General features: G+C 53.0%; 151 protein-coding genes and 7 non-coding genes across 158 annotated transcripts; 83 read left to right on the forward strand and 75 right to left on the reverse strand.

The window, feature by feature from the left end:
- Positions 1-72,729: 72,729 nt before the first annotated feature.
- On the reverse strand, positions 72,730-73,775 carry B0H64DRAFT_405495 (uncharacterized protein). Its single transcript, XM_062804449.1, has one exon. It carries the CDS (start codon positions 73,655-73,657, stop codon positions 72,899-72,901), a length of 759 nt encoding a protein of 252 aa, XP_062655568.1. The 5' UTR covers positions 73,658-73,775; the 3' UTR covers positions 72,730-72,898.
- A 346-nt stretch (positions 73,776-74,121) lies between these two features.
- B0H64DRAFT_405496 (major facilitator superfamily domain-containing protein) lies at positions 74,122-75,352 on the reverse strand. The gene has a single exon (XM_062804450.1). The coding sequence runs from the start codon at positions 75,231-75,233 to the stop codon at positions 74,205-74,207; it is 1,029 nt and encodes a 342-aa protein (XP_062655569.1). The 5' UTR covers positions 75,234-75,352; the 3' UTR covers positions 74,122-74,204.
- Positions 75,353-77,728: 2,376 nt separating this feature from the next.
- Positions 77,729-78,428, forward strand: B0H64DRAFT_445025 (uncharacterized protein; the record flags this gene model as incomplete). Its single annotated transcript, XM_062806822.1, has 2 exons — positions 77,729-77,755; positions 77,859-78,428. 2 exons carry the CDS (start codon positions 77,729-77,731, stop codon positions 78,426-78,428), a joined length of 597 nt encoding a protein of 198 aa, XP_062655570.1.
- A 279-nt stretch (positions 78,429-78,707) lies between these two features.
- On the reverse strand, positions 78,708-80,205 carry B0H64DRAFT_364636 (uncharacterized protein; the record flags this gene model as incomplete). The annotated part of the gene is made up of 4 exons (XM_062801844.1): positions 78,708-78,979; positions 79,028-79,578; positions 79,665-79,897; positions 79,991-80,205. The coding sequence occupies 4 exons, from the start codon at positions 80,203-80,205 to the stop codon at positions 78,818-78,820; spliced, it is 1,161 nt and encodes a 386-aa protein (XP_062655571.1). The 3' UTR covers positions 78,708-78,817.
- Positions 80,206-81,191: 986 nt separating this feature from the next.
- On the reverse strand, positions 81,192-85,150 carry B0H64DRAFT_220023 (uncharacterized protein). The gene is made up of 2 exons (XM_062799564.1): positions 84,383-85,150; positions 81,192-84,333 (listed from the first exon to the last, which is right to left on the reverse strand). The coding sequence occupies exons 1-2, from the start codon at positions 84,742-84,744 to the stop codon at positions 81,363-81,365; spliced, it is 3,333 nt and encodes a 1,110-aa protein (XP_062655572.1). The 5' UTR covers positions 84,745-85,150; the 3' UTR covers positions 81,192-81,362.
- Positions 85,151-86,368: 1,218 nt separating this feature from the next.
- B0H64DRAFT_419434 (mitochondrial carrier domain-containing protein) lies at positions 86,369-87,468 on the forward strand (the record flags this gene model as incomplete). Its single annotated transcript, XM_062805380.1, has 3 exons — positions 86,369-86,401; positions 86,465-86,654; positions 86,717-87,468. 3 exons carry the CDS (start codon positions 86,369-86,371, stop codon positions 87,466-87,468), a joined length of 975 nt encoding a protein of 324 aa, XP_062655573.1.
- A 1,001-nt stretch (positions 87,469-88,469) lies between these two features.
- Positions 88,470-91,263, forward strand: B0H64DRAFT_419435 (eukaryotic translation initiation factor 3 subunit-like protein; the record flags this gene model as incomplete). Its single annotated transcript, XM_062805381.1, has 6 exons — positions 88,470-88,556; positions 88,602-88,939; positions 88,996-89,161; positions 90,022-90,087; positions 90,166-90,632; positions 90,702-91,263. 6 exons carry the CDS (start codon positions 88,470-88,472, stop codon positions 91,261-91,263), a joined length of 1,686 nt encoding a protein of 561 aa, XP_062655574.1.
- Positions 91,264-92,175: 912 nt separating this feature from the next.
- Positions 92,176-93,798, forward strand: B0H64DRAFT_220184 (adenosylhomocysteinase). Its single transcript, XM_062799565.1, has 2 exons — positions 92,176-93,241; positions 93,305-93,798. The coding sequence occupies exons 1-2, from the start codon at positions 92,341-92,343 to the stop codon at positions 93,778-93,780; spliced, it is 1,377 nt and encodes a 458-aa protein (XP_062655575.1). The 5' UTR covers positions 92,176-92,340; the 3' UTR covers positions 93,781-93,798.
- Positions 93,799-94,291: 493 nt separating this feature from the next.
- Positions 94,292-96,408, forward strand: B0H64DRAFT_405521 (uncharacterized protein). The gene is made up of 4 exons (XM_062804451.1): positions 94,292-94,765; positions 95,020-95,644; positions 95,719-95,981; positions 96,037-96,408. Exons 1-4 carry the CDS (start codon positions 94,710-94,712, stop codon positions 96,110-96,112), a joined length of 1,020 nt encoding a protein of 339 aa, XP_062655576.1. The 5' UTR covers positions 94,292-94,709; the 3' UTR covers positions 96,113-96,408.
- A 51-nt stretch (positions 96,409-96,459) lies between these two features.
- B0H64DRAFT_220220 (uncharacterized protein) lies at positions 96,460-99,885 on the reverse strand. The gene is made up of 4 exons (XM_062799566.1): positions 98,605-99,885; positions 98,460-98,516; positions 97,621-98,032; positions 96,460-97,536 (listed from the first exon to the last, which is right to left on the reverse strand). The coding sequence occupies exons 1-4, from the start codon at positions 99,511-99,513 to the stop codon at positions 96,626-96,628; spliced, it is 2,289 nt and encodes a 762-aa protein (XP_062655577.1). The 5' UTR covers positions 99,514-99,885; the 3' UTR covers positions 96,460-96,625.
- A 3,745-nt stretch (positions 99,886-103,630) lies between these two features.
- On the forward strand, positions 103,631-104,921 carry B0H64DRAFT_405549 (caffeine-induced death protein 2). Its single transcript, XM_062804452.1, has 2 exons — positions 103,631-104,144; positions 104,231-104,921. Exons 1-2 carry the CDS (start codon positions 104,078-104,080, stop codon positions 104,755-104,757), a joined length of 594 nt encoding a protein of 197 aa, XP_062655578.1. The 5' UTR covers positions 103,631-104,077; the 3' UTR covers positions 104,758-104,921.
- Positions 104,922-105,124: 203 nt separating this feature from the next.
- B0H64DRAFT_405551 (NMDA receptor-regulated protein 1-domain-containing protein) lies at positions 105,125-107,962 on the forward strand. The gene is made up of 3 exons (XM_062804453.1): positions 105,125-106,409; positions 106,462-107,613; positions 107,678-107,962. Exons 1-3 carry the CDS (start codon positions 105,506-105,508, stop codon positions 107,854-107,856), a joined length of 2,235 nt encoding a protein of 744 aa, XP_062655579.1. The 5' UTR covers positions 105,125-105,505; the 3' UTR covers positions 107,857-107,962.
- Positions 107,963-108,418: 456 nt separating this feature from the next.
- Positions 108,419-109,984, reverse strand: B0H64DRAFT_419441 (pyridoxal phosphate-dependent transferase; the record flags this gene model as incomplete). The annotated part of the gene is made up of 3 exons (XM_062805382.1): positions 108,419-109,498; positions 109,731-109,790; positions 109,865-109,984. The coding sequence occupies 3 exons, from the start codon at positions 109,982-109,984 to the stop codon at positions 108,419-108,421; spliced, it is 1,260 nt and encodes a 419-aa protein (XP_062655580.1).
- A 1,081-nt stretch (positions 109,985-111,065) lies between these two features.
- Positions 111,066-112,449, forward strand: B0H64DRAFT_405559 (nucleolar protein,Nop52-domain-containing protein). Its single transcript, XM_062804454.1, has 2 exons — positions 111,066-111,410; positions 111,493-112,449. Exons 1-2 carry the CDS (start codon positions 111,359-111,361, stop codon positions 112,296-112,298), a joined length of 858 nt encoding a protein of 285 aa, XP_062655581.1. The 5' UTR covers positions 111,066-111,358; the 3' UTR covers positions 112,299-112,449.
- Positions 112,411-114,864, reverse strand: B0H64DRAFT_434900 (ATP-NAD kinase-like domain-containing protein). The gene is made up of 4 exons (XM_062806108.1): positions 114,396-114,864; positions 114,268-114,321; positions 113,124-114,202; positions 112,411-113,034 (listed from the first exon to the last, which is right to left on the reverse strand). Exons 1-4 carry the CDS (start codon positions 114,547-114,549, stop codon positions 112,666-112,668), a joined length of 1,656 nt encoding a protein of 551 aa, XP_062655582.1. The 5' UTR covers positions 114,550-114,864; the 3' UTR covers positions 112,411-112,665.
- Positions 114,865-115,227: 363 nt separating this feature from the next.
- Positions 115,228-116,648, reverse strand: B0H64DRAFT_405563 (uncharacterized protein). The gene is made up of 3 exons (XM_062804455.1): positions 116,476-116,648; positions 115,700-116,406; positions 115,228-115,641 (listed from the first exon to the last, which is right to left on the reverse strand). Exons 1-3 carry the CDS (start codon positions 116,587-116,589, stop codon positions 115,401-115,403), a joined length of 1,062 nt encoding a protein of 353 aa, XP_062655583.1. The 5' UTR covers positions 116,590-116,648; the 3' UTR covers positions 115,228-115,400.
- An 831-nt stretch (positions 116,649-117,479) lies between these two features.
- Positions 117,480-119,334, forward strand: B0H64DRAFT_419445 (major facilitator superfamily domain-containing protein; the record flags this gene model as incomplete). Its single annotated transcript, XM_062805383.1, has 3 exons — positions 117,480-118,906; positions 119,175-119,205; positions 119,290-119,334. 3 exons carry the CDS (start codon positions 117,480-117,482, stop codon positions 119,332-119,334), a joined length of 1,503 nt encoding a protein of 500 aa, XP_062655584.1.
- A 47-nt stretch (positions 119,335-119,381) lies between these two features.
- On the reverse strand, positions 119,382-119,453 carry B0H64DRAFT_t145. The gene has a single exon. It is a non-coding gene; the product is annotated as a tRNA-Gly (tRNA).
- A 315-nt stretch (positions 119,454-119,768) lies between these two features.
- On the reverse strand, positions 119,769-127,421 carry B0H64DRAFT_220559 (uncharacterized protein). Its single transcript, XM_062799569.1, has 4 exons — positions 126,836-127,421; positions 123,852-126,618; positions 121,473-123,784; positions 119,769-121,403 (listed from the first exon to the last, which is right to left on the reverse strand). Exons 1-4 carry the CDS (start codon positions 127,028-127,030, stop codon positions 120,198-120,200), a joined length of 6,480 nt encoding a protein of 2,159 aa, XP_062655585.1. The 5' UTR covers positions 127,031-127,421; the 3' UTR covers positions 119,769-120,197.
- Positions 127,422-129,157: 1,736 nt separating this feature from the next.
- Positions 129,158-129,956, forward strand: B0H64DRAFT_220489 (uncharacterized protein). The gene has a single exon (XM_062799568.1). It carries the CDS (start codon positions 129,267-129,269, stop codon positions 129,714-129,716), a length of 450 nt encoding a protein of 149 aa, XP_062655586.1. The 5' UTR covers positions 129,158-129,266; the 3' UTR covers positions 129,717-129,956.
- Positions 129,957-130,193: 237 nt separating this feature from the next.
- B0H64DRAFT_419447 (uncharacterized protein) lies at positions 130,194-130,787 on the forward strand (the record flags this gene model as incomplete). Its single annotated transcript, XM_062805384.1, has 1 exon — positions 130,194-130,787. The coding sequence occupies one exon, from the start codon at positions 130,194-130,196 to the stop codon at positions 130,785-130,787; it is 594 nt and encodes a 197-aa protein (XP_062655587.1).
- A 220-nt stretch (positions 130,788-131,007) lies between these two features.
- On the reverse strand, positions 131,008-132,162 carry B0H64DRAFT_445040 (chaperonin 10-like protein; the record flags this gene model as incomplete). The annotated part of the gene is made up of 3 exons (XM_062806823.1): positions 131,008-131,490; positions 131,540-131,686; positions 131,755-132,162. The coding sequence occupies 3 exons, from the start codon at positions 132,160-132,162 to the stop codon at positions 131,008-131,010; spliced, it is 1,038 nt and encodes a 345-aa protein (XP_062655588.1).
- A 782-nt stretch (positions 132,163-132,944) lies between these two features.
- B0H64DRAFT_364678 (uncharacterized protein) lies at positions 132,945-136,019 on the reverse strand. Its single transcript, XM_062801845.1, has 2 exons — positions 134,439-136,019; positions 132,945-134,377 (listed from the first exon to the last, which is right to left on the reverse strand). The coding sequence occupies exons 1-2, from the start codon at positions 135,682-135,684 to the stop codon at positions 133,350-133,352; spliced, it is 2,274 nt and encodes a 757-aa protein (XP_062655589.1). The 5' UTR covers positions 135,685-136,019; the 3' UTR covers positions 132,945-133,349.
- A 1,205-nt stretch (positions 136,020-137,224) lies between these two features.
- B0H64DRAFT_220484 (alternative oxidase-domain-containing protein) lies at positions 137,225-139,258 on the reverse strand. Its single transcript, XM_062799567.1, has 3 exons — positions 138,537-139,258; positions 138,377-138,482; positions 137,225-138,219 (listed from the first exon to the last, which is right to left on the reverse strand). The coding sequence occupies exons 1-3, from the start codon at positions 138,920-138,922 to the stop codon at positions 137,599-137,601; spliced, it is 1,113 nt and encodes a 370-aa protein (XP_062655590.1). The 5' UTR covers positions 138,923-139,258; the 3' UTR covers positions 137,225-137,598.
- A 1,576-nt stretch (positions 139,259-140,834) lies between these two features.
- On the forward strand, positions 140,835-142,391 carry B0H64DRAFT_220748 (uncharacterized protein). The gene is made up of 2 exons (XM_062799570.1): positions 140,835-141,041; positions 141,275-142,391. The coding sequence occupies exons 1-2, from the start codon at positions 140,930-140,932 to the stop codon at positions 142,192-142,194; spliced, it is 1,032 nt and encodes a 343-aa protein (XP_062655591.1). The 5' UTR covers positions 140,835-140,929; the 3' UTR covers positions 142,195-142,391.
- A 71-nt stretch (positions 142,392-142,462) lies between these two features.
- B0H64DRAFT_405587 (histone-fold-containing protein) lies at positions 142,463-143,879 on the reverse strand. The gene is made up of 5 exons (XM_062804456.1): positions 143,570-143,879; positions 143,443-143,490; positions 143,055-143,142; positions 142,928-142,990; positions 142,463-142,873 (listed from the first exon to the last, which is right to left on the reverse strand). Exons 1-5 carry the CDS (start codon positions 143,665-143,667, stop codon positions 142,763-142,765), a joined length of 408 nt encoding a protein of 135 aa, XP_062655592.1. The 5' UTR covers positions 143,668-143,879; the 3' UTR covers positions 142,463-142,762.
- Positions 143,880-144,005: 126 nt separating this feature from the next.
- On the reverse strand, positions 144,006-145,756 carry B0H64DRAFT_346599 (oxidative stress survival, Svf1-like protein). Its single transcript, XM_062801339.1, has 4 exons — positions 145,571-145,756; positions 145,293-145,508; positions 144,440-145,241; positions 144,006-144,387 (listed from the first exon to the last, which is right to left on the reverse strand). The coding sequence occupies exons 1-4, from the start codon at positions 145,591-145,593 to the stop codon at positions 144,283-144,285; spliced, it is 1,146 nt and encodes a 381-aa protein (XP_062655593.1). The 5' UTR covers positions 145,594-145,756; the 3' UTR covers positions 144,006-144,282.
- A 306-nt stretch (positions 145,757-146,062) lies between these two features.
- Positions 146,063-146,588, forward strand: B0H64DRAFT_328129 (mitochondrial 54S ribosomal protein YmL19; the record flags this gene model as incomplete). The annotated part of the gene is made up of 2 exons (XM_062800821.1): positions 146,063-146,194; positions 146,253-146,588. The coding sequence occupies 2 exons, from the start codon at positions 146,063-146,065 to the stop codon at positions 146,586-146,588; spliced, it is 468 nt and encodes a 155-aa protein (XP_062655594.1).
- Positions 146,589-147,565: 977 nt separating this feature from the next.
- On the forward strand, positions 147,566-150,398 carry B0H64DRAFT_220793 (kinase-like domain-containing protein). The gene is made up of 4 exons (XM_062799571.1): positions 147,566-147,772; positions 147,901-148,157; positions 148,373-149,699; positions 149,752-150,398. Exons 1-4 carry the CDS (start codon positions 147,730-147,732, stop codon positions 150,378-150,380), a joined length of 2,256 nt encoding a protein of 751 aa, XP_062655595.1. The 5' UTR covers positions 147,566-147,729; the 3' UTR covers positions 150,381-150,398.
- An 869-nt stretch (positions 150,399-151,267) lies between these two features.
- Positions 151,268-152,076, forward strand: B0H64DRAFT_405594 (chaperonin 10 kDa subunit). The gene is made up of 2 exons (XM_062804457.1): positions 151,268-151,862; positions 151,931-152,076. Exons 1-2 carry the CDS (start codon positions 151,509-151,511, stop codon positions 151,991-151,993), a joined length of 417 nt encoding a protein of 138 aa, XP_062655596.1. The 5' UTR covers positions 151,268-151,508; the 3' UTR covers positions 151,994-152,076.
- Positions 152,077-153,261: 1,185 nt separating this feature from the next.
- On the forward strand, positions 153,262-155,206 carry B0H64DRAFT_434912 (glycoside hydrolase family 61 protein; the record flags this gene model as incomplete). The annotated part of the gene is made up of 4 exons (XM_062806109.1): positions 153,262-153,457; positions 153,506-153,946; positions 154,004-154,956; positions 155,177-155,206. Exons 2-4 carry the CDS (start codon positions 153,748-153,750, stop codon positions 155,204-155,206), a joined length of 1,182 nt encoding a protein of 393 aa, XP_062655597.1. The 5' UTR covers positions 153,262-153,457; positions 153,506-153,747.
- Positions 155,207-155,273: 67 nt separating this feature from the next.
- B0H64DRAFT_426302 (RAD5-like protein) lies at positions 155,274-158,573 on the reverse strand. Its single transcript, XM_062805726.1, has 7 exons — positions 158,134-158,573; positions 157,992-158,077; positions 157,838-157,930; positions 156,808-157,781; positions 156,484-156,756; positions 156,326-156,430; positions 155,274-156,278 (listed from the first exon to the last, which is right to left on the reverse strand). The coding sequence occupies exons 1-7, from the start codon at positions 158,396-158,398 to the stop codon at positions 155,408-155,410; spliced, it is 2,667 nt and encodes an 888-aa protein (XP_062655598.1). The 5' UTR covers positions 158,399-158,573; the 3' UTR covers positions 155,274-155,407.
- A 644-nt stretch (positions 158,574-159,217) lies between these two features.
- B0H64DRAFT_419457 (transferase) lies at positions 159,218-160,690 on the forward strand (the record flags this gene model as incomplete). Its single annotated transcript, XM_062805385.1, has 1 exon — positions 159,218-160,690. The coding sequence occupies one exon, from the start codon at positions 159,218-159,220 to the stop codon at positions 160,688-160,690; it is 1,473 nt and encodes a 490-aa protein (XP_062655599.1).
- A 68-nt stretch (positions 160,691-160,758) lies between these two features.
- Positions 160,759-163,909, reverse strand: B0H64DRAFT_220855 (uncharacterized protein). The gene is made up of 3 exons (XM_062799572.1): positions 161,500-163,909; positions 161,043-161,441; positions 160,759-160,986 (listed from the first exon to the last, which is right to left on the reverse strand). The coding sequence occupies exons 1-3, from the start codon at positions 163,606-163,608 to the stop codon at positions 160,828-160,830; spliced, it is 2,667 nt and encodes an 888-aa protein (XP_062655600.1). The 5' UTR covers positions 163,609-163,909; the 3' UTR covers positions 160,759-160,827.
- A 753-nt stretch (positions 163,910-164,662) lies between these two features.
- Positions 164,663-166,692, reverse strand: B0H64DRAFT_405604 (uncharacterized protein). Its single transcript, XM_062804459.1, has one exon. The coding sequence runs from the start codon at positions 166,212-166,214 to the stop codon at positions 164,970-164,972; it is 1,245 nt and encodes a 414-aa protein (XP_062655601.1). The 5' UTR covers positions 166,215-166,692; the 3' UTR covers positions 164,663-164,969.
- A 584-nt stretch (positions 166,693-167,276) lies between these two features.
- B0H64DRAFT_405610 (uncharacterized protein) lies at positions 167,277-168,171 on the reverse strand. Its single transcript, XM_062804460.1, has 2 exons — positions 167,544-168,171; positions 167,277-167,420 (listed from the first exon to the last, which is right to left on the reverse strand). The coding sequence occupies exons 1-2, from the start codon at positions 167,906-167,908 to the stop codon at positions 167,414-167,416; spliced, it is 372 nt and encodes a 123-aa protein (XP_062655602.1). The 5' UTR covers positions 167,909-168,171; the 3' UTR covers positions 167,277-167,413.
- Positions 168,172-168,496: 325 nt separating this feature from the next.
- Positions 168,497-169,294, reverse strand: B0H64DRAFT_419460 (uncharacterized protein; the record flags this gene model as incomplete). Its single annotated transcript, XM_062805386.1, has 2 exons — positions 168,497-168,976; positions 169,112-169,294. 2 exons carry the CDS (start codon positions 169,292-169,294, stop codon positions 168,497-168,499), a joined length of 663 nt encoding a protein of 220 aa, XP_062655603.1.
- A 524-nt stretch (positions 169,295-169,818) lies between these two features.
- B0H64DRAFT_221136 (uncharacterized protein) lies at positions 169,819-171,118 on the forward strand. Its single transcript, XM_062799576.1, has 3 exons — positions 169,819-169,985; positions 170,049-170,716; positions 170,909-171,118. The coding sequence occupies exons 1-3, from the start codon at positions 169,977-169,979 to the stop codon at positions 170,913-170,915; spliced, it is 684 nt and encodes a 227-aa protein (XP_062655604.1). The 5' UTR covers positions 169,819-169,976; the 3' UTR covers positions 170,916-171,118.
- Positions 171,119-172,057: 939 nt separating this feature from the next.
- Positions 172,058-174,964, forward strand: B0H64DRAFT_221055 (thiamine diphosphate-binding protein). The gene is made up of 5 exons (XM_062799575.1): positions 172,058-172,659; positions 172,752-172,853; positions 172,919-172,986; positions 173,043-174,734; positions 174,798-174,964. The coding sequence occupies exons 1-5, from the start codon at positions 172,490-172,492 to the stop codon at positions 174,854-174,856; spliced, it is 2,091 nt and encodes a 696-aa protein (XP_062655605.1). The 5' UTR covers positions 172,058-172,489; the 3' UTR covers positions 174,857-174,964.
- Positions 174,965-175,591: 627 nt separating this feature from the next.
- B0H64DRAFT_221270 (ribosomal protein S5 domain 2-type protein) lies at positions 175,592-177,580 on the reverse strand. The gene is made up of 2 exons (XM_062799577.1): positions 176,667-177,580; positions 175,592-176,571 (listed from the first exon to the last, which is right to left on the reverse strand). Exons 1-2 carry the CDS (start codon positions 177,296-177,298, stop codon positions 175,635-175,637), a joined length of 1,569 nt encoding a protein of 522 aa, XP_062655606.1. The 5' UTR covers positions 177,299-177,580; the 3' UTR covers positions 175,592-175,634.
- Positions 177,581-178,419: 839 nt separating this feature from the next.
- On the reverse strand, positions 178,420-180,418 carry B0H64DRAFT_426309 (uncharacterized protein; the record flags this gene model as incomplete). Its single annotated transcript, XM_062805727.1, has 3 exons — positions 178,420-178,520; positions 178,846-179,927; positions 180,105-180,418. 3 exons carry the CDS (start codon positions 180,416-180,418, stop codon positions 178,495-178,497), a joined length of 1,422 nt encoding a protein of 473 aa, XP_062655607.1. The 3' UTR covers positions 178,420-178,494.
- Positions 180,419-182,302: 1,884 nt separating this feature from the next.
- On the reverse strand, positions 182,303-184,607 carry B0H64DRAFT_346637 (uncharacterized protein). Its single transcript, XM_062801340.1, has 2 exons — positions 183,670-184,607; positions 182,303-183,604 (listed from the first exon to the last, which is right to left on the reverse strand). Exons 1-2 carry the CDS (start codon positions 184,237-184,239, stop codon positions 182,678-182,680), a joined length of 1,497 nt encoding a protein of 498 aa, XP_062655608.1. The 5' UTR covers positions 184,240-184,607; the 3' UTR covers positions 182,303-182,677.
- Positions 184,608-184,898: 291 nt separating this feature from the next.
- Positions 184,899-186,512, forward strand: B0H64DRAFT_346640 (uncharacterized protein). The gene is made up of 3 exons (XM_062801341.1): positions 184,899-185,048; positions 185,126-186,162; positions 186,216-186,512. The coding sequence occupies exons 1-3, from the start codon at positions 185,046-185,048 to the stop codon at positions 186,283-186,285; spliced, it is 1,110 nt and encodes a 369-aa protein (XP_062655609.1). The 5' UTR covers positions 184,899-185,045; the 3' UTR covers positions 186,286-186,512.
- On the reverse strand, positions 186,513-190,940 carry B0H64DRAFT_346643 (CobB/CobQ-like glutamine amidotransferase domain-containing protein). Its single transcript, XM_062801342.1, has 2 exons — positions 189,073-190,940; positions 186,513-189,022 (listed from the first exon to the last, which is right to left on the reverse strand). The coding sequence occupies exons 1-2, from the start codon at positions 190,805-190,807 to the stop codon at positions 186,681-186,683; spliced, it is 4,077 nt and encodes a 1,358-aa protein (XP_062655610.1). The 5' UTR covers positions 190,808-190,940; the 3' UTR covers positions 186,513-186,680.
- Positions 190,941-191,524: 584 nt separating this feature from the next.
- On the forward strand, positions 191,525-192,408 carry B0H64DRAFT_364732 (uncharacterized protein; the record flags this gene model as incomplete). Its single annotated transcript, XM_062801847.1, has 1 exon — positions 191,525-192,408. Exon 1 carries the CDS (start codon positions 191,785-191,787, stop codon positions 192,406-192,408), a length of 624 nt encoding a protein of 207 aa, XP_062655611.1. The 5' UTR covers positions 191,525-191,784.
- Positions 192,409-192,879: 471 nt separating this feature from the next.
- Positions 192,880-194,294, reverse strand: B0H64DRAFT_466610 (P-loop containing nucleoside triphosphate hydrolase protein; the record flags this gene model as incomplete). Its single annotated transcript, XM_062807695.1, has 4 exons — positions 192,880-193,468; positions 193,661-193,852; positions 194,063-194,141; positions 194,257-194,294. 4 exons carry the CDS (start codon positions 194,292-194,294, stop codon positions 193,178-193,180), a joined length of 600 nt encoding a protein of 199 aa, XP_062655612.1. The 3' UTR covers positions 192,880-193,177.
- Positions 194,295-197,130: 2,836 nt separating this feature from the next.
- Positions 197,131-200,982, forward strand: B0H64DRAFT_328648 (salt tolerance down-regulator-domain-containing protein; the record flags this gene model as incomplete). Its single annotated transcript, XM_062800842.1, has 2 exons — positions 197,131-198,678; positions 198,745-200,982. 2 exons carry the CDS (start codon positions 197,131-197,133, stop codon positions 200,980-200,982), a joined length of 3,786 nt encoding a protein of 1,261 aa, XP_062655613.1.
- Positions 200,983-201,568: 586 nt separating this feature from the next.
- On the reverse strand, positions 201,569-202,917 carry B0H64DRAFT_221550 (uncharacterized protein). The gene has a single exon (XM_062799578.1). The coding sequence runs from the start codon at positions 202,742-202,744 to the stop codon at positions 201,707-201,709; it is 1,038 nt and encodes a 345-aa protein (XP_062655614.1). The 5' UTR covers positions 202,745-202,917; the 3' UTR covers positions 201,569-201,706.
- A 3,605-nt stretch (positions 202,918-206,522) lies between these two features.
- Positions 206,523-206,596, forward strand: B0H64DRAFT_t134. The gene has a single exon. It is a non-coding gene; the product is annotated as a tRNA-Val (tRNA).
- A 389-nt stretch (positions 206,597-206,985) lies between these two features.
- Positions 206,986-208,576, forward strand: B0H64DRAFT_328410 (putative PUA RNA binding domain protein; the record flags this gene model as incomplete). The annotated part of the gene is made up of 4 exons (XM_062800829.1): positions 206,986-207,099; positions 207,171-207,303; positions 207,765-208,243; positions 208,313-208,576. 4 exons carry the CDS (start codon positions 206,986-206,988, stop codon positions 208,574-208,576), a joined length of 990 nt encoding a protein of 329 aa, XP_062655615.1.
- A 346-nt stretch (positions 208,577-208,922) lies between these two features.
- Positions 208,923-209,003, reverse strand: B0H64DRAFT_t144. Its single transcript has one exon. It is a non-coding gene; the product is annotated as a tRNA-Ser (tRNA).
- Positions 209,004-209,209: 206 nt separating this feature from the next.
- Positions 209,210-210,490, forward strand: B0H64DRAFT_434931 (uncharacterized protein). Its single transcript, XM_062806111.1, has 2 exons — positions 209,210-209,402; positions 209,530-210,490. Exons 1-2 carry the CDS (start codon positions 209,340-209,342, stop codon positions 210,160-210,162), a joined length of 696 nt encoding a protein of 231 aa, XP_062655616.1. The 5' UTR covers positions 209,210-209,339; the 3' UTR covers positions 210,163-210,490.
- A 763-nt stretch (positions 210,491-211,253) lies between these two features.
- On the reverse strand, positions 211,254-212,614 carry B0H64DRAFT_376689 (uncharacterized protein; the record flags this gene model as incomplete). Its single annotated transcript, XM_062802491.1, has 3 exons — positions 211,254-211,915; positions 212,422-212,485; positions 212,558-212,614. The coding sequence occupies 3 exons, from the start codon at positions 212,612-212,614 to the stop codon at positions 211,254-211,256; spliced, it is 783 nt and encodes a 260-aa protein (XP_062655617.1).
- A 203-nt stretch (positions 212,615-212,817) lies between these two features.
- On the forward strand, positions 212,818-212,912 carry B0H64DRAFT_t135. The gene has a single exon. It is a non-coding gene; the product is annotated as a tRNA-Leu (tRNA).
- An 818-nt stretch (positions 212,913-213,730) lies between these two features.
- Positions 213,731-215,907, forward strand: B0H64DRAFT_221741 (Alpha/Beta hydrolase protein). Its single transcript, XM_062799579.1, has 2 exons — positions 213,731-214,898; positions 214,994-215,907. Exons 1-2 carry the CDS (start codon positions 213,827-213,829, stop codon positions 215,593-215,595), a joined length of 1,674 nt encoding a protein of 557 aa, XP_062655618.1. The 5' UTR covers positions 213,731-213,826; the 3' UTR covers positions 215,596-215,907.
- A 41-nt stretch (positions 215,908-215,948) lies between these two features.
- B0H64DRAFT_405685 (uncharacterized protein) lies at positions 215,949-217,701 on the forward strand. Its single transcript, XM_062804461.1, has one exon. It carries the CDS (start codon positions 216,219-216,221, stop codon positions 217,458-217,460), a length of 1,242 nt encoding a protein of 413 aa, XP_062655619.1. The 5' UTR covers positions 215,949-216,218; the 3' UTR covers positions 217,461-217,701.
- Positions 217,702-218,078: 377 nt separating this feature from the next.
- Positions 218,079-218,178, forward strand: B0H64DRAFT_t136. The gene has a single exon. It is a non-coding gene; the product is annotated as a tRNA-Arg (tRNA).
- A 779-nt stretch (positions 218,179-218,957) lies between these two features.
- On the reverse strand, positions 218,958-220,434 carry B0H64DRAFT_376692 (uncharacterized protein; the record flags this gene model as incomplete). The annotated part of the gene is made up of 2 exons (XM_062802492.1): positions 218,958-219,726; positions 219,977-220,434. The coding sequence occupies 2 exons, from the start codon at positions 220,432-220,434 to the stop codon at positions 218,958-218,960; spliced, it is 1,227 nt and encodes a 408-aa protein (XP_062655620.1).
- A 675-nt stretch (positions 220,435-221,109) lies between these two features.
- B0H64DRAFT_364754 (uncharacterized protein) lies at positions 221,110-224,191 on the forward strand (the record flags this gene model as incomplete). Its single annotated transcript, XM_062801848.1, has 4 exons — positions 221,110-221,671; positions 221,727-222,322; positions 222,370-223,628; positions 223,700-224,191. Exons 1-4 carry the CDS (start codon positions 221,511-221,513, stop codon positions 224,189-224,191), a joined length of 2,508 nt encoding a protein of 835 aa, XP_062655621.1. The 5' UTR covers positions 221,110-221,510.
- B0H64DRAFT_405696 (WD40-repeat-containing domain protein) lies at positions 224,130-226,208 on the reverse strand. The gene is made up of 3 exons (XM_062804462.1): positions 225,805-226,208; positions 225,483-225,723; positions 224,130-225,429 (listed from the first exon to the last, which is right to left on the reverse strand). Exons 1-3 carry the CDS (start codon positions 226,029-226,031, stop codon positions 224,452-224,454), a joined length of 1,446 nt encoding a protein of 481 aa, XP_062655622.1. The 5' UTR covers positions 226,032-226,208; the 3' UTR covers positions 224,130-224,451.
- A 23-nt stretch (positions 226,209-226,231) lies between these two features.
- On the forward strand, positions 226,232-226,775 carry B0H64DRAFT_221881 (uncharacterized protein). The gene has a single exon (XM_062799580.1). It carries the CDS (start codon positions 226,408-226,410, stop codon positions 226,690-226,692), a length of 285 nt encoding a protein of 94 aa, XP_062655623.1. The 5' UTR covers positions 226,232-226,407; the 3' UTR covers positions 226,693-226,775.
- A 113-nt stretch (positions 226,776-226,888) lies between these two features.
- Positions 226,889-231,138, forward strand: B0H64DRAFT_419477 (uncharacterized protein; the record flags this gene model as incomplete). Its single annotated transcript, XM_062805387.1, has 9 exons — positions 226,889-227,314; positions 227,382-227,469; positions 227,537-227,891; positions 227,954-228,122; positions 228,345-228,346; positions 228,624-228,733; positions 228,802-228,969; positions 229,195-229,626; positions 229,706-231,138. The coding sequence occupies 9 exons, from the start codon at positions 226,889-226,891 to the stop codon at positions 231,136-231,138; spliced, it is 3,183 nt and encodes a 1,060-aa protein (XP_062655624.1).
- Positions 231,139-231,769: 631 nt separating this feature from the next.
- B0H64DRAFT_405706 (uncharacterized protein) lies at positions 231,770-232,266 on the forward strand. The gene has a single exon (XM_062804463.1). It carries the CDS (start codon positions 231,823-231,825, stop codon positions 232,006-232,008), a length of 186 nt encoding a protein of 61 aa, XP_062655626.1. The 5' UTR covers positions 231,770-231,822; the 3' UTR covers positions 232,009-232,266.
- On the reverse strand, positions 231,770-233,249 carry B0H64DRAFT_466633 (HAD-like domain-containing protein). The gene is made up of 2 exons (XM_062807696.1): positions 233,150-233,249; positions 231,770-233,091 (listed from the first exon to the last, which is right to left on the reverse strand). The coding sequence occupies exons 1-2, from the start codon at positions 233,164-233,166 to the stop codon at positions 232,140-232,142; spliced, it is 969 nt and encodes a 322-aa protein (XP_062655625.1). The 5' UTR covers positions 233,167-233,249; the 3' UTR covers positions 231,770-232,139.
- Positions 233,250-234,033: 784 nt separating this feature from the next.
- B0H64DRAFT_426324 (NMD3 family-domain-containing protein) lies at positions 234,034-237,311 on the forward strand (the record flags this gene model as incomplete). The annotated part of the gene is made up of 6 exons (XM_062805728.1): positions 234,034-234,217; positions 234,256-234,996; positions 235,277-235,331; positions 235,649-235,750; positions 235,805-237,088; positions 237,161-237,311. The coding sequence occupies 6 exons, from the start codon at positions 234,034-234,036 to the stop codon at positions 237,309-237,311; spliced, it is 2,517 nt and encodes an 838-aa protein (XP_062655627.1).
- A 319-nt stretch (positions 237,312-237,630) lies between these two features.
- B0H64DRAFT_434941 (uncharacterized protein) lies at positions 237,631-238,377 on the reverse strand (the record flags this gene model as incomplete). The annotated part of the gene is made up of 1 exon (XM_062806112.1): positions 237,631-238,377. The coding sequence occupies one exon, from the start codon at positions 238,375-238,377 to the stop codon at positions 237,631-237,633; it is 747 nt and encodes a 248-aa protein (XP_062655628.1).
- A 72-nt stretch (positions 238,378-238,449) lies between these two features.
- On the reverse strand, positions 238,450-239,859 carry B0H64DRAFT_434942 (Pre-rRNA-processing protein ESF2). The gene is made up of 2 exons (XM_062806113.1): positions 239,033-239,859; positions 238,450-238,978 (listed from the first exon to the last, which is right to left on the reverse strand). Exons 1-2 carry the CDS (start codon positions 239,695-239,697, stop codon positions 238,645-238,647), a joined length of 999 nt encoding a protein of 332 aa, XP_062655629.1. The 5' UTR covers positions 239,698-239,859; the 3' UTR covers positions 238,450-238,644.
- A 244-nt stretch (positions 239,860-240,103) lies between these two features.
- Positions 240,104-241,906, forward strand: B0H64DRAFT_346686 (Aldehyde/histidinol dehydrogenase). The gene is made up of 3 exons (XM_062801343.1): positions 240,104-240,660; positions 240,732-241,616; positions 241,670-241,906. The coding sequence occupies exons 1-3, from the start codon at positions 240,256-240,258 to the stop codon at positions 241,781-241,783; spliced, it is 1,404 nt and encodes a 467-aa protein (XP_062655630.1). The 5' UTR covers positions 240,104-240,255; the 3' UTR covers positions 241,784-241,906.
- A 652-nt stretch (positions 241,907-242,558) lies between these two features.
- On the forward strand, positions 242,559-243,727 carry B0H64DRAFT_466641 (uncharacterized protein; the record flags this gene model as incomplete). The annotated part of the gene is made up of 3 exons (XM_062807697.1): positions 242,559-242,658; positions 242,712-242,769; positions 242,846-243,727. The coding sequence occupies 3 exons, from the start codon at positions 242,559-242,561 to the stop codon at positions 243,441-243,443; spliced, it is 756 nt and encodes a 251-aa protein (XP_062655631.1). The 3' UTR covers positions 243,444-243,727.
- On the reverse strand, positions 243,724-245,793 carry B0H64DRAFT_364776 (ribosomal protein S5 domain 2-type protein). Its single transcript, XM_062801849.1, has 2 exons — positions 245,137-245,793; positions 243,724-245,082 (listed from the first exon to the last, which is right to left on the reverse strand). The coding sequence occupies exons 1-2, from the start codon at positions 245,418-245,420 to the stop codon at positions 243,867-243,869; spliced, it is 1,500 nt and encodes a 499-aa protein (XP_062655632.1). The 5' UTR covers positions 245,421-245,793; the 3' UTR covers positions 243,724-243,866.
- Positions 245,794-247,730: 1,937 nt separating this feature from the next.
- On the forward strand, positions 247,731-251,588 carry B0H64DRAFT_426328 (uncharacterized protein; the record flags this gene model as incomplete). The annotated part of the gene is made up of 2 exons (XM_062805729.1): positions 247,731-247,856; positions 248,091-251,588. The coding sequence occupies exons 1-2, from the start codon at positions 247,821-247,823 to the stop codon at positions 251,586-251,588; spliced, it is 3,534 nt and encodes a 1,177-aa protein (XP_062655633.1). The 5' UTR covers positions 247,731-247,820.
- A 1,115-nt stretch (positions 251,589-252,703) lies between these two features.
- B0H64DRAFT_346694 (uncharacterized protein) lies at positions 252,704-255,217 on the reverse strand. Its single transcript, XM_062801344.1, has 5 exons — positions 254,512-255,217; positions 253,956-254,436; positions 253,796-253,891; positions 253,439-253,737; positions 252,704-253,371 (listed from the first exon to the last, which is right to left on the reverse strand). Exons 1-5 carry the CDS (start codon positions 254,941-254,943, stop codon positions 252,730-252,732), a joined length of 1,950 nt encoding a protein of 649 aa, XP_062655634.1. The 5' UTR covers positions 254,944-255,217; the 3' UTR covers positions 252,704-252,729.
- Positions 255,218-255,662: 445 nt separating this feature from the next.
- On the forward strand, positions 255,663-258,075 carry B0H64DRAFT_346698 (amidase signature domain-containing protein). The gene is made up of 4 exons (XM_062801345.1): positions 255,663-256,068; positions 256,160-256,493; positions 256,582-257,417; positions 257,490-258,075. The coding sequence occupies exons 1-4, from the start codon at positions 255,863-255,865 to the stop codon at positions 257,662-257,664; spliced, it is 1,551 nt and encodes a 516-aa protein (XP_062655635.1). The 5' UTR covers positions 255,663-255,862; the 3' UTR covers positions 257,665-258,075.
- B0H64DRAFT_477318 (uncharacterized protein) lies at positions 257,952-259,887 on the reverse strand (the record flags this gene model as incomplete). Its single annotated transcript, XM_062808194.1, has 3 exons — positions 259,015-259,887; positions 258,840-258,947; positions 257,952-258,766 (listed from the first exon to the last, which is right to left on the reverse strand). The coding sequence occupies exons 1-3, from the start codon at positions 259,670-259,672 to the stop codon at positions 257,952-257,954; spliced, it is 1,581 nt and encodes a 526-aa protein (XP_062655636.1). The 5' UTR covers positions 259,673-259,887.
- A 771-nt stretch (positions 259,888-260,658) lies between these two features.
- Positions 260,659-262,568, forward strand: B0H64DRAFT_477319 (saccharopine dehydrogenase). The gene is made up of 4 exons (XM_062808195.1): positions 260,659-261,030; positions 261,111-261,526; positions 261,583-262,188; positions 262,245-262,568. The coding sequence occupies exons 1-4, from the start codon at positions 260,934-260,936 to the stop codon at positions 262,479-262,481; spliced, it is 1,356 nt and encodes a 451-aa protein (XP_062655637.1). The 5' UTR covers positions 260,659-260,933; the 3' UTR covers positions 262,482-262,568.
- Positions 262,569-262,602: 34 nt separating this feature from the next.
- On the reverse strand, positions 262,603-264,420 carry B0H64DRAFT_466649 (major facilitator superfamily domain-containing protein; the record flags this gene model as incomplete). The annotated part of the gene is made up of 5 exons (XM_062807698.1): positions 262,603-262,805; positions 262,858-263,422; positions 263,463-263,726; positions 263,836-264,048; positions 264,112-264,420. The coding sequence occupies 5 exons, from the start codon at positions 264,418-264,420 to the stop codon at positions 262,603-262,605; spliced, it is 1,554 nt and encodes a 517-aa protein (XP_062655638.1).
- A 578-nt stretch (positions 264,421-264,998) lies between these two features.
- On the reverse strand, positions 264,999-267,207 carry B0H64DRAFT_346703 (uncharacterized protein). The gene is made up of 7 exons (XM_062801346.1): positions 266,718-267,207; positions 266,445-266,666; positions 266,356-266,383; positions 266,085-266,302; positions 265,662-265,984; positions 265,349-265,560; positions 264,999-265,290 (listed from the first exon to the last, which is right to left on the reverse strand). Exons 1-7 carry the CDS (start codon positions 266,773-266,775, stop codon positions 265,110-265,112), a joined length of 1,242 nt encoding a protein of 413 aa, XP_062655639.1. The 5' UTR covers positions 266,776-267,207; the 3' UTR covers positions 264,999-265,109.
- A 245-nt stretch (positions 267,208-267,452) lies between these two features.
- On the reverse strand, positions 267,453-269,594 carry B0H64DRAFT_405735 (Alpha/Beta hydrolase protein). The gene is made up of 3 exons (XM_062804464.1): positions 269,144-269,594; positions 268,144-269,063; positions 267,453-268,065 (listed from the first exon to the last, which is right to left on the reverse strand). The coding sequence occupies exons 1-3, from the start codon at positions 269,552-269,554 to the stop codon at positions 267,615-267,617; spliced, it is 1,782 nt and encodes a 593-aa protein (XP_062655640.1). The 5' UTR covers positions 269,555-269,594; the 3' UTR covers positions 267,453-267,614.
- A 2,097-nt stretch (positions 269,595-271,691) lies between these two features.
- B0H64DRAFT_328810 (uncharacterized protein) lies at positions 271,692-274,328 on the forward strand (the record flags this gene model as incomplete). Its single annotated transcript, XM_062800851.1, has 2 exons — positions 271,692-271,900; positions 272,063-274,328. 2 exons carry the CDS (start codon positions 271,692-271,694, stop codon positions 274,326-274,328), a joined length of 2,475 nt encoding a protein of 824 aa, XP_062655641.1.
- Positions 274,329-274,824: 496 nt separating this feature from the next.
- On the reverse strand, positions 274,825-278,576 carry B0H64DRAFT_426336 (fungal-specific transcription factor domain-containing protein; the record flags this gene model as incomplete). The annotated part of the gene is made up of 4 exons (XM_062805730.1): positions 278,066-278,576; positions 277,461-277,992; positions 276,657-277,392; positions 274,825-276,580 (listed from the first exon to the last, which is right to left on the reverse strand). Exons 1-4 carry the CDS (start codon positions 278,240-278,242, stop codon positions 274,825-274,827), a joined length of 3,201 nt encoding a protein of 1,066 aa, XP_062655642.1. The 5' UTR covers positions 278,243-278,576.
- A 418-nt stretch (positions 278,577-278,994) lies between these two features.
- B0H64DRAFT_364800 (fungal-specific transcription factor domain-containing protein) lies at positions 278,995-281,427 on the forward strand. The gene is made up of 6 exons (XM_062801850.1): positions 278,995-279,251; positions 279,310-279,329; positions 279,385-279,485; positions 279,551-279,775; positions 279,832-280,437; positions 280,491-281,427. The coding sequence occupies exons 1-6, from the start codon at positions 279,182-279,184 to the stop codon at positions 281,320-281,322; spliced, it is 1,854 nt and encodes a 617-aa protein (XP_062655643.1). The 5' UTR covers positions 278,995-279,181; the 3' UTR covers positions 281,323-281,427.
- On the reverse strand, positions 281,415-282,428 carry B0H64DRAFT_222168 (uncharacterized protein). Its single transcript, XM_062799581.1, has one exon. The coding sequence runs from the start codon at positions 282,298-282,300 to the stop codon at positions 281,749-281,751; it is 552 nt and encodes a 183-aa protein (XP_062655644.1). The 5' UTR covers positions 282,301-282,428; the 3' UTR covers positions 281,415-281,748.
- On the forward strand, positions 282,429-284,820 carry B0H64DRAFT_222169 (S-adenosyl-L-methionine-dependent methyltransferase). Its single transcript, XM_062799582.1, has 3 exons — positions 282,429-283,421; positions 283,489-284,094; positions 284,162-284,820. Exons 1-3 carry the CDS (start codon positions 282,557-282,559, stop codon positions 284,500-284,502), a joined length of 1,812 nt encoding a protein of 603 aa, XP_062655645.1. The 5' UTR covers positions 282,429-282,556; the 3' UTR covers positions 284,503-284,820.
- On the reverse strand, positions 284,766-285,666 carry B0H64DRAFT_222193 (uncharacterized protein). Its single transcript, XM_062799583.1, has 2 exons — positions 285,340-285,666; positions 284,766-285,108 (listed from the first exon to the last, which is right to left on the reverse strand). Exons 1-2 carry the CDS (start codon positions 285,433-285,435, stop codon positions 284,875-284,877), a joined length of 330 nt encoding a protein of 109 aa, XP_062655646.1. The 5' UTR covers positions 285,436-285,666; the 3' UTR covers positions 284,766-284,874.
- Positions 285,667-286,593: 927 nt separating this feature from the next.
- B0H64DRAFT_364802 (concanavalin A-like lectin/glucanase domain-containing protein) lies at positions 286,594-287,465 on the forward strand (the record flags this gene model as incomplete). Its single annotated transcript, XM_062801851.1, has 3 exons — positions 286,594-287,039; positions 287,089-287,309; positions 287,383-287,465. The coding sequence occupies 3 exons, from the start codon at positions 286,594-286,596 to the stop codon at positions 287,463-287,465; spliced, it is 750 nt and encodes a 249-aa protein (XP_062655647.1).
- A 1,046-nt stretch (positions 287,466-288,511) lies between these two features.
- Positions 288,512-289,426, forward strand: B0H64DRAFT_405748 (uncharacterized protein). The gene has a single exon (XM_062804465.1). The coding sequence runs from the start codon at positions 288,682-288,684 to the stop codon at positions 289,234-289,236; it is 555 nt and encodes a 184-aa protein (XP_062655648.1). The 5' UTR covers positions 288,512-288,681; the 3' UTR covers positions 289,237-289,426.
- Positions 289,427-289,609: 183 nt separating this feature from the next.
- Positions 289,610-293,998, forward strand: B0H64DRAFT_405749 (armadillo-type protein). Its single transcript, XM_062804466.1, has 3 exons — positions 289,610-290,179; positions 290,484-293,472; positions 293,531-293,998. Exons 1-3 carry the CDS (start codon positions 290,022-290,024, stop codon positions 293,552-293,554), a joined length of 3,171 nt encoding a protein of 1,056 aa, XP_062655649.1. The 5' UTR covers positions 289,610-290,021; the 3' UTR covers positions 293,555-293,998.
- A 207-nt stretch (positions 293,999-294,205) lies between these two features.
- B0H64DRAFT_376718 (uncharacterized protein) lies at positions 294,206-295,116 on the reverse strand (the record flags this gene model as incomplete). The annotated part of the gene is made up of 2 exons (XM_062802493.1): positions 294,206-294,389; positions 294,458-295,116. The coding sequence occupies 2 exons, from the start codon at positions 295,114-295,116 to the stop codon at positions 294,206-294,208; spliced, it is 843 nt and encodes a 280-aa protein (XP_062655650.1).
- An 863-nt stretch (positions 295,117-295,979) lies between these two features.
- Positions 295,980-298,190, forward strand: B0H64DRAFT_445097 (tRNA synthetases class I, catalytic domain-containing protein; the record flags this gene model as incomplete). Its single annotated transcript, XM_062806824.1, has 6 exons — positions 295,980-296,410; positions 296,470-296,660; positions 296,712-296,872; positions 296,919-297,030; positions 297,078-298,060; positions 298,110-298,190. The coding sequence occupies 6 exons, from the start codon at positions 295,980-295,982 to the stop codon at positions 298,188-298,190; spliced, it is 1,959 nt and encodes a 652-aa protein (XP_062655651.1).
- Positions 298,191-300,124: 1,934 nt separating this feature from the next.
- B0H64DRAFT_419499 (uncharacterized protein) lies at positions 300,125-301,129 on the forward strand (the record flags this gene model as incomplete). Its single annotated transcript, XM_062805388.1, has 2 exons — positions 300,125-300,314; positions 300,375-301,129. 2 exons carry the CDS (start codon positions 300,125-300,127, stop codon positions 301,127-301,129), a joined length of 945 nt encoding a protein of 314 aa, XP_062655652.1.
- A 257-nt stretch (positions 301,130-301,386) lies between these two features.
- B0H64DRAFT_445099 (uncharacterized protein) lies at positions 301,387-302,207 on the reverse strand (the record flags this gene model as incomplete). Its single annotated transcript, XM_062806825.1, has 3 exons — positions 301,387-301,604; positions 301,662-301,910; positions 302,168-302,207. The coding sequence occupies 3 exons, from the start codon at positions 302,205-302,207 to the stop codon at positions 301,387-301,389; spliced, it is 507 nt and encodes a 168-aa protein (XP_062655653.1).
- Positions 302,208-303,748: 1,541 nt separating this feature from the next.
- B0H64DRAFT_405779 (uncharacterized protein) lies at positions 303,749-304,675 on the forward strand. The gene has a single exon (XM_062804467.1). The coding sequence runs from the start codon at positions 303,891-303,893 to the stop codon at positions 304,578-304,580; it is 690 nt and encodes a 229-aa protein (XP_062655654.1). The 5' UTR covers positions 303,749-303,890; the 3' UTR covers positions 304,581-304,675.
- Positions 304,676-305,449: 774 nt separating this feature from the next.
- Positions 305,450-307,449, reverse strand: B0H64DRAFT_405780 (uncharacterized protein). The gene is made up of 3 exons (XM_062804468.1): positions 306,355-307,449; positions 306,132-306,324; positions 305,450-305,986 (listed from the first exon to the last, which is right to left on the reverse strand). Exons 1-3 carry the CDS (start codon positions 307,217-307,219, stop codon positions 305,641-305,643), a joined length of 1,404 nt encoding a protein of 467 aa, XP_062655655.1. The 5' UTR covers positions 307,220-307,449; the 3' UTR covers positions 305,450-305,640.
- Positions 307,450-307,977: 528 nt separating this feature from the next.
- On the forward strand, positions 307,978-310,690 carry B0H64DRAFT_222513 (uncharacterized protein). Its single transcript, XM_062799585.1, has 2 exons — positions 307,978-308,251; positions 308,320-310,690. The coding sequence occupies exons 1-2, from the start codon at positions 308,138-308,140 to the stop codon at positions 310,675-310,677; spliced, it is 2,472 nt and encodes an 823-aa protein (XP_062655656.1). The 5' UTR covers positions 307,978-308,137; the 3' UTR covers positions 310,678-310,690.
- Positions 310,691-310,969: 279 nt separating this feature from the next.
- On the reverse strand, positions 310,970-313,058 carry B0H64DRAFT_346734 (uncharacterized protein). The gene has a single exon (XM_062801347.1). The coding sequence runs from the start codon at positions 312,846-312,848 to the stop codon at positions 311,136-311,138; it is 1,713 nt and encodes a 570-aa protein (XP_062655657.1). The 5' UTR covers positions 312,849-313,058; the 3' UTR covers positions 310,970-311,135.
- A 1,114-nt stretch (positions 313,059-314,172) lies between these two features.
- B0H64DRAFT_434965 (uncharacterized protein) lies at positions 314,173-316,874 on the forward strand. Its single transcript, XM_062806114.1, has 2 exons — positions 314,173-316,258; positions 316,355-316,874. Exons 1-2 carry the CDS (start codon positions 314,498-314,500, stop codon positions 316,448-316,450), a joined length of 1,857 nt encoding a protein of 618 aa, XP_062655658.1. The 5' UTR covers positions 314,173-314,497; the 3' UTR covers positions 316,451-316,874.
- B0H64DRAFT_477334 (uncharacterized protein) lies at positions 316,875-318,476 on the reverse strand. Its single transcript, XM_062808196.1, has 2 exons — positions 317,229-318,476; positions 316,875-317,173 (listed from the first exon to the last, which is right to left on the reverse strand). The coding sequence occupies exons 1-2, from the start codon at positions 318,224-318,226 to the stop codon at positions 317,062-317,064; spliced, it is 1,110 nt and encodes a 369-aa protein (XP_062655659.1). The 5' UTR covers positions 318,227-318,476; the 3' UTR covers positions 316,875-317,061.
- A 116-nt stretch (positions 318,477-318,592) lies between these two features.
- Positions 318,593-321,493, forward strand: B0H64DRAFT_364827 (uncharacterized protein). Its single transcript, XM_062801852.1, has 5 exons — positions 318,593-318,770; positions 318,835-319,460; positions 319,534-319,565; positions 319,626-321,230; positions 321,288-321,493. Exons 1-5 carry the CDS (start codon positions 318,697-318,699, stop codon positions 321,390-321,392), a joined length of 2,442 nt encoding a protein of 813 aa, XP_062655660.1. The 5' UTR covers positions 318,593-318,696; the 3' UTR covers positions 321,393-321,493.
- Positions 321,494-321,535: 42 nt separating this feature from the next.
- B0H64DRAFT_222606 (glycoside hydrolase family 7 protein) lies at positions 321,536-323,724 on the reverse strand. Its single transcript, XM_062799586.1, has 2 exons — positions 322,904-323,724; positions 321,536-322,847 (listed from the first exon to the last, which is right to left on the reverse strand). Exons 1-2 carry the CDS (start codon positions 323,310-323,312, stop codon positions 321,679-321,681), a joined length of 1,578 nt encoding a protein of 525 aa, XP_062655661.1. The 5' UTR covers positions 323,313-323,724; the 3' UTR covers positions 321,536-321,678.
- Positions 323,725-327,643: 3,919 nt separating this feature from the next.
- Positions 327,644-328,950, reverse strand: B0H64DRAFT_466705 (uncharacterized protein). The gene is made up of 2 exons (XM_062807699.1): positions 328,002-328,950; positions 327,644-327,904 (listed from the first exon to the last, which is right to left on the reverse strand). The coding sequence occupies exons 1-2, from the start codon at positions 328,538-328,540 to the stop codon at positions 327,724-327,726; spliced, it is 720 nt and encodes a 239-aa protein (XP_062655662.1). The 5' UTR covers positions 328,541-328,950; the 3' UTR covers positions 327,644-327,723.
- Positions 328,951-329,242: 292 nt separating this feature from the next.
- B0H64DRAFT_329130 (uncharacterized protein) lies at positions 329,243-332,277 on the reverse strand (the record flags this gene model as incomplete). The annotated part of the gene is made up of 6 exons (XM_062800861.1): positions 329,243-329,457; positions 329,527-331,280; positions 331,387-331,724; positions 331,789-331,941; positions 332,000-332,027; positions 332,135-332,277. 6 exons carry the CDS (start codon positions 332,275-332,277, stop codon positions 329,243-329,245), a joined length of 2,631 nt encoding a protein of 876 aa, XP_062655663.1.
- A 674-nt stretch (positions 332,278-332,951) lies between these two features.
- B0H64DRAFT_222721 (glycolipid transfer protein domain-containing protein) lies at positions 332,952-334,586 on the forward strand. Its single transcript, XM_062799587.1, has 4 exons — positions 332,952-333,518; positions 333,580-333,638; positions 333,706-333,824; positions 333,898-334,586. Exons 1-4 carry the CDS (start codon positions 333,368-333,370, stop codon positions 334,190-334,192), a joined length of 624 nt encoding a protein of 207 aa, XP_062655664.1. The 5' UTR covers positions 332,952-333,367; the 3' UTR covers positions 334,193-334,586.
- Positions 334,587-335,735: 1,149 nt separating this feature from the next.
- On the forward strand, positions 335,736-338,372 carry B0H64DRAFT_426351 (ankyrin repeat-containing domain protein; the record flags this gene model as incomplete). Its single annotated transcript, XM_062805731.1, has 3 exons — positions 335,736-336,550; positions 336,593-338,258; positions 338,292-338,372. The coding sequence occupies 3 exons, from the start codon at positions 335,736-335,738 to the stop codon at positions 338,370-338,372; spliced, it is 2,562 nt and encodes an 853-aa protein (XP_062655665.1).
- Positions 338,373-338,867: 495 nt separating this feature from the next.
- Positions 338,868-338,965, reverse strand: B0H64DRAFT_t143. The gene has a single exon. It is a non-coding gene; the product is annotated as a tRNA-Lys (tRNA).
- Positions 338,966-341,046: 2,081 nt separating this feature from the next.
- On the forward strand, positions 341,047-343,593 carry B0H64DRAFT_364844 (uncharacterized protein). The gene is made up of 6 exons (XM_062801853.1): positions 341,047-341,504; positions 341,564-342,275; positions 342,329-342,452; positions 342,522-342,712; positions 342,791-342,876; positions 342,984-343,593. Exons 1-6 carry the CDS (start codon positions 341,291-341,293, stop codon positions 343,532-343,534), a joined length of 1,878 nt encoding a protein of 625 aa, XP_062655666.1. The 5' UTR covers positions 341,047-341,290; the 3' UTR covers positions 343,535-343,593.
- An 842-nt stretch (positions 343,594-344,435) lies between these two features.
- On the reverse strand, positions 344,436-346,462 carry B0H64DRAFT_405812 (P-loop containing nucleoside triphosphate hydrolase protein; the record flags this gene model as incomplete). The annotated part of the gene is made up of 1 exon (XM_062804469.1): positions 344,436-346,462. A coding segment is annotated over one exon (2,027 nt), but the record flags the coding sequence as incomplete, so codon positions are not given.
- Positions 346,463-346,568: 106 nt separating this feature from the next.
- Positions 346,569-347,636, forward strand: B0H64DRAFT_222791 (uncharacterized protein). The gene has a single exon (XM_062799588.1). It carries the CDS (start codon positions 346,778-346,780, stop codon positions 347,570-347,572), a length of 795 nt encoding a protein of 264 aa, XP_062655668.1. The 5' UTR covers positions 346,569-346,777; the 3' UTR covers positions 347,573-347,636.
- B0H64DRAFT_222792 (Quino protein amine dehydrogenase) lies at positions 347,637-349,244 on the reverse strand. Its single transcript, XM_062799589.1, has one exon. The coding sequence runs from the start codon at positions 348,783-348,785 to the stop codon at positions 347,700-347,702; it is 1,086 nt and encodes a 361-aa protein (XP_062655669.1). The 5' UTR covers positions 348,786-349,244; the 3' UTR covers positions 347,637-347,699.
- Positions 349,245-349,702: 458 nt separating this feature from the next.
- On the forward strand, positions 349,703-350,700 carry B0H64DRAFT_445117 (uncharacterized protein; the record flags this gene model as incomplete). The annotated part of the gene is made up of 2 exons (XM_062806826.1): positions 349,703-350,057; positions 350,153-350,700. The coding sequence occupies 2 exons, from the start codon at positions 349,703-349,705 to the stop codon at positions 350,698-350,700; spliced, it is 903 nt and encodes a 300-aa protein (XP_062655670.1).
- Positions 350,701-351,178: 478 nt separating this feature from the next.
- B0H64DRAFT_364857 (uncharacterized protein) lies at positions 351,179-353,184 on the reverse strand (the record flags this gene model as incomplete). The annotated part of the gene is made up of 3 exons (XM_062801854.1): positions 351,179-352,535; positions 352,602-352,714; positions 352,769-353,184. The coding sequence occupies 3 exons, from the start codon at positions 353,182-353,184 to the stop codon at positions 351,403-351,405; spliced, it is 1,662 nt and encodes a 553-aa protein (XP_062655671.1). The 3' UTR covers positions 351,179-351,402.
- A 281-nt stretch (positions 353,185-353,465) lies between these two features.
- On the forward strand, positions 353,466-354,668 carry B0H64DRAFT_477347 (CYTH-like domain-containing protein; the record flags this gene model as incomplete). The annotated part of the gene is made up of 1 exon (XM_062808197.1): positions 353,466-354,668. The coding sequence occupies exon 1, from the start codon at positions 353,784-353,786 to the stop codon at positions 354,666-354,668; it is 885 nt and encodes a 294-aa protein (XP_062655672.1). The 5' UTR covers positions 353,466-353,783.
- Positions 354,669-356,655: 1,987 nt separating this feature from the next.
- On the forward strand, positions 356,656-357,325 carry B0H64DRAFT_477348 (uncharacterized protein; the record flags this gene model as incomplete). The annotated part of the gene is made up of 3 exons (XM_062808198.1): positions 356,656-356,741; positions 356,809-356,933; positions 357,103-357,325. Exons 1-3 carry the CDS (start codon positions 356,670-356,672, stop codon positions 357,323-357,325), a joined length of 420 nt encoding a protein of 139 aa, XP_062655673.1. The 5' UTR covers positions 356,656-356,669.
- A 1,128-nt stretch (positions 357,326-358,453) lies between these two features.
- On the forward strand, positions 358,454-358,525 carry B0H64DRAFT_t137. Its single transcript has one exon. It is a non-coding gene; the product is annotated as a tRNA-Cys (tRNA).
- A 1,050-nt stretch (positions 358,526-359,575) lies between these two features.
- On the forward strand, positions 359,576-362,320 carry B0H64DRAFT_329234 (uncharacterized protein; the record flags this gene model as incomplete). The annotated part of the gene is made up of 2 exons (XM_062800867.1): positions 359,576-360,432; positions 360,532-362,320. The coding sequence occupies 2 exons, from the start codon at positions 359,576-359,578 to the stop codon at positions 362,318-362,320; spliced, it is 2,646 nt and encodes an 881-aa protein (XP_062655674.1).
- Positions 362,321-362,580: 260 nt separating this feature from the next.
- On the reverse strand, positions 362,581-363,110 carry B0H64DRAFT_405823 (uncharacterized protein). Its single transcript, XM_062804470.1, has 3 exons — positions 362,945-363,110; positions 362,785-362,871; positions 362,581-362,723 (listed from the first exon to the last, which is right to left on the reverse strand). The coding sequence occupies exons 1-3, from the start codon at positions 363,024-363,026 to the stop codon at positions 362,638-362,640; spliced, it is 255 nt and encodes an 84-aa protein (XP_062655675.1). The 5' UTR covers positions 363,027-363,110; the 3' UTR covers positions 362,581-362,637.
- Positions 363,111-363,428: 318 nt separating this feature from the next.
- B0H64DRAFT_364861 (uncharacterized protein) lies at positions 363,429-365,374 on the forward strand. Its single transcript, XM_062801855.1, has 3 exons — positions 363,429-363,897; positions 363,951-363,996; positions 364,050-365,374. Exons 1-3 carry the CDS (start codon positions 363,699-363,701, stop codon positions 364,981-364,983), a joined length of 1,179 nt encoding a protein of 392 aa, XP_062655676.1. The 5' UTR covers positions 363,429-363,698; the 3' UTR covers positions 364,984-365,374.
- On the reverse strand, positions 365,016-366,586 carry B0H64DRAFT_222864 (uncharacterized protein). Its single transcript, XM_062799591.1, has 4 exons — positions 366,261-366,586; positions 365,891-366,204; positions 365,392-365,813; positions 365,016-365,296 (listed from the first exon to the last, which is right to left on the reverse strand). The coding sequence occupies exons 1-4, from the start codon at positions 366,408-366,410 to the stop codon at positions 365,049-365,051; spliced, it is 1,134 nt and encodes a 377-aa protein (XP_062655677.1). The 5' UTR covers positions 366,411-366,586; the 3' UTR covers positions 365,016-365,048.
- A 1,734-nt stretch (positions 366,587-368,320) lies between these two features.
- On the forward strand, positions 368,321-370,570 carry B0H64DRAFT_222858 (uncharacterized protein). The gene is made up of 3 exons (XM_062799590.1): positions 368,321-369,325; positions 369,396-369,576; positions 369,639-370,570. The coding sequence occupies exons 1-3, from the start codon at positions 368,483-368,485 to the stop codon at positions 370,553-370,555; spliced, it is 1,941 nt and encodes a 646-aa protein (XP_062655678.1). The 5' UTR covers positions 368,321-368,482; the 3' UTR covers positions 370,556-370,570.
- Positions 370,571-370,954: 384 nt separating this feature from the next.
- Positions 370,955-372,724, forward strand: B0H64DRAFT_222871 (uncharacterized protein). The gene is made up of 3 exons (XM_062799593.1): positions 370,955-371,330; positions 371,396-371,438; positions 371,529-372,724. The coding sequence occupies exons 1-3, from the start codon at positions 371,087-371,089 to the stop codon at positions 372,496-372,498; spliced, it is 1,257 nt and encodes a 418-aa protein (XP_062655679.1). The 5' UTR covers positions 370,955-371,086; the 3' UTR covers positions 372,499-372,724.
- A 261-nt stretch (positions 372,725-372,985) lies between these two features.
- Positions 372,986-376,857, forward strand: B0H64DRAFT_364874 (uncharacterized protein; the record flags this gene model as incomplete). The annotated part of the gene is made up of 7 exons (XM_062801856.1): positions 372,986-373,239; positions 373,298-373,535; positions 373,585-373,641; positions 373,691-374,005; positions 374,059-374,302; positions 374,350-374,494; positions 374,544-376,857. Exons 1-7 carry the CDS (start codon positions 373,076-373,078, stop codon positions 376,855-376,857), a joined length of 3,477 nt encoding a protein of 1,158 aa, XP_062655680.1. The 5' UTR covers positions 372,986-373,075.
- A 1,021-nt stretch (positions 376,858-377,878) lies between these two features.
- On the forward strand, positions 377,879-380,627 carry B0H64DRAFT_222918 (uncharacterized protein). Its single transcript, XM_062799595.1, has 2 exons — positions 377,879-379,337; positions 379,384-380,627. Exons 1-2 carry the CDS (start codon positions 378,137-378,139, stop codon positions 380,361-380,363), a joined length of 2,181 nt encoding a protein of 726 aa, XP_062655681.1. The 5' UTR covers positions 377,879-378,136; the 3' UTR covers positions 380,364-380,627.
- On the reverse strand, positions 380,431-381,871 carry B0H64DRAFT_222914 (hemolysin-III related-domain-containing protein). The gene is made up of 3 exons (XM_062799594.1): positions 381,044-381,871; positions 380,737-380,967; positions 380,431-380,675 (listed from the first exon to the last, which is right to left on the reverse strand). The coding sequence occupies exons 1-3, from the start codon at positions 381,680-381,682 to the stop codon at positions 380,517-380,519; spliced, it is 1,029 nt and encodes a 342-aa protein (XP_062655682.1). The 5' UTR covers positions 381,683-381,871; the 3' UTR covers positions 380,431-380,516.
- A 1,910-nt stretch (positions 381,872-383,781) lies between these two features.
- B0H64DRAFT_328523 (uncharacterized protein) lies at positions 383,782-384,753 on the forward strand (the record flags this gene model as incomplete). The annotated part of the gene is made up of 1 exon (XM_062800836.1): positions 383,782-384,753. The coding sequence occupies one exon, from the start codon at positions 383,782-383,784 to the stop codon at positions 384,751-384,753; it is 972 nt and encodes a 323-aa protein (XP_062655683.1).
- Positions 384,754-386,414: 1,661 nt separating this feature from the next.
- On the reverse strand, positions 386,415-393,711 carry B0H64DRAFT_466731 (uncharacterized protein; the record flags this gene model as incomplete). The annotated part of the gene is made up of 6 exons (XM_062807700.1): positions 386,415-388,131; positions 388,185-388,259; positions 388,315-388,869; positions 388,924-392,816; positions 392,888-393,011; positions 393,073-393,711. 6 exons carry the CDS (start codon positions 393,709-393,711, stop codon positions 386,422-386,424), a joined length of 6,996 nt encoding a protein of 2,331 aa, XP_062655684.1. The 3' UTR covers positions 386,415-386,421.
- A 1,102-nt stretch (positions 393,712-394,813) lies between these two features.
- B0H64DRAFT_329346 (Alpha/Beta hydrolase protein) lies at positions 394,814-395,899 on the forward strand (the record flags this gene model as incomplete). Its single annotated transcript, XM_062800875.1, has 3 exons — positions 394,814-394,930; positions 395,006-395,162; positions 395,247-395,899. 3 exons carry the CDS (start codon positions 394,814-394,816, stop codon positions 395,897-395,899), a joined length of 927 nt encoding a protein of 308 aa, XP_062655685.1.
- Positions 395,900-396,978: 1,079 nt separating this feature from the next.
- B0H64DRAFT_434987 (cytochrome P450 CYP682H1) lies at positions 396,979-399,933 on the forward strand (the record flags this gene model as incomplete). Its single annotated transcript, XM_062806115.1, has 11 exons — positions 396,979-397,267; positions 397,325-397,369; positions 397,427-397,636; positions 397,719-398,155; positions 398,240-398,408; positions 398,513-398,760; positions 398,809-398,984; positions 399,096-399,276; positions 399,424-399,529; positions 399,787-399,860; positions 399,895-399,933. Exons 1-11 carry the CDS (start codon positions 397,090-397,092, stop codon positions 399,931-399,933), a joined length of 1,863 nt encoding a protein of 620 aa, XP_062655686.1. The 5' UTR covers positions 396,979-397,089.
- A 1,443-nt stretch (positions 399,934-401,376) lies between these two features.
- Positions 401,377-402,855, forward strand: B0H64DRAFT_222996 (ankyrin repeat-containing domain protein). Its single transcript, XM_062799596.1, has one exon. The coding sequence runs from the start codon at positions 401,543-401,545 to the stop codon at positions 402,692-402,694; it is 1,152 nt and encodes a 383-aa protein (XP_062655687.1). The 5' UTR covers positions 401,377-401,542; the 3' UTR covers positions 402,695-402,855.
- Positions 402,856-404,293: 1,438 nt separating this feature from the next.
- On the forward strand, positions 404,294-406,315 carry B0H64DRAFT_364894 (uncharacterized protein; the record flags this gene model as incomplete). Its single annotated transcript, XM_062801857.1, has 2 exons — positions 404,294-404,580; positions 404,682-406,315. 2 exons carry the CDS (start codon positions 404,294-404,296, stop codon positions 406,186-406,188), a joined length of 1,794 nt encoding a protein of 597 aa, XP_062655688.1. The 3' UTR covers positions 406,189-406,315.
- A 670-nt stretch (positions 406,316-406,985) lies between these two features.
- Positions 406,986-408,504, reverse strand: B0H64DRAFT_405861 (uncharacterized protein). The gene is made up of 2 exons (XM_062804471.1): positions 407,442-408,504; positions 406,986-407,342 (listed from the first exon to the last, which is right to left on the reverse strand). Exons 1-2 carry the CDS (start codon positions 408,008-408,010, stop codon positions 407,150-407,152), a joined length of 762 nt encoding a protein of 253 aa, XP_062655689.1. The 5' UTR covers positions 408,011-408,504; the 3' UTR covers positions 406,986-407,149.
- A 568-nt stretch (positions 408,505-409,072) lies between these two features.
- B0H64DRAFT_364899 (major facilitator superfamily transporter) lies at positions 409,073-411,319 on the forward strand (the record flags this gene model as incomplete). Its single annotated transcript, XM_062801858.1, has 6 exons — positions 409,073-409,336; positions 409,421-409,864; positions 409,936-410,323; positions 410,438-410,749; positions 410,834-411,243; positions 411,313-411,319. 5 exons carry the CDS (start codon positions 409,073-409,075, stop codon positions 411,145-411,147), a joined length of 1,722 nt encoding a protein of 573 aa, XP_062655690.1. The 3' UTR covers positions 411,148-411,243; positions 411,313-411,319.
- Positions 411,320-411,710: 391 nt separating this feature from the next.
- On the reverse strand, positions 411,711-412,411 carry B0H64DRAFT_419530 (uncharacterized protein; the record flags this gene model as incomplete). The annotated part of the gene is made up of 3 exons (XM_062805389.1): positions 411,711-412,069; positions 412,132-412,323; positions 412,381-412,411. 3 exons carry the CDS (start codon positions 412,409-412,411, stop codon positions 411,711-411,713), a joined length of 582 nt encoding a protein of 193 aa, XP_062655691.1.
- A 545-nt stretch (positions 412,412-412,956) lies between these two features.
- Positions 412,957-414,411, reverse strand: B0H64DRAFT_419531 (Alpha/Beta hydrolase protein; the record flags this gene model as incomplete). Its single annotated transcript, XM_062805390.1, has 5 exons — positions 412,957-413,378; positions 413,463-413,697; positions 413,728-414,007; positions 414,080-414,304; positions 414,362-414,411. 5 exons carry the CDS (start codon positions 414,409-414,411, stop codon positions 412,957-412,959), a joined length of 1,212 nt encoding a protein of 403 aa, XP_062655692.1.
- Positions 414,412-415,268: 857 nt separating this feature from the next.
- Positions 415,269-418,202, forward strand: B0H64DRAFT_445138 (uncharacterized protein; the record flags this gene model as incomplete). The annotated part of the gene is made up of 6 exons (XM_062806827.1): positions 415,269-415,482; positions 415,573-415,647; positions 415,699-415,764; positions 415,979-416,156; positions 416,230-416,324; positions 416,494-418,202. 6 exons carry the CDS (start codon positions 415,269-415,271, stop codon positions 418,200-418,202), a joined length of 2,337 nt encoding a protein of 778 aa, XP_062655693.1.
- A 5,319-nt stretch (positions 418,203-423,521) lies between these two features.
- On the reverse strand, positions 423,522-425,193 carry B0H64DRAFT_328801 (kinase-like domain-containing protein; the record flags this gene model as incomplete). The annotated part of the gene is made up of 2 exons (XM_062800850.1): positions 423,522-424,375; positions 424,509-425,193. The coding sequence occupies 2 exons, from the start codon at positions 425,191-425,193 to the stop codon at positions 423,522-423,524; spliced, it is 1,539 nt and encodes a 512-aa protein (XP_062655694.1).
- Positions 425,194-425,326: 133 nt separating this feature from the next.
- On the reverse strand, positions 425,327-426,222 carry B0H64DRAFT_223067 (uncharacterized protein). Its single transcript, XM_062799598.1, has one exon. It carries the CDS (start codon positions 426,106-426,108, stop codon positions 425,461-425,463), a length of 648 nt encoding a protein of 215 aa, XP_062655695.1. The 5' UTR covers positions 426,109-426,222; the 3' UTR covers positions 425,327-425,460.
- Positions 426,223-429,739: 3,517 nt separating this feature from the next.
- B0H64DRAFT_223061 (uncharacterized protein) lies at positions 429,740-430,500 on the reverse strand. Its single transcript, XM_062799597.1, has one exon. The coding sequence runs from the start codon at positions 430,397-430,399 to the stop codon at positions 429,914-429,916; it is 486 nt and encodes a 161-aa protein (XP_062655696.1). The 5' UTR covers positions 430,400-430,500; the 3' UTR covers positions 429,740-429,913.
- A 102-nt stretch (positions 430,501-430,602) lies between these two features.
- On the reverse strand, positions 430,603-433,729 carry B0H64DRAFT_329223 (kinase-like domain-containing protein; the record flags this gene model as incomplete). Its single annotated transcript, XM_062800865.1, has 5 exons — positions 430,603-430,824; positions 431,359-431,727; positions 431,785-432,677; positions 432,727-432,968; positions 433,020-433,729. 5 exons carry the CDS (start codon positions 433,727-433,729, stop codon positions 430,603-430,605), a joined length of 2,436 nt encoding a protein of 811 aa, XP_062655697.1.
- A 412-nt stretch (positions 433,730-434,141) lies between these two features.
- Positions 434,142-435,168, forward strand: B0H64DRAFT_223256 (translation machinery associated TMA7). The gene is made up of 6 exons (XM_062799600.1): positions 434,142-434,372; positions 434,449-434,471; positions 434,546-434,612; positions 434,692-434,744; positions 434,806-434,820; positions 434,889-435,168. The coding sequence occupies exons 1-6, from the start codon at positions 434,351-434,353 to the stop codon at positions 434,913-434,915; spliced, it is 207 nt and encodes a 68-aa protein (XP_062655698.1). The 5' UTR covers positions 434,142-434,350; the 3' UTR covers positions 434,916-435,168.
- Positions 435,169-435,674: 506 nt separating this feature from the next.
- On the reverse strand, positions 435,675-439,887 carry B0H64DRAFT_223480 (uncharacterized protein). Its single transcript, XM_062799604.1, has 3 exons — positions 439,371-439,887; positions 438,761-439,300; positions 435,675-438,704 (listed from the first exon to the last, which is right to left on the reverse strand). Exons 1-3 carry the CDS (start codon positions 439,470-439,472, stop codon positions 436,125-436,127), a joined length of 3,222 nt encoding a protein of 1,073 aa, XP_062655699.1. The 5' UTR covers positions 439,473-439,887; the 3' UTR covers positions 435,675-436,124.
- Positions 439,888-441,331: 1,444 nt separating this feature from the next.
- On the reverse strand, positions 441,332-442,634 carry B0H64DRAFT_223372 (uncharacterized protein). The gene is made up of 2 exons (XM_062799602.1): positions 442,506-442,634; positions 441,332-442,349 (listed from the first exon to the last, which is right to left on the reverse strand). The coding sequence occupies exons 1-2, from the start codon at positions 442,525-442,527 to the stop codon at positions 441,460-441,462; spliced, it is 912 nt and encodes a 303-aa protein (XP_062655700.1). The 5' UTR covers positions 442,528-442,634; the 3' UTR covers positions 441,332-441,459.
- Positions 442,635-443,012: 378 nt separating this feature from the next.
- On the forward strand, positions 443,013-444,929 carry B0H64DRAFT_376762 (uncharacterized protein; the record flags this gene model as incomplete). The annotated part of the gene is made up of 4 exons (XM_062802495.1): positions 443,013-443,112; positions 443,562-443,638; positions 443,829-443,948; positions 444,270-444,929. The coding sequence occupies 4 exons, from the start codon at positions 443,013-443,015 to the stop codon at positions 444,927-444,929; spliced, it is 957 nt and encodes a 318-aa protein (XP_062655701.1).
- Positions 444,930-445,074: 145 nt separating this feature from the next.
- B0H64DRAFT_223459 (uncharacterized protein) lies at positions 445,075-448,967 on the forward strand. The gene is made up of 4 exons (XM_062799603.1): positions 445,075-445,423; positions 445,495-445,694; positions 445,780-446,457; positions 446,520-448,967. Exons 1-4 carry the CDS (start codon positions 445,220-445,222, stop codon positions 448,825-448,827), a joined length of 3,390 nt encoding a protein of 1,129 aa, XP_062655702.1. The 5' UTR covers positions 445,075-445,219; the 3' UTR covers positions 448,828-448,967.
- A 246-nt stretch (positions 448,968-449,213) lies between these two features.
- On the forward strand, positions 449,214-450,508 carry B0H64DRAFT_346834 (glycosyltransferase family 2 protein). The gene is made up of 2 exons (XM_062801349.1): positions 449,214-449,547; positions 449,684-450,508. The coding sequence occupies exons 1-2, from the start codon at positions 449,429-449,431 to the stop codon at positions 450,300-450,302; spliced, it is 738 nt and encodes a 245-aa protein (XP_062655703.1). The 5' UTR covers positions 449,214-449,428; the 3' UTR covers positions 450,303-450,508.
- Positions 450,509-450,545: 37 nt separating this feature from the next.
- Positions 450,546-451,544, reverse strand: B0H64DRAFT_419536 (uncharacterized protein; the record flags this gene model as incomplete). Its single annotated transcript, XM_062805391.1, has 2 exons — positions 450,546-451,067; positions 451,194-451,544. 2 exons carry the CDS (start codon positions 451,542-451,544, stop codon positions 450,546-450,548), a joined length of 873 nt encoding a protein of 290 aa, XP_062655704.1.
- Positions 451,545-452,389: 845 nt separating this feature from the next.
- B0H64DRAFT_435002 (uncharacterized protein) lies at positions 452,390-455,131 on the forward strand (the record flags this gene model as incomplete). Its single annotated transcript, XM_062806116.1, has 5 exons — positions 452,390-453,059; positions 453,425-453,496; positions 453,571-453,579; positions 453,805-453,895; positions 453,995-455,131. 5 exons carry the CDS (start codon positions 452,390-452,392, stop codon positions 454,983-454,985), a joined length of 1,833 nt encoding a protein of 610 aa, XP_062655705.1. The 3' UTR covers positions 454,986-455,131.
- A 345-nt stretch (positions 455,132-455,476) lies between these two features.
- B0H64DRAFT_445148 (uncharacterized protein) lies at positions 455,477-456,135 on the reverse strand (the record flags this gene model as incomplete). The annotated part of the gene is made up of 3 exons (XM_062806828.1): positions 455,477-455,731; positions 455,816-455,977; positions 456,052-456,135. 3 exons carry the CDS (start codon positions 456,133-456,135, stop codon positions 455,477-455,479), a joined length of 501 nt encoding a protein of 166 aa, XP_062655706.1.
- A 2,118-nt stretch (positions 456,136-458,253) lies between these two features.
- Positions 458,254-460,454, forward strand: B0H64DRAFT_223647 (major facilitator superfamily domain-containing protein). The gene is made up of 5 exons (XM_062799605.1): positions 458,254-458,388; positions 458,467-458,999; positions 459,070-459,991; positions 460,048-460,221; positions 460,280-460,454. The coding sequence occupies exons 1-5, from the start codon at positions 458,343-458,345 to the stop codon at positions 460,348-460,350; spliced, it is 1,746 nt and encodes a 581-aa protein (XP_062655707.1). The 5' UTR covers positions 458,254-458,342; the 3' UTR covers positions 460,351-460,454.
- Positions 460,455-461,120: 666 nt separating this feature from the next.
- B0H64DRAFT_223671 (uncharacterized protein) lies at positions 461,121-462,437 on the reverse strand. Its single transcript, XM_062799606.1, has 4 exons — positions 462,242-462,437; positions 461,971-462,164; positions 461,827-461,891; positions 461,121-461,766 (listed from the first exon to the last, which is right to left on the reverse strand). The coding sequence occupies exons 1-4, from the start codon at positions 462,294-462,296 to the stop codon at positions 461,127-461,129; spliced, it is 954 nt and encodes a 317-aa protein (XP_062655708.1). The 5' UTR covers positions 462,297-462,437; the 3' UTR covers positions 461,121-461,126.
- A 595-nt stretch (positions 462,438-463,032) lies between these two features.
- B0H64DRAFT_364927 (uncharacterized protein) lies at positions 463,033-464,642 on the forward strand (the record flags this gene model as incomplete). Its single annotated transcript, XM_062801859.1, has 1 exon — positions 463,033-464,642. One exon carries the CDS (start codon positions 463,033-463,035, stop codon positions 464,470-464,472), a length of 1,440 nt encoding a protein of 479 aa, XP_062655709.1. The 3' UTR covers positions 464,473-464,642.
- B0H64DRAFT_405916 (uncharacterized protein) lies at positions 464,643-466,046 on the reverse strand. Its single transcript, XM_062804472.1, has 7 exons — positions 465,700-466,046; positions 465,560-465,638; positions 465,501-465,504; positions 465,162-465,444; positions 465,032-465,056; positions 464,888-464,969; positions 464,643-464,833 (listed from the first exon to the last, which is right to left on the reverse strand). Exons 1-7 carry the CDS (start codon positions 465,907-465,909, stop codon positions 464,746-464,748), a joined length of 771 nt encoding a protein of 256 aa, XP_062655710.1. The 5' UTR covers positions 465,910-466,046; the 3' UTR covers positions 464,643-464,745.
- A 315-nt stretch (positions 466,047-466,361) lies between these two features.
- Positions 466,362-468,762, forward strand: B0H64DRAFT_329235 (uncharacterized protein; the record flags this gene model as incomplete). Its single annotated transcript, XM_062800868.1, has 2 exons — positions 466,362-467,211; positions 467,267-468,762. The coding sequence occupies 2 exons, from the start codon at positions 466,362-466,364 to the stop codon at positions 468,760-468,762; spliced, it is 2,346 nt and encodes a 781-aa protein (XP_062655711.1).
- A 582-nt stretch (positions 468,763-469,344) lies between these two features.
- Positions 469,345-471,337, reverse strand: B0H64DRAFT_405920 (eukaryotic translation initiation factor 3 subunit J). The gene is made up of 3 exons (XM_062804473.1): positions 470,838-471,337; positions 470,554-470,648; positions 469,345-470,474 (listed from the first exon to the last, which is right to left on the reverse strand). Exons 1-3 carry the CDS (start codon positions 470,860-470,862, stop codon positions 469,767-469,769), a joined length of 828 nt encoding a protein of 275 aa, XP_062655712.1. The 5' UTR covers positions 470,863-471,337; the 3' UTR covers positions 469,345-469,766.
- A 609-nt stretch (positions 471,338-471,946) lies between these two features.
- B0H64DRAFT_405925 (uncharacterized protein) lies at positions 471,947-475,838 on the forward strand. Its single transcript, XM_062804474.1, has 4 exons — positions 471,947-472,419; positions 472,480-474,302; positions 474,350-474,618; positions 474,670-475,838. Exons 1-4 carry the CDS (start codon positions 472,235-472,237, stop codon positions 475,369-475,371), a joined length of 2,979 nt encoding a protein of 992 aa, XP_062655713.1. The 5' UTR covers positions 471,947-472,234; the 3' UTR covers positions 475,372-475,838.
- A 375-nt stretch (positions 475,839-476,213) lies between these two features.
- On the forward strand, positions 476,214-477,543 carry B0H64DRAFT_328424 (Ribokinase-like protein; the record flags this gene model as incomplete). Its single annotated transcript, XM_062800831.1, has 4 exons — positions 476,214-476,241; positions 476,352-476,433; positions 476,503-476,577; positions 476,691-477,543. 4 exons carry the CDS (start codon positions 476,214-476,216, stop codon positions 477,541-477,543), a joined length of 1,038 nt encoding a protein of 345 aa, XP_062655714.1.
- Positions 477,544-477,615: 72 nt separating this feature from the next.
- On the reverse strand, positions 477,616-478,906 carry B0H64DRAFT_223877 (Mss4-like protein). The gene is made up of 5 exons (XM_062799607.1): positions 478,578-478,906; positions 478,455-478,523; positions 478,336-478,382; positions 478,070-478,277; positions 477,616-478,009 (listed from the first exon to the last, which is right to left on the reverse strand). Exons 1-5 carry the CDS (start codon positions 478,803-478,805, stop codon positions 477,689-477,691), a joined length of 873 nt encoding a protein of 290 aa, XP_062655715.1. The 5' UTR covers positions 478,806-478,906; the 3' UTR covers positions 477,616-477,688.
- Positions 478,907-479,831: 925 nt separating this feature from the next.
- Positions 479,832-483,830, reverse strand: B0H64DRAFT_329274 (C-type lectin protein; the record flags this gene model as incomplete). The annotated part of the gene is made up of 13 exons (XM_062800872.1): positions 479,832-479,901; positions 480,209-480,425; positions 480,559-480,698; positions 480,752-481,170; positions 481,226-481,301; positions 481,359-482,052; positions 482,356-482,642; positions 482,719-482,740; positions 482,800-482,813; positions 482,881-482,995; positions 483,049-483,287; positions 483,368-483,486; positions 483,576-483,830. 13 exons carry the CDS (start codon positions 483,828-483,830, stop codon positions 479,832-479,834), a joined length of 2,667 nt encoding a protein of 888 aa, XP_062655716.1.
- A 2,318-nt stretch (positions 483,831-486,148) lies between these two features.
- Positions 486,149-487,331, reverse strand: B0H64DRAFT_328741 (uncharacterized protein; the record flags this gene model as incomplete). Its single annotated transcript, XM_062800847.1, has 2 exons — positions 486,149-487,148; positions 487,210-487,331. 2 exons carry the CDS (start codon positions 487,329-487,331, stop codon positions 486,149-486,151), a joined length of 1,122 nt encoding a protein of 373 aa, XP_062655717.1.
- Positions 487,332-487,524: 193 nt separating this feature from the next.
- Positions 487,525-489,169, forward strand: B0H64DRAFT_224034 (uncharacterized protein). Its single transcript, XM_062799608.1, has 2 exons — positions 487,525-488,022; positions 488,136-489,169. The coding sequence occupies exons 1-2, from the start codon at positions 487,950-487,952 to the stop codon at positions 488,972-488,974; spliced, it is 912 nt and encodes a 303-aa protein (XP_062655718.1). The 5' UTR covers positions 487,525-487,949; the 3' UTR covers positions 488,975-489,169.
- The last annotated feature ends 20,898 nt before the right edge of the window (positions 489,170-510,067 follow it).

Raw genomic sequence — 510,067 nt, forward strand, 5'->3', positions numbered from 1 at the left:
AAATACTATATAAATATACATTATAAACTATTTATTGAATATCTAAAGGGTCCTTTAGTTTAGAGGATATCTCTAGTTTGCTATTTAAAAGCCCTTTCTAATAAGAATATTCTAACAAGCATATAATTATATAATATCTAGATATCCTAGAAGGAATATACTATTTAAGCTACTCTAGCAATACTTTTATTGGAACCTAATATCCTCTAATATAAAGAGATTTATATATAATTATTAATATTAGAAAGCTAAGAAGTTAAGATAGCTTTTCTATAGGCTGTGCTAACCCCTTCTAATAGCTAACTAGTTCTAGTAATAGACCTCTATCGATTCTTATAGTTAAGCTCTCTATATAAGATAAGTTCCTATCTTATTACCTAATAGTAATAATAGACTACCTATCTAAATTTAACTAGCTAGAAGTAATATCCTTTATAGGATCTAAGGTATTTATATAGTAATTTTAAAATATATAATAAAGGCTTTAGAGTTTCCCTTACTATACTATTGCTAACTAACAATTAGATTAGTTAAGTATATTCTATAGCCTTATATAAGGAGGTTAATATTAAATAGCTACTATTAATATTATTCTATTATCTATAAATAGATATAGGGATAGAATAGGTAAATCTAGGAGTATAAGCTATCCTGTATATAATTATCTCTTTTATATATTATAACTAGTTTAAATACCTTCTAGTCTACTATCTAAGATATAATAATCGAGGGTTAATAGACTAGGATAAATATAAACCATCTCCTTTATAGCTATTATATATATCTAATCTAGGTATATAATAAGCCTATTATATCTATATACTTCTTTAAGAAGTAAGCTTAGACTTCTATACTATATTAAATAAAGGATAGAGAAGATATAATCTACTCTTCTATATATCTAGTAGTATATATATCTAGTAGTACTAATGAGAAGGTACACACACCTCCCCTTTACTTTATAATATCTCATTTACTTAAACTTAATGTGACGAACCTGTCTCTGGACCCGTCCTGTTAGGGTTCAGTATCGGTCGAAGGTATTCTCTCAAGGGTGCTTAGGTTCGGTGCAGCCAAAGGGTGCACAACAAAGACTTGTCTCAACAGTAGGCTCTCGAGCTTGTAGCGAACTGTAGTTGTGATTGCTAACTGGAGAACTCCCAGAGCTCTCCAGAACGAGTGACTATATACTGCTATCTAACGTGTTGATCCCTCTGCTCCCTATGCTCCCGAGGAGCGATGGGAGCGTCGTGAGCAGTGAGTGCGGCGAGTGCTCCCCGTGCTCCCTTCCTCGAGAGGGAGCGTCGGGAGCGCTTTCACTTGTCGCAACGATTGGCCGTTGGACCCTTAAATGATTGGCCGGGACGTCCCGCATCCCGCAGGCCAAGACCGCGTTGGGCCTAATCCGTGACACGATGCCCCTCCTCCGCGGTCGACGTCCCGACGACCTTATTCCCTTCCGTGGTTCTTGTCATAAGGAGCCGGCTAGTCCTCCTCCCTTCGTCCTGGGGTGGGTGTCTCCCTTCTTTCTGCGCCTCTACCCATCATGCCTCCTAACCGTGTGCGAAAGAAACGATCGCAGAAATCCAGTACTGATCGCCGCCGCGATCGCGCATCCGCCCGAGACGAGTTTGCCGTTGAAATGGCCCGTTGTTCTCGTTGCAAAGAAAAGAACATTCCTGATTGCCGCGTGCCTCCTGAGGACGACGTCTGCACCGCATGCGCCAAGGTGCACAATAACAATTGTGACTCCTTCGGTTACGATAGTTCCGCCTTCCAACGCTTGGTCCTGCAGAAACGTCAACTGGACAAGGAGCGTCAAGAGGCCGATCAGGCCCTAGGCGCCGCCCTCGCGCGGGTTGACCGCTTGCGCCGTCAACACCAGTCCTTGGAGGATCAGGCACGCCGGATGTTTGACCAGGAGGGGAGGGTGCTGGAGGAGCAAGAGCGCCGCGAGGCTGCCGTCGCGCAGCCGTCTTCGAGTGCCGTTGTCGCTTCTCCCCTGGGTCCTTCCTGGGGTCAAAGGTGTGCCCCCTCTCTCTCCTGCTTCTTCTCGTCCTCGTGCTGACTATGCTAGTTTCTTTTCGGACGACCCCTTCCTCGCTGGGGTCGACTTGTCTGCGGGGTTTCCCTTGGTCGATCCGGGTTCCTCTGGTGGAACTCCTGAAGTTTCTCGGGGCAGTTGAGATTTGTAGCTGGTTGCCATGAATTGTCTTCTGGGCCAAAGTCCAGCCATTTGACCAAATACTCCAACTGTCCTTTCGTGATGCGTGAATCTAGGACTTCCTCAACGTCCCATTCCTCCTCTTCGTCTTCTGCCTCGGCGTCCTTGTCGAGTCGTGCGCCCTTGGGCGCTGGTTCCAGAAGTGAGATGTGGAAAACGTTGGTCCGTAGTCGCATTGTCGAGGGTAACGCGAGAGCGTAATTGTTCTCCGAAATCTTTTTGTCGATCTTGAACGGTCCGACTTTGCGAAAGTCGAGCTTCCTGCTTGGTCGCTTCGTGCGAAGATTTCGAGAAATGAGGTAGACTTTGCCCCCCTCCTCTAGGCGAGGTCCCTCGAGCCTGTTTCTGTCGTAGAACTTCTTCATCCGTGTTCGTACGAATTCGAGTTCTTCCTTGAGCATCGCGTGCAGCGAGCTCATTTTGTCGGCTTTGACTGCCGCTCTGGGCACCGAAACTTCGGGCCCTTGTCGCAAATCTGCTTCGTAGCCGAAATTCGCGAAGAATGGTGTGACCCTGGTGGTCTCCGTGACGGTGGTGTTGTAGGCGAGTTGCGCTGTCGGCAGCAGCTCGACCCAGTCATCCTGCTGGAAATTGACGTACAACCGTAGGTATTGTTCGACGACCTGGTTGAGTCGTTCCGTCTGTCCGTCCGTCTGTGGGTGGTAAGCGGTTGAGAGCTTACTTTTCGTACCCAGTCTCGTCATCAGAGCCTGCCAAAACTTTGATGCGAACTTGGTGTCTCTGTCCGTGATCCATTCCTCCGGCCAGCCGTGGACCGAGGTGATGTTGCGGTAGATCACATCTGCGAGTTGTTCTGCTGACCATGTCTCCTTGTAAGGGAGGAAGTAACTCCACTTGGTGAGTCTGTCCACCATCGTGAGGATGCTGTCGTATTCTACTCCCGTTACTGAGTCCTTGGAGGCTGGTAGTTTGGTGATGAAGTCCATCGTCACCGAACTCCATGGTCGTTCTGCAACTGGCAATGGCTGTAGTAGCCCGTACGGCTTGTGTCGTCCTGGCTTGCTCCGCTTGCAGAGGTCGCATTCCGCCCGGACCTCTTCTGCCGTCTGCTTGATTCCTGGGAAGTCGTAGTTCTGCTTGACTTTCGCAATTGTCTTGCTGATTCCCATGTGTCCTCCGAGTCTCGACTCGTGGATCTTTCGAATGAGCTCCTTTTGGTCACCCAGCCTGACATAGGCCTTGTCGTGGTACCAGAGTCTCGTTCCTTCAAGTCGCAATCCCGCGATCTTGGATTCTGGCTCTTCTTGCCATGCATCGCGTTCGTCGTCCGCGATGATTCCTTGGAAGTCTTGTTCCAATCTTTGTTCTCTGAAGGCCGCACAGCATTCTACAAACGGTTGCAGAGGCCTGGCTTCGGGATCTTCCGACTGCTGCTGAAGTGCTGCGATCTCGCAGTCTTCAGTCGGTTGGGAAGCGTGCCGTAGCGATCCGTCTGTCTGTTGATGTAGCAATGGTGGTGAGGCTTCAGACGTGTTGTCGTGGTGATCCGCTCTCCTACTCAAGGCATCCGCTCGTGCGTTTTCTGAGCCTTTCTTGTAGTGGATCGTGAAGTTGAATTCGGACAGAAATTCTGCCCACCGAGTTTGTCGTCCGTTCAGCACCTTGGTGGTGGTGAAGTACCGTAAGTTCTTGTGGTCCGTGTACACCTGGACTTCGTGTGTCGTGCCGCTGAGGTATGGTCTCCATTCCTGAAATGCTTCGATGATTGCGAGAAGCTCCTTGTCGTGGATCGGGTAGTTAAGCCTTGGTCCTTCGAGTTTCTTGGAGAAGAACGCAACTGGGTGAAGCTTGCCGTCCTTGTCCCTCTGACCAAGTTGTCCTCCGATCGCGAAGTCCGAAGCATCAGCCTCGACTTCGAAAGGTGTGCTTGGATCAGGCAGCATGAGCACCGGGTCGGCGATGATCGCATCGCGGATCCGCTGGAAAGCCTGCTCGTGCTCCTGCTTCCACTGGAATGTGGCATCCTTTTTGGTAAGTTCGTGCAGAGGTCTCGCGAAGTCGCCAAAATTCTTGATGAACATTCTGACGAAGTTGGCGAATCCGATAAATCCTCTGACCTCCGTGGCGTTCGTCGGTGTCGGCCACGTCTTGACAGCTTCCAGTTTCTCGGGTTCGATCTTGACCCATCCCGGGGAGATTTCGTAACCCAGAAACACTGTTTTCTTGACATGAAACTCGCTCTTGTCCTTGTTGACTGACAATTTGTGCTCGTGCAGTGCGTCCAGCACCTGCCGCACGTGTCTCTTGTGTTCTTCGAGTGTCTTGGAGTAGATGAGAATGTCATCCAAGTAACAGACTGCAAATTTATCGAGGCAATGTCGAATTGCGTGGTCGATAGCGGCTTGAAATGTCGCTGGTGCGTTGGTCAACCCGAACGGCATGACGAGGTACTCGTAGTGCCCGTAGGGTGTCCGAAAAGCCGTCTTCCATTCGTCTCCTTCCTTGATGCGGATGTGGGCGTACGCTGTTGGAAGGTCGAGTCGTGTGAAGTGTTGTGCTCCTGACAGCTGATCTCGAAGCCTCGAAATCAGTGGCAGCGGGTATCGGTTCTTCACCGTCTCGTTGTTCAACTGTCGGTAGTCCACACACATCCTGAGCTTCCCATCTTTCTTTGGAACGAAGAGGACTGGGTAGCCTGCTGGAGATGTCGATGGTCTGATGTGTCCTATCTCGAGATTCTTTTCGAGATAACTCCTCAACTCTGCATCTTGCTTCTCGTTGGTGTGGTACACCTTGAAAAACTTCAACTGGGCGCCTTCCTTGAGTTTGATCTCGTGATCCCAAGGTCCGTGGTCTGGTAGCCCTGCAAGATGTTTTGCCGTGAACGCCGGGTGCCCCTTGTAGTCGTCTGGGATCTGTCCCGTTTTCGCGTTCTTCGCCGTACCTTCGTAGTACGCGAACTTGCTGTTCCCGGGCTCGATGCTTGCTGCTTCGAGTCCCCGGACTTCTTCAGTTGCCAGCTCGATGCTTGCCGCTTCGAGCTGATTGACCCATTGTTCGTGTTTGAGCATTCCGTGCTCGTCGACTGAGACGACGGCGATGGTTCGTTCCTCCCGTGTCTGCTTCTTCCGTCGTGTGCCGCTTCTTCCGGATTTCAGAGTGCGTTCTTCTGCACTGGCTGCTTCCTGCGGTGGGCCCGTAGAGGGGGTTCGTTCTGACCCGCTGCTCTCCCGTGGCTCCTGTTCTGCGCGTTCTCCCATCAAGTTGGTCGGATGCTCCCGTTGTTCCCGCGGTCGCAGATGGCCATCTCCCTTCCAACTGATGTCTGGGTCGTATTCCTCATGCCATGGGCGTCCGAGAATCATGTCTTTCTTCGGCCCCATGTTTACGATGTCGAACACCACTTGGGTGGTTTTCCCTTCCACCTCAATGTCGAGTGGTTCTGTCTCTCGTCGTACCCATTGTGTGTCGAATGGTCCCTTGACGACGTGTGGTTGTTTCTTGATCCTCCATGGGATTCTGAGTTGATTCACAAATGTGGGCGAGATGAGATCCATCTGCGCTCCTCCATCCACTAACGCGAGGGCTTCGAATTTTCCCCATCGCGCTGTGATCCAGAGCCTGTTGTCTGGTTTGGTGCTTCGTACAGCAGCTACTTCGTGTTCGTCTGCTGGGAGGTCGTTGTAAGGCTTCTGCTTGCGCCAGCTCTTCCTGTACTGCGCAGCCTGTCTCCGTTGTTGTGGAGTTAGAGGTTTCCGGGCCCCCCGAAGGGCCCTGAGCCGTTTCCCAAGCTCTCGTGGTGTTTCAAGGCGTCCCTGTCCGCACCTTGGCTTGCGGCGTCAATCGTTTGGTGTTCTTGGAGCCATTGGGCCACCCATGCCTCAGCTGGGCGCCTCTCGTTCTTTCGGGATGCTCTCGTCCTCTGGTGTGGCTTCCTCTGGGATTGCTGTTCCATGTATCCCCAGATCTTCTCGTCGGCGTGTGATAGGCAGTCTGCGCTTCGGCATTCGTCGACTCCTACGCCTGTTAGACAGCGTCGAGGCCAGGCTGCCTTGGGTTTAACCCTCAGCCTGCCCTCGTGAGTGCGTTGGGTGTCCCACAACATGCCTGCGGGAGCGTCGCCGCTGTCGTATACCCATCTGATGGGTAGGGGTTGCATTCCTTTTTCTTCCCTCGTGGGCCAGAAACTGTTGCGAAATTTGTCCTGGAAGTGGTACCGACATTCGTGCGCGATGCACTGGAACCAGGGCAGGTAGATGTGACTTTCTTTTCGTGGGTTCACCCGCTCGTGGTCTTCTGGCAACAACTGGAATCCCTCCGTGTTGTTCTCGCCCCGGAAACCCCACCATTCAAGGTCGGAGGTTTGTCGCCCGGTGCGCACGATGTGCTGATGTCGAGTCCAGTATTCTTCCCAGTTCTGTTGTTTCCTTCCTTTCGCCGCATTCTGCTCCTGTGCGTAGTCGAAAAGTTGCTCGGGATATCGCACTCCGTTTTCGTATTCCTCCGCCTCTTCGGTGGGTCCATCCCACGGTGTGTGATGCGGAAGTACCTGGCGGATGTCGTCCTGCAAGGCCTGTGCTTCCTTCAGTGTCTTTTCGACGTGATCCCCGGCCCTGTTGTTGGCTTGGGTGATCTCCTGGACTCGTTCCTTTGCGAATTCGAGCTCCGCGCAAAGTTGTCCGTACTGGTCGTTTCTTTTTTGGAGAAGCTGCTCGAGCTCTTCTTTTTCTCTCGACAACTCCTCGATCTTTTGCCGCTGGCTTAGGATCCTTTGCTGCAGGAAAATGAGGTTCGGGCTGACTCCTCCTTCACCCTCGTGGGTTCGCCATTGCCCGTCCTCTTGCTGAACCAGGGTGATGCCCCAGTCCTCAGCGACTTGTCGGATGTACCGCGGGGGAGCCAGTTCTCCCTCGTCATCCGTTTCGATGAAAGCATGGTGGGCGGTGTCATTTCCCTCCTGGTGGTTGCTGCTCATCAAGTCTTCTTGATCCGAGTCGGTGAGTTCGTCGTCCTGCTCGATGACTCGGTCAATGTCGATTTCGAGGTCGTCCTGCGTGTAGCTGGCGGCTGCGACCTCCAGAAATCGGGTTCTTCTTCCGACCGTGTCTTGGTCGATGGTGGCAGCTTCCTTCCCTGGAACCGGTCTCCACTCTTTCTTGCTGCGGCAGTCACGTTTGAAGTGACCCTTCTTGCCGCAATTGTAGCAAGTGATGCCTGATTTGTCCTTGGCACCATCTCTCTTTCCTGCCCATTGTGCCTGGGCAGCGCTGACGTCCATGGGTCCCGAGTGCGTGCCGTACGCCGTGCTCTGGTGCTGGCGTTTCTTTTTGTCGTTTGCCTTCGGGTAGGACCCTTCTTTCTTGCCAGTCCGTTCCTGACGTCTCTCGTACTGCCGGTTGTCAATGGCGATGGCTCGGGCCATATACGCGTCGAGTGTCAGGGTGTCTCGTTCTTCCTTAATGAGTTCGTCCTTGACGTCGTCTTTGAGTCCGTCATAGAATCGCCGCTTCAGCGCGTCGCTTCCCCACTGGACTCTGAAGGCTTGCTGGCGGAACTCTGATGCGTAGACGGCGGCGGACTTGAGCTGGCGTAGTTTGTTGAGCTTGCTCTCCGCCTGGGAGCGCTTGTCGTACACCCCAAAGACCTTCGTGATGGCGTCTTCGAAGTTGGCGAAAGACTCGAAGACTTCAATGGTCTCCTTCTGGCGTTCGTCCTCGGCGTTCTCCAAGTAGTCTCGTTGGGTGGGTTCGAACCACTCGAGGGCCCTTCCCTCCAGGTACGTTGCCGCGAAAAGGACCTTGTCAGCTGCATCGTCGAATTGGTTGAATTGGAAGTAGGATCGCAGCTGTGTCAGGAAACCCTGCAACTCCTCCCGCTTGGTGCCGTCGAACTTGGGTGGTTTGGCGACGCGGAGGTGCCGCTTCTCTGACGGCGACGTGCCGTCTTTGAGCTTTAAGGCGTCGACCTTGTTGGACAGGGCGATATAGGCAGCTTCGACCTTGTCGGAATGGGCGAAACCCTCGGTCTGCTCCTTGAGCTTCTGAAGTAGAGCCTTCACTCCCTCGAGCTCCTGCTTGAGTTCGTTGTTGTCGATCTCGTCGTCGTCAGAGTCAGGGGCGGCACCCGATCTTCCGGCCGGGTTGGACATGGCGTCGTGATACCTTCAATCCTGAACTGTAACAGATCAAAGGGAGTTAGCAACGTGTGACGAACCTGTCTCTGGACCCGTCCTGTTAGGGTTCAGTATCGGTCGAAGGTATTCTCTCAAGGGTGCTTAGGTTCGGTGCAGCCAAAGGGTGCACAACAAAGACTTGTCTCAACAGTAGGCTCTCGAGCTTGTAGCGAACTGTAGTTGTGATTGCTAACTGGAGAACTCCCAGAGCTCTCCAGAACGAGTGACTATATACTGCTATCTAACGTGTTGATCCCTCTGCTCCCTATGCTCCCGAGGAGCGATGGGAGCGTCGTGAGCAGTGAGTGCGGCGAGTGCTCCCCGTGCTCCCTTCCTCGAGAGGGAGCGTCGGGAGCGCTTTCACTTGTCGCAACGATTGGCCGTTGGACCCTTAAATGATTGGCCGGGACGTCCCGCATCCCGCAGGCCAAGACCGCGTTGGGCCTAATCCGTGACACTTAATCTATAATATTAAAGATTTACAACCAGTTAAGTTACTTAAAAGTATAGTTAAATTAAAGACTATTAAATTCCATTTTATTTAGTTATATAACTTTAGCCCTTATACCTTTCTATACTCTAGTTATCTTATACCTACCTTATATTAGGCAAAAGAACTAGGGTTAGAGTTCCTCTAAAAGATAAGTAATAAAGTATATTGCTATAACTATATAATAAACCTATCTCTAAACCTATTATCCTATTAGAGTTTAATATCGGTTAAAGATATTCTCTTAAGGGTACTTTAGGTTTAGTATAGCTAAAGGGTATATAATATAGAGTTATCTTAATAGTAGGCTCTCAAGCCTATAGTAAACTATAGTTATAATTACTAACTAGAGAACTCCTAAAGCTCTTTAGAACAAGTAACTATATACTATCTAAATCTCTTTCGGTTACTCCTAGACAACTATACCTATACACATCCTAGATACTTACAGTTACTATTATCCCTAGGTGTCTAGCAATAGTTGCTAGTAGCTCTAGGTAGCTGCTCTAATATATTGCTTCTTATTAGAGTATAGTTATTTATTATAGGCTCTATATATGCTCGGTATATAGTTGGTTTGTAATAAACTACCTAGTAATAAGTTCAATAATAAATATATTAAATATATAGAATAGGCTAAATAAGTTTAATTTAGCTAGATTATTAAACTAATTAGGTAGATTTATATATATATATATATATATATATATAGGTATATCTCGATAGTATTAATAGAGGAGAGAGATATATACTGTAGTTAGAGCTTTATATAGAGGGAATTATATTATATAGTCCTAAAATGCTATCTTATTTTTCAAAAGGATAAGGTATAGCTCTTACTATAAAATATTAAAATAAACTATTTAAGTTATAAACTTAACTAGGCTTAAGTAAAATACTATATTATTACTATTCTAACCTCTTTAACTATTAAATATTCTATAAGGTATTAAGTTTAACTTCTATCTAGATCTAGTAGAAGAGGTAGTATCTAAACCTCTCCTATTCTACTATATTACTAATTGCTACCTAGGTCTAACTCGGAAATTACAGTAGATAGTATTCTATAATAAAAATACTATAGAAGTAATCTTAGGTATATAAAATACTATAGAGAGAGGAAACCAATAGGATATGCTAGTTAAGGAGATAGAATATAACTCCCTTCTATAAGTACTACTAGGGAATATAGAGAACTCTATAGTACTAGATGTTTCTAAGGTAGAATAGGTAGATATATATATATAAATAATAAGTTAGTAATAGCTTAGAAGAAGAAATAGAGAAAATAAGATTTCTATATATCTACTACTATATTAGAACTAGAGTAGATAGCTATTATTTGTATTCTATAGATATACCTTCTTATAAGTTTTTAATAATACTAAAAGTCTATTTTATTAAGCTCTAGAGTTCAGATTACTAGTGCTATAGCTGTCTAGGGGGCTCTATAGTACTATATTTGAATTTGTATAGCCTATAGCTCTATACTAGTATTTTGTTTGTAGTGGTATAATTACTGGGTAGCTAGTTATCTTAGTTTTAAGAAGGTTGGTCTTTCTTTTCACTAAGTACTAGTTTCTCCCGAATCAGCCTACCCTATACCTAGATCTCTAAATCGGCTACCCTATAGCTAGTTGTTCCTAACCGGCCTAGCCTACACTGTTTAGCATCCTAAATAACCTACTCTATACTAATAGCTAGCTCCTAAGTAGCCTACTCTATACTATTTAGCTCTAACTAGCTTACTCTATACCGGTTTTTAAAGGAGTAGTATAAGTAGGCCTACCTAGTTCTAGGCACAGCTACAAGCCTATAAGCCTACTTTTAGGCTTTTATACTAAAATAAGTTTTATAGGATTTAGCCTTTTACCTCTAAGACTGCTAGGCTGACTTTAACACTATACTCTAATTAGTAGATATATAAGAAGGAAGTAGTAAATCCATCTCTAGTAGTTAAGATAGCAAATATAGAGATATTCTTAAAACAATAGTAGTCTACCTACTAGATTATCTACTATTATAGGGTCTAGGCTCTATAATTACTGCTAGAAGCTAAGTAATAATACTATATATTACTTCCTTAAAGTATATTATAAGCCCTATTAGTGTATATACTATAGAACTTTACCTATATAAATCTCAATATATTTATATTCTTCTAACCCTAGAATCTATATACTATTTAAAGTTAATAATATCTTATATAATATATGTAATATATTAATATTAAATCTAATGTTATTCTTTATTTTATTATTTCCTTCCTTTTATTATATTCTATTCTTATATATAGAGAGGATAGTATAGTTAGCTAACATTATACCTAGTTACCTCTGGTTATTAGTTTGAATCCAGCTTCCCTTAACTGTTGTTTACGAAGGCCTTATACCTTTGTACAGACAGTTGTCAGCCTACCTTATATATATAGTATAAAACCTTATACCGGCTTAGCTTAGCTATAAGGAGGGAGATACTCGCTACACCTCTCGCTATATCCGATAGCTATAGGACTCCTCTATATATCTTATATATATAATGTAAAAAACCTTATACTGTCTAGTACTTTGTTATTATACCTGTTAGAGGCTGTAATATAACCTCTATACTGATAATGTAATATAATACTATATTGAAGCGAGAGAGAGAAGAAGGGAGAGGGGTATAAAGTTCGGTGAGCAGATAGAAGGTATAAAGTAGAGTAGGTAGATATAGGGGTTTTCAGCTAACCTAGTACTAAGATCGGCTTTAAGGCTGTTTGTAGCTAAGGAACAGTTTTTCCTACTAGTATATTTATTAAAGGACTATATATACTTAGTACTAAGTATAATAAGAGTAATAATAATAAGTATAAACTATAATCTACCTATAAACCTTACTAATATATATTTCTAGACTATCGGTAGTTCTATAGCTAGCTAGCTACTATAACCAATACTACCGGTACTATAGCTATTTATACTATCTATATAGAACTACCGGGGCTAGGGTCCTATACTAACTTCTCCTTTCCTTAAGATCTCCTAAAATATCTATTCAACCTCTTTAAAACCATTCTTCATTATATATACTACCTTAATACTAAGGGCTCTCAATAGCTAAACTATAACTACTATTATAAGGACTTTATATATCTACTTAGCTAAGTCTTTAATAACTTCTATAAATTTATTTATTTTTCATTACTTTAATTATAAATTATCTAACCTTCTCTTTATAGATATCTTCCTCTACCTATATCCAAATTATAGTAGTATCATTATTGTTATACTATACAGTCGGCGGCTTGTTGCTAAGGTTAGCAAGGGCATAGTAGCAGCTCGATATAAGTCTACCTATACCTCTGTTAACTACTATCGGTTCCGCTGTAACACTGCTGTATACACCATTATATAGCATTGTTCCTAGAGGTAATTAGCCTTTGTAAAAACGATTCTATTGTTGGTTTACGTTTTTACAGTGTGTGCGGCTCTGTGTAGGTGTTTTGGTTATATAGAGGTGCTAATAGAGGTATAGATAGACTTATATTAAGCTACTACTTCTTTACTAACCTTAGTAATAAACTGCTAGGTATACTATATAATAATAATAATAATACTATAACTTGAATATTAGTAAGAAAAGATATTTATAAAGAGAAGGTTAGATAATCTATAATTAAAGTAATGGAAAATAAATAACTTTATAGAAGTTATTAAAGACTAAACTAAGTAGGTATATAAAGTCTTTATAATAGTAGTTATAGTTTAGCTATTGAGAGCCCTTAGTATTAAGGTAGTATATATAATGAAGAATGGTTTTAAAGAGGTTAAATAAATTCTCTAAGCGATTTTAGGGGGTAGAAAGGTCTAGATAGAATTCTAAACTCAATAATCTTATATAGATATTAGCTATAATATTAATAATATAGCTTATAGCTATTAGCAAGTTGAAGTACTATTAATAGTTTAGAAGTATATATTAGTAACATTTAAGGTAGATTATAATCTATATTTAGTATATATCTATTAATCTTAATAAATAAATAACTAAAAAGATAGTCTAAACAATTAGTATAGTTATAGCTAGTTATAGTATAAAAGTAATATAGAAACTTCTTAATAGTAATGTTATAGTTATATATAAAGAGAAAGAGTAGGACTAGTATATAAAGAATTAGAAGTAGGTTATAAATATATTTAGACTAAATGTAATAATTATCTTAAGTATTATCTAGACTATTAGCTAAAAAGGCCTATCGATAAATATCGATAGCATTGGTATAGAGATACTAGAAAAGTAGCTATATACTATAAATATAAGAGTAAAGATTATAAAGGCTAAACTCTATAAAGGAAGGTAAATAGAAAGTACTTTATCTAGAAGCCTCCTATTAAAGGTCCTCTTATTAGTAATATTACACTATATATAAGTGAACTAGGATAAGCTTTAAAGGTTATACCTAATAACGAAAATATAACTAAAAGTAAAGAACTAAACTAAGTATAGTTCTCAGGGAGAAACAGCGATCATTTATAGATATAGAGATGCTTAGTTCCTATTAGTTGCTATTACTATTGCTTTTATATATATATAGGGTCGGACCTACTCTAGCCAATTAATAAGGAGCCTATTCTAGTATTTAGTAAATAGGAGTAGATACTCTAGAAGTAGATATACTAAAGGTAGGTTACTAAAGCTAAAGTAAATCCCCTAGTTCTATAGTAGAGTTGGTATATAAACTAGTATATAGTTTATTATATAACTAACCTTATTATAACTATATTAGGCTGTTATAAATAGACCCTTTTTCTAGAAAGGAAGGATATATTACTATAAGGGTTATAAATATATAGGAAACCTACTAGAATATTTTCCCTATTATTAGCTTAGCTACTTTATATAGAAATAGAAGAATCTATAGAATATATATAGAAATAGATATAAAGGGCTAAGGTTTAGAAAGAATATATATCTTATAAATATTAATCTAAACTTTATCTACTATAAGCTTCATAGGAGCTAGAGAAAGGGCTACTTTACCTTTTTTAAGAACTATCTAAAAGTATAAGGATAGTAAGAGAGGGCTTTAAAAACCTTCTATAAGAGGCTCTAGTTCTTTAGGAGAGTTATATAACTAGTAGGAGATATATTTTAAAGACTTAATAGAGAGATAGCTATAGAGCTATAAAATATAGTTATTAGGGATATAAACCTCTACTACTGAATATAAGATATAGAAGCTGGAATTAGTAGAGGGATAAGCCTACTCTATAGCCTAATTAGCTCCTAAAGGCTTAAGCTTTTAATACTATAAGGTAAGGTTACCTATTATAATAATATTATAAAGGAGGAATAGAATATTATCATTAACTATATATAGGTTATTTAGACTACTATACTAGATTATTAGAGACTAGTTAACTTATACTTTAGAGGTTAGACTATATATTATAATAGGTTCTAATTTATAATAGGAGGTAGAAAGAAGTATATATATAATAAGGCTATTAAAAGCTAGAGCTAGAGACTAATAAACGAAAAATATATTAGAGAGCTTAGAGTAATAAAGATTACTACTATATAAGAGATCTATTATAGAGAAGAGATAGGTTCTCTCTTTAGTAAGGTAATTGTTAAATTAAGAGAAATAGTAAATAAAGTAGTACTATAGAGAAGGTATAGCTATATTAAGTAGACTATTTAATAGAATAATAAAGTTAATATTACTTACTATGAGGAGAACTAGGAAGGCCTACTAAGATTAGAGGATAGTAAGGATAATATAATATTATAAGAAACTTAAAGAGGTTAGAAGAGTATAGAAGTCTACTATTATAAGATATTGAATTAAATATTAGAGATAGGGTATATATAAAGTTATCTGATCTCTAAAAGCTATAAAGTATTAAGAGATAAATAAAGTTTCGAAGCTATTTTATAGTATTACTATTAAAGATTCTCTCTCTAACTAGAGAGGATAGAAGTATAGTAGAGTATATAAAGAAAGGCCTAAGGCCCTTACTAGTAGGCTCTTCTCTACTATTATATTAGAAGATAATCTAGAAGTATAGAAATATAGCTATAGACCTGGAAAAGACTATAGGTTCTTATAGTAGGGAGTTATTAGTAAGGATACTAGAAGAACATTAGTAAAAACGGTAAATAATAAGATATTAGAGGATAGATAACTATTAAATATATTTTTTATATATATATAGTAAGCATTTCTATAAAGTGTTAATTGTCTTGATAAGAGTAAGCCTTCTTTATAGACTTTGTTTATAGTAATTCTAAAGTAGAAGAACAATAGTATTTAGAAAATCTAGAAATACCGAGGAATTATAGTAGATAGTAGAGGCTTAGATACTAATCTCTCTCTTAAATAGTATTAGAAAGGTTAGAGATATAGTAGTTATAAAATACTTCTATAAAAAGGAATAAAGCTAGCTCTCTAATAGTAAATAGAGAGCTATAGTAGATATTTAAGAGACTTGAATAAGAGTAGTTATAAATATTATATAGAATACTTAGGGATATAAGATAAATACCTCCTTTCTCTAGCTAGACTTTAAAGGGGGTTTTAATTATATATATTATAGTTAGCTTTTAAATAGCTTAAGAGAGCTAGAACTTCCCTTATAGACCTTTAAATACATTAGTCTATTAATAGCTAGGAGGTTAATAAGCTTCTAGTTTAATAGTACCTTTTCTAAAATATATAAGATAACTATAGAGGTTCCCTCTCTTACTAATCCTCTTCCTCCTATTTATCTCTATACTTTATAAAAGGTTTAACAAAGTAAATAGTATAATGGTTATTAGATCTACCGATAATACTAATATACTAGTAGTAACGGATAATAGAGGGGATTTATAGTATTCTAGTATATATATAGAGGTATTATATAGGCTAGGTAGTAGAGATAGAGATAGAATTTAAATTAGTAAATAGTAAACTTATCTACTTTACCTAAATAAGAGTATTAGCAATGAAAGCCCTAATAATAGAAGGGAGGGAGCTTAATCTATTTAAGGATATTAGATTCCTAGAAGTCTAATTTAATAGAAAGCTAAGGTATTATATACTTTATAATAGTTAAGAAGAAGATAAAGATCTAGATCTATACTCTAATAAAACTTACTATAAAGATATAACTCTATATCTTTATATAAGTAAGAAATATATATTTAAATATAATATGCTTTATAATTATATACCTTACTTGGAGTGTACTACTTACTGTAGGTAGTTCTCTATAGAGGAGCTAAGGACTATAGGAAAGGTAATGTCTAAGCTATAGGACTAGAGGTATATATATAGTACCTATAGTAAGGGGATCCTTATTATATAAGGTATGCTGGTGCTAGATAGTGTAGGCCTATAAGAATGTAGAGTAGTAGGTGTGAAAGTGCTCTATAGAGGGGCTATAGAGGTTCTTCTTTAATAAGGTACTATATACCTCCTTCTGAGCCTCTATACTATTGATAAGAGTTAAGAAGGTAAAAGATTTATATACATATAGGCTGAATGTAGCGAGGGTATTAGGGAGATATACTTTAGTTTTCTAGCTCTTATAGTAGGAGCTATAGAAGTAGATAGTAGAAATCTAGTTATCTATAGTAGGTTAGTAGCAATACTATAATAGACCTATAGAGAGAAATTTAAATATATATTTAACTATATATATCTTTAGCATAACTACTTTAATACTATAGTGAATATCCTCTATACTATTAGGGAGAGGGTATTATTTAAATAAACTAATATTATATTAAAGGTAGATAATATTATAGAAGATATTAGAAATAGTTAATAATAGTATTATAACTACCTTTTAGAGAATTTATTTACTAATATAGTTATTAATATTATAGGACTATATATATAGAATAGCTACCTTAATGGTATATCTAACATCCTCTGTATTGCTAGAGGGAGGGTATTGTTTGGATAAGCTATAGAAGATACTAGAAATAGTTAGCAGCAGTACTATAGCTACTCCCTAGAGGACTTACTCGCCAATATACTCCTTAACGTTATATAACTAGATTACTTTCTTAATCTTATCAGCCTAAACTAGCTTATTATAGCATAGAAACAGAGTAGGGCTAATATATAGAGTAGCTATATTGGTGTTACTAGAAGTTTATTATAGACTGCTATAGAATTGCTATAGTTAATAGGGGGGGGGGGGGGGGGGGATTATTAAATTAGTTATTAGTTATAATAGGGAAAAAAGAAAGAAGGTAAAGGAAGGTAGAAGGTAGAATATATACTATCTTCCCCTACCTCTATAAAACCTCTATAGCCTGGTTATATAATAGGAACCTACCCTTTCTCCCTCTCCTTACCATTTCCTTCTACTTTTATTTAACTATTACTTTAACTTTAAAGGGTAGGTAAGCCCTTTCGAGGAAATGGTACTATGATAGAGCAGCGGAGCTATAGCGGAGATATAGGGGTTATTATCTAGCTTCGTTATAGTTTCTCATACCAATGTATTGGTTAAAGGACTATATATATTTAGTGCCGAATATAATAAGAGTAATAATAATAATAATATTATTATAGAACTAGATTACTTCCTTAAACTTATTATTCTAAACTAATTTATTATAGTTTAACTGTAAAGTAGAGCTAATATATAGAGTAGGTATAGTAATATTACTAAAGGTTTATTATAAACTGTTATAGAGTTACTATAGTTAATAGGGGAAGAGGTATAGTAGAATAGAGGGTATTTATTAAATTAGTTATTAGTTATAATAGAGAAAGAAGAAAGAAAGGAAAGGATAGTAGAAGATAGAATATATATTACCCCCCCCCCCCCCCCCCCCCCCCTCTATAAGGACCTTAAGGACCTATTATATAATAGAAGCCTACCTTCTTCTCTCTCTCTCTCCCTAGTATTTCCTTTATATTTCATTAATCCATTACTTTAACCTCAGAGGGTAGGTAAGTCCTTTCAAGCAGATGGTACTATAGAGTAGTAGCAGAGCTATAGTGGAAATATAGGGGCTTTCATCTAGATGCCGGTACACTTATTAAAGGACTATATATATTTAGTACCGAGAGTAATAAGAGCAATAATAATATAAGTAGGCTCTTCTAACTAGTTAGTGGGTAATTACTATATAAAAAGCAACTAGCTTATTATAGGAGGGTAGGATAATAGAATCTGTAATAATAGTTAGCTTCTCTTTAACCTTTTGGAAATAAGCTTAACCTTAGACTAGCCAGCTCTTCTTTACATAGTATAGTTTATCTTAAATGGATTAATTAGTAATAACATTAATTATACTATTAGACTTAGCTAAATATACTTATTAGAATATCTATAGCTTTCTTTGGAATATATATTAGGAAGGATAGTATTAGTTTTAGAATATAAATAAATATTAAGATAATATAGTTAAAGGATAAAGATCTAAAAGAAGGTAGAGAGGTATAGGTATAATATAATATATAAAACAGGACCAAAGTCCTTATTAGAGTTTAATACCTTATATTTCGATCGAAGTTAGATAGATAGATATTTACTACCTTTATATAATATAAATACCTCTTCTAACTAGCCCTCTCTCTAAATAGGTAATAACCTTTGTAAATAATAGAGTAATTTTAATACTAGCCTCTATCTAAATAGCTATATTAGTCAAGCTAGATATCCTAGCTCCTAAACCCTCAGTAACTAATATCTTTTATTAATGGATAAGATAGGAAACTAACCTACTAAGATACTCTAGAATCTATTCCCTAGCTAGTTAGATAATAGTCTATCTAGGTCCTTTAAAGGATATAAACCTATACTCTACCTAGAACATTTTAGAATAGTCTTCTATAAATATTCTAGAGTGGAAAAGAATAATAAGATTCTATATTTCTTATAGTATAGTTAAAATAACCTTTAAGAGATTATTAACAATTAGAATAAAGATAAAATAGATATTTAAACTTATTTTAAAGTAACTATTAAAGAAAGATAACAATAGAATAACTCCTATAAGAACATTTCAACTAAGAGGTTTAACAGAGCTATTAAAGGTAGTTATAGCTTTAATATTTATAATATCTATAACTATTTAAAAAAAGGTTAAAAGTTCTTATAACTAGAATATTAAAAAATAAGAAGGTCTATATAAAGATTAATACCGGTAATAAGATCTAAGATATACTACTAGATATATTCTATACTAGGTATAGGCTATACTAGAACTTCAAATATAATATATATCCCTTTAAACACTCTAGGCTCTATAACCTTCTTTAGAAATATTTATATAATAGTTTAAATATAGGTATTATATTATATAAGCTTAAACCTAAATTAACTGAAGTAGGATAAGGTAATATCGTTAACTTATTAACTATAGTTATTAAAGGTTTACCTATTATAGTATTTATACCTACTCCTAGTATCTAGATAGGCCTAGATTCTAAATAGAATATTAATAAATTAATAGTTAGTTTAGAGTAGTTAAGGATTAATAAACCTTACCTTAAAGGGAGTTATATTAAAGTAATTGAAAATCTTAGAACTATTAGAACTAGGATCTATAATATTAAAGTAGAAGAACTCTAGACTTATAAGATACTTATAGAGGCTAAGATATAGTAAGTAGTAGCTACTTTAGCAGTTTAGAATAGAGTATAGAATCATTTAGACCTAATTCCAAATCCTATAATATCTTAAGCTATTACTATTATAGACTTACTACTTACTATATTATTAGATATTTAACTGTTATATAAGGTATATATAAAGGATTAGTAGAAGGGGAAGGCTTTAACTAGTTCCTTAATAATAGAAGTTAGACTAGGGTATAGTAATACTAAACTAAAGTAGATTAAGATTATATAGAAAATGTAGCTAACTATAGAGACTAAATATATATTATTTAACTTTATACTTCTAGATACTCTAATCTATCTAGCTAAGGACTATACTAAGACTAGTGTAGAATATAGATTGAAGTAAGGATAGAACTATAGTATTAATAGTAGTCTAATTACTGATATTAAGTTATTTTAAACTGTAAATAAAGTAGTCTAGTATTAGGAATCTGTTTAGATATCTATTAACTATATTACTAAAAGTAGTAACACTATAGTATACTCCCTCTTTACCTACTATAGCTAGATTATTAACCTTCTTTACAGATTGTAAATAAAGAGGCTAAACTATAGTATAGTAATATATCTAGAAGACCTTAGTAGATCTATATAATAAAGCTTAATAGTAAGCCTAGATATGAAAAGCTTAAATAGCTAAAGAAGTAGAAGTAAAGGAAATAATATAATAGTATAAGAAGTATATACCCTTAGTAAAATACCTCTTTTAAGAAGTACATTTTGTAAAGGACCTCTATATAATATCTAAAAAGAAGGTAAGGTCTAGAAAGCCTAGAAAATGAATATAGATATAGTTTAGAGCCTCTTCTAGCTAACTAGAGGGTCTAACTATATCTAGCTATAGAAAAAGCAAGCTAATTTAAAAAGAAAGTAATATTTAATAAGGTTTGAGAGCTGGATATAGTAGGGTATTCTAAGGAATTAGTTTACAAATATTTGTAAGTTAAATCTTTATTAATAATAGATAACCTTTTGAAGATCTCCCTAGCATATATAGAGAAGCCTTACTTACCTATATTTATACTACTAATTCAGTCTATAAGGTTCTTAACTATAAAGGTTCGAGTATCCTAGGGTAAGATTATATATATAATATCTAAGGAAGGTAAAGGGCTTCTATAGTCTATAAGGATAAATACTACTTATTAACTTAGTAAAGTATTAGAATATTAACTAGAAGGGGGAAACTATCCTGATTATCTTTATAGTATTATAATAGATAGCCTGTATTTAATAGCTTAAGAGAGGTTCTAGGAAAGGCTCCTTTAGAGCAGGTATGCTAAGCCTTTAACTATATAGATAAAGGAATTGTTAAAGATACCCTATAACTAGCTTACATTTAGTTAGAAAATAGAGCTTAGAGTGATTACCTCGATATATACCTTACTAAACCTCTATTACCAGTTTAAGGATATCTATAGTAATATAGAACTTATATTTCTTAACTTAGTATCTAAATATAGTATAAGTATTCTAGATGTTATTAAGAAGCATAGCCTTTCTATCTAGACTATAGAAGTTATTTTAAAAGGATTATACTAGTCTAAACTATTTATAGAAGTATTTACTAACATTATCCTAGCTAGCAATAAGATAGTTATACTAGAGGCTATAATATTCTATTAGGAATACTATTCCTTTATAATCCGTCCTTAACCTTTAACTATAATAATAGCTATATAGTTACTATAAACTATATTATTAATAATAAAGCTATTAAAGCCTATATAGGTTTAAATAAGAACTTAGGTCTATATTATTTAAAATAATATATAAATAAACCTTTATAGAGCTTAGTTTAAACTATTAAAAGAACCTCTAATTAGATAGAGCTTTAAAAAGGTAAAGTGCCTCTAGAGTTTATAGAAAATATAGAAGGTAAAATAGTTTTCAATTTAATATTAAAAAGTTATTATTTACTACTTCTTTATACTAGTATATATATATATCCCTTCTTTATATTCTCTTTCCAGATAGGAGGCTCTGAAGAGACCTATACTATTAGAGACTATCTAGAAGGTTAAGACCTTTCTTAACTATATATATTTACTAACGTAATCTAGAAAGAACTTAGTAGCCCCTAGACATCCACTATATATAAGATAGTGTCTATAATAATTAAACTAATAGACTATATAGTCTTAGATAAATTAATAGTAGATAGAAATCTAAACTAGAGGGGGAAACGTTTAATAGTAGTATAGAAAACGATATAGTTTAGATTAGAGTAGTATAGTCTAATTATATCGCGATTCTCAGACCTTAAACTAGGAATAAAGCTTACTATATTAAAGCTAGTAGATATAGCTAAAGTAGAAGAAGGAAGTCTTACTAACTAGAAGGTCTAAGTATTTACCTAGATTCTAAAAGGCTAGGATGCTATACTAGTATAGAACTTCGGTAAATGTAGCTATATCTTCTATAATATTATATTACCCTAGATTATTAAGACTATTTCCTATATATAGTATCTAATAGACTTATAATATCCTAATTCTAAAACCTTTAATATAGAATATAGTTAACCTACTATAATAAAGGATTCAGTATAGTGTTATAGAAAAAGGCTATATAAGCTATTATAATAACTAGTATCTAGTATTTATATAATATAAAGGGCTTTACCTAATTAATAATATATAGAAGGTAAGTAAAGTTATAAGATAGAATACCTTTATACTACCGGCTATTAAGGGGTTTACTAAGGACTTTAGAGGTTACTAACTTATCCTCCTAGATCCTTTCTCTTAATATAATTAAGCTATACTTAATAAGGAAAGTAGAGACTTTATAAGCTTTTAGACTTTAATTAGCCTATTCTGGATATATATATTACTGATAGGTAGAACTAACTTAATAGCTTAGTTTAAGAAGATAATAAATAGCCTAGATATTCTAGAACTATTTAGTATAAGATATATATATTATATTTACCTAGATAATATCTATAGTAAGGAATTATAATCTAACCTTAGTAACTAGGAGGTTAGAAAAGCCTTAAGGTAATATATTATTAAATATCTTTAGAATATTAATATAGTATTTCTTAATATAGAGCTAGTAGGTATAACTATTATAGCAGTTAAATCCCAATAATATTAGTTAAAGGTAATATTCCTTAATTATCTATATACTTTAAAGGGATAGTGTCTAGCTAATATAAAGATTATTATAGTTATAGAGTAGTAGATATATTCTAATTTAAGCGATATAAAGGCTTCTATTAGCCTTATATATTATTACTATATCTAGATAAAAGAACTTGCTATAATTACCTATACTCTTTATAATCTAATAAAGGTAGATACCCTCTAGATATAGAGACTAGATAAACTAGCTATAATAGAGAAGCCCTAAAGAATAACAGTTATAGTATCGGTCTTTATAGCCTTTATTTTCGATAACCTCTATTATAAAGTTATCTTTCTATTGAGATTTAAGTAGGTAAGGCTCTATAGTACATATACTAATAGGGCTTACAATGTACTTTAGAGAAGTAATATATAGTACTATTGCTTAGCTTCTAGCAGTAATTATAGGGCCTAGGCTCTATAATAGTAGATAATCTAGTAGATAGACTACTATTGTTTTGGGAATATCTCTATACTTTCTATTTTAACTACTAGAGATGGATTTACTACTTCCTTCTTATATACTTACTAACTGAGTTATTATGCTGAATTTAGCCTATCGGTTTTAGAGGTAAAAAACTAAATCCTATAAAACTCATTTTAGTATAAAAGACTAAAAATAGACTTAGTTACTCGCAGCTATATCTAGAAGTATCTAGGCCTACTTATACTACTACTTTAAAAACCGGTATAGGGTAGGCTAGTTAGAGCTAAGTAATATAGAGTAGGCTGCTTAGAAGCTAACTATCGGTATAGGGTAGGTTACTTAGAATACTAAGCGGTATAGGGTAGGCTGGTTGGGGCTAACTAGGTATAGGGTAGGTATAGAGTAGCTCGATTTAGGAGAAACTAGTATTTAGTAAAAAGAAAAAGACTAACCTTCTTTAAACTAAGATAACTAGCTACCTAGTAATTATACTACTATGACTAAAATACCAATATATAGCTATATACTATATAAATTCAATTATAGTACTATAGAGCCCTCTAGATAGCTATAGTACTAGTAATCCAAACTCTAGGGTTTAATACTCTCTCTTTATAGTTCTATATACTTAGTAGAATACTAAAGGTTTACACCTAACTATCTTTATAAAGAGAATAAAAAAGACTAACTAAACTAAACTAAAACTATAGTAGTTAGATACTATTTGTAGGCCTTTCTAGCTATTAAAGCTAGGTATAAAAGGATTAAATTATAGGATTAATTTCAAAACTATTTATAAAAGGAAGAAATAATAGGGAATAGATAGGCTATGATAGTAGGTAGTCTAATCTAATGACTACTATAGATACCTTAGCTTCTTTAGACCTAGTAGGTTTATAAATCCCCTAAGAGGTTAGTTTACCAAAGCCTTTATAAACCTATTAGCCGGTATATATATATTTAATATTAAGAAAGCTAATAGAAACTAAGCCTTCTCTAACTTTCTTATATACATAGTGGAATTTCAGCAAAGTATACTTAGTTATATTATATAGAGCTTGGTTATAGGCTGTAGTTATAGAGCTAGTATTATCCTTAAATATAGGTACTAGGCCTATAATTAAGTACTCTAATTTCTTAAAGAGATCTATTAGCTACTAAGCCTCCTATATAGCCTCTATAAGTATATCGGTTTTAGCCTTAACTGTTAAAAGGGCTATAGTAGAAGCCTATTTTAATTTCTAGGTTATAGGTCTACTGGCCAATTTAAATAAATAGCTATAAGTAGATTTAGACGTTATTTTATTACCTATATAGTTGCTATCTGAAAAGCCCACTAATCATAGGCTCTTTACCCTCTCTAAAAGAGTATCTACTATATTCCTTTTAGTAAGACTATACTAAATAGCTAAATCTTTACTACTATTTAAATACTAGAGTAAGTCTTTAACAGTATTAAGATACTCTATAATAGAGCCTGATATAGCTTATAAGAGCTACTATACTATAAAGGCCATATCTAGCCTTATTAGGATAGGAGTATTAGATATATTATAGTACCTACTATCTTCTAGAATAGTCTATAGTTAGACCTATTTATAGGGCTACCTTTACTAGTTATATTAGATTTATAACTAGTAATTCCTAGCTATAAAGGTATAGAGATTAATCAACTAGAATCTAACTAGAATATCTTTAAAGCTTCTTCTATATACTATTTTTAACAGATATATAGTATTCTCTTTTCTCTAACCCTCTCTATTTAAATACCTAGGAAAAAGGCTACCTTCTATAGTATAGACCTTGTTTAGACAATGTTTAAAGGCCTATATCTTCTTAATATCAGGCCTTATAAAAAGGCAACTATTAATATAGGTAACTATAGAAATCCTAGTAGTAGGATTATAGAAGATAGTAGAGCCTGAAACTAGTAGTTTGAAGCCTTCCTTTCTTAGTAAAATATAAAGATTAGTTTACTATAGTCTAGAACTCTATTTTAGGCTATATAGGGCCTTAAAAAGAAGTATAGCTTAGTCCTTAGAGTTAAATCCTTACTTCTCTAGTAAGGTTTTAGTAGATTTTAAAGCCCTATAAATATAGTCTATAAAACTACCTAGAATTTATATATAGTTTTCTTCTAATTACCTATTTAAAAATACCTCTATAAAATCGATTTATTTAATTTCCTAGTCCTCTATAGCTGCTATAGCCAGTAGAATATACTATAAATATAGTATAGTAGTAGAGGTAAAGGTTTCATTATAATCTAAACGTTCTATTTATTGAAATTATCTAACTACTAATCTAGCCTTATATTTAATAATTTAGTTATCTTTATTTTTCTTTACTTTAAGAACTAACTAGCTAGTTAACAGCTTACAGGCTTTTAGGAGGTCTTTATAGAGTAGGGACTTAAAGGTTCCCTAGGCAACTAGTTAATCGAATTCACTATATATAGCCTCTAACTAGCGGTCTTTATCTTGAGATTTATAGACCTATTTTAGTATTTAAGGCTCTGAAATAGTACCTTTCGAGGCCTTATAATAATTAGAAAGATAATATATAGTTAAACTAATAAACTATTTAGCTATATTCTATCCTTAGAATTAATATTAAGATTAATATTAATATCTATATTAGATAGTAGGTTTATACTGTTAGAGACCTATTAGGCTCTATATAGGCCTATAGTCTTAGGAACTTAAATCTCTTTTTATATAGTATAAATAGTTCTATTCTAAAACCTATAGCCTTATACTATTCTAGGTTAGATATATAGGTAATGCCAGGCTCTAATTTATCGAAGAAGGCCTAGTATAGTATAAGATCTTTATTAGTTATTACTATAGAATTAATAAGATCTACTATACTAGATAGTATATAGTACTAAAGATATTATAGTAACTATAATATAACTACTATAGATCTAAGCCTATCTAATACTATCTAAATAGATTGTTAAATTAGACTATTCTATTTATAGGTATAGAGGCTAGAGGTAGAAAAGTCGATACCTTTATAGGTTAACTAGGCCTGTAAATAGGTATTAATTTCAGTGCTACTATCGAAATGGAATTTTCTTAGGTATTTTCCCTACTTGTTTTTTAGACTACGAAATAGGCCTTTAATTACATTGAAAACAGTAGGACATTCTTTATTTAGTATTGAAATTATATACTGAAACCGCGATTTTTAATCTATTAGAAATAGAGCTATCGGAAGCTAATTATATAGAATTAGCTTGACTTTTACTATATCCCGCTCTATTATATCGAAAACAGCTAGGGGATCTAGAATTAACTTCTAGTCTACCCTCCTAGTTACTTTTAGCCTTAGAATATACTATATATCGAAAATCAGCCTCCCTTATAGAGTCTAAATTAGGGATACTACTAGTATTTTTAGTAGTTTTCTTTAATAGGTATATATAGGCCAAGGTACCCTAGCCAAATATACTATTATTTAGCTACTATAAGTAGATCTTTATAGGTCTAAGAGCTAGGTACTATAGTAGTAGTTCTACTACCTCTATTCTAAAGCCCTAGTACCGAATATAATAAGAGTAATAATAATAATAATAATATATTATAATATTAATATTATATAAAGGAGGAATTAGCTTAGAGAATAATCTTTAATACTATAAATTCTATAAATATAGAATTAATATACCTATCTATATATATAGCCTTAGGAATAAGATATTATCTTAAAGTACCTCTATATAATCCAAACACCTACACAGAGCCGCATACACCGTAAAAACGCAAACCGACAATAGAATCGTTTTCGTAAGGGCTAATTACCCCTAGGAACGATGCTATATAATGGTATATATAGCGGCGTTACAGCAGAACCGATAGTAGTTAACAGAGGTATAGGTAGGCTCGTATCGAGCTGCTACTATACCCTCGCTAACCTCAGCAACGAGCTGCTGACTATACTATATAATAACGATAATACCGCTATAACTTAGATAGAGGTAGGAGAAGATATCTATAAAGAGAAGGTTAGATAGTTTATAGTTAAAGTAATAAAATTAAATAACTTTATAAAGATTACCGAAGACTAAAATAAATAGATCTATAAGACTTTTATAATAGTAGTTGCTGTTAGACTATTAAGGACCTCTAATATTAAGTTAGTATATATAATAAAGAATAATCTTAAAGAGGTTAAATAGATATTTTAGGAGATTTCTAGGAAAGGAGAAGTTAATATAAGGCCCTAGCTCTAACAGTTTTATATAGATATTATAGGTAGCTATAGTATTAGTAATATAGGTTATAGCTGCTAGCTAGCTATAGGATTACTAATAGTTTAGAAATATATATTAGTAAGGTTTATAAGGTAGATTATAGTCTATATCTAGAATATCCCTACTAATCTTAATAAATAAATAGTTAAAGAGATAGTTTAAATAATTAATATAGCTATAGCTAGTAGTAGTATAAGGGCTATATAGAGGCTCTTTAGTAGCGATATTATAGTTATATTTAAAGAAAAAGAGTAGGATTAGTATATAGAAAATTAAAAATAGGTTATAAAAGTATTTAGGGTAGAGGTAATAATTACCTTTAATATAGTTTTAATTATTATATAGAAGACCCTATAGATAAGTATTGATAGAACTAATATAGAGATATTAGAGAAGTAGCTATCTACTATAAATATAAGTATAAGGATTATAAGAGTTAAACTCTATAGGAAAAGGTAAGTAGAGAATATCCGGTTTAGGAAACTATTATTTAAAATCCTTTTACTAAACTATATCAACTATTTTATAAATAAACCTCTCTTCTAGAAGAGAGGAATATATTACTATAAATTCTATAAACCTATAGTAAATATATTATAGTATTTTATATACTATTAGTTTAGCTATTTTATAGGAATCTATTAGAATAGAAAGATTTATAGTAGATATAATAGTAATAGATATAAAGAACTAAAGTTTAGAGAGGATATATATCTAGTAAATATAAACCTAAACCTTATCTATTATAGGCTCTATAGAGACTAAGAGAGGAGCTACTTTACCTTTTTAAAGGACTATCTATAAGTATTTAGATAGTAGGAGAGAGATTTAAAAGCCTACTATAAAAGGCCTTAATCCTTTATAACTATATAGAGGGAGGAGGTTAAATGAGGTTAAAGCCCCTCCTCTACTAGTAGTAGCTATAACGATACTACTATAGAATAAAGGATCTAGATAGAAATTAGACTATAAAGGGTTTATAGAGGTCTAGCTAAAGAGAAGTAGCTAGAATAGAAGAGGTATTATATTTAATATATAGAGAAGACCCTTTAGATACCTTCTAAAGTAGAGACCCTAATATAAAAGCTTCTTAATAATAGTAATATTTAGAGACAGCATTTTGGGACCGTAGGTCCAGGTCCCGCGGGACCGTATCACATGACCCCCACCATACAGAACCCCCCCTGGTACACGCCCCTCTCCTCCATCAATACGATATAGATGTGCCGACATACGCGCATTTGAACTTGCCCAACTAGTTCAAAGATCTAGTTAGATTTACCTTATTCGATCAATTTAACTTGTTCAGCCTATTCAATTTATTCAATATAGCCATCGTCAAAATCGCTACTAGTTATTGCGATACAATTTATCGCTCGTCTCCGAGACGAACCCCAACCCTGGTCCTTATACCCTACGTTGATATTGGGAAGGGCACGAGGGCTAGAGTTACAAAGCTGGAAAAAACAAAACTTAGTAGATCTCAATTCAACCAGGCCCTTAAGCAATCTAGCCGCTTATAGATTGGTATATTTAACGTTGTCGATTGAGTTCAATTGAATGAGAGACGTCGCTCAGCAAAGCGGACGCGCGCACCAGGGTTGGGGTTCTGTATAGTGGGGGTCATGTAATACGGTCCCGCGGGACCCGGACCTACGGTCCCAAAATGCTGTCTCTTAATATTTAATAGAATCTGTAAAGTCTATATATCTATAATAGATAGTAAAGGCTTAAATACTAATAGTTTAATAGCTATAGATACTATCTCCTTCTAATAAAAGAATAGAGGATTCTCTATTAAAATATTATAAAGTTATATAAGAGGATAAGAGATATAGTAAAGTAGAAGGAATACTATAATATCTTAGTAATCTAGAAGCTAGGGATAGAGTTAAATAAAGGTTTATACTATCTAATAGGTAGTAGATACTAGGTAGTAATGAGTATAGATAGAGAGAAAGTATTAATATATATTAATAAAGAATATATAAAAGGAAGCTAGGAATTTAAAAGAAAGGATAACTAGATAGTAGTAACCTTCTATAATAGAATTAAAGGGATATTAACAATATAGTTAATATATTTCCCGGGCTAGAGGCTTAGAGAGTTATATAACTAATAGGAAATACCCTTTAAAGAGCTTATAGAGAGGTAACTATAAGGTTATAATATAGTTATAGAGGATATAAACCTTTACTACCTAGTATAGGATATAGAGGGTAGGAGGAGCCGAAAAGCGGGTTTACTCTATAACTTAGTAGATTCCTAGAGGTTTAAACTCTTAATATTATAGGGTAAGGTTACTTACTATAATAATATAACGAAGGAGAAGTAAGATAGTACCATTAACTATATATAGGTTATATAGACTGTTATAGTAGAATACCGGAGAGTAGGTAACCTATATTTTAGAGGGTTAGACTATATTCTATAACGGATTTCAATCTATAATAAGAGATAGAGAGGAAAGTATAGTAAGATTACTAACAGCTAGAGCTAGAGACTAATAAATAGAGAATAGGTTAGAGAGTTTATAGTAATAAGGATAGTAGTTCTAGATAAGGTTTATAGAAATAGTAAATAATATAGTTCTATAGAGGAAATATAGTTATAGGAAATAGGCTATCTAGTAGAATAATAAGGTTAAAGTAGCTATATAGAGGTTAAGAAGAACCTATTAAAATTAGAGAATAGTATAGATATAATAATACTATAAGGAATTTAAAGAGGTTAGAAAAGTTTAAAGATCTACTATTAAATAATTATAAATAAAGTATTAGAAGTAGAGTATTTATAAAATATCGGCTAACCTATAGAGGCTATAGACTATTAAGAGATAGGTAAGGCTCTATAGCTATATTACTATAGTATTACCGAAGATTCTTTCTCTAATATAAGAGAATAGAAGTATTATAAGGATATATAAGGAGAAGTCTAAAGCTCTAGCTAGTAGATTCTTCTCTAATATTATATTAGAGGAGAACCTAAAGCTGTAAATATATAATAATAGATCTAATAAAAAGTATAAATTCCTATATTAAGGAGTTACTAGTAAGGAAATCGAGAGGATACTAGCTAGGATAATAAGTAATAAGGTATCTAGAAATAACTAGATCTTAAATAGGTTCTTAAAGGTATATAGTAAACCCCTCTATAAAGTATTAGCGGTCTTTATAAAGGTAAGCCTTATATATAGTACCTTCCTATAGTAGTTTTAAAGGGAAAGAGTAATAGTATTTAGAAAGCTAGATAGAATAGAGGAATAATAGTAGATAGTAGGGGCCTAAAGGCTAATCTCCCTTTTAAATGATATTGGAAAGGTTATTAAAATAATAGTTATTAAATAGCTCTTCTAAAAGGTAGAGAAATAAGGCTAGCTCCTTAAAGGATAGATAGGGAACTATAGTAGATACTTTATAAACTTTATAATAAAGGTAGTTATAGATATTATATATAAAGTCTAAAGATATAAGGTAAATACCTCTCTCCTCTAGCTAGACTTTAAAGGTATCTTTAACTATATCTACTATAGCTAGCTTATAAAGACCTTTATAGAGGTAGAACTCTTATAGTAGACCTTCCGATAGATTAACTTATTTATAATAGAGAGGTTAATAATACTTTAGTTTGATAATATCTCTTTAGAAAGATATAAAGTAACTACTAGAACTCTATAGAGGTTTCCCTTCTTACTAATCCTTTTCCTTCTATTTATCTCTATACTTTATAAAAGGTTTAAAAATATAAAGAGAGCTATAGTTATTAGATTTATAAATAATATTAATATATTAATAGTAACAGAGATAATAGAAGGAACTTATATTATTTTAATAGAGATATAGTAATACTATATAGAATAGATAGTAGAGAGAGGGATAGAATTGAAACTAGTAAAGAATAAACTAATCTACTTTATTTAGGTAAGGCTATTAACAATAAGGATCCTAGTAATAGAGGGAGTAGAGCTTAGCCCAGTTAAGGATATAAGGTTTCTAAAAGTCTAGCTTAATAGGAAGCTATAATACTATATATACCTTACTATAGTTAAGAAGAAGATAAAGACCTAGACCTATACTTTGTTAAAACTTATAGTAAAGATATAGAGATATATCTTTATAAAAGTAAAGGAGATCTATTTAAAGATAATATATAGTATTATTATATATAGAGCCTTAACCTTCTATTTCCTAGCTAGGGTAGAAGAACCCCTATAGATAGTTATAAAGAGGCTTATAAAGGTTTAGTTAGAGTATCTCTAGATAGTAGTAGGGGCCTATAAAGTAATATCTATATAGAATCTTAAAACTAAAACCTATTACCTATTAATTAACCTGTATCTTAATAAAAGGTTTCTAACCTTTAAAGACTATATATAGATATCAGAGGAACTAAAGCTAATCTATTAGATTCTAGCTACTATTATAGTAATATTAAAGAGGAAATATAGAGGTAGGAGGGAGAGGCCTTAGTAGAGAATAGATAAGATAGTAGAGGCCCTAGTAAAGAAGGAATCTAGTAAATGGAAAAGGAGATAGGTATTAGAATAGGCCCTCCTCGAGTTAAGGCTAGAGGAGAGGGTATTAGAACTAGAGGAGGGTAAGATAATACTAAACTATAGGAGGTAACTTAAAGGCTAGATAGAGGAGATAATAAGAAGGGAGTAGATAGAATATTAGAAAGGAAAAGTAGCTAGAACTGTTATTAGAAACCTATTAAAAACCTTTAAACTAGCCGATATAACTATATAGTTTAATATATCGGTAATAAACTGCTATAGGTTAAAGGATTTAAAATAGAGCCTTTTAAAGGTAAGGAATAGTTTCTTTATATAAATAAAGATTAGGAAGATTAGATTAAAGGTATTTCTCTTTTTATAAAGGGTTCTAGATATAGTACTACTACTATACTACTATAGAGAGGTTAGAGAGATATTTAAATACCTAGTTCTAAACTATACCAAAGCTATAGAAAGGCTTTAACCATAGTCTAATAATTATAAAGAGCTATTAGAATAGTTAGATATTACTAATAAGGTAGATTAAATATTTAGATAGATATTAGACCTTAGTTAACTTAACAAGTTCTAACTAGTATTAGAGCTAGAGAGAGAAATAGTAGAAGAGAGAATAGGTAAGGTTAAGGCACAGTAGTAGAGGAGTATTAGAGATAAAATTATATTTATAGATAATGATATAGTATAGGGAATTATCTTATTTAACTAGGATTCCCTATAGTAGGGCTATAGAGGGCCTATAATAGGAAGCTCTAATACTAACCTATATATATATATTACCCTCCTATCTCTTACTCCACCTCTACTTATTATTCTCCTCCTCTATACCTACCTTAATACCCTCCTCTATAGCCTCTACTATATTATCCTTATAGGCCTACTTCTAAAGAGGAAGGTTATCTATCTCCTCTTCTAGAAATAGGCTATTTAGATAGATATTAAAAGTATTCCGAATATACCTTTTTATAAAGTTATTAAGGTTAGAACCCTAGGTTAGGTATATCTAGAAATCGTTTAGTAGAAATACTATAGAGAATCTAAAGAGAGTTAATAAAGAGTTTACCTAGGCTATAATCCTGGAGATAAGATAGATAAGCTTCTTATTAGTAGCTATAAGCTTTTTATTAATAGCTTTAATTATATTAAACTTATTAAGTTAGTTAAGGATAGGCTATAGATTAACTATAGTAATACTATTAAAGGGAGTAAATAAAGGAGTAGTAGAAGTAATAGGACCGGTAATAGTATCTACCTTATCTAGAGGGTATTACTATAGATAGTTCTCTATAGAGGTATTAAAGACTATAGAGGAGGTAATATTAAAACCATAGAATTAGAGATATATAGTACCTATAGTAAGTAGATCCTTATTATATATAGTATATTAGTACTAGATAGTATAGGTCTATAAGAATATAGAGTAGTAGGTATAGAGATACTCTATAAAGAGGTTATAGAGGTTCTTCTTTAATAGAGTATTATATACCTCCTTCTAGGCCTTAATACTATTAACGAGAGTTAAGAAGGTAAAGGACTTATATATTTATAGAGAGAATATAGCGAGGGTACTAGGGAGGTATACTTCTATCTTCCGGCCCATATAGTATAAGCTATAGGAGTAAATAGAAGAGATCTAGTTATCTATAGTAAGTTAGCAGCAGTACTGTAACAGGCCTATAGAGGGAGATCTAGGCTTATACTTAACTATATATATATATAGAATAACCGCTTTAATAATATATTTAATATCCTCTATATTACTATAGATAGGGTACTATTTAGATAAACTAATATTATAGTATAGGTAGGTAATATTATAAAAGATACTAGAAATAGTTAGTAATAGTATTATAACTACTTTCTAAAGGACTTACTCTCTGATATAGTCCTTAATATTAAAAGTCCAGATTACCTTTTTAAATTTATTAGTTCAAGCTAGCTTATTATAGCCTAGAGATAGGGTAGAGCCGATATATAGAGCAGCTATTATAATATTACTAAATATTTATTATAGACTATTATAAAGTTACTATAGTTAATTAGAGGGGGGGTAGGGGGAGGGGGGGTATTTACTAAATTAGTTATTAGTTATAATAGGGAAAGAAGGAAGAAAGGAAAGGAGGGTAGAGGGTAGAATATATACTACTCTTCCCCCCCCCCCTACCCCCCCTATAAGAACCTTAAGGGCTGGTTATATAATAGGAGCCTACCCTCTCTCTCTCTCTTAACTATTTCCTACTATTTCCTTCTATTTTTATTTTGTTACTTTGACCTTAAAGGGTAGGTAAGCCCTGTTGAGGAGATAGCGCTATAATATAGCGGCGGAGCTGTAGCGGAGATATAGGGGTTTTCATCCAGCTTCAGCATAGCTTTTCCCACCGATATACTTGTTAAAGGACCGCATATACTTAGTACCGAGTGTAATAAGAGCAATAATATAATATATATATAGCCTTCTAGTTAAACGGCTATAGTTACAACTACTATAAAAAGGGGTTATTTTAATAAGTATAGAAAAAGAAATAGGATTATATACTGTGTAAACTCTGAGAGGGCTTGAGCCTCTGACTAAATATAAGGATACTCTAGGTAGATAAATATAGAAAAGAAATGGAAAAACGAAATTCCAGACTCTATATCTATCTAGTTAGAGGGAGCTTATTGCCCTAGTTTAATAATATAATTGTTATCTTTATTAAAGCTAATCTCATTGTTAGTATTGTTATTATAATAAGGTACCTTCTTTTTCTTCTTCTTCTTATTCTTATTATTATTACTAAGTTATAGCAACTATTCCTATAGCCTACTTATTCTATTTACATTTAATATAGAGAATAATATTCTTATTAATATAGAAGATATAGAGCTATAGCTTTATATTTGGATAGATATATACTTTTATATACCTTATTATAATATTAAAGTTAATAATAGTAACTAGTAGAAGAGTAGCTATAATCTCCTAATATAATATATTAACTTAATCTATTAGCTAGTTAGAACCCTCTTACTATTTGTTGTTAATAAATCTAAATATATAGCTAAAGATCTTATTTAAGCTTCTAATACTAATAACTTAAAGTAGAGTAAGGCCTTTATTATTTATCTTATAAATATTATTATATATCTAAATCTATAGATTTAAAGCCTACTATTCCTTAGAGAAGTTATCTATCTATACTAAGCCTTCTAGCTTATCAGTATCTATTATTAACCAGAATACTTTATATAAAATATATTGTTTATTAAGGAGCTTTATTATATTTTAGAATAGGGTATATCTATTAGCTATAGCCTATTACTAGTAATATCGGAGGTTCTTAAATTATTGTTTAGTAAATAGAATACTGGGAAGCTTATTATAAATATTATTATTATTACTCTTACTACATTTAGTACTAAGTATATATAGTCCTTTAACAAGTATATTAGTAGGAAAGACTATACTAAAGCTGGATAAAAACCCCTATATCTCAGCTATAGCTGCTATATTATAGTATTATCTCTTTAAAAGAATTTACCTACCCTTTAAGGTTAAAGTAATAATTAAATAAAAATAGAAGGAAATAGTAAAGAGAGAGAGGAAAGATAGATTCCTATTATATAACCAGCATTTAGAGGTTTTATAGAGGGGGGGGGTAGTATATATTCTACCTTCTAATATTATTTATAGGGTTATTAGTTATATATCTATTTTAGCTACTTTCAGATACTCTTAATCTCTACCAATTTCAACCTTATAAATAACCTCCTAAACTTCGATACTTTTAATTATAACTATCTCTAAACTTATTCATTTTCCTTCATTTTAACTTTTTTAAATACCTCTAACAGTAGCAATTACAGTAATCCGCCAAACAGCTGAGAAAGTCAAAAACAAATAATATATTCAGCTCGCTATTAAAGTAATCCATACTGGTAAGGTTCCCAGCATCCAGCAAGCCGCTATCTATTTCAATATGTCTCGAACTACCCTATAGAATCGCTATTCAAACCAACATTTATATCCTACAATCGCCTACTAAGATCAACAGCACCTTTCACCTACTAAAGAAGACTCTATTATTAAAGCTGTCTATTAACTTAATATATAGGGATAGCCGATAACTATTAATATTATCTATAACCTTACTACCTAGCTATTGCTTATAAAGAGCGATAAAAGGCTATTAGGCTAGTATTGGTTATAGAACTTTCTTAACCGATATAAAGATCTATATATTTATTAGTACTATATAATAGATTAAGTAAGAAAGGATTCCTTCGATTATAATATTATAAAGTATTAGTTTTAACTATTGTAAATAATCTAGTTAAAGTATATTATTTCCAATAACAATATATTTTCAATATAGATAAGAAAGGATATATAACAGGTATTGGATATAGCTAGAAGGCTATTGTTCTATAGTATAAAGTAGAGACCTTTATAGCCTAGCTAGGTAATTATAAATAGGTTTCAATCATTAAATATATCTCAGCTAGCGGTTATATCTTACCGCTATATATTATCTTTTAGAGCTAATATATTATTTATTTATGGATATCTAATAATATTAATAAGGATATCGTTATCTAAGCTAATATAAATAGCTGAACCGATAATAAGATTATATTAATATAGATTCGGTACTTTAATAGCTATATAATACTATAGACGCTAGGTAAATACTACCTTCTAATCCTTAATAGCTATAGAAACTATATTTCCCTAATGTTTATAGAATACTATACTAACAATAATATTATACCTCTATACCTCCTACTATATATAATCTATAAGCTTTAGCTGTTAGATATAGGTATCCTCGGCCTACTAGTAAATAAATATTATAGTTAGATTAATAAAGGTACCCTATTTAGCTCTATTCAGATTAGTAATAACTAATTTCTAATCTATTATTAACTTATATATAAAACAATATAGGATAATATTCTAGGGGTATAGTAAGGTACTAGTTTGATTCCATTTAATCCTAATAGAATTCTTACTAGTTTATACCTCTATTTAAATCGAGATTTAATAACTAAAGGTATTAATAATAATAATAACGATAACAATATATAGGTAGAGGTATAGATATAGGTATATATAGATATATAGGTATAGGTATAGCTATATATATATATACCAACAGCGATATTATATAGGTAGCTGCTATTAAGATTAACTATATTTTAAACAATCTACTTAAGGTATATACTACCCCTTTAAAACCGAAGGTTATATAAGTTCGGGAGGTATATCTCGGCCTAGAGGCTAATAAGAAAGACCGTTATCGATATACTAAATTAGAAGCTAATTGGAAGGAGGCTCGAAGGTAGGAAGAAGAGTATAAAGAAGTATTGTAGTAATATAAGAGTCCTGTTAGTTAAGGCTATTAACGATCTATATATGAAAAAAGAAATAAAATAGGCCGAAGTAGAAAGGATTAAGGCTAAAAATACAATACTATATAGGAATGTTAGGTTTATAAAGATTATATAGAAGGAGATGCCTGTTACAGTTAACTACTTTTCTTAATTATTTAACTATAACTACCTATTTTTTCTATATCTCCTACTAATATTAGCTTATAAATTGTTTTATTTTTATACTGTTAATATCTATTTAAATGTAGTGATTTTGATCGTCTAGTGTTATAGTATGTGCCCCTGAATTAGCGAAATTAACTAACTAAGATAGGTATATAACCAACAACCCTATAGATAATGTTACCCTCATTTCCCCTCTTTCTTTTTTCTCTATTATAACTAATAACTAATTTAATAAATATCCCCCTCCTCCTACCCCCCCCCCCCCCCCCTCTATTAAGTATAATAAGTCTATAATAATCTATAAATCTTTTACTAATACTATTATAGCTATTCTATCTATTAGCACTACTTTACCTCTAGTCTATAATAAACTAGTTTAAACTAATAAGTTTAAAAAGGTAATCTAGTTCTATAATATTAAGAACTATATAAGTAAGTAAATTCTCTAGGAAATAGTTATAATATTACTATTAACTATTTCTAATACCTTCTATAATATTATATATCAATACTATAATATTAGTTTATCTATATAATATCCTCCTTCTAATAATATAGAGAATATTAAATATACTATTAAAGTAGCTATTATATATATATATATAGTTAAATATAAACCCTAGTCTCCTTCTATAAACCTATTATAGATAATTAGATCTCTACTATTTACTTCTATAGGTTATATTGTAAGGGCTAGAAAACTAAAGTATACCTCTTTAATACCTTTACTATATTTAGCCTATAAATATATAAGTCTTTTACCTTCTTAACTTTTATCGATAATAAAGTAGGTGTTAATAAGTATTGTCACATTCCAATCTTAGCACCCACCCGCACAACTACCACCCTCATTCCAACAGCTACAACTCGGTCAAAACAACTGCAATCTGCTAGCTAAATACAGGAAAATGAAGCTCTTAAACAGGGCTTCAATATTTGGTATACCACCCACGTGCCCGCACTAGGGCCTCCAACCGCCTAGGCATTGAATCGATAAGGCCGTCGATAAACCCCTACGGCACCCTCTCCTACGCAACCTTTAGGGCATCCTCCACAACTACAGTATTTACGTCGTTGTTTTTCAGGAGGTATAGGTCCGGGAAGTCCCTATACAAAATGCCTTTCATAGCCTTCCAAACGTACTCAATGGGGTTGAGGTCTGGGCTGTAAGGAGGGTGGTCTTAAACCTAGATACCCCGGCTCTCTAGCTATTCCTTTATCTTTATAGCCGTATATACCCTGGTATTGTCTTATAAAAAAAAGGTACCAGGCCGGTAAAACGGCTTAAGGCCTTCCTCCAGAGCCTAAATATAACTGTTAGCTAAGTAGCCCTAGTGTTTAGCTTAGAGGTCCCTGGTTATAATAACTAGTAGGGACCTCCCCCCCTTTTAGATATACCCCTATACTATAATTATAATCTCGGCTTTAATATAGGTCTGGATATTAACTAGGGCTTTATTATATTTATCTTTAGACCTTCGAAAACCCTAGCTATTTAGAGTATATAGTACTGTTTAGACCGAAGATTTATCTAAATAGGCTCTTTAAAAAAAAGCTATTAATAGGGCCTACCAATACTATTTATACTAGATAGGATACTTTAAGAACTACTATATCTTTTTTTTATAGGGCTTTTCTATAGGGAAGTTAGGTAGCCGCTTTTTTAGGATCGAGGGTAATCCGTTTAATTAACTACTACTTATAACGAAATTCTAGACCGAGGGTACGATAGAGGGTATTATAGGAGACCCTAGAGGCCCCCCCCTTACAGAGGGCTGTCCAACAGATAGTCGGCCTTCGTTTGATCAGCCCAGTGATGTATCTGACTTCTGTGGCCGTAAGCTTTACTGGCCGGCCACTGCGAGGGAGGGATTCGACTGTTTGGTAGGTGTCGAAGCGTTTGACTGTGCGGGTGATGGTCGCTTCGCTGCATCGGAAATTCTGTACCAGAACCTTTCGTGTGACCCCGGTTAATCGGCCTGTAATAATAGAGGCCCTCTCTTCTTTTGTAAGCTCCCGTCGGTTGCCCGGTATAGACCGGATATTGGGCGACAATTCTATCCCGAAAGCTCGCATTTTGGATTGAAATTAACGAAGTTGTGGTAGTTGGAAGAAGATGGGTGGAAAATGGAGGACGCGATGCGCGACGCGTTTTGTGGGGGAGGTAGGGAAATGTGACAAGACTTTCTGACACCCACTTTATTAAGGTTTAGAAGGAGGTATATAATACTCTATTAAATAAGAACCTCTATATCCCCTATATAAAGTATCTTTATATATATTATTCTATATTCTTATAGATTTATACTATCTAATATTAATATATTATCTATAATAAAGATCCCTTTACTATAGATACTATATATCTCTCGTTCTTTAACCTAGATATTAGTTTTCTTATAGTTCTTAATACCTTTATAGAGAACTATCTATAATAATACCCTCTAAATAAGGTAGATACTCTTACTAGTCCTATCGGTTCTACTATTCCCTTACCTACTCTCTCTAATAATACCGCTATAGTCGATTTATAGCCTATCCTTAATCGATTTAACAAGTTTAGTATAACCTTTAGCTCTATAGTACTAGAGTTTACTATAGCTAAGTCTGCTAATAAGAGGCTTATAACTACTAACGAGAAGCTTATCTATCTTATCCCTAGGATTATAGCCTAGGTAGGTTCTCTGCTACCTCTCTTCTAATCCTCTATAGTACCTCTACTAACTAACTTCTAGATATACCTAACCTAGGATTCTAACCTTAATAACTCTATAAAAACCTATATTAAGAATACCTTTAGTATCTATCTAAATAGTATACCTCTAGAGGAGAGGGAAAATATCCTTCTCTTCTAAACTTATTATAAATAGCTTTAGCAAGCTATCGGTTTATAATAGTAGGGCAGTTAATATAGGTAGCTATAAAGGTAATATACTGTAGTTTAAACCTATATAAAGAAGGGAAATTCTTATAATCTTCGGTTATAGTATAGTTATATGTATTTTCTCTAATTATCAAGGTCTATTTCTAGCTATTAGAAGTAAATACCTTAGATATAGCCTTCTATAAGTAGCTAGTATTAATTATTAACAATATATATCTAGTAATAGATTTACTATACTAGATCTTATCCCTTATATAATAGAAGTCTACCATTATATAGCTGAAGCCTTTAATAGTATTATAGGTATCTAATCTCCTAAAAGTAAGCCTATATACCCTATTTATAGAGGTTGCTAATAAATATATTAAGAGAGTTATATTAGTAGTTAAGAGGTAGGTAGTCTAGAGGAGGGTTTAAAAGCAGCGGTACTTTATATTTATTATTATTATTATTATTATTGTAACCGGGTACTTATAAGGAAGCTATCTATAAGACTATAAATATATAAAGGTAGATATAAAGTTATCTAACTTACTATAGGTATATATATACCTGTAATTTGATAGTGCTTTTGAAGGAATTGTATAATATAAATGTAATATATTTTAATAGTATAGATTAAATTTAATTAAATTGATAGATCTAGATAAGGAAAGAAAGAAGTATAACGGCCAGGGTTAGGGTTATACATAGTAGGGGGTTATATAATATAGTTCTATAGAACCGGTATAGTAGTCTAAGGAGCCTGCCTTAATTAATGAAAGCTATATATATTAATATTCGTTATTATCCTTATATTATAGTTTTATTAGTTAACTTTATATATAAGGATATTAATATATATTAGCTATAAATAAATAGTAAGAGAGTAGATTTCCTATAATATATATAATAATATAGTCTATACCTAGTATAGTAGTGAAATATAAATAGTAAAAAAGAGAGATAGAGACTAGGGTATTATTTTTAAGATACAAGGCAGTAGATAGTAGTATAGGAGAGGTAGTAGACTATTATATAAAAGTAGGTAAAAAGGTAGTATAACTAGATAAGTAATTCTTTTAAATAATCTCAAGAAGATAGTAGAAGCTCTATACTAGGATTGTAAATATACCTATTAGAATAGAGTACTTAGTAAATTCGTTAGGTTTAAGAATAGTAGTATTATTTATATAATAATCTTTAATCTTTTTAAACCTAGTATATAAATAGAGATTGTTTGCCTATAGCTATATATCCTAAATATAGGCTATATAGATAGAATAACACTGTTTATAAAACCTATAGGTACTTTGGTTATATATAGTAGAGTTCCTGAATAGGAGTCTATTAATATATAGTATATAGTATTAATACTCTTTAGATAGTAGGTTAAATAAATACCTCTATAGCAAAGCTATTGACTAATATCTTTATATATTTATCTTTCTATATTCCTTATATTTAATATTTATACTATAGATAGAAAGGGCTTACTTATATTATAGTCTTTATTAGAATTGTTCTTAGAATAATAATAACTATTACTATTATATATAGAACTAGGTATAGTTAATATTATACGAGGCTATATACTATATATATATAGAGGAAGATTAGCGAGCGGACTATATATGAAAGAGGAGGTTATAATGTTCTAAAGGGAAAGAGTTAATATAAAAAGGTTAACTATATAGTATAAGGAAAAGAAGAGGAGAGGAAATAGAATAGAGGAGAGAGGAAAGAGAATATATAAACTTATATATAGAGTAGAGTTACCTAAGGCATATAGGAGGGTAGTACCTATATAGGCTTATAGAAGGAAGGTATATAGTAAGGTATATAATATAGTAATTTAGCAGCTAAAGTAGGAGGGTATATATATATAGTATATAGTAGTAAGGTTACCTATATTCGGTATATATATATTTTAGAGCTAGTATATATATTAATCTCCTAAATATAATAGAGGAGTAAGGTATATTAAGGGCAAGGCTATATATAGTAAAAGGGAAGTTAGGAGCTTTATCCTAACTATCCTATATCTGGTATATCTCTAGAGCAGAACTATACTAGGTCTATCCTAGTTATATATAAGAGGTTATATTAGAAGGAAATCCTATACTAGGGCTATATAAAGTATCTTTTCCCTCTTTAAGCTTTTAGAATAGAATATTATATACCTATATCTAGTTACTATAGAGCTAATACCTTATCCTATATAAGTAATCCTTTTAGCTTTACCTTAGTAAACTTAGTTTAAATATTAATAATCTTCTAATTATATATTATATATATATATATATATAAATTAGTATCCTATTATAATATAAACTATAGTCTCTAATAGGTATTTAGCTTCTAAGTATAGAGTTTACTTAATAGTAATAGTTATATATTAGCATTCTATATTATTAAACCTTAGAGTTCAGATTACTAGTACTGTAGCCATCTAGGGGGCTCTACACTACTGTAATTGAATTTGTATGGCCTGTAGCTATATACTGGTATTTTGGTTGTAGCGGTACGATTACTGGGTGGCTAGCTATCTTAGTTTGAAGAAGGTTGGTTCTTCTTTTCACTAAGTGTTAGTTTCTCCCGAATGGAGCTACCCTGTATCTACCCTGTACCTGGGTTTCCCAAGCGAGCTACCCTACACCCAGTTATTCCCAACTGGCCTACCCTATACCGCTTGGCATCCCAAGTAACCTACTCTATACCGTAGTTAGCTCCCAAACAGCCTACCCTATACTGTTTAGCCCTAACCGGCCTACCCTATATCGGTTTTTAAAGTAGTAGTATAAGTAGGCCTAGGCACTTCTAGGTACAGCTGCAAGTAGGTGAGCCCATTTTTAGTTAAACCTATATAAATGAGTTTTGCGGGACTTAGTTTTTTACCACTAAGACCGCTGGGCTGAATTCGGCACTGTGCCCCGGTCGGTGGGTATATGAGAAAGAAGTAGTAAATCCAACTCCAGTAGTTAAGATAGCAAATATAGAGGTATTCCCAAAACAATAGTAGTCTACCTACTAAATTAACTACTGTTATAGGGCCTAGGCCCTGTAATTACTGCTAGTAGCTAAGTAATAGTACTATATATTACTTCCCTAAAGTATATTATAAGCCCTATTAGTATATATACTATAGGGCCTTATCTACCTAAATCTTAATAGATTATAAGCCTAGAAAAGTACTATTTCTAGCTGTAGGCTTATAAATTGCCCTGTAATTTAGAGCCTTTAAACGCTATAAGCTTAGTTTATTTCTACTACTTATAGTTTAGAATCTTTAAATTCTTTATTTCTCTAAGCTAGAAACTACTATAGGAACTTTAACCTATAGATAGACCTCCTAGTATAAGGTTATTAACTATACTAGATAGCTAATAGTTAATATAGAGCTTCTAGGGGCCTATATTTTAACCTTTCTAACAAAGCTTAAAATATTAGTTTTCTTAAAGAGATAGAAAAATCTAGCTTAACTTTAAAAGCTAGAGGTTATTATATCCACTAAAGGTACTATATCTATAGGCCTTCCCAACAGCCTAATTAACTGTTTTAGTTCTACCGATTTTAGTAGGTAGGTAAAAAGTAGTACCTTAAGGTACTAACTACTACTATAGCTAGTAGTTATAGTTAAACTATGTAAAATAAGGACCTCTAAGAGCTGTACCGAGTAGAACTTAAGGCTCTAATAACCTACTATAAGGTTATTAGTCTAGGTAACTAGACTACTACTATAAAAGCAAATAGTAGTTATACTATATTAAGGCTAGTAGTATATAAAAACTTACTATAGTTATAGTATAGAATATAACCTAGTATTTTTATACTATTAAAGTTCTAAACCTATATAGTAATATAGGCCCTATAACTATAGCGAAGGTAGTAATAGGATAGTACTTACTAGCCTATAGTAACTAGTATAGCCACTATAGCCTATAGGCCTATATAGAGGCACTATAGTATAGCCTAGGGGTACTAGGAGCCCCTAAGCTTAAATAGAGGAGTTATAAACCCGATTAGAGGCCTAGGCTACCCAAATAGCACAACTATATACTACTATAGCTACGTTAACGGATAGTTTATAATAGTTTACTACCTAATAATAATAATGGCCCTAGATACCTACCGAATAGCAGCTTATAGAAGCTATTATTTCTAAAGTAGAAAATGGAGTAAAGGCTACTTTATAGGTCTAATAGGCCTATAATACTAGCCGGGGTCCTTCGGAGCTACTAATAGTACTACCCTATATAGTACCACTATTAAATATAGTATCTCTAAGCCCTACCTTGTAACCTACTATAATATAAGATAATTTAAATAGTAGGTTAGTAAAAGAACTATTAAGAAAAGTATACGATTTCCCTGAAAGTCTATATCTTATAGGGCCGGATAACTTCGATATCTAGTAATAGGGCCTAACTATTATATTTAGGGCTATCAGCATACCTACCTTTGCTACTAATCTAGAAAGATTTATAGGGGGTAGTAACTAAACTTTAACTTTACTTCTAATACTATTACGAAACAGTATAGGCCCTAGGCTATAGGCTGGTATAGCTTAGTAAACAGACCCTATAGCGGCCTATAGGCTTCTAATACTATAGTATTTATACTCTACTAGAATTTAGCGGGACTAACTATATAGGAAGTTCTACGAGCTGGATTTCAGTAAATTTAGTAGTTCTTTAGTGGATTTCAACGCTAAATTTTCCAACTTAGCCAGTAGGCTAACCCTAAACAGGGTTAAAATACAGCCTATAGACCAAGTAAACTACTATTTAAAGGCTATAGAAAAAGCCTTCCTACAGTGGGCTGAATGGCAACGCAGTTAAATATAGGCCCTGAGAACAGTTGGCTAAGGTACTAAAAACCTAAATTTAAGCTTCTTAATAGCCGACCTCCTAGAAGAGCATAGAATTCCAGCCTCTACTGCTAATAAGAGTATAGCTAATAGGGCCTACAGCGAAAATAAGGGTGCTAAAGGCCCCTATAAAAGCCCTAAAAAACAGGGGAAAAAGGGTTCCCAAAGCTAATAAAATACCAACGGTAGTAGTGGGAATAGTGGTTAAAACGGCTAAAAGAAGAAGAAGAAGAAGGGTTAGGGTTCAAATTGCAGTTCGAACCACAGTACCTAGCTCGATTCCTTTACTTATATTATAGGAGCATACAATATCACTATAGGGCACTATAATAATAGTAGCGAAGATAGTAGTTCTAAATCCGATTTAGATACTAAAGAACTACTTTCTTTCTTTAATATTACCTACTAGGCCTTAAAATCTACTACTAAACCAACTAGTAGGAAATCTTCAAAGCTAGCCTATAAAGATTACTATAGCTACTAGGTTACCTCTAATACTCTACTCTATAATACTAGTTCTATAGACTATATTATAAATAATAGAAAATAGTTTACTAGTTTTACTAAAAATACTGGTTAAATACTACCTATTTATATAGGTAGTAGCCCTATAAAACCTAAGGGTATTAGAATTATAAAGTTTAAAGTACTAGTCTAGAAGAGTTTCCTAAAATACTTAGAGTTAGTCCTTAATAAGGCCCTCTATATACCCTCTATAGATATTAATCTATTTAGTAGGATCTAATACTATAAAGCCGGAGGCTATTTAGACTGGGAAATGTTAAAAGGCTCTATAGGGTCTACCATTACAGCTCTAGACTTCTAGAGATCGGGCTTCTTCCTTCAAATAAAGAGTTACCTTCAGCCAAGGCTCTATCTTACTAGCTATATTAATATAGTTAGTATAGGGTATAGCCTAGCCTAAATTACTAAAGATTTAGTAGTTAAACTACCTTCTAAAACCTAATCTTAGAAGGATAGTTATACTAGGTATAATAATAACGAACCTAATAGTATAGAGCTAGATAGTAGGAATACTATTAGCTCTTTAGGGCTATCGAGGCCTAAATCTCAGGGTATACCCTAGAGGAATAGGCCCTATAATTCTAACAAAAGATCTATAGGCCTAGGTGCCCCTAGGAATATAGGGTTATAGGATTAAACCTAGGGCTCTATAGTAGAGGAATAGCCCTATATATAAATAGAGCCCTAGGATAACGAATCTTAGGGCTCTCTAGAGGAGGACTTGCCCTATATGTAGAGGGGGCCCTAGGATAGAAGTAGTGGAACTACTACTATAGTACCTAGTTCTCAGGCCTATAAAGATCTACTTATAGTAGCTAAATAGTAGTATATTCGGCTAGGGCACCTTGGCCTATACCTACTAAAGAAAACCACTAAAAATACTAGTGGTATCCCTGATTTAGACCCTATAAGGGAGGTTAATTTTCGATGTATAGCCTGTTCTAAGGCTAAAGTAACTAGGAGGGTAGACTAGAAGTTAATTCCAGATCCCCTAGCCGTTTTAGATATAATAGAGGGGGATATAGTAAAAATTAAGCTAATTCTATATAATCAGCTTCCTATAGCCCTATTTCTAATAGATCGAAAATCGCGATTCTAGTAGGTAATTTTAATGCTAAATAAAGAGGGTCCTACTATTTTCAACGTAATTAAAGGCCTATTTTGTAGTCTAAAAAACAAGTAGGGAAAATATTTAAGAAAATTCTATTTCGATGGTAGTACTGAAATTAATACCTATTTACAGGCCTAGTTAACCTGTAAGGGTATCGATTTTTCTACCTCTAGCCTCTATACCTACAAATAGAATAGTCTAATTAAACAATCTATTTAGGTAGTTTTAGATAGGCTTAGATCTATAGTAGTTCTATTATAGTTACTGCAGTACCTCTAGTACTATATACTATCTAGTATAGTAGATCTCATTAATTCTATAGTAGTAACTAATAAAGACCTTACACCCTACCAGGCCTTCTTCGATAAATTAGAGTCTAGTATTACCTATATACCCGACTTAGGGTAGTATAAGGCTATAGGTTCTAGAATAGAACTACTTATACCGAATAAAAAGAGGTCTAAGTCCCTAAAACTACAGGCCTATATAGAGCCTGGTAGGCTTCTAGCAGTACTAGGAAATAAGACCTACCTAGTTTAGATATCTACTAGAAGAGCTATAGTAAAATCGCCGTTTATTAAAATAGTTAACGAAAATAATACTATTCTATAAATTACTATAGTACCTTCGGAGACCTCCTCTATAGGTGGTTATAAAGAGGATAGTATAGTTTGAGAGGGGGATAATATAGTAAATATAGAGGAAAATCCTACCTCTAAATCTACTAGTAGGCCTTGTAAACCTACTGATCTTATAGAGAATCTATTATCTACTACTATAGTATCGAAGAATTTCGAACCCTCTATACCTACTATTAATATAGATTAATCTAAATCTATAGGTAATAGGGCTAGGCTAAATAGCAAGCCTAATGGACCTACTATAGTATCTAATCTATAAGATCCTATAATAGCCGAATCTATACTAGCCCTTCTAGTAAACCCGCTATCCAATATAGATATCGATATTAATAATAATATCGATCCTGAGGATAGAATATAGCTAAATAGCTTTATTAGTTTAACTATATATTATCTTTCCAGTTGTTTTAAAGCCTCGAAAGGCACTATCTCAGAGCCCTAAACACTAAAATAGGTCTATAAATCTCAAGATAAAGACCGCTAGTTAGAGGCTATATATAGTGAATTCGATTAACTAGTTGGCTAGGGAACCTTTAAGTTCCTACCCTATAAAGACCTCTCAAAAGCCTATAAGCTGTTAACTAGCCGGTTAGTCCTTAAAGCAAAGAAAAATAAGGATAACCAAATTATCAAATATAAGGCTAGATTAGTAGTCAGAGGATTTCAACAAATCGAAGGTCTAGATTTTAACGAAACCTTTACCTCTACTACTATACTACCTTCGTAGTGTATCCTACTGGCTATAGCAGCTATAGAGAACTAGGAAATCGAATAAATCGATTTTATAGAGGTATTTCTAAATAGGGAATTAGAAGAAGAAAACTATATATAAATTCCAGACAGTTTTATAGACTATGCTTATAGAGCTTTAAAATCTATTAAGGCTTTACTAAAGAAGTAAGGATATAACTCTAAGGAGAACTAAGTTATACTTCTTTCCAAGGCCCTATATAACCTAAAACAGAGTCCTAGACTGTAGTAAACTAATCTTAGTATTTTATTAAGAAAGGAGGGCTTCGAACTACTAGTTTCAGACTCTACTATCTTCTATAATCCTACTGCTAGGATTTTTATAGTTACCTATGTTAACGATTGCCTTCTTATAGGGCCTGATATTAAGGAAATATAGGCCTTTAAACGTCGTTTTAACAAGGTCTATACTATAGAAGATAGAGGTCTGGCAGCCTTCTTCCTAGGAGTTTAAATAGAGAGGGTTAGAGAAAAGAGAATATTATATATCTATTAAAAACAGTATATCGAAGAAGCTTTAAAGATATTTAGATTGGATTCTAGTCGATTAATCTCTATACCCCTATAACCAGGAATTACTAGTTATAAATCTAATATATCTAGTAAAGGTAGTTCTATAAATAGGTCTAACTATAAACTATTCTAGAAGATAGTAGATACTATAACATATCTAATACTTCTAATAAGGCTAGATATAGCCTTTATAGTATAGTAGCTCTTATAAGCTATATAGGGCCCTACTATAGAGTATCTTAATACCGCTAAAAACCTACTCCGGTATCTAAATAGTAGTAAAGATTTAGCTATTTATTATAGTCCTACTAAAAAGGATATAGTAAATACTCTTTTAGAGGGGGCAAAGAGCCTATAATTAGTAGGCTTTTCAGATAGCGACTATATAGGCGATAAAGAAACGTCTAAATCTACTTATAGCTATTTATTTAAATTGGCCGGTAGACCTATAACCTAGAAATCTTAACAGTTAAGGCCGAAGCCGATATACTTACAGAGGCTATATAGGAGTCTCAGTAGCTAATGGATTTCTTTAAGGAATTAGAGCGCCTAATTATAGGCCTAGTACCTATATTTAAGGATAATATAGGCTCTATAACTACAGCCTATAACCTAGCTCTATATAGTAGAACTAAGTATACTTTGCTGAAATTCCACTATGTGTGTAAGAAGGTTAGAGGGGGCTTAGTTTCTATTAGTTTTCTTAATACTAAATGTATGCTGGCTGATGGGCTTATAAAGGCTTTAGCGAGCTAACTTTTCAGGGTGTTTATAGACCTACTAGGTCTAAAGAAGCCGAGGCATTTATAGTAGTTATTAGATTAGACCATCTACTATAATAACCTATTTATTCCCTACTATTTCTTCCTTTTATAAATAGTCTTAAAATTAATTCTATAATTTAATCCTTTTATATATAGCTTTAACAGCTAGAAAAGCCTATAAATAGTATCTAACTACTATAGTTTTTTAGTTTAGTTTAGTTAGTCTTTTTTATTCTCTTTGCTAGTATAGTTAAGGTTTAAACCTTCTATACTCTACTAAGCATATAGGCCTATAAAGAGGGGGTGTTAAACCCTAGAGTTCAGATTACTAGTACTGTGGCCATCTGGGAGGCTCTATAGTACTGTAATTGAATTCGTATAGCCTATAGCTATATACTGGTATTTTAGTTATAGCGGTACAATTACTGGGTGGCTAGCTATCTTAGTTTAAAGAAGGTTGGTTCTTCTTTTTACTAAGTGTTAGTTTCTCCCGAATAGAGCTACCCTACACCTACCCTACACCTAGATTTCACAAGCGAGCTACCCTACACCCAGTTGTTCCCAACTAGCCTACCCTATACCACTTAGCATCCTAAGTAACCTACCCTATACCGTAGTTAGCTCCTAAGCGGCCTACCCTATATTGCTTAGCCCTAACCGGCCTACCCTATACCGGTTTTTAAGGTAGTAGTATAAATAGGCCCAGATACTTCTAGGTATAGCTGCGAGTAGGTGAGCCCATTTTTAGTTAAACCTATATAAATGAGTTTTGCAGGATTTAGTTTTTTACCACTAAGACCGCTAGGCCGAATTCGGCACTGTGCCCCGGTCGGTAGGTATATAAGAAGGAAGTAGTAAATCCAACTCCAGTAGTTAAGATAGCAAATATAGAGGTATTCCCAAAATAATAGTAGTCTACCTACTAAATTAACCACTGTTATAGGGCCTAGGCCCTGTAATTACTGCTGGTAGCTAAGCAATAGTACTATACATTGCTTCCCTAAAGTACATTGTAAGCCCTGTCAGTGTGTGCACTATAGGGCCTCACCCACCTAAATCTCAATATATCTATAGAGCTTTTATATAGTTTTTAATCTAACTAATTCTTATATATAGTTATATAAATATTACTTTACTTATCTTTATAGGCTTTAATAGAATATAGCTACAATAAAGGACATATAGTATTCATCGGATATTTAGGTTTAGAAAGCTCTTTACTATCTACTTTCATTTCTAGATAGTTATATTACTTCTATAGTAATAAACTTTAATATAGTCTCTAGGATAGCTATAACTATAAGAGTACCCTATATCTCTAAGTTTCTATACTTTTCTATATTACCTTAGACTTTAGGATAGTCCTTAAACTATACTTCTAGTATTACTAGCCTAAGTAAAGTATACTTAACAATACTACTTTAAAGGATATAGTAAATATACTATATAGTAATTAAACTTTCAAATAGATATTAAACTACATTATAAAGATCCTATTAAATAAACTTAAAATACAGTTAGATAATAATTATATATATATATTAGATATTATACTTTAATAGGTATTTACTACTTATCCTCTAAACTATATAGATATTAAAGTTCAAGTAAAGAAATAGGAAAGATACTATATAAATGAGAATACCTTTTAAGTAAAGTAAGGTAATAATATACTAGAGAGCTAATATATTCTAATATATAAAATGGATTAATAAGCTTAAGGGTAAACTTATAAGATATCTCCTACAAAGCTTTTATTTCTAGTACTTTATATTATAGTATTACTTTTAGCTTATTACTATTTCTAACTAATATAGTAGATACCCTCTTTGAATAGGTATAGTATTTATATACTATAAATCTCCTATCTTATAAGGGTAAAATACACCTATACCACTATTACTAACATTACTAAGATTACTATAAAATACTAGCTATATAGTTAGATTAAATAGATATTAGTATTATAATAAATAGAGTAAAATATAGGCTATTCCCAGTGTACCAAACCTACTAAAATCCTCCTATAGCTATTCAAAGATAGTATTATTAAACCCTCTATACAATCTTTATAAAGGTAATAACCCCCTACCTGGAAGCCTTATAGGCCTTCTCCTAGGCTAGTTTAACTTCCTTTTCCTCCCTCTTAACTAACAATTATTAAATAGCTTCAATAGTTAAGATATATATATTGCTACAATACTTCCTAGTAGCCTTCTTCTAGCCTTTAAACCTATATCGAATAAGCTCCTAGCTTAATATATTAAAGGCTATTATATTAGCCTTTAGCTATAAAGCCTTCTTCTTAACAAAGCTAGTAATAACTATAGGTTTAAATGGAACTAAGCTAGCCCTTTACTATATACTAGGAAAGCTTTTCAATATTATTTAGTATATATATAGATATATTAATAGGAAGTTATAGTAATTAATCTATATTATACTATATATAAATAAGATACTTTCGCTTATAAACTAGTAATACTATTTAGCTAGTAGGCTAAAGATACCTATATATAGAGGCTAGAGGATATAGATAGAATATAGTAGAAGGTAAAGGAGTATAATATTACTATCACTATAATACTATATAAAACTAACATAGTGAATACCCTCCTTAGCTAGGTATAGTCCTTAGACACTATAAGCTTCCTACTTAATTACTAAATTTAATAATTATAATAATCTCTCCTAGAGTAAGAGAACTTATCAACTCTCTCCCAAACAATAGTTTTTCAACTCTCCTTAATACTATAACTACAAATACCAACAAGACAAACAACCCTAAGCCGAAACTGCTATACTATAACCGATTTCCGATTCCAACCTACAACAAACCCACTACATTTTAGAGGGGATCGGCACTATAATATAGAGGTTTAGATAGAGGTAGTCTATAGTAGGGCAATATAGGTATTGGGTAGAGTTATAGATATCTATATTAGACTATCTGTAATATAGCTATTCGAATACTATTTATCTTAGACTCTTTAAGTTTAAAATAATAGTATTTTAATGTTACTATTTACAGTATATTTACATATAAATTGTTGCTTGCAAATACCCTACCTATCTAAGGAGGGTATCTACTACATTAGATAATATATAACTGGAATAGCTATCGAAAATTAGGAGGTAGTATCTTCTATATATCTAGCTAGTTATATAGTAATTGAAATATCGAATGTCATTAAAGGTACTATTATAGTTAGTTTAGCTTTAACTATTAACTTAAATAATAATATCCTTATTAATACCTTTAGAGATCTATAAAAGAAGGATATACTAACCTTTAAAAATAATAAATACTAGTACGATAAACCTATATACTAAGATATATTTAATTGTTAAAACCTAGTTATAGTTACTAGGCTATAATATAGAAGGCTTTATAGCTATATAATTAGTATATAGAATAATAACCTTATAGTAATCTCTAAACCCTTTAGTATATCCTTTCTCATCTATATTATAGATATTATTATTAGTAATATTATAGTTTAATAGGGTTATTAAAAATAGATTAAACTATTTAGAGAGTATAATATAACTTATAATATCCTTCCTAGCTTAGTCTAATACCCTAGATTAATATACCTTTAAATTAGGATAGTATTTAAAGAAGTTATTATACTAGTATTATCTAAGAGGCTAATTATTACCCTTTATAATAAGGGTCTAGGTTATTAGAATATAAAGTAAAGGAATATATATTAAGTATCCTTATATATTTAATTAATATATAGCTTTACTAATAGTATCTTCTTTAGCTAGTGATCGTTATTATATAAACTATTTCAATATATAGTTAAATCTATAGTATTTAGCAATCCAGTTAGCAAGGGTTGTAAGCGGAATACCAGAGGTTATTATAGCTTGTTAGATTATAGGCACTTCCTTTCTATGGAATGCGGTGATTGTAGCTTGAATGTATTGCTCGGCCATTGCCAGAGGTGCTTAGAGGCTTAGAAAACAACAAGATTAATAAAGACTTAAAAGAAAGCTAGAAAGAAAGCAGTTAGTAATGCTATCAGTCTCCTAACTTGCAGGTAAATTACTGTAGGGATAGTTAGGTATCAGTAGTATTCGAAGACTATACCTATTTAAGGAGGGTATCTACTATATGAATATTGTTTGAGTTATCTTTAAAGCTTATCGAATTAGTTAATTCTTTCTTATATATTTAGGTAATATTCCCTATTCTGAGATCTTCTACCTTTAGTATATTGGGAAACTATTAGGTTATACCCTATTAGTATTTAAAATAGGATAAGATAGACTATTATAGATAAACTCTACTTCTAGAAGCATAGTAGCCTAAATAGTAAAGTTTTCAGATATATAATAATAGAGATATTATATAAGGATCTAGGTTATATATTCTACTTGTTTATTAGCTTGGCGATAAAATACTATTTCTAGGAAGCTTTTAATAAATCTTATTCAACTATTATAGATTACTCTAGAATTAGAAAGTAAATATAGAACCTCTATTACTAATATATCTATCTAGTATATACTATACTTAAGCCTAACTCCCTTATAAATAAGTTTATTAAGTTCCTAACTTTTAATTATTATATTAATAGCATAGGAAACCGTAATATCTTAGTATAGTAGTTAATGATATCTAGGGCTATATTTTGGTCGAGTGTGTCTAGTCTAATTATAGTTGGAGAAGTAACTATAAACTCTCTTACAATCTCTCTTTAAAGATATTAGAGAATTGAAAGCGATTCGAAATTACTATATGTTAAATATATTTAAGGTTTACTAGTCTAATATATAATAATACTCTTGATTACCCTATACTATTTAAGATAAATAATAGTTTCCCTAAAGAAGTTTAAATACTTTTATAGTATTAAATTATAGATAACCCTACTAAAAGTACTAGCCTACTGCCCGTTAAAATGTTAGTATCTATAGGCCTTTTTCTACTAAGTAGAACTACTAGAATCTGGAAGGCAGTAAGCTAATTCTTTTAGTAGGGTCCTCTATAACACTAGTAGATTGTTATAATAATATTTTAGGAGCTCTTACTTTTTTACTATTAGTTCTTTGGGAATAAAGTATTTATTCTAGTCTAAAAGCTTTTATATAGAGGCTCTAGTTTAACTTAAATAATTAAAGACCCTTTATTATTTATATATAAGATAACTTTACACTTTCTATATAACTAAATTAAAGTTTTCAAGGTATTTAATTACTTCTCTAAAGGGTTATAAGGGATTAAGGGTATAGATTCCCTTGAGCTTTGCCTTATCTTTAGCAGATATCTATAGTATTATTAGAGGTATTAGGCTATATTTGATAAGCTTTTAATCCTTTAGATCTTTTAAAACTATTAGAATTATTTCTACTATAGCTATTCTCTAAGTAGTATTCTAGCTAGTAGTATTCTAGCTAGTAGTATTCTACTCTTAAATTTACTTTATTACTTCTAGCTTATTCTAAATAGTAGGTAATTAAACTATTCTTATATTAAATATCTTGTTTTTTATAGTTAGATCTTATTAATAATTAATCAATAAGTCTTTTCCCTAACTTAATACTTGATAGTAAAGTTTAGTCCTGCTAAATATATATAATATTATACTTATCTACTATTTTAGTAATATTACTTTATAAGCCTTTAAGGGTTATTATAGTCTAAAAACACTATAGTTCTATAGTAACTCCCTTCTAAAAAGAGTATTACTAATACTTAAAAGGTTTAATAATTACTATTACTTTATAGTTAGAGATACTATAGTTTTTAATTAGCCTAGAAGGCTTAGCAAACCAGAATGTAATAAGGTACCTTCGATAATTATCTACCTCTTAACAGAGCATTACTCCTATTATAAAGTATAATATATCGGTTTCTATAATAATAGATCTTTTAAGATCGAAATATAGTAAAAGGGATATATATTGAAAAAGACCCTGAAGTTAGTAGAGAGCTACTTATACTTTATCATTAAACTAATATAGTAGATACCCTCCTTAGACAGGTAGAGTCCTCGGACGCTACAAATTTCCTACTTAATTACCAAATTTAATAATTATAATAATCTCTCCTTAAGTAAGAGAACTTGTTAACTCTCTCCCAAACAACAACTTTTCGACTCTCCTCGACACTATAAATACAAATACCGATAAGATAAATAACCCCGAGCCGAAACCGCTACGTTACAACCGATTTTCGATTCCAACCCACAAACCCACTATACTTTAGGGGAGATAGGCACTATAATATAGGGGCTCAGGTAGAGGTAGTCTCTAGTAGGGCGATATAGGTATTAGGCAAGGTTATAGAAGTCTGTATTGGACTATCTGTAATGCCGCTATTCGAATGCTATTTATTTTAGACTTTTTGGGCTTAAATTAATGGTATTTTAATGTTGCTATTTACAGTGCATTTACGTGCAAATTATTGCTTGCAAACACCCTACCTATCCGAGGAGGGTATCCACTATATTAGAGGTCTCTAAACTTTCTTTTCGTTTTCCATTCCCTCTATTAGGCCTATTAAAGGGAGTATAATTTCCAAATAATTATAAATATACTTTTAGTAAAACCTATAAAATCCTAGAAATACTTATATATCTTAGGATATTTAAAGTTTAGGCTATTATTAAATATTATGAATATATTCTAGACCTATAGCAATTTTATAATATACTTTAAATATTTTACTTAGTCTTTATATAGAGAATATTAACTAGTGTTATAAGAGAGTTGTTTAGTATACTACTATAAAGCTTACCCTCTATAGATTTCCGCTTTTATTAGGCTAGTAATATAACGCTGGGCTTTTCTTAATATTCGGCCCTAACTTCTAATACTTAGGCTTTTCCGCTCTGGGTTCTGCAGTTTTCCTAATTTATTGTTTCAGTTAGAGGGGATCTAATCCTCTAACGTCCGAGATAACAGCTATTCTTTAGGAATCCTTCTGGTTAGTATAATTGTTCTCTAAATTAGCTAAATTCGAAGAATAGGTAAGAGAGGCTGGATTTAAATAGATAGCCTTATAGCTTCTATATATAATATATTCTAATTATATTACCTTTCTAGATATAGATATATCTAGATAAATTAATACTATAAAAGTATATATCTTATAGTATATTTAAACTTTTTAATATTAGTTAACCTAACTATATTAGTTTATTATATAAACTACTAACTTTATTGTTAGAGGTCTCTAACTAAAGAATTAGAAACTAAACTCTTTAGAGAATTATTAGGGGATACTAGTATAGATATAAACTATATAACTAAGGTGATATATAGGTAAATAAAGATTTCATTCCTAGCTAGATACTTTTCTTTAGACCTTATATTAGGTTTAGGGAATAACTGGAACTGATCTTTAGGGAGCTTCCCTAGGATTGGGCTCGGCTATACTTAAGAGGCTCCTTACTGAGCTTTATGACATTACCATTTTCCACTCTAGGGCTCTGGGGCCCTATTCTATAACATTTATATTTAAAGAAATAAAACAATCCTTAGCCTATTAAATATAGATAGTTATAGAATTCGTAGCGAATCTTATTCTATTATATTCCTAAGCTATAGGATAGAATACTAAACTACTATAGTTTATATCTCCTAATAAAATAAACATATATAATATTTAACTTAGTATAAATATCTAACTTAATAAGAGAAGAGGTATTAATATAGATATATAATATCTTTAAAGTATAAAGTTATAGATAAGTTTAATATCCTAAAAGAGAAGTCTTTATAATATTAGAGTTTATTATATATATCTACTATTTCCTTAGCAACTAGTATAGGAACTATAGTATCCTTATTATTAGTACCCTTAAATTGAGTTTAGAGACTTCCCCTTTTATAGGTAGGTATTTACTAAATACTTATTACTATTATAAATATAATATTATAGAATACTTCTTATCGTAGAATCCAAGGAATTAGTAATATTCTACTACTAATTGCTATCCAATTTAGATATAAAGGTATAATAAAAGTCTTTATTATAGGGACTAGGATATCTTTATATTTATAGCAGGAAACAATATCTTTAAATATTATATTAAGATTGAAAAGATAATAAAGGGGTAGTATAAGAGGAATAACCTACTAGTATTAAGGGTAAATAAAACACCTATTAGATCTAGGTTATTAATAAATATTGAAGTTTAGGTAGGAGAGGCTCTATAGTATATATACTAACAGGGCTTATAGTATACTTTAGGGAAGTAATATATAGTACTTTAGCTTCTAGTAGTAAATATAGGGCCTAGGCCCTATAACAGTGGATAGTACAGTATATAGACTACTATTATTTTAGTAATGCCTTTATATTTGCTATCTTAACTACTGTAGATAGATTTACTACTTCCTTCTTATATACCTACTAACTAAGGTATAGTATTACATTTAGCCTAGTAGTTTTAGAGGTAAAAAGCTAAATCCTATGAAACCGATTTTAGTATAAAAAACTAAAAATGGGCTTATAAGCTTAGAGCTATACCTAGAAGTACCTAAACCTACTTATACTACTACTTTAAAAGCCGGTATAAAGTAGGCTATTAGGAGCTAACTAGGTATAGAGTAGGTTGCTTAGGATGCTAAACGGTATAGGATAGGCTAGTTAGGGATCTAGGTATAGGGTAGGCCGATTCAGGAATAACTAGCACCTTAACTCGAAAAGAACTAACCTTCTTTAACTTAAGATAACTAGCTACCTAGTAATTGATCGTACCTATAAGGTACTAACTAGCCCTATAGTAACTGTAGATAGGTATATAATGTTCTATTCTAAAAGCTTAAAGAGGGAAAAGGTATATTATATAGTCCTATATAGGAATTCCTTCTTATATAACCTACTGCTATATAACCTAGGCAGATCTAGTATAGTTAGAACAAAGCTCCTAACCTCCTATTAGCTAGGTATATAGCCTAGCCCTTAGTATACCCCCCTCCTCTACTATCTTCTAGGGTTTATTATATATATTAGGTCTAGGCTATATACATTCCAGATATAGGTAGGTTCCTTACTATATACCCTATATATATATCCTTTCCCATTTCTCGCCGTAAATTGCTATATTATACCCTCCCCACTATATATCTTCCTCCTACAAGCCTGCGCTGTACTGCCTTCTAGTATTCCCTAGGCAACCCTACCCTATATATAAGTTTATAAATTTCCTTTCCTACCTTCCTCTATTCTACTCCCTCTTCTCTTCTTTTCCTTAAGTTAACCTTTCTACATTAGCTCTTTTTCCTTTTAGGATATCTTAACCTGCTCTTTTATATATATCCTACTTACCGATCTCTCTCTTCCTATATATAATATAAAACCTTATAAGAATATTAACTATAGTTAGCTCTATCGATAGCAGTAGTAGTAGATACTATTCTAATAGTAATTCTAATAAGAATTATAATATAAGTAAATCTATCCTATACCTATTATAGAAACTAATATAAATAGTATAGAGAGATAAATATATAAATACCTTATTTAGTAGCTTTACTATAGAGGGTAACTGCTCTAATAAGGAAGTTAACCTACTCTTTAAAAAGTATTAATACTATTTATTATATATTAATAGACTTCTAAATAGAAAGTCTACTATAAACACTATTAGTATCTATAGAATCTATAAAGAGTATTGTTCTATTTGTTTAACCTATATCTAGAATATATAGTTATAGGTAAATAATCCCTATCTATATATTAGTTTTAAGATTAAAAAGTTATATTTAAATAATACTATCCTATTTAAGCCTAGCTATACCTATACTTCTAATAAGCCTTTTAAATACTCTATTCTAATAGATATATTTACTACCCTAGTATAGAACTTCTACTATCTTCCTAAGTTTATTTAGAAGAATTACTTATCCAGTTATACTACCTTCTTACCTACCTCTATATAGTAATCTATTACCTCTCCTATACTACCTTCTACCTCTATATACTAAGTATAATACTTTAGTTTCCATCTCTCTCTCCTATTATATAGGTTTTACTTCTGTACCTAATTCCAATAATAGTATTATTAATACTATAGAAAGTATATTTTCTCGTTATTTAACTATAGCTAATAATTATATTAATATCTTTATATATAAAGTTAGCTAGTAGAATAATAATAGAGCCTTCGTTAATTACTTTCTTAGCTACCTCTAAACTCCCTCCTCTACTATATACTATATCTATAGTATATCTACCTCGGGTATATTAGCCCCGATTCCACCCTATATACCCCCTGTTAAAAGCGTTACTCTATATCTCCTACCGAGTATACCTCTATATATACTTATAACCGTTATAAATAGTCTTCTCGTATAATAGAGGTTTTCTCTTCTATCCTACTATATACTATACCTACTCTAGAGCCTCTTAGTTCCTCCCTAGTATATACTATACCTACCCTACTATCTATTACCCCCTCCTTACTATATTATAAGTCTATCTAGGCCGATATTACTAAGGAGGAGAAGGAGTATAAGGATAAGGAAGACTATAAGTCTACTACCAATAAATAGGTTTACCGGCTCTTAGCCGCCTCTACTATAGGTCTGGACCACCTCTGCTATAGCTCTCTATATACTGTTTTTATTATATATTATAGTCTAGTTAAATAAAGCTTATTTCCTTTATCTCTTCTAATTTATAACTAGTCTATTATTTATATATATATCTCCCTATTCCACTTTAAAGATAGCTAATACTATATTTTCTAATAGCTCCTATATAAAAGAGTTATATCCTATCTATTTAACTAATATATTATATCTATTTCCCTTTCCTCTAATATCCTATATAGTTAGAATTACCTCTATATAGTATTTTTATTATAAAATACCCTCCTTTATTAGTATCTAAGTTAGGCCTAGCTGAGAATTGGTTATATATTAGGAAGAGAGGGTTAGATACTATCCATTTTATAAAGTCTATATAGAAGTTAGGGTAGATACTCTAAAGGATATCTAGAGTAATAGTTAAAGGGGTTAGGATAGTAATAATATAGTATTTAGCCTAGGTTTAGTTAAGCTTTTAACTTAGGCAGTTTATCTTAATATTATAAAGTAATAACTATATTTTATCCCCTATTAGAAAGTATTCTATAGGATATTATAAACGGTTTACCTTCTTCTATTATTACTATTAGATATATATAATAGTAGTGTATATCTATTCTACTCCCTCTTTAAGGTAATATAGGAATATATAAACCTATTTCTAAAGGGATAATATAGATATAATAGGTCTACTCTAAAGTTAGACCAGATATATATTATATTATAGAAGAGATAGTTTATATTTATACCAGTTACTATTAAGTTTTAGTTATTAAATATTAACTAATAGGCTAGAAGATATTTAAGCTAGTTATACTATCTAAAGGAAATAACTATATAGAGAATAGGTTATACTTTTTAATTTATCTATTCTATTCCTATATCAGTCTATAGATAATAGGATATTAAAAGTAACTACTTAATACTAACATCTTTATTAAGGTTATCTAGAACCTATTTAACTAATCTAACCTTGAATTAATAATAATATAAGAGGGGAATCTATAAAACCTTTACTATATATCCTAGAATAACTTTATATATATTTCAAACCTTATTAAATATATTACCTTTAACTAGATAAACTTAGATAAACGGTTTATAATAACTATTAGATAGTAGGGTAAGGACTTAACTTATATAGAGAGGTTAATTATAAAGTTAATAGAGATCTATTACCAGAACTGGTTAGCTATTAGGAGAGGTTAGAGGAGCCCCTAGTAGAGCTATCTTAACTTCTTTACTCTATAGTATATATAATAGTTATATATAAACCTCTTTATATTAGGTAATATCAGACCCTAATAAAAGTTTTATTAGAGTAGTTTAAACAGTATATTTCTCCTAGAATATATAGATATAAAGGAGTTATAGGCCTATTAAAGGACTCTCATTATAAAGAGTTCCTATATTAGAAGCTAGAGATAGCCTCTAAACTATAGAGCTCTTTAAATAGTTAACAAATAGTCTATAATCTATATTTATATAGTATTTACTTCCTTTCGGAACTTCTAGATACTGTTATATATAGCCTAGAAGCGGTATATATAATATAATAATTATCCTTCTTAATACTTTTATCTTAGAAAACTATATATTAATTGTCTAAAAAGAGTATCTTTCTAGTATATAGAGCTAGTAATTCTCTATCTTCTATCTCTAATATAAGGATCTAGATTATAGAGAGGAGCTAGACTATCTATAGCTTACCTACTATTTAATTCTATTCTCGGTATAATAGAGTATCTAGCCTTAATATCTAGAATCTAGGTTAGTAATATACCTTGAATTATATAGGGTAAGGTCCTCTACCTATCTTCCTAACTATTTGTTGATAGAATAAGGTTAATAGAAATATTTAAGGTTTTTATAGTTTATAAAAATAAGAAAAGTAATACTATAGAGTTCGGCTATCTAGCCTCTAAGATAGGAGATAATAGTAAGTAGCTCCTTATTATAGATTATATAGTTATAGTCTACTAGGGAGAGCTTTATAGAGTGGTAGGTAATAGGGTAGAGAATACTATCCTCTCCTCTCTAAGATAAATATCTACCTAGAGTAATATCTAAATAGTTAGCCTTAAGGATTATCTGCTAATCGGGGTTCTACTATATAAATACTAGCTCTGAAATAAATATATAATAGAGGATATTAAAAACAGCTTATTCTTCTTTTTCCTATTAGAATAGGATATTCTTATCTATTAACCTTATTAGAGGTATTACCTTCTTAAAGAATCTAGGGATAAAGTTTTAATAGAAGTTAGTAAACCTTAAAAAGCTCTAGACCCTTTAAACCTTTTTAGATAGTTTCTACTTATAGATAGTAGCTAACTTCTTAGGATTAGAGTAGATTTATACCCCTATTTTAATAATATATTTAAAGTATTTAACCTCCTTTATAACAAATATATACTTCTTTAGATTAAAGTTTAGACCGGCTATTTAGAGCCTTTTAAATATCTTTTATATTTATTCTATATACTATTTTAAAAGCCTTCTAAATAGATCAGTATATTATTAAAGTAAGCTCTTATAAAGTCTCCTAATATTACATTAAAGGTATTATTAATATAATATTAGAATATAGTAAAGGTATCTATTAGTTTAAAAAGATATTATTATTGTTGCTCTTATTACGCTCGGTACTAAGTACATGCGGTCCTTCAACTAGTGTATCGGTGGGAAAAACCATGCCGAAGCTGGATGAAAACCCCCGCATCTCCGCTGCGGCTTCGCCGCTACATCGTAGCGCCATCTCCTCGAAAGGGCTCACCCACCCTTCAAGGTCAAAGTAACAAAATAAAAATAAAAGGAAATGGTAAAGGAAAGAGAGGGAAAGTAGGCTCCTATTATATAACCAGCCCTCAAGGTTCTTATAGAGGGGGGGGGGGGGGGGGAGGGAGGGAGGGTAGTATATATTCTACCTTCTACCCTTCTTTCCTTTCTTCCTTTTCTCCCTATTATAACCAACAATTAATTTAGTAAATACCTCCCCCTCCTCTACCCCCCCCCCCCCATTAACTATAGTAGCTTTATAGCGGTCTGTAATAAATATTTAACGATATTATAATAGCTACTCTATATATTAGCCCCGCTCTACCTCTGGGCTATAATAAGCCGGCCTAAGCTAATAAGTTCGAGAAGGTAGTCCGGACTTATAATACTGAGGACTATATTGGAGAGTAAGTTCTTTAGGGAGTAGCTATAGTACTGTTACTAACTGTTTCTAGTATTTTTTATACTATTACCTACCTATACTATAATATTAATCTATTTAAATAATACCCTACCTCTAGTAATATAGAGGATGTTAAATATACTATTAAAGCGGCCGTCCTATATATATATACGGTTAAGTATAAGTTTTAATCTCTCTCTATAGGCCTGTCGTAGTACTGTTACTAACCTACTGTAGATAACTAGATCTCCTCCGTTTACTCCTATAGCTTGTGCTGTAAGGGCCGGAAGACGGAAGTATACCTCCCTAGCGCCTTTACTATATTCTCTCTATAAATGTGCGAGTCCTTTACCTTCCTAACTTTCGTTGATGGTATCGAGGCTCAGAAGGAGGTATATAGTATACTGTTAAAGAAGGTTCTCTATACTTCCGCTATAGAGTACTTTCGTACCTATTACTCCGTATTCTTATAGGCCTATACTGTTTAGTACTAGTATATTATATATAATAAAGACCCACTTACTATAAACGCTATATACCTCTAATCCTTCGGCTTTAATATTGCCTTTCCTATAGTTTTCGGTACTTCTGTAGAGGATTACCTATAATAGTATCCTCTAGCTAAAGTAGATGTTATTATTGGCCCTATTACTTCTACTACTCCTTTACCTACTCCTCTTAGTAATACCGCTATAGTTAATCTATAGTCTATCTTTAACTAACTTAATAAGTTCGGTATAACCTTCGGCTCTATAATACTAGGGTTTAATACTATTAAGGTTACTAATAAGAAGCTTATAGCTACTAATAAGAAGCTTGTCTACTTTATCTCTAGGATTATAGCCTAGGTAGGTTCTCTGCTAACTCCCTTTAGGTCCTCTATAGTATCTCTGCTAACCGATTTTTTTTTAGATATACTTAACCTAGAGCTCTAACCTTAATGACTTTATAAAGAAGTATACCCAGAATACCCTTAGTACCTATCTAAATAGCTAGTTCTTAGAGGAGGAGGTGGATAAACTTCCCCCCTAGAAGTAGGCCTGTAAGGACGATATAGCGGAGGTTGTAGAGGAGGGTACTGAGGTAGGTATAGAGGAGGAGGTTAATAAATAGGGGTAGAGGGAGAGATAGGGGGGTAGTATATATATAGGTTAGTGCCAGGGCTCCCCGTTGCAGGCCCTCTACAGCCTTACTATAGGGAATCCTAGTTAAATAAGATATTTCCCTCTAATATATTATTATCTATAAGTATAACTTTATCTCCGGTACTTCTCTACTACTCTGCTTTAATCTTACCTATCCTCCCTTCTACTATTTCTCTCTCTAGCTTTAATACTAGTCGGAACTCGTTAAGTCGACTAAGGTCTAGCACTTATCTAAATACTCAATCTACCTTATTAGTAATATCTAGCTATTCTAGTAGCTCTTTATAGTTATTAGGCTATAGTTAGGGCCTCTCTACAGTCTTACTATAGTCTAGAACTAGGTATTTAACCGTCTCTCTAGCCTCTCCGCAGCGGTATAGCGGCGTTACTACATCTAGAACTCTTTATAAAAAGAGAAATACCTTTAATTCGATCTTCCTAATCCTTATCTATATAAGGAGACTACTCCTTACCTTCGAGAGGCCCTATTCTATATTCTTTAACCTATAGCGGTCTATTACCGATATATCAAACTATATAGTTATATCGGCTAGTTTAAGGGCTTTTAATAGATTCCTAGTAACGATTCTAGCCACTTCTTCTTCCTAATATCCTATCTACTCTCTCCTTATTATCTCCTCTATCTAACCTTCTAGTTACTTCCTATAGTTCGGTACTACCTTACCCTCTCCTAGTTCCGATACCCTCTCCTCCAGCCTCAACTTGAAAGGGGCCTATTCCAATACCTACCTTCTCTTCTACTTACTAAACCCCTTCTCTACCAGGGCCTCTATTACTTCACCTATCCTTTGCCGGAGCCTCCCTCTCCTACCTCTATACCTCCTCTTTAATATCGCTATAATAGTAGCTAGAACCTAGCGGATTAGCTTCGCTTCCTCTACTATCTATATATAGTCCTCGAAGGCTAGGAGCCTTTTATTAAAATAGAGGTTGATCGATAGGTAGTAGGTCTCGGTTTTAAAACTCTAGATCGGTATTATCTTATAGGCCCCTACTACTATCTAGAGATACTCTAACTAGACCTTTACAAGCCTCCTTGCAACCTCCTATAGGGGTCCTCCTACCCTAGCTAGAGTATAGAAGGTTAAGGCTCTATATATAATAGCGTTATATATTACCTTCGAGTAGATCTCCTTTACTTTTATAAAGGTATACCCCTATATCTTTACTGTAAACCTTATTAGAGTATAGGTCTAGGTCTTTATCTTCTTCTTAACTGTTATAAGGTAGGTATAGTACTATAGCTTCCTATCGAGCTAAACCCCTAGGAATCTCATATCCTTAACCAGGCTAAGTTCTACCCCCTCTATTACTAGGGTCTTTATTATTGGTAGCCTTACCTAGGTAAAGTAGATTAGCTTACTTTTTACTAGTTCGAATTCTATTCCTCTCTCTACTACCTACTTTATATAGTATTACTATACCTCTGCTAAAATACTATAGGTCCTTTCTATTATCTCTGCTACTACTAGTATATTAGTATCGTCTATAAACCTAATAACTATAGCCCCTCTTATACTCTTGAGCCTTTTATAGAGTATAGAGATAAATAGGAGGAAGAGGATTAGCGAAAGGGGAAACTCCTATAGGACCCCAGCAGTTACCTTATATCTTTCCGAAGAAGTACTATCGAACTAAAGCATTACTAACCTCTCTATTATAAACGAGTTAACCTATCAGAGGGCCTACTATAGAAGTCCTACCTCTATAAGGGTCTTTATAAGCTAGCTATAGTAGATATAGTTAAAGGCCCCTTTAAAGTCCAGTTAAAGGAGCGAGGTATTTACCTTATACCTCCAGACTTTATATATATCTATAACCACTCTTATTATAAAGTCTATAGAGCATCCGCTACAGTTCCCTATCTATCCTTTAGAGAGCTAGCCTTATTTCTCTACCTTCTAGGAGAGCTACTTAGCAACTACCATTTTAACAACCTTTCCAATACTATTTAAGAGGGAGATCGGCCTCTAGGCCCCTACTATCTGCTACTACTCCTCTATCTTACCTGGCTTTCTGAATACCACTACTCTCCCTCTTCGGAACTACTATAGGAAGGTACTATATATAAGGCTCGCCTTTATAAGGACCGTTAATACTTTGTAGAGGGGCTTGCTATATGCCTTTAGGAACCTATTCGAGATCTAGTTATTCCTAGGTACCTTATTATTCGCTATTCTAGCTAGTATCCTCTCGATCTCCTCGCTAATAACTCTTTAATATAGGAACTTATACTCTTTATCAGGTCCGCTACTATATATCTGCGGCCCTAGGTCCTCCTCTAGTATAATATTAGGGAAGAATCTACTAGCTAGGGCTTTAGACTTCTCTTTATATATCCTTACGATATTTCTGTCCTTTTATACTAGGGGGGGGATCTTCGATAGTATTATAGTAATATAGCTGTAGAGCCTTACCTATCTCTCGATAATCTATAGCTTCTATAGGTTAGCTGATACCTTATAGATACCCTACCTCTAGTACTTTATCTATAATTATCTGATAGCGGACCTCTAAGCTTTTTTAACCTCTTTAAGTTCCTTATAGTACTACTATATCTGTACTATCCTCTAATCTTAGTAGGCCCTCCTAAATATCTATATAGCTACTTTAACCTTATTATTCTACTAGATAGTCTATTTCCTATAGCTATATTTCCTCTATAGGACTGCTTTGTTTACTATTTCTATTAATTCTATAATTAGTTTATCGAATAGAGGCTCTATCTCCTCCTTACTATAGACCTTATCTAGGACTATTATCCTCGTTACTATAAGCTCCCTAACCTATTCTCTATTTATTAGTCCCTAGCTCTAACCTTTAGTAATCTTACTATACCTTCCTCTCTATTTCTTATTATAGACCGAAATCCGCTATAGAATATAGTCCAATCCCCTAAAGTATAGATTACCTACTCCCCGGTACTCCGCTATAACGGTCCGAATAACCTATATATAGTCGATTATACTATCCCGCTCTTCCCTTATTATATTGCTATAGTAAGTAACCTTACTCTATAGTGTTAAGAGCTCGAGCCCCTAGGTATCTACTAGGTTATAGAGTAAATCTACTCTCTAGCTCCTTCTAACCTCTATATCCTATACTAGATAATAAAGGTTTATATCCTCTATAACTATATTATAGCTTTGTAGTTACCTCTCTATAAGCTTTTTAAAGGGTATTTCCTACTAGTTATATAATTCCCTAGGCCTTTAGTCCGGTAAGTATACCGACTATATCGTTAGTACCCCTTTAGTCCTACTATAGAAGGTTACCGCTACCTAGTTATCCCCTCTTTCGAACTCCTAGCTTCCCTCTATATACTCCTTACTAATATATATTAGTATTCTTCCTCTACCTATACTTATTACTACCTAGTATCTACTACCTATTAGATAGTATAGGCCTCTATTTAACCCTATCCTTAGTTCCTAGATTACTAAGATATTATAGTATTCCTCCTATTCTACTATATCTCTTATCCTCTTATATAACTTTATAACGTTCTAATAGAGAATCCTCTACTCTTTTATTAGGAAGAGGTAGTATTTATAGCTATCGAGCCGTTAGTATCTGAGCCTTTATTATCTATTATAGATCTGTAGACTTTATAAGTCCTATTAAGTATTACAATTACTAAGAGGCCTCTATATTAGAGCCTCTACTTCAGAGGGTACCCGAAGGGTCTTCCCTATATACTGAGTGTAGTATCTCTTCTATTCCGGCTACTCCTCCTCGGCTAGACCTCTATAAACCCTCTATAGCCTAATTCCTATCTAGGTCCTTCGTTCTATAGTAGTAATGTTATAGCTACTAGCGGGGGGGGGGCTTTAACTTTAGTATCCTACTTTATCGGCTCTCTAACCTCCTCCCTCTATATAGCTATAAAGGACCGAGGCCTTTCGTAGTAGGCTTTTAAGGCCCTTTCCTACTATCTGTATATATACGGGCAGTCCCTTAAGAAGGTAAAGTAGCCCCTCCCTTAGTCCCTATAGGGCCCGTAGTAGACAAGGTTCGGGTTTATATTCGCCGGGCACATATCTTCTCCGAATCTTAGCCCTTTATATCTATTGCCGCTATACCTTCTGTAAATCTTTCTATTCTTATAGGTTCCTATAAAGTAGCCGAACTAATAGTATATAAAGTACTATAGTATATTTGCTATAAGCTTATAGAGCTTATAGTAGTATATTCCCCCCTTCTAGAAGAGGGGCTTACCTATAAGGTAGCTTATATAGTTTAGTGAAAGAACTTTAAACAGTAGCCTCTCAAACTGGGTATTCTCTACTTATCTCCTCCTATAGGGTCTAGCCCTTATAATCTTTATACCTATATTCGTAGCGGATAGCTACTTTCCCAATATCTCTATATTAGTTCTATCGATACTTACCTATAGGATCCTTTATATAATAATTAGGATTATATTAAAGGTAATTATTACCTCCGGTTTAAATACTTTTATAACCTATCCTTAGTTTTCTATATACTAGTCCCTTTCTTTTTCCTTAAATATAATTATAACGTTACTACTAGGGAGCCTCTATACCGCTTTTATACTACTCCTAGCTATAGCTATATTAATTATCTAGATTATTTCTTTAGCTATTTATTTATCGAGGTTAGTAGGGGTATTCTAGGTATAGACTATAATCTACCTTATAAATCTTGCCGGTATATACTTCTAGGCTATCGGCGGTTTCACAGCTAGCTAGCCGCTATAACCTATATTACCGGTGCTATAGCTGTCTATAATATCTATATAGGATCGCTAGGGCTAGAGCCTAGTACCGACTCTCTCTTTCCTAGAGATCTCCTAGAGTATCTACTTAACCTCTTTAAAATTATTCTTTATTATATATATTAGTTTAATACTAGGGGCCTTCAGCAGTTTAATAGCAACTACTATTATAAAAATTTTATAGACCTACTTATTTTAGTCCTTAGTAACCTCTACAAAGTCGTTTATTTTTATTACTTTAACTATAAATTGTCTAACCTTCTCTTCGTAGATATCTTCTCCCGCCCGTATCTAAGTTACAGCAGTATTATCGTTATCGCGCGGCGCAGTTGGCGGCTTATCGCTGAGGTTGGCGAGGGCGTGGTAGCGGCTCGATACGAGCCCACCTGTGCCTCCGTCAACCACCATCGGTTCCGCCGCGGCGCCGTTGCGTACGCCATTGTGCGGTATTGTTCCTAGGGGCAATTGGCCCTTGCGAAAACGATTCTATTGTCGGCTTTGCGTTTTTACGGTGTGTGCGGCTCTGTGCAGGCGTTTTGGTCATATAGAGGCGCTTTTACGGTTGTTTAAAAAGATAGATAAGTTATTTAAAGAGGTTAAAATAGATATAGAATATAATAAGGTATTTATTTCCCTCTATTATCCCAATCTAGTAGAAGGTTAATTAGATATCGAACTTTATAAATTACTTTACTTTAGTAAATAAATAGAAGGTCTCTTTAATTAAGGGGAGAGGGTAATAGTACTACTATATAATCTTATTAAAGGCCTGGTAATTAATATAGAATCTCTATCCTCTATCTATCTTCTTTCTAAAGAGGATTAAGACTATAGCTAATAATAAACTTACCTATATCTAGCCCTTATCTATTAGGTTAATAATCTACTTCTATACTTTAAAGAGGTAGTTATAGAGTATATTATATAGGGGCCCCTATAAAAGCTCTGGACTATTCCTATCTATATCCTTTTTTAATTTAATATAGTAGTTAATCTTACTTCGGTATAGAGGTCGCCTACCAGCTTTCTCCTTATCGAAGAGGTTAGTAAAGTCCTATAGTTCTATAGGAAATATCTATACTATATCTACTTTGGATATAAGATATAGGTAGGTCTTCTCTAGTATAGCTGTTATTTCCCTAATACCCATTGAGAGGAATATTTCGGAGCTGGTTTTAAATATTTGTTATCTCTATATATACTATACTATAGTGGTAAATACTATATCTATAATTTAAAAGATCTCTATCTTCTTAAAATATATAGTATAACTTTATATCGAGAGTTCTGACTATATATTAACCTTTAATAGGCCGGTATCTATATCTAGTATAAATTTCCGGTATCTTATCTATAAAAGACCTAGAATAATATTTTAAACGAGATTAGAAACAATATAAAATATTATCTAGCTTATCTATCTATTAATATCTATTATTATATAGGATATCTATATACTCTTTCCCTCTTTCTATAATCTAACTATAGTTTCTAATATCCTAAAAATTAATAAACTAATCTATTTAATTCCTAGCTTTTAATATAATCTTTTATTTATTATATTATAATTAGAGTAACTACTATCTATCTATATATTTATAAAGCTAGATAAGTTTAAAAGGATAGGAATAAGAAAAGGGGGTTTATCTATTCTCTCTCTAATCTCTTCTAACTTATTCTTAAAGTAGAAAGGTAGTAGAGACCCCTTTATAAAACTCTATATAGGGGCTACTTCTTTCCCTAATTATCCTCTTTATTATCGGAAGTCTTATCCTCTCTATTCTAATTATCTATATCTAGAAGGTTAATATTAACTCTCTATCCTTCTTTCTAGTTTAGATTTATAATAGGAGTAAATCGATGCTCTACTATAAAGTAGCCTTTATTACTATAATAGATATATACGCTAATAGTCTATCTAATATTCTAAACTTTCTAAGAGATCTATTTTATATATAGAGTATTAGTATTCTATAGGCCTACCTTATTATAGTTCTTCCCTTCCTTATACTAGCTATTACTAAAATAGTTCTAATATATCTATATAATATTAATACTAGTTATTAGAGAGTTACTATTAGTATTATATAATAGAGCTATTATATTATCCTTTTAATAACCTTATTTCTAAGGTTATTTAATATTTAGATATAGAACTGTAAGGTTAGTTATAATTCTATAATAGCTAGCTATAGTTTAGTTAAAGTTAATCTATAAGATACCTTATTCTATAGTAGTTTATCTAATTGTCTAGAAGAGTATATAGTTAAGCTTAAAAAGTTATATTATATTAGACTACTCTAGTCTACCTACCTTTACTAAAAGGCTATAACCTTCTTCCAAATTATATTAAAAAGGTTTCCCTAAAGGAAGATCTACTAATTGTAGTTATAACTGATAAAGTCCCTATCGTTAGTAAGGATATATTATATTATATTCTTCTAAGATAGGAACAGCTCTTTTTTACCTTTAAATAGGATAGGTTTAAACGGTTTATATTTTAAGTAGCTAGCTATCGCTTAGAGATAGATAATCTCCTTACCCTATTAGATAAGGCTCTATTATAGCCTATAAATATATTAATAAACCTATTCGTTAGTAATGGGGATACTACCCTACAGTTAGGTTATATCGTTTTCTATTATATAGTTTGTCTAGTAGTTTATTAGATCTTATTAGAAGCTTTCAGAAATATAAGGTACTGGCCCTATAGCAACTATAGATAGGGATATAATATTCTATTCTAAAAGCTTAAGGAGGGAAAGTGTATTTTATATAGCCCTATATAGGAATTCCTTCTTATATAACCTACCGGTATATAACCTGGGTAGACTCGGTACGGTTCCGCCCCGGAACCGCACCGGATATGGGACAGTTAGGATAAAGCTCCTAACCTCCTATTAGCCGGGTATAGCCCGGCCCTTAACAGTACTGCTATAAATAAAATACCAGTAGATAGCTATAAGCTATATAAATTCGGTTATAGTACTGTAGCTAACCCCAACCCTGAGCCTCCTAGATGGCTATAGTACTAGTAGTCTGAACTCTATAGTTTAATAATGTTAATATTAAATATTTCTTTACTATTCTTCTTTTTATATATACTATTATCTAATATACTACTAGACTTACATTGCTTCTTACCTCTTCTTATAATTAGCTTTATTTATAATATAATAATACTAGAGGTTTATATATTACTATACCCTTTATAGGAATCCTAGATATATTTTAAATTAGTAAGAAGGTTATATCTAGTTAATATAGCTATAACTAGATCTATATTAATATAAATGATATTTAAGTTTCAATGTTATTATCTCTATATATAATGTTTTAAATACGAGAGTATAGCTTATTATACTATAATACTACCAATAACTTCCTCTTAATTACTATAACTTATTATATATAATATACTTCTAAGTTTATATCTAAGCTTATTTTTAAAAAAATACAAATAGGGTTTATACTTTATGTATATATATATATTCCGTACTTTTAATATACAATATTAATACATTGTTTATTAGAAGAACCTATATTTATAATTAGCTAAGTTTCAAATACTGTAAAACTCTCGGGTTTATACGTCTTGTCGAGGGCACAGCCACCTCGCGAGTTATATTTCGCTGTTATAGTATACACTCCTACCCTTATTCTTGTTTTCTGTGGGCAAGCTGTGAGAACTACTGAAATATCTGTTATATATTCAATATCTATCGCTGTGCAATTAACTCCTACGATCCTAGCTCTATATTCACAACCAGGTTCCAAGAGACACACTTTCCAAGATAGTTCTCATCTCCAATGAAATTTGGGTTGCTTCCTCACAATCACCTGCTCACGCTACTAATACACATATGCTGTCGTCGTGGACAATGAGCTTGCACATTCTACAATACAATGACCGCAACCCCCACCGCCAACCCCAGCCCCATGATACGCCCAGTCTGTGATCGGGTCCCCGCATAGCCCATTGCCGACGAAGGGCTTGTCGTCTCAGATGCCGCAGAAGTTGTCTCTGTCCCAGTCGCATCAACAACTGACGATGTAGTCGTGACGGTTGTTGAGCTGTCCGCAGCGGTAGTGACACTTGATGTCGCCGTAGTCTTTGGCGTCGCAGTGTCCGTCGCCGACGAACTCCCCTGGGACTCGGCAAGATCCAAGACATACGTCCCGTTCCCCTTCTCCCCCTCGGCAAACACCTCGTAGCTCGCCCAGCTCAGCTGTCCGTCGCCCTTGAGCGACGTGCAGGCCTCGAAATAGTAGTTGCTCGCGCAGATGCTCTCGCCGTCGCTTTGGATACCGCCCCCCGCCTCGGTGCAGGAGACAAACAGCTGGCTGATGGTACGGGAGAGGTTGTCGAAGAAGTCGTCGTTGTCCAGCGAGCCTGGCGACAGGCACGCCCGGCAGTTGTTCATCCAGCCGTACCACCCGTCCGGGTTGGGGATGCACGCGCAGTCTCGGACGCCGCTGTTCGGCCCCTTGAGCTTCTGGCAAGTGAGCATCGTTTGGTAGATGAGCCCACACCCGCACTCATCGAGCTTGTTTGGCCCATCGGGAGCCGACTTGACCGACGACCAGCCATTGGGTGAGGCGGTTGATAGCACAACTAAGGCCGACAGGGCTGCGAGGGAGGCCGGATAATACATTGCGGAATGATAAGTGAGATGTTGCCGAGCTGCGAGGTCATGATGCGGCGACGAACGTGTTTTTGAAGGCAGAGGCAAAAAAAGGAGTTTCTAATTTAAAGCCAACGGTCATTTCCGCAGACAGGGGTGTGGCTGGGAACACCGTGCCGTTTGCCGGACACAAGATCTTTGCATGTTTTGGCCCCGAGCTGAAAGAACCTCAAACCGGGGTCTATTCGACACTATTGCCTGGGCGCGGCCCCTGAAGTTCACAAGCGATACTCTTTCGGTCCTGAAATATATGATTGCCCTGGTAACTATACGAAGTAAATCTCACGCTGTTTTGTTGAGTGCGGATGAAGGCGGCCCAATCACGCAACCGGGTTGCGTCCTGCTTCTCTCGGAAAGCAAAAGCTTTTTGGTGATTGTGAACCACTGGCCGGCCCAATGCTGCGAGAGTCAAGGGAAACGGTTTTTTCCCGAGGTGCGACGGCTTCTGCCCATTGCTTTAACTGAATTCTTTGAGTTTTATCCTTGCTTATTCTATTATAGTGCTACGCGCAAAGCATCAATTCCCACCCATCTGTCCCCCTGGCAACGGTGGTATCCAGCTCAACACCAAGGTGACGCCGACATGTATTACCCCAATGACCCAGAACCCCTTTGCGTAGTTTGTCCCGTCATCCATGAAGCGAAAAATGATGGAAAAGATCACACCGCCTAGGTTCCCGCCCGCACCAGTAAGGCCGGACAGGATGCCGTTGGCAGAGGGATGTACATGCGGGACGAGCGAGAAATTGGCACCGTTGCCGGCCTGGAGAAAGACGGCCACGAGGGCAATCAGCCCAAACACTGTTGGCTCGTTGTTGGGGCTGAGCTGCCCGAGGATAATGAGGAGAGTGCCCGCGATAACACCACACGTCACGATCCAGCCCTTCTTCAGCCACAAGTTGTGACCGGAATGCTTGTAGAGCAGATCACTGACGGCGCCGCCAAGCGGGCGGGTGACGAAGTCGAGGAAGCCAAATATGGCCGCCCGGTTGGCTGCGTCGGTCTGCGAGAAGTACGGAAAGGTTTTGAAGTAGTAGGACGCGAGGATGGAGTTGATTGCCAGCTCGGCGCCGAACGAATTCATATAGGAAAAGACGTGAAAGGCCGTCTGTGGGGAGAAAGCGACACGCACGGCCTCGGAGAGTGTCGGTTTCATGATAATCTCGCCGTGGGCTCCCCCCTGAATACCCCGGTCAGGTATCTGCGCTTCGTGGTCGAATGCGACAAGGGCGGAGACGTATGTTTCCTTCTTCTTTTTATCGTCACCGTCCTTGGCGGGGAAGTCCTCAGTCATGCCAGAGGGGAATCTGTCGGTAATGGAGCCGGGGATGTCCGTAACAGTGGCAGCTTCGCAGCTGATGCTACTGTGATCCTCCTGAATGGCGTGTTGGCGCTCACCCCAGTGGCCTGTCGGGGTGTCGGGACAGAGGCACAAAAGGGCGACGCCAACACCAATGACCATAATTAGGGGGACGATGAAGGTCAGGCGCCAGGCTTGGCCTGTACTAAACCCACGTGCTACGAAAGAATCGTATACCGCTGGCATGATGAAGTAGGTGATGCCGCCGCCGGCGGTTCCGAACCCGCCGGTGAGGGCAGTGGCTGTGCCTACTATGTTATTGTCAAAGAAGCCTGTTGTCCAGACTTGGCATGGGACAAATGCGCCACCGAGAATGCCAATGAAGAACCGGCTGGCGTAGAGGCCCTCGGCGCTGTTAACGAGGGGCGCGAGGCCGAGGGGGATAGAGCCGACGAGCAGAAGGCCGCCGAAGACTTTGCGAGGGCCGAATTTGTCACAGAGCGGGCCAGCGACAACACGGACCAGGAGCCTTGTGGAAGGGGGAATAGTAAGTGCCCGGCGTGTGTCTGAACGGAGTACGAGTGGCACTCACGTAACGCAAAGTGATACGATATTGGAATTGGCCACCTGGGTGGGCGTAAGGGAAAGATCATGCTTGATAGTGGCCGTCAACTGTAGAGCAAGGACGGGTGTTAGCACCGGGACGGCACAAACGAAGCCTGAGGAGGCAGTTGGGTGGTTGGTGGTCTGTCTTACTAAAGGCGGGAATGTATACCAAGCCCAAAACGCTATCATGAAGCCAAACCAAGAAAAGAAGAAGACACGGCCGTAAACATCAAAAGGGTTAAAAAAAGGAATGGCTCGGGCTTTGCGGTTGACAGGGTTCACGTCCGGTCCGATATACAGGTCGGAGAACTTGAACGCCATGGTGGCTAACTCGATGCGGGTGTAGGAGTGTCCTCTACAACAGTCTACAGAATAGGGTTGCGAGGCCGGCTCCCTGGCTGCTTGTTGCTGGCGAACCCGGTTGGAGTGGGCTTGGGAACAGCTCTACTGCCCTTATATGACAACACAGGCCGTCAATGGCCTCCTTATGTTGGTGGAGTGGGGAGTCACAAGTCTGAGATATCAGTGTCCAGAATCGAATGTCATCCTTTTGGATGGTAATCCGCGATATTGCGGTCAACTTGTGGGTGAACGCTTTCTCCCCGGCAAAGATAGGAAATGCATGATACGAGCCCCGGCGGGTGGAAACTGGACAGACAAGTTAGTACGTCTTCTGGATGGGGCATGGCGCTGATTTGCTGGTAAGGGGCCGGGGGTGCGAGAACACGGAGATGCAAGTCAGGGAGGGTGAGGCGGTCTAATCCGGCTCGGAAATGCATCACTGACGCTTTCGCGGATATAACTCTTTGGAGACCAATTCCGACTGAGAAGAAACGTCACGGAGATGCATGCGATGGTAGTGATTTGGCGGTTTCCATTTTTGTATCCTATTATGGCTGCCAGACATTTGAGAGCGCACACCGATCTTCACCATATTCTCTGAGACGTGGCGAGGAAGCCGAAATTAAAAAGGACATGTAAAAACTTGCTCCGGCGCTTATCACCGACTGACCGAGCCTTATCTCTCCCAGAAAACTTCTGTCGTGCAAAAACAACGGGTGGTTCCGGGAGTGGGTCGGTTTGACGACCTTGATCTCCGCGGAAGGCTCACAGGCGATGTCAGCAAGACTGAGAGAGATAGTCGACGTGAAAGTCACGATAGTGGAAGCCCTGTGCCCCCACGCCCCCAATATTACCTACCCATCAAGCAGCCCAGGTCCGCCGCTGCATGTCTCGATGAAAAATATTCAAACTGGTTCAACAATTTTCTTTCCTCGCCGAAAACATGATGCAATTTTTCTCTCACGGGAATGACCAGTTACTTGTCACCATAAAATATTATTTCCGGCCGCTTTTCATCAGCAGGTATAGTGATCTTCTTCCAGCTCCTGCCCTTGTTTGGCTCCCATACGAGGCACGGAAGGTCAGGCTCAAGAAACCAATGAGGCACCTCATGTATGTCCATGCCAGGCAAAGCAATTAATCGGCCGCTGAGTAACTTCGCGGACACGCCGATGACGTGGTTGGATGCACATCGACTCGCCTTCTCGCTTCGGACGTTGTGTTCAGTCTTGCCGTCTGACCTCAGGAATGCACAGGTTCCGCGAAAGGTGGCCCCCGTTCTACGTGTCTTCAGTCTTCACAACTCGCCAATGCTTCACAGCCGCCCAATTTGGACACTTCAAATTGCGGAGCTCCTCCTACCTACATAACTATAAAGTACCTATTTGTAGGCAATCAGTCTTTCGACTTAAGAGCAGAAGCAGATGTCAAACCCCTCGAGTATCAATTGGTCACCCGGATTCATCACTCACACGGTTCAGTAACCATTGCGCAAAATACCATCTTCAAGTATCACACTTCATTCCAGTTAACTAATTCCGTGCGTATCATTCCGTCCCGGCAACACTTGGCTTACTTTCGACGGCATTGCTGGGAGCCCTCAATGAGAGAGGGCTGTGGATCCATAAGGCGAGTGGATCTCATCATGGATCTGTGAAGCAACCCCCCTTCCCCCGCCTGCATCCTCCACTCTCTGGTTCGAGTCTCCAACCTCGAACGCCGCTCAATAAATCCCCTCTCATTTCCCTTACGGCCCCCCATCGAGAATAAATAGAAACCCCGGTCCCATCACAATGGCCCTCGCCGCTCCTAGCACGGACGTAAGCCTTGCTCACCCACGGCTTCGAACTTCCTCCCGAAGCCGTGCTGAACACACCCATTGAAAGGCACAAACTAACCCGACCCGGACCCAACCCGACACAGCCGGCAGTCCTGATCGCCCAAGAAACTAGTGATGAGTACACCTTCCGCAGTTTCACCACCGACACGGCCTGGCAGCTCGGCACCGCCCTGCGCACGCGGCTCCTCGCCCTGCCGGCGGGCCGGCGCAAGCCCGCGCTCATCTCCATCGCGCTGGCGACCGCCACGGGCGGCGGCAGCGGCAGCGGCAGCCCGCCGCACGTCATCTTCCAGAGCGCGACCGAGTCCGGGACGGTCCCGGACAACGAGAACTGGGTGCGCCGCAAGCGCAACACGGTGCTGCGGTGGGGCCTGTCGAGCTGGGCCATGCGCATGAAGACGGCCGCCGGTCTGAGCGCGCTGCCCGCGGCGGACGAGATCGAGGCCGCGTTTGTGAAGAAGTATTCGCTTGCGAGCGCCAACGGCGGGGCCGTGGCGGATGAGTATGCGATTCACGGGGGTGGGTATCCCGTGCGTGTGCGTGGTGTCGAGGGGGTTGTTGCGGTGGTGGTGGTTAGTGGGCTGAAGCAGGAGGACGATCACGAGGTTGTGGCGGAGACGGTGAGGGATATTGTTGCGTCGCAGGAGAAGTGATCTGGAGAGGGCGAGGGGCGTTAACAAAAATAGGATGGTTATAGCAGGCTCTTGCAGACTGTACTTGAACGAGTTCTTAGCATTGAGGGTCATCTCAACTGAAGACAGAGATGGCACTGTTCACATTTTGCACCCGCCGCACCTGAACCACAAGACAACAACGACCATTGACACATGGTAATCGGCAGGCAGTAACGATAAGTTGACTGAGGCAAGCGGCTCTCAAACTAACAGACACTGCACGTTTGAAACACCCTACCAAGGTAACAAATACCCACGGCTCCAAGCCCCCCCAAACCCCCTTCCAGTCCTCCCTAAGAGGCAAATCACGAACATTAACGGCCAGCTTCGTGCCAATGCAATCGATCCCAACACAACATTTCAGGGCTTTACCATGGTTCGTAAACATAGCACAGCGGGGTGCCCCCCACCGTATCCATGGTCTGCCCTATTGTCACATTCCTGTTAATCGGCTCAAAACCCATGTTGTCTTCGAGAACAGCCTCGGGTGTAGGCGGCCGGTCAAACATGGTGTTTGTACCAGAGATGGTCTGCCACGTGGTTAGAGTTGAGCCCTGGGCGAGCTGAATTTAACGTACCTGTCTGTTCTCCCAGTCCAAGTTTTGCCAGATGAAGTGCATGCGGTCGATGTTGCCGTGGTGGAGGTAGAAGCCCGGCTCTAGGGACGAGAAGTAGAAATCGCTCCCTGGGTCACCGCTGATGCTGAAGTGTCCACCACCATGCACGGCAATCCCGAGGCGGGCAGCCTCCGGCCAGCGACCATCACCTTGCACGAGAGCTTGGAAGAGGGCGACGTCGGTGCCGTTGAGGATCGGCTCGGTGGTGTTGCGAAGTGTCGCCCAGCGGTTGCAGACATCGTTATTGAGATCACGCTTGAAGCAGCGGGGGTTGTAAGCGAGCGGGTCCCGCGAACCGACCGGGCCCATGTTGACGGTGTAGTTAGAAAACGGCCCCGAGGTCACGCATCCGCCCCCGGAGCCAGGGCGGGCACCACCGATGGCCGGGCGGTGGCCCTCGATAAACTCGCCGTTCCCTCCAAGAGAGTACTCGCTGCCGTCGAACACAGGTGACGTGTCCATCGAGCCAATGCTACCGCAATCCAATCCCCACTCCCAGTAAGGGAAGACACCTAGGTATCGTTAGGGCAATGCTCACAAAGATTGCTCCCAGCCCTGTTCAGGCCTGTCTGGCGAAGTTTCCCCGGGAGGAACTCACCGTTGTATCCGCAGAGATCCCGCAAATCTTGCTCGAGAACCCAGTTGTAGTGCCGGTGCCAGAGGAGGAAGGTGGCAGAGTTATGCACGTAGGGAGTCTGGTAGTAGTGCAGGGCACCATAGTCATCCCAGGCCGATCGGACGCCGTCCAAACCCTCGTGTCGCGGCGGCTTCTCCATCAGACATTGCACGGCCTGCTGATAACCCTGGCGGTCGTCGAGGGTCATGTTGCGCCTATTGATGGGTTAATTCTCGTTCTCATTCCTCCCCTTGTACTGTATTGTCCGCCCTGGACCCCCTTTTTTGTGACCTCGAGCGTGAACTTACCATTCCTTCCGGATTCGCACCTTGTCCTTAGTACAGCCGGTCGTTGCCTTTTCCGCACGTGCCATGGCATTATCGTAGGCGATCCGCCCTAGCTCCCGGATGGCTTTGCCGCTGTCCATATCGGCCTGGGTGAACGAGGGGATTTCGGCTGTCGGCGCGCTGACGGCAGAGCCGACCAGCAGCGCGCTTGCGAGCAAGACAAAAGACTTCATCATGATCATGTTTGCCGTCTTGGAGGGCAACAACACGAAGTGAATGGGCTTGCGTTTCAAAACTTGGTCAACTCGAGCCAAATCATCTTGCTCTCGACGCCATGTTCGCCTTATATAGCTATAGGAACGGAATATCGAACCCTAGAAATAGAACTTTCACGATTCATTTGTCCCCTTGTCCATGTTCAAGTGACTCGTTTATTTTATGACACCCGGCGGTTATTCTGCTGGTCAAAAGCCTTGGCCAGCCACTGCGATGCCGGCACTTGCCCCCGGGATGCGTCTCAGACAAATTAACTGGGGTCAGTGGTTCTGGGGACTATCCGGCAGATTGCCACAGCCACTGAGACGCGAGGTAAAAATGAACATGTAAGCTGATCATGCTGCTTTTAGGTAGCCAACCTAGGTTAATCTAGCCTCGGCTCCCTCGCCCGAATTTAGTCAGTGGGCATGCACAGAAAAGACGCGCGGTGAAGCGGATCCAAGAAGCATTTCGAAACCTCTTTTATAAGGCCAAGAGATAGGCCATCACGGTAGTTTTGCGATTTAGAGCGAATGCGCTGGTCAGGCGAGGGAGCGGTGCCGAGTCGAGAGCCGATCGGAGGCGCCGAGTGGGATAATACCTGCCTGAGTGACACGTCAACGGTGAGAGCAACGAACCCAAAGAAGTTATTTTCAAGCGGCGATCTGATGTGCCAAGCTATTCCGCGGACTGAGAGGCTCCTGACCTGGTTAAAGGGGCACTCAAGTGAGAAATTGATGACCTGGCCGAGCGTAAGTTCGTTAATGGAGAGCAAGCACGTAATTGACGTTACATGAGGGTTTTAAACATCCCTATTATACGCTGGGCTTACCGGGGCCTTCTTTCAACCTTGCTCGCGGGATAATGGCACTCGAAGTTAGGCGGTAGTTATCTTTCTTGATGGTTATCACGCCCGGTGTGCTAGGATTAGCTGTTCGTGTCAACTGTCCAAATCCCGGTGCTGACACGAGAGCCCTTCACCACTCTTTATGACCGTCTCCTGGGTCGAGATGAGAAATAAATCGGGCTTGCATAAAACCCTCCATCAGCCAGATACACGACACACTTCTCCACGACCAATGGTATTTACCTACCAATAGCTCATCGATAGTAACTAGATCTCACACTATTACTAGGATCAAAAGAACGTCCCTAAATCCGGATCTCCTGGCGCGTAGGTTAAGGAAACCGCTGCTCCGGGTTTGATATCACTGTTGGCTGCCGCCAAGTGTTGTTCCGTCGTTTCTTTATCTTTTCCATACCCTCCTCTTTCCGGTAAATAATCCCCGGTGCGCCTCCATCTAGCCCGGTTTGGGCCCGCGCTCATAACTCGGCTGCCATTGGCATGCGGTTTGGGGTGTTGGGAACTCCCAAGTTTTGGTCGATCTGCAGCGCCATCTCTCGCCATCTCAGACAACCGTCGTTTTGGCTCTCGATGCTCCGGCTTCATACCATCCATGTGGCCTGTTACCTGCGGCTCCGAGTCCCCAGACACATGATCCGACACCGGGCTCGTCGCATCGGAACTTGATAACGTTTCGCTACTCCCAGAGCCCACCGAAGAGTATCCGGAGTCCTGTAACTCGCTCCACTCGGCAGGGTCCCCAAGGTGGCCGGGGAGTGACTCGATGACGTTCCGTACATCACGGCATAGGGTAGAGTCGGTGCCCCATTTCTCCAGGTATGCTGACAACGCTTCCAGTTCGAGTTTGGCTGCGTGAAGCTTGTCCGCCTTCAAGTCCTTTCGGGTTGTTAAAGACGCCAAGATATCTGCGAGTTTCGAAAGGACTGCAGTCTCTTCCTGCGACAGAGCTGTCGTGGTAGGCCCGTACCGGGGTTTCTCCCGGCCTTTCGCGAATTTGGGTTCCAACCTATCATGGCCACGGTGAAGAGTAGTACCGGGTTTCCTCATCTTTTTGGAGCCTGTATTCATCCATAAATGCCCGGCTTCCCTGGTGGCATTCTTCCGATTCGCTTCTTCGATGACCGTAGTGGTCCGGGGTGTGTCAGAGTCGTGGGCGGTTCCAAACCTTGGGCGACTCTCCGGTGCTATCGGTCGGGAATAATTGTTCACCGTAGGTGAATCTAATCGCTGTATCTCGCCCTTATCGTAGCTGGGTTGGGCGCTCTGTTCCTGAGGGGTCTGTAGATAGTCGAGAAGCACGTCAAGGACGTCAACTTGGTTGAAAGCCTTCTGCTGGCTGGTGACAGAAAACGACGTATCCATGAGCTCTGCTGGGCATGATGATCTCGGAATATTTGCGGTGTGGGGTGTCACGGGTTGCTCAGGGACTTCGGATGTCTCTGGGTCAGTTTCGGAACCACGGTCTTGGAAAGTGTCGGTACAGGAGACACTATTATGAGTGGTAGTGACACTTGTCTCATCGTCCGCGGTATTCTCGGGTGTGGTATAACCTTCACGAGCCGTGTCTGGAATGACATGATCGTCGAGGATTGTCCCCGGATGTCCCACTGGCAATCGGAAAGTCGGCCACCACTCGGACGAGTCAGCGATGATGGGCCGGCTTATAGGCAGTCCCCGAAATGTTTTGGGGCCCTCCCAGCGTGCATAATCGGCGAGTTTCGTGTCGCTATCTGACCTCCGCCGTAGCATGGCTCTGGCTGGCTTTGCGACAAGTATACTGGTTCCCTTCAACCATCGCCGGATCGGAGACGGGGTTGAGGAAGCCGCAGAGTCGGCTTCCGCGCTCCACCTACACCAGGTTCGGTGTAGACCACGCCCCGTCTCAAACATCTTTGTAGCTCTCCTTCGGAACCCACTGGCGACAGCCGTGTTGCGCGGACTGTTTGAATCCCTTGTTGCGGCCTCGTCGCTAGTTTCCGTCTCGACGACGGTGTCAGACGTAGAAACGACGACCTCCTTGTTTGTGTCCATCTCAAACTTCTCCCATTGGCGGTGTCGGGCTCTCAGAGGAGACAAATCACCGGCGTTGACCGTGAGGGTCCTGTGTAGAGCCGTGAGCCGCTGTATAGAGACATGCATCGAGGGCCGCGTGTTTATCCTGAGTTGCTGGAAGTCGGGTGAGTTGCTCAAGGGACTGTAATCACATAAATCTGACAGGTCGTCCCCAAGCACATCCCCTACAAGGTCGAACTGGCTAGCGAGGAACTCGCGAGGGTCCGAGCAGTGATTGTAGACAAAGTCCTCGGGAAGCTGGCGCCGGTAGATTTCCGCCGCGATGTAGTCGCCCTCCATGTGAAAGATCGTGGCAAGCAAAGCGGTCGTCTCTACGCTGCCCTCGACATCTCGCCGATCCAGCTGTTTGGTCCTTGCCCATTTCCCCTGAGCGTGGAACGCCCTTTTGCACGTCTCTAACGCGCCTTCAAACGCATAAGTCGATAGATAAGCGAGGGCTAAGGCATGGAGCATGGTCCAGACCACTGGACCCAGGTCCGAGAATGCCTCTTTGTGGTTTACCAAGGCGGAGACGATAGGCTCGGCTTGCTTCCAGTCGTCCCCAAATAAGTAGCACAAGGCGAGCTGAGCTTGGAGCCGGGGTAGATCTCCCTTTCCGGACCTTGCTTTCTCTTTTCGCTGGATGGCCTCAGTGAGGAACGCAATGGCCTTCTCAAACTCTTTGCGTCGAATGCTGTCCTTTGCAAGGTCTTCGAGCCCCTCGAGGAATAGCTTCTCAAATTCTGACTCGTCGTCTTCATCATCCTCGACGGCAGGCCACCGGGAGGCCGATGCTGTGACCCGGAGAGATCGAGGGCTGATGGCGATTGAGGCCGAGTTTGCTGATGTTGATATCACCGTGGCAGGTGTTTCGTGGCCCGAAGCATGCCTGCCCGCGGTTCTGATGAATGTTTCTACGCGCTCCCGGCGGTGGGGAGGGAAATCGCCCAACAAACTACCGCTGTGGTCGCGGATGGTGCTTGCGGTAGAGCTGGCGGCCGAGTGGAAGTGCCTCGCGGCCTCGGCGAGATTCCGCAGGTTACGAGCGAGGCGTGAATCTGCAGAGAGACTGTGGCTAAACCGCTGGCGCGGTTGGCGGGACGCCAGAAGCGCCTCATCGATGGAAACCTTGAGCCGGTCGAGCTCGAAGAGGATCATGTCCTGCGAGGCATTCTGTCGGAGCGACAGCGATCTGGTCACATTAGCCCCGTCCAAACTTCCAACAATGGAATATGTCTTACACGGTGATGGTGTGGAGAAGGGTTTGCAGGGCCCAGGTAGACTTGTGGATCTTGTCTCTGAATATGCCGATGTCCGGGCTGTAGACGCTTAGGTCTACAACCGCGCGCAGTCTCCATCCGAATCTTCTGGTGTTGTTGCTACATTTGATCTTGTCCACCAAAACAGCCAATTCGTTGAGGGTTACCTGGCAATCCACAAGGCACAGTTCGCTCTGATGCCATAATTCCTCGTTCACATGGGCTGTGTCGAGGGGATGGCATCCTTTCAACGTCCGCTCTACCGCTTCTAGGAAAACCGTTAGACTAGCCAACTCGTTGCATAGTTCCGTAATGCGCGAATCGGCGGTCTTGAGTGAGTGCATGAAGCGTTGAAGTGATGTTGCGACCTGCAATGTATTTTGTCAGACGGTACGAGGGACAAGAGGCGTTCGTCACCGTTTTGTAACTGCTTGAGGTATCTAGGTAAGTAATCACGGTGACTTACAGTGCCGGCTACTTGAATGAGCGTCACTGTAGACGCTGCAATTGAAAGAGGGTCCATTGGGGCTCTCGCGTTGCAACCAGGACTGTAGGAGTGTTCGTAGGACTCGTCGACGCCAGGGGTTGGCTTTCCTGAGGCAGGAGATGGGAACCAATCCTTGAGACCTCACCACGATGTGACTGCCGAATCCTTTGAATCATTGTAGCAAAACCACTCACTCGTCAAGGCCCCAATGCCTTGTAGGGTGCCTAGCGGCGGCGGCCTCTGCAAATGCAGCTCGATGGCACCTCTGTAATTCTGCCGAATCAGCGTCGAGAACGAGAGCCATCGGACATTTACGGCCGACGCACAGCCACATCAATTAGGTACCAGTCACACCAAGCGGGATTTGGGTGAGCAAGCCTACCGGTATATGATATGCTAACATACGCTTGCCCAATATCTACCGCACAAGCTCAATGGGTCCCTACTATAGTAGTAGAGGAAGTCGTGTTGCCACGCATTGGCGTCTGCCACATAATATTGATGTCTGCCACCCAGCGTCTAGGTCAAATGTGTGAAAGGAGGGAGTCACCACACGGCTGCAGGAAAACAGTCACGGATCATGTTACATAGGAGAGGCCACATGAATGATTCGGTTAGAATGCTTGAGGCCCCCGCCCCGCTGGCCAAAATACACAGACTGAGGAATATGGTTTCTACCTACCTAAGTATTAATCGATAGCGGAGGACCAGACACCACGAACTCCGACCTCCAGACCGACCCCATCCGGCACGATGCTCTGGCATAGTGTCAAATGCTGCCTTGATATAGTCCGGAGAGCCAAAGAAAAGAGATTGGCTGTGCCCACCTTCGACACCGCTAGGGGTAACGATAATCATATCGGCCTTGTCGGCGAGGGCAACAGTGCTAGCATGTGATGATATTGGTACCAAAAAATACTCGGCGCACAACGGGGCGAAAAAAGAGAATGGATGCGGTAGAGCGGTCACTCGGCTTGGAGCGGAGGAGTATGAAGACGGGGTAGAAGAACAGCGGTTAGAGGTTCATTGTTATTGACTGCTTTTGAATCTTACCGTTTCGCTAATTCCCCACGATACCGACTTTGTTTTATCTTCATCGTAGACTGCCTAAGGTACCTACTTGCTGTCGTAGTTGGTGCTATCGAGGTTTGGTTGTAGAGAGCATCTCCACAGGTAGTCCCAACAACCTAACGGAAGGCTCACTTCAGGTTCCCGTTCTCAGCCCTACCTGACTCACGTAGGAGCTGGTTAGCCCGAGATGTAAAAACGAAAACAACCCGAGACCGCAATTGAACTTCTCGCGGCCTTTGGCTAGTTGGCATGGTTAGTTCTTTTTTCCCTTTTACTTGTTGGTCTTCCTTTCCCAACCCACCACGATGACGTCACAGCCAACAGGGAGAATCTCCTGTTTATCCATCAACACCCACGCTACAAGACCTCGGCCTGTTAATGATGGTGGTGATTGAGCATGCACGGAAAAGATGAGAGACAACGCGCATCATGAGATACTGGCAGTAGGTAGTCAACTATTTCACTGATTACTGATTGCACTTTCACTGACTATCACCTCTTTCTAGGCTGGTGCCGTGGCTGCATTCACGGTTGACATGCTCGTGTACCCGTTGGATACAATTAAGACGCGGTATCAGAGCCAGGGCTACCTTGGTCTGAAGAGTAATTTATCGTCCACGAGAAGAGCACCGTACACAGCCGTGAGGGGACTGTACCAAGGGATTGGAAGTGTGGTCCTCGCAACCCTCCCTGCCGGTGAGACATACCCAAGGCAGGCGATGGGTGTGTTGTCGACTAAGTTGTCTTTGAATACCTAGCCGCGGTCTTCTTCGCCAGTTACGAGTCAACTAAGCCCCTTCTCAGGCATGCCTTACCAGACATAGTCCCGGGCCCAGCCATCCACGCCTTTGCATCGGCCGGCGCTGAGATGGCTTCCTGTCTCGTCCTTACGCCGGCCGAGGTGATCAAACAGAACGCTCAAGTACTACAACGATCAGGGTCGTCTTCCCTCGGCCGATCCTCCTCCTTACAGGCTCTTCGCATGCTACGTCGCAGCGGGGCCGGTGTGACACGGACGCTGTGGAGAGGATATACCACGCTGGTTGCTCGGAACCTGCCATATACAGCGATTCAGTTTCCCATGTTTGAGTATCTTCGGGCTCAGATTTGGAGACAACGGCAGGGTCACAGTTCCAAGATAGCGCCATGGGCCACTCTGGAACCAACAACGGGTGACGAAACGAGTGTAGCAGCGCACGCCAGCTCCCGCTCTCTCCTCGTCGAGACAGGGCTAGTAACGGGGAGTGCCGCGGCCATTTCTGGGTCTCTTGCAGCAACCATAACGACACCGGCAGACGTTGTTAAAACACGGGTGATGCTCGGAAATAGGAACGGCCCACAGGGGCCGGGCAGCGTGGTAGAAATTGTGAGGACGGTTCTCCGTGAGAACGGAATCCGAGGTTTGTTCCGAGGTGGCTCGTTACGTGCGGCATGGGCGGCGCTCGGGAGTGGGCTCTATCTGGGCTCGTACGAGGCAACAAAGGTTTGGCTGAAGCATCGGTCACCTTAGGCGCTCGACCATGTTGAACCTAAGTGAGACAGACAACTTGACGGGAGAGGGAACCGGGGAGTTTGGAACTGGGAGGCCGGCGATGCATCGGAGTAAGATGGCAAACCCGCTGCTTCTCGTCGTAATGCAGAATACGTATATCGAACGACGGTTAATTGACGTTTAGGGGCCAAGGCAATGCGGAATGGAACCCCAACTTTTTTGTATCGTGAACTTGTATCTGACTGTTGGGCGGATTGCTTTTAGGGGCGTCCAATGATGATGGCGTCGTAAGGTGTGTGACCGGAATCGCCGACATCGCCGACATCGCCACCAGATTCGTAAGAACATCGGTCTGTCTCACGTCCGTTTTACACAGTACAGTATGCTTCCCGTCGGGTAATGTCTCCGCGTATTCATCCCATCTGGAAGTCGTGCCTCGCGTTCCGGAGGATTGCCCCACCAACCGGGACGGGGATGCACGCATCCCGTGGCTGGCGGTGAGTACCCACCAAGGAGGCAACTCACAAGAGTTTCACCACTTGACTGTGCTTACAGTCTGACTCGGAGCGGTCAGCCGAACAGCCATGTTCCATTGTTGGTCTTTCAGATTTTGCGGCAGATCCGTGTTGGGACGGGGATGTTTGCGATGACACCACCCTTGTAACCGATGGCGCGATCCGCGTAGTTCCAGCAATATGCTCGGAGGCCATTTCTTCGCAGCGTTCGGCGGGCCCGTCCAGGGGAAATTCCGGAGGCATGGTTGAGATTCGTGATTTACTCGCGCCATGTCACCAGCGGGTAACTGCTGCTCGCCCCTGGGAACTTTAAGAGCGTGCCTTGCCGTCCTTTCACTTGCCGTACCCATACCTTCCAATTTGTCCCAGAACACACAAGAAACGGTCGCCACTGAAACAAAAACAGAGCTCACCTGGCTGAACGAAAGCCGACGAGCTCGTAATTTTTCTTTCCTTCCTCGCCGCATTGTATTGACGTTCCCGTCGAGACCGCCGCCATTCACCATGACAATCCAGGAAGGGCCGGTGCTCGTGGCCGAGGTGCAAGCCCAGTCCTTTCGGAACTTGGAGACAAAGAGGAGTTCGGCCGCGGTATCCGAAATCAAGGCTAGGGCTGTCGTACCAAATCCCAGCCAGGACAGACACCTTATCGTTTCGCCATACTCTGAGCAGGAGCACCTCTTAGACCTCGAAACCCTCGACATCGAGAACCAGCTTCTCGCCATTGCCTTGACCAAGATGAAGTGCCTACGCCAGGACTATGCCACGGCACCGTACGTTCAGACGTTTAACTGGGAGGAAATCATCGAGACGCTCCAGACGCTAGCCGGGAGGCTCAACCATACATGGAAGAGAACATCCTTCTTTGTGGTTGCCTTCCGTTCTCGCATACCACCGACAACGGTGTATGCCGAACTCGGCACGTTGGACAAGGCGGCTCACGCCGAAGCCACCGCAAGCGGCGGCTTTTTGAAGTACGTCCGATCAGACCCAGACCTGGCTGGAGACGCGCTGCTGACACTTGTGGCAGGTATTGGTTTGGGACTCCCGACATCGAGGGTCGCAACTTGGCGACTTGCATCTGGAGATCCCAGGATGACGCAAGGAAAGGAGGCGTAGGCCCGGCGCACCGCAAGGCGGCCGGAGCCGCCCGGTCCCTGTATACCTTCTGGAAAATAGACCGCTTCAAGCTGACCGTCGAGGACGGTATCAAAGGCTGGGCGATCACAGATTGGGATGAGTGAAAGAGATGGGCGGAGGAGAAGAAAGAGATATATATTTGTACACCTGGCCCTCTTAAGACGCGCGGGGGGGTTTGTTTTGGTTCTTAGGCAGCGGCAGCGATATCCATAGAAGGCGTAGGGTTAAATGAAGACGGCGTTCAGGATTGAGTCCTTGCCAGAGCTGAGCGAAGGGGTGTTGTGTCGGCCATGTGCCAAATACACGTTCTAACAAGAAGCTCAACACGCAGTAGACGACGGCGAAGAGGAACTGAATGAGAACGAGGAGCATGCGGTGGTTCCCGGGGTGGTTGTCAATTTAAGGCGTGCCCAAAAGCCCCCGGCGGCGTGGGGGAAGCGTGGGATGTCGCTGTGTTGGTGTCGAATCACCAGCCCGTGCTCGAATTCCGTGACCGTGAGATCCCTATCGGAGCGAGCACCGCGTAATTACATGTATTTTGTATTTTGTTCGACAAACACGAAATTTGAGGGAACGGATTCGACAGGAACATGTATTGATCGTAAATTTTGAATCTCAATTTGCACTTCTGTTAAGTTCAAGATCTCCGAGACAGTTGTTCACATTCGTTAGATGAGGGCGCCGAGCGTAACTGCCTCCGTCTTGTATTTATCGCAGTTGGGACCAGAGACTGCGCCACGTCACCAGCCACACCTCCGTTCTGTCCTGCAGGAAGCCACTTTTTTGAACTCGGGTGCCCACAAACGAACGAGATTTCCGAAACCCCCCAAAAGTCGCCAGCAGCCTCAGCACCCGAACAAAGATCCTCGCCGGAGCCCGCCCTTGAAACCCCGTCTCCCCAGATATTGCGCAATAGCCCTCCGACACCATGGCTGACGCGCAAAAGGATGTGCCGTGCAAGTCGGCGCAGGTCGAGTCGCTTGTACGTACCCAGCCAAATTTCAGACAAGGACCAAGTGCCCCGCCATGTGCTTGGGCGCATCGCTAACAGCAGTGCCAGGTGGTGATGAAGATTGTTAAGCACTGCTCCTCGAGTTTCCCGACGACGGCTACAGGATCTATCGTGGGCATGGACAACAATGGTGTTCTTGAAATCACAAATACCTTCCCGTTCCCCACCGTCGACGTCTCTGGCACCGATAGCCACCAGTCCGACGCATCCAGCCTCGCCGCGGCCGCTCCCCGCGCGAAAGCCAATATCGCCTACCAGAACGAGATGATTAGACACCTGAAGGAGGTGAACGTGGATGCGAACAACGTGGGCTGGTACACGAGTGCGACCATGGGCAACTTCATCAACCTCAGCTTCATCGAGAACCAACACCACTACCAGCGCGACAATGATAAGGCGGTGGCGCTCGTCCACGATGTTAGCAGAAGCTCCCAGGGCGCCCTGAGCCTACGCGCCTTCAGGTTGTCGCCGGAGTTCATGACGGCCTACAAGGAGGGGAAGTTTACAACCGAAAGGTTAGTCCACCGTTGATTGACCCCTGCGCCTCTTGGTCATTATCACTGACTCGAATCAAACTCGAATAGCCTTCAGAAGTCGAAGCTGACTTTCAGGGATATTATCGTCGAGGTCCCTGTGGTTGTCCACAACTCCCATCTCCTTACCTCGTTCCTACACCAAGTCCCCGCGCCGCCCAAGTCGGCCGAGATCCCGCTTCCGGCTTCGCTCGAAGACATCCGTCGCGATCCTGCTCAGCCTCCCGCACACCCATCGTTTGACACTCTGGATCTTTCGATCGATCCTTTCCTCGAGAAGACTTGCGATCTGTTGCTCGACAGCATCGAATCCCACTACTCCGATCTCAACAACCACCAGTACTACCAGCGGCAGCTGACCCGCGAGCAATTCAAGATTACACAATGGCAAACAAAGCGCAAGGCAGAGAATGCTGCGCGCTTAGCAGCGAAGCAGCAGCCTCTCCCCGAGGATGAGTGGCAGAGACTCTTCAAGCTCCCGCAGGAGCCTAGCCGGCTTGAGGGCATGCTCAACGCTAGGCAAGTTGAGCAGTACAGCAAGCAGGTAGACGGGTTCACCGCGACCATTACCTCCAAGATGTTTGCCGTGAGGGGGAACTTGCTGCCTGAGTGATCTGGGATTTCTCTGTTGTGTTGTGGGCGGCGGGGATGCGGCGGGCGCGATGGCTGGGGTATCTCGAGTGCATTAGGTCTGGCGTTCCGGGTCATGGGCTTGTTTGTTAGCTTGCACTCGTTTCCGGGCCAGCCATGATGCCTATCCTCGGACTGTATGCGTCATTTGGCCTGGAAAGATCGGTTCGCTTAAACGAGACAGCGGTATAGACCGTGAAATCTGAGCCCCTGGTTTACCAAGGGGCGCAACGAGTGATCTCTCTCTGCCCCTAGCCATGCCATGAAGTGGTATTGTGGTTTGTTGTTGTTATTACTGTTGTATGACGCCGCCGATTCCGGGGTGATTGCCTCCATCTTGATCCCCGGGCAAGCCGGTGTTCTCGGAGTCGGGATCCAATTAAGGACAGTTGCCGTGGCTGCCGAATCCTGGGCTCCCGGCTGCGTTTTCGCGTTGGACAGCCCGATTGGAAGCTGAGAAGAGGTGAGCAGCGGGGTCGTACCTAAAAGGGGTTAATTGAGGGGGTCGGACCTGCACGTTCTTCACCGATGTCTGGCTGCGGGCACCGGGTCTTCGCCGTTTTTCGGCGGTGCTATCTTTCACTCCGCGCCCTGTCTCACCTGGCCTCCCGTCGCCTCTACCATTCTAGTTTCCGACTAGATGCCGAGATATTGATCTCCCTTTCGGCGAGGGAAACAACTAAAGAAAACCGGTTGTCTCCACAACTAACTCGTGGCTTTCGTTCCTGAATGTTCGGCTCGCACGCACCTTGAAGGCAGTTTGTATTTGGCATTGCTTCCTGCATATCTGCCCCTCCTTTTGTCCTTGCGTCGCCTAGTACGAAGCAACTGCCGCCCTGCTTCGGCCACGGAGACTAAACCGGACCCATTTTTTGCTTGGTAGCCCCTCACCCCGCCAACTCTACCCCTCTTTAAAGGTCGGCCAGGAGCCCCGCCCACACTTTGAATAATTTCCTACCTCCTCCAGTCCTCTCGCCCGATTTGAACCTGTCCTTCTCATTTACCCCCGACATTCTCACGACCAGCAGACTACCCCAGAACCGTCTTTCTCACATTCAGAATGTCTGCCCCCGCTCACAAGTTCAAGGTCGCCGACCTGTCCCTCGCTGCCTTCGGGCGCAAGGAGATCGAGCTGGCCGAGAATGAGATGCCTGGTCTCATGTCCATCCGCACCAAGTATGCCGCCGACCAGCCGCTCAAGGGCTCCCGCATCGCTGGTTGCCTGCACATGACCATCCAGACTGCTGTCTTGATTGAGACTCTCGTTTCCCTCGGCGCCGAGGTCACATGGTCCTCGTGCAACATCTTCAGCACCCAGGACCACGCCGCCGCTGCCATTGCCGCGGCCGGCGTTCCCGTCTTTGCCTGGAAGGGCGAGACTGAGGAGGAGTACAACTGGTGCTTGGAGCAGCAGCTCGTTGCTTTCAAGGATGACAAGAAGCTCAACTTGATCTTGGACGACGGCGGTGACCTGACCCACCTGGTGCACACCAAGTACCCTGAGATGCTCAAGGACTGCTACGGCGTGTCCGAGGAGACCACCACGGGTGTCCACCACCTGTACCGCATGCTCAAGAACGGCAAGCTTCTGGTGCCTGCCATCAACGTCAACGACTCGGTCACCAAGTCCAAGTTTGACAACCTCTACGGCTGCCGCGAGTCGCTGGTCGACGGCATCAAGCGCGCCACTGACGTTATGGTTGCTGGCAAGATCGCCGTTGTTGCCGGCTTTGGCGACGTCGGCAAGGGCTGCGCTGTCGCTCTCCGCGACATGGGCGCCCGTGTGCTCGTCACCGAGGTTGACCCCATCAACGCCCTCCAGGCCGCTATGGCTGGTTACGAGGTGACCACCATGGACAAGGCTAGCAAGGTTGGCCAGATCTTCGTCACCACCACCGGCTGCCGCGACATCCTGGTTGGCAAGCACTTCGAGTCGATGCCCAACGACGCCATTGTTTGCAGTATGTCTCCTTCCCATCCCTTCACGCCCTTCCTTCTCTACAGGTGCTGACTCCAACAACCAGACATCGGCCACTTCGACGTCGAGATCGATGTCGCTTGGCTCAAGGCCAACGCCCAGTCCGTTCAGAACATCAAGCCCCAGGTTGACCGCTTCCTCATGAAGAACGGTCGCCACGTTATTCTGCTGGCCGAGGGTCGTCTTGTCAACCTTGGCTGTGCCACTGGCCACAGCTCCTTCGTCATGTCGTGCAGCTTCACCAACCAGGTTCTGGCTCAGATCATGCTCTACAAGAGCAACGACGAGGCGTTCGCCAAGAAGTACGTCGAGTTCGGCAAGAGCGGCAAGCTTGAGACCAAGGTCTATGTTTTGCCCAAGATTCTTGACGAGGAGGTTGCTCGCCTCCACTTGGCTCACGTCAACGTTGAGCTCACCACCCTGACCAACGTCCAGGCCGAGTACCTCGGCCTGGATGTTGAGGGTCCCTTCAAGACCGACCAGTACGTTTTCTCGCCAACCTTCCTTCAACCTGCCATGTGACTGTCGCTAACGCACAATAGCTACCGCTACTAATTTTACAAGCGGTGTCTGCTCGGCCTCAAATACATAGAGCGCCGCGGGAAGCAGACTTTTCCTTTATGATAGATCTTCAACAATTTGTATCCTGGACACGTCTCGGAGGGCATGTTCAGGACGGGTTTTCGGAGCATTGTTTTCAACAGGCATGACTTGCATGGCACATTGGGTTTAGGCGGAGTGTAAAAGGCAAAGGGGGTCTGGTACACATTTTCAACAAAAGTACGGCGTTGGCTTTGGCTCATGATATCCCACCTACACCCACCGGACGGCGTTTAACAGAGAACTTGTCGCGTTGGTGCGCCGGAACACTTCTCTAGATTCGGGCAAACAGAGAAGATCAAGCGGCCCCGTCAACCGGGGCCCAATAGAATATAGCGACAATTGGAGCTCACCAACATGCTATAATTTTCTCTCAGACTTGTGTGCTTGGGTTTGAAGTGCGTCGACAGTTGTGTGGAGCTTTAAGGTTGGGATTATTTATATCAAACCATAGCCGCGGGACCCGACACCACGCCCGCCGGAACCGCGCGTTCTTGTTCGTCCTCGCCGACAATGCCCTCTTTATCTTGTCAACCGGCTCACCGGGTGCCGGCCGGATCGAATCGGCCGTCGTAACAGGCATAGCCAATCGGGGGTGTCGGTCTGCCCACCCGGGGATCGCGACGTGGAAGAGTCCTAGTGCGTCAACCGGTGGTGATACCGGCCGATGCGGGGGTTTGTCAAGCGCCATCTTGAGCCCGCTCCATAGAACGGCACCGTCTTCGAAACACGACGTTCCGTCGAAGCGTATATACACCACCTAGCTTATCCACACCATTCAGTGGTCCTCACTGATTCGAAACGGAATCAGGTTTTGGCTGAATTAAAGTGTCCGAAACCCAACCTTTAACATGTCTCCCAACGACCGAAACCGGCCCAAAGTCCTTCGACTGGGTGTCATTGTACAGTGAGTACAGTTTTTTTTTTTCTCCCAAGCCCACGTGTTAGAAAATATATTATACTCCCTAGGCAACAACGTTGCGTACAAGGTACGACGTCCGGGTTAATTGGAAATGATTGAAGGTAGGGGGCTAAATGGGAGTCGGCGGGAAGATAAGGCGTCCTCTTATTTTCAGTTTCCTCCCCTTCGTACGCTCGGAACATTTTACCTCGTCGAAATCTCACCCAAATTTCTTGACCATAACTAACTCCACGAATTAGCGCGCATTCAGCCTGGGCCTCTGTCGAGGAGATTGCTGATGTCTTCACGCCCAAGTCAACCAACCGCGCCGACTTCCTGGAAGAGGCAGCCTCAGGAGCATTCGACGGCTGCGTTGCAGCATACCGCACATTCGACAGCTTTGAAGTGACGGGAAAGATTGATGGCGAACTCCTCGACGCGCTCCCTCGCTCACTCCGCTTCGTCTGCCACAACGGCGCGGGTTACGACCAGGTGGACGTCCAGGCTTGCACCGCCCACAATATCCGCGTTTCCAACACGCCGACGGCTGTCGACGATGCGACGGCGGATATCGGCATCTTCCTGCTACTGGGCGCGCTCCGGAACCTAGCCGTGGGCATGGCGGCAATCCGAGCCGGAGAGTGGCGGGGATCAACCCTCCCGGCGCTGGGGCACGACCCTCAGGGAAAGGTACTCGGGATTCTGGGGATGGGCGGCATCGGCCGTAACATGGCGGCAAAAGCGCGGGCATTTGGCATGAAGATTCGCTACTACAACCGCACGAGACTGGCCTCCGATATCGAGGCGGAACTCGGGGCGGAATATGTCGGCTTCGACGAGCTGTTGGCAGAGAGTGATGTCCTGAGCTTGAACCTGCCCCTGAATGTGGGAAGCCCCCAACCCCCCTCACCCCTATCTTGTCCCCTTCCACCGTCTCGAGATCGCTGACACAACGATAGGCAAATACCCGACACATCATATCTCAAGGAGAGTTTGCCAAGATGAAGAAGGGCATCGTGATCGTCAACACGGCACGAGGCGCCGTGATAGACGAGGCCGCGCTTGTGGAGGCTCTCGATTCGGGGCAAGTCTGCTCGGCGGGCCTCGACGTTTACGAGCAAGAGCCCTGCGTCCATCCCGGCCTGCTATCGAACCCCCGTGTCCTCCTCGTGCCGCACATGGGCACCTGGACGGTGGAAACGGAGACAAAGATGGAGGAGTGGTGAGTCCTACTTCGCCGTACAAATCGAAGCAGGTTATCTGACGTGGGTTTCTAGGGCCATTAGCAACGTCCGAATGGCTATCGAACAGGGGCGGCTTCGAAGTATGGTCCCGGAGCAGCGCGATATGTGAGGATAAAGGAAAGAGTAGCCGTCCCATAAACACCGAGGATGCCAATGGCACACATGGATGATGCGAGATGGTGAGCTGCGGCTGGATATGGTCCTTCTCACTTCAAGAGCTGTGACATGTAAGCGCTCTGAGAGCCGAAAGGCGACCGGAAGCCGGCTTACAACTTGGAACAAACGTTTCATCAAGAACAGCTGTATGAATCACTTTCGGTAGAGGGTGCGGGGCATTTTTTGGCCATTTCCAGGGCCGTCCCTCGCTTCCTTTTCCCATTGACCAACATGGCACCGAGTGAGGTAACTCGGCACGACCTTTCTATATAAGTGTACAAGTGACTGGAATCCAACCATGCAGATCCAAGCAACGCAAATATGCCGTCGAATATCTAACTCGACGCGATGTGTTCCCAAGCCCCAGATGCAAATATATCCATCCTCCTTGCTCTATATAAGGAAAACGAGCCCACCGGCTCCGGTATAACATGGTGTTCGAATACACATCTGTGGACCGCCGCTCTTATTTCCTGCTCATGTTCCTATTAACGTTGGCGCCTGGTCGGACGAACGCGCAGTAAGCGAGCTGGGCGAATCGGCGGACCACGTTGGTTGTTCCGCCCGTTGCGTTGGACTCGTCTCGAATGAACCTTGTCGCGACGGCGAGCTTACTCCGAGAGTCCGACTCTTCTAGGTGCGAGGGCACGTTTTGTTCGCTGTAGGAGGCGTCCCAATGCACCGTGTACTCTCTCAGTACCGCGATGCTGTAGAGAACGTCGCGGTTCTCACGACCATCCAAGAGATCCCTCATCACACCCAGGCAACGTTCCCTGCTTGACACATCCGCAGGTGAAGCGGACGCATTCTCTTGTAGGAGATATCTAGCAAGTTGATACCAGAACTGCAGTTCGTTTCTGCGTAGTGGGTGGATGCTGCTAGTAGGCGGCGGTGAGACAGGGCTGGCTGCGAGCGTTTCACCCGATAGGAGCGCCTCAAAAACCTGCAGACGACCGCGAGCCTCCCAGAGGTCGTCTTCGGGGGGTGTGGATTCTGGGTATTGCTGGCGTTGGGTGAGTGGGATTGAGAGAGGAAGGCGGGCGAGCGACCAGACGACGGACGACTCTAGATGCCCAGAAGAGATCATGTCGTCGGAGTTGATACTTTCGATCTTGGATATTGTCTGGATAAACGAAGTGAAGAGGGAAACGAGAGACTGGTTGTTGTGGAGCATGGCTGCTGCAGGATTGGCCGTCATCGCTTGGGGTTTTGCGAAGTCATACCATCGCGTCTCGAAGAAGAGCGAAAGGCCTGGCGAGTAGACCTCGTTATACAACTTCGTGATCTCGGTGAGCATCTCGGGGGACGGCGGTGCGCTCGACGCCTGGGGTGGCGCTTCACCAAGAGCGATAAGCTCATCGACCTTCATCTTCTTTGCTGGAGAAATTGTATGAGCGGACATGATCTCTCGCGATTGAGTTTGAGAGAGCGCTGACAGGATGGAAGAGGAGGGGGTGCCACCTCGCAAATCGTTCGAGTCACCAATTCCTTGGCCCGTGCCTGGGGCCGTGTTGTTCTGGTGGTATCGGGCTGCCCGTGAACCGGCAATGTCGGGCCCTTGCAGTGCCGGGTCGATAGCAGTCGAGTAGTCGTAGGCGGACTCGGTCTTGATGATTTGCGGTGCCGTGGATGGTACGGGTTCGGGCGCAATGTTCGAAGGGAGGGGAGGCGGGTACGACGTTTGGTACGGATGCGGGCCCGAGGACGGAACGGCGGGTGCGGGCACGGAGGCCGGAGGGGGGGCGGGGGGTTGGGTGCTCGGTGCGGGTTGGATGGCTGCAGGGCCTTGTTGCTGCTTGAAAATAGGGTCGTAGCCAAGGCAGTCACGTTTTGACTTCTTGCAGTTGTTGCAGGTTGGATGCGCTTCGTCGCACTAGGCCAACAGGATCATGTTAGAGAGCTTGCAAGGCTAACAACGAGAAGGTGCAGGTTGAGTTTTGCCGAACCGGCAGCTGAGCAGCGTGTCGCGGCGGAGGGGAAAGAGCAGTCGCAAAAAATGGGTGGAGAGAGTTCCAATCCAATAGCTCCCACATTTCGTCCCTTCTCAAACCCAGCCTGCGGTTAGGTAATCTGGCCAGCGAAGCGACGGCAAGCGAGCGTCTGGGGTGAAACCGACCAAGCGGCTGGTTTGCTCCCCCAACCACAGGCTGCAGTCGCCTAACACACGGTCTTTATTTGGTTCAAGTTGTCTGAACCAACAACTTATCTGGGATGACGTGCGGCCCGGGGTTTTCGCGAGGAGGACGGAACGGAGCAGAATTAAAAAGGGGAAGAAGCGGTGATGAGCAAACACAACATACCTTTATCCTCCGTTTGCGACATGTCAAGCACCCGGTTTTTGTTCGCCGCTTGATCTCCTGTCGGCCAGAATCCAGGCCTATGGTCAGCACTTCGAAAGCCCTTCGGTAGGATTATTCGGGGATTTTTGTGCCGTTGCGTTGGTACCTTTTTATGTCTCCCCCCGCTCAAGGCGATGCGCGGATCGTGGGCCATGCCAGGGGCAAGCGCGAAACGCATTGCATTAGGATCTGGGAGCCCGTACATGTGGGAGGGGTGGACGCCGTAGTAGCCCATGTGCGCGGGAGCGGGTGCCGGCATTGCTGGGCCCGCCATGTGCGCTCCCATCGGGATCCCGTGTTGCGGTTGTGCTTGTGGTTGCCTGTGGTCGAGGGTTCGCATGCTCGGGAGAGTAGTCGGGTTCGGCCGGTACGGGTCGGTCGGGATTGATTGCGACGAGTACATGTAGTGCGAAACAGGTGACATGCCAGCTTGAGGATAGTTTGGCGGGCTCGCATATGTTACCGGTTGCCGGGCGGGCCCCGGCCCCGGTTGCGAGTTGGACATGTCCGACAGAGCTGCTGGTCCTGTCACGCCGCCGTTGTGTTGCGTGTCGTTCAGGGAGCCGTGAGCGGCTGGACCCGGGACTATAGACCGTGCAACCGACGCGTGATTGTCTGGGTTGGTGTCCACAGGCAAGACAGCATCCGCTTTGGCCTTCTCGTCGCTAATGCTGGGGCTTCGCCTGCCCCGACTGCTGTTGGAGTGAGCAACACTGCCGGTGCTGTTGGTTGTCGCGTCGCTGTACTGCGGCGCTCCAGGTGAATGCGTGCCCAATGGGGCCTTCTGTGGTTGGTAATACTGGTGCTGGTGTTGATACTGTTGTTGATGATGATATTGATGTTGTTCCTGTGGCTGCTGATTGTGTTGTCGCAAGTGCGGTTGCTGGTTCTGGTCGCGAGGATGCTTCTGCTCAACAAGCGCGTCAAGGTTTGTTGGCTGCACACGCGGCTGAGCAGGAGCCGAGTCTCGAGACGACTGCAGTCGCAACGGGGCAGCTTCGGGGGGTTGAGCCATGATTGGGAATTTAATTAGATTTTTTTTATGGAGCCACGATTCCACGACCCTAAAAAAAGGCGACAAGGGGAGAGACGCGACCCGGGGCCGCCTTTCCTGTGGACTGACCTGCCTGGTGTTGGTGTGGCTGCTTCCCTCAAATTCATCAACGATGTGCAGTGTGCACAAGTCCAAAAAGGTACATGGGTCAGGTACTTCGATTGGCGAGGGTGCAGGCGCGGTGTCTCTTCCCGGTAACTTCCTCGCAGGCCCGCAGCCACTTCGGCCACCCCCTGTTCTCACCACCAATGTTGGCCGGGGCTTTTTAAGGAGGCCCCGGCCCGCAGGCACGCATGCACGATCCCAGCCTCCCTGGATTCCCCGACATGAACAGCTCCCCAAGAGCTAAAGGAAGAGAGAGAGGTGAGGGAAAGAGAGAAACACGGCTAGTGACATTTACTCGGCTGCCATTCTGCATGCACACACGTGCATTTGTCCGGCTACCTAGCTTGCACTAACGGCTCTCTTTCGAAAATCTGGCCCTAAACACGGCTCAGGAACGGCCGCTCGAGGGGCGTTCATGGGTGGTTTGATTTCACCCCCCATGCCAGGAGGGAGGGCGGAAAGTGAAGTGGGCCTGGATCTTCGGAGGGGCGGCAGAGGCATGATGGACGAGGGGGTGAATCATTCGTGGAAGGTCAACGTTCACTGAGGTGCGAATGAAGCCGCCCTGGTCTTGTCAACGATCGGGCCCAGCCGTGCTTGTTGAGATATTGAATAATAGATGGGACGGCGAATCGCCAATTGACGAGATGTTCAAGAAGGTCGGCTATCTCCTTTGCTCCCTTCGTTTCCCCTCGCTGGAGCCGACACGGGCACAAGCGAGCGAGGGAAAAAGTGGAAGCTGGAGTGGGTCATCTGGCGGATCGCTGGAGACGCCAGCCGAGACCATCCATGCACAGGGCATGGAGAGAGGCACAGACGGGCAATGCGAATGGCCCGTGCCTACCTAATCCGAGAGCCCACAGTTTTATAAGAACAACATACTTGCTAATACATAAGAGGTAGTGAGCAGATGATCAATGGTTTTAAACCTGAGCGTTGCCTCTGTTGAGAGTGAGTTCCTTGTTGACCTCGTAAACCCACGTAATTCCACAATCTGTCGATCTGATTAGCCTAGATCACCTATTCGGTCGAGCGCGGCTTGGGTGGGAGCACGGACCAATTGTGGTTTCGGTGATGCTGATTTTAACCAGTTCCCAATCTGGGTTTTGCATTTGTCCGAACTCAATCGGAGACGAGGCAGTGCTTTGCTGGAAGAAAACAATCCTGTACGACGTACGGGATCTGCAGAATCAACGACGGAGAACGCGAGTTATTCTTTGGACGGCTCGAAGCGCGGTGTGCCGGACTTGACATGGTCGAGTACTTCGCAGGTTAAACTCAGCTCACTCGGCGAACTTCACAACCCCTGGTTTCCTACCACCAGTTACACATATTGTCGAGGGTCTGTTCTTCTCAAAGGATGGCTGCTTTGAGATCCAGCCCCCCAGCAGCTTCGATTGACCACTCCGCGCTTTTTACTTAGTCGGCCAAGCACTTCCATCAGCAGTAGCCTCGAAGTGGTCAACCAACGTGTTGATCTCAAGGCCACCGGAGGCGGCTGAGGGACCCTCTGAGGACATGGGACGGGACTTCTTCCATTGGCCTGTTACCTTTGACGCGCGTCGGTATGTTGTGATGCTTTTAGACTTGTCTACTCGGAGGCGGCTCCAAGCGTTCGCTTATCACTGGGGATGGGCGGCTTGGGTCGTCTGTCAAGTGCCGCGCGGACCTGGCATCAACTACAAGCGCCGGTCCGCCCGGCCAGTCCCTCCCGATCGCCACCTTCACCGGTTCATGAATGGCCCATAGGAAGACTTGGAGACAGATGCTCCGAGATTTGACCTGCAAGTCGACTAGGGTATTCTGCACCCCCGTTCCATGATCCGTTTATCCCAGATGAAACAGGTTGACTTGCAGCATCGCTTATGCCCGATAGAAAAGCCCCGATCTAGCGCCCATTCCCTAGCTGGCTGCTTGTTGATGTGGTGTGGCCGTGAGGCCGGCCAGACAGATCGCGTGCCCAGGCACCCGACCTTAGCTTTTCTCTCCTAATAGCCCGGACGGCGAGCTGAACATGAAGCAGAAGGACACACGCCTCAATGTGGCCGCGGCCGGCTGCTTTGCCCGACCACCGCCCATGGATATGCACGCTGGGTTTGACGGTGGGGTGCGGCGGCGACCATCGGCGGTGTTACCTTCCCCCACTTCACGTGCAACCGGACCGACCGTCGAACGGCGCCGACCTCCAAAGACGGCCTGTGACGGTCGCCGCAGGCCAACAACATGGCTGCGCCTCGGTTCTGCAGGGAGGCTTGTCGGCGCCAGATGCAATTTGTTTTCGCAGGTTGTACCTGGTATTCAACGTTACATAGATTTCTGACGATGCGTGCATCCAACAACACTCTTCAGCCCCCGCTATGCGGCACAGGAGCGCACCGATGGGAGGTTCGTGGAAGCAATCCACCCCTGGGCTACCTCCGCTAGGCGAGGGCCGCACCAGCGGCGGCCATTTATCCTCGTTTCCATCCACGACGGCGTTCCCCGGCGGATGGGAAGCGCTCGAGGAATTGCAATGCGGGATGACAGCGGTTCCCGCTCGTTTGTCCAGGGTTTAGGGCTATCGGACAAATTGCTCGGTTTTGGCTGATTTCCATGTGGCATTTTAGGCTCTAATGGCTGCCCAGCCATCGCAACTCTGGCTGCTTCGGTGATCCCCCCTCAGCGTTGGGTTCTGAGGTCGCCAAGGCGCGCTTCAACATCCGATTTCAGTCTCGTGCATAGGCGACGGGAATCGAACTTTGGAATGAAGGGGTGGCTTGCCTTGCTGAACCGACGATGCGACGCTCCCTCGCCTTCTGGAACCTTTGCTCGCTGCACGCAGCGCACGGGTGGAGTCGATGTACCAGAAGCAACTCGGAGGACAACCGTCGAGTTCTGGAAAACGGACACGTCCCAATATGACTGGGCAGCCTTGCAGGGGACCGCGGTGGGACCCAGGCTCGGTCGATCCGGCTTTGCGGGCCGGCTCCTCCTGCAACACCACAGGACGCCAAGCAACCTTCTCGGCGCATGCAGTTGACAGCATCCTTCGCCGCGATGTGGCCGACGAAGGTTTCGTTCGTGCCGGGCCCGGCGCCGTTGAATTTAGTTACCGGTTCAACGCCTCTGGGCCTATTTCGACGCCCGAAGCACTTGACTGTTCGGCCAGCACTGAAGGCATGGATCTGACGCTCCCGAGCATTGCCGAAGCGTCTTGCCGTCGGTGGTGGGCGCCCGTGTGGCCGCTGATGACACAAGCTTTGGCGCCTGAGCCTGACCATTTGATTGTTGGTTCATCAAAGGACACCCTGGCTTCCCCCGCCCTCGCCGAGTTCCATTTTTTTTTGACGTTCAGCCTTCAGCATCTGCTTTCCCCCCAGGAGACTCTTGAACGTTGAGCCGTCTAGCTCGTCATTCTTGGCCCGGTGATTGCTCGAAACTTCATCCGCGTTTAACAACGTGATCTTCGGGTTTATGTGGCGGCAATGAACGGGACACAGATTCGCGTTTCCCATCGGGGGGTCGTTGCTTCCTCTGACCCCTACCTGTTACGATGTTTTTTGTTCAAACATGGCCAGCTTCTAATCGTATCGGCGCCGGACGAGGTTGGGGTCGACTTGAAAATATGCGGCCCCGAGGTTTGCTCGTGTCCCCAGCAATACCTAGGGCAGCTTCTTGAGGACGGACGTTGGGCGACCGCTTGTTTCTTCGACTTTTGACGTCCCAAGTTTAAATAGGTGTATCCGTGCTTTGTGTTCTCACCGGAGCTCGTGTTAGGACGTTGAAATGCGTGTTGCGGCGTGTAATCGAGGTTGGGGGTTTGGAAATCGAGCAGATCAAATTCCCTGAAGCCGCCGTGTGTGATGATATGCCTCATGTGTCATTCATCACATGAAAGCCTAATCGAGACTAGTCGCGATGTTCTCTTCAACGCTGAACCACTGCACGGCATATTGGGATTATTTCAACCAAACCCAAAATAATTAGAACCTCGTGATAACTGTATTAAACTACCTAAGGATATACTCATTGTTCCCACAGAGGTATTTATATCGATTGCAACAAAGATTTTATGCAGAGGATATTCTTTCGAAACTGTCCGTATGCATCGGTGCATTCCTCGTCCATACGGCACGTGATCTGGTGTTTTCGAGACGTGTGGGGTTCAAACGAACACCTCGACACCAGGGCCTCGTCGAAGCGAGGAATGACGCCACTGTCCGAGATTCCGAACCTCCCGCAAAGATTTCGGCCCTGACTGCTCCAACCAACATTAATACAAAAAGGGAGCCATACTCAACTGAGCGCACAAATTTTATATCCACTGTTAGTAATCCCAGCATCCGACACGGTGGCGGGCTTCTTCTGGATAAATTCGGCGACTCAGTTGGGGGACGCCGCAACGACAACCAAGGCCACAGAGCACCCAGGTTCTGGCGTGATGACCCAACCTTCCTCTCTACCACCGCTAACACCTCAGTTTTGCTTCTCGACGTCTGCTCTCCGAGGTATGGTTACCCCCCGCCACCCTTAGGTTTAGGGTGTGCCACCCACCCATTGCGTTGGTGTTTTGGCTGACTGTGTGTTGCGGTAGACTTCCTCCGGCTATCGCGAAGCTCCATCGATGACCCCATAAACCAGAATTTGAATGCCCTGGAGACGCCGGCCAAGGCGGGATTTGATCCAACATCAACGTCGCGACTTGGCCCGCGGCCCCTCTCGCATCAGATTGACGCGGAAGCGTGCAATGCCTTCAAAGACAAGGTTCTTTTTCCATCATGGCAAGCTAGATCCGATGTTCTAAGCTACTGCTCCTTGGTTGCTACGAGCCCAGACCCCGACGACCCAGGGCGGGCGCTGAGGGAAGCGGAGAACGAGAAGAACCGAGAGCGTGTTATTGACGAGAGACTCGACCCGTACTCGGCGCGTTTCTTCCCGCGGGAGGCTCGAACCGAGCATCTGGCCCTCATTCTTCGGCAGGAAATGGGGATAGAAAATATTGTCCGATCTAGGACATGGGACATAATTCAGCGAAGATGCGGCGACTCGGCGCACCTGGGTCGGGAGCAAGCGCTGGAGCATTGGCGGAGGCCGAGGGTAGTGCCCCAAGGGAGCCGTTAAGACGCCATGCACCTGCCTTTCGAGATGCTCAGCCGCCAGTTCGGTGTTTGTGTGTACATGTACGATACAATTGAGCTTGATGTTCGTGTGAAGGAGAAACCACATAATAGGCTCGTACCGAAGTATGAATCTTCCGGCCAAATAAATACATATTGTATACACTGTTCTGCCGAAGCCCCTCTTCAATTTTATGTCCTCGACCCTCTTTCCCGGTATGCCAAGCCGGCCCGGACGTTCTGTCCGGGCATTTGTGGTGGACGCGGATTGTCCCGACGTGCCCCGAGGCCGGCCGCATGGTGGGGCTGTTTCTCTGTTCTGCCAAGCCTGGCATCCAACCCCAATCCAGTCCCGCCTTCTGCAAACCACGGACATGTACTGTGTACACCACCACCATCCTGAAGACGACACCGAGTGAAGTGACGAGTGTCGCGTGTATCCTCCGCGAAGTACGGTGGCTGACGCATTAGCGCCGAACACTTGCATCTTTCTACAACTTCCCACCGCTCACACCTGCATTCGCAGTCAGGGTTGCACCCCAAGCACAACCCACAACAAAACCGCAGCTTCTGCGTCTGACGACCTGCTGCGGCCCTAGCTCGACTTCGCAGAGCATCTGTGCGGCAACGCAACGACCGCCACCGAACAAACCCCCACCCCTTCTTCTCGTACCTTTTCTGCGCTTCCGAGGCTGGTGTCGATCGCTGCTTCGTCGTCTCTTCCACATTCACAACCCCGCAATTCCGACCCGATGCCGCAAACACTCAGTACGAGAGAGGCCAACCTCTTCCGTACTGTCATCCGCCACTATGAGGACAAACAGTACAAGCGCGGCTTGAAGGCCGCCGAGCAGATCTTGAAGAAGAACCCGAAGCATGGAGATACAATGTCGATGAAGGCCCTGATTCTCAATGCTCAGGGCAAGACGGAGGAGGCCTTTAGCCTGGCCAAGGATGCTCTGACGATCGACATGAAATCGTACATTTGCTGGCACGTCTATGGTATTCTCTACCGCACCAACAAGAACTTCGACGAGGCTATCAAGGCCTACAAGTTTGCCCTGAAGCTTGAGCCCGACTCGCACCAGATCCAGCGTGATCTGGCCGTGCTCCAGGTTCAGATGCGCGATTACCCGGGCTACATTCAAAGTAGATTCGTCATGCTTAAGGCGAGACCTCAGCTACGCCAGAACTGGACAGCCCTTGCTATCGCATACCACCTGGATGGCAATCTTCAAAAGGCCGAGAATATTCTCAGCACCTACGAGAAATCCGTCACGGCCACTCCCCTCAGGACTGACTTTGAGAATTCGGAAGCACTCCTGTACAAGAATTCGATCATTGCCGAGATGGGTGATTTCGAACAGGCTCTGGAACATCTAGAGGCAGAATGCAAAGGCTGCCTTGACCGACTGGCCGTCATGGAACTTCGGGCGCGCTACCTGACTGAACTGGGCCGGAAAGAGGATGCTGCGAAGGCGTACCGAGCGCTGCTGGATAGGAACTCCGAACACCCGGACTACTACAAGGGGTTGGTTGGCGTTCTGGACATTGCTGCGGATGACGAGGGCGCCCTGAAGGCTGTGTATGACGAATATGCCGCCAAAAACCCTCGCTGTGATGCCGCAAAGCGCCTTCCTTTAGATTTCTTGTCTGGTCTGTACAACAACAATCCGTCACCAAACGCAATTGCTAACCGATTTTGCAGGCGACGGCTTCCGCGCAGCCGCCAAGGCGTACCTGACTCTGATGTTCGACAAAGGGGTTCCCTCGACTTTCGCCAACCTAAAGCACCTATATTCGGACACCTTCAAGAAAGAGACCTTGCCTGTCTTGGCTGAGGAGTACCTGAAGGAGCATAGCGGCGACTCGACCACAGACGGGCATGCGAATGGCGATAGCTCCAAGGGCGAGGGGGCGGCTCTCTACTTCTTAGGGCAGCACTACAATTACTTCATGTCACGAGACCTCTCAAAGGCCACCGAATTCGTCGAAAAGGCGATCGAACTGGACCCGAAGAACGTCGATTTTCACATGACTAAGGCCAGGATATTCAAACATCAAGGCGAAATCGCGAAGGCTGCGGAAGCGATGGACCATGCCCGCTCTCTAGACACGAGGGACCGCTACATCAACTCTAAGGCCGCGAAGTACCAGCTGCGAAACGACGAGAACGAGAAGGCGTTGACTACAATGGGATTGTTCACGCGGGCTGAGACTGTCGGAGGGCCCCTGGTCGACCTGACCGACATGCAGTGCATCTGGTTCTTGACAGAGGATGGCGAGGCGTGGCAGCGGCGGGGCGATTTTGGCCTGGCTCTTAAGCGCTATCACACCATTTTCAATATCTTCGACATCTGGCAGGAGGATCAGTTCGACTTCCATAGCTTCTCCCTACGCAAGGGGCAGATCAGGGCGTACATCGACCTCGTTCGCTGGGAGGACCAGCTGCGGGAGCACCCCTTTTACTTCCGGGCAGCGCTGGACGCGGTAAACCTCTACCTGTCGATGCACGACAAACCCCAGAATGGAGCCAACGGTGTGGAAGGTAGCCATGCGAATGGCGACGATGCGGCCGCCGAGAAGAAGAAGGCGGCAAAGAAAGCCAGAAAGGAGGCCCAGAAGGCCGAAAGGGAGGCCGCCGAGAAGGCTGCCAAGCAGGACCCTAACAAGGGCGGCGCCCAGAAGAGCAAGGACGGCGAGGAGATGAAGAAGAAGGACGACGACCCGAACGGCGTGAAGCTGGCCGCTACGGCGGATCCCCTGGGTGACGCCATGAAGTTCCTACTGCACTTGTTGCAGTTCAGCCCGAAGAACATCGAAGGCCAAATCGCCGGTTTCGAGGTTTTCATCCGCAGGAGTAAGTTATCCTTTTCTCAGCCGGGCTTTTCCCCCTCTATGCGCTTGCTAATGCTAGCTTTTAGACAAATACCTCCTGGCATTGCGTTGCCTTAAGGCGTCGCTTGCTCTTGATAAGGACCACCCCAAGGTCCCAGAACAGGCGACCAGGCTGCGGAAGGCCTTGGAGGGCGCTATGGGTTCGCTGGCGCCCAAGGTGAAGGAAGTCATCGAGTCTGAGCTCGCTGCTGTGCCTGGTGCTTAGGTGCATCACGCCTCTCGTCATGCCTTCACCAGCGGCCGAGGCGGATGGCTGCGAGCCGTGTCTCTTTCAACGGCGGTTCTTCGGCGGTTTCTCGGTGTTTACCGTGAGGGACTAAGGGGTCGGTATCATGGCATTAGGTTGTTTTCCGAAGAAAAAAAAGGAGGCTTTGGTAGAAGAAACAGTACGGTTCACTAGATGGGTAGCATGGCCTGGAGCAGTAGTTACTTGCGTGGTAAAATACCTCTTGGTCCCCTATCCATCGGCTCTCTATAGTTCTACTCCGATGCCGGATGGGTGGAGAGTATCACGCAGGACCTGCCCTTGGCAACCACAATTGTTTGGATACACATTTCCCAAACTATACTGATACCAAATGTGGTAGCGGCACATGATGAAGCCTAGGTTGAGCTGGATTCGCCTCTAAATAGTCTTGAAACATTGAAACAGACGACCGAAAGCCGAAGAAAGCGAGGACTTTTCAGGCTATTCTCACACCGTAATCCCAGGAGCCGTCTCGCGACCCGTCAACTCATGGTTGCTATCTAGATGCAAGTCAAACAATCTATTGCACTTCCCGAACCACCTTGTCCACAGCCGCGGCGACGTAGTCCACATTCCTCGAATTCAGACCCGCCATGCTGATCCGCCCGTTCTTGGTCATGTAGATGTGGTAGTCAGACCGCAGCTTGAGGACCTGGGGCTCGCTCAGGCCTGTGAAGCTGAACATGCCGATCTGGTCCGTGATGTGGTTCCATTGGCCGGGGGTCTGGAGCTCCTCGAGCTTGGCCCGGAGCTTCTTGCGCATGTCGATGATGCGGCCCGACATGGTGCGGAGGTTCTCCTGCCACTCGGCGAACAGCGCGGGGTCGTTCAGGACGATGGAGGCGATGCGGGCGCCGTAGATGGGCGGGTTGCTGATCTCGGAGCGCTGCAGGATGGCCAGCTGCGAGGCCACGCGCGTCGTGGTCTCGGCGGCGTCGGCCGCCGGCGAAGCTACGTAGTGGAAGCAGCCGGCGCGCTGGCCGTAGAGACCGAAGTTCTTGGCGAAGGACTGAGCGATGACCAGCTCGAAACCCTGCTCGACAAAGAGCCGGATGGCGCCGGCGTCCCGGTCAAGGTCGCCCGAGGCGAAGCCCTGGTAGGCCGTGTCGAAGAAAGGGAAGTGCTTCTTGGCCTTCAGCAGGGCGGCGAGCTCACGCCACTGCTCTGGGGTCGGGTCGACGCCCGTGGGGTTGTGTGCGCAGGCGTGCAAGAGGACGATGCTGCCATCCGGGGCTTGCTCAAGCGTCGACTTCATCCCCTCGAAGTCCAGGCCCTTGGTCTCCTTGCTGAAGTAGGGGTAGGTGGCAATCGGCAGGCCGACATTGGTGAATATTTGGTGGTGGTTCGCCCATGTCGGGTTGCTGACGTAGACGGTGCGGTTGACGCCTTGGGTCTTGTAGAACCTCGCCAGGAAGAGAGCTCCCAGGTGCACAGCGCCAGTCCCGGAAATAGTCTGGACAGAGGCCGAGCGCTTCTCAGTGATGGCGGGCGCGGATTTCCCAAGCAGCAGCTCGGCGGCTTTGCTGGTCAGCGCCGCGAGGCCAGCGATTGGGAGGTATTCGTGGTTGGCTTCTGGGTCGTTGCGCAAGATCTCATCGGCCTAGAGTTCAGGGGTCCTTGTTAGCTTGCTTTGCTTGCTTGCTTGGCAGCTTGTGCGGGGGAGGGGCACGATGCGTTCTGGAAGTTGGAGATGGCGGGGCGGGTAAATTGATGATGGACGCGCCAAGTGGCTGTGGTTTGCACACGCTCCGAGCCGCCGGAAGCCGTTGGAGTCATCATGTTTTTTTCCTTCTCGGGTAGCACGGGATGGGTTGCAATTGGAAGTCGCGCACCTTCTTGACCACGGGAAGAACCCAGGGTTTTGCGGTATCATCACGGTACGCGCCGATTCCCTAGGACAGACAAGTTAGCTCTCTGCGGAGGCGCAAACGGACGGTGGGGTGAGCGATAGCGGGCTCTGACGTACCAGATCAACCTTGTCCGGGCTTGAATCAGCCTTGTAAGCCCTCATCAACCCGAAGAGGGGATCCTCGGGGGCCTGAGGGACCGCCTCGGCGGGGAAGCTTGTTATTGATGACGGCGACATGTGGTTTGCAATGCTCTGAAGTCGAGTGATGGGGGAGGAATGGAGGGCTGATGGTGAGGGAGGTGTGGTGCGGCGCAGTGATTTGGACGCCATTTTCAATGCCTGGCCTTTGGGGACTTCTTCCGGTCTCGTTCCTTCTATCCCTGCACAGTGACACCGTAGCCGCTCCAGTGGCAGAACCGGCAGCACAACCCGTCGTCCGACAGCCGACAGCGGACAAAACGCTCACTTGCGGCGATGAGTAGCTATTAGCTAACTAGCGGGCTTGCGGCCGTTCTCTCGGGCGCAGGGCGACGAATGACAGGATCCGAATTACAGGGACTGCGCGGCTTATGCGGGAGTCGTCCGATTGTGGTGCAACCTATGAGGCACGTCGAGTTTCTCTGTAGTTATCGTGTAGAACTGTGGCGAGAGAGATGACCTGTTGCCGCAGGGTAGGTAGGATAGAAAGAATATACGGCAATGGCGATATTTGATGTTTATGTTTCAAAGAGCTTGTCGAGAAAGAAGGTGGGAACTAGGACTTGTTTGTACTCGCCGAGACGGGCAGGGCCATGAGATCAATTAACAACCGTCATGGTGCATGTGAAGCCGGAAGACACCGAGCCACGCCGAGGCAACTTTCTTCCACGACGGGCACTGCTGGGCACCTGGGGAAACGGAGCGTCAGACCACCCCCGACCGTGTCTGGGGTAACTGGAGTTTGTGGACCTTGGTTGCGGAGATGATCCGCCAGTGATACGGGTCAGGAGGCAAAGCCGAATTGTGCCATCCTGCCTGATGGAATTACGTGATGTCAGGGCCACGGGATGCATGGAAGCTTCGGAGCTGCTGTGTTGACTGCATGCCAAGGCTTATCTCGCAAGTTGCCCTTGCCGAGGCCGCTCTATTCGTACATCCAACGGCTTCGCAGACAGGGACCACCGAACTATTTTTGACGCCGAATCTAAATAACTCATGTCGACAATGCCATGCCGACTGCATGTAAATGTATCTCCGTAGTAAACCTGCTGTGGCATGGAACCATTCAACACGGTGTATACTTCAGGTTTCTCTCGGACATGTAGTTGGTTTGCGAAATGGTGAGTGACTTCCCAAAATTGCCGTAGAACTCCGAGGCCGACATGGGCATTCAACGCTGAGCCACGATGCCACCCCCAGCCCCACAAGCGCACAGAGGCGCCCCACAGTTAGTGGTGGGGTTCTTTTCTGCCGGGCGGACAGAATTTCAGCAGCGCATGCAACCATATCGACGAACACCAGGGCCTCGCAAGCCGGTGACCTCGAATACCACCATTTCTTTCTTAGAAAGGCCCTCAATTGATTACGAATTTGCGGTATTAAACAGGAAGGGTCGAAACCGCACAATTCACAATGGCGTCCCAAGAACGGAGCATGCCGTTCATCAAGAACCTCGCCTCGAGCGGTCCGTTGTGCCCTGCCCCGCCACTCCCCCGTCGCTACGATGAAAAACAAAACCACTGACACGGGATAACCTCTACCCTCAGACCGCAAAATCCGCACCTCGGCCCTCGCCTCCCTGCACGCCTTCCTCTCCGCGCGGCAGGTCGCCTCGGCGCTCACCCCGCTCGACGTGCTCAAGCTGTGGAAGGGCCTCTTCTACGCGCTGTGGATGTGCGACCGCGCCGTGCCGCAGCAGAACCTCTGCGGCGAGCTGGCCGACCTCATCTACGTCCTCCCGCGCGACGCCGTCGTGCCCTGGCTGCGCGGCTTCTGGGCGACCATGTCGCGCGAGTGGACCGGCGTCGACGTGCTGCGCATGGAGAAGTTTCTGCTCCTCGTCAGGCGGGTCGTCGGGGCGGGGTTCAAGTGGATGAGGAAAGGGAGCGGGAGCGAGGGGAGTAAGAAGAAGGCGAAGGGGGGTTCGGATTGGGACGCGAGCAAAGTGGACGACTTGGTGGGGCTGCTGGGTGAGTGGCCGCTTGCGCTCGAAGAGGAGGCGCGGATAGAGCAGGTCGCCGACGAGAAAGAGGAGGAGGGCGCCCAAATAGACCAGAAGATTCCGGCAGGGTTAAGGCTGCATGTTCTGGATGTTTGGGTCGACGAGGCGGAGAAGGCGGGCTTGCTGGAGGATGAGGACAAGGATGCGGCGCAGATCGTCCAGAGGATTTCGGATCAGATCGATGCGCTCGAGGAGGCGACGACCAGTCCGGCTGTGCGGGTCAGGTCAAAGGAGTCACTGGCTGATGAACGTCTCCCTGGAAACAGGAAACCGGAATCCGAGGCTCAGGCAGACGATGACACAGAGAACGCCGAGGGCGATGGCGGTGATTGGGGCGGTTTTGATGACTAGACAACGCGTTGAACCGCACTGTCCATGCGTACCGTTGATTTCCTGACTACCTGGGTAGTCTATGCTGTCTGGCTTGAGCTAGTAAAATACCCATGATCCGGAAACACGAAGACAATTATCATACAATATAGATGGTCTATTTATGTCTAAAGATGCTTGGAGCAAATCCACCCAGTTGCTCAGGCGCTGCCTCTCCCATCGCAATTGCCCGTCAACCACTCTCTAAATCCCGCCTAAAAACGGAGACTGCGCTGACTTTCGAGAGTAAAAATACACAGTACATTAGGGCAGGCGGACTGGATATTCGGTACTTGTATCAACAGCAAGCAAGACAAAACAACGGCACCACGACCGCTTAACAAGACATCTAGGCCAAAAGCCGCTCGTTAGTGGTCTCAGTATCCCAATTGAGAGGACCTGGCGCCTCGAAGATGCCCTTCTTGGATAAAGTCATGCCGAGTCCTTGGTGAATCTCGGCCTGGAAGGGCCCAAAGTCGATGGCTTCGCCGTCGATGCTGATGTAACCCGTTTCCTGGTTTCGCGGGATGATGCGATATGCCGAGATCTTGCGGTAAGACACGAGCGGGTTGTCGAAAAAGTCACCGGACTCGACGCCTAGTTGCATGCCAATGGATTTGAAGAGCGGGATATCACCATCATTTGTGATCAGGTCCATGAGACCGTCATTCGAGAGGGCCGCTGGGAAGAAATTGGCGTCGGGTGCCATATAAGCCATCTAGGGTTCTGTTAGGCAAGCCTGGATAAAGACAGGGTGGGAGGGCAGGAGATGGAAGTGCTAGTTATTGCCGGCGGGTGGGAACTTACATTACCACAGTAAAAACTACCGAGCTTTTCATGGGGGATAAGCTCCCACCCTTCGGGCAGCTTGTCTACGGCAGTGCCGTATTTTAAAGGCGGAAGACCCAGGCCATCGTCGTCGGAGACAGCGCTAGGGGCAAGAGGCGAGACCTCGGACTGTTTGTCGACATCGTTTGGCGGTTGATCGGCCTTCTTGGACGCTCTCACTTCCCTCTGTGCGACCTGTTGCCGATAGTGTTTTTTAACGTCATCCTTATGACTGATCTCAACCTTGACGGCAATGTCACAGGGGTACGTCTTTTTCTGAACGGCCCGCATGAGGAAACCGACGGTGAAGCGGGTCGCGCCCATCCACCGCATGGACTCGGTGCCTAGATCAATCTCTGCAATCAATCCCACCGCCTGGCTGAGGAAGCTAATAGTGCGCTGGCCCCCGTGCGTGACACTGACCAAGTCCAGCGGCGTCGGTACACCCTTGACGATGGCTAGGGCCGCTAGGGCTGGCCGGTAGGTGCCGTAGAGATTGCAGCTCATGGCGTTGCCCGAACCGCAGGGGATATGGCAAACGGCGATTTTGGACAGCGCGCGGCGGGCATCCGGGCGCTTTGCGAGGCCGTTGAACACTTCATGTGGCAGGCCGTCACCTGAACAGGGAATAGCAATGTCGTAGTCCTCGATGTTTAAGTCGCGAGCTAGGGTCACGGCCTCGCCGGAGTAGGCGGTGCGGACTACGGTGATGGGCATACGGGCCGCCTCAAAGATGGGCTTCACCTCCTTCTCCCATATCTTCTCGGCGCCACCGGGACCAGCATGCGGGTTCACCAACACCCAGGCGCGCTTACGGCGGGCCGAGCCGTCGTAGACGCGGTCCAAGAGTCGATCAACCCACGGTGCGACTTGGTCGCCCACGCCTGCAGGCGTCTGCTCAGCAACAAGTTCCGGGATGGCGAACTTGGCACTGCGAACTTCGAGGGATTGCGCGCTCGTCTGGCCAGCATAGTCGATCACGAGCCACCGGTGGTCGCCAGCGATCTCGGCCCAAAGGATGTTGTAATACGGTATGCTGCCGGGTGTGCCACTGGCCCCTGAGTGCGGTATCAGTAACAACCGGAGAAGCGAGAACTCATACTAGGCATCCTTAGGTTCTCACCTGAGATCCCGGCACATGGTATACACGAACGGCTGGATTTGGTGGCAAGCTGGCCTGCATGAGGAGGAACACGCGAAAGTCAGCTTCAAGTAATGGCATTGGGCTCATCTCTGTCGTAGACTCCATACCAGACATGAGCAAAGCATCCTGGCCAAGGGTCAGTGTCACCCCCGGCGAGAGCACAAGGACCCGGTCGCCCCCGCCCTGTACGGCTTCAACACCGCCCTCCGGAATTTGGGACCGGACCGGTTTGGCCGGACCCGCAGGCGCGTCTCGGTCCATTTGTCGCCCGTGAGTCGGCGGGAGCAGTCAACGTCGGAGGATATTCTTTGAACGCGTAATGGCTGCATGTGATGGCGAGGTTCCCACGGCACCAAGAAGATTAGTTGGGTCAAAAGAATGTTTACGGTCCGCTGACCGGGGAACCAATGTTGAGAGAAACTCCAGTCGCACTTGGCGAATCTCTCTGTATAATTGCGGCCCTGGCGCGGAACGGATGCAACGGGATGCAGCGGGTACCTTGCTGCGTTAAGCGATGGAGGCACCTGGGAGGGATCTGGAACGGAGCCCCGTGCACTGTTAAGGGATCGGCCCCTGGCCGCGTTTGGGAAGCTCGCAGTGAAGGGTGACACCGTGCGAGGATGCCCGAGGGTTGAGTCCGGTTTTGGAAGAGCTGCCGATTCGAGAATCTGATACTTGCCCCACACAGTGACCGTCCCGTTACAACCTGCCCGAATTGGAGATGAATACGAATGAAATACCACAGTACAGAATACGAAGCACAGGAGAATTCACGTATTTCAGTAATCGCTGTCATTACGCTCTTACAGCGTAGCAGAGATGTGGCCCCGAGCCGTTTCTGAAACTTTCATAGCCATACACAGCTGTATTGATAAGGTCCTTACTTGGGAAGTCGTTGGCTTGTTGAATTCACTTATGCCTGGGAACACGGGGTATGAGCTCAGATCAATCGCATTTTTATGTCAAGTCACATTTCCTCCATTCCTGCCGGATGCTGCAAATTGACAACAAATTGATAAGTAACTATTTGCTCCTTCAGGGGGTATCTCAAGCAGAAATTCATGACGGTCGCCCTGACACTCCGAAAGTACAAATACATGCACGCATTGGCGCTAGATGACCAGATCCCACAAGACGAGGACGGTGCATAATCCTGCAGCGGCGAAAAAGGTGTAGCGGGCCGGACTGGCTTTGCCCGCGCTCTTCTTCAGTTCTTTGTTCCCTTTGCCGATGCCCTCGGTGGTCTCGAACGAATCGGCAACCAGCTGGTCAATGTGCGCTGATTGCGTGGTGAGGTTATTGACGAGCATGTTTTGGAGCTCGGCGATCTCGATGAGCGAGCTTTCGGCGGTCCTGTTTCAGATGTTAGAGCAATGGGCGAGTGACGCGTCAGGAATGCATGGGAACCCACCTGACTTTATCCAAAGTACCCTCGAGGTGCTTCAACATGTCCTGGTTGCCCTTTTCAAAAAGTTGTTTTTGGTCGTCTGTAAGGGTGTCCACCGCTGGCCCTTTCCTCTCCTCCTCTTCTCGAACCGACAAACCCGTGCCATTCGGGATGCTTCCCACAGGCGGTTTCCCTACGCCGTGATTCGCGGCATTGTACAACCCCACGGGCGCGGCTGGGCCCCTAGCCTTCGCAAGCACGCTCCTGTTCTTCTCCATCTCCCTGGTCAAGCGGGTCTCCATCATGCGCTGTTGTGTCCGCGCTGTCTCCTGTAGTCTTGTCCGCAGGAACCAGACTACGCTCTCTCGATGGGCTCCAAGCTGGCGAGCGGCGGCTTCGAGGGTAGCCTGCTCGTTGCGTGCCCCGTCACCGGCCGCCCAGGATCCCAGAGCGCCCAGCCCACGAGACAAGCGCTTCCGGAGCAATGCGGCTTCGGTATTTTGGCGGAGTTGCTCGGCATCTTCGAGAGCACGGATACGAGCATTAAGATCCCGGAGTGTCATCTTCGCATTGGCGTCAATCTCCTCGCGGTCCCGGTCCGTGAGGACATTTTGCGAAGGCGCCGAGCGGGATGCGGCGGTTCGCAAGTGTGTCTTGCGCGCAGGAGCAGTCGAGAGGTACGCTTGGCGCAGGTTGCGTAGTTCGGAGTGCAGTCGTGCAATGAGTGAGTTCTGGGGCGCAAAGCGTCAGTCAATCGGACGGCATCAGGGAGGAGCGGAAGGGTTGTAAGGAGGACGCACAATCCGGTACGCTTCCTTGAGAAACTCGTCGGCCGTATCAATGCCAAATGTCCTTGTAGGGGGTGCCTCATGGCCCTTCAGGAGGGCGTTAAACGCCGTTGTCAGGTCGGCCATGCCGGCATCATTCTTGGGGTGAGCCGATCGAAACGGAAGTTGTGAAAGCGAACGTGTCTAATTGTCGATGACGGAATTGGACAACGCAGTGGCTGGTGCCGGGTCGCCTGTGGCGGGTGGTCTGTGGCAGTTGCTTCCAGGCGAGTTCCAGGCTTGCCTGCCGCCGCCTGCCTTGGTGGCCTGGCGCCCTGGGCTGGGAGTGAGACACCCGGGACCCACCAAACTGTTGTTAACCCCTGTTCGGCTCTCGCTTCATTCATCTTTCAACATCCTGCCCACCAACCGCCGCGAATAAACAGATATCATGATAATCTCTAATTTCCACTCCCAAGGAGTATTGAGCTGTTCATATGACCTCCTCTTTTACATACGGAGCTGAGTCCCTTTGCCATCTCTCGACCGCCCTTTCTCTCACCTTTAACCGCGTAAATCTAGATCCAATGCCTCCAACCCAAACCAGGTCCCCATCATCCGATGCCAGGGGTCGTTCTCGGTATCGGCCCCGGCCGCCGAGCGAGGAGCCTGGCACTTCTCATGCATCCGGGGCCGATACCGCAATGACGCCGACATAGCCAGTACCAATCGTCGAAATGCACCGGTGACCATGGCCCTGTTCCTTTTTCCATTAGGTCCCGCTTATTCCCCACGTTCCTCGCGGTTTGTTCGGGAATAAAAGAACTTCTCGACTTGGGCGGGCGTGTCATGTGTGGTGCTTGAAATGGTGCAGTTTCTCCTGTTGGTTCCGCCAGCTGGTAGGCTCAGGTTGTCCTCGTTGGTTGCGCCGGCAGACAGATGCTGGTGCGGACCCTCGGCTGCTCTTCGTGCTGCTCTCTCCCTTCCTCAACCACAAGGTGTGAGAAGTCATCCTCAACACAGCGGCACTGGATATCATGGGTCCTCATGAGGATTCGTCACGGGAAAAGCAAGAGGGTAACCCAGGCGAGCCGGTAGAGAACCGCCCAGCACCACTATCTATCGAGGTTGGGACTTCGGGAGGTGGCCTTGTCGGCAACGGGCCATCAGACACGAGCAACACGGTTGTCCCAGACCCCGAGTCGCTTCACCCGGTCTCGAGCGGCCCGGTCTACAGCGCTTTCTCAAAGCCGACGAAACGATGGGTCATCGCCATGGCCGCTTGCGCGAGCTTTGTTTCGCCCATGACAGCCAACATCTACTTCCCGGCCCTGAACCCTATCGCTGACGATCTCGGCGTATCGGTCAACCTCATAAACCTGACCCTGACGACGTACATGATCTTCCAGGCCATCGCCCCCACGATCGTCGGCGACTTCGGCGACATGGCCGGCAGGAGGCCTGCCTTTATCATCTCCTTCGCCATCTACATATTTGCCAACCTTGGCCTTGCTCTCCAGAAGAATTACGCTGCTCTGCTGGTACTGCGTATGCTCCAGAGCGCTGGAAGCAGTGGTACTCTATCGTTATGCTTCGCCGTCGTGGCTGATGTTGCGGTGAGCGCGGAAAGGGGGAAGTACATGGGCATCGTTGGGGCGGGTATCAACGTCGGACCGGCGCTCAGCCCGGTGCTCGGTGGGATTCTGGCCGAATACCTAGGATGGAGGGCTATTTTCTGGTTCTGTCTCATCTACGCTGCGGTGTGGCTCATACCATACACTCTGGCGGTGCCTGAGACGTGCAGAAAGGTGGTGGGAAACGGGTCTGTGCCGGCACAGGGGTGGAATATGACCGCCGTCGACTTTTTCCGTTGTCGTCACAGTCCACAGCACGCAGACACTTCGGTTGGGGCTCCCAAACGCGAGCTGCGCTTTCCCAACCCCCTCAATACCCTAAAGGTGGTACTTCAGAAAGACCTGGCCCTTCTTCTGTCCTACAACACCATGATTTACCTCGTGTTCATCCTCATCGCTGCTACTTTGTCCACAGAGTTCGCAGACATTTACCACCTCACCGATTTGCAGATCGGGTTGTGCTATCTACCATACGGGATGGGGTGCTGCCTGGCGGCCATCCTGCAGGGCTACATCCTCGATACCAACTACCGCAGGATAGCCCACAACATTGGGTTTACAATCGACTACAAGCGGGGCGACGACCTACGGAATTTCCCCATCGAGAAAGCCCGACTCCTCCCCGTCTTCCCCATGCTCTTCACAGGCATTGCGGCAGTCATCAGCTACGGCTGGGTTCTCCATGCTGAGACCGTCTTAGCCGGCCCGCTGGTGTTGCTCTTTGTCGTCGGGCTCTGCATCACCGGTTCGTTCGGCATCCTCAACACGTTGCTGGTCGATCTGTACCCCGAGGCCCCGGCGACAGCTATAGCTGCTAATAACCTGGTGCGGTGCTTGTTCGGTGCCGCTGGTACGGCCGTCATCGAATCCATGCTCGGGTCAATGGGGAGGGGTTGGACCTACACCTTCTGGGCGCTTGTACTTGTTGTCTTTTCGCCCATCTTGTGGGTGCTGACCGTGAGGGGGCCTCGTTGGCGGGAGCAGAGGCGAGTCCGGAAGCTGAAGGAGCAGGAGAAGGAAATTACGGCTAGCTCCACCGAGGCGTGTTAATGTTTAGCTATAACTCATGGTTGGCTGGTAATGAACACATTGTAACAGGAGCTTCACCTACCCTATCCGAACCCCAATGGTGGTGGTGATTTAGTTGGTTAACCTTGTCACCGTGCAGAACTGAGCAAAATGGATAAAGAACGGGGCAAAATGAGCAGGGGAGGGCAAACACGTTTGGATAGCATGTTTGTTTGATAAAGTGATATAATGAAGCAATAAGAACGAAAAATAACCGCTACTGCCACGATCTGAAGTTGCTGGAGCCGGGATTTGCACCCGAGTTTCCGCCTTGGAAGGGCGACGAGTTAACTACTACTCTACTCCAACTTGCTGCCGTTGCGCCATGGCCGACTTTGTGCCCGAACCGTTCGGGGCTGGCCGCTAAGTACCTAGGCTTGGGTCCTGGTCTGTGACAGTGGTTGTCAGGGAGGTGCGGGAAGGAGGAAGGGTGACTGCAGATGAAAGCCCCTCGAGCGGGAGTCGTTGGTCGCAGGGACGGCTATCCGCAGAGGTACTTACCAGAAACACCCAGGTTTGCTCATAACCAAGCTCGGACGAAAGTCAGGGGCTATGAGTGCCGGTCAGTGGCCGGTCCCTCGGGACGAAGTGTTGTAGGCTGTGAGGGATAGGTATAGCTTCACTACACATGCCCATCTTTGTATTCCGGTGAGATACAATACGACCAAGGAGCCAGCTCGCAAAGACGGTCCATCAATAATGAAGTAATACTGCGGACTTGAACAACGAAAAAGCCATTCTTTACTAACTGAATAGAAACCAATGACGCCAAAGAAATAAGAGAGTAATATGGGGTAACCCCAAAGCGGATAAGGCAGGCAAGGTCGACCAGAAATCCCAGCAGGCAACCATAGCGCCCGACCCAGCGCCGCCGTGATGCAGGGGATATCAAGCTAAAAAGCACAACCGACCGATGCTCCTTCATCCAGACTATATGCAACCGTCCCCCCTCGACATATAACTGACCAGGACATAAAGAACTTTCGGCACTCAACCACCCAACATTATCCGAAACATCACTCATCAAACCGTGAAACCCATCGTCGTCATCACTCATCCGGCTCCCGTCAGCCTCTTCCACCACGAACTCCTCGGGGTGGTGTCCATAAACATGGTAGAGTTCCGTTGGCTGTCCCGCCGACCATCACTCCCATCCGAACCAGGACGCCGCTCCCTATCCCTCTCCCTTTCCCTCTCCCTATACCCGTCACCACCACCCCTTTCCCTGTCACGGTACTTGTCTCGCTCCCTCTCCTCGCGCCGTTTCCTCCGTCGTCTGTCTTCGTCATACTCCTCCTGCGTCATACCCGCTGCCTCGGCGTACTTGGCTTGGCGTCTTGCTCTGCGGGCTTCCCGGCGGGCCTCTTCGTCGTCGTCGAGGATCTCGACCTCGGGTGGCGGGGGCGGCGCTGCGCCTTCGTTGATATCTGGGGGTGGTGGGGCGTCGGAGTGCTCTTTGACCCAGGACGATGTGCCCGAGTGCGGCCAGGTACCACCGGTATTCTCGCGGGATGCTCTGGGGTAGACGTGATTGTCGACTGCCTCGGACCTGCGTCGGGGCTGCCGTTCCTCTCGCTCCCTTCCTTCCTTTGCCGCGCGCCGGGCTTCCCGGCGACGGCGGCGCTCTTCGTCGTCCTCGTAGCCGGATTCCTCGGGTTGGTAGCTGCGGCGACGTTCGTGGTGTTTGGCGGCACGGCGGGCGTCAGCTTCCACTTCGGCTGCGTCCATCTCGGCGCGCCGCCGTCTGCGCTCAGCGCGCTCGGCTTCTTTCAGCTCGGCAGCGTGGCGCTCGGCATCTTCCCGCGCGCGCTGCGCCCGTCTCTCGGCGCGACGGGCCTCCTTCTCTTCCTGTCGACGGGTCTCGTCGTCATCCACCTGTCTCTTGCGTCGCTCGCGACGGGCCTCGTCCTTGGCGCGGCGCGCCTCCTCAGCAGCTTGTTCTACCGCGGCCCGTTCTGCGGCCTCTTTTTCGGCCCGACGGGAACGGCGAGCAGCACGACGAGCCTCGCGCTCCGCGTCGGTCTCCTCGCCCCGCCTACCACCTCCTTCTTCGTCTGTGGTGGGATAGGTACCACGGCGGCGGGGTTCCGCGCGCGGGTCTAGTCGCGGATCTGCCTTATCTCCTTTGAAGACGCCCCCAAATAAGGAGGAGAAGGCCGATGACTTTTTGGAAGTCGAGTTGGAGCGCTTCAAGGGAGGTTGCGGTGGTGCCGCGTCGACCGGATCCACCATGACAACGTCGTCTTCTCGTGGATATTGCTGGGGTGGGGCGGTGTTAGTTTTCTGTTCCTCGTAGAAGACCCGTTGCGATGAATGAATTCGACTTACCCTTTGCCTTCGGCGCTCAGCTCTCTCGGGGCCCGACGTGGGATCGGCGGCGCCGACCATTACGATGTCATCGTCCTCATCCTTCCTGCTGCGCCTGCTACCCGACCTCGAGAGGCCGATACCAGCGCCGACAACTCCAGCGCCAACACCGAGAACTTTGGCGGCCTTCGCTGACATCTCCTCTGGGGGTGGGCTCGCTAGGCCGCCGTCCATGTCGACCGAGTGCCTGCGAGAACTCGGCTTGCTGGAGCCGTGGCGCTTCTCCCGGGTAGAGACCGACCGGGATAGCGGCGGGGTACTCGCGAAGACGCTAGCGAACCGCGCATGAGTGTCTTTCGGCCTGGGCTTATCCGTCCCCTCTGAACCAGAGCCTCTCGACGACGGTTTGTCGACCTTCTCGGCCTTCTCTGCTGACGCCCTTTTCCTGGAACTGGGCTCCTTCTCCGGCTTGGACCTGGACGGGGCCTTCCTCGGATCCTTGTCCGGATTTGCCGTCCATGTACCCCACGATGATGAGCCCTCGCGGTTGACCCTAGGCCTCTCCTTTTTGGACGAGCGGACTGCGGCTGGTGTCATCATCGGCGGATCGGGAACGGCGGGCGGCGCGTCAGGGACCGCGGGCGGTGGTGGAGGGATGGGGGGTGGCGGAGGAACGTCGATGAACTCGGGGGAGGCCTTGGCCCTTTTGGGCTTCTTGCTCCGTTTTGGGGTTGTCATGTCGACGACCTGGACTATTTCATCGTCACCTTGGCTGTCGCCGTGATCGTAGCGGCGGCCGTAGCGGTGGCCGTAGCGGTGGCCGTAGCCGTAGCTGCCGTTGGGGTGCTCCTCCTCACTTAGCGGGAAGCTGCCGGGCAAGCCGGAGTCGGGCGGGGAAGGTATAAAGGGAGGCGGCGGCGGCGGCGCAGGCGGGTCAGATGCGAAAGCGTCGACGTCGATGACCTGTTCCTTGTTCTTACTCTTACTTTTCTTGGAGCCCCTCTTCTTCTCCTCTTTTGGCAGCGACACGGGTACCGCGACGGGCGCAGGCGGAGGTGGTGGTGGTGGTGGCGGAGATAGCTCCTCGATTGGCTCGTCGTCTTCGGGCTCGTCTTCTTCAGGTTCGTCGTCAATCACCTGGAAGGCGCGTAGGCGATCTGCGATTTTGCCACCAACAGCCTTCTTGGACTTGGTGGGCTTGACCGGTTCGGGGTCATCCCACACCTCGGTCGCGACGGCCCCAATCGCGGCGGTGGTGGCAGCTTCCAGATAGGGAGATGACTCAGCATGCGCAATTTCCGGCACGGCAGCCTGGGGAGGAGGGGTATCCTCCTCGACCTCAGGAAGCCACGGGTTCAGCCGCGCTGTGATTTTGGAGGTCGACTTCTTGGCGGCCCCCCAAAAGCTGAAGACGTCGTCAGCAGGTTCAGGCACCTCCTTTGGGATGCTCTGCTCTTCCTCCTCCCCCCCTTCTTCCTTGGGGTTTTCGGCCAGCAATTCCTCAACCTGCTCGGCTGTAAGATTGAGGTCCGCGAACTCGTCGTCCTCGTCAACTTTAACCTTCTCTTGCCCTTTGTCTTTTTCCTTCCCCTTTCCTTTCTCCTTCTTTCCCTTCTCCTTCTTTTCCTTCTTCTCTTTCTCCTTTTTCTTTTCTTCCTCCTTCTCCCTTTTCCTTGCTTCCTCCTTCTCCCTTTTCCTTTCTTCCTCCCTTTCCCTCTCTTTCTCCTTTTCCCTCTCCCTCTCCTTCTCCTTTTCCTTGCTCTTGGACTTCTTGGATTTCTTGGCCGACGCTGCCTCGGCCTCTGCTGCAGCAGCTGCGGCGGCGGCGGCTGCTTCTGCGGCTGCTGCTTCTTCCGCTATCGCTTCTTCCGCCGCTGCTTCTGCGGCTGCCACTTCTGCGGCCGCTGCCTCGGCTGCCGCTAGTTCTGCCGCCGCCTCCGCTTCCGCCGCTGCTGCCGCCGCCGCCGCTTCTTCTGCTTCCTGACGCTCCCTTTCGGCCGCCTCTTCAGCCTCGCGGATAGCCTCCTCAGCAGCTAGATCCTCGTCCTCCTTCCTTTGCCTGTCTTGCTCAGCCTGCTCAGCCTCCTCGGCCTCACGTGCGGCTTTGTCGTCAGCCCGCCTCCTGATGCTTGCTGTCAGCCGGTCGATTTTCTCTTGATCGGCCTTCGATAGCTTCTTCTTCTTCTTGCTCTTGAGCACTGCCAGTTCCTCCTCCTCCTTAGCCGCCTCGGCATCCTCGGCCTCCCTGGCCGCTTGGTCGTCGGCCTCTTTCTGTTGCCGCTCCTCTTCTTCTCGCTTGGCTTCCTCCTCTTCCTCTTCAGCCGTTTTCCCACCTGCGGATGCGTTAGTATAGTCCAGAAATCGTAAAGGCGTTAACCAAAATCGTGTCGTGTTGCCTACCCTTCGAACCGGTGCCCCATTCGTCTCCCCAAGCATTATCCCCCCCATCCACGCCCTTCGGCTTCTCGATCCCGGTGCTCCAGGAACTAAAAAAGCCGAGTGCCGGTTTGTCGAGATCGATGAGATCTTTGCCATTTGTCTCGGGCTCTTGCGCCTCGGGCTCTTGCGTATCGGACACTTGTAGGGCCTCGCTCTTCTTCTTCTTCTTGTCCTTCTTCGAGGTACCTATTAAACCGAAGAAGTCATCCACTGGTTTCGGCGCCGGGTCAGGGTCGGAGGTCGCGCCCTTCTTCTTCTTCTTATCTTTCTTTGAGGTGGAGAAGCCCCAGGAGTCCTCTTGACTGTCAGGCTGGGTTTGCTGCTCTGGCTCCGGCTCCGGCTCTGGCTCCGGCTCTGGCTCTGGCTCTGGCTCCGGTTCCGGTTCCGGTTCCGGCTCCTTGATGGGTTCCGGGTCGGGCTCGACCTGGCCCTTTTTACCTTTTTTTTTCTTCTCTTTCTTAGTGAGTGCCCCCCAGAAACCGTCGCCTGCCGTCGTGTCGGGCTCTGCTGGTACCGGCTCTGGCTCCGGCTCTGGCTCCGGCTCCGGTTCCGGTTCCGGCTTCTTAACGGGCTCCGGGTCGGGCTCAACCTGACCCTTTTTACTCTTCTTTTTCTTGTCTTTCTTCGTGAGTGCCCCCCAGAAACCATCATCCGCCGTCGTGTCGGGCTCTGCTGGTACCGGCTCTGGCTCCGGCTCTGGCTCCGGCTCTGGTTCGGGTTCGGGTTCGGGTTCCGGCTTCTTGACGGGCTCCGGGTCGGGCTCAACCTGGCCCTTTTTACTCTTCTTTTTCTTGTCTTTCTTAGTGAGTGCCCCCCAGAAACCATCATCCGCCGTCGTGTCGGGCTCTGCTGGTGCCGGTTCCGGCTCCGGTGCGGGCTCGGGCTCGTTCTTCTTGCCTTTCTTTTTCTTATCCTTTTTCGTCACGGGCTCAGGTTCTGGTTCAGGCTCGGGTTCGGGTTCAGGCTCGGGCTCTGGCTCGGGTTCTGGCTCCGGTTCAGGCTCTGGGGCCTTGGGCGGGTCAGGCTCCGCGGCGGCGTTCTTGTTCTTCTTCTTCTTGTCCTTTTTGGTGGTGCCAAAATCCCAGGGATCCGGCTCAGGGGCAGGAGGTGGTTCTGTTTTCAATTCGGGTTCCGTGGATTTACCCTTCTTCTTGCTCTTCTTCGTGCCAATGTTGCCCCACAAGTCATCCCCCCCTTTATCTGGCGCAGGGTCGGGTTCCGGCACCGTTACTGGCTCCGGGTCCTTGGGAGGGTCGTCAGTAACGTCGACCTTACCTTTGCTCTTCTTAGACTTCTTGACGGTCGTGGCCCCACCCCAACCCCATGCACTGTCGTTGTCTGCACCATCATCTTCGGCCGGCTTGGTGTCTGCTGGAGGGTCCAACTCGGGTTCGGGCTCTGGTTCTACAGGCTTCGGCTCTTCTGTAGTAGCTTTAGTTTTCTTCTTGGCACCCCAAAAGTCCCATGCACTATCAGAGCTTTTGGAACCTTCAAGATTTGTTATTTCCTCGGCGATCGTAGCCTCTTTCTTGCTCTTGCTTTTCTTGCTCGAGATGGCGAATCCGTCATCCTCTACCGGGGCAGGAGGATCCGGAGCGGGGGCGGGTGGCTCAGCAACCGGTTCTGGCTCGGGTTCTGGCTCGGGTGCTGGATCATCCCAAACAGACGTTTTCTTCTTCTTCTTAGTCTTCTTCGTCGTGGCAAAACCAAGGTCCGTGGCTTCGTTGTCGGCGGGTTTCGTCTCCTGATCCTTTCCGCCCGGTTCGTCGGTGGCACCGAAGGAGAAGCTAAGACCGCTTTTTTGAGCTTTATCGGTCTTGGTGTCCACAGGATTGTTTTCAACCGGATCATTGGCTTTGTCGGACGATTTTGAGAGCCAGCCGGAAGCCCAGCTAGCGGGGGCCCATCCACCAAACGGCGAAGATTTGGTCTCGGTGGTGCTTGGCTGGGGGCCGGCAGGAGGCTTGTCGTCCAACTTGATGTCCGCGAAAGAATCGAAACCACCTGATTTAGATTCCACAGCAGGCGGCCCAGGATCGGTCGTCTTCTCTTCCACCACAGGAGGAGGGTCGGCAACAGCGGCACCCTTCTTTTTCTTCTTTTTCTTGCTGCTGCTGGCGAATTCTCCCCAGCCATCGACCACTTCAGCTTCCTCCTCCTTCTTCTCCTTCTCTTCCTCCTTCTCCTTCTCTTCCTCTTTCTTCTCCTCCTCTTTCTTCTCCTCCTCTTTTACCTCCTCCTTCTTGTCGTCATCCTTCTTGCCATCGTCCTTCTTATCATCCCCTCCATCACCACCAGAGTTTCCGCCCGGCGCATTTCCGCCAGCATCGCCGTCATTTGTGTCGCCAACGTCTTCGTCCTTCTTGGCCGGTTCGTCCGCGTTGTTGTTGCTATTATTGTTGCCGGCCTTCCCCTTTTTCGCCTTCTTCTTGGCAGCCTGACGAAAGCCCTCCTCGCTTGTGAAGTTGATCCGGAGGTCGGCCGATGGGCCGTTGAGAAGGCCGTCCTTCCGGTGTCTTCTATCAGGGCCGGGTGCGATAGGAATTGACCCGATGACGGGAAGGTTATTTGATGGGAGCTGGCGTCTACACGCGTATGCACCGCTGTCGGTTGGGTCGGTGAGACTCTCGGACGGCGAGTCGAGGTCCTCTTCGAAGGGCTCGAGGCGAGTCCATTTCGGAGAGACTTCTGGGCGGAATAAGGTACCACGGGTCAGGGGTTGCACAGCCTGTGACGAATTTGTTAGTGCTGAGGGGAAAAGCTTCCAACGTCTTTCGTTCATGATTATTTGCCCCGGTCGTGGAGTCTCCCCCGGGACCGAACCTTGACTCCAAAACTTGACCGGGTTGGCTGGTTCTTGGGTGCGAAGATATGCTTGCTCCACCTGAAATTCGGGGCAAAGAAAAATCCGAATGCGCTCGATATGAGAACCGCCGCATCCTTACCTTGAGATGAGCGCATAGCTTAACCCAGGTCTGCGCAATGAGGCTCAATCTTGCTTCCGAGTTGGCCTTATCCGAGAGCCGTCCGGCACACTCATCCCACGCTATTCTCCTCGTCGAACCCCTGGTTGCTGAAAGGCCATGGACGTAGCGGCCTGGCCGAGTTTCGAACAAGTTCACGACCTCGGCGGTGGCCATTGCGGTAGTCGAATGGATTGATGGTACGCCAGCCGGCTCTTGTCAAACACACATGTGGTACTGCGGTCTTCTGGCGGTTGAGAGCCGGCAGATGCGAATTGAAAAACGATTATGTACAGAACCGCGGTGAGCGAGGCTCGAGGCGAGGCCAGGCGTTCCCGAGGTTCGCACGCTGTCTGTCTCCGTCTGGGGAGCAGCGACGCAAACGAAGTAGATGCCGGGCCGGTTTGCTGCAGTACTGTGAAAGATTTTCAAAATCCTCGAAACCGCTTCATCAGATTGCGCCCCTTTCCGGGAACAATCTCTCCTTGCTGCAGAAAAGATTCGTCGGTCACAGCAGACGGCTGCGTGACTGGGACCAATGGTCGGGCGAGGTCCGGCAAGACACGCACCGGGCGGATGGGGATTGGCGTGTCGTCCCAAGGCTGGCCGTGTCGTGCGACCACACCGCCGATGTGTGTCCTGTTCAAATCGGGTGCCGCTGCCTCGAGCAGCGAAAGCAAGTGAAGGCAAAAAATGAAGGCTGCCGCATGAGTGGCCGAGGGCCCGATCGTCAAACGGAGAGGCGGAGGTCACCTAATGAGGCATTCATGCACGGCCGAGAATACACAGCACCCTGCGGTACACTCCCCTCCCTGGCACCTGCAAGCACGGACGGCGGGACGGCAGCGCGGAAGCACTGCAGGGGGGTGCCGATGGATGACCAGTCCTGGAGTTCGTACATACAACTGTCAGATGTAAAGGGCTGACCAGCGAAAGGTTGTTCTAGTTCGGAGTGTAGGATGGCGGACGGATGGCAGTCGGGAAACACGTTCAAAGGACCGTTCCCTCACCGCGAGGCTTCCCGCCCTCCCCATCCCTGCCACTCACCATCCCACTTCTTGGGTGTGTCATGTGGGGTAAATACCGGCAAGCTTGCGTCCCTGTCTCGCCTGTCACCACCCTCAGCAACGAGAAACTTTTGTGGATGGCTGGGCTCAGGGGTTTCCATTGGTTGGCGGTCTGCAGGGATGGGTGGGGGATCCAATCCTGAATGGGACGAACCATCCGTCTCAGTCCCGAATCTCGGGCGCCTGGGCTGTGGAAATATTTCTGGTGCCCTGTTGCTCGCGTTTCCTCTCTGGCGGAATGATATCGTCGAGCGTGGTACTTGAATGTGTTGAGCATAATCTGTATTTCATGCCCTTAGCCCCTGGGTATTCGATGGTAAAATGGATGGTGACGGCAATGTGAATGAGACGTCACCCATACCGGTTAAGTTCCACTTAGAGCAGACAGCCTGAGCCCCACAGCCCTTCACATTGATACCACCACCCTCAAGACGTGCGCCGTGTCACGAGGATGTGGACAACTGCCACGGGGTGATCATGACGCCGGGAAAGCCGCTACCCTCGTCTTAGCGTTATCCGACGTGATTCCGCTTCCGCACTGGTGTCTCTCCTGCACGGTAAAGCGAGGGGTTCGCAGCACTTGGCAGGTCGCGAACAGAGGTTTGCCAGACTATGCAGAGAGCGTTGCAACTTAGGCGGTTGCCTTGGTGACTCAATGGCAGTTCGCCCGAGACTTGGGCGATCTCGCTGGCGCCGCATCCGATGACAGGCTATGCCGGGCGTCGTGGCCATCAATGACATCTGCAGCCCGATCTCAAGCTGCAGGCCACGCGACTGCTTCCACGAATGGCCTTCACGCATGGTGGGAGCGGGTACTGCGACGTCGCAAACTGGGCAGCCATGCGCTTGGAGCAAGGTGTCGGCTACCAGTACCAATGTCACAAGGCCGAGTTAGAGGTGCAGGCAATGGCAAGAGCAGCAGGGGTAGCGGTGTTGTGGTTGGCTTTTGGCCGTTTGTGACGATGAGCTGCATTGTGGGATGTGAACTCGTTCGCTCGCTCTCTCTCTCCGCATGGCAACCTGCGGCACAGTTGATGGTGTGAGCTTCACCTCGAAGCTTGCTTTTAGTGTCCCCGAACCGGGTCTGGGCACGGTACGGCACAGTAAACGTTTCTGTTCGATGGTTCATCAAGCTGCCCGAGGTTGTCTCTCTGTTTTGTTGCGAGGTTCGTTGTGGTGTCTGCGTCGATTCGCAGGCTGCCCCACCAGGGACCGCAGCACTCGCAGGTGGGGTTGGTCGGCGCCCAAAACGGGGCTGAAGTGGCCCCGCGTACAGTACGAATACCAGGAGCACGCTGCCACGGCTGCTGCTTCACCGCCAGAAGTTGTTTTTTTAAGACAACAACATGCGACTGGCCAACGCCTTCCGATCAACTGCGCAATTTTTTTTCCTTGTTGGCGCGTCTTTGGTGAACCGGTCGGTATCTTGCGGCTTGGGCGTGGTCATTGACATCGATGGAGCAGCCAAGTCCATGCTCCTGTGTGTACTGGGCGGGACCCGAGTGCCGAGGAAAGGGGAAGAAGAGGCATGGACAACTCAGCGTGTATTCGTACCTCTCAGCCACGCCACAATTAGCAGCAGCTTGTTTCAGATGACTCCGCGTGTCTCCGGCCTCTTGTCGCAGACATGTAGCGCAGATTCAACCTGTAATCGCACAAGGATCGGTGAAGATGGGAGGAGTGCACCCGGACTTATTTTATTTCTCTTGAACCCCGCCCCGCTGTCCAAGCGCCCGTTGGGGCAACCCCACCACCATCATCACTCCAAACACGGACGTGCGTGCCTGCCACCCTGACCACATCCGGGATTCCCCAAGTCCCAAAGTGAGGCATCTCATGAAGCAAAAAAAAAGTTCTAAACACTGGTTTTAAATACTTATGATGACGTGAGATTGTTGCCTTCGGGAACTCAATTTTGCGTGAATACATCCATGATATCGCTTGGCTGCGCCATCTCGCCCTCTGCTACTCATCCGCATCTGGCAATGCTATTTGCAACGCCGTTGCTCAACAGATCTCCTCGATTACCTCTTTAACGCACTCAACGTTTCAACGCCGTTTCTCTCTCCGGATTTTCTTCCTTGGTTGACCCGACCCAACCCAACCCGAGGAGGCTGTTGAGGCATTAGCTGGACGGAAAGAACAAAGCCACCTGGACAAAGACGCCCGACCTTTCACTGACCTCGGTATTCTCGAGCCGAGTATTGTATATTCTTCACCCCGGAAAGATCCGCCACAGCATCGCTCGCTGCCATCGCACGCCATCCATAATCATGTCACCGCCAGAGCCCTTCACTATTATCACCCGGGTGCCCATCCCGGCTTCGCTTCCGCCAGCTGCCGTTCTCACAGCCCTCCAAACATACGAAGCCCTCATCAAGCCAAACCCCTATCTTGACCGATACGACCGGCGCGCCGTGGAACCGGAAGAGGTGGTGAACGACCCCTTTTTTCGCAAGGACGGCCAGGAACTGCAGGCCTTCGTCGTCTACGACCGTGTGCCCATCATCCCGGGCGTCGGGTCCTGGGCGACCAAAGAGGTGGCCATCCCGTGCGTGTTCCAGAGCTTTGAGCACGGCGTCCGGTGCTGTGCCCACGCTCAGGGTGGCGTTACGGTGCGGAGCAGTTATGAAGTCAGGCGGCGAGGAGAGGTCACGGAAGGTCCTGAGCTGGTCGTTGGGCCTGGCGACGGAGACTACGAGCTGGTCGATATTTCCAACATCGAATGTGGCGCCCTGGTGAAGCCTTTCGTCAAAATGCGGTTCTCGAGTGCCCATCAAGAACTCCTGGAGCAGGTGGTGAATACCCTCTTGCAACCGAGCGGAGAGCAAAGCGGCAACATCCCCGCTGGACCAGCAGGCCCCTAGCCGTGGCGGGGGGGTAGGGTCTGTGTCCATTATGGCTTCTGTTTTTTGTTTACCGGTGTTCCCCTATGTATTATTGATCCTAACAATATACCCTTCAATCACAGCTTTGCTCTCATTCAGTTCACAATTCTTTTGAGAAAGGGTGGATTGAGATCCGAATTCATCATAGGAAGATCTCTCCTTCAGATCTCCGCTATCACCGCCCAGCGACGGCGACCGCTCACAGAGTGTACACCAACTTGACGCCACTAACCTTCCCTGCTCTCAGCTCCTCCAGCCCAACCAGCACACCCTCCAGGCCCTTCCCGCCGCGATTAACATCAGCCTTAGCAGGCTTGATCTTCTTCTGCTCCAACAACCCCCTCGCTAATTCCCAGAACATCTTGCCATGCTCATAATCCTCCGGAATACCAGGCTGCAGCTTCCCCTTATTAATCGGCTCCCCTAAAATAGTGTACCCGAGCGTCGTCCCATTATCCACCTTGTCGTTCACCGCCGCCAGCGTCTCATCCTCGACCTTCCGCAGGGCGCGGTAGTGGCCCGGGCGCGTCCGGCTCAGCGCCGCCGCGCAGATGCGCGGGGCGTCGCCCTCGGCGATGCAGTCCCACGCCAGCGTCAGCGCGTCGGCGTCGGCGCTCCACGCCTTGATCTCGTCGACCACGGCGGGCGAGCGGTAGTCGAACGCCGCGTCGGCGCCCAGCGACTTGACGTAGGCGAAGTTGGCCGGCGAGCACGTCGTCACCACCCGGTACCCCCGACAGTTTGGCGAACTGGATCCCGAGAAGCCCCGTGGCCGTGCTGCCGCCGTAGATCAGGATCTCGGGGGGCGGGTTGCTAGCGGAGGCGGCCTCGGCGATGCCGGGGAGGGGCAGCTGGAGGGCCTGGTAGAGACCTTGGCCCTTTGGGAGAGGTCAGCCGCTGAGCCAAGTTCGTTGTATCGGTTGGGGGTTGTCAAGGGGGTACATACCACGGTGCTAATGCCCACACCTAGCGTGGCGGCGTCCTCGTCGCTCAGGTGGTCGGGGATCTTGATCTGCAAATCGCCTTTGGCGGTGACGTACTCCGCAAAACCACCCCCCTCGGGCCGCAACGTGTTGGACCCGTGGACCATACCGCAGACACGATCACCCTTGACGAACGGCTTGGTCACCTTGGGCCCGACTTGCTCGACGACGCCGGCATAGTCGCAGCCTACGACGGCCCCTACGACGTTAAAACCCACGTAAACGTGCTTCCAGTCCGTTGGGTTGAGTGCCACAGCCGTGGTGCGGACGAGAATGTAGTCATCCGGAAGCGTTGGGAGGGGCACCGTCTTGACTTCGGCCGTTTCGGGCTTGGTGACGACCACAGCTTTGATCTCCGAAGGGGGCGCCATGGCAGTTTCGGTTACGTTGTTGCTATGACCAACAAAGTCCGTGAAGTGGTGATTGTTTAGGTGACAGAAGGCTGGGGGTATGGTTGAGGATAAGATTGGGTTCAGCCGGCAGTAACGGTCAATGGCGGGACATGTACGCCTACTATATACCGTCTACGGGATTATAAATTCCACCTCCATGATGTCAAGGCCATACGTAGGAGATACAATGTGACCCCTCCCCTGGCTCTTTCCATACTACAGCCGTGACCAAACGCCGAAGGTCAGGGCAACTTCATCTCAGAACTGCAAGGTAACCACACCCTTCACTCGCTACAGCTGCCGGCTAGTCACGCAATACGCCGCGTCTAGGCGTATCGGACGATAGTATGTCCGATCGAGGCACGCATTAGTAATTGCGCCCGTGTTTACCGTGTTGGGGACCGACGTCACACGGGGATGGATTCCAGGAGCCCATGTAACTTGAAGGTTGCGAGTCAGTACGTCGGGCTTGGCTTAAGCCTCCCCGGGTAGCCCACCCTCCGAAGGCTTTGATGAGCAGGCCTCCATTCTCTGGGAATAAGATATTAACTATGTGCAAGTATCCTCGGGCGGGACCTGAGCGAGGACCTGACAAATGCAACCTAAATAAATAAGCAGCGTCATAGTTAGCTTCCGGGCCGAGGCGGGATACGGATACGCAGTATTCCGGTTCCGGAACGCTAGGCTACACGATTGGAACCCCCGCGAGGGGATGTTCGTTGGGTGGCACTTCGGGATAGACCTGTACGTTTGCCAAGAAGCGAGAAACGCCGAACGCTGGCTTTATTTATCTCTAACCATCGCGACCCAGTCTACAGAAATCCGAGCCCATAATAGCCTGGCCGCGCTGAAGGCCTTCCTACCTATTGCCTCAAGCCTATCCCGAACACAGTGACCACCTATCTACCGTCATGAGAATAAAAATTCTGACCAAATCATCAATGTCATCAACAACAAACAACCCCGTCCACACACTATAGCCGCGCATCCAACAGATAAACAGGTATAAACCAAGAGAGGTATAAAGCTTATGAATATCATCCATTCAAAAGGGGGGATGCAGTCCATCCGTATAAAAAGTGCACCTTAGAGAATCTGGTTGCCACTGCACCCAAGGGCCCAAGAAAGTCAAAAAAAGACAAGAGAGCGGCAAGGGGAAGAGAAAATTAGCGCCCGCCGTAGTCACTAGCGTAGCCAATCTCGCCGAAGTTCTCTTGCATCCCACCCTGCCCGAAGCCGGTGCCGGGCCCGCTGACGTAGCCGCCGTCGTCGTCGCCGTCGTAGTCGCTCGCATCAAAACTGCTTCTGCCGCTCAGCTCGTCCTCGATGCCGCTGCCGCCGCCGCCCATGTCGGCACCCGACCAGTTCATCTGCGCCAGGGCGGGATACTGCGCCAACAGCGCCTGCGGTAGCGCATAATTGCCGCTGGCGTCCATCGGGTAACCGCCGGCGTTGGGGTCCATGCCGGGCGGCATCATCATGCCCTGCGGCTGCATGACTAGTCCCTGAGCCATGGCTTGCTGAGCTTGCTGTCTCTGGTCCTCGTCCCACTGCCTCATCCGCTCGGATATCTCCTCGTCGAGGAGTGGCTTGATGCAGATACGGCCGGCCTCAGACCGGAAATGACGGCCAAGCGCATCGGCGCGGGCAAACCTCCGGCCACAGCCCCACTGCCCTCCACGCTTGAGGTCTCCCTTGCAAACGAACTTCTTTTCACCAGAGTGAAGGCCTTCGTGACGCTTTCGATCATGCTGCCGTGCAAACGCTTTGCCACAGACAGTGCAGACGAACGGCCGCTCATCGGTGTGTGTCCGAAGGTGTGAGCGCAGGTTGTAGGCTCGGGTAAACCGTTTCGGGCAGAGAGTACACTGGAACGTGGCCGGGTGCTTTTGCACACGCTTCGCGCTGCCTCCACCACCTTCCCCCTGGGCTCCGCCGTTGTAGTCGGGATCGACAAGACGGAGCGCCATGACATTATTGGGGACGGCCGAGGTGGATTGGCGCCTCCTGCTCGCCGCCGTGCTGCCTGCGCGGTCAAGCGGGGAGAGTGAGCGGGATGTTTCGGGCCGCGTGCCGGCGGCAGCGTCAGGCGAGAGACCCCCAGAGGCCGAAGCACTGCGGTGGACTCCCAAGAGCGTAGCACTGCTGTTATAAGGGTCCGTGACAGCGCGGGGTCGTTGTACCCTTTGGCGCCCTGTTCAAGACGAGGTTAATTCACGGATTCCCAAGGCCGCGCGGAAACTTAATGTACGTACCTCGCTCTGGCGGCGTTAGCGAATCAATGTCGAGATTTTTTGGTTGCTCGAAACCGCTCCGAACGGCAGTCGGCGCAAAGTCAATGTTGATGGAAGGCGGGGCCGGCATCCCCTGTTGCATCTCGGGCGTGTCCTGGAGTTGAGGGAATGCCTCCTGAGGGGCTGGCATGTACGAAGAAGGGCCAAAGCCGTTGTTCTGGTTCGGCAGCAAGAAGCTGCCCTGCTGACCCATATCGGGGAGCTGCTGTGGAAGTATACGAGGCGATATGGCAGGACTATGGGATGGGCTCCTTGCCCCATGACTCGGGCTGTGTGCGCCATGGTCCGAGATACTAAAGCTGCCTATCCCGTGCAACTCCTGAAATATCGCGGGGTCTTGTGGCCGTTGCATCGGGGAGTGGTGATGATCTAGGTGTTCAAATGTGTCTGAACTAACGAGGTTGGGAGAGGGCGCAGCCGAGGAGACCTCTGAGTACTCCGAAGCGCTGCGCCTGTGCCCCTGGAACTGAGGCCCCGCGTGAGTCCAGTCCAGTTGCCCCGGCAGGAGTGCCGCCTCCGGGCCGAGAGAGACATTTCTCGAGTGCCTCCCGGGCGGGGAGGAAAACTGATGCTGGTTGAAGCGGGGGGAATGATTCGCGGAGCCGGGCTGCTGCGGATCGGGGTTGAGGAGGTGAGGCGGGGTCGGCGTATGGTTTGCCTGAGCCATCATGTTGGGTTCTGGGACGGAAAGCTGTTGCTGACCGTCGGTGCCGAAAAGTGGGGTGTTGAACTGTGGCTCGCCCGCTGTAGGCGGGAAAATGGTGAAGTCGCCGCCGTCACCAAAGGTTGGGGCGAGGAGGCCGGATTGTTGCTGCTGTTGAGATTGCGACGGGAAGCTTCCGGGGCTGGGGGGGCCGAAGGGCGAAGTCTCGGTCTTGACTTGGCCGGTGAAGTCTTGGGTCAAGTCGAACGTCGTTACGGTGGAGGGGTTCGTGAGGCCTGGCTGAGAGAAGGATTGCGGGGCGGATTGCTGGTTGCTCAGGAAGCTGCCGGCATTCGCGTCATAGGCCGAGAAGTCGGGTTGGGAGACGGGAAACTGCTGGAGAGCTGGGTCGACGAGGTTTACACCGAGACCGATGGATGAGGCTGCGTCTTCATTCGGATTGGGGAAGCGAGCAGGCGACGGCGAGTGGGCATTCCTTATACCCCCACCGGCAGACGTCGCCGAGAGCGAACGCCCGCGGGCCTGGGGATGCTGTTGGTCCATGGATCGGTACCGGACCGTTGCGATCAGGTCGTGTGTGGTACGAAGGTACGTGATTGTTGCTGTCTTTAGAAGCAGGGCGAGGCAGACTGGTGGACAAGTGCGATCAGCCTTCCGGCGGCAGTGGCAGTGCTGTGAGGCTGTGCTGCGACGACGACGCGCCTGGGATTCCGGCTGTTACAAGCGTGCAGATGCTTCGCTGGCAGCTTGTTCCCTGTAGCAAATACGATAGTGGGATTCCCCGAGTCGGTCTGCGAGCGTTGAACTGTGCGCGGCCGTGGGGGAGGCGGTGGTTCGCAATCTGACGTTTCGTAGCCGCCGTCTCTTTCTCCTCTCCCAAATGAGGATGGAGACACTCAGTGCTTGGAGGGGCCGGGTGTGCGGGTCCAAGTGAGCGGCAGGAGCCAGAGTGGGGCACCGGCAGCGAATCGTTCTCGGCTAGCCTCGAGCTGTCCCGCAGCTTCCCTAAACGGAACTCATCGTGCCCTTCAGTTCTCAGGCCCTTCATTCACTGTGCTTGTCGCTGAACTGGCCGTCGCCGGAAGGGGCCAAACTCTCCACCAACTTCACACGTTGTTTGCTGCGACCAACACTAGCGTGCTATCTATATTTGACAAGCGCTCTGCTTTGAGGCTTTGATCGTGGCAATTTTCGACTGTGATCTTCCTATGTATGTACTTTGGACAGGGTTCGATGCTGCGTTCGAGCACCCTGCGTCTCACAACCCCTCCTCGAACCGGCTTCAGTGCGCTTTGGGCGTCGGCATCGTTCGCCTACCTTTCAGCACCCTTGAGCCGCATATCGCAGGGGCAACAAGCTGGGTTGAGGCGGAGCGGTGACTGTGGGCATCCAAACAGGGGCTGCTACTCTCGGCGAACATGTACAGACTGAGCTATCTTAGGGTCGCCGTCGAAGGAAGCGAGACTGATGTTCGATTCGAGTACGAAGTAAAGGAGCGCAATGACGAAGCTGTGTCATCCCCGTTCTAAAAGAGAGCGCGAAGGACACGGCATAAATGATGAGTGAGACACGAGAATGGAAATCTAAAGCGGAGTGATGGAACAAGGGTGACTGGAACCCGCACTGGCAACCATAACCCCTTCGAGAGTGAGACACGCACACACGGTAACTCCAAGGACTGGCAAGGGCGTGTAGTCCCTTCATCAGCATCGGTCTCTCGGAGATCCTGATCAATGAGCCGGGTCCGCACCGTCAGAAGTCCTGCTGATCGCCTTCGTCTAAAAGCGCCCGATTGATTCGTCGATTGCCCGACTCCCGTGCAACGACCCTCGCAGCATTTATCTTCGCCGTGCCCAACGAACGCGCCCAAACGGCGAGACAGTCATTGGACTGAGGTTGCTGCAGCCCTACACAGCACATTCGCTGGAATATCTTGGCATTGAGTTTGGCGCGTGCCTGAGTGGACGGGCACAATTATATCCATGCGGGAACTGCATAGCACGTTTTGTCTTGATGATTGAGGATGGTCATGCCTTGAAAGAGGGGAATGTTCGTGGCTAGGTTACGGGACGAGAAGAAGAAGAAAGCAAGAAAAAAGGAAGAAAAAATAACGCCTGTGTACCTGGTCAGGATTGGGGCATGTCCGGGGTTTGACTTGGGAAGCTGTGAGCACTCTAGAATGCGCGTGGGGACCGTCCTGGTCTAACACAAACGTTCGAGGCGAAACCCGCCGACTTCAGTGTTTTATTGCATGCTTGCTACCGTATCTACCTAACAAGCCGTGTTTTAAACGCCCGTGCCTTGCTGAATGAAAGAGAGAGAAGAGGGTATATAGTCTATCTGCCCCAACGCCCAACCGGGGCTCAAGTCCGCTTGGCCCCGGAACCGTGAACGCCCAAGTAAAGCCAAGTGTATCCGAAAACAATATTGCCATCCAGCATGCCTCAACGAGTGGCATTAGCCAATAACCTCATTCCGCTCGTATCCGGCCGGCTTCAGGCCCGCTTTGGGTTTGCGTTGTTCTTCACCGACTCGGTACTCGGAGACAAAGGGGTTCGGATCCTCCTTCTGCTTCAGATTTCCCAGTGTGTGGTTGACGCCACGGTGAACGGCTTCGTCGGCCCTGATGTAGAGAATCAGGTCTTTCATGGTCCGCTTCCCTTCGGGCATGCGCCAGTAGGTGATTGCGATCTCGGGGATCTGGAAGGTTGGGTCGGACCATTTTGGTAGGTCGCCTTGTTCGATCTCGCGGAGTAAGCGAGTGTATGTGTGCACCGCTTCCTCTTCCAAATAACCCACAAACCGGTGGGTAATCTTTGGGGAGACGATGTAGCTGAGAAACATGGCGTTGAAGAAGACACCTTGTGCTCCTAGGATCATGGTCTTCATAAACCACCCAACTTCGGCCATTTTCATCAGAGTCATCAAGTGCATCCGCTCGTTGAATGACTCCTCGAGCAGGGTTTCGATCCAGCCGTTGTCTCTCTTGAGACGGCGGAGGGAGTGTAGGTGGCGTAACATGCCTCCAACCATTCCGGGGACGCCAGCGATCGACTCTAGAAAGATGACTCTCACGAGCTAGTAAACGTGGGTTAGCGGATTGACCTTGAAAGAAGATGTCGCCGCCTGAATGACCAAAAGCTGTCAAGACGCAGGCTGAAGATGGCTTTGGGGGGCGAAGGACTGGGACGGCCCACACTCGCGAGCATCAGGCATAGGTAGTGGGATTTCGTACCCATTGGGCCTCTGTCAGTGGCTTCTCTGCCGCTACAGCAGTGGTCGGATTCTTCATATCGACCTGCTGCTCCCGTCCGATGCCAGTGGCAAGGTCAGTTGCCCATCTGCGCTTGTCGTTAGCGAAATTTTCCTGCTTACTCAGAACTGGGGGCACCTACCGGGCCAAGCGGACTAGCTTCCACGCAACCCAGTCGCCTACGGTCTCGGGCGACCTGTGTCCAGGAGTGACTGCCAGCATCTCCTCCTCGGTGTAACCTGGGTGTTCCCAAGCTGGGGGTGTCTGGCGTATGTACGGCGTGTCCTTAGCGGGGAAGACATCTCGGAGCTGGTTGACACTTGTCGTCGAGAAGCTTCGTTTACTGGAGGGGGTGGGCCGGAGAGAAGCTCTCGACTGGCACTGGCGAGTGATCGCAGCAACGCGGATTGTGGCAGGATAACCAAGCCCGACAGCATGGGCTTGGTAGAGAAAGGGTGCCACAGCGCGGCTCAGTTGCGCTGCCTGCTTGGGCGAGCAGACCTTCTTGCTTGCTTCGAAGGATAGCATTGGGTTGAAGTGTAAACAAAGTAACGATGTGGGTACCGTTGTATGGTGTTTAGGTGAGCTTTGGTGTGTGGGGTGATTAATATCGACACGAAGAAAGCAGGCGCCTCTTGGAATGTACCTCGTGGCTTTTTATATCGAGCTGTTGGGAACATGGAATGAGCCACACAAAAGGAAGAGGCCAAAAACAGGAAACGGCAGGCATTCGAGAACTTCACGCCGGGTTCGTCCGGTCTCATCCGGCGTACAACAAACCTTGACAAGCAGAAATTGCCATTCTCCAGTCTTTTCCGTGCCTTTGAGGCCCAGCCAACGGACAAAAAAACGAGACCTCGAATAACAAGCGCCGTAAGTTCGTTCAAGGTCGGCTGTGTCAGGGTTCAATGGGTCAGCTGGGTGCTTGGCGATCCGTTCAGCATCGGAATCTTTCGGGGGTGACTCAGCGGCCACTGTGAGCATCTCCGTTTTGTTCCGCGGGGCATCTTGCTTATACAGGATGGCCAAGCAGCACCTTCGCCTGCTTCGGACGGATTACATCAAATATTGATCACATGATTCTTTCCTGCAAGGAGGCAATGGAGGCGGCACCTCGATGAGGTGAACGACGTTGCAAATCCCATAAGAAGTAGACCGAATTTTCCCGTTGACCGCGATGGATGTTCGATCCTCGCGATTGTTACACAGTCAACAAAAGCTGCCCAAGCCCCGCAACAATGGTTGTGGTGACCGAGTTTTGCGATTCTGACTCACCTGCACCCTGACCTGACGGATGTGCCCGGCGCATGGGAAGTGATGAAACACGGGCGCCAGTGTTTCCTCCTGTGCCGCCCCCAAACCAGGGTTGAAATGTTTGCAACACTCCCAAAGTCTCGAGTGTGGCCCCTGCACATCTTCTGGTTGATCTGGAACCGGGCACCCCCACCGTCGATGCCCGTCGGGTCTGATCATCTTTGCAATCAACGTTGTCTCACGATGTTCGACTCACTCATAACTTGGTGACTTCGCTCCGAAGTTACGGTGTCAGCAACCATTTATTTACCCAGCCCCGTGCAGCTGAACGCGAGACTTTGTCTGCATTTGGGATCGACAGCTTTTTTCCCCCTTGCCGTACAGTCGACGGTTTTCTCCCTTTCATCCAAAGTCCCATGCCCGACCCTGCCTGGCTGTTTGTTTTACACCAAGGCATGGCCGTTGAGGGCTGGCAACATGGTCTAAAGGTGGCTTATGAGTGCGAGGAATCTGGCGAGGTAATTCTTGTTGTCGATCTTCCCGTCTTCGTAAGACCAATGCCCCGAGCAAGCGGGACTCCCATCGTCACGGTCGTTGCGAGCGCGAGGTAAACCCACTGGGCTGGTTTGAGCTGTTTCAGGGTGAGGGGCTTGCGACGGTAGTGGGGTTCATGGTTGGTGATGGGGTCACGCAGACCTTTTGCTGCTGCATCGGATCGCCCATTGGCTTCACAGTCCCAACCACGAAATCGGTTCTTCCCTGTGTCCCGACCTTATCAGGTCACCCCCTTGATCCCCAACATGCAGCCCGCCGAACTGACGAGCAACCCCGCAGTTCGAGATGGTTGTCTGAGCGCGCGCGGGGGACGAGGCGTTGCAAGAGGTATATAGAGGATCTGCAACGGTTGCTATCTATTGGGGGTTATGGACCGCTCCTGCATGCACATCACAGAGGCCGCTGGCGTCATATTGGTAGCCGCTTGTGCTTATCATCCTCCTATAAGGGCATCTCCCGATGGGCATGCCCCGATCTTGCAGGCCTGTTTCTGCCGCCTCCGCTTCCCAGCACCTCTTCGCACCCCAACGTTTCATCTTGGTCCTTTAACACCGCTCGCATCCCCCCTCCTTCCCAATCTCCGAGTTGTTAAACCCTCCGCTCAACGAGGGAATGTTTGGAGAGCCAAATCCACTGCGGCGGTATTGCAACCTGGGCAGTTGCGGCTGATTCGGCATTTCGCTTGCAAGTGCTTAATTGATTTTGGACCGAGCCTGGACCTGTGCCATGGCGAGCTCTCGGCACGTGGGTGCCATCACCGAGCTCAATCTGAGCACCTGTCAAACGAACACCCTTGTTGACAGGATAAATGCGGTGCCTGGCTTGAAGACAAGTGCTGGTAAGCGAGATTTCTTTTTGTTTTTGGTTTTGTTTTTGGCTTCACCACGTCCACCATCTTCATGCGAGTTTTGCACCTCCAAGAGTCGGTGGTGGTCTTGTTTCAACGCCGGGGACTGCAGAAGAGCGAGAGGGCTGTGGGGGGGCCAATATAAACGCAAACAACCCACCGTTACATCAAGTTACATCGGACAATCTTAGACTTTAGAGCTTGTGTTGACATCTCTCGATCAGCATTTTTAACCTTCCTCCGCGCCAACCTCGTCCTCCTGGACTCCACGATGTCCAACGCTTCGACGCCCACCCTCGGGCCACACACACCACAAGCCCTCCCACCCGTCTCGCCGTCACCCCTCGGGACCAGCCCTACCCAAGCAGCTCTCGACGACAACATCCCCCCGCTCTCCCTCGAACTCCTCACCTCCCGGGAGGACAAAGCGGCCGCCCTCAAGCTAGTAGCCGACAGCATCGCCCAGCAGCGCCAGGCCGCCGCCCTCCACCTCGTCTTCCACCCGCTGCCGCTTGCGGCCATCCTCGCCGTGCTCGCGGCCATCTACCGCTATGCCTGGACGCAAAACTCACAGAACGACCTCGGCACCGTCCTCATGCTGGTCAGCGGCGCCATCATGACCTACCTCACTGCCATCCGCTTCTTCACCTCGGGCTACCTGCGCGCGGCCGAGGAGGTATCGTGGGACTTCCTCACCGCCGGGCGGGACGGCGACGAAGAGGACCTGGTGCTCGGCACGCGGTACGGGCCCGACGTCGTCGGCGCGGTGGTGCTCCGGCTGGAGCGGCCCACGTCGTCGTCGGACGGGAACGGCGGCGGCGGCACCGGCGGCGGCGGCGGCCGGCGGAAGGCGCACAGCCGGCAGAACAGCTTCAAGCTCAAGGGCGGGCGGGGCGTGATCCGGGCCTGGACGACCCGGCTGCGGTACCGGGGCCGGGGCGTGGGCGGGGACCTGCTCCGCGAGGCGGCGCGGGTGACGCGCGAGCGGTGCGGCAAGGACGCCGAGGTGGGGTTCGCGAAGGAGCATGCCAACAGCATCATGGTGCTGCCGGAGATGTTCAACAGCCCGTTTAGGAAAGGGGAGATGCGGGCCGCGCGGGCGCTGGAACGGGTGCTGGGGGAGCGGGACGGGCGGAGGAGGTGACGGAGGGGCGCTTGGCTTTGTTGGGTTCTGGGGTATTTGGATACCGGTGAGGGCTTCCTTGGTATGCATACGGTAGCACAATCGGTTGCTTTTTTTCAATTTGGCTTCGTATGGGCAACACGGCGTTGGTTTGGCGATGGATGCCCGGGCGGTCGACACTCTGAGGGCGGATCTGTTAACCGGTTCTCCTTTAAGATACCACATAGACATTCGCTCAATGATACCTTGGTTTTACTGTTGTTTCATCACTCACCACCAACAGCGCACCTTTTGTAGCAGAGTTCAGGTCGCATTTTAGCACAAAGTCCTAGTCTCATATACTAGCTCTGGCCCTTGCACCCTTCACCCTTCCGTCCGGTTATTGAGACCCGTCCTGTATACAGCAGCTCCCAACATGGTGCCGTATATATCGCAGAGCCCACCCTGTCCGTACTCCAGCCGTGAAAAAGACAAACAACTACGTTTTGGTATAATGCTTCCGGCCCCAAATCACAAGAGCAACATGAGAAATCAGTTGGCGCGTATACAGCTGAGGCACGCGGAGAAGAAAAAGCCCCGGGCTTCGAGATTAATCCTGATCATTCCGACGCACATTTGTCGACTTCTCCTTTCTCGGATTATGAGTGTCGGGATCGAATCCGTAAATCGGCCGGCCAATGCGGCGGAGGGCAAAGATGACCTAAAGTCCAGTCAGTCATGACCAAGATGTTGCTCATTGTTCTGCGTCACTCACGTCGTTAGCGGTCACGGTCTTCGCGTTGCGGTACTCTGTGTATGTGACGACGTCACGCAAGACCTATCGACATGTTAGTACCTTATTAGTAAGTAAGGGAAGCCCGAAGAGAGCCGCTGAAGCATACGGTGGTCAGGAAGGTTTTGAGCGCGTGGCGCGCTTCATCGTAAATAGTGGCTGAGATACGCTTGACGCCGCCACGACGAGCCATACGCCTGTTATTGTTAGCAACTGTCGTATCCATTCGAGACACCTTGTAAGATTGAAGTCAAAAATATCAACAAGCCCAAGAAAAAAGCCCGAGTTGAAACTTTCCACCCCGATACACGAAGCCAACAAAGAAACTAACACGCGGAATAAAGTCAATAGTAAATGGAAATATGCTCTCAAGCCCGGTAAGGTTTCCAACCCGTCAAATATGTACGTGAAATCTCATGATCTTTGTAGCAGACTTGGCAGGCGGCGTCAACAATGGCAGCGATGCTGACCCACCTGCCTTCGGAGATTACACATACCGAATGGCCGGTTTCGTGATACCACGAATACAGTCTTTGATGATCTTCCTGAGACACAAAATGCTATGTTAGTAGGCTGGTTTCACAGAGAACTAAATGCGGCAGAGGGCTGGTATGTACGACTTACCGATGGCGCTTTGCTCCTGTCTTTGGGAGCGTTTTGCCAGCGATGCTGGAACGCTTCAGGCCACTCGGGCCGCCGCGCTGGGGGATGGTGGGCGGCATTGTATTTTCGGGTCGACTTTTGGCAATCGACCGTATTTTTTGCTCGTAAATGGGATGGGGGTTGTTAAACTCAGAGTTTGAGTTGGTTGAGAACGAGACCGGGAAGGTGTCGCGCCCCGAATGGAAAGTGGGGCTTTGTTGTTGGCCTCACAACTGCGCAGTTGCAAACAGCACCTTCCGGTTTTGTTTGGCATCCATTCTAGATTATTTCCGTTCAACTCGAGTCAACTACGGCCAGTGCGGGGATAAAATCCTATGATCAAGAAATTAAAATGAACAAGAAATGGACTTGGGTGCTCTCATATGCCGTGGCGTCCAAGGAACATTCGCGACTTGTAACCTCTCATATCGCAACTTTTCGAGCGTTGGCAATTATATTAGTGCAGCTGTTGAGTTCCCTGAGTTACTAGGGATCTTATTATTACGTATTCAACAGACCAGCAACCCGTCTCTCCTGTCTAGGCCATTCCCATGCCCTCCGCTCAGGTTCTGTGCAACGTGTATAACCGTATAACGAGTGTCCAGTTTCTGATCGTAACCATCCCCAACGCCGGTCTTGACACCTGTTTGCCAGACATTGTACCCAAAGCCCCTCTACCCGACTAAGATAGACGTCTATTCAGAAATAAAGGTTGCTTCGCTGAACACGAAGCCCTCCTCGGAAATCTCCTGATCCCCGATCTTGAGTTTTAGCGATAGCTTCGTCTTTTGCGGCGAGTACTATGCGCTGTTAGTCAAGTGGGCAATGTATTACCGGGGGGGGGAAACTAACCTGATAGATGTACGGCTTCGTGCCTGCGGCTCCGGCCACGATCTTCTTCACGAAACCGGGGACCTCGGCCATCACGTCTATCCTGTCTAGTTTATCCTCAAGGCCGCCCTCAATGGCGGCCTCCACAGGCTTTCCATCCTTGGTTGTCCCGGCCCACGTGTACTTGATGGTCGTCGGCTCTGGCCAGTCGTTCTCACTGTCACTCTTGGTTTGAATGTGTGTGACATCGCTCTTGCAGCCGCCAACAAGGATCTCCCCTTCCTTGGCAATGACACCCACACTGACCACGGTGGAAGCATACGATGGCGGGGTGGTAAACTGCATCAGGATGGCCGAGTACGTTGGGCCCTGGAAATTGCAAAAGTTCCATTTGGCCGCGGCATGGTGCGGCTTCATACCCTGCAGAGCAAAGGAGAAGAAGGCCTTGCCCTTGAAGTCGACGGGGCCCTCCTTGGTCGTGACAGTTCCCTCGGCAGTGCACCTCGGCCAGAAGACGTGGCGCATGGATCCCCACGGGTTGGCGAGGTCTGTGCCGAACAGCGTGTTGCCGGTCTTTCCAGCCTTGAAACCCGGGGCCGTCCGCTTGACGGTTAGGTTTACAATGGCCTGATCGTCGTTCATCGACTTGATTGTATATGTGGTTCCATCCTCGGAGAGCTCCAGGGCGCAATCGTCGGCGTAGAAACCGGTCCGGTCTTCGCTGAAGTCGTGGTTGCTCAACGGGTTCGTGGACCAGAGGTGGGGCTTCGAGCCGTCGAGGTTGAAGATCTTGCAGTTAAACTGGCAGGTCGTGCGGATGCCGCTTAAGAAGGGTCAGCACATATAGCTTGGGCGGGTAGTAAGGGAGGCGTACGCCACGTTGCTATAGATGACTTGGGCAAAGGCAAGCTGCCCACTGTCGGCCATGAAGTAGAAGGTCTGTGTTTCGACGCTGGTGGATTCCATGGCTTGCCATTTTAGGTCGTCCCTGGTGAGCTCTGAGTAAGGCGTCGTCTCGGCTTCCTCGGCGACCGACTTGATGGCAGAGGCGCCATAGATGGGCTCCTGCGTGCCGGCGACGTTGGCCAGCCTAGAGGGATACAAATTAGAATTCGACGACGAAGGTGGGGTTTAGGGCGCCTGTATTCTTACTGCTGCTGCGCCCACTTGAACATGATGTCGGTTTCGTAGGATCGGTGTTGAGAGACCAAAAAGGTGTCGTCGAAAAAGGACAGAAGGGGAGCCACTAGGTTTTTCACAGTGAACGTGAGAGTTGTTTTAGATAAGACTTGGGGAGAGCCATTCACCGCTGTCGAGGGACCCCTCGCAAACGCTGCCCGAAGGCGGGAGAGCTTGACGCTAACAAAACCCCTGTTCGCATTTGGGACGTCACTCGGCCGCGTCCGTCAGCCAGTGCACGGACATTTTATTTGACCCGACTGTGCCGAGACGGATGCCTGTGGCTAAGTTTCCAGGCCCGTTGGCTGAATGTGGCTGGTGTCGGCCATTGTTCTCGCAAAGCTCCGAAATTTTTGGGGGGTTCCCGGCATCGACGACGGACAACGACCCAGCCTCACGCGACCCCCGATCTCTATTCATTCTTTACACCACCAATATACAAGACCTGCGTATCTGGTCGAAAAGATGTCGAAGGCACGGTCCGCTGCGATGGACCAGGTGGTCAAGATCATCGTCGGTGCCGGCCAGGCAAGCCCAAGTCCACCCGTCGGCCCAGCGCTGGGTAGCAAGGGTATCAAGTCAATGGACTTTTGCAAGGTTAGAAATATACCATACCGGGAGAGTCTGTATCCGGTTGGCTGATCCGTCCTCGCAGGAGTTCAATGCTAGAACACAGCACTTGATCGCCGGCACCCCGATGCCTGTCCGCGTAACGGTCAGAGGAGACAGGACATTCCATTTCGAGGTTCGGACACCACAGACATCATGGCTTCTACTTAACGCGGCCGAGGTGCCGGCAGGCAAGAAGGGCAAGAGGAAAGGGGCAAGCAACCCGGGGAAGGAAACCGTGGGGACGGTCAGCCTCAAGCATATCTACGAAATCGCAAAAATCAAGCAATCCGAGCTCCGACTCTCCGGTCTGTCCCTCGAAGGTATCTGCCGGTCCATTATCTACCAGTCGAGGTCGATTGGAATTTCGGTTGTCCCATGAGGGCCCGTCGGCATACAGACTGGGATGGAGCACAGGGCGGGCGTTATGGTTGTTTCTAAAGCGGTTTTGGCTGGGCGCATCCTCCGGCCATGTGAGCATGCATGGGAGGGGCAACGCGTCTCTTATGTCTGTACATCAAATCTGTACCATATCTGTCCGTGGATCGGAGGGCATATATCCGAGCGTTGGGTGATTGTTGGCGCGTTACACCGTACCTGCTTCCCGCGATCGATTCTCCCGTCACCGGCCCAGTCAGCCTTGAATCATGCAGCGCATCATATGAAACATGTCTTGCGCGTGTTGTTTTCAGGGCGGGGAGGGCCGGGAGGGCCCTCCACTCTGCCGGCGAAAGAACGGCAGTGCGGGCCGGCCTTGGGGTGGTATCCGTTACGGCGGGCGGGGCTTGGCGGGTTGATTGCGTGGTCCGGTCAACCCGGCTTTGCTCAGTATGCCGAAGGCCGAACCTGCACCGCAGATGCAGCTGAAGCATGCATATCAAATCAATCCCCGCCTCAAGTCGCACGTGCCAGTCTGGTGCGTTTTAAGAGCGAGTTTTCGGACGGCGGGCCACCAATCTCATGATGAATAGGTTGACGCAATAAATGGATGGGAACCCACCGCGATTCCGCCTTACAGCCTTCCGGGATCCTCGGAGACACCACGGCCAGACCCCTCCGAGAAACCCCTCTTTTGCAAACGTGTTAGTTACTCTCGGCCCAAACTGCGTCCGATGGTTGAGCTCTTATCGCGAGTCATTGCGATCTAAGACAGCACTTCAGAAAAAGTCTGTCAACCAGGGGACCCGGAAATAACCTTACCGCCCCCAGGAATCCCAGTGCTGACGAAGGCTGGGCCTGGGTCTTCTTCAACGGCCCTTTCACGGTACCCGCGCCTCCCGCAGATTTCAGCCAACATTCGGCCCGCCAACGCCCTGCATCATGTACCTGCCAAGTAGCTGAGCCCCACTACGTCGGAACGGCCTCGTTCGCACGCTGCCCAAGGTGCAGCCGTCATCTTTAGACCGGTTGCTGTTTTTTTCCTGCTGTTTGCATTCTGCACGATTCCGAGGCAACCCCGTCACCACCTTTCTTTCGCATAGGCACTCTAGATTAAGGCCTCGTTCGAGCCCCTGGCGGTCAAGATGTCGACGACGAATTCCCAAGACCGGGAGCTCCGAAAAGAAGGTAAAGAAAAAGCGCTGCCCCTCACCATCCCCGCTGGACGCAAACAGAGGCCTGCGGCCAACCGCCACTGGACCCGTTTGACTGAAGCGATCGCAAACCTTGTTGCTAACGCCAACTGCCAAATCCAGACTCGACCCAGGTTACGGCAGATGACCAAGACAACCAACAATCACAGGTCCGGTTCAAGTCCACGATTGAAGAGATTGCCCCCGATAATGCGACTTCGACGAGTTTACCACTGGCCAACGGCGTCCCTCTCGGCAATCCCGGCCAGGTAACTTCTGAGGACATCCGCCAGCTTTCCGACAGGTTGAGAGCCTGCCCGCTCCAGGAACGCAGAATGAACATATTCTCATACGAGCCTGTTTCATTACCGCCTTCAAGGGTACGTATTGCACCTCGCAACTTTCACAATTGGCCTTCCCGTTAGCGGTGACGACGGTGGTCCTTGTCATTTTTGCTGTGTAGGGGTGGTTGGTGGACTTGGAATTGCACCTGGCTTGTTCTTTGTTCTTCTTTGAAGCTGGCGAACTGTTTCAGCTGCGCCGAGGCGCAGATCTATTTCGCCAATGGTGTCCAACTAAATAATTCTATTTCTAGACCACTTCTCGCGACGAAGAATCTCGAGAGCCGAGCCGCCAACCAACTCGAAGTTCGACCGCCCATGGCTCACCACACCTGACCGCCAGCCGACGAAGCCCGGACATGCACTCACCACCTCTTACACCAGCCGGGACAGACACCACCGAAGGTGGGCTAAAACGAGAGCCCCCTGGCAACCACGAACGGTTGGGTCGGGCACCCGACGTCATAACTCCTCAGGATTCGACCCATGAGCCGCTGTCAGCCGGTTCATCTCGATTGGCGGTGCCGCAGCACGTCTCGGCGGACCGCGAACGAACCTCGCGGAGACCCGCGACTTCTGACGGCAGAGAAAATACTCAAACGACGCTCGGTAGCCACCGGAGGGGCTTGTTTTCAGTTGGTGCTGGAAGCGGCTCAAATTCACCTGCCAGCTCGGTGCCGCCATCCCGCGACAGCAGTCCGTCGCGAGCGGCAGCCGCCTCGCTGTTTTATTCACGCCAAGCCCCACCGCCGGGAGACTCAGATGACCCATACGCCGCGAGTAAGCGGCAAGCACAGAAGGGCATTGATTCACGCTTCATATTCTCCAGGAAGAAGAAACCAGGCGCTTCACCCAGTTCGTCGACGCTTAGTCTGCCGCGGGCGTTGGGCGAGAAACGGCAGTCGGACGAAAGCCTTATTCATAGCAGGAACAGCTCTATGGCAGATTTGAAACGATTCTTCAAATTGGGCCCTAGTAACAAAACAAAACGGACGGCATCGCCAGCGTCGTCCATTCGGTCCGGCGGCAAGACACCACCGAGTTCCAAATCGGCGCAGATTCCCTTCGGAGACGATCACGGCCTCTCGGCCAAATATGGAAAGCTCGGAAGAGTCCTGGGCGCCGGCGCGGGCGGTTCCGTGAGGCTGATGAAGCGTGCTGAAGATGGCGTCGTCTTTGCTGTCAAAGAGTTCCGGCCCCGCCACTCGTACGAAACGGAGCGCGAGTACGTGAAGAAATTGACGGCAGAGTACTGCATGGGTTCTTCGCTTCATCATGGCAACATCATCGAAACGCTCGATATCGTCCAGGAGAAGGGCAAGTGGTACGAGGTGATGGAGTACGCCCCTTTCGATCTCTTTGCCATCGTCATGACGGGCAAGATGTCCCGGGAGGAGGTTAGCTGCTGCTTTTTGCAGATCCTCAGCGGTGTCACCTACCTCCACAGCATGGGCTTGGCACACCGCGATCTCAAGCTCGACAATGTGGTCGTCAGCGAACACGGCATCATGAAGATCATTGATTTTGGGAGTGCGCATGTGTTTAAATACCCGTTCGAAACCAGCATCGTCCCTGCGTCAGGTAAGTTTGACACCCGAAGCGTCAGTGGAGGAGCAGGACTAACAGTGGCCAGGTATCGTTGGCTCCGATCCGTACCTCGCACCCGAGGTCTACGACGAAAAGAAGTATGACCCACAAGCGGTCGATATTTGGTCGTTGGCAATCATCTATTGTTGTATGACTCTTAGGAGGTTTCCGTGGAAGCTCCCCAGATTATCCGACAACTCGTTCAAACTCTTCGCCGCGGACCCGACTCCTGGCCACGACCCGAAGAAGCTACTCCTTCCGCCCGCGAGTTCTACGTCAGCGTTAGCCGACACTCCGGCCCGCGACTTTGACCCGCAGGCCCTACGCAACGACGCCAACAAGTCAGTAAATCGCGACGAGTCGAGCAAGGTTGAGCGGCCTTCGACTACGGCATCAACCACCGCCAATGAGAGCAGCTCTCAAAACCCGTCTGCGGAGAAGAAGGAGGTGATCCGGGGCCCGTGGCGCATTCTCCGGTTGCTCCCTCGAGAGAGCAGACACATCATTGGGCGGATGCTGGAACTGGACCCCAAGAAGCGAGCCACGATGGCCGACATCATGGATGACCCGTGGGCCGCGGACACGGTTATCTGTCGGCAGGAGGGCGGGCATGTGGTGAATGCCGACGATCACAAGCATGTGTTGGAGCCGCCTGCGACGCCTGCTAAGTCATAGGAAGGCTTAGTGGCGGCGGGTAGGCGGGAGAAAGAATTAAGGAAAGTCAATGGCCGTTGGTATGCCCTGTAGGATATGGCGAGCTGGGAATAGGGTTCGCATTTGATGATTTGGTCTAAAGCGTTGGCATCTCTGGGAAGTTGGGCGTGAGTTTTGCGCGGGCGCATATAGATTAGGATCCTCCATCGGGGCATTCAGAGGTTGCCGTAATAATACACTGGGGAGAAAGTCCAGCATTGGTTTGGAAGTGGCGTCTTAGGGTAGCGAGATACAATGGATACTGAGAAATACCGCCATTAGAGAATGCCGAAATAGAACAAGAGAATTGCATTAGTTTCCATGCTCAACCCCTGGTGTCGAAGTATATTTATCTTTACTCAAACAACGGCCTTGCTGGAGGGGTTTGGAAGAAACCGAACCCAGTTTGGAAACCAGGCCAGCGATATATAAGTTAACAGCCACAATCAACGGTCGGGTACTATTTTGCTGCTGGCGGGCACTACGATCAATCTATTCGTTCATCTCACTCTTGCTGCTCGAATACCAAACCTCCTGATTTCCCCCCTGGAATTCGCATGTTGCGAGGTAGCCTCGAAGTTTTATTTAAAATCTCAGGACAATAAACATTTATGTAGGTTCACCAACAACTACGTTAGAATTCATTGGCCACAACAACTGCTCACTATTAGAGCGCCTTTCTAAAACCTTTGGTACCATACCGCAATAATCTCCCCTCTTGTGACCATGGTTCGGCCTACGGTGTTGATGATGGGCGCCTGAAGCTGCTGTTCGGGACTGCAGAGTCGACTCGGCTTCCTCTATCCAATCACACTTCTTGAAAGACCGTCGCTGTGGAGAAAAGGCACTCCGATAGCCAATTGGCGCCGGCCGTCCGGGACCCAGTAAAATTTTGACGATATTCTAGATGTTCCTAGAAGCTCTCCGGATCGTGATCCGCTTTCTTGCCGATTGAAAACGGAGCTTCCTCGCCTGCCAGCATCTTTCCCCGACTTTTCTCCTGCCAGACCCATCACTTCCTCGAACCAACGCAATACTTTCGGTTGTACTCCCCTCCCCAGTCAACACCCGACTCCTTCACAATGGTGAGTGGACCCCTCCTGCTGCCCGATGACGCTACCCGGAGCTCGAGCGGGAGCTCTCGGCTCGACGTCGCAGAAGCTGACACGCACCAATGCCGCCCGAACCCCTCACCATCCGACCGAGTGCAGATACACTGACTTTTACCTACCACAGGCCACCTCGTTCCGCAGCATCAAGGCGCTTGTCCCGCTCCTCGACCGTGTGCTCGTGCAGCGTGTCAAGGCCGAGGCCAAGACTGCCAGCGGCATCTTCCTTCCCGAGTCGAGCGTCAAGGAGCTCAACGAGGCCAAGGTCCTCGCCGTCGGCCCCGGCGCCCTCGACCGTGACGGCAAGCGCGTCCCCATGGGCGTCAACGCCGGCGACAAGGTCCTCATTCCTCAGGTATGTGGAAACACCGGATATTCCATGGAGTGCGGCGGTCGTGGCGGGGTTGCTGACACAGTATACAGTACGGCGGTTCGCCCGTCAAGGTTGGCGAGGAGGAGTACCACCTCTTCCGGGACAGCGAGTAAGTCTTGCCACCGTTCATTGTTGTGCGAAAACCAGCAATGGACTGACACAACACCTTACAGGATCCTGGCCAAGATCAACGAGTAAAATAAAAGGATCAAGAAAAGATACCCACGAAGCAACGAATGTGTACCATATAATGTATCAAATACACCGAACCTGTACGACATCTCGAAGGGCGAATCGTCGACCGCTGCGTTCAGCGGCGTAATGCTGGTGACCTTGGCAGTTTCGCAGATATCGAATAGGTGGTTCGGGTGCATCTACTTGTCTTGGCTTGGTGCCAGACTGAAGCAATAGAACCCTCTCCACTCCTGCCATTCCTCATATGGTTGTTTGGTTCTGCTGCTGCCAAATTGGGTGCACTCTGCAGCTCCCCCTAACCACCCAGTTCATGTCTATAGCTGTCACAGTCCCAGGCGCGGCCTGTGCCATTGTGATATAGATCGTGCGAGACTGGGCGGAGAGTGGGTGATTTGGGGTCCTCGGCGTCTTTTGGGCGCCGTTGCCAAGCGCTGATACTGACGGTTCGGTCTTGCTGACTGCCCGTTTTGCATCTCTGGCTCATGACTCTCGCACCCGAATCCAAACCTTGGCAGGTGGCTGCTTTGGACAATGTCAGACTGGACCAAACCCCTCGCCGACGGTACCGTAATACGAAGCTTCGGGCTACGGCAATCGAATACTTGCCCTCATTCTGCAATTTCAGCATATGAGCTCACGACAGCGACACCGTGCCGCTTGACCTGTTACCTATCAGATGTCTTGCGTGACGGCTCGGCAATTGACAGCCAAATGTTTCAAGCGAGCTCAGTTGTTGACAAACGCCGTAGCCCCTGACCCGCTCTTTAGCCGCCGCCCTCACATCTTGCGCGCGAAGATGTAAGGCTAGAAGCGGCAAACCGCCCGGATTTAGGTTTGGTGTGATCGATGATCCACATGGCACCCCTGGGTTCATCTTCCCGAGTTGCAGGGACAGGTCCGGCCGGGCCAAAGAAGAGGTCGCGCCGACTAATGTCAAGCCCCCTTTGTGATACGTTACACGATCAAGGGCGGCAAATCCCTCTATCTCAAACCGCAACATGCAGTGTGCAAACAGAACGGGTGATACTTGTTGGTTCCTCGGCCGTTAAGGCCACCCAGCTTTTCTGGGGATATTCGGGGAATGCGGCACAGATGACGAATGTTCGGGCAACCCCCTTGCAAGGTGTGTTGCGAAGTGGGAAGTATGTATGTAGAAGAGAACTTTGTCTTTGTGACTGATCAGATTCGTTTCCTCCTCTCAGTTATTTTGTTTCAGTTGGGGATTCTGGTCGAGTGATCTTTCTTAGGTGTTTGTTCTGAAGGTGAGATCCCCTCCCCCTTTACCACCCTGGATCTGTTTCTGTTCCGGGCGCCCGGGATCGGCCTCGTGGCTTTGGGCCTCCTTTTCAGATTCACAGCCCTTCTTATATAAGAGACCGGAGGTAATCTCTATTTTAAACTTTGGTTGTCTGAACTGACCTCGTTTACAGGGCTCCACACCTCCTATTCTTCAGTTTCACCACCTTTAAATTCTAGCCACTCCTTCGAACGCTCTCGTGGAAACCTTTTTAGATACCCATTCCTTCGTTTCCGTTTCTTTTAGAAAAGAAACATAAGTTCTTCCCTAGAGGACAGTCATTCCTTCGTTTACACTTCATTTTCACGGTCTTTTTTTATTTCTATTTTTATTGCTTTCTTTCGCCCGAGGGCTGGCCGGTGCAATCTGTAATACATGATGCACTCCCCTCTTCTTTTCGCGCTCGGTCTGGTGACCAGCTTCGCCTCTCTTTCAGAAGCACATACTACCTTTACCACGCTTTTCGTCGACGATGTAAACCAGGGTGATGGTACCTGCATCCGCATGGCGAAGGAGGGCAACCTTGCCACCCATCCTATTGCAGGTGGCCTCGACGCCGAAGACATGGCTTGTGGTACGTCAGCGAGCCTTTCCTCACGAGTCCTTCTTGCCATCTAACACGCATTCTCAGGACGGGACGGACAAAACGCCGTGGCTTTCTCGTGCCCGGCCCCGGCCGGCGCCAAGCTGACCCTCGAGTTTCGCGAGTGGGCCGACGCAGCGCAGCCCGGGTCCATCGACCCATCCCATGTCGGCCCCATGGCCATCTACCTCAAGCATGTTTCCGACATGCAATCCGACCCGGCCGCGGGGGAGGGCTGGTTCAAGATCTGGGCCGAGGGGTTCGACACGGCGGCCGGGAAGTGGGCGACGGAGAAGCTCATCGACAACAACGGCCTGCTGAGCATCAACCTACCCCCCGGCTTACCCACGGGCTCCTACCTCGCGCGGCACGAGATCATCACGCTGCAGAACGTCACCAACGACAAGACGGACGCCCAGTTCTACGTCGGCTGCGCGCAGCTCGCCGTCGAGGGCGGCACCTCGGACTCGCCCATCCCCTCGGACAAGACCGTCTCCATCCCCGGCCACATCAGCGACCCGGCCGACCCGGGCCTGACCTTCAACGTCTACACCGAGGACGCATCCACCTACAAGGTCGTCGGGCCCGAGGTCTTCTTCCCCGGCGGCGGCGGCGGCGACGCCAACGCCCGACGGCAGGTGCAACAACGACAGAACACACCATCAGGCCTAGTCCCCCCAGACTGCCTCGTCAAGAACGCCAACTGGTGCGCATCCGCCCTGCCCAAATACAGCGACGAGACGGGGTGCTGGGCGGCGGCGGACGCGTGCTGGGAGCAGCTGGACGAGTGCTACGAGAGCGCGCCGCCGTCGGGCAGCAAGGGGTGCAAGGTATGGGAGGAGCAGATGTGCACCGTCGTCTCGGACGGGTGCGAGTCCGGCGACGTGCAGGGGCCGCCCGCGGCCGAGGGCCTCGGCGAGGATGTGAATGAGCCGATACCTGGTGGTAGGCTGCCTGACGCGGTCAATGGGGGTGGGCAGGCCGCGAAGGGCAGGAATAGGGTACGTCGCCGGGGGCTGCAGAGGAGGAGGGCGACATTCGCTTGAGTAGCGGTGTTGGCGTGATCGGCTTCTTTTGGGCGGGCGGCTTTCGTAGTGGTGACGGCCTGGTCGTCGGTTCAACCCTTACGGAGCATGTCCTGACATCGCTTTTCGCTTCTGATTTGGGCTCGGTCCCTTGCCTTGGTTCTTTTTACCTTCCTCCTGTGTGGCCGTTGACAAGGCCCAAAGAGCGGCCGAGTGGTACAAATAAGTGTGTATTATTATGCTCTATGTGCGATTGATCAGCCAACTCTGTTAAGCTCTATCACGAACCATCTTGACCAGCCTCGATATGCTTTTGCGAATAAACTGTAGTATCTCGATGACATCCGTAGGGCTCCGGAATAGTCTCCTCTTGTGGTAGCGATAGCGGCACAGATGTCCTCAAATCACATCTAGAATCCATCTTATTTCAAGTAAGCAGCTTCAAGATGTCGGCCATGCGCGTCTCCTTTGTCTTTTTCTGTTTGCCTTGCTTCTCCTGGAAAGCCTTGTTGACAAGCTCTCGCTTCTCTCCCTGGATGTCGAGCACCCGCTCTTCAACGGTGCCCTCCATGACCAGGCGCCAGACCGTTGTGGGCCGGGTCTGACCCAAACGGTGGACACGGTCAACGGCCTGGTCCTCGATGGCCGGGGCCCACCAGCTGTCAGCAAGAACGACGGTGTCAGCTGAGACCAGGTTCAATCCCACACTGCACACGCTTAGACTGGCGAGCATGATACGAGTAGCGGGGTCGTGATCGAGAGCGTGAATAGCGGCATCGCGTTTGGACGTGTTCATGCTACCGTCGATTCGGGTATAGGTGTACCCTGCCTCTTCCAACTGCCGCTGGATGACGGTCAAGAACGACGTCCACTGAGAGAAGATGATGACTTTGGATCCGTCGTTTTTCAGAGTAGCCTGGAGAATTTTGAGCAGTGCTTCCGTCTTGGAGCTCTTTGTCTCTTGGTCGAGGCCCGCCTCTTCCTCCTGGGCCGAGTGTTCGGGTGCCGGCTCGACTAGCTTGTCCTCGGCTAGCTCGGCGCGGCACATGGGACACTTGTGCTGTATCTCAATCACCTTGGAGATACAGGCGCGACAAAAAGAATGTTTGCAGTGAGTTATGACGGGGTCCGTTAGGTTCTCCATGCAAACAGGGCATTCCTCTTGGCTTTCGATGATGAGCTGAAGTGCTTGTTGCAGGAGGACACGGTTCTCGTCATTGAGCGGGACAATGTCTTGCTCTTCAAGGAGCTTCATCAGATCGGCGATGCGCTCCTTGCATAGGGTCCAGTGGTTGCATCTGTGTTTGTTAGCCTTTACCTCCTGAAATGAATCAAGGGTACACACGTTTGGCGAAGGCGGAGCAACCTCTCGAGCACGCCTTGGAATCTGCCCTTTTGGCCCGATTTGGATTTGTCCTGGAAGTCCTGCAGAGCGCCTTGAGCCTCGGAACTGTCAAACGTTAGCAGGGTCCCAAGAGCCGCCGGTTTGTGCAATGTGCGTACAGCAAAGCCTCGTATTTCTTCTTTTCGTCCGCCCAAAAGGTAATGCGGTGGATGTATTCGGTCTTGGCCGGAAGCTTAAGGTCGATGAACTTCATGTCCTTCCGACGACGGAGGCAGACATCCTTCATGAGGGACTGCAAGAGCGCCTCGGCCCGGGTTTCTCCCAGTGCCAGCGGCCGTGCTATGACGGCGTTGAAAATATCAGACTGCTCAATGCCGCCTGTAATATGGAGGAACTTGACAAGGGAGTGAAGATCCTTGATATTGTTGACGCTGGATGTTTCGGTTAGTTAAAGCACAAGGCGGGCCATGTTTCAAGCTTACATCGGAGTTCCTGTTAGAACCCATCTTGATTGCGCCTTCAGCTTGCAGGCCGCCTCGGCCGCCTTCGTTTTGGCGTTGCGGATGGTGTGGCCCTCGTCCAGAACAACCCGGCGCCAGTCGAGCTTGGTCAGAGGGCCGCCTGTCGCTGCCTCACTGCTGAGGGTGCCGTAGCTTGTGACGACGACCCCAAATTTCTTCAAAGACTTAGCGGAAGTCTGTCGAGAAGTTCCGTGATAGATGAGCACTTCAGGCAGATGTTCATCAGACACGTGGCGCTTGATTTGTTGTTCCCAGTTGCTCATCACACCAACTGGCGCAACGATGAGTGTGCTCCCCGGCCCACCGGTCATAATCAGACTGATGATCTGAAGCGTCTTGCCGAGGCCCATGTCGTCGGCTAGGATGCCGCCAGAGAGGAGTTTGGGAGGGGCTGCAACGGTGAAGTTGGTGGCAATGTTGACAAATCGGCCTTTGGCATCGCGCTTCCAAAGCTGGACAGACTCTGGGGAGCCTGGCTCCGGAAACACCGGGCTCTCTTTCGCCGTGAGCCACGCAAGACCTTGGAGTTGGTACGGCAGCAGCTTGGCGCACACTTTGTCGGGTTGTTCCGCCTGGGGCATTTCGGAGAGCTGGTCTTCATCCATGGCCAACGTCTGGGCAATATCCCCACCGGCACGGAAGTTGACAGCTTGGCTGGTCTGGGCCAACTGCGCTAGAGAAACCTCTGGCTCGGCGGGTGCAAATCCAGCAGTACTTCTACCGCCCTTCAAACCCATAGTTTTCCGTTGCTGCTCGTTATCCTTTCGGGTTTGCTTGAGCTGCGTGGCCTTAACAAGCTTGTCGCTCTTCAGACGCTCCTCTAGGCCAGCCCGGCCGAGGGCGTCGGCGGTTCCATAGAAGTACATGCGAATGGGGCATTCATAGAAGCCCTTCTCGCCACTGAGTATAGCTTCAATAGTGATTTCTTTGTTATCCTGAGAGTAGTGAGCACTTCCGCAACCGGGTGAAGATATTTACCACATGGACATACCAGGTATGGGGCGAGTTTTGCGGCTACTGTTCTCGGGATATGCCCGATCTGTCTTCCGAGTACATTGTCCACCCGAATTGCATTTGGGTCATACTAACGACCTAGGAGTTAGCCAGTCGAGACAAGGCCGGCACTGAGACATGGTAAAACGTACCTGATTAGAGGGCTCTCTCTTACAAATCACCACCTCCCCACCCGTGGCCATGCCATTATAATATCTGACACCCACAATTTTGCCGTCTGCAGAGTGTCAGTCCTGCTATGTCTCAGCATAAACAATGCAAACAAAAACATACCGAAGGAGCCATACAACTCCCGCTGGGGCCCATCGTCACTCTGAGTGAGATCCTGCGTTGAGGGTTCTGGCTCATCGTTTTCAGGGTTGTTTTGAGTCGAATTCGGTACCGAGGTTGCACTCGAAGATGGTTGACCTAACCCCGGCGCAGCGGGCTGTAAGTTGTGCGACGATGAAGTATTCCGCGGTGACTTGGCTGGTCGGGTGTTTTGGCCACCACCGGTCAAGTCGATGACCTCAAGGGGCCGTTTGGTTTGACGCGGCATTGGGGCCAAGTAGAGTTGAGGTCAAAATGTAATACAAAGTACCACCCAGTAAATCCGGCAGCAGTTTTTGCAATTAGAGAGTCCAAATTTAATGAATTACAAGTATGCGTCCCGCAACGATGCATGGAGTGGGAACTTTGATGAAGCGTGGTCCGTGGATTGGTCGAGAACCTGGAAGTTGCGAGTTGAATTCATGGCCGAAATGGGAAAGAGGAACGCGAAACCCTGGTCGAGCGATGCGTGCGCACGTGAGTAGACAACCCTAACCCGACCACACAGAACACCCCGTGACACCCTCTCACCCTCTACCATGACATACAACCCGGCCATCACAACTCTCACCAACAACAATTAATTAAGCACAATCTTTGTACCGAATACGCAAGTGATAAACGCCCCGGATAACCCCCGGTCGTTGCGATTCAGGCACTTTTTACGTGGGGGTGACGCGGGGCGGGAAGCCATCTTTCTGGGATTACGAGCCCAATCCGACGCTGTTCCATCCTCCGGTTGGTGTTATCAAGAGGAAGGACCAAGTAATCCTCGGCAAGGACGATATCTTCTTGTGAATGGGAGAATGGTTCAATGATCTTCCCCTTCTTTACCGATCCGGGCAGCCCCGCGAGCCACGAGAGCTTGGCTATGTAACGCCGCGCTGACACAACGTATATACGGTAGTTAGATGGTGCGGACTAACGGGTCCCAAGATCGGGTGTGAGATTTTGGTGCTATAAAAAAGGAGGGGATGGTGATTGCAAGTTTCCTGACGCCCACTTGGTCTCCTAGACTGTTTCTACGCTCAGCTCAGCATTGCTCAACATGCCGAAGACCGAGGAGTACCAGTTCCGACCGCTGGGCTGGGAGAACGACCCAGAAGTGGAGAGGCTGAGGTTCTCCAGTCTCGACTATCTCGCTGCGTGTACTTACAACAGCTACGCCTTATTTTTTAAATTGGAAGATGAAGAGAGGCCCGGAACTCTTGCTGCCCTGAAGGAGGGCTTGGAGAGAACGCTCGCGCAATGCAGGCAGTTAGTCGGAACGATCGAGAAGAACGACGACGACGATGACCATTCCTTCGTCAAGAAGCGAGATAGCACTGTCAGGCTCGTTGTCAAGTACTTCGAGGCAGAAGACAACGTCCCGTCCATGTCCGAGATCGAGAAGGCTCACTTTGCTTCGTCCTCCCTCGGAGATACCGGCCGTTTTGTTGTCGAGGGAATGACATACGGCGAGAAGCCTGAGTGTTTTCCGAGTGCGAAGCCCGTTGTGTCGGCATACCAGGCCAATTTTATTCCCGGCGGGTTCCTTTTTATGATCAACCTCCACCACTACGCCAACGATGTGATGGGATGGGCCAACTTCGTGTACCAGCTAGCCGACAACTGCAATTCCATCGTCAACAAGACCGCGCCCCCCTCGTGGGACCCTGCGAATTTAGATGCAAGCCGTTTCACTGCATCCGAATTTCCTTCCGAGTCAAAAGTTGATGGCCCCACGTCCCCGGAACGCCATCCTCTGCTGCGCGAACACGCTGCGCTCTTATTCCACCTCCCCAAGAGCAAGGCTAAAGAGCTGAAGGGGCTCGCTACGCGGGCTGGAGAAGGCCAGATGGTCCCTTGGGTTTCGACTTATGATGCCTTTTCGGCCCTCCTATGGCGTGTCATTACCCGGCACCGCGCCACACTCTACAACTCATCTCCAGATGAAACGCCCATCTTCATTGAAGGAATCAACATGCGGACTCGAACAGACCCGCCCGTGGCCAACAGGCTGCAGCGTAACTTGTTCTGGGCTGCAGTCTCTGCGAACTACCCAAATCCACTCGCTATCAAGGAGATTGCCTCTCTGGGAGACGTCGTCCCTCTCTCCCTTTTGGCGAGTAAGATCCGTACCATGACGAACAGCATGGACCAAGCGGGGCTCGACAAGGCTCTTGCCATGCTGGCTCCCGTCCGCGACAAGACCTGCCTATTTTCGAGGGTTGACTCGTTCCCGCCCCTGACGGTGGTCATAACCGACTGGCGCCTAGCTGCCGTGTGCGAGAAGGCCGATTTCGGTTTCGGTCGGCCATCCGCTTTCCGGCATTTCCTCGATGCCGTATCCGAGGGGTTGATTACCGTCTACCCGCCTCGTATGTTTGGTAGCGACACCGACGAGGGCTGCGAATTCGTAGTCACGATGGAGAACGAGATTGTTGAGGCGGTTTTAGATGATTCGGACCTGAAGAAGTATTTCGAGTTCAGGGGGTATGAGGTGAAAAGGGCGGCGAAGACCTCGCCGGAATCCGCGTGAATGGGGAACCGAGGACTTGGAACGACAAAAGATTTATGTAAAAGTATTACTAACAGTTACAGTTCAAATTACAAACTTCCCACCAGTTGCCATTACCGTCCTCCATTCTGCAAAGTCCAACTTAACCATCCGCTTGCTTAGCCACCCAATACACCACCCAGCAGTCCACCGCCACCCTTCTTACCGCTCTTCAAGCTCTTGCTAAAGGACCCAAGACCAAGGCTCTCAAGGACACGGTTTAGGCCAAGGGTTCCAAGAATACCATCGACAAGGCCACCAAGTCCGAGTCCACTCAGCTATTCAACAGTCAGTATCCACGTTTCTCGCCGAACCCTGCCCACGTGATACTTACCAGTCTACCCACGAGGTTGAGAACGCCAGCCAACAACAAGCCAACAGCCGCCAAGATCTGGAACAGCGGCTCATTCAACAAGCCCCAGAGCGGGTTCAGCTCCTTCTTCGCATGCGGCATGTCCTCGAGCTTGCGCTTGGCATTGTCGATGCACTGCGTCACGTCGCCGGTGAGGTCCTTGAGGACCTCGGCAAGGTGGTACTCCTCGGGCGTGGCCTCGCGGGCGGCCGTCTTGTGCTTGGCGTTGGCCGAGATGCGGCCCTCGGGGTCGAGACCCTTGATGATGCCCTTGGCTTCGTTGAGGATGCGCCCGCCTTCCTCGATTAGCGGCCGCACTTCCTGCACGAGTGCCTCCTCGTCGCGCTCGTCTTCGGGGGTGCGCTCGGCTTTGTCGATTTTCTGTGTTCGGTGTTAGTAAGGGTCGGGATAGGGGTAGATTTTCCTTGGGGTAACCTGCCTCGGTGATCAGCTTGCAGATGGGGCGGATGCTGTCGAGACACTGCTCAATGCAGACGGACATCTGCACGGCCAGCTTCTTGTCCCGCTCGGCCTGTTCGCGCTTCTCCTTTTCCTCCGGGGACTCCTCCTTGGGTTCCTCGGGGATGTCCTCGAGGAGCGAGCAGTGGCCGATGATATTGCCTTTGTAGTCGACAACGTCTCCGTCGTCGTCAATATCCTTGCCGGAGCAGATGGTGAGCGTGCCAGAGGTGAGCTTGCCGATCAGGTTGCCGTCTTCGTCGACGACGTTGCCCTCCCGGTTGACGCGGCGGCCAGACATGGGGTTCTTCTTGTGCTCCACCTGCTCGGGCTCCCAGCGTTCGGCCTTGCCCACCGTGTTGCCGTTCTTGTCGAGGATGTCGCCATCCTCATCGACGGCGCGGCCGAACAAAATCTTGCCATCTCCACTGATCAGTCTGCCGACGATATCCCCGGCCGGCGTGACGATGGTCCCATCCTTGGCAACAGTGCAGCCCTGGAGCTCAGCGAAGGGGCCTTCCTTCAAGCCCTCACGCTCGCCCTCGGGGACAAGCTCAGCCCTGCCGAGGATATCGCCGCTCTCGCTAAGGATATTGCCCTTCTTGTCGCACATACGGCCAACCATCCTCTTCACATCGCCCTCCACAACCCTGCCAAAGATGGTCCCGTTCCCATCCACCACATTACCCGCCTTGTTGACGCGCTTCCCAGCCAGAACCGACTTATCAACCTCGGGCTCCGGCTCCGGCTCCGCCTCGGGCTCCGGCTCCCAACGCTCAGCCTTCCCAACCACATTCCCAGCCCTATCCAAGATATCCCCATCCGCATCCACAGCCTTGCCGCGCAGGACACGGACCTCGCCCTCGACCACCCTACCCACAACCTCCCCCCCATCCGTAACCACCATCCCGTCCTTATCAACCACCGCATCGGGGAAACTCTCAAACGGCGCCGGCTCGCGCAGCATCTCGTCGCGCTCGCTGTCGGGGATGACCTCGGCGCGGCCGACCACCTTGCCGCCGCTGCTCCAGACGGCGCCGTTCTCGTCCACCTTGTTGCCCACCAGGTGCCGGACCTCGCCCTCGACCACGCGCCCGACGACGGTGCCGTCGCGCGACACGACGTTGCCGCCCTTGTTGACGGTGCCGTCTTTGAGGATGCTGAGGTCGGGCTGGGGTTGCTCCTCTTCGGGTTGGGGTTTCTCCTCTTCGGCGGGTTCGGCTTCGGCGGGGGGTTGTGGCTCTTCGAGGGTTTCGGCCGCGGCTGGTTCCTCTTCGCCGGTTTTGGCGGTGGGTTGTTCCTCTTCGCCAGCTAAGGTGGCAGCTGGTTCCTCTTCGCCCTCGGCGGGCTTCTCCTGGGGCTCGAGGGCTGCTTTGTCCTCGGCGGCGGGAATCTCTTCCTCTTTTCCTGTCTGCACCTCCTCCTTGGGTTCGACTGGGGCATGGCTGGTTTCCTCTGAAACCTCGGGCTCCGGGGCCTTCTGCTCCTCCCCTCCTTGGGACCAGAAGGAGCCAATCTTGGGGATGGTCAATTTGCTCCGGGCTGCCTGGAGGAACGAGTTGCGCGCGGCGTCGGTTGGCTGATTCTCCGAGGCTTGATCAAACGCCTGTTTGGCCTTCTCGGTGAGCGATGCGTCGGTCGCAGCTTCAGCGGGGGCTTCGACATCCTCGCCGGTCTCTGCTTTGGACTCTTGTTGCTCAGACTGCTGCTCCACCCCGGCGGCAGAATCGCCTTCTTTGACCGTCTTCTTCTCCTCCTCCCCCTGAGTGCCCACTTCCTGGCTCTCTTCGGTCTCGCCGACAGGCTGCGGCTCCACGTCTTTCATCTTGATCGGCTCATGCTGCTGTTCCTCTTCCTCCTGGCCCTCCCGCGTCTCTCGGGGCCTCGTCTGGGGGCCTCGGTGAGTATAGTCGCCGCTCTGGGACCACTCGCCCGAGCTGCCGCCGTTGAAGCCTCCGTACTCTGGCACGGCTGGCGGCGAGCGCGGTTCCGCGGCAGTCGGGTCCTGGGTCTGGTTTGTGTCGCCCAGCTCGCCCTTGTTGCAGGGCCAGGAGCCGGGCGGCTCAGTCTTGTGGGCGATGTTGCTCATTGTGGAGAATTGTTGTCTTCAAAGGGTAGGATGTCAAGGGGTAAGATGTGAAATGGGGCTAGTATTGGTATTGGAGAAGTCGTTTGTTGATCTTGGTATGTTCAGTTGATGTTACTCGTGTAGATCTGATGTCTCCTAGGCTACAGGAACCGTTTTCCTTTGAGGGTTCCTCCAATCATTTAACCTTTTTATGCATATCCCATCTCTCCTTGTTAACTAGACGAACTGACGACATATGAGATGACAACTCTCGCATGAAGACCTGGCTTCCCCCCAACGTCATTCAGAGGAACCTACGTCAGGGAGTGAGGAACCCACCGGGGCGCCCGCGTGCTCATTGGGTAATTGCTCTGTATCTCTTTCGATAAGCGTTTCGATCTCGAGCGTTCATGCCTCCAGCTTCTTCAGCTGGAGCCGCTCTTGATCCACGGGACCCTTGAGTCTAAAGTTGCCACCCCGGGACGGGATGACTTCATCTCTCTCTCCGTCCCAATAGGAACACGCGAGATTTCTTGCATAAAGATGGGCACACCGCTCAGCCACGTACTGGTGAAGGGAACATGCCTGTAGAATTCTCCGAATGCCTTGTTCCAAGTTGTGGCTTCAATAGTTGACCAGTTGTGGCTTGGTGGGTGGCTGGCAGATCGGGGTCCGGGGAAGCACGGAACCAAAGTGATACGTACGTACCCTGGGCCGGGTGGGAGACTGGGAAGGGATTAGAACCAGGTTTTGCTTCGAAATTGCATGCGCCTAGTGCGTGCTAACCTCGAGTATCTTCTCCGTTTTGACTCGTTCGACCGTTTCGTTATGTGGTACTACGGATACTACTTTCCTAGGAAAGGGGGGAAGACACATACCCAAACCCACTGGCTAGCTACAAGGGGACTGATGGGTCAGGATGACTCGGACGGCCGATTCCGTTGAGACGTCATCCTGGGCCGGTATGGCTTGACTGTGGCTCTCTAGGCCTCTTTGTGTGGCTCAAAAACCTGCTTTTGTCGGGTTGGCCTCCAGTGATCTCTCCTCCCACACACACCACACCTCCGCTGTGCCACAGCACCCCAGACTAGATCATCCCAGGCTGGGCCGGGCTGGCTTATCAATGCTTGTGAAGTGGGGGGTGTATACTAGTGCATTTAGGCTCGGAAAATTGCTCCTATCAATGGTCTATTATACAAAGAATCTCGATCTAAACTGCGCGATGCCCGTTGGGACTGAGGGGCATGCGAGGCTACGGCGATCCTGAACTCCCTATACCGTTTTCCAACCGGGCCCGTCCGTCAACTCCTCGATTAGCCGCTCATGATAACCCTGGACATGGTATTGCCGCTGAAATTCCGTCATTCCCCTCACTTCCACGACTACGAAAACGAGATGTGTGGTGTGGTCTGCTGACCATTGAACACGGTGGGAATTCGGATGGTCAGCTGGATCCCCTCCCTCGTGGACTTGACATCCAAGAAAATATCAGACGGGCTCTCGTTGGGGTTCTCCTTCCGCCACGCTTCCGCATTCTGTCTCCTCTCCTCTTCCGTTCTTCTCGGCTTAGGCTGACTCTCATCACTAGGAGTCGATTGTGACTGGGGTTGCGCCTGCTCCTCCGCTTGCTGAGGCGGCGTTGGCGTCGGGGTCGGAGCAGTCGACCGCTGCTGAGGCGCCGTCTCTTCTTCGGTCTGCTGCGCGCGCTCTCGAGCCTCCTTTTCCTCCTTTTCCTTGCGGTGTAGCGGGTTGTTGTTATCGTGGAAGGTGCCGACGACATTCCCGCCCGCGTCGAGGATGTTCCCCGCGTGGTCGACCATGAGGGAGCTCGTGGAGCGCCCCATCACGTCAAACAGGCTCCGTGGTGGTGCCGTGGGCGGCGGCCGATCCTTCGGCCACTCGATGTCGGCGACATATCCCAGGAGCTCGCCGTCATCGCCGAGGATGCCGCCTTGGGCGTTGGACACCCGCCGCCCGACCATCGAGGGCAGGTCACCGGCGGCGTGCGCTAGGACCTGCCCTGTCTCTTCGTCTATGACATCGCCGTCTTCATCGATCAGTTTCCCGACGAGAAGCGCGCCAATGGACGGCGGAAGCTCTGGGCGGTCCGTGGCGGATATTTGGATTCCCGGTGAGAGTTTTGGTGAGATGCTGCCTATCCTCGGGATGGGGGCGACGTAGGCAGGGCTCTTTGGCCGTTTGGGCGTATCTCCCTTCCGGGCGTCGTTCTCGCTTCCCCCCTCGCTATCGATCACTGGTGCTTCCTCTCCTTCATATTGTGTAGGCGGTGACCGAGACCCATGTTCGGACTGAGATTTGGATGTCATGGTTGCTGGATGACTACCTATTGAGCTTCTTCCTCTATCTGAATCCGTTTCAATTCTTAGAGGACTTTTCTTCTGTTCCTGTTGTTCTCTAAAGAACTTTGTTGCGCTCTGTGGAGTTGAGCTTACCCCAGCTTGGTGCGCTGACTCGGCTGAGTCGCCAGAATCAAGGCGGGTAAGGATCGATGGGTAACGATCAGATTCTGGAACCTCTGCTAGATCCAAGCTTGTCTCTCCAGGGTGTTGTAGTGGTGTGGATGCGAGATGGTGTGGGAGAGAGAAAGGGGGGAGGAATGACGTCATCGGGGTTGAAGGAGAGAGTTGGGACGATTGATGCAGGGATTTTGAGTTTGCTATTATCAGGAACAGACGACTACGGCATCCCTGCTAAACAAAATCAGGAGAAGATGGATACGCAGGCTCAACATGTAGACAGGTATGAGGGCGGCCTGAATAGCGATGACTTAACTTGTCCGTCTCCGAGCCGTCTTGGGGGTCTCGGTCTGCAGGGGCGGTTTATGCATGACATCAGTGGTGTGGTTCGTGTTCTGCGAGGGCTCAGGGGTGACGACAAGGAATTTTGCCCTGAAGAATGCAGGTGCTTGGCGAAGTATCGGAGTTCTCCCCCGTGTCGGGATTGCGCGTCTCGGGCGCCAAGTGAGCTGACTTGCATGTTATCCAAGATGAAGCATGAAATTTGTTGGACTCGGTTGGTCGTGTTATCGCCAATACGAAGAGCTTTATGCGGATCTGCACTATACATAGACCTTTCCTTCGTCGGTGGGCGACAATGCAACTGTGTAAGTTGGAATTGAGTTTTGGACCACAGAAAGCCCCTGGCTGGTTCCAACGGCGCGCACGAGCCACAGGGCCTGGGACCTCCCCTGACTGTGGGGACACCCATGTCAATGTAAAAACGGACTGAAACGGACCGCCCAGACTTACACAGCACACACAGTACACCGCGAGGTTGTCCTTGAAGAGGAATGAGTGACGAGTGAAAACGATGAAATTATCGGTGATAACTCTGGTACAGCGAATTATGGCCTTGAAACTCTAATATATGGCCAAAATCTGATGATGCCCGGCCGCCAACTAACATTAACATGGACCCATTTCCCCTTAACAATTAAACGCAAAATCCCAAACTGCCGTTATCCCGTTTCCCGAACCGGATTCTGGTACACGAACGATATGGTCCTTGAAGAGTCCTCTTGAACTCTTGAGGTGGGCTCTAGTTGCTTCAGTTCCTAAGGAATTAGCCCTTATACCTGTCCGCAAACCGCAAATCCCCAAGAGCGACAACAGCAACGACAACAATGACAACATCCCCCTCCCTGAAACGGAACGGTGCTCAAAAGTGGGACCCCCGAGAGCTGAGTGTCGCCGGCTCAGGTTTCTCTACATCGTCCTTTAGCCTTTGTAAGAGACGTGATTCGGACATAGGAAAGCACTCGGGAGAGGGTGTGAAGTCGCGGTGATGGTGCTGGATGACACTTGTTCTAAAAGCTGAAGCACGCGTCGGCATTTCAAGCGTGGAAGTTTGCTTGCATGGCTGACGCTTGAGAGACATGAAAGGGGAGAGGGGAGAGGCAAAAAGAAAGCAAAAAAGAAGAACAAATAGACACATACAAGAGAGCAAGCTCCAGATCACCATGGATCTTCGCCTTGAGAGTGATCTCAATGTCGAGGTTGAGATCCAACCTGAGCCGGAGGGTGTCGCTCTTGCCACCGTCTCCTCCCCCTTGGTTTTGGACGGCGTCACCCGCCACGCCGCCTAACGCGCCCGTTGCCGAGTTGACGAGGCCGCCTGCTGTGTTCTGGACATTGTCGAGGGCAAGGTTGTCGAGAGGGCCTTGGCCGCCCTTCTTCTGCCGCTGGTTGCGCTTCCTCCGGGGCGGCGGGGACTGGTACTCCTCCGACTCTTCGCCTTCGGATTCGTATGTCTGTTGCTGGCGCCGGGGCTTCTTCTCCTCTGCACCGCTGTGGGATGCCATTGTGAAAGCTTTGTTGTGCGTGAAGGAATTAAAGGATGGAGTAAGGTGATGTTGCTGTGACTCTAAGGGTCTTCGTCAATCTGGAATCTTAATGCAATATAGGTAATGTGGATTTATGGTTGAGATGATGTGTCCAAAGGGTCCTGGGTCGTTGAGACGGTGGGTTATTAAAGACAGGATTTCGGTCTCCTTCGTCAGTGGCTAAAACCGGATCCCGAAGAGATGAACTATTTGATGAAGTCATCGGACGATTTGGGTCCTTCACCCCCGAGAGCCGGCTCCTTACCCAATAGCCAACAGGTCACCAACTATCCACACGGGCTGTGCCGGAACTCCAGCCAAGAGATTTGGATGCTGTTCCATGGTCCCATAGTGGCTGCATAAACTCTCATTTCAAGCATTATCGGTGCAGTAGTCGTCGACTTGCATATCAGGTCCACCCACTTACAACTCCGAGTCACGCAAGCATACTTCCCCTGAAAAACACCGGAAAAGGAGACCTCCTCGCAGAGAAAGCCAAGGAAAGTTCAAACACTGCCCACACCACCAGCGTCACAGAGTACATGTCTAGTCATGTTCAAGGCTTTTTTATCCATTTGCTCCTTTGACGTATCGGCTCTCCATGCCCAGCTGAAGCCGTCTCCTGAGCATGATGGGAATCCACTTTCGGGGACGCCGCGGCCTCTCCGTTTTTGTTTCCGTTTTCTTACTCCCTTCCTTCCCCCGCCCCCCACCCCCGCTAAATGCTCCATCTCGATCCAAGGCAACTGCCCACTTTTTGTTGTCCAACTGCACGGCCACAAACTGGAACGAGTCCCCTTCCAAGGTCAACCACTGCTCGTCATCGCTCCAAAACCAAGGTCCGACCGTGTGTCCACCCAGCGTGTCCTGTCGGCCCCCGTGCCGCACCATGTTGGTGTCCTTGTCGACAAAAAGCCAGTTGAGCATGGGCGGGTCGTCAGCGATGGTGCTGACCAGCCCGAGTTGTTTCGCCTCGGACGGGTATGTGAAGTAGTAACCCGTGAACTTGTGTCCCGGCATCGGGAAGGCGGGGTGGTCAATCCACAACTGCGAGTTTCGTTAGTACCTAGTCAGTTCCCAGTTCGGTTCATCGCACCTCCGCGAACGCTCTCCGAGACTTCGGAACACCGGGAGTTCGCAAAGCCGACAACTAGGACCCGGGATGCCCCCTTCAGTACTCACATTTCCATCTTTCAGTATGCACCAGCACTCGACCGGGCCCTGTCCATCAAGTGAAACGGTGGCTGTGAGGTGGAACTTGGCCTTCTCCTTGGCCGCCGCATCCGCCTTCTTCTGCGCGCTAAGGGCCTCGCAGACCCCAATGGTCGTTGGGATGCCCGCGATGACGAGCAGACCGATCGGCATGGCGAGTATACCGAATACGGGGTGGGCTGAAATGGTGTCTGGAGTGTTGTCTTCGGAGGCTAGGTATGCTCGTATGTCCATCGATGCATGACATGAAAACGTCCAACATACTTGTATACACTGGGCCCTCTCGCCACGGTCCCCCCGGTTGACCGTTCCCGGCCCGGTTTCTCAACGACCCCGACCCCGTTTCACAAGTCGTGTTTTTTTCTGGCCTGCCTCTTTGGCGTGATTGGCGGTCTCGATCACACCCTCCAGAAGGCTTGTTTTTCTTTTTTCGTCCCCGTAATTTGCTCGACTCGCAAGCCGTCCATGTAGGGATACGTCATTGGGCGTTGTGGCTTTGATACCGGCCAACTTCATCGTGGCCCTTAGTCCTCCGTTTTATGGAACATGGGAGGAAACGAGAATAGAAACGGTGTGGCTTGCCCACCCGGGCACCACTATGTCGTCACCAGGTTTGACAACAGTATTTTCGGCATGGGGAGAGTCGGCTGAGAAGCATGTTTTTTATGAGTTATGATGCAGGGTCTTCCAAGCCGTTGTTCATCCCTGGAAATTCTGTGTTGAAGTGGTTGTCTTTTAACTAGACCTCCACCGCCCGTCTTAACCATTTGTCTCATCCAAACTTCCTACAAAGAACACATACACCAGACGGATCGACGTACTTCACACCGCAAACATGTCATCGGTAGGACCCCTTACTGAAGCACACAAGACCCGTTGGCAACCATGTCGGCCTAACAATACATAGCCTCGGAGAAAGCAAAACCAGAAGGGCCCGGAGGAGCGGGAGGAGGAGCAACCACAGCATCGCGCCACCGCCGAAGACGACGCGGATGAGGACAACAACGATAACAATGACATTCGGCGGCGGAATGACGCCGAAGAAGGAGACGACTATGACGAGGAGGACCCCGAGGACGAGGAACAGCATGCGCTCGACGACGACTACCAGACGGGTGACGACCAAGACCAAGACCAGGACGAGGAGGACGAAGAGGACGGCGAGAACTATCCGCGTCCCAAGAAGCAAAAAGAAGAAGAGGCAGACGAGCACAGCCCTGCCCTCTCGCAGCCCCCAACACCCAAGGCTGATGAGAAGCCGCAACCCAAGTGGATGCAGAAGAAGAAGAAGCCGAAGCAAGCCCAAGACCAGCAAGTGGAGCGCCGCCGCCGCCGCCGCCGTAACCGTTATAGCGACGAGGAGACGGAGGACGAGGAGGACTATGATGACCAGATCGCCTACCAACAGCAGCAGCGCCAGCAGCAGATGCAAATGCAACAACAGCAACAACAAATGCAGCAACAGCAGGGCGACGGCGGTGGTAAGAACCCGCTCAAGCTCCGGCTGGACCTGAACTTGGAGATCGAGATCGAGCTCAAGGCGCATATCCACGGCGATTTGACGCTGGCTTTGCTGTACGTTGGCCCTGTTTTACCCCTTTTTCTCCATCCCCCTTTCTCCTCCAGCCTCGGTGGGCCGGTTTCACTCGCCTATCGCCTACTTGCCAGTGCAAGCCTGGCACCTTCGTTTCACCTTACCGTCCCCCCCCCCCCCCAACACACCAAAAAGCTTTTAAACGGAGGCTTATTTTCCGATCGACGACGTAGTAACTGAGCAATTATTGAGAGAATAGCACGGGCTAACCATGGCGTTCTTGGCTTCGTTCGCTGCCTCTCAGGGATGGCATGTAATCAAATTATTTCATACTCTCTCATCGCACGCCCGCTACTACGGCACCGACAGCGGGTAACCGGAGAGTGGCCCCGGTGTTCACGATGCCACTAAACTTTGGACTCCTTGCTATTTTGGAGGTTGTCATGGACGGAAGGGATATGGGCTGGTTCTTTACACAATAACATTAGGTACTTAATCACATGTGGATGCGGGATGGCCAAGGGGTATTTCTCTCAGCGACCTAGCATGTTTTAGTTGTGGTTGCTTGCAGTTACATAGAGTTTCTTTATTATACTATTGATCTTATCATAATTTAATTGTATTTGCGATATTCGTCCTCTCCGAGCCGGCACGGTCTCAAGACTTCATAGCTTGCCCAGCGATCCCGGCTCGAGCCCGGCTCCCCGTCTTCCCCACCCCGATCTCCGGACCCACCCACTCCGCATTGCCGGGGCACCGGGATCTTACTGGGATTCAGGGACGTGGGCCGCCCGCGATCGGAGAGCAACCAATGTGCTCTGTCCATCGCCGCCACACCTCCGCCTCTGTTCCAGACCGTTGGCAGCCTCTTTCGTTTCGAGAACGCCACCGGAAGCAGCCCTACAATATCACTCGTCGGCGGGTTATTAAAAAAAAACCCTTCGAGCATCAGATCTGGTATCCCGGATTTCGGCTATCCTGCAACTTTTCAGTGGGGCCGGCTTGCCCCATGCAGCGAGATCGTGAGGTACCCCGCTTCATGCGAGCCAACGGCCGGACACAAGGGACAGTTGTTGTTTGCACACATGCCGAGACTTTCGTTCCAAACCCGACACAACAGCCTTCGAGCCATTGGTGAGCAAACAATTGGCAATCCGAATTGAGTGGCTTGTGATGGCTTGTGAAGACCTGCAGTAACCGATTATCCCCGGCCACCGACCTTCACCGTGTCACCATCTCAAACGAGGGCGTGCAACCTTGGAAGAGCAACCAGCCGACAATCGTGTGACTTAAGGAGATACGGGGAGGAAAAGGAAAGCCGTTATGCTGAGTTGAATCCCCTCCCATAAAAAGAAATAAAAAAATTCCCGTTCCATCCAATCTTCCACGGAAAACTCAGGCGGCACGGCGGCAAGGTCCAGACTCGCCTCGTGGTGGCTGGCCACGTCTTACTCAAAGCCGGCCAATTGATCTTCTCCCGCTTCCGACATCGCCACCAAAGATCATTCTGCAATCCGTGCACACCCTGTCACTGGGCTTTCAACCCCACAATCGAGAACCAAAAATTTGAGACCCAGCAGCGACTCATACCCAAACCGGCTCCGCCCGCGGCAACGCCTTTCTTCCCACATCGCCAGTGTCAAGAGCCGTGGAGCCATTGACTCTTCGCCTTCGGATGAGAGACTCTGCTTTCGGCGCGCAATTTTCACTGTAGCAGTCTCTGTCTGTTACTCTGCTTCTTTTTTCTTCTTGTTGTGTTTTATGGTATATTGAATTGTTTTTGGCCCTCTCCACTCCCCCCCCCCCCAGACACGATGCTCCGTCAGACATCGCGCGCCGCCCTCAAGGGCCTCGCCGAATCTCGGCCTGGTCAACAACGAACGCTCACGACCGCCCAAAGAGCCACAGCCGTGGCAGCACGGCGCAACAGCCCTACCAATGTTAGGAATCAATCGACAACGGCCGCCACAAAACCAACCGTGACGTACGTTTGCGCCCATGCCCCACGATCCCCCTCCTCCCCGTTGGTGACTCACCGATAAGGTTCAACCGACACTAACATGGCCTTTCCAACAGCGAGGCACGGCCGAAACCCAGCCCATCATTCAATGCTGCCACAAAGGATCGAAGCCATGTCCAGCCCCTCGTGAATCCGAAGAAGAGCGACGTCGACGAGTCGTATGTCAACCACAATGCCCTTGCAGTTCGTTGGGTCGCGTGTGACTAACACCGGCGCCGGATAGGTTCATTGGAAAGACTGGAGGAGAAATCTTCCACGAAATGATGCTGAGGCATGATGTAAAGCATATCTGTGCGTCTGCAGGAGCTCCTCGTACCGTAGCCCTTGGCTAATCCTTGGTGATCTAGTCGGCTACCCTGGCGGCGCCATTCTCCCGGTGTTCGATGCGATTTACAACTCCCCCCACTTCGGTTTCGTCCTTCCGAGGCACGAGCAGGGCGCCGGCCACATGGCCGAGGGTTATGCTCGTGCGTCAGGGAAGCCCGGTGTTGTGTTGGTGACATCTGGCCCCGGCGCCACCAACGTCGTCACCCCGATGGCCGATGCGCTTGCAGATGGCACGCCAATGGTCGTGTTTACCGGCCAGGTCGTCACCTCCGCCATCGGAAGTGATGCCTTCCAAGAAGCCGACGTGATTGGCATCTCGCGGGCGTGCACCAAGTGGAACGTCATGGTCAAGAGCGTTGCCGAGCTCCCCCGGAGGATCAACGAGGCTTTCGAGATCGCCACCAGCGGCAGGCCCGGCCCTGTTCTTGTCGACCTTCCCAAGGACATCACCGCCGGCGTCCTCAGGCGAGCCATCCCCACCGAGTCCGCCATCCCAACGATGCCCAGCGCCGCTTCTCGTGCCGCCCTCGAGGTCAGCCGGAAGCAGCAGGATGTTTCCATCCGCCGCGTCGCCGAGCTCATCAACATCGCCAAGAAGCCCGTCATCTATGCTGGCCACGGTGTTATCTGCTCCAAGAACGGCCCGGCACTGCTCAGGACGCTGGCGGACAAGGCATCTCTTCCCGTCACGACCACCCTTCAAGGCCTCGGCGCTTTCGACGAGCTGGACGACAAGTCGCTGCACATGCTCGGCATGCACGGCTCCGCGTATGCCAACATGGCGATGCAAGAAGCCGACTTGATCATCGCCCTCGGCGCACGCTTCGATGACCGCGTGACCCTCAGCGTTGCTAAGTTTGCCCCGGCTGCCAAGGCCGCCGCCGCCGAGGGACGTGGAGGCATCATCCACTTTGAGATTCTGCCCAAGAATATCAACAAGGTTGTGCAAGCGACCGAGGCCATCGAGGGAGACATTAGCGCTAGCCTCGAAATGCTCCTGCCGCACGTCAAGTCCAAGTCGATGGCTGATAGGGAAGATTGGTTCAGCAAGATTAACGGGTGGAAGAAGAAGTGGCCCCTGTCCGACTACGAACGGGCGGAGCGCTCGGGCCTGATCAAGCCCCAGACCCTTATCGAGGAGCTGAGCAAGCTAACAGCTGAGCGGAAGAACGACACATATATCTCTACCGGTGTTGGCCAGCATCAAATGTGGGTTGCTCAGCACTTCCGCTGGCGGCACCCCCGGTCCATGATCACCTCCGGTGGTCTCGGAACCATGGGTTACGGCCTGCCGGCCGCCATCGGCGCCAAGGTGGCGAAGCCCGATTCGCTCGTCATCGACATTGACGGCGATGCCTCGTTCGCCATGACCCTGACCGAGCTGTCCACTGCTGCGCAGTTCAACATCGGCGTCAAGGTCATCATCCTCAACAACGAGGAGCAGGGCATGGTAACGCAATGGCAGAACCTGTTCTACGAGGATCGGTATTCGCACACCCACCAAAAGAACCCCGACTTCATGAAGCTGGCCGACGCCATGGGCGTGCAGCACAGGCGCCTCATCAAGCCCGAGGAGACCGTAGAGGCTCTCAAGTGGCTGATCGAGACCGACGGGCCGGCCGTGCTCGAGGTCGTGACCGACAAGAAGGTCCCTGTCCTTCCCATGGTCCCCGCTGGGTGTGGCCTGCACGAGTTCATCACCTGGGATAGTGGTAAGTGACTTTTTAGGATCACCCCAGCATCACGATGATTACATTGACTAACAAACACAACAGCCAAGGACAAGGTTAGGCGAGAGCGGATGCGGGAACGCACCGGCGGCCTTCACTCTTGATTGAGCATGTGCATGCGTTTCCGAGCCTAATTAGCCACTCGGGAGCGTCAAACCTTGACTTATTCCCCTTAATCGTCCGACTTTGTGTGATTTTTCCCACTTGTTTTTGCGGCACGGATCGGAAAATCTGGTTGTTGTTGTTGGCATTGAGCCACATTTTGCAATGCATCACGGGTCAGCAAAAGTTGGTTGCAGATCTGTTGTAGGATCTGGTTTTATTTCGCGAGGAGCCTGGGGGTAGGGCCTCGCTGTTTCGCCTTCCGCCGTGCCGGGGGGCTGTATATATTGCTTGGATGAATGGATACCATGTGGCTTTGAGCATTCGAGACATTGCTACGTCCAGTCCTGGTCCCTTTTTTGTTATCCGTGACTGACCATGCATGGTGTTGTCGCAGCGGTTGCAACGCCCCCTCGATGACTCACTTCCGGCGTGGGACAGGCAGACATGTCGTTGCAGCCGTACGACTGGACTGAGGGGCCGATGCAGTTTATATACCACATCCGGCCCCATGCCAGGATTGATAACACGTGTTGATATTTCTCCTCGTCGGTTATCTACCTATACACGGGGCTGCCAAAACAAGCCAGGCACAGAGAACCTTTACGACAGACCAGTCAAGGACGCCCAACCCAACCGCCGCGGGTGTTCCCCTGATGTGATACCACACCATCTCGACTGCTACAACGAGTAACCTTCCCCGCCCCCTTGCCCCTACCCGGCAGGGAGCCAACAAAGAAAACAAAAACCCCTCTTAACCCCTCTTAACCCCTCAACTCCTCAGCCCAAAACACCCCCCTCCACCATAAACACCGCGCTCCCCCCGCCCGGCCGACTGACCACCACGGCCGCCTCCCTCTGCTCGGGTGTGAGCGACAGGTTAGCGTAGTACCCGCTCTCCCAGGCCTCGCGCACGAGCGCGACGCGGTCGGCCGGCACCAGATGCACGCTGCAGCCGCCCCAGCCGGCGCCCGTCAGACGGCTGCCGTAGGCGCCGGCGTCGCGCGCCAGGCCGCACAGCATGTCGATCTCGGCGCAGCTGCACTCGTACGCCTCACGGCAGGAGTCCTGCGTCGCGTTGAGCAGGGCGCCGAGGCGCGTTCCCATGTCGTTTTCGATGGAAGTGGTGGAGGGGGAGGAGGATTCCAAAAGGGACAGGAACTGCACCACGCGCAGCGCCTCGCCAAAGACGTGCTGCGCGCGCTGGCCCAGCTTGAAGCGCTCCGCGCGCACGGGGATCTGGGTGGTGAAGCGCGCCTCCAGTTCGCCGACGCTGATCCCCAGCACCGCGGCGATCTCCTCGCGCGAGTAGCCCTCGGGCTTGGACAGCGTCTGCGACGTCAGCTTGATGAGCTCCTCCAGCTGCTCCTGTGGCGACTTGTGGGCCGCCCCGGCCTGCTCCTGCAGGGCAAAGTACGTCTCGTGGAAGCCGTGCAGGCTGATTCCCAGGGGTGCGGCGTCGGTGGGCAGCGGGGTGCCCGGCGGGTTGAGGGCGGCGTTGAGATAGGCTGCTGCGAGCGTGCATTCCACTACGCGGAGGTTGTAGTGGATGGGCCCGGTCACGAACTTGTCCGAGGTGACGAAGGACTGGGCGATGAGGAAGACTAGCGCCGGGTCGGTCTCGGGGAACTGGACTGGGCGCGCCTTTAGTGTCGGGGCGAATGAGACGAAGAGGGCGGAGCCGCGCTCCGAGAAGACGGAGGCTGACTGGTCCATCCTGGGGGTACGTTAGCGGTGTTTTCTCTTTTTCTTTTCCTTTCTTCTCCGTTTCTTGCCGGCGAAGATGCTTCTTTATGCAGCGCAAGGACTTACCCGCCAGAGTTCACGCCTACTGCGCGCTCGCTCACAATGGCCAGCTCCGTCAACTCGGTCTTGTCGACGGTCTGCTCGCCGTTGGCCACCATGACAGCCAAAGCACTGGCGGTCACAAAGGCCGCACTGGAGCTCAGACCGCCACCCGTTGGGACAGTCCCGTCGACGAGGACTTTCATGCTCTTGGGCTTGAAGCTAGGACCCTTCTTCTTGCGAAGTAACTCTAATGCGCCACGCAGGCCGGACTTGAAGTAGTTGGTCCACTCGTGGACGGTGGCGTCAATGTCCACCATGTCGAACGGAATGTCGAACTCGTGGGCAGCGAACTTTGCCTCCTGGACGTTTGAAATAGTGATATTGAAAGTGCTGCCATAGGTAGGGGTGGGGCTGGTTGACACGGCGAGCAGGGCATCAGCCGTGATAGCCATGGGCAGCACCGGATACAGTGAGTAGTCGATGTGCTCGCCGATGATATTCACTCGGCCCGGAGCCCGTGAAACGAATTCAGGCGCATGGCCGTTAAGCGACTCGAACTTGGCCAAAAGACCATTCCACCGTTTAGTTTGCGACGGCAGGGCATCCGGGGTGTAGATGTCACCCAAGGAGTGGGCGATAGGGACAGGACCAGCCATTTCCAGCAAAACACAGGTTTTCAGTCTTTTTTAGGCGTCGAAGTACTGGTCCGGGACACGAAAACCGAGAGGGAAAAAGAGAAAAAGAGGGGGAAAGAAAGGGAAAAGTTGTAAATGACCAGATGCGGGAAGAATGAGGTCAATGATTGTGTGGGTAGTTTCGGAATGACGGAGGTGATGAAGCTCGGCTGTTGTTGCCCCGCACTGTTTGGTGTTGAGCCCGCAGCAATGAGCATCAAAAGACGCGTTTTCGGGTCTCGTGCCTGCGAAAGGTAGCTCGGCCCGTAATGTTACGGTTACAGTGAAGGTCAAACATTCCCCATAACAGGTCGTCCTAAGAACATTTAGGGTGCTGTCCCGGGGGAGGCACTTCGGATGAATAACTCGAACTCTCGTTCTCGGGGGGCCGATGCGGGGAGGGCGGACTCGCCGCGGTACCCACCCCACCTTGATCACCAACACCGCCGAGTAATTGACCGTTGAGCGGAGCCAGGCATGCTCTTGCTGATCGACAAGTTGAGTTGAGATGAAGAATGACGGGCTTGACTGGGGAGTTGGCTTTGTTTATGTTACTGTGTAATGTTTAGTGCGCCATGCCCAAGGCTCGCCACAATTCAAACAATCCAAATCTGAAGGCGTAATTGAATTGATTGGGTTAATATTTGATTGCGCTTGATTAGATTTGATCTGTTTGACAGGAGTCAATTAATTGCCCAGCCCCATATATAACCCTAACCCCCACCCTCCCCCCGCGCCTTTGGCCTTCCTGACTTGCAGTCGCCAATCTATCAACTTGAACAAAACGCAAAACGCAGTCAAATTACGCCGCCCAACGCCTCGATCTGGCGTTCAATGGTGGGTGGGGGGTGCGCGCCGCCGGGAACGCTTGCGCGGGCGGGGGGGTTTCAGATTCCACAGGCGGCATACTGAACTGACTGTCTGGCTGGGCCGCCTCTGGGCTCTGGGCGGGCTGGTTGGTTGGTTGGCGATGCGAATGTCCCTGCAAACGGGCCCTGTTGCGGTGGCGCCATCAGGGGTCTGGGTTACACAGGGCACAGGTTGGTGGCTGTGGCGGGGGGGCTGGGCTGGTTGTGGCTAGTTCAAATAATTCAAATATAATTGATCAAATTTGCCCTGTTAGTTGATTGACTGGGTGGCCGAATTGGTTTGTTTGAATTTGAATTTGAATAAACAAATCAAATATATTTGAATTGCGGCGAGCCTTGGCCATGCCACATAGCAGGGGTTTCTCAAGGAAAGGACATACCTGACTTCAAACTTCAACACCTGGGGGAAAGAACGATGACATAATTGTGAAGATAGGCGCCACCTGCCCGTGGCCATCACAGCCATGAAGAGAAGCGAAAGAACAAAACAACAAATTCTGAACACTTGATATTTTTTCACCTAACTAGTTTGCTTTCCCTCTTCCTTTCTCCTCCAGTAAGTCGCCCAGACGCTGAGGCCGACAGCAAAGGCAACAAGCATTGCGATTCCCGAGCATACCAGCTCGAGAATCATGGTCCTCTGAATGCCCTCCATGTAACAGGCTAGAACAAGACCAGAATCAGACCCAAATCGTTGCCTGAATCCCGTTGCCCCAGCCTCAATGACCCGATGCGAAGGAATCCACGGTGCTTGCTCCCCCAAGCAGTTCACCAGGCCGTTAACAAATGTTGCCTCAGCTGCAGCCATAAAGAGCAGAGCTCCGGTCGCCTCGAAGAACAATGTTGTGCCCGTAACGACGGTGATATCGGAGAAGGAGTCCGCAAGCTTCTGGTTTGCTACCATGGGAACCTGCAAAACAAGACCGATCCCCGACCCTACTAGCACCTGAAATCCAATCACCTTGGCGAATGGTGTCCCAATCTCGAGCGTGTACAAGCAAACAACTCCCGAGGTCATAACTACCGGACCGGCCATAAGCCACACGGCCCAGTGGATATTTGGCATAGATGTGTTGGAGACGATGGTGAAGATGGACACGCCGAGTATGAGTGGGATGGTGCGGTACCCGCTATCTGCAGCAGATACGTTGGTGACGGCTTGAAAGTAGATCGGCAGGATGTAGAGCAGAGGGAGCTGGACAGACGCGACGAAGAAGATGCAGATTATGTTCCCGAGAATGCGCCATTGCTTCAGAATCCGGAACTGGACCATGGCCCTCTCCTCTTGGGACCACTCCACCAGGATGAACAGCACAACAAGCGCGCTGAAAGCCACCAGCAGACCGATCGTGGCCGGCTGCGACCACTCACCAACCTCACTCCCCAGCTGCATAGCAAGCAGGAAGCACGTCGACGCCCCCATGATGACAACCAAACCCAGCCAGTCCAGCTGGAGGAGCCTCTCGCGGAGGGACACCCCCTCCGGCGGCATGGCCACGGCAGGGGTCTTGAACACCAGCGCAAGCAGCCCAGCAGCAAGCGCCCCCAGCGGCAAGTTGATAAAGAAGCACCACCGCCACGAGAGGTGCTCGGTGAAAACACCACCCAGCAACGGCCCCAGCACACTAGCACAGCCGAACGTGACACCCAAGATCGCCATACACGCCGGGGCCCGGTTCGGGGGCGCCACCAGGGCGATGATGGTGAAGGACCCCGTGATGATGCCGGCGCCGCCCACGCCGCTGACGGCGCGGCCGGCGATGAGGGTCGGGCTGTTCTGCGCGACGCCCGCGACCAGGTTGCCGGCTTCGAACACGAGAATGGCGCTCAGGAAGGCGAGCTTCAGGTCGAAGTGGCCGAACACCTTGCCCCAGGCCGACTGGAAGGGCGCGGTGGTCAGGAAGAAGGCGCTCCCGTACCAGGTGACGTGGTTCAGGCTGTGGAAGACCGAGGTGATGTGCGGGATGGCGTTGGTGATGATGGTCATGTCGATGGCGAAGAGGAAGATGCTGAGGACGAGGGCGGCGAGGATTGCGAGCAGCTTGACGGTGGGGAGAGGAGGGTCGGTCGTTGGTGATGTTGTCGGCCTGGTGTCTTTGACTCTTGTTGACTCCTGGCCGTCGGTTTGAACTGTTGGTTTCTCGAGACCGGACGTCTCTATACCGGTCTTTTCATCGAGGACCGGCCCGGCGGGACTGTCGGTGCTGCCCCGGTTGAGGGCAAGGTCAGTCATTGTCAACTTCTGCTGCTGAACTGATAACGAAACTGTGTTGAGAAATACATATAAGGGATCATAACTGAGGACTCGATCTCGAGGAGCAGCCAGCGGAAACCAAGGTGTACATTTCTTTGCAAGTTGTCAGTGAGTCACCGGTGCATGCCGGGCTCGGGATTTGAACTGCTCGTAACTCGTATTACGATTCGCCGGAAAAACGGACGATCAACCCGATGAACCCCCTTGACACAAACCAAGTCGTTGTCCCCGAAACCTTCTATCAACTTAATCATAAACCCGAAGCACGAACTCGGAAAGTGTGTTCACCAGTCGGCTGAGATGAGCAGGATCTGAATATAAAGCGAACCATCTCACGACAACTAACACCCATATCCATTGAGAACATCGGGTTTCAATCCCCGAACGAGTCAAGTTGACAAGTCAGTTGTTAGAGTGGTTTTCAACTCACAAGTTGACTTGACCGCAAAATTGAGCTACTCCTATATTTTGAAATCCGGGGTCTACACAAACTTGGAAGCTGTGATTGACGTACTCGGAGAGGAAGATGCTCACTGAGAAGGGGAAGGGCAAGACACCAGGTTAGACACATGGAAAAGGGAAAAGAGACAGCAGCTAGAGTGAAGACTCATATAGTGAATGGTAAGAAGAGGGAAATCGGTTTATGCCGTGGCAATCAATCAACAACATCGTAGGGCTCAAGGCATCGTCATGGTACTCATACCCTTGGCGCCAAGTGAGTAGGTAGGTACCCAACTCATCATCTGGGTGTCTCTCCGTGTGGCGGATGTTGTGACAAAGAATCGAAGCCGTCGTTGGATTGTTCCATGCTTCCAATCACCCGACACACACACCATAAACTCTCGGTGTTTATGGCCCCCAATAGATTACCATGTCGGTTTGAACTGGGATCTGAGGCCTTCAGCCCTCACCCAAAGAACTCCCAAGTAAGGTACACAGTAGTATGTGGCAGATGATAGTAAGGTTAGGCCACAACCAGTAACTCGAGACTAATCTGTACCACGCCAGCAAAGATAACCATCGCTGGTGAATTAGTCAATGAATCAGCAGACAGTCTCATGAAAGCTATTGATTGATCACCAACTGCGAGGGGTATACGGTGTGGTCCCCGAACCGCACAGATATCAGCCAAGCTAAGCCAAAGGAACCCATCATCACTCTTACAATGACACGGGTTCGACGTCATCTCCCCACCTTGCCCACGCACATCCCATTCCTTTGTCCACCATCCGATGGGCAAGTCTCGTGATGCCATGACGCGTATATAGAGCCCTCTCCCCGCACGCCAGTTCCTCCTTGTTTCTGTCGTTTCATTATTATTTTATTTTTGCACTTTCTGTTCGCGATCTTCTCCTTTCCCATCAAGCAACAAAGTTTCAAAGTCGACAGAAAGAAACAAATCGGCATACACTTAATAACACGCTTGCCTACCTGATTTCGATTACACCTTTTGAGCGAAGACACAAAAACAACAACGAATCTTATTCAATCTTCACCATGAGCGATTGCGGGTGTTCGACCACTGGAACCTGCAATTGTCCCGCCGGGCAATGCACCTGCCCCAGCTGCCCGGTAAGCATTTCATCATACACCTCCATGAACCGTGACAATGTCTTTACCGGAGACTGACGCCCAAGGGGATCGCAGAAGCCCAACAAGTAACCCGTCTCGCTGGATGCTCGGGGCATGCATGGCAACGGAAGGAGTTTAATATAGCGTGGTGTTGATGAGGCTTTGTACGATTATGGCTCTGCTTCTGATGTGACGCGGTACACATATCTGGGCACGCCGGCGTTTGTTTGGTGCAGCTTGAGAGAAAATTGAAAAGGAGATGGAAGAAATGACTCGACGACTTGTATAGTTGATAGCTAGTTTGGTGCGACTGCTCCTCTGGAAGCGGTGTTGCCATTACAGATAGCGGCACAATGTGACATTCTTTGTGCATGACTGCCCAGTTTCGTTTCGGAGAGTTAGTTTGTTGTCGGTCGAGGAGATGCGTGTCCTGGTGCTGGGGTTTGGAGCTTCAAGGTGAGGCGAGGCTCACATCGGCCCGGTTTATTTGACCCCGAGGCTCGTATCGGGAGCCTTTGCTATTACCCAGTATCCTTTTTGTGAACTTACACGAGTAAGGCCTGCTCGAAACAATACAGTTGATTACGTCCGTCTGCTAACGGGGCACCTAATGACTCAAGAGTCCGGAGTTGAAGCCATTCTCCCTATTACCATATCAACCTCCCGTCACGGCCGCCCACCCTGGGGCTTGGACTGCCCCTTCCTGTCCACGTTCTTGATCTTCCTCTTTGTCCGGACTTGTACCCGCCTGTACTTGGTATACAGCGCGAAAGCATCTCGCAGCACCACAAACAGACACCCGCCGGCCAAGCTGCGACCCCAGCGCTGCTGCAGCAACCCCGGGGGCGCCCTACTACGCCAGGAGCGCGCCGGTGAGACCCATCCTTTGGGGGCGGCGGCGCGTATGAGCTCGCCCATGCTGTACGAAATGGCGGGGAGAAGGAGGGACGTGACGATGTTGTTGATGATGTGGGTGAACAAGGAGATGCCGTCGTTATTTTCGTCGCCGTTCTCGTTGCCGCCTCCGTTGCCGCCTCCGTTGCCGCCCTCGTCCGCGCCCTCGTTACCACCTTCATCATTTTGGTTTTCGGCCGCTTGTGGCTCGGGTTGCTGGGCAACTGGTGGTCGCTGTTGTGGTTGCTGTTGAGCCCCCCGGTTTGGCGCGTCCACGACAATATCCTCCTCGTCAGCGTCGTCCTCATCGATGTCGTCTTCGCCGCCTCCGTCGCCTATCCTCATCTCGAAGCGATGATGTACCTCCCAGCCGGCAGCAGGGGGTTCGTCAGCGGGTTCATCACCGAATAGTCCGCGGACGGCGTGAACGAGATTAGCCAACGCGCCCCGGATACCATCAGCGTCTTCCCCGTCGTTGTCGGCAGGTCTCGGAGGGGCAAGCCTGGCCGCTGGCTCGGGCTCGTCCTCGGTCGCGGGCAGCCCGCGCAGGGCACGGTTCAGACGCCTCTCTAGCGGTCCAAAGAGGTCATGCAAGAGGTAGGCATAGCTGAGTTGCACGACTGGCATGAGCGTCACGGCCCACTGTGGTGAGGGAGGCCATGAGGGAAGATTGTCCTGGGCGACAAGAGTTGCGCCATACTACACAAAGATATGGTTGTTAACGGGATTGATATGTGAAGACTAAGAGTAGAAAAGGGACTCACTAGGACGGAGAATGGCAGCAGTACGATGGTCCCCAGAGATGGAAGCCATCGGAAAACTAACAGGCTGGGACCGATGGCCGACAGGGCCGCCATCTTGATCAGGGTTGAGGGCAGCCGTTGGCGGCCCCCTCCCTCGAGCCAGCGGATGAATATGTCATGGCCCGCAAAAATGGCGGCCGAACTCCCGCCGTACCACAATGCGCCAGCAAAACTCCCGCTGGCTATGAACAAGGCGAGCAAGATGGGTGACGCCCGGCTGTACCGGCGGTACAGGTTATCTCTAACGGCGAGAAAGGCGTCGCGCGGTTCTTCGATAACGAAGGGAGCCTTGCAGGCCGGACACGCCAGGGGGCTCTTATTTGACCGGCGACGTGTGGTTTCCATCTCGGCGATATAGCGGAGCATGCATCCCTCGTGCGCCTCGAGGCTGCACGGGCAAGGGTCCACCCATACCGCGTTGGGCGTGTCGGAGTCAGTGTGCAGGCAGATAAAGCATATGTGTTGTTCGTTTGTTGCAATAGGAGCGGGGATGATTGCGTGAGCGGTGTTGCCGCTGTTTGTGGTGGCCATTGTGAATGAGTGTTCGAGCACCGGGACCCGAGTCCCAAGGCAACCGAAAACCAACCCTCAGCGACCCGATACAAGAGGGCGGCTTCTAGTTCTCTCCCCAAGCGCGTTGTCGTTACTTATGGAGGACGAGGAGACGCATGAAATAACCTCTACCTCGGTTGGAATTATTTCAGCGCTCGTTTGTTGGTTCGGCTGCTGATAAGGAGAAGAAGGAGGAAAGTGAATTTGTTGAGGGCCCCCAAGGCCGTTCCGTTCCGTATCGGAACTGTGACATCAGCACCGCCCCACTATTTCCCGGGGTCATCTCGAAACAGAAACGGTAAGTTACAACGTTCATGCATACAGTGGGGGAAGATCTTCGTTTCTGGAAAAGTATGTACCAAGTACGGATAGGAATACACGGTACGATATCCCAAGATATACTGTACCTCGGGTGCTGCCAAACCTATCCCATGGGATACCTCTCCACTACACACGCCTACGCCTAACTACATAGGGCCTAGGTAATTCCACTCTATGACCATGTTAGATCACTGTACAGTTGTAAAGCCACCAAATCCCTTACCAGGGGGGTAACTATCTGAGTCGGACTTGGCAGCGGTATCGAATCCAGACCGCGGTTGCCCCACTCCCGCCCGCAGCCCCTCCATCGATGGGTGTAGAATCTGGCCGACACACCTTCTCGTCTGGTCGAAACAGCCCCGCCAGGATCGTTTTGTTGAACGAGAATTCGCCCGTAACTCTGCGCCCTCAAAACCCCCCAAAACCACGAAGCAGACGAAGGAATTCCGAATACTCCATTCACCATGGTATGATGCCCCTCACTCTCGCGTGCATGAACCACCCTTTTCTGTGCGACCCCGGGCTAACCCCTGCTACCCAATAGTCGACAACACCCAAGCAGCGCCTTGCGCTGGCCATCTGCGACTTCTTGTCGACGTCGCTGACGGACGGCACCCTGACGTCCGAGGAGAAGGACTCGGTCGACATTGCCATTAACTGTATCGGCGAGTCCTTCGGCGTCGACCCCTCCGACAAGGCCGCCGTCTCCTCGGCCGTCGGCGCCCAGAACCTCTTCCAGATCTACTCGGTCTACGAGAAGCTGAAGAGCGCCTCCCCCTCCAAGCCCGCCGGCGCCGCTGCCGCGGGGAGCGCCTCGGCCCCGACCCCGGCCGCCGCCGCCGCCCCAACCGACGAGCAAAAGAAGCAAGCCGAAGCCCTCAAATCCAAGGGCAACACGGCGATGGCGCAGCGGGACTACCCGACGGCGATCGACTTCTACACGCAGGCGCTGGCGGTGCACCCGGGCAACGCCATCTTCCTGTCGAACCGGGCGGCGGCGTACAGCGCGGCGCGCGACCACGAGGCGGCCCGCGCCGACGCCGAGGCCGCCGTCGCCGTCGACCCCAAGTACACCAAGGCCTGGAGCCGCCTCGGCCTGGCCCGCTTCGCCCTCGGCGACGCCAAGGGCTCCATGGAGGCCTACCAGAAGGGCATCGAGCACGAGGGTAATGGTGGTAGCGAGGCCATGAAGAAGGGCTTCGACACCGCCAAGCGCAGGGTCGACGAGATTGCGGCTGACGAGGCCGCTGCTGCCAACCCCGGGGCGACTCGGGATGCTGGCGCTGGTGGTGGTGGTGGTGGTGCGCCGGGCTTGGGTGACCTGGCGAGCATGTTCGGCGGCGGCGGTGCCGGTGGTGGTGGCGGCGGTGGCATGCCCGACTTTGCGTCCATCATGAACAACCCCATGTTTGCCTCCATGGCGCAGAACCTGATGAGCAACCCGGACATGATGGCCAACCTGATGAACAACCCGCGCCTGCGCGAGATGGCTGACTCGTTCGGACGTGGCGGTGGTGGTGGTGGTGGCGGCGGCATGCCTGATATCGGCTCGCTGATGTCGGACCCGAGCGTGGCTGAGATGTGAGCGTCTTCTCCTAAGGTTTCATTCCAACAGAATACTAACGCAGCTACAGGGCTCGGAATCTGATGGGTGGTGCTGGACGGGGCGGAGCTGGTGGCGCTCCTGGTGGTGATGGGAGGTGATGACGGTTGTGCTCAGTTGAATTATATAGCTGACCCCTTTGACACTTCACCAAAGGTAACTCTCGGGAATTCGGAAATCTTTAGAACGGGTGGACGGGAGACACCGGGTGGTTCTGCTGAGTTCTTTTTCGAGGCGTTCAGCAAGCATCATCCGAGTGTGTTTCCCCGTGACCGGCAGATTTATGTCAAGCCAGCCATTGATACCCCGAGAATCTTTAACAAATGACCATTTTCTGTGATATTTACGATCTAACGACATGCCATGTACAAACAAAATTGCCAAAAACAAGAGACCACACCGCCGAACCCACTCCCTACCTACCTACCCTTTAAAAAGGAATAAAAAAACAGATATCTTTTTTGACGCCTCAAGCACCATCACCACCCCTTCCAATCTAACCCACCCACTTCCGTGCGCTCCTGAACATCCTGAGCCACGGCCCATACTCGCCCCATTCACTGACCTCCTCCGCCGGCACGTAGCTGGCCACGTCTGCCGGGATAGTGCGCTCCGGATGCGGCATCATAGCCAGCACGCGGCCGTCCCTGCTCGAGACGGCGGCCACACCACCCGGGCTGCCGTTGGGGTTGTACGGGTACTGCTCCGTGACGTTCAGCCTGTTATCGACATAGCGCAGCGGGATGCCGCCGGCCTCGGCCAGCGCGCGGAACGATTCGTCCGACGCGAACTCGGCTCTGCCCTCGCCGTGGGAGACGACGATCGGCAGGCTGGAGCCGTCCATGCCGTTGAAGAAGACCGACGGCTGGGCCGGGTTGTCCTCGACCTTGACCATGCTGAAGCGGCCCTCAAACTGCGACGAGGCGTTGTTCACAAACGTGGGGAAGTGCTCGGCGCCGGGGATGAGCTCCTTCAGGCGGGACAACATCTGGCAGCCGTTGCAGACACCCAGCGCGAAGGTGTCCTTGCGGTTGAAGAAGTCGGCCAGCTCGCTCCGTGCCTTCTCGTGCAGCAGGATCGACTTAGCCCAGCCCTGACCGGCTCCGAGCACGTCGCCGAAGGAGAAGCCTCCGCAGGCGGCGAGACCGACAAAGTCGGCCAGCGAGCGGCCCGAGATGATGTCCGTCATGTGGATGTCGACGGCGTCGAAGCCTGCCGCGCGGAAGGCAAAGGCCATCTCGGCGTAACCGTTGACACCCTGCTCGCGGAGGATGGCTACGCGGGGCATTTTGCCGAAGAATCCCGTGATGGACGCCGTTAGGGGGGTGATGTTCTCAGTGGGCGAGAAGGTGAGGTTGAAGGAGAGACCGGGGTCTTCCGAGTCGAGAATGGTGGCGTACTCGGACTCGGCGCACGCCGGAGTGTCGCGCAGCTTCTGCATCTCGTATGATGTCTTGGTCCACCACTGCTGCATCTCTGCTCTGTCGAGGCTGACAAACGGCGCTCCTTCGCCGTACCGGATGGTAAGTGCCTGCTTGGATGTCGCCTGGACGACGCCAAACTTGCGGATCAAGCCAGCAGGAGGGCCACAGGTAGCAAAGCACCTCTTGAAGTTCACCTCGTCCGAGGCGCGTACTTGGAAGACGGCACCCAGCTCCTCGTTGAACAAAGCGTCGACCATGTCCGACAGATTGCCCGAGGCAGCGATGCCATCCATCATGAGGTCAACGCCGCACCGGCCGGCGAACATCATCTCAGCGATGGTGGTGATAAGACCACCGTCGGACCTGTCATGGTAAGCAAGGACAACGCCACTCTCGTGCAACTGAGCCAGCGCATCGAAGTAGTCTTTCAGGAGGTCCACGTCCCGAACATCGGGGGCCTCGTGGCCGATGGCACCCAGAGACTGAGCAAGCGCGGAACCACCCATGGCCTTGCGGCCCTGCGCCAGGTCGACGTAGAGCAGAACAGTCTCACCTACGTCCTCCACCCGGCGAAGCTGGGGAGTCCAAGTTCGCCGGACGTCCTCGACCAGGGTAAACGCCGAGATGACAACCGACACAGGGGCTGTCACGCTCTTCTTGGTGTCTCCGTCCTTCCAGGACGACTTCATAGACGTCGAGTCCTTGCCTACGGGGATGCTCACGCCGAGCTGCGGGCAAAGATCCATTCCGATCGCCTCCACAGCTTCATAAAGCGCAGCACCCTCGCCCGGATGGTTCACAGCTGCCATCCAGTTGGCCGAGAGCTTCACCCGCCGGAGGTCTCCACGGTGGCTGCCGCCCTTGATATCTGCTGCTCCAAGGTTGAGCAAACTCTCGGCCACGGCCATCCTGGCGGAGGCAGCAGGAGAGATGAGCGCGAGAGTAGGTTTTTCACCCATGGCCATCGCCTCACCGGTTCTCACCCCGTTGAGGCTGAAGGCTGTCGTCGTCACAGCGACATCGGCAACTGGCGTTTGCCACGGCCCGACCATTTGGTCGCGGGCGGTAAGGCCACCGACTGACCGGTCGCCGATGGTGATCAGGAAAGATTTGGATCCGACCGACGGCATCCAGAAGACACGCTGAACGGCCTGCTTGAACAGGTCCACATCATTCAGCGAACCGTCGACGGCTGATTTCAAGCTAGCGACAGGGTCGAAAACGGGCCATGCGGGCTTCTTAGAGTTGACAATGCGCTCTAGCTTGCGGCCCTTAGGGAAGAGGACATCCATTGGGACATCAATGGGGCGCGGGTACTCGTTTGATTCCTTGTCGCTAAGAATCAACCTGGAGACACCATCCGTCTCCCGGGAGAGGACAGTTCCGACATCCGAAAAGTTGCAGCGTTCACGTCCTTTCTATCGTTAGCAAGTAATGACGGAGTGCAAGAGGAATCAAACTTACGGCAGATGCTAGTGAACCGCTCCATCCCGTCGCTGTTGACGAGAACAACATAACGCTCCTGGGCCTCATTGCACCAGATTTGGAGCGGGCTCATGCTCTTGTCCACACTCTCAACCTGGCGAAGTTCAAATCTACCACCAAAACCGGCATCCCTGACAAGTTCCGGAAGTGCGTTTGAAAGCCCACCAGCGCCAACGTCGTGGATCATGGCGATGGGGGTATGCTCGCCCAAGGCCACGCAAGTGTTGATCACCATCTGCGCACGGCGCTCCATCTCTGGGTTGCCGCGCTGGACACTGTCAAAGTCCAGGTCCGCGTTGCCCTCTCCCGAGGCGTTGCTCGACGCGGCACCGCCACCGAGACCGATCAGCATAGCAGGCCCGCCTAGAACAATCACATGCGCGCCCTCGGTAACATCCTCGGGGTTCTTAAGCGCGTGCTTCTCCCTGACGGTACCAACACCGCCCGCAATCATGATCGGCTTGTGATAGCCACGGAACTCTCCTTCCACCTTCGTGTCATCCGCCGTGAGGAGCGTGCGGAAGGTGCCCGCGAGGCACGGGCGGCCAAACTCATTGTTGAAACGGGCGCTGCCGATGGGGGCCTCGAGCATGATGTCAAGACTGCTGGCGAAGTGCGCTGGGCGGCCAACATCCATTTCCCAGGGAGCCCGGTGGTCCGGGATGAGCAGGTCTGAGACCCAGAAGCCGCAGAGCCCGGCCTTCGGCGTTGAACCCCGTCCGACAGCTCCTTCGTCACGGATTTCTCCTCCGGATCCGGTAGCCGCGCCAGGGAAAGGGGCAATGGCAGTGGGGTGGTTGTGCGTTTCGACCTTGGCCAAGACATGCAGGAGCTCCTTGTTCAGCTTCCAGGAGCCGGTCGAATATTCGGGGGCCCAAAGGTGGGTATGTACGCCCTCCATAACCGCTGCATTATCGCTGTAGGCTGACACGGTGTAGTCAGGCGTGACCTTGTGCGTGTTCCTGATCATCTCAAACAACGTCTTCCCCTTGGAGAACCCGTCAATGTTCCAGTTTGCATTGAACTGCTTGTGGCGGCAGTGTTCCGAGTTCACTTGGGCGAACATGAATAGCTCAATATCATGGGGCGGACGTCCCAATTCGGTGAACTTTTCCACCAGATATTCCACCTCGGACTGGTCCAGAGCAAGGCCGCGCGCCTTGTTGTATTCGTTTAACACCTGTGCCGGATCCCGGCCATCCGCAAAGATGTTGACAACCTCAAGTGGAGCGGACTGGCTCTCGGCGAACATGGCATTGAGGTCAGGCGCATCGGTTGTAAGGGTTTCGGTCATGCGGTCGTGCAGGATATCGCGGAAAGGGACGGTCTTGTCGTTGTAGGGCTGCTCAAATTCAATGGTGATGATGCGGCCACGTTCGATCTGGGAGATCTGTTGTTCGAAACCGCAAACCTGGGCGATACTGGTGGCCTTGGAACTCCATGGCGATAGGTACCGTGGAGTCACATACCACTTCCGCCCGTGACCAATGTGCGTTAAGTGAGGGGCAGGTCCCCCCGTACCAGACTCCAAGGGAAGCAATTGGGCGAGCTTTTGTTGGGCGGAGCCAGAATCGCCCTCAACGTGGGCGTAGTAGACCCAGGAACCTCGCAAGTTCGAGACCTTGATGGGCGCCACCTTGTTGATCAGGTCCATGAGCTTCTGGGCCTCGGCGGCCGTGAAGCACGAGTCTCCCGCGAGAGTGAGATGCGCCATGGCGACGACGTGTGACGGCACCTGGTCCGAGAAAAATGGTGTGGTGGATTGGATGGGTTGACAGAGAGCCAAAGCTCACTGGGCTCAGTGGTTGAGAGTCATCGAGCAGCGAAGACCGGAAGGCGGGGGCGGGGTCCTCGAAAGTTGAAATTTCGCGTGTTGGGGTCGACCGTGACGATTTTAATTGGTTGCAAATACCTCGTATTACCGCGTAAATTTCCAGTTTTTGGACGGTGATAAACGTTCACCCACCATCCGTCAAGCTCGGATCTCTGAAAAAGGCGATGCTGTTTGTGCACACGCTGCCTCGCGAAGACCGGTTATTTCAAAGGCTCCCTGATTATCATTCTAGTTAATTCTAGGTAGTGGAAAAGTTCTAGGTATGGGAAAACCACATTGATGAGCTCGACCTGTGGAACCATGTAACTCTCGTTTCTCTCTTTTCAAGAAGACAAGAGCTTTGATGTGGCCTTCAAAACTGCAAAGTAGAACTCTAAAAGAGTTGTCACCCATTCATACATCGAACTGGTCTTACAGATCAACTCGGTATACACTACACAGTAGATGAATGATATCTTGTGCTGGGCAACTCTCCTCAGCCGGCACTCTAATCGACCCCTGTAGCCGACCCGCCGTAGGGGAACCAATGGTGACGGCTCCGGATCCGAACGGCACGGACCTGGGCTTGGCTTAACTTTTCAATTTTCCCGCCAGCATCCACCACCGCACCCCGAGCCCCGGCGACGAGCACGACGGCCCCGTGCCAATTGACCCCCCGACCTTTTCACGCCGCACCTGAAGAGCCTTGCTAGTCAGACGACCGGGACCACTACTCCACAAACCCGAAGGAGACGACGGGCTGCCCCAACCGACGAAGGGCGAGCTTCGAACATCGATCCTCTCCCGATCCGAACCGCGCTTTTTGTCCACCCAGTCCCTCACGAGACAGCGGTATAACACCAACCACACTCGGCACAATGTCGTTCACTCTTCCTTCACTTCGAGGCCTCGCCTCCCGGTTCCTAACCCGGCCAACCACCCTCACAACCACCCTCTCCAACCCCTCGACAACGACACAATGCCTCGCGGCATCAGCCCGAGCCCTCTCGACGACCCCCAGCTTGCTCGCGCCGCCGGGCGCCAAGAGCCAAAAAGGCCCCTCCAAGGGCCCCAGCAAAGGCGGCAAGCCGCAGCAGGGCAAGAAGAAGATCAAGCGGGGCGAGGAGGTGCGGGACCCCAAGATGATCAACATGCTGTCGCACTTCGCGGTGCTGTCGCCGAACCGGATCCCGCCGCCGCTGCGGATGGGCCGCAACCGGCACCTGCGGCACTGGACGATCCACCGGGCGTGGCTGCTGTTCCGGCGGCGCGAGCGCGAGGCCCGCGAGCGCAACCTGATGCGCCAGCACCAGAGCATGCGCAGCGCCTGCGAGGAGCTGCGCCTGACCGCGGGGCCCGGAACCCGCGACGAGGGCTACCTGTACCGCGCGGCGATGGAGAAGAAGGGCGTCTACGGCCTGCACGGGGTGCCGATCGAGTACGCACGGGCGCAGACCGAGACGCCGGCCAAGGTGGCGTGGAATCACGATTGGAAGCGGTGAGCGGGACACGAGTCCGGGGTAGCATGGAGATGGGGGGAGTGATGGGACGGCGCCGGCAGTTAAGGGCTCGTTCACAAATAGCCTTGATATTTGTTGGTGTGGAGTGTCGAGGTTGTTATAAATGTAGAATATACTGTACCATATTGACGGCCGGTACGAGCCCCCTCCCGCATGCCGAACATGCAGAGGTCCCGAGATCTCTATGCTTATGACAACCAAATCGACGTTCAAGCTGCGACTGTCGTTGTATCACTGCTTCTTTGACCACGGACTCAACTACACCACAGCTGGGATAAAATATGTCCTGCATTGCCAGTCTGACCTCGCCGGCCCCTGGTATCTTTCCATGCTCAGCGCTGCCGCATGGTCCTTGCTGCCTCGGTACGATCCGCCCCATATCCAGAGCCAAGTGCAAGACCATCACACGAAAGGGAAAAAAGCGAACTAAAAGTCTATAGCGTATTAATACAGCGTTGATCGTGCCTCGCGAGGTTCGCTATGCGGTGAACGTCCGACATATTAATGGATAGATTGCCCCCCCGACTTCCGCTTCCGGGTTGTTTTGTGCCGAACGATGGACAAAGCCTAGCATCGGATGTGCTCACGGCGGGCCCGAAGAACGATCTTCGCTTTATTATCCTGGTTGATCCGTTCCGGGGGTACGGGCTCGAAGGGGCTCTCTCTTTTTCCCTGAAAGACCGGGGATTGCCCGGTAGTCGTCTGGGAGGAGAATGCTGCTGAGCGGTGTCCCTTCTTTTTCCAATTTCCCTTATAATATCACACAGCATCCATTCCCTTCCGTCTTCTCAAACATGAGCAACGACGCTCTCGTGGCGGCCTCAAAAACGTCGTCTACGCCCTCGCCACTAAGACTGGAGCATTCGAGATACTTGCGGGCGCCGATGTCTTTGGCCGCGTGCTCGCCATCGGTGGGAGTGACGAAGCGCTGTGACCTTTTCCGCATTTCTTCTATCGCAACGGGGTCGTCCCGCAGATCTTTCTTCAAGCCGACGAGTATAATTGGTACGTCGGGACACCGTTCTTGTGCTTCAACAACCCACTATAGCGGCGCGGTTAGTAAGCTTCCCCAGTCTGGCACATCGGGAGTTTTGAGAAGGGGCGGTGGGAGAGGCTGGGTGTGTTGTACAACCGCCGCACATGACAGTGGCGTTCGGCCACAGCAGCGGCTTGCGGCATCGAGAAAGCCGTTTTGGGTGGACAGGGTGACTGGGATCCGTGACTGTGTACCCACCTTGTGCTTGACATTATCCAGTGAATCTGGCGTGTCGACCGAGAAGCCTATCAGGATGACGTGTGCTTTGGAGTAGGCTAGCGGCCGTAACCGCTCGTAGTCCTCCTGCCCGGCTGTATCCCACAGAGCTAGCTGGACTGACTTTCCATCCACTCGGCAATCTGTCACGTAGTTCTCAAAGACGGTCGGTATCTAGGACGGAAGAGCCGGTCAGAACGAGGGCAACGGGAATGGTAATGCGGTTTCGGCGGTAGTATTCAGAACGGGGAGGCGTCGGGCCAATGGGGCGGGTGTCCGGTCGCCTCGACGATCGGCGATGACGGCGAGCTACTCACATAATGCTACGTCTCATGTCAGTTCTGAAGGAGTAGGGGGTGAAGCTGGCAACTGTTCGGCACTCACTGTTGGAAAGAAACCAAGTGTAAACACACTCAGCAAACTTGTCTTGCCGCAAGCACCATCGCCGATGATGACGAGTTTCCTGAGCAGCCGGGGGAAGTCAGCAAGGCTAGGTGGTCGGAGTGGTCCATGGCTCTCCAAAGAAGACCAATGGTCGGGCATCGCGGACTCGTCCTCAACCGGGCTGGGCAGCGTACCTGCGGATGACATTCTGGGCGTTGCGATCATTCGCCATGGCTGGCAAATGGACAGGTGAGCGTCGATTCGCTCGGAATCCTGTTGTCGTGCGCAGCCCGCAATGGAAACGGGTAGGAGTTGTTGATAAAAGTAGAGGGTGTGGGTTGGTGTAGGTCGATTGTTGAATGGGATGGAAGGCACGCCGGTACTACCTAATTAATACAGTGTGGATGCGTCTTGTCCCAGAACTCAAGTCCTAGAAATTTTGAGGGGAACGGCCGGCTTGACAACCAATTACATAATGCCGGAGGCCCCTGTTCCTCTCGCTCGTTCGCCTTGGCGGGATACGGGGTTCTCGTTCTGCAGTCTCATGGAAAGGATTGTGTAAGTCGGCTGCTCCGGGACATGTTCAAGCTTCTACTTTGAGAGATGGTTTTTTTTTCTTCTCCGTGGTTCTCTGACCTTTTTTTCCTTCTCTTCTTGTTTTTATTTACCTCTTCTCCTTTGGATTCCCTTTGCGCTTGTTAATCTTTTCCTCCCGATGGAAATTGAGTTGCGTGTATTTAACGCTGGGCTGAGGTGGTTCCCCCTTTGGTCCCCACCCGGGACACCGACCAAGCGACCTCAAAGGCGCCCTTGTGGTCGGGATGTTCCTCTTCCCTCAGCTGCGATGCAGATAAATGCGAGTTGTTGCAACCAAAGGATGATCCCCGAATATTTCCTAGGCAATTGTAGCATTCTCTACCCTCTGACTGGAGGAGCATCGTTCTTACGACCGCATTGAGGCCGAACAACTTCGTATCTCTTGCCAGTCCCTCGATGTTGAACGACCAGTCGTATTCACCGGCGGTGGGTCGACAGCCGCGAGGGTGCTCAGCCGCCAGGGCGCTGGGTCTCAGGGGTCTGATAGGCCGTGGACAGTGCTGAACACTGGGGCGGGGTGAGGCTGTGCATGAACCCCAAATCGGGCGTCGCAGCCGAAGTAACGAGCCTCCAGGCACAGTGGAGACGGGAGCGAAGATCGTTTCCGTCTGTCTCAACCTGTAGTTGGTGCGACGATATGTCGAATAAACCGTTGACTTGTTGACTTATTATTGTTGCCAGTTCCGGCGAAGAAGCGGGCAGAGAAGAGGGAGGAGAACCCATAACTACCTACCTAACCCCGGAACCCCTCTCCGCCGATGGTCGTGTAATTGCGTCGTCACCTGCTCAGGCCAACCGTCCGTCTGCATAGGTTGCAACACTTCAGCAGCGACATGACATGGCTGGCAAGTTTGATACAGGACTTCCCGTTCGCTTCTTCTCGGTCTGAAACCCGCCCAGCCCCAGGGAGTGCGAAGAGAAATCGTGTCTCCGAAGCCTCGATGTTTCAAGCATCAATGGGTGGAATGAGCAATGACGATGCTGCCCACGCGACCCACGTGGTTTTGGTGACATCGCGCTGTGTCCGGCGTCCCCCTCCGCGGCGTCCGTTGCGAGAGTGTTTCAGGGGGCATCAAGTTGGTTGCGCCAGCCTCTGGACACTTTGAGAGCTTTTCTGCGCTCGTACATTTAAGCACAGCGAGGATCCAATGATGCAAACGACGGCGTTGCTCTCGATGACAGTTCTCGGATGACCCCCAAATGCTTCGGTGCAATACCGGATTGGGTAAATAACAAGAAGCTGCAGAATAATATCCCCGACAATTTAAATCAACATTAACTGACAGTCTGAGGATGCATCATTTGTATCATGCCGTTAATCTCTGAAAATAGCGTAACTCTCTCTCACTTCTTCCAAGGAGGCGATCCCTTGAACGCTATGAGCATACCGAGTGCAACAACATCAGGCCGACGGAGGCCGCAATTCTTCGCAACTTTCAACCAAGGAGAGCGGCTTGATTGTGCTTCGTACTTGGGTGGAACTAGAGACCGATGTTCATCAGGAGGGTAGGGTGGTGTGTCACTTTCAACGCTGTAGTGAATACAAGAGGGCAGTACTCAGTAGGTAGGTAGTAAGGAACAACCGAGCGGCTTGTTGGTAGTTGACGATGCAGTGCTGTGAAAAGTCGTTGGTTCAAGGACGAGCAAGTCCGCTTCAAAACAGCCCATGCAAAAGCCGCCATCCCTGCAAGCGTCTTTCTGTTCTCGTTCGCTCTCGTTCGTCCGGAATTCAATGTACGGTACTTCGTAACGCTTGGAATTTGGTATGTACTTTCCGTACTGGCTGGCACACGCGAGGCTGTCGGATCACGTGCGGTAGCTGGCCAATAGGCGCCGCTCGATGGGGAAGGAAACGCTGCACGGCCTGGCAGCGAGGGACCACAAATCCATCAGAAGGACCTGGAAGAGAACAAGTCGACGAAGTTCCGAAGCCAAACCACTATTTCGGCCCGCATCGCGCAACAAGTCTAGCCATATCTCCAGCGAAGCGCCGGCTCCTTCGACTGGTGAACCGAACCTACCACCACTGGCACAGCCGTTTTTCTTGTCCGCGGGCCCAGGACCTTTGTGAGTTCGCTCCGACCCCTCTGTCAATTAGCCCGCAACCCGCCAACCCTGCCTTCCCGCCCGAGTCGAACGACCCTTGATTCACCCAGCAATGTCACATCCCATTTTAAACCCGCCTTCCTTCCAGCCTTGCGATTCTACTTCCGGATTTTGCCCAGCAACTGGAATTCACCCAATATCCGCGGCTCCTGCTTTCCAACCTCTGTCCGCTCGTTTGCTCTCCCCCGCACCGCCGTGGTTGGCCTCGAAACCTTGACATAATCTGGCGACTTGACCTCAACGGCCGGCTTACACTATTCTCGTCTAGTCTTCACGCGATTCCCTCAGCCGCAGGGCCTTTCTGCGGCCCCGATCCATGCCCGTATTACCTTTCCTCTCCTCCGAGTCGCACCACACGAACGAAGATGAAAGGGAACCGCAACCCGCCGCCACCGCCAGCCGGCGCTGTACCGCTCTCTCCCAGCTCAAAGAGTACAGCGAAATACACAAACAAGGACGGATCCAAGTTCATCACGGTACCCAAAATGAACACGCCGGTCGATTCCGCCCAGCCTTCCCCAACCACAGCATCCTCACCGGCTACCAAGCCCGCGGCGCACGCCGGCCCTGGGATTGAACCTGCTCAAACTGTGAACCGCAAGAAGCAAAAGCGGCGTGCGAAGGCCGCGGCAAAGGCAGCTGCCGAACAAGCCCAGAACAGCCCAGCCATCAATGGACTTCCGAGCCCGCCCCGCACCAACGACCAGCAGTCCGCAGATGCCGACCAGGAGGACGACGAGGAGGAGCCGGGTGCGCGCCACAATTCAGGGAACCAGCCGCTGTACCTAAATGGGGCCACGCAAGAAGGCGCGCCCGGGAAGTCAAAGAAGCACAAAAAGAAAAAGAAGAAGAATACCACAGGGCAGGACGGCGGGGTTCCAAACGATAACCAGTACACCCAGGACGATCGCGATCACTCACCCACACCTATTCCTCCTCCGCCACTTTCACAACACGACCGCCCCGGTATGTCCAGGGAGAAGATATGGAACACAAACTCCCAAGAGGAGCGTGAGCGCATCAAAGAGTTCTGGCTAGGGCTCAGCGAAACGGAGCGCAAGTCTTTGGTCAAAGTGGAAAAGGACGCGGTTCTGAAAAAGATGAAGGAGCAGCAGAAGCATACATGCAGTTGCACCGTGTGTGGAAGAAAGCGGACCGCCATCGAGGAGGAGCTGGAAGGCCTCTACGACGCCTACTACGAGGAGCTGGAACAGTATGCCAACCACCCTAACCAGGGCGAAGGTCCCCCGATGCTGCGCCCCCGCAGGTCCTTCGGCTCGATGGGCGGGATGCGGCCCCGCGGCCTCCACTCGCGATTCTCCAACCATCAACCGTCCCGTGGACATATCGTGGACGAGTTGGGCGAGGACGAAGAGGAGGAGGAGGAGGCCGAAGCCGAGATCGAGGACGACGGCGAAGGGGATGAAGAGGGCGAGGACGTCTACAGCGAGGAGGAGCTGGAGGACGACATGTACAGCGAAGAAGAGCAAGAGCCCTCGGAAGAACTGCACCGATCCGACTACGCCGCCGATTTCTTCAATTTTGGGAATAGCCTGACTGTGCAGGGTAGGGACAGACTCCCCATTCTTCCATCATTCTTAGAGAATTATCCCTTCTCGGGGACTGGCAATAACGCTTATGGCTCATCTTCTCTAGGCGGCATCTTGACGGTGGCCGACGACCTGCTCAAGAATGACGGCAAGAAGTTCATCGAAATGATGGAGCAGCTCGCAGAGCGCCGCATGGCCCGCGAGGAGGATGCAAGGGGGCAGTTTGAACGGGGCTACGACCACGCGAATGGCGACCGTTACAGCCACAGCCATCCGCCACCACCCGACGAAGAAGAGTTTGAGGACGAGGAGGAGGAGTATGAGGAAGATGATGAGGAAGAATACGACAGCCAGGACGAAGAGGTATGCAGCTGGCGTTTTATTTCGTCTCCCTAAGGCGAAATCTCATCACTGATGCACAAAAAACAGGACACCATGACAGAGGAACAACGCATGGAGGAAGGCAGGAGGATGTTCCAGATATTTGCCGCTCGGATGTTCGAACAAAGAGTCCTTACAGCCTATCGAGAAAAAGTCGCCAAAGAGCGCCAGGCGAAGCTATTGGAGGAGATCGAGGCGGAGAATCAACAGGACGAGCTGCGAAGAGCTAAGAGAGCCAAGGATGCGCAGAAACGCAAAGACAAGGCCGCCAAGAAAAGGGAGGCCCAGGCCGCAGAGAAGGTTCGTAAGGAGGCCGAGAAGGCCGCCGAGGAAGCTAAACGTCAAGCCGATGCCGCCCGTAAGGCGGCAGAGCAACAGGCCAAAGCCGAAGAGAAGCGGAAGTTTAAGGATGCCCAGAAACGGGCGGCTGAGGCGGAGCGACAACAGAAAGAGGCAGATCGCCAACGGAAAGCCCAAGAGCGGGAAGAAAACGACCGCAAGGCTCGAGAAGCCAGAGAACGGGATAAGAAGGCCCGTGAGGAGGCACGCTTGAGGGAGAAAGAAATTCGCGAGCAAAAGGAGCGCGAAGACCGAGAGAGGAGAGAACAGCAAGAGCGGGAGCGGCGGGAGAAGGAGGCCAGGGCAAAGGCAGAGCGGGAGGCGAGGGACGCTAAAGAAGCCAAGGAAGCGAAGGAGGGGAAAGACACAAAGGAGAAGCGGAAAAGGGAGGAGAGGGCCGCACATAAGGCCGCAGCCCTCGCAGCTGCGATTCCGGTACCCGCTACGCTCCCAAAACGGTCCGCTACCCAGCAACCTTCGGCACCGTCTGCAGCCCCGGTACCAGTACTCCCGCAGCAGTCGACGTCTTACGCATCGCCAAAGGTTCCAGTGGCCACACCGGCACTTCCAAAGGCGCCGACCCCTATGCGGGCGCGCCAGACGTCACAACAAGATGGCTCTGCAGCTTCCTCAGGCGCAGTCTCTAACTCCGGTTCTATGGCTAGCCAAAACCCATCACCTCACCCGATCACACCGGTACATGCCAGCCCCGGTTTAATGGCGCCTCCGAGCAAGTCCGGTAGTATGGGTATCGGTTCGCAAGGAAACGCCCAGCCGCCGTCACACTCCTCATCTCCGATGAACTTCCCAGCCAAACTGCTGCCTCCGCAGCACAGTCCATTCAGTCTCCCTCCGATCGGTGGTGGTATGCCTTTTCCTCCAGGACTATCCCATCCACTGCCTCCGCCTGGTCTCGGCAATTCGTTCCCTCCTCCCATGTCCGGGTTCAGACCGGCACCAGTAATGATGTCGATGCCACCTGGATATGGGGGGCCGGGTGGAAGTCGAGGGTATCCCATGCCTCCTCCAGGTTTCCACGGTTCCATGGAGTCTCCGGTGCCGAGCATGGCCCAAGTGATGACTCCCGGCTTGCAAAGGGACAGCCCGTCCCCTCATTCACGCCAGGGTTCGGGAAGCTTCGACCCAGGTGCGTCGCAACCTATCAGCCGGCCCACACCAATCGGGAAGCCAGCGAGCATCTTCCAAGGTCAACGGTCTTCGATCGGGTCGCCGTCCGATGGGCCGCCGAAGACGGAACCGGAGGCGCATCTGGGAAGCCGCGCGCTTCTCGATGACCTAGACGATGGGTCACAGGACTTCCTAGGTCATCTCTCCCGGGGCGGTCCAGTACCAGGACCCCGCCAGGCTCCAGCGTTTCCAATCCCGCCTTTCGGCATGGATCCTATGTTCTCGCACAACCCGTGGGGCCCTCCCGGCGCAGTGCAGCCCAATCTCTTCGGCCCTCTTCCACCTCCCGGGTTTAACCACAGCCCACTAAGCGTCCATGGCCCAATGAGCATGCCCTGGGGCCACGCAATGCCGTCGGCATCGACATTCGGGCCACCGGGCGTCGTCGATCGCCCCATCGAGCCACGGTCGGTAGCGGTGCGCAAAATGCTCCGTCGCGCGTGCGAGGAACTGGCGAGTGCCGAAAGCAGGAACGCCGAGGGCAACGCCGAAGCTAGTGATACCTTTATTCCACTAGAGAGGATCAAGACGCAGGTCGAGATTCTCAACCACGGGTTTGCTGTCGACGAGAAGGAACTTCTTGATATCTGTGAGACCGAGGGCAACGAGGTCAACGGTGGCGGCAGCTTCGACGTGGTCAACGACGGCCAAGGCCACAAGTCTATCAGATTCGTCTCGGGAAACGAGCGGCCAACAACGCAACCAGTTCAACTGGCGGTCGGTTACCACCCCGGGAGTCCAGTTGGCGCGGGCCGCTAGGGCCGGTCGTTGTCTAGTGATCGGGAAGGCTCGCCACAGCCTTTTGTTCGGTTCGTGCCCAAGCCTGGCCGAGCTGGGTGGAGACCGCGACCAGGCCGTTACGGTAGACTGGCGCCGTAAAGTCGGGCATCCTGCAATGGGCCATCCGTGGGGGTACAACGAGCTCAAATTGCGGATGCCATAGTTATGGCATATCCTTCGCGAAGTAGCTAGTAGGGATTTCCAGCGAAGGTGAAGTGTGTTGTACAGTAGTAGCGTTTGATCCAGCGTTTGATCCAGCGAAAGAGAGCGGTTCGTTGAGTGCAGCAATGCTGCCTCGGGATGATCAAAGCCAACTCAACCCACTTCGCGTTATAACTGTGACTGTGCCCGATTTTCACAAGCCAGACTGTCAGTCACATGGAGGCAAACTCGAGAGATGCTAATGCAATGGCCCAAACCCAAATAATAGGGCGAGAGATTATTGCCCTCTAAACAACGCCGCTTGCCCGAGCAACTATGGATTACCAAACAAGTTATCAACACACCAATTTTCCCCAGGGCGGCTTGTACGTTTATCCCCCCCCCCGCTCCTCCTCTCTGAACCCTCCCCGACGACGAGAAGAGAAGCACACACCGCCCGCCCAGCCTAGAGATTGCAAACCGCCCGATCTACGAGCCAACCTCTACGCCCTCGGCCCCCCAACCAAACCCACGCTCACGCCTCAACGCTATCCCGTTCCGCTCACCGCATGGGGTGCCCGTCATTGCCGGCATCGGTAAAGGGGTTCCCGGCGGAATACCCGCCCTGCTGGGGGAAATGCTGCTGCTGCGGGCCGGGGGACGAGGGGCCGCCGCCACCCTGGTGCATCAGCGGCTGGCCCTCGACGGCGGGGCCCGAGACGCCGCCGGTGACGGAGGTGCCGGCGCGCTTGGCGGCGACGGTGGCCTGGGTCTTGGCCTCCTTGGCGATGCGGGCGGCCTCGGCGGCGCGCTCGGTGCGGCGGTGCTCGCGGCGCTCGCGGCAGCACAGGAAGCAGACGGAGCAGATGCCGACCAGGATGGCGCCCGCGAAGATGGCCGCGATGATGATGCCGTCGATCCCCAGCCCGGAGCGCTTGTACATGCACGACGGGTTGCCCTGCGCGTCCGACTGGCAGATCAGCCCGTCCCGGCACTTGGGCTGCATCATGACCGTCGGGAAGCAGGGGAGCTTCTTGCCGGACTCGGGGCCCGTGGTTTGTGTGGGGCAGGTGGTGAAGTCGCTGCTCGTCTCGGTGAAGCAGGGCGACGGCGAGCTCGGCGTGTCGTTGGTCGAGGTGGCTGGGTCTTGCCGGGCGACGATGTCCGCGAGGCCGGTGTGGCGCGGGAGGTTCATGGCCGCCGTCACGCGTGCCGCGAGCGGGTCGTGGGCGCCGAGGGGCTCTTTCGCGTCGTCCGCGAGCGGGGAGTTGCCGTTGCTGTTCTCCGAGGCGAACTGGCGCCGGCCGCGGCGGAGATCGGCTTCGGGGTTATTGCATTGCTCGAGGACGCGAAGGGTTTCGATCTCGGACTCGGCGGACGTGCAGCCCGCGGAGACGAAGCAGCGCTCGAGCTCGGAAGAAAGGTCTTCTGGCTGGGTGGTGGCCGGAAGGTGCGAAAAGCAGTAGTTGAGCGAGCCCTCGTGACCGCACGACGCGGCGATGGAGAGTTCCTGGCTGCGGGTGTGGAGGCACTCGGGGCGGCTGGCGGATGTGAGGGTGGCCGAGGCCAGGAAGAGCGAGGCAAGGATAGTGTCGCGCATTTTGGAGTCGTGTTCCCGGATCGTCGCCTCGGTTTGTAGCGCGACTGGTCTGTTCTGTTCGGGGCGCAACTATCTGCAGGGCGACTTGCCCAATTTGTTGATTTTATTTCGTCAACAGGCTGCGATGGCTGGCTGTTCCTTGTACTCCCGTCTCTCCGAAATGCTGTCCTTGTCGAGCTGCAGTTTTCGGGCTCTCTCGTTGCAGGTAGGGCTGCTTCCTGTGTTCGGTTCGCGGTGGTGCTCTGTGGATTTTTCTTCAACGCAGGGCCGGTACCTATCGGATGAACCTGGCTCAGTCCCGCAAATCACAGTGCAAATGGATCAGCAAGATCCAGCGCGAACCGCGTCGATATGTGTCGTCTTCACAGGAATGCAAACGGAGAAGAACTGGAAGAGAGGCCCAACTTTAATTACCAAGGCCTCCTTTTTTTCCCCGGGCAATGCCCAGCACTCAGCCCAGCCCCTGGCCCGTAGGAGCGGGGGCCACACCCACTCGATGGAACAAGCACAACGGGAAGCGGGCTGGGCACAAATGGTGTGTGAGGCTGCGCTCGACGATGGAACCTCATCTGAGAAAGTCAGACTCCAGGGTCCAAACAGGGGTCTGCCGAAAGCAGCTAGCTCCCTTGGCAAACTGGCTGAGTCTCCACTGTCAGCAACTGTGAGCCAATTGAAGCGCACTGATGTGACAAGCTTGGCAGGACTCTGCCCTCCGAGTGGGGGCTGCATTGCGATGCAGAATTCAACAGGCCAGTCCCGGGCTGTGGCGTCGGCACTCGTTCCGTCAAGGCGTAACGGTATTCCATGGATCGCCAGAGGAAGAACCTTACAGGACAGGCGCTCGTCTCACGACTGATGAACAGGCGGTTCATGATTAAATCATGTTTGGTGGCGCGGTCGTATGGATTCAAAACCGACAAATAACACCTCGGGCATGCTGCAGGTTGATGTCAGAAATCTTACACAGTACCAACGTCCATACTTGGTAACGACCGTATGTACAGGACGTCCGAAGTCGTACATACAGCCAAATCCAGCCTAGCATGAATCTATTCCCGTATTGGGCCCCAAGGCAGCAAACGCCAGCCGACCCGGCCAGCGACCCGGCATTTCGAAGAGGAACGGGCCACAACTTCGATGGTGCAGAGAGGAAGAGAACCCCAAAAGGAGGGCGAGGTTTCTCAAACATAACGGAAGCTATCTCGGCAACTTGATCAACTCTTCTACAACCAGGTCAGACGTTACCAAAGCCTGATGATGGTTCACCGCTTGTTGAGATGTTGTCTTTGCCACTGTTTGCGAAGTGCAGCACACTGTGCGGCCCGCAGCCCACGGCAGCGACGGCTCCCCCAAGGAACATGTGTTGGCAACTTGGAGTTCTCAACTTGCAAACGGTTGGTTCTCATCTGAGGGGCGGCATCCTTCAACATTCCCTCTCCTTCTGAGCCACGTGCAGTGCTTGCTGTACGACCGCATCGCGGTGTTGGGAAGATTTGTGTGTGGCTGTTAGTAACAGCGCTCCATGAATACGGAAAACTCCCAGGTTCGTAGCAAACGGGCTCCGTCAGAGGCTTGCAGGGGATAAACATCTCAGGTCGCAGGACTGCAGGCCGCCGGCGGGCAAACAACCTGGGACTCGGGCTGGACCCTCTGTGGCACGGCTTGGGTAGCAACATCCCCAAAAACTCGAGTATTTTAATAGGTTAGAGCTCTCTGGTCAACCAACCCCTGTGTTACACAACACCGGCCATGACAACGACCATGGAACACCTGAAACTCAACCAACCGGTGTCCTTGGCCGTCGTCCCGTCTGCCAGCAAGCAAAACAACATCTCAGTAGAAGAGAGATAGACTCCAGACAGATTGTGCCTTCCCGACCCAACGACCACCCCCGCCAACGACGTAGTCGTCTCCCCGCAAGTGAAGTGCCAATCCCCTGACTCTCCCGCACATCCTCCTCAAACATTACCAGATACCTCAACAAACAGAGAGATGGACAGACTTTACACATCTCTGCAGGGCCTAAAACAAAAACAAAGGAAAGCGCCCTCCCCCGGAGGTTATGTCAACGCCCCCGCGAAACAGATTAGCTATCGCCGTCGCATCCCGTGGTTGTCGTCTGCCGTCGTCCTCCGTTGTCCTTTGCCGTCGTTGCCTTCTGTCGTTGCCTGGAGGCACCTTCTTTGGCCGCGAGACGCCAGCGCCACCAAGTACACAAACCTGTGGCGGGGGTCAGTCCTGTAAGGGAACCTCTGGCGCCGTCGTTGACTCGTTGTAGTAGTGGACGCTCTAGTTAGTCGGGGACCGTTTGTTGTCTGGTGCTCCCCTTGCCGAGGCCGATCTTGGCAGCCAAACTTTTTGTCGCTGGCTGCTTCGCCGGCGACTTACTCGCCTCGGGTGTTGCGTCAGTTCTGGGCGTTCTGGTCTCCTGACTTCTTCCTCCCTCTGCTTCGAGTTTCCGTTTTGTCTCACGCTCATTGCGCGCGTTTCTTTCCTCTCGGCGAGCAGCGTTCTCGCATTTTAGACTAGACAGAGGAAGCAGGCTGTTAGCTAGTGCGGAAATCTGTGGGGAGACGGGGGAAGAGGTTCGTACCAAGCAGCAAGGCGCGGATAATATGTAGTGTGGAGTTTGCAATATACAAAGTGACCACGTTGGAAGCAACGGATCCCCCAGACGCATCTGCACTGGGGGCTGGCCACAACGCCATGTCAGTGATGCTCTACAATTGCAAGCCTGGAAAACCACTCACCAGTGGTGCTTGATGATCGGGTTATGGTGTTTCCCGGCCATTGTATTGACCGTATCGTACCTCTTCGGAGGCAATCTGCGGTAGATTTAACAGCAATCAGTTTGCTACTGTACGGTATGATGGTTGAACAAGTCGAGAAGTGGTCGAAACTCGAAAGTGGAAGCGGAGGGGAAGCAAACAGTGTCGCCGAGGCTGGTTATGGGATCAATGTAGGCAAATTTATATTGTGGGAGACTGGTCACCGTCTCCATGAATGTGAATAAAATGGTGTGAATCCCGGGGCTTTCCGTATTCCATCTCTTTCACGCCCGTCGCTACCAGTGCCCATGGAGCTCAACGAGTCGTTTGCATGGAGGGGTCAGTCAAACGACAAATTACCTGTTCTTGCTTTATGCAGCATGCCGAGCAATTATGAGTGCCCTCTCCCCCTCTCCTATCACCTGCTGGGAGCCCCGCAACAGGTCGGGAGAGCCAGGCATCTAAGCACTAATAAGCCTGCTCACATTTGCTTTGGAGGCTTGAATGGTGTAGGGACCATCATTGGGAAAAGCACCGGAGCATCCCAACTCTCAGCCCCCCTAGCATTAACTGAGATGTGACAGCACACAATTTCCCATCGGATGTGCAAATCATGGATGGTTTGAGCACTAATAATTATACGCTATGTACTAAGCACACTACTAGTGTTAGCTATTTTGATCAAAGATTGTTTGTGCCTTTTATATTAAAAACAACCGTAGAATTACCGAAAGTAGAAGAGACTCATCATCAGTCATTTTACACACTAGATGTCCAGTGCCGCACTAGGTATGTGACTAGCATGGGATGTATGTCGGGGCAAGCTATATGCAACTTCTTTTTATGATATTCAATTTTAAAATGATATGGCATGTATGGATAGCTTGCGGCACGGATGGGTTTCGACAGGACTTGGAACTAATACAAATGAGCATCCCATTGGTGAGCCCAGCAACCGATCACTAGTTGATAAGGCTAAATTAATTTATGGCAGTTATCAATTGACCAATGGTTTCATGGTGTAGTTGGTTATCACGTCAGTCTAACACACTGAAGGTCTCCAGTTCGAGCCTGGATGAAATCATGACTTTACTTTTGCAGTCCTACCTTTTGCGGTGGAGACCATATTTTTGCAGGTTTGAAGAGCAAGTAATGTCGAGCAAGGTACAGAATATATCCAAGGAGTCGGTGAGTTTGAGTTGGGGCAAAACGAACCTTGTTATTGCATGTTGCAGACCTGCAACAGTATAATTGAACAAGAACGCTCGGCATCGGCGTGTGGCTGAGCCGACATGCTACGTCATCAACACTTGCTCCGACAACACCATCGGGCACCTATTTAAACAACCCCGCGATCCGAAGCCCGGCAACAGTCCTTTCGGTACTATGCATAGAATCAGCAAAGTCTTCACAAGCACATCGTACCGTACTTTTAACATCACAACCACTCGAACCCAACAACACTCGAGCAACATGCCTCTCGTCGTTCCTGGAGTCACAGCCGATAACGTGAGCGCCGACGAGGCGCAGGTGTGGCTGTCCAAGCTGGCAGGAAAGACGTTGACAGAGGGACCGTCTACGGAAACGGTAAGTGGTGGCTTTTCTTCTTGCTTGTATCCCAGTTGTGCGTTTATCGCTAACAACGTGTCTCACCACAGACCTTTTGCAAGACCGAACTTCCCCAACAGACGCGAGTTATCGAGCCAGGCATGATGGTGACTAAAGATTATCAACCCGATAGACTCAATGTCCAGGTCAAGGAAGACGGGACTGTTTCGCACGTGTATCACGGTTGAATAACGAGACGGGGTTCGCAAGGAGCGGGGTTCCGGGTGCACAAGAGGGAATCCTGCTCTGTTGTAACTAAACAATATCGTACCTTAGGTTTCTTTCGATATTGAAATTACTTGGTTATGGGCAATATCTCCCATCTTGCTTCATCATTACTGCAATTACATAGTAGACGTTTGGCTTTTGGTCGAGGAGTCGATCATGGTCCCTGCCCGTCCCGCTGTGATGACTGCTTAAGTGTAAAGAACCCCGCCAAATGCTTGGCGGTCACCCCACCACGCTTCGTTCTTCCCCTCCATTGCTGCATTGAGCCAACGATCGCGGGGCAAGCAAGCACTGTTTCGCGACTGTCCAAAGCTCGACCTACCGCGAGCATCCCCAACCCAGCACTCTCAACTAACTTAAATATATCGCAGGAGCGGCGCGTCGCCCTCCCCATATCAACCATGTTCAAAAAAGAGTCAGTTCCCTCTCCCCGCCCCCAAAAACCCTCCTTCATGTGGCCCACGCGAACAAACCCCCCCCACCACTCAAGCAACCAACTAACCCGTCCCATCTCTCCTTGGGCCAACAAAGCCTCCACGGCTCCCCCAAACAAAAACTCAAGTCCTCCATCCAGCGCTCGATCCGACAATCCATCCTGACGACCTACCCGCTGCTGACGCCGCACATCGACGAGGTGCTGCCCAAGAAGCACTCGCTCGAGCAGATCAAGCTGCCGGACCGCGCGGCGCTCTTCGTCATCGACGGCCACCCGATCGTCTACCAGCAGGACAACAACGCCAACCGCGTGCTGCTGCCCCACCTGCGCCTCGTCCACCGCTTCCCCCAGTGCTTCCCCACCGTCCGCATCGACCGCGGCGCCATCCGCTTTGTCTTGTCTGGCGCTACGCTGATGGCGCCCGGTCTGACGAGCAAGGGGGGGCGGCTGCCCATTCCGGTTGATCGGGATGCGTTGGCGACTGCTGCTGCGGGCGGGGATGGGAAGGGGGAGGAGAAGGCTGCGAAGGAGGGGGGGGATGGAGATGGGGATGAGGAGGAAGGGGAGGAGGGCGTGAAGGTGCCTAATGAGGGGCCTGATGAGGATGGGCATTGGAGTAGAGAGTTGGAAAAGGGGGAGCCGGTTGTGATTATGGCTGAGGGCAAGGAAGAGGCTGCTGCGGTGGGGATCTTAGTGATGGGGACTAAGGATATCAAGGAGAAGGGGAAGGGGCCGGTTATGGAGGAGGCGCATTACCTGGGGGATGGGCTATGGGGGTTGAGTGTCGAGTAGGGCATGAGGGTGGGTGTGTCTATCTAAAGCGAGTGAGCCAGTAGCATATGTATTTCGTTGTCCTGGCCGGTTGCCTTGTCTGACAGTTTGGCATACCTGATGGGAGGTTGTGCCGTGGTGGTACTTGGAAACATTCACTATATCCTGTCTAGCGCCATCACTTCTCGCCGCAGGTCGCGTGGTTTAACCTTCCGGTACTACTACTCTGGCGGTCTCGGTCTCCCCAAGACCTCCGTTGGTAGACAAGCCATAGGAGGACTTTTCCCGGGACGGGAGACCCCTCGCGGCTGCGAACATGTGTTCTTCAAGCAGGAAACAACCAAAAATCAAGACGGGCAAAAGGAATCGACAACGAGCGGATTCGAACCGCTGCGGCCGAAGCCATACGCTTTCGAGGCGTACCCATTAACCACTCTGGCACGTTGCCGTTCGACAGGGATGTTTTGTTGCGCACAAACTTCCCCTGAGAAGGAGTCTCGGAGTCAACAAATATTCGGGGTTAGGGTTTGATAGACTGCCAGCGAGTGCTTGTACCCCTGCACGATGATGACGCAGAGTGATGGGCCCAGGCTTTAGCGCCCAAGCTGGGCACGCTGGGCTCCCGAACATGCCAAGACCATCCGCCCTCGAACCCGCCCCTCCTCCCCACGATTGATGCCAGCCATGTGTTACTCTTTGAACCTGACATCAACAACATATTGACAGTCTGCATTTTATCGCCAACTCAACGCCTGCATCGGCCGGACGCCAGACCATTGCAATCATGGCTGCGAGGAGCGTTTCGATGCTCAAGTTTGTCGGCACCGTGTCGCTCGGTGTCCTGACAGTGAGTTGCCCCCTCTGCGTCCTCTTTTCCCCGCGCGGCATGGATGGATGATGCGGGCAGCCGGGCGGCTGCATCCTCCGTTTATCTGGGCACAATACACTGTGATACTAACTCTTGCTTTTTCCAGGGCCTCTCCTACACACTCACCTCACTCACGATCCCCGCCCTCCTGACCCTCCCCTCAGCCGGCACGGCGGCACGGGCCTTCGACATCCTGACCACCACAGCGGCGCGCCACGCCCGCTCGCTCGCCGCCGTATCCTCCTCCGCCTTCATGCTCGCCTACTGCCTCTCCCCCCGCCCACTCCGCCACCCCTACCTGCTCTACGTGTCGACCCTCGTGCTCGGCTCGCACTTTGCCGGCACCGAGCTGCTCGCGCCCTACCTGCTCGCGCTCGGCCCGGCCCGCCCGGCGTCGTCCGCTGCCGCCACGCCCGCGGCCGCGGCCCGGGACCGGCAGAGGGAGAGGCAGAGGCGGGAGAGGGAGCAGCGCGCGGCCGCCCGCGCGCGCATGGAGGCCAGCTACGAGCTGCTCGGCACCGCCGGGTCGGACGCCCACAGCGAGGCCAGCGAGGAGCTGGAGGCTGAGGAGGCCGCCGATGTGAACGGCGAGCAGGTCCGCGCGGATGTCGAGGTCTTCCTCAAGAAGCAGATTGTGCAGAGCGCGCTCTCCGGGCTGGGGTTCCTCCTCTCCGTGGTGGGTATCTGGGGTGATGGGGTCGCTCCCGTCTACGGGCAGGCAGTGCTTATCGAGGTTTAGGGGACGAGTGGTAGTGGTTGGTTGAGGATGGATGGATGCGGGTACATTTGATCGGATCTGAGATTGCGTTGCTGGTGACGGTTCGGGTGTTGCGGAGCTTATATTATTTCGTGCGAGAGACATCTTCTCCTCTCTGGGTCTTGCTCAAAACTTTGCATTACTTGCTGCTTTCTTTAAGAGACTGTATCTACGACCAAATGGGAAGCGATACTATGGTTTAGGCCAGTGTCCCCAGAGCAATTGTAGCTGATGAAGCGTGCGTTTCTGGTTTTTGCCCTGAAGACACATAGAAGATAAGGCCAACCTTTTTGTCACCACCTCGTCGCTCTCCCTCTTTCCCGTCTGGGGAACTTTGAGTGGTGCCATACTAGGTGGTGGATGCAGTAAGACTAGACCGCCCCGGAGCACATGATACTGCACTAGGAAGGAGCGAGCATGTTAAGAAGCGAAGCAAAAGGGCAAGAACAGCCTGCAAGTATATGCAACATTCCCTAATCCCCCCCTTGGTGGCGTTGTCAAGTTCTTCACCCCGTCCGTACCACCCCGTCCGCACCACGGGGCTTCCAAGTCGTTTTGAACCGCCAGTTTTGTATTTGCTTCATAATAATAATATTTCTTGTTTTACCGCGGGCCAATACTACGTTCGTTGGGCATCGCAACAGTTGGCATCTCACTCGACACCTGCTCTCGACGCTGCTATCGTCTGCGTTCTACTGATCCCATCCCTCGACCATGGTCGGACGCAAATGGCGCGAACGGCTTCGCAGAGCCCGCAATCGCCTTCTTCACCGACAGCACCAACGTCTTATTGAGGACGACCCAAGTTCCGCTCCACTTGGACCTCCTCTTCGACAGGCGACCGGGTTGACAAACGACCAGACGATTCCAGTCGTACAGATTGGGCCAAACCAACCGTCATACTACTATCCACCGTTTCGCCTTCAAGATAACCTCCGCGGACACCATGCGCCAAACTACGCCACCTTTGACCTTACCTTACCGATTCCGCCGTCGGGGATATCGCAGCAATACCGAACACGGTCGTCCCCCAAAGGATGGTCCTTGAAGAGCTTGTCCATTAAAGGCACTTCTCAAAAGAGCTCCTCTCTCAAAAGCTCGTCCCCTAAGGGTTCGTCCCTCAGGGGTTCCTCCCCCAAGACCCCTTCCCCCAAGGACTCGCCCCCCAGCGGCTCCTCCCTCAAGAGCTCTTCTCTCCGAAGATCGTCTATGAACACCTCGTCCCCCAAAACCTCGTCATCGCTCAAAACGTCGACTTCCGACCCCCAGCCGGACCAACCAAAACCCAAGGGAACGCGCACGCTATCATCTCCAGTATCGACGAAGACGCAACGCGGAAGCATCCGCAGCTCGCGCTGGTCCTTCCGCAGCAACCGCGCCATGCGCGCCGCGCGGCTCGGCATCTCCCACTTCACGGCCGACAGCTCGGACCCTTCCCTCCCCAGCGGCATGAAGGCACCCACAAGTCCCGCGCGCCCCGCGGACCCCGTCACGCCCCCCAACCCCCACCGGCCACCGTCCTTCCCCGGCCACGGGCAGTACCTTCCCACACCACCGCTCACTCCCGAGTCTCGTTCGCCGCCTTCGCTCCACGACGATCGCGGGCCGTGCCTCCCCACGCCGCCGGATACTCCTCCGCTTTCTCCTTCGGAGTGGTGCTGCCGGGCCTGTAAGGCGAGTGGTGACGGTGGAGCGGACGGGGCAGGAGGAGGAGGAGATGATGCGGCGGTGTCGGCTGGACGGCCGAGTCAGTCTGGGTCGGAAGCTCACCACCACAGTCCAACTACCCAAGCTGGGGACGAGGCTCAGCGCCGCGGCCGGAGCGTGCGCGCGCTGTTTGGTTCGGGAGGAGGGCGGTCGCCGTCGTCTAAGCGCGGGGCTTGGAGCCCGGGGTTGTCATCGGCTTTTGGTTGAGGGGGGGCGTACCCTCCTTGGTTGGGTTGTGTTGGGGGCGGGTATCGCGGTTGGGAGCATGGGAAGGAGAGCATTGTCACTACTAAGGGAATGGGCTCGTCGCGGTTTGGTTCATTGCATGGGACATGGGCTGGGAGTTCGGTTGGGTCAGGGCTCGGTGGGTTGAGGAAAATATAGGAGATGGAGACTCGTGAAGCCTCAGGACGAGGATTCCGCTCGGCAACGTGGTTCGGGTATCCAGGCTCCGAGGGTCGGGACATCGATCATTAACATAGATTTTGACATTGTAGAGAGTTAGGTAGTTTAGCGGTCCTTGCATGTACATACTTATCCCAGCGGGGATGCTCAATGCCGACTCATCTTTTACCCATTTGCGATGTTGCGTTCTGGTCTGGATTAGGTATCAGTCAAGAGTAAAGACCGAAGTGAAAAAAGAAAAAAAGAAAGAAAAAAAAAGAGGGACCAAGAGAGAGACGAGGGCGCGACGAGCAATGGCGGCCTCGAGGAAGCCGTCAGCCATTCTGACACCTTGGCTGGAATATTGGAAACTGAGCCAGAAGCGACCGGTTGGAAAATGGGTGCAAACCTGAGTGGGAAAATGCCAAGCAAGTCCTTGCTCGACCAACAACTGGGAGCAAACGGCAAAAGGCGCAACCACAGTGGCAGCACGGAATTGCCTCACCTAGTTGCAATTACCAACCACCAACTTCAACAAACAGCCAGGGCAAGATGGCCGAGCGGTCTAAGGCGCTGTCTTCAGGTTTCCAACAGAAACTTGGCAGTCCGAAAGGGCGTGGGTTCGAATCCCACTCTTGTCATAAACTTTTGCTTCTATTTCCTCAACACTCGCTTCAAAAAGTGTGTGGAGGTTCTATTTTTCTTGTCATGTTTATTCTCTCCTCAGAGACTTCAAAATGGTGGTACGTGCGAAGTATGTACATACCTCTCTAACTTGCGGCACACATCCACGCGTCAATGTTTCGGATTATGACGAGCCCGAGTTATACACGTGTATTCCGTAGAGAAGACGGTGACAATGTGTACCGATCTCTTTGCAGGCGGGTGTGGGGGGGGCGGCATGGCCCGTTATTCATTTGGAGTCGAGAGTGGTCAGTGAAAGAAGCCCTGTATGGTTTCCTTTCCTCGTAATATAAATTTGGGATTCGAACCCCTGACCTTTGCTGGCCGCGTCAAAATAAGCACAGCTTCAAAGAGACCACTCAAATGGCGGCACCTGCTTCTCGTGTCTCAAACGAGGGATCCCAGGCTCCCGCTCGAGACTGCGGCTGAATGGCGGGTAGGAATCCTACATTCTCAAAGGGGCCATCATGGCCCTGGTTGTCCATCGTTGCCTGTCTATTCGTATTCTCGGGCCGTCCAGTTTGCTTTGCGATTGTCCTGCGTTTGCCCATTTGACACAATAGCAGACATACGACAGGGGACGAGTGGGACGGCTCAAGACACGTCGGGCCAACCTCAGGCCTCTGGCCCGACCAAATGGTCATTTCTCTCCCGCGACTATGAACATCTGAACATATGAGATTCAGACGAGACGTTTCGAGTCCAGACGGGGTACCAGTGTTGAGTCAACTTTCCGTCGAGAGAATATCGGTGTGTTGAGGCGACCAGAGTCTCGGTTCAAGGGCACGGTTGGGATTCCCAGGTTGCTGAGAACATCGGCCTCCCTTCCTCGGTCGCTCCCTCTTAAACTTTGGTCCGTCATACGTACACGATGCACTTGATACTTTCATTATTGGTTGCGGTTCTGGCCGTCCCTGCCTTGGGGTACGTTCGGCCTCCGTTGCTGAATTCACGTTACCAACGTCATCCACTCCGTGAACTGGTTCGCGACCAGATACAATCGCCGTTCCTTAATGAGCGCTCAAGCGGTGAGTTAAGCCATCTTATTCAGCGTGGGGTCAACTTACCGACCTGGCCAGGTTTCGCCGTCAATGGCTCGGCCATCCCGATGGTTGACTTCGACGTGGGCGAGTCCTACGCCGGACTGCTACCCACAGGCAACGACACCAGCCGCCAGCTTTACTTTTGGTTCTTCCCGTCCACCAACCCGGTTGCCCAAGAGAAAAAGGAGATCTTGATTTATCTCACCGGCGGCCCGGGGTGCTCGTCAATCGGCGAGTTACTCCAGGTGAACGGTCCCATCTCCTGGCAGCCGGGGACGTACCAGCCGATCCAAAACCGATGGAGCTGGCACCGCCTCACCAATGTCGTCTGGATCGATCAGCCGGTCGGGACGGGATTCTCGCAGGGCACCCCCATGGCCACCAGCCAGGCGGACGTGGCCCAAGACTTTCTCGGATTCTGGAAGAACTTTGTCGACACCTTCACCCTCCAGGGGTACCAGGTGCACGTCACGGGCTCGTCGTATGGCGGCATGTACGCGCCATACATTTCCAGCGCCATGCTCGACCGCAAGGACACGGGCTACTTCAACGTCTCGGGCATGGCCATCTGGGACGGCTTGTACTCCAAGTTCCCACTGACCGAAGACATCCCTGTTGCCCGGTACGTCGACAAGTGGAAGGCGGTTCTTCCCTTCAACGACACGTTCCGGGCCACCATCAAGGCGATGGACGAGCAGTGCGGGTACACGGCGTACCTCGACGAGTTCCTCGTCTACCCGCCCAAGGGCCCGCAACCCTCCATCCTGCCGGGCGAGGACCCCGCCACTGGCATGGCACGCCCGGAGTGCGCCCTGTACGCCGCCACATTCCTCGCCGCCCTAGAGCTCAACCCGTGTCTCTACCCCGCCGACGTCACCTCGCGCTGCCCCGTGCCATTCGGTCAGTTACCCCCCACTCCCCCTTTCACAACCCCCCCGCCCCTCATCCCTCACCCAACAACCCCCCACTAACACCCTCCCCCCCCCTTCATCCAGATCCCATCGGCTTCACCGGCGGCACCTTCACGCTCCCACCCAGCTTCCCAACCCCCTACTTCGACCTCCCCGCCGTCAAAGCCGCCATCAACGCCCCCCGCAACAACACCACCTGGGCCTTCTGCCAGGACATGGCCACCAGCCCCGTCTTCGTCGGCGGCGTCGACACGTCCCTCAACGCCGGCCCGGGCAGCCAGCCCGTGCTGCCGCGCGTGATCGAGCACACGGGGAATGTGATTCTGGGCCATGGGTCGAGAGACTTTTTGTTGTTGCCCGAGGGGTCGCTGCTGGCGATTCAGAACCTGACGTGGTGTGGTGAGATGGGGTTTCGCGAGCGGCCTGGGGGGGTGTTGGTCGTGCCGCGGCATGGTGGTGGTGGTGGTGGTGTTGCGGCGGGCGCGGGGGTGGTGGGGTCGAGTCATGTCGAGAGGGGGCTGACTTGGTTTGAGGCGGCTATGGGCGGGCATGTGCTTGGGATGGATCAGCCGGCGGTGACGTTTCGGATGGTTGAGGTGTTGTTGGGGCGGGTGGAGGGGTTTGAGAGCACGGTGCCGTTTACGGTGGATATGGGCGGTGGTGTTGGCGTTGGGCAACCAAGGTAGATGAGGGGGTGGTGTTGGGGAAGGGGGCGGTGGGTGTTGGTGGGATGGTTAGGTCTGGATATACGGGGTGATCTGGTAATGGGGCGGCAGGAGTTGCGTGAGGTGGTGATGGGATGGGTGAGAGAGTGGGTGGTTGTGCTCTCTCTCTTTGAGAGAATGGGTTTAATTACACGAGGGATGTTAGACACGGGCTTTCTCACGAGGATTGGCCGGTTGATAGACTTCTCGCCTTGTATAGGTACACGTCTAGACCTATTTCCGTTTTTCTTCTTTTTATTTTATTTTAGAGTATTCAAGGACATAATTGACTGCTTCCATGGATGGAGCTGAACTGAGATGTCCCGCAAAGAGATGCCTCGAGAGCCAGAAGACCCCTGCTGTTAACCCCTGCCCTGATGTCTTGGCTGCAGCTGACGTGAACGCCGAAACCCTGCAGGCATTGGAAGCGACCCTCGGGATCGTCCTCAAAACTCCGCGGCAGAAACCATCACAGGATGCATCTCGTCGAATAAAAACCCGCTCCATGATCGCACCTGCCAGCCCTGGCCATGCGGTTCGAGCTCTTCGATTTTCTGATTTTCTGGTACAAGTAGACACCTTCCCGGGCGCGCACAGCCGCCCCGATGCAACCAGCACTACCCCTCCTCCGGCAAGCTGCCCGCCCCTCCATCTTCAACACTCTTCGGTCGCGTGCTCAGCTCCCTAGTCAGCTATTGTCCGTCTCTATCGCTAGACAACATTACCAATCACAGAAACAGCCCGTTCGCCTAACCTTACAATCTACACGTACAATGGCTAGCCGTTGTTCTTCTCCAGCCTCACCCTCCCAGGGGGACGGCTCCAAGCTCCGCGCCTCCTCGATTCGCCTCTTCCAGAAAGTTTCCTCCTTCCGCCGCTGGCGCCGTCAGCACCTCCTCGACCAGCGGTCAGTCGCGCTCGTCCCAACAATGGGCGCCCTGCACGAGGGCCACCTCTCCCTGATCCGCACCGCCGCGCGCGAGAACCACCACGTCGTCGTCTCGGTCTACGTCAACCCGGCCCAGTTCGGCGTGAGCGAGGACCTCGACGCGTACCCGGTGACGTGGGAGGCCGACGTCGAGGCGCTAGTGAAGCTAGACCGGGAGCTCGCCGACGACGGCCACAACCTGGGCCGCATCAGCGCCGTCTTCCGCCCGACCACCCCCGAGATGTACCCCGCCGGCTTCCCCGGCCAGGAGGTCGCGAGCAAGGGGAGCTTCGTCACCATCACCCCCGTGAGCGACGTGCTGGAGGGCAGGTCGCGCCCGACCTTCTTCCGCGGCGTGGCTACCGTTTGTATGAAGCTGTTCAACATCGTGCAGCCGGAGCGAGCGTATTTTGGGCAAAAGGATGCGCAGCAGACCGTGGTGATCAAGAATATGGTCAGGGACTTCATGCTTCCCACTGAGGTTGTTGTGGTCCCCACCGCCCGCGCCGAGGACGGGCTCGCGCTAAGCTCGAGGAACGTTTATCTGGGCGAGAGGAGGAGGGCCGTGGCTACGGTGCTGTACGAGGGGCTTAAGGCGGCCGAGACTGCATACAATGACGGTGCTCGAAATCGCGCTGCGGTCCTGGGCCAGGCGGAGGAGTATATTAAGAAGGTACAGGGGGCAGAGATGGGGCTGGGACCGGAGCAAAGGGTGCGGTTCGAGGTTGACTACCTCTCTCTTGCCGACGTCAACACGATGGAGGAGCTGGAAGTGATCGACGGCGCGACGGGAGGCATCCTCAGTGGTGCCGTGCGGATGCTGCCCGTCGACGCCAGCCGGGAAGGTGAAGATCTCGGCTACGGCCAGGGGCCACCCGTCCGGCTGATCGACAACATCATCCTCCCTCCACGCGATTGATAGGGGGTTCTATCCGGCGGTTTGCAAGGCATAGTTTTTACAATGCTCGGCGTATTGGCTTTATTTATTTTAGCGTGTGGGTCAGCGAGCTCATAGAGGTGTCTCCAGGTTCAGGGGCTGGCACTGGTGTGCCTGGCTTGTACAAATACGATTGGGATAGAATTTTAGATATGCCTTTACAAGTCCTTGGCGGGTAGCTCGGCTTGACAGGCAAACATGACCAATTCCAGTGCTTCCGAACCTTTGAGCCACCTGTGTGAGTGGGTTCCTCGAGCTCGGCTTTCAACCTCGCCGCTTGTATTGTCCGAAGAGGTTCGATAAAGGACGGATGGGTGCCCTGAAATACGAGTCCTTCTCTGGCCAACAGATCCAAGGTTGCTCAAGCTCAAATGTCCATAAGTCATGCCAAGCGCCGGAGAGCAGACAAAGCCAGCCCAATCCATCCGAGCTCCTCCACATGCGTCCGAAGTACCCCGACCGATTCCGCCGCACAGAGATTTCGCCCCCCTTCGTGTGACTCCAGACAGAGCGCCTGATTCGTTCAAGACCGCCCCATTTCCCCGCTTCGTCGAAATAATAACCGAAAACTTATCCGAGACCTTTCAACACGGTAAAGAAGGTCCGCTGGCTCAATGGCAGAGCGTCTGACTACGATGACTCTCTCAGGAGATCAAGTAGGTACATCAGGAGGTTCCAGGTTCGACCCCTGGGTGGATCGAGAGAAGGTGGTCGGAAGACCACAAAATTACTTTTTCTTCATCATCCATCTTTCATTTTGCCCCTGACCACAGAGCCACATGCTGGACTGGCTCTCTCCCCCACCTGAGACGTTTAGACCGTTTTTAAAAGCCAGGAGGTGCCGGATTCGATCCCTGAGTGACTCGTTTTGCATCGTTCACCCTCAACCTTTGGGCATCGTCCGTTTTGTCGTTGAGAACACCACATTCATATTTTCAGCTCGCAACCCGAGGATTCGAGGTAGAATGCAGTATCGACTGCTACTGTTTGGTAGGGGGACCGCTTATTCATCATTTACTGTGAAACTCGCTGTCCTTATGATGAGTTCGTTCCGCACCAGTGTGATTTGTTTCGTCGTCAGACCTACCGGCCCCGACACGGCCGCCCTCGCAGGAACAAGACGGATAATTCATCAAGAATAAACCGCTGGTGATCGGCCTGTTGAAGAACCCTGCTTGTTCTTGTGGCTGTGTCCAGATTGGGGGCGTCGAAGTGCTGTAGCCAGTCCTCGGCCACATGAATGCTCAAGCTGGTGTTTTCTTCAACCGTCACTCGCGCTGCCAACCCTAACGACCTGTCATGAATACAACCGAGAGACGAGATGCATGGAAATGCAAACCTACCTCTGAATAAAAGTCGGTATGCTCGTGTATGTCCCGGTCATCTCGTGTTGTTGGATGGCGCCGGACGTGGTGGGTGGTTGTTCAATCGGGCGGGATCAAGGCACCCTCCAAAAGAAGCCGCCTTCTCCGCCGACCCTCACAGCTTCTTGGAAAAGTGTGACCTAAACTTCCTCGACGCGCGATCGGCCGATCGGAACTGGAACTGCTCCCCGTGGATCTCAAACACCATACTCGACGTCTGCGCAGCCTGTCCCTCGCCCTCCTCCCCCCCCACATCCGGCACCGGCACCACAAACCGAAACACCGTCCCCTCCTTGGGCACCAACTTGACCTGATTCCTCCTCGTCACCACCTCAAACGCAAACTTGGAGTCCTTCACCACAATCCCCTCGATCCCCACCCGACTCACACAGCCACTGCGCACCACCTCGACCCCCGCACCATGAAAATCCGCGCTCGCCAGCTTCGCCGCGGCCCCCTCCCCGCCGGTGTAGACCTCGGCGCCGAGGATCTCGCGCACGTACCCGAGCCACAGGCGGTGCAGGGGCTCGAAGAGCGCGTAGCGCTGCGCGGCGCGCGGCACGTCGTAGAGGCCGAGGCGGCGGCGCTGGGTCGCCGAGAGCGGTTTGGGCTTGAGCGCCTTCTTGCGCTGCTGTTTCTTTTTTTCTTGGGCGCGTCGCCGTGCTGCGCGCGCGTCGGAGGGGGGTGGGGAGGACGGGGTGAGGAAGAGTGGCCGCTGTTGGACTTTTTCGGTGAAGATTCGTGTGGCTTCGTCGGTGTCGTGCGCGCGTCCTAGCAGGATCGCGGCGATGGGTTGGTCTTTGGGGCGTTTTGTCTCCATGGTGGGGGGGTGGTGGGTTGTTGAGAGGGTGAAAACGTGCATCTTGAGCTGGGACGGGAATTGCCTTTTTGGGGTTTCGAATTGCTGACTCAGCAGGACTTTCGATGTTTATCTGACAATGGAAGACGGTTAACCTCTTACCCGCTTAGTTTCTTCCTATTTCGTTTACACAAAGATATTGCCAGGATTGCACGGGATTATTTAGAGGACGTCTCGAAAGTGGAATTGGCGAGTAGCTTGGCTACTTTACTCTTGGATCAGATAATTGAGGAACTGAACTATCCTAAAGTGAGGCTAATTCCGGAACTGGATACCATCTCCCTTCGGCCTGGTGGTTGTTCTCCTCGCGACGCTCCCCCATTACCACTGCCGGTTCCAGGACAAGTTCTCCATCACCCCCCTCCCGGGCGGCGACGCGTATGTATTCCGGGTTGAGGCCGACGTCCTCTATGCGGAGGCGGTGGTTGAGGTAGAAGAAAATGGCTTCCAGCGTCCCGTCCTTTGCCCAGAAACCAATGGGCCGTAAATCTTCACGAACAGCTTCGGTCGAGCCAAAAATCTGTTTGCTGACCACTTTGGCGATGGTCAAAGCGGTGGGCTTGAGTGCCTTCAGAGGATTTCGAGGGGTCATGAGATCCTCGTGGTTGCCCGGGGTTGTGACAGGCTCGATGGATGGATGAAAGCGATGGAGTAGATGGAGTGGGACGAAGAGTTCGACTCTAATTGGTACCTCAAGGTCAAACTGCAGAGCCGGATCGAAGTGGAACGCCATTGCTATGTGAAGAGAAGAAGGTGATGTTGGTACTCAACTACTATTATAGCCACCGTTGATACGAGGGATGGAATGGGAACAGGGACCTACTGAGCCAATATGAAGCGTGGGTGTGGTCACTGCGATGCTCGAGAGTTAAGAGGGGGCTTAACTGTTGGGATGTGCCGCTCAAAAGGACTCGGACGCAAGCGTCCCTCTTATAGAAGAATGTGTGATGAACGTGTATGCATGTACTTCACCCCCCTCACCTAAGGGCGCGCCCAAAAGGGACATGAGGGAGCCGGCACGCGTTTATGTTGGTTGGCTATGCCCTGGGTCATAAAGTTATCTGATTTCGGCTCACGCCCTTCACCAACTGCATTTCTTCATCCCGGCCGCAGCCCTGCCGCGTACATACCTCTTTAAGATGTATCCGCGCGCATCTTCTCAGACACCTACTCTAAAAGGGTTCGCCGAACTGGAGGTGTAGGATAAGGAAGATCCGGCGAAGTTCAAATGTTCACGACAAAATTGATCACCACAAGTGACTAGAATTGCGTTTTGAGCACCGCGGGTCCATTTTATCAATCATGGCGGATTGGTCAACATCATCTGGGGGTCGGGACATCCTGTCGTCCTCCTGCTGCTCCAATGGACGTCCTGTCCCAACGTTCTGTTCCAGAGCGGTTCGGCAGGCGCGAGGTTTCGCGAATCGGTAACGGCGCTCTGGCTTAGCTGCATTCCTCGCCCCGCGCTAGGCTGTCCTAGGCCTAGCCTTGCGCCCCACGACCCCTCGGACCCCTCCACAACCCCAGACCATGCGGAACCCTTGTCCGCGGGCTGGCCGTTTTCCCCTGGAAAGTCCAACCTCGGGAACCAGAGGAAAGTGCCGGCACTTGATCCATGTTTCCAATTTCCAACTTCAGAATGCGCCGGTCACTGACTTCATCTCTCAACACCACGATCCACTCCTCACTAAAACAACGGAAATCGACAAGGGATACGACACTCGGGCCAACAATCGAACGGCAAGGGAAAGAAAAGGCGAAGAGACACCACTTGGTCTGCCTCTCTAGAACCACGTTCCGAACTGCGCCATGGCTCCCGACGACCGCCATGATTCGGCGCCTGATTTGCGCATATTGGGCGACCGAATCACCCTCCAGCCCAGCGGTTTTGTTGAGCCAGAACACACTGGAGAGGGCAAGGAACAGGCTCTCATGAAGAACATGGCCCGCTTCCGCTCCGAGCCATTGCGGTACGCCATCACCCCCAATGGCCCTTCTTTGCCTACCCCCTAATTGGCTTCTCAGCTTCCTCCGCGAGGTATCCCTCTACGTCTCCGGCACCGGCTGGCGCGCCTACGACGACGTCATTGGCCAGCCCATCTTCTATTCGGGCTTCTCAGAGCACATAAAGTCCGAGATCATGTCAGCCACCTTGTTACAGACCAAGATCACCCAGCTAGCCGACATGCGCGTCGCCGTCGAGGAGAAGCAGGGCTTGCTGAACAAGAACGACAAGGACTTTGCGACGAAGAAGGCCGAGCGCCGTGCCGTGCTCATCCAGGGCCTGCAGGAGGTGGCCGAGAAGCTGACGGACAACATGATCTGCAAGTTTGACAGCAAACCGTTTATCCGCGGCGCATACTACTTGGTGACGCAGCTGCTGCTCAGGGCATACCATCAGGGGATCCACGTGTCGAGCGAGGAGGTATTGCGGCTGAGGAAAGTCGCTGAGGAGGCGGCGCGGAAGAAGCAGAGTATCATCTTCCTTCCATGTCATAGGTCGCACGTTGATTACGTCTCTATGCAATTGCTCTGCTACAGGCTCGGATTGGCCCTCCCAGTCGTAGTGGCCGGCGATAACCTGAACTTCCCGCTGGTTGGGAGCTTTTTGCAGCACGCCGGTAAGTCCTCCACCGTGTTGATGTTGCTCAATGCTGATTGCGCCAAGGTGCTATGTACATCCGCAGGTCTTTTGGTGACGACCAGCTTTACACCACTCTAGTCCAAACCTATATCGACGTCATGCTCCAAGGTGGCTACAACCTTGAGTGCTTCATCGAGGGCGGCCGGTCACGGACGGGGAAGCTGCTCCCGCCCAAATTTGGCATCCTCAATTTCGTTCTCGACAGTCTTCTCTCAGGGCGGGTTGATGACGCCATCATCTGTCCCGTCAGCACCCAGTACGACAAGGTGATCGAGACCGAGGGCTACGTGACAGAGCTGCTGGGCGTACCGAAGAAGAAGGAGAATTTGGCAGACTTCCTGTCGGGCGGGTCTAGTATCCTCTCACTCCGGCTGGGGAGGGTCGACGTGCGGTTCCACGAGCCATGGAGCTTGAGAGGGTTCATCAACGAGCAGCTTTCGAGGTTATCCAAAATGCCGTCGGCAATCAACGTCGACTGGAGGGACATGAAGAACCAAATGCTCCGCCAAAAGCTGTTGCGGACGCTCGGGTACAAAGTGTTGGCCGACATCAATGCTGTCTCGGTGGTAATGCCCACAGCGTTGATTGGGACCGTTTTGTTGACCCTTCGTGGGCGTGGCGTCGGGCGAAGGGAGCTCATCATGCGCGTGGAGTGGCTGACGAACAGAATAAGAGCCAAAGGCGGGCGGGTCGCCCACTTTGGCAACGCGCCACTCTCGGACGTCATCCAGCGAGGTCTAGACGTGCTGGGGAAGGATCTCGTGGGTGTCGTCGAGGGCCTCCCTGAGGTAACATACTACGCCGTTGATCGCTTCCAGCTGTCCTTTTACCGCAACATGACCATCCACCTCTTCATCTCGGAAACCCTAGTCGCAACGGCGTTATACACACGGGTGAAGCAGGGAGGTGGGCCGCGAATCCAGGATATCCCTTACAGTGACTTGTCCGATCAAGTCCTGTTCCTGTCATCCCTCTTCCGCGGCGAGTTCATTTACTCGGGTGAGGGTCTCGCAGCCAATCTCGAAAGAACGCTCCTCGGTCTCGAAGCAGACAATGTCATCCTCATTGAGCGGGACGAAGAAGGAAACATGACCAAGGTTGGCCTCTCCGGCGCGGAGCGGGCTGCTGGGAGGGAGAACTTTGATTTCTACTGCTTCCTAATCTGGCCGTTCATCGAGACGAGCTGGCTGGCCGCTGTCTCGCTAATGGGCCTCTCCCCGCCACTTGGGCAGAAAGATGACATCTGGGTGCAGGTGTCGAAGGCGCAGGACAGCGCGCAGCTGGTACGTTTCCATCTCCCAACCCAATGCCCTTCCACTCAACCAGCTAACCATTTCCCGTGCGTGTGTCACAGCTCGGCAAAACCCTCTACCACCAAGGCGACCTCTCCTACTTTGAAGCCGTCAACAAAGAGACGCTCAAGAACTCATACCAGCGCTTCGCCGAGGAGGGGATCATCCAGGTGGTCAAGTCCAAGGACGCGCGCATCCCGCCGCGGCTGCGCATCGCGCCCGAGTGGCGGCCCGGGCGCGACCCCAAGACGGGCCGGCTGCTGGCGACGGGCCGGCTGTGGGACTTCACCGAGAAGATCGCGTCGAGCAGGCGGGAGGGCAAGAACAGGCGCGACGGCGCCACCGTGAGCACGCGCGTGCTGCGCCTGACGGACGAGCTCGGCCGGACGTTGTTTGAGGATGCCATCGCGGGGGAGGAGGGGAAGGGGAAAGGGAAGGGGAAGGGGAAGGCGGCGGTGCCGGCGAGGTTGAGCAGTGAGGAGGAGAGGAGTCTGAGTCGGAGTGTGAGGGAGCAGGAGAGGAAACGGAAGCTGGAGGGGAGGGCGCATTTGTAGGGCTGTTTTGGGGGGTGCCAGGGGCGGGTGTGATGTATGTGTTTTTGGTGGGAGGAGTTCGTCATTGGCTGGGATACCATGGGTGTGTTGTGTTGTATATTGTAGTCTAATGTATTAGTGTCCATGATAGAAGGGGAGCGAGTTAGAGGCGGACACAGAGGGGTGAATTTAGAGCATTCCCTCTTGATAACTCAAGGTTCTATACAGCCATGGCTCCATACACCCACGGCTTGTGGTGGTCTCTCGCCTGCCCTCGGCGTCTAAAACACATCCCACAAGCTAACCTTGCCATCCTTGCTCCCCGCAGCCAACCAATGCCCCTCCCTCGCCTGCCGCTCCCTCTTCTCCCGCACCGTGACGTCGACCAGCTTGGGAACCACCACCACCTCCTTACTCCCTTGCTGTAACCCCTCACCACCACCGCCCCCTTCCACCCCCTCCTCCTCCTCCCCTCCTCTTTCACCCAACACCTCTCCCTCCCCTGGTGAAACCGGGGACCCCTCCTCCTTCGCCGCTACCGCACCCCCGCCCACCGCCGCAAACGCCGCAGCGTAGCATCCGACCGAATGCCACTTCAGCACGGCCACCTCGGCGAGCGTCCGCGCCGAGTACACGCGCACGCGGGCGTCCCAGCCCGCGGTGGCGAAGACGCGGCCGTCGGAGCGGATGCGCAGGGATTGCTGGCCGGCGTGGCGGGTGTTGTTTATTTTGAGGGGGGTGGTTTGGGTTTGTGTTTGTGTGGGTTCGGCGGGGTGGGTGTCGTTGGTTGTGGTTGTGGGGGTTGCGGATGGGGGGCTGGGTTGGGGGTTGGTGGTGGTGGTGGTGGTGGAGAGGGCGGCGGTGAGGAGGGATTTTGGTGGGTTGTCTCCTCCTGTTTCTCCTACTGGCGGTGGGATGTTGGGGGTGGTGTTTGGTTGGGGGGGGTTGGTTGCTGGTGAGGCTGAGGGGAGAGGGTGCTTGGCGATGATGGCGTCGGCGCTCGAGGTGAGAAAGAAGTCCCTGTTGGGAGACACGTCGAGTGAGAGGATCGGCTGGGAGTGGCTCTTTGCTTGGTACCGGACGGTCCAGTTGCCGCGGTCGCTGAGCTGCGCTACCGTGGCCGCGCCGTTCTCGTAGCCGGCGACGAGCGTCAAGGTCTGGCCCTGGTGAAAGAGAGAGAGGGCCATCACCATCCCGTCCTTCTCGCCCAGCTTAACCGTGTGTTGCCGGGCTTGCGAAGGCAGGTGGAAGATGTCGATCTGGTGTTCTAATCAGCTGCTGTGTCAGGCCCGGGTGGGCGAGGTAGACTTACAGCTTCGGATGCTAGGGTGTTGGGCACTGCAACTAGGATTTCGGATGATGCAGCACCCGACCCCGGAGAGACGGGGCAATGGGAGAATGAACAAAAGTTCATGGTGTTGACCTCGAGCATGTACAACATCCATGGTTGGGGACGCGTCTCGGATGTTGGGTCCAAGGGCAACTTCTTACTGAGGCCACTCTCTTCCTCTCCGGTAAATTTCCACACGATGAGTTTGTTGTCTCTTCCATGACTGCCGAAATCTCGTCTCAGTATTTTTATCTGCCCTCGCCCCAATGTTCAACAGACACTGGCATCACCAACATCCACCTACGTGATTAGGTGGTCGTCGCCCCAACCAGCGATTCCTAATATGGCGCTACCGTGGGCCTGCCATACCGCTCTCGGGCGCATGACAGTGAGATCCCAGGCGACAACAAAACCGTCTGCATCGCCCGTCAAGAGCCGGTCGTTTCCTCGCACGAAGGCTGCAGCGTGAACTTGGGCCTTGTGCCCGCGCAAGATGGATTTGGGCTGCGCGTGTCGCCCATCAGTGGCCATGTTGTGATGTTAGTGAAGGTGATTGCTAATGGAAGTGAGGCTGCAAGGTGGGAGGATTGAACAAAAGTGGGTTCCTTCCTCGAACACCGAAGGATAACCGTTGCCAGGCTACGCTAAGCCAGATCTAGACCGTGTAAGAGAAACCACCCCGAGCACTCGACTTCAACACGATTAAGCATGGATGACGTCATTAGAGAGTTCTCTGTAAGAGGGTCAAAACAAAATTCCCTGTCGAATCATGTCGGTACCTACATATAGTGTGCATTACTCAGTACAGAGTATTCGTACACGGGCGTCGTTAATTTGTAATCTGTATGCGGATGGATCCACATGGCATTGATGGCAGTGGAGTCCCCAAGCTGTCGATGTACTGTCCATGCCCCAACATGTCGTACTTTCGTGGTTCTCAACTTCTCTGTCTTTTCTCTCATTGTCTATCTCCCCTCCGCGGGGCCATCGTGTTTTTTGTAAAAGTACAAGCGAGAGGCCGAGGAGGACTTGGGCACTTTTCTCGACAAGACTGTTAATTACCATCTCTCGTAAGGTATTTGGGTCCCCCCAACCCACAGCTTCGCTGCCTCAGCGCCCGTTACACAAGAGAGCTTCTGGAGGCCGGCACCGAACCCGATTCAAGCCTTACAACCTTTGTGGCGATTATTAATCCCATTGCATCAGCGACTTGATGACCAATATGTGCACTCTAGGTGATGACCCCACTCATCGACGGGTCGCATGAACTCTCCGTTCCAAGACTCCAAGTTATCTCATCTATAATATAAAACGATCATCCCTCGCTCACATCTCGGAGGTTGAATTACACAAATCATATGCCTTTGAATTTTCCAGCTTCATTTGAAATGTCGATCCCCGAGACCTACAAAGCGTTCAGGCGCACCACCGGCGATCTACCGAGGACTATCACCCCCTCAACTGAACAGCTGCCCCGAGAGCTCGGCCCGCACGATGTCCTCCTCAAGATCCACGCCGTCTCCCTCAACTTCCGTGATGTAGGCATGCTGAACGGACGCTACCCGATAGATGTGATCGAGCGTGGCATCCCGTGTTCCGACGCAGCTGCTGAGGTTGCTGCCATGGGAAGCGCCGTGAAAGACTTCGCCATCGGCGACCACGTTTCGGTCATGTTCGATCTCAGCAATCTAACTGGGTTCGATGATGAGCCGGGCAGAGCACTTGGTGGTGACGTTGACGGTGTTCTGGGCGAGTACGCCATTTTCGAAGAGAAGAACATTGTGCAGTTGCCCAAGCACTTGTCGTGGGAAGAGGTCAGTCTTGTTATCCCGGAAGCCCTATTATCACCGGTCATTTTGCTTACATGGCTTTCGATCCCAGGGAGCTACCATCGCGTGTGCCGGCGTGACAGCTTGGACTGCGCTCGACGGCCTGAAGGCGGCGAACCCGAGAAGCGCCCTCTTGCAAGGTTCGTGTCTCATGTTTCCAGTCTACCTCGTCAATGATGGTGGATAGTGACTGACCAATTGATCCAGGCACGGGAGGCGTCAGTTTGTTTGCCCTGCTGATATGCCTTGCTGCGGGTATTCAACCCATCATCACGTCTTCATCCGACAAGAAGCTTGAAGATATTCAAAAACTCGGCGCCGATGTCCGTGGCCTTAACTACAGGACCGTCTCTGACCAAGCCTCGGAAGTCAAGCGCCTTACGGACGGCAAGGGTGTCGACTTTGTTGTTAACAACACTGGGCCGGCGTCTCTTCCGGAAGATATCAGCTTCTTACGGCAACGGGGCGGCCTCGTATCTCTCGTTGGCTTCCTAGCCGGCACCGATGGTGACTGGAAGCCCAGTGTTATCATGGGATTGATGGCCAAGTTCGCAACGTTGAAGTAGGTCATCGTACCCTCATAGGTACTTACCAAAGACGTTCCACTGACGATGGGTGATCTAGGGGTGTTGCCGTGGGTTCCAAGGAGGATTTCGTGGACCTGAACCGGTTTTTGGAGGAGAAGAAGGTGTCCCTCGCCCCGCTCGTCGACCGAGTCTTCACCTTCGACGAGTCGCCGGCCGCTTTCGACTATCTGTACTCGGGCAGCCATGTCGGCAAGGTCATCATCAAGGTGCAGGACTAGCCTTGACACCAAACGAGGTTGATGAGGTAGGGGGTGTCGTGCCTCGAGTGCGCACGTTCGTTTTGGGGAATCCAGTTATGTGGGGCGTGGTCTCTGAGTGGGGTTAAGTTGAACGAGGTGGTGTAGTTTAGCTGAGTCAGCAATTGCAGTCGCGCACCAGCCGAGTTCCATTTTACCTCCGAGTCCTTCACAATTCATTCAACTTCCTAGAAGTTCCGCCCAAAATATCAGCAGGCGGCTCGTCCCGAGGCACCATGCATCTTTCCACCTGTATATTTCGTGAACCTCCGACCACGGTTTTGGACTCGGTCCTTCGTTTTGCCTGGAACGGATTTCCTCATTACGTGTTGTGTTCCACTGCGTAACACTCGGTTTCCAGGAGAAGGTCCCCCCCCAGTGCCCCCCTGTCTCAATGCAACTCGAGAACGTTCTCACTGCTGCTTCATCCGCAACCCTGCATCCTCCTTTTTCGACCAGCCTGTAACACAGCATTCCCGTGCCAGGTTTAGCCGCCTGCAGCCCCACGATTTCGGTCGAGCGTGCAGAAACAACGCGCGACTCGGCGTGGGAAACGGGGATGCGGAACCGACGGTTGTTTCGTCAATTGCTTGAGAGAAGTTAGGTTGAAACACTCTTCTTGGCTTGCAGCAACCACAGATTACGTTAGTCTACCCACGCTGCCACAGCAGGGACTGTCTGTGTACAGATTACAGACGACATCCCACTAGAGAGAGGCACATGGAGAAGCTGCAGCACCAGGGCCTCGGACCCATGGCCTCGTCCGACTTGAATCTGTGCGCCCCTGCCGATTATCCATCAGTAACCTTCCTCGAGTGTCCGGACCTTCTCGTTTCTTTGGCCCATCGGGTTTCTGCTTCTCCCGCCGAGCGCTGACAGGGCCATCACCCACCACTTCTGTTGGACCCTGGCAAGGAGGGATCTGTGGAGTGGACGCACAGCGCCACCTTGACGATGAGTTCTGCCCGTCGACCTCGATCGCGATCACGCCAGCCACGGAACGCCCTGCGTGCCCGAACCCAGCCGCCAATGCCGCGCCTAGGGGAGGGAGACCAACCGTACACGGCATCTAGTGGCAACTACAGCTCCGGCACCCAGTATGAGGTTTCCCCGGTAGAACGCCACGGCACCCCGGGGGCCTTCTTCCCCGGCAGCAGTCAGCTCTCAGAATCGGACTATCGAGCCACGCCCCCGCCGGTTGCGCCCATGAGGGCCACCGACACCAAAGGCATCGGCCGGGGAGGACGTGGAGGGAAGCCGGCCTCTTCGGCAAGTCCCGCAACAGGCAAGTCTAAGCGGGTGCGCACGGGATGCCTTACGTGCCGAGAACGCCATCTCAAGTGCGACGAGGGTGTCCCGGAGTGCAACAATTGCCGAAAGAGCAACCGAGAATGCAGGCGTGGGATACGACTCAATTTTATCGACATTCAGGTCAAGGACCCGCCATACCTGCCCCCAACCACCGAGTGGTCAGGTTCGTCATTACCGCTCCCTGTCACATGATAGACGGCCAGTTCCTAGTCCGTTGTCACATGCACTAACTCTCGTGCCAGTTCAAATCCTGGACGAGTCGCGCCTGATTGCTGCAGAGTATCGAGGGGGCCTAGGACGATATCCTGAAGTCGTCTCCTCGACGCCGGAACCAGACTTGGACGCAAGCCGTCGGGAGCCCGAGCGATCAGATGCTCAAACCGTCAGCCATTTCTTGTCTGCCACTAGCGGCGGCGGAGATACATCCGTCATTCGTGACCAGTACCACCCCCAGCATGTCGGGCAGCCTCCACCCCGCGGACCGCCGAGCCACCACGGCAGCCCGCCAGCCCGGCCAGGTCTGGAGTCTTCGTCACTGGATGCTCGGTCCGCGCCACGGCCGCAGCTGGGCCCTGGGGGGTTCGGCGAGGATGCTTTCTCTTTCGCTTCGCTGCATGACCCCGACGGAGTCAAAGGACTAAAGTCACATACACTCAACATTAGGAACCGCGATGGGTTGACCATTGGACCACCAAACGAATTCCGCTCTGCTGCCCAGGCGAGCTCTAGCCGGCAAATTGGCACCCCAACCGGGCTTATGACGCCCTCGAGCGAGAATACGACGGGTGAACGGGACTACCTAAGCACCGCAGAAGAGATCCACTTCATGCAGGTCTTCATCGACGAGGTGTCCATCTGGATGGACGCTTTGAACAAGGACAAGCACTTTGCCAATACGGTGCCATATCTGGCCCTCAAGTTACCCATGCTGCTCAACGCCTTGCTGGCTTGCGGTGCCAGGCACCTGACACTAACAGGGCAGCACAGCGGCGAGAAAGCGGACTATTACTACAACATGGCGACCACGCAGTTGCTCAGCCAGCAAACACGAGATCGCAATTCCAGCGAGAACGCCCTCACTGCTGTCGTTCTCACCGCCTACAACGTCATGACCGACCGACCTAACGACCGGATGGGGCACATCGCCTCGACCCGCGCCCTCATCCGCGAGTGTGGCTGGAATGCGTCTTCCACGGGTCTCGCCGTTGCTTGTTTCTGGGTCAACGTCGGCATGGAAGTGCTCAGCTGTATCTCCTTTGGTTGGCAGACGGCCTGGGACCCCGATCAATGGGGGCTGGACCTGGAGTTTGCCACCCTCGGGGCCGCAAGCCGGAGCGGCAGCCGCAGCGTGGCCGGGAGCGACGACGTCTGGAGCGTGCGAGCCGAGGGCCACCCGGTCGCGAACGATAGCCTGGAGACGGCCGATGAGGAGGAGCTCTACCTGCACCGCATATTCTACATCATGGCCAAAGTGGCCAACTTCCGCGCCAACACGCCGCAGTTCCAGGAGCCGTCCCCTCACGACGAGCAAGTGCGCCTGCAGAACCGCTTCGCCGAGTGGCGGCGGCTGCAGAATATGTGCAACGCCTGGAACCTCAACTGCCCACGCTCGATGCGGCCGTACGGGTATCTCCCCGAGCCGTCGTCCAAGTCTCTCTTTCCCAACGTGTGGTGAGTGGCCTCCTTTTTTGTTCCACCGCCTTCCCTCTTTTCGCCCCCTTTCCCACTGGAGGCCCCAAACCCAACCCAACCTCTCCCCCCAACTAACAACCAAACCCAAACAGGCTCATAAAACCCCCCTCCAAACTCGCCCGCCTCTTCTACCACACCGCCATGTGCCTCCTCGCCCAGCTCAACCCCCTCGAACCGCGCAGCAGCAGCAGCGGCAACACCAACACCAGCACCAGCACCACCAGCGGAGGCGCCAACCGCGACTCGCAGCTCCTGCACGCGCACCACGTCTGCGGAATCGTCGCGCACACGCGCGACCGCGGCGTCGTCTCCGTCGCCATCCGCTCCCTCGCCGTCGTCAGCGCCGCGCTGGCGGACCCGCGCGAGCAGGACGAGGTCTTGGCCGTGTTGGAAAGGATTGGGAAGGAGACGGGGGTGGCGGCTGGGGAGGGTGGTCGGGGAGTTGAGGGTTGCGTGGGGGAGGGTGGAGGGTGGCGGTTCTTCTTCTTTTGGGGCTGGGGCTGGGGCTGGGTTGGGGGTTGGGGTGGGTGGTGGTGGCGGTGGAGCGGGAATGGGGGTGTTGGCGCCGTTGTCTGCTGCGGGTAATGGGGTGGGTGGGTTAAGGAGGGGGGATGGGGAGGGCCCGAGGAGGGGATTCAGTGATTGGGGGTAGCGTGACGTGTGAGTTATGTACTTTGGTCTGTTTATATACCCTACCCTGTACTTCCGCTGTCTGTATTTAGTAACTTTGATAACTAACACAACGCTTCTGTTGTTGTTATATTTCCCCGTCTATGACACCGAAATCTTTCTCGTGTACTATAATCTGTATCTAGGTACCCTTACTCGAATAATCGCAATGCCTAAGATCTAGCCCGATGAAACAATGGTAGAATAAAGAACCCTCTCATCCCAACTTGTCTCGGAATATCAACGCGGCATCTAGGATCTTTCCCGTTCCAAGCTCAACACTGCCCCCACCCTTTCCCCAAACAGCAGCAACATCTACGCAGTCTCCACAACCTGCACAACCTCCCCATCCGCAACCTTCCCCCCCTCCACCATCCCCTCCTTCGCCTCCACCTCCGCAGGCGGCACCACAATCCCATACTTCTCATACGGAAACCCCAACAACGTCGGCATATACTCCGCCCACCCATCCCCCACCTCACCCACCTGATGCAGATCCACATCCCCCGCCTCCCCCGTCCTCCCAGCCAACACCTCCCCCTCCCGCCCCGCAACCTCCTTCTTGAGCATCGGATGCGGACACCAGACAACACGCATGCCGGCGCGGCGGCCGGCCTCGACCCCCGGCACGCTGTCCTCGAAGACGAGGCACTCCTCGGGCGCGATGGCGCGCTCCCCCGCCGGCAGCGAGTCGTTGATGGTCTGCAGGGCGAGCAGGAAGATGTCGGGCAGGGGCTTGCCGCGCCCGCGGCCGATGCGCGCGTCGTCGCCGAGGACGCGCCGCGCGGTGGGGAAGACGGAGAACAGCTCGGAGAGGTGGGCGGTTTTGAGGCGGAAGTTGGCTGCGTGCGAGGAGGTGGCGAGCGCGATGTGTACGCGCTGGGGGGTGGGGGTGGATGGGTTGGTGTTGGTGGTGGTGGTGTTGTCGGTCTTCTTTTGGCTTGGGAGGTCCCAGTAGCGGGTGCGGCCGAGGTGGGCGAGGAGCTCGGGCACGCCCGGCAGCGGCTGGGTGGTGGGGAAGTGCTGGGCCTGCAGGGCGTACAGCTGCTTGATGTACTCCTCCTGGGTGATGGGCAGCTGGGCCCATTCGTGGAAGAGCTGGTTGGCGGCGGGGCCTGGGCGGCCTTGCAGCTTGGCCTTGACGCTCCACGGGAGGTTGGGACGCTGGTACTTTTCGAGGATCAGGTTGACACAGAGCGTGTACAAGTCCTCGGTGTCGAGGAGGAGCCCGTCCATGTCAAAGAGACAGGCGCGGACGGGTGGGAAGCTGGTGATGTTGTCAGTTCGAGGGCTCTTGGTTCTTGAGGAGGGATTACCGAACTTACTCGGTTCTGGGAGTCATGGTGATGGTGATGGGTGATGATGTTTTGAGATGTGTGACGATTATAAGATATTTTATTTCCCTTGACGAGGATAGTGCTAGTAGGGAACGAGGGGTGTGTATATGTGTGTGTGTGTCCTTCAAAGTTCAAGCGGCGGGTGGTTCTGTTGTTTATATGCCAAGTTGACTCACTCTGGCTTCTGATATGGGATCGCCGAGGGGTTCAAGGAAGGAGGGGAAAATAAAAAAAAGTTGGAGCCCCTGCATGGTGGGGCGTTGAATGCGTTCTCAACCGGGCAACACCTGACGCCCGACGTCGACGGTAATAACACATCGGCGAATGATGGGAAGGCACCCTTCTGGTTCATCCTTCCTCTCAGTGACCCGGGGTTTCCCGCTTCCTTTTGTTCGGGGCTGCTCACGGCCGAGTGCGGCAACTCGAGGCCCTAGTAAAGCCGGCGGGAGCGTGGAAATTCAGGATGATACACGGTAAATATCCGATAACGAACACACGAAATCCCATCATATCCGAAAATTCTAATGTCTTCTGTATTTCTCTGTCCCGTACCTTAACCGACTGCCACTCCAGCTGGCTCTACGTTAACTGCAAGTTGATGTAATTGTGTTGATTATTGCAGGTTAGGTTGCCCAAGTTAACAGGAATAACAACGATCGGGCACACGTGTAAAACTAGCGGGGCAGCCGTCATGGTTGGGCGCTGGCATGTGAAAAACGGTAACTTACCCAATCGATTCCTCGCGTGTCATCACCACATCATCAGATTGGACTCCTTGAACCTTCCGCATCTAGCCGCTGCCTTATCTCATGTGCGGCCCGAGGCTGATCTGAATCCGACCCCTGATACATTTCACTATTCACAGGTGAAGAATGGCAATTGACGGCAGTGAGCGGCCGGCCGTGCCCGCCACATCGAACGAGATTCCTCCCCAGAAGGTGGAGAACGACGGCGATGAGAAGGCCGAGCCGGAGAGATTTAATGCCGAGGAGGAGGCTGCAAGTAGCCCTAGGCCCCTGATCACAGGCAAAGAGTGGCTAACAGCCTGGCCTCACAGTCCTTAGTAGCAGAGTCCGGCTCGCACAAAGCTGAAGCAAACACGCTGTTCTCCTCTGGCAAGTACGAGATCGCCATTAACAAGTATGACGAGGCCGTCGCCGTGTGCCCTGACTACCTGGATTACGAACTGGCTGTGCTTCGGTCCAACATTGCCGCCTGCCACTTGAAGCTGGAAGAATGGAAGGATGCCGTCAACAACGCCACCACTGCGCTCGACGGATTGGACCGGTTGGAGCAGCAGGAAAAGGAGAAGGAGAACGAGAAGGGAAGCGAGAAAGAGGACGAGAAGGCCCAAGTCAACGAACCCGACGCTGCCAAGGCCGATGACGCCGAGGAAGAGATCATCAGTGCCGGCGCTGCCAAAGCCGGCCCAGCCCTCACCACGAACCCGGATGATGAGTCAAGGGAGGCGGCCCGCCGGAAACGCCAAGACGACATCGCGAGGATACGTGCCAAGGCCCTGATGAGGCGAGCGCGCGCGAGGAGCGAGCTCCGCGGCTGGTCGAACCTGGAAGGCGCCATTGAAGACTACAAACGCCTGGCTAGCATGGCGAACCTGGCGACGGCTGACAAGATGGTTGTGCAAGCGCAGCTTCGGGCGTTGCCGCCCCTCGCTAAGGCCGCCCAGGAGAAGGAAACGGCCGAGATGTGGTCAAAACTCAAGGAGCTCGGGAACGGGCTGCTCAAGCCGTTTGGGATGAGCACAGACAACTTCCAGATGGTGAAGGATGAGAAGACGGGCGGGTACAGCATGAACTTTCAGGGCGGAGGGGGGAGTAAGTAAGCCTGAGAGGTGAGGGATGAGCTCCAGGCTGCCCTTCGCCCGAAAGAGATTCGTACTGGGTATAACTATCACGGGCCAGAACATGGGTGTTCAACTATGTACAACTGCACGTCCCAAAATGGGAATGAGTGAGACTGAGACGGGAACCTCCTGGCCAAAAAAGTTGAAAGCAAAGCAAGGAATCGAGCAAAAGGAACAAATAAAAAGAAATTGAGCAAATAAAATGAAATAAAATAAATGGAGTAAGAGAAAAGGTAATTGGAGTGAATCAGGTTCCCTTGGGCCTCAGGATGGCTTTCGTTTCGTTCCTTCAGTCGAGGACTCGAGGTTTCCATGATCGGCATCTGCACTTGGAGTTGGCTCCTTTTGCCCCGCCAAGATAGCCAAGACCGCCAAGCCAGAATGTGGATCTGCAACGCCACCCGAAGCAGCCGATAAGCGGCTTATCAAGCAGCGCGGGGCAATGGTCTTGCAGGGTCACTAAAATTTCTTGGGATACAAAGTTGCCCCGCCGGGCAGCTCAGCCAAACCAGTACCGATTTCTGATACCACCAAGTACTTCGTCTTTTTTGTCCCGTGAGGAAACAACTGAATTTATTTTTGCGAAGATACCCAATATCCACCGAATAAACACCAGAAATAAGGCAACGAAAGACAGAGAAAAACGTCACTATGGACGTCGATACGGACATGGGCATGGTCCCCATGGCCCCCCAGCAAATGGGTACTGCTCGCACAGGCGCAACGTGAGTTGCGCACGAGATCTCTCTGAAAGCTACTAAATTCTAACAACATGGCAGAATTCTATGCTGTAACTGCGGCGCCCCCATCGACGGCACTGCCTCTGCCGGCGCTCTCTGCTACGACTGCATCAAATCGACCGTCGACATCTCACAAGGCATCCCACGCGAAGGCACCCTACACGTCTGCCGAGACTGCGACCGATGGCTGATGCCGCCCGCCAGCTGGGTGACAGCTACTCTCGAATCAAGAGAACTGTTGTCGCTATGCCTTAAACGCCTACGAAACTTGGGCAAAGTCAGAATTATCGACGCCCGCTTCGTCTGGACAGAGCCCCACTCGCGCCGCATCAAAGTCAAGATCACGGTTCAGGACGCGGTTGCCGACGGCGTTATGATGCAGCAGAGCTTCGAGGTAGTCTACGTGGTGGCCAACCAGCAATGTAAGGATTGCGCAAAGTCGTATACCGCCAACGTCTGGCGGGCCGCCGTGCAGGTGCGCCAGAAGGTCACCCACAAGAGGACATTTCTTCTGCTAGAGCAATTGATCCTTAAGCACCAGGCGCATAGGGACACAATAAACATCAAGGAGGAGAGAGATGGCATCGACTTCTACTTTGCCCAAAGGAATCAAGCCGAAGCCTTCATCCACTTCCTCAAATCCGTGGTCCCAGTTCATACAAAAGAGTCGAGGCATCTCATTTCCGCCGATACCCACACGGGAAACAAATCCTACAAGTACAACTATTCCGCCGAGCTTGTCCCAGTTTGCAGAGACGACTTGGTGGCCCTGCCCCTGAAGATCGCAAAGTCCCTCGGCAACATCTCCCCGCTGTTGCTCTGCTGGAGGATAGGCACGTCCGTCAACCTTCTCGACCCAAATACCCTCCAGACGGCCGAACTCAGCGCCGACGCCTACTGGCGCGCACCATTCGCCCCGTTAGCGGGATCCCCCGAAATGGTCGAATTCGTCGTCATGGACATCGAGCCCACGAAGCAGCGCAAGGGCAAGTGGGTGCTCGGCGAGGCGACGGTCGCGCGGGCGTCGGACCTCGGCGTCAACGACAACACCTACTTCGCGCGGACGCACCTCGGCAGCCTGCTGCACCCGGGCGACTCGGTGATGGGGTACATGCTGTCGGGCACCAACTTCAACTCGGACTCGCTCGACGCCATCGAGAACTCGCGCGCGTACGGGTCCACCATCCCGGACGTGGTGCTCGTCAAGAAGCACTACGCCAACCGCCGCAAGAACAAGCGCCGCAACTGGAAGCTCAAGCGCATGGCCAAGGACGAGGGCGAGCTGCTGCCCAAGGCCGCCGACCAGGCCCGCCTCGACGCCGAGTACGAGCAGTTCCTGCGCGACGTCGAGGAGGACGACGAGCTGCGCCAGGCCCTGGCCCTGTACAAGAACAGCAAGAAGAAGCAGCCCCAGGACGCCGATGCCATGAGCATTGCCGAGACCGAGATGACGGTCGATGACGACGGGCCCAAGGTCAGCATGGACGAGCTGCTGGATGACTTTGATGAGTTGGAGATAAAGGACGAGGAGCAGGAGGAGGCTTGAGCGGGTGGCTTTTGAGGCGTTGGGTGGATGGCAGATCTGTACTTGACTTCTCAAAATGAATGGGATTTGTGCAAATGGTCAAAGAAATTTGGCTTTGTTTATCTGTTGTGAACATTGTTGCAGCGAAGCACATGTATGTGATGTCTGTGATGCGCAGCCCAATAGATGCCCCAAGTTCCCAGGGGTTGGGATGAGGTGGGCGTTGTCACCGATATGGTTGAAGGCGGAACGCCCACCCTAGGTAGGTGGAAGCGGGTGACTTGGTGACCGAGACCGCGATCCCGTCCGGCCTTTCCTACCCACCTCGTCAAGCGGCGTCCTAGTTTGAGGAGGAAGAGGAGTGAGGCTCCGTGTCTGCCTCCGGAGCACTCGGGACTGCTGCTCGAATGGGAAGCGACCCGTCGCCCCAAATAGGACCGTCGCCGCCGTCGTAATCGTGGTCGTCGCCTAGGGGCTGTCCGTACTCAGCCTTGAGGCGGGCTTGGAGGGTAGAAAGGGGGCTGTCCCCTACGACAACGACGGCATGCTTGCTGGTGGGCACATCTTGGATTTCCAGAGTTTCGTAGCCCAGTCCATGGACTCGCATGATGCGAAAGTTCTCAACCAACCACTCTTTGAAGCGGAGGTCGTCGGTTTGGGTTTGGGCGTCGCGGCCCGTGGGTGGCGCTGAGGGCGCTGGTTGGGGGTTGTTGAGCTCTGGGTGTTGGGTGTCGGAAGCGGCGTGGGGTGGCCCGAGAGGAGATGACGGCGGGCTCTCAAGTCGGGGGAGCGGAATGCCCATACGCAAGGCTATGACACATGTCCGGAGGGCTGCCTGCATCTCCTCGAGCGGGTTCTCTTGCCAGGCTTCCCACTCGGCGTGGTACTTTGCTATGATGCGTTCGATGTGGCACTGTCCCCTGCCTGCCGCTTCTTCGTCAAGGAGTCTTTTGATGAAGTCCTCGAGCCGTGTAACCTGATCGTGTGATATACCCAAGTCTTGGACGGCCTGCTGAAGGGCCTCGGGACGTGTCGTTCTCGAATCGTCCCCGGACGAAGCGGCCGTCTCAGCTTCCGGGCGGAACATGGTGGGCTCAAAGTCGTTAATGTAATGAGTTGTCGTGCTTGAGATGACAAGACTGTAACAAACGGAGAGATTGGGGAGAGTATCTGTACTCGTCTAGAAATGTGTTTAATGATATGACGGCCATTGGTGCCATAGAGAAACAAAGCTGGACGTGACTGTCTTTGCAAGTCAATAAAGGGGTATACGCTCAAGACTAAGTATGTACCAGCAACAGAACCTAAGAGAAGGGTAAACAACCCCTTTTCTTGTCTCGTTCTCCGCCGACAATTAGAAGATCTTGCTGAGAACTCTCTGGACATGCTCCGGCTGTTCCTCCTGTTTCCTTTTCTTTGCTAGCGGTATTTGTTTGAACGTCCGTCTCTTGTCCTGCGCCGGCTCGCCATCCGTTTTCCCGGCCGCCGCTTCGCCGCCCGCTTTCTCCTCTCCATCCTCGGTATTCTTCCGTTTGGCGGCTGCTTTCGATTGGATCCCATTGATGACCTTCGCCCTCTCGACGTTGCGGACGAATTCCTTGTTCTCGCGCGTGGTCTTGGCGATTTCGGCGCGCATTCTGCTCGTCCGTTCGGCATTCTCAGCCGATATTTGCTCGGTGAGATGGTGCCTATTACTATCGTTAGCATATTCGATCTATCTGGTAGGGGTAGATTGAACCCACCACTTAAAGCCGTTGAGGTACTTCAGGGCCCACACATCGTCGTGGTACCAGCTCGATTTCTTCCCCCCAATAGTCTGGGCGTTCAACAAGTCGCAAACTTTTTTCGCGTCCTTCTTCTTCACAAACTCGACCCAGCCCTCAGTGAATGACCGCTTCTTGTTGCCCCCGTTGCGTACGCGTCTGGTGTGCTCGGTCGGGTCTTCGGGGGTGAGGAAGATCCTGTTGATTTTGCCGTATGGTTCGAGGAGTGAACGTAGTTTTGCGGGCTTCATAAAGGGCGGAATCCTTGACAGATAAACTACCCCAGACTTCTTGATCGCAGCCTCCGACGCAATAAGGTTCTTCTTTGCGAGCGGTTTCGACACCCCGGGCAACTCTGCTGGCAAGTCCGATTTGCCGCCCAAAGGGCCCTCTTCTGTAATTTCGTCGTCGCCGCGTGCGTCTCCAGAGTCTGCGGTGTGCTCTCTCAGACTAGGCTCCTCATCCTCGCCGTGTCCCTCCTCTTGGTCGCTAACGTCTTCGGCGTCGCTCTCGTCATCGTCGACTCTCCTCCGCTTCGCGCTGCGCCCGCCCTTCTGGAAATCTTCTTCGGAGTCGTACCCATGACCTGCGTCATCGTCGCTATCCCCGGCGTCAAGAAATTGGTTACGTTTGTCGGCCGACATGGTGTGTTGGTGGGAAAGGGCAGATTGGGGGGAGATCGGTTGAGAGCTGCCATGAGCCTGCCTGTCAATGGGAATTCAAAAAAATTCCGGGGCGCGAAGCGAAAGGTCAATGCACCATTCCGAGAAACCTCAGATGGACGACGGGACAAGTGGATACATGGGAGGTGGCTGGTCTACGTGTAGAATATACTAATATACCTAACTTTAATTCCGTCCGATCCATATACATATATAGGCATAAACTAAGTTTCAAATCGGAGTGATTGATTATTATACACAAGACAGCAGAGTTCTCTCGCGCATGGCAAGTATCCTACAAGTACCCGCCCTTGCCGCTGCAGGCCGGCTTTCCTTATCTTATCGCTGCCGGATCCAAGGATCCCAACGGAGGAGGGGCAGAGGGGCAGCTTGGGAACCTGGAAGGAACGAGATGGGGAGCGCTGCTCTTCTATTCTCTCCTCCGAGTACTGAAATTCTTCACCCTCAACCTGTACTAGAGCGAGCCCCAAAGAGCTTGAAAATTGAACGAACCCAAATCCACCCGCTCCACCCTCCAACATGTCTGTCGAAACGATCACGACCATCTCCCCGACGACCAACGAGCCGATCTTGACGCGCAACGGCATCTCCCCGCAAGAACTGGAACAGCTTCCCGAAGTCGCCACCCAGGCTTTCGACTCGTGGCGGAAGACTTCGCTGCAGGAACGCCGGGATATCATTAAGAAGGCACTGGACATACTTGACAAGAAAAAGGATGAGTTGGGCACGGAGCTTACTGTCCAGATGGGCCGCCCCATCGCTTACACAGCAGGGGAGGTTACGACAGCGTTGAAGAGGGCCGAGTATCTTCTCAAGATCAGCGACGACGTGCTCCAGGATACCCCGGGTGAGGCTGAGAAGGGCTTCAAGAGGTTCATCCGCAAGGTTCCCGTGGGACCCGTCCTCATCATCTTCGCTTGGAACGTAGGTGCTAGGTGCTAATGGGGGACGGCGCACAATAAACAATGGACCAAGTGCTGACAAGTTACTATCAGTATCCGTACCTAATCCTCGTCAATTCCCTGATTCCGGCGCTCCTCAGCGGCAACTCGGTCATCCTTAAGCCGTCTCCGCAGACGCCAACCATCGTCGAGCAGGTCGCCAAGGCCTTCACCGAGGCTGGCCTGCCCAACGGCGTGCTCCAATACTTTCACTCCGGCTCACCTACGATCATCGAGTCGATTGTGAGGCACCCCAAAGTTGCTCTGGTTTGCTTCACTGGTTCCGTGGCTGGTGGCTTGGCTGTTCAGGGTGCAGCATCAGACCGCATCGTCAACGTTGGCCTAGAGCTGGGAGGCAAGGACCCGGCATACGTCCGTGAAGATGTCGATATTGCATGGGCAGCTGGGGAGATCGTCGACGGTGCAGTGTTCAACTCGGGCCAGAGCTGCTGCTCGATAGAGCGCGTGTACGTCGCCGAGAAGATCCACGACGAATTCGTCTCCGCGGTCCAGGACGTCCTGAAAGGTTACAGGCTCGGCGATCCCCTAGACAAAGACACACATCTTGGACCAGTCGTTTCGAAGAAGTCCCAGGAGGCCATCGAACGGCATGTCAAGGACGCATTGGATAAAGGCGCCGTCAACGCCACCCCCGCAAATGAGACGTTCAGCAAGCTCCCAGAGAGAGGGAACTTTGTCGTCCCGACGCTGCTGACAAATGTCACTCATGACATGAAAGTCATGAAGGACGAGACCTTCGGTCCTATCATCCCGGTCATGAAGGTGAAGACCGACGACGAGGCCGTGAAACTGATGAACGACAGCGAGTTTGGCCTGACAGCCAGCATCTGGACAAAAGATACTGACAAGGGTTATGAGCTGTGCGATGGGGTCGAAGCCGGTACCGTCTTCGTTAATCGTTGCGATTTCCCGAGTCCTGTGAGTCAACGACCGTTCCCGTATTGGTGGTGACACCGCTGACAGACATGCAGGACCTGGCCTGGACGGGATGGAAGAACTCCGGAAAGGGCGTCACGTTGAGCAAATTTGGTTTTGATCAATTTGTCAAGCTGAAGAGCTATCACTTGAAGGACTATCCCAAATAGTGAATCTAGGCTAGCGGCGGCCTGCGCGTTGACGCAGGGAGACTTCCGGCAAGGGATATCGCCAATCGCACGCGACAAGTTTTAGACTAATAACGCAGACAGCCAATTCCAATTGTTTGAGGCACGTGAGGTTTTCGAAGTGTCTTGCACAAGACTTCGACGATTGAGACACATTCCATGGTTATGGTAAAGGGGGGGCGGAAACGGGTTGGGCCACGCCGGGATTCGCTTCCACCGGCCACTCACATTCCAACCTTCTCACCCTCCACCGTCGCTCTCATAGGGAGTCTGATCCAACGGTATGGAACTGGCGATCTGATGCGGCGGTAATATTCTTTGACATTTTCCGTCCTCCCTCGGCTATGCGCCCCCAGCCTTTTCTTTGTCCGGACCCGTCGTTGGCGGGTCATCTGTGCCAAAGCTTCTTACAAAAGGGAACCTTCTGCGAGACAGGATTTTGGTCAATGGGCTCATCGAACTTCTCTGCCGCTCCTTTGTTTCCTTAACCGTCGTTTCTCGTAATCCGGTCCACTCTCGTTCGACTACCTCGGTGCTGTCCCGTTCGTTCCAGCCAGCCGGCGTCGTCTTCCAACCATTGCCGCTCCTTCGTCCCGTCGAGTCTCTCCTGACATCCTCAATTCGCTTGTCTCATCTGTTTCCGTCTGTGTGGTGTACCGCCAGCTTATACCTTTTCTCGATATATTTCTCGGAATCCTCTCCTATCTCCCGTCCAGCTTGTACCATTCAACCTAATTTACCACACCCTTTCATCACTATGGTAAACATGACCGTCTACTCCGAAGTCAAGAGACTCTACTCGTCTTTACAAGAGATGGTTGGCCTACGTCGCAGGAAGCGCCAACTTCAAATCGTACGTCCTTCCCACCCCGCTTCACACTCACTCAACCCATCCTAACCAACCCTCCAGTCCGAACCTTCGACTTCAAAAGAGAAGCCACCATCATCCCCGGCCTAACCGAAGACGAGTACGCCCCCCCCCCCCCTTTCCTTCGCAGTAACACCCTCACAACCAAACCCCCAACCTAACCGCCCACCCCCTAGAATCTCAGTCCTCCGCGAAAAAGCAGCCGCCTCCCGCCTCGGCATCGCCCACGCCGACGCCTACACCGACACCCTCCTGCCCCTCCCCGCCCACCACCACCCACTCCGCTCGCGCGCCAGCGGGCCCCTCTCCCTCTCCCCCTCGATGGCGCCGACGGGTCCGCCGCGCCTGTCCATCCCCATCCCTATCCCCGGTGGTAATCCCTCGCGCCAGGGGTCTGGGTCTTCGTCGCTAAGGAGTAGTAGCACCGTTGGTACGGGCCCCGGTGCGTTGGGGGGGATGTTGGGTGTTGCTGGTGGTGGTGGTGGGGGTGGGGCGGAGCGGATGTCGGTGTCGATGAATGATTTGGATCTGTTGCTGTTTGGGAACCCGTCGGGGGTTTCGCATGTCGGGGCAGCGCCGGCGGCGCCGGAGTTGGTGATGCCGCCCCTTGGGCCGGTGGTGTCGTCGGTTGCGGGGTCGGCGATGACGGTGTCGCCGTTGGAGTTGGATGATGGTGTGACGGGGGGTGTGGATTGGGGGATGGAGTTTGAGTTTCAGATGGGCAGTCCGGTTAGTCCGCTGTCGCCGGCTTCGAGGGGGAAGAGGGGTGTGTGAGGGTTGTGAAGGGTGGGCTGGAATGGTTCGTTGGTTTATGTCGTTTGCGGGGTGAGGTGGGAGGATGTTTCGTTATGTTGGTTAAGTTGTTGGTTTATGGCCGAGGGGGGGTTGGATAATGTACTGGGAACCAAAAAGCGTTGGGTTTAATGAAAGGTTTGTGGACGGAGGGGAGGGTCGTATGAGCAGGTCGGAGCTTATGCTGTTGCTGAGTGCAGGCATTTGGCTTGGTAACTTAATTCCAAAAACATCATCATCAACAGTACTAGAGAAAATAGAGCGTTGGCTGGAATGTATTGGGTCTATTCCAAAACCTTTTCCGCTTACCTAGTTGTCTGTCGGGTATGATAATGCTCCTATAGTCTGTATATATAGAGAACTTGAAGCTCCTTTTCTATCACCCTCCACCACACCCACCATGAGCTACTGAATCCACAGCTTGAACTCGCTTGGGTCTTCCATCCTGGCACCCTCTGTCTCTCCTTTAACCTTCATCAGCCGGACCTGGATCTCGTGAGCCCTGCTCCACTCCCGCAAGAACCCCTTCACCCTCTTCTCCGTCGCCTCATCATCCCGCATGACCACCGCCGCCGCATCGTACCCGCCCGCCCCAGGCACCACACTCCCCAACACCCCCTCCACCCCCTCCAACGCATCCAGCAACTCCTCCTGGCTGTCCGGCTCGATCGCAGCACCGCAGTCCCTCCCCATCGTCCGCATCAGCTCCCTAAACGGCTTCATCACCCGCCCGATCTCCCCAACCCTACCCGCGGCCATCACCTCGGCCAACTCATCCACCTTGCCCTGCAACCGCTCATACACCGCCGCGGCAGCCTCGGGATTCGCATCCCGCCACGCGTGCACCTTCTTCACCATACTGACAGTCTGCGTCCCACAATCGACATCACACATCCGAATGGCCACGCCCGCCGGCAGGCCGACCCCCTCCTTCCTAACCTCACAATCCCACCCGTCCCCATCGACCAACCCCACCAACGCCGCCGCGAAACCGGCCTCCCCGGGCGCCGGCAGCGCGGCCAACAGGGCCGGGCTGAAGCGGCGGTAGACGCTGGAGCCGTAGACGGCGCTGGCGACGTCGAAGCCGCTGCCGACCTTGCCCTGCGCGGCGCAGTGCGCCACCTGCGCCAGGTTGTGCAGCGCGCGGCGGCCGGCGGGCGTGGCTAGGTCGAAGAGGGCGGGGGGCAGGTAATGCGCGAGCAGGGAGGCGGTTAGCGATGTCACGATCGCTGCGGACGAGCCGAGGCCCGTCTTGTGCGCGTCGCGCAGGGTCGTGCCGAAATGTCGGAAGCGGGGGCGCGGCGGCGGGGCGGTTTTGGTGGTGGTGGTGGTTGTGGAGGTGGTTGCGGCGAGGGAGGTGTCGCCCTGTTTCTCAGATGTGCTAGGGGGGATGGGGTCGTCCGCCGAGGAGCTGGAGGAGGGTCGGTCGGTGGTGTTGGTGTTGGTGGCGGTGGTGGTGGTGGGCTGCTTGGGCTTGGAGTAGTAGTCATTGTCGGCGAGGACGAGGAGGGAGGCGGGCTCGAAGCCCTGTGAGGCGCGGGTCTTGTCCACTTGGGAAATGTAGCTGAGGACGTAGCTGAGTGTAGTCTCTACAAAGTGGTTTGGCTCGACCGGAATGCCCCTGCGAAGTGTGAGTGGGAGTGCGACACTGGGAAAAGGTTGAGGGGACACCAACGACTGCAGCTGAGTAACCTTGATACCACCGCCGTTTTCGACGAGGTGATAGCCATATTTCCACGTAGCATTGAGAAATTGTGGACTCTGCACAACAATCTCTCTGAGATGGACGCCGGCGCTGGTGTGTATCTCCTGGGCGAGGACGTGGATGCGGGCACTCAGGCCAAAGACGAGGCCGGTGTGTTTCCGGTCCAGGACAATGTAGCCGCCGGCCAGAAGCACCTTTCCAGGCGCCGAGACAACAACGGTCCGGTCTTCTGAGCTACTAGAGCTGGTAGCCATATTTTCAATTGGGGATGGGAATGTGGCGAGAGTTTCGAAATTTAGGAAATAAACAATGGATGGGGAATATAGAAAGATAAGAAAAGAAAAAGAAGAAATCGGAGGAAAGGGGCCACGGCCGAGAACAAGCAGCTTAACACCAAAAGTTGAGAACGGCTGTTCTTGGATTCAACTCGCCGTGCTCAACGTAGCTGCAACCCGACTTGCTCTTCTCTTTTTGACCTCCGGATTTGTGCCATGAAGCTTCTCTTGCCCAACCCTTGAGCGAGGGGTAAATTGGCCGTTTGCGGGGCGGGGACTTGTGGAAATGCGGGGCTCTTAGACAACGCCGGCCGCCATGACAGCTCTGGTCCATTTTTACATGAGGCAGAGAGCTGAACGGGCTGAAGGTACGAAGTACTTCGTAGATTTGCATTGACAGCCCGACTTTGTCTGCCTCCTTACTCAGCGGAGCTTGAAGAAGGCGAAGTCACAGGCAACGCAAATGCGGGAATGCGCCATGCGCCCGCCCTGTTTTCGAAACATCTTTCCGAGATTTCAAGAGGCCGGCCAAGTGCGTCTTCATCAGGCTCTCTCGACTTGATACTTCGTACTTCGTACTTCCTACTTCATACTCGTAAAGCTTTGCAAGGGCGGAAGTGCATCGCGTGCTGAACCTCGAAGCGAGTCCAAGTCTCACTCACTGTCGCGCTTGGGCCAGCGGCTGGCTCCTGGGTATGTTGTCCGGGCCAGCGGGAAAAGCCGGTCTACCGTTGATCGACCGAGGGCGCGGGCGGGCTGGGGGATGGTGTGGGGTCGGATCCGAGGCTCGCGGCGCCGGGCCGGTGGATGCCCGCCCTGGTCGTTAAACCCGGCTGCGACGTCAAGCCGACTCGTCACGACAAATTCTCGTCGGCTCAGGCACATGTGACCTCCCCAAGGCACCCCACCATCCTTCCTCTTCAGGCCGGGCGATCTGATAATGAAGTCGCATGATGACCAGGGGCTTTCCCACCGGAAAATCGAGGTCATCTGCGTGGCATACTTTTCCTGCCTGGAGTGTATGGGGAGAAGAAAGCAACCTCGCACCCAAAGACGTTTGACCACCCAGGACGATCCACCGACCCCCGCCACGGAACAACACACCGTTCGCTATCGCTGAAAACTACACAGTATGTCTGTAATATGTACGTGTGGTTAGTTTAGGATAGCGGTCTGTATGTAGTGTTGTATGTATGTATGTCGTCTGAAATCCTTGTCATGCTCAATCGGGGATGGTTAAGCTCCACCTCGAGTCGTTCGTGGGCTCGAACGAGCGGGAATGACAAACTTCGAGTTTCGCTGTGCTTCCTTTTCATGCTTTTGGTGTTCGAGAATTTTCTCATTTCCCAGGTGACAACCCCTGTCGATTTGGGGTGTGGCAGGCACCCAGGCACCCATTTCCCAGCCGGTCGGTGACGACTTCATTTGCTCCGCAATTTGCGGTCGGGGTTCATCAAGTGCGAGTTCCGAACGCTCGGTCTGTTAACTGGGCGTAAAATCCGGGGCTTGAAAAAGTACTTTTTAGGTATTTTTGAGTACTCAAGGGACTTTTGAGACGCTAGAGCGCTAACAGTTTAGCAGCTCGGGCGCTGGCAGACCCCGGTTGCCCCAGGCGGGAACCGCAATGCCGACCCCACACCATCCTCCACGCCCATTGTGTCCGGTTTCTCTTCGTTTTTTGACGTGGCCCGGAGGTGGCCCCGCTCAGCCCGCCTCCGAGGCATCCGCCACGGCAGCTTCATTCGTCATCCCCTGGGAATCCAGGTGTGGAAGGATGCCGTTGCCATGAGGCAGAGACGGGGTTGTGAAATGCCCTGCAGCAAGACACCCATTCTCGATCGGCAAGGGCCTGTCCCGGCCCGCCATCTGTCCATTCTTTGGGAGGGGAACTCAAGAGTGATACTTTGTAACGAGGCCGTTAACGTTGGCCGTTGTTTGGAGGCAGAATAAGGCTAGGAAAAAAACAGACATTGAATCGCGGACTTCGTCCCAACTCTGTGTCCATCGTTGGGCAATGATAATAACATCGGCGGGGAGTGGCAGTGAGTGGCTTCCTGCAACACTTTGAAGAAAAGCAAGAAACTGTGTTGAAAACCCAGCAACCACGAGCTTCCCTGCGTGTTAATCAAAGCTGGAGCCGCAGGCCGCCTTCTGACTAAGGGCCTTCCGAGTCCACCCGCCATTGAACGGGAAGAAAAAGTTTCGCGAATACATGCCCCACAAACCCGTTTTAGCTCCGGGCCCAGGAAACAGATGAGGTGCGTAATATTTGACAGCCACACTCCCACCCACACGCCCTCGCTCCCTTGCCCTCACTATTCCAAAACCTCAAACTTTTCAATCACCATTAGCGCGTTTGTTTGACGGCCTTGTCGTCAAATGAACCTGCAACTACGCATCACTCAATCTCCCCTTGTAAGTCTTGATTCGTGCCTCATCATCCGTTTTCTCCAATTCCACTTCTCCATGCTCGAGTCGCGTGTCCCGCACTGCCTCGTTCCGTGGGAGTGCCAAATTGAACCGACGGACCACTGCACGCACGAACTTCGACAGCATCATTTGAGCCCCTACTGACAATTTTCTTCCGATTAGAACCCTTTTCACCCAGGTGTTTCCTAAATGCCCTCCGTTTACTCGTCGGTTTTCCAGAGCTTTATCCGACAAGGATTTACAAAGTCTTTCACCCACGGCTACGCCCAATCGGTCGTCGCTGCCACACATCCCCATGTTCTAAACGCGCAGAACCGGCCGTCGTTTGCGCGGCGCCGCAATGCCGCGCCCGTCGGCCGTCTCGCCAGCCTCGGGCTCCAGTCCGCCTTTCACACTGCCAGCCTTCCAGCTGCGAGCTCGCTAGAGCAGCGCGCTGAGAAGGCCGGAAACCATGGTGGACTCGATGCTTATTTCGAGCAGCTGCAAAAGTCGGATGACGGCGCCGAGGTTGACCAGGAGTGGGTCCAGTTTCAGTTCCCGAAGCCCATCGAGTGGAAGCCGACGACAGCTTCCGTCCTCGTTGGCTCCGATGCCAAGACCCTCGCCCTCGATGCCGAGCAATCTGCCAGCCACGATGATGTCTCGAAAACCCCGGCCGTCCCGCCAGAGGCCGAGGCAGCGCTGGCCCACATCGACGCCGCCATCGAGCGAGAGATCGAGGCCCGCAGAGAGCTGGAGGAGCTCGAGGAAAAGGTCGAATCTCTCCGCGCGACTTCACCGGCATTGGCAGAGCAGCTGGCCGAAGAAATTCGGTCGCGGACTGCCTCTCCAGTCTCTAGCATTCAGACTCGTGCCAGCGTGTCTCGCACCCTGACGCCTCCGATCGACCCCCAGTCTCGGACTTACGCCGACCATCTGGCCAGTCTTTCCGGGACTGGACGATATGCTGAGATCCCAGCCGTCTTCGAGGCCATGCTGGTTGGTGGTGTCCGCCCCATCGCATCAGCGTACAATGCCCTGCTCATGGCTGCCATCCACCTCCCCTCGGAGAAATGGGAGATCATCACCAAGGCGCTAGACGTTTACGCAGACATGCTGCGCCGAAATGTCTCCCTCGATAGCGATACGTATGACATCCTCGTTGGCCTCCTCGCGTCGCGCTCCCTTGAGATTGCTTCGCTCAAGCAGGCCCTCGAGGACAAGAGGCTGCGTTTCGGTGGCATGGACGAACCTGGCAAGTTTATGTTTGCATCGCATGAACTGGAACACGCTATCCTGGTCGAGGATGACCGCCTGGACCTGGCCATGAAGCTGTTCACGTCCTCGGTCACGGCGAACAAGGCGGCGTATTCGTCCGAAACATACCACCAGCTGATCTCGGCCTGCGCCCAAACCGGCCGGACTTCTGACATGCTCCGGCTGTTCGAGCACATGGAGTCCAGCCGGACCGTCCCGTTTGCGGCCACCTTCCCTGCCATGATTTCCGCCTTTGCCACCACCGGGGACCTCGTCAGTGCTGTCGAGTGCTACAACGAGTACCGCAATTTGGCCATGGGGAACGACAAGGGTGAGCAAACCTTGAATGACCGCCTCGATGCCCAGGTCTACGCGGCTGTCATTAGAGCGTACATCGTTGCGGACAAGGTTGAAGGTGCCATGAAATTCTATGAGAAGATTGTACAAGAGTACAATGCCAAGACTGCCGACATCAAGGACGCCATCGTTGCTGGCGGCTTTGTCAAGGGCTATATTGACCTGGGCATCCACAAGGGAGCCCTTCACTGGGCCCAGCAGATCGAGAGCGAGGCCAGAAGCTCGGCCATGGACGACCTCGCAACGGCTGCTGCTGACCGCGGCGACAAGCAGACCGCCGTGGCTGCTTTCGCTAACCTGGCCCCAGCTAACGCCTCCTCCTCGGCAGTCGCCCTGCTTGCCATGAGCGTTCGTCAAGGCGATGTCGCAGCCGCTGCTCGGTACTGGGATGTTCTTTGCAACCCCGAGGTCAAGCCGACTTCGTCGTTCATTGAGCCCACAGCCATGTACGCGGTTGCCATGATTGGCTCTGGCCACGTTGTCGAGGGCCTCACCCAGGCCGAGTACATGTTCCAACGGATCCGCGACCACAACTCGCAGCTGGCCGACGAGATTGAGGAAGGCGCCGAATTCATCACGACGTTCATGACGCTCCGGGGCATTCTCGATCCTCGGACCAACCCCGGCACCGCCCCTGACGTTCCCCAGTCTTTCCCGGCCTCACCGTATCCCCAGACGCCTGTGGTCCCTCACCAAGAAGACAACGCATTCGACCCGTACGCTCACAACACCGACGTCAAGGGATCCTTCGCCATCACACAGGAGTTGGAAGGTGCTTTTGGCCGCAAGTCGAAGCTGAATGAGGCGCTCTCCCGCTTTCGGAACGTGCGCCGTGCCGGTCGCCATCCTCGCTACATCGTGTACGCAAAGTTGATCTCGGCCGCCGGCAAGGAGGAGAAGTTCGACCTGTGCCAGGAGATTCTCGCCATGGCGCGCAGCGATGTTCCACTGCTCCCCCAATTCCCCGTGGTTCGTTACGGGTGGTCTTCGATTCTGGATGCCATGGTCGGCGCTTGTCTCACCCAGGGCCACAGGTCCCTGGCTGAAGACTACCATCAGGAGTTGCTGGCCATGGGCGCCACGCCCTCGGCCAACACCTACGGTCTCTACATCACCACGCTGCGGGATTCTGGCAAAACTGTTGACGAGGCTTCCGAGGCCGTCAAGATCTTCATCCGCGCCAAGACGGAAGGTGTTGAGCCAACCTCGTTTCTGTACAACGCGCTGATTGGCAAGCTCGGTAAGGCACGCCGCATCGATGACTGCCTCTTCTACTTCGCTGAGATGCGGGCGCTGGGAATCAAGCCGACTTCGGTCACGTATGGCACCATTGTCAACGCGCTCTGCCGTGTCAGCGATGAGAAGTTCGCCGAGGAGCTGTTTGACGAGATGGAGGCCATGCCGAACTACAAGGCACGGCCGGCGCCGTACAACAGCATGATGCAGTTCTTCCTGACGACCAAGCGGGACAAGGCCAAGGTTCTGGAGTATTACGAGCGCATGAACGCCAAGGGCATCGCCCCCACCGCCCACACTTTCAAGCTCCTCGTCGACACCCACGCCACCCTGGAGCCCGTCGACATGAAGGCTGCCGAGGCTGTGCTCGACATGATCCGTGCTTCCGGCCAGCGCCCCGAGGCCGTCCACTACGCTTCGCTCATTCACGCCCGTGGCTGCATCCTCCACGACATGGAGGGTGCTCGCCGTGTGTTTGACACCGTCATGAAGGACCGCACTGTGCCCGCACACCCCTGCCTCTACCAGGCCCTGTTCGAGGCCATGGTCGCCAATCACCAGGTCAGCGCAACCGAGCCCGTGCTCGCCGACATGCGGGCCAGGCGCATCGAGCTAACGCCCTACGTCGCCAACACCCTCATCCACGGCTGGGCCGCCGAGGACCGTATCGTCAAGGCCAAGGAGATCTACACGGCTCTCGGTCTATCCAAGCGTGAGCCCAGCACGTACGAGGCCATGACAAGGGCCTTCCTGTCCGTCCAGGAGCGCGAGGGCGCCAAGGTCGTCGTTAGTGAGATGCTCACCCGTGGTTACCCGAGCGCCGTGGTCAACAAGGTGCTGGAGCTACTAGGTGGCCCGCATACCGCCGAGGCTGGTGTTGCCGCTTAAGCTTCGTTCGGCCGCTTTTCTTTCTTATTTTCTTTCCTTTCCTTATTTTCGTTTGTCCGGCCTGTTTCCCACGTTTCAGCCTAGCCCGCTTTGTTTTTTGGATGATACCCCCTGTGCGACACGAAACTGGCGGTTGGGCTGTATTGGGATGAGTTAATCGAGGGGGGAGGGAATCAAAGATAAAATCAAGGGTCAATCATCACTGGGAAGGACTGGGCAGCAAAACGGGGGAATGCGTCGGGGCAGCTTTTCCTCTTTCTCCTTGTGTCTGTTCATATGTCGCGCGGGACGTTAAAAAATGGGGATATCGGTCAGCGGGGCGTTTTATCGGATAGAGTACACCGGGGGCCCCGACTACGTGTGCGTGAGGCTCGGTTTGGGCGGCTTGGGTTTGCTCTTTTTTTCTGGCGGGAGCATGGGACGGGCCTCGGTTGGGATCCGGACGGGCGGGATAGGAACGGATTTTGGGCGAACGGCCCGGGCCTTTGCGTCTGTAAAAGACTACACACATCTCCACTCTGCATAGCAGCGAATTTCTTGGCTATGTATTATACATCTATAAAATAATGATGGATAATGGCCTTGCACAATGGTTGGTTTCGTGGTTGGTGGTCGAGTGATATCGATGTCCTGAGTGATCAACGCCAACATCACTGTTGCTTTGTCAAGTACCAAGTACCGTCCGTTGGTTGCTGCGTCAGTGGCTTGATTGCCACTGGTCCCCCGCTCTAAGGAGGAGAGCATAGTTTGGGGGACTACACGTGCGGCTCAAGGTTGCCCTCCTCGTTCGCCACTGTCCTGGCCCACCCCACTGACTTTTACCCCAGCGACCTGAACCGTCTAGGTGTTAATTCGTACATTAGGTATGTACCTCCGATGGCCATGGGTCGTTGAAACTGGGGTGATTGTGGTCGAGATAGTGCGGGGCTATACTCGGTAACCCAACCCTCGCGCCGGCGCCTCCCTTTCCTTGTTATCAACGACGGAGAATCGGTAGGGATTTGTTTCCATTTATCCTTTGTCCTCATATATAAGGAGCTCGGTGTATAGTAAGGGATTGGCGAGGAATTGAACCTGTGACTGCTAGTAAATAGTCTGTTGTTGAAAATATATCTTCTCCTCTGACATCCTATTCAACTATCTACATTAAAGTATCCCGAAATTTCGCATAAATGTCTCCTTCCCTGTCTATGCTTCGTACGCGAGACCAAGTAGTAACTGCAAATCCTGCGCCGGCGACCAAGCACAGAGAAATAATGAGACCAGCTAGGCAAATAAACACTCGACTTGCCCTAGTCCGCCCGATGGCGAGTGCCAGAATAACACTAGCAGCGAAAATCGCAAAAAAGGCGAACGGTATCAAGGGCCGCAACCATACGGCTGGGAATGCCGAGATGAAGACGGCCACCATAAACAATACGACCCACCACTTCTCCCTCTTGATCCTCTTGATCCAGCCCCATGCGCCCTTTCGAAAGCTGTATCCGCTTGCTGATGATGGCATCTCCATCGCGACTCTGCCGCCGTTCAGCTGTTTGGAGATGTAGCGCTCGAGCTGTCGGTTGGTTAGGCCGTCGGGGGGCTCGCCGATATCCGCAAGTCCGTGGTTGAGGGCCGCGGCCAGCTCGAGCACCGCTTTGAACTTGGCCGGCACTTCGCCCCCGTGCCGTTGTTTCAGATCGAGATGCCCCTTTAACCACATGGTATACATCACCGCGATCCATAGCAGTAGGAGTAATTCGACAATGAATAACTGCAGGAACGAGAAACCCCATTGGTATGTCTGCCACGAGTGGCTGCGGTAAGCGAAGTGCGTGGGCCACACGGGGTGTACTCGGTATTTCACTTACGTTACCAACCCCTTGACAGGTGCCGTTCTTCTCAACGTATTCCACGCTGTAGGCGGTATTGCCAGAAAGCGTCATGAAAGCCCGGTTGGAGCTGACATTATACGGGGTTTGGTTCGTTCGAGGGTCGGTCCAGTTATATCCGTAATAACCACTACCATAGCCAGCGCCCCCGTAGGGAGGTACGTAGAAAGCAGAAATATTAAGAGCCGGCTTTCCGATAGTTTGGTTCATCCACCTAGTCTCAATGTCGTTGAGGTTGCCAGCTTTATCGAGAGCCAGAAAGCCGTATTCCTTGGTATCTAGATCAAGTGAGAGTTAGAATAGTCGCTTCAACCAACCCTTTTATCCTTGACATACATTCTGAGACGGCTGCCAATAAAGAGCACGCTGGTGTATCCACGTCGTCCCCGCAGTAATCGGTAATCCACCCGTCTGGGTCTATCGATGGCTCGTCTTTGCTTCTCGTCAACGAATTGCATAGACGGGACAAAGGGGTACACGGCTTCCGCTGGCTCACCATAATATGTACTAGAACTGTAAACGCAATCGTCATCGCCAGAGCGGCACCCATATGCCCGGCCTCTATGTTCGTATGGGACGAGATAATCTTTGGTGCGGTTGACCCGCTGCCCATCGTGGATGACATAGGCCACTGTAGTGAAACTACCAAAAGATATGAGATTATTCTCGATATCGAGGACAAAGGCCTGGGTAGCCGGCGCATAACCTGTCATAGCGCTGGCGAGGGTAGGCCATGCGATAATAAAAGCCATGGTCGCAACGATGCAGGCCATGGCCAGTTTGGAGCGGAGCGGCCCCCTTGTCGTAAAGTCTCGTGTGATCCGATACGTCGACATCGGGGAGGCGTCGCTTTCAAGAAAGACGGCGAAGAAGGAGCTGTACGTGACAGGACCGGTATGCATGGCGCTTCTGACGTAGGTAGAAAAGGCCTTCCACGAAAAGAAAGCCAAAAAGGCCTGTCCGCCTTTCCCCACGGCCTATTGAGAAGGTGGTAATCAGCCACGGCTTCAGACATGAGGGATTTAGGACCATGGCTTTGGCTGTTTGCTTACCAGATCCCAGATGATGTCGACAACCTTGGCCTGAGTGAAGTCAAGGGGCCCGATTAAAGGAAGGGTAATCTGGAAAAAGCCATCGATCCGCCAGTAGTCAAAGCCTTGGTACACGCTAAACGAGTCGTCCGGTCGACATGCCGAACCATACCATGCGCTACCTGAGAGTCCTGCGAATAGGACCGTGACGAATATCACGGTACCCAACAGGCCCATCGTAAGACAAGAGAAAATAATCCGTAGCAATGCCTGGCGCCACCCGGCGGGCGTCGTGGCTTTGAAGTCGGCGTGGGTATCTCGCCATGCCTGCGCCCACCATTCCGAAACCCGGCCAGCTTGCGACGGAAGAGGGGGTGACGGAGAGCGTGGACTGGAGGATTCTAGGACGAGCGGACCCTTCGAGGCTACCACCGACTCGGATGACGCCGTCATGGCCACCGGCCCGGGGTGTACGGGGCAGCAGGTTGAGTGCAAGTCGTTGCGATAACCCAGGCTAGTAGTATACGTCCCAGCAGGCAGTTCGAGGGTTTGAGCAAGAACTTTGAATGTGGATGAAGTTCTGAAGAGGCCAACCTGAAAGATGGTGGTAAACAAGAAAATGAGGATATTTTACGAAGTCGGCGGCTCTCGGCGCCGCGCACGAACGACCACCTCACCAACCCCTGAGATAGATCCCTGACATAGATCTGCAGGCTCCCGGCTGGCGTTCGCCTGTGGCACAACCGTGCAGGAGGATGACGTGAGGCGTAACACAAGCGGGTTCAGCCACAGCCAGTCAAGCGAAATAACTTTCCGGGAATTGGCGCATTTGCCATCCGCTCCTCTTTAACCGCGGTGGGAAAGTGGCTGGGTAGTATGCAAAGAGACTGTCTGACAGTCCGAGACACCTCCACTATCCGAATCCTTTTCCGACGGCAAAGCAGACCACGGGCCGTAGAATTGGGGGGCATTAGGTACAGAGTTTCCGCAGGGTGCCCATTTCTATAGTCTGGAAATATGGGATGACATTACCGCATAGCAGGCTGATATTTGTATAGGTAGGTGGTGAGCTGTGAGACTATGTCCTAGAACGCAAGGTTAGGTACCTACCCTTTCGTGGGCACACAATCCCTATCGCCATTCCTTCTTTCATACCGCACTATATTTAGACTCTTAGAGGACGTCATATCGCTGCTTTCTTGCGCGTACTACGTCTCCCTTAATTCCCTAAAGGTTGAAGCAATATTGACTTACACCAAGCGAGTACCTTGCATGCTCGTTAGGTACCTACCTACCTAGGTATTTTTGTCTGCGTCCGACATACGCCTCCTAATCGCGTCACACCGCGCAAAAGCCCGGATCGTCAACCGAGATGCCCAGCCTTCTCAATGCCACTGTCACCGACCTGACAAGGGCACTGAGCGATGGTCGAGTATCGTCAGTTGCTCTTACAGCCGCCTACCTAGCGAGGATCGCCGAGGCCAACGGCTACTTTCATGCCGTAATCGAGACAAACCCGGATGCGATGTCTATTGCCAAAGCACTGGACGACGAACAGCGCACAAAGGGCCGTCGTGGGTACGTTTGTCGATCTTCTCCATGCGGGATGTGGACTAGGTAACGACTACGGTAACACTCTGACCCTTTTATCCTTCATCTATTTGCACAGGCCACTCCACGGCATTCCCATTCTCGTAAAGGACATCGCTACAACCCTGGACAAGATGGAGACAACATCGGGCTCGACCGTCCTACTCGGCACGCGGTGCTCGCAGGAGGCCAGGCTCGTCCAGAGGCTCCGCGACGCCGGAGCTGTGATACTCGGCAAGACAAACATGTCGGAATGGGGAGCGTTCCGGACCATATCGGGCGGCGGCGGCTGGAGTGCTCGTGGCGGTCTTACACTCGGCGCCTTTTGTCCGAATATGAAAGCGAATGGCAGCAGCAGTGGTTCCGCTGTTGCCACTGCCCTTGGGCTTGCAGCCGCTTGTGTTGGTTCCGAGGTACACTCTTTCTTTCGCCTCCTTCGCTCTCCTCTCTTCTCGTTCTCCGTCGTATTCTCCTCTACTTCTCACTGACAGGACGAACCAGACCGACGGGAGCATCATCTCCCCCGCGAGCAGAAACGGAGTGGTGGGCTTCAAGCCAACGCTCGGTCTAGTATCCTCGGATGGACTCGTGCCGCTGGCGCTCAAGCAGGACGTGCCCGGCCCCATTACTCGCACAGTTGTCGACACAGCCTATATGCTCGACGCCCTTGCTGAGGAACACCCAAGCCGTGAAGGCGTCTCGTATGTCTCAGCATTATCCGGAACGGATCTATCGGGACTGAGAATTGGAGTCCCATCTTCCAGCCTTCTCCAACCAAGCGATGCACCGATGGAGGCATTCCACGAAGCGCTGCGGTTACTGGAATCTTCTGGAGCGACTGTCGTCCATGCTGCAAACTACGCCGGCTCGGACGAGTTTAACAATATGTCCAAAGAGAGACAGCTCCTGATCCTCGCTGGGTCTTTTCAAACCGACATCAAACAATACCTTGGCAACCTAAAGACCAACCCCCATGCCCTTAAGAACCTCGGAGACATCATTCGACTCACCAAGCAGGATACAAGGGAAGAATACCCCGAGCGTGGCATCGACCTCTTTGAGTTGGCATACTCCGTGGACATGGCCGGCGCCGATTTTCAGGCTGCTCTCAAACAGAACGAGTATTTCGCAGTGGACGGCGGCATTCCCGGCACTCTGAAGGCCAATCGGTTAGATCTCATTGTGGCCCCAGCCATGTACGGGCCGACCGTCTCGTTTGCCGCGCGTGCTGGTGTGCCGGTAGTTGTAGTCCCTCTCGGCAAATACCCGGAGGGTACGGACGTCAAGTACTTTAAGAGCGAGCCTGACACGCTTGTTGACGTTGCGCCCGGGATTTCGTAAGTGAGTCCCTTGCCCTGTTCTTGGGCGGATGCATGAGGCGAGCGCTAACGAACTTCAACGCCTTGTAGCTTTGGTATCACATTCACGGGCAACCGTTACTCGGAAAGGACGCTGCTGCGTGCCGCATATGCTTTCGAGCAGCTGACAAATGTGCGGGATACGCTGGAGATATACAACCCCCCGAAGGCGGACCTGTCTGATTTTGGCTTGATGTGGGATCCTCTCAGGGGTTCCGAGGTCTAGTTATTTGTGGTTGGCAAACTCTAACCCGGGAGTTGTGGCCAAGTTACCTAATAACCTCTGGCCCTACTTAGCTTAGATTCATTCGGAATCCATGCCACCGGCTCTTACCGGCTTGAATAGCATACGGTGGTGTACCTAACCGCCCTCCAAGTTTACTCCATCGGCAGACCCTCGCCCCCCAATTCTACCCCTGAGCACATCCCAAAGACCAGTTCTGCCAACATGCCAACCCCCACAACCCGGTAAAGCCTACCAGCCATCAACCCCATCCCATCTAATCACACCCATCACGGCGACCTCCGCACCTGCACCTTCACAAACCCCTCCTCCCCACCCCCCACCCCCGAGAGTCGCACTTCCGGCGGTATACCCGACGCCCCAGGCCTCAAAACCCCCCCCGGCAAAGTCGGCGTAGACGGAAGCTGCTGTTCCCCCCTTTCCCTCTCCGTGCTACTCCCACCACTCCCACCACTCCCACCACTCCCACCACTCCCACTCCCACTCCCATCACCACCACCACTCCGACTACTACTCCGCCGCGTGCCCCTCCCACCACCATTCAACCTCGGCGACGCGGGCGGCTGGAGGTGCGTAGATGATGATGGTGCTGGTGGCGGTGGCGGGGCGAGATACCGGGGGTGGTGGAGCGGGGTGGTGGGGAGGAAGGTGCTGTTGGTGTGGCGGGTGACGAAGGTGGCGGGGATGGAGAGGACGGAGGAGGAGTCTGCGTCGGAGGAGGAGTTGGAGGAGGGGGCGTGGGTAGTGCTGCTGCTGGTGCCGATGGTGATGTGTGGGAGGGGTTTTGTTGTGGTGGTGGTGGTGTCCGGGCCGTGGGAATGGCGCAGTTGGTTGAGCCATTGGGAGAGGCGGGTTGTGGGGGGCATGACTTTTGTGGTGGTGGTGTTGGTGTCTGTGGTGGGGGATGGTGGTGGTTCTTTCGCCGTGGGTGGATTTTCTATCTCCTGTTTGTTGGGATTTGGAGGGGGTGGTGTTGTTGGTGGTGTGTGGTTGAGCAAGCCCTCGAAACCCAAGTCTTTATCGGCTCCTCGCCTTCGTCTACGAAGTACGAACAGGACCGAGGCAATGACGAGGAGAAGGAATGCTGCCAGAATTACGAGCATTAGATACTGTTTCTCAACAAATAGCACGGACAAGTACATGTAAGGGGTCCATACCGAGGGAACCAAGGACGATCCCTGCTATTTGCCCAGGACGCAGCCTGCTCTCGTTGGTTAGAGCTTGAGTTGGTGGTGTGCTTGATGGAGATGTGGTAGCATATCCAGCTTCGTCGTAGAGTTAGCTCATGCCATGGATGGACGAGTAACTTGAGTATAAAACGGGGGCTAATACCTCTATTTGTTGATGACGGCGGACTGCTTTCGGTATGTGCCGTAGCAGGACTGCTTTGGGTCGTGATACTGGTGCTTGGCGTTACGATGCTGGTGGTTAGGCTTACTATGTCGGTAGTCGTTCCGGCACTGATGGTGGTTTCGCTTGTCGTGATACTAGTACTGGTGGTCGGGCTTGTGCTTGTGCCTGTGCTTGTGCTTGTGCTTGTGGTAGTTTCAGAACTAGTAGTGCTTTCGCTTGTCGTAATGCTAGTTTCTAAGGTAGAGGGAGCTGGACTTTGAGAAACGGTTTGAGTCTCAACTTGGGAGGAAGTCTCTGATACCGGCACTGGTATTGAAGACGGCGAAGTTGACTGGGGAATTTCTAGGGAGCTGCTAGTAGTGGTCGGTGGATTTGACGTCTCGCTCGGGGGCGGCGGTTGGATTATGGATGAACTTGGGGTGACAACCTCCGAAGTTGGTGCTGGGTTGGGAAATTTGTCCGGGTCTCCTTTCCCTTTGCCCCTTCCTTTACCAAGTCCTGGGCGATCATCATCGTCTTCCAGTTCATCGCCATCGTCTTCAGAAACGGTCTTGCCGTCCTCCGCGTTGACTTTTATCGGGGATGATATAAACCGGGCTGAGATTCTACGCCGCGACCGGCGCCTTGTGGCTTGCATCTTGGGTAATTGCGAACACTTCCGCTTCCATCTAGGAGTAGCGCGAGGATTGGTAGGATGGGCGGCCCCTTTGAAAGCCAACGGGCAAGGACTAGAGATAGATTTTAGGCGGGAAGCATCACGGCAGTTGACCACACGATTTGCCGGTCAGTTCTGCTCCGCGTCGTGAAATCAAGACTTCCACCGAAAGTTGAATGAGCGGTATCAGATTGACCAGGGGGGGTGAGGGGAACAAGGGTTTCAACTTGGCGGAGCCGTGGAGCTAAGAACTGCAAGACGGAGATGAAACCCCAAACGAAACGGAACGCGAAAACGAACTTTACTCTTTCCGCTAGTACACTGCCTCAAAATCCCAAACTATTTAATTGATTGGGTGCGCGAGCGGAGTGTTTGAAGAACGTGTGGGATTCAAAGTCGGTCCCCCACGATTAAAAGTGTCCCAGGTGGTGATGGTGTGGCACTTACGCTATGACATCTATAAGTGACTTTCGGTGTTCTTTTTCGGCCGCTGGCTCGTTAGAGAGGGGAAAACGCTACGCCTTGGGATGCTGTTTGATATCGGGGCGGTGGCAGTATGGTATGTGCGTGGTCCCGATTTGTTTCCTGATAAGTACAGCTTTTTGTAGCCACTGAGGATGCTCCAACATCACCAAGTACCTACCTAGAAAGCGATGAACCCAAAGATACCTAGACACGTATTGAGTGTCCCGATAAACAAAGTCACTGAAGCGGGTTGTGGGGACCACAGTCACGAATAGGGGAAGTAGGTCCTCCCTTATGTAGTTGTGTGGTTGTCCATGGACCATAAGAGATGGAAACCTGGCTGCTCAAGAGGATAGGAAACCGCATGTTTTGAAACCCGGTTTCTAGGTCCCCAAACGGTAACTAGACCTCGTACCCGCTCGATTTCTTACCAAGTACAATGGAAATTCCGAGTCGTTTCCCAACTCCATTTCCCCACTCCGTTTCCCCAACCATGATCCATGCCTCGGTGTGAATCATTACCATCGCCTTATGACTCTTATGTAGGTGGTAAACGCCGGTCTCGCAATTAGAAAATTCTTCGTACAACAAGTCCTAGTTCTTGCTTCGGTATTTTCTCCCTTTCCTTCCAAAACTAGGGCATTTCATCCCTTGAACGGTTGAACCAGCAATCCAAGACCGGCATCAACAACCATCTTAACCCGGGCCATTACTTATTGCGTATGAGTTAGCGCCGGGACTTGCTCTGTTCGCGACCTGAACCGCCCCTGAAACCTCAATGCCTCAGAACAGGATCCTTGTGCTCGGCAGCGGCCTGGTGGCCAAGCCATGCGTCGATTACCTGGCCCGAGACGCCAATAACGAATTAACCATCGGTGCGTCCACCCGCCCATATTGGCACCACCCTGAACCCGCAGGCTTCCCAGGCTGACCTGCTATGGGATCTGTACTCTAGCTTGCCGTACCCTCTCTGCCGCCGAGAAGTTGGCGGCAGGACTACCCCGGGTGACGGCGCTCGCCCTGGATGTCAAGTCTCTAGATCTAGATACACACGTTGCCGACCACGATGTCGTCATCTCCCTCGTTCCCTTCATCTACCACGCCGATGTGATACGCTCGGCAATCAAGGGCAAGACTCAGGTCGTGACGACGAGCTATGTGTCTCCTGCTATGCGAGAACTTGACGCCGCCGCCAAAGAGGCCGGCATCACCATCTTGAACGAGGTCGGCGTTGATCCCGGCGTCGACCACCTGTACGCCATCAAGACCATTGGAGAAGTTCACGCGAAGGGAGGCCAGGTATTGGAGTTCTACTCGTACTGCGGCGGACTTTGCGCTCCCGAAGCTGTCGACAACCCACTCAAGTTCAAGGTATTATCCCCCCCCCTATCATACTGATCTTCCGTGTTGCTTAAAGTCCTCGACAGTTTTCGTGGTCCCCCCGTGGCGCCTTACTTTCCCAGTACAACTCCGCGACCTTCTACGACAAAGGAGAAGTAGTCCATATCCCGAACACGGGGCTGATGGCCAAGGCCGTGCCATATCATGTTCTGGACGGATACTCATTCCTGGCGTATCCCAACCGGGATTCGACGCCATTCCGCGAGTTCTACAACATCCCAGAGGCGCACACTGTCATTCGAGGCTCCTTGCGATACGAAGGTAACCCGGCTTTGGTCAGAGCCCTCATCGACCTTGGATGGCTCGACACCTCCGAGAAACCTTGGCTGAAGGATGGCATCACCTGGGCCGAGATTCAGCAGCAAGCAACGGGAGCAGACTCGCGAGAAGAGCCAGATCTGATCAAGAAGATCGATGAACTATGCACATTTTCCTCCCCAGCCGAACGGGTAGAGATTCTAACAGGCTTGCGGTGGATGGGTCTTTTCTCCGACAAGGCGACCTCGACCCATGGGAATCTGCTAGATACGCTCTCTGCGGAGCTCGAAAAGCGCTGTAGTTTTCAGCCTGGCGAGCGTGACGTGGTGGTGCTGCAGCATAAGTTTCTAGTGAAATGGAAGGACGGTTCAGAGGTCAGTATATGCCTTCCTCTTCCCGGTGCCCGACATGGAGCTGACCCTCCAAATAGGAAACGATCACGTCTACTCTTGAGCTCTACGGAGATCCGAATGGATATTCTGCCATGTCAAAGTCCGTTGGAGTCACCTGTGGAATTGCCACGCAGATGCTGCTGGACGGATTTCCACCCTTCCAGCAGCCCGGCGTTTTAGCACCGTATACAGAGGAGATCTGCGGGCCCCTGAGAGCCAAGGTTGAAGCCGAGGGCATTAAGCTGGTGGAGAAGGTCTTGAAGAAGACCGCTTAGATGAGTGTAACGGGGTAGGTGATGGTTAACCTAGTGGCTTAGGACCTAGGGAGAGCTAGGTTAGCAATTCAATTCGTGCACTAGTGGCGTCTTTGCGATTTACTACTTTGATACGGCGTGTTCATTTGTTCTTGTCATGATAACCGCCTTCGCTACATATCTCTACTAGTTCGGTCCCTTCAACCGAAACCTCGGGATCGGGTTCGGAGCTCCCGCTTGGTATATCATCCCGGCGTATTGCCCATCCTCCCGACCATCCGACCCACCCGGTCTCCCTCGGGCCTCGAACAAGACAAACAATCAACGCAAGGGCAATGAAGGCGACTGTAACAAGCGTGTCAGCTGGGACACTTCTCACCAGGTCACCCGGACTTACTGCTGCAACTCCCACTATACACCCACCCCCCCTGAGCATACAACCTATTCCCAACCGCCGTGCCCGTTAACTGCCCCGAGAAGGCGGCCACCATGTAGGCCGTGTTGACCCTGTTCCTGGCCAGGGGCTGGATATCATACACAGCTGCGCGGTTCCCGATCTGCGTGAACTGGGAACCCAGGTCGATGGCAATCGCTTGGATCACCGGCCCGGCAACATGAAACGAACCCGTGAACGTCCCGACCACCACACCCACCAACTCGACCGACAAGCCCATGATCGCCGAGGCCAACGGCACCACCTTGTCGATCACCAACCGACTGTACACGGGCGCGGCCAGTATCACCACCACTCCAATCAACCCAAACAAGCCCACCACCACACTCCCATACTCAAACGGCTCACTCGCCAACAAGAAACTCAACGTCGTCCAATACGACGTAAACACGGCACTCAACAGGAACGCCACCACGGCCACCTGCACCAGCAACGGCTCCGTCACCAACAACCGCCCAACCCCGACCACCATGCCCACATACCCCCTTACGCCACCACACGCAGCATTCTTCCCCGGATAATCCGGCATCCACACATAACCCGCCCACCACGAGCCACTGCACGCCCAGCCCAAACCAATAAACACCCCGCCAGTGCGTATACGCCGCCAGCACCCCCGACAGCAGGCGGGCGACCAGCACGCCCAGCGACAGGCCCGAGACGACGACGGCCAGGGAGCTGGCGCGGCGGTGGGGCGGGGCGAGGTCGCCGACGAGGGGGAGCATGAGCTGCGGGGTGACGGTGGTGAGGCCGGCGAGGAAGGAGAGGGCTTGGAAGAGCGGGAGGGAGGAGGTTAGGCAGAGGGGGAGCCACTAATCAAAAGAGGAACGGGGGGGTGGGGGGGTTAGTGGGGGTCGTTGTTGTGGGGGGGTTGAAGGAAAGTGGGGGAAGGGGAAGGGGAAAGGGGGGGGGTTGACTTACGAGGGTTGCGGTGAATGTGACGAGGGCGAGGATGAAGGGTCGGCGGGGGAAGATGTCGCCGAGTGGGCAGATCAGTAGGAGGCCGCCGGCGTAACCGGCTTGCATGAGCGTGGCGACGGAGGAGGCTTGTTCGAAGGTAACGTGGAAGGTTTCGGCGATGCGGTTGAGGATGGGTTGGTTGTAGTAGAGGTTGGCGACGGTGAAGCAGGATGCCTGGGCCAAGAGCGTGAGTACATGGTTTTATCCCATTCTTACGTGAGGGGGGCTGTTGCTTACAAAACCAAACAGCATGTTCAGCCAGATGGTGAACTCGGGAGGGTTCTCGGGATCATAGCGAGCCGCCTTGGGCTTCCAGTTCCACACTCGTTGGAGAGTGCTCCATTTCGTTGACTCCGGCACACCCGAGGCCGGAGTATCGTCAATACGGCTCGCAGTTGGCTTGTTATCCCTAGCAGACTTCTCATCTGTTTCGGTTCCTGGTTGCGGACTCGGAGTTCCTTTTCCGGGTTGCTCATGGTCGGGTCTGGGGTTTGATTCTGACCCTTGACCAGATGCCGGGGACTGCTGTGTTTTATCGTTCGTCATGTTTCCACTGTCTTGGCCGCTTGCTCATGGGTTTGCGGTGGACGTCATGAAAAGGTCAGAAGTGGCCCGCTTTCGGGTTAGATGAAGACTGGTCGGTGCATTGGAGGCGGAAATGCCCCGAAGGGGGATGGGCCGATGACCGATGTTGCGGGACCTGAGAACCCGACTTGCATGTCGTGTGTAGTTCTCCCGCACGTTCCTTAGCGATGATTAGGCAATTATGCTTAGCATGCTTAGAATCCGAATAACCAGCTGACCCATTATTCATCCCGCATGGAGTCGTGCTTCGGGTCCGGGACCGGGTTCAATCCAAGCGCTGCTACTTTTGCACTTAGCCCGGTTATCGCGCGGAGTATATGGTTACATGCAGGTTGCGCCTGTTAAATGCTGCGGTAAGGGACATGGATAGGTCCTTCTCAAAGTAAACAAATAGAGGCGGGTGCCCCTGGTAGGGTAATAGGGGCATTACGCCGTGGACAGAACCAGGGCGACAATCCTGTACTTGAGTGCGGACCATTTCTCCGTTATCATCACGCGGCCTTGTTCCTTTAAGGTACGGCACCCCCATGACGAAACATGAATAATAAAATGTAATTATATCGCGCCAGGAACCTGCCCGGGGATTATCAAGTTAAACCATACCAACGCCTCCAGCCAAAAGCCCATGGTAGCCATGGCCTACCTCAAGCTCAATTGAAACCGTGATGATCATAAATCGTCGGCATCTCAAGCCCCTCCTCCTTTTCCTTTCTTTTCTTCGAGATCCTCCACAAACAGAAATAGACGGGCACTAAGAAGGCGATGACACCCACGGCCAGCGCCACGTAACCCAAGATCAACACCATCCTCTGTTCGGACAATTTCAAGCCCCTATCATGCCACGTTAGCCGAGCTCATATGCACCACCCACAAGGCCACCAAGACTCACACCCCAACATTGACCAGCAAGAGCACCCATATGCCCCTGCACACCCACCGATGGACGACGCCCAACAACCGGGTGCTCTCGGGGGGTTCTTGCCCACGCTTCTTAGCAGAGCGCTTGATCCAGGACAGGGCGATACCCCAACCAAACATGACCGTCAGCGCAACAACGGTGAGCAGGCCAAGGACCTGGTGACCGGTGCGGAACTGCTGAGTCTGCAAAACAACCCAAATCAATCATCAGCAACCATCCCATCCCATACACGGTGACACCAACAACAAAATCACAGTAAAAGAGGGGAGGAAGAAAAACCCACCGCCACATGCTCCCCACTAACCAGCACCCCGGGCACCATTGCCCCGAGCACAAACGCAAAATACACCGTCGCGGTGACCCCGTGCACCCACGCCCAGCGCGCGCCGAGCGCCCCGGCAACGAGCGAGTCAAAGGGCGCGACGGCCAGCGCCACGATGGCGTACAGGATGCCGTGGGCGGTCGCGGCCTTGGCGTCGCCGCCCTTGAGCAGGCTGCCGTCATCGCTGGAGAGGATCGCGTCTGGGGTGGTGGTGGTGGTCGTGGTGGTGGGGTTGCCGATGCCGCCTGGGCCGGTGGCGCGGGTGAGGTTGAGGGTGAAGCGGCCTGTGGTGTGGGGAGAGGAGGGGGGGTTGTTAGTTACTTTGTGTTGTTGCTTGCTTGTTGGTTGGGGGGGATGGAGGGCGGGGGGAGGGGGAATGCGTACCGTAGGCGCTATGCCGTCGTATCCGCGCGTCCGGGTCGTCTGAGCTGAGGTCGAGGCCTGGGCCGACGGCAAACAACATGGGTGCCGCCGTGCCAACCTTGGTGAAGAGCTGGCAGCCGCGGCAGGTGGCGTTGACGATCATGTCGAAGTTGTCATTGATGGTGGTTTCGTGGAGGGTTAGTTGGGTTGCCGGGGAGTAGACCGGCTCGGTGTTGCCCCTGAGTGATAATGTGAGATGCGTGGGAGTTGATGAAAGGGGAGGCGTCCTTACGTCGCTCTCCGTGGACTGACTGTCACGCCTGTGGTCATTTCGGGTCAGACTCTTGGGCCACGGAGGGGATTTGATGCGGGTAGGCTCACCCTTGTGGTCTGCAGAGGGGTACATGACGAGCATCAAAGCATCCGACATGGACGTCCCGAACCCGATGGCGGTATACTGATACCAGTCCGGGGTTATAACGTAAAAGTTGATATCATCCGAGTTAGGGGGTAGGTTGAAGGAGACGATGGTGTCCGTGTCGGGCACGAAGAGCGTCGAGACAGCTGTCTGAGCTCTGACGAGTTGGAGTTGTATCATTATACCTTTGTCGTGTCAGACGATGAGGCCTTCTTCGGGTTCAAGGAAGCACTTACATAGAAATAGCCATAGCAGCCGCCATCCGGGGTTCGGAATCCGCGCGTTTGACACCATGCTGAACCGAGGAAGTGACCTTCACCCAACCTTGAACCAGGCCAAACCCAAGTTACCTGACGAAATTCGGACCCTTGTGACAATGGTGGTGTTCGTGAGAGATTATGTCCGAGACAGTCCGACTTCAACAATACAACAACGATACTATTTAATGGATACGTTTTGAGAGAAGAATTCAAGAAAATGCAGAAGGATGAATGAATCTTGAATGAAGTCTGGAGGCCAGGGAGAGGTGAATAGGGACCTCCTTCTCGGCATGATTTACCACTCAGTGGCACGTCAAATGGGTAGCACGGCACTAAAAGCGGATTCTGGGCATGCCGGTGATGGTCTGGGCCGGGCGCGTAGAGACGGCGCATGGTCGCGAGATTCGCTGCGTCCGGCGGCAATTGGCCCTGCAAGCGCCCAAACACATGCGGCCAGCCAATCACTCCTCCCGCAAGTTAAAAATACTACACAAATTATTCTCCTTGTTATCGATCAGGTGTTGATCGGGTGTTGGCACGTTTTAGCAAAGTTGTATTGACCGTGTTGAAAGATGTTCGAAGTATGGTTGAATGCCAGTGGCCATTTGGAAAAAGGAAGTTGCGTTCAAGTTACCGCGACCTTCCACAACAGGCAGCCAACTCGCCATGCCATTTATTCTAGAAGCCGTACATCCGTTTACATCGTTTTCTACTACGGAAACCGAGCATACTGAGATCGGCTAAGTGGCACCCGTTTTTAGATCCCCGGGACTGCCAAATTCTACGATATCTGCAATAATTATCTGCCTCCGATCTTTCCTCTCTTGCCTCCCAAGCTTCTATATGCCCCGTGGCTGGGTCAGGTATCACGGCTTATATGCCAAACACCCTCAAACTGTTCTCGATAAAGTAGTTGATCCCTTCAACCCGCCAATCGTCCGTCTCAACATAGCTGCCCTTGTCCGACCAGACCAGATTCTGGCCAACTCCGCCACCGACGCTGGCATTATACGCCGGCCAGGACACCCCGCCCGGAAGGCCCAACCCCTCGGCGCCATTGGGGTCCTGGCCCGTGACGAAGTTGATCCACCCGGTCGACATGGTTTTGGCCAGCCCGACGAGCGCCTCGGTGCCGTTGGCAAACGGCTTTTTGTCGTAACCTTCGCCGCGAATATTGTGGAACACGAAGGCGACTTCCTGGAAGTGCGTGGCTCCGATGAAGTCGGGGATACTGGGTAGCACAACGTCGAAACGGTAGCTCCAAGCGGGAATCCCTTGCTTCGCAAAGGCCAGGCTCGCGCGCCGTCGGGAGAAGTGCATCATGCTGCAAAGTTCCGCTTGTCAGTAATCACCAGGTACTCTCCTCCTCGTTTCTTCTTTTGCACCGGACGGGAAAACATACTAGTCCCCAAACAGAGCAGCCGTACGGCGGTACTGTGAGCCCACGATTTGGGCTACCTCGTCGCCGGGCTGGATGACGGGCCACTTGTCAAGGCCTGGGACACCGACGGCCTGGATGTTGGGGTATAAGAACATCAACTCGTCCACTACCTGCTCGACCGTCTTGCCGACCGTCTCTTGAACCTCGGGTCCCACAATGACCGTGACAGCCTTCCGCATCTCGTCGTCCGTGTTGACGCCGCCGCCGTCGGGGCCCACTTCCGTGCCAAACGATGCTCCCTCTTCCGAGTTGCAGCCGAGTAGCAGGTGCACCTGGGGGAAGCGGCCCTCTCTCAGCTGCTTGGAGGGGTAGTCGGCGATGAAGTCGCCGTCCAGCACCGGCGACCACGGGTTGGCAGCCGTGCCGTTTAGCGCCTCGTTCAAGTCGTCCAGCGGCAGGGCGCGCAGGCAGTCGAGGGAGGCGGGCGTGCCGACCGTGTGGGCGCAGCTGGTGTTGCGCACGAGCCTGTCGTAGGTGTCCTGCATGGCGCCGCTGGCGTTCAGGCCGCCGGCGTACCGCCCGATGAAGCCCCCGTACCCGGACTGGGCGATGACGCCGCGGAACAGACCGTCGTCGCGGCCGCCATAGGCCACCGTCTGCGCGGTCACGCTCTCGGCGCCGGAGCTCTCGCCCCAGATCGTCACCTTGTCCGGGGCGCCGCCAAAGGCCGCGATGTTCTCGTGCAGCCACCGCAGCGCCAGTCGCTGGTCCCTGAAGCCCAGGTTTGTTACCCCCGCCGCCAGGGCCTCCTCGCCCTGAGGGAAGCCGAAGGCGGACAGGCGGTAGTTGAGGCTGACGCCGATCATGGGCGTGCCTTGCTCGACACTGTTCTCCACCACAAAGGAGAGGTTGTAGCGCCTGTCTGCCGAGCCGCCCATAGCCTGCGAAACAGTAGAGAAACCGGAATTGTCAGAAAAGACATGCCCAGCCGGAATTTGTAACTGGGCGGAAGGGAACTCACCAAACCGCCGCCATGGATCCAGACAGCCACCGGAAGACCAGCAGTGTCGGAGATGCCGGCCGGTCGGATAACGTTTAGGTACAGGCAGTCCTCCGAGACTTCATAGCCAATTTGGTCGCCGCCGTAGCCGATGCAGTGCCGTGGATATACAGTGGCATTCCGGACACCCTCCCACGACGAGTTTAGATGCTGCGAGACGGTGAACCGAGGGGCTACCTGGGCATAAGGCATGCCGAGGAAGAAGTCCTGGTTGTACTCGGCCGAGTGTATCCCGGCATACGAGCCATTCTTGACCGCAACGACGGGCGGAGCGGTAGAATTCTGGAAGACGTGGGACGGCAAGGCGTCCGCCATAGACGCCAACCAGCAGAGGCCGGCGCCTAGGAGTGAGGTGGACCAACTGGCCATCATGGCTTTTGACAGACAGGCTGACAGCGGAACAAGACTGATCTAAGATGCACGTCGAGCAAGTGAGAAAACCTGGCTTCCGACTCCTGGGTAAACCCCCAAGGCCCCAACTTATACTCTCACACGACCGCGGCTGCCGTGCTCGCTCGGCGCCATTTCGGTCGGTTTCGTCTAACCGTGCGGAAGAAAACGACACGAAGTAACTAAGGACCCTAGGGCGTCCAGCATATGCCGGAGCTCGGTTCCACCTTGGCGGTTCCTCTCTGGGGTGAGGCACGGTGACCCCGACTGACGGGATTGGCACGGATGAAGCAGTCGGAGGAAGCTGGGCAGGCGGAGGTAGCATTCGCTGATCATATCGGTAAGTTCCATTATGTACCCAAGCACCCAAGTTTACCGCGCCGTTTCTCGAAACCCAATCCACCAACCGGACAACATAACTGTATGCAAGGTTCTTTTCTGTCCATCCATCCGGATACCGTAATACCTCATTGAACCATTGATAACTACCCACATAGATACCGAGGGCAGTACAAGTATACTAGTCCCATTCATCGTGTTTCCTTACTAATCATTCGACGGTTATTATCAAGAATGGAAAACGTTGCCCGAACCCATGGCGGTCCTGCCCAATCGGGCTTTGCGGGGAAAAGATGCTTGTGGGGGGGAGGTACCATTGCGGTGGGACGGGGAAATGCTCCAAAGCAACCTTGAAGTTGGCAAGTTACCGAGGTAGGTGCCTGGGTACATAGTAGCCAAGCGGGCCAGCAACCTTCCTACAAACTACGTCATGTTATGCCCCATAAGGGGGAGCAACGGCCGAGTGAATCTGATGGAGTAATTCACAAGAGTGTAAGTCTACATGTAACAACGGGAGGAAGTCGACACTTTTCGAGTTTCATGCTGATTTGCTACCTGAGCTATGCGATTGAATCGATCCGTGCAGTAGTTCGAAGAGCAAATACTCAGTGGATGACTAGGTACTCGTACCCCTTCCCCTTTCTTTCACTTGTCCTGACTGTGTCGTTTCCTGGTTCCTCATCGGACAACGGCTCCAAGGGCAGTTGCATCCTTTCTCCCCTTCCGTTAATATCCTCATTGCTCGTTTTATTCCATTTGGGTGTACGCCGCATCTTATAAAACATGATATCAGCCCAACCGACAGTGACTAGTCTATTGGTAGGTACATACCTATTGTGGTGTTACATGATCCAGGCTTTCCACGTATTTACGCCCACCTGGAAAAAGCTTTTCCATGAGCCGTGTGGGGTAATACTGCAACAAACACGTAGCCAGCTAAATATCAAGGTTCTTGGGATCTCGAGGACTGGGGTGAGGTGCCGCAGCAGAATAGGCTTAGACACTGTCACGAAATACGGAGATAGGCGGTGGTGCCACCTTCTCACAGCCAGTCTGAGTGGTAAGAGAGGCCGTGGCAAACGGGGTCGGGCTGATGAAAGTCGAAGTCAGAATCGCAGACGGAAAATGGGGGGAAGGTAAAATGGTGATGACGGGTTTGGTGTTGGTGTTCTTGGAAATGCTCGGGTTAGGGTTGCGCATGTTGGTGGTGGTGCCTGCAGTGGTGCCTGCAGGTTGGCACACCTCTGCCATCCGTCCGCCTTGACTCAACCGGTGTCCGTTCTCATCATGACCGACGGTATGGTGGTCGCCGTCGCGAAGAACCTCCAACATTTGAGGAATTCCTCCTTCGTCCATATTAAAATGGCGCTGCATTGCATGTTACCATCATTGTCAATTCCTCATGTCCACTGCCCGGGCACGTGATGTTCCGCCCGAATGCCCTCAGCGAGTGGCACACGCGGTACCTGCCCGGCCGCGGATGATGGCATTGAGGTGAATCCGTTTTGGTGTTGCGGTTTCTTCTAGGTTGCTACGGCCCATTCTGCTTCCTTTGTTCGGCGCCTCGAGCCTTGCCCGGAACTGTTGGTCGCGGATGCGATTGTCGCTGACTCGACTCGACCGGCCATTCACGTCTTGCCCTCGGCATCCAGAAATTCAGGCGCTGCGAAATTCGGGAGTTACTCGCTGCCAATTGCCAATCGCTCCCCCCCGAAAGCTGCGCCGCCACGGCCCGCCAATCGCGCCATATCTCGGCCGACTCGACCTCGAGCTCCCGGAGATGCCCGGCAAGAATAGGACCGAGCTCGGCGAAGATGGTGAGCATCATGGTGACCACTCACCCTCCTCCGTGCCGCCATCATTACCGTTGTCATTGTCGCTATCGCCGTCGCCATCACAGCTACTGGCTGCCACCAAGCAGCTTTCGAAGCCCAAGGTTGCCCCGCAACCACCGCTGTCGCAACAGGTGCTTGTAATCTGTAGGAACAAGTGCGCTTGCTTTCCAGCATCCCCCGTCACCTCTACACAGTACCCCTGCCATCGGTCGTGCAATCCACCCCCTCTTACATCGGCTAGGCTTCTTGCCCTCTCTGCACTTGCTGTTCTTGCCCTTTTCGTGCTGGCGACGGACAGCTGACCCAGGTACCGCAGACATTGGCGATACATATCGTCCTTCCACGGACCATGGCTCCAACTACCTCCAGAGGTTCTCGAGACTATCGCGAATGTAAACTACAATGCCCCGAGACCGCGGCCCATCGACCCTTCCGTTTTCTTTGATCTAGTCAAGATCAGGCGGCTGGTCGACGAGGCCACCGACCTCGCCGTGCGTGCTGCTAGCGGCGTGGCCACCATCGGCCAGCGGGGCCCTAACCACGCTTCTCATCCTGCATCCATGCTAGGTTTCGGCTTTGGTCACCGTCCGCCGCCGCAGACGAAGCTGAGCCCGGAGAGGAAACACAGGATGAGGGAGCAGGCAACGCAGAAGCTGATGGAAGCATATCGACTGGATGAGATTGCTAGTAGCGTTGCCACAATGCAAGGCGCCTCTACCCTCGAGGAGGTGGCATCCCTAGTGCTCCAGCGGAATCCCCAGGACTCCGCTGCCAAATATGTCCATTTCTTTCACGAGAAGATCCCAAGCCGCCAGCTGGTCGAGTGCACCAGCCTGACGCCGCTCGACGAGATTGCTGCCGCGAAACCATCTGACCCAGCGCCATTGAGGACCCGGGCTATGGTGCGCGTTTTCAAGGGGGATGACGAGGGCGCGGTTGACGACTTGACGGCAGCCCTCAAGCTTCATCGCCTGCACCGGCCTGCACATGCCTCGCCGAAACCGGCCCGGGGAAACCAGCCTTTGGGGGGCCAACCGTACGGGAGCCCTCGAAGGCAGGAAGACATCATGTTGAAGGGGGGAGAACAACCAGGCAGTTTGGAGTTGCAGTTGCTTTTCCAAAGGGCGGGCATTCACTTGGCCATTGCCTGCCGCCACGTTGGCGCCGCCCTAGGGGGGGACTTGACTACAGCCGACGCTCACTTCCCTGATAGCGCGCAGGCCGAGCATGCGGCGGAAGAGCCGCGGCCTGTGCTATCGCCAGCGGGAAGGGCAGCACAGAACGGAATGGAGGGAGCCAGGAAGTTGGTGAGACAAAACGCGAAGCGGGCATTGCGAGACTACACCGCCTACCTTTCCCATTTTGACTATTCGCCGGACCTGCCTATCGGGCTCGCCGAGGATTTCGCCCGCAGGGTTAACTCTGCCGTCAACGGCACCAGGGCACCGCGGTCCTACAGCCATCCACCCGGGCCACGTTCACCCCACGCTAGAGAAGGTGAGACCGTAACCGCGCCTCACCGTATCTACGCGTTATCAGACCTCTTCACATCCTCGCAACCTGCTGGCCTCCCCCCTTACCCAAGCACGGAAATGGTCACGGCCACCCGCGGGCCACCAGCTGCCGGCTTTGTACAAACCACGACTGAAACACTAACCTGTCATCCTCTCCTCACCGACGCCCTCCATGCCCTTTTATTGTGCCACTGTCTGATCCAAACTTCGGCCAAAGAACTGCTTCGCCACGCCAACATGGTAGCCCGCCTCGCCCGTCTAGCCGATGGCTACCCGGTGTTTCAATCTAGCCGATGCCCTGCCCGAGCGGACTGGATTGAAGTACTACGAGCGGGCGGCAATTGGATCCAGCTGGCTGGATCCTGGGAGGACCTCTGTGCACCAACACCCCTCCCGCTCTTCCAATCTGCCGGAAACGGCTCCACGCTAGTCCCCGTATCTCCATCGCCGCTTCAACAAGCCCTCCCGACCCCAGGAAGCGACAGCTTGGGGATTACCCATGACTCCTCAGCGAGGCCTGGCGGCACCCCTGAGCACGGCGAAGACCTCGCCTCCCAGCACGCCGCCGTGGATACCTTCAGCGACGATGCCGGATCAGACGAAGCCGCTCTCCGGCTAGCCATCCGCGCCCGCCAACTGCGCGCTGAGCGCGACTACCGTCTCGATAACGCCGCCGCCGCCCTGGACGCCCAGCTCGTCAGAAGTGAGCTGGGAAATCCAACAACTGCAGGGGCCGATGCGGCCGCGATGGACAACACAAGCGCCGGCGTCGATACCGCAAACCCCACCGCACTGCCTCCCGTGTTTCCGGTGTCGGGCGCTATGTCAGCCAGTGGCCGTCGCGTTGCACCTTCCCCCGCCTCCGACGACAAAGATTACCACCTCCTCGCCAGCGAGCGTGCAGGCGCTATCGCCCGCTGGGTAACCGAGGCCCCGGCTCCCAACACAGCGGCCGGCGTGGGTGAAGGGTCGCGAAAGCGGAGGAAAAAGCCGGCGAAAAAGACGAATGCCATGGATGGCAGTGGTGCGTCCGCGGTCGGGGATGCGGAGGGGACGGGCACGACCTAAGGTTGAAGAGAGGGCGGCCAAAAAAAGGTATATATATGGAAATCTATGAGACTTGCTGATGTATACACTGCTTGGAATCGAGGACCCAGTTTGTGCCGGCCTTGCAGCCAGCCGATTATGACCCCGACCAATGCAAGACATGAGCCCAATGGACAGAACGAACTCTGTGTTTCACGCCTAGACAGCACTGGTAGCTCAATACTCGAACCATCCGATCAGATCAACTGGCTGCGCAGCTAGCTAAAACCGAGACTGTCGAAAAGACGGGGGAATCATCCGGAATACGCAAGCAACAAGAGAAAAAGAAATACCTATATAACCAGCTTAAGCATCCACAGACGAAGCACCCATACCAACCCAAACTCTTTCCAAAAAAGCCCTCTTTCTAGTATCCCAACCAGAGACAGTAACCAGAGCAAATCCAATCGCACCGCCCTACGCAGTCGACCCCCCGCGATATATATATCCCCCCTTCCTTCCCCCTCCCAAACCAACCTCAACCCCACTGCACCCCGCCAGGACCACCCATCCCTCCACCCGCACCACCAGCACCGCCCATACCCAAGTTCAAGAAACTGTCAATATCACTCATCCCCTCCGTCTCCAACACATCCATCAGCTCCAGCTGCTGCTCATGACTGAGGCTCCCATGCCGACCGTTCATGAACGAGTCATAGTAGTCACCGGCCATGCCGGGGCTGTAACCGAAGCCGGGGCCGGGGCCGGGACCGGGTGCGAGGCCCGGTCCAGCGGGGGCAAACATGCCTCCTCCTCCTCCTCCTCCTCCTCCTCCACCACTACCACCACCACCACCTACACCTCCGTCCTGCGGCCCGCCGGCTCCGAAACCGTCCAGGTTCCAGCTTGCCGTGTGCTGCAGACCGCCGCCGCTCGGCACGCCGTTGCGTGCGGCGCCGTACGGCACCTGCATCACGTTCGGGTTGAGGTGGTTGCCCGTGAAGGGGTTGGGCGTGCCGTTCCAGAAGGAGGGCCCGCCGCCCATGCCGCTTGTGAAGACGTGGGGGGGGATGAATTGGGGGAGGGGGTTGTACCAGTCTACCGGTCCGTGAGACGGCGGCGGCCGTTGTTGGGGTTGTTGGGGTTGTTGTTGATGTTGATGTTGTTGTGGGATATGTTGGGGTTGCGGTGGTGGAGTGACGAAGGGGGGTGGCGGACGTCGTGGGCCCGCCTGGGCGGAAAGTTCTGGATGTGGTGATTGTTGCTGTTGTTGGTGGTGGTGTTGTCCCTGTGGCCGGTGTTGCTGGAAATGACTGGAATGGAACAATTCTAGGGGCTCCTGCTTCACGTGTATTATTGGTGCCGGGGTATGGTGGGGTATCGGAACCGGGGTGGTGTTATGAAGAGTTGGTGTTTGCATGGGAGTTGTTTCTCTTGTCAGCCTCGGAGAGAGGTGGATACCGGGCTGGGCGGATGTGGGAGCGAGGGACTCTGGAGGCGAAGGCAAGGAGGTGATCAAGGGCGTGGTCACGGGTGGTGCAGGTTCAGGCTTGGGTATCGCTAGAAGCGGCGGAGGTGTGGTTCCCATGCGGCTGGGGGCAGAAGCTTCGTTTGAGTCAGGCGCGAGGTTCGATAACCTACGGCCGTTCGCGTCCGTCGAAGGGCTCATGAAGATCGAGTTGGAACGGAAGCTGGGTTGGTGTGGGAAGGGAGAGGCCTCACTCTCGAATCCGTACTGAGCACCTAGCGGGTTATTGGCGGCATCGAACACGTACCCGAAGGGGGAGGATGTATTGAAGAGTGAGGTGGCCGACTGTGGCTGTGTTTGACGGGTCGGAGTATCCCTCGAGGTATCCGACTCGGGGGACTTCGGACCAGCCAAAGTGACTGGCGTTCCGAGCTGACTACCCGGCGGTGGTGAAGGGGTCTCCTCGCCCGCATCATAGCTCTGGAGACAAGCATCGGCGATCACGGTATATAGTTGGACTGCGGACGAGGACCCAGGCCATCGGTCGGAGAAGATTTTAATCGCCTCCAGAGCGGTCGCTGCCAGATCCTGAACGTCCTCCCGGTTGTGTGTGTCGCGTACTTCGGCGTATGAGATAGACCAGAGAAGCGCATTTAGTGAGGCGTAGACAGTCAACAAAGACTCCCACGAAATATCAACAGTGCCCTCTTCGATCTGGCGATTCGTCAAGTCGATGATGGAGCGCGAACCCTCGAAACACCTCATTGCTGCGTTGGCGGCGGGCTTAGGCACTTGCGGAGAGGGGCGGTAAAGGGATATGATCATGCTGTGGTAGCATCCATTGAGCCTGTCATAGACATCAACCGAATGCTCGAAAGGTAGGCGGTAATGGATGGACTCACCAAGGTTTAAACCAAGCAGGCTTCGTGGGGCAGGCATCGACCCACTCCGTGAGTCTCTGCTCCATTTGAACGAACCAAGGCTGAAGGTCCTGAGAAGGTTGGGGGCGTTTCTTCTCGTAAAGCACCCGGCGGATTTCCGCCTGCAGAAGCCTCATCTTGCAAAAGTGGATGGCGGCTATCTTCTTTTCGCAAGGGTTGCCGGAGCGGATGCCCTCCGGGGTGATGTCCTCGTCCAGAACGGGTTCGAAGAACTTGACGTCTATGAAATCATCAGCTTTAGCGAGGCCGTTAGGCCTACCCATAATGTTGGCCAAGCCCAACTCTTGCGCGGTAACAATCCAGCTCACTCTCCTCCTCATGTCAAGGTCCAGCGGGTCCGTCACACCCATGCCGATGGTCCCCTCGTCCCCGAGGCGCATCTGCTGACAGATCCTGGTTGCGAGCCCAGTCACGTAGTACGTGGCGGTCCTGGTTGGCGTCATAAAAGAATATTGTCCGATCAGAACCAGACACTGGAGGGTCTTCAAATCCTGGGGGCAGACAACGTCCTCAAAACGCCGCATTGCGTTGAGATAATAGCTGTCAGGGAGGCCGGCGTACTTGCCCATTTTTTGCAAGCTGATAGCCACCACCATATTCACGACAAAGTGCTTGTAGGGGTCCGTATCCCCGGCAAACACAGAGTTCACGTCTTCCTCAAACATCTTTTCGTGAAGAATAGGAGTGAATACTTGGACTAATATTCCTTGGTTAGCATCCGGAATATCCCCGCTGCTGCGCAGAAAGGTGGTGCGGGAAGCCTACTTCTGTCGTTGAAGGCCCGTACTAGGCCGTCGACGATCTCTCTGCTTGGCAAGCCGGACGCCGGAATGATGCTGTGGGGGGGATAGCTCTTGGTCCTGTCGGAAGGTCCGCTGATGCTAGTCCCCATGACCACACTCTGCATGCGGTCTCTCTGTTCAGCCCGCCTCGCAAGCACCGCAGGGATCAGGCTGGCTATCCTCCGCGACTCGGCATATCTCTTCGCCTCCTCCATCAACAGGCGGGTCATGGCCGTACCGCTACTCGGCCCGAGGTAGCGTGGCGTTTCGTCCGTCTCGTTGAGGCGGACAATGCCGCCGGGAAATACCATGTCGTCATAGTTGTACGGGTCATCGTTGTCTTGGTCGGTGTATTGGGCAAGCTCGGCCTCGAGTTCGCGCACTCTTTTTTGGAGTATGACAACGTGGGAGCGGTTCACATTCCTCCCCTTGGCGCTGTCGTAGTACTCGCACGTCGAGCCCGCCCGTTCGCAGGGGAGGCATCGCGGAAGGGCGGGGTCGCACCTCGTCTTTCTCTACCCGGCGGCGAAGGCGGTCAGAAAAGAACGAATTCGAGAGCCGACGCAAACGGAGGGAGAGGCGGCTTACCTTGCGGCATCTATGGCATGCCGTTAGAGTATGGGCGACGCGGTGTGGTGCATCGTGCGAACCCTGCTCCGGGTTGTCCCATGGATACGGCCCGGGCACCGGAGCTCGACCCGGGAAGAAGTGCTGGGGCGGAAGTACTGAGCCCAGAGATTGATGGAAGACAGTGGCAGGGTCCATTGGTACTGCCGCTAATCCCGTCCGACCCGAGGAGCCAAAGCCTCGAAGCGTTGCTGGCGGTAACTGCAGTGCTCGAGAGGAGCGTTAAGGATCAGGACTGCGGCGATCGATTAGATACGGGAAGTTGTTCAAGTCCAGGCAATACGATGTCGGGGAAGCAAGCTGCGAGAATATTATTGGTTGGCGTGTGGGCACTTGATGTATTTCCCAAATCATCTGAAAGCTTCACGGGATCGGGCCCATGCCGTCTGATATGAGATCGGGCGGCGACTCCATCGAGGCATTGGGGATGGAAGGGGATGGACCCAACAAATGGCACTGCATGTCAAAGTTGAGGGCGGGCAGTTTCAAGGGCACTCGACAGCCTCGTGCGCTATCCCTGATTCGTTATCCAGCTGCCGTTCCCACAGCTGGACCCCTGCCGACCCGGTGCTGGAAGGTACCCATTGGGAGCTCACGGAGGCCTTAGGAGTGAAAAGCATACCTCTAAGTTTTGGAGACAATGTAAAAAGCAAGATAACCGTCTATCACTTGACCCGACAACTCACGCCGTCATAAACTAGCTGGCGATCACTATCGGAATATCAGACATTGTCTGGACTCGAGAGCCCACAAGATGAGGACTCGAAACCTCCAATTGATGCGGGGTTCATGGGACTGCTGCGCAGTGGGGTCGTCGAGTCCCGTTTCAACCTTCCTGCTTCCGCCTCCGAACCCCACTTCCTTGCTCCCGTCCAGTGGGGCTCAAATCAGCTTCACAATTATTTGCCCCACCAGCACTGAGGTACTTCAGAGCAAGAACAACCCTTGACATCGCGCAATCTCATCCGATCGAGCGCCAAGTTCTTTCTCTCCCGTGCCCGATTGTATTCCAGAGGACTTTCGTCTTTGGTCGAGGGAAAAGTGAAGCTTTCCCCCAGGGGAGCTGCCGCGTTCGCCATGCTCCGGTCAAAGTTGACGGACAGTCCCCTCCTCAAGGTCTCTCGGCCAGTGTCCGCATGTTCAAGGTGTGAGTAAAGACCTTATAATTGCGGATCTTGTTCCTGCTGACAACCTACCCACTTCAGGTCGCTCTGCTAAAGTCAAGGTGACAAGGCTGAAGCCGCTTGCTGACGTGCACCCCTGGCTGACCACTTAACCAGTGTGATAATAAGCTCCCGGCATGTACGGCGTGTGAAAAAGCCGGGCGCGAGAAGGAGTGCACCGCGGCTAACGACCAGTTTGCTCGTGGGAAGGAAAGGAGGTATGTGGGCGGCGTTCCCGTGACACATACTGGTTCTCGTGATTAACCCATGCCTGACTGTCTAGCTATGTCGCGGCGTTGGAGCTCAGGATAGAGAAGCTGGAGCGGAGACTCGGTTATGCTCGCTCCATGAAAGATTCAGTAGCATTGAATGGTCCTGATGAACCTCCCGCCGGTGACCCGAACCGGAAAGACTCGATGGCGTTTATTCGGGCCGCCATCCACCGAAAAGCCGTGCAGACACAGGAGGATGCAGATATCAACACGCTGGTGTCAGACTTTGGCTACCTGTGAGTTTACCTTCGTGGCGCTTCGCATCAAGAAGATCAACTGAACTTTGTTGCAGAGCCGTAAATACCACCACCCGCGACTTCGAGCCGTCCGAGTCGAACATGACTTTTGCCCGCCTGGTCCTCGCGGCCTCGACCAACGAGCCAGTTCCAACGCCTAGGACAGCGGACCTGCCAGCGGAGTCGACCGCGAGGGCTCTTGTTCAGTTCTACGAAACCAATGTCATACCCATCTACCCGGTGTTCCCCGGCACTTTGCTACATGCTCTGGTTAGCGACCTGTACCAACAACACCGACGGCAAATTAGGAGTTCGGAATACTGGTTGTTCTGGATGGTCCTCGCCATCAGCTCTGCGTCACAGAGCCGGAGCCGGCGGGATGAACACTACCAACATGCTGTCGAGTTCGTTGGACGAGCGCTGCCACACGCCGACAGGGCGCTGCGGCCGGGATACGGAACGCAGGTCCAATCTCTATTGCTCCTTACGCAGTACTCGATGCTCGACCCTGCTCATTTTGACAGTTGGCATCCAATTGGCTTCACCTGCCGTGCTGTGGTCGACCAAGGTTTACATCAGGATCCGCCGCACATCCAGCAAATGGGCCAAGATGCGTTAAATGAACGCCGCAGGACCTTCTACTGCACCTACGCTCTCGATAGGTTAGCAGTTGTTGTTCATGTTTGCCATTCACGCCACTAACGATGGCTTCTAGGGCAATAAGCATGGTTCATGCCCGCGCATTCTCCTTTTACGATGAGGCCGTGTGCGTGGCTCTCCCCTCGCCGTTCCAGGCAAGTAGCACCCTCTCAGGCAGCACCACAGCCAAACGATCCCCGGACGCCTCTCTTCCTCTTTTCAGGCTACGCCAATTGCAGTCGGAGTGGTATCAGGCGCTTTACCAAGGCAACCCAAACGAACACCTACCAGACATCACCTCCTTCATCTGGCAAAAATACCGTGAGATGTGGGAATGGTCCGAGAGGTTGCCGCCCGATATGCCGGCGGCCATCCGCGAGATGCTCGAGTTGGAGTTGCGCTACAGCTACGTTTACTGCATTGCTTCTAACGCCAGAGGAGCTCAAGTGTCGGCTTATGGAAAGCTCCTGATCTTTGACCACGTCATCTCGTACGTTGACAGGATATATGACATCGCAAAACTCGCGGAAAACGCTGCCGTTTACACTTACCACGATGCTCTCAGAGTACTTTTCATGGGATCGCAGTTCGTCGCGGTTCTGCAGGAGATCGGCGATCTGATTCTGTCGGGGTCATCCATCCCTTCCCCCGCGCCGGGGAAAGTGTTACCTCCCCCGCGGCCAGTGAGGCTCGACAGGGGTACCGGTGATGACTTAGATCGCAGTGTGCGATGTTTAGAAAGAGTGAAGCTTACCTTGAGGCTGTATGGCGATAGGTGGGAGAGCGCCTTGTCCTGTCTGAAGAACTTCGAGGGGTTGTCAGCCGAGGTGTGGAAGAACCTCACGACCAGACAAGCCATGAGAAACCCAGCGCCAACGGGCCAATGGCTACCCATACCGGGAGCTTAGTCTGTTTAGTTCCGGTCCCGAATGATCCAACATGATCCAACAACAAACACCGTGACCGAAAGATGGGCTGGGGTGGATTGGGGTGGATGGTGGAGGTGGGGGTACGGGGGAAGGTCTAGCGCCATGGTTCGAGAGCGGCTCAGTTCGGTCAAGCGACAAGTCGGCTCGGGTGGGGAACGGGGCACGGAACAAGCGTAACCTTCCGCGGTCCCAGCTCGTGTTTGCTTTTGGTGGAGATTGAGAGAGCTTCGGGGAACTCGGGTAGCAGTGAACTCAATTCCTCATATTTTCGGGCATTTTTGCGTAGCGTTTTGGAGGATTTTTCTTAGCAGTTGACGGCATGGAATATTTGATCCTTCGCGCAAGGGACATTGGCAACTAAGGATTGCACCTGCCGCCTACCGGCTGCCGCTCTATCGCGGACGGTCATCGGCGGTGTACGAATGAGCCATCTTCACGCCCTTCCCGATCGAAACGGCTTCTTCCGGACTCCCGGCTTTTGTCTACAAGAGGCGAGCCGGTAACAAGGCCAGTAAAAGGAAGAGTGCTTGAACCAGTTGCGACGTGCTGTCTATTCGTTCGGACGGGTAACGGATGACGACAAGACGACATGCGATATACCGGACAACCGAGCCGCCGTGTGGCCAAACTGGAATGGCAGCGAAATTCGGCCTGCATGTTGACGTTTGAAGCCATGGAACGGTCCCACCACGCACGTGGGGTGAATTCCTTCGGCTGAGGATGGGCATAATTGGCTCCCATGGAAGGAATAAGGGTGGGATTTGGAGCGGTCTGCTGCATGTGTAGGCTGGATGACGGATTGGGGTGGTCGCTCGGGGTATATCCAGCCGTCACGTCCCCGACCCGTCGCTTCGGTCCCGGAGACAGGGGCCGAGCACAAGCCATATCGTCAAGGGTGGCGGCCAAAGGCAGCACCCGGATACGGGTACCAACCAGTGCTCTGGAATGACTACTCATAAGCTACCCACATGAGGGGTTCAATTTACGAAGTAGGCGAGAGTGGTGAGAACATAAAGCCTCGCTCTCGGTAAGCAATTGGTCGGCCAAATCAACTGGAACTCACGCCCATGACAAGTGACATCGGCCGCTTGCATAGTCTACGACGCACCTCAACCGTCTTGCCATTTCCAGGGGCGCTCCTTGTTTTCTGCGTCTCACTTCAACGGCCTCCCGGATCTCCCCCGTTCCTAGGAGGGCCTTTCCCAACCTCACGATGGCCACTCATCTCACCAGCAACCATGCCACGCCAGGTCTCATCGACCACAGCATCAGCATAACCCAGCCCTCAGATCTGGATGCCGTCGAGACCCTCAAAGCTGTCCAAGGGATCATCGGCACATACCTTGCCAATGGTACAACAGGTGGCCGAAGCAGGATTCCAACTCCTGAATCCAGTGCAATTCCGAAGCGTTTGGAGGTTGACAAACGAAAGGTGGACGATATGAACGGATACCAGGCACAAATTGTGCGGGAAGCCGCGGATTTGTTGAGTGAAGCAGTGCTGACAAGCAGCCCGGGGAAGGACATTGACGAAGTGAGCGGACAGCAGCAGACGGATATAAAGGCCGTCGAATCCGAACCCACCAGCAACATCGCCCAGGCACCTCTCAACACCCAAAACATGGCAACTGACCAACTAGATCGGGGTGCGCGCAACTCTGCAGCGACTAACACCAGCTCTGGTGCCGATAGGATGGAGTCCCATGGGGTTGGTACGCGTAAACTCAACGGGGACAGCAAGGCCAACGGCATCAACACCAAAGCATCGCCTCCTTCTAGCACCCCTCAGCCCAACCAAGACCTCCTCGACCTCACCGCAAACATCGCACACAGCATCTCTCAAATCGCAACCGATGACGCCGCTCGGATCAAACCCGTCACAGACACCCTTGAGTTGGCCACTGCTCTCCGCCCTCCCGGCGACACCATCATGGGCTGGTTTGCCAACATGTCCGTCATCTCGGCCGTGCGTCTCTTTATGCACTGGGGTGCGTTTGATATTATCCCCTCGAGCAAAGGGGATAGTATCACATATGCTGGGCTGGCTGCACGAGTCAACGCCGACGAGGGACTCATTGGCAAGTCCCCTACCTCCCCCTTTGTTTCTCCCGTGCCGACGTCAAGACCTCAGCTAACACGGTGAAGCCCGCGTCGCATCGATGCTCACCTCCTCCAACATCCTTCTCCACCATCCCACTTCGCCCACCCACCCAGCCCCGTCCCTCTCCCACACCCCCACCTCCTTGCTCCTCATCTCCGGCCAGCCCATGTCCGCCATGTTCTCCCTCATGTACAACCACGTCGCGGCCGTCTCCACTGTCCTCCCGTCCTACTTCGACACCTACGGCCGGACGGAGCCGCTCGGCCCGGCCCACATCCCGACCTCGTACCTAGCCGGCCGCCCGGAGGAGGACTTCTTCTCGCTGCTCAAGAAGGACGAGCCCGCGCTGCGGAACTTTGGCCTCGCCATGCGCATGACCAGCAAGCGCGTGCCCGTCACGGGGGTGTATGACATGACGGGGGTGCTGCGGGCGGCGGCGGCGGGGAGGGAGACCGTTTGGGTGGATGTGGGCGGTGGGGATGGGCATACCGCCAAGGAGTTTCTGCGGGAGTATCCCGGGTTGAGCGCTGGTCAGTGTGTGGTGCAGGACATGGAGGAGGTGGTGGAGGCTGCGAGGGAACAGGGCGATGAGGTGCTGGAGGGGGTGCGCTGGGTGGGGATGGACTTTTTTAAGGAGGCCCCTGTTGAAGGTGTGTTTATTCTTGGCGTTTCGGTCCTGCTCCTGCTCAGTCGCTCACTACTAATCACCGGCCCCAGGCGCGTTGGTCTACTACCTCCGGCACATCATCCGCGACTACTCGGACCCGGTGGCCACCACTATCCTCCGCAACATCTCGCACGCCATGTACCCCGACAGCCGCGTGCTGATCTCGGAGCAGCTCAACCCGGACATGGCTAGCACGCCCGGCCCGCTGCCACTGTACGCGGCCTTCAAGGACTTCTCGATGCTCTCCATCGGCGGCAAGGAGCGGTCGCTCGAGCAGTTTGCCGCGCTCGCTGATGCCGCGGGGCTGAGGGTGTCGGGCGTGTTTAGGCATGCCGCTACGGCGCATGCTGTTGTTGAGCTTGCGCTGAAGGGGGCCGGGGTGGGTGTGTGAGGGGTGGTTGATGGAGGTCGAGAAGGGGCTGTAAAATAGGGGTTGGGCCTCGGTAGGTTGGTTTCGTAGCGTTGGGCGAGACATGGTCATACTCGTATTTGGAAATTTGGCAGCGGGTTTGAGAAGTGACGATTCCACAGCGCCCTCCTGGTTCAAGTCTGAGAAATGGTCCCGGGTCTGGCATGTGACTCTGCTTGCGGTCCAATGTTTGATGAACCTGGGCACTCATGCAAACGAATGATAGCCAGGAGTAGAAAGAAACGTGCATCAAAGCTGTTTTTACATACATACTAGCAGCCACCCAACCCTCGGGGGCCACAACAACCCGACCCCCTTTTCCTCCTCCCAGCCACGCAACTCACCCAACGCAACCTAATCCCTCCTCGGCTTCGGCCCACCACCACTGCCGCCCTTGCTAGCCGCGCCCTCGTGCTTCATGCCCTCGCAGCCCGTCAGCTTGCCGGCGAGCTCCTCGGCCCGCCCGTACCCGCTCTTGGCCGGGTCGCGGCGCTCGGCGGCGGCCTGCAGCGCGGCGCGCGCGTGCGCCTTGTCGGTCGTGCCCGAGGCGCTCCAGGCTTGCGAGCCCGTCATGGCGCCGACGGCGCTCTGTTCGTGGTGGGGAAAAGGAAGAGGGGGTTAGTGGGGTTTCTTCTTTTTTTGGGGGGTTTTCTTTTGGGGGTGGGAGGAGGGGTTGGCGGGAAGGGGGGCTGGTGTGAGGCGGGTTTGGGAGGGGGTGAAGAGATGGGGCGAAAGGGCTATGGCGGCTATGGGGATGGGTGAAGAGTGAGGATGTTGAGTTTGAGAGAGGAAGTAGTAAAAGGAGGATGGACAACGAACCTCGGCGGCTCCTTTGATGTACTCGGCGTGTGCAGTCCAGAGACCGGGCTGCTCAGGGCGGCTGGGGTTCTGGGGGTTGTTGGATGGCGAAGACATGGTTGTGGTGCTGGTGTGGTTCTTGTCACAACGGTTGCGAGCTTGGTGTGAATCTTGGGTTCTATGAGGGGATTATGGTTGCGAAGGCTTTACAAAAATGAGGAGAGGGTGATTGGAGCGCGGTGACGATGTCAAGCATGTCTGACGTCGAGTTTGTGACGTCACGAAAGGAGTTGCTGATTCGAGCTCTAGCAGACCCCATTGTGTCTTTCTGGGTCCGGTTAATACGAGCAAGGCATCGTCAGAGTGAAAGAGCCTTGAAACACTCAAATGTACCTACGTATCGAGATAAAACGATCATCTTCGTTTCAACTACTTCGGGCATTGCTTTTGGGTATGGCTTTTAGTTATAAAGTGTCTTACCTTATAGTACTAGAATCTTAGCTTACAATGAATAAGTCTCAAGCACGTCGTAACATTGTGCCCCTCCCGCCCAGGGCAGTCCGTTTATTCTACTAACCACAGATGCCACTGGTTAAAACATCAGGCGCGGGCCCCTGGTTTGAGCATGATTGATACAGGGGCTGTATGAGCTCGATCTGCCGGTTAGTGGAAGCGTGGTCTTCATTAACAATATGCCAGGGTTTCATGTTCAATAAACGGCGGCCAGGTGATACAGCAGAGTATTCCCCTGGTAGCTTGATGGGGGCTAGGTACAACGTTCCTATGACAAACGAATAGAAGTAAGAAAAGGTCTCGGATTAAGCTGATCTGCATGTGCAAACCCCAAGCGGCGGAACCGGTGACGGTCAACTGAGAAAGGCCGATGGGGGCCACGAGCTTATTGGTCCGGTAAGTGGCACGGCGTTCGACTCCGGACAATGAGTGGGAATCCCGACCCCGGGTTGGCGCTTTGGGGTTCACTCGAGTCCCGAGACGGTGAGGGTTGGGGTGAGACGCGGGAACGTCACGGACTGGTCCTAGGTAATGGCCCTCGGCTGTCTGGCCACGTAACCAAGAGTTCGGGTTAGGAAGTGTATCACATTCCTTTCCCGGACTGTGTGTGTGGAAGGTGAGCGGGCTGAGACATAGCTCGGGGCGGAATTGTGTACTTTAATCACGGGCGGAACCCCTAAAAAGCAGGAATGTGTGCAAATCGAAACATCCATAACTGAAAGGCGTTGGTTTTGTCATCCAAGTCGATTATTGACCATCGTGATGAGGCTGGTTCTGTTCCTCCTGGCCGCCCTCGCAGCCGCGGCGCCTACGGGATGCTATCCGTTACACAGACGACAGACGGCAACGCTTTGCGAGAGAAACGGCTACTGGTCCGGCAACGGGTACGAGGTTAACAACAACAACTGGGGCGCGGAGTCGGCGTCTTCGGGCTCACAGTGCACATACGTCGACAGCAGCTCCAGCTCCGGCGTTTCGTGGCACACGACGTGGACCTGGGAAGGTAATGAGAGTCGGGTGAAAAGCTACGCGTATTCCGGTAGGCAGGTCGCGAGGGGCAACACCATTTCCTCCATCACCAGCATGCCAACGGAAGTATCGTGGAACTACAATACTAGCGACATTCGCGCAAACGTTGCCTACGATTTCTTCACTGCCGAGGACCCGAATCATTCGAACAGTGGCGGGGACTACGAATTAATGATATGGTGAGTGATCAGGGGGTGGACTAATAGCTGTAGCTGATGGTCCTTGCAGGCTTGCCGTGTTTGGGGACGTCGCTCCCATAGGCTCCTCAATGGGCACCGTCATGGTCGGCGAGCATAGTTGGCAGCTCTATGTCGGCAACAATGGCGGCATGAGCGTCTACAGCTTCGTGGCCACGAGAAACATGAATAGCTTCAACGCCGACGTCAAACCATTCTTCAGCTACCTGGAGGACAATGATGGCTTTCCGGCCCAAAGCCAGAATCTCATTGGTAAGATGAATTTTGCTTTTGCTTTGCTTTGCTTTTTCATGACGATGCTGACCGCGGTGGTATCGGTTTGAAGTCTTTCAAGTTGGCACAGAAGCCTTCACTGGTGGGCCGGCTACTTTTACCGTTTCTCAGTTCTCGGCCAGTGTGGATATGTGAAAAAGAGCGTAATGAAGGGTTGGTGGTTCGATGGATTACTACTATGACTTTGGTAACTACCGGGTTATTAGTTATCAAAGTGGCACGGCACAACGGATGGACGATGATGGTTGGGCACGACTGATGACCCATGTGACGGTTCTCATGAGTTAAATAATGGGGGTATCACGTCGCGTTCGACGATGACCCGAGGACTTTCTAGATGGTAGAGGTCAAGGTAATGCTAGACGGGTTCAATGAATCGGACCCTCCTCTCGTCTGTTTCGAACGTCCATGATTGATTACATGTGAAACGGGACTCATGCCTAAAGCCTGTCTTGCATGACCGCCGTCTAACTATGACCAAATTCTTGGTCGAAACCTCATTTTCCACCGAGAATCAGTCCAGACCTTAAGCCGCCGACTGAGCAGTGTTTACCGTTGCCAACTTTCGAGGAACACTCCGAGTCGTACGCCGTATAATCGTATCGCGCCACTTGAACATGACTAAGTTGGTGGAGTGTGTTAGTAACAACAGCTTAGAGATTGGTTTACCATTTTGTGGATTCGATATCCTGCAAGAAGATGGCGCCTTGAGAATTTGAGGACTTCAAGTCGTCCAGTTCAGCTCATAGTTTTAGTCGCTCCCGCCTCCGGGTAGCTTGACCCGATTTCAAAGAACAGTGGGTGTATCAGAGTTGTGGCAGTGGTCGTGCCAAACATGAGCGTCTCATTCCTACCTATCGCGCATTGAAGAACCCTGTGTCGTGGTTGGGTAGGTAGGTACTTAGGAGTAATCAGCAGGCAGCAGGCAGCTGTTGCGAGTGGAAGGTTTGAGGTGGTTGCCAGGCACGGGCATGCCAGGTTGGGGGGGCCATCGTGGGCATTTGATGATGGTGTTACGGCGTGTGCATCGTCAATCTACAACTTGAAGTACACAGTAGGCTTTGTCAGGAGGTCGGGTTGCCCGCCACCTAGAGTCGAGTTATTCGGTTACGAGGAGGTGATCGGGAAGGAGCACGTAAGTGAGGTCCTTGGCTCTGTGCCCACACCCAGCAGGGGCCTTTCAGGTTGCATGGCAAATCGTGAGACCCACCAGCGCCACGATCTGATTCTTCGCCTTGGCGAACGTGGGGTGAAGCGAATCACCCCGCCAAAATCTTATCAGAAACAACAAGGATCTTTTTAACGTTCCTTGCCCCGGATTTTGGCGGAAGGGGACTTGCCGGGTGAGTTGATGAGGACATGGGCGAGTTGCCGACCCGAACTTGGGTTTGATAAATGTCGCAATGTGCATTTCATTTCTTATTTGTTGGGAACGTCATGTCAGTCAGTAGGAGCCCCGCCTTGCAGGCCAAGTGGTGTTTCGTCGTGGACGTGTTTGCCCACTAGATGCCCCACGTGGTTCAACTTATCCAGGCTCGACGACGGGTTGGAAGCCCCGACCCATCGGATTGTTCTTGGATATTCGATGGGGTATCTCGCCTCCTCGTTAGTTTGCCTCAAACTATCCCTCGAGTCTCATCATGCACACCCTACTGTGCACTTGAACTCCTTCTCATGTTGGTGGCGGCGCAAACTCAGGGATGCTCCCGGCCATAACAGCCTTCGGCCGGACAACGTAGCCCCCGACTTCTTGTGCAATGACGATAGGGAAGGGTGGCGACAAACTAAACATCGCCCTTTAGAAATGGCTAGGCCTAGATGTTCTGTGTATACCAAGAGAGATGGACCTTTGGTCAACCTTTTCACGCAGCCCAAAGCCGAGTGTGTCCGATCGATGACTCCCTGAACTGTGTATGTCCACCCGTCGTCACGGGGCAACACGCTTACTGCTGCTCAAACTCGCCCCTCCGCTCAACTTGATTGCCGAATTCGTGCTAGACCGGAGAATACCAGCTTCGTCCGAATCATCAATGACCAAATTGCATCCGAAGCACGGCCGCCGTCTCTGGTGAGCGGTCCCTGTGAACAATGCGCTCCCCGCCATTGGCGAGTGGCCGACGGCTCCGGGGCTCCTTGATCCTTGCTTATCGCTCTATCGCAGAATGCGCTAAACCTAGTTTAGCCATGCGGGAAGGCGGTGAGACGGCGGAATGCAGAAATTTTGAGGCAAAGGCGAGAAAAAGTTTTCGGCGCCGCCTTACCCCTCCATTTGGCCTGAGTGGGGCAACTGTTTTTGGGCTGACGGAGGGCTGTGCACACCACAGCGTATCTTTTTTTTAAATACCTTACCTGCCACACCCACCACGCAGAATCCTCCCTCCTTCCTGCTCCCTCAGGTCTCCTTCCTCCATCTTCTTTCTTTTCCGACTGTTTCGTTCCACGAGAACGCTCCTTGTCCAATCTTTATTTCTTGTGACTTCTATCTAGAAGGGCCAAGATAGAGTAGACGTTTCGATTCTCCGTCGAAATTCTACAGGCTCGTCCTCACAACCCACCACTTCAAAAAATACCCAATAGACCCGATCTCGCATCTCCGGGTAGACGGTGGGATTAGTTTCCTTCTCGGGTCGCGAAACTCATAGACTTCCGGTCTCCTTTCGAAGCGTATTATTTCGACATCTATCCGCCATCATGCCTGCCGCTTCTGAGAACGCCCAGAGCGTCAAGGTTCTCGACGAGCTGATGCAGAAGCTTACCATCTCCAAGGAGGCCGATGCTATCAAGGAGTCTGCCGGCGCACTCGCCACCTTCATCAACGGCCGCATCGAGGACCTCGAGACCCCCACCAGGTAAGAGAACGCCCCGCTCTCTGCAACCCAACCCCGCTTTCCCCCCTCCACACACTATCTTTCGGCTTTGTCGCCGTTTCAGTAATCGTCGACGGCCGCTTTGTGCGCTGTCATGATCCGGGCCATGCTCACCGCCGCCTCTGCTACCCAGAGAGAGGTTGGGCTGAGCCGCGTCCTCGAATCAGGTGGCACCATGGGCTGCGGCCGGCACCACACTTTTTCGGAGCAAAGTTTTCACCCATTTTCAGCCGTCGCACCAAAGATTTGGGGAAAAATTGGAGCTAACATGTGACGCCCATTTCAGGACCGTCGAGGCTCTCAAGAAGCAGCTCGCGAACAAGAAGGATGCTGCCGCCCGTGAGAAGGCCCTGCTCGCCGTCCAGGCGATCGCCCAACATTCCGAGGTCTCCGCCAGCGTCGAGCCCTACCTCGTCGCTCTCCTCCCCGCCGTCCTAGCGGGTGCTGGTGACAAGATCACCGCTGTCAAGAATGCCGCTATCGCAGCTTCCCTCGCCATCGCCGAGGCGGTAAACCCTAATGCGATCAAGGCTACCCTCCCAGCCCTGATCGACTCCCTGAGGAACGCCCAGAAGTGGCCCGAGAAGATGACGGTGCTCGACTTCATCGACACCCTCGTCCGGACATGTCCCTCCCAGACGTCGCTTCTTGTCCCCAACCTGATCCCTGTCGTGTCCGAGGCTATGTGGGACACCAAGAAGGAAGTCAAGGACCGGGCTTACAAGACGATGGAGAAGGTCTGCCAGCTCATCGTCAACCGCGATATCGAGCGCTTCATCCCCGAGCTCATCAAGTGTGTCGCCAAGCCGGAGAACGTCCCCGAGACGGTGCACTTGCTTGGTGCCACTACTTTCGTCACCGAGGTCCAGGAACCCACCCTGGCCCTGATGGTCCCCCTGCTGGATCGTGGTCTCGCCGAGCGCGAGACTGCGATCAAGCGTAAGGCTGCGGTTATTGTCGACAACATGTGCAAGCTCGTCGATGACCCCAACATCGTCGCCCCTTTCTTGCCCAAGATGATGCCCGGCCTGCAGAAGAACTACGACAACCTCGCTGACCCCGAGGCTCGTGAAAAGACCAAGCAGGCCCTCGACACCTTGGTCCGTGTTGGCAACGTTGTCGATGGCAAGATTCCCGAGGCGCGCAACCACGGCGACATCTCTACCATCATGGGCCACTTAAAGGAGATCCTTACCGGCAAGCACGCTGCTGCCTTTGAGAAGTTCGCCCCTGTTCTGGAGTACGCTTCCGCTATCGCTGGCCAGCTCGTTGACGAAAAGGCCACCGACGCTTCTTCCTGGGCCGAGAGCGTGAAGCCTTACATCACCGTTGTTGTCGGCGATTCTGAGGCCGATGGCGTCGTCGACGCCCTCCGTAAGCGGGCCATCCCCGGCGCCGCCGACGCTGACGCCGTCGAGGACGACGAGGAAGAGGGAGAGGACCTGTGCAATTGCACATTCTCTCTCGCTTACGGCGCAAAGATCTTGCTCAACCAGACCAGCCTGCGTCTCAAGCGCGGCCAGCGGTACGGCCTGTGCGGCCCCAACGGTTCTGGCAAGTCCACCCTGATGCGTGCCATCAACAACGAGCAGGTGGAGGGCTTCCCCAAGCAAAGCGAGGTCAAGACCGTCTTCGTCGAGCACGACCTGGATGCTGCTGATACCGAGATGACCACCATCGACTGGACGATGAAGAAGTTGAACGAGGCCGGCGTCACGACGACAAAGGAAGATGTCATCAAGCAGCTCAACGACTTCGGCTTCAACGACGAGATGGTCCAGGGTGAGATCACTGCCCTCTCTGGTGGTTGGAAGATGAAGCTTGCGCTGTGCCGTGCTGTCTTCGAGGCTCCCGATATTCTCCTGCTCGACGAGCCAACTAACCATCTTGACGTGGTCAACGTGGCGTGGCTCGAGGAGTACCTCAAGACCTCTAAGTGCACCTCCATCATTGTCTCTCACGACAGTGGGTTCCTCGACAATGTCTGCCAGCACATTGTTCACTACGAGCGCTTCAAGCTCAAGCGCTACAAGGGCAATCTCAAGGACTTCGTCCGCCGTGTCCCATCGGCCAAGTCTTACTACGAGCTTGGCGCCTCCGAGGTCGAGTTCAGGTTCCCGGAGCCCGGTTTCCTCGAGGGTGTCAAGACAAAGGCTAAGGCCATTCTTCGCGCCACCAACATGAGCTTCCAATACCCGGGCACCTCGAAGCCCCAGATCTTCAACATTAACTTCCAGTGTTCGCTCGGATCGCGTATTGCCGTCATCGGTGCCAACGGTGCCGGAAAGTCTACCCTGATCAACGTCCTCACTGGTGAGCTCATCCCGACTGGCGGTGAGATCTACCAGCACGAGAACATCCGCATCGCCTACATTAAGCAGCATGCTTTCGCCCATATCGATAACCACTTGGACAAGACCCCGTCCGAGTACATCCAGTGGCGTTTCCAGACCGGCGAGGATCGTGAGACCATGGACCGTGCCAACAAGATCATCACCGAGGCCGATGAGGAGGCCATGAACAAGGTCTTCAGGGTTGAGGGTACTCAGCGCCGCATCCTCGGCATCCACAGCCGTAGAAAGTTCAAGAACAGCTACGAGTACGAGTGCTCGTTTGCTCTCGGCGAGAACATCGGCATGAAGAACGAGCGCTGGGTTCCCATGATGACCGCGGACAACGCCTGGTTGCCCCGCAGCGAGCTGCTCGCCTCCCACCAGAAGATGGTCGCTGATGTCGACATGAAGGAGGCCCTCGCCTCTGGTCAGTTCCGTCCTCTGGTCCGCAAGGAGATCGAGACTCACTGCGCCAACTTCGGCCTCGATGCCGAGTTGGTTTCCCACTCGCGCATGCGTGGTCTTTCTGGTGGCCAGCGTGTCAAGGTTGTGCTTTCCGCTTGCTCGTGGCAACGCCCTCATCTGATCGTTCTCGACGAGCCGACGAACTATCTCGATCGGGACTCCCTCGGCGCCCTGTCCGGCGCTCTCAAGGCCTTTGAGGGTGGCGTGATTATCATCACGCACAGTAAAGAGTTCACCCAGAACCTTACTGAGGAAGTCTGGTCTGTCCGTGATGGTCAGATGACGCCCTCGGGTCACAACTGGGTCCAGGGCCAGGGCACCGGTCCCCGGTTGAAGGGCGATGACGGAGAGGAGGAAGACAAGTTCGATGCCATGGGTAACAAGATTGAGGGGAATAAGAAGAAGGCGAAGCTTACCAGCTCCGAGGCGCGCAAGAAGAAGAAGGAGCGTATGGCCCGTCGCAAGCGCGGTGAGGAGGTATGTCGATCCCCTGCTATGCTCGCGAGTACAAAGCACATGCTAACCAGCCCAATAGGTCTTCAGCGACGAGGAGGACTAAATGCCTCGCTTTCTGATCTTTCTCATGGCTTTAGCGCGACGATCGGGTATACAAAAGTTGCTTTCTTTCTTTCTGGTTCGGGGTTGCATGGTCTGGCCTTAATGGGATTATGTCTTTCATGTTTAGTCAGGATGATCGTAACGCCGCTGATGCCCGCCGCAATGTGTCTATGGCTGGCGATGGGGAGGACTTGCCGACCCAGGACTGGAGACCCTGGGACGGTTGGTCTGAATCCTCCATTGGCCGGACGAGAGGGAAGATACCACGGATGTGCGGGCGTTCTCTTATGGATAGAGGACAATATAGATGATGACTATACCAGTGTTCATGGAGGTCCTACCGGTGCCTATGAGTTTGCCGTCAGACAAGTCTTGCTGGAGTCGTGTTCCAATGGATGCAGGCTCGTTGTTGTTGGCCGCGAGCGGGAACGATTGAGAAGTCACCATGTCTTTGGGCAGAGGCTACTTGACTGAGCTATGCCCTAGTTAGGAAGAGGAGAAGTAGTGTTCATTACTACTTGGGTAACTATCGTGCAAGATCGAGATGTCCTTCCCGCCGCAAAATATATCATTACGAACTCCGCTGCGCTCGTCACACTCCCAAACCAATACCATCCGGAACGCCGGCGAAAACACATGCGCGACCGCCATCTCAATTGTCCTTCTGCTTCTGCTTTTTGCCGGCATGGCCGAGATCGTACGGGTCAGCCGTCGGAGCGCTGGGCAGCTCGGCGGCGATCGCCTCTGCCTCGGCCGTCAGCTTGGCTTCCGTCTCTCTCGTTTCCTCCTCGCGGTCGGTCGTGGGTTGGTCCTCGGCAACGGGCGGGAAGTAAAGCCTATTCATAAAACGTCGTCAGTAGCTATCGAGAGACGACCACCATGAAAGAAAGCCGGAGCCACGTACGGGATAAACTGGTTGTACGCCTCCACGTCCTTCATCTCAAACGTCACGACCACCACCTTATCAATCTTCTCACCATCCGGCCCGGTCAAGAACGCCCGGATGGCGCTCAGCGCCGCCGGCGCCGCGTCCCGGCTCGGGTAGCCGTACACGCCCGTGCTGATGGCGCTGAACGCCACGGTGCGGCAGCCGCCCTCGGCGGCCAGCTCGAGGCTGCGCGTGTAGCAGCCCGTCAGCAGGCGCTCCGAGCCGGCGCGGTCGAACGGGTTGTAGACGGGCCCGACGGCGTGCACGACGCGGCGCGCGGGCAGCGCGTACGCGCCCGTCATCTTGGCCGACCCCGTCGCGCAGCCCCCGAGCGCCCGGCACTCCCGGTACAGCCGCGGGCCCGCCGCCCGGTGGATCGCCTCGTCCACCCCGCCCCCGCCCAGCAGCGACTGGTTGGCCGCGTTGACGATCGCGTCCACCGCGAGCTTGGTGATGTCCCCGCGGATCAGGCCGACCCGGTCGTTGAGCGCCTTGGACGGCGTCGGCAGCGTGGTGCCCGTGTTGGGCCCCAGGCGGGTCGGGGGGAGGGGCGTGTCCGGGGGCGCGGCCGACAGCTTGCGCAGTTTGTAGAGGAGCGAGAGGGAGGGGATGTCGGAGGCTGTGAGGGGTGCCATTTTGGAAATTGGTCGGCTGGGGGGCATGCGACAGCGGCTGGGTTGGTTGCTGGAGCTGGTGCTAGTGTTGGTGGTGTTGGTCGATGCTCGCAGCGTGGTTCCGATTGGCAAAAGTATCGACTTCGGAAGCTTCCACATGCGCCGAAGCGAGAGAAATATGCGGAAGGTTAGGTAGGTTTTACAAGAGGTACGGGAAAAAGAGGTGTTGGGGTTGCGGCGCGGCACTGAAGGAATCGGGAGCGAAGCGGCGGGGTTGTTCCAATACAACCAGCTCTGTGGATGGGACTTAGCTGCAGTTTGTCATTCTCGTGTCTAAAGCTCAATTCAAATGGACTATTACGTATCGAGTCACCATAAAAGTAGTACCACATGAACAATAAGTTTGTTGCTCTGTTGAACACAAGAACGAAATCGGGAGGGTCTGGACTTTCGTCACAACTCGTCGCATTGCCGGGGGAATCCACGCACCACTGGCAGCCAATTGCCCCTCCGTGCGCTTATCTTATCTCGAACCCCTGTCGGAGTCGCGTGGGGCAATGACGGCCTGCCCCTCGTTTTTGGTGCCCCTCCAATAGGTGATTTTGCCAGGCCCAACAGGAACGGCTTCGAGGTTGACTCACCGGGGCTATTTCGGATTGATAACACCTTCTGAGTGAATCGACAGCAGCAACTTGAGGCTTAAGGTGTGTGTATTCGAGTGAACAAAATACCAAAACTGCATTTTGATTGTGTTGTAGGCTCTAACCTCGACAATCAGTATCCGATATTCGACTTCGAATAACACTGTGTACACAACGGGAACGGACAACACTAATCGACTCATCCCCGATCGATCCTCTCGACGACCAATTGGTTAAAGAATCATGGCGGATGCTGTCGCAGATGCCGCTGCCAAGCTGCAGCTCGGCGATGCGCCGGCAGACAACGGCGCAAAGCTTCAGCTAGACGAGGAGACAGGCGAGTGGGTTTCCAAGGGAGAGTTGAAGAAGCGATTGGCGAAGCGCGCAAAGAAGGCGCTCAAGGACAAGAACAAGGATACGAAGGACGCTGGTGGCGCGCCCAAGGCAGCTCAGGCCGCTGCCGCGCCGAAGAAGCCAAAGGAGAAGACGGAGGAGGCTCCCATCGACACCGACGCCATGTTCAAGCAGGGCTTCCTCAACGACGTTTACAACGAACGGCCCGAAAAGGAAGTCTTCACACGATTCCCGCCCGAGCCTAACGGCTTCCTCCATATTGGACACAGTAAGGCCATTGCCGTCAACTTTGGCTTTGCGCGATATCACGGAGGAAAATGGTACGTGCCTGTCTAAGGCCAACCATCGAGCTTCGGGCTAACCCCAACCGCCATCGTAGCTACTTGAGATTCGACGACACCAACCCCGAGGCCGAGGAAGAAATTTACTTTACCGCCATTGAGGAGATGGTACGCTGGCTCGGGTTTGAGCCTTACAAGATCACGTACTCGAGTGACAACTTTGATAAGCTTTACGAGTTGGCCGAAAAGCTTATCACGCTCGACAAGGCTTACGTCTGCCATTGCGGGGGTATGTAGTGCTCTTAGGTACTCATGAGTCTCGCGATACTGATGGCCATAGACGAGGAGATCAAGCTGCAGCGCGGTGGTGAGAAAGGGACGAGCCCGCGCTATCGGTGCAAGCACGCCGAGCAGCCAGCCGACGAAAACCTTCAAAAGTTCCGCGACATGCGTGACGGGAAGTACAAGCCAAGGGAAGCATTCCTGCGCATGAAACAGGACGTACGTTATCCGCAGCGACCCAGACGTTCCAGGCTAACAGACCCAGATCACCGACGGCAACCCCCAAATGTGGGATCTTGCCGCCTACCGGGTGCTCGACAAGCCCCATCACAGGACAGGCTCGAAGTGGAAGATTTACCCTTCTTACGACTTCACCCGTTAGTACACTTTTACCTCGTGCTATTCCAGTTGCTGACGGCGATAGACTGCTTGTGCGATAGCTTCGAGGGCATCACCCACTCGCTCTGCACAGTCGAGTTCTTCCTTAGCAGAACCTCTTACGAGTGGCTAAACAAGCAGCTCGTAGAGTTCCAGCCCATGCAGCGGGAATACGGCCGCCTCAGCGTCTCGGGCGCCATCATGTCCAAGCGCAAGTTGAAAGAGCTAGTGGAGAAGAAAATTGTACGGGGGTGGGATGACCCGCGCCTCTCCACGCTGATTGCAGTCCGCCGGAAAGGTGTACCTCCGGGTGCCATTCTCGAGTTCGTCAACGAGCTCGGCGTGACCACGACCAACAGTATCATTCAGGCGTCTCGACTTGATCAGACTATCCGGCGTTACCTCGAGCGGACAGTACCGAGACTGATGCTTGTCCTCGATCCGGTACCCGTGGTAATCGAGGATGCTGATGAGTTCGAAGGGACCGAGCTCACGGCGCCGTTCTCGCCAAAGAACCCCGCCATGGGCGAGCACAAGATCAAGTTCACCAAGACCGTTTACATCGACCGATCCGACTTCCGCGAGGTCGATAGCAAGGATTACTTCCGTCTGGCACCCGGGAAGTCGGTCGGCCTGCTCCAGGCGCCATTCCCTATCAAGGCGACCAGCTTCACCAAAGACGAGGCGACGGGCCAAGTTACCGAGATTCGCGCTGTCTTTGACCGCGAGACCAAGAAACCCAAGACGTTCATCCAGTGGGTTGCTGCCGGTGAGGGCTCAGGGTCCCGCAAGTGCGAGGTGCGCATCTATAACCCGCTGTTCAAATCGGACAACCCAGCGGCTGCCGAAGGCGGGTTCCTCAGTGATCTCAACCCCGAGAGTGAAGTGGTATACCCCAATGCCGTGATTGAGTCGGGCTTTGATGAGGTCAAGGCGCGGGCACCCTGGCCCGAGGCGGCCGGCGAAGACAAGCTAGGCAAGGGCGGTCCGGAGTCGGTCCGTTTCCAGGGCATGCGTGTTGCATACTTTGTAAGTCCAACACTCGGCAAACCATGGGATTCCGCTAACCTACTTATAGGCTATGGACTCGGATAGCACAGACGACAAGATTGTGCTCAACCGCATAGTTTCGCTGAAGGAGGACAAGGAGAAGAGCTGATTCTGGAAATGTGTGCTTGATAGCGATGTCAGACCATTATCGATCTTAAGATGCTGTTCTACGGAGTGTCTCGGTAGTCTGCTGACTGCGGCCGACTCGTAACATGATATCAGCGTTATGGGTTTACGGGTGCTACAAGCAGAGTATCACGAACGAGATTTGTTCCGTCCTCCTAACCTCAAGTGGTGCGGATATTACGCCTCGTCGGAACACAGGATAGGCATCAACCCATCCGAGCTTGGTCCCTCCGATACTAATGTCATGTTCACGGCCGTCAGGAGGCTGAGTGTTACACATTCTGCCGTCTCAGGTTATTCACGGCTCCACCCTGGGTTACCAAACCCGAATACCCGGTTTCCGGTGACTGATTGTCACTGGACCAGCCGGGTTCATGTGATGTCGTTATCTATTGCTTCACACTGTGGGCACTGGACGTTGGGCAGTCTCACGAAACACGGCCGGATGTGTTTGCCATCTCGGCCCCAAGGCTCCGACCCTTTGCTGTTATTTAAGACTCGGCTGCTCCTGCCCTTCCAAAGCTTCTTTGTTCCCAAACTCTTCTTCGTCGCTTGGAATCCTTGGTCGCACACGTCTATCCTCATAAACTGCGCCTGCTCTAAGTGTATGAAGCTCTCCCCCGATCATCTATCATAGCTACCAACTAACCACCCATTACCACCAGCCACCCACCGAGTCACTCAGCCAACAATGTGTTCCCTAACCATAAACCAACCCCGCCCCTGGTCCTTCCGCTCCTCGCCCCGGCACTCCTCCTCCAACCACCGCCGCCACACCACCCCCAACAACATCCACATCACCCGCCACCGCTGCGGCAGCAACCCATGCCACCATATCTACCCTTTAACCACCCCCATCCGCAACACCACCACCGCCACCACCCCCATCTTACCCTCATACCCCCCAACCACCACCCCATACCACCCCACATACTACCCCCCCTCAACCACAACCACAACCGCAACCAGAACCCACAACAACAACACCACAACCTACCACCACCAACGCACTCCCACCTCGCCACCCCTCGGCCGGCCACGCTGTCGCACCTGTGATCGGCATGCCTGCCGCTGTGTGGGGGGCCGGTATTACTATCGGTATGAGCCGGGCCAGCGCTATGGGTGGGTGGATGATTGGGAGGCGTGGCGGGAGCGGGAGAGGGGGGAGGTGGAGAGGTTTGTGGACGGGATGGGGATGGGGACGGGGACGGGGACGGGGGGTATGGGGGCAAGGGCGGGGAGGAGGTGGTGGTGGTGATCTGGTTTGTTGGGGTACGAATTTAGGGATTTAGGGACGGTATGGTGTTGGTCGAGGGTGGTGGTGTGTTTGGGCGGATGGGGGGATTCAGCAGGCTGGATGGGGTCGGAATGAGATATACTGTTTGGGTGTTCTTTGAAGTTGCCGACGGTCGGTGGTGGATGCTTCCGTCAAGGTCTGGGCGATGGGATAGTGCGGTTGGCAAGACTATCAGTACTAGACTAGCCTGAGTATTATAACGGACCGGCGTTATGATAGGAATATTAGTACACGGATATAGGAACGTATTATAGCAGGCGTACCCTTCTGCTGTGTTGTTCCGGATGCGGTATACCCAACCGAGCACACCCCCTCCCCGGCAAGATGCCCACCTGCAACTGCACCTTAGGTACCTAGGTGGGTAGGTAGGTGTTTGCTTTGTACAGAGCTCACTGTAAGATGTTACATTACCTCTAGCCTCGCACGTAAACTTTGCCTGGTGGTGATTCATCTGGCAGGTGCGACGCGTGCTCCCACCCCGCTTCTCGTGCGTCATCCATCTGAGAATGCTCAGCCGAATTTGATTCAAAACTGAAGCCTTTGCCACTTGGATTGTGACTCGTTTCCTTTCCTTCAAGAAACAAAGCCATCCTCATTTACCGCCTTCACACACCTGCATCATGACGATTGTTGGCCGTGAGCATTTGATAACCTGGACGCGGTTTTACCTACCGCGGGAGCAGGAGTGGCCGACGTGGGTTGTGCACCACGAGGATGTTCATGCCGGGCCCCTTGCCGACGTGAAAGGTCTCCTGACAATATCATTGGGAAGAATGGTCGACAACCCCGAGCAGGCCGCCTATATCCTTAGTAGGTGTCATCACGCCGCATAAGAAATGGATTGCATACTAATATATACTAACTGCGCAGACTGGAGTACGTTGGAGGACTTGGTCAACTTTCAGTCCTCTCCCGCCTGCGCTCGGTTTTTGCGGAACCTTCCCGAATACCCGGGCGACAACCCAGGAGCTTGTATTGAGTCCGGCTCGGCACTGCAGCAGCTAACCTTGGACGATACCCCCTCTTCGCCACTGCCGGCGACGTCACGCTTCCTCGTTTTGAAACGCCTCGCCGCTGTGACACCCGAGCCAGACGGTCTCGTGACCGTAACAACCTTTTTAGTACCGCACCAAGTCGACGACAAGTACCGGATGTGGCGTGACAATTTCAGGTACGCGTTTGCGGCCTTCATGCCTCGCGGCGCTAGGTTATGGCATCACAATTTCTGGTACAAATCCACATACGCGTGGTTCTGGTTACTTGCCGAAGACCACTGGGTGTGGGAGAAGTTTGGGAAGCCGGAGCAGCAGGCACAGGAAGGGAGCCCGGGTCGGACCATTTTCTGCCACTTCTTCCTCTGGTCGCCTAAGTTTGGTGCTACTCCGGAGCACGAAGCGGAAGTGGCGGCAGACCCCCAGGCGAGGGAGTCGTGGAATCAGGCTATAGCGAAGGTGATGCCCCCGGCCACCGCCTGGGCGCAGGAGCGCTGGGACATGCGGGGAGTGCCGCGCGTTTACCCCCCCGAGCCCGACATCAATCTGGAGGACCCTGAGTACAAAATAGAGCTGCGTAAAATGCGGGATGGATTTTTCCGGGATTCCAGGGTTGGTGAAAAGTCGCAGTGAGTTATTACCGTCGACCATGGTAGTTGGTGGCAGTTTAAAAAGGTTGAGTCTCGGTTGTGCCGGGCTTAAACACGGGGTTGATAGATCTTTCAAGATATTTGCTTTTTCTCCAGACGAAACCCGGCAAAGGTCACTCATGACTTACAGCCTACGTGGGCGTGCTCTCTACCTCTTAATAATATTATGCTTTAACATGTCAAGAACCGCTAATTTTGTCTACTCGTATTGGAGAGCAGACATCTTTCTATTCTCCTCTACTACTCCGGCTCCGGAGGTTCAATTGCCCCGTAAATCCGACCCCTAGCCGTGCCATGGACCTTAAAGTCCCATTGTTTGGAGATAGACCAGGGGCTGTTGCCAGACTTCTTTCCAAATAAGTGATACATGTGAACAATGAAGAAGACGTAGTTCTCGGGGTTTGTCCGTGCCGCCTCGACGTTTGACGTCGCAAGGTTGAGGCAGCGGGCGATGTCGACTGCCCAGTTCCTGGTCAGCATACGAGTCAACTGGGACATGGTTGTAGGCTACTCACACGCCTCCGCAGCGCCTGACAGAAATGCGGTACCAAATATGGCGTGAAAAGCCTCGTGGGGGAGGGTAGTGCTCTTAGGAACGGCATCCGCAAGGTTCGTGCGAAGAGCAAGCAGATTGTTCGCATCGTGGTAGCTGTCCGGTCTCGGGCTTCCTTCAAAGCTGTAGGGGCAGAGAATGACGGCCGCTATACCGATCCCATCCTGCTCGGCCTGGCCGTCGGCGCCTCGTATAAACGGGATAATGGCCACTGTAACGGCGAGATAGGTGGCTGTGTGTTCTCCGCCCAATTCTCCGGAGTTTTTTGATGCCAGAAACTACCGCCATTGACCTTCGAACTCTTTGGTCTTTGTTATATTGCCAGGATATAACTGTCAGCATCTCAACGAGGGAATATATCCAGGTGTGTTTAGATCGCGAATGGTTACTAAAGACAGCGCCTTGTGATGAACCTTCTAGCTCCTAATTCCGAGGATCCAGTGTGCTAGGCTCAGTTTGCAAATGTACCTTGCACATCAACCCAGTGCAAGTGGCCATGCCACACCATCTCTTTGTGCTAAACTCAGGATTACACCTCAAGTGATATTGTTATCAGCCTTGTTACCATCATATGATTATGAAACATGGTGCTTCTGCTTGAAAATCTGTGACAAAGACAACGGAAAAGGTAAACCCGGCAACTAGTTAAGTACCCCCGGGCCCAGTTCCCCCCCTTCCCTCATGCATCCATGGCTTCCAACAACCCAACATCCATCCAGAATTACAAAAGTAGACCAACGATAGCCCAAGGGCACTTTCGTCGCCAGACTTCTCCCTCATCGATTCGACCACGCTACTCAGTTCACATCCAACAATATGTGCTACGTACGGCCTATCAAGTGGTTCTGCTGCGGAAAGGCCTGGGAACCCAAGGAGCCAAGCGAAATGAGAAAGTTCCACTCCGCAATCTTCGCCTTTTGCAACGCAGACAATCGTCCATGCGAAATCCCGACACAACGACGGCCACCAACGGGTTCGGGTGCACCGTACGTGGAGCACCCCGGGTGGTGTAGTACATGTCTTACCCCTGCAAAGATCGAGACACTCGAAGACGAGATGGACAAGCTGGATTCCGAATACCAGAACGATATATCCGGCAAGGACCGAATGGAGGGCGACGACCTCGCCGAGGCCTTAATCCACCGTCAACAGCGGATGTGGCAGTTCTCCTCTTTTATGCAGAGCCTGACGTGGGAAGAAAGAGCGAAGTACAATTCCGAAAAGATTCTTGAGCTCACGCGTAAACATTTCCGAGCCATTAAGCAGCTGGCAAAGAAGGGTGATACAGGGTTACTACCCCTGGATAGGAAGACCCGAGAACCGAGCCTCGCTGCACGCGGCTGGACTTGGCTCTGGAACATGAACTGGTCTCGGTGGCAAATAGGTAGTCAAACACGTCAACTTCTTCCTTACTAATAAAATGAGACTGATGAGGTCTTCTTTTCGGTGTGGCTGATCATGTAGCCAACAACTTGAAGTATCGACGTCCAATCATGTTTTCTCAGGTTCGTATCATGATATAATTAATATTATATCCCACTTTTAGTTACTACGTACCTAATAATTGTCCTCTGTTGCCTCCCCTATCCGTCGTATTCTGCTTGTTTATTGAGCAAGCCCCACGATTGAACACGTCGTCATGCTTGTTACGGAGTCGAACCCCTATTTCGTTGATCAGTCCTTTGTAACCATATGATTCCCGTTCCTCCCTTCCTCCTCTCCTGTCTTGATGATTAATCCAGAGAAGAAAATCAACACTGACCACGAGATGGTTCGCAGGACAACAAGGGTGACGCACCTCACTGTAAACGTGGTCACAAGTCGGTGAGCTTAACGATGTTTAATGACCGAGACTCTGCTCGTGGTTGTGGCTAGTAGTGACCAATACAACTTCAAATTCTAAACAATGAGTGGTTGTATTTGCACGAGGGTTTGGGAAAGCGGGATATCGGAACAATGATTCCCATCAAAAGGCGGCCAGGCCAACTACCAGGTAGCCGCTATAGGGCTTCGTGACAACCCATAACTCGCGACTTCGGCTGCATCATATTCTGGCTTTGTATCGTTTAAATGCGAGGTCAGACTTGAACCCCGTGATGGCGGGCCCCTTGACCAGTATCATGCTCCTCGCGGGCACAAAGCCCCGGAGCCACACGGCTCTGGAAGCAAGTATTTAGGTACACAACTGGGGATGGCACTAGAAGTAGAGCTGGCTATAAAGCAATATCACACCTACCTCCCACATCTTTATGTACCAAGTTCCACCGAGCTACGGCAGGATCCAAACAACCATACTACCTTCCCACCATTGATCAGCGAGTTTCTTCATCACCTCCGTCTCAACATGTGTTATACACCAAACTTCAAAATTTACTGTTGCGGGAAAGAATGGTCTGTCGCTCCAGATTTCCAGCACCGAATCTTTGCCTACTGCGAAAACGCATACCGGCGGGGTCACACGGTAGAAGCATGCAACAACATAACAACAGAACAGCCAACAACGTACACTTTCGACGATGACGACGAATATTACCCCGGATTTTGCAAAAGTTGTCTCCGCAATCCTAAACTGGCGAAACATGTGCAAGCTCGCCTCGGAGCCCGCGTTGATACCTGCAACGACCAGGTATCCGATATCGAAACAGCTACAGGGGGGAGCCGAACGAAAACAAGGACTATGATTTTGGCCCGACGGACAATGTGGCGCGACGCGAGATCCTTCTTCTTTTGTGAACAAAGGTCGGAAGATCTCGAAGATATTTGGCATGATAGGTTTGAGAGCTTTTTGTGGCACTGCGACAAGGTCCAGGACGTGGCTAAAGAACGAGCGAGAGACGAGAAACGAACCAAGAAAGGAGCCAAGGGGAAGGCAGTGGCTTGAGTCCCCACGACCGCGGCCCTTGCCAGTGACATCACTACCGGTTCACTGGAGCCGTCTGAAGAGGCGGCTTGTTATTGGCAACTACACAACCACTTGAGATTTATGCACACGGCTAGCTGGCTAGGATGGAATTCTTGCACTCACATGGGTTACTTACATATCGACAAAGGCAGTAGTTTCTGGGAAGCCCAAATCCCACGGATTCTCAGCAATACATCAATAGACTACTGTCCCATCGTCTCCTTTTACGTGCTTAAGGATGCTGTAGGACTTCGCTGTTGTGACGAGAGGTACAAATACTATTAATACACCATCCGTTTCAACCCCTAATTATGGCCGACTGGTTTGTCGCTTCCGTTGGTGAACGCAGGGGTACCTGCTCAGAAAGAGAGATGAGAATGGCCCGGGCCTGACATAATGTTGGCTGTGAGTATTCGGAAGCTGCGGTTATGCTACCATGTTTCCCCAGATCAGAAGCCTCCGTTCGTTGATTGCCGTTCCCATGCCGCCTAGCACGATAGAGCCCTTTCTCAGCGCGGTCCTGCATCTCGCCGAGGCGGGCACCTACGCGCGCCTAGCTGTGGCCCCTCTCCGGACCGCCGACGAGCGGCGGTCGGACCGGTCTAGGACTCGAAGAGCGTACGCCGCATACCTGCTCGCGCTGAAGCCGTTTTACAGGGCGCTGTGGCTTGCGAGAAATCCTCCACTACCTAGGAGTCGAGACGAGGCACCTAAACCAGAGGATGCACAAACTAACCCGGAGGACGCGCAAGAAGAGGAACGACGGGAGGGAGAGGCTGCACTACGAAGGAACATGTTCATGGGACTTGAACCTGCGCAATAATACCAACGACCAACAGGAAGTTTGAGTTGTCCGATTTGCGGAGCGCTATCCAGGAATGATTCGATTAGACAGCGTCACAAACAGCCATTCAATCACTGAATCACATCAAGTTCTTTGGAAAGCTGGCCCTTTAGTGCAATGCCATCCTCAACGCCGTTCTACCTAGTTATTCATGATTTCGTGCTTCGTGTCCTCATATATATCGCACCCGCATCATCACTCGCTCCAAAGCAAGACCCGCCACCTCCAGCCCTTCAGCATCTTGACATCGTCCTCGCTAAGCTCCTCATGGCCGTGCTCGACCTTGGCCATGAGGCGGTTCAGCCGCTTCGACACGGTCTTGGCCACGCGCAAGGAGACCTCGTTCTGGAAGACATACAACACGGCAAACACAAAGAATGCGATGGTGCCCAGCCCCGGGCGGTGGGTCGCGGCCAGGATCCGCGAGACGAGGCTCTTGCTCTTCTTGAAGGCGTACTCGGTCCGGTTGGAGGACTCGTCCGCGTCCTCGTTCCCCCTGCGGCGGCGGAAGAGCCGCTTGACGAGGGGAAGGAAGGAGGCACTGGCAGGTAGGGTCAGCACGAGCTAGGTCGAGTCATCACTTCCACCGCAGCCACACACGTCCGATCTCTCCTATCCTAGCCCCCCCTAAAAGAAAGAGGGAATCACGCCAGAGCACAAGGTAAAAAAAGAAAAAGGCAACTTACACCACCCCCCCAACCGCAAACCGCCGCCACCTCTCCCCCTCCGCCTTCCCCACCACGGCCTCCACCCTCGCCTGCAAGCCCCTCAACCCCATCAACACCAACCCCGTCTGCATCCGCCGCCGACCCTCCACCTCGGCCGCCTGGTCCACTTTCCCATACCCATTCACTCCCATCATCCCAACCCCATTCACACCCATCACCCCCACCCCCTCCCCATTCACACCCATCACCCCCACCCCAGCCCCGTTCACACCACCACCAGTACTACCACCAACCCCGTTAATCCCAAGCCCCGTCCCACCACCACCACCACCACCGACTGTGGCCAACATGGCCTGCTGGCGGCGCACAGCGAGCAGCTCACGCAGGGCGGTCTCGGCCGTGTCCAGCGTCGAGCGCAGCGTGGGCGGGTTGCTGCTTGCTTGTGGGTTCTGGAGGGCATTGGTGGTGGCGTTGGCTAGGGGAGGTCCTGCTGGAGGTGGTGGTGGCGCTGTTGCTGTCGTGGGGGCATGGCCGCTGTAGCTGTTGTGGGTGGGGAGGTGGTTGGTGGTGGGGGGTAGGTAGTTGGTGGTTGGGGCTGGGTAGATGGGCTGGGTGGGACCGATGGATTCAAACTTGGGGTCGGGGCCGGACATGGGTCGCGGGGAGACGCGGGAGAGGTCCGTTTGGAAGGGGTTGTGATACAGGGTTGGGGAGGTGGTGGTGTAATGGGGTCCCTGGGTTGGTGCTGCGGGGGGCGGTGGGTGTGAGTAGGAGGCGGGAGGGGGTTCTGAGGCGCGGTGAGTCCGGGCCGGAGCGGAGGTGGTTTCTGGGGCGTCGGGGCGGGGCCGGTAGGGGAGGGTCGAGGAGCGGGGAGGAGGGTCGGACCGGTCGTTGTACAATGGCCTGCGGGAATTGGAGGTTACGGGTTCGGGATTGGACTCATAGCGGTCGATGGTGAGATCGGAAACTCGAGGGCCAGGAGGGCTCCTCGCCAATGGGTTGGTTTCATAGCGGTCGGCAGCCCGTTGATTTGATTGACCGTCTTGAGGGTGAGACTGGGGTTGAGATTGAGGACGAGGAGGGCGGGATTGAATTGGGGAATCCATGGTGGTGTCACGAATGCGGTGCTCGGAATGATAAGGTGAGAGGGTATTATAAGAAAAAATGGTAGGAGTATTCTCGGTCAAATATTGCGATGCGTCTCAAATAAATATTGATTTTGATGCCAACACCAGAGCAGAGGGCATCATGTTGGGTTGCCAGGTGGGGAGTCGGGGGACAACAGCTGAGAGACAGAGGAGAGCATGTGGCAGCGGACCTGTGGGGCCAGACAGGCATTGAATTCCCCGCTTTTTCTCATCAATTCAATTGAAACTTGGAAGGAGACCCTCAAGCATGGCAGGTCAAGATCCATCCTCACCAACGCCACCGTGGCCACCCAGATGGGCTCGAGCCCCAAACGGATATCGGGGTCAACCCCGTCGTCCTTTTTGGAAACTGTGGCTTTGTTTCCCATTCCAGGCACCCGCCGCGCAAGCGACCGCAAGGCTTTCTTCACATCTTCACCTCGAGATTCATTCGTACCTCTTGCCCAGTTGAGCAAAACTCGCAAGTCGCTGCCTTGGCGCCAATCACACAGAGGGAGTCACACACGGACCATTTGTCAGCTTTTTGAGTCACCTCTGTTCAGAAAACAGGGATGAAAGACTTCATTTATTGTAGCCGCCAATCAAGGCCGGCGAGCCACTCAATTGCACCGAAAGCTGACGCAGCACCTCAGCAGGCCCCAGAGGCAGCCGCAGTTTGGCTCAGCAGCTTCCATATTAGCAAATTCACTGAAGCTGATCCTTTGCAGCAACTTGCGGGGTATAAAGCACCTGGTGCCTGGACCATTCGTAGCCTAAAGTTCTTCTGCCATCTCTCACTCTTCAATTCAAATTCCAAACCACCATCTCGACTTGCCAATACAGATTGTACAACGTTGAGCTGCCCGGCACGCTGCTCACCTGTAGGAATTGAGAACCATGGACGGTCCTTACAAGCAGGACTTTCATGTCCGAAACCTGCCTACCCGGTCCGTCACTCTTTTCCCGACTCGAGCTCAGATTGTTCGTGAAATCAAACAAGTCGCCCTCAAGGTATTCTTCCCTCGCTACTAATTTCCTCAAGTTTCAAACTTGCAAAGTCCATACTGACAGACACGTAGCCGGGTTCCAATGAAATCACTGTCGTTGGCGTGACTCCAACCGCTGATGAGCACTCCATCAAGGTCGAGGGCACTGGCTCGGCTACCATCACCGATATCGCTGTTGAGTTGCTGCCGAACCGGGACATTTTTCAGGAGATCTATCCCGACTCTGACTCCGAGCAGGATGATGACGAGTCGGACGAAGACAGTGAGGAACAAGATAAGGTCAACACCGCCCTCGAAGAAGTGCGCGAGAAGTTGGTAGCGCTGAAGGATGAGCAAAAGACCGCCAAGGAAATCATCTCCAGCGCCGAGAGCCGCCTCAAGATTATCGACTCGTACAGCAACTCCCTCCATCCCAAAGACGGCGTTGACATCGAGGCCAGCGTGGAAACCTATCGTAAGGAGCGCGAGAAGGTGTTTCGGGACCATATGGATGGTACGGTCCGTGAGCGTGCCCTAATAAAAGAGATGACCATCCTGGTGCGCGAACAGACACGTCTCGAAAAGCTCCGGGCAAAGGAAGAAAGGAAGGCGGCCAAGGCTAAGGCCAAGGTTAGGAGGGCTAAGGAGAAGCTGAAGGAGAAACAGCGCCGCCGCGACGAAGAACAGAGGAAGGAGAAGTTGCGCATCCGAAAGGAGCGCGAGCAGTTCTGGCCGCGCTTATGCTACAGCGTCCGTATCACTCTCGATGCCGGTGCCAACTTCACCCCCAGCTCGTCTCGCCGCAGCTCTATCACCAGCGCCGCCGACGTACAAATCGCCTCCAACAAGGTCCCCGTGGACGACGAAGCCAGCATGGTGTGCGACTTGACAGTCTCGTACGTCACGTCGTCTGCCTTCTGGGCCCCGAGCTACGACCTGTCGTTGTCATCTACAACTAGTACGGCTATGCTAAGTTTCGACGCACGCCTCACTAATATGACGTCCGAGACGTGGGCCAACAGCAAGGTGACACTCAGCACCTCGCAGGCCAACTTCTCGGGCCTTCAGGACGACACCCCGAAGCTCGTACCCTGGCGCCTTAAGGTTGTGGGCAGGGGTGGCCCCTGGGACGGGTTCGACATTGCCCACAGCCACGAAGAAAGGAACGAAAAGGATGTTTGGAATGCCCAGCAAAACTCCATGGTAGCGCAGAGACCACGCGCCGGGCTGTTCGGGGTGAGCCAGGCGCCGCAGCCCAAGTATAACTACGCCATAGCCAGCGCACAGGCACAGGCACAGGCACAGGCACAGGCCGCTTCGCGCGCCCGAGGTGTGGGCTTCGGTATGAGCAGCTTCGGCGCCCCCGCATCGAATGCCAATGCGAACTCCAATGCCCCTACCGCGAGTGCTTTCGGCGCGCGCCCAGCCAACCTCGAGACTCATTCCGATAGCATGCGCCTCTTTAGCGTAGCATCCCGAGGTCCACCCTCAGGGACCGGTCTCTTTGGCGGAGCAGCACCCGGAGGCGCACCCGGAGGGGGCGGTCTCTTTGGAGGAGCGGCAGCGAACCGAGCTGCACCTCAAGAACCAGTCGTAAAGGTAACCGCCGTCAACGAGGAGCACGTCCCCCAACAGCGTGCCACATCTCCTACCTTGGACGCCGGCAATTCGGATGACTTCGACGCCCAAACCATGCTCGAACCTCTCCCCGAGCTCACCTTCCAAGACTCCTCCTTTGAGGAGACGGGCCTGACGGCCACCTACGACCTGCCGAACACCAAGACCCTCAAGCCCTCGCCCACCCCCTCCAAGCAGCGGGTCGCGCGCGTGTCCTTTACCAATGTCACCTTCTCCCGCACCGTCGTGGCCAAATATAAGCCGGCCGCGTACCTGCGGGCGCGGCTGCGCAATACCAGCAAGCTGACGCTGCTGCGCGGGCCGACGGGGCTTACGCTGGACGGGACCTTCCTGGGGCGGTCGACGCTGCCGCGGTGCAGCGCCGGCGATAGCTTCAACGTGCCCCTGGGGGTGGACCCAGCCATCCGCGTGTCGTACCCCAAGCCCGAGGTGGCGCGTAGCACAACGGGGGTGTTCAGCAAGGGCGAGAACAGCGCATACACGCGGTCCGTCACGCTGGTCAACACGCGCGCCGCCGCCGGCAAGCCCGTCGCCATGACGGTGCTCGACCAGGTGCCCGTCTCCGAGGACGAGAAGATCCGCGTCGACGTCCTCCACCCCGCCGGCCTCTCTAACGGCGGCCGCCTCGTCGCTGCCGGCGTCCCCGCCGGCGATGGCAAGGATGACTCGGACTGGGGCAAGGCTACCGCCAGCCTGCGGAAGGCGGGCGAGGTCCAGTGGGAGGTCTCGCTCAATGCTGGGCGCAGCGTTAAGTTGTTGCTGCAGTATGAGGTGGCGTTCCCGACTGGCGAGAGGGTTGCGCAGGTTTATTAGGGGTGGGTATTGGTCTGCTGGGATCTTAGGGGTAAGAGGGGTAATAGGGGGGTGTTTTGTAATTTAGATAGCCTAGATAGCCTCGGTCTCGGCCGGAATTCACGATAATGTTTGTGGATAAGCTAAGTGTCCGTTGCGCATTCCAGTCAATACATGTGATTATGTTGGCAATAGTTCGGTTCTATCGGTTGCCGTTGGTGAGTGTTTACGGAGATGTATAATCAACCCTTAGGTTGTAAATGAGGTGTGAGCAACTAGCCCCTGGGAATAAAAGGGTGAATCAAACCAAGCTGTATTTTCCGCCCAACGTACGAACCACTTGCTCGAGATATCTAGAAGCCTCCAGAAATCGCTACCTACACCGTCCCATATATCCGATAACTAAGGAAACTGAAAATTCACCGCCTGCCACCCGACCTCCATCGTCGGTACGCCTAGTGCCCCAACGCGAGCCTACCTTAGAGACCAAACCCTTTGGCTCCGAGCCAGTCCATCACGCCATCACTAGGCTTCACCTCGGGGATCCTAGCCACCTTCGTACCATTGACCACCTCACCATTGGCCACCACACCATCGGCAGCACCGGCAGCCTCGCCATGAAACTCCCTCTCCCAGTCCTCCAACCACTGCCTCAGCCCATCATCCCTCTCGATCCACTTCTCCACGTCCTGAAAAGCCTTGACAATGATGGCCGCGTCCTCGCTACTAAGCTGCCAACCCCCAATTCGCATAGTCTTCTCCTCCAATGCCCCCTTACCCCCACCCTTCCCCTTCTTCCCCATCTGCTTCCGCGCCTGCATCTCATCCCCCTTCTCCAACAGCCACCGGCTCGAAAGCACCTTAAACCAGCGCCCATCCACGACATTCTTAAACACCAACCCCTCCCCCTTCTTCAGCTCCGCCCGCACCACCAAGTCCTCATGATCCCGCGCTATCGCCGGCAACGTCGCATACCCCAGCACCGGCACGTGCCGCAGGCCGTGCTCCGCCGCGAACGCCTCGACCCGCCGCGGGTGCCACCGCCGCGCCGACACCGACACCGCCCCGCCCTTGCTCTTCTTGTTGGTGTTGGTCGGCTCCACCACCACGTCGCTCACGGAGAACACGAACAACTCATGCGTCGGTCCCCCGCCCCCACCACCACCGCCACCCTCACGACCAGCCGCCACCGCCGGGTCTGGGTCTGGGTCTGGGTAGCGGTAGGGGTTGCCCTGGACGGAGGCGCCGACCAGCTCGGCCTGCACGACCAGGTTGCGGCCGAGGCGCGGGAGGGTCGCGTGCAGGCCGGCGGCGACGGCCGCGGCCCAGAAGTGGGCGAGCTGGTGCTGCGGCGCGCCGGCGCCGGCCGAGGGCGTCAGGTGCGGGAGCAGGTCCTGCTTGCGCGTGCACACGCCTAGGCGGCCGTTGGGGTGGATTGCGTAGGGGAGGTAGTTGTTATTGTTGTTATTGTTGTTGTTGTTGTTATTGTTGTTGTTGTGGTTGTTGTGGTTGAGCGGGGGGAGGGTGGGTAGGTCGATGCTGCCGCTGCCTATGGCGTTGTTGTTGATGAAGTAGATGGCGGTGGTGGCGCCGTCCATTTTGAGGGTTTCTTGGAAGACGAACTGCTGGTATTTAGGGCTGATGAACAGGTTGGGGCAGTCTTGTACGCGCTTGGTGTCGGTTTTGATGATGAAGGAGGGGGGCTTGGGGTTTGATGTGGCGAAGGGGGTATAGTTGTCGACCTCAGGGCCCGAGGCTGGAGCGTCCATTAAGTCCTCTGCTATCTCCTCTGGGAAGCTCTCCCACTTTTTGATTCCTAACTGGCCCGAAAAGTCGAAGCCGCGGAGGTGCTCGGCAAAGTATTCTTTGGTCTCCTCGATGTACGCGAAATGCCAGCCGCAGGTCTTCTTATCGATGTTAGGGAAGTCGGAGAGGTGGAAGATGTGGCCCTGTGAGATGACCTTATTTCCGTTCGAGTCCGTCCACACCGAGGTACCGACTCTATAGCCAACTTTACCATCAAACTCGATAGTAGGACCGATCTGTGCGAAGAGATGGTTGTCTTTAGATACCTGCGGAAGAAAAGCGTCGACTTCCAGAAACAAAACATATTCTCCTTGGGAAAATCTGTCCTTTTTGTTGGCCACCACCCTCCAGCCGTCAATGGCGATGATATCGTAGTTCTCATCCATCGTGGTCACGGCTGCAATGCGGCGGACCGTGGCCAACTTGCGGTCATACTCGGGGATTTCGGCGCCCACGAGGGTGGCAGACTCTGAGGCTGCTTCAGGGCGCTCTGACGCTATTTCAGCGCCAGAGCAGCCGGGAGAGCCAGAGGGAGCGGGGAGAAGACCAGCATCAGAATCGATGATGGCTGCCTCGAGCCAGCCGCGCAGATCGGCCTGGGCCATAGTGATGGCTGTGTAGGGAGGCGTCGAAAGAGAACGGACCTAGCTGGGTGGGAGGATAAAGAAGGTAAATGAATGTATTGAGAAAGTCGAATTGTGGGTGAAGTGGAAAAGGAGAAGGGAAGGAAAGGAAGAACTGCGAAAGCGATTTCTTCCCCAGTTCGTAGGCAGCCAGAAAGTGGCTTGGGGAATTCCAAGATTAACTCTAGGGCTTGCTTAAAGAGGCCTCTGCTTAAAAGCCATCTGTTGTGTGGGAATAACAGTGAGATGAAAAGTAAGGAAACGGTTGGAGGCAGGGTCAACAAAGCGAGCCCGGCCAAGGGGTGTAAGAGTGTTGGCGGGTTAGACTGGTCGCCAGGAATTGTTCGTTAATCCCCGGCACATATCACAGGAGGCCCATGCATCACAGCACTGGAGAACGGTCAAGGAAAAGAATGGGTGGTAGCCTAAGAGCCTCAGTGCGCAATCTATTTGGTCATTTGTCTCCCCAGCATCCTTCATGTCAGCCTAAGGACTTGTAGGAGTTTCCACAACCTCGAGGTAGTTTGAGAAGCACAATCGTGAAAAGCAAACAGGGTATTACCCGTACATGGCTTCACAAGGCCGGGAAACATCCCATCGAACAAAGACTTGCCTGCCCTGCGTTGTGTGTGACTTTCGACTGACTCGCATGCCCGTGCTAAATGCTCTCTACTGTTCAATGAGCAAGCTGTTATCTGCCGTAACATACTGCTATACAGAATAATAAGCACTTCCTACCGAAAACCCAACAGATCACGACTCGGATAGGATGATCACTGGGAAGCTACTGGCCCCCTGGGGTCATGTAATGGTCAACCTGGGGGGCGGGTGTTCGGCTCTAGAGTGTCTGCCACGGGAAGGAACATGGGAATGGTATTCAGGTGTCCATAGAGATGTCAAATATTAAATAAAAAAGATAATAATGGCTCTCAAAGCCTTTAGACTAAACACTTGACTAGCGTGAAGGACAGATGAAGTCAAGAGAAGGTTCACGCACGGGCCACAGTCACGCTCAAAGAGATGAATTCTTCCGCACCCTGTGGCTCTGTGGATCCCTATTTGGCGCTAACCTCATTCTTGCTCTCGACCCACATTTCAGATGCGTCGCGTTTTGTCTCGAGGGAGGAAAGTGCTCCTGCCTCACAGCAGCTCACAAGAGATCGCATCGCGCCTTTGCGTTTCCATCCGCAAACACGATCCGCCCCAACCCCCCGCTTTCGCGCCCACCCTGACTCGATTACAATCCAATTATTCGGCCGAATTGCTGCAACTGTCAATTGCTGACACATCAAGTTTGCACCACCGCTGCTCGATACTTTTTGCGCGCCCACAACCCCCATTTCGACTCGGCGCGCAAGTGGCCGACCGATATGAAATAGCGCGACGGCGCCAACGTTGTTTTCGATTCAATCATGGCGGTACGATCTGAATCGCAGCAGGCGATCTTCTCGTCCTACGCGCCGCGATTGCGCACCTACAACAATGCCCTCCTACAGCCTGTCCTCCCCGGCGCCGCCCCCGCGAACCCCCTCTCTCGCACCACCAAGCGGGGGACGACCATCATAAATTATGCCGAAGACGGGTACGACGACTACGATGATGATGACGACGACAGTAGGCGGCGTCCTACGGGATTGCGCAGCCTGCGCCGCGACGACAGCACAGCCAAGATCGACCCCAGCGAGAAGGTCGGCAAGGACACCACGGAACCCGTCGAGTTGCAGGGGATCTACCGCGACTGGATGGGAAAGGTGCGCCCAAACAGGTCCGATGCCCAAAACTACGTCCAGGCTTGCCTGCCGCTCACCCTGATCCCGATCCGGATCGACCTCGACATTCCCGCCTTCACGCCACAGCCCGCCCTCCCCACACCCGGGCCAGTGGATCCAACCCATCCGTTCTACAAGCCACAGGAAACGACAGTACCATATCGGCTACGGGATACCTTCCTGTGGAACCTACACGAGAGCCTTATCACCACGGACATGTTTGCGACGCAACTCGTCCAGGACCTCGACCTGCCCAACCGCACGGCCACCATCAACGAGATTAGCAAACAAATACGCACCCAACTAGAAGAGTATGCCGGTGTCGCGCTCCACCCCCTCTTTCACTCCCACACTACCCGCACGAATGCGCCCGAACCTCCGAAAGCACCCAGCCGGCTCGATTCCTCTACGCCAGCGCCCAACCCGGCCCTCAGCCGCGCCGACACCCCGATGGGCAGCAACCTCGGCTTTGCCTCGACGCCGTCCAGACTTGGAGGCAGGCCAACCACACCGGCCGTCATCCAAACCGCCCAGGGCGAAGTGACAGCCGCGGCAACCCCCATCCCCCCGGACACGACCGAGGACGACGGCAGCCCCGACGACACGTACCGCTGCATCATCAGCCTTAACATCAACCTCTCGTCGCAGGTCTACACGGACAAGTTCGAGTGGTCGCTCCTGCACCCGCCGGGCACGGCCGAGATCTTCGCCAAGCAGACGTGCGCCGACCTGGGCCTGCACGGGGAGTGGATCCCCGCCATGACGCACGCCATCTACGAGGCCGTGCTCAAGCTCAAGAAGGAAGCCTGCGAGTCGGGCGGGCTGGTCGCCGGGTGGGGCGCGTCGGCCGCCGCCGCCGCGACCGCCGCCGCGGGCGGCACCCTGCCGGCCGGGTCGGGCGCCAACGAGTTCCCCAACGACGCGGCGGCGACGGCGGGCGGCGAGGGCGCCGGCTGGCGCTACGACCCGGAGCACCTCGCCGACGAGTGGGAGCCCAAGCTGGAGGTGCTGAGCAAGGAGGAGATCGAGAAGCGCGAGGGCGACCGCGAGCGCCAGATCCGCCGCCTCCGCCGGGAGACGGCCCGCTTCAGCAGCAACACGGGCATGGCCGGCGGCATGCCCGCCGGCTTCGCCTTCTCGGGCCTCATCGAGCAGGAGGAGGAGCGCATGGGCCGCGGCGAGCGCAGCAAGAAGAAGAAGAAGCGGTTCAGGAGCCTCTCGCCGCCGCCGCCGGCCGCGGGGAGGTCGGGCACGCCGGGGGGACGCGGAACCCCCGCCGCCGGGGAGGGTTATGGCGGTGGTGGCACGCTGACCGAGACGGAGAGGCTGAGCTGGCGGTGCGCTCATTGTCGGGTGTGGGGTACCGGTGTGTGGGCGGTGAGGGACGGGCCGTTTGGGCCGAGAGTAAGCCGCTTCCTTTCCCTTGTTTTATTTTCTTTTAATCATTTATTTCCCCCCTTCCCCCCAATGAGCGGGGCGGTTGCTAACGAGCGCCCGCAGTCCCTCTGCAACAACTGCGGCTTCATGTACGAGCGCGACCGCAAGCTACCCCGTTGGACCAAGATGCTCCACGCCAGCGATGCCCGGCCGTTCTAGGGGGATGGCAAGGGCTCCCGGCAGGACTCGACGGATGACGGGGTGGCGGGCGCGGGCACGGGCACGACCACGCCCCGCAAGTCTCGCCGGTCGGTGCGCGAGCCGTCATTTAAGCGGTGATGGTGGGGCGTGTTTTGTTTAGCGGAGTGGTTATATTGAGGACGGGACAGGACAGGACAGGACGGGACTTGTCGGCGTGGGAAAAGGGAATGGGTGCGAGAAGGGGTCCTCTTGTTATTGTCCGTGTTAGGGTCTCAGCAAGTGTTCCCGCATCGTGTAATTCTATGTGAGCACAGTACGTTCTTGTTGGCGGTAACGGGGTGTTGGTTGTGCATTTCCCTGTTGCAGAAGCAGTTGATGGTTGATGGGCTGTATATGAACTGTAGTCGCAAGAATAACGGCCCTTTTTTCTCAGCACGTTTTCCCCGCAGTTTATTCTCGATTCGCCGTTCACACTGACTTCTCCAGAGACGACGAAACAAAGGTTTAACCTCATTAAATCCAAACATGTTATTACACACAAAAGCACCAACTCCCAAAACCGCAATCGAAACAACAAGCCAAGCTGCCCTCCACTTCCACCTCTCTGTTTCTTGATCAACCACTCCTGCTCAAATATTTTTCGACACCCCAGGTTGGATCTCTTCCAGAGCGGCCAGGAGTTCATCAAAGAACTTCTTCTGCATCCGCTGTCCCCACTCGTTGGTAACATGACACGCCGGCCTGCTCGAAGATGTTAGCTCTGACACACCAAGACCGACCGACCACCGAAACTCACGTCTGAACATGGCAGTTCGTCAAATACTGCCCATGACTCTCCTCTCCCGCAAACAAACCATGATACAACGTGCGACTACCCTCCTCCGTCGTGCGCGCCAGAAGCTTCTCCATCGCCCGCAACCCCAGACTCCCCTCCTTCTCCCTCACCAGCCCGGAGACGCAATAACTCGGATTCGGCGTATTAACAATCACCCCCACCTCCTCACCCGGCGCCGCCGCCGCCGCCGCCGCCCCCAGTCCGGCCCCGGACCCGGACCCGGACCCCAACCGCGCCGCCAGCTCCCGCACCCCCCACACCACCAGCAGCTTGCTAACCGCATACCGCCCGGCCATATCCGCGCGCGCGGGATCATCCAGCCGCGCGAGCACGCCCTCACCATCCCCCCCAGCCGCCGCCGCCGCCGCCGCCGCTGCCGCCTCCAGCTCCCCCAGCGGCGCCAGGTAGTGCAGCGCGCTGTTGGGCACCACAAAGCGGCACGGCCGGCCGGTCGCGCGCCCGCTCGCGCGCATCGCCGGTAGCAGCAGCAGGCACAGCAGGAAGGGCCCGAGCACGTTGACGGCCAGCGTCGTTTCGTGGCCGTGGCCGTGGCCGCCGCCGGTGAGAGTGAAGTGCTCGGTCATGAGGCCCGCGTTGGCCAGCACGCCGTCGAGGCGCGGGAGCTGGGCGGCGGCGCGCTCGGCGAAGGCGCGGACGGAGGCCGGGTCGGCCATGTCGAGCGGCCAGATGTCGATGCTGGAGGGCGCGCGGCCCGTGCTGGCGAGGAGGGCGTCGCGCGCGGCGCGGCCCTTGGCGGGGTTGCGCACCGCCATGATCAGCTTGCCGAGGCCGAGGCGGAGGAGGTGGCGGCTGGTTTCGAGGCCGAGGCCTGTGTTGGAGCCGGTTACGATGATGGTTTGGTTGGGGAGGTCCGGGTGGGCTTGGGGGGCGGGGAGCTTGATGAAGAGGTTGGAGAGGATGACGGAGCTGGTTCCGTAGAGGGATGAGAGGACGGGCATGGTGGTGGTGGTTTAGGTGGTGCTTGTGTTGGTGGTGAGTTGGTGTGTAGTAGGTATCGAGTAGTAGATTAGAGGAGTAGGCAGATATTGAGATGGTTCAGTTGATGATGGAAAGAAAGCAAGCGGGAATCCAACCCGGGAGCTGGTAACGCCATTATATAGAATAACAAATCCGCTACTTGTTTCCTTATTCGATCAAGAACCCGCCGGATTTATTATGTCCTGTTCGTGTAAGTCACTCGGAGCCGGGAGAAGGCAAGCTGACGGCCCCACTCTGCGTGTCAACCGTGTCCGGGGATAATGGCGCCGGGGCGGGGATAATATCTCCGCTCCGCTCCTCATCCGGCCATGATGACCACCATCCTTCACTCACAACACTTGATCACATAAACCCCGTGCGGTCATCCCCTTGCCGTGTACAGATCAAAAATAAAACAGGCTATCCACTTCTCAACCTTCCATTCCCGGCCATGGATGCTGTCTCCAGGAGAGTAGAGAAACGAAACAGGCCACCGTTATCTTGTGAACCATGCCGCACTCGCAAGTGAGTCTCACGAGTCACCAAAGAGTGGTTTTACCCATGGCTAGCTCACTAATACAATATCCAGGTCAAAGTGCAACCGTGCGACTCCTTGCGATAGCTGCATAAAACGCAACCAGCCATCGTCGTGCCACTATGCAGCGAACGTTCGGCGCAGTGAAGCCAGTTCTTCCAAGAAGACCAATCTCACGGACCGTCTGAGAAATCTAGAGGCTTTAGTTTCCTCCTTTGCATCTCGGGATCTTGTCGTCCAACAGCGAAGCCGCACCGATGGGAGCAGCGATGCGGCCGCCGCCATGCCAAACGAGGGCCCCGGTCTCCAAACCGGAGCAAGTCCGAATATCGACAGCCAGTTTAACCAAAACCAAGACCAGAAGGGACTGGACACGGAAGCGCCCCGCATACGGCAGACCTACGATGGCCCTGTCAACTACGTCGACTCAAATCATTGGCTGTCCATCTTGGAGGATATTAGGGAAGTCCGCGAGCACCTCTCGCCGGAAGGGAACTTTCTGCAGCAAGAGATGCCAACGGGGAGCGGGGCCGGTTGGGAACCCGGAATCCCCGAAGTCAGCTCCGTCTTGGGCTTGAACGCCAGTTCAAATCTCGACGATATCCTCACCTCGTTGCCGCCTCGGCCGACATGTGATCGATTGCTCTCACACTACTTCAACTCCAGATATCTCGTTCTAGGTGAGTGCATCCCCACAAACCCATAGACAACCCCTATGATAGGCTGCGGGGCTCACCCAGGACGTTATCCAAGGCATTGTCCATCCACTCGAGTTCCAGAAAGAAGTACATACCATGTGTGTCTCCCGAACACGGCCGAGTTGGTATGGCTAACGCAAGTCATAGTATGAAACGTTCTGGGAAGCACCAACCAAAGCCCCGGTCCTCTGGATCGCCCTCCTCTTTTCCCTTCTCAGTATGGCAACCATACTCCTCCGGCTGGCCAGGCTTCACGAACCCGACCACGAATCCTTACCCCCCGTGAAAACACTCCAAGAGCGAGCCGCAGAATGCCTGATCCTCGGCGGGTTCGCCACTGCCAACGCCTACGCACTCGAAGCCTTCATCCTCCACCTGCAGAGCCGTTTCCTGAGCGAGGGGCGGTCGAGCCGCGCCAGCGTGCACCTCTGGTTCGAAGCAGGCACCGTCATCCGCCTAGCCATCCGGATGGGCTACCACCGCGACCCGAGCAAGACAGCCAGCATCAGCCCCTTCCAAGCCGAGATGCGGCGGCGCGTGTGGGTGAACATCTTCCAAGTCGACGCCCTACTCTCCTTCCAGATGGGCTTCCCGAGCATGATCCCCACCGAGCACTGCGACGCCCAACCCCCGCTCAACCTCGAGTACTCCGACCTCGACCCAACCATGCCCACCCTCCCCCCACCGCGGCCCCTCACCACCGACACCCCGGTACTGTACATCATCGCCAAGTCGAGCGTGATGCGCACCTTCAAGCGCATCGTCGCGCACACCCAACGCCTCCCCAGCAGCAGCACCACCCCCACCACCACCACAACCACCATCACCCCAACCCCACCCCTCACAACCACAACCCCACCCCTCACAACCACAACCCACGACCCCACAGACACCCACAAGCACACCATCGCCCTAGACCTCGAAGCGCGCGACGTCTACGCCCGCGTGCCCCCCCTCCTCCAGCGGCGCGACGCCGCCCGCTGCGGCGTCCTCGACACGGCGGCGCGCATCGTCGAGCGCGCCAGCGTCGAGCTGCTGCACCTCAAGAGCCTGGTCGTGCTGCACCGGCGGTTCGTGCGCTACCACAATACTACCGACGCCGACACCACTGGACGACCGGAAGGAGGAGGGGGAGGAGGGGGGGCCTCGGGTACAGGTACAGGGATGGGGATGGGGGCGGGGGCGGAAAGGTCGCGGCGGGCGTGCGTCGAAGCCGCGCTGGAGATGCTCGCGCGGCAGGCCGACTTAGCGCAGGCGTCGCGGGTCGGTGGGAGGCTGTATCGGGATCGGTGGATGTTGTTGTCGCTGATGGCGCATGATTTCTTGTTGGCGGCCATGGTGCTGTGCTTGGATCTGTCGGTGCGGTTGGGGAGGGTGGAGGGTCGTGATCGTCGTCGTCGTCATCGTCGGCGGCAGGGTGGTGGTGGTGGTGGTGGTGGTTATGATGATGATGGTGATGATGGCGACGATGGGGGCTTGGCTGAGAGGACGTACCGCGCGCTGCAGACGTCCCGGGGCGTGTGGGCCGAGACGAGTGCGCTGTCGCCCGAGGCGCACACGGCGACGTTCGCGCTGGACCTGATGCTGCGGAAGGTGTCGGAGAAGAGGAATGCTGAGGCGCTGCTGGGACAGCACGGCGCACAGCCGTCCCCGGTGGTGGTTGACGAGGCGGCGCCGTCCCCCGCCGACGCTGGCTTGCCGTACGCGCATTTCATGTCTGATGTCATTGATGGCGCGACAGCGCCGGATTGGGTGAGTTTCCTTTGGCTTGGGGAAATGGGCGAGACGTGTGCTAATGACCGGCTGTAGAACCTTTTGGATCAGTACTTTCAGAACCCGGATATGGAACCTGCGGATGTGGCGGCCTGGGATGGAGAGGCAACCTTCCCCCCTCATTTCCTTGACTTGGAGTGAGGTGAGACGTCTCAACCCGTTGGGATCGTGATGATTCAAAAGGATAGGGGTAATTGCAGTCAGACACCAAGACCGATCACATACGAATGTACTGCCACCGTAAAGACCATGAATGCAACAATGTATATACTATGAAGCGAAGAAGAAAAGCTCCACGATGCAGCAGGAACAAACTATGTACAGCTGAAGGATGCCGATACACACGGCGCGTTCATTAGTCCCCCTTCATCTTCATCAGGCGCCTTCCGGGCCCCCGGGTCATCATCACGGGCGGAATGCGAGTCGTTTAGAGGCACTGGGAGTACCACTCGTTCTGCCTCTTGCAGGTGTACGGGGCAGCGCACTGAGTAGGGCCGGTGTAGCCGTTACCACCGCACTGTCCGTAGTGGGGGGACGTCGCGCCGCCAGTAGGGCCGGTAGGGGTCGACGAGGTGGCCGAGGGGACACTGGCGCTGGTGCTGGAGCCGCCGTTGCCGGGGTCGGGGCTGCCGCCACCGCCGGGGAGGCCGGCAACGGTGGAGCCGATGGGGCCGAACTTGATGTTGGAGAACATGACGTTGGAGTTGGGGACCTGAGCCTCGACCTCGGCGGGGACACCCGAGGTGGTGGCGCAGGCACCGCGCTCCGCACCCGGCTTGCCGGCGCCGTCAATGGGCCAGGTCGAGTCGAGCCAGAGCATGTTGACGGCGTGGTCGTCCCAGATGGACATGACGAGCACCATGGGGCCCTCGAGGGCCTTGCCCATCTGGACCATGCCGCCCTTGGCGTTGAAGTCACCCACGTCGCCGAAGGCGATCTTCTGGGCGTCGCACCAGTCCTGGGTGATGGAGTTGCCAGGGTTGCCGGCGATGGTGGACTCCGAGTTGGGGATGACGACACCGTTCTGTGCGTAGAAACGCTTGATCTCCGAGAGCTCGCCCGCTGAGTTCTTGTAGAACTGGGTGACGACCGTCACCTTCTTGGTGGTGTCGACGGTCATGCCCTTACCGTAGAAGGTCTTGTTGCCCTGGCGGTAGGCGTTGAAGTCGCATCCGTCGGGGTCGCACACACCGGCGTAGCGGTCGGTGCTGTAGGTGCCACCGCAGCTCTCTCCCTCGCAGCGCGACTGGCCGATCTCAGTGCAAGGGTGGGGGGTAAAGGCAGTGGCCATGTTGTTGGCCTCCCAGATGTCCATCTCAGAGCAGCAGCTGCCGTACTTGCCAGCGCCGGCGTTGGGGTCGTTGGTCGAGCCGGACCAGCCCTCCACGTTGGCCTCGCCGTTGATGAACTTGAGGTCACGGGGGCACTGGGCATCGCAGTAGCCGGTGCCGTACTTGGCACCAGCCTTGTTGCCCGAGTACTTGGAAAGACCGCCATCGGCGTCCATGGACACGAAGTACAGGGCGCCGTTCAGGCCGCAGCCGATGTTGGAGACGTCGACGTCGAAGGTGAACTCGTTGCCGAGGAGCTCGAACACTGACCGTCCGGTTAGCAGCTAATACGCTATTAATTGGCCGAGTGCGAGGACTCACTTTGGTACTTGGTCTCGTTCTCCATCAGGTAGGTACGGGAGCCAACGTTGGTGGAGTGCTGGCCCTTGGTGACGAACTTCAGGTTCAGAGAGTCACCGCTGGTGGTAATGCCGTAGGTGTTGGAGTACTCGGCACCGTCAATGCAGCACTTGGAGGCGCAATCAGGACCATCGCTGCAGTACGAAGTATCCCAGGTGTTGCCATCATAGCAGTTGGTCGCCGCCGAGGTCCGGTGAGTCCACCGCCAGTTGGAGTCGATGGTGATGGAACCCTGGACGTTGGTGCAGCTGCCGCCAGACGTGCACTTGGACCACCGAATGGAAGGGTGCGACTCAGCCGTCAGGGAGCAGACGGACTGAGCAGAGGCGGTTGCCACGAGGGCGGCGAGGGTCGCGAACTTGGCATACATGGTGGAGTGTTTGCGTGATGGACGATGGGGGTTGCGAGATCAGAATAGCCTGGTGGATGCTGGGAACGTCAAGTTATATAGACGGTCGTCAGGACCGTTCCAAGCACCCCGGATGGCCATGCTCCTTTCCTCATCCCATCGCCAAACTCTATGCAGCCAGCCAGCCCCTTCCGGCTTGCCGGGAACACCGCCCACGCAGCACTTGGCCCCCGGTCGCCATCGCCACCAAAGAGACGAGCAGGTCTCGCGTCGAGGAGACGGCCCACGGCCCGTCGACGCTGGAGCACCTTTGTGCTCAGCCGCACACGAGCCGAGAGGGACGAGCGGACGAAGTCATCTCGGCGCTGGGGGCGCCGTGAGGACCAGCAGGAAAGGGACCGGCAGCAACGCAGCTGGCACTTTCGGGGCAGTCCAAGGCGAGGGTTGGTGAGCCATGTCGCTTGTGGTCAGACGAGGAGTGGAGCGAAGGAGAGGGCCGGATGGAGCCGCGCGTGCAGCCACAGGCCCAAACCGTCGATAGCGGCCGGTGGACTGGACAGCGATGTCACATGGTGGTTGCCACAGCGGAGGCTAGCCCGGGCACGGACTGAGGGCCTCGTGGAGGGTGCGGAGCCGAGTGATGGAAGGGATTAAGGTTGCCGAGGGTCAACAGGGGCAACTGCCGCCTATTGGAGGGGTTTTGGTCCGTGAACCAGGTTGCCAGGGGTGCCACGGAGGACGTCCGCCGAGTACAACTTTGGGGTGTCCAGTTCGCCCTGTCGACAACCATCTTTGTTGGTTCAATCCATGGTTCCACGAGAGGGCGACGATGCAGGAATCGTCCGATGAGTGGTGACCGACCGATTGGTTTCCCGGCGGCCACAGTCCAGTCTCTCCCGCCGTCACCCGCCGTTCCAGGCAAAAGGCAAAAGGCAAAAGCGATCCGAAGTGCCGGACGCGAGCTTCAGTTCCAGATATCCGGAAGGGTGTCAAAGGCGACGATTTCTTTGCAACTTCCCTCTCACGGAGGAAGCCGCCCAACGCCCCAGGCTTCCAGGAGGTTCCACCACGGCTTCGCTTCTCCCCGCATTCCACCCAGTCCGCATGGCCCACAACCCCGGACTCTTGGAGTCTTGGGGCTTGCGTGAATGGCGAGTGATCGGGACCACGCGTTCGGCTGGGCGATCAGGGTCTGACGATCCCATGCTTCGGTGATCTTTTTCTTCTTTCTTTCCCTTGTCGTTCGATCCCCGGCGCGCCTAGACCTGAGGCTCAAGTGGCCAGAATCGCCTTCCCGGGCGGCTGGGACGCAAAACCGGGGAGCTGGTGCTCTTCCAATTTGGCTATATTGCGTCCGCAATGCTTGACCATCTAGGCGCGACGAACTCGGCCTCTTGAGCGCTGATCACCAGGTGCAACCCGGTAGCAACGAGGAGAGACGAACAGCAGGTGCGTTGCGAACAAACCGCAAATCACACTCCGCTGCCCCCCAAAAAGGCCTAGCGCATGCAACCCACAACGGATCGGGGTGGGACTTGCTGGTTCTGGGCCCCTCCCAGCCCGCCAGCCGCGCGACAAGACACCAGAAAGCTTCACCCGCGCCTTCCTTCGAATTCCACAACACGGGATGCATGGCATGCGGGTGGGGGGGAGGGGCTCGTCCCTTCCCCAGGCCAAGCAGGCCAAGTCTCCGAGGGTGGTTCAACGGCTTTCGACGTCGGTAGTCTCCTTTCTGGCCCACGCGCGATTGCACTCCACCTGCGACTTTTCATGCTCTTGCCTCGTCCTGTTTTGCGGAAAACATGAGAAACACGTCGACATTTGTGTGCGGGTCGCGGTATCCCTATTCCCGCCACCTCCAAACTGGCACGGTCTAGGTTGTCTAGGTAGCCACCTAGAAGTTTCATCGCGAGGGGGCGTGACTCCGCGTGAGGCAGTTTCTTTTTCGGATTATTTCCCCGCCAAAGGGCGCTTGCGTCTGCATGGAGCTCGATCCACCTGCCTCTCCTGACGAGCTCCTTCATTTTGTGCCGCGAGATCCGTTAACGATACGATACAACCGCAATGGTCGGGCGTAGTCGGGCCCGACCGGCATCTCGGGGTTTCTGATCTGCCTTGCCGAACTAAACCGCCAGTCTATCGTTCTCCGGGGGGGGGGGGTCTACAGATTATTCGACTCCTTTCTTCAGCCCTTGACGCTCTGTGCTTCTTTTTGTGTTCTCCCTCATCACCTCTCCTCCGCCAATCCATTCACATCCACATCCGACAGAAGGAGAAAACACATCGCCGCTGGTAGCCCAGGTGGATCCGGACTGAGGATATCCCCCAAGTCCCTTCACAAGCACCTTGAAGGTGCCCCGGGACGAGCAGTCGGAGCCATCCCCGGGTATTCACATGGTGATAACTCGGATGCACTTCGCCCATCTCAGGCAACCCTCCGGCTCTCTTTTGACCCATCGTGAAACAAGCTCAAGACGGGCCGAGTCAAAGTCCATGGCCTCTGGTCCGTTGGGACGTAAACATAACAACACAACCAACACGGGACGGCATCATCAACAGCTCGTCAATTTGACACCAAAATTGTATTCTCGAATCGGAAAATAAAAATTGAGTGTCAGGCGGATACTGGGTGGCAACGAGGATGCTATTCTCGGAACAGGCCACGGAGCCGAATCGAGACTGACGAGACCCGAAAAAGAAATGGCCCGTCAGTCATGCTCACGACAGGAGTTGAAGCCGCCCAAGCCGTCTCATAAAGTGTTTTCAAGTTGTTTTCTCACCGCTCAGCCGTCCCCTCCCCCGTCGAACCGGCAATACCCCCACGCACAGATTCATGCCCGAAGAACCAACAATATCCAGAGTCGCAGTCCTGCGTGGCATTCATATAACCTCGGGACTCGGGAGTGCTGCAGAAGGTGGTTTCCTACCACCGATTTGCGTGTTGATGCACCATGCGTAGTATCCCGGCCCGGACCAGTCCAGAGGATTCCGATCCGGATCTAACATGCCGACGCTCCATCGGGATGGAGAACCGGTTTCCGGACGGGGATGCCGACCCCCAGCCTTTATGCATGTAGGTTGGGTAACTCGGGTTACATGGGCCCTCCATTGTGCGCTCGTTGGAGCAAGTTGGGCTGGCGGGGAGGCAGTGGGAGAAACCCAACCCGGAGTTTTCTCAGCATGATTTGATCTCCGGGGTAACTCATTAATCCGCCGATAACAGCCAAGATAAGTAGGATGAAGCATATGAGAGCGCGGACTAGCGGAAGGCTGAATCCAAACTTGCTCAATGAGCCTTCGGAAAGGCCAGCCCCCTTTCCATGTACACTGCGAGTGTCATGCCTCACAGTGTGGTAAAGACGTCCTTCTTCGTCCACTTTGACCACCTAGGTACCCTGTCCTGTCCTTCCACCCCTTATTGTAATTCAAAATGAACGAAACCCCCCATTTCAGAACACCCAAACAACCCCGTCACATAAAGCCAAGTACAGATTTTCACAGCGTAAGCTCGGAAAACCCCATAATCTCAAGAGCAGTACGGCGATTGCTCTAGTGACTTGCCTAGTTTAAACACCAGCCCCCGATCAAGTCCAAGAACGAATAACATGGTTGGATATGGCCATTATCCCATATTTATATTTACGACCAGTTGGACCCCGTGTGCTAAGCCGGAGAGATTTTACGACATACCTGAGATCGTGGCATAATAGCATTTTGAGTTAAATTAAAGTGCTGATAATTCCGGGCAACGGAGATTTAGTCCTCCGTCTCATCTTCCCTCACGGGAGACCCATTATGCTTCAGATAATACCACAGGTGATGCTTATCACTCCAAATCCAGCTTTCGTTTTCCGTCAAATCCTCAGAGGCCTCGTCATATACACCAAGTCTCGCTCAGCCGGCACAGCTGATTGCTGAGGTGCAGTGGGGTATCCGTGTCTCGTATGACCGTACCTGGCCTTTTCTGCCCCTTGCATTGACGTCCCGGATGAACTTGTCATTGTGGCGTTGCGCCATATCTTCCGTACCCCTAAATGCCGTAGCTTCCTTTAACAGGTTCTTTCGGCTTCCCAGCAGAGCGTAAGTCTCAGTTTGAGTCTTGCGGTAAACCAGTTCCCCGGCCTGCTCGGCGCTGCAACATACCTGACAGGTATGATTCCCACTGATGGAGAGCTATTTTAAGTAGCTCGTGAGATTGGGCTTTCTCTTCGGTTGTCGGAATCTCGACAAACCGTCCGGGGGCAGGGAAGGCACACATCATACGAACAAAACGGGGTGTATTTACCCAGTCATCCCATCACATCTTGTGACAGTCCTCACTCGCCCAGTGCAATGATATCAGGTATGGTAAGTGGTGAGAGAACGCAGCAGGTTCAAATTAAATTGGTAGTGACATATCCCCTAGATCAGGGCGGCATCCACCCCCCAGGACTCAGTCAAACAGCACCGACGGGTCCTCCCTGCGCAGGTATCCGTCCGTGATGAGCGTGTTAACCCTGTCGTAAAGCTTGTACTGCACGCCCGCGCCGGCCTGTCCAAACCACGCCGCAATCGGCCCAGCCGACACCACCAGCGGCTTCACGACACTGTAGACGTGGTAGTTGTAGGGGAACCTATAGCACGAAGTATTAGTCATGTGTATCACACCAACGTCCATCCCAGGATCCCTCCCGAAACACCACCAGAAAAACCAGAAGAAAAAGAACTCACTCCGGATCCCCCGCCACCAAATTCCCCGGCGGCAGCGCCCTCTGCACAAACGGAGCGCCCACGGGGCTCACAAACGACCCCCACTCGCTGCCGAAGCGATCCAGCAACGTCTCCGGCGCGAGCGTGACATTCGCGCGGATCGGCAGCCCCGGCACGCCCGCCTGGGGGCCCCCCTCGGGGTCCGCCATCAAAAACCCGTCCTGCGGCGGGTAGCGCCAGCTAGCCGTCTCGTCGTCGTACCAGCGCTCCAGAAAGGCGCCCGGGCACAGGCCGCCGAGGCGGTCGTAGCCGGCGACGGCGACGGAGAGCGCGCGCGCCACGGGCTCGTCGTCGCTCGGCGCGGGCAGGTGGGTGGGGCCCAGGCGCGCGTCGCCGCAGAGGTAGTCTTGCAGGAGCTCGGCCGTGTAGTTGGTGCCGGCGCAGTAGCGCACCGTGTTGCGGCGGCCGCAGGAGGGGCCTTGGTTGGTGTCTTGATCCTGGGCGGTGGTGAGGGGGGTGAGGAGGGTGAGGATGGTGGGGAGGAGGAGGGTGAGCTTCATGGTGGCGGTGGTGGCGGTGGCTATTAACTAGGGATTATTATGATTATGTAGTATGGGTTGGCTGAGGGCCGGTTGGTTTGGTTTTGGCCTGGAGGGTGTGTACAGAGGCGTAGAGGTGCAAGTTGGGGACGAGTGTCAAGTGTCACAAGTGTCACGGACTCACGGTCCACGGCAGCGGCGGCGAGGGTGGTCCTTATAACCCGGACGCCCTGCCCTGCTGCGAACCTCCCTCTCATGCTTTCTGCATCGTTCGCTGCCGTGGAGACGAAGACAGCCGCTCTCACCGCGCTCCACGTGGTGAAGAGACAAACTTCCATGTACGTGATATTGACTGCACGGATGTTGTCTCACCCATCCCAACATCTGAGTGGCTGCTTTCACGGCTGCGATGTTAGCTTGGCGTTCCTGCATGAGCTGAGCTGCTCAACAGAGCATCGTTCATTTTCTGAGGCCAATCGGCAGAGGGATCGGCGACAGGGCAGAGGCGGATGCGGATGCCGCGCTCACGCCAAGGCCGGACCCGGACTCGGATCTACACAGAAATACTCGGCGATACTCAGAGTTCTGTTGCGGTGAGGAGGGATCTTGCACGAGAAACGATCCAAGTTGGGTTGTCATGAACGCCGATCCGCGGACCGAGTACCAATAGTGAGGAAACTGTGTACACGGATGGATAACCGGCACCGAACAGATCGACCCCCTCTAGGTGTAGACGCTCTCGGTCCACTGGTTAACCTGCAGCCCCTTCTCCGCCATCTCGGCATCCCTGAGGAACTGCAACGGCATCCAGACAAGGTGTCCCTTGATCTTCTCCAGCTTTTGTCTCACCTCGTGCGGCGGGATCATGCGGTCAAAGATGTGGCCCGCCTTGACGCCCTTGGCCGGCATGAAGCCGTTGTAGTCGTCAAACGTTTTGACTATGGCATCCAGTCAGCAATGTGTATGTATGTATGTGTGTTGACACTATCAAGGGGCTCATGTCTCACCATGATCGTCCGGGTCGGCGTGGAACAGCTGCCTAAACACCTCGGTATTCTTCGTCGCCCTCGCGGTCCACATGTCCCAGAGCTCATCACTCAACGGGTCCTCGACGAACCTCCACGAGTCGTCGCGGTCCCGGACATCATTCGGCGAGTCGTCGCCGGGCGGCTGGGCGTTCGGGTCGCCGTCGGCATCAAGGTCCTGCGGCGGGAGCAGGCCGAGGTGTTCGCGCCAGAGATAACGGCGCAGCGTGGCCGCGTGCCACCCCGCCTCGAACGGCTGCCCGTCCATGGTGGTCTCGAAGCGGCGCGTGTCCTCCATGACGATGCTCAGCTCGCTGTCGTGGTAGCCCAGCTGGCTGCGGTCGTTGAGGTTGCTGGACCCGCAGACGACGATGCGGTCGTCGACGATGAGCAGCTTGGCGTGGATGTACAGCTCCTCCTGAATCCAGTGGTTGACTTCATCTTCCTCCTCGCCGTCCCAGGGAACCTCGGATAGCGGCCCTTGGTCCGCCATGGCGTGGTTCGCTACGGTCGCGTCCCGGTTGTTTTGCGACTTGTCCCCGTTAGTAGCGGCCGCTTCAAACTTGCGCCTAGCGTCCATGTCCCGGGTTGCGTCGTCCGGCTGGTGCTCTTCGTCGAGGTTGTCCTTGAGCTCGCCGTCGGCGGCCCCGCGCTGCTTCCCCTGTTCGCGCCTCTTGCCCATGTGCGAATCGCGGCCGCCATGGGCATCGATGGTCCCGTGGATCCCCTCACCCATCACTTCTTCGGCTTGGGCGCGCTGGACGTCGCGGTACTTGACCCCTGACTCTTCCTCCTGCTTCTGGACTGCCGATGTCCTGTTGAGGCGGTCGTAGCTTCGAAGGTTGAAGAAAAAGACGTACTTGGTCGGATCGACGCCCTCTTTTTCAATCCTTCCAAAGATGCTATGCTCGCCCCTGCATATCGACTTGTACTGGTAGTCCATGATCGCTCGTGTACCGATGGCCGCGTCATCCCGGAGGTCGCCGGCAAATCCTGGGACGGCGGGAATGAGAATTATGATGCGGAACTTGCGGCCTTCCTTGGCGGCCCTCAGCACGGCATCCACCATGGCGCTGCCGATGGTGTTTCTGATGGGTACCTGCTGGTCCCCGGTGGCCGTGATGAAGAACTGGTTCTCGATGTAGACGTAGTGCTCCGCCTTGCGGATGATGTCGCTGTAGGCGTTCTGGATCGAGTGGTCGGTGAGAATGCCACTAGACCAGTCGGCACTGGAGCGGACGACCTGGGCGTGGACAGTCCCGCGGTTCTCGAGAGGCTTAGTCTCGAGAGGAGACAGCGGATGTAGCTGGTATCCACCGACCGGGTGAGTTGGGCGCTGAACGCCGATTAGGTCCTCATCGTCTCCCTGACGCCCCCTCAGCTCGAGCCACTCGAATCGCTTATCGCGTTTGTATTTATCGCGCTTGACGAAATTCCACCGAAGCACAAAGTGTTCGGCGATGTCGTAGACACAGGGGCCGACCACGCCCATGGCTACATCGTGCCAGGGCATGCGGCCCGAGTCTTCTTTGCTCAGCTCGTTTTCCTTCCAATCCTGGACGTTCTGGAAGTCCATTATCCGGTTATTGTTGAAGTCTTGGCCCGGCCACACCTCGTTGGTCACACCCTCGGGGTGCATGTCGGACAGGGCATGCTGGTGGTCGTCCCACCGTCCGAAGCAGAGGTCCAGCCCGCCAATGAATGCCATCTCGTAGTCGATGACGATGAACTTCTCGCTGCCAAAAATGTTAGCACCTCACCGTCCGGAGCCGTTCGAGCGGGAGCCTAGTCTCAGGACCACTGGCCGCCATGGGGGGTGAAAAAGGGACGGGGTTGACATACTGATGGGCCCAGTAGAAGGTCATATCGGCGGCGTTCTCAAACACGTTGTGATCCGGGTGGCGCATGACCTTGATGTTACCAAACCCGGGTGAGCCTTCCGGACACAAGGCTTGGAGGGCATGCTTCGTGTGCTCCGAGTTGCAAGTGAGGGCGGCCTCTACTTCACGGTAGATGACGATGTAGATCTTCACGCCGGCCTCTGCCCGGCGTTTGAGGACCTGGTCGAGTCGCCATTCCTGGTTGAAATAGGGAGGGCGGCGGAGGAACAGTTCGGGCGACAGCCACCAGTCAGCAATGTAGATTGATTCTTTGGCGTTTTCGAGGGCAGCCGATACCGCCTGCTCTCGTGTCAGTAATTTGTAATCCAGGTTGGCCTGGCCAATATGGGAAGTGATTGCATACCCAGAAGTAGTCCCTCCCGTCCACATACCACTTCACCATGTTCCCATCCCGCTCAGGGAAGTAGGAATCAAAGCGATGTGACTCGCCGATCTTGGTCCGTTTTTCGTCACAGGCCTTCTCGTGCTCCTCGTCATGGCGATGTTCGGGGTTGAACTAGCTCAAACGTTAGTTTTGCTCGTGTTACTAGGTAATTATTCAGGGGTCATCGTACCAGGTTGGCAAACTTGCCGATCTTGTGTCTTGGTGGGCAGTCAGTACCATGTATCTAGGATATAGGGAATCTACGTAGGGAGGTAGTGTAGTATGCATGTGTATTTGGTAACTACCTAGACACAGGAATGCCTACTTCTGGTGAACCAAGTGGATCTTCGCATTGGTCAAGTGGTTGCTATGATTGAGTTTCTCCTTGAGTTCACGGAAGGGAAGCTTCAGTTTGCTCCCCAGGTCATGGTGCTTGCTGGGTTCATCGGTTGTCGATCCGGGCGTCATTTTGAAAAATGGACTCCCGTCGGTGGGGTGTTGGTGCCCTAGTACGAATATTCCGTATGGACCGGGTAATGGATCGGGTTATTGTTGAATCGTATGGTGCGAGGGAATGAATTATGTTGTTATGACGGAGATGATCGCCCTTTGGCCATTGGTTTCTCCACGGCGATGATATGCATGAACGGTGGCCGGGGGTGGTTTCGGTCTCTTCTCGTGGCCAACAATGAATTGCTCGAGGAACAACAACATTTTCACTTGTGAAGCGCTGCGAACGGTCATGGCATGGAAGTAAAGAACTTGAACCGAAAACGGGGATGACGTCATGCAGCCGAGGTTTGAGTTTTGGCTGCGCTTCTTGAATGTTGGTTCATGCTGGTTGCGGTTCCCGGAAATAATGAGGGAATCAAAAAAATAACAGTAAAAACCCTGACCCGTCCATTATTCCCGTGAAAACTGAAAATGCCGAGCCTGGGCAGGCACTCAGGTCCCTTTTCTTCTTGGAGTGGCCCGTTCGTCAAGGGAATTCATCAGGTTTGAACTCGTCCGGGATTGACTGCGACCCGGCTGGGCTCCCGTCCCCGTTTTAATGTGGGGCATGGAAAAACTCCCGACGAGCTTGGACCATCTAGCCATCCGAAGCTCGAGCCAAGCTCAAGCCAAACCAGCTGCCAGAAAGTGGTGAGCCCAGGTGCAAGTGGAACCCGTTTGCCTCATCGCTCAACTCTCAGTCTTCCCATTCATCCGTCCCACGACTCCCGTCCTCTTTCTTGTACGTCTAGGTAGTTTCCGATCCGTCTGAAAATATCCAGATTCATCTAATGGCCATGGCCGAAAGGGAATTATCTTGCGGTCCCCGGTGACCCTTAGGTACTCTGTGTACGCAGTATAATAATATGCTGGTGGTGCCAGCGGGGGCGGGGTAACATGTTGGCGGGGCACTTCTGAAGCGGCCTGGAACCCCGATCCCGTCTTCGTGAGGGTCCTCGGGACCTGACCACTTCCCATCCATATCCCAACCTGCCTGAACCTGAACCTCGCAACAACCCAAACTTGCTCTCCCCGACAAATCTTTACTTTTCCCACATCAGACACCATGGCGACTGCTACACAAATTCCCGAAGGTGGCACCTACATCGACACCTTCAAGGGCTCCTTCACCACCGTCCCGATCGACGCCGAAAATGCCAACGCCATCTCCACCACCGAGTTCCTCGATGCCGCCGAGTCCCTGACCACCATGTTCGGTACGGCTGGCCCTCGTGCCGAGAGATAGAAATTCCGGTTCGCTAACAGAACCCCTCCAAGATCTCCTTGGCTCTGTTGCCTTCTCCCCGGTCAAGAAGGACGTGCTCGGCAACGTCGAGGTGCGTGGCCCCTAGCGCCAAGCAAGTCTCCCTGCTCCCCAACGGCTAATGTTTTGTCCCGGCATAGAAACTCAGGAAACGCCAACTTGCTGCCCCCCTGGAGTCTCAGAACATTCAGGACCTCGTGCGGAACGAGCTCAAGAACAAGACCCACACCGCTACCGAGGGTTTGCTATGGCTCGTCAGGTGAGAGATGCCTTCACGCCGCCAGATGGGCGGGCCAGGGGCTATATTTACTAATACGTCCGGTACGCTCCAGAGCCCTCGAGTTTACTTGCATCGCCCTCAGCCAGAACCTGGCCAACCATGCCGAGGAGCTCTCCGACTCCTTCCGCGGCGCCTACGGCGTTACCCTCAAGCCCCACCACAGCATGTTCGTGAAGCCCGTCTTCAGCGCCGCCATGAGCGCCTGCCCGTACCGCAAGGACTTCTACGTCAAGCTCGGCTCGGACGAGGGCAAGGTCAAGGAGGAGATGCGTCTGTACCTGGAGGCGTTGGACAAGGTTGTCGGCATTCTCAAGGGCTTCCTGGATACCCCCGATGCGAAGTGGTAAAAAGGGGGAAACCAGATTCGAGAAGGACACGCAGAACATCGGATCTCGCATAAAATAATGAAACGCCCAGGTGCGCCATGCGGGCTGCTACCGTCCCATCGTTTGGACATGTTTGAGCCAGTCGTCATATTGTTAGATGTCGGAATGCGGTCCTTTGCCTGTCAACGCTGCTCCCCTTGCCCATAGACAAAAGCTTAGAGTAGCTGGTCGTTTTCCTTCTTTGGGCAACGACGCTTCACCCGTCTTACTAAGGAGGCTCCCAGTCGTGATTGATCATGTTGCACTCGTTTATCGCCCACCACCCCGGGGTTCGGTGTCATGGACATACTTCGTACATAGGTACTTGATACTTGACTCAGGCGCCCACCAAACGCGGGAACAGGGGCCTTCTGCGCCTTCTAAGGACCGCTTTCCGTGTGTGGCCTGTGCAGTCGTTGAGCCGGCTCGTGTACCGTGAGACTCCGCATATCTCAGTCTGGATGTATGTATGATAGGATGTGTAATCTGTACGCACACCTTTGGGCGTTGTTTCAGGGACGGCGTTACCCAAAGTGTCGTCACAATACTTGGCTCGGCGCACTTGGGGTCGGCCAGCGCGGACCCTGAGATGCGAGAAAGCTCCATGCGCTCAGAAGCTCGGTAACAGTCTTCCGTATTCTATTATTCTATCCTTGAAAACAAAACCCTATCGTCCGAGCCAAGCATTGGGAAACCCGAGGAGGATTCATCACGCAAGTTTGAAATTCTTTGAAGCATCCCCCTCCTCAGGTGAGTTGTCCCTGGCGTGCATGACCCCAAGCCCGATCGAGACATCTCGATCTGCAATTCCAGGCTCCAAGAGTGGGGCTACAGGTCATGAGATGGCCGCCGGAGAGCACCACAGGAATTGCCCGTCGAGTTCGGCGTTGAACGGGTGCGCTCGTCCCGTTGAGGGCACCGGGTTTTCAAGGAAGGGGGTCACAGTTCTCCAATCCGACAACAGTGGTTTGTTGGGCTTTTTTTCTTCTCCGTCCGATGTTGGGTGGCACAGCCGGGAGGCCAGTGGCGAGGCCGCCGGCGCGAACAGCGGGCGATGGAGCGGCCTGCAAAAGGGCCCCGTTATGCACAATCACGGCGCTTGCGGAGGGGCAACTTGAACAGAACGGTTGAACGAATCGACGAATTCGCCTTGACAGTGATCCCCATCTTTGATTGCCGTTCTGCGACTGAGAAGCGGGAAAGTGGCCTCACAGCCCGGCGAGCCAACCTCGCATTCCAGGCTTTTTCCGTGCTTGGTGAATGTTCCGGGAGGTCTCCAGGCCGGGCGAGGCTGGGTGCAGGTCCCGCCGGCCGCCTGGCGGTGGAGAATCCATTAATCCAGCTGCATCGCCCTCCGCAGCCCCACAAAAACGCCCCGCGGCTTCCCGCCTGTTCTCCAGCGCTTCCTGAGCTATAATCCCAGCCTAACTTCAACTTCAACACCCTCTCTCTCCACCCGCGTCATCACCCATCTATACCCTACCCCCCCTTTCCGATTCAGATGGCTTCACACAGAAAAGCAGGAATGCTCAAAAAGCCGGCGGCAAAAGCGAAAACAAAAAAGCCCGACGGCAAGGCCTGCAAGGGCAAGGCGAAGAAGGCCCTATCCGTGCCGGTCCTAGGCCTTCCACCCGAAATCGTCCTCCTTATCGACGAGCTGCTCGACCTCCAGGATCGCCTCGCTCTAGGACGCACGAATCGCTGGTTCTATTCCGTCATTAACCCTGTTATATACCGCGATAATGTCAAGTTGGCCTCGGCGTCGTCCCTCTTCTGGGGCGCCGAGAACGGCCAGTTGGGCACCCTCAAGCATGCGCTGGCCGCAGGCGCCGATTTGAATGCTTCCGGGCCGCTGCCGCGCAAGGCCGGAGAGGTAGAGACCAGCGATACCGAGAACGACGTCGACGGGAATGTTGATGCCGACCCCGCCCCCGAGCTGTTCGAAGAACCCCCCGACCCAACCCTCCAGCCATCCTGCACCCCGCTTCACCTGGCAGCCAAGAACGGCCATCGGGAGATTGTGGAATGGCTCCTCGACAACGGTGCGGACATCGACGCCGCATCGTACCGGGTCTGCGAATGCCAGTCCCTCAAGTCCGGGAGGCATCCCTCGCGCCGCCTCTCGGAATGGCCTCGCTGGCGCGCCCTGCACACCGCCATGTGCAGCCAGGAGCGGACGGTCGCCGAGCTGCTCATTCACCGCGGCGCGTCGCTCGAGTTGGATACGAAATCCGAGCACCAGCACACGGCCCTTCACTCGGCTGCCGCCCACGGCCTAATCCCCGTCATCAAGCTGCTGGCGCTAAACGACCTCAACCTGAACGTCAATCAGCGCGATGAGTGGGGCAATACGGCGCTGCATTACATCTCGGAAATTTGGAGCGCGCGCGACTCGGCCGACATTCGCGACACCATTACAAAGCTCCTCGCCCTGGGCGCCGACCTAGAGGCCCATAACGATGCCGGTTACACCCCTCTTCTCAACGCATGCTTCAGGGGCAACTACGCTGTAGCTCACCGCCTGGTCAGCATCGGCGCGAACCCTGATCCCCATCGGCACATCCCCAATTTTCGGGACTACCGTCCGCTGTACTACTGCATGCTGCAGCGATCCGAGTTTTTCGACATGGACGACGCACCCGTTAAGCACGACGAGTTCGAAGGAAACAGGGTCACGCTGATCAAGGCCTTGGTCGATGGCGGGGCCGACGTGAACGCCAAATTTGATAAGCGTGGCCACCGCGGGGTGACCCCGCTCATGCTTGCTTGCGAGCTGGCCGAACCCCGGGCCGTTGCCGCCCTCGTGCAGTGCGGCGCCGAGATCAACGCGCAAGACCGCAACGGGCGGACCCCACTATGCTATGCGGTGACGATTAGAGTGGATCATCGCGGTGAAGTGCCCGAGATCGCCTCCATTATGCTCCGGCGTGGGGCACGCATGGACATCGAAGAGGAGCCAAACTGCAGCCCTCTCGACACCGCGATTAAGCACATCCGGTGGGCCGAGGATGATGTCCTCGAGGCAATGCTGACCGTGGCCGACCGGACCAACCTGACGGAGGCCAAGCTCAAGGAGGCCCTGAAGAGTTGCGCTTCATGCGGGAACCACAAGGCGCTAAAACTGCTCCTCGACTTTGCTGACAGGGTATACGAGGTGACGGATGCCGATGTGAAGGAATACCTGTGCCGTATCATCGAACAGAGCGACCCATGGAACCAGATCGAGACGTTCAACTGCATGATGGACTTTGGGAGGCCCGTCTACACCAACGAAATGCTGCTGCTCAAGACCATCATGCAGCAGAACCGGGAGCTGAGCCTGGCGGTCATGAGCCGTGGGCTTTCTATCAGCGAGCCCCGGTTCCACGGTGACCAGACGTACCTGCATCTCGCGTGCCACTGGGGAGACGTGGAGGTGGTGAGGGCGTTGCTAGACCGTGGAGCCGATGTCGACGTCTTCGATCGGGAACTGCAGACGCCATTGTCGGTCGCCGTCAGCGAGAACTACGTGTCCATCGCGGTGACGCTGATGAAGGAAGTTGCCGACCCGTTTCTCACCCCCTCGGATGAGCTCCTCCAGAAGCTCTTCAGCGACGAAGAGGAGGACGAATGGCGTTTTATCAAGCGGCGCTACCTCACCGCCTTCGACCTCGCTATCCGGGACGACCGCGTCGAGATTATCCAGGACATACTCTCGCGCTACGCGCTGCCGGACATCCCTGCCAAATCCAAGTCGAGCTACATGCACCGCGCGAGCCAGAACCCCAACCCGGCGATCCTAAAATTGCTCCTCGAAAAGGGCGCCGACCCCGCCGGCGGCAAGAACTGTCCGAACCCACCGGCCGCGGCGCTCATCCGACGCGTATGGGACCAACCGCGACTGCCCGACGTCGCCATCAGCCTCCTGCAGGCGGCCAGGCTACTGCTGGAGAAGTGCTCGAGCGACACCACGCCCTGGCCTCTGCTAAAGGAGATCGCCCTGGACGGCAGCGACGACCCGGACAGGGCGGAACTGCGGGGGACGGTGATGCGCGAGCTTGGGATCCGTGTGGCCTTTGACGGCTGCAGCAACGAGCCGAAGTCTATGGTCACGTGCTCCACGTCTGGCCCGGACTGCCCCCCGAAAACACTCACCTTTGAGCAGCCGGCGGAGGATGCGTGAGGTGACGGGTTTTATGTTTCCCTTGAACTCCTTTTTCTTGCATTGGTCAGCGGGTTTCCTCTTTTTTTTCTTAATATCAACATTTACGATACGGTATACACCAGCACATCGGTACAGTACAGTACATGGCTGCGGAATCGGGTTGGCTACGGGCTGGGAAGCGGATATTATATCACGGTGCTCTTTTGATGTGGATGTAGCGGGAAGACCCAACGGTGGGATTCATGACTGGGTGTACATGTACATGGTATTCTTTGCTCCAACAGCTTTACCCTGGGCGGATGACGAAATTGACGATGTTTGATGATGATGGGCAATTTGCGAGGGTCAATCATGTCATGTTTGTATTGACAAGAGGCGTGGTTAGGTCTGAATTTGTTCACTTGGATGGATACCCAGGGTAGTTGTAGTCAAAAAAAGGAATGAATCCGTCTCGGTAGTTTGGAGAGTCAAAAAGCAAGGATGCGTTCTGCTGTCCGTATCTGGAAAGAAGGACGCCAACGGCGAGACTCGAACTCGCAACATTCAGATCTCTCAATTCGGGATGACGTAGTTAAAAGTCTGACGCGCTAAACCGATTGCGCCACGTCGGCTGGAACAGGGTGCAACACAGAGAGAACTTGCTGATTTACCAAGGTAGGAGTAGCAAACCTTTGGAAGACTGCACGCACGGAAATCCAAGTTTTCTTTACCAAGGGTAACTTGAGTATATCGTTATGCTTTAAGTATTCAAGTGCCTGAGCAAGTAACTTAAGCCTTATATAGATAGTGGCAATCTTCGCCAACTAACTAAATAAGTGCCTTAACTAGCTAACTCTGTTGTACGTTATCAACAGGTCGAGTCAGTCCGAATCACTACCCCTTACCGTGTCAATCGCTTTCAAGACTACCCCTAAAGCAGCCACCCAATATTATGCTACGGGGTACTGGAACAAAGCCTAACGTCACTAAGTCAGTCGGGATACCAGTCTAGTGTGGCATTCAAGACATGCGTAGCTGGCTAGGTGGCATATAACCCAGTAATGGCGGTTCCCATAACAGTACCTCGACCGTCGACAGATACATGATGGCGATGGTCGTGCGGAGCTCCACGGGAATCCCGGCGAAGTACCTAATCTACACCCTGCGTCAGAGTGGCAATACTGCTAGTAGGACCAGGCGGCTCCCGCGGTTCCTCGGTGAGAATGTAAGTGTGATAGTTATGGGTCTCTGTCGATGACGGGGTCCGGCGTAGCTACAAAGTAACCAACTTCACCAAGTCATCGGCTCATCCACAATGTCCGAAAGGACCCAGAAAGGCAGTCAAGAAGGGCCCTGCTCCAGAATGGGCTACCCTGCTTGTTTCTCGGCCTCCTCACAGCTCAATGTGTCCTCGGCTATTGGGTAGTTTCAGCAAGACACCCGATTACAAGGCGCGCTCATCAACGAAAACTCAAGATAGGTGGGTTTCACATGGCCAATATTAAGTATTGAAACGCTCAGACGAGAGGAAAGGTCGTTCCACATGTACCCAGGCACCCAAACCGCTCCTGTTTCGGCTGCCTGCGTTGTTATGTTGCATGATATTGATAACCGTAGCGCGCATCATATTAACTAATTTTAAAAAGATATTAAGTCTCTTCGTTTCGTACATCCAAGCTACGCCGCGTATCATTGGGACTAACATTCAGCCGAGAGAACTGGGTTGGAACACGGGGTCTTGCTGTGTCTTTGGGACAAGCTCCCTCTCCGATGCAGACCGTTAATATCAGCTACGAGTACAGGTCTCCGAGACAGCTCACAGGTAGTTTTGTACGAGGAAGCATAGTTTCTACTGCATCGAGCTATTATTCCTATTTATTCGGGATTTTTGTGTCGGTATGGTTTTATCGGTTTAATCATCACGTCTCGGTTTTCTATTCGAGATTCTCCGCTGGTGGCCTTGAGCTGTTCAGCTGGGTTCATGTTGATAGGACGTGACGCAATCGTGATGCTGACCTCAGCTTATTATTCCGGGCTGATCAGGGGGGCGAAGTTTATGCTGTGCTGCATAGTTTGTTGTATCCGATGTCTGTCCGTTGCCCAAATGAGTAGCCAGTGAGAGCCAGTGCGAGAGAAATGAGCGTGGCTTGCTGGTCTCGCTGGTGCAGCTCTGCACGTGTCCGTCGTTCTGGTTGGGTTACACCCGTTTTACACCCAAGCCCGAGGCAGCAGAGCTCGTGGCTGCGTGGGAGCCTGGCGTGGGTGCGTGGTTCTGCTTTGAAAATCCCCGTGATTCGGTCAGGGGTAGGACGAAACGTCGATCCTTTTCCGGCCTTGCCCGATTCGATCATTGGCTCGTCCTGAGCCAGGCACACAGGCCTGCTTTCTGTTTCTTGAGAAGAGTTCAACAAGACTAGATTTACACAGTAAAGTCAACTCTCGCGGTCCCCATGTGGTAATTCTCATCTTCTTTCACAGTACTTTTTCCTGTTTCCCCCCTTTTCGCCCCTCTCCCCCCTTTCCCGTTGATTCCGAGCCGTCGAGATGATGGTCTTCAAACTTCTCGCCCCGCTCCGGCCGATCGGTTCCAATGGAAAACTGGGTCAAGTCGCATCCAAAGCCGGGAAGCGTGCAGCCATGCAACATGGCCGAGGTGGGGGGGGTGGCATGGACTCGATCCTACGATGTAACTCTGTAATTGTCAACGCGCGATGGCGCGGATCCGTCTCCGACCGTTTCCCGCTTCGCCGTCCCCGTCCTGCTTCCCGAGCTCCGAGTTATTGTGTAACTACTACATTGTGTACCAAGTGGTGGACGCCCCAACCCGGCCGGCGCCCCTGACAGAACAACATTCAATCCGAGCACACTGTGAACGAAGCCCGAATCATCATTGCGAACCTCCGAGCCCGCGATTCAAATGTTCCGATAAATTCGAGTAAAAGTGCCGCTGGCCCACCATGCCTCACGGGGGACAAAGCTCGACGACGCTCAGGCTGCTGGCCTTCCTCGGGCTCAGTTGCACTTTGGGCGCCGCATTGCCAGATGTGCCAGCCCCCGATGACTTCCTACGCAGGGTCTGGGCGACAGCGACTGTCCTGGGCGACTATGTCTACGTCGATGGAGGGGAACTTACTCAAATAGTAGACGGGCAGAGCCACGGGGCGGACGTAGGTAAGGGATCATCTCTATGGCCAACTGGGGACGTTGTTAACGCTATATAATCACCGTAGTGAACTCGACACTCTCAATTGACATGTCCAAGTCGTGGAAATCTCTCGACGTCACCATCCGAACGATCCCAAAACCGGGCCCCGCAAAGACCAACGTAGGACTATGGACCGACACAGCCGCCGGCGTCTTTTACTCGTGGGGCGGCAGGTGGCCGGGGGGGAAGAACATCACCAAGAACGCGCTCTGGAAGTTTAGGGCCGACGGCAAGGGAGGCGGGTCTTGGGCGGTCGAGGAACCGGAGAACATGGTGCTTTTCCACGGCCTGCACCAGGTCGAGTACGGCGCCTTTGTCAACACGGATACTACGGGGTTTGTGATCGGCGGGGCGGCGCACGCGTGGACCGAGGAGGATCACAGCACGGCCGATCCGATCCCGGGCATGGTTGCCTTTGACATGAAGAGCAAGATCTGGCAGAACGGGACCGCGAACTTTAGCCCGTTCGGCAGCGGCATCTTGAACAAGGGAACGGCGGCGTATATGCCGTCCATCGGCCCGGACGGTTTGATCATAACCATGGGGGGATATTCTCCGCCCCTCGACGGCGACTTGAACAAGTCGGAGGGGCCGCCCCTAGATCTTCGGAACTTGACCTTGTTCAACCCGCAGACAAAGACGACATATTGGCAGACCGCGACCGGGACCATTCCTGCGACACCGCGAGGCCAATTCTGCACTGCCGTCTTCCCAACTTCTGACGGAGGCTACGATATGTGAGTTGTTCGTAGGCTCAGGTGCAACACACAACCGACTGACAAACCCCAAGCTTCATATTCGGCGGTATCAACGCCCGCGACCAGTTCGACTACGGAGATGCCTACATCCTGAGCCTGCCGGGATTCGTGTGGACGAAACTCCCCGATCCTCCAGGGGGTGCACGCGTGGGAGCCGTACGTCCAACTCAACCCTCCCCCACCCGGATGATCCTTCCCGGTGACTAACATCCCCCCGTCTCTTAGAGCTGTGTCCGCGTGGGCAATCGACAGGTGCTGAGCATAGGCGGATCAGACGGGTCGCAGTCGGAGGCGGACCCGGCGTCTCAGGGGCTGCTGCTCTTCGACATGACGACGCTGGAGTGGAAGGACTCGTACGACGCCGAAGCGGCCGCCTACGAACGGAGCAAGACCATCCAGGACTGGTACGACGACAAGTATGTGCACACTCCCCCCCAGACCCTAGACGCGTCGTCGCAAGCCCCGCGAACTAACCCACATACCACCACAAACAGCACACTCGACGAGGTCGACTGGTCATCCACCGAGATCCAGAACCTCTTCGTCGCCGCATCAGCCAGCGCAACCGCCACCAACACCGGTAAGCCCCCATCCCATCCCATCCCATCCTATCCCATCCCATCCTATCACATCCCACCCCCTCCATAACCAGCAACCCAAACCTAACCCCCTCCCCCCCTTTCAAAGACACAACCCCCCCACCAACAGGCAACCCCACCGCCTCACCAACCCCAACCCCCTCAACCACCACCCCCATCGGCGCCATAGTCGGCGGCGTAATAGGCGGCATCGCCGGGCTCGCAGCGATCGGCCTCGCAGCCTGGTTCCTCCTCCGCCGGCGGCGCCAACAACAACAACAACAACAACAACAAAACCAACAAGACGCCACGCTCACCGACCCCAACTCGCCCTACCCACCCGGCCCACACAGCCACAACCCCGGCCTGGATGTCTCATTAGGTGCGGATGCGGCCGCAGGGTATTACGGAGCGCAGACCAAGGAGGACAAGATCCCCGAGATCGGGACAGGGCACGAGTATCCCGAGCTGGCGGGGGCGGGGGCCGGGGGCGGGTATTCCGAGCTGGCGGGGCCCGGGGGCGCCGGGTATGGGTATGGCGTGGGTGGTCCGTATCATCCGCCGGCGGGGGCGGTGGCCGAGCTGGGTCCGTACGGGCGACCGAGCGAGTTGGGGGAGGGGACGAGGCATTATGAGTTGGATTCGACGCCGGCGAGGTGAGGTGTAAGGGGAGTGTAATATGTTGGGGTGTTTGGGGGGTGGGTGGCGTTGGGAGGGGGAAAATTGACTGGGTTGGGTTGGGTTGGGGAAGGGAGGTGGGGGGTGATACCTTATACGTTCTGCATGTACAGTTGTGGATGTTCTTTTGTACATTTGTTTTTCCTTGTCTGCTTCATCAGTTAAACATTGTAACAATACCATTTAAGGGGGAGCGGGGGTGGCCGGTATGCAGGAGCTGGCCATCACAGTCCGCCTTCGTTGCCTATCTAGGACGAAGACCGCGAACATTAGTATAAACGAACATGCACCTACGAGTGAAACCCATCGTCACTTGAAAGCGAAAACCAACTACAAAACATCTCTTCGTATTTACCAACACACCAGGGGTATATACCTCGTCCACATCCACGCTTTTCCCACACCCAATCCACTCCACTCCAACCCCTCCACTCAACCAATATTAAACTCGCTCGACGCATTCATAACCATGCGCATCTTCTCCCTCATCCGCCGCGCAGCATCCTCATCCACCGCGCCCGCCCCATCCCCATCATCATCCGCCCCTCCTCTCCCAGAACTAACCTTCCCACCACCCGAAACCCTGTTCGACTTCCTCTCCCCACCGTGATTCCCAGCCGCCTTGCTCGCCTTGCCCGCAGCAGCAGCAGCAGCAGCAGCAGCAGTATGGGTCCGCCGCGCCACGCCGCCGCCGATGCCGCCGGGCGGCTCGCGCAGGGCGAACGCCTTGCAGAGATGGCCGAGGTGCAGCTGCAGGATGTCAAAGTAGACGCGCTCCTCGCGCACGTGCGTGGCGTACGCGCGGATGTGCGACCGGAACGCCTGGCGCGCGGCGTCGAGCAGCGGGTTGTCGACCTTCGGCTTCCATTGCTTGGGCTTGGCCTTGTTGTTGTTGTGATGGTTGTGGTTGTGGTTGCCCTTGTTGCCCTTGAACGGGTTGGGGTTGTTGTTGTCGTCTGCGTCCTCGTCGGCGGCGGCCGGGTTGGCGAGCAGCCGCTGCTCGAGATGCAGCTGGAGGGCTTCGGCGCGGGATGACCAGGTCTGCTTGTCCGTCTCGGAGGTGGTGTGGGTGGAGGGGAGGTTGACGACGGATGCAAGCCCTTTTTGCAGGATGGATTCGTAGAGCTGCGGGGCGATGGGCGTTGATGAGTTGAGGATCGTGGTGTAACCCTCTTCGCAGCCTGGGAGGAGAAAGAGGACTGCTTTACCCGCACGACCGGCACGGGCGGTACGGCCGATGCGATGGACGTGGTCTGGTACAGCAAATGCTGGGTCATACTCGATGACGAGGTCCACGGCCGGCACGTCGAGACCGCGGGAGGAGATATCGGTGGTGATGAGCACGGCTGGGTCTTTGCAGGTGGAGAAGGCGTTTAATGTCGCTGAGCGCACCGGCTGTGCCAGTGAGCCGTGGAGTTTGTGCAGCATCACCTTCGGGTTTGCTGGTGATGTTACGTAGGCAGCCGGGGCCACGGTTGTGTCTGTGTGTGGGTTGCGATCCGGTCTAGTTGGTGATGAATCAGGGGTCGGTAATTCCAGCGCTTTCGTGTCCTTGAGTAATTGGTAGTGGAAGTCGACGGAATCGGCACATGAAATGAAGATGATGGCCTTCATGACGGAGCCTCTCCTTGCGAACGTCGACTTCAGCAGAGCAATCAGCGTCACCAGGCGCAGCTTGGCTGGCGCAATGATGCAAGATTGCTTCAGCTGCGACGGGGCAGCGAATGCGGCGTCGGTGTCCCCATCCCCCTCGGATTTGGCGGCCATGATGTGGATGGCGTCCTCCAGACTGATCTCGCCCAGCTTCTGCACGTTCATCTTCATGGTTGCCGAGCAGAGAACGGTCACCCGCCTCGAAGGAAGGACGCCATCCAACACAACACCCTCGGCATTCTCTTTCTCCAATTTGTCCGCCCTGATCTTGCCGACGATGGTCTTGATGTCGTCTTCGAAGCCCATTTCCATCATGCGATCGCCCTCGTCGAGTACCAGCCATCGCACCGTGCCGACGTTGAGAACCTTGGTATTGTCGAGATGATCCGCCAGCCGACCGGGTGTGGCAATCAAGATGTTGACTCCCTTCCGTATCCTCGCCTTCTCCGACTTTTTGCTCTCGCCACCGATGACGGTGGTACAGACCAGCCACGGGGCGCATCGCAGCACCTTTTCCAGAACGACCGAGATCTGCTTGCACAGTTCGCGCGTGGGTGCCATGATGATGGCGAAGAGACCCGAGTTCCGATGTACCTTGGTATCCTTGGGCGTGCCGTCCTCGTTTAGACTGAGGGCCATGATGCGATGGACAATCGGGAGGAGATATGCTAATGTCTTTCCTGAGCCAGTCTCAGCCTGGAGAAAGGCGTCGCTATCCCCATTTATCAGCTGTGGCACTGTGTTTTTCTGGATGGCGGTCGGGGCCTTCATCTCGAGCTTCGTCGCCAGATGCTGGGCCACGCGGCGCGAGATGCCCAGGGAGTGGAAGTTCTCAGCCTCTTCGGACAGCGGCGCGTTGGATGGTTTCGCCGGTTCGGCCTCTTCCTCCGCTGGCGGCTGGTCGAAGTCGGTAACGGCGGATGGATTGGAGGTGAATAGGCTCGAGGAGATTTGGCCGGTCTTCATCGCGTGACTGGGTGCCTTGGGGGTGGCATCGGCCGTTCTCGGTACCTTTGCGTATCTGTGAGACTCCCCATCTTCAGTCCTCGGCCGTTTCGCCAATCTACCCGCATCATAGCCACCAGCGCCTGTCCTCTGCCTTGGCGGGGTTGACGAGGGGCCACCTTCTTCGTGTGATTGTTTGGCGCTCCTCTGCGCCTTGAGCCTATCGCGCCAGCGACCGCCCTTGAATTTGACTTGGCTCTTCAAGGGCGCATCGCCAAGCTCGAAATTGAGGAGCATGCCATCGTCCGCCATAGTTGCGAGTGGTTCGGCGAGACCGATGGTGTTGGAGTTGTGAGTCCGGCAGAAAAAAGTTGACCGCCAAGCAGAATCCTCGACGCCAACCCAAGAAGAGTGGGGCCCTCGCTTGGCCGTTCTCACCGCCTACCAAATGTGGCGTGTGCGTGCTTCAATTCACTGGTTTGCGCCGTCCTTCGGTGATGCCCCGCACGACCGCTGATCTGCGGACCCTGTGGGGTTTGAAGGCACCGTTCGGACTTGCCAAGGGTCCGCCCGGCCCGAGCCTCACCCCATCTCATCTCCTCCGTGCATCCATCACAGATTCACAGTATGGACACGGCCAATACATCCGCCGACAACGGCGAATGGGTTTTCCGACAATTAAGCACAGCCGGCAAGCGGCTCTTCTGGAGGCTCAACGGCCCACTCGAGGGCGCTATCGAGGTTGCACCGTCGGAATACTACGAGCCGGGCGCCGTGATGGAGCCGTATTTCGGCCCGGACGGCTCTCTCCACCCCGTATCGCAAGCGTCCCTTATAGAGCCCCCGATATCGTCCGATACTGTCCGCATCCAGTGCATCGACGAGCGGGAGCGGGTTTGGGTCGACCAGCACTCGCGCTGCCACGACGGCCCCCTTTACCAAGGGTACCCGAGACGTCTAGGGCCCCGCCCCGGCGACGAGAGCTTCGACCCGAATATCTTCGTACTGGAATGCTGCGGGCAGAAGCGGCCCTGGTCCTACAACGTATATCTCCAAGTCGTAGCCCAAGGCGAATTCCTTACCGTACACGAGTATATCTCGGCCGTGCACCCGTGGCTGATGGCTATGCGCGATACCCTCCTGGATGCCCGGGGCAAGATGGATTACCAGCCCAAGTGGCCGCCTGAGACTAAGCTGGCTGTCGTGAATCTCGGACCGGGCCCGTTATACGTTGATCATGAGGACAAGTGGGCCTGGTGGCACAAGAAGCCGCCCGTGCCCCGCCCTGCAAGTGATCAACCCCGGCTTTCGGATGAGGAGCGGCAACGTAGGATTATGGAGAGGGCGATGGCAAGATCTGCGGCAATAATACGCGCGCGAGAGGAAGCGGTACGAGTAGCCGAGATGGAGAAAGAAAAGTAAACTGGGACGGTCTGCAAGGCCTGCCAACCTGCATCCTCCAGACAGTGAAAATCACCAGTTTCTCTCTCTTCTGTTTATTCTGCGTGCACGACGCAGGCTCAGTACCCTCTGCTCAGTGGTTTGCTGTTTACCGGGCAGGTTCGGGCGACCAGGCTACAGAGTAGACCGTGTCCTTATGGCCTCTGAGCGTCGCTATACACTCGCTTGTTACAGGATTCCAAATCTTGACAGTTTCATCGTCTGATCCCGATGCTAGCCGGGCTCCATTGGGCGACCAGGTTACCGACTGGATGAACTTATCATGCCCCGAAAGCGTCGCTGTACACTGAGCATTGTCTAGATCCCAGACCTTAACGGTCCGATCGTCTGAGCCTGACGCGAGACGAGCTCCATCGGGCGACCATGCTACTGACCCAACTGAGGCTGTATGGCCCTCGAGAGTCAGTGAACTCGTGCAGGCCGAACCCCAGATTTTTATAATCGTGTCATCCGGCCCTGACGCGAATTGGTATCCATCGGGCGACCACGCTATTGACAAGACTGACTCTCTAAAGGCCTCGAGAATCATTCTACACCAGGTGGTTGTCAAATCCCAAGTCCTGATTGTTTGATCTTCTGACCCTGATAGGAGCTCCCATCCATTAGGCGACCAAGATACCGAAAGGACCGAGCTGTCATGGCCCTTGAGCGTTGCGACACACTGGGTAGTCGCTAGGCTCCAGATCTCGATCGGCCCGTCGCGCGATCCCGACGCAAGCTGGGTTCCATCGGGCGACCACGCCACCGACAAGACCGAGCCTGCATGACTCTCAAGGGTTGCTGTACACTGGCCGGTTGCCGGATTCCAGATCTTGATAGTCCCGTCAGCCGATCCAGACGCAAGCTGGGCTCCGTCGGGCGACCAGACTACCGAGAAGACCGATCCGTTATGGCCCTCGAGAGTTGCTCTGCACTGGTTGGTCGCCGGATCCCAGATCTTCACCGTGCCATCAGCTGACGCAGACGCGAGCTGTCCGAGGTCTGAGTCGGCTGAGTGCAAGTCGTCGCTGTGCTCGGGAAGATTTGTGGTTGCTGGGTCAAAGTGGTCTGCCCGATCATGGTCGCACGCTTCCGGCGCCGGGGGTCCTGCGCTCTCGCAGACCGCGGTGCTTATCGATTCTTGGGCATTTCCATCATCTGTGCCCTCCCGGACGGAGGCTGTGGTTTGGGCCATGTTGCATTGCGCGTCTTGTCTTGTCCCTCAAAATCCAGTGTCAGTGACATGAGGGAGGAATTGATCTACCGGGGTGAGAAAGACGGAACCGGGTGGTGTAGTCCTAGAAAAGAAGGACAGGACAGAGGTAAGTAAGGTGCCTTACGTAGATGTATTTGGGTATCGGCCAGCTGCTAGTCGCGGGAAGCAAACAAGCAAGTAGTGTTAAGGTGTTGTTGAGGCATTCAGGGACACCCAACTGCATCGGTGCAACCCTAACCCCCCGAGCGAGCAATCAAACGTGATTGTGTACGGATACTACCTCAACGAATGGGTAAAATCAGGGTCAAAAAGTAAGTTCACACTTCACATCTTAGCACCCACCCGCATAGTGTGACGAACCTACATATCTCAGAACCCTGTCCTGTTAGGGTTCAGCGTCGATCGAAGGTGATCTCAAGGTGCTTCGGTTCGGTGCCAAAGAGTGCACAACAAAAATGTCTCAACAGTAGGCCAATCGGGTTTAAATCCTAAATGCCGTATGGACGTTTCCAACCATTTGAGGGCAACCTCGGACCGATGGTTACCTTTGCGTTGCCCAAGCTGACCGCAGGAACCCGCTGACAAGGTCGGGACCGAACCACTCAGTTAAAGGATCGCTGATGATCCCGGGCAAGAGTGGCACAAGCAATTCCTGCCTGCACTTCTCTTGACTGGAGTGGCTGCACTTGGACTTCCCCAAAGCCCAACTCCGATCGCCATATTAACCACCTCACTACCGGCCACGCTTAAAGCGCAGGAAATACTGTACTACCTACCTCTCCGTGCCTGCGAGCTTCGGTAGTCCGGACATCCAAACGGGCAGCCACCGACAGCCACCGACTCGCTCAAAATAAATTCTGCCAAAAAGTCCGTGGTCCGATTTCTAGCCTCTCGCAATGCCTCCAGGCACTGTTTTCCGACCCTTTCTGCGCGCGACGCATCGTGCAAACGTCATGGGCACGACCCAAGTCGCAGTGGCAGCCGCCGTCGCTGGCATTGGCGCGTATGCCTGGTACACGCGCAGCAACAGCACCAGCTCCGACAAGCCCGTCTTCAGCAGCTTCGGCTTCCATACCCTGCGCCTTGACAGCACCGAGCTGATCAACCACAACACCAAGAAGCTGCGCTTTGCGCTGCCAGATGCCACCAAACCGAGCGGCCTTCCCCTCACATCCGCCCTGCTGACCGTCGCCTTCCCGAGCGGCCGCTGGCTGCCCGTCATCCGGCCGTACACCCCTGTCAACGACATCAGTACGTATTTCTCTTCCCCAGCCCAAACAACTTACCCGCTCCACCCACCCCCAACACAAGACCAAACTAACCAACCAACCCCCCCACCACCCCAGACGAGCCAGGCTACGTCGAGCTGATGGTCAAGCTCTACCCGAACGGCAAACAAAGCACGCACCTGCACTCCCTCCAACCCGGCGACACGCTGACCATGGCGCCCGTCAGGGGCCTGGCCTGGACGGCCAACCAGCACCCGCACGTGGCGCTCATCGCGGGCGGCGCGGGCATCAGCCCCATGTACCAGCTGGCGCGCGGCATCCTGCGCGACCCGACCGACCGCACCCGCGTGACGCTGGTGTGGGGCGTCAACACGGACGCCGACCTCTTCTTGCGGGACGAGTTCGCCGCGCTGGAGCGGGAGCACCCCGGTCGGTTTAGGGCTGTGTATGTGGTGGCGGACCCGGGGGTTGGGTCGCAGCACAAGAAGGGGTTTGTCACGAGGCAGTTGCTGGAGGGGGTGGGGTTGGCGGCTGGCGAGGAACAGAATCGGGATGGGAAGGTTCTGGTTTGTGGGCCGCCGGCGATGGAGAAGGCGCTGAAGGGGAAGAAGACGGGCGTGTTGGCCGAGTTGGGGTACCGGCCGGATCAGGTGTATAGCTTTTAGAGGGCTGGGTTGGTCTGGTGTGGGTTGTGTTTTGATAGAAGATGGCGTTGATTAGACTAGGTGGGGGCACTACCGGTCATGATGTATGGCTGGCAAGAAATGTACTTTTGCCCCTCAAACTTCCCTGTCTGCCTACGAGAGTCCAAACTTGGCAGCTACGAGGATAAGAAGCCGCGCCCTTGGAACAACAACGAAAACCGGAAGTTGTTCTTGTTGTGGGGAAAGTGAAAATGTGAATCTGGGCACCAGGGGAAGGGTGTCAGTAATACGTTGCTCGAGCTCTATAGTTACTCGAAGCCTCGCTCTGGTCAGGAGCCACGGAGGCTAGACAACTGGGCGGAAAGGTTTTGTCACATCTCCAACTCACTGCCGCCCGCATATAGCGATCAGGCGCCTGCTGAAGGTTTGGCTAATGTGGTAGGGTGGGATATTTCACGGGGCACGTCACATCCACGACCCTTCATGTGAGATCAAAAAGTATAGCAAAGATTGACTCATTGGTAGGTACCATAAGTCAAGATATTGACATGATGCAGACCAGGGAAACGACCTGATGTTGTTATGAAAAGATCACAAATCGCATTTAGAAAAATGAACGGAGTGTAAATAGATGAGAAAGATGAGAAAGACAAGGGGGGAGAGGTGATGTTCGGGCTCTGACCCCCAACGAAAAGACTCGTCGTGCCACCCTAGGCATCTCCTTCATCTACGTTTGGCTTTCGGCCCTAACCACCAATGCATCAGTGTGCCCACTAGACTAGCCCAAGTGGTGGGCCTTGGTTGAAAACCTCCATTCCCACCAGCCCTTCCTCGTTGTTTCTGGTGGGAGTGGAAGAAGGAAGCTAGCTCTTTCGCCTTTTCGAGCCAGTCCCAGAGCCGATCATACCACGAGCGCTGCGGCTTCCTCGTCCAGGGGCCTTCCGATATACTCAACAGAGGGATGACCGGTTCAGGGGCAGGCTGCAAGGCGCTGGCGGTTATTCTCCGAACCTTGGGCTTCGCGTTGCGTTTGACTGGCTTCTCCGTCAGAGGGTTTTCAAACTCACTCGACAGAGGGACGTCGACTAATGCAGGGGCAGGTCGCACGGTGCTGGCGGTCCTCCGAGCCTCGGGCTCCGTGTTGAGTTCATCGACCGGCTTCTTGTCCAGGATGACAGTGACACGGAGAAGGTCATCACGGACGTTCAGCTTGATGGTCAGGTGACTGTTCTGGAGCACTTTTGCGGCCTCGGTCTCGTGCCAACGAACCCCAACCGCCATCTCTCGGAGGACTTGGAGCTCAACCTTTGGCTTTCCGCTGTAGCGATCCCTAATCATATCTCTCGCGTATGATGCCCGCCCGCCAGCGCAGGTTTCTTTGGGAAGGCATCGCAGTGGCACACCCGGGTTAGCGTCGTCCATCACGACACCATGGTGGTAAACAGAACCCCCGTGGTAGCGTTGCGTGGCGGCGGAGGCCCGGTTGAGAATATCCGCAACGACCGGGTCACCGATGACGCCGGTAAATCTCCGCCAGGCTTCTGTGAAGGCCTCCTCTCGCAGCGTATCCCATTTGGTCGTCACAATGGTGATGTACTTGTAGAACTCGGGACCGCAGAAGCACTTGACCCACTGCGTCGTCGTCAGGTCGTGGGCATGCATCCGGTCCTGAGTGCCACCGTAGACAAAAAGAATGCCAGCAATGATGACAAAGGGGGCAAGGGCGTCTAGGCAGCTCATAACGTCGTAAAAGTTGTCCATGTCCTTGATATCACTGGCCCCAAACCCGGCGGTGTCAACAAACAGGTATTGCTCCCCATGGATGATGGCCGGACAGACTCCGTACTCTTTCGTCCCTAGGGGCAGGAAATGTCAGTCTTGCTCTCCATCTCCCATCTTCCAGGCCTGGGGCGTTCACAAACCAGATTTATGAGTCTCGCCAATGGTGATGTCCTGACCAGTAAGCTCCCTGAGCAGGCTTGACTTTCCGGTCCCGGTCTGGCCGACTACGAAGATGAGCTTGGTGCCTTTGAGACTGCAATCGGGCCAGTTCGTGGTTAGGCAATCAATGCCAGGAAGGGGTCCTGACTATTTCTTGATATACCGAACGACGGACTTGGAGGCTGCGCCTTTGGCCTCCGCCACAACCATCTTCAAGGTCGTGTAAACCCCTGTGCGCCAACCTCCTGGGCGTCCTCCATCCGACGGCACGTCGATATGGTAATCGACACCGTCGGGGCCATCATCATCGCCGTCAGATTCACCGCCCGTGTCAGTGTCGGTGGCTGGGTCGGTGTCTGGGTCGGTGTCCTCGGCGTCATCGGTGTCGTTAGCATTTTTCTCGAGATTCGAGCCGCCGTTGGGGTCCTCTATGACCGGGGGAGTGACAGCGCAGAGTGTAGGGGTAATGGCATCGCTCGACGGATGTGAAGAGTTGGCCTTGGAGAGGACGGTAGTCCCCTGGCCCTGACCATCACCGTCGCCGGTAGAAGTGGCTGGCAGCATCATGGTCCTCGAGTGTAGATAAAAAAGAGGATTCAGCCTCCGGGTGTGGGAAGAGTGTGTATGTGCGGTTTGCAATATTCTCTGTAAATGGAAAAAGGACTCGAACGAGGGCGAGCATAGGAGTCAAGTTAATGAAGTTCCGTAAGGTCCCTTTCTCACTGTTGTGGGGGTCTTCCAATATCAGGTGATAAGGCGTTTGGTGTGGCAAGCTGTAGGCCTCCTTGCAGGGCACCGTGCGACTCGAGGCGGGTTTGCTTTTCTGATTTTCTTTTCTTTTTTCGAGAACAATTATTCCTGAGCCATCAAGAGCAATCCTCCTCAACATTAATCTGCCGAGACTTACCTGATATTGAAACTGAATCAATGACCTGAATAGAGAGGAACATTGCCTATTATTACGGTAATACCAGGACTTCCAACACCTTCCTGCCCGTCTTAATTCAACCCGAACTACCGCGAATAAACTGGCAATTCGTCGATCATCACTTCACCCACCTGGCGGTACGAATTACAGCCATCCCAACTCATCATCACCAACACCAACCACCAAATAACCCATCAACCTCTTAACACCACACCTCGCCAACCACAACCCCACCATGGCTACAGCCCTCCGCGCAACCCGCGCCCTCTTCACCGCCCTCCCCAAGACCTCTCCAAGCCCCAAGTCAACACCCACTACCACAAACCCAACCACGCCCCCAACAATCCTCGAAGTCGAGCGTAAATTCCGCCGCCTTACCGTCCCCACCCTCACCAACCTCACCAACCTCACCACCACCACCTTCACCACAACCCCCTCAAACCACCCCTCAAACCAGCAGCCCCAACCCTTCCACGGGCCCCATCACCAACCCTTCCACTCCGTCCTCCCCCTCCCCACGCGCACCATCCACGACACCTACTACGACGCGCCCCACCACGCCCTCTGCGCCGCCGGCGCCTGGGTCCGCCGCCGCGACGGCCTCTGGGAGGCCAAGCTGCGCAGGGGCGGCGATCGTGTGAATAGTCGGTTTGAGGAGCTTAGGGGGAGGGAGGCGGTGGGGGGTTGTGTGAGGGAGCTTTTGGGAGGCCAAGTGTTGGGTGGTGGTAAGGGGGATGAGGACTATGTGGTGGTGGGTAGTATGAAGGGGGATGGGGTGGGGGGTAGTAAACAAGAAGGGGATGGAGTGGGGGTGGGAAGGGGGGAGTGTTTTGGGTTGGTGGTTATGGCGGATTTGGTTACGAAGCGGGAGGCGTGGTTGGTGGACGGGGAGTTTCGGGTGGTGAGGGATGTGATGGACTTTGGGCATGAGGTCGGTGAGGTGGAGCTGCAGGTTGAGGTGGGTGGTGCTGTGGGGGAGGAGGAGAAGAGGGTGATGATGGAGGCGATGGATCGGAGGGTGGAGGGGTTCATGGAGAGGTATGCGTGGGCGTGGGAGAGTGGGGAGCCGGTGGGGAAGTTGACGGCTTATTTCGAGATGTTGAAGAGGAGGGAGGGGTGATGGGGGCTGAGGGATCTCGGGTCTGGTGGTTGTGATGCTATCCACAGCCTGATAGGGTATAATCATGATTCCCCATTCTCTTCCCTGTAGAGATATACACATTGGCTGGGATGTGAGACCACCCATTCTAGAGCTCGGTCATTTTCATTCGGCCCTTTCCCTGTTCCTTCGTTCAATGATCGCCCACTCCTGAGGCTGAAGTGCAATTTTGACTGCGTTTGTTGGTCTCAAGGAACGATTGCAATATCACAAGAGCCGCCTCAAAATGCTGAAAGCTAACTAGCAGTTTCTTCATTCGGACTCTCGGTATGACAGTGGCACAAAGTGTGCTGACAGTTGCTACCCTGTGTCCTTGAGATGAGGCTGAAGTGCAATTCTAACCCTATCTATTGGTCCTTAAGGGATGAGTATATCATGATGAAACACGTGTCAGAATTCTGAAAGCTGACCGGCAATTTCTTCATTGGGGCTCTCCACAACATGGTGGTGTTTGTCTACGATGAGGCTCTGCTAAAGAGATGTTGATAGTTTCATCCATCTCCTCCCGTCGCTCGTATTAATAGTCCCCGGCCCTCTCAAGCTAAGAAACCACTTTTCTCAACTAGACTGCCCGTCCTCTCCTAACTCCCTATAGTCATCAACAAATACCAAATACGAAACACAATGGCCTACACCATCACCACCCCAGCCGACCTGGTCAACACCTGCACCATTACCAAGGATGCGAATGTAAGAAACTGCCTATTCCCGGCTTCAATTGCCTCCTACCCATGTAAACGAAGCGCGACACCGCGTACTATGCTGACGGTTCCAACAGAACGTCATTACCGAAATCGTGTTGTGCGGTTCCTGCGATACTTGCAAGAAGAAGAACTGCCAATGCACTTGCAAGTAATGCGGGAATATACCTGCCGTCTTGATGGTGGTGAAATGGGGTTCGTTTGATGTCTAAGGGCTCTTCTCGGCGCCTTCTCACGGCTGGAAGTCGGAAGAGTGTCTCAGATAATGTGATTGGGAGTCATGGTTACAGTCGCGGGACGATTTGTACTCGAGCTTGCTCGAATAGAAGAATCTTTAGCCAAACCTAGGGTAACAATTCATTATCCTTCATAAGCCCGGCAACGAGCTGTCGTTACTACGGCCGCGGAGCAGGTCGCCGATTGAGATGTGGGCAAAGTCATTGTCACTCGCGAGCCGCTTTGACAAAGTCCCTTTGTCTGCTCCGGGGGCGCCTGTAACGGGGGGTTGCTAGCTAGAAATAACTTGAAAGAACGGCATGGGCTTCACTTACCAATGACGAAGATGAAAGGATGATCGCCACAATCGTACTCGCCCATGCTGGGTGTGGTCCAATGCACCGAGTACAATCCCGAGCTGAAGAAGGTGAAGGATCAAGCTAGGTACCTAGGTAGGGAAGTCTAGATAACATGGGGACCTTATCATCATTTGGACCCGCGTGTATGACTCCAGATATTATCAAGCAGGTTTATCGTGCGGCTTCAGCTCTGGATTGCCAGGCCAGCGCGTTTGATGTTGTCTGGTGGGTTGGTTTAATACTAGCAAGGTCAAGCACGGCCAGCAGTGGTCCACCCGTCGATCAAGCAAGGGGTTAAGGGGCTGGCTCTCAGGGTAAACTACAAAGAAAGCACCGGAACAATGCCACATTGTTGCGTCACCATGACATTAGAGCCCACACCATGCACCTGCAACCCCCTATTGAGAAATGGTTTTAAGGGGCAGCCTTCCCAGCACCGAGCCGCCTCTTCAGGTCTTCCGAGTCCCTACTACCCCTCAAAAAGCTCTACCTATCGTATCGACACCTACCAACATATCAGCTTCTGCTAGACATCAATCAAAATGATACCCTCCATATTTGACGACATTATTCTTTTCCTCCTTTACTTAACCGTGTGCTATTACTACCTATTACTAGAGAGCACTAGCGAGTTCTTCATTACCTTGCTTTTGTGCTATTACCTTCCACTTTACGTCTACGAAAACATGCCGCGAGATTACCAGCTTCTCTTCCGAATTCCCTTTATCCAGCGATCCAAAACCAACGTCCCCGGCTCCGTCAAGTAATACGACTTCACGCGCCGCTGCAACGAAGCCTGCGACTTCTGCTTCCACACGGCCAAAGCCCGCCCTCCGCCTGCTCGCCGGCTCCGGCATGCGCAAGATCAACTTCGCGAGCGGCGAGCCCTTCCTCCACCCCGAGGTGCTGGGCGCCATGGTAAACTACTCCAAGGTCGAGCTGGGCCTAGAGTCGGTCTCAATCATTAGCAGCGGTACTTAGCCTGATCAGGGAGGGGTTTCCTCCACCAACACGGCGCTCACTCCAACATCCTCGCCGTCAGGTGCGACTCCTTCGACGAGCAAACCAACAGCGCCATCAGCGATGATAGCAGTGACTAAAGCCCGGAAAATGTACCAGATCGCCGACTGTTGCCGGCAGTACCGGCGGCGTGCCGTTTAAGCTCAACACGATCCGTCAACATGCTCAACGCGGCCGAGGATATGAACGCGCAAAGCGCGGCGCTGCCACCGTTCCGCTGGGAGCTGAGTGCTTCCAGGTACTGATCGTGCGGGGGTGGAACGACTCGGCGGCGACGCTGCGCAACGGGCACGAGTTCGCCATCTCGAACGTGGGCGTTTAAGGAGTTTCGCAAGAGACACAGAGTCCAGGAGTGCCAGGCTCCGGAGCCCAACCGACTCATGGCCAAGAGCTATCTCATCTTGGATGAGTACATGCGGTTTCTAGATTGGGCGGGGAAGTAGCTGTCGAAACCGATCTTGGAGGTCGGCGTGGAGAGTGCGCTAGAGGGCGTGTAGTGGGATGAAGGCTCGTTCGCGAAGCGGGTAGGCTGTATAACCAGGCCAAACGGGAGGATGAGAAGGGTGGTTGCGGTGGCGGCGAGGAACTGTGTTGGTAGAGGTGTCCATGGGCATTATCTGCCTTGTCACGCTAGCCACCAGCGGGCGGATGATGAACCACCTAATATTGGATGTAGATAATGAAAGATTCACTCCTGGGCGCATTTCAATCATGGACGAAGAAGGAATGTCCGCGAGGGATGTTACTACATAATTAGGAAAGGAGTTCCTGTGATCCTCTGCTCTTACAACGCAACCTAGGTACCTACCTAGGTACCTTCAATATTTGAATATCTCTGCATTGATACTTCAAGTCCGTTACTCTTCCTTATCTTCTAATCTCGTATCACCTGCTCAAGGAGTCAAAGTCCCATTTAAGGCCATCTTATTTCTCACATGACAGCTCATTTAATCTTCTTTGTCATGTGAATACTAATGTTTGGTAATAAAGGACCAGCTCGACTGCTCTAGTGTCGGTCTTTCAAGCTCGGCGGGAAATGTACCTCTCTAGAAACCCGCAGCACAACGGGCATCAATCAACCCAAACAAAGTCTACACTTGGCGTCCTGGAATGCCATGTCTTGATATTAATATGAAACTTCCATAGGTGAGGTACCTACCTCGGTCCGTTTCTGGAAGTTGTGAATTTGTGCTCTGAAAACCTCCTATTCCCTAGAAAGACAAAATAATCTCCGGTCAACCTGTGGCCCTCCTCTCTAATATTCTTAGTCCGTTCCGTTTCCGGAAATGGCCTACCTATGTTAAGTTTACAAATGTTTGTTGATGCTAACGCAACCATTCTTTGTAATCTGTCCGTCCCGCCCACGTGTCTCCCTCCCTGCAGCTGGCAACGAGCTTTGGCCATCATAGACCCACATTTTGCCCGCAACGTCTACGATCGGCTCTGACCAGGACGAATAGCTCAGGGGTAGAGCAACCGGCTGCAGTCCGGTAGGTCACGCGTTCAAATCGCGTTTCGTCCTCTCACTTTTGATAAACTTTTGATAGTCGTAACTTGAACCAATCATACTTCCGCTTCTTGTCGCCAGCTGTCAAATGCATGCTCGGACTTAGTTGCGAGGCGGGTCTTCTTTTTCGTCTCATTTCTGCGCTTTTCCGTTTCGTGCAACTCAAATCCGGCGACGGCGTGGCCCGTTCCATCCGACCCAAGGCACAGGGCCTCGTTCCCGCAGATTTATGTTACGCAGAGTAAACACACTGTCCAGAACGCGGATTCCAGCCCGCGCCTGCCGACTAAGCTCGGGGGGCGGGGGCGGGCATGGGAAGGTGCAGTCGATGCTGGCGAGCTGCGGCTCGAAAACGACCACTCACCGCTGCAGCTCTGATGAGCTGTTGGTTCCAACGACTGCAAGCTTGCATGATCGGCCCCCAGCTGCATCCAACGCTCCACCAAATCCCGCTCAGCCACCACCCTACCCAGCCTTGCTCCTCCGCGTCCTCCGCCAAGTCATTGAAGTGCTCGGCACCGTTGCCAACATTCCAATTTCGAGGAATCAAAACCATGCATTTCGGATCAGCCCCGCAGCATGTTTCTATTTCAAAATATACTCGGCCCCCATCGGGCTCGCGTGCGACTTGTCACAAACCCAGCAGTGGCGGACATTTGGTGGTGGCACTGGTGGTGCAGCTGTGCTAGTGCCAAGTGGTGATGTGCGGTCGGGATGTGCTCCCACGTCCGAAGCTCCCACACAACGGCTTGGTGGGAAAAAAAATAAACAGGTGCTATCTAGTCTCGTTTCCCAACCCCAACATTACCCAACAATCAAGCGAGTTAATGTTGCTCAACCCGTGTAACCTGGCACCAACACCCGGGTCGCAGCCAGGGCCGCCACTACCTATTAGCGAGCTCGACCCCATGACGTGCAGACTCCCCTCCTCTTAGCATAGCTGCCAGTGCTTTAACTGTACTTCCATCCTATCCCTCGTCGATCTCCAGGATCTGACAAACTTTCCTTTTGCTCCAAGCCACCCGCCCAACAGCTCATGCACCTCCCACTTTTCTCGCCGCCACGATGGAACAACACTCATCAGCTCGGGCTCGGCCAGAACATTATGAGCCCTACTTTCAACACCAGACCGACCAGGTAGCAAATGGAGGGTGGAACCCAATGGCGCCAACACCAGACCTCGACTCGCCATCCCCGCCGCCACCGCGTCCGGGGGTATCGTTTGCACCAGTGAGCCCACCGCCGCTTCGTGCACCCGAAGAGACGGCGGCTGGCCCAGCTACCCCGTCCAGTGTGGGCCTTGGGATTGGGTCTCCCAGCCATGCTGCTCAATATCCGGGGTATCACTCCATCTCGAGGGATTCCCTCCAGCAGAATTCGGACAGTCCCCCAACGACGCCCCCGCCGGTCACCGACTCGTCCAAGTTCAAGATCACGCCGCACGAATACCCGATCGGCAGCCCAAATGGATCTCCTCCACACTACTACTACCCACAATCACATCCCTATGGCGGCCCGCCACCACCCGATGACCCCGGGAACTCCCGCCTCGCCCGGTTGGCCGATTCGAACGGGGGGAAGATGATCAGAGGCGGATGGACCATGTACGCCTTGTTTTTTGCCGGGTTCGCTTTCGCCGTTGGCCATCATGCGTTCTATGACAGTCTGGACGGGAAGCCCGCCGACGACCAGATCCGCATGATGCGCTTTGGTAGTCTCCTGTCATATGCCGCCAAGGCGTCGCTCGTGGCTGCTGTCGTCTTTGCCTACCAGCAACATGCTTGGGTGACAGTTATCAACAACTCGTTGCAGCTCAGATCCATCGACAGCCTGTTCTCAGCCGTGAGTGAGCCACAGGCTTTGCTGAATTGGGAGTTTGTCAAGAAGGCTCGCGTGGCCGTGTGCTTAGCTATCCTGGCCTGGTAAGCGACCATGTTTCCCGCACATCTCGCCACCTTGATGCACTTGATTTCAGTCCTACCCCTGCCCCGTCACTTGCCAACTTTTGCTGACCCCCACAGGCTCTTCCCTTTGACCGTCATTTTGACGCCGGCCACTCTGACAGTGGCCCCCGTCACTGAGGCCAAGGAGGAGCAGTGCTTTGGCGTCCGCACCCTCAATTTCGACGCCGAGAGAGAAAAGAACTGGAGGAAAGTCGACCGACTCAACGGTGTCCGGGGCGTCTCTCTTTCGCTGTGGAACTGCACCGTGGCGAACTCGGTAGAATTGGTCGATACGCCCTTCAACGAGACTTACTTTGACTACTGGACCGAGAGCAGCGGCCAAGTCGAGCTTGTCGTGGCCCAGAGCGCACTCACGGGCGCCGTCATCCCCAGGGATGGCGTCGCCTTTGAGACGTGCGGTGGCGGCTGGAACTGCAGTTACACCATCTCGTTCAAGGGCCCCGGGTATAAGTGCGACGAGTTGGCGAGGGGCCGGAAGCTTGACGAGGACGACCTCAAGCGGCAGGGCGTGCCGTTCAACGCCGGTGAGTTGGCACCCAACGGAGACTATGGCTACATGGCCGAGGTCAACGAGGGCGAATACTTCAGCAATCAGGTCGACGTGGTCAAGGAACCCGCTGGGGGCATTCCCGAGATGGACCCCCCCTATCCAGAGCACTTTGGCGCCTTCAGGACAGAGCCCCTGCTGTGGATTGGCTATTCGATCCACACGGGCTCGGGCAACCCCCCTGAGAACAGGACAGTTCCGGGCTGGGACACGGCCTTCGAGGCGGCCGTCTTTCGCTGCGAGCACTACCTCGTCAACTACACGGTCCAGTTTAACCACACCTACTCGCAGCAAACCACAACGGTAATCGAGCGAGACTACCTCCACCCCATCGTGGATACCGAATTCGTCCCTGGCGAAACCGCCGACGATGGCACCAACGACAACACCACGGCGATCCCGGAATCCAATTACATCCTCCCGAGCGACCTCGAAACCTACCGCGAGACCGCCGCCTACCACTCCATCGGCAAGCGCATGCGCAGCTACCTCGGCGGCACGGTCAAATACGCGCCCTTCGCCCTCGTCGAGTCGGAAGCCGCCAAAACCCGCCTAATCGACACGGAAACCTACCTCCCGCAGCCCAACCTCATGACCGACGTCCGCGACTTCTACGAGAACATGACCTTATCCCTCCTCTCCAACCCGCAATTCGTCATCGTGTCCTGGGCGGCCAAGCCGCACCAGCGCAGCGGCGTGACGGACCCGGTCGGCAACCCCAACGACGCCGACCCGGCGCTGGCCTACCCCTGCACGCGCACCCGCGTCGCCAACGCCTACGTCTTCAACCGCCGCGACCTGTGGATCGCCTACGCCGTCGCCATCGGCGCCGCGCTCTTCGCCGTCGTGTTGGGCTCCGCCGCCCTCCGCCAGAATAACTTCCACGTCCGCGACGCACACGTCTCCAGCGTCGTCGCCGCCACCCGCGCACCCTGCCTCGAGGCCCTGCCGTGGAAGGCGAGTAAGTGGGGCGAGGTGCCGCGCGAGATTCTGGATATCAAGCTTGGTTATGGGGTCGTGGCGGAGCCGGGGCCGAATGGCACGCCCGCGGCGATGGCGGTGGCGATGGGGGGTGCGGGCCCGGGGATGTGGATGGGGATGGGCGCGGGCCAGCACCCGGAGGCGGGCAGTCCGACGGTGGTGGGCGGGAAGGTGTATTACGGGTTTGCGCCGCGCGAGGTGCTGGAGCGGACGAGGGTGGCGACGTTTGGGCCGGGCAAGGCCAGGAGTCGCATGAGTGCGTTTAGCTTTAATCGCGATTGGGAACAGCATTGGAGGGGGCATGGGCGGGGGGAGTGAGTGAGTGGGTGATGGGGGCTGGGTTGGGGTGGGCTGGTTGGGCAGGCTGGTTGGGCGTTTCATTCTTTTTGGTTCTTTTATTTTAATTCTTTCTTGCATGGAGGAGCATGGGAGGCGTGCCTGGCACCTGGGTAATGGTTGCTATGGAGTTAGAGCATGGGGATTTGAGCCATTACTTATTTACTCGTATTTACTTAATTCCAAGCTTTAAAAGTTACGGCTATGTTCCATACTCAGTACGAGCAGTAGGCCATTGCACAGGCCCCTGCTAACATTCTCGCATCACTGTGGCGCCTCATCCTCACCGTCCTCAAAAGTCATGTTGTACCAATCCGGATACTTGTTGAGGAAGTCCCATGCATCCTCTTCCACCGCGTGTTTATTGTAGAACTCGTCCAACGAACTGTTCAGGTTTGGGAGGCGGTTAGCTTACCATCGAATAGTATGGATTGGACCGTTCTCACCATCTAGTGTCATGCCGTGTGAAGGCTCGAGGCAAAAGCAGTCAGAGTGGCGTTTCGATAGGATGAAATGGCTGGGTATTTGGGTCCCTGTAGCGGTGTTAGTTTCGGCATCCGGAATTAAAGAAGTCTAGGTAGGCAGGTAACTAAGGTAGGTAGGTACCTTTTGAGATTGTAAGGATGTATGGCGGGTCGACATGCCCCCCTTCATCCTGGCGGTCGAGATAGCGTTGCTCGTAGTACATTCGGCAAAGTTGATGTGTGAAGTGGGCGTTTTTATGGAGCGAAAACCCGTTCGGTTCTGTGTGGTATTTCTTTGGTGACTAGGAGTCTGCAGGTCGAGCCGTTTGGTTAGGGCAACTAACCAAAATCATCGGAATTCGGATACACCAGGTCGATACTGCTGTCCTGACTTGGCGAGCCGTAATAGTCACAAGTATCAAAATTCGAATTAATTACGGTCCATGTTCGTGGTTCGGGTTTGCTCATCGTAGCAAGAAAAATATGTATTTATGTATCAAGGGTTGGTTGGCACAGTGGCACTCACTTACACAGGCTGTAACAATTACATACCTAGTTACGGTAATTATCAACCCACGAACCTCGAATTCATCGTCTCAATTTACTCTCATTTGGTAACTCTTACCAAAACACCACATTCAGCGAACTTCATCAGACAAGAGCGAGGTCGACAAAGTCGATAAACCAGCAAACGCCATCCACTACGGCTTTCGAAGAATTCGAACAATTCCATCGATTTCCCACGCGCTGTTTATTTGGGGTCCTCCAGGCAGCGGCCGCTACTCATCGCTGATCACTGCTTCAAATCAATTGCGATGTGAACACTCATTGAAGAAACTGACCAAGTTCGAATTCAACACCGATACCACGCTGCAATTGAGAGGTCTGGGCTCAAAATGCCCCGACAACTGCCTTGGAAGGTCGGCATCGGCGCGGCAAAGCAAACGTCGTCATCGCGTCCCAAAGCCACAGCGAGCCCTGCACCATCTGCCAACCGCAGTCCTGCTCCGTCTCACCGCCCCACGCCAACGCGCAAGACACAGGGGACACCGGATACGTCCAGGAAGGCGAGGCGCAGTTTAGGGCTTACTTCTGGTATACATCCTGCATCTACGTCTCTTGGCGGTAAGAAAGGCTAATCTTCTCAGGTCGATCACCATCCACCTCTCCCCCGCCGGAGCCGCTCAAGGAGGAGTATGGCTCAGCCCCGATTCGATCCAGCCGTGACAGCAGCTAACTGCGCGCAGGCTCATGATCGAAGGGATTGCTCATGATGATCAGTATCGCATGGTAGAGGATGAGTTCCTTGCTGTGGCAGGGGATTTCACACGCCACCTGCACGCCGCCGAGTACCAGCGGCTCAAGGGGCTAGCCAAGTCGCAGAACGCCGATACCATCCAAAGCATATCGCGACCCGTTACTGGCGAGATGACCGACCTCGTGAAACGTCGCCATGCCGCTCTTGACATAGCCTCCAAGCAGCGTAAGGGCATCGCTAAGACATTGGGCAAGCGGGCTGGCCGACATGGGTCGGGCGAGGAAGAGTCGTCCCGGCGGCCGGCCACGTCGCTGCAGGGGTTGATGGACAGTCCGAGGAAGCCAACCGTTCCACTGACCTCGCTAGCCGGCTCGCGGCCGGGCTCGAGCTACCGCGGTGTGGTAGATGCCAGTCCGTCTCGACGCCGTCCGAGTGGGCAAGGACCGCGGACAACAGTGCGGAGCAGCAGCATGGATATGTCCAATCGGACAACCAGGGTGCCATCCGTAAAGCTTGAGCAGGAAACTACATCGGGCTCCGACGAAGACGATGACCTCGACGGCCTACCCTCCTGGCCTCGGAAACATGCTAGCGGTTTGCCGCACCAGGAGAGAGCCGGAAAACCCCCGACCCAACGTGCACCAGCCTCAGAACCACAGACAAGGGCAAAGCCTGAGGTTATCGACGTGAGCAATCCATTTCTAAGAACCGGTACCGCACGGCTACAGACCCTGGCCCAGGAAACGTCTACAAGGGAGCCGGTTGCCGCCCCCAAGGATGACGGCGAGGACGACGACTTTTTTGCGAGGTTGCGAGCCAGGAGGGCAGAACAACGACGGCGTCGCGAGACGAAAACTCAGGACAGCAACACTAGATCCTCGGAAACCAACGCAGCAGCAATCAACTCGATTCCCTTCATGTAACAACAGACACAACTGTACATGGCACACATAAGAAACCCATCCCAAATCAAACCAACCCCGACCAATCAACCCTCAAACGGCGTCTCGAACGGCCTCTCGGCCTGCGGCGTGATGCGCGCCAGGTGGCGGCGCTGCCCGTCGCTCCAGTCCACCAGCGCCGAGTGCTGCGTGACGCGATTATCCCACACCACCACCGTGCGCGGCTCCCACTTGACCCGCGCATGGAAGTCGGCCCCGTACGCGAGGTGGTCGTACAGGAACTTGAGGATCGCGTCCGACTCCTCCTTCTTCAGGCCCACGATGTCGCGCGTGACTGGGCTTGTTAGTTTCATGCCATGGAGAGGGGGAGTGGGGGGTTCTTGAAAACAAGGGTGGGTGCTTCGAAGAGGACGGAGAGGGGAAGCATACACTGCGGGTTAACGTAGATTGCCTTCTCACCCGTGACAGGGTGTGTGCGGACGAGGGGGTGCTCATTGATGACGGGCTCGCGGCGCTGGACGCCACCACGGGCGAGGCTGGAGGCGGCCTGCTCGGCGGCGGAGTGGGTGGCGCGCAGGCCGTGCAGGCGCTGGCGGAAGAGGGGGCTGAGGCGGCGGTAGGCCTCGGCGGCGTCGGCGAAGAGCGTGTCGCCGCCCGTCGCCGGCCGGTCCAGCACGTACAGGAACGTCGTCCCGGGTGGCTGCCGCTCGTACGACACGTCCGAGTGCCACGCTACCGATGATGTTCGCTTCGCGAAGAAGGCCTCCGCGCTCCGGTCCCCCGCGCCCCGGTGCACCAGGTGGATCTCCGGGTAGCCTGCTGGTGCGCCCGAGGTCGGGTGGATGTGGTGGCTGGGTTGGGGTTAGTCTCTGTTTGACATCTCCGGTGGTGGGGTTTCCGGGTATTAGAACGAAACGTGGACACCTACCGGCCAAAGTATGACCCGTAATTGAGGGCCTCGTCGATGGGGAGGTCGGCAAAGTCCTGGTCGCGGAAAGCGACCACCTTGCGCTCGGCCACGAATCGCGCCAGCTCGTCCTTGCCGGCCGCCGTGAGCGTCGACAGCTGGATGCCCCGGACCTCGGTGCCGATGGTCGGCGTGAGGTTCGTCACCGTCACGGCTCCGTCTGGTAGCAGGTTCGGGTACGACGGGTCGGCGTCTTTGCCGTGTTCCTTGTGCTCGAAGGGCTCGAGTGGTGGGTACTTTTGCGTGCGGTCCCAGGTTGGGAGGTAATGGGGGTACTAGGCAGGTTAGCGGCGGTTGGGTAGACGAGGCGAGTTGCGGAGGTGCTGCCAACCTTGGCTGCCTCATGGCCCTTCAATCCTGCTTCGCCATCTGCGTCATACTTTGTCGCGGCCAGCTCCTTATACGGGCCGGCGGCTTGGAGCTTCAAAGTGGCCAGATTTGGGACCGTAGTGGTTTCGACTTCAACTGCGGAAGGGGCCATGTTTGGTGATGGTGTTGCTCTGGCAAGGTGTCTGAATCCAGGCTCTCATGCGAGTGTCTCTCAAAACCCGTCCAGAAACCCGGCAATCCCATCCTTTATAACCTCTCGGCGACGTCACCCCACGACTACCCGGCCTGCGGGGTCGGAGGTTTGAGAATGGCAAGCAACATGGATAGAATTGCGCGAGCTCGTTCCGTCCCAATCGCGGATGGTGTAAAGTGAGGTCCTCCCGCACCGTTGCCGATCTGGGCAGCAACGCTGGTTCCGGCCGGAGGGGTCCGATCTGATAACCACGCGACTACTCCATAACCCACGACGGCGGCAGGCAGTTTCACGGGTTTAGGACGGAGACATGGACGTCAGCGTTGAGAAGTTGTGGGTTTTCTGGTACGTCGGCGACCTCCGTTGCGGGTTGGAGGTGATGTTAGACGCGGAGTGGATCGCGTCATCGCGTGTTGGGAGGTTCTTCTACTGTTCTTATACGTGTGTGTCCACACACTCGGGTAACATGTGCTTGGACCCCCATGCGGTGTCTCGTGGGGAATGCGAGCACGCCATCCTCTGGAGAGGACTAGCCGGTATCCAAGTCTGGTTGAGCCTATATAGGGGGACGGAGATAAGCTATCTCTGAACCAAACGATGGGGGGTTCGGGACTTTTGTCGTTGATTGAGTCCGAGTCCTCCGATAGCGCCGCTCATGGACATGGTTCTTGTCATATGGATTATGAATTGTATTACATCGTCGAAGTTCAATGGCTCCGGTGTCGGGTTCTACTTGGTGATATTCATTCCGTCATGCACGACCCTTCGAGTGAGGCGATCGTCCACTTGACACTCCCCGAGAACTATATTGCAGCTGATTTTCTGCTCAAGCACCACCACTAGGACTTCTCTAACCTTTCTATGCGCTTTCAAGTACGAAAACCTTTGGGTTACAGATGACTGTTTTCAACCTGTAAGTAATAAGCTCGACAGTCCGTTTTCCATGTTTAACCCCTCCTTTAACTCGACATCGCCAACTTGCCTCCGCTCTGCTCCCGCGGTCTTGAAACCACTGGCCAATTCATCCATTCACTTGGCCGAATGCGCAGAGATTAGACCCAGGACGGGCAAGCAAGTTGGCCCCAGCTAAGATGTCGGACTAACTAACTACTAGGCCTTTGTGGGACTAAGACGGGACCTACATAAGAGAGTTTGAGTCTCCGAGGATTCATTGATTTCAAATCCCTCGCTCTCAATAAAATTCCCAACTTCAACTCCATCCTTCGTCTCATCACATTAGGTTAGTTGATGACTTCGGTCTCGGTAAGCCCCCGAGATTATTAAACTGGAATGCTGACCGAGGAGATGACAGGACGCCTTCCCCCGCCTTTCCCCTGGTAGCCGTTCGGGTCCTCGTGTTGTCACCCCAGGTCCCCGGGTTCGTCACCCCCGCGCCGCTAGTCACCATCCCTGGATGCCCGGCCGTCTGGGCGCGCGGGGCTGACGCTGCAGCTGCTCTGCTACGCTACTGTGTACTTAACCGTCGGACTTTGGGGCGAACTTGCTTTTGGCTGAAGCAGGAGTTGTATTCTCTCTCTTTCTCTCGCAGACGAGACCCCCAGATAGCAATCTGGTTACTCTACCAGGTGCATGGCCTGTTGTGATGCGAGAGCCTTCGGACATTACCTGGTGAGACGCTACAGTGGCTTCAACCCTAGCGTGGGAGCTTGCTGCGGTTGCCATGCGGTTTGCATGGATTCAGGGGGTGTCTATTGGCTCGGAATCGTTCCTTGCATTCGGCCCCCCAGGTGGTCGAGTTGGGTGGTCACGGTGGCACGGTGCTTACAGGGGGGAATGCCGGGAAGAGAACGGCTCATGGCTCACAAACGGCAAGGACAGACAAGGTTCACATGTGGCAGGTTGCATTTTCGGCATGGTTGGTTCTTCAACACCATGCCATGACCCAGGATTCCCGGCACGAGCTGGGATTTTTCGGAAACCGGATGGCTCGTCTTCCCCTCTCACGGCACGTTCAAATCTAAATTGGGAGTGAGGAGGTCTATATAAAGTTGCCGTTTTCCGAGTGTTTCATGGACAGCCTCTCGTCACGCTTCCCAAGTTGCTCACCAAATACACTTTTTAAAGCCGCCACAATGGCCTCTGCCCTCAGGTCTACGGCGATCGCAGCCCTTTTGGCCGTGTTTGTCGATCACACCAGCGCTGCGGCCATTGCAGCAGAAAAGTGCCCGACGCGTTTTGCGTGGGAGAATGCCCAACTAACGGACGCGGCCGTCGCCAACAACGACCCCCTATTTGGCTTTGGTGACGCCTTCAACTCCAAGGATGAGGAGTGCAAAGCCATGCCCGGCGATGCCTCATGGCCTTCCCAGCAAACCTGGGACAAATTCAACACGGCCCTCGGCGGCGCCCTCACCGAGATAGTACCTCTCGCCGCGTCGTGCTACAGCGACTGGCCTCAATACGACGCGGCGGCCTGCGCGGACATCACGGAGAACTGGAGCAGCCCCTACACGCACGTCAACGACCCTGCGTCAATCATGTGGCCCCTCTACCAGGGGCGGACGTGTCTGCCGACGGACGACCCGAACAGCAACTGCACCCTGGGCGGCTACGCGGCCTACTCGGTCGCGGCGACCGAGGTCAAGCATATCCAGCTCGCCCTCAACTTTGCCCGCAACGCCAACCTCCGCTTGGTGGTGAAGAACACGGGCCACGATTTCGCCGCCAAGTCGGTCGGTGCCGGTGCGCTCTCCGTCTGGACGCACGAGCTCAAGGACATTGAGTTTCTGGCCGACTACAACTGCAGGGGATACAGCGGGCCCGCGTTCCGGATGGGCAGCGGTGTGGTGGTAGAAGAGGCGTACGCTGCCGCCGAGGAGAACGATGTCACCGTCGTTGGCGGCATGTGCCGGGTAGGTTATGGCTTGCCCCTGGTGAGACCGTCGCAGGTGCCTAGTGCAGATTGCTAACACATCTTCTTAGACTGTGGGCCTCGCTGGCGGGTACACTGCCGGAGGCGGCCACTCGCCCATGGCGGCTCTCGTTGGCATGGCTGCTGATCAAATTCTGGAACTGAACGTTGTGCTTCCCGATGGCCGGTTCGTCACAGCCAACGAGGATGAAAACCCGGACCTGTACTGGGCTCTCCGTGGCGGTGGTGGCAGTAAGTTTCCAATACCTAGCCCCCTGTGCGTCAGAAGAATCCTCTTAACAAACTGAGTACAGGCACGTACGGTGTAGTGACTTCGGTGACTATCCGGGCCTATCCCAAGGTGCCCACTACAACCATGACGTACTCGTACACCACGGGGCCGGACCTCCCGGCCGACAAGTTCTTTGAGGCCCTCGGGGTTTACATGAGCTACTTCGACGCCTTCACCTCAGCCGGCGCGTTCGGCTACTTCCTCGTCGTCAGCTCAGGCCCCGGCGAGTTCGTCTTCAACATGATGCCCATGTGGGGAGCCAACATGACGAAGCCGCAGTTCACCTCGCTCGTGACCCCCTTCCTCGACGAACTGGCTGGCCTAGGCATTGCCATCACGCCCGTCATTACTGAGTATCCCACCATGTACCAGGCCTACAACGGCACCTTCACGGGTGCCGAGTCGGTCGGCAGCTACGATAGCCACGCGGCCTCGCGGCTCTTCCCCAAGGAGAACTTTGAGTCGGCGAAGCTCGCCGATACGCTCGCGGCGGTGCGGCACGCAGTCGAGGGCGGCGGCACGCTGGTCGGCTACAACATCCGGTCGGCGCCGAACCCCAGCATCAACCAAGACAACAGCATCAACCCGGCGTGGCGCAAGACGACGGGCTTCTTCATCCTCGGGGCGTCCTGGGCTCCCGGCGCGACCGATGAGGAGATCCAGCAGGTCAGCGAGACGCTGACCACCGACTGGATGGCGCGCTGGCGCGAGGTGTCGCCCGGCGCCGGCTCGTACATGTCCGAGGGCGACATCAACGAGCCCGACTTCCAGCAGGCCTTCTACGGCGCGCACTACGCCCGCCTGCTCGAGCTCAAGAAAAAGTACGACCCGACCGGCCTGTTCTACGCCCCGACCGCGGTCGGCTCCGAGGATTGGTACGTGACGGACCAGCTGCCGTGGATCCCCACGCAGAATGGGCGGCTTTGCAGGAAGGTGTAGGTAGCCGCGTACATCCTTGTTTAGTACCACTCACTCCTGGGTACCATAGGTACTCGGGGAGTTAATTGAAATAGTTCGATGAAACTGTGCGAGTCCATGAAAAGCCTTGCATGGCATAAGTTGACAAAGTACCTACGTGTGTGATGCATCGAGTCGAGCGACAAGTCAACTTGGAAGCTACAACCCGCTCTATTCTCGTAAACTCGTAAATTGGCGTAACGAAATTTGGAAATCCAAGAAGTACACGATCAAGGGGACAACGTGTGCGAGTGAAGATGCGCGGGGGTGGTTTCACCGACGGGAGCAAACACAAAGTGGGAAAAGCCAAAACGCGGCCCTTCGCTCTTTCCTGCGTTTCGATCCGGAAAGCTCACTTAGTTCACTAGCAATTTCTGCATGCTCACATTCGCACCCTTTCTACCCAACTTATTCGGGTGCCTCCGTTCCTCTTTTCCTAGGTTCCATGGCACTTATGATTACCCACCCCCATCCTCACTCTCAATCCTAGTGTTGATATTATTCACCGTCAAGATGGTCGACCCCGACCCGTCGGTCAGCAATGGGACCTGCTTCTACGCTCTGGGATTTTTCTCTCATTACAAATTTATTCCCTGCGGCAACGCAGCCCTGGGCCATATTCATTGCTGCCAGGCGGGTGATCACTGCCTCGAGGAAAACGCCTGCTACAACGACAGATACGGCACAACCTACCTGACCGGATGCACCGACCCCGATTACAAAGATGCGAGCTGTCCGGACAAGAAGTCGTACTCCGGTATGACGATGACGACGATGCCCAGTTATGGTGTTGCATGACTGACGAGAGACCACAACCTCCAGAATACCCGTGGGCTGGCTTAGTCTACTGCAAATTCAACCGATGGTGCGTATCACCTACTATAATAGCTTCCATTGACTTCCCAAATCACCCACACCACCCGACCAAAGCTAACATAGCGACTAATCAATCCAGGATGGCATGCGAAGAGGCAGGCAGGCCAGCCTTCGTCAAGACAGGCGACGAGTGCGACTGCCCCTCCGACTCCGAATCAATGACCGTCGCCTTCTCAGCCGCATCCATCATCCCCGGCGTCGGCGTTCTGCCCGCCACATCAGGAGGCACGATCGAGTGGTCATCCGGGCACCTCCCGACCGCCACCCCATCACCCACCACCACCGACTCCGACCCCAACCCCAACCCCCCACCCTCCACGACCTTACCCTCAGGCATCACCCTCCCCCTCCCAACCTCCCCCTCAACCGACCAACCAAACAACAACACCAGCAGCGGCCTCAGCACGGGCGCAAAAGCAGGCATCGGCACCGGCGCCGCCGTCGGCGCCATCCTCCTCCTCGGCGCCCTCTCCGCGCTATGGCTGGTCTTCCGACGGCGGCGGCGCCGCGGCAATGGCGGCAAGAACAACAACAACAACACGGGCCAGGTCGATACCACGCTCTCGGGCGCAGAGACGGGGGTGGGTCCGGGCCTGGGCCCGGGCCCCGTGTTACTGTTGCCGCAGACTCCTGGCGTTGACAAGCTCCCCGCGGCGGAGATGCCCACGCCGGAGGTGCCGCCGCGGCCGGCGTTCTCGGAGCTGCCGGGTGGTGGGGGGGCTGGTGGGCCGTGGGTGGTTAGGCCGGAGTTGCTGGGGGATGTGTCGCCGCCGGGGAGCCCGCCGGGGACGGTTGGGAGTGGAGGGTGGGAGGGTCAGGGTGGTGGGGCGGCTGCACCGGGTGGGCTGGGTGAGCATCATGGGCAGCAGGTTTATCAGAATATGGTGCAGGGTGAGGGGCATGGTCAACAAGCTTATCATGCAGCACAGAGCGAGGGGGATAGTCAGCAAGCCTATTATATGGCGCAGAACGAGGAGCAGGGGCGGTGGGTTCCGGCGCCAGAGGGATCTAGGACGGGTCAGGGCGGTGTGTTGGAGTTGCCTGCGTGAGGGACGGGCGAGGGGGTTGGGGTTAGGATCTGCGAATGTATGTCGGTTGTAAAATGTGAGATGAGATGTTAAAGTAAGATTCGGGCGTCTGTTTCATTCAGTAATCCGTGATGTCGACCGAGGACACGTCCTCTCAAGGTTACATCTGGCACGTCAAACACCGCTGCAGCCTTCCGAATGCTTGGGATTTGGCCCGAACTTAGTTAGCGCTTCGATCGCTAATTGAGGTCGGTCTTCGTGTTGCAGGGGTCTGGACATTTCAGCCAGCGTGCCGATGGTGCAGAGGTCTGGACGTTAGACAGTTCGAAGTACGGATGACGCTCCCAACAAGAATTGGCTCACCGCGCGTTAAACTGTGAGTGTCTCTGGGCCTTTTTCAGCCCAACAGAACCACTCGAATTAGGAAGGCGGTGAGCCAATCTCTTTTGGTAAGGTTTTCTGTAAATCGGGCGAAAACGTTCGCAAAGAGGGGATCCAGAAACTGGAGCCTCGCGCTTCGGCCCACCCTCGAACCCCACCAGGCAGGCAACGGATCACTATCTGACGGACCGAAGACGCACGTTCCCTTCCCGGCGGGATGCGACGATTCTTCTGCTGGCGGCCGAAAGCCGCAGCAACCGGGCCGGCAGCTGAGCAGGACCCGTCGGGACAATCGGTTGCGACGGCTTCGGCTTCGCCCTCGACTAAGACCTTCCCGACAGGCATCAAACTGCTTCACAGCGCGGCACACGCCACCGTCGAGTACGTACACTTCGGCTTCAATTTACAAGTAACACAACGACTGATGATCCCCGCTCAGCATCGTCTTCGTCCACGGCTTGACTGGCGATCGCGAGAAGACGTGGACCGCCCACGCCGCGCCCGAACCGTGGCCCAAGGCCCTCCTTCCGTCTGAGCTCCCGACCGCACGCGTGCTTACGTTCGGATACGATGCATATGTGGCGGATTGGCGAGGAGTGGTGTCGCAGAACCGGATCGGTAACCACGCGTGGAATCTGCTGACGTCGCTCGCGACGTATCGAGAGAACGATGATACGGTGGGAGCTTTCGCGGCCTGCGGATGGACGACCACGCTGACAGGAGTAGAATGAACGACCGGTCGTGTTTGTTTGCCACAGTTTGGGCGGCCTCGTGTGCGAAGATGTATGGTCCCTGCTCTAGTCCCGGGGTACTGCGCTGATACTTGCAGCAGGCCTTGGTTAGGTCAAAAGAGCGACCGGAGCAACACCTCCAGAACATTTTTCGATCGACCCGAGGGATTGCATTCCTAGGAACGCCGCACCACGGTGCCGGCCTTGCCCGGTGGGCCGAGCTGTTGGCTCGCTCGATCGGCGTAATCAAGCAGACGAATACCGAGATCGTGGCGGTCCTCAAACACGAGTCGGAGGTGCTTGCGCGGATTCAGGACAGCTTCCACACGATGGTCTTGAGCCGCAGCGGAGAGGGGTTGCAGCCAATCGACATCAGCTGCTTTTACGAAGAGCTGCCTCTACTAGGCATTGGCGAGGTAGGCCCGAATGTATGGCTTCATAGTGCGTGGTTGGTTAACGAGTAGCACAGGTGGTGCCGCAGCACTCAGCCATCCTCCCTGGGTATATCCCGATCGGCATCCACAGCAACCATACGGACATGGCCAGATTTGTCTCTGCAGATGATCCGGGTTTCACAGCGGTTTGTGGAGAGCTCCGTCGGTGGATCAAGCAGATGGATGCGATTGAAAGACGTTTTGGGTATCCACCGGCCTCGAGCCCTACTCACAGCCCGGGGGATGGACAGGATGGACGCACGAGCTCGGCCGTACAGTGTAGGTAGAATCGCCGTACTCCTCATTGCTCTAACTAACCAGAATAGTTCTCGTGCCGTACACCAGCAATCCAGACTTTGTTGGGCGTTCCGAGATCCTCGAACGCCTGAAGAGCCAGCTTGGCCACGGGCAGCCTTTGGCGGGCGGGACATCGCAGCCGATAGCGTGCCTCTATGGCTTAGGCGGTATTGGGTAAATGTAGTCGTCCCGCTTGCCGTATATTCTGCTAAATCAGCACTAGGAAAACGCAGATTGCGATAGCCTACGCGTTCTGGCTGCGGGAGACACATCCGGAAGTATCGGTCTTCTGGATCCACGCAAGCAACGCTGAGCGGTTCCGCCGAGCATATGCCTGGATTGCACAAGAATGCCAAATCCCTGGCTATGATAATCCGGAGACCGACGTGCTACCGTTGGTGAAGAAGTGGCTGGAGCAGAAGGATGGCGGCCGGTGGCTCATGGTTATTGACAATGCCGATGATATGCACGTCTTCTTCGAGCAGCAGACGGGGCCCGCGGACGCCAGCTCCTCCAGCAATGAGGGAAACTTCGGACGTTACGTCCCCGAGTGCCCTAACGGCGCCATCCTTGTCACAACCAGGAACAAGCAGGCGGGCTCGAGGCTGACCAAGGGAAAACGTCCTATCGAGGTCGGGAAGATGGACGATGACGAAACGGTCCAGCTTCTTCGTAGACGGCTTGACGGAGTCGACGCCGCTTCCAGTGAATCGTCGGCGCTTTCTTCTCGGCTGGAGCACCTTCCGCTCGCTCTCGTCCAGGCGGCGGCGTTTATCCAAGAAAACACCATAACGATCGGCGAGTACCTTCAGCTCATGGACAAGAGCGACGAGCACGTCGTTGATCTGCTCAGCGAGGACTTCGAGACGGTCGGGAGAGACTCGGAGACTCCTCGCGCAGTGGCTGAGACATGGATTCTCTCGTTCGATCAGATCCAACGGCAGAATGCCTTTGCAGGCAAGCTTCTCTCACTCATGAGTCTTTTTGATCGGCAGGCTATCCCGCTGGAGTTCCTATCCCGCTATAGCGAGCAGCAGGGCCAAGAGCAGAGGGCGGACATACAGCTTACGAAGGCGCTAGGCGTTCTCAAAGCTTTTTGCTTTGCGGTTGAGGACAAGGACCATGGGTTCACTATGCACCGGCTTGTACAGTTGGTCACGCAGAAGTGGCTCGGCAGTAAGGGTGGGCTACGCCAGTGGGCGGAACAGGCGCTCTTGGTGGTGTCGGAGGCTTACCCGCCCGGCAACTATGAGAATCGGGCGGTGTGCAGCTTGTACCTTCCGCACGTATATGCCGTGCTGAAGATCGATGGTACTGGATCGAAGGGTGAGAGAATGGCAAGGGCGTCGCTACTGCATCGCACGGCCAGGTTATTCCATTACCAAGGTCAATGGAAGGATGCAGAGAAGTTTTACGAGCAGGCAACTGAGTTGCGGAAGGCGGTGCTGGGAGAGGAGCATCCCAGCACGCTGGTCAGCATGGGCAGCCTGGCATCCACGTACTGGAACCAAGGCCGATGGAAGGAGGCCGAATCGCTAGAGATACAAGTGATGGGCACGAGAAAGAGGGTTCTAGGAGAGGAGCATCCCGATACGTTAACCGGTATAGCCAACCTGGCATCGACATACTCGGATCAAGGCCGATGGAAGGAGGCTGAATCGCTAGAGGTGCAAGTAATGGAGACGAGAAAGAGGGTACTAGGAGAGGAGCATCCCGATACGCTAGTCAGCATAGGCAACCTGGCATCGATATACAGGGGTCAAGTCCGATGGAAGGAGGCTGAATCGCTAGAGGTGCAAGTGATGGAGACGAGAAAGAGGGTACTAGGAGAGGAGCATCCCGATACGCTAGTCAGCATAGGCAACCTGGCATGGACATACAGGAATCAAGGCCGATGGAAGGAGGCCGAATTGCTGGAGGTACAAGTGATAGAGACGAAAAAGAGGGTTCTAGGAGAGGAGCATCCGAGTATACTAACTAGTATAGCCAACCTGGCATCAACATACCGGGATCAAGGCCGATGGAAGGAGGCCGAATTGCTGGAGGTGCAAGTGATGGAGACGAGAAAGAGGGTACTAGGAGAGGAGCATCCGAGTACACTAACTAGTATAGCCAACCTGGCATCAACATACCGGGATCAAGGCCGATGGAAGGAGGCCGAATTGCTGGAGGTGCAAGTGATGGAGACGAGAAAGAGGGTACTAGGAGAGGAGCATCCGAGTACACTAACTAGTATAGCCAACCTGGCATCAACATACTGGATTCAAGGCCGATGGAAGGAGGCCGAACCCCTAGAGGTGCAAGTGATGGAGACGAGAAAGAGGGTACTGGGAGAGGAGCATCCCGATGCGCTAAACAGCATGGTCAACCTTGCTTATACCTGGAAGAGTCAGAACCGCCTTGAAGACGCTCTAGACTTGATGCAGACCTGCTTTCATCACCAGCAGCAAGTACTAGGTCAAGATCATCCAGACACGGTCTCTACTCTCTCTATTCTAACAAGGTGGCGGGAGCATAGCGGTAACACGGTTATTTAGGAGGCGACTAGGACTTTAGGGTAGCTGTAGTGTTAGAGCAACGGTATCTTTTACATTATAGTACTATATCTCAATGGACTCTCTCATAGTCATGATATCATCATATGTGGTCTGACGTAAAGTGCTATATAGTGCCATCTGATCTCATATTCTAGAACATCTGTTACGTGCCGTTATCGACAGGCAGAATAGCAATATGATCAACCTCATGGTTGTGTTCGACTCGGCGAAGGCCCCCAAGCTGCTTCCCATACGCCGACGGACGCCGATTTTGGCTGGGGCTTCTTTTGCTGGCGCCTCTTTTGGCTGGCTCTTAACTACCTAGCTACCGGAGGCTTTCGTTTTGGGAATCAACTACCTAGACAGTGAGTGGTCGACAGAGGTACATTTCAACGGTTTCTTGAACCGAGACTACAGTGACTAGTTGGCCAGCTTTGGTTTTGGGGGGTTAGACACTATCTCACGACCATGAACCAGCTGAAGCTGCCAGCCTCTGCCACTTTTCGAGACGGAAAGGTCATATCTGGCAGTTGTTTCTCGAGACTGAGGCCCGTGTACTAGGTATCTTGGGGATCTCGCAACTTACATCATGATCAACGCGGTGTGCATACCATAACACCCTTTCTACATGGCTTTTTAATCAATGAGACAACTTGATCCGTTATTTTCTTCAATCCCTTCGTATCCCCATCTCGGGACCAAGATGTCATTAAGTATTGCCCATCAGTGGGATGTATAGGTAGGTAGCTCGCAGGTTCCGTTGGCCATGTTCCTCACCGTGTTGCGGTACATCATGACGTCCGCCACAAGTACAGTATAGTGGAATCCAGGAATTTACCCAAGAAAGGAACCCTCTCACCCTAATTTCATAGTATCCAGCCTAGTAGGTGGTCGAAACTCAACTCGGTTGTGCTCCGAGTCAGGCGTATTGAAGCTGTAACCAAACCCTAACCCTTCTCACAGGTTGCAAAGCCCAGGCACGCCCCCACCCTGCACTTCAAGATCCTTTCAACTTCCAAATCAAACCATCACAGCATCCCACGTCACCTCACAGCCTAGGGGTGGAAAGGGTTAATTATTAATTCTCATTGGACTTACAATTCTTCCTACAACTTTGGATTACTAGATTTAAGATTCACAATTCCTTCCATCCGACTGCGACTGCTTCAGTGGGGCCATCGCCAACCCTCACAAACAACCCTCGCAGATCTCAACCAACCCTCGATATTCCGACGGTTCCCCTGACACGCGCAATTGGCCCGTCGTCGAATCCCCGACGATGCGCCTCCGGAGCACTCGAGGCGTGAGAAAGCGCTATGTCGAAGAACCCGCCGCTTTTGATGATGAAGATGAGCCCATTATTGCGCCCGACGACCAGTCCAAGGATGATGACGACTTCGATGAACAGTCAGAAGGACCACGAGCCGAGGACGACGACAGGGCGGACGACGGTGATGCGACAAGTTGTGACGACGATACCCCAGGCCATGGGGGTATTGCCGAGACGAAAACCGACCAAGGTCAACCCAAGAAGCAGCGCAACACTGGGGCCGGCATGATCCAAAGCCGCAAGGGCTTCCACGACATCCCCCATTACCCCCTGGAGACACGCATCGTCACCCGCGTCTATGCCGGGCCACTGCGACGCTATGCCCGCTACAGCGCCCTCCGCGATGCGATGTACGGCCCAGAGTACGCGCGCATCAAGGTTATTTGGGACCTCGAGATCCGTTGGGCAGACTTCCCGGTCCTGCCCCCGAGGCTGCCGCCCGAGGACCCGCAGGGCGTCCTGCCGAGCCCCTGGTTGCCAAGTGGCTACGAGCGCGGCCAGGAAAAGAGAGCATTCCGTTGGTACGAGGATGTCCGGGCTAACGTCCCCGATATCCAGCATGCCCATGTTCTCTCGCCCGATGAGGGCCAGCGGTTGGTCCCTCAAACCGGGGGCGACATCGTCACTCTCGTTGGGGCTTGGGATAGGCAGAAAGAGTTTAGGCTCAGCCAGGGCGGGAGCCTATCGACCTCACCGTCGGGGCTTCCGGTAGACGACCCTGACTCAAGTGACAGGACGCCAAGCGGCTGGACGCTTGATGTGGGCGGCATCCCACTTGCCATGTCGTGGGCCCCGTTGTCCCGGGATGATATCCAGGTTCTTGCCGTGGCGACAATACCCTTTTCCGATCAGGAGGCAGTCCCCCGGGATGGGTCGGATGAAGACACGGCCGCAAAAAAGACCGGGTGCATTCAGCTCTGGGAATTCGTGCCCGAAAAGCGTCCTGGGCAGCTCGCCTCCCCATCCGCACAGCCTCCGAGGTTACGGAGTGTCGAATGCTTCGACTGGGGCCGTCCTAAACGCGTTGCGTTCTGCCCGATCCCGCTAGACTCATCCGGTATTTATGGGTTGCTGGCTCTTCTGAACGATGACGGAAGCGCTCGCGTTATTGACGCCAGGGTTGTTGGTGACGAGGACGCCCCCCTTTATGGTACGTCGAGCCGGTCGGGCCAATGTTCCCCGCTAATCGAGCACAGAATGGATGGAATCGCCCCTGGTGACTCTTGGCCTGACAGAAGACTACGACGTCAGCGTCACCTGCCTCACGTGGGTTAATACGAACCGGATTGCTCTAGGCCACTCCGACGGCTCCATCACCCTGTGGTCCATTTACCCGCGCCAGTTGTTGCAGCGCGTGGGCGCCCACACCACCTACGTTATCGACATCTGCTCGGCATACCCGTCGAACCCCTACCTCGTCGCATCCATCCCTGTGGGCGGCTGCGCGACCCTCACGGACCTGTCCCAGCCGAGCTCCGAGGTCACTTACTTCCCGGTCCCAGCCATCAGCTTCCAGCCAAACCTGCTCTGCTGGAACGAGTCAATGCAGGGTTTTATGGCGCTTTACCCGTCATCGACCCCCAACACGACCATTGCTTTCCTTCACCACCGCTACTTCTGCCAGGCACGCAGCATCACCACGGGGCCGAACACCCTCACCTGCGTCTCCTCGGGGGCGACACATCCCTTCGTCCTAGTCGGCTGCGCAGATGGGTCAGTGTTCTCGTGCAACGCGCTGCAAAAGCTATTCAAGCAGAAGGGCGAGCCCCTACGCAAGCTCAAGATCTTTGAGCACGAGTACCGGCCCATCGACCAGGGGGCACAGGGCAAGCCTGATGGGCTGGCAACGGCGGGGCTGAGGGGTGCGGCGAGGATTTTGCAGGGCTTCCTTCCAGAAGAAAACGACGATCCTAGGACGGAGAAGCGGAAAGAGATGGATAGGAAGAAACGGGCGGCTAAAAAGAAAAAGGCCGGGAAGAAGAAGGCCGGAGCCGACGACGAGGCGGAAGACCGCGAGGCTGAGCTTGACGAGAAGCTCGCATCCCGGGTGATCATCCACGAGCCACTGACACGGGTAACGACTATCCTGTGGAATCCCAACGTGCAGTTTAGCTGCTGGGCGGCGTGTGCCATGGCCTCGGGCCTGGTCAAGGTCATGGATCTCGGGGTGGAGTAATCCCCCTTAGATGTTCTCGCAGCGAGGTCAGCATGATCAGCAAGCTACGTTGTTGGCTCAGTACCCATTGCAGGCATCGAACACGACCTCCGGGTCAGCGTAGGAAGTCTTGTACGTCTATTCCTCTATAAACCGGTATTGTTTGCTAGCCATTCAACACTGTGACCCGAGAACGCTGTGGTGGTGGTCAAACGCTTTGCTCATGCCGTACACGTGTGAGGCGGCCGCCAGTAAAACACAAACGTGGAAGATCTGGTGTGAGCTTCCCCATATGTCAAAGGCGCCGGGGTACTTGCACTCCGGGAAACGAACCTACGTCCAACGTTAGCAACTATCCACCCTGCGGCTTACCGCCGAGGGTCGAGATACTCACCCCGTACAGGAAGGCACCAAAGATGTACAGGCCGCCCTCGAGAAGGATCCAACTGAGCCCCATCCTCTCGTCAAGCTGTTTGTACCCGTAGATCTTGAGGGCATGCAAGACCGGCACAACACCCGACGACCCCAGTCCAACAAACATCAGCGCCCTATACGGCCGCCACGCCGGCGTGCGGAAGTGCTCGAACCACGACACCACCAAGCACCCCACGCCGAGCAGCACAATCTACCACCCCGCCGTCAGCCCTCAACCCCAACCCAAACCAACAAATCGCAGGAGCAAGGAAAGAAGAGCAACTCACCGCGCCCAAATACCCCGTCAACAACGCCGCCCGACAAAAGAACCCATACCACAGCGCCGGCACAAAACTCCCCACAATCAGAAACACAATCCCCGTATAATCCAACTTATTCCCCCACCTCGCCACCTCCTCACTATGGTTACACAACAAATGATACGTCGCGCTCATCCCCAGACAACCCACCGCGCCGCCCAAAAAACACCCCCACACCACCGCATCCGCCCCACTCGCCGTCGCGTAGCGCGGCCCCAACAACGCACCCAGGTATGCGTACGCGCCTGCGGCCGCTGCGCAGGCCGCTGCCGCCGCGCCGAGGAGGTGGGTCCAGATGTTGACGCTCTCGTTGTGCAGGTAGCCCAGGCTGCGCAGGGAGAGGAGCAGGGAGTTGGACGTGTGCCGGTAGCCGTGCAGGATGGAGGGGTTGTCGCGCCGCCAGGGCGGGAGGGCGTCCCAGGGGAGGAGGTGCGTGAGGGTTTGCGTGAGCTTGGTTTCGAGGGTTGGTGGGGTGGAGGGGGGTTGTTGCTGCTGTTTGGTGGGTTGGTGGTGGTGTTGGTGTTGTCGGTGCCGGAGCTCCGGGTGTGCCGGGTCGGCCGGGTCGGGGCCGCGGTAGGGTGGGGTGGTGCCGTTGGTTGGCTTCATGGTGGGCGCGGGTTTTGGTTGGTGTCGTCCCGGGAAGCTGTTTCTTTATTTTTATGGCAGGGCAGTGAATCTTCAGGTGCAGAGAGCTGCCCGGTACTACCAATGTCGTGCCGTTTGTTGATGTTGACCGCGTTGATGTTGGTGAGTTAATCCTGCGGTCTTCCGGGCTCCTGCGCCGGGCTTTTGTGGATTAGTACCGCGCCCTATGCTTCCCAACAACGGCAGGCTCAATCCCGGGCCCCTACCCTGCGACGCAATTTGACCTTCGTCCTTTTTTTGTTGGGATTCCCGTCATCACAAGCAGGAACGAGGTTTCCACTTTGCTGCTTGGCCGAGGTACGTCGGCGGCAGCTGTGGACAGCTGGCTGTCAGCTGCCACATGTCTGCGGCCCTGGGGGTGCCCGCTGCAGCGCCGGTGCCAGTGCCAGGACTCTCAACACCAACCCGCGACGATCATCACCTCATTCCTTCCTCCTTCCATCTCATCGGCGCTTCGTCTATCTCAATCGACTGCGCCGGCCGTTGCCAAGGCAGATCTGGCATTTTCCATTGCGGCCAGAACGGGATTTTTCCTTCACATGCAAATGCCATCTTTTTCCCCGCCGCAGACTTGCCGTGTCGATCGATCTGCAGGTTGAGTTAACTCACGGCTGATGGTGTCCTCATCCAACTCCAAAGGAATTTTCACTCCGCGGCCGATGGTTTGATTAATCAGATCATCACGCTACGATAAAACCCCTGCTGGCGGAGCACATTCCTGAGACCCGACCCGGTGCGACACCACTCTTCGGCAGAGATGAAGAGCAAGTGAAGCCGCACAAGGGCCGAACGTCAACGTTGCGCCTGGCCCCTGACAGATTGCCTGCAGATCCCGAAGAGAAGGTGTGGGCGCGGACGGGGCCCCAGCCGTTCACGGCGGGTCAATTTCCTCGTTCCCGGAACAGCATGGAGCTGGAACCGCTTATCACCATGCCCAAGTCTCCAGATACCCGGGTCAGCGAAGTGCTCGACCAACTTTATTTCTATTCTTGGAGCTTCCTTCCAACGTCGCATGCCTCTGCATCATCAGATACCGCAACGGCACTCTGCTGTGTACGACAAGTGTCAACTAAAATAGAGCCGGAGAGACGACGGCGAGAGGACTCGGACCCGGATAAAATGGTGGTGTTGGCGCCAGAACACGCAGCAGCCACTCACGATGAAGGCAAGCTCTCGCCGAATCGAGACTTACCTCGGTCGTGCCGCGACTCCGGCGAGTGTCAAGGCCGTCGCCGTCAAGGCCCTCTGGCCAGGCTGTCCCTAATACGACCATGACAGGCCACGCTGAGCGTCGAATACGACTCCAGAATCGCATCCAAGCCATGGCGCCAAACCATATTGGCTCCCCGCCAAACTGCAGCAATATCGCCGCGCATCTGTGCTTGTTGGTGGACCAGGGAACGAGCAATTGCCCAACTCCCCATGGGTAATGCGAACCTGGGACAAAATCCAAAACACCACGTCAGTCCAAAAATAGCCAGACATGACATTTCCGAACCTCAGTTCCAACGGACTCGGTTTATCGCGGTCCTGCAGCGCCGTCGGCCCAAACTGGCTGGTTCGAGCTGCGGATATAGGCACAATTGTGAGGGTGCAACCTCAGCTTTGGCTCGCCTCCGAACCGTCAAACTCTGGGCGTCACCGAGACTGGCCGAAGGGGGCCGACAGCACCGTCAAGTACCCGGATAAATATGCCGAGCCATATCATAACTTTGGGTCTTGCCCTCGCGCTTTCATCTATTCCATATTGCACAGAGATTGTCGCCACCAAACAAATCGTCGTGATGCGGCCGGTTCATGTCACCATTTCCCACGCTGCGTTGCGAACGGGCGGATTACCCAGCGCCATGTCGATGCTAACTTCTATAAATATTTCGGCCAGTGGCAATGGCCACGACGGGAGTAGATTGCACTGCATATGACAGGCGGTGATAGACAACGAAGTCTATATCAACAACACGGAACCCACCGACATCTCAAGAGACTCGACCCCATTATTCCGCCACGGACCCCACCACCACATAATCACCCCTTGAGCAGACGCATCCCACGCCGCAACCATGGTCGGATCGGCCCTTGCTATGTCTCTTATCGGCCTCAGCGCCGTCCAGGCCCTGCCCACAGGGAAGACCGTCGAGGAGCGTCAGATCTGGATCGGACCCGGCACAGGCGTCCTCATCCCCGGCCCGGGTGAGCTGCCTCCCTGCCTGACCGACCAACCCCTCCAAGGCCAGCCACCCTGCCTCCTACCTCCCATCGTTGGCCCGATCGAACCAAGCACGAAGAGGGAAATCGGGAAGCGGCAAATCTGGGTCGGGCCCGGGTCCGGCACCCTCATCCCTGGCCCGGGTGAGCTACCTCCCTGCCTGACGGACCAGCCCCTCCAAGGGCAACCTCCCTGCCTTCTCCCACCCATCGTTGGCCCGATCAAGCCGAGCACGAAGACGAAGCGGCAAGTGACCATCGGGGATGGCACAGGCGTATTCATCCCTGGCCAGCCCGAGGTGCCCATCTGCTTGACCGATGTTCCCCTCAACGAGCAGCCCCCATGCATGCTGCCGCCTATCGTGGGCGGGCTCGAGCCAAGCACCAAGAAGCGAGGATTCGTCCTCCCGCCCGACGCCACCACGAACCCGAAGAAGGTCATCATAACGCTGGAGAAGGAGCTCATCCGGCTGCAGAACAAGAGGCACAAGACCAAGCAAGACCGCGAAGACATTGAGGCCATCCGGGCTGCCCTGAAGTTCCTCGCCGGCATCACCCACATCTCGGCGCCCCCCGGAACCGGCTCGACCTTCACACCGGGCAAGCGGGACGAGTTCAACCTCGGCACTGGCGAAGGCGGCAGCGTCACCAAGTGCCCCAACCTCGACGGCGCCCAGATCGCCCTCCAGACCCTCATGCACAAGGACAAGCACACGCACGAGGAGCGCATCATCATGGAGAAGCTGGTCGCCTTCCTCAAGAGCTGCGGCATCACCATCGTCAAGTCGCCCGATGGCACCTTCACTACCATCAAGCCCTCTGACTAAGGGAATGTCTTGGCTTGGCTCCTCCTGAGCGTGCGGCTCACGCCGTCGGCTCGGGTCGGCTGGTCTGGTGGAAGGATGTGGGCTTGGGTGGGGAGGAGAGTGATGATATCCTAGTAGAGGAGATGGTGCTCGGCCCTCGGCGGGTTGGGGAAAAAAACCTTTTCTTCCTCTTGTTAATCTTGTCTTATTTCTGTTACCTTACACCCCCTGTATTGTGTATCTCCTTTCGCGCTTCTCGCGTCAGAGTTATCAATGGCTTGATTGACTGACCAAACTCTTTATCCATTAAACCTGCCACTTGCATCGTGTTCTGTTGCCTCTGGTCATTTCCTGCTCTGCCAACCCGTTAGGGTGAGATGCCATCGCCTTACTTTAGAAGCGTGTATACCGGCCGTTGTGGGATGTTTTAAATAGAAACAAATGACACGACCACAACCACCACTTAGCTGTATATCACCAGATGCAATGACTTGAAACCCGGTGATAAACGGAGGTTAAAGCATACTCCTGGCAACACAGGCCAGCGGTGTTCGCAAAGAAGAGGAAGATTCCCGGTCATGCACCGGCATTATGTGCTGTTGGGTGCGGGGTTCTTTCTCAGCTGAGCGAGATAATCATGTAACAGCTGGGGTCTCCCTACATAACTCTTTCTTTGGGTAACCCAAGCGACACCGTAAAACGGGTTGCCTAGACTTGTTTCCGGTTTATTTTATGCGAGCATAGCGTCGTCTTTGAATTGTTTAGACGCGCACCTTTCGTGAACTCACAGACAGCGAGCCAACCCCTATCTGAACACGCCGGGTCTAAACCACCAATAATTACTCCAAAGCATCCGTCCAAAACACTCCACATCACGGATTCCTGCTCCACCGTAAGAATTTCCATCACCCAGGCATCCTCCCTCAGCCGCCCCTTCTCCCACACACACAATCGGGCAGTGGGACAAGACAGCCTCCTACCCTATGGGCGGGTTGTGGTTGCGTATGCTGTACGCAAGATAGCTCATCCGGTGAGTTAAACTTTCCCCACTGCCCGGGGGAGAAATTCGTTCCATATAAGCCCCAAGTCGCCCACTCAATGGCGTTTAAGCCTTGCGTTTACGACTTAGAGATTGAACGGCTTTACAAAGAGATCGATCGTTTCGGACGGATAATGAACAATTAAATCAAATGAGTGGCTGCCTGGGGATGCGGCTCATCCGGGGAAGTCGCACGTTGATGGTTCCTTCCCTTAATAAGTCAAACTTTCCCAGCTTGTTTCTTTCTAAACCGCAACCTTCACTCAGCTCCCAACCGCCCCCGCCTCCCTCGTGTGGAGTCAAGCACCGCTTGGCGTCGAATTTGTGGGCGACAATTAGGTACGTTCAACTCAATATTACCTATTTCTAATCGGACAGCAAATGAAGTCATATCCGCTTTGGACGGCAAAGACACGTTGGTATGTAATAATACTGAACCGCAGAGCAACCAAGGTAACATCAATACTATTTATTGGTGTGATTCTATCGACACGGTTGCGAGAGACACGATAAGTAAGAGATAAAGGAAGACCCAGAGAAATTCCATGACAAAAAAAAAAAAAGAAAGAAGTACATACAAAATTGCTATTGCCCAACACCCAAACAAGTTCTCAATCTTTTGCCACCTTTTGCCACGGCCCGCAACTCCTCTATTTCGCCGCCCCCTTGGGCTCCGGCAACTTCCCCACGACTTTCTCACCCAGCGCAATCAGCGAGCTCGCATTCGTGATATCCAGCGTCGTGAGCTCGACCGCCAGCTTGGTGCGAATCCAGTTCCGCAGCTCGACCGCCGACAGTGAGTCGAGCCCGTACGCCATGAGCGGCCGCCCCGGCTCGACCTCGGACTCGAGCCGTAGGATCTTGACGAACTGCGCCGCCAGCGCGTCGACGCACGCCTGCACCAATGCGGGCCCCTCGGCGCCCGACTTGTGCATCGTCTTGAGCGCGCGCACCGCCTGGTCCGCCGCGTCGCTGCCGCCCTCGTCCGCCGCGCCGTCGCCGGCGTCCTCGCCGTTGCTCGCAAACAGGTACGCGAAGCGCGGCTCGCGCGTGAGGTCGGCGCTCGCGTCGGCGCGCTGGAGCGGGACCGCCACGCCCGTGATCATCTGCGCCGCGCTCAGCGGGTTGATGGGCTCGTCGTCGGGCGTCTGCTGCAGGACCGAGTGCGTCAGGATGCGCCGCAGCATCGTCTCGCCGATGGGCGTCCACTGCCGCTTGTCGAAGCGGACCTCGAGCCCGTCGTCCTGCTCGGCCACGTAGCCGACGTCCTCGATCACGCCGAGGTCGACCGTGTGCGCCCGCAGGCCCAGCGCGCGCCGGTAGCTCGCGAAGGCGTCGAGGAAGGTGTTGGCCGCCGCGTAGTTGGCCTGGCCCTTGTTACCGATGATGCCTGACGTGCTCGAGAGCATAGTGAAGAAGTCGAGCGCGTGCTTGGGGCCGGCTTCCTGCGACGCGAGGTGCAGGTTCCATGTGCCCTGGACCTTGGCGTGGATGGCGGTGCGGTAGTCGTCGAACGTCATATTCTCGAGCGGCCGGTCGCGCAGGACCATAGCACCCTGGACGATACCGCCGACTCGTGGGGTGACCGTCTGGAATAGGCGCCGGACCGACTCGATATCACCGACGTCACCCTTGGCTTCCGACACGGCGCATCCATAGAAGGCACAGTTACGGACGATGCGCGCCGAGGCTTCGTCGGCAATGCCGCTCCGGCTACTGACAGCGATGTGCTTGGCCCCGTGGCGGGCCATGTGGGTGGCTAGCGTACCACATGCGCCCTTAAGGCCGCCGACGATAAGGTACGACACGTCCGGCCGAAGCTGTAGCTTACGGACGGCTGGGCGGGCGACAACCTGGATGTCCTCCTTTTCCTTGTTTGAGATAACGATCTTCCCAAGATGGCGCCCGCTGCGGATGTACTGTAGCGCCGCTGGCACGTCGTCAAACCCGAACGTGGTGATAGGGAAGATCGGCTTGATATGTCCGCCGTCGATCAGCACGAAGAGCTCTGCAAACAGGCTGGCGATGCGCTGGTCGTGGATATCCTTGGTGAAGGACATGTCGACCGCGCGGAACGAACAGTTACGGTCGAATGGTTCCATAGCCAGCGTGTTGCGGTCGACAATATCGCGCTTACCGATCTCGACCATAGTACCTCCATCGGCGATAATACGCCAAGACGCATCCAGGAGCTCCCCGATCAACGAGTTAACCACGCAGTCCACACCGCGACCGTTGGTATGCCGCATAACCTCGTCCGCAAACTTGGTGCTACGGGATGAGAACATGTGGTCGCGCCGGATGCCGTAGTTAGTCTCGAGGAACTGCCGCTTCTCTTCGGTGCCCACGGTGACATAAATCTGACGGCATTGTTAGTGGCACCCAGCTAGGATGGTGAAAAATGAGAACTGACCTCAGCCTTCTTATACTGCGCAAGCTCGATGCAGGCAATGCCGACGCCACCGGTGGCCGAGTGGATGAGCACCGACTATTATCATGTCAGTCAGTTGGTCCAGCTCATCAAACGGGACAGCAATACATACCTGGCCCTCCTTCAAGTTCGCCATATGGTAGAGCGAGTACAACGAGCACAGGTAGACGGACGGTATAGTGGCCGCCTCCTCAAACGTCATCGTATCCGGGATCGCGTGACACCGCTCGACGGAGACCCTCACGCGGTTTGCATAGCTGCCAGGCTTCAGAATGCACACGCGATCTCCCTGGCGGAAACGTGTGACGCCACTGCCGAGTTTCTTCACGACACCGGCACACTCGAAACCGATCATGTGCTCGTCTTCGGGGACAATGCCCATAGTGGTAGCGACGTCCTTGAAGTTGACGCCAACAGCCATAATTTCAACCTCGATATGGCCGTCCTCGAGCGGGTCCTCGTCGTACACGCCCGTCTCACACCACATCAGGCTCTGTAGCGTGCCGATTCTCTCGGCGTGGATCTGCAACTGCGCCCGTGTGCCGTGGAAGTCGGTCAAGACCGTCTCAAGGCCCTCGACCTCGGCGCGCTTAAAGGCATTGACGGCCCGGTCGGGCACCAGACGCTGCACATGCAGCAGGCCACCGCGCTCCATGTACTCGGTCTCCTGGAGGACTCCCGCGACCTCCTCCACCTCGTCCTCGTCCTCCTGGGCATCCACTCCGGTCTCGGAACCACGCCGGACAGCATCCAGAACCTGCCGAATGGCCCGGCTTGTGTCGGCCGAGCCGACGCCGCTCTGCACGTCGAGCGTCACGAGGCGCGCGAGCTCGTCCTCGCGCCGCGCCACGCGGAAGAGCCCCTGCACCATGGCTCTATCGGGCTCCGTGACGCGCTGCCCGGTCCCAGCCTGGCCCTGCGCGCCCTGCGTCACCCAAACGACGGGTGCCCCGCAGCCGACGAGCTCCTTGACGGCGTCCCACTGCTGCGACGTGCTGATCTTGGAGAGAACCGGGCCGGCGAGCTCGTCGAGCACCAGCACTACGTCCGCGTCCTGCTTGGAGGGCTGCGAGAAGGGGAACCCCTGCTGCTTCACGTTCCAGCCCGCTTGTTGCAGCTCGGTTTGGATCGACGACCCGAGCGAAGAGGGGCCGGTTTCGGATAGGCGGGCAACAAGCAGGTTGCCGGGCTTGGTCTCGAGCTCGGCTTGCTTGGTCCCGTGTTGCCAGAGGTACGCCTGCGTCCCGTCGTCGTGGGCGGTGGGCACCTCTAGAATCGAGCTAACCGGGACACCGGCCTTGTCCACGAGCCGCTGCACCACACCGCGGCTCCAAAAGCCTCCGCCCGAGCCAAGAAGCTTCACGGCGTGCTCGGCGTCGGCATCCGAAATGGAGCTGGCCGAGCTGGCGGGAGCCCGTACCGGGGACAGAACGCGCGACGTCGGCCCCGAGTCTCCCGACTCGGAGGACGTCTTGGACGTCGCCGTGGACAATGTCATGATGGGCGTGGACCGGTCTACAATCTCGCCGTGGTGGCTGATATTGTTCTTTGCGTCACCGCGGCGGACCAGCAGGGTGGAGGCGGCGCCCGAGAGGAACGGTTGGACGTTGGCGACAAAGTCCCGCAACAACCCAGAGCTGGTCTCCTCAGACGCTTTGATGATGGCCAAGTCGTACACGGCATCGGCGGGCAGGCCTAGCGCCTCCCCTGTCTCGGTCGGGCTGATGAGCAAGAAAGAGGCCTGGGCCCGGTCCTGGTACCGCTCCTGCACGTTGACCATGGCACGCGCGTCGGCCGAGGCAAAGTCGTAGCGCGCGTACGCCGACCGAGTCTCAGCAGAGGCCGGCGTGGGAGCGGGCGGGAACCAGAGGCTCGAGGTGTCGGCCGCGTCCAGGTTGACCTCGAGCACCCTGAGGGAGGGCGTCTTGTGCGCGATGAGGTCGACCAGCCCGTCGAGCCCGGCCGCGTGCAGCAGCTGGTCCTGCGACAAGAGCGTCACGTCGGGCTTCCACTCGACGCGGACGAAGGTGTGCGGGTCCGCGCGCGGCGGCACGTCCAGCTTGAGATAGTTAAGGCCCCGCACGCGCATGACGAGCCGGCCCGTCTCCGAGTCGTAGACGGTCGTGTCGGCGATCCAGCTCTTGTCCTGGTCGCGGCGGCCGCGGCCCGAGTAGGTCGAGTGGGCGATGGAGCGGCCCGTCGTCAGGAGGGCGGGCACCTTGTTGATGACAAAGTCGTCGATCACGCCGGGAATCATGACGTCCTTGACGTTGCCGCGCTCGCCCTCGGCGTTTCCGGGGATGGGCGTCTGCAGGCAGCCGTCGAGGGCGGCCGGGTGGACCGGATAGTACGACTGCGGCGACCAGCGGGAGGCCGGCGGCTCGAGCGACAGTAGGGTGCGGCACGACCGCTGACCGCTGACGGCGTCGATCTGTAGCAGCCGCTGGAAGGCCGGTCCAAAGTCCATGCCGATCTCACGCTCGGCCTTGTACCACAGCTTGGGCCCTTGGGGGCTCTGCAGCGGCGCGGCGTCGGCCCCCTCGGCCACCTCGTCCTCGATGGCGTCCTGAATCCGGGCGAGACCCCAGCAGTGCTCCCGTACAAGGTCCTCACCCGGCAGCGTGCTCGAGGCGCGGAACTCGTGCCAGTGCTTGTCACCAGGCACCCGCGCGAGCGACACGGTCAGCATGACATCCTTGTTCTCCTCGATGACCAGCGCCCGGCTGAACTTGAGGTTGCGGAAGCGGTAGCAGAGATCGTTGGGAGCGACGCCCTCGAGATTCTCGACGGCGCAATGCTTCTGCCACAAGGCCTCGAGCGCGAGGGTCACAAAACCGGCGCCGGGCATGATGGCGTCGCCGCCCATCTTGTGGTCCATCAGCCACGGCACGTTGGCCGCGCTCAGCCGGTTGCGCCAAATGGGCGCCTGCCACGGCGTGCCGAGGATCTTGCTTCCCAGCAGGTCGTGTGCGACGTACTTGCGGAACCGCCAGTCGCGGCTCGCCGCGTTCTCGTGCCAGTACTTGACCGTGTGGTTCCACGCGTAGTTGGGCAGGTCCACAACCGTCCGCACGCCTTGGTCGTATCCGTTGACCACGCCGAGGTCGATGTCGGCGCCGCTGATGAACAGCCGCCCGGCGACGTCAAACAGCGACTTGACCGCGTCGGCGCCGCGGGACCATGCCGCGGAGTAGACGACCTGAGCGCCGGACGCAGCCGGGAGCGACTTGATGACCTGCGACACGGGCCCCGCCAGCGCGCCCGAGGGGCCGATCTCGATCAGCACCGTCGGCGGGTTGCGGTCCGAGAGCATGGCCTTGAGGGCCTCGTCGAAGCGCACGGGGGACACCATGTTTGCCTTCCAGTAGGCGGCGTCGGCAGAGCCCGTCTTGAGACCGCCCGTCACCGAGGAGTACATGGCGACGCTGCTGCCAGTCTCGCGGGACTCGAAGGCCGGGTCCTCGCCGAGCAGTTCCTCGTACTCCTCGCCAATGGGACCCATAAGAGCCGAGTGATAGGCGAGGTCGACCTGCAGCAGGCGCGCAAAGTGCCCGGCGGCCTTAATCTCCTCCTGCAGGGTCTCGAGGGCCGCCTTCTTGCCCGAGATGGTAACGCTGGAGGGGCTGTTGAAGCACGCGATCCACGCCTTGCCCGTGTACTCGCCATTGTCGAGGAACTCTTGGGCGACCTCGGCTCCGAGGCCGACCGCCAGCATGCCGACGTCCTTCTCGGCCTCGTGGAAGCGGTTGACGGCAGCGCGGCCGCGGTAGAAGGCGGCCTTGATGGCGCTAGCGCGGTCTAACAAACCCGCGGCATACGCAGCCGCGATCTCGCCCGACGAGTGGCCCACCACCTTCTCGGGCCGGACGCCCCAGCTATCCAGCACGTCCAGGAGGCACAGCTGCAGCGCCGTCACGAGCGGCTGCGAGAACTCGGGCTGGCGGAGGTGCTCGGCCGAGCGCGCCTCGGTCAACTCCTCAACCAGGGACCACGTCGGGGCCCCCGCGCTGGCCTGCTGGCTCTGCAGGACGGCGTCGAGCTCCTCGAGGAGCTCGCGCGCGCGGGGGAACAGGCGCACCAGCTCGGCGCCCATCTGGGGCCACTGGGCGCCCTGGCCGGTAAAAACAAAGCCGACGCGCGGCGGCTGGGCGCCCTTCTTGGCGGCCACGAAGGCCTTCTCGTCGACGCCGCCCTCGGCCGAGCGCGTGGTGAGGAAGGCGCGGTGCCACAGGCGCGTGCGCCGCTCCGACAGCGTGTAGGCTAGGTCGGCCAGCCGCACCCGCACGCGCGGGTTGAGCAGGTGCTTGGTCAGCGCCGCGATGTTGCCGCTGAGCGAGTGCGGGTCGTTGGCCGACAGCACGACCACCTGCGGCCGGCCGGCGGTCTTGTTGTTGTCGTCGGTTTCGTAGTACTCTTCTTCCTCCTCTTCGGCCTCCTCGTCCGCCGCCGTGTACGACTTGACGTGGTGGGTGCGGTCGAGCACGGCCTGCTCGACGATGGCGTGCGCGTTGGAGCCGCCATACCCGAACGAGTTGACGCTCGCGCGCCGCGGCGCGTCTTGTGGCCAGGGGATGGCGTTGCGGAACGCCTTGACCCCGTTGGCGGCAAAGTCGACTGCGGGTGGTTGGGCATAGGGTCAGTATACTTCGGTGCAATGGAGGTAGGTCAGGCGCGTGAACACGTACTCTTTGGGCTGGGGTTGATAAAGGTGGGATTCCCCGGGATCACGCCGTGCTCGAGGGCTAGCACCGCTTTCAGCAGCCCCGAGATCCCCGCGGCCGGCTCCGAGTGTCCGATGTTGCTCTTGATCTAGTAGCGACCATGTAAGTGGGATGAAGACTAGGTAGGTGGTGGGTTCTTGAAAGCTTACCGAGCCGATGATCAGCGGCTTGTCAGCCGGGCGCGTGGGCGCAAAGACGGAGCCCGCGCCGCGCACCTCGGTAGGGTCACCGGCCTGGGTGCCCGTACCGTGGCACTCGAGGTAGGTGGTCAGGTTAAAATCGACGATGCCGGCGTTGGCGTAGGCCTGGCGGATGGCGAGGGCCTGGGCCTCAGAGTTGGGGCTGGCGATGCCCGCGGTCCGACCGTTGCTGGTGTTTGCCGTGCCCAGCACGACGGCGCGGATGGGGTCCCGGTCGCGGATGGCATCGGACAGGCGCTTGACGATGACGGTGCTGACGGCCTCGGCCTTGACGTAGCCGTCGGCGGCCACGTCGAAGGTGTGGCACAGGGCGGTGGGCGAGTGTGCGCTGCCGACGTTGCCGGCGTCGATCATGTGCTCGGGGCTCATATAGACGTTGCTGGTGGCGACGATGGCGGCGTCGACCTCGCCGGTCGACAAGTAGCGGCACGCCATATCCAGCCCCACTAGGCTGCCCGAGCAGGCCGTATCGATGGTAGCACTGGGCCCCCGGATGTTGAGGAAGTGGCTGAGGCGGTTGGCCAGAATGGCGCGCCCGACACCGAGCGCGTTGTTGGCCGGCCGATCCTCGGGGTCGCGGTTCTGCATATCGCCGTAGTCGGACGCGTACGAGCCAACGAAGCAGGCGACGGGCTTACGCTCAAGGCTCTCGAGGGGGATGCCTGCGTTCTCGAGGCCCTCATACACGACCTCGAGCATCTGGCGCTGGTTCGGGTCCATGGCGATGGCCTCGGTCGTCGACACCTCGAAGAAAGAGGCGTCAAAGTCGGCCGGGTCGACATCGCCGAGGAACATGCCACCACATTGGCGCATCGTGCGCGGCTTGTGACTGCCGTCGTAGTGGCCCTCGAAGCGGAAACGCGTCTCGGGTACCGTGTTGGGCGCCACCGACCCGCGCTCCAAGAAGTCCCATAGTCGCTGGGGGCTGTTGTTGCCGCCGGGCAGCCGGCAGGCGAAGCCGACGATGGCGATGGGCTCCTGGCGAAACTGAGGCTTGGTCATGGTGAATGGTGTGCACTGGTGTGTCTCAAGCCTGGGAAAGGGGAAGATGCAGTGGAAAAGGAGTGCGATGTGTGTGTGTGTCCTACCGTGTCTGGAATTTGGGCGGCGGGAGGGCAGCATATGTGCAAAACGCGCCGTCGACGATATCCGCTTCACATGTCGATATTGCCATCTCGACGGATTTCTTTGTGGCAGTCGGAGTTGAGTGAAGCGTCATCACCCCTGCTCGACCTGCAGTGTCGTCGGTGTTGTTGAGACTCAACCGTATGGTTCCTTGCACGTCGCGTCATCTGCAAGGGCGGTATGCTATCGCTCAGGTCAGAATTCCTGAAGGATGGATTACCCGGCAGAAGTGAGGTTGTGGTGAGAGTCTGGGCGGGCTGACCTTGCAGATGTGAGCATACCTAGGTGCGACATGAAACGTCCGAAAGCCCGCATGGTTGTTGACCGAGACGTAGGACCTCGGTGTCACTCGTGCTCTGCTCCAAAAGATTGTTTTTCAAAAAGTTCCTCCGTATCTTACTGACCCCCCGTCGTGTGTGCGGCGGAGGCCGGGAGAGGATTCGACCCCAGTCTCGGCTCGCTCGAACGCCAGCTCTTTTTTCTACTTCAGCCTATAGTTATACATGGAATTACCTTCCCTGTCCGTATTTGCGAGGAAATCGACAACGCCTGCGCCATGGCCGTCATGTCTTCCAAACCGCGCCATGAGGCCGTTACGTGCAAAACCATCGACGGCATCACGCTCGAGGGGTGGTTCTACCCGGTTGAGGGCCCTGCGCCCGCCATTGTCATGACCCACGGCGTGAGTGAATGCGGACGGCAAAGTCTACTGTCTTGCTCCCTAAGTTGCTAATGCGTTTGCCTTCTGCTCGGGCAGTTCAACTGCGTCAAGGAAATGAGCCTCTCGGATACGGCCGAAGGTTTTCAGAGAAGAGGCTACAATGTGTACCTCTACGACTCGCGCAGTGTTGGGGCCAGCGGCGGGCTCCCACGCAACCAGATCGACCCCCTGCAAATGGCCGAAGATATCTCCGGTGCGTTCGTCGAATACTCGAATTCCCCGACATTCCCGCCTCGTGCCGCGGGCATGTATGGAACCAACTGACTCCGGAACGCAGACGTCGTGACCCACGTCATGTCGCTGCCGGCCGTGGATCCGGCGCGGGTGTTCCTCTGGGGCATGTCGCTGGGCGGCACCGTCAGCGCCGTGGCGGCCATCGTGGACCGGCGGGTAGCGGGCGTGCTGATGGTGTGCCCCATCTTCCACTTTGTACGGCCGGACCGGCGGGCGCGCGCCTTTGGGCAGCTGATGCGCGACCGAGCGTCGCAGCTGCGCGGCAACGAGCCCCACACGCTGCAGCCCTTCAACAGCAAAGGCGAGAACCCGATCGGCATGGCCGGCGCCGGTGGCCCCGGCGGCCGCGAGGCCTACGTGCTGATGCGCACGGCGGTCGAACGCGGCCATCCCAGCTTCCGCGACCGAATCACGCTGCAAACCTACCAGAAGCTCGCCCTTTTCCAGCCGCTCCCGCTCATGGACCTGCTTGAGACCGTCCCCGTCATGATGATGGTGCCCGAGCTCGACGACATGTCGCCGGCCGCAGCGCAGCAGGAGGCTTTTGAGCGTCTGCAGACGCCCAAGAGGATGCACTTTGCCAAGGGGAGGGGCCACATGACCATCCTCACGGGCGAGGGAACCCAGGACATTTTCGAGGCCATGGTCGGCTTTTTTGACGACGTGTCCGAGTCTCGCTTTGTGTCCGACTCGTGAGCGGTCTACAGGAGTCCGGGGGGTTGTTGCGTTTACTGTATCGAGAGGCTGATGTCCACTGCCAACTTGAATGCTGACGCCTATTACACTCAATTATCGTATAATTAGACTGAGTTCTACCTTGTACTGTTAATGGTAACAAATTGTTCGAAAGGGAGATTTTTGCCGCAAACCGTAATGTCCATGTCTTTGATATCTTCTAACAGAAATCAACGCCGGCCAATAGCACCGAAATTATGGTAGCACTAAGGACTACAGCGAACGTAGTAGACGGCGTTACAAAGCTTAGCTTGCTAACCGGACTGTCACGGCCTGCGGTGTGCAGCTATCTGTCGCCCTTCCCTAAGGTAGGTAGGTAGCCTCTACCTCCCCCGCAACACACAATTCGGCCTCTGTGACGCCCTCAGTCAGAAGACCAATCAACTGCAAGATCAACACCCTACTCGGTAGCTTGTAACCGTTGTATCCAACGGCTTACCAGTTACCTAACCTTGGCTTTTATGGATTTTGTGGGGAAATCTACGCCGTTAAAGGCGACATCGAGTGCAACCAACCACCTCCATAGACTGGGAACGGACGTATGACTAAACCTTACGGCAATTGCCACGGTAGTATCTACTACGTAGTGTACGGTCTGGGGTATGGGAATTCGGCGGCCAGGTGGACAAGTCGCTGCCGGTAACGGAGGTGAGGGAGGCATGACGGCTTCATGTCGGTCGGCAGGTAGGTTACTGTAGGGAGGTATTACTGCGCCGAGGAACCTTGCACCTGCTTGGCTGACAACATGAAGGCCGGCAAGCTCAGCGGGCTTCGGCGGCTTCGGTTTGTAGCCAGCCACAAGCTTGTTTTCTCCAGCTCCGGATACAGGATGACAATGCAGCGACCGGCGTGACGCTACATATACAACCTGCATCAGTGACAGTTCCGGAAAAAGCCGCTCCTGCATGTGGTAACTGGTAAGCTGCAGGGTTGGTGTGACCGTATCTCGCTACACAGGAGCGGCTTATGCTGAAACCTCGGGCGGCTGGGGACGCGTCCCACACTTCCGTGACCTAGAGTCTTCCGGAGGCGTCTTTGCGCCGGGGTATGGGTTGCACGTTAAAATGCAGGCAGACTATGGTCTATCACCAAAATCGTGATGATTCTTGTCTCCCTACCCCTATCCCCTCGCGTCTGGTTTCCCAAAGATCATGTCTTCGAGCCAGTTATTCGTGCATCACCCGACCAGCCAGAGTCAAGCCATACGCGCTTTGACCTACGGGATGGAGGCCGCGAAGCGGCATGCAACTTGGGACAACATTCTCCAGACAGCCTATCTCACCATCGCCAGTGTCGTCGTCTACGGCGTGTGGCTTGCGCTCTATCGAGGTCCGTAGTATCAGCGGACTGCCACGCGCAGCACAGAGCTGACGTGCCCTGTGACAGTTTTCTTCCATCCGCTGGCAAGCATCCCAGGACCCAAACTAGCAGGTGAGGACCGGACGTAGCACGGCCAGCAGTGCCATTATTGGTGCTGACAAGCGGCAGCAATAACGACGTGGTATGAGAAGTACTACGATGTCTTCCTCGGCGCCCAGTACTTCCGCCGCATCGAAGAGATGCACAGGCAGTACGGCCCCGTCGTCCGCATCAGGCCCGACGAAGTGTCGTTCAACGACCCGGACTTTATCGACACGCTGAGCCCCGTGGGCGGGAGGAGGACCACGAAGCCGGCACTTGTGGGCCTGAGAACAGGCAGTGAGAGCAGCCACGCACCCAACCCCGAGTCTAGAGACCAGAACCAACGCTGACCATACCCCTCCCCCCTCCCCCCTGGCAGTCCCCGATTCCATCACGGGCACCATCGACCACGACGTGCACCGCAGGCGGCGCAACGCCATCAGCGGCTTCTTCTCGGTCGCCAGCATCCGGAGGCTCGAGCCGATCATCACGGCGCACATGGAGAAGATGTTTGGGCGGGTCGACGCCAGCATCGCGGCGAGCGGCGCCAAGTCGGTCGTCCTGAGCATGCACCAGGTCTTCCGCGCGTGCACGAGCGACATCATCACGACGTACGCCTTCGGCGAGAACCAGGACATCCTCGGCGAAGACGACTGGGGCGAGTCCGTCACCGCCGGCAGCAACACGTGGCACAACCTGACGCACGTCTTTGCCGCGTTCCCCGTCGTGCTGCTGGTGATGCGCAACCTGCCGCAGTGGGCGTTCCGCTTCTTCATCCCGTCCCGCGAGCTGGACGACCTGATGGAGAGGAAGGAGGTTCGATCTTGTTCCTTTTCTCACTTCCTCACCAAAGAAAATGAAGTCGGAAATATATGCTGATATGGCTGACAATCCCTACAGTGGTGGGTCAACAAGGTCCGCACCATCCGGGAGTCGCCCGACCCGGCACACCTGAAGAGCACCATCTTCGAGGGCGTCCTGAGCAGCAACCTGCCGGCCGAGGAGAAGACGGACGCGCGGCTGGCCCAGGAGGCGCAGCTGATCGTGTTTGCCGGCGAGGGCACAGTGGGTGAGTTGAGTCTGCGGCCACACAGCCTTCTTTTCCCAGTGGTAGAAAGAAAGAAAGAAAAAAGAAACGAGAAGGAAATGGGCAAGCTAATAACCCTCTCGCAGCCTACACGCTCAACGCAGCGCTCTACGAGCTGCTCGCGCACCCGGCCGAGTACCGGCGGGCGCGCGAGGAGCTGCGCGCGTCGCTGCCCGCGGGCGAAGTCGCGCCGTCGTTCGCGCAGGTCGAGACGCTGCCCTTCCTGAGCGCCGTCATCCACGAGACGATGCGCCTGCACCCGGGCGTGGTGTCGCGCCAGGTGCGCATCTCGCCGGACCAGCCCATCGTCTACCAGGCCCCGGCCGCGGGGTTGGTGGGTGTGGGGGAGGTGGGCAAGACTACTGCTGCTGCTGGTGGTAAGAGTAAGACGTACGTGGTGCCGCCGGGCATGTGCCACAGCATGTCGACGCGCGCCATGCACCTCAACGGCGACGTGTTCGATGACCCGCTCGCGTTCCGGCCGCAGCGCTGGCTGGACGATCCCACGCTCGGGCGCGCGTTTATTGCGTTTGCGAGGGGCACGCGGAACTGCATCGGGTACGTCATCTCGTGTTTTTCTCTTCTTCTTCTTCTTCCTTGCTTCGTTTTGTTTTCTTTATTTTTTGTTGTCAAGTGTGTGCCGCGCTGACAGGCTGGGGGCGGAAACAGCAAGGACATGGCCAAGAAGTTGATGGGCAAGGTGCTGGCGACGCTGCTCCTCCGCTACGACATCTATGAAGGTCAGCGCGGCCCGACGCTCGAGCTGTACGACACGACACGCGAGCGAGACATCGATGCGAATTACGACATGATCATCCCAATGCCGGCCAAGGGAAGTCCCGGGTTGAGGGTGCGCGTGCGGCGGTGAGGGCCCGGCCGTCTCTTGGTCGGATTCGGATCGTCCCGTTTCGGGTGGAAGCGGGAAAACCGGAGGGATGCATCATGCAGGATGGGGATGCGAGGAAGAGCATTAAATTATTTGTTGTGGGTAAATAAGGTAGGAGAGCACGTCTTCGATCCTTCCATGAGATCAAGTTTGGGGTCCATAACCTGGAACACACCGGAGAGTGCGGAGAATGCGGAGAATGCGGAGACACGGGAGAGTACGGAGAGTGTGGGCACGTGCCAACTGTGTAAAAACCGACCCCCTTATTTGCACGGAGTAAAATCTTAGGTGCACGGAGTAACTAGGCCCAATTCGGTAAAGCGTCCCAAAGTTTTGGCGGGGAGTTCAGCCTAGCACTTGACTCGCGCAGGACAATTCACCCCTCAAACTCCCACACTTACAATACAATTCACCTCAAGCAGCTCTCGGTAAAACTTTAAAAAAAATAAAACTAGTTAGAGTAAAACTGACCAGATTGCATCAAAATCACCTTGCTACCAGCTAAGTTACCCTCCTCTTTTTGGGTGAGGGTGAAGGTTAGCGACTGTGTAAGTGCTGTACTTAAGCTGTAAGCTGGGCCAGGTCTTGGCAGAGAAAGGTCCAAAGGCACTAACAACTTAGTGGGTGGTGCACTGGCCCTTTTGGTAGTGCTGCTGTACTCCGTGCACCTAAAATTTCACTCCGTGCAAATAAGGGGGTCGGTAAAAACAGAGTTCTGTGCGCCGTGTTCGATAGCTCCCGATTGGCTTTCAGAGGGACACCCGCCGTATAAGATAGCTCCCCATTAGGTGGCTTTCAGAGGGACACTCCTCCGTATCACCAGTAGTTGAAGCAATCCCATGGACCCCACGTTCCCTCCTCGCTGAGGTCACTTTCTGTTTCCATGGCCCGCGATCGGCTAATTATGTATGGAGGGTCCTCCCGGAGCCACCCGCCGCCGTCTAAACAATAACTGGTTAGTTCCCGAACTCCGGGAGGATCAGCCGCGCCGCACACGCGAAGATCTTTGGAATAAACCCTGCATAGGTGTGGTCTCCGTATGTCGTGTATGTCTGTCTGTATGTACATCGGGTTCAAGAGGCCGCGACCTCGGAGGTCCGCGGGACCCGATCTCAACGGCCTGTCCACCAAGTTGCCAAGAGAACTGTAAAGCGAACCGAGAGCGATCTGTTCGTGTAGCAGGCCAAGACGTTTGGCGCCGATTTGTTCGAGATTGAAACTTCGATATTTCTCCCCACCAAAAAGTTGGGGGGGGGATACAGAGTTATACCTAACCGATTCCAATTGTTCCAATTTGGCTGCTTCACCCAATTGCGACGAGAAAATCCTTGCGTTGAAGATGCCCATTTGGCACTTCAAACTTTTTTTTCTTTTTCTTTGACTGGAGTGTCTGGCGCTCGCAGTAAAAGGCTTGGCGGTATGGGGGCGGCGAGCGCCGGGTTTAAGGGAAATCTCCGTCGGTACCAAGGTTGGGTTCCACAGGACTGCACCATTCACGGGCCGATTCAAGGGCCGAAAGAACTTCGACCTCAACATCCCAAACCTCAACGCAATAGAATAGCATCTTTAGCTGAGATCTAGGAAATACAATCTATTAGATGCATTTTATTTTATTTTAGTCTTCACAATACATTGTTGTGTTGTTGATCAGTAAAAGGCTCTCGACCTGGCTACTGTGTAACTCCATTTGTATTCTGTACAAATGTCAAGACTTACCGGGGTTTGGCTCCCACTCAAGCTTGCTCAGCCAGTGTGTTCTGCACGCACGTGGCATCGATTGGCTGAAACCCTGGTCTCGGCCTCTGCAGAATTACTCAAAGCTTGAGTCGTCAATCAAATTTGTCAGGGTTTGAAATGCAGGGCGTGCACCCGACGTCTCTACATACATTGTGTCGTAGTAGAGGATCACCGGAGATTCCCTGCCCAAAGGAAAACAGAGTCACAACCGTCAACCGATACGTTGTTCGTCCACCATTCGCCGTCATGGCCCAGACGATAAGACGGTGCGGTGCGAAACGGGGGCCGACGACCGAAAGCGTCGTGCTGACGTACGGGGCGCAGGGCAGAGCCGGCCCGGGCCAGTTGGGGGCGACAAAGGAAAAGATGCGCGGGCCGTGAGGGGTGGGGGCTGGGTCCATGTTTAAAGTATTTTGGCCCGCGCCTGCCCGCGTTCCGTCGCGACACCGACCAAATGCCACCCACCTAGTTATGCCTCTACGCACATGCAACCATGATGTTCGTGGCTCCCGATCTTGCCTTGGAGCGCCGGCGCACCCAGAACCGCATCGCTCAGCGCCGTTTCCGCGAGAAACAGAACCGTCGAAACACAACTGCGTGGCACGAAAACGACAGCCCACCAGCGCCCGAGCACGCCCACCACCCACACGCCCCCGCCCCCGCCCAAGAAGACCACTGCGAGTGGGCAAGTTCGCCCGGACCGGAAGACGGGTGGTGGTCGGTCGAGCATGTGGCCACCATCAACCAAACCATGGACCCCTCCCCGCCTACCAGCCATGGCAGCACAACTTCTCTAAACTCGGGATCAACACCCGTCACAGCAGCCTACTGCGTCAGCAAGGGCGCCCTCCTGACCTCCCAAGGCCTCCTCATGGGTGACGTCGGCTTCCTCGACTTCAGTCACGACCTGGAAGTGGCAGCGCCCGACGAACAGACCCACGCGCCGCCAAACATGGCCCAACTGCTCCCACCGCCGTCTCACCGAAGCGCCTCGCCCGTGGAGCCGGGCCCCGAACTTTCCGAAGCAAACCGAGACGACTCACGTCTCTCCAGGCGGACGCGCGCCACGCCCTCAGTCAGGAACGGCGTGACCCGGCCACCCTCTGGCCCCTCCCGGCGCGCATCAACGGCCACCGCGGAGCTGCCGAGAGACGCCGAAAACGGCACCAGCACCGGCAGCAGCGACGACGACCGGGACGACTCAAGCGGCCACCAACAGCCGTGGCAGGGGCCGCTGCACATGGCGGCGGTCAAGGGCCACGACCGGATCGTGCGCATCTTACTAGGCCACACGGCGGACGCCAACGAACCCGACGGGCACGGGCGCACCCCCTTAATGCACGCGGTCGCGGGCGGCTTCGAGGACGTGCTGCAGACGCTGCTGGCGCACGGCGCGCGCGTGGCCGACGCCGACCGCGCGGGCCGCTTCGCGCTCCACTGGGCCGTCACCTACCGTCGCGAGTCCCTGCTGCGCCGCCTGCTCGACCACTGCCGCGCCCACCAGTGCCTGGGCCTGCTGGATCGGCCGGATGGTGAGGGGAAGACGCCCCTGCATCTGGCTATCGATATGGGCTTCGAGGCCGGCGTGCGCCAGCTGCTGGAGAACGGCGCGGACCCGTCCTCGCGGGCGCCGTGCAACCTGTGATGAGGATCGAAGTTTGATTTTGGGTTGCCGATGGACGGGTGGGGTGGCCTCGCGAGACCTACATGTACTCGCTAAACTTGCACGGTACCTACCTCAGGTGGTATTCAACCCCAGAGAATCTCCACCAAGGCTCGCTCGCGGTTCAAGTTCGTGGGACACCCTGTCTGGTAAAATGCATTTAGCTATTGGTCTGTCTTTTTTAGGTTTTTCTTTAAGTCTCTTGGCATCTCTTGGCGGTTGGAGGAGATCTACGATATATCTCGGCGTCCGATCATGTCAGGGTTCTCAATCGCAAGGTTGATTCATCCTCTACGTAGGTACTACTAGGTAGCTTGATATACTACTCTACAAGTCCAGCCGATGTGCTCAGGCCTTACGAGGCCTCGTAGAGCCGAATCCATTTTTCTGGCTTCCTACACTCCCGACCGTCAACCTCCGAATACACAAACTTAGGGGTTGTGGCAAGCCAAAATCAAAATTGTGGGCGTCTTGGTGCTGGCACACGATGTACCTAGGTACGTACCTACCTGCCCACGTGCTACCTCTTCGTAGACTCGGGTTCTTGCACATGTGGGTACGTTATCCACAGTTTCACATTGCCATGCCAATTGCGCGCCGCACACAAGACCCGAACCCATTCGCAGATGTCACTCGGTACCGTGCAACTTTCTCTTCTCGAACCACCATTCTTCACATCTCTCCCTGCCTCATGGTTAGACCGCACTCCGAGCCGCACACGGACCAAAAGGCCGCCGTCGTGGTCGAAAAGGTACCTCCGGATTTCCCGCGGGAGGATCTTTTGCATAACTCCCCCGGGTAGGTAAGCAGCCAATTAATGCACGGTGAGCATGCACCGTCCGACTGCGGACTCGGAGAAACTCATACCCCCTCCCCTCTTGGAATCCTTTACTCGGCCCCCGACCTCTGTGAAAGTTGTATCGTCTTCTGGCCTGCTGTCCATTCTATGTACTACATGCATACAGTCATACGCCATGCGCCCCTCGGCAATAAGCCTTCAATCCGAAACCCTACCTAGGCGAGCGAGGCAAGCGAGGCAAGCGACCTAAGTGTGGCTTCCTTCCGGAATATCATCACACCGAATGGGGGTCAGCGAGAAAGGCTGTGATCTGGATTAGGCAGACCAGACGACATGGGGCTACCGTCGACGCGTAACGACTCTCCTTTGCTCTCGGCTTCCTTCGCCCCCCCTTCCGGCTGAGCCAAGATGGCACTACACCATTCGTTGAGGGCGACACGAGGCGCGGAACGTACGGCGTGGCGCATCCCAGGTTCCCAAGTTCCCGGGATGGCACGAGAACGGCAAAGGAACGAAATGAGGCTTTGATCCATCGCGAGGGATCCTGGACATGATACATCGGGGTCACCGGCCAGGCTTCCCAGGCTGCGCATGGCGGAGGCACGACGAAGCATCTGAAGCGTAAGGGGCGTAAGGGGCGTCGAAGGAAGCTTCCATCTCATATATGAATCGCCTGGCGGTGTTGTACTCGTAGATTCGTCCAAACAGTCTGTCTCTATCGACATCTCGTCTCGTCTTCCACTCTCCTTTTCATCCCAACCTCGAAGTGTCCGAAAATAGCCATGTTTTTCCACGGCCCCAGCGTGGCCTCAGCTGCGACCTGGCTGCAGGTCCTCGCGGCATCCCTGCCTCTTGTCAGCGCGGCGACTATCCCACCTGCTCGACCGAGCTGCAGGTACATGCCGGGGGATGCCCTCTGGCCTGCCGCTGCAGAGTGGCGAGCACTGAACCAATCAGTCGGCGGCCGGTTGATTGCTGGACAGCCCCTCGCGCAGTTGTGCTACGGGAGCAACCGCGATGAGGCGGCCTGCGAGGGGCTCCGCAACCAGTGGACGAAGGAAGAGACGTAGTGAGTTGCTTCTTCGACCCACCTCCCCCCCCCCCCCCCTACCCTCGCACGTGTGTTACGATGTTATAGTGTTGCTGACCACGTGCGTCCGCACCCTGCAGCTTCCCGGATCCGGTCAACGTCATGTCGCCCTACTTCCAAAACAACTCGTGCACGCCCTTTGCCGAGGACGAGGGCGTGTTCGAGTCAACCGCGGCGTGCCAGATGGGCAATGTGCCCGTCTACGCCATCAACGTCCGCGGCGCCGGGGACGTGAAGGCCGGGTTCCGGTTCGCGCGCGACAAGAACGTGCGGCTGGTGGTCAAGAACACGGGGCACGACTACCTCGGCCGCTCCAACGGGCAGGGGTCCCTGTCGCTGTGGACGCACAACCTCAAGGACATGACCTTCCTGGACTACGCCAGCGACCGGTACACGGGCCCGGCCGTCAAGATCGGGGCCGGCGTGCAGGCCTTCGAGATCTACAAGGCGGCCACCGAGCGGGGCCTGCGCTTCGTCGGCGGCCTGTGCCCGACGGTGGGCGTCGCGGGCGGGTACGTGGGCGGCGGCGGCCACGGGCCCACCATGGGCGCGTACGGCCTCGCGGCGGACAACACGCTCGAGTTCGAGGTGGTGACGCCGCGCGGCGAGCACCTGGTGGCGACGCCCACCAAGAACGCCGACCTGTTCTGGGCGCTCAACGGCGGCGGCGCGGGCACCTACGCCGTCGTCATCTCGCAGACCACGCGCCTGCACGCCGACGGGCCCGTGGCCGGCGCGCACGTCAGGGTCAACAGCACCGGCGGCGGCGGCGGCGACGACGACGACGCCTTCTGGTCGGCCGTCACCGAGTGGCAGCACGCGCTGTCCACGCTCGACGCCGTCCCGCGCCTGACGACGCTGTGGTCGCTGAGCAGCACCTCGCTCGAGATCATGCTCACGCTGCTCGACGGCGACGACGCCGCCAGCGCGGGCGCGCTCGTCGCGCCCTTCCTCGCCACCCTGACGGACCTCGGCCTACCCTTCACCAACACCACGAGCCTGAACCCCAACTTCTACGGCCACCTCAACACCTACGTGGCCGGGCTCCCCTACGGCACGCACCCGACCAACGACCTCGTTGGCGGCAGACTAATCCCGCGCGAGGCGGTGGCGCGGTCGGCATCAAACCTGACGGCCGGGTTCCGCAGCATCACGACGCAGGCGTCGACGGCGGCGTGGGTGGTCAACGGCGTGGCGGGCAACGTCTCGCAGGCGCGCGTGGCGGGCGGGGTGGGCGGGACGCCCGCGCCCACGGCGGTGCACCCCGCCTGGCGCGACGCGCTCTTCTTTGTGAATATCGACGTCTACTGGGACCCGGCGTCGCCCATGGCGGACCTGCGCGCGCTCGAGCGCCAGATGGTCGCCAGCCAGGAGCTGCTGCGCGGGCTGACCCCCGGCAGCGGCGGGTACATGAACGAGGGCGCCTTCGGGTCGCCGCACTGGCGCGAGGAGTACTACGGCCCCAACTACGAGCGCCTGCTTGGGGTTAAGCGCAGGCATGATCCCGATGCTGCGCTGTACGGGCTCGCGTCCGTCGGGAGCGACCGGTGGGTGCCCCAGGCCGATGGTAGGCTATGCCGCAAGTAGTCTGGACTCTGGACTCTGGAGGGGGGCGCGTGTAAGATGTGAATATGTAGAAGAGACGGCGGTTGGTGTCATGTATTCGTATCTATAGACTTTCCTTGCTCGCGCACGGGGCGGCATTTGTTGTCCCATCTCTTTGATTTATCTTCTTTTGGTTATCCTGTTCTTAAGTTTAGAAATGTCAAATATCGCAAATTTACTTTTCCCTTCCCATCGTTCGTAATACAAATCGTTAAACACCACCACAATGTGAATGAGCCCAGCAGGGCCACTAGTATCCGGCGCCTAAGAAGGCACATATACAGGCAACCGGACGCCCTTGGGGACGCGAAGGCCTGGACTGTTTGTTTGAAAAGCCAGCTCCTATACGAATAGATACGAATAGAGAAGGACGTCCGCCGCGTGGACTGTTGGGCTGTAGTTACCGAAAAACTCAAATCGCCGTTGGTTTGGTACGGCGTTCCAACATGAAGCGATTGTACTAATAATAATGATCTTGCAAGTTCATGGCGATCGAATTCTTCACCTTATAGTTGGCGGATAGATTAAGGTACCTAGTTAAGAGGTCGGAGGTTCGTTTGAGCACAAGATAGACGATCCAGGGCACGGCACTTGCCAAAGGAATATCGTCCGTGGTTGGAAGGAGGATAAAGCCCGAAAACATTTCTGCAACTGCGCTTCATCTTCCACATTTTGTGTCGATTGAAAAGTCCTGGCAAGCACCAAGCAAGGAGTACAAAAATAGCCTTGATAGCACGATACCAAACACGTCAAAAACCTCCACCAAGCAACAATCAATAGTCGGGTCAACAACATACATCAAATTCTTATTCTTAAGGATTGCTTAGAATACATTATGTTTCGCCACTTTCACAAAGTCATCTTTTCTTCTTGTCAACCACATGGCCGAAGAATGCTGCCTGTTCCTTCCGTATGCCGCACACAAAGGACCCCAACTTCTTCTTCACCACGCAACGTGCTCGCCCTTGTAGTTCCACAGTTTGCCGCTGTGGGTATCGCGCGTGGCGGCGTCGATGACTTTGATGAGCCCGCCAACGCTCTCGTCGACGGGGACCTCGGCCTCGGTCAGCTCGGGCATGCCAAACAGCTCGCCGGCCGCCTTGGCGCCACGGTTGCCCATGTCGGTCTTGGCCCGGCTACAGAGAGAAACAAAACGTCAGTCACCGATTGCTCCATGCTCCATGTCCACTCCACTTCCGGGAATGGGAACCTCCTCCCACGAGAATTGAACTCACCCCGGGTCGACGACAAAGGCCGTAAGGGTCGGCTCCTCGGCGTGGATGGCGCAGGTGAGCCAGTGCAGCACGACCTTGGTGGGGCCGTAGGCGGCGTTGGGGAAGCTGAGGAAGTTGGTCAGGTAGCCCGACTCGGAGCCCATGCTGACCCAGACGGGCGCTGCCGACTTCTTGACGAGGGGCAGCACCGCCTGGTACAGGCGCACGACGCCGTGCACGTTGGTCTTCATGTGCTCCTCGAGGTCGGCGATCTTGAGCTGCGACACCGTCGGGATCACCCAGGCCACGCCCGCGTTGGCGATCACCACGTCGACGTGGTCCACGCCGTGCTTCGTCTGCAGCTCCGCCACGGCCGCCGCCGCGTCGCCCTCGGCCGTCGCGTCCAGCTTGACCACGATCGCCTTGCTGCCGGCCGCCGCGGGCAGGCTGAGCAGCTCCTGCGACGTCTTGGCCGCGGGGTCGCGGTTCGCCGCGATGACGGTGTGGTTCGGCCGGGCGAGGAAGATCTCGAGGAAGGCGCGCCCGAGGCCGCGGTTCGCGCCGCTGATGAGGACGATGGTCTGGGTCATGGTGGGCGAGACGGTGGGAAATTGGAAGTTGCCTAGGTAGGTAGTTGACGAGTATCAAGGTGGTATGTGATGATTGCTTAACATGGAATGATGTAAAGGGAAATACCGAAAGAGAAAGGTGCGTGAAGAGAACTTTTATCGCGTTCGGAGCATGTTCCACATCAACTCCCTGGTAGGCAGCACTGAAAGCTCTCTGGCTGCCCCTCGTGCTGTTGGTCGTCTTTGTTCCTTCCTCCCTCCCATGGTTTCCAGTTGCCGTGAGCTGCCAGGCATGCACACCCCGTGACCCCGCGGCCGGCACAGTCACGAACCAACGTCGTGATTAACTCCGACACGGCCGTGCCCTGGATCAAGGGTCTCTCCGGCATTTCAAACCGCCTCGGTAGTCTGGCCGACTTGAATGTTTCCGGCTTGAGCCTCACATCTCACATGTTTGCGGTTTGCCCCGTATGCCGATTCGGAGCGACGGGTCATCATGCCGGGTCATCATGCCGGGTCAGCATTCTGGCGGATCTACCCGAGCGGCAAACTCTCCGATTGGCCCGGAGTCGAGGTATTTGTTGCTGGCATTCTTCGATAAGCTGGCCGCCCCCTGACTTCAAGTTCTCTCGTCTTCCCACTTGTCGACGACCACACAACACCTTTTTCGTTTTTTTTTCTTCTTTTTTTACGGCGTTACTCTGGGATGGAAATTGGTTTGATTTCCCCGTGCAGGAATCTGAGGAGGCACCTCTTACTGGACAGAAATGTCACGGCGCAATCCGGGCAGGCCTCCGTTTGTCGTCTTGCAAGCGGCGCATCGCCCAACGGGCACATAAATAGAAATCTGCAGAGACAACTCGCATTTATTCCGTCTCCTAGAGTCCTAAACATCGTGCAAATCGTTTCCACGCTCTTGACTTGACGGAGTGCGCTTTGACAGAAGATCCGTCTCGTGCCTTGCATCTGGGACACTTCAAGTCTTCAACACTTGTGACTCCTTTCCATCGATGCAAGCAGCAAGCCTCGAGTGCCGTCCTCCTCCAAAGCCACCAGCCCAAGATGCCGAGCTCGCAGGCCGGTATGCCACCCGGAGACCTGAACAGCGACGACCATCCCGCCCCGCAGAAGCCCTCGGATGCGACGCATCATTTTCGAGAGGATCTGCCCAACGAAACCGATGGTTCTCTCACCAACCTCTCCAAGGTCGAAGTAGCCGGGTCGGGCAGTGATACAGGATCCGGCGCACCCGCCGATAAAGACGACATCACGTATCCCAGCGGTGTCGCCCTCGGAATCGTCGTGGTCGCCCTAGTACTCAGCGTGTTTCTGTCCGCGCTCGACATTGTGAGTACGCCTCGGGGGGGCTTCCCCATGTTGTACTTCTGTCGAACGAGACGGCTGATCGCTTCCCATCCCTACCTTACCTAGGCGATCGTCGCGACGGCCATCCCCAAGATCACGGACGAGTTTCGCGGGCTCGACAAGACGTCATGGTACGGCGCCGCCTTCTTCCTGACCTCGGGCAGCTTCCAGGCGCTGTGGGGCAAGGCGTACAAGTACTTTGACCTGAAGATCACCTTCCTGGTCGCCATCGCCATCTTCGAGCTCGGCAGCCTGCTGTGCGGCGCCGCTCCCAACGCCAACACCCTGATCGCCGGCCGCGCCGTCGCCGGCGTGGGCTGCGCCGGCATGGCCACCGGCGGCTACGTCATCATTGCGTATATCGTCGAGCCGCGGAGGCGGCCCTCGTACACGGGCATCATCGGGGTTGCCTACTGCTTTGCCTCGGTCGTCGGGCCGCTCGTGGGGGGCGCCATCACGAGCACGACGACGTGGAGGTGGTGCTTTTATATCAACCTACCCATCGGCGCGGTGAGTATTGGTCTTCCGAGCCCGCATACCTTATAGAGACCAGGCCAAGCTAAATGTGTGCTTTTTTGCAGGTCACCGTCCTGATCATCCTCTTCTTCTTCCGCACCCCGCCCGCCGCGAAGCCCGTCCCCGCGAGCTGGAGGGAAAGGTTCCTGCAGGCCGACCCTATCGGTGTGATCCTCGTCATGGGCGCACTGGTCTCGTACAGTTTGGCCATGCAATACGGGGGGCAGGCCGAGGCTTGGAACAGCAGCGAAGTCATCGGTCTGATCGTGGGTTTCGTTCTCATCGCCACCGTCTTTGCCGTGTGGGAGTGGTACTCCGGCGAGCGAGCCATCCTCCCCTTGCGCTTGCTCAGGCAGCGCCACGTCTACCTCGGCGGCGCCTATGCTTTTCTGTTTGCCGGGTCTTACTATCTCGTCATCTTTTACCTTCCCCTCTATTTCCAGAGTGTCGATGGTGAGTGCTTGATTTAGCCCTTAGGCCTGCCCTGCGTGTCCACCCCCCTTTAGCAAGAAGAGCACGCGAGAGTGCTTTCGGCGCTCAACTCCGCCGTCCACTAACGCACATCAGGCGCAACCCCCATCATGTCCGGCGTATACATCCTGCCTCTGATCCTGGCAGCCACCGTGGCTGTCGTCTCGTCCGGGCTCTTCATCACCAAGACGGGCCACGCCGTTCCGCTCCAAGTGTGCAGCTCCGTCATCGCCTGCATCGGGTCCGGCCTGCTGTACACCCTCGACGTCGACGCCTCCCTGGGCCGGAGCCTCGGGTACCAGCTCATTGGCGCCGTCGGTTGGGGTGCGGGGTTCCAGATCCCGACCATCATCTGCCAGGCGCTTGCTCAGCCCGAAGACATCCCCTCCGTCACCGCCATCATCCTGTGTAAGTGCCGCCGAAGAACCCCAGGCTGCTCTTGTGGAAAAGCTGGATGCCCAACTTAGGTACTGACCCGCAAAACTATCCCAGTCTTCCTCAACATCGGCAGCGGCATCCTTCTCAGCGCGGCAGAATCCGCCTTTGCCAACACCATGGTCGCGTCGCTGCCCACAACGGCTCCGGGCGTGGATCCCGCCACCGTGCTGCACACGGGCGCCACCATGCTACGGTCTGTCTTCCCCGCCGATCAGATGAGGGGCATTCTCGAGGCGTACATGGCGGGGATCAAGGTCGCCTTCGCCCTGGCGATTGCCGCGAGCGGCCTTGCTCTCGTGACTGGCGCGTTGGGCCGTTGGAAGCGCTTGGATCCCGAGGCGGCCAAGAACGCGGTAGTGCCTGGTTGATACCAAGTAGCATGATGCGGCATATACTTGGGTAGGCGGCCCTGCTTAAGAAGTCCCAGGGATAGATAACGGGAGTAGAGTGGTGGAAGTGAGCAGGTAAGCGTCCCTTACTTTAGATTGAGAAGGTTACGAAGACGGTACGGGATAAATACAGCACCCATCTAGATGAGACATGAAACCCGCTGAACTCGCACGCCGGCGCAGAGCGCGTCCACACTGATCAATGCAGCTAACGGCAGTACATCTCGGAGCGCCCTTACCCCCTCGAAATACCCTGGTACCCTGGCTTCTACTTGGTCCTCTGGTTTACTTGGGGGTTGCGTGGGTCGACTGAGTCGGCGATTCCGACCCAAAAAGAAAGTGAACTACCAGATCCAAGTTCACGTTTTCGCCCCCCCCCCCCCCCCCCCCCCACCGGGCCCCCCGAAAACGACAGCTTCTGGTCTCCGTTGTCGTTCAAAGGGTGCGGTTCCTTGTCCTCATAGTTACGAGTTCTGTACGCTTTTGAGCAGACAGGGAACCTTTATGGGTAAAAACAACGTACAAATATCCCGACGGATACACTACAGGTACTTAGTTAAAAGCCCTCCAAGAGTCGGGAACTTGCGGTCTCCAGCCACTATGAATTGCCATGCTTCTTCTTTCACCCCTACTGCCAATATCACCAGGCCCTTACCCGCATCCCACTCCCCGTGACCTAGAACGCTGGATAAGTCCGGCTCCCAAAGGCCGCCCCTGCGGTATATGCTTTCGGGCTTCACCCACTTCCACACTGGGAAGAAACCATCGGCCAATATACGAGACGGCTCGTTGCTGAGTACGGGGAAGGAGAAGAACCGCATAAAGGCCCCCTGTTTGGGTTCAACCATCTCGGCCATCAAATCTGCAACTATCTGGGGCGTTGGTTCCGGGTTTCCACCTCCTTTGGTAAGGAGTTTGGTAAAGGTCTCAAACAATCGAATTCGTCGCCAAGAAAGAATGCACCCAACGGGGTAAAGCCCCCGACCATAGACAAGAGACGTGGAGATAATACAACCCTAGTGATTGTGCGGACGGCGGGCGGACACCAGCGGTATAGCGTCATGGGGACGGGGAAGTCGGCGTCGGCTTCAACACCCACGGCGAGGATATCGTGCCGGTGAGAGCAGGTTTCCAGATCGGGGTCAGGGCGCGGAGCTAATAACCCGCCCGGCGTGAACTAATACATCGGGTAGATATCGTCAGTAGCCTAACCTTTAGGCCATGCCCAAACGTCTGAGAGCATGATGGCATACGTGGCCGTGGTCCGCCATGAGGGGCCGTCAAGGTGGCTTTCTGCGAGTGCCCGGGGCCGGGTATAATGCGCTCGGACAGCGCGGCGGGTGTGTAAGGAGGAGGGATAGGAGTCTCTGCCCGTCTTATTATATTCAATAGCTGCGCCACGGCCAAACCGTGCCGAGGCAGTGGCGTCTCATGTGCTTTTGATCCGGGCGAAAGAGTGATGACGGAGGGCTGACTGGAAGGGAAAGGGGGGTCGAGAAGCAGTGTCTCGATATTGAGGACCTGACCACTGCCGACCAACGAGCCGTGTCGTCGATCATGACCGCCGGAATTCGGGAATCGGAAGGAAACACGGTCCTCTAGACAGCCATTTGTTACTGCCAGTCAAAACTGCCCCCGTCCCTCCAACTGCCGGTGCTAAGCCCCATGGAGCGGACAAACAACGACCTCGAGAAGACAGCGTCCAATGTCTCGAACCCTCGATCCTGTACGGCCCGCTTAGCCATCCAAACAATTCGACGTCAAAAGAGATGGGCTGCGGGCTTGTATCTACAATCCACGCAAGCTCTGCACTCTCTCTAGATAATTCTTCATCCCATGCATCGCGATATTCCCAAACAGCTTAGCTTCCAACTTCTCAGCCGGAACCGCAACAGCATCCCACCCTTCCACCTCGACGTCGTCGCAGTCAATGTCTCGCAAGACAACGCACGAACCGCTGACACGCAAGATGGGATCAGGGAGTGTAAACCCATCCGGTGGGGGATACTTCTTTTCAACCTCGGATGCATTGTGCGTGAGGAAGATGATGAGAGACTTAAAATATTCCGGCTGGATGAGGGCCACCGGATCCCCCTCGTTGACAAAGCTCAGAAACAGGCCGGACTGGAAGGAGGGCATAGCCGGTTGGCGTATGGGGACCGTTGCCACTGGCGGCGCTCCGAAGACGATGCAATGGATGCTACGGAATCCTTATGTGTGTCATGATTAGCACTGTCCGCAGCATACCTAGGTATGTAGGTTATTCATACTTGGTGGGCAGGGCATGAACATACTGGCAATTACACGAGACATGTTAGGGTCTTGGGAGGCGCTCATGGCATAGAGGAGCTTCGCAACGGCGCCCCCGGCCGAGTGGCCTGTGAAGAGGAGGTGGATAGCGTCGGTTGATCCCCCTGCCGTGGCTGTAGCAGGGAGGGCGTTGTCGATGGCTCGGAGAATTCTGTCCTTCATGTCCTGCGCGACGGCGAGGAAGCCCTTGTGCCACTCGGCAGGGATGTTGGGAAATTCCTGACGCGTGTAAGTGTCCAGGACAGCGACGTGTGGTTCCAGGAGACAACCAACCTCGGGAGCCATCGTCGTCTCCGCATTGCAGTTTACCAACCAATCCATCATCTTGTTTGTTGACCCCCGAACAGCAACTATCATGACCTTCCCATCGGTATGCGGGCGAGTGGACACCAACGTCCTCTTGACAGCACCATGACGCAGGAGAGGGAATCCGGGTTTCAAAACAAAGTCCGGCTCGCTGTTGGGTAGGCTGTATGCATCGCTGGATCTTTTGGCTGCGAGACAGATGAGCTGCCATGTTTCTGGGCTCCTTGACAATCAGTCATGTTAGTTACATTGTATCAAGACGGAAAATAATGGGGCCAGAGTCCTGTCACTTTACCCAATAAATGTCTCTGGATTGTCCGTATCCTGAATCCTGTGAATCCGCTGTTTCTCGATAACCTGCAGATATCGATCGATATCACGCTGCTGATGGACAGTTACGTCGTCCTGAGATGCGAGCACGTCGGCGAGAAACCGTGAAGCCTGTGCCGCCACTTTTGAAGCGCCCGCCGAATGCTTAGAGGAGGGTGCCGAAGGCGAAGAAGACGCTGAGCCCTTAGCACTGGAGTCAAGTGCAGGCGATAAATATTTTGATATCCGTGGGCTTTTTCCGAGATACCTACCGACACGCTCCCAGGGCGTTTTCTTCTTGGGCTCTGCGTCCGCCATTAGATAGGTAGGTAGGAGAGCGGCTTCACGGTTCCGTTGTGGGTTAAGACAAGAATACGTCTGCTCAAGATGGGTTACAGTGATGTATAGAGTTGTCAGCATTTAGAGGCAGCTCTTATAGTGTCATGAGTTACTACCTACCTCAGGTTTCAATTCTCTGTCGGCTATTCCGTCTCTTGGTAATTCCTTTTTCCCTTGGGAATCAAGACGCCGGTGATGGGATGCATGGCCCAATACACCGCAGCCAATGGTTACGTCCCCTCATCACTGAGCAGCCCTATGCCTCACTTTCCCAGCATGTCTCCCGGTATGGTGGTACAAGGCTGGACTGGACGGAGCTGACGTGTTCATCTCCCTGTCCCGTCTAGGACGCTTTACCAATCACCACATGCCCCGTATCACCCCCTGGCCAAGTTCGAGCCCGCTCTTGATCACCGCGTCTGGCGCGTTGGGTACCTCTGCCGTCAGATATTGTTGAGCCCTGTTTGGCGCCCAACGCCGGGCGCATGGGCTGCGAGGCTGTAGGGTTTGAAATTAGTACTATACTCATTAGTACTACCCGAGTACCAGTACTCTAGTACCAGTATTAGTACTCGTCTAGTACTTACTCGAGCAATACTGGAGTACTAGAGTATGAAAGCAAGTTAATTACATGATCTTTACCAACCAGCCCGGCTCAGATTGTGGGATCCCTTCTTTTCCACACACAACACTCTTTTCAGGAGCAATAGAATAAATTCCCCATCAGATACCATCAGATACACTTATGCTCCTACGCCCTTGGAGTGTTAGCTGAACGAATTTCTACCATCTCGCTCTCCTCTCCTCTACATCGTCACGGGCACCACATCTCCGTCATGGCGCCCGGGATACCCGATGAACCCATCCAAGCAACTCCCCCGGTTCTCTTTGAGCATTTTAAGAAACTCTACTGGTCGACACTCCAAGATGAAGCCCGAAACATGATTGAATTCCACCGGGAGCTGATGGGCTTGAGGCATGATTTGAGTCACGGGGACCGCCTTGACAGCTCATACCTCGATAGCTTCAGGAAAATCTTCAACATCTGGTGTAAGTCTGCCGCCTCCTTTCTCCTCCGTCACATCCCGGAACGTTTCAACTTTGCAGTATTCTATTGGCGAGGTTAACGCTGCCTGACAGTGGGTGGACAAGCGGACGTTACCGACCCCCCCGAGTTGAACAGCATATTTGATGAAACCATACGGCGTGCTCAAGGTGAGCAGTGGAACGAAAATTGAGCAGATGATGATGACCGACTATAAACAGAAAACCTTCAGGAGCCCTCGAACGACCGCAGCTACCACGTCTCTCGGTTAATCCTCCAGTCCCATGGTAATATTTCCACGTCGGGTCGTTGATAGCGCTATTTACATGTACTAGAGACTGATTTAGGATACCTAGGGTTGCTAGATATCGACATCCTTCACGAGCCGACAGACGGTTCCCAGGGATATCTCCGAGCTCAGCAAAATCTACCCAATAGTTATCTAGGACCACAGCTATCTGGAATTGTAGAGCCGGTAGCTGACGACATGTTGAAATGCAGTTGAAGAAGTCGAGGTAAACTCTTTCGGCGACCATGTGCGTCGAGTCGTCCGCGGCATTCTCTGTGGCGGATGCGGCAACCTCATCCGATCGGCCGTCTTCTACGAATGCGAGCATGGCTGCGAGGCTGGATCGTGGTATGAGTTTGTCAAAGGCGAACCCCGTTGGTTTCAAGATGAGTGTGTTGACCCATACACCGCCACCTCTCCCAAACGGTCTCATTACTAACAACACGTTGTGCGTCTTTGTCAGGAAGCTGGCCGACGAACCACCGCCGACCGAGGGGATGCAGACTCAGAATACTCCAGCAGATCACCACAACCCACCATACCGCCTCTGCACGATCTGTATGGCGGAAGCTGAGTGCAGAGAGTTAGGATGCTGCAGTCCAAGACACATGAAACAAGTCCTCTACCTGGGCCCGGGCCCCGGGATCGAGCGTGGGTTGTCTTGGATCTCTTGCCTACCTAGGTATCTACACGTAAGTTTGAGCGCTGACAGAAGAGCCCAACACAGACTCCCGCAGACAGCGCATGCGCCTCTCCCGACTGGAGATGGCGCAGACCCGCATCAAAAAGGCCCATGCCAACGAGGGCAAAGCTCAACCCAAGCAACGCTGGCACGAACGGTTTGTGGAAAACACGGTTCGTGCCACTGAAGATTCCGGATCCGAACTCCTGAGCTCAGCGCGGCCCGTCGGCTTGATGGTAAAGTCTCACTTTGCGCCGGCAGGGAACTTCCATCTCGCCCTCATGTTTGGACCGCTTGTTTTCGAGTCCGGCGTCAAGGGTAGTAACCACGGCGTCCGCGTATCCCCCCGCCCACCACCGACCCTCTTCGCCGGCAAAGCCGTCGAGACACAGTCGGAATGGCCGAGGCAACGACTACCCATCCTCTTTAAAGACAGGTGCTCGGGACAGCCCAAGCTAGGTTACACAATAGATGAAGTTGATCAGACGCCCCGACCGATCCTCGCGTGCGTCAAGCGCGTCTACGGGGCGGCATTCTCGGGGTATCCGGAGTCGAACGCTGCGTCTCAGCAAGAGGTGATCCGCTGTCTGGCGCGTGAAGGAGTCGGATATGCCAAGATTCCCCGGTCCAAGAGTGCAGCGGCGCGGCGGATGGCGCTGGACAAGGCGGCCCAGAGGCTGGTGCAGCAGATGGAGAAATGCATCGGAAGGGAGGTGGACAAGCACCTCGAGCGCTTCGGCCGACGCCTGGTAGACCTCAGGGACAACGTGGACTGGAACTTCATGATGAACAACTGCCAACTACTCGTCAACCGCCTTCTCCAGGGCGACAAGGATTTCGAGTACTCGATCCCCCTCTTCCCCAGCAGCCTCATGAGCAGCAGCAATCGCGATGACGAGCGCAGCGAAGACGACCATTACCGGTGGCCCCGTTATCTCGTCAGCTTCGGCAACCATATCGAAGGTTTCGGCCGGAGCCTCTACCAGCCCAACTGCCTGATCACAAGTTACTGCCAGAGCATGCCGATGGTCGAATACGACGTCCTCGAGTACATCAGCTGGCGTTCGCAGCAGCAGCAGTCCGAGCCCAATACGCACACACGCGCACTCGGTGCTCTGTCTCGGCTCCGCCAGGGCGGCGACGACGACACACTCCCCGTCAACCACCTCTGGCTCATGCCGGGCGACACCCTCTCTCTACTGCAATTCCACCTCGTACGACAAGCCCAAAAATACCACGGCCAAGCCGGCGGCGCGTGGATCGACAACCGGCTCCGCGTGCTCCAGCTCCTCGACATCTACGGCGCCTTCGCGGGGGCCCTCGGCGTGTCACTATTCAACCTGCTACAAACAAACCGGGAGCTCCTCGGCCAGGTCACCATCCCGCACGCGCGCGTGCTGGGCAACATGCGGGCCGACGAGTCGGTGCGCGTGACGCGGATGCTGGGCTCGCGCCGCGCCGTCGTGTACGACATCACCGGCCGGGTCCCGAGCGCCATGGCGCACGCCGTCGTCCATAGGAACCGGAGGAGAGAAGAAAGAAAAAAGGGCGAGCCGGTCCACGGCGAGGAGGTCCTCTCGCGCATCGTCGCATGGTTCGTGACGCCGCTGTCTCTGGTGAGTCCTAGTGCGGCGGCGGGGCTGGGCGCGCTCTTCCGGCTGCATCATGGTTACTGGATTACGCTGAATGTGATGGGGCATACGTATGTCCGGCAGTGGTTGTTTAAGAAGGCGGAGAACATGAGGGATTTCTGAGAAGAGTCGGGATGGAACTAGAGACTACTAGGTAGGGACAAGTTTTAGGGGCTCTTCGCTTGAAACTACCCCCTTCTCGCAATGCTATGCCACCTCTTCGATGGATAACCCACCACCTGGGGTTTCTCTCCATGTCATCTCATGGGAATGGCAATCCCTTGGCCTGTTCATACCACGGTGTAGCATTTGTAAACCCAGCGGCCCGCTACTTAGCCCTTCATCAAGTAGTGTTATCATTGTAGCAACCGATCGAATCCCGGCAATCCGAAAGATGGTATTCTCTGTTCAAGTTGGGACTAGAACTTACACCTTGAAACTACGTTGCCTCTAGCCAGGTTCCCCAGTTGGGCCCAAGGAAGAACCGAGTTTCGAAACACCGTTCGGTCTTCTACCTAAGAATGTCTCCTTCGGTCCCTGACACTGCCCGATCGGGTAGTCGTAGCCAACTGATGGCAGCGGTGTCTAGACTGGCACCGGGGTTTGGTCCGTCCTGCTCCACATCCATGGTGTCGGGACAACCGCGGCGAGAACACGGAATTGTGTAGTGTCCAACAGCTATGTGACACGGCAATAGAAGTCTATGCCGAGTTGCTCAGGGGTTCCATGCAACATCACACGCACTTGTTACTGATAGGAACAGCTTGGGAGCTATGGCCAACTGACGAACGTCGTCTTGCTCCATGGGCTCGTTCTCGAACGACCCGTGGAACCCGGAGAGGCCCATCAGCGTTGAGTTAGCATGTGAGCTGCCGTCTAGATCACACATTATGCAGCCCGCAGTCCGCAGCACACCGCAGCTTGGCGGCTAGTTTGTTTATTATGCTGGAGCACAACGGCGATTCGGCAGATAGGAACCACGCTCCAGCCTCCAACACAGCCGGCCGGGTTTCCAACCGCGCGCGCTGTCACCCAACCCATATCGAGGGGGGCATCTGGCATCTCCGTCATTCTGCCGTGGCCAACCAGGTGGTCTAGCATCGGGAGCAGGCCTCTGAGTGGCCGGATCTGCTCCTTCACCGCCAGATCCGAGTCCCTTCACAGCTCCGAGTCAGATCCAATCGAGGGCCCAGAGCCGGCACGGGAAGGCTTGGGGTTGCGGGCCCAGACATGCGGCCTGGTGGCCCAAAGAATCCCCGGCGCCACTCAGAGCGAACGGCACCGCCTGATTAATCCCGGGGCTCAAACCCGTCGGCGGGTATCGATGACGGGTCTTTGCACGGAGCTGGCCGTTGGCAGACTCCTCCTCGAGACTCGGCAGTGCGGTGGTGGTGGAGCGGTGGTGCCGTGGCCCAAGTAGCGCTAATGCAAGCACTCAAACTCTCAAAGCACTCACCTGCATCGGCCCCACCGCGCCAGATACCATTGACAGGTTGACAGGCCATCGTTGAAGATCGGGAGGGCCTGGGGGGGGTCACTGGGGGACAGTGGGGATCATCGGGGAGGACTGTCAGCCTGGAAGCCTGGGCGGCGGTTGGTTCCTGTTCTGTCGCCAGTTCCGGTCCGAAGGGACGCACTCTCGATGGAAGGCCTGGCACTTCCTCATCAAAGCAACCCCCCCTCGGCGCCATGTGCGGGCAGGCGGGCTTTCACACGAGTCGCGCGCGCCACAGGGTAAGGTGCCATCGACCGAGATGGCGAACCGGCAGGATCAGCGGTCGGGCGAGGGCAAGACGTGCGTCATCCACTCTCCCGGGCAGGCCAATGGCCGTGTCGAGAGAGGGTGCCATCGTCGGGAACGCCATCATCCATCACGGCGAGCGCGGGCACAGACAAAGACTTTTTGCCAGGCTTCCCAGAGTCCCCCGGCTAGACCGTCACCGAGGGAAAGGAACCGGGCCGACCGAGGTGGCCTCCCAGAGTCCCGGCGCGCCAATACGCCACCGTTGCTGATCACATGGGCCAACAAGGTCATCATTCATCATTCCGGCGATGATGAACAAAGAGGAGCAAACTCGCCGGAGTCGATACCGAGATCAGCCGGCCTCCGCCTCTTTGGTGACGAGACCGAGAGGCGGCTGAGGCACGGAAGAAAGGGAGGCAGCCCGGGCAAACAAACACGGTGAAGACCGAGAAATCGGCCGATATGGTCACGTCGTCGAGCAGAAAGAGAAACAATATCCGATGACAAAGAAGGAAACGCCCGAGATTGTGGATTAACGACACAGCAGGGGAGAGTGGGTGACTCGCAGGGCGTTGCAGTCAGATGAGAGGAAAGAAGAACCTGGAATTCAACACCAGGGGGAGCAAGAGACTTCCAGAAGCCGAGTTCCGAAGTCCCATGTTACCATTTCCATGCCCGAAATGGAGACGAGCTGAAATGCAGTGGCTCTCCCACCTTCGCAAAGCTTGTTGGGCTGAGAGGAAGGAGGGGGTGAGGTGAGAGAATGCAGCTCCGCAGGCAGGAAACCACCGAAAGCGGGGTTCTGGAGAGTCGAGAAGCACAGACGCAAGCCTGAACGACGGAAAGTGGAGCAAATAAACAGAATATTGAATGCACGGGCCAATTACCTTGGGGCTGACGACCGCCCAACTGCGGCAAGGGAGTGGGGAATGGGGGGGAGTTGGGGGAATGGATCGAAGAATCGAATCATGTGCGAGAATGAATGCAGAAGCCGGAGAAAAAAAGCAAAACCAAATTCCGATCGAAAACGTGAGCGACACGCCGCCGCCCCGCGCTCACCTCCGGCACAACGGCGGCTGGGCACAAGCAGTTTGGAGAGCAATGTCCGTGCGTGCCAATCAAAGGTATGCCTGCATGCAAGCCTCACATTTCCCTCGTTTCTGGTTTGGTCTGCAGGGTCCCCCACATGCACTCTCCGACGGGCCAACCAGGGCTCGCAGATGCAAGCCCGCTCTCTGCGATGCAACAGCTTGCTCTTTCCCAGGCTGACTGCGAATGCAAAGTCACCTTGCAATCTTGCGTTCCATGAAGACGAAACATGAGACTTGATGATGAGACCTCCAGATGAGGAGAGGCCCCAGCCACGTCCCATTCGAGCCCGTCACAAAACAAAACAAACAAAACACCGAACTCACTAACTCACGACCCAATATCGCGAATCCACACTCCCAAGAAACTGACCATCACCCAACGACTGAGACATCCACAGTCCAACTAACTGCCTCACTCCCCTTCACCAACGGGCAAAGCTCCAACCCTCCCCAAAGTCCAAAGTAGGGCTGCATGCATCGAAACACAGCAGCAAGCAAGCACCATCTCGTTAACTCCCTCCTTGTATCCATCCACACACAGTAACCACCAAGCAAAAGCGAGGCGACGTGGCGTCGATGCGCGCCGCCCAATCAAAGCCCCCTCCCCATCACGGAGCCAAGCCCAAGCCCAGCCCAGCAAGCCAACCACACACACAGGATTCGCTCCCTCACAATTTTTGTGTATGTTTTTGTTCTCCGCATCTGCTGCCTGCCCTGCCCGCCGCCCTGCCCGCCCTACCTGCAGAAGAGAAGGAAAAAAAGCCGTGTGGGGCGGGCGAGCGGGCGGCCGAGAAGAAGAAACGGGGCAACATTGCGGCTTTGGGCAACTGCTGGGCAACCACACCCACACACACACCCACCCACCACACCACACTCGCACGCACCACTGGCGGGCGGTGGCAGGGCCGGGGCGCAACGCACGCCCGCGGCGCGAAGGGAATGAGGGGGGCAGGGGTGTGGGTGAGTTGCCCCATGGGAGAGATGGGGTTGGTTGGTTGGTTGGTTCTGGTTCTGTGTTGATGGGCTGCTGCACGTCAGTTCCGAGAGAGAATGTCACTCACACTTCGTTCATTCACTTTCACGCTCAGCGCACCCACTCACCCACTCTCTCACGCACACACAAGGTAACGCTGCAAGCAGCCTTGGGAATGACGGGATGGGTGGGTTTAACTTCCAGAATGGCACTTTCCCGCCTTCCTTCCCTTCCCCCTTCCCCTGTCCGGGGGGGTGTGTGTGAGTGAGGTCACAGAAACAGATGGGCGTTGGAGCGTTGGGTAAGTTAGCGCCAGGAGTGGCAAAAAGGAAGGATGATGATCCAGAACGCAACAGCAAAGCAAAGCAAGCATTGGGATCCGCGAGGGCGGCGGCGCGGGACCCATCGCTTCCTTCCATGAAATCCGGGGCCAAGCCTCATCATCAGCATGGCGTATCCGTCACGTGGGGAGGAAACGGGATTCACTTCCTTTGTTGACGATTTGCCCGCCCGGCCGCCACCCCATGGACACGGTCCCGGAAAAGGCGGCGGCGGCGGGCTGGCATCAAAGCGAGACCGAGTCTAGATTCGGCGGGTTTGGATCGCATCATCATTCCCCAAAGTTCCGAGAAAGAGGCCGGGATTTGAGTCAAAATTTCAAAGCGAGGTTGTCTCTCTTGCGAGCCATTCCATCGTATTGTATTGTATTGTATTTATTGTATTGCCAGGCCAGGTATTACCCAGTAGTCTAGCTACCTTTGTGATCCATCAACAGCTTCCCACCCAAAAAAAGGTAGACAAGATCTATCGACGCTCAGGCTGTCTCGCCTCCTCTGTCGAGGAAAATAACGTAATGAGTTCTTGCGGCCGGCGGCACTGCGCCCACGCTCGCAATGGGTTATTGACCCAGGGGTAATGTCTAACAAGTAAATGTTCATCTTCATATCCCATGTCCCACATTTTCCGCCGCCCTCCCAACCAAAAACAACAAGACAAGATCGGGGGTATTAAAAAAAAGATGTTGAGCTGCGAAAGAGAAAAGACGACGCAACCGACCCCAGTGTCCAGGGAACTCCTGTATTCCCCCCCGGCCTATCCCCCAGCGCCGAAGATAATGCTCCCCAATCCAGTCCGAGCGCCTTGGCGTGACAAAAGGGAAACAAAGGAAATAAAATAAAATAAAAGATACAGAATTTGTTTCAAGATATGGACATGAGAAGGATCCGTCATCCGGTGACTGTGGCGTGGTCCAGATGGCTCCGCATTGGGTGTCCTCGGGATGGCGGATGAAAAAAGAAAACAGAACCTTGCGAAGCATTAAATCCATACTTTGGGTTTTGTTGTATTGACCTCCCGCCTTGGGGAGTCAAATAAGTGAAAACGTTTCTTCGTCGTGGCCTTGAGTGAGGACTTCCGTGGTTAAAAAAAAAATATTGGTGATCCAACACGGCCGACGGTTGATTGTTTGTGGTTTGTTTGTTGGCGGTTGTGGTAATCCAGCAACCGGCGTGGACATCCCATCCCGGAATAGGAACGGCAGAGGCAATCCGGTGTTGAGGGCATGGTTCAAACCGGGATGAGCGGCACGCCCTAAGCGAGCGCACCGCGCATCATGATGAAGGGAAAACGGAAGCTTAGTAGCACCCCTGCATGTGGGCAAACAGCGGAACCTGGTGGTGGAACGGTACAGGATGGTGCAACTGTGGTACCGGCTGTGTCGGCTGTGCATACCTCAAGACGTCCCAGAAATATTGGTGGAACTGGAACTTGGATGGCGGCGCGCACGGCTGGACGGGCATGGGCATGCCCTGAACCGGGTGCGGGCCGGCCATGGGGTGGTAGGGGTGCATGTACTCCTGCGGCGGGAGGTGATGGTGTTGCTGGAACGGCATCATCCTCGGCTCCTCAGCTTCGTAGATTGCCGGCTCTATCGGTGGTGCTTGGGACTGAGGCGGGGGCGTCTTGGCCTCCGGGAGGTCCTCAAGGTCGTCGTCTTCCAGGTCTTCGACACTGGAGCAAGTCGAGGTGAGGGATCCTTCTTCGTCGGACGAGCACGACTCCCCATCCGAAGAGGTGGGCGAGAGCGGCGCCTCGTGGTCGTAGTCGTACTCGTCGTCCATGATGGATTCCTCGCAAACGTAAGTGGTGTGGCCCGGCGATGCAGGCGGCGTCGGCAGCGGAGCCGTCGAGTTTTCGGTAAACCGGGAGCAGGCCGAGATCCGAGCGCGCAGCTCGGGAAGCTTGATCCTCTCGTCCGGGTTCCGGGTAAAGATCCTTCCCAGAATGTCGTTCAGTTCATCCGACACTGGGAGGATGGTCTTCAGGAAGTCCCGGCTCTTGGTGTAAGCCCCGTACGTGGAGTCCTCGTAGGATGCCTGCTTCCATGGGTTGCGTCCACAGGTGAGGTTCACCAGGATGACTCCTAGGCTCCAAACATCGTTTGGTGCGCAGTAGTAGAACGGCCTCCTTGACGAGGGGTCTAGACATTCTAAAAGAGAAGAAAAAGAGAGAAGGTCAGTTGGTGTTGGGAGGGGTGAGGAAAGGCAAACGGCGGCGGGTGTTTTTACTCCTTGGACCGGACGGGAAGAGAAAAGAAGGGAGGAGAATGTTGAGAAACCTACCTGGAGACATGTAAAAAGTGGAGCCGCAACCGTACTCTTCAGATCGCTCCGAGGAGGTAGCCAGGCCGAAGTCTGCCAGCTTGACAGTCTCGCCCTGGTCAGAGACGAGCACGTTCTCCGGCTTCAAGTCCCGGTGGTAGATGCCCAAGCTGTGGCAATGTCCGACGGCATCCAGGATCTGGAGGAAAACCTTCTTGGCCAGCTCGTCCTTACCCACATACTGCCCACGTTCGGTAATGTTGTAGAACAAGTCACCCTCGGGGCAGTACTCCAAGATAACGTAGATGCAGTCCGGGTAGTCGATGATCTTCAGGATAGAGACCACATTGCGGTGACTGGACGCGGTGTAGTGCAACTTGATCTCCTGGGTCTGGAAAGTGACTTGGCGGCGGTCCAGTGGTGTCCCATCCGGGTTGAACTTGCTGAGGCACTTGACAGCATAGCGGACGCTGGACTTGGTGTCGACGGCCGAGTAGACAACGCCGTACGCGCCAGTGCCCACGATGCCCGTCAGCTGCAGCGAGCTGGTGATGAACCTCCCTAACCTCTCCTCCGGGGCCGCCGGAGCGAAGCGGGGCAGGCACGGCTGTTGGACGGCGATGTGCTGGCTCGGGATGGTGCAGGGCTGGCCGAACGCTGGTGAGGCTGGTGGACTGGGGTAGCCGAACACTGGAACATGCTGCATGATCTGGCCCGTTGCTTTCTAGCGCACCTTCTCCTGTCGATGGGGTTCCTTCGGTTGAAGTTGGGAAGTTTCCGGGTTCCAGTCGGAAGTGGGAAAGTCCAAAGGGGGCGGAGAGAGAGAGACAAGAGACTAGAGGAAACGGAAATAGACGAAAGCAGAGGAAACGGATCCTTGGCAAGAACCCGACGGAATGGCAATATCCTCGAAACCAAAAGAGGCCAGCAGGTTCAGTTCTCCTTAGCTCCTCTGGGCTGGGCTTGGAAGTTCCTAGGGTTGAGAGTCTTCCTCAAGATGGGGCGGTCCGAGTCCTTGTTCGCAAAAGGTGACCTCGAGTGAACGAGTCAAACCAGCTTGGTGGGACGGGTATGGTTGGGTGTCAACGAGGAGACGGGGGGTCCACAAGTTGAGCGGAGGCGGTGTGTGGTGAAGGCGGTAAGGGGGGCGATGATTTCTTGACGGGGAAGGGTTCCCACAAGCAACTGGCGAGAAGGAAGACCAGATGCGATAAGGACCAAGAGGGAAGAGGGAAAAAGGGTAGTTTTGAAGGAGCGTCGAGAAAAAGGGCGGTCGGCGATGGGAGTGAGGCGTCAGTGATGCAGGCTGGAAGATCGTTGTTATGTCTCGACGGCACTGACTGGCCAGGTCCACCGCCGCCCCGTTCCCCAGGAGCCTTCCCTTGCCCCCCCTTGGCCGATGCCTCGAATTGCGTGGTTTCCCTGTCTGCTGTGGCTTGATTGGCCCCGAAAGGCCCATGTCAGACGGGCCCAGTCTTGGATGCGCCTCTTCATTGCCCAGAGGTGGGAGCAGGGGTCGCCGCCCCTGTGGGCCGGCCGGGGGGTACGTACCCCCCTCTGGCTTCACCGGCACAGGCCAACACATCCTTGTGGTGAGACCATGGGAACTGCAATGCGCCATCCTATTCTTAATCTTGGGTGCGCGGCGCTAGCTCGGAAGGAGCATGGTGTGGATGGAAACAGATGGTGTGGCGGGACCCTGGCACCCTGGGCGGTCCTGCGACTGGCCCCGGCGGCCAAGAACGGGCTTCGCGCTAACGAACGGCCAGAGCAATGTGTGATTACGAGACGAGGCCTGGGTTGACACATGCCCGCCCAGTCACAGAGCGCCCTGTGTGTCACTGCCTCCTCACACGCCCCCCTCTCCCCCACATGCCGTTGAGTCTGGCCAAGCAGCGGCGAGGACTTCGGTCTGGCGGGAGGGGTGAGTCAAGCACATACAAAGGAGAGAGCGGTGGTGCCGTGGTGGTGTGGGCTGATGCTGCCGGGCAGATGCAAGCGAGGCCCCGTGACAAGCAGCCGCCAACTCCTGCTTCTTTGCCTTCTCTGCTGTTTTGGCAAAGCCGAACTGCCCATGAAGCGACGGGCGACGGCTGAAGCCGGCGAAACATGAAAAGCTGCGCATCGGGGATGATGACTGATGACGGGAGAGGCGAGGTTTCGTGAGTCGTGTGTGTCCACTCGTCCACGTACACTTCTTAGGTCCACAAGCCGGCTTCCGGGCGTTCAGTGATTTCTTTCACACACGAAGGAAGACCCGCTCTCGTTGGGAGCACGAAGGGCGAGGGGGCTCCAGGGCTCCCGGCAGTTAGTTAGTCAGTCAGTTGCTGCATGGCTCACTGTTGACTGTTCAGCGACCGGGATCCAGAGTCCGAAACCTCCTTTTTGTGGTGTTGTTGCTGTTTGAGCCAGACCCTCGCGCGGCTTGTCAGAGATCAGACACCGCATGGATGAGCTGCCACACCTCGGGTCTGGGAGGTGATTCATCTGGCGCACCCATGAGCTGTTTGTTTCTGCAATTGCATGCATCGGCCTAGAAGTGGGCCGGCTGATCGCAGCCGAGGAAACGGTGGGTGGCGAGTGAGGGAGGGAACCGCTGAGCCGCTGTGGAGGGGCACGAGGGGGGAGGGGTCCCTTCCATTCCTTGTGTGCTTGCCCATGAGCTTGTTCGCCTGCCGTGAGCCCGCCGATTGCCCGTTGCCCGTTCTCGAACCTGAAGGTGGTGCCGTGTTTCTCGAGGCAACCCTCGCACCAGCAATCTGGAAAAAGTACGGCAGTCAGCGGTGCAACAAAACCTGCATGTGGCGGGGCAGACGGGTCCAAACCTTTACCAAGCACGCACAAAGGGTTAGTTAGTTAGTTATTCAATCCATCAAATTTCATCACCCGCCGTGCCGCCGTTGACGAAGCAAATGCCGACCCAATGCGGGCGCGCAATGAATGGTTCCCTCAACCCCCTGGCGCCTTCATCGCTTGCCGAACGTGTGGGAAATCGTCGCATCATCAACTGAGCAATGCCAAGGCGGCCATCGAAATCGAAGTTGGTGGAAACGGGCGCCATGGCTGTGGAACCACTCAAAAGTCAAGCGAGCTTGCCGTGGGTGCGTGGCTCGAGCGTGGGAATCTTCGGGATCGGCTAGGCTTGGGCCAGAAAGAGGCCAAAGCAATTAATTCCTGGGCTTAGCGCTGATGATGAGCGTTGCCGTGATAAGATGATAAGCCTCGTTCCAGGTTCAGGGTGTTCCTGGTTCCTTCCAACTTCCAAGTTCGAGGAGCACGGACACAAGCGTGGTGGCAAGCAATTCAAGCCGATGGATGGTTTGGCGCCAAGCCACCAAGCCAATAATGGGTTGGAAAATCAACACAGTGCGCTTTGGCTATTTCTCTTCTCTTGGATGGGATGGCTCTTCCCATTTTGAGTCGAATTAAATATGATCTGGTCATCCGATTCAACAACCATCAACATCGACCCCTGGTTATGGGCATGAATAAAATGCTATTGGACTTTTCGTAACTCTTACGACGAACAGTAGCGTTCATCTCTTAATTTCGGTGACGTCCGTCTGCAGAAAACGTAATTCAACGACGAGCCATGTTAGTCAATGTTTATCAAGGGGGAAAAAAAAGACAACACATTCTACTAAAAGGGAAAGGAACACATTAAGTATCACACTTTTTTCTCTGAACATGTGAGATTGCAACAACTAGTAGATGCCAGAAGGGACTGCATTTCCAAGGTGCTCAACACGGATATATATGTAATTGGGAAGCCAGGACTGACAATCTAACTTACCACCATTATCATTTATTTAAATAACACTGATATGCCGGGGACACGGAAACGAGTTCTGGAGAAGCCCGCCATTTCCGGAATTCAACCCGCTGCTGAACTCCGGGCGAACTAATAGCTCTGTGTCCCAAGTGGTCAGACAAAGTGATTAGACGTACACATTCATATATGATCCTACTTTAGTTTGCATAGTCTTACCACTTACTACCTCGGTGCATATACGTATGTCTACACCACTCATGTCATACGGTATGTACATAACATAGGTAGGTAGTAACCACAACATCCCATAGCCAGAGGCAGTGCGGCATAGAGCTGGCATGATGGCCCTAAATGGCAGTGCTTGGGTATCCTACCAGTCAAGCAGCAGCCGCAGTAATTAGCTGCAGTGTGCGATGAACAACCGATATCCCCGTACAACACACACACACACACACACACACACACATACCGACACCTCACAACTCAGTCACCCAAACCGCCTAGCCCAGCCCAGCGACGGGGGCCCACAACAACGAGACGGCCGACCACGGCGGGCGGCCGCAGTTCAACCTGCCCGTGCCCGTCACGCCCGTGCCCGGCGGCCGGGCGAGCGAGTCGATGGACCCCCCTTCCCCCTCAGCAGCTCAGCTGGCTGGACGCCCCAGTACGAAGCATGTACGTGTTTCGTCGATCAGAGATCGGGATCTGTGCTGCTTATTGTATCGCGTCGTATCTACACTATCACAGCAGTACCATAGGTGGGGAGCTAGGTACGTAGGTATCCCCGCCGCCCCCATCTCATCGCACCCAACCCCTCAGGGCCTATGTGAGGCCGCCGCTGCACGCCCGCCTCTCGTCAAACATACAGACCAGCGGACCAGCTGGCTGGCTACCTAGTTGGGCTGGCGGGCTGGCTGACGGCGCGTCAGGCCTGCTACTGCTGCTGCTGCTGCTGCTGTGGTACGGGGAGTGGTTTTGTTTGTTTTGGTCCCGTGCCACAGGACGGGGAGATGCGGCGGCTGCCCTCTTCCCACCCCCCCCTTTTTTTCGTTTCGATCTGCTGCGTAGCCTGTGAGTGAGCGAAGCAACGCTGCTGCACCCACGATCCGATCTCTATGTATTTTACGCACCGGCCATTCGTTGGCGGCCAGGGCGGCCGATCGGGAGGGCGGGGGTGGTTGGGGATCCAGATGGATGGAAGGGAAACAAAGCGGAGGCGGCGCAGTGTGCGGCGGCGAGGTGCAGGCTGCCCAACCCACCACCGCCCACCGCCCACCGCCCATGTCTGCTCCGCCGCCGACCGGCATGGCATGGAGGAGAGATTCCTGTTCAACCGGGTCCCGGCGTGGTTGTCGAGCCACCCGGGTGCATAACCCCGCCTGTCGCCTGCCACGACCGGTTATTATTGCGTGCGTGCGTGGTGTGTAGAAAAAGGGGATTCCGGGGTTGGGGAGTCGGTTGTTGGGCTTCTCCTTCCTGCTTGCGGCGGCGTCTGCACGGTATCACAGGCGCCTCAGGAAGGGGGCATGGATCGTCCGTTCCGGTGGCATCGGGATGCGCGTTGAATAAGCAAAGGGAACACTGTGGGAGCCGGAGCACCGCAGCCCCCAAATTCACTCACCGCGCCGCTCCGGTTTTCGTGGAGTGTAACTAGCTATCGGGACTGAGTGGTGCCGTCCCTGGGGACAACAACCGCCGGGAATATGTTGCTGGACGGGTCACCTGCATCATCATCTGTGTGAGGGCGGCAAAGGAGTCGGTAAATGATCCAACCACCAGGCAGCGCCACCAACAGGATATCGAACGCTCGATCCAAAACAAACCACAACATGGAAGTACGAATCCCGAATAGCCTGCAAAAGTGGCCGGTAGATGAGGGAGCGGGTGAATGCATCATCGTCACGGGAATCGGCAAACAGCAGAACGAGAACAACACCGGTGTGCAGCAACAGCAAAAAGGCACAGCAACACCGAAGAGGAAAACGAGGCCGCCAAACAAGTAGTATTTCCATGTAAGGCTAGGCAGTGATGACACTGACGGGGACGCAGGATCCTCCAACGCCACAGGTCCCACAATACAAACTTCTGCTGCGCGACGACGACGCCGTCGGGTAAGACAAAGGAGATGTGCACGACTCATCTTCTATTCCATACCGCCATTTCTCCCCGTGTGCCGAACCAACCCCCCCTCAAGCCGCTCATAACCTCAACACCATGCGCCTCGTCCCGGACGCGCCCCTCATCAAGCGCGACAACGCCGTCGCAAAGCCCGCCTCCAACCCGCATACGCCAAACAGACCCGTCTCCGTTACCCGAAAATAATGCGGGCCTCCACCGCTCTATTTACCGCCCATGGACATGCGCCCGGTGGGTAAAGAATGGATGCTTCAGGGCCTCGGCAGGCGTGAGGCGCTTATCCGGGTTCAGCGTCAAGCACCGTTCGAGCAGGTCGACAAAGTGGTTGAGCTCCCTGCTCTCGGCGTCATCCATGCCCGCCGACGCGGCCAGGAGGCGCGTACGCAAGTCCCGCGTCGGCTTAACGCTTGCCAGGGTGCGGACGTTTGTCTGTGGCGGGTAGTCGGTTAGTAAGGCAAGCCCCATCTCGTCATTTTATGCATATGCAGAGTAGTGGGTAATTATGGAACCGAGTTTTGAAAGAACGCTCCCGACGGGACAAGATAGGGCAGGACAGGACAGGAATAGGGGCGGGAATTGAGGCCGGTGAAGGGCCGCTGCAGAGCGCCATTCGAACAGCGGTAGTTTCCAACGCGACTGCTGTAACCTCGTCTGGGCCCCGATGATGCGCTGCGGCGGTTTGAGGGGTGCATCTCCTGTAGCACAACGATGCAGGCCCGGAGGCGGCGGGCGCGTCATGGAGACCGCCAGTTGACCGGGAGGGGCCCAGGCGGCCGCGGCAAAGTGGCGCGCGGCACGGCATTGGACCACAGCAGCCGCCCGGCTGGGAAAAATGACTCGGGAATCGAACATCCGATGAAACAATAGAACAACCCGAGAATAGTCTCAAGCAAGTGGAAAGTGGAGGGTGGGAGGGTGTGGTTTGTGGAAGGGAAGTGTAGGTTAAGGAACGTTCAAACTCACCTTGCCTAGAATCTTGTCTCGTTCGACGCTGATGAAGTTGCCCACTTCGTCAAAGTGGTTATGCGCAAGTTCGCCGCGCCGGTACAGCTTCGCGCTCAGCTTGCCCCGGATCTCCATGATGTTCTTGAGCATCTGGTTGTTGTTCTCGCCCGTGAAGAGGATCTTGCCGGTGTAGAGCTCATACAGCGTGCAGCCAATGGACCACATATCGACGGCATAGTCGAACGGCACGCCTAGGATAATCTCCGGAGCACGGTAGAATCGACTGACGAGGTACGGCATGGGCTCGGTTGCTGCCGTCGCGGCATCAGAACGGTCGATCGCTGTGCCCAGATCGCAAATCTTAAGCATGTTCCGTGCTTCGTTTACCTGAGAACAGTCAGCGCTCATGTCACATCATACTACCGGTGACAGGAAATGGCGTACCAGAATATTGTCGGGCTTCAAGTCGGCGTGAACGATGCTGCATTTGCGCATGTGGCCCAGCGCCAGGAAGATTTGGTATGCGTACGCCCGGGTCGCGTTCAGGTTGATGCCGACGTTGTTGCCAAACTTTTTGAGGACCTCGCGGAGGTTCATGCTTAGGTTTTCGAAAACCATGCAGAGATGAGCTTTGTACTCGAAGGACCGCTCGAACCTGACAATATGTTTCTTGTCCTCAGGATCGACGGCATTGAGCTTCTCGAGGATGCTAATCTCGGTGAAGCCTCCTTTCCGCAGCGCATCGTTGTTCCGCATGATCTTGATGGCCACGTCCTTCTTCGTAGTCACATCGACGGCGCGAGCCACCCCCGAGAACATGCCGCGACCCAGCGTCGTCGATACCTGGTAGCGACCGTCTAGCAGCTCCCCCGGCCGGATCTTGTAGTAGCCCTCTTTATCGTCGCCCTCTAGGATACCGCCACCACCACCTTGCGGCGCCCGCACGTCCTGGGTTGTGTCGGGTTGAGCAGGTGCTGGCGCGGCAAACTTGTCGGCAAAATCGTCTGCAAACATGTCGAAGTCGTCGTCGTCGTCTTCATCTTTCTTGGCGCCCTCGTCTTCCTTCTTCTCGGGGATGGGTGCCTTGACCTCGTCCTGGGGGGCAGGACGTGGCTCACCATGCAGACCTACATTCCCGTGGCGCATTTCGTCTCGCCGCTCATCCTCCCGCATGTCGAGCGTGGGGTCATAGTCAGCAGCGGAGGGCCCGTCCTCGTCGAGGGTTTTGGCATCGCCGTGGGCATTGATGAGTGCCTGGTCGTCAGCAAAGTTAAACACCCCCGGGGACAGAGCCGCCTGGATTCTGCCAGGGGACAGGCCGGGTGACGAAGGGCCATCTGGCGTGGTTAGCAAGATACCCGCCACGAATACTGGGAGAAGGCTTACTTGACAACGGGGTGGCACCATCGGGCCTCTGGGGCCCCGGAGTGCTCTGGCGGGTGGAAGTTGCTGTGGATGTGGGCTTATCGGCGATTTGTAGCGCTTGAATGGTGGGAGTTGCTGCACCGATCCCCCGCTTGAGAGCTGCTTCTCTCGCGCGCCGGCGACGCTCGATCTCTGCCTGCACGGCAGCCTCTTCGTCTAAGGCCGCATCTGGGTCCCAGTCCATGTCAGGTTCGGGAGGTGCGCTTGGAATCAATGTCAGCAGTGACCAACATCCGGGCCGTCGGGGATATTACCTGGTTTGTGAGATGGCAAGATGGTTGATGCCTCGTTCAACCGTAGCACCTTTATCACTTTTAGCATTTTGCCTGGAATCAGGAGCCTCCACCGGAGTGACCCGTTTGGACAAGGAGCCATCCCGTGGGCGTCTCTCAGTAGGGGCACTGTACTTGTCTTCCCCCGACCTCAAATCGGCTCCATAGCGGCCCCCGCCTCGCTTTCCCCTGCCGTCTCCGCCACGAGGGGACCGACTGCGGGTTCGAGGCCGCTTGTCTGGATAGCCGTCGTTTCTGCGGTCACGTTCGTAGTTGCGATCATAGCCACTACCATTGATACGGTGGCCGCCGGGGCGAGAGATTGGTTCGCGGCTGCCATGGTGAGCATTCGAACGATCGTCGTAACGGTCTGAGCCGCGCGAGGAAGGACGGTCTAGATCGCGGTACTGGCGGCGGTCATCGCGAGAACCACCCTCGTAGTGTACGTGGAACTGGCGTGTGTCGCGTCGGTCACGTCGGTCCTCACGAGGCCGCTTCCAGCCACGGGGTGAGCGGCTCCGTCTAGATCCGTCGGCCGAGTCTCTCGATGGCAGGTCGCCCTCGGGTGTGCGCGACGGGAATCTGCCTCGATGTCTGCCGTTTCGGTCAACATCACCGTTTTGTTCAGAGCGAGGCAGGGGAGTTGCCTCTACGATTTCCCCTTCATCCGAGCTGAATGCTGAGGACGTCATTGTATGTACCGACCCGCGAGTGCACCCCCTTATTTCCCTTGTCGTCCTCGCCTTTCGGTTGTCTCAAACGACGCGCTATGATCTATGCTCGCTTTAACCCTCGAAGATGCCCAAACAGGACCTGCTGCGAGTCGGCCGAGAAAAGCTGCGAGGCTTCGGTCGCACGCTTGTGGGTTGCAGAGACCGGAAAGATCAGGGTTAACTCGGGTAATGTCGATGGTATGGTCGTTAAGTTGTGTTGTCGTGTCGTGCTGATGGTCGTGGGAGGTGGGATGGAACGAGCCTGACTCGGCGAAACCCTGGCAGTGACGTTCAAGTTGAGAGAGGGATGTCCCTGGGCCGTTTGCTTACCACCTTTGGGCATTTGACAGGCCGCCACTGCAGGTGGCAACCCCGAATGCAGCGCCTGCCAGCGCACATTCCCGGTGTTTCGCCGATTCACCGCCCAGCCGGGCTCTCGGCTGGCATGGGCCTTGCCGCCCTGAGTATCTTCGCGGGGTCTCTCTCCTGACAAGTTCACGCAGCCGACTTTTCCATAGTTATTTTGCACCTTGCAACAGTGCATCTCCCACCTAAACACCAAGACACGAATTTCGGACTCATTCCCCCTCAACTCACAAAATGGGTGGTCAAAGCAGAGAAGGTATGTTTTCAAGTTCCATTCTTCTACTCCACTGAGACCCCGAAGATCTCTGATCCGACTAACACCCTCGCAACAGGCGGCAAGGCGAAGCCCCTCAAGGTGCGCAAAACCACATCCCACGAGAGGAAACACCCCACGACGGCGATCACTAACCAGAATTTGGCGTAAACCAGGCCGCCAAGAAGCAGAAGCAGGATCTCGATGAAGAGGACAAGGCTTTCCAAGACAAGCAGCGTGCCTGTACGGACCCCGATCCCTAAAGAAAGCCCTCACCCTCGCCTCAACTCCAGCCTCCTAACCCAGTGAACGATGCATGCAGATGAGAAGGCCAAGAAGGAACTCGCGGCCAAGGCCGGCGGCAAGGGCCCTCTGGTATGTTCCTGCTCCAGTCTCGCAACCATTTCTTGACCATGACTGACACTCCCATCTGCAGAACACCGGTACCCAGGTACGACTCACCTTTTACCCACCACCTCCATCCCCTACTACACCTTGCGACTCTAACACACAGCGAAGGGCATCAAGAAGTCGGGCAAGAAATAGACTCCCGCATCGGGAAACGGGGCGTTGCGTTGCGTGGTGTTGCGGTTCTTGGGATACAGCGCCGGGCGATAGATAGATGCCGGTGTCGGATCAGGGTTGGGATACTTTGGGGCGCAAAGGGGCAGGGGGCAGCCTGGGCGCAGGACGACGACATGTTTACTAGGACACGGTCTTTATAACGAGCATGATGAGGATCACGAGCCACGTTCGCTACCTGTCGTTTCTGCCTGCGATTTTCTCTCAGAAGTACGCTGTTCGGGTCCCGGACGCCGACGTTCCCTCCTCGCACCGCCCCCGACGAGATCACCATAGGGAAGGCAGCCAGCTGCGACTAAGGCCCCGGACAAGATTGAGTATTCGGGTGACGGGAGTGCGGGAGATAAGCCTGGTTGGGCGTGGGGCGAATATTGTGGTCCTGGTCCGGGGTTGGCAGGAGTGGACGGAAAAGGGATATCAGCCATGTTCGAGGCTGAAGGTGTGAAACGGGTGCAGTGGGTGACCACCGATGACATGTGACAGCGTGCCGGGGATGGGGAGGAGGGTGGGTTTACGACATATGAACACACAGAAAATGAAGATGGACGAGAAAATGTTGTTGGATTGGAGACCTGGTAACGCTCAAACGTCCAGGTGTTTGTTTATTCTTGACTCCCCCATCAAATCCCTCCTACACACGGGCAGGGTCCAACACCCCAAGCCGACGCGCCCCTTTACCAACTCACAAATCACCCATCCATACCAAAGCCAACCAATGTACCCACGTAAAAAGAAGCCATATCCCGCGACGAGCCAAAGCCGCCCTCACGATCCAATTACAAAATTGTACATATGTACGTAGATACCACCAAACCGCAGTACTCCTCTACCTACCAAACATGTCGTCTATCAACAAAAGTGTGCCATTGCCAAATCACCGAGATAGCCAGCCCGTGATGTAATGTAATGTACCAAACAAACAACGGCAAAGCGGCATACCCATGCAGCGCAACCAAAACCTCCCAACGCCAAAACCATGCCGCCAATGCGAGGGGAAAAAGAAAATCGCAAAGATCAAAAAGCACATTTGTGCACCGCTCCGTTTCCCCTTCCAAGATCCGGCGCCATTTGCCACCGCGATGATAGGGTAGCCCCGTGAACCGGCCCTATCCCCATCCCTCACTCCCACCGAGTCTCTCTCCCATAGCCATGGCAGGCCCTCGGGAGGGCCTACTACCGGAAATGGCCGCCCCCGCCCGGTCCCCTCGTCGCCGCACCCGGCGTCCCACTCCGGTCGTTACTCCTGCCGCCGCCGCCGCGGAAGAAGTCGTACTGGGCCGGGTCCTGGGCCGACGGCGCCAGCAGCGGCGGCGAGGTTATGAGGTCCATCTCGTCGGTCTGGGGCAGGCCGCCGTAGCCGTGGGGCCCGCCGCCGAGCATGCCCGGTGCGCGGCTGCTGCCGCCGACTCCGAGGCCGCCGGCCGAGATCGGCGAGTGGCGGCTCGAGGCGGACGGCATCGGGCCCGGGTCGAGGCTCATGTCCCGGGTGTGGTGTGAGTTGTACGAGCTTGGGGTCGGGGGGTAGCCGGGTGTGGACACGGCCATGCCCGCCGCGCCGGCGACGAGGTTGGTGCCGCTGTCGTTGGCATTGGCATACATGGGGCTGCGGGCGCGGGAGGGCGGGTCGGAGCCGTAGTGGGGTTGGCCTGGGTAACTGCTGCCTACGCCCAGTTGCGGGGCCGGGGACATGTAACCGTGTGGGTAGGTCGAACCGGCGACGGATGGGTCCGGGTACTGCGAGTATGTCCTCCTGTTGCCGGCACCGCCGAAGCCCATCCCACCTTGGGGCGTGCCTGGGCGGGAGTCGGAGTGGCCGCTGCCGAGAGTGCCTGGTGTACCGGGGCGGTTGATATCTGGATGTCGCCCATAGAGATCGCCTCCGCCGTGTTCCGCGGCGAATTCATCTCGGTTTTTGTAGTACTCGAAGTCGAGACGGGATTCGGGCACGACTTCGAAGCCGGGAACGGAAGGCGAGAGCTTGCCGGCTTTGCCCGTTGACATGTTGTCGAGGGCGTAGGTATCGCTGTAGCCGCTGACGGTGACAGAGTCATCGTAAGCCGCATCCCGTCCGTCGCTTAGCCGGCCTTGGTAGACACTGGCGAGCAGGTTCTGCGCCTTGGCGTGCACCATGGGCGTGATGAGGGGCTTGTAGAGGGCAGGGTGGCCGAAGCGAGAAGCGAGCCTGTCGTTTCGCGAACTCTGCTCCTTCACGTCGAAACCGGTCTCGGCACGCTGCTGGGCGGAATACCTCGTGGTATAGAAATGCATCTTGTTGTCGAAGGCGTAGGCGCAGTAGAACTTGAACCCGAGCATGAGGAAGGGGAGAGGAGCGACGGCATATGCCTGGACGTGGGTGCCATCGCCGCGAACCCAGACGATCAAGAAGACGACGAGATGAGAAAGCATGGACCCGAATAAGACGCGGTTGAACAGCATGCGCCAGAACATGCCGCCGCTTTCCGTCTTGGTAACAAAGACATAGAGGAGCAGGTACTTCTTCAGCGCCACGTCGATGCAGAAGTACATGGCGGCGGCGGGCAGAACAAGCGGCTGAATGGCGCTGTAGCAGAGGGCGACGGTCGAGTAAAACAAGAAGTAATTGTAGTAACTCGCATAATCGAACGGGGGCGGCGCCGTGAGCTCGATCAGCTCGCGAGGGGTCGGGTTCGAAAACTTGCGCACGACAAAACTGGACAGCAGGGCCCAGAGCTGGGCCAGGTCAATCGCAGCACCTAGTTGTCTCTGGAGGAGCCAGGTGATCCAGAAGGGCGAAACAATGCAGAGGGATACGAAGAGAGTCTGGCCAATGTTGGCGTCCATGAAGGCATCCCAGGCATTTATGCCCTTCTCGGTTTGCTGGACAACGCTTGCCGTAAAACCCCATAGGGCACTAAATATGGAGAAGATGACGAGGTTGTTGAAGACGAAGAAGGTATACAGCTTCGCTACGACGTGGCGCTCCCGTCCCGTCTTGGTCTGGTCGCCGGCCTTGATGGACAGACGTCGAAAGATGATGGGGAGGACGAGGTAGACGAGCGACATGAGCGCCGGAGAAGCGATACCCTGGATGATGGACCAGACGGTGGGGTTCTGTATGAGCGAGATCTCGAAAGCAGGCCAAACTCTCCCCAAGTTGGTCAGGTTGACTACAAAGATGGCGATCATGGCGTTTGGCGCAATCCACAAGATGGTGAGAACGGCTATCCAAAGGTTGTTCCAGAGTCGCCTCCTGCTCCGGGTCGACGAATTGAGCGGCATGTTGTCCCAGATGATATCGTTTGGCCTCGGGGCGAGCTTGATGGTGGCGCCGTGTGGCTTCTTTTTGCGGCACGCGTAGGCGATGGCATGCGCCTCGGCGATATCCGAGTAGGACGAAAACCCGTACGGCATCGAGCCCCTCTTGTCCACCCGTTGTCGAACGTCCTTGATCTCCAGCTCCAGGACCTTGATTCGCTGCGTGAGGTAGTCAATGGCATCGACCTTGTGCCCCTTCGGATACGTTCCGTATGAGGGGTCTTTCTTGGACGGTGGGCACTTGGGTCGCTCTGACGGGAGGTTGTGCGGATCCTTGAGATAGATGGCCAGCACCTTTTCCAACTTCCGAACGGCCTTGTCGTGCTGCTCGATGAGGTCGGGGAGGACCTTGACGTCACGGGCGACGGCAGTTCTCGCGAAGGACGAGTTCGGGGCGATCTTGTCGATAATTCTGGCAATGCCTTCGTCCGAGGTAAGGGTCTTGGGGATGTCGTGTAACTAAATGCCGATTAGCCAAGAAATCAAGAGGGCAAAGCAAGGCTGGTATCCTATACCATCAATGTGCGGGCGTGAAGGCTATGTTGGTACTCTTCGCTCTTCAGGTACAGGCGCCTCAACTCCAAAACCTTCCTGTAGTTCCACCACAGAAAGCCGCAAACCACAACGGTCAACAGCCACGCGAAGGCCACTGTCGCCCAATGGGCAGAGGCCCACACATTCATAGGCGTAATTTGCATCAGCCACCGCGGTTCCTCGACGGCGCAGTTGGTCCAGTTGATGGGTATGAGGATGGCGCAGCCAAGCAGCGAGAGGACGAGGAAGATATTGCGGCACATCCTCGTGAAGCGCATAAAGAGGGTGGCATCCATGCCAACCAGGTTGACCATATCCAACTCTGATGTCGACCACAGCGGTACGATCCACGCGAAAACACCTTTCCCCAAGGGCGGAGGGGCATGTTTCTCGTCGACATGCTTGAGCTTCGGTGCATATACAACGCTATTGTATGGGCGGAGGAAGGAAAAGCAGATGGCGATAGCTGCTGTGACGCCTAGTGAGGAGCCTAACGCGGCAAATACGGCATCTTGTTGGACCTAGAAGGGCGGCGAATAGTGAGCAAGAGCTCAAAAGTAGGGTTAGACGTGTGGTATGGTGATGACATACCTCAGCTTGCGAGGAGAAGGGGCTTGATAGGAGTTCTAGGAGAATTTGAGCAGGATCTATGGGCTTATCATCCCTCGCGAGGAGGCGCTGTAGAATATCCATCCTTGCTCCGTATCGAGGGCCAAATAATGCCCACGAAGGGCAGCAAGGGCGAAGTCGTAACCAGGGAATTGAGATCCGGAGCGAGGCAACAAGAGTTCGAGAGACGGCGAAGGAGTCAGAGCTGTGTACGAATCCGTTTGTTCCGTCGCTCGTGACGCAGTTTCCCCTCCTCTTTTTCACGAACCCACGCCGAAGTTCTCTTCACGCTGCAGTTGGAAGATTCTCGACCTCCTTCAAGGTCTGATCGAGGTTTCTCGATTCCTGGAGCGAAGACTGCCAGACCTGATGCTCGAGAGAGTGACGTATGCTCGGCACGGGGGAAGATCAGCGCCAAGGCCGCGAATGGTGCGTCGCTTTAAAATGACCGGCCGACGGGGTTCGAGATCGACAAGGGTAGGAGGGGGGAAGGGCGGTTGCTGTTTCGTAGTTATCAAAGAAAACGAGTGACTGGAGAAATCGACCGGTAGCGAGCGGTGGCCGAAGTCTCTCCTATTGTTGCGCTAAGAATAGCGGAGGTAAGTTAGTGTGAAGGAGGGCAGGTTCGAGAATGTTGTTCTGACGAAAAAAAGGGTCGGGATGCAGGGGACCAAGTTCTGGATCGCGCAAGGTGCCGGCACAAGGTTAATGCCAAGAAAGCAGCTGACGCCAAAGTTTCTCCCGCTGCAACCCAGTTTCGTGCATTAAAAGTCATCAAAGGCCATCAAGTTAAACGTCTCTAAACTTGTTGCTTCGCCCCGTTCCCCAGCTTTTTGAGAGGCATCCCGCCAGCCTGCCCCTGAGAAGACTGCGACCCCAAATCCTCAACAAAGCGATGAGCACGCGATCCGTCCAATGATTCCCAGCAGCTGCTATTTTGGCACTGCCACTTGCTCCGGGGAAGCCGTTTCCCCCGGTTGGTGCCCCACCAAACAGCCGGCGAGTGGGGCAGCCGACTCACAATACGAGCTCTGGATGCACGAAATCAAGGAGGTGCACAACAGCAGTGTCGCATCCAAACATATCGAGGACGAGGGACGAGAAAGTCGGCAGAACACCCTTGATCTGTTCTGCGAGCTGAGCGATGATCCCAAATGTTTACGAAACGCGACAACGCGAAAACCCTCAATCCTTTACCTTGGAGGTTTGAGAGAATCGGTGTTTGCTCCTGGAAAGTGGTTGCATAAACATGAATTTCAGGGATCCCGACGAAATCCATACCTTGATTGGACGATCCGCCCGTTGCTGGCGCGCACATCCACGGCCCCGGGATCGAGAGACTTTGCCACATCGGGCGATTGATCTGACGCCGTCGTGCGCCTTCTCGCAGATCACCGCACGCGAGCCGTTGAGAATCTCATGAACCGCTCCGTTGATGGGTGAGATCAGGAAAGGAAATCAACGCGATGGGAGGATTGAGCAAGTCGGAGGGCACGGGCATGTGTCGGGGTCTGAGTAGGTATTCGGCCCATCGGGCCCGTCTGTGTCGTCATGCGGCTGAACCTCGTGGCTCGCCTCGAACACCGCTAGTGGACAGGGAGGGGCAGCTGACGGGATTTGATGGGGAGCTCTGAACCGTGAGGGGGGCAAACTAACCATCTCTCCATATTTGAATACGCGCATCTCAGTTTCCCAGCCTGTTGCCAATCTAGGTTTGAGCTCACGTGCGAGCAGTTCACAGCAGAGAGTAAAGACGGTATCAAACCGGCCCACGCCTGGTAACTCCGACGGCACGATGGCCGGAAAAGCATTCATCTATCATACAATATGAAGGGGCCACGTCGGCCCGGCTCGTGGTGGAAAATAACCCTGGAGAAAGAGAAGAAAAGGAAAAAAAGGAAGAAAGGAAGAAACGCAAGAAACCATCACCCACCCAGGCGTGGTTTTGAACCGGTCAGTCATCAACCCTCCCCAAAACCCACCCATACTCCATTCCAGCCCACATTTCGAACCGGATAAAAAAAAGCGACGCAAAGAGCAAACAAGAAACAAGGGGAAGCAAAAAAAAAATTCACAGCTCAACCGGCCCCTGGCTCCTCGTCTTCCGCGCCGTCCTCCCCGCGGCAGCCGTCACCGCAGCAGCAGCAGCAGCAGCAGCCTTACCGGGCTGCTTCCTCGGCCGGCCCCCTTTCTTGGCAGGGGCGGGAGCAGCAGGAGCAGGTGGGGCGGCGGCGGCTTCGGCGGGCTTGGCCATCGCTCCGCCGCCGCTGCTGCCGTTGGTCTCGGCGGCCGGCGGCGGCGATTTCGCCTTCTCCTCCGCCTTGGCAGCGGGGGCGAGCTCTGCCGGCGCCGTGTCGACGCCGGTCTTTTGTCTTTTGCCACCTGCAGCGTCGCCTTCGGTATTGGCGTCGGCGCCGAGAGCGGTTGAGGCGCTGCGCTTGTTGTTGGAGGAGGAGGAGTCGGCTGCGGTGGTGGCGGCGCTGTCTTCTTCTTCTGTGGTGGTGGTGGTGGTGTTTGCAGCAGCTGGGGCGTTGGTTCCCATGTCGGCTTCTTCGGCGGGCTTGGATGCGCCGTTGGCGCCGGCTGTTACTGTGGTGGTGGGGGTAGGCTCTGTTGACTTCTCCTCGGCTGCAGCGACTGCATCGGCGGCGGCGGCCACTGGCTCGGCCACGGCCGGGTTGGCGGCGCCGTTGGTCTGCTGCTGCTGGGAGTCTGCGGCCGGGGGACAAGTTGGCTGCGCGGTCGGCTCGCCGGATTCTGCAGGCTTATTATCAGTAGATGTCGGCTCAGCCTTTTCCTGTGGTGCGCTCGGGTCCGGAACCGCACCCCCAACCCCGCCGTTGGCTAGGGGTTCCGCGGATTGGGTCTCGTCTTGCTTCCCGGGTACTTGGGGTGCCGGAATCTCTGCGACGCTAGTCGCCGCAGTGACAGGTGGCCCAGCCGATTCGCCCTGCTGAGTGGCTAGCCATCACGGAACCAATCGGTGTTAGCATGAAATATGAACTTGATAAGTCATAAAATTGACGCCTCTGGTGTACGAGGTTTGTTTTTGATGGGCACAATCCAATTCAAGGGCAATGGCGCTGCTTGTTTTCCGGCGCTGAGGTGGTATCTCACCTTTCTTTACCTCGGCAGACATCGCGAAGATGACGTAAGTGCGAAATGGCGCGAGGTTGCAGTCTGAAGTATCTCCAAATTGAACGTCGGCGCGGTGGTATATTGACTAGAGGCGGCCAATAAATAGTGGTAAAGGTGGTTTCCGTTGAGAACTCAATGGCAGACCAAGAAACGAGATGGCAATAGAAGAGGGCGGAAAAACGGGAGAACAGACGTGAGGTCGGGCATGCGGCGGATTACGGTGGCAGCGCCCCATCGCACACGGTACGAAGCATCCATGTTTTGCGTTTCTGTGTATGCGGGCAGTCGCACTGACGGATCAACCCCGCCGGAATAATGTATATCGGCGATCCGTGTGCTACAAAAGGGTTCGAGGTTCCAGTGGTTCCATCTGGATGTGTTACCTTAGCCGAGAGCGTACATCGAGGATGGATCAATGAGGTCAGCCTCAGGCCATGTGCTATGTGAAGTAGTATATCCAGTGTGCCGGTCATCTATTCATGCACAATGGTGTTGCTCGTTGACACGTTTAAGTCGGGCGAATTTGCCCGACGAGCCCGGGCAGTTGTTGCCGGATCTCGGCTTCTCAGTTTGCGGGACGATGCAGGTTGGTCGTCGAGGTCGTTTCTGTTCTCCGCGGCAGTGTGGTTCAGTATCCACCTAACTAAATTTTTGACAATGTGATGACGCCATTCTGCCATCAACGTTACCTTTTCCGACACCGTGACTTCCAGGTTTGGTGAGATTGCCAAACGAGCCAGAGCCAGACCCGAGTCGAACCCACGCCAGCAGGCCAGATTCGAGACTTTGTTGACTTTGTTGACTTGGTGGCTTGTAAATTTGTTTACCGCTCCCTCGATGTTGACAAGCTCCCCAACCTCACTCACCACCTCACCCAATTGATGATCCGCTGGACCAATGATCTTCTTTCACCCCCCAATGGCCCCCTGAAGCCCCCTCGAGTTCCGGGAGCCCCCAAATGACCCCGCCAGCTCTTCAGTCCAATCCTGTCGCTCCAATTCATTCACGATAATAATACCTCATCGACGGTTCTAGCCCCCCAAACCGACCCCAAACTTGTGCTGGACTTCGCCTGGACTGCCGGCACTGAAAGGCGCTGCCGTCGCGATCCGGTTCGCTAGAAGTGCCCTACCCGGACCCGCCACGCCACGAGAAGGTGCAGCAGTCAGGCGCTAGGGGAATTTAAGGTTCGAGGCGGTCTGGTCGCTTCTGGTGCAAATCGACACATTGAAACTCCGGTTCCGGGTCCCAGCATCCGACATGACACTCATATGCTTTTATATTACCTTTTTTTGTGTCAAGAAACCAAAACTCGGCCCGGAAACCCCCATCCCCCCAATTCCCCCACATCGGCAGCCCTATCGTCTGGGCATGGCGTCAGTCGCATATGGCAGGCAGCCGATCGGCAACACGGCATGCTGTGTAGGTAAACAAGCACTGACAAGCAACGAGATCCGCGGAACTTGCGTGATCGGGGACGGGAGACCGACTGAGATTTGTGAGACTTGTGAGACTTGTGAGGCTTGGTGAGACTTGGTGAGACGAGGTGACTGCCCGAGACTGCCCAGTGCGCGCCGGTGCCATTATCAAACCCCATTCAACCCCACCCAGCATCCTGGGATGCGGCGGCTTGTTCGAAAACATCGGGATCTGCCCAGCCTCGCCAGCCACTGACCACACGCGCCGAGGCTGCAGCCAAGACAAGAACAATCAGAATCGGCCCACGTGCCCCATCAAACCCAGGAACAGCAAGAGGAACAGCGAGGCAGAGACGAAGAGTCTGGGCCCCAGCCACCGTTTCCCGTCATGTTGTATCACGTCGCGAATAGCGGCATCCGCGGGAGGAAAGAGCGAGAAGAGCGAGAAACGGCACAGCGGGCGAGGCGGCTAAGGCGGGCAAGGCGGGAGAGGGAGAACGGGCTGACGGAGGAGCCGATGGCGAGGGACGCCGAGCACGGCCGAGCAAGTCCGGCCGCCTTCCAGACGAGCAACCGGCCGGCGCCAAGCGTGGGGAACAGGGAAGACATGGCGTGCCGAGACTCGGCGCCAAGCGGGATGACCTCGCTGCGCATTCCTGCCCGGGGCTCTCACCCTATCACAGCTCCCCCTGCCATCGGCTTGACAAAGACCAATACACCCCCAAGCCGCCCCCCGGAGTCAAAGAACGACGCCTTCGGAGCCCATCGCCACCCGCTTGCAGCTTATCATTCCCAGACCGGATCTAAGAGGCTCAACGCTCCCCCACAGTGGGGCATCAGCGATGCCCGCCGCGCAGAACTGCGACTCAACACCGGATGTGAGCTGGGCACGCTGGGATACACCTCTTGGTTTGGTCTTGGCCCAACAGGCCCAAACATGGTTTCTGTGCGGTTTGCCGGGTTATCGGTGAGGAAAAGAGCGTGATCCGGCACTGGGATGGTAGGATTTTCCGCGGGACAGATGACCCAAGATCTGGACGTTGGGGCTACTTAAAGAAAGCGACCCCCCCGTTGATGTCTTGTCTGTCGTCATCGTTGTTGACCTTTAATCGATATCATCCCACAGATTCTTGCTTGGTATCGTAGAAATCGCAGCTGATTCTGCGATTTAAGCCTTCCTTATACCCCCCCTTTATACGCCAATGAAGCAAAGTGCCCATCACCCGAGGCCCTGTTCATCCCGTGTACTCGCCGTGAACTCGTCCCCATCACCCGATGGCTGCCGAGTTCCCCAAACATCCCTTTCTCCTCTCGGTCCGGGAGGTTGAGCAGGCCGTCGGCACAGATGTCGACAAGGGCCTGACTTCCTCCCGGGCTGCCGAGCTGCAGCAACAATACCCCCCCAATGAACTGGACGTCGGCGGCAGCATTGCCTGGTATACCATCTTTATCAGACAGCTATGCAATGCCATGATCCTGGTGCGTGCCATTGCCCCTTCCTTTCTCATCCCCCGCCGTCGTCGTGGCCTCATACTCATGCGCCCGACTAGGTTCTCTTTTTCGCCATGGCCCTGAGCTTTGGCGTGGCCGACTACATCGAAGGTGGTGTGTTGGCGGCCGTCATCGTGCTCAATGTGTCAATTGGGTTTTACCAAGAGTATGGCGCCGAGAAGAAGATGGATGCGCTCCGTGCCCTGTCTTCCCCTAGCGCAAGCGTCCTTCGCGACGGCAAGACCATCGTCATTCCCAAGTGAGTCGTTGTGTACCCCCCATTTACCCCCTCCCCCCTGTCCCGACCCCCACCCAGGACTAACACGTGCGCCCCCTCAATGCAGCGCTGAAGTCATCCCCGGCGACGTCATTAACCTCAAGATGGGCGATACGGTTCCGGCCGACGTGCGGCTCTTCGAGGCCATGAACCTGAACTGCGACGAGTCGTCGCTCACGGGCGAGGCGATTCCCGTGGACAAGCAGACCAACAACGACATCATGGTGCCGGGCACGGAGAAGCCGGCGGCGACCGAGGACGAGGTCGGTATCGCGGACCGCATCAACATGGCGTACGCGACTACCATCGTGCGCAAGGGCCGCGGCCGCGGCATTGTCGTCGCCACGGGTATGCAGACCGAGGTCGGCAAGATCGCCGCCTCCACCAACAAGAAGCGCCGCAAGGCCGGCCGTTCCATGAACTGGAAGAAGTACGGCAAGGCCCAGCCCATCAAGGGCGGCTTCCGCCGCACCTACGACTTCTTGGGCAAGTTTCTGGGTCTGACTGAGGGTACGCCGCTCCAGATCAAGCTCGCGAAGCTGGCCTACTTTCTGTTCTTCTGCGCCCTGCTCCTGGCTGTCATCGTGTTTGGCGTGAACAAGTTCGTCCAGCCGCTGCCCAAGGAGGTCGTGATTTATGCCATCTCGACCGGTATCGCTATCATTCCCGAGTCGCTCGTTGCCGTCTTGACTATTTCCATGGTTGTGGCAACCACTGTGATGAGGAAGGCCAACGTTGTCGTTCGGTATGTGCTCCCTGATCCCCCCGCTTTCTCTTCAAACAAACAGATCTAACACTGGTAATTAGCGATCTCTCCGCGCTTGAAGCCCTCGGCGGTGTCACCAACATTTGCTCGGACAAGACGGGCACGCTAACTCAGGGCGCCATGATCGTCAAGAAGGTCTGGCTGCCACCTTCGCACATCTACACGGTATCTGGCTCGACGGACCCCAACGACCCCTACAAGGGCACGGTCGGGGACCAGCCGCAGGCGGAAGAGAAGAAGCGCGACTTCGATGAGGAGCGCACTACCCAGGCGATCAAGTTTGACGGTGTTCCCGACGAGAAGCTCAACCCGAAGCCGGCGGAGCCCAAGATGGCCGACATGACGCCCGAGCTGCGCATGTTCACGCTGTCGGCGGCGCTGTGCAACCTGGCAACGGTGCGGTACGACGACGGCGAGAGCGCGTGGAAGACCACGGGTGAGCCGACCGAAATTGCCCTGCAGATCTTCACCCACCGCTTCGACCGCAACAAAAAGGCTATGGAGGCCCTCGGCTGGTCGCAGGTCGCCGAATTCCCCTTCGACAGCAGCATCAAGCGCATGTCGGTCGTCTACAACGCCCCGCAGGACAACGACGCCGACATCGACTCCGCCAACAGCATCGTCTTCACCAAGGGCGCCGTCGAGCGCGTCCTGGACCTGTGCGCCTACGTGGGCACTGGCGAGAACCAGGAGGCCATGACGCCCGAGATGAAGGACAAAATCCTCGAGCAGATGACCAGCTTCGCCTCCATGGGCCAGCGTGTGCTGGCCGTGGCTTACCGCCCCTGGAAGGGCAAGTACGACGCTGCCGCGGTGGCCGCTACCTCGGCCAATCCCTCGGACGAGAGCGACCCGGCTGAAGACGCGGCGCGCACAGCGGTCGAGCAGGACCTGATCCTCCTGGGCCTGGCTGGTATCTACGACCCCCCGCGCCGCGAGACTTCCCCGTCCATTTTCGAGTGCTCCAAGGCGGGCATCAAGGTACACATGCTGACGGGCGACCACCCGGAGACGGCCAAGGCAATCGCGAAGGAGGTGGGCATCCTGCCGAGCAACATGGGTGTGCTCCCGACCGGTGTGGCCAACACGGTGGTGATGAAGGCGACCGACTTCGACAAGATGACCGAGGCGGAGATCGACGCGCTGGAGGATCTGCCGCTGGTGATCGCGCGTTGCGCACCCGAGACCAAGTCGCGCATGGTGGAGGCGCTGCGGCGCCGCGACGCCTTCATGGCCATGACGGGCGATGGTGTTAACGACGCGCCGTCGCTGAGCCGCGCCGACGTCGGTATTGCTATGGGTTCCGGTAGCGACGTGGCCAAGTCGGCCGCCAAGATTGTCCTGACGGACGACAAGTTCAACAGTATCGTCTCCGCCATCAAGGAGGGCCGCCGCATGTTCGAGAACATCCAGAAGTTCGTGCTGCACCTTCTGAGCAGCAACGTCGGCGAGGTCATCCTCTTGATCGCCGGTCTCGGATTCCAGGATGAGACGGGCTTCTCGGTGTTCCCCATCTCGCCCCTGGAGATTCTGTGGATTAACATGGTTACCTCGTCGTTCCCGGCCTTCGGGCTCGGCCGAGAGAAGGCAGGTGCCGAGGTGATGCGCAAGCCGCCGCACGACAAGCGTCGCGGAGTGTTCACCAACCAGATCCTGGCCGACATGATGGTGTACGGCCTGCTGATGGGCACCTGCACGCTCATGACCTTCGTCATCGTGGTCTATGGCATGCACGGCGGGGCGCTCGGGCACGACTGCAACCGCGTCTACTCGGACGTGTGTGAGCCCGTCTTCCGGGCTCGCGCGGCCGTCTTCGCCGAGCTCACGTGGCTCATCTTGCTCAGCGCGTGGGAGTTCAAGGACATCCGTCGGTCGCTGTTCCGCCTCAACCCCGAGGACACGTCGCGGTTCCCGCTGTTCAAGGACCTGTACAACAACCGCTTCCTGTTCTGGGCCGTGGCTATCGGCCTGGTTAGTGTGTTCCCGACCGTGTACATTCCCTACCTCAACCGCGACGTCTTCAAGCACACGTCCATCAGCTGGGAGTGGGGCGTCGTGGTCGGCATGACGCTCATCTACGTCGTGGGCATCGAAGCCTGGAAGTACGTCAAGCGCACGCTGAACATCCTGGACGACCACAAGGTGGTGCAGGGCAGCTGGTCGCAGGGTGAGGAGGGTACCAAGAAGTTCTACAAGAGCATGGGCCTCGGCAACCTGAAGAACTGGCTAAGCGCGGGACGAACCATGAGCGCAAGCCGGACCGAGTCCAGGTCCAAGGCCCCGTCCAACGGCGGGTTGACGCCGGCGACGACGCAGCAGAAGACGGTGCAGGGTATCCCCCCTGTGTGAATGCTGCAACTGCTAGTTATAGAGGCCACAAGATTTGTCGGAATAGTAGACTTGGATCCTGTGCGAGGCCATGGCCTGTGGCTCATATCCATATTATCTGAGAGTGGGAGCCGGTTTCAAAAAGGAGAGGAGGGGCAGATGAAAGGAAGAGAAAGAGAGTACACGAAAAGAAGGCGAGGATTGGAGCTTGTGGCCAAGAGTTGGCTGATTTGGATACCCATATTGGAGAGAAGTCGAGTGGACTTGTGGCGAGGATCGAGGAATAAGACAGCGTAGAACTCAAAAATATGATTTTGGAGTTGGACCAAACTGATTTATTTTATCGTGCGCGAATAATTCGTGAAATGTTTGAATCTGGAAGGAGCTGTGTGAGAGAGCGAAGGCCTGGCAACTGGATGGAAAATATTCTTGGCAGGGGTTAGGGGTTCAGCAGAGGTTCTGCCAAGAAATCATTCAGGGGCCCCATGCACGTTCTCGGCGCTGAACATCGAGTCGAGTCGCGTCGAGCCAGACTGGCCACCTGCGCTTCTATCAACCTTCGATTTCCTCCTCTCGCACCACCAAACCCAAAATCCCCCCATTGCACGCCCCGACACACACAATGGCACCCGCAAAGCCATCCTCGGAAAAGGACACCTATTCGGTGATCCTACCGACCTTCAACGAGCGCCAGAATCTGCCCATCATGACCTGGCTGCTGAACCGCACCTTTACTGAGAAGTTCGTCCATTCCTTGCTCCCCCCTTCCTAATTCCCTATCCGCCAATTCACTCCCGATCCTCTCATTATAACTGCCGAACCCTCTCATTGCAGCTGTCAATCTCTCCTTCGCTAACACTATCCCCCCTCTCCCTAGCAACCTCGACTGGGAACTCGTAATCGTCGACGACGGCTCGCCGGACGGCACACAGGACGTGGCGCGGCAGCTGATCAAGGCGTACGCGCCGCACGTGCAGCTGCAGGCGCGGACGGGCAAGCTGGGGCTGGGGACGGCGTACGTGCACGGGCTCAAGTTCGCGCGGGGCAACCGGATCATCATCATGGACGCCGACTTCAGCCACCACCCCAAGTTCATCCCGCGCATGATCGAGCTGCAGCGGGCGCGCGGGTACGACATCGTCACGGGCACGCGCTACGCCGGCGACGGCGGCGTCTACGGCTGGGACCTCAAGCGCAAGCTCACCAGCAAGGGCGCCAACATCTTCGCCGACACCGTCCTCCGCCCCGGCGTCAGCGACCTCACCGGCAGCTTCCGCCTCTACAAGCGCGACGTGCTCGAGAAGCTGTTCGAGAGCACCGACGCCCGCGGCTTTACCATGCAGATGGCGCTGGCCGTCACGGCCAAGTCCAAGGGCTACAGCATCGGGGAGGTGCCCATCTCGTTTGTGGACCGCGTGTACGGGGATAGCAAGCTGGGTGGGGAGGAGATTGTCGAGTATGCGAAGGGGGTGTTGCAGCTTTGGTGGTCGACTTAGGAAAGGGAGGTGCATGGGGAGTGGACGAGTAGGAACCGAGAGGAACGAAGTGGGCTGGGGGAGGTAATACTGAGAGATACCAAGGGGGCGAAAAGAGGGCTTGTTGTATGATCAGGACGGAGGATTTGGGCAAGGCGTTGTTTGTGTGGTTCATCATATGCAATCCGATTTAACTGTCGCATCCACCCGACCTCTCCCGTCATTCCACTCCACCTCACCCGCGCTACTTAGCTAACCCTAAAGCTACATGTTCCTCCCGCCCGTCACGCTGATGGTCTGCCCGCTGATATACGAACTCAGCGGTGACGCAATCGCCAGCACAGCACTCGCGGCCTCCGTCGCCGTGCCCGGCCTGCGCAACGGAATATCCGCGTGCGGCACCGCCCCCGCCGCCGCACCCGCCGCCTTCTGCTTCCCAGGAATACCCAGCGCCACCTTCTGCCCGCCCACCTCCACAAACGCGCCCGCCTCCTTGTCAGCCGTCAACCGCGTCTCGATATGGCCGAAAGCGACCGTGTTGGCGCGCACGCCGAACGCGGGGCCCCATTCCTTGGCTATCGTCTTGGACAAACCGACGACGCCCGCTTTTGCCATGGCATAGTTCAGCTGGCCTGCGTTGCCGTGCAGGCCCGAGGTGGACGAGATGTTGACAATGTTGCGCGGCTCGCCGTCCCGCACCCGGAAGTAGGGCGCCGCCTCGCGCACGAGCTTGAAGGGCACCGTGCCGTGCATCGCTAGCATGGTGTCCCATTGCTTGTCGGTCATCTGCGCAACAGGGGGCGGGGAGTGTTAGGATCGGATGGGATGGTTCTTTCGGATGTGGGTTGGTCTGGGCTGGGCTGGGCGGGGGAGGGTTCGGAAGAGAGAAGGGAGTGAGGGGGTCATGCTTGCCTTGTGGATGACGGCATCCCAGGTGAAGCCCGCGTTGTTGACGAGGATGTGGATCTTGGCGTTGCCAAACTCGGCTGCCTTCTTGACGAGGTCGGTGATGCACTCGTCCTTGAGCAGGTCTCCCGCCACAGCGAGCGCCTCGCCGCCATTGGCTCTGATCTTGGACGCTACGTCCTCGGCTTTGGCGGCGTCAATGTCCGATACTACCACCTTTGCCCCCTCGTTCGCAAACAGTCTCGCGCACTCGGCCCCGATGCCCTGGCCGGACCCGGTGATGATGGCGACCTGGCCTGCCAGCAGCCCCTTGGGGTAGTTGAGTTGGCGGGCGATCTGGTTGATTCTTTCGGACATGATGGGCTATTGGAATGCACGGGTGTGAGCGAGGCTGGAGTTACCTAAATACAAACTCGGATTGGAAGTACACAGTAATTGTTCGTGTACGGATCAAAGTGTCGGAAGTTTGACGCCAACCCAGCCCCCCAGCCAGGGATGCCGAGGTCCAACCCCAATCGACCCCGGCGATCTCTGCTTGAGCGATTGACTGTTCCTCTCATTCAAACTTTCGTTCTAGCCTTCGCTTTTGCTACAGGCGAGAAGGTGCCATTTCAACCCTCGAGCTTATGAGAGGAGGTGATTGTTCTCCCACCAAAGAGCTATACAAGTAGGAAAGTTACCATGTACCTCGTACTTTGTAGCCAAACCACGAATATCCGGAAGTCTGGCGGGAGTGGGGTTGGAAATTGGGGAAATGGGGAATTCTGGGGAAGATCTGCTTTTCCCCGCTGAAGATGGTGCTCGACCATCCCTGCTCCCATTTCACTCCCAACGTCTGTCTGTTTTGGGCGAAGGCCAAGTTTCTAGCATTCGTCAGAACTTTAGATTTGATATACTTTTCATCCGAATCGACTCTGAGCAGTTATACACAGTAAAATAAACAAGCGGCCTCTATAGACGTCAGAATGACGAGTAGAAGACGGAAAAGGTGAACGAGCTGCCCACGAACGGCCAAAGTGATGACGGGGAGAATCGGTCTCGACCTCGACCATCGGGGAAACGTCATCAATACTCAAGAGTCGGTTTTAATTGATAATTATGATCTCCAAGGAGGCAGTATTTCAGGCCTGTCCTCTCCGCTGGCATTCTTCCCAGGTTCTTTCCCATCACCATCAAACCAGGACTCCTCTCTCGCTAACCAGATGGCCAATACCCCCCAGGGCCAGCTGCCCCGCCACGAGGCCACTTCCAGTGATCCGAGCCTCGACACCCAGTCCGAAAAGACACTTATTGAGGACTCCAAGGAGTCTATCCCCTCGCCGCCGCCCAGCGCGCCACGTCGGGGTTTCTGGCGCAGGATCTTGGACCGTCTCTCAGGGTCGAAACATAGCAGCAGTTCAAAAGGCAGCCCGCCCCTACCGGACCAATCTGGGAAGACGCACCGCTCTCAGACACCAGTCCTACGGAATGGGAGATGGTTGAAACCAAAGAAGACTTGCACTGTCCAGAGAGGTCGCATCCCACCTCGTCGACAATATAAATATGAGATCACTAGGGCCTATTCCCCGGTCGAGCGTGTAACTCCAAAGAGTAAAGCATCGGCACCCTGGGTGATCTGGACGGCCCTCTGTTGCGATACTGTTGCTGGGCTGGTGGACGCGCCTCCGCAGTGGCTCGAAAATCTCCGTCACTGCTGGTACGACAAGATATACGTCGATGATCATCCCATGGTTGGAAAGAAGAATTCCTACGTACGAAGGATCGACCTCGCCTACCTGAGCGCTAACGGATCGGGTGACTGGTCGGCAGCCATTGGAATCTGGCACGACGATGCTGAATGGCTTGCTGGCTTGTCTTACTCGGATATAAGGGGTATGCTCCTCCGTCGCTCATTGATCCTGTGAGTACTGCCCCAACACCGAGCACACCGGATCCTACCTACGTGTTCTAATCTATGGCCGGGTAGGACTGCTGGCTTGAAACATGACCCCGATGACTGCCTGAAAAATTCGGAGTTGTTCTACATACGCTATCCGAAACCGGGAGTGTATTTCGGTATCGAAGGCAATGGGGTTCCATCTGAAGAATCTCTTCGGGCGGTCGTGGATATCGAGGAACCGATGTTATGGGAGCAGTTCGATAAACACCATTTTGACTTCTTGGAGAACACGTTGTTGTAATGGATGGCATGTGGTCTCGCACTCGTGAGAAAATCTGTCCAATACTGTTCATCTTAGTTGTTCTGGCACTGGAGCTCAAGGGCACCTTTGGTGATTTGTCGACACAAGGACGGACCAAGAGACAGATAGGTAGCTATGACTACCCAAAGCTTTCCAGCGGAATGGTGGTGAAACATAATGCCATATGTTTTAAAATGCCCTAGGTCTTGGTGGTGTGTACTTGAACTCACCATCGAGAACGTGTAATCCCCTAACCCTGACCATGGCTTCGGGGTAAGGTTGGCAGGGCAACCAGCGCTCTGGACCGCGGGGCAGAGGTTCCACTACCGCATCGAGGCGCATTGCATACCATGGCGGGGCAAGGCGACTGCCCGTTCCTACACGACAACTTCTACCAAAACATTCCATGAACGCCACTTCGATGCAGAAAAAACAAGGGCGTTCACCCTCTGGGCATCTTTCGCGGCTGAGGCCGGTCGAGCTCGACCCCCTCGCCGAATATGGGCTCCCCTCAAAGGGCGAAAGGAGGTGCGCAGCATCACACCCAACCCTACCCTACCCTATCCTACCCTACTTTATAGCTGAGCTCTCCCAACCGATGTCGTCCGCATGCTAACATCTTTGTAGACTCCTCTCCCACAAAGTCCAAGAATCATACTACGGGCTAATCGTCACGCGCTACCTCGCCTTCTGCACCGCCGCCGGCGACGGCGCCAACCTCCAAAAGCAATTCGCCCGCCTCTCCCTGGCCTCCTCCTCCTCCTCCTCCTCCGCCACCACCTCCCAGCCAACCCTCTCGCCACTCCCGCCACCCATTCAGCCCCCCCAACAAACACAACAAGCACAACAAACCCAACAACCCAAACAACCCCAACCCCAACCCTCAAAACCAAACCCCACACCAACACGCCCCCCGTTCGAACCCACGATCCCCCCCGCCATAACAGCACAAGACGAAACCCTCGCCCAGCTGCTCTCGGCCCTGCGCAAGCTGCGCGAGGGCCTAGTCGCCTCGCGCCGGCGCGACCATTTCGCTGCCCAGGCCTACCTCTTCAGCGTGCGGCTGGGGGTGCTGGCGGGCGCGTACGAGACGTATCATCCGGCGGGGCTGTATCTTTTGAGGTGGCATGCGGGGATGGGGGTGGTTATGGGGGATGGGGGTGGTGGGAGTGTGGGGAGTGGAGGGAGTGGTGGGAGTGGAGGTGGTGTGGTTGGGAGTTTGACGAGCGTGGAGCTGCAGGAGGTGGTTGCGTACCTCGTGCTGGACGCGGCGTGTCGGCGCGGGGACCTGGCGGGGGCGTACGCGCTGAGGAATAAATACCGGCTGCGGGATGGTAGGGTGGATGTGGTGCTGCGGGCGCTGGTGGCGGATAATTGGGTGGCTTGGAGGCGTGTCAAGGGGCAGGTGGACGGGTATAGGGCGAAGTTGATGGAGTTTGCCGAGGAGAGAGTGACGGGTCACACGCTCAAGGCGTTTGGGCGGGCGTATCTGGCTATTCCGGTCGCGGTGTTGGAGGAGCAGACTGGGAGTGACTTTGACGAGCTGAAGGCGAGGTTTGGGGTGGGGTGGGAGTTGGATGGGGGCAAGGTGGTCATTCGAAAGGTTCAGGGACAGTGAGGGATGGGGTAAAGGCGTTCGAAGGAGCATACTGATACCCTGGGAATAAATACATAAACGATACTGGATGGGATGAAAGGGATTATAGGATTTAAAGACTAGGGTTGAGATGAATAGAAGCCTTTTGGTGTAATGCTTGTTTGCACCTCTGTGGTTGAGACTGAGCTGAGCTCCGCTCCCATCTGCTTTCTTCAACTCTTGCGAGTGGTATTAATTGAATTATCGATAAGTAGGTAATAAATCGAGCGTATGTACTTGTGTGGCCCGGCTAACATTGGCGACAAGTGCGCCGCAAACATGCATGGACATGCTGCAGCCACTCTCGCCCCGACCACAGACACACTTATACATCATGTACAACAGCATCAAACCATAACACAGAACCCATAACCATGATCAACCCCATGGCCCTGCCGGCAAACCTCAAAATCGACCAGCTAGTCACACACCCTTCCACGCCGCAAGGCCATTCATTTCATTGCCAAGCGCGCTTACAGGAGCGCGACGGCAGCGATGATGCCGCCGATGGCGCCGAGGCCGGCGGCCGCCGTCGGGCGCGGGCCGAAGTTGGTGCTCTCGCTGGTGGTGTTCTCGGGGTCGGGGCTCTGGGTGGCGGCGGCTCCGCTGCCGGTCGGGGCGGGCGACGTGCCGGAGGCGGTGCCGGAGGCGCTGGTGGGAGCGGCGGAGGAGGCGGTCGCGCAGGCGACCGAGGTCGGCAGGCCGCTCACGCCGACGGCTTCGCAGATCTAGGGTAGAGGTGGTTAGCTTGTTGGTTTGTTTGTTTGTTTGTCCATGCTTGCGCATGTGAGGGGGGTTGGTTAATGGCTCACGTTGGCGGCGGCCGCTACGGCCTTGGCCTGGTCCTCCTCGCTGCACGCGTCGGTCAGGCAGCACGCGATCTCGCCGAGGAAGGTGTCGTTCCTGCAGATGCACCCGACGTCTCTGCCGCAGTCGCCGATGCCGCCCTGCAGGAACTGGGTCGCGCAGTCGTTCTGTTGGTGACACATGCAGGTTAGCGAACGCACCGGCTGTGTTGCTTGCAACGCTGTCTCTTGGGAATACACACGGCGCACGTAGGGAGCCCGAATCCTCCCTCTTGGGCAACGGCGGCGCCGGCGAGCGCAAGGAGGAAAGCAGCGGGGACCTTCATGATGGCGGTTTCGATGGTATCACGGGCGATTGACTGTTGGTGAGAATGGCAAGTCGTCTGACGGAATGGCGAGCAGTGATCGAGAACGCAGGATCATCCAAGGATGGAAGTGGCGCCCCCTTGCTCTTGAGTAAAAGACCCTCCCGACCGCGAATTGACCCCAGCTCTCCCCACGCCAATGGGACGCACCGGCCCTTCGGGGCCGACCAGGGGCCTCGCGCCACCTGCAACCATTCTGGACTGTTGGCCCCACCGGTTCCAACCTGCAAGCGGAGGAGATGGGCACGGTAACTGGTCTCTCGGCCCTACCGGAAAGGGGAGCTATTATGACGCGCACTTGCAGTTTCTCTTGGGCGACGACTTCCGGCTGATATTGTGATGATGCCCATCGCCGCTTTGAGGTGTGATTCGGTCCTTTCGATGGTGTTTCGTAAATACACCGACTTGCTCACTTGGGCAAGTCACACTCACACTGTCCGAGTCTGGCACAGGCGGGGGTCCCTCGTTCACGGCGACAGATCCGTTTTGAGAATGAGAATTGAAACATGGGCAAGGGAACTTTGAAGTTCCCAGGAAACATTTGGTTTTTGTCGATAGTTATCGGCTTGGCCATCCCCAAAGAAACCACCTCTCCCACGCGACCCGGCAGGTTTTCATGTGCATATGTATTCTGTATACGAGACTTAGTCTCAGTTATCCCCGTGCAAGCCGGCCGGTAAGGCGATCATCACAACGATCGTTCCAGCCTAACTAGTTATTTTCTTGTTTCCTCGGGCTCATTGGCCGCTCCGAAAGCCGGTCTCAGTCCAGCCAGCCAGCCAAACCCGCCCAGGTCGCAGCTGGCGGGGGGTCCCGAATACTTGGCGGGCGGTCCACGGCCAAACTTCGGGGAAACCTGGCGGGGGTTCCAAATTTTTCGAACCCTCGCCAAATCGGTAATGCATTGACCACTTTTTGTTACAAGTAACGGAGTGAAATATCGACCGCATATGCCAAACATATGCAATGAAATAATAAGCTTTTAGGATAATTTTAAATATAATCTTACTTTTATCCAAGTATATTTACATATGCTAGGCATATGTAAATAGAATATTAAGATAACCCTAACCTTAACTCTAACTTTAACTCTCTACTTTTTTCTAACTTAGTTTTAACTAAATATTAACTTTAATTTCAACTTTAATAATTCTCTCACATATACTGAGCATATGCTAAATATATATAAGAGATACTTTAATACTAATTTTACTAATTTTTCTTTAAACTAATTTTCATTTTAAATTTTAACTAAGTATTAACTTTAAACTTTAAGTAATTCTTTCACATATGTTTAGCATATGCGACTGATATTTCACTTAATTACTTGTAACAAAAAGTGGCCAATGCATTACCGATTTGGCGAGGGTTCGAAAAATTTGGAACCCCCGCCACGTTTACCCGAATTATGGCCGAGGGCCCCCCGCCAAGTATTCAGGACCCCCCGCCATGTGTATACTCAAACCCGCCAGTCCTCGACCGTTGCGGATGTCACTTTTCCGGGCGGAGCCTCGGGGATCAACAAGTCTGCGTTCCCCGGGCAGTGACCGACAAAATGGAGAACTTGTCGCGAACACATCCAAAGTCAAAACAACGTGGCGGTGAAGGCAGATAGGAAAGTTCTTTGAGGCTACACAATCTGTCGGGTCAGAGGCAAGAGGCGCACTACTCGAGACACCATAGAATGAGCTTTGAGTTGTTGTTGGATCGTGATTCGGTCTCGGGTGGACGGTCGCTTGTCATTGTGATCCCCGTCGTTCGGCGTTTGAGTTCTGGGATTGGCTGGCAGAAGCTCACGATTTTAAGATTGCGGGTTCCCCCCGCCCCGAGCAGGCATGGCTGCTGGTTGGTCTGCCGGGCCGCCATCCGCCAAGAAACCCCCAGGAAACAAGCGCATCCCTGCTTGCAGGTCGCACTCTGGACGGCTGTTGCGTCCCCCACCAGGAGTTCGCAACGCATGTCACCGATTGGAGGCAGGGGAACCTCTTGATTCGAGTCCCATTTTCTGTCACGGGGAGGGCCGATCCATCGCCAGCCAACATCGAACTTCCAACCCACAATACCCCCGCTGCTAGAACCTCCACTCCAAAGTGAGCATGTTTTGCCTTTAATCTAATCGCCATTTTCGTCTGAGAAGAAGGCACGCGCAAACGCGAAATCGCGACAAGATGTGGTTGGGAATCCTCCAGGACAGGTTCATGGACCACGTCCCAGGTACGACTTATTCATTTTTGCTGCAACTGCCGCAACTGCCGAACCTATAGAAATTCCCGCTTATACCATACGTTCTAGGGACGACTAGGTACTTTGACGACCCAGAGAGGCCACGATATGCCACCGACGGAGCCGAGGGCCTCAAGTGCGACACCAGCGGGCCGGTGCCCATTATCCTCGTCCCGCAACCATCCGACGACCCAAACGATCCGTTGAACTGGCCACTATGGAAGCGCGATCTCATCACCTTCATCCTCTCCATGGTCGCCATCTTGGCGACATGTCTCGGCCCCATCCTCGCCGCCAACACCCTCACTCTGACCCTCCACTTCCGCCGGCCCTTTTCCAGCATCGCCGACCTGACGGGCTGGTACCTGCTCGGTGTGGGCATCGCAGCCTTCATCTTTGTTCCCTCTGGCCGCATTTGGGGCAAGCGCCATCTCTTCGTCGGGGGGACGCTGCTGCTGGTTGTGACTGCGGCATGGGGTGGAGGATCGCAGGGCAGAGAGAACTACCAGAGCATGGTGGCGGCGAGAGTCTTTCAGGGCATCGCTACCGCTCCGTTTGAGTCGCTTGTCAACGCCGCCGTGGGAGACTTGTACTGCGTGCATGTGAGTGCCAAGATCACGTACCTGATGCGTGGACAGTTACGCTGGGTGCAAAAAGCTAACACGGAATCAGCAACGTGGTATCCGCATGGCCTTTACAAACCTCGCAGTTTTTGGCGGCGCCTTTTTTACTCCTATCGTGGTCGGCAAGATCACTGCCTCCATTGGATGGTGGTGGACCTTCTATTTCGTTGCCATCTTTTGCGCCTTGTGTTTCCCGGTCGTCTACTTCTTCTGCCCTGAGACGGCATACCGCCGAGACTCGGCCCTGAATACCGATATGATGACCACGGATAACCGGGAACTGGTGGTGGTGCACTCTGCTTTCGCGAGCGAGGATGCGGAAAAGGCTTTCTCCAGCAATGGCGAGGCTTCGGCACCAGGGACGAGTGGAGAGGCCAACAGGCCAAACGAGTTCAACGGGACTGCGAATGCGCCAAACTCGAGCAGGCCAGCGGACATACCAAAAGTGTCATTCAGACAATCGCTAGCTCTTTTCAACGGAAGGAAGACCGATGAGAGCTTCTGGAAGCTTCTCCTGCGGCCTCTGCCGCTCTTTTTGCAGCCCGCCTTCATGTGGGCCTGCCTGATCCAGGGTCTGATGATCGGCTGGACCGTCTTTATCGGTGTCATCCTAGCCCAGTTCTTCATCGCCGCGCCGCTGTGGTGGGGCGAGGTCAGGACGGGATATGCCTACACGGCCGCATTCATCGGTGCTATCCTCGGCTTCGTTATCGCCGGCGTGCTGTCCGACTGGAGCGCGCGCTACATGACCAAGTGGAACAACGGAGTCTACGAACCCGAATTCCGCATCGTGCTCGTCATTCCCCAGATGATCCTGGGCTGCATGGGCCTCTACGGCTTTGGTGTCACCGTCGACGGGCTGCTCAATTACACATACCACTACGCCGTCCCGCTGGCCTTTTTCGCTCTCCAAGTGGCCGGTATGGTTATCGGCGCTGTCTCGAGCTCCCTGTACATCGTTGATGCTTACCGTACGTCTTGTTTCTTGTATAACAATATGTCGAGACGGACACTGACGCTTCAGCAGGCGACCTGGCTATCGAGGGTTTCACATGCATGATCATCTTCAAAAACATCTTCAGCTTTGCCCTTACTCTGAAGGCTTTCGACTGGCTCGTCACGACTGCCAGCCTTGCTACCCCGATCTTCAAAATCCTCACCTGGATTCAGCTCGGCGTCTGTATGCTCAGCGTTCCCATGTGTAAGTGACGAATTCCAGTCCGGGAGGCGCAACGAGCGACTAATATATTGTTGTACAGACGTCTTTGGAAAGCGGATCCGCAGCTACTACCACCGCCACGACCTGCTGGAGACCTTCAAGGTGCGGTAGCGCGGTGGTTTGGCCATCTGTATTGTGTTTTATTTGGACTGCTTCCGTTAGCATTGGAGTTGGAAGAGTTGGTTGGAAATGGGCTGCTACTGTGCGATGATATCCTGCAACGGCTCGCCATGGATTTGTTTAATCATATTTAATGCCTCCCGTTCACGGCAGATGCCTGGGAGTGGTAATGACTTCTCGAGATAAAGATTCGATGGCTTAGAAGGGCAACTCCTGCTTTGCGTTGGTGGTGTCTGTTATCTCACGAAATGAATAAAGGACCAAAGAAACGCAAAAGGTCACCGGCCTGGGACCGCGGGTGTTAGCACCCGCGCCCAGGCTGTCTACGAAACCGCCTTGTCTGCCATACCACGCATGGGCACCCGACAGTTTCTGGGCAACCGTACTGCGTCGAGCGCAACGCAGTTCCACACGACCAGGCGGTCCCTGGTAAAGGCTAACTTGAAAGATGCTTCCCAAACCCGCACCCATATCCCCTATATCCCCTTTCCGTCGACCTAACCGTCGTCACATGCTCCCACGCACCGCCGCCCATCGGCCAGCTCACACTGTTCGTCCCAAATCACCTGAATGCGGAGGCCGTACGTCGAAAATTTGGCATCATACACAAATCGCCTGCTTATAGAACAATGACCAACTTGGTCCGCGCGCTCCAACACATCGCCAACCAAGCGATGGTGTTTTGCAAAAAGCCCACCCATCCACGCCTGTCCACCCCCCTCCCCCCCCCCCCTTAACACACAACCAAACCTCCTTGCCTCCCTCCCTCACAACTTCCCCTTCGCCCGCCCATCCTTCAAATGCTTGCTCACCTCCCCGTTCAACAAATAATCCGGGTACGTCATCCCCGGATCCAGCCCGACCTCCAACCCACCCTGCCTACGCCACCCCGCGCCATCCACCACCAGGGTCGTGCCGTTGACGTAGTTCCCAGCATCACTAAACAAGTAGACGGTCGCGTCGGCGATGTCGCGCACGTTGCCCCAGCGGCCGCTGGGTACACCACGGTCCTTCTCGCGCTGCGTCATCAGGTCGCTCGACAGGCGCTCCATGCCCTCGGTGCCGGCGATGGCCCCCGGGGCCACGCAGTTGGCCGTCACGCCCAGCGGGCCGTACTCGATGGATACCGAGCCCACGAGCGAGTCGACGGCGGCCTTGGCGGCCGAGACGTGCGCCTGCAGCGGCATGCCCGTGTAGTGGAAGGTGGCCGAGACCGCGAGGAAGCGTCCGCCGGTCAGGCCGGAGGGGTGCGGGTTGGGGCTGTTGCGCGCGGCGGAGGCGACGAGGTGCGGGATGGTCGCCTTGATCGTGTTGAAGGTGCCCATTGTGTCGATGTCCATGACCGTTTTGAAGGCGTTGGGGCTGAGGCCCGAGAGGGGCGCGATGAAGTTGCCCGCGGCGCCGGCGCTGGAGACGCGGTTTCAGTGTGGGGTTCGGGGATGGGGATGGGAAGAAAGGTGCGCTTACACGACATAGTCGATTGCTCCGAGCTCCTTCACGCAGCGGTCTGCGGCTGCTTTGAGGGAGTCGAACTGGAGTTGATGGTGAGTATGGGATGTTTTATCTTATCAAGGGAATCGTATGGAGTGGTGAGTATGAAACGAGACTCACGCTGCGAACATCAACATTGCCGATACCAATCACCCGGGCCCCGTCGCGGACCTTTGCGATCTCCTTCGCCGCGGCCTCTGTCTTTTCAACATTGCGCCCGATGATGCAGGCGTCAGCACCGAGATGCACAAGCGCACGGGTCTGAGCACTGCCGATGGTTCCGGCACCGCCAGTGATGAATAACACCCGATTGGCTATGGCGAGAGTTGTTAGTTGAGGTTGTTAATTGAGCAATCAGGGCTATTGGTTATAAACTGGATGAGGCACGAACCGAATATGCCATTGGCCCAGGCGTTACTGAGATACTCGGATTTGGGGACAGACATGGTGTTGGTCGTGTGTTGTGAGAGAAAAAAGAAGAGGAACGGGATGCGGGAGACTCGGATATGTAGTAAAACGGCAAGATAGGCAAGGTTGAGGAATCAGAGTTAAGTTAAAAAATAATAATCAAAAAAGCATGAGCCGATGTTGAAACCGTTGAGTAATCCCCAAATATGAGTTCGTTTGCTTCGAACAGGAGGAGCAGTCGGCCAAGTACATGCCGTTTTCTGGGGAACCTCGGCTGGACCCACTCACCATGCTGCCGGGAGCCGGTGTGGGTCTCGGAAGATGTGGGTCTTCCATCTCACAATCCCACATGGGAATCGTTTGGCGACCGCCTTTTTTACAACCGGCAGAACCGAATTGAGGATAACTACTTTGTATTTCTGGTTCATTAGGTGGGAACTACGAGCCACAGAAAGAAGAAGAGTGGCGAGCAAGGGGTGTGAGCGGGAGGTGCGAGCGGGAGCCCTATTAATTCCAGCGCACTGGGCCTGGAACCTGTCGTGCATTTTTTGCCCCGTCATCACTTTTAGCTCAGGAACGAGTTCACGAATCAATTCACGAATCAATTCACGCGGCTTCGACGCGACACGACTTGCACGTTTTCGCATCTCCTGTTCGCTTTTAACGCTCAGCCTTGTGAGAAGAGAGGATACTCATAATCACAACGCAATACAACAACAAAACACCCATAACATCCGCTCTCGACCGGCTGTACTCAAATTGACAATTGACAAGATGGCGACTATGATGCCAGAACACGATATCCTATCCCCGCCCAAGAAAAGGGCTCTACCATTCAAGCGCACCGTCGCGCGGAAGCAACAATCCAGTGAAGAACCAAAGAAACCCGAGGAGGACAACGATCTGGATCTCTTCCGGCACTCGAAAGAAGTGTTTCCCGAAGTCCTCCGCGAAGCCAAAGAAGCGGGGGAAGAAAAGGATCAAAGCCAAAATGACCACAAGCGCAGGAAGCTTTCGTCAAGCTCTTCGAGCGATCCGATACACTCGCGCAAGCGATCAACGGTTGCCGACGAATCCGACGACGATTTAATCATGGATGTCAAAGGGAAGGGGAAAGAGATAATTCGACCCAGGAGGTTGTCGACGCCTCCCGGGCCTTCCTCAGCACAGACGCTCTCACGAACACCAGGCTCGAACCGAACAACCCCAAAGACAAAGACACGCGCATCAAGGAGAAGCCGGTCGAGAAACCGGACCGGCTCGCCAGCACTCCCAGTCACCATCCTCGATGACTCCGACGAGGAGGACATCAAACCCACCACATCCCGCTCCCAACCAAGGGACTCAACAACCGACACCGCAACCCCCCTCCGTTCCGCGCCGCCAGCCGACTCCTCCTCCCCCATCGAAATCCTCACCAACCCGCTCTCCGACCCCGAACCCCCCAACGAAGACTTCTCCGAATGGGTCAACAAAGCGCGCGCCCTGCAAGCCGCCGAAAGCCAAAACACCGTCGCCACCATCTTCATCACCTCACGACTACCCGGGTGCGAGGAGCCCATGCTCGTGACGCGGCGCCTCAACCAGGGCGTCCAGCTGCTCCTAGACGTATGGGTGAGCAGGAACGAGGCAGCGCTCGGCCCCACCGCCGCCGCCGCCGAGCCGGGCCGTCTCTTCCTCACCTGGAAGGGCAACAAGATCTACGGCCACAGCACGCTCGCGTCCCTGGGCGTGCAGGTCGACGCCCGCGGCGCCCTGCGCGACAACGTCGGCGAGGGCTACGTGCGTGGTGGTGGGTTGCATCTGGAGGTGTGGACTGAGGAGGTCTATGCCGAGTATCTGGAGAATCGGGGTAAGGAGTGGGCGCTGAAGTTGGGGGTGGAGGAGGAGGGGGAAGAGGAGGGGGATGTGGTAGAGGCGGGGACTGGTTTTGGTGGGGCGGGTGAGGAGGTACCGCCGGCTAGGAAGAAGGGGATCCGCATCGTGCTCAAGGCCAAGGAGCACGAGCCGCTTAAGCTCACGGCGAGGGAGGAGACGGATGCCGAGATGCTTGTCGAGGCGTTCCGGACGCAACGGGGTATTGGGCCGGAGTGGGAGCTTGCCATTTCGTTTGATGGGGAACGGCTGGATGATGACGTGCTGATTTCGGATCTTGATGTCGATCCGGACGAGGTGAACCAGCTGGAGGTGCTCATGAAAGAGGCCAGTGGGTGAGGAATTGGTATGGAGGCCCCTTTGGGGACCCGGGGGGGGCGATGATTTCACGAACGGATGACGGTTGAGACTATGATACCCAGCGGAGTTTGAAGGATATAGGAAGGAAGCACGCCAGAGCTTTCACCAATAGTGTACGGTGGGCGTTCCCGCAAGCCTCGGTACTAGGGTATGAAGATCTATTCTCATTCATGCATGACACATAAGCCACAAGATACTCCCGAACGCCGACCAGCCATGCCCTTAATGCCTTTTTCCCACATCCTGACCTGACTAAAACCTCTCCTTCATCCGCGAGGCAATTATCCTTAGGCCGTTGTAGACCTTGCCCGGCTGGGCACCAAGTACCAACGAGACGATGCTAGGCAGAGTCAGTCAAGCTTTTCAAGTCTCAAATTGTGAAGAGGAAACGCACCTTTCACGCGCCATCCCGATATTCTCGAAGGCACCGAGGATATGCACCCTCGACCCGGCGAGCACAATGCGTGTTTTCGTCGCTGCGATCCACCGTTAGCCTTATTATTCTTCCTCCCGCCTACGATGCACAGCAATAACTCACCATTTTCAATTGCAAACTTGGTTTTCTGTAAAAGCCGTCAGCACACCTCTCATACACACCAGCATATCCCATCGCCTCCGCAAGAGTGTGAAAGTGACAGGGAGAGAGAAAAGGAAAAAATGAGCCGTACCCCGTCCTTGCCCGCAATCCGCCCAATGGCACGGCCCAGGGCGTCCTGCCCAAGCGTCTGGCGCACGTCCTTGATGTCGAACGACTGGATGTAGAGCGAGTCGAGGCGCAGCAGCGCGATCGCGTCGTCAATGTCGAAGCCCATCGCGAAGGCCGACACAAAGTCGGCCCCCATCTGCAGCGAGTCGTTGGACGTGGTGAACTTGGACGACCGCAGCTCCACGCGCTTCTCCTTGATGTTCATGCGCACTTGGAGCTTGCAGTGGTCGACGAGCGGGGGGTAGCTAGTGTGCGGATTAGGGGGGTGTTGGTGGGGGTGGGTATCGGAGAGGGGGCGTACATCTGGGAGGTGTTAGTGGACTAAGGCCGGAAAGGGGGGTAGGGGAAGGGAACGTGCCTTGGACCAGTTGTTTTTCAACGCAGACATGCGGTTTGGCGGGATGGGAACCTTTCTTGTCTCGGCACGGCGGATAGGGTCCTGAGGGGCGAGCAGGGCGTCAGCGGAAGTCCTCCTTTGTGAATTGTCGATCTAGACGTACCACATCCTTCCCTGGCGCAAACCTCGGCCGTCCCTCTTCGTCGATGGCCATATCAGCCTCTTCGGAGGTCGTCGGGGGTTCAATAGCGTTTGGTTCGACTGTGTTGGCATCCTGCATGTCGACGAGGAGCTCATCGTCCTGCTCGGGCGCGGGGACGGGGACGGCTTCGGGGACAGCCGCTGGCTGGACGAGTGCTGTTGGGGCGGGCATCGTAACGGGTTGTCGATTATGGAACTCCTCGACGTCGTCTAGAGATGGGGCAAAAAGCGGTTCGTTCGGAAAGAGGGGTTGTCGAGGTTATCGTCGGTCGGTGTGTTCACCGTCTTCAGTTTGCTGCTGCGATTTTGGTGGTGGGGTCGAAATTCGTTCAAAAAGTCGTGGACCCACCGGCAAAATCCAGTCTTATCCATTGGCTGAATGCCCTGTCTTTCCAGTGTACCCCCCCTGCAGACCGGTTCGAGCGTCATGGGCGACAAGCCTTTCATCCATGCACGGCGCATTCCAAGGTTTCGCTGCTTGTTCAGCTACCCCTCGACTCGACCAGTCCAGGCCTTGGGCCACTACACCAACAACACCGCTCTCGAGACGTACAACAATTACCCTCAGCAATGGCCTGAAAGCTTACCCTTCGAGGTCTATGTGCGGCGGCACGTCTTTCAACAATGACCTCTGGGCCAACGACGACCCAACTGGGCCGCCAGTTTTGGGGTTCCATCCGCAGTTCCGTCACAATCCTCGCCGCAAGACTCCCGACACGCCGACCCCTCCCAGCTCAGCCACCGTCAGTGCAGTCCTTATTCAACACATCACACGGCCATAACACCCACTTCTTCCACACAGCCCGCCGATTCTTCCAACCCCACCCCTCGCGGATCTCGCCCAAGAATGTCCGAAAGAGCTGTACCTCCGGCGGCCTTCTGCTGCTCGGCTTGGGCTCCAGCCCGTCCTCTACGAGTACGGTTGTGACGACTTGCACCGCAGCGGCAGACTCGGCGCTCGCTGGTAGCTCTGGACAGAGGGCGAATCTGAGCTATCTGGCCAAGCGAGCATGGACTCGGAGCCGGCAAGCTAGGAGTGGGCCGGGGCGCCAGGTAGGGTCGGGAACGAGGGCGAGCAGCTCGAGGTCAAAGGGGGGTGGGGACAAGAGCAAGGTGGTTCCGCCAAAACGGGAGCCCGAGACACCTCAACAAACCCCCGCTAGGCCACCACCACCACCACCCGGGTCCCCCGAGCACGAATCCCTGGCGGACTCGATGTCCAAATATCTGCATCTCCCGAAGATGCCGCATCGGCCGACAAAGGAGGAGCTGCTTGCCGCGGCCAGCGGGTTTCGACAACGCTTGAGGGTGCGGTTCAAATGGTTCTCCATCAGGAGCATGAGGCCTTGGAATGCAGACGAATGGGGGGCGTTTGTCTCCTGGTTCTTGTTTGGGCACCTTGTGTGGATCTTGGTCGGAACCACAACCTTTTTCTCACTCATCATTCTCACTATCAACACCGTGTTTGCGCAAGGTGAGTGTTCCATGTTCCACTAACTCCAAAGGACAAGGCTGACGAGATATTATAGAAACCCTTGCCAAGTGGATCGGTGACTACCTCACCCAGTCGGCCGGGCTCACCGTCGTGTTCGAATCGGCCATCGTGCCGAAATGGAAAGACAACGTCATCACTTTCCGTAATGTCTTCGTCTCTCGACGACCGGGCCAAGGGAAGTCAACTGTGAAAAAGGGATCTTCCAACGCTGCCGCGGAAGCGGCTGCCGCAAGGAAGGCGGGTTTGGACACAGCTGTCGAGGAAGAAGACGACGGCAATTACACGCAGTTCGACGTGACAATCGACACGGTCAACGTCACTTTATCATTCATCAAGTGGTGGAACGGCAAGGGCCTCCTGAAAGACGTCGAGGTCAAGGGCGTTCGAGGCGTGGTGGACAGGACATCGGTTCAGTGGAGTGGTGAGGCCGTGGACCCGCTCTCGTACCGACACGAGCACAACCCAGGGGATTTCGAGTTGGATCATTTTAGGATGGAAGATTTGTTGGTCACAATCCACCAACCAAGCGGTTTCCGTCCGTTTTCCGTCTCCATCTTCTCCTGCGAGCTCCCTCAACTGAGGAAGCAGTGGCTCTTCTACGACTTCCTCTCCGCGTCACACATGTCGGGTTCGTACGACGGGTCATTATTTACTATTCACCCCCGTCAAATACACGGCATATCCTCTGCTAGTGAACGACGGCAGGACGAGTTCGGCGACTCATCCGTTTGGAAGAAATTCTCTCGGCTACGCATAGATGGGCTCAAGATCGACCACCTGAACCGTGGCGTCGAGGGGCCGTTCGGCTGGATCTACGAAGGCAACGTCGACATCGTGGCCGACGTCATGTTCCCAACCGACCCCGCAGAGGGCATCGGCAAAGTCGTAGCTGACTTCTATGACAAGATGGAAGAAGCTGTGACAAGCAACCGCTACATCAACATCCTCGACAACAGCTACGACCGCAACCCCAAACCCGAATCTGACACTATTGACAACTCCACATCAGGCGTTTTCAACAACCACAACGACATCAACGCCACAAATTACTCCTCCCCTCTCGAAGAGGCCATCTCCACCCCGACCAGCCTCGCCGACACGACCCCCACCCCGTCCTCACCGCCCACCGAAGCGGAAGAAGAAGACGACGACGCGCCCTCGTCCTACCTGGTCATGGACATGCGGATCCACCTCAACGACGTGCGGGCGGCGGTGCCGCTCTTCAACAACCCGCACATCAGCTACGTCAACCAGGCGCTGGTGCGGCCCATCGTGGCCTACATCAACGCCAAGCGCACCTACATCCCCATCACCTGCCGCATCGTCAAGCGCCTGCCCGACTTCGACGGCGCCTGGACCGTCTGGGACTGCGGCCTCATGGACGACACCTCCGCCGAGGTCTATTCGGCCTTCGCCCGCGACGTCGTCGACCAGCAGAGCCGCGTCCGCCGCTTCAAGAGGGTCGGTCTGTGGACTGTGAGCTTGGTGGTGCATGCGCTGTTGGCGGGCGTGGCGGGGGATTTGATGTAGGTTGGTATTTGTGGGGGTTGTTTTTAGGGGGGTCCCCTTTCTGGTTGGGGGTTAAAGCGGGTGGGTGTTTGGCTATTTCTCGACTCTTTACGACATTGATGTGTACAAAAAGGGGGATGGTATCATAAACAAAACAAGGGGATTGGTGGGTCATGTTGGTGTTTTATTTGGTTGCATGGGAGGCGCAAAATGGAGTTGTGGCTAGGTCGGCGTGATGATACATGAAGGTTTCTAGGGCGAAGTGACGTCTCTCCTTACCAGGACGTGTCGCTACTGGATGGCAACGCAGCGTGGGCGGCGGTTCCGATACCCTGGGTTATTGTTGTATCAATATACGTGATCAATAGTCACCTTTAGGGGGTATTTATGCCCGGCCGACTTAGGATCGTCCACTCCCGACCTTATTTATGTAACCGTGGCACTAGCCATGAGCTAAAGCCCAGTCAGCTATAAAGGATCACATTGGAACGTCCTTCACCTGGCCCGTGGATCCAGTCATGGTTGGGAAAACTTGGAGATAGCCAGATAAATGGAGGAGCCAGATGAACAAACGTGTCACACTCGCCGTTATTCGGACAGAAGCAATCAAAAATGCGGTTCTGCTACTGGAGCAATACTCTAAACACTGTCTTCAATATACCTAGCCACGGCTACCACTCCAGAACCAACGCTGTCTCAGCGGACCCACGGTCTATTTCCAAGCAGTCCCCTCCTCCCCGCCACAACCACCCCAACGGGGGCGATACTGTGCCTCAGTCGTGGCTCGACAAGCCCCAAGTGAGGCTCCGAGGCGGCCGCGGAGGGCTTGCCCGTATGTCTTGTTGTTATCGCTGATCGTGATCCTGCCGGCGAGGCCATCATCCCCTACTCTCCTTCCGATAGGAAGAGAAGCACATGGGGGCCGTCCGGCGAATTAACGGGACATGGCGCTAGGCGTTCACATAAAATCATCGCTAAGAACGAATGTTAGACCCCGGGGTTGAGGATAAAAGCGACGAGACCACTTACTCGCCAAAAGCACCATCATCGTCGTACGTGTTGGTGTCCGCCACTCCGCCACCGCGGCTGACACCAGCAAGAGTAGTCTTTGTCTTGGCGGCCTTGGATTTCTTGCCGCCCTTATCAGCCGCCTTCTCTTCCTTCATCTTCTCGTTACTGAGAGCAGTCAGGGAACTGGCGATCTTCTTAATCTGGTCGCTCGGTAGGTCCTTGGCGAGTTGCTTGGTGAACTCCTGCAGGAAGAGGGTGTAGTGTGCCTTCTTGGAACTATTCGCCAGGATAGGACCGAGGACGTTGCGCAGCTGCTCGAACTGTGACTTTGTCGCGGGCTTGAACAGCGGTAGCGCCGATAGGTCGACCGTCTTGGTGGGGTCGCTCGCATCGATCGGGACAGCGCTTCCGGCAGTCGTTGCCTTGCGGCTGCTGCTGATGCCGATGCCACCAAAGAGATCTTCAGCGTGGCGCAGATCAGATTCCTTCTCGGTGCGGCGGAGGCGCTCGCGCGCCTGTGCCTCGGTTTCCTCCTCACTATCCTCGTCATCGGCATCAGCCTTGGCCAGAGCACGCTCGGCCTGGCGCTCCGCTATCCGCTGGGTCTTGCTTTTCTTATTGGCGGCAGCTTCTGCTTCTGCCTTTGCCTTGGCTTCGGCGGCCTTCTTTGCCTTTTCGCGCTCGACCTCGGAGTCTTCGGCAGCGTCCCAGGATTCTAGAACCTGCAACCGTGGCGGGTTAGCTCAGGGATACATAATATATTTGTGCTGTTATCGGGTGGCCAAGAGGCGCAAGACGTACATCGCTATCCTCAGCCTCCTCATCGTCAAACTTGCGGCGTGCCGCTCCGACAACCGGGGAGTTCGGGGCGGAGCTGGACTCCTCTTCCTCCTCCTCTACAAGAAGCACGCGTTAGTCTGATTTATTTCTAAAATTCGGTGTTTAGGCTCGCCGTATTGGATTCGGGCTTAGTGGGCGGGCACTCGTGAGGCTATCCCGCCATAAGCGATGCATGCCCCCCCGCGACAAAATTGTGGCCTTGCGAAAAATCGCGGGGTAGACGGGAGGAACAAATCGCGACTTACCCCACTGTTTGCGTGGACCGGGCATGACTGCAGGTATCTATCGGAGGTCGATGTCGGTATTTGTGATTTGGCGTCGTAGCGCGAGGGCTTCGGTGTGAGAAATGCGCCGGTGGTTAGGTAGAGAATGCGGTGGAAAGTTTGTTGATTGGGTTCAAGGTTGGGCAGCCGACGAAAAGTTATTCTGGGTGTGCCACCCTCCGGCCGGCTTGCCCCTCCTCCGTCTGTGCTTGTGACGGCGGGGTCCACACCCGAAACGATTTATCAAATGTATGTTGAATGCAGTTTTGCGAAGACGACCTACACTAGGGAAGGTTATCAACTGAGAACTTGGGTACCATGGAAGTTTAAACAAGCCAATGGAATACCCTGTAGTTAAGACATCGCTCTTGCGGCCTCCTTTTTTTCTTTTCATATTTTTTCTCTAGAATTTCCTGATGGGCGTTCAGCGTGTCTGTCAGATACGAGTACCTCTAACTCAGGTTCCATCTCCATACCTCCCCCGAGGTACCTTCGATATTGGTCGACGCATTTCTGCGATGGGCAACGGGCGTTCTTATCCCTGTCCAGTCTCCAGTTCTTCGTGCCTGTCCTGGGCTTGGTGGCTCGTCCTTTCACCGCCGCAAATTGTGCCTCATCCTGCGTCAGCCACATCTCCGATCTTCAAAGTAACAGCATCAATCTACGATCCTCGCAGTTTAGCTGCGGTGGTGTTTCCGTCTGTTAGTGCTCGCCAAGGTCTCTAATCGCAAGACCTCGCCGGAATGCGCCTTGTGGTCCTTCTCCGTGCCGATGCGCCATTCTCATTGGCTCGAGATTCGTATCGCCGGTCACACAAGCTGACAAGGCAGACTCCGGTAGCCGCAAACGGAAAGGAGGTGAGCAGCCCTGTGGGGTGGCAGTGGCTGCCATCTGCCAGACAGCCCAGCCATCACGCCCCCGCGCAGTTCGCTGCCTGGTGCGGTTCCGGTTCCTGCACCTGAATGCCTGCTGCAGCTTTGCGGTGGACGGCAAGTCGGAGACAGTGGAGTCAGCCAATCGCCGAGCGCTGTTGTCAACAGCACCTGCCGCCCCAAAACCGCACCCGAGTCCTACCAAGTCCTAAGCACGCGCGCCGCAGCGTGGGGATTCGGGATTTGGTGAGAAAGAGCACTCATAGGACCTCGTCGGTGACGATCTTTCAACCTCCTTCACGCCTCGTTGGCACCACGCAATCCACACAAACAGAAATATAGAAAAAATGGGTGGCGGATGAGTTTGCTCCCTTTCGGTTGGATTCGTGCACATTGCCCATTCTTCGCCTTTTTTTCCCTCGAGAAGCTGCCCCTCTTTCTTAGCCTGACTATTGGTTGCAGTTGGGGTCCATTTGATTTGCGCTGGCCTGAGGTCATCACCATCAGATGGATAACAAAAAGCGTTTCGCCTCCCTCATGGAGGACCATTCATTCTTGCCCGGCATGGAAGCCGTCCGAAACGGCGGCCGATCGGGATCTCAAAGTGGGGATGGAGAAAGTCCATGCCCGGCGCCGTCCAACTCGGAACTCCATCTCGACTCGAGCCAAGACCACGATGCCCTGTCTTGCGTGTACGTATCGAGGTTGATTGTCTCAAGTCGAAGCCATTCTGGGCCTGACAATGTATACAGAACCAAAGAAACATCCCAAGAGGACTGTGCCCGTCACAGGTTCATCGTCTGGGCCGCCGTGAAACGAAACTCATCAACTCGCATGACGTCGGAGGAACGATTGGAATGCCCGCTGCTGAGATGTACGCAGCGCTTCCCGGACCACGAGTCGATGCTTAAACACCTGGCAAAGTGCAGGTATCTCGCTTCGGGGGAGTATTGGTGCTACGATCACATGAGGGTGGAACGCTTCGACGACCTCAAATGCAAGAGGTGTCTGGGCCACCCGTCAAAGAGGAGGAAGATGCTCTCGCTGGCCAAGAACTTCTTCCACTCGCTTGGTCATAAGAGCAAGAAGGGCCCTGGTGTTGCGTTCGTCGACGATGAAGTGTTGCTACAGCCACCACCGAGCTATGACTCCCTCGATATCCCCACCAGCGACGCCCTCGCGAGCGAATTGCCGTCGACCGAGATTCTCGAAGCCGATTCCTTCGAGGTGCCTCTCCTCGAGCCCACCCCTGCGCCTGCGCCTGCGCCAGCTCCCAGCGATGGCATCGACCCCCAGGCTCTCCTCATGCCCGCCGCACCTGCGGTTCCAGCCCTCCCCGAGCTCGACTCCAACGAGAGCTTCCCTCAATGGCAGCCAGGATCGGGATTTCCGCTATCATCATATCCGATCTCGCCATATCCCTTCCAACCCGTATCACTCAACACCCCGTCCGTTCTCGACGCCAACCTTTTTGCTACCCCTCACGATTCCGACCTCCTCAGGGGCGCAGCCTTTAAGCCTGCGCTGCAATTGACCACCGGCGGTTATGCCAACCGTCGCCAAGCCCCCCGGCCGGCTCCCAGGGCGGCTCCTACCGTCCCTCGCAGCAGCATGGGCCTATCGCCGAGCTCGTCGGTCAGGTCGACAGCCAGCACCGACACCAACGCGAGCGCCGTGAGCTACGGCAGCTCGATGATCTCTTCGACCTCTGATTGGAGCGGGGTCTGGTCGATAGCCTCTGGGCTGGACACGAGCATGACTTCCCCGGTCGAGGGCACCGTGGCTGACGAGCTGTTTGCGGATGTGTTGAACAGCGACCACAACGACCCCTGCCCCGGTTCCTTGCACGACTTTTTCTCGGAGCTCCCAGCTGACCTTCCCATGCTCGATAACGCATGCGAGATAGCGTCGGATCCGATTCTTGGGTTTCAACCCGCGGTCCCCTCCGGTCTGGCTCCTGCACCAGGGATGGTACCGGTGGATGTCACTGCTCAGCCCGTCGAGATTGGTGAGCCTGAGGTTGAGCAGACGAACACGTGCTGCTCCGAGACAAAGTCGCTAGTGAGCTCGGCGTGGGACGCTCTGCAAGAGCACATCCTGTCGTCCATGGTGAAACTCCAGGGCCACAGGGGGAACTACATTGCCAACCAACTCAGTTCCATGTCGATCGAGACGGTCGCGGCGACGGGACTACGGGCTTTGCATGCCCTCATCGACGGTCAGCAGCCCTCGTCGGCCAGCGATGCCCTATGCTTGATCCACCTCGTCTACGCCTTTTCGTTGGTGCTCCATGGGCAGGAGGCGGCCGACAGCGCCAAGAGCCTATTTTTACAATCTTTAGTTTATGTCAACGGGTTACCGTCAAACGACAGGGACCTTTACCACCAAATGGTTCTTAACATATGGCAACCGCCAGACTTTAGCCTGACCGAGGCGGGCGAACATTTTTCAGCGACGTCGAGCAACCCATTCGCGCCTTTCCCTGACCCCAAGGGGAAGTCCCCAGAGGGTTCTACGAGGGCATTTAAGCAGCGAGGCGACGCTGTACTTGCTACAGCTCGTGATTTCCTTGATGGTATGCTCCGTGACATCCTTATAATGAGCATAGCTAACTGCGTACAGAACTCGAGATTAGCCTCCTGGATCACGGCCCTCCGCCACTTGATCCTCAAGGTCCCGACTTGCATATTGCGCATCTGAAGGACGTAAGCCCAACCAGGTTAATGGGAGGGGAATTGATTTCAGCGGCGCGAGACGTTCTCGTGATACTTTCCCAACGATTTAACGACGCCAGCCTCAAGAGTATGCTCGTGGAGGTCTATCAGAGGCTTTGCACGTTCTCTATCTGCAGCACCCGGCGTTTCGAGATTGAGATTCTTCACGCCGGCAAGGTGAGTTATGCGAGTCGACAATTCCGTTGCTTAACTAACAATGAAATGCAGAGTTGCCTACCGACCGGGAAATTCTTCGGCGATTTTGTTCCGAGCGTCAGAGAATTGTGCGATCGAATTTACGAACAACATGACGTGGGCCCCTCACGACGCGATGTCTACCACGGGTTCGGTGTCAATTTAATCGAAAGTCTTGTATCAGAATTCGGCCGCTCAGGCAGCAAGCCCAGGACACCGCCGCCCGACGACATAGATATGTTTTTGAACGATGTCTCCGAGGCAGGCGACTCACCCACGAACCCACAACCGACTTCTTTCCCGGCGCCCAAAAACTTTGATGATTCGAAACCAGTCCAGCTCCCCACACCGACGGCGAGCCCTGGCGATAGCCCAGCCAGAAACTCGGGGGCGAGCCCGGCGGCGGAGCCAACGCAGCAGGCATCAACCGAAACATCGGAGCAGCAACAGGCAGGACAGAAAGTGAATGCGGATTCGTGCTGCGACATCTGTGGGTACCGGCCCAAGGGCGACCCGCAGTGGTTCAAGGGCAGCATGGCCAAGCACAGGAAGTTGCAGCACAGCACGGCGCCGCCCAAGATCTACAAGTGCCCGTTCCCCGGATGCACGAGCCAGTATAAGAACCGGCCGGACAACCTGCGGCAGCACCAGATCGAGAAGAATCACTGGGTGAAGGGCGATGAGAGCACGCCGAGGCGGCCCAGCAAGAGGAAGAAGGTGGCGGAGGAAGACTAGGTGTGATTTTCGGGGGCTAGCAAGGGGATTGGTAAGGGAATCTTAAGGGTTGGCGGGGGGTTACGGTGGGATTTCTCTTTGATTTGAGCGTGTTCCCTTCTGGGCTTGTATAACTCATGATACCACTTTGCATAGCGATGGATGTCGCGTGCTTGGAAACGGATTTGGCTATGGGATAGATGCGGGATGGGCGAGTCCTGAATAATAAGAGCGACTCAATTGGGTCAAGTATAACACTTGATTTACTATACATTTGCTGGGGAAATAGGAGTGATGAAGCCCGAGGGTTCTTGGGAGCTGGTTTAATATGATACCCCTGAGAGCTCCTGTGGACGGGTACTCTCGGCATCTCAAGTACGGCTCACGGCGGCCGGTCAGCTGAGCTTGTATCTCTCGGTACGGATATGTACTGGCATTTGCCACCCGGTCGTTGGTTGGCAGAAGTAAATAAATACCTTGTGTCATAACATTCCACTCTGACATCAAGCCGTACCATTTTCCTTCAGGAATTGTTTACTCCTGCGTGCCACTACCACCTCACGAAAGATCGCATTCGCAAGTGTATCGCTCAGTTACGGTACATACATGTATGTACTGTGTATAAAATACCCCACTCACCTCGGGCCACATCGAGTTGAAGTCAACTCGATCACCCCACCATCTCATCTCATCTCATCTCACACATAGAAACTAATTCATATAGCACACACATCACACAACCACCGACCCCTGAATCCCAAATAAACAAAATCGAAAACAAGCAAAACAAACCCAAGAAACCCAAAACAGCAGCCGCCAAAATGGCCTCGATCCCACACATCGCCGTGCTCGGGTCCCTCAACATGGACCTGGTCGCCTACGTTCCGCACCGTATGTTATGCTTTATATACTCCCTATTTCAGGCGCTTCCTCACCACTTTTTATCCCCATTCCACTACGTTCTTCCGAATATGCTAACTGGGATATGATGTGATACACAGACCCCCTGCCAGGTGAGACCCTGACAGCGGATGAGTTCGCGACGTCCCCCGGCGGTAAGGGGGCGAATCAAGCCGTGGCGTGGTATGTTTTGACTCCTTTTTGGTGGCGGTGATTTTGGGTGCTGAGGTGCTGATGTTGCTTGCTGGATAGTGCGAAGCTCTCCCGGGCGAGACCGACGCCGGGTGTGGAGGGTGGGGAGACAGCGAGAGTGTCGATGGTTGGGTGGTAAGTCGCTGTTCTGCTTACCTTCTCCTTTAAGGGGGGAGGTGTGCTATACGACCACCTCGGGATATTTCCCCCGACACTCAACCACACCCAGCTAACCCCTCTCACCACAGCGTCGGCGCCGACGGCCACGGCACCCAGCTCCAAGCCAGCCTCTCGAGCTACGGCGTCGACGTATCCGGCGTCTCGGCCCGCACAGACCTCAAAACCGGCGTCGCCCTAATCATCGTCGACAAGCCGACAGGCGAGAACCGCATCGTGCTATCCCCCGGCGCCAACCACGCGCTCCAGCCCGCCGACGTGGCCAACCTCGACCTGCTCCGCACCACCACCACCCCCACGCCCAATCCCACCCCCAACCCCCCCACCTCCTCAGATGAACAACACCTCCCCAACCTCCTAATCATGCAGCTCGAAATCCCCTTCGCCACCGTCCTCGCCGCCCTAACCGCCGCCCGCACCGCGAACGTCCCCGTGCTGCTCAACCCAGCGCCCGCCCGCCCGCTCCCCGCCGAGGCCTACGTCGGGCTGGCGCACCTGGTCGTCAACGAGACAGAGGCGGCGATCCTGGCCGACGTGGACGAGCGCGTGCTGGACGACGAAAGGGGGATGGAGACGGTCGCGGCCGGGTTCGTGGAGAGCGGGGTGAGGAATGTGATTATTACGCTCGGGGGCAGGGGGGTGTATTTTATGAGTAAGGATGGGGATGGTGGTGATGGTGGGAGGAGGAGGGGGTTGGTGCCGGCTGAGAAGGCGGTGGTGGTGGATACCACGGCCGCGGGGGATACGTTTGTGGGGAGGTATGCGCTGGATGTGGTGGGTGGTGGTGGTGGTGGTGGTGGTGCTGGGGAGGGGGGGAGGTTTGATATTGAGGCGGCGGTGAGGAGGGCGAATAAGGCGGCGGCGAAAACGGTGGAGAGGGCGGGCGCGCAGGACTCGATTCCGTGGAGGGATGAGCTGGAGTGAGGTAAAGGGGGGTGGTTGCGGGGGGGTTGTGATGTTGGTTCTTTTTAAGGCTAGGCACGGGGTGTGTAAACACGGCATTTTTATGGTGCGTTTAGACCTGGTTTTGCTACTTCACTCCCCTATGCTCTACATCTGGGCCACAACACTATGGATACACATACTGGGGGATCTGCTTCGACCATCCGTCTCCCCGGATCACCTTGAGGGATTTCACGTCGAGCCCGTTGACCACACGCAGGTTCAATGGCTGCGTGTTGAAATGGGTGGCCCGGAATTGCTGGTACATCTCCGGCAGCGCAGCGATTTCCTCCTCGGTCTGGTCCGGGTTAACCTCCGACGCAATATGCACGCCACATGTTTTGCAGAATAACTTGCGCCAGATGTGGTTGCCAAATTTGTAGTAGAACAAGTTGTCGCGGCCCTGGATGGCGAGCTGGCTTGAGGATGGGTAGATCCACACATAGCCCTGTTGGGGTCGATGGTTAGTCGATGACATAGAAATAGGGGAAAGGGGGCCACATCATACCTGTCGACAGAAGCTGCAGTTGCACTCCATAAGGCGTTCGTCGTACGTGCCGTCTTCCAGCGAGCCCTTGACCCGGACGGCCGTGGCCACGGCGCCGCAATGGCAGCTCCCATGGTAGGTCTTGCCGTCCTCGAAGCCCGCGGGGGCGGGTTCGTCGCCCGAGAAGGGGGGAGCAGCGTACGGGGTGCCATATGTGTTGCCGTTTGACCTGGGAGCCAGCTGGTGTTAACGAAACGAGTCAACAAAGGGTGGAGAAGAATACCTACGTCTTCACCTCAAGGCTCCAGAAGTCGAGGCCTTGAATAGTTCGCACCTATTCCCACGTCGCTTTTTGAGTACCAGCACAAAACCACATCACCTACCACCCCCCCTCCCCCAAACTCACGTTTAGTCCCACCCCCGCCGGAAACATTTCACTCTTAGCCATGACTGTCGTCCCACAGCTACCACAGAACTAACCAACATGTCAAACAGGGCATCGTCACAGGTCTCTGAGTAGGTAACATACCTGGTGGTCCAGCATCTTGGAGGCGAACGAATAGCTGACGAGCTTGCCCTCATCCTTGACCACGGTCAGGGGCTTCTTGGGCACCAGCCACAGGTAGCCGCGCTTGTAGCAGATGCTGCAGTTGCAGTCACCCGCCGACTTAATCTCGGGGGCCTCGACCTCGTAGATGAAGGCGCCGCAGTGGCAGCTACCACGGTAGGTCTGGATGGGCGGCTCCGCGTCGGTCATGGTAGTTGATGAGGGGTGTTGATCAGGCTAGGGTTGGGGGTGAGAGAGAGGGAGGGGAGAGGGAATGATGGGTGAAGTGAGGAACTTAAATAGAGAAGAAGTCTGATAAGTCTGACATGGGGAAAAGGGTGGTATCTCGAAAGTGCAGTTGAGATGCCCAATATCTCTGCGGCCACTTCGTCATGCCCGAAGGAACCCCAACGTCAGGGATCATATTCGGCCAGCCTCTTTCGTCCAACAGCCCCGCAGGACACGTCCCGTATCACGCGCTGGGAACAAACGTGTTGGGGTCCCAACCCCGCATGGGGAAACTCTCGCGGTCTCACGTGAGGTTGGCTGGTTTTGTTGAGGACCTCTTGGCCCAGGCCAGCTCGGATCGCGGTGTTGTTTCGTACCCCTGAGGATAACACAGAGCAGTCTCCGTAGCGGTCTCCGAGCGGAGCCGACCACCTCCGAAAGTCAAGGATGGCCTTCCTTCCAACTGCCAAAAAGCTCTCGGATGAATGCAAATGCCGCTTTGGGGGCATCTCGAATGCCATACTGTACGAAGTCCGAGGTACGAATACTCCCGTTCACATTCTGTCTGCTCCCCGCACGCTGGATAACCACCCCTGATCTCATCCCTGATGCTGGTCGACTTTGGAACGGGGAATCACGTTAGGGAGACTGCCCACGTTAGTAGCACCCCTCCTTCATGGAGCACACCATCGAAGTGAACATCTTCCCCCCTCGGTCTCCGTTCATCATCAATTCGTCGCTACTATGTTGGATACTGAAAGAATGTGGTGGGTAAGAACTAATCGGGAAGTGAGCCAGAAATGAGTGAGCTCTCCCAACACAACCACAACCCAACAGAAGTGCGAAATAGAGAAGCCAACGCGCTGTCATTTAGTTGTCTCTCAACCAAAAGAAGGTCCCGATCTGGGGCCCCAAAAATCCAAACTGGCCCTCCAGAACCAACCAAGCTGTACTCAACTGCGCTTCAGGCAACGAATGTCCCCTACACACTTTTCCTACACGAGGCACTCACTCAACATCCCGCACAAGCCTGGCACCGATCCAAGCGTAGGGGTAGTTGCGCTGGTACCAGTTGACGCTGTTGGGCCGTGTTAGTAAATTGAAGAGAAGTAGCTGAAGATGGAGCAGAAGAGATGAAGGAAGCAGAGAAAGACAGAGACGGTGACGGAATAAATGGTAGGTAGGAGGAGATAGGGGGATAGTAGAGGACGAAAAGCGAAAGCTGAAGGTAAGAAAGCTGAAGGTAGGAAAGCCAAAGGCAAGAGATGAAAGAAGAGCCCAATAGCACGACAAACACCCCCCAACAAACGGAAAATAACAAAACCCAAAACAAACCGATACAACAACATCACGAAACAAAACTAAAAGGGAAAAAAAAAACTCACAAACTCCTTCTTCCCGCCACCCTCGGGTGCGTCGCCCACGACCCGCCCAGCACGACATTGTGCTTCTCGTCGAAAAAGTCGGCCGTGTACCCGGGGTACAGCGGCATGGGCTGGAAGCCGTCCCACGGCCGCAGCACGCTGCTGGTCCACTCCCACACGCCGCCCATTCCGGCCTGGCCGGCTAGCTCGTTGCCGCGGGAGGTGACGGGGGTGGGGTCTGTTGGTGTTAGACTTTTGGTTTTCTTCTGTTGTTTATTATTGTGTTTCGGGGGAGGGGTGAGTGGTGGTTTGGGAGGTGAGGTGGATGTTTTAGAGGTAAGCAAGGTAAGGGGATAAGGGATTTGACATACGCCAGTGGCGGAAGCCGATGTTGGTGCCATCCAAGTCGACAAAGGGCGGTTCCTGGACGGCGGCCTCGGCCTCGGCGGCGCTGCTGACGCCGGGCGGGGTGGCCGGGGGCGAGATCTCGATGCCGTTGTTGCAGAGATGCCTTTTCCACCGTCAGCACTACCTCCTCTCGAGACACCAGCGATCATCACTTACCCATTCACAGCCGGGACGGTCTTGCTGAGCTGGTTCTCGACCTGCTTCTTACGGAGGGCCTCGGCGTAGGTGTAGACGCTGCGGGCTTCCTCGAAGGTGGGGATGCGCCCGCCCATCCACGCGGCGCAGCCGGCCAGCTCGTCGTAGGACGCAAACACGGGCCAGTCGAGCGCCTGCTTCAGGGGCACCAGCCCGTACACCGTGCGGACTGACTTGCCGTTGAGGAAGGACTCGGGGAGGACAGCGCCATCACCACCTGCGCCGTTAGTGGCGCCGTTGGTGTGGCCGTTAGTCTCGGCGGCCTTGGTGCCGTTTGCTGCTTTCTCAGTGCCATCGACCACGTCCACCAACGCGGTGGGGTCCTGCGCCCACGAGGCCGGGACATTGGCAATGTGAGAGTTATACATGTATTGCGCATACTGGTCAAGTCAGCCACCAACACCAGGGGACCTAAAATGTCTTGGGAGCGTTTACCTCTTCGTTGCTGATGGGTCTGCCCTGCGCCTGGATGGCATTGACCTTCGCGCGTCTCACAGGCTTCTCATTGTCCCTATCCATCATCAGCAACACACCCACCAGACGGCCCAACCACAAACAGTCAACTCACCAGCCATAGGTCACATCAGCATCAGTCCCATCCTCGGGGTCATCCAAACCAACAACAATCTGCTGCTCCGGGATATCAAACCACTCATTGGGGACCCTCTCGGCGCGAGCCGCAGCAGCGAGCTTCTCAAAGTCCGGCACGGGCACGCTGGGAGGCGGGCGGGTCCTGTCGCTCTGGAGCATCATATACAGGAGCGTCTCGAGGTGCATGGCCTCATGCTCGAAGCCGACCCAGATGGCGCGTCCCACATGGCGGGGGATGGCGGCGATGCCGTCGGCGTAGAGGCGCTGGAGGCGGGCGCGCACACGCGCCTGGTAGGCGCGGATCTCGTCGACGGGCGGCCACTCCTCGGGGATCTCCGAATGGGCGTGGCACAGCTCCGGGTTGTCGACGTCCGGGTCGATGCCGCGCTCGAAGATGGCGTAGTAGTGGGCCGGGTCGGTGGGCGGGGTGCCGGTGGTCTTGGTGAGCTGGATGTCGAGGAAGGTGGGGATGTGGCCGAGGTAGAAGACGCAGGCGTTGCGGAGCTTGATGGGCTTCCCGTGGAACTCCTCGGGCGGGAGCATATCGCAGGTGACGACGTCCCAGGCGGCCCACAGGCCTTCCCAGTCCTCGAGGGACGGGAGTGCCGTGCGGGCGTAAACGGATGGAATCAGACTGAATGCCATTTTCGGTTTGGCCAGCATGTGAAGGCCTCCACGGTGCGATCACGTCAGTCAAAGGGGTTCCTGAGCGGTTCAGATAAGGGGTCCCGAGAGGTAGGGATCTCCCAGGGGGGGCAGAGGCGGTGATGCGGACCCCGCAGCCCGGCAGCACCCGATAAGCCAGTGACGACAACGCCGCCCATGGGTTCACTTATAAGCCGGGTCGTGTGACCGGCCCCACGTTCCCAAAAAGACGTGGGGTGCGTCTCGGGAAGGTGATGTGGCTGCCTCAAAAGGGAGATGCCGCAGGTGAAACCCCTTTTTGAGAGGGTAATGGAAAACAAGGGACTCACCGTATTCCTTGCGGTGCCGCCATTGGGCAATCTCGGTCATGCCGGAAAGCTTCCAGAGCTCTTCCGAGTCTGCAGCCGAGTACTTGAGGCTCTGTTCGACCTGGATCCGCTCGTGGGGTTGAACCCGCTCGCCCAGGACGGTGATGTCACGCACCGGGGCATAGAAGGCTTGGTGCCGACCGCCATCAGCGTCGTACACATACTCGCCAATGACACGCCAGTCTTTCTCGACGAAGGCGGTCTCCCCGAGGACCCTGTTGGCATGACGGAGACCATTCAGAACGAAGCTAGAATCGTCAGCGCCGGTCACATGGACCCGTCCATCAGCATGTTAAATGCTGGAGGGGGGTATGGTTGGCATACTCGTGGGTGACGCCCTCCTTGTCTTTAATGTGTTGAACAGTTAGAGTCAGTACGCGCAAGTCACAGCCCATGAATACATACCATTGTACGCGTGGCTAACTCCCCGTTAGTGTCCCGACGTTTCTGGAGCGGAGCAGCCAGGCGTTCATCAGCGCTACTTACTAAACCCTAGCCGGGTCATCACAAGCATCCATGCCGATCAGCATGGTGTCGCCGGGGCCCAGGACATCAGAGAAGCCCTTGAGAAAGACGGCGGCATCGGCTCGGTCAAAGTTTCCTGCCAAAGCCGTGTCAGGCCGGCGGGACAGGGCCAAAGGGTGGCCAACTTACCAACGCTCGAGCCGAGGCTCATGATGCACTTCTGGCGCGAGGCAATGACTGGGTCCTTGAGCCAGACCTGGCCGTCGTCGTAGGTGCCGAGCAGGCCATGGGCGCGGACGTGCTTGTAGGGGGGGAGCTGCGCAAGCGTGCGTTCCAGCTCCTGCTGGGAGAGGTCCAATGCGTAGTAGTCGATGTTCTTTGCTGCGCCTTCGAGGGCCTGCAGAAGCAGGTTCACCTTGCGGAGGTTGCTGAACACGGAGGTCAGTCAGTAACGGATACTCACGACTGCCATGCGGGTGGCTCATCCGGTGGGGGGCATGTCACTCACCCGCTTCCGAGCTCAATGATCATGGCCCCTGACGGGATGTGCTTGGCAATGTCGGCGGCATCCGACTTGAGAACTTCGATCTCGTCATTGGTCAGGTAGTACTCGTCCAGGTATGTGATCTGGGGGCTTGAGTTAGCGTGGGGTGAAGACGCCACCAAGGAGCCTAAGAGGTCCAAGGGGTCCAAGGGGGACTCGAGGAACGCCTCACTTTCTCAAACAACTGCAAGCCCCTCTCATCGTAAAGTAGGAGCGTGGGTAGCTTCCTGGGGCCATCCTCTTTGTGGAACGAGGAGAGCACCTCGGTCTTGAGGTTGATCTCGACCGCGGCGCGGCGGATGTCAATGATGTCAAGCTTGGGGTGGACAGCCGTGTGAAGGTCTGACATCCCCTGCTTCTCCTTGATGGCCCCCAGGCGGGGCATGGCGCCCTGAGGTGTCACAGTGGCTTCTTGGGCGACAGGCATGTTTGTCTCTCGCGGGACTGGTTTGTGAACGCTAGAGTATGAGAGCTTGAACGGACTGGAATGGCGAAAGTTATATGCTATATAGCTAATTGTTCTGGATGTAGGACTCAAGGTACCGGATAGCAACTTGGAAGACAAAGATGGGGTAGCGGGACTACCTATGGGCCACCTACCTCCCTCCGTCAGGGCAGTGACTTCGGCGGGAGGGAGGACCTTCCGGTTGTACTGTGTATCTGTACATGGCCACCCACCCGCCTGAACGCGTTCGTAGGTAAGGAAGTGGTAGATCCCATGTTCTAGTACATGTACCTGCAATGTATATGCTAGGGCGCTGGAATCCAGGTACCGACGGGATTGTGGACACGCTCACGGTCGAGGACCTTGGAAGGTAGTGCCGTTCACGTCAGAGGGGGGCCTGTTATTTTTAGACCCCACTGGTTCTGAATAGCAGACCCGCCGTCAGATCAATTGATAATCAATTGACTCGGATACTAAAAGCAAAGCTGTTAATTCCGGAATGGGAGATCAAAGACGTTGCTGAGGGAAGTTGTCAAGGAGATGGTCGAAGGGGTTGCCGACCAAAATTATTGAGGATGGAGGGGATAGGACAAGGCTTCTCCTGTATTCAATTCAATGTGCGACGGCGGGAGGAACAGTCGAGCCGGGTCATGTTAGTTGTAAGCACTCAAGCTTTGAATCGAGCTACCAGGTCGCCATGGCCGAGTTGAGTAACCCGCCCGCGCGGAAACCGCATCGAGCGTCTCTGGAGACGGGAAGAAGTGGGATAGCCGCGTTCGTTCGGGAGCGGCCCTTGCTGGCGATGGTCCCATTCCAGAACACATTCAGAAACGGATGCAGGCCCCATAGCGCGTCCGGTGAGCGACTGCATGGAACGGCTGAATTCCTTTTGTCATGGAATGACCACGAGCATCGCGGCGTGCTGATGGAGAGTGGGAGTTGATGATGCAAGGGACAAATCACAGAAGAGGATCCGAGGTTGGGGAGTGCCAGCGGCCCCACGCCCCCCCCGGGTCCGGCTTAAGCTGCTTGGTGGGGCGCCTAACTAGCGCCTCTTTTAGTGGGTTTGTGGGCTTGTGCGGCCGCCCCGGATGCCCGTGTTCCTGAACCTTGACTTCCATTGAAGCGTGGCGGGAACGGTTACCAGAGGCTGCTCATGTCAGGGCAGCCGGGCATCTTCCCATCGAACCACTATTCATCATGTGCGCCCTTGGGAGCCTGCAAGGCGGACCAAACCCTGTTGCATCATCATCGCCGAGGCGTTGTCCCTCTCCAATCCGAGGCCCAAGAGTTTCCAATGCAGCTTTTCTAAGATCGATCATCCCGGGAATCTCCAGTGTAACTCGTGAGTTGCTGCTTGCACACAGTACTACCTCCCACAACAACCCGGATCACGCCGGAGGATGCATACTCGAACGGAGCAACATGCCTCAACAAATCATCGACAGGCCAATGACACCGGCAACCCCTCCCCTTACCCCTCTCGACCTCGGGAGACCCCGCGTTGATGGAGATGAAGGAGGCGCGGCGGGTTTGCCGAGTCCCATACTCGAGACGCGAACGTGGTGAGGGAAACACAAGCTACACTCGCTAATCCCGGAGATGCATGATAAATCACCAAATTGCCGCCTTGAAATCGCTCAACGGTTGGCCCTCGGTGTGGATCCAGCTGGGAAGGGAGAGGATGCAAGAGCCTTGGAAATTATACGAGAGGCCTTATTCACCTCACTATAACCCGCAGCAGAAACCGGACTGAGGTGTGCGGGTGTGTGTCGAGAACGCCTCCAGATACACGGTACAGGCAGGAGCTGTCGCGGCTTTCCAGAACGGACCCCTTGCAGCCACCCGACCCGTCATCGACGTCATCTCGGCCAATGGGACCCGACACCCCACGCCCGGAGGGCCGAAGCCCACCCACGGCCTCGGCGGTGGGGTTGCATGGGAGCCGTTGCTGCGTAGTAATCGTGGCTTGGGGGGCGCCATGGTCCTCGAACTAACTGAATCCGATGTGGACAGACGGGAGATGGAGGATAGAAAGAGTACAGATCTGTACTCGTGCTCGCGCTTGCAACGGCAGATAACATACCTAGTCGGAATAAACAAGACTACAACGCGCAGGACCTCCCCCATCCGACTCCCCTTTGACCTAGCCCCCCTTTTCCCGAACCAAAACGCCCCGAATCATGCAACGTCGCTTGACGCCAATCACCTCAACAGGTTGGCCAGTTTGAAAGAACGGGTTAACAGGCAGACAACCGCCTTACCTCCCTCCCTCGCCAGATTCCCTCGCCAGATACTCCTCAGATGTAGTTATCCACCATCTCCCAAATCTGGGACGTCATCTTGACGCCCTGCTCGGTGATGATGCCGTCGATGAGCTCCGGGTCGGTGTAGTCGACCTCGTCCTGCTCGGCGACCATGCCGACGACGTCCGGGTCCGCGTCGTCGCCCGGGTCGGGCTCGGCGCCGACGTTGTCGAACTTGCTGATGTCCTTCTGGCGGATGCCGACGCGGTTGACCATGGGGTAGGCGATCGGGGTCTTGCGGCAGATCTTGTGGGTCTCGGCGGCGACGTAGAAGCGCTTGATGCCGCCCTTGACCGTCTTGGTCAGGTGCGCGAGCTGCGCCGTGCCCATGCCCGAGATGATGCCGCCGTTCTGCATCACCACCTCGGTGCCCACCAGCACCAGGTTGATCTGCTTCTGGTTCCCCAGCACGTAGGCCGCCTTGTGCGGCGAGATGGTCTCGACCTCGAGCCCGGCCTCGCGCAGCTGCCCCACGGCCACGTCGCTGCGCTTGTTGTGCCCGTCCACGATGTAGATCACCTTGAAGTGCTTGCTGTGGTCGGCCGCCGCCCGGAGCAGGATCTTAGTCACCGTCCGGCTGCCGCCGGCCGTGAGCACCACGCAGCCGTCCGACACGTACCGGCTGCCCCAAATGGCGATGCTATCCCGATCGGCCTTGGCGCGCTGGGCAAAGAGGTCTTTGTTGTCGAGCAGGTGCTGGCGCGTCTCCTCGAAGCTGAGCACGCGGTCGGAGCCGCTCGCCGTGGTTGTTGCGGTCGGCCCTCTAAGCGAGCGCAGCAGGTATTGCTCGAACAGGTCGGCGCCGGCGAGCAGTGGGAGTGGGTTGGGTGCCGAGGCGAGGAGCTTGGCTTTTTCTTTCTTAACAATCTCGACTAGCTCCATGGCAGTCGAAGACGAAGTGGCCCGGAGAAGTTCGATGAGGGACTCAATGGCAGCGACGCCCATCGTAAGTTCACGGTCTGAGTTGAGGAGGTCGCGATAGGTGCGCACGATGCTACCTCCTGTCAGCACGGGTTTAATTTAACAAAGTGCCACGAAGCTAGAGTAGTGCTCACTCGAATGCCGCTCCATCCTCACGCTGTGAGGAGGGGTTGGACGTGGAACTTGATCGGACAGGAAGCTGTTGGGTTGTAGCCCCTGGGGCTGGGGCCGGTTTTGACGGGTTGTCGGCTGCCATGATCTCGGTTGTGAAAAAGCGCAGTACTGAAAAAGTAGGGAGTGGGCTGCGATAGGGCATGCAGTTACTCAAATTCTGTAACTAGTCGGGAATGGATTGGGTGTCTTTATGGGTTGATAGAGTAACAAGGGCAGAGTAACCGCGGGGTAAAGAATAGTAAATTCTTGTGATGAACAGAAGCGTGAGGGTGTAGGGGCGAGTATAAAAGCAGGCCGTCTGGTCTCGGATGAAATAGTATATAATATTTACGCGGTATTCTGCTCTGGTGAAATGCACCGATTGTATTCGTCTGATCACGGCGCCCGTTGGAAGCTATTAGCTTGTGACTCAAAGCTCAATTGGACTCGGGCTCGAGGCATTCTGCCAGAACACACCGCCCTTTATCCTCAAATGCCCCGCTGTCTCACTCCCCGAATGGTGGGGTCACTGCGGGAGGGGCATGGCGGGGTCGTTCGGGCAGTGAAGCAGGCACCGATCCGATTCCCCACCAGGAGCCGGCATATTGCATCCCCGGACAAGTGCCGGAGCGGTAAGTTCAGAAATACTCGAATTACCTTCCTGTCCTTGATTCTCAGTTCTTCCGGTCCAAACAAACCCGGAAAACAGTAAATTCCCAAGATGGACTCCTCAGCGATCATCGACCCAGCGACGGGCCGTCCTCTCCCCCCCGACGCCATTGTACGCATTCTCCGTAAGACCTCTCTGCCTCTCACTCTTTTCCCTCTCTCCTCTCTGTCTTTCTTTCCTTAGAGCCCAATTGGAATACACTTTCAAGAAAATAGACACCTAACAAACAACCCCCAGACATAACCAACAAAGTCCACGTCTACTCCCTCCCGCGCGACGCCGTCTCCACCACCGCCGGCTACGCAGCCGCCTCCTGGACCACCGACCCGCGCAACCACATCTTCACCGCGCGCCTGCGCGTCCTCGAGACCTCATTCACCTCCTCCCCCTCCCCCGCCACCACCACACCAAAACTCCCCCAACCCCAAGACAACAACAACAACAACAACAACAACGAAGACGACGAAGACGCACCCCAACAACTCAAAGTCGACATCCTCCTCGAGGACCCCTCGACAGGCTCGCTCTTCGCCGCGGCGCCCTACGCCGCCTCCGCCGCCGTCGAGCCCACCACCGACAGCTCGCGCTTCTTCGCCCTGCGCGTGCGCGACCCGGCCTCCGGCCACAAGGCCACGCTGGGCGTCGGCTTCGAGGAGCGCAGCGAGGCGTTCGATTTCGGCGTCGCCCTGCAGGAGGCCGGCCGCGCGCTGGGCTGGGCGCAACCGCCGGCGCCTGGGGCGGGGACTGCGGGGGTGGGAGCTGCGGGTGGTGGGTCGGGGTTGAGTGGTGGTGGAGGGGGGAATTTGCTGGGTGGGTTGGGGGCCGGGGAGGAGAAGCGTGATTTGAGTTTGAAGGAGGGCGAGACGATCACGGTGAACCTGGCGGGTACGAGGTTTGGGCGCCGCGCGGGCAGGTCGGACTCGCAGGGCGAGAAGAAGGAAGGGGAGGGGCAGAGCCTGGCGTCGTTTGCTCTGCCGCCGCCCCCGCCGCCGAGCGCGCGCGAGGTGAGGGCCCAGAAGAGGCTGAGCGCCCAGCAGCTGGGCTTTGATGACGGGCAGTTTGGCGAATTCGCTTGATATCCTCTGTGTTCGTTTGTGTTGAGAGCCAAAGCGGGCGGGGTGTCGTTGGGCCGCCCTGGACGATGAGACAAAGCTCTTTTCTTCCCTTGTTTTTGGTGCGGGTCGGGGCTTTGGTAGTAGCTGCTCGGGCCCGAAGCCTTGAGGCGACCGAACGTCAAAGAAGTTTGGATGTGTAGGAGGAGCGGGTTTAGCCGTCGGTTTCCGCTGCGCTGCGTCTTGGTTGTGAATCTCTAGTTCAGAGTCTAAAGCATTGAGTTGGGAACGTTAGATACCTGAAGCCTGGATCCTGTCTAATTTAATATGCAGACTAATTGGGTCTAAAGTCAGACCGAACGTGAGAGTATCAGTCGTGTAACCCCGGTGTGTTCCTTGCCAGTGGTGATTTGATGGAATGGGTGATATGTGTTCTGCGAATAGGAGGCCAAGAAATACACACAAGTTCCTCCAGGCATCCAAGCCGTCTGAGTTTGCCTATTTATGACTTTCCCAACTTCCCTCTAACTTCTCCTGAACCACTTACAACCTCCATCCTACTATTGAGGGTACTTCGCTCGGCGGGGGGGCCTCGCTTCGCAAAGTTGTAGTTTTCGGAAGAAAAGTTAACCGGCTCCACTTTATTCTCGTATTCGCCTAATCCGCACCCTCCATCCTTCTTTTCTTCCAACTTTCTGACTCTCCATTTACGCTACAGTTGGTTACCTTTAGTCAGTGCGCAATCCTCTATATATAACAATTATAAAAGTTAGATACTACTATAGCTTAAACTTATTTTTATTACTATATATATATCTGGTAATAATTGGTATTTATAGGCTGGTATTTTATATTTAATATATAAGGTTTACTTTAATATATTATTAAATATTTACTATAATATTAAGTATACTTTTACTATCCTTTATATTAACTAGGGTAATACTACTATTATTTATAACCTTAATATCTTTAGTATTACTAAGTTTAAAGAGGCTCTTCTAATTAATAGTAATAAGTAAGCTAAGAGGAAGCTAGAGATACCTACTACTATAATATTATAAATACTCTCTTTAATAAGGAGCTCTATAAAAAATATAATATAGTTAAGAAATTAATATATTTAATAGCTGGTACTAGATTCAGTTTAAACAGCCCTAACTCTTTTAATTAGCTACCCTTTATATCGGATACTACTAAATAAATATCTTATACTTCTAAGGGTAATTGAACCTTAAAGCGATACTAGGTTAATAAGTTTCTCTTATTATATAGAATTTTATATATATCTATTTATTTTTTATAGTTTTAAAGGAGGGTAATAGTAGTAGGCTCCCTATAGATTAGGATTCTATAGTTAGTATACCTATATCTAGAATAATAACCCTAGTAACAATAGATATATTATTTATTACTTCTTCTCTCTACTATTTTAAGAGTTATTCTAATATATTAGTTAGAGTAGAATAGAAAGCTAAAATAGAATATCTCGGTTTACCAAATACTAATAATACCCTCTCTTCTAATATTAACTAATTAATTTACTATATAACTCTCTAGTTATTTTTCTAATATAAAGTAGAAGAACCGGAGTTAGTATATCTCTATATAATACTTATAGCATTACTACTTAAGAAAGGCCTCTTTTTTAATAAAGAGGAAAATAGATAGCTATCTATTATATTAAAGTATAACTTTTAAATATAGCTCAATCCTATCTATATTAAGGAGGATATAAAGCAGTTTATACTTCTATTCTATAATCCTAACTATACCTTTAAAAGTTACCTTATAAATAGCGAGCGTCTGGACGATAATCTCTGTAGTACTGCCGCCATTTACTTAGCTAGGTAAATTCGGATTGGCTCTGCCTACTATACCTACTACTAGGAGAGGGATATTATCCGAGAGATAATCAGTAGTATAGTCCGATATCCTATACCTATTCCTATATATATTACTACCGGTACCTTCTTTTATAGTATTTATACCCTATATTTTATATTAGATAGGATATTAGTTAAGCGGTTTATATAATATAGTATTTTATAAGTATTAATAATTGAGGAGTTCTAGAATATAGGTAGGGAAGGGACTACTATAGGTATTAGGCTAGGTATCTTTATTAGTAATAGTAAGGTAGATAGATTATAGTTTAAATAGCTGTTATTCTAATACCTTTAGCCTCTTAATTATTAAATAGATAATATATAACCCTATTTGTAAACTGCTAGACTAGCTATTATAATACTAATATTTAGATCTATTAACCTATTATATAATAGGAGGAAATACTATAAACTCTAAAGTTATCTATTAGACCTATAAATAAACTACTCTCTCTATTTAGAGAAAGATATATATAGTTATATACTATCTGGTTTTATAGTTATAATATATTTATATAGTTAGGAAACTAGTAATTATATTATCTATCTCTCTATAAAAATAAAGTTTTTATAGGAGGAAATACTATAAACTCTAGAGTTATCTATTAGATTGTCACGGATATGGCCGCATGCAGCCGGCCGGCGGGGTATGATGGCAGTAACCCCGGACCAATCACCCGACGAGGCACTCAGCCAGTAAGAAGCGAGAGCCATGGTGCTCAATGTGCTCAGAGCCAAGACTCGTGAGCACCATGAGCACCAGGTGCTCAATGTGCTCAGAGCCAAGACTCGTGAGCATAATGAGCAACAGGATTAGATAGTATATAGTCACTCGTTCTGGAGAGCTCTGGGAGTTCTCCAGTTAGCAATCACAACTACAGTTCGCTACAAGCTCGAGAGCCTACTGTTGAGACAAGTCTTTGTTGTGCACCCTTTGGCTGCACCGAACCTAAGCACCCTTGAGAGAATACCTTCGACCGATACTGAACCCTAACAGGACGGGTCCAGAGACAGGTTCGTCACACGTTGCTAACTCCCTTTGATCTGTTACAGTTCAGGCTCGAAGGTAAAACGACATGGCAACTCAACCGACGCCGGGCCAGATCACGGCCGCGCTTCAGAGAGTCACCGAACGACTCGATGAAACTGAAGAAGAGCTTGCGAAGACCAAGGCCAGCAACGCGGCATTGGCAGCCCGACTTGCGGCGACCGAGGTCCACACCAAGGACCCGGCCAAGACAAAGGTCAAATTGGAGCAACCCGAGAAGTACGGGGGCGACCAGGAAGCCTTGCCAGGTTGGATCACGGAGATGCGGAACTATCTCGACCACAACTCGCACCAGTTCGCCACTGAGGAATCCAAGACCAGATACGCCGCCACCCGACTCAAGGACAAGGCCCTCAAGTGGTTCACGGGAACACTGAGTGATTTCCTCGGCGGAGCAATCCACAAACCCTTCACCAAAAAAGTCTTCGAGAACTACTCCGAGTTCGAGAGTGAGATTCAGAAGGTGTTCGGTGACAAGGACGAGAAGCTGCACGCCCAGGAACGGCTAGGACGGCTGAAGCAGACTAGGTCAGCCACCGCCTACGCCACGATTTTCCGACAAGACTCCATGAAGGCAGAGATAGACGACGAGGGGCTGATGCACCTGTTCTACGGAGGGCTGAAGGAGGAGGTCAAGGACGAGCTCTACAAGGAGAGCCGACCCGACACACTCGACGAGTACATCGCCATGGCTGTCAAGATTGACGACCGACAGTTCGCCCGCAAACAACAGAAGAAGGGCAGCGAGGTTCAGCGATCCGCAGGCTACCACAAGCCCAACGACAAAAAGAAACGCCAGCACCAGAGCACGTCATACGGCACGCACTCGGGACCCATGGACGTCAGCGCTGCCCAGGCACAGTGGGCAGGAAAGAGAGATGGTGCCAAGGACAAATCAGGCATCACCTGTTACAACTGCGGGAGGAAGGGTCACTTCAAACGTGACTGCCGCAGCAAGAAAGAGTGGAGACCGGTTCCAGGGAAGGAAGCTGCCACCATCGACCAAGACACGGTCGGAAGAAGAACCCGGTTTCTGGAGGTCGCAGCCGCCAGCTACACGCAGGACGACCTCGAAATCGACATTGACCGAGTCATCGAGCAGGACGATGAACTCACCGACTCGGATCAAGAAGACTTGAGGAGCAGCAACCACCAGGAGGGAAATGACACCGCCCATCACGCTTTCATCGAAACGGATGACGAGGGAGAACTGGCTCCCCCGCGGTACATCCGACAAGTCGCTGAGGACTGGGGCATCACCCTGGTTCAGCAAGAGGACGGGCAATGGCGAACCCACGAGGGTGAAGGAGGAGTCAGCCCGAACCTCACCTTCCTACAGCAGAGGGTCCTAAGCCAACGGCAAAGGATCGAGGAGTTGTCGAGAGAGAAAGAAGAACTCGAGCAGCTTCTCCAAGCAAGGAACGACCAGTATGGACAACTTTGCGCGGAACTCGATTTCGCCAGAGAACGAGTCCAAGAGATCACCGAGGCCAACAACAGGGCCGGGGATCACGTCGAAAAGACATTAAGAGAGGCACAGGCCTTGCAGGACGACATCCGCCAGGCACTTCCGCACCACACACCGTGGGATGGACCCACCGAAGAGGCGGAAGGATACGAAAACGGAGTACGATACCCCGAGCAACTTTTCGACTACGCACAGGAACAGAATGCGGCGAAAGGAAGAAAACAGCAGAGCTGGGAAGAATACTGGACGCGACATCAGCACATCGTGCGCGCCGGACGACAGACCTCCGACCTTGAATGGTGGGGTTTTCGGGGCGAGAACAACACGGAGGGATTCCAGTTGTTATCAGAAGACCACGAGCGGGTGGACCCACGAAAAGAAAGTCACATCTACCTGCCCTGGTTCCAGTGCATCACGCACGAATGTCGGTACCACTTCCAGGACAAATTTCGCAACAGTTTCTGGCCCACAAGAGAAGAAAAGGGAATGCAACCCCTGCCCATCAGATGGGTATACGACAGCGGCGACGCTCCCGCAGGCATGTTGTGGGACACCCAACGCACTCACGAGGGCAGGCTGAGGGTTAAACCCAAGGCAGCCTGGCCCCGACGCTGTATGGCGGGCGTAGGAGTCAACGAATGCCGAAGCGCAGACTGCCTACCACACGCCGACGAGAAAATCTGGGGATACATGGAACAGCAATCCCAGAGGAAGCCACACCAGAGGACGAGAGCGTCCCGAAGGAACGAGAGGCGCCCAGTTGAGGCATGGGCGGCCCAATGGCTCCAAGAACACCAGACGATTGACGCCGCAAGCCAAGGTGCGGACAGGGACGCCTTGAAACACCACGAGAGCTTGGGAAACGGCTCAGGGCCCTCCGAGGGGCCCGGAAATCTTTAACTCCACAACAACGAAGACAGGCTGCGCAGTACAGGAAGAACTGGCGCAAGCAGAAGCCTTACAACGACCTCCCAGCAGACGAACATGAAGTAGCTGCTGTACGAAGCACCAAGCCAGACAACAGGCTCTGGATCACAGCGCGATGGGGGAAGATCGAAGCCCTCGCGTTAGTGGATGGAGGAGCGCAGATGGATCTCATCTCGCCCACATTTGTGAATCAACTCAGAATCCCATGGAGGATCAAGAAGCAACCACACGTCGTCAAAGGACCATTCGACACACAATGGGTACGACGAGAGACAGAACCACTCGACATCGAGGTGGAAGGGAAAACCACCCAAGTGGTATTTGACATCGTGAACATGGGACCAGAGAAAGACATGATTCTCGGACGCCCATGGCATGAGGATTACGACCCAGACATCAGTTGGAAGGGAGATGGCCATCTGCGACCGCGGGAACAGCGGGAGCATCCGACCAACTCGATGGGAGAACGCGCAGAACAGGAGCCACGGGAGAGCAGCGGGTCAGAACGAACCCCCTCTACGGGCCCACCGCAGGAAGCAGCCAGTGCAGAACCACGCACTCTGGAGTCCGGAAGAAGCGGCACACGACGAAAGAAGCAGACACGGGAGGAACGAACCATCGCCGTCGTCTCAGTCGACGAGCACGGAATGCTCAAACACGAACAATGGGTCAATCAGCTCGAAGCGGCAAGCATCGAGCTGGCAGCAGAGGAAGTCAGGGAACTCGAAGCAGCAAGCATCGAGCCTGGGAACAACAAGTTCGCGTACTACGAAGGTACGGCGAAGAGCGCAAAGACGGGGCAGATCCCAGACGACTACAAGGGGCACCCGGCGTTCACGGCAAAACATCTTGCAGGGCTACCAGACCACGGACCTTGGGATCACGAGATCAAACTCAAGGAAGGAGCCCAGTTGAAGTTTTTCAAGGTGTACCACACCAACGAGAAGCAAGATGCAGAGTTGAGGAGCTATCTCGAAAAGAACCTCGAGATAGGACACATCAGACCATCGACATCTCCAGCGGGCTACCCAGTCCTCTTCGTTCCAAAGAAGGATGGGAAACTCAGGATGTGTGTGGACTACCGACAGTTGAACGGCGAAACGGTGAAGAACCGCTACCCACTGCCACTGATCTCAAGGCTTCGAGACCAGCTGTCAGGGGCACAATACTTCACGCGTCTCGACCTTCCGACAGCGTACGCCCACATCCGCATCAAGGAAGGAGACGAATGGAAGACGGCTTTTCGGACACCCTACGGGCACTACGAGTACCGCGTCATGCCGTTCGGGTTGACCAACGCACCAGCGACATTTCAAGCCGCTATCGACCACGCAATTCGACATTGCCTCGATAAATTTGCAGTCTGTTACTTGGATGACATTCTCATCTACTCCAAAACACTCGAAGAACACAAGAGACACGTGCGGCAGGTGCTGGACGCACTGCACGAGCACAAATTGTCAGTCAACAAGGACAAGAGCGAGTTTCATGTCAAGAAAACAGTGTTTCTGGGTTACGAAATCTCCCCGGGATGGGTCAAGATCGAACCCGAGAAACTGGAAGCTGTTAAGACGTGGCCGACACCGACGAACGCCACGGAGGTCAGAGGATTTATCGGATTCGCCAACTTCGTCAGAATGTTCATCAAGAATTTCGGCGACTTCGCGAGACCTCTGCACGAACTTACCAAAAAGGATGCCACATTCCAGTGGAAGCGGGAGCACGAGCAGGCTTTCCAGCGGATCCGCGATGCGATCATCGCCGACCCGGTGCTCATGCTGCCTGATCCAAGCACACCTTTCGAAGTCGAGGCTGATGCTTCGGACTTCGCGATCGGAGGACAACTTGGTCAGAGGGACAAGGACGGCAAGCTTCATCCAGTTGCGTTCTTCTCCAAGAAACTCGAAGGGCCAAGGCTTAACTACCCGATCCACGACAAGGAGCTTCTCGCAATCATTGAAGCATTCCAGGAATGGAGACCATACCTCAGCGGCACGACACACGAAGTCCAGGTGTACACGGACCACAAGAACTTACGGTACTTCACCACCACCAAGGTGCTGAACGGACGACAAACTCGGTGGGCAGAATTTCTGTCCGAATTCAACTTCACGATCCACTACAAGAAAGGCTCAGAAAACGCACGAGCGGATGCCTTGAGTAGGAGAGCGGATCACCACGACAACACGTCTGAAGCCTCACCACCATTGCTACATCAACAGACAGACGGATCGCTACGGCACGCTTCCCAACCGACTGAAGACTACGAGATCGCAGCACTTCAGCAGCAGTCGGAAGATCCCGAAGCCAGGCCTCTGCAGCCGTTTGTAGAATGTTGTGCGACCTTCAGAGAACAAAGATTGGAACAAGACTTCCAAGGAATCATCGCGGACGACGAACGCGATGCATGGCAAGAAGAGCCAGAATCCAAGATCGCGGGATTGCGACTTGAAGGAACGAGACTCTGGTACCACGACAAGGCCTATGTCAGGCTGGGTGACCAAAAGGAGCTCATTCGAAAGATCCACGAGTCGAGACTCGGAGGACACATGGGAATCAGCAAGACAATTGCGAAAGTCAAGCAGAACTACGACTTCCCAGGAATCAAGCAGACGGCAGAAGAGGTCCGGGCGGAATGCGACCTCTGCAAGCGGAGCAAGCCAGGACGACACAAGCCGTACGGGCTACTACAGCCATTGCCAGTTGCAGAACGACCATGGAGTTCGGTGACGATGGACTTCATCACCAAACTACCAGCCTCCAAGGACTCAGTAACGGGAGTAGAATACGACAGCATCCTCACGATGGTGGACAGACTCACCAAGTGGAGTTACTTCCTCCCTTACAAGGAGACATGGTCAGCAGAACAACTCGCAGATGTGATCGACCGCTTACCACCCACAAACGGACGGACAGACGGAACGACTCAACCAGGTTGTCGAACAATACCTACGGTTGTATGTCAACTTCCAGCAGGACGATTGGGTCGAGCTGCTGCCAACGGCACAACTCGCCTACAACACCACCGTCACGGAAACCACAAAGGTTACGCCATTCTTCGCGAATTACGGCTACGAAGCAGATTTGCGACAAGGGCCCGAAGTCTTGGTGCCCAGAGCAGCAGTCAAAGCCGACAAAATGAGCTCGCTGCACGCGATGCTCAAGGAAGAACTCGAATTCGTACGAACAAGGATGAAGAAGTTCTACGACAGAACCAGGCTCGAGGGACCTCGCCTGGAGGAGGGGGATAAAGTTTACCTCGTCTCTCGAAACCTTCGCACAAAACGACCAAGCAGGAAGCTCGACTTCCGCAAGATCGGACCGTTCAAGATCGACAAAAAGATTTCGGAGAACAATTACGCACTCGCGTTACCCTCGACAATGCGACTACGGACCAACGTTTTCCACATCTCACTTCTGGAACCAGCGCCCAAGAACGTACGACTCGGCAGGGACGTCGAGGCAGAAGATGAAGAGGAGGAATGGGACGTTGAGGAAGTCCTAGACTCACGCATCACGAAAGGACAGTTGGAATACTTGGTCAAATGGCTAGACTTTGGCCCAGAAGACAATTCATGGCAACCAGCTACGAATCTCAACTGCCCCGAGAAACTTCAGGAGTTCCACCAGAGGAACCCGGACCGACCAAAGGAAACCCCACGGACAGATCGACCCCGGCGAGGAAGGGGTCGTCCGAAGAAAAACTAGCACGATCAGCAGGGACCCAGGAATAAGGGGAGGCGGGACAGGGACGCACCCCTGGGCCCAGGAGGGATCGAAAGGAAAGGCACCAGCAGAACCCGACGAGGTCGGTTGCGCGACAGCGGCCTCTTGACGTTCCTGCTCTGCCAGAACTTCCCCCTCCTGCTCAAACATCGCCAGGGCCTTTTTGTCCAGGGCAAGGCGCTGGGCGCGGAGGCGCTCCGCCGTCGCTAAGGCAGCCACGAGCGCCTGATTCGCAGAACGAATCGCTTCGTTGGCCTCCGCCTCTTCGGCGTCCAGACGGCGTTTCCGCTCAACCAAAATACGGACCGCAGAATCGTCGTAACCAAAGGAATCGCACGACGCATTCCCAACACGAGAACAAGAGACGCAGGTATCGTCCCCGGGAGGGACACGACAATCAGGAATTTGCTTTTCTTTGCAACGGGTGCAGCGCACCATCTTAAGGGCCACAGCACTGAGAATGTCGGCCCGAGTACGACGGCGATCGGTGCTGGACTTCTGAAAACGATTCTTGCGCACACGGTTAGGGGGCATGATTGTCGATGACGGAAGGAAGAAGCGATACACTTACCAAGAAATTTTAGGGCTGTTGGCTCTACTTCAAGGAAGTTGGCAAAGGGAACAAGTCGTCGGGGCGTCGACCTCAGGGGAGGGGCATCGTGTCACGGATATGGCCGCATGCAGCCGGCCGGCGGGGTATGATGGCAGTAACCCCGGACCAATCACCCGACGAGGCACTCAGCCAGTAAGAAGCGAGAGCCATGGTGCTCAATGTGCTCAGAGCCAAGACTCGTGAGCACCATGAGCACCAGGTGCTCAATGTGCTCAGAGCCAAGACTCGTGAGCATAATGAGCAACAGGATTAGATAGTATATAGTCACTCGTTCTGGAGAGCTCTGGGAGTTCTCCAGTTAGCAATCACAACTACAGTTCGCTACAAGCTCGAGAGCCTACTGTTGAGACAAGTCTTTGTTGTGCACCCTTTGGCTGCACCGAACCTAAGCACCCTTGAGAGAATACCTTCGACCGATACTGAACCCTAACAGGACGGGTCCAGAGACAGGTTCGTCACAAGCCTATAATCTTCTTAGAGAATAAGCTAATAATATAGCGGTTTATAAGGTTATTAGGTTTAATAATAGTAAGTTTATTAGGTTTAATATCCCTATTTACTATTTTAGTAATAAACTAATATATTAATAGCCTAAAGTAATATATAGTTCCCAATTTAAGGGAGTTTATACTAAATGGATAGAAGCCTCTAACTATTAATTTCCTCGGTACTATTGATACTTCCCTAAAGTTATAGGAGTAGGTAGAGACCGTTTATAGTAGAGCCTAACTCTATACTATAGGGTTTATAAAGATCCCTCTAATTATACCGCTTATAGATAAGTATAGTAAGTCCGCTAGCCCCTACCCTATAGTAGATAGCTGGGTCTTAATTATTATCCCGGTTAGACTATAGTAGTATAGTTCCTAGTTACTTCAACAATTCGAAAAGAGTAGTAACTTCCTAATCAATAGAAAGATATTAATAGAGATTGGAACTATAATTAGGTTCCTTAATAAGGACCTAATTAACAGTACTTTGATCTACCTAGATACTAATATCTAAATTCCTATTATAATTATTAACGAGATTGATAACCTGAAGGTACTATCTGATTGTAGAGGGGCCCCTACCAGTATAATAAATCTACTATTAACTCCTTAGAAGAGCTAGATAGCGATATTAGCCGATAAATAGAAGTAGTAATATATTATATCGAGCCGAACAGCTATATTAGATAGTATAGAACTATCTATCCTATTAAACTAGTTTAGTAAGCCTCTATAGTTATCTCCCTCTTACCCCCCTACTAGTAAGCTTCTCTAAAGTATATCCTATATAAAATAATTGCTAATCTAGTCTATTATAGAGTATTCCTCTATAGCTGGAAAATATAAAAAGCACCTCTATATAATCAATAAAGATAATAGTAATAATAATAATATTTTTAATATTACTAGTAAATAGCCTAAAGCCTTATATAACTAATATAGTATAGATAGTAATATATTTATTATATCTATTATTAATAAAGTACCGATTAACATTACTAGTAAGGTATCTATCGAAGCTCCTATCGAAGCTCCTATCGAGGCTCCTATTAAAGCTTCTATCAAGGCTCCTATATTAGATAATATTACCGTTAAGTCAGTTTAAAAGAAAAGGGGTATACAGTACCTCTAAGGGACTAATAATACTATTAAGATAGGGTAAATATAATTTAGAGGTTAAAGATAGATTTACTACTTTTTTATATTCTTTCCTCTTCCTTAATATTTAGTTATCTAATACCCTCTAAGAATATCTTCGGAGCTTCTCTTTTCCTATTAGGATTTAACATTATCTAATAAGCGGTTAGCGATTTCCCCTACTATATCTTTAATAATAGACTTAGAGCTTTTCTTCTCCTATCAGGATTTAACATTACCTAGTCAGCAGTTAGCTATTTCTCTTACTATATCTTCTATAGTATATATAAGATATTTCTTTAGAAATTTATATAAATAATAGCTTAGAGCTTAATAAAACCTAATCTCTTCTCTACCTAAAGATATATCTATAGATACTAAACTCAATACTATAAAACGGTCCTACTACCCCTAATCTCCTAAACCTATACTATCCGATATCTAATTATTATAAGGAGACCGGATAGATATAGGTAAGCTATTATCGGACTCGATATACTCCTCGAAGCAGTAGCAGTATATAGAGATAAATACTATACTCTCTTCGGATAGTACCTAGATACTAGTAGAGGATATATTAGTAGGTATATAGATAGAGGTAGTATAGGAAAGCTAGGATAGTATAGTAACTTTAATATCCGAAGTACCCTCTATATTGGAGAGGATAGCGATTAGAGAGTACTATAAAAGATAAATCGTTAGCTATAGAAAGAAATACCGTCTAGTAAGAACTTATATAAGAGCTATAGCTTATCTGGCTACCCGGAGAGGTAGGATATTTATTACTACTTTTAATATCTAATAATAGAGGAATAGGCAAATACTATAGTAAGATTAAAATATTAGTAAGAGAAATATATAATAGTTTACCTATAATTAGTAACTTACTATAAATCTACCTAATAGAGGTATAATAGAGGTACTAGTATTACTAGTATACTAGGTATAGGGAGTCTAGAAGGCTATATTTAACTAAAGCATTTAAATATTAGTATTATATATTCCCCGGATAGTAATAGTATAGTAGAACTAATATTAATACCCGAAACTCCTATATTACTAATAATATCCTAGCTACTAAACTCGATACTATAAGGTAAGTCTTCCTTAGCGGCTCTCTATATAATAGTTAATAGCATTAATCATTAATTGAAATAAATATAAAGTAGAGGAGGGTAAGAAACTTACCTCTTCCTTATCGTTAGCGGTATAAATACCGACTTTATACCCTTTAACTATACAATCTTTCTATAAACCTTCATTTTTTTTAGACAGCCGATCGCCGCTACCACCGCCAACACCGCCAATACCTCTGCTCAATATAGACCTAGTAAATACTATATTATTATTATTATTGTTATTATTATTATTATTATTATTCTTATTATTATTATTATTATTGTAGTTATAGGTTAGAGGTAGGAGAGGAAGTAGGAGGAAGTTGGAAGTAGAAGAGAGTTGGAAGTAGGAGAAGGCTAGTTTAAAAAGAAAAAAAGAGAGAGGTAGGTAAGGAAAAGCGTAATATAGGAAGGTATATAGAAAATAAATAGCCTTTTAAGAATTTAGATATAGAGCTCTTTTTAAGGATTCGAGAAACCCTCTAACATTATACCTTATAAATATACTATAATACTATTAGATATAATTAATAATATATTAAACCCTCTATTTAGAGGTAGATATCTTTAGTTATATCCTTAAAGGGGTTATAATTATATAGCAATAGTATCGTTAAAACGAGATTTATAAACCTAGAAGGTAACTAATAAATCGTTAGCAGCTTCTAGTAGGAAGAATATATATAGACTAGGTTATTAAGAGACCCCTACTAAAATTAAATATTATAGTAAGTTATATTACTCTTATTAATCCTAATCTTTAAAATAACCGACTAACTTTAGTAGGTTATAGTATCTTAGCCTATACCGGGATATAGTTTCAAGGATATATATAGCTCCGATACCGATATTATAGCTGTAATCTCTTAGATAGCGGGAGATTATAAGGCTATAATTAAAGTAGAGGATATCAACTCTGCTATAACTATTATAATTAAGTTAATAAACCGAGCAAAGGCTATAGAAGTTATTATACTCCTTTAGAACTAGCTCCTATATTAACTAGAGGAAGAGTTATAGTATATCTAGCTACTGGTTAACCCTCCGAGCAATAATAATAAGGACCTTCTAACAGTAGTTGTTTAGTCTAAAGAGAGTACTACTAGTTGGTATATTACTGCTATAGAGACTAGGAACCTCGGTAATACCGATATAGATAGTATAGATAATAGAAGGTCTATATTATAAACCTAATAATATATATATAAAGGTATAATTTAGTACCTTTATTCTTAATAAATAGAAGAAAGATAAGATAGAGTATAACTTTACTAAGTTATAAGCTCTACTTTACAGTACTAGATCGAGAGGCACTTCCAAGATATTTAATATATAAATTTATATTCTTCAACCTAACAACTATAGTTGATTAATATATTATTAGAGTTAGTAAGGCTACTATAGAGATACTTATCGGTTAGCTTTCTAAGACTAATATAGAGTTACTTAAATATATAAGGAACTTCTCCAAAGGCCCTAATAGTAAATAGGGTAATCCAGTTCGGTCTCACTCTATTATTCTAGAAACTAAGAACCTTACCGTTAAATCAACCTTTAAACCGGTAGTAGGGTAATAAGATAGGGCTTAGAACAGCAAATGGGGGAAGCAGTATACCCTTAGCCCTTTAAACCGGTAGTAGGGCAATAAGACAGGGCTTAGAACGGTAAATAGGGGAAGCGGTATACCCTTAGCCCTTTAAACTGGTAGCAGGGTAATAAGATAGGGCTTAGAACGGTAAATAGGGGAAGCGGTATACCTTTAGCCCTTTAAACCGGTAGCAGGGCAACAAGATAGGGCTTAGAACGGCAAACGGGGGAAGTGGTATACCCTTAGCCCTTTAAACCGGTAGTAGGGTAATAAGATAGGGCTCAGAACAGCAAATAGAGGAAGTAGTATACCCTTAACCTATTAATAGTCTATTAACTTAAGAAGTAGTACCGGGTAATAGAGGTTATCCTATTATATCTGGTTAATAGCCTTCTTAAAATATAGGGTTAGTTTCGGTATAGTTAACCTTAATAATATATAGCTTAGTACTAGTAGCAGTCCGGATAGTAAAGGTAAAGAGCTTTATATCCTTAGAAATATTATCTAACCGGATAGTACTAAAGGTAGTAGTATAGCCTTTAATTGTTTAGCTAATTCTATAGTCCTTAGAATAAAGCTATATAGTACCGATAATATATCTTTACTACTATAAGATACTAACTATAACTATCTACTTATTATTAGTACTTATCTAGTAGTTAATAATCTGGTTACTCTATAGGGCTATTAGAGTCTACCGGTAAGTCTAATAAGTAGGATACCTATATACCTACCTAAAGGTTGCTATTACAGGCGAATACCTTAATAGGTGCTGTCTAGGTAGGGTCGAAGGTTGCTATTACGGTCGAATACCTTGATAGGTGCCGTCTAGGCAGGGTTGAAGGTTCTATACTATTGCGGTCGAATACCTTGATAGGTGCTGTCTAGATAGGGTTAAAGATATCCCTTATCTATATTAAAAGGGGAAGGAGGTCTAAGGCAGCCCTATTATATAAACGGAAAATATAGTATATAAATAGAAATAGAAAAATAAAAGATATTCTCTCTCTAAATAGATATATTTAGTTACCTATCTACCCTATAAATAAATATTGGATAGGCTCTGGCCAAAGTTATATATTAGACTAACTAGGATATAGGTTTTAGCTAGGCTTAGAGTATTAGTAACCGCTAACGGTTTAACAATATATAATATAGAGTACTCTACCTTCCAGTCGACAATTTCGAACGCCTATAACGGTAACTTAGCACACAGCAAATCGGGGACCGCGGTCATACCGGGCTTAATATTAGTTGGAGAGGCTATAGCTTCGGTAAGTATAAGGGCCATAGTATATTCTAATAAATTAGTTAAAGAAACGTTACCCCTAATATTACTATAAGAAGAGGCTGATACTAACAAATAGACGGTATATTTATAATTGGTAGGTAAAGTATAAACTAATAGATCCGAGAGCTTGTTAGAGTCTATAGTTATATTGAGAACCTATATACCCTTAGGTAGGTATAGAGCTTTAATTACCTATGTAGGGGAACGATGATAAAAGTGAACTATCCTAGGTATAGAAAAATAAAAGATATCCTCCCTCTAAATAGGGGTATTTAGTTACCCTCCTACCCTATAAATGGATGTCTGTTATAGCTAGTTCAGCGTTATATCCTAGCCTCTATTACAGCCTTTATCTATATTAAAGGGGGAGGAAGGTCTAAGGTAGCCCTATTATATAGATAGAAAATATAATATATAAACGGAAATGGAAAAATAAAAGATATCCTCCCTTTAAATAGAGGTATTTAGTTACTTTCCTACCCTATAAATGGGTATCTATTACGGCTAGTTTAATATTATATTCTAGCTAGCTTAGTATTATATCCTAGCCTCTATTATAGCTAGTTTAGCGTTATATCCCAGCCTCTATTATAGCTAGTTTAGCATTATATCCTAGCTAGCTTAATATTATATCCCAGCCTCTATTATAGCTAGTTCAGCGTTATATCCTAGCCTTTATTATAGCTAGTTTAGTATTATATCCTAGCCTCTATTATAGCTAGTTTAGTGTTATATCCTAGTCTCTATTACAGCTAGTTTAACGTTATATCCTAGCTAGCTTAGTATTGCTATCCTAGTCTCTATTACAGCTAGTTCAGTATTATATCCTAGCCAGTTTAGTATCGCTATCTTAGTATCTATTACAGCTAGTCCAGTATCGCTATCCTAGTCTCTATTATAGCTAGCTAAACATCGCTATCCCAATCTCTATTACAGCTAAATCTTCGTTACTATTCTAATCTCTATTACTACTAGCTTGGTACTACTATCCTAGTCTTTATTATACTAGCTTCCTATCTATAACCCTATCTCTGTTACCGCTAATTTAATATCTATAGTTAAATATCTTATTATCCTCTACCAGTCTATATCGAGGTCTACCCATTATATCGATCCTTTAAACACCAGTTTTATTATACTATTAAGTAGAATATAGCTAAAATAAACCGAAAGTATCTTACTATCTAGCTTAAACCCGATAATCGGTATCTAACTAGGAATAAACTATAGTAAACTCTCTATCTACTATTACTTTAGTAAATACCTATAATAGAGGGAGGAGCTATATTTAAGGTTAACTAGGTATAAAGAGGCTATAACTATTATCTATATATATAGTTATTATATAGAATTTATCTATAAAGCTATAAATAGCTAAAGATTAGTTTTAATAATAAATATACTATATCTAAATACCCTAGCAGATATTAGTAAGAGGCTATAACTTTACTATAGATAGTAGATATATCTGCTATAAATAATTACTATAGTAACTATCTCTAATTATAATACTGGAATTATCGGGTAATAGGATATTAGCCGAGATATAGTTAAAGAAGGGGAATATAACCTATACCTCTATACCGTTTACAATATTACGATATATCTAGTAGCAATACTTATAGTAATTATAGGGGACTTTATTATATATACTAAAGATCTAAACCTAGAGGCTATATACCTTGTTCCAGTTCTATAGATTACCTATACTTACCAGTTCGTTAATTAGATAAGAGAAGGGAATACTATTAAGCCTTAGGGGAAATACTATATAGTAGCTATATATAAGTAATAGAAAGTATTTAGGATAGGATATTACCTAACCGATCGATAAAACCTGAAATCCAGCCTTATCCCCATTTCTCTTATAACCGGTAAATATATAGAAGAGATCCCAAATCCCAGAAATAGTGTTTAGAAAGTCCTAGCTAATATAAACCTAGCTGCTCTCACTGCTAAAAGTGATAAACCGGATATTTTACTATATTATATTATAGTTAGGAGTTTTTAGGTTAAAAAGAATCCTAGAATTAGGACTAAATTAAATAGATAGGTTAAATCTCGGTAGGGTAATTATTACTATAGAGTATATATTATATAAAACGATATAATCTTTAACTAATAGAAGATAACTAGCCTTTAGAAATAGTTAGTAATAGTATTTCTTAATAATTTATATATAATATTTACTATAATGGTAATATTTTGAAGGAATAACTAGTAGGTAAGGTAGAAGATTAGGAAAAGAGGTTTACTACTGAAATATTGTAAGTTATAAGGAGGAGAGAGAGGTTAGAAGAGTAAAAAGTTATTAAAATATATAGATCCTAGAGCAATAAATTCCAAAGGTATAAATAAGCTAAAAATAGTAGAATAACTATAGGAAGGAGGAGAAGGGATCGAATTTCTTTAAAAAAAGATAACCTACTTTAAAGCTCCAATATTAAAGGCTCTAAATAAACAATTACTAAATCTCAAACTCCCCCCCCTAACCACCTACTATACTATATTTTTATACCTACTAAAGTTTATATAACCTATTTACCTATACTCCTCCTAGCTTTATTCTTAAATAACTAGCCTTTCTAGTTATAGATAATAGCCTCTTTAACCTAGGTAATATCTCTTATTTTTAATATCTAAAGGTTATAAACTAATAAAAGGGTATAGAGTTGTAATAGCAGAAATATAGGTAAATATCGCCGATGTCTATAATACTATACTAATTGATAGGCGCAACTAGCGGGATATACAAGAAATCATTATAGGAATATATCTGCTGCTTACACCTAAGGCAGGTAGTCTACTAGATCTGAAGTTAATAATTAGTAAACTTAAATATAGGCTAGAAATCCAGTATCTCTAGCCCCTATTCTATATCCTAATAGTAAAATATAATCTAAAAAACATTTTAGAAATATACTTTCTAGGCCTCTCTGAAAAGAATACCCTAATTTTATAGTAGTTCGATATTCTACTAACTGAGATTACCTATCTAGTAGATACTAACTATATAAATATATTTAACCTATAAGGAACTATTGTAATATAGTAGTAGCTTAATAATACCAATATTGTTATAGGGTTAGAAATGGTTATACTAGGTTTCTAAGATTATATATAGATTATATAAATAGGGTTTAACAATATAATAAACCTATTTAGAGATAGGTAAAGAGAGAGAATACTAGGAAAATATTAGTTTATTATACCTATTAACTTTAACAACTTTTACTAGATATTCGTTATCTATAATAGGTATCCAGACCGGAATATCACCTATATCTTTAACTCTATATAAGGTAAAGTATAAACCTAAAGGGTATACTCTATCTACTACTATTAGTTTACTTACTATAACCTTAATAATAAAGTTCTAATACTTAAAGTAGTTAAGTAGATAAAGTAATTATATAATTAGATATATAATATATATACTATCGATATAGCCTATATCTTCTTCTATAAATAGTTATTAGAGGTATAGTTAGTATATAAAAATCGTAACCTTAACTAGGCTTACTCCTAACTCCTTGTAAAATAGGGGTTACTAACTTTAAGAAATAGTAAAACCAGGCTCCTTAACTTCTACAGTTAGTACCTTAACCAACACCTCGGATCTACCAGAGCTGGTAGTTTACTATAGACCGCCGATAAGCTATATCTAGGATATAAGGAGATCTTAATATCGATAGCTCCCTCTATCTAGTAAGCGGCCTAGGTAACAAACATCGGGGTAATATTATTAAAGTATTATAGATTCTAGGTAATATAATACTATAGAAACCTACTTTAGCCTATACTAACTATAAAGAGATCGAGAGATAGAGCGGATAGAATAGATAAGATCCGGCTAGACTATATAGTAGGTTAGTATAGCTGGGGTTATTTAAGTAAGAACCGGATATTAACCTAGAGGTATATAAAGTAGTAGAGGTAGTAGAGAATAGTAGTAGAGGATAGTAATAGAGGATAGTAATAGAGGACTATAATAGAAGCTTATAGTAGTAATATAGCTAGTAGCAGTGATATAGCCAGTAGTAGAGATAGTTAATTATATTACCTTTATATAATATCTATTTATAAAAGATTATAATTATTAAATAGATAATAATTAACCCTAACTATAAACTACTAGACTAGCTGTTAAAATACCAACCTTTAGATCCGTTAATCTATTAGATATTAGGAGGATATACTATAGACTTTAGAGATATCTATAGGTTCTATAAATAAGCTGTTCTCCCTATTTAGAGGAGGATATATATAGTTATTTACTATCTGGTTCTATAGTTATAGTATAAACTTATAGTTGGAAAACTGGTAATTGTATTGTCTGTCTCTCTTTTGAAAATAAAGTATGCTCTAACTTCCTAATATATAATGAAATATAATCTGGAAATAGAAAAACAAAGTTCCTCTTCCTCTAGATAGATATATCCCGGTTTATTTATAATAGGAATATACTTTAGATTATTATATAGGACTAGGATATAGATATATAGGAGAGAATCCGAATATTATTAAAAGTTTATATTTTCTATTTTACTTTTAAACTTTAAGAATAAGAGCTGTCTGGACAGAGGGAAGCTATAGCTATTATAGAGCGGTAAGGAAGTTTTACTAGACTATTAGTATAGCTAGGTTAATTTTAATACTAAAGTAAGAAAGGAATCTGGTATTTACTATACTTAAACCTCTATAAATTCAGCTAGAAAGACTAAATAGAGCTAGCCTTACCGCTAATAAGAAGGTTGGAAATTAAATAAAGAATCGGTTTTATTATAAAGAAACTAATACTATAAATAGTAATATAACTATAAATAGTAAAGAAGAAGATACTATTTTAATTTTATATATAGCTAATAGTATAATACTATCTTTTAATACTAAATATATTATTACTAAATACCCTTTTACTTAGCTACAACTCCTATTACACTCCTTATAGATCTATTATAACTTCTTCTTCTACTTTTTATTAACCTTCTCAAACTCCTTACAGTACTAACAGTACCGTATATCCTATTTAGAGAGAGTACTATCCCAATCCAGCACTATATACCGACTAGCTATATAGAATACTAGAGCTAAAGGCTGTTTTTCACTTTATAGTAACAGACCCTATATCTTTAGTATATAGCTAGGATAGTTGGTATTATCCTTAGAAATCCTATCTTAAAAATTTCTACCTTTCTTCTCTAACTAAATGGAATTGCTATATTACCTATTAAATATATCTAGTAAAGAAATATAATCTATAAATAGCTAAATAATATATATTAGCTTAATATCCTCTAGATATTCTAGGTTTATAACTAACTCTAAGGTTAACCGATAGTATAAAGATTTATACTTACTATAGGGTACCTTGTTCCTAGTAAGAAAAGATTAGTATAACTGTTTAGACAGACTAAGGATAGACCTAACCTATTACTTCCTAAAGGTTTATATAAATAAAGTCTAAACTTAGTTCCTCTAATAGATAATATAAAAGAGCTAGTACCTAAAAGAACTACTGTTATAAGCTTTAATATAGATAGACTATAGAGTAGCTATTATCTAGTTAATAGATAACCTAAAGTACTACTTTAATATATTATTAGGGAGGTAGAGTTTCTACTAAAGGTTAATATAGCTGTTACAATTTGAGCTAAACTCCTACTATATATATAGTATAGGGATATAGCCTAAGTATTTTAAAGGCCGAATTTATAAAAGGTTATACTAAAGAAGATACTTATAATTTAGAGATATTAGTTTAACCTTATCTATTAGATTAGTATTTACCGGTATATAAGGATCCTTAATATCCGGATAC

Source organism: Chaetomium fimeti, assembly GCF_033439085.1.
Source record: "Chaetomium fimeti strain CBS 168.71 chromosome Unknown B0H64scaffold_7, whole genome shotgun sequence".
NCBI classification, from domain to species: Eukaryota; Fungi; Ascomycota; class Sordariomycetes; order Sordariales; family Chaetomiaceae; genus Chaetomium; species Chaetomium fimeti.

What these genes read in the sequence shown, in the direction of transcription:
- B0H64DRAFT_221881 (XM_062799580.1), top strand. Translation starts at nt 226,408, where the DNA reads ATGCCCCAACATGTCGTACTTTCGTGGTTCTCAACTTCTCTGTCTTTT.
- B0H64DRAFT_364800 (XM_062801850.1), top strand. Translation starts at nt 279,182, where the DNA reads ATGCTCCGGTCAAAGTTGACGGACAGTCCCCTCCTCAAGGTCTCTCGG. An exon ending in AGTGTCCGCATGTTCAAGGT is followed by an intron (nt 279,252 to 279,309) that starts GTGAGTAAAGAC and finishes TACCCACTTCAG; the next exon opens with GTCGCTCTGCTAAAGTCAAG. An exon ending in TGCACCTACGCTCTCGATAG is followed by an intron (nt 280,438 to 280,490) that starts GTTAGCAGTTGT and finishes GATGGCTTCTAG; the next exon opens with GGCAATAAGCATGGTTCATG.
- B0H64DRAFT_405594 (XM_062804457.1), top strand. Translation starts at nt 151,509, where the DNA reads ATGACGCTACCCGGAGCTCGAGCGGGAGCTCTCGGCTCGACGTCGCAG. An exon ending in ACAAGGTCCTCATTCCTCAG is followed by an intron (nt 151,863 to 151,930) that starts GTATGTGGAAAC and finishes CACAGTATACAG; the next exon opens with TACGGCGGTTCGCCCGTCAA.
- B0H64DRAFT_346686 (XM_062801343.1), top strand. Translation starts at nt 240,256, where the DNA reads ATGTCTGTCGAAACGATCACGACCATCTCCCCGACGACCAACGAGCCG. An exon ending in TCATCATCTTCGCTTGGAAC is followed by an intron (nt 240,661 to 240,731) that starts GTAGGTGCTAGG and finishes AGTTACTATCAG; the next exon opens with TATCCGTACCTAATCCTCGT. An exon ending in GTTGCGATTTCCCGAGTCCT is followed by an intron (nt 241,617 to 241,669) that starts GTGAGTCAACGA and finishes ACAGACATGCAG; the next exon opens with GACCTGGCCTGGACGGGATG.
- B0H64DRAFT_405551 (XM_062804453.1), top strand. Translation starts at nt 105,506, where the DNA reads ATGCCGCAAACACTCAGTACGAGAGAGGCCAACCTCTTCCGTACTGTC. An exon ending in TCCTTTAGATTTCTTGTCTG is followed by an intron (nt 106,410 to 106,461) that starts GTCTGTACAACA and finishes CCGATTTTGCAG; the next exon opens with GCGACGGCTTCCGCGCAGCC. An exon ending in CGAGGTTTTCATCCGCAGGA is followed by an intron (nt 107,614 to 107,677) that starts GTAAGTTATCCT and finishes GCTAGCTTTTAG; the next exon opens with ACAAATACCTCCTGGCATTG.
- B0H64DRAFT_466705 (XM_062807699.1), bottom strand. Translation starts at nt 328,540, where the DNA reads ATGAAGCTCACCCTCCTCCTCCCCACCATCCTCACCCTCCTCACCCCC. An exon ending in TTGGTGGCGGGGGATCCGGA is followed by an intron (nt 327,905 to 328,001) that starts GTGAGTTCTTTT and finishes TTCGTGCTATAG; the next exon opens with GTTCCCCTACAACTACCACG.
- B0H64DRAFT_405823 (XM_062804470.1), bottom strand. Translation starts at nt 363,026, where the DNA reads ATGTACTACGAGCAACGCTATCTCGACCGCCAGGATGAAGGGGGGCAT. An exon ending in CATCCTTACAATCTCAAAAG is followed by an intron (nt 362,872 to 362,944) that starts GTACCTACCTAC and finishes ACACCGCTACAG; the next exon opens with GGACCCAAATACCCAGCCAT. An exon ending in ACACGGCATGACACTAGATG is followed by an intron (nt 362,724 to 362,784) that starts GTGAGAACGGTC and finishes AAACCTGAACAG; the next exon opens with TTCGTTGGACGAGTTCTACA.
- B0H64DRAFT_220023 (XM_062799564.1), bottom strand. Translation starts at nt 84,744, where the DNA reads ATGCACTCACTCAAGACCGCCGATTCGCGCATTACGGAACTATGCAAC. An exon ending in CTTCTCCACACCATCACCGT is followed by an intron (nt 84,334 to 84,382) that starts GTAAGACATATT and finishes TAATGTGACCAG; the next exon opens with ATCGCTGTCGCTCCGACAGA.
- B0H64DRAFT_477334 (XM_062808196.1), bottom strand. Translation starts at nt 318,226, where the DNA reads ATGCCCGTCCTCTCATCCCTCTACGGAACCAGCTCCGTCATCCTCTCC. An exon ending in ACGAACTGCCATGTTCAGAC is followed by an intron (nt 317,174 to 317,228) that starts GTGAGTTTCGGT and finishes ATCTTCGAGCAG; the next exon opens with GCCGGCGTGTCATGTTACCA.
- B0H64DRAFT_223647 (XM_062799605.1), top strand. Translation starts at nt 458,343, where the DNA reads ATGTGGTTGGGAATCCTCCAGGACAGGTTCATGGACCACGTCCCAG. An exon ending in GTTCATGGACCACGTCCCAG is followed by an intron (nt 458,389 to 458,466) that starts GTACGACTTATT and finishes CATACGTTCTAG; the next exon opens with GGACGACTAGGTACTTTGAC. An exon ending in GTACATCGTTGATGCTTACC is followed by an intron (nt 459,992 to 460,047) that starts GTACGTCTTGTT and finishes ACGCTTCAGCAG; the next exon opens with GCGACCTGGCTATCGAGGGT.
- B0H64DRAFT_346698 (XM_062801345.1), top strand. Translation starts at nt 255,863, where the DNA reads ATGCCCAGCCTTCTCAATGCCACTGTCACCGACCTGACAAGGGCACTG. An exon ending in CGCACAAAGGGCCGTCGTGG is followed by an intron (nt 256,069 to 256,159) that starts GTACGTTTGTCG and finishes CTATTTGCACAG; the next exon opens with GCCACTCCACGGCATTCCCA. An exon ending in CCGCTTGTGTTGGTTCCGAG is followed by an intron (nt 256,494 to 256,581) that starts GTACACTCTTTC and finishes AGGACGAACCAG; the next exon opens with ACCGACGGGAGCATCATCTC.
- B0H64DRAFT_222858 (XM_062799590.1), top strand. Translation starts at nt 368,483, where the DNA reads ATGGACAGCCTCTCGTCACGCTTCCCAAGTTGCTCACCAAATACACTT. An exon ending in TCGTTGGCGGCATGTGCCGG is followed by an intron (nt 369,326 to 369,395) that starts GTAGGTTATGGC and finishes ACATCTTCTTAG; the next exon opens with ACTGTGGGCCTCGCTGGCGG. An exon ending in TCTCCGTGGCGGTGGTGGCA is followed by an intron (nt 369,577 to 369,638) that starts GTAAGTTTCCAA and finishes AACTGAGTACAG; the next exon opens with GCACGTACGGTGTAGTGACT.
- B0H64DRAFT_223061 (XM_062799597.1), bottom strand. Translation starts at nt 430,399, where the DNA reads ATGAGTCGTGCACATCTCCTTTGTCTTACCCGACGGCGTCGTCGTCGC.
- B0H64DRAFT_220793 (XM_062799571.1), top strand. Translation starts at nt 147,730, where the DNA reads ATGTCGACGACGAATTCCCAAGACCGGGAGCTCCGAAAAGAAG. An exon ending in CCGGGAGCTCCGAAAAGAAG is followed by an intron (nt 147,773 to 147,900) that starts GTAAAGAAAAAG and finishes TGCCAAATCCAG; the next exon opens with ACTCGACCCAGGTTACGGCA. An exon ending in CAGCATCGTCCCTGCGTCAG is followed by an intron (nt 149,700 to 149,751) that starts GTAAGTTTGACA and finishes AACAGTGGCCAG; the next exon opens with GTATCGTTGGCTCCGATCCG.
- B0H64DRAFT_405587 (XM_062804456.1), bottom strand. Translation starts at nt 143,667, where the DNA reads ATGCCGCCCACCATCCCCCAGCGCGGCGGCCCGAGTGGCCTGAAGCGT. An exon ending in ATCACGAAACCGGCCATTCG is followed by an intron (nt 143,143 to 143,442) that starts GTATGTGTAATC and finishes TAACAATAACAG; the next exon opens with GCGTATGGCTCGTCGTGGCG. An exon ending in TCAAAACCTTCCTGACCACC is followed by an intron (nt 142,991 to 143,054) that starts GTATGCTTCAGC and finishes ACATGTCGATAG; the next exon opens with GTCTTGCGTGACGTCGTCAC.
- B0H64DRAFT_222792 (XM_062799589.1), bottom strand. Translation starts at nt 348,785, where the DNA reads ATGGCCCAAACCACAGCCTCCGTCCGGGAGGGCACAGATGATGGAAAT.
- B0H64DRAFT_346703 (XM_062801346.1), bottom strand. Translation starts at nt 266,775, where the DNA reads ATGGTGTCAAACGCGCGGATTCCGAACCCCGGATGGCGGCTGCTATGG. An exon ending in GCTGCTATGGCTATTTCTAT is followed by an intron (nt 266,667 to 266,717) that starts GTAAGTGCTTCC and finishes GACACGACAAAG; the next exon opens with GTATAATGATACAACTCCAA. An exon ending in ACGACGGCATAGCGCCTACG is followed by an intron (nt 265,985 to 266,084) that starts GTACGCATTCCC and finishes CCCACACCACAG; the next exon opens with GCCGCTTCACCCTCAACCTC.
- B0H64DRAFT_220220 (XM_062799566.1), bottom strand. Translation starts at nt 99,513, where the DNA reads ATGGCTCAACCCCCCGAAGCTGCCCCGTTGCGACTGCAGTCGTCTCGA. An exon ending in GTCGCAAACGGAGGATAAAG is followed by an intron (nt 98,033 to 98,459) that starts GTATGTTGTGTT and finishes CTGTTGGCCTAG; the next exon opens with TGCGACGAAGCGCATCCAAC. An exon ending in TGACTCGAACGATTTGCGAG is followed by an intron (nt 97,537 to 97,620) that starts GTGGCACCCCCT and finishes CAATTTCTCCAG; the next exon opens with CAAAGAAGATGAAGGTCGAT.
- B0H64DRAFT_223256 (XM_062799600.1), top strand. Translation starts at nt 434,351, where the DNA reads ATGGGTGGTCAAAGCAGAGAAG. An exon ending in GCAAGGCGAAGCCCCTCAAG is followed by an intron (nt 434,472 to 434,545) that starts GTGCGCAAAACC and finishes GGCGTAAACCAG; the next exon opens with GCCGCCAAGAAGCAGAAGCA. An exon ending in CCAAGACAAGCAGCGTGCCT is followed by an intron (nt 434,613 to 434,691) that starts GTACGGACCCCG and finishes CGATGCATGCAG; the next exon opens with ATGAGAAGGCCAAGAAGGAA.
- B0H64DRAFT_221741 (XM_062799579.1), top strand. Translation starts at nt 213,827, where the DNA reads ATGCACTTGATACTTTCATTATTGGTTGCGGTTCTGGCCGTCCCTGCC. An exon ending in GCGCTGCCCCGTGCCATTCG is followed by an intron (nt 214,899 to 214,993) that starts GTCAGTTACCCC and finishes CCCTTCATCCAG; the next exon opens with ATCCCATCGGCTTCACCGGC.
- B0H64DRAFT_364827 (XM_062801852.1), top strand. Translation starts at nt 318,697, where the DNA reads ATGGATGCTGTCTCCAGGAGAGTAGAGAAACGAAACAGGCCACCGTTA. An exon ending in CACTCGAGTTCCAGAAAGAA is followed by an intron (nt 319,566 to 319,625) that starts GTACATACCATG and finishes CGCAAGTCATAG; the next exon opens with TATGAAACGTTCTGGGAAGC. An exon ending in GCGCGACAGCGCCGGATTGG is followed by an intron (nt 321,231 to 321,287) that starts GTGAGTTTCCTT and finishes GACCGGCTGTAG; the next exon opens with AACCTTTTGGATCAGTACTT.
- B0H64DRAFT_222606 (XM_062799586.1), bottom strand. Translation starts at nt 323,312, where the DNA reads ATGTATGCCAAGTTCGCGACCCTCGCCGCCCTCGTGGCAACCGCCTCT. An exon ending in GAACGAGACCAAGTACCAAA is followed by an intron (nt 322,848 to 322,903) that starts GTGAGTCCTCGC and finishes CCGGACGGTCAG; the next exon opens with TGTTCGAGCTCCTCGGCAAC.
- B0H64DRAFT_405920 (XM_062804473.1), bottom strand. Translation starts at nt 470,862, where the DNA reads ATGCCCGGTCCACGCAAACAGTGGG. An exon ending in CGGTCCACGCAAACAGTGGG is followed by an intron (nt 470,649 to 470,837) that starts GTAAGTCGCGAT and finishes TGCTTCTTGTAG; the next exon opens with AGGAGGAGGAAGAGGAGTCC. An exon ending in AGGAGGCTGAGGATAGCGAT is followed by an intron (nt 470,475 to 470,553) that starts GTACGTCTTGCG and finishes CCACGGTTGCAG; the next exon opens with GTTCTAGAATCCTGGGACGC.
- B0H64DRAFT_405685 (XM_062804461.1), top strand. Translation starts at nt 216,219, where the DNA reads ATGCAACCAGCACTACCCCTCCTCCGGCAAGCTGCCCGCCCCTCCATC.
- B0H64DRAFT_222168 (XM_062799581.1), bottom strand. Translation starts at nt 282,300, where the DNA reads ATGAGTAGTCATTCCAGAGCACTGGTTGGTACCCGTATCCGGGTGCTG.
- B0H64DRAFT_222193 (XM_062799583.1), bottom strand. Translation starts at nt 285,435, where the DNA reads ATGTCTTCGCCATCCAACAACCCCCAGAACCCCAGCCGCCCTGAGCAG. An exon ending in ACATCAAAGGAGCCGCCGAG is followed by an intron (nt 285,109 to 285,339) that starts GTTCGTTGTCCA and finishes CACCACGAACAG; the next exon opens with AGCGCCGTCGGCGCCATGAC.
- B0H64DRAFT_223067 (XM_062799598.1), bottom strand. Translation starts at nt 426,108, where the DNA reads ATGGCGCATTGCAGTTCCCATGGTCTCACCACAAGGATGTGTTGGCCT.
- B0H64DRAFT_220489 (XM_062799568.1), top strand. Translation starts at nt 129,267, where the DNA reads ATGCGACTGGCCAACGCCTTCCGATCAACTGCGCAATTTTTTTTCCTT.
- B0H64DRAFT_364861 (XM_062801855.1), top strand. Translation starts at nt 363,699, where the DNA reads ATGCCCCGACAACTGCCTTGGAAGGTCGGCATCGGCGCGGCAAAGCAA. An exon ending in CAGTTTAGGGCTTACTTCTG is followed by an intron (nt 363,898 to 363,950) that starts GTATACATCCTG and finishes TAATCTTCTCAG; the next exon opens with GTCGATCACCATCCACCTCT. An exon ending in CCGGAGCCGCTCAAGGAGGA is followed by an intron (nt 363,997 to 364,049) that starts GTATGGCTCAGC and finishes AACTGCGCGCAG; the next exon opens with GCTCATGATCGAAGGGATTG.
- B0H64DRAFT_434965 (XM_062806114.1), top strand. Translation starts at nt 314,498, where the DNA reads ATGGCGGTACGATCTGAATCGCAGCAGGCGATCTTCTCGTCCTACGCG. An exon ending in ACGGGCCGTTTGGGCCGAGA is followed by an intron (nt 316,259 to 316,354) that starts GTAAGCCGCTTC and finishes GAGCGCCCGCAG; the next exon opens with TCCCTCTGCAACAACTGCGG.
- B0H64DRAFT_405916 (XM_062804472.1), bottom strand. Translation starts at nt 465,909, where the DNA reads ATGCCCGCCCCAACAGCACTCGTCCAGCCAGCGGCTGTCCCCGAAGCC. An exon ending in GGATTGCGGGCAAGGACGGG is followed by an intron (nt 465,057 to 465,161) that starts GTACGGCTCATT and finishes CGGCTTTTACAG; the next exon opens with AAAACCAAGTTTGCAATTGA. An exon ending in ATCGGGATGGCGCGTGAAAG is followed by an intron (nt 464,834 to 464,887) that starts GTGCGTTTCCTC and finishes GACTCTGCCTAG; the next exon opens with CATCGTCTCGTTGGTACTTG.
- B0H64DRAFT_223372 (XM_062799602.1), bottom strand. Translation starts at nt 442,527, where the DNA reads ATGTCTGCCGAGGTAAAGAAAG. An exon ending in GTCTGCCGAGGTAAAGAAAG is followed by an intron (nt 442,350 to 442,505) that starts GTGAGATACCAC and finishes CGTGATGGCTAG; the next exon opens with CCACTCAGCAGGGCGAATCG.
- B0H64DRAFT_220855 (XM_062799572.1), bottom strand. Translation starts at nt 163,608, where the DNA reads ATGAGCAACATCGCCCACAAGACTGAGCCGCCCGGCTCCTGGCCCTGC. An exon ending in TCTGCAAGCTGATCACCGAG is followed by an intron (nt 161,442 to 161,499) that starts GCAGGTTACCCC and finishes CACCGAACACAG; the next exon opens with AAAATCGACAAAGCCGAGCG. An exon ending in TCAACCTCGTGGGTAGACTG is followed by an intron (nt 160,987 to 161,042) that starts GTAAGTATCACG and finishes ACTGTTGAATAG; the next exon opens with CTGAGTGGACTCGGACTTGG.
- B0H64DRAFT_405563 (XM_062804455.1), bottom strand. Translation starts at nt 116,589, where the DNA reads ATGGCCGACCTGACAACGGCGTTTAACGCCCTCCTGAAGGGCCATGAG. An exon ending in TCAAGGAAGCGTACCGGATT is followed by an intron (nt 116,407 to 116,475) that starts GTGCGTCCTCCT and finishes TTTGCGCCCCAG; the next exon opens with AACTCACTCATTGCACGACT. An exon ending in GGTACTTTGGATAAAGTCAG is followed by an intron (nt 115,642 to 115,699) that starts GTGGGTTCCCAT and finishes CATCTGAAACAG; the next exon opens with GACCGCCGAAAGCTCGCTCA.
- B0H64DRAFT_405495 (XM_062804449.1), bottom strand. Translation starts at nt 73,657, where the DNA reads ATGTATTATCCGGCCTCCCTCGCAGCCCTGTCGGCCTTAGTTGTGCTA.
- B0H64DRAFT_405559 (XM_062804454.1), top strand. Translation starts at nt 111,359, where the DNA reads ATGGCGTCCCAAGAACGGAGCATGCCGTTCATCAAGAACCTCGCCTCG. An exon ending in CAAGAACCTCGCCTCGAGCG is followed by an intron (nt 111,411 to 111,492) that starts GTCCGTTGTGCC and finishes CTCTACCCTCAG; the next exon opens with ACCGCAAAATCCGCACCTCG.
- B0H64DRAFT_222996 (XM_062799596.1), top strand. Translation starts at nt 401,543, where the DNA reads ATGATGTTCGTGGCTCCCGATCTTGCCTTGGAGCGCCGGCGCACCCAG.
- B0H64DRAFT_346694 (XM_062801344.1), bottom strand. Translation starts at nt 254,943, where the DNA reads ATGACGGCGTCATCCGAGTCGGTGGTAGCCTCGAAGGGTCCGCTCGTC. An exon ending in TCGACATCATCTGGGATCTG is followed by an intron (nt 254,437 to 254,511) that starts GTAAGCAAACAG and finishes CCTTCTCAATAG; the next exon opens with GCCGTGGGGAAAGGCGGACA. An exon ending in CCTGTCAAGGGGTTGGTAAC is followed by an intron (nt 253,372 to 253,438) that starts GTAAGTGAAATA and finishes CACTCGTGGCAG; the next exon opens with ACATACCAATGGGGTTTCTC.
- B0H64DRAFT_405610 (XM_062804460.1), bottom strand. Translation starts at nt 167,908, where the DNA reads ATGGCATCCCACAGCGGTGCAGAGGAGAAGAAGCCCCGGCGCCAGCAA.
- B0H64DRAFT_222721 (XM_062799587.1), top strand. Translation starts at nt 333,368, where the DNA reads ATGGCGACTGCTACACAAATTCCCGAAGGTGGCACCTACATCGACACC. An exon ending in GTCCCTGACCACCATGTTCG is followed by an intron (nt 333,519 to 333,579) that starts GTACGGCTGGCC and finishes AACCCCTCCAAG; the next exon opens with ATCTCCTTGGCTCTGTTGCC. An exon ending in GGTTTGCTATGGCTCGTCAG is followed by an intron (nt 333,825 to 333,897) that starts GTGAGAGATGCC and finishes GGTACGCTCCAG; the next exon opens with AGCCCTCGAGTTTACTTGCA.
- B0H64DRAFT_364844 (XM_062801853.1), top strand. Translation starts at nt 341,291, where the DNA reads ATGCCTCACGGGGGACAAAGCTCGACGACGCTCAGGCTGCTGGCCTTC. An exon ending in GAGCCACGGGGCGGACGTAG is followed by an intron (nt 341,505 to 341,563) that starts GTAAGGGATCAT and finishes TAATCACCGTAG; the next exon opens with TGAACTCGACACTCTCAATT. An exon ending in TCTGACGGAGGCTACGATAT is followed by an intron (nt 342,276 to 342,328) that starts GTGAGTTGTTCG and finishes ACAAACCCCAAG; the next exon opens with CTTCATATTCGGCGGTATCA.
- B0H64DRAFT_220748 (XM_062799570.1), top strand. Translation starts at nt 140,930, where the DNA reads ATGGCGAGCTCTCGGCACGTGGGTGCCATCACCGAGCTCAATCTGAGC. An exon ending in TGGCTTGAAGACAAGTGCTG is followed by an intron (nt 141,042 to 141,274) that starts GTAAGCGAGATT and finishes TCTCTCGATCAG; the next exon opens with CATTTTTAACCTTCCTCCGC.
- B0H64DRAFT_364776 (XM_062801849.1), bottom strand. Translation starts at nt 245,420, where the DNA reads ATGGCTACCAGCTCTAGTAGCTCAGAAGACCGGACCGTTGTTGTCTCG. An exon ending in AAGGTTACTCAGCTGCAGTC is followed by an intron (nt 245,083 to 245,136) that starts GTTGGTGTCCCC and finishes CACACTTCGCAG; the next exon opens with GGGCATTCCGGTCGAGCCAA.
- B0H64DRAFT_405696 (XM_062804462.1), bottom strand. Translation starts at nt 226,031, where the DNA reads ATGGCCACTGATGGGCGACACGCGCAGCCCAAATCCATCTTGCGCGGG. An exon ending in GGCGACGACCACCTAATCAC is followed by an intron (nt 225,724 to 225,804) that starts GTAGGTGGATGT and finishes AGATTTCGGCAG; the next exon opens with TCATGGAAGAGACAACAAAC. An exon ending in ACACCCTAGCATCCGAAGCT is followed by an intron (nt 225,430 to 225,482) that starts GTAAGTCTACCT and finishes TTAGAACACCAG; the next exon opens with ATCGACATCTTCCACCTGCC.
- B0H64DRAFT_405779 (XM_062804467.1), top strand. Translation starts at nt 303,891, where the DNA reads ATGGCACTAGAAGTAGAGCTGGCTATAAAGCAATATCACACCTACCTC.
- B0H64DRAFT_224034 (XM_062799608.1), top strand. Translation starts at nt 487,950, where the DNA reads ATGGACTCCTCAGCGATCATCGACCCAGCGACGGGCCGTCCTCTCCCC. An exon ending in CGCCATTGTACGCATTCTCC is followed by an intron (nt 488,023 to 488,135) that starts GTAAGACCTCTC and finishes AACAACCCCCAG; the next exon opens with ACATAACCAACAAAGTCCAC.
- B0H64DRAFT_223877 (XM_062799607.1), bottom strand. Translation starts at nt 478,805, where the DNA reads ATGACCGACGCGGAGCCGCCCATCCAGACCTACCGTGGTAGCTGCCAC. An exon ending in CGGCGGGGGTGGGACTAAAC is followed by an intron (nt 478,383 to 478,454) that starts GTGAGTTTGGGG and finishes ACGTGGGAATAG; the next exon opens with GTGCGAACTATTCAAGGCCT. An exon ending in ACTGCAGCTTCTGTCGACAG is followed by an intron (nt 478,010 to 478,069) that starts GTATGATGTGGC and finishes CGACCCCAACAG; the next exon opens with GGCTATGTGTGGATCTACCC.
- B0H64DRAFT_346637 (XM_062801340.1), bottom strand. Translation starts at nt 184,239, where the DNA reads ATGGCCACCACAAACAGCGGCAACACCGCTCACGCAATCATCCCCGCT. An exon ending in TGCTGCCATTCTCCGTCCTA is followed by an intron (nt 183,605 to 183,669) that starts GTGAGTCCCTTT and finishes ATCTTTGTGTAG; the next exon opens with TATGGCGCAACTCTTGTCGC.
- B0H64DRAFT_221270 (XM_062799577.1), bottom strand. Translation starts at nt 177,298, where the DNA reads ATGGCTGGTCCTGTCCCTATCGCCCACTCCTTGGGTGACATCTACACC. An exon ending in GTAGGCGTGAACTCTGGCGG is followed by an intron (nt 176,572 to 176,666) that starts GTAAGTCCTTGC and finishes ACGTACCCCCAG; the next exon opens with GATGGACCAGTCAGCCTCCG.
- B0H64DRAFT_405521 (XM_062804451.1), top strand. Translation starts at nt 94,710, where the DNA reads ATGTCTCCCAACGACCGAAACCGGCCCAAAGTCCTTCGACTGGGTGTC. An exon ending in GCTTGAACCTGCCCCTGAAT is followed by an intron (nt 95,645 to 95,718) that starts GTGGGAAGCCCC and finishes ACACAACGATAG; the next exon opens with GCAAATACCCGACACATCAT. An exon ending in GAGACAAAGATGGAGGAGTG is followed by an intron (nt 95,982 to 96,036) that starts GTGAGTCCTACT and finishes GTGGGTTTCTAG; the next exon opens with GGCCATTAGCAACGTCCGAA.
- B0H64DRAFT_223459 (XM_062799603.1), top strand. Translation starts at nt 445,220, where the DNA reads ATGGCTGCCGAGTTCCCCAAACATCCCTTTCTCCTCTCGGTCCGGGAG. An exon ending in AAGACCATCGTCATTCCCAA is followed by an intron (nt 445,695 to 445,779) that starts GTGAGTCGTTGT and finishes CCCTCAATGCAG; the next exon opens with CGCTGAAGTCATCCCCGGCG. An exon ending in AAGGCCAACGTTGTCGTTCG is followed by an intron (nt 446,458 to 446,519) that starts GTATGTGCTCCC and finishes ACTGGTAATTAG; the next exon opens with CGATCTCTCCGCGCTTGAAG.
- B0H64DRAFT_222871 (XM_062799593.1), top strand. Translation starts at nt 371,087, where the DNA reads ATGGTCGACCCCGACCCGTCGGTCAGCAATGGGACCTGCTTCTACGCT. An exon ending in GGACAAGAAGTCGTACTCCG is followed by an intron (nt 371,331 to 371,395) that starts GTATGACGATGA and finishes CACAACCTCCAG; the next exon opens with AATACCCGTGGGCTGGCTTA. An exon ending in TACTGCAAATTCAACCGATG is followed by an intron (nt 371,439 to 371,528) that starts GTGCGTATCACC and finishes TAATCAATCCAG; the next exon opens with GATGGCATGCGAAGAGGCAG.
- B0H64DRAFT_477319 (XM_062808195.1), top strand. Translation starts at nt 260,934, where the DNA reads ATGCCTCAGAACAGGATCCTTGTGCTCGGCAGCGGCCTGGTGGCCAAG. An exon ending in CAATAACGAATTAACCATCG is followed by an intron (nt 261,031 to 261,110) that starts GTGCGTCCACCC and finishes TCTGTACTCTAG; the next exon opens with CTTGCCGTACCCTCTCTGCC. An exon ending in AATGGAAGGACGGTTCAGAG is followed by an intron (nt 262,189 to 262,244) that starts GTCAGTATATGC and finishes CCCTCCAAATAG; the next exon opens with GAAACGATCACGTCTACTCT.
- B0H64DRAFT_346599 (XM_062801339.1), bottom strand. Translation starts at nt 145,593, where the DNA reads ATGTTCAAGTGGGCGCAGCAGCA. An exon ending in TTCAAGTGGGCGCAGCAGCA is followed by an intron (nt 145,509 to 145,570) that starts GTAAGAATACAG and finishes GTATCCCTCTAG; the next exon opens with GCTGGCCAACGTCGCCGGCA. An exon ending in CGAAGCCGTACATCTATCAG is followed by an intron (nt 144,388 to 144,439) that starts GTTAGTTTCCCC and finishes AACAGCGCATAG; the next exon opens with TACTCGCCGCAAAAGACGAA.
- B0H64DRAFT_220559 (XM_062799569.1), bottom strand. Translation starts at nt 127,030, where the DNA reads ATGGCCACCGCCGAGGTCGTGAACTTGTTCGAAACTCGGCCAGGCCGC. An exon ending in AGCTATGCGCTCATCTCAAG is followed by an intron (nt 126,619 to 126,835) that starts GTAAGGATGCGG and finishes AATTCGTCACAG; the next exon opens with GCTGTGCAACCCCTGACCCG. An exon ending in CTGAGCGCCGAAGGCAAAGG is followed by an intron (nt 121,404 to 121,472) that starts GTAAGTCGAATT and finishes GCCCCACCCCAG; the next exon opens with CAATATCCACGAGAAGACGA.
- B0H64DRAFT_346734 (XM_062801347.1), bottom strand. Translation starts at nt 312,848, where the DNA reads ATGGATGAGAACTACGATATCATCGCCATTGACGGCTGGAGGGTGGTG.
- B0H64DRAFT_220184 (XM_062799565.1), top strand. Translation starts at nt 92,341, where the DNA reads ATGTCTGCCCCCGCTCACAAGTTCAAGGTCGCCGACCTGTCCCTCGCT. An exon ending in CAACGACGCCATTGTTTGCA is followed by an intron (nt 93,242 to 93,304) that starts GTATGTCTCCTT and finishes TCCAACAACCAG; the next exon opens with ACATCGGCCACTTCGACGTC.
- B0H64DRAFT_221550 (XM_062799578.1), bottom strand. Translation starts at nt 202,744, where the DNA reads ATGCGCGACACTATCCTTGCCTCGCTCTTCCTGGCCTCGGCCACCCTC.
- B0H64DRAFT_222169 (XM_062799582.1), top strand. Translation starts at nt 282,557, where the DNA reads ATGGCCACTCATCTCACCAGCAACCATGCCACGCCAGGTCTCATCGAC. An exon ending in CGCCGACGAGGGACTCATTG is followed by an intron (nt 283,422 to 283,488) that starts GCAAGTCCCCTA and finishes AACACGGTGAAG; the next exon opens with CCCGCGTCGCATCGATGCTC. An exon ending in TAAGGAGGCCCCTGTTGAAG is followed by an intron (nt 284,095 to 284,161) that starts GTGTGTTTATTC and finishes CACCGGCCCCAG; the next exon opens with GCGCGTTGGTCTACTACCTC.
- B0H64DRAFT_405604 (XM_062804459.1), bottom strand. Translation starts at nt 166,214, where the DNA reads ATGACGTCATTCCTCCCCCCTTTCTCTCTCCCACACCATCTCGCATCC.
- B0H64DRAFT_434931 (XM_062806111.1), top strand. Translation starts at nt 209,340, where the DNA reads ATGGCTGCGAGGAGCGTTTCGATGCTCAAGTTTGTCGGCACCGTGTCG. An exon ending in TGTCGCTCGGTGTCCTGACA is followed by an intron (nt 209,403 to 209,529) that starts GTGAGTTGCCCC and finishes TGCTTTTTCCAG; the next exon opens with GGCCTCTCCTACACACTCAC.
- B0H64DRAFT_405748 (XM_062804465.1), top strand. Translation starts at nt 288,682, where the DNA reads ATGAGGACATGGGCGAGTTGCCGACCCGAACTTGGGTTTGATAAATGT.
- B0H64DRAFT_434900 (XM_062806108.1), bottom strand. Translation starts at nt 114,549, where the DNA reads ATGGACCGAGACGCGCCTGCGGGTCCGGCCAAACCGGTCCGGTCCCAA. An exon ending in GGATGCTTTGCTCATGTCTG is followed by an intron (nt 114,322 to 114,395) that starts GTATGGAGTCTA and finishes CTCCTCATGCAG; the next exon opens with GCCAGCTTGCCACCAAATCC. An exon ending in GTAGTTTTTACTGTGGTAAT is followed by an intron (nt 113,035 to 113,123) that starts GTAAGTTCCCAC and finishes ACAGAACCCTAG; the next exon opens with ATGGCTTATATGGCACCCGA.
- B0H64DRAFT_222918 (XM_062799595.1), top strand. Translation starts at nt 378,137, where the DNA reads ATGCGCCTCCGGAGCACTCGAGGCGTGAGAAAGCGCTATGTCGAAGAA. An exon ending in CGAGGACGCCCCCCTTTATG is followed by an intron (nt 379,338 to 379,383) that starts GTACGTCGAGCC and finishes AATCGAGCACAG; the next exon opens with AATGGATGGAATCGCCCCTG.
- B0H64DRAFT_222914 (XM_062799594.1), bottom strand. Translation starts at nt 381,682, where the DNA reads ATGAAGCCAACCAACGGCACCACCCCACCCTACCGCGGCCCCGACCCG. An exon ending in TGACGGGGTATTTGGGCGCG is followed by an intron (nt 380,968 to 381,043) that starts GTGAGTTGCTCT and finishes GCGGGGTGGTAG; the next exon opens with ATTGTGCTGCTCGGCGTGGG. An exon ending in TTGGTGCCTTCCTGTACGGG is followed by an intron (nt 380,676 to 380,736) that starts GTGAGTATCTCG and finishes CGTTGGACGTAG; the next exon opens with GTTCGTTTCCCGGAGTGCAA.
- B0H64DRAFT_405496 (XM_062804450.1), bottom strand. Translation starts at nt 75,233, where the DNA reads ATGCCAGCGGTATACGATTCTTTCGTAGCACGTGGGTTTAGTACAGGC.
- B0H64DRAFT_346640 (XM_062801341.1), top strand. An exon ending in GACCCGAGCGTGGCTGAGAT is followed by an intron (nt 186,163 to 186,215) that starts GTGAGCGTCTTC and finishes ACGCAGCTACAG; the next exon opens with GGCTCGGAATCTGATGGGTG.
- B0H64DRAFT_222864 (XM_062799591.1), bottom strand. Translation starts at nt 366,410, where the DNA reads ATGGCCCCTTCCGCAGTTGAAGTCGAAACCACTACGGTCCCAAATCTG. An exon ending in AGGGCCATGAGGCAGCCAAG is followed by an intron (nt 366,205 to 366,260) that starts GTTGGCAGCACC and finishes TAACCTGCCTAG; the next exon opens with TACCCCCATTACCTCCCAAC. An exon ending in TACGGGTCATACTTTGGCCG is followed by an intron (nt 365,814 to 365,890) that starts GTAGGTGTCCAC and finishes ACCCCAACCCAG; the next exon opens with CCACCACATCCACCCGACCT.
- B0H64DRAFT_405735 (XM_062804464.1), bottom strand. Translation starts at nt 269,554, where the DNA reads ATGATGGCCAGTTGGTCCACCTCACTCCTAGGCGCCGGCCTCTGCTGG. An exon ending in GGATCCATGGCGGCGGTTTG is followed by an intron (nt 269,064 to 269,143) that starts GTGAGTTCCCTT and finishes ACTGTTTCGCAG; the next exon opens with GCTATGGGCGGCTCGGCAGA. An exon ending in GCTGCTCTGTTTGGGGACTA is followed by an intron (nt 268,066 to 268,143) that starts GTATGTTTTCCC and finishes GGAACTTTGCAG; the next exon opens with CATGATGCACTTCTCCCGAC.
- B0H64DRAFT_426302 (XM_062805726.1), bottom strand. Translation starts at nt 158,398, where the DNA reads ATGCCGCGTCAAACCAAACGGCCCCTTGAGGTCATCGACTTGACCGGT. An exon ending in CAAAACTCGCCCCATACCTG is followed by an intron (nt 157,782 to 157,837) that starts GTATGTCCATGT and finishes CACTACTCTCAG; the next exon opens with GATAACAAAGAAATCACTAT. An exon ending in AAGAAATACGAGGCTTTGCT is followed by an intron (nt 156,431 to 156,483) that starts GTACGCACATTG and finishes AACGTTTGACAG; the next exon opens with TTCCGAGGCTCAAGGCGCTC.
- B0H64DRAFT_405780 (XM_062804468.1), bottom strand. Translation starts at nt 307,219, where the DNA reads ATGGATTCCCCAATTCAATCCCGCCCTCCTCGTCCTCAATCTCAACCC. An exon ending in GGCTGGGGTGGGGGTGATGG is followed by an intron (nt 306,325 to 306,354) that starts GTGTGAATGGGG and finishes TGGGGGTGATGG; the next exon opens with GTGTGAATGGGGTTGGGATG. An exon ending in TTTGCGGTTGGGGGGGTGGT is followed by an intron (nt 305,987 to 306,131) that starts GTAAGTTGCCTT and finishes CCTACCTGCCAG; the next exon opens with TGCCTCCTTCCTTCCCCTCG.
- B0H64DRAFT_223480 (XM_062799604.1), bottom strand. Translation starts at nt 439,472, where the DNA reads ATGGATATTCTACAGCGCCTCCTCGCGAGGGATGATAAGCCCATAGAT. An exon ending in CCTTCTCCTCGCAAGCTGAG is followed by an intron (nt 439,301 to 439,370) that starts GTATGTCATCAC and finishes CCGCCCTTCTAG; the next exon opens with GTCCAACAAGATGCCGTATT. An exon ending in TTCACGCCCGCACATTGATG is followed by an intron (nt 438,705 to 438,760) that starts GTATAGGATACC and finishes ATCGGCATTTAG; the next exon opens with TTACACGACATCCCCAAGAC.
- B0H64DRAFT_222791 (XM_062799588.1), top strand. Translation starts at nt 346,778, where the DNA reads ATGGACACGGCCAATACATCCGCCGACAACGGCGAATGGGTTTTCCGA.
- B0H64DRAFT_405749 (XM_062804466.1), top strand. Translation starts at nt 290,022, where the DNA reads ATGCCTGCCGCTTCTGAGAACGCCCAGAGCGTCAAGGTTCTCGACGAG. An exon ending in GACCTCGAGACCCCCACCAG is followed by an intron (nt 290,180 to 290,483) that starts GTAAGAGAACGC and finishes CGCCCATTTCAG; the next exon opens with GACCGTCGAGGCTCTCAAGA. An exon ending in GTCGCAAGCGCGGTGAGGAG is followed by an intron (nt 293,473 to 293,530) that starts GTATGTCGATCC and finishes CCAGCCCAATAG; the next exon opens with GTCTTCAGCGACGAGGAGGA.
- B0H64DRAFT_220484 (XM_062799567.1), bottom strand. Translation starts at nt 138,922, where the DNA reads ATGCTATCCTTCGAAGCAAGCAAGAAGGTCTGCTCGCCCAAGCAGGCA. An exon ending in AAGCTAGTCCGCTTGGCCCG is followed by an intron (nt 138,483 to 138,536) that starts GTAGGTGCCCCC and finishes CGACAAGCGCAG; the next exon opens with ATGGGCAACTGACCTTGCCA. An exon ending in CACTGACAGAGGCCCAATGG is followed by an intron (nt 138,220 to 138,376) that starts GTACGAAATCCC and finishes CACGTTTACTAG; the next exon opens with CTCGTGAGAGTCATCTTTCT.
- B0H64DRAFT_405925 (XM_062804474.1), top strand. Translation starts at nt 472,235, where the DNA reads ATGGATAACAAAAAGCGTTTCGCCTCCCTCATGGAGGACCATTCATTC. An exon ending in AGCTCGTGATTTCCTTGATG is followed by an intron (nt 474,303 to 474,349) that starts GTATGCTCCGTG and finishes AACTGCGTACAG; the next exon opens with AACTCGAGATTAGCCTCCTG. An exon ending in AGATTCTTCACGCCGGCAAG is followed by an intron (nt 474,619 to 474,669) that starts GTGAGTTATGCG and finishes AATGAAATGCAG; the next exon opens with AGTTGCCTACCGACCGGGAA.
- B0H64DRAFT_223671 (XM_062799606.1), bottom strand. Translation starts at nt 462,296, where the DNA reads ATGTCTGTCCCCAAATCCGAGTATCTCAGTAACGCCTGGGCCAATGGC. An exon ending in CTGGGCCAATGGCATATTCG is followed by an intron (nt 462,165 to 462,241) that starts GTTCGTGCCTCA and finishes CTCTCGCCATAG; the next exon opens with CCAATCGGGTGTTATTCATC. An exon ending in GCAATGTTGATGTTCGCAGC is followed by an intron (nt 461,892 to 461,970) that starts GTGAGTCTCGTT and finishes CATCAACTCCAG; the next exon opens with TTCGACTCCCTCAAAGCAGC.
- B0H64DRAFT_434942 (XM_062806113.1), bottom strand. Translation starts at nt 239,697, where the DNA reads ATGTCGGCCGACAAACGTAACCAATTTCTTGACGCCGGGGATAGCGAC. An exon ending in TACCTCAACGGCTTTAAGTG is followed by an intron (nt 238,979 to 239,032) that starts GTGGGTTCAATC and finishes CGATAGTAATAG; the next exon opens with GCACCATCTCACCGAGCAAA.
- B0H64DRAFT_222513 (XM_062799585.1), top strand. Translation starts at nt 308,138, where the DNA reads ATGGACGGTCCTTACAAGCAGGACTTTCATGTCCGAAACCTGCCTACC. An exon ending in TCAAACAAGTCGCCCTCAAG is followed by an intron (nt 308,252 to 308,319) that starts GTATTCTTCCCT and finishes ACAGACACGTAG; the next exon opens with CCGGGTTCCAATGAAATCAC.
- B0H64DRAFT_364678 (XM_062801845.1), bottom strand. Translation starts at nt 135,684, where the DNA reads ATGGACCAACAGCATCCCCAGGCCCGCGGGCGTTCGCTCTCGGCGACG. An exon ending in GCTAACGCCGCCAGAGCGAG is followed by an intron (nt 134,378 to 134,438) that starts GTACGTACATTA and finishes CGTCTTGAACAG; the next exon opens with GGCGCCAAAGGGTACAACGA.
- B0H64DRAFT_346643 (XM_062801342.1), bottom strand. Translation starts at nt 190,807, where the DNA reads ATGGCGCATCTCACTCTCGCGGGAGACTCGTGCTTCACGGCCGCCGAG. An exon ending in GCGGTTCACTAGCATCTGCC is followed by an intron (nt 189,023 to 189,072) that starts GTAAGTTTGATT and finishes AACGATAGAAAG; the next exon opens with GACGTGAACGCTGCAACTTT.
- B0H64DRAFT_405861 (XM_062804471.1), bottom strand. Translation starts at nt 408,010, where the DNA reads ATGACCCAGACCATCGTCCTCATCAGCGGCGCGAACCGCGGCCTCGGG. An exon ending in GCCTTTGTCGTCGACCCGGG is followed by an intron (nt 407,343 to 407,441) that starts GTGAGTTCAATT and finishes TTCTCTCTGTAG; the next exon opens with CCGGGCCAAGACCGACATGG.
- B0H64DRAFT_405706 (XM_062804463.1), top strand. Translation starts at nt 231,823, where the DNA reads ATGTACTTTGGTCTGTTTATATACCCTACCCTGTACTTCCGCTGTCTG.
- B0H64DRAFT_221055 (XM_062799575.1), top strand. Translation starts at nt 172,490, where the DNA reads ATGCTCCGTCAGACATCGCGCGCCGCCCTCAAGGGCCTCGCCGAATCT. An exon ending in GCCACAAAACCAACCGTGAC is followed by an intron (nt 172,660 to 172,751) that starts GTACGTTTGCGC and finishes CCTTTCCAACAG; the next exon opens with CGAGGCACGGCCGAAACCCA. An exon ending in GTTCATCACCTGGGATAGTG is followed by an intron (nt 174,735 to 174,797) that starts GTAAGTGACTTT and finishes CAAACACAACAG; the next exon opens with CCAAGGACAAGGTTAGGCGA.
- B0H64DRAFT_405549 (XM_062804452.1), top strand. Translation starts at nt 104,078, where the DNA reads ATGACCCAACCTTCCTCTCTACCACCGCTAACACCTCAGTTTTGCTTC. An exon ending in CTCGACGTCTGCTCTCCGAG is followed by an intron (nt 104,145 to 104,230) that starts GTATGGTTACCC and finishes GTGTTGCGGTAG; the next exon opens with ACTTCCTCCGGCTATCGCGA.
- B0H64DRAFT_346834 (XM_062801349.1), top strand. Translation starts at nt 449,429, where the DNA reads ATGGCACCCGCAAAGCCATCCTCGGAAAAGGACACCTATTCGGTGATC. An exon ending in AACCGCACCTTTACTGAGAA is followed by an intron (nt 449,548 to 449,683) that starts GTTCGTCCATTC and finishes CCCTCTCCCTAG; the next exon opens with CAACCTCGACTGGGAACTCG.